We start from the raw sequence: 576,716 nt of genomic DNA on the forward strand, positions 1-576,716 counted from the left end.
GGTTCACCCAGCAAGGACAAGCATCTGCCATCACTCGAACTGGGGCTTATTGACTGGAAAAGCCAGTCTCTGCAACCAAGTTGAATCTGCTTTAGGAATCAGGCCTCCCCAGCTGTCAACCCCGTCCTTCTTCGAGCTGTGTCAAGATGTCTCTGCCTTTCTTTCCCCAGATTCTGCAGCAAAGCACTAGTCAAAGCCTCCAACATGATGCTTGATGTGACGTGCTCCAATCAGAATCAATCATTTTCTATCCTCCTACTTTTAACAATGGTTCTTCTTGTACAGTTGCAACTGTAACAAGCTGATTTCCTGCTTATTCGAAGTCTTTGCTTCCCGCAGTTACTGTGGACAGAGCACAGGAAGGCAAAGAAGAAGAAGAAAAAAAAACTTAAATGTGTGTTTAAAACTGATTTTCAGAGTCTGCCTCTTTTTGCAGTGAAGACACATTCTTTTATTAATGAGTTATAATTATTAGTCTTGTTAGTGATATTAGTTTGTTAATTACCAAATGTGTCTATTGCAACATAGGCATTTCAGGTGAGAAATGGTGTGCATTTTGAAGGTACAGATGTGTGCTTTTAACTGTGAAAAATGTATTTGCATTTTATATGTAAAAATCGTTTTTGACTGAATAACCTGCCCTTACTTATATGTCCATGTTACACTGGCAACACATAGCTTGAAACAACTGCATCATAGCAGTGCACCAAACCCATGCAGTGGTGCTGCATAAAAAAAACATGCTACACATTGATCCTGTGCAGTAGTGCTGTACTCTGTGCTGTAACACGACAAATATCCTTAAAGGTGTCTGAGAGTAACAAGACTAACTCTTACACATTGTACTGGACATGTCCCGCTAATCGGGTCAGGCAAATTCAGGCCCTTGAATCCAAGTGCATACACCTGATGCCAATTAGCTATCCTCACACGGATAAAAGGCAGAAGCTAAAGGCACACTTTGAGCAAGGCAGAACAAGAGTATGAGCAGAGCTTCTGGGACGAAGGCAAAACTACTGGAGCAGAGCTCCAGACCAAGGGACGGGAGCAAAGTTCATGTCTGAACCACTTGAACTGTGTTTTGAAGAGGTCCGAGACTGACAGAGGGGGACCCACATGAACTGTGTTTGTGAACGGGTCTGAGCCCAACAGAGAGGGACCCATGTGAACTGTGTTTTGAAGAGGTCTGAGCCTGATCGAAGGGGAGCCACATGAACTTTGTTTGTGAAGGGTTGAGCCCAAAAGAGGGGTACCAATGATATGATTTGATATGATATGGCATTCATAGCGCACCTTTACACAAGTGTTTCAAGGCATGACGAGGCAAGGGAGGGAAACCGAGGGTAGACAGACAACGACCCTGATCCTACAAGGCCACGTGAAATTGGGATCGTGCAAGTGAAGGGGAAGGGGGAAGGTGAAAAGTGCCGGGGTAAGGGGAGGGGGCACTTTGGATAGCACTAAAATAAATAAAGACAATAAATAAAAGTGTGGCAGCTGGTGGCGAGTGCAAGGGGAAGTGCAGACATCAGGGGTCAAGTGCTAGTAGGGCTTGTAGGGATACAGAAACAGTCCCGAGTGCAAGGGTTGCCAAGAGGGCAGTGCAGGTGTGCAACTGGCAGGGGGGGACCTGGGCCCAAGATCAGAGGGTAGCAAGGTAACTAGTGCAGTTTCAGATTCAAGATTTAAGATAAGAAGCTGAATTAGCAACTGTGATTATTTCAATTTATTTTAGGTTTATTTCAGATTTTTTGTCATGAAAGTATATATGTATCATTATTTACTCAAAAAACATAATATTTCATAATTACCTTCTTTGACATCTCATTCAGAGATTGTTTCGTAATCGTTAAGTAACTATTCAGCCACTCTCAACCAAACGTCTTCAGAGTGTATTATTTACATGTTAATCCAGTAACCAAACAGATTCCAGATTAATGCTCTGATGGAAAGTTGTGTTTAAATATTGCTAAATCTTTATGGTTGGTGTTCACTGTTTCGTACATACCTGATGCTCTTACTCTGGATCATTCTTGTCCATTTGAGAGGTTGACCACGTCCATACTGATTACTCCACCTATTCTTGACTACTCCAGTAGAGACACATTTGGTGCCAATGGTTAACAATTATCTCCAAACAGTGTCTTCATATGCATTTACAAGACTAGCATGGCTGTAAATAAAATTAAGTGAGGATTTTTTAACATGATCTTGGGAGGAAACATTGTTTTTCCTTAGTGTTAGGCAATAAGAACTCATTGGTGTTCCTCACCCCATTCTTAGTCATGCAGCTTCCAATTAGATCTCCAATGCTGGACGTACTTCTGATACTATGTATTTCTTTAAAAGTGACTACTCATTGTTGATATGTGTGTGTACACAAATGCAACACTCTCCACATCATTTTTAGAGGGGACCTTTTGACATCATCTTGGAAGTGAAAATGGTCTACTGCACATATGTGTAGACACGTGTTAGTATGATTTACACAGGAAAAACTCAGCATATTCATACAGGAGCCTAACCTAGATATCTGCATCATTTATAATACACTGTCAGTAGTACAATCTAAGGGGAAATGTGACATACTTCAGGTGTGGCAATGCCTTATCTAAATCTCATAAACACCCCTTACAATATGTCTTATAAAGCAATGTGTGAGGCTCACACATGTTTCCTATACTAACACTTGGACACATGTATTGTATCATGTGCCGTCTCCTGGGTAATAACCTCACCCTCACAAAGAGGTGACATCTATGACTCAGGACCTGCATTCTAGGATGGCACTCTGGCACTAGCCATCTTGCAGCACAGCGGTTAAAGAAGTTCAGTTAAAATTCCAAGATGGCAACCAACCACAATGTCAAAAAAATAAAGTTCCCGTATTTGGGAACTCCCATCCTCTGCACTCTATTAAAGGCTCATATAAGAGTCCTAGGGGGTCATTACGACCCAGGCGTTAACCGTGGCGCTATTAGCGCCATGGTTAATGGCGGTATTTTACCGTTGCACCATGGTGGATGGCGGAATTGCCACCCCATTCCAAGGTTGGCGGGGCAGTAATTCCCCATTCACCATTGGCCCTTCCCCATTCCCATTTTTGCCCCCATAGGGCTCAATGGGAATGGGGAAGGCAGTAATTACAATACTGCAAATTGCGGTACCGTAATTACCTCAAAAGTCCCTTTGCGGGTTCCTTCCTTAACGGCTGGTACAAAAGGGACCTCGTAATTAGGCGGTAAGGGGTTGACGGCGCCGCCACCTTTTACGGAGCCATTAACCCCTTACCGCCTGGGTCGTAATGATGCCCCTAGTCATTTAAGAAATGTGTGGTAGATGTTTTTTTTAAACTTTTTTTTGACAAGGAAAGGGATTTGTGCATGTCTTTTAAATAAGCAATGTTAAATATGAACATACACATACACATACAAGTTGTAATGCATATCCAGAAAAAACTTCAGTTTTGATACATTTATTGTTGGCCCAACACGTTTTGTGAGATTTCAATTCTTCAGGGGCAAATTACAATTTATTATTCTTATTCATATCTGCAAGAAGATTTTTTTGAAAAGAATACCCATTAGAATGCATTTGTATTGACGGATATAATATTTCAAAAAGCAACATGAAGTATATGCTGAATAAAATATCTTTTCTAGTCAACAACGAAATTCATGGCCAAATTGTCCTTTGTTTTTACATTTTTGTACACACCGTCATCTTATTATCTAAAAATAACAAAAATATCACTAATGTCAGTCTATTTACTGACAACTTCATGATTTGAATTTTCAAAAAATCAATTCTTAATAAAATAATGCCTAGTTCCCTACATTGTGCAATACTTCCTAAAAATTCAACAATTGTTTTAGATATTTCTAAATTTGATGACACAGTATCTGCTTACCAAGGCTCCCCAACGGGTTTTCCAAAACTAAGCTACTGGAAATGATTTCTCTTAATTTTGGCTCATTAAGTTCAGGTTGGTATAATAAATCAATGAAAAAGTTTGGGATACATTAAAAAATCCAGATCATTAAATGTCATGAAAATCAAATGTGAGTGCATCACCACTTACCCAAAGGTAATATGCAAATATTAGCTCTAAGAAGAGTAGCTATCTGCCGTTAAGATGTCAAAGAAGTTAATGATGCCAAAAAGTTAAGGTTGCTTCTAGTTCATTCGTTATAGTCGCCAAAAACCGCTGAGGAATTCACAAGGGACAGCACCATCAAGGGTCACCTAAATAAAATGCAAATGACTAGTCAAGTCTAACCGAGATCAATATCTAGGGCAAGGTAGAATGGTAGTCTATCAGGAAACTTACTGGTTTAGCAAGAGCGAATGTGCATTAGGCCCCGTCAGTTCTCCGAGCCGCTTCCTGGATGATGTCAACAGGAATGAACGGCCTTAAGTACTGTCGGGTAACGTCATGACGTTAATTAGCATCAGTAGGCGTGTGACGATATACTTGGACGTCACAGTGTAAACACTGTGATGTCATACTGCGCATGCGCACCATGCGGTGTTACGAAAGCTAGTGTTTTCATATTAAAGGAAGATATAGGATGTTAAAACAGTACTGTTGGCTTTACACTCCAAATGATGTCCATGCAGAATGGCTTCCTAAATGGTATTCAGAAAGGTAGTGCAAAAATGGACAAATATGCGGGCTGACAAACTGAAGCAACCTTACGGATTTTAAGTTTTGCAAGTGTTTTTGTTGTTGAAAGAACATATAGTACATTTTAAATGCACTGAATGCTGTACACTGCAAATGGTGTACATGAAAAATGGCTTCCTATGTGGTCAATGTTATACAGGAAGGTAATTTATAATAGACATATATGTGGCCTGCCATACTGCAGCGATCTTTACACATGCAAGTAATGACTTGCGGCATATTGAATAAGAACAGAGAAATCCCTAGATTTAATAAGGTGTATGAATAAAGAGTCAAAGCTAGATGTCATATGAGAGCCTAAAAGAATATAAAGGACGAATGGTCTCCTTATTAGGTGATGCCTGTAAGGCAAGAATGTATGATCGACAAAAGAGATCCTTGCTGTGTTTTGAGATCCTTGCAAGCATTTTTTAGGCAAATCATTTCATGGACACTCTCCATGTATCACAAGTATAAACATAGTTCCATACAAAAGAACACCTTTCCATGAAATATTGTCATTAATTTCCATATATGTTACACAATTAAAGATCTCAATATGTCACATCAGTGAATCACAAGTAAACCAAATGTCCAAAAAAACTTTTTACAGATAAAACTCATGAAGATACAAGGGGTAATAACGCGGTCTCTCTCCGAGCTCACAATCCAGTCTAATATGATGATTTAAGATAAATGTTTATGTTATTTTGGATGGTAAGTGCGTATTTTCATATGGAAGAGGTAAGGAAGATTTGAGAACAATCTCTATCTGTTCAAGTACTTAAGGTTGTGATTGTGATCAGTAAATAGACTGACATTGGTGATATTTTTGTTATTTTTAGATAATAAGATGACAATTTGTACACAAATGTAGAAACATAGGACAATTTGGCCATGAATTTCGTTGTTGACTAGAAAAGATATTTGTGACAAGAAGGCAGACAGGCGGTTCAATTGAAAGAAAAATTGTCTTTATTTGACTCACCAATCAAGGTCAAATTAAAGTGTTAAAATGTCATGAAGAAAAAAAAATAGTAAAGTAAATCACAGCATGATTTCCTCTAATTCTTCCGCCTCCTGTTGCTTTTCTCTCCTGGTTCCTTGCAGGGAATGAAGTAAGGACCTCATGAAAGCTTTCTCCTTTTAGTCCTCGTATGCACACAAGCCTCCTGCAGCTCCGGTTTCCACTTCTGGTTGACTCTGCAACAGAACGAAGAATGAGCACCCCTCTCTTCTACTGATGCTGGTTTATATACCCACGTACCCATCATCCAATCAGGAACTGGCTCACTTCCCAGGTTATAAAAAACCCTCCAAGCCCTGCCCTCTTCCCCTTGAGCCGGTGTGGAGGATAATGCTGTTTGGTCCTGACTCCCATCCTCTGGATCCAGACCTTGCTAAGCCCCAGTGACCAAGGTAAGGGTGTTCGGGGGCGGGTGACTCTAGGAGGCTGCCTGCCTCATCTGTGTGCGGTATTTCTGTATTTCCTTGCCGCAGGGCCGCCTCCTCGTATAACCACGGCGTTTCGCGTGCTTTATGCAGCATGGCCGTCTTGTATAAACATGGTGTTTCACGTGCTGCTTCATGCAGCGTGTCCGCCTTGTTTAAACACGGGTTTTCGCTTTCTTCATTCAGCGTGGCCGCCTTGTCTAAACACAGCTTTTCACGTGCTTCAGGCAGTGTGGCGGTTGCCTCATATGAACGCAGTGTTTCTCTGTCCTTATGTAGTTGTGTTGCCAACTTGTGTGCGCTCTGCATTTTGTTGTTTTCCTGCGGCTGTATAATTGGTCCCTTCTCTGTACTTGCCTTGCACTCGCCCCTCAGCATGTTACTAAGACATACCATTGAGTTCGAGTCCCGACCCCACCATGTCCCCAGGTTGTGCATGTCTGTCTGTTCCTGGTGTACTGACTTCGGGTCGCCCCTTGATAGTGGATTTTCCATCGTTACCTTACCACTTATCTCTGGTACCAAGGTTACAGGTAAATGGGTCTCATGGGTCTCAGTGTTTATGCTGTCTTTGTCTTCTGGACTATTACAATATTTTATTCAGCATATACTTCATGTTGCTTTTTGAAATATTGTATGCGTCAATACAAATGCATTCTATTGGGTATTTTTTTGAAAAAATCTTCTTGCAGATATGAATAAGAATAATAAATTGTAATTTGCCCCTGAAGAAGTGAACTCTCACGAAACCTGTTGGGCCAACAATAAATGTATCAAAACTGATGTAGTTATTTGTGTAAACTAAGTTTTTTCTGGATATGGATTACAACTTGTACGTGTATGTGTATGTTCATATTTAACATTGCTATTTAAAAGACATGTAAAAATCCCTTTCTTTGTCAAAAAGAAAGTAAAAAACCATCTACCACACATTTCTTAAATGACTAGGACTCTTGTATGAGCCTTTAATAGAGTGCAGAGGACGGGAGTTCCCATATGCGAGAACTTTATTTTTTTTGTCATATGTCACAACCCATATGCCAGGGTTGTTTATTATCTCCTCAACACCTTTAACTAAATCACAATTCTACACTAAACAGTATTGAGTACCATTGTTTGAAATACAATCACATGGGAGTGCAGATCGATTCTCTTTCTTTCAAACAACCACAATGTGCCATCACTTATGCAGTCTACCTTCAAATGTTAATGAAGTTCACCAAAAATCACATCCCAAATAAGTGTCGAGTTCAACTTAGGGCGTTAGGCCGCCAAATTGTTTGGTGCCCACTTTGTGAGCCCATCCCAATTCAGTAGTTTAATATGCACAGATAACAAGCAATACAAACGTGAATAATCCCTAACACATTTATATCATAATGCTAAAATATGAGTACATGAAAACCAGTCAAAATCGAGCATGAAAGTGGTGATTCAAATGTATGTACATTCTAAATATGTGAAAATATTACTGCAGTGAAACAAAATAAATGGTATAAAAAATAAGCACAACAACGCTTCAATGCCACACTGCACTGTGAAACTATAAAAAACATGAAAATCTTGATGTACGCTGCTGTTGAAGGAAATGTGAAACACAACTGAATGCAGTGAGATGCTGATCTCCCACATGTAGGGAGATGCTTGTGGAGATCCCTAGTTAATTCTATTTCAGGGCCTCATTATGAGTTTGTCAGTAACAAGTGACAGTAAAATAAATACTGCCACTTTTACTGTTCCAAAATGTACAGGTAACAGACAAGGCAGTAATTCCACCAGAGGAATTAGCACCGGCAAAATCAGCACCCATGAAATGGTGGTCATTTCCTCCAATACTAATGACACAAGTGGAATTACCCCCAACAAAGGCATACTTCATTTCACAATATTACCAGCTGAATTAAGGCAGAAATGCCACCATAAACAGGTGGAAATTCCTCCAAAATCACAGTGCAGTTATCTCCACCTAACAAGTGGATGTAAACGCATCCAGTTGACGGAAATTAATCCACATGTGCCAATTATTGCTACCCAAACACATTTCCAAGCAACATATACACTTAAGAGATATGATCGATGACACCTGCAACTCCCCTGCCCCTGCACTTCTTGTCACTGCACTTGCACGATCCGAATGACACAAGGCCTAGTCGGACCGTTATTGTTGTTTTCCTTCCCTGCCCCCCCCCCCCACCCTTTTTTTGTCTTGTGGTGCCTTGAATCACCATTTGCTATATTGGCGCTTTATTAATACGTAATGAAATAAACAAACAAAAATGCACACCAGCACATCTCCATGCCTGCCACCCAGTCTCAGTTGCATGCAGTAGAGTAAGAATGTGTTTTATGCCCTTGCTATCTTCCTCAATGTCATTTTAGACCAGGGATATACATATGTGACGTAAGTGCAACCCCAGACAGCGGAGCCTGTGTATTGGAACCGGAAACAGTATCAATCCTTGAACAGTTAGATGAGATGTGATGGTGATCTCAAGATCAGCCACTGCTATGCCCAGTTTCCTAGTTCCACCAAAGATGCCATAGTCCTGAGAAATAGCACACTGCCAGCATACATCAACATCCCCAGAGGACAGTTTACCTGGATTTTTGGTATGTAGCCAAACTGCAAAAGAATCATCATGGAGGAACAGAAGGAGACATGGACAAGAACAAATGAGACTGATCTACAAGTCCCTTAACACCTAGTCCAACATCCATGAAATAGCCCATGCCCTTTTACCCTCCTCCTTATGGGCACAGTATGACACAAATGGAACACATAGTAGGATATTGTGTTATACTTGAATGTAGGCACCCTGCTCCTTCCATGAAGCCACTCCCAGCCAATACACAGGATAGGCCAGAAAAATGCCAATTACCATACCCATTGTTGTACATTCTCGGGTGATGTCCAGACAGGGGAAAACACATTAACAATAATGCAAGATATAATGCACTCTTCTGCTTAGGCCCATTCAAAGGCACAGACACCTAAAGTGGTGTAAGGGAAGGTATCCACAAACACATACACATATCAGCACACAAAGGCCACCAGCACAATAGTACTAGTAATGGGCACTTTCAATAACCAGCACTCACATTCAACACTGTCTACCTGTTTTAGGTGATTCAGGCTATCCACAGTTTCAGTGATTGATGACACGTGCAAGGAGCCCTGGTACCTCACAGGAGATTGCCTGTAATGCAGCATGGACGAGGACCAGGAAAATGATTGAGTCCACATGTTGACTACTGAACAGGGGGTACAGGTGCATTCACCAGACAGGGCTGGCACACAGGGTCAACCCTATACACGTGGGAGAAATTGTTGTCATCTGTTCCATGCTGCACAACATGGCTGTTCAGAGGATTTGTTCAGTGAATCCAGATGAGGACAACACACCCCCTGACTCTGAAAAGGAAGGGAAGAAGAAGCAGGTGACAACAGGTCACCTCAGGATGGATGTGTGTAACTGATAGAAGAACACATTGGCTGCCAGGATCTAATGCAACTACTTTTAATGACACACATATGCACGTGTCGATGTACAATTTAACAAAAATGTGATATATCACTGAAGCAAAAATGACCACCATATTTATTGTCTGAATACTTAAGTGATATATTTAACATGTACCCTACCCTTACCCTCACCCTGATGCCCAGCAACCGGCGCTCCCCATATCCTCATCCCCATTACACTGCCCTTCCCACACCCTTATTCCCAACACCATGATCTCATAACCAACACATTCCCAACACCCTGCCCTCCCCACACCAACAACTCCACACCATGCCCTGCCAACAACTACTTTATATTTTGCTGTCATATGGAATCCTCTACTTATTCCTTTCTTGCCACCTTCCTGGGTTGGGGTGGTGGGATGAGGGATGGGCCGCCGAGAGCTCCTTGGTGGGGTGCTTGTCACAATCCCTCTGTGGGGTGGCTAACACAGAATTGGCTGCATCCCATGGATGTGCTGAAGGGTGAGGGTTATCGCCTGTGAAACATTTTCATTTGTGACATATATGTGCTCTTCCAAATGCCACACCCTTTGGCTGTGTAATGCTGGCTGTGCCATTTGCTGCACATGGGCAGAAACAGTCCAAGGCAGTACCAACCTCCTTACATTGCCTGGGAGTTCTTGGGAGTAGCCCAGCTGTCCTTTGGTGATATGTTCTATGCGTTCCTACCCTGCTCCATGTATGTGAGCCTCTCCCAAATAGCATCCAGTGTGTGTTGCAGAAGTGTTGGAGGGCCATCGTGGTGCTTACCCCCAGATCCAGAAGCTTCACCTTAAGATTCGTCATTCTCTGGAGGTGTATCTGTGTCATGGCTGTGGGACTTTTTCAAAACACAGGCAGCAAATAAGGGGGAAGCTGATGGCTGCAGAGATGAGAGACTAGAAAGGGGAGAGGAGTCAGTTGAGAGGTGGCTTACACTAGCAGCTGCAAGAGCTTGGTCAGTTGTGCCTGCTACAGGTGCTGCTGGGTGGGAAGGTGAGGATTTGGTGTCCTCCACATTGGGCTGGAAAACAGTGTCCCTTTAGTCAGATAAAACTGGCAAAAAGTGCCCCTTGTGTCAGATGTGGTGTAGGCAGTCTGCACTACAGACTCATTGCTCACAATGGTGGTGGGTACCTGAGTGGGAGGTAATTCTACACGATGCCCTCTGTCCACAATGGTTTCCACAACAGTGGGAGTTGTACTGGTGGACTCAAAGGTGGCTGAAACAGTGTTCTCAGACATGGAGGTTCTCAATGGAGCCTTGTGTTTTGGGCCAAGTCTGCTTGTCTTCCTGGGTGCTGCCTCACTGAACAGTCCAGCATTTCTGGGGGCTGTAGTATCACTTACAGGAGCAATGTTGGCTGCCGTGATGAAGCCTTCCATGGCCTCCTGGCTGTCCTGTATACACCTGTTGGGAGTCATGGAACATATTATGAATAGCATTGTTATAATGTACTAGCTGTTCCCCGTGTAACATACAGCATTCTAGCATATCTTAAAGGTCAATATTGATAGTTAATTGATAGGGTCACTTCTGTCCCCCTTCTTAAATATCGGATTTGCAATAGTGGAAGCTGACGGTGACCACGTAGAACCATGCTCATTCTGTTTGTTTAAATGATAGCTCTTGTTGAAGTGGCTGCATTTTTCCATTTGCACAGCAGAGGGTAACTTAACACTGATAAATTTCATCAGATATATATATATATATATATATATATATATATATATATATATATATATATTCGTATGCATTTTGCAGTCAGCTATATGAAAGCTATAGTGGCCAGGGTCTTAACACTGCATATTGGGAATGTTGGAAGTGCAGATAGTGTCATAGATGACTGGGTTGAAGATTGTTTTCAAATTAAATGTATTGTGAATGTTTAGCTTAGCTTGCCTGTGGATTTATAGACTCTTAAATTGACCACGTTCATGGGTGTTCATGTGCACCTGGGAACATTCTGTTTCTGATCTGAGTTGTCCTCTCTCCTGTGTGGTGAAGTTGTGCCACCTTTGAGTCCACCAGTACAACTCCCACTGTAGTATGACACCTACATTTGAGAGATCACACCATGCACACAGAGGGCATTAGCAGTGAGCCCTCTGTATGCATGGTGTGATGGCTCATTCCATTCTATGTCTTGCCAGCATTTGATGGATTTCTGCCGTGAGTTCTCTGGTTAGGGGCTCTTGGACTTGAATGTGCTGTGAATGCATGGGTGAGGGGTCTACTGCCAACCCTGGTGGGTGATGTAATTTGTGAATCACTGCCAGTCCAGGACACATGCTGTTGACTGTTTCTGATTAATGTCCTACAGTAGGGGTCTCTTAGATCTCTATGGTGAGCAATATTTTAGGAAATCCGATTCGGTACCTCCTAATATACATTTCAATGTGTTCAATGGTGTTGATGTGTTCAGTGTGAATGTGCATTGTTTTCCCCAGGCTCCGCCAGGTGCACGGAATTGCATAGGATAATATTCAATTGGGGTTGGTGGGTAAAGAGCCTATGGGCACATCATGCCCTCGCCAGGTTTTTCTTGACTGCCTGCCGCAACCTCTGCTGCTCCTGCATCCTCCGGGACTGCCATGAGCGTATGATGCTGACAGTCTCCTCCCAGGGTGTAAGGTGCAGTGGTAGCAGATGTCTCCTTATGGTGTTGGTGCCAGTAGTGTGTGGAGACTTTCTTTCAGGTCATTACAACTTTTTCTGAGGTAGTAGCATTCTATTGGCACTGTCCCACTGCTGTCACCTTCTCTCGTATCACACTCCACATGGCAATGTTCCTCTGGTGGGTGCTTTTCCTGTTGTGTGCACCATAGAGTTCATTTGCTTCAGCTACGGCCTGCTCCGAAGGCACAGCAAGCTCTGGCTCACAGAAGTTTACTTTCCTATCCGCATATCCATCACCTTGCCTTTGTATTTGGATTCTAAGATGTCTTTTCTGTGTTTCAGCTTTATTGCTTTCGAATGGATTGGAGTATGTTGGCCCCAGCGCATCATACAGTTCAGTTTCTGATGCTAATTTGACCCATTAAAACGTTTGGCAATTCCAAAATGTTTCCAACAGTAATGTTAATTATGCTGAAAATTAGTCGTTTTTACAGATCGATAATGATTTTTGTCTCTAATTCCTCCAGGAAAATGTACTGTTACCACTGATCTTTGGGCCTTGCACATCTGGCCTCATAATTTGCTGCTAATTCAGCAAATCTCATCCACTAAATATGCCAACTGGAATTAGCGACATATGCTTTGCCAAACTCATAATGAGGCCCTACGTCAAGTATATTTGACAGGTCGTTTTGTAACAAAAGCCGCGGGCATGATCCAACAGACAGAGTTATTCAGTTTGCTTCATCAGCAGCCTGAATTAAACAACGCATTACAGAATACATATCGATATGAGATAAAGAGATGTAAGAATCGATTTATGTGATTAGGATATATCAGTTGTTCTTTCAGTAAAGAATTGTATAGCTCATCAATTGAATATTTTTGCCATGCAGATAAGTGAACATTTTGAAGAAGTGATTTGTTGAGTTGAACACAGCATGAAGCCAAAAGGATTCAGCAACACAACATCCTTAATCAAATTATGTCCACATGCAGAAATATTTTCACATTAATTGAAGTAATTATAATTAGTACATGGTGGGGGCTTGGCCTAGGCCTCCCAGCCAATGATGAGGCTCAGAATGGGGGCTTTAACACACATTGCTCATGCGCCAAGCCTCCTCTGAGCAGGAGGCTGTCATCTTCCACCACTGGATCACAGGTCCGTCTGTGCTACCTGCATCCCCTTACCCTTCCCCACACCCTCTTTCCACATCTCCTCTCCATCTGACCCTGCTTCTTGACCAGCTTGTACCTCTCCACTGCTGGGAACAATATTGTTCCTGGCGTGTCACCGACCCGGCAACAACCACCATGGAAAGGAAGAAGGGACTACGTGTTTTACTTTCTGCCTGTTCCATTGCGGCCGTCTTTTTTTTTCTTTTTGAAATTGTGAAACGGTGAAGAAGTTGTTTCTCAACTTTAAAAAAAAACACACTTTTAGTACCCCTGTACAACGTGCAAGGGCTCTAATAGCAATATTACCTAAAAGGGGGTGGGTTACTGGCCCGATAATACGCCACCCACATTTGCCTAATATTGCTTAAATGTAATTGCAATTGCTAATGCAGGATTATTATGTTCAGGAAAGAATGGATATTTAAAGTTTGAGATCTTTGTTGAAGAGATGCATTACAGATTAATTTTCTTCTTTGTGATGAGAGAAGATGTTAATAAATAACATGAATATGGATATTTGTTTTATTTATTATCAATAGATGTGCAAATGTACAATATTCATGAACAGAGCCTAGAAGCCTGGCGTAAGAGAAAGAAAGAAATCTGAGCAAAGTTCTCAGATGGCATGGACAGGATGAATCAATAAAAAGGAAAGCATTTTGGTAATTAAGTATCTTTGCAATCTTAGTTATAAATGAGCGTCCCTTACATTGGGATATGAAGTTGGGATCCCTGGAGGTTAAAATAAACATCAGGCCCATATTTAAGGACACTTTGGGTCAATGACCTGATCATGCTGCAATGAAAAGATGCAATCCTAATTTGATAAAACAAGGGGTAGATATTGGGAATGTTCAAACCATGGAGTAGGAGGTTGGGTGTGAGTATCGTGTATTGTAGCTTTCATTTATCGTAGGTTAGATGATTTGGATTTCTGCGAACTGACTTTACACTCAATATGGTGATGCTTCCAGACACATTACACCCTTGGAGATAGGGGATATATGGTGGTTTTAAAATAATATTCCAATCAGATCTCAAATACCATATGTTCGCTAGTTATATTACTCTCATCAAATGTGCCTAAGGATTGGAAAGAGATATTTTTTAACTATCCTAATATCCTGAGTTTGAAGGTCTCTTGTCTCTTCTATACTATATGCACATGGAAAAATCAGAACCCCCAGCCCAGGGAGAAACTGAAGGACCTGGGTCATTTGTTAGACAATATAGATTAAATGTGTTTAATATTAGAGCTGGAGGAAGCCCTTGTATTTAATTGTACAGTGAATTAAATGTTAAGTTGACTCACCTACCAAGATGATGAAGGAATTAACTTAAAGGAGAAATGATTGGGTGTTCGCGATATGATGCTTGTTCATCCAGTTTGGGACAAACTGGGAACACTACTATGGGGCATGAAGGCAAATTGTTGATCAGTGACACTCCGGCAGCCCATAACCATATGGAAGCAACCCCAAAATCTCTCAATGATTAAATTTGTCTGAATCTAGACTCCTGGTTCGGATTAAGAAACATTTTAGTTTTTTCATAAACTAGAAAGTGAACTTGGCCTATGGTGGTCAGAAATTGCATGCCAGTTTACTTGGGACAACCAGTAATGGCCACAAGAAAATCATGTTGCAGTGAGAAGATGCTTACATTTGAAATGTAAAGAGGAACATTCATGAAAGACATTGAGCAAGCTGATAATATTAGTGCTACACTTGATTGAAGCACATTTTGGTGATCATTTTATGAGGGCATATATACTAGAGAGTCACATCTGCATTAAGACCAGCCCAGAAGAAAAATGTGCAAGACCCTGCACCCAGAGTGACCAGACAGTACTACAAAAATCTATTATCTCCAAAAATGAGAGACCATAATCAATCTATATAACAATCTCTTCATGTGGATACCCTCAATAATAAACAAAGGGTATATTTGGCCAGTTTAACTAAGGGCAATGACAAACTAAAAATCCCCGATTATGGTGATAATGCCCTTGGCTGGTGAAAAAAATGTTGTCCCTTTGTACAATTCAAATAAATGTGAGAGCATCAGGGGAATTCACACTGTGTATGTCAGGAATGGAATACTGACAGGTGGCCAAAGGATGTTAATTTCATTATTATTATAATGATGAGGGTATTTATTGACCACAGACGTAGATTTGGGAAGCAGTGAAGGACTTTACAATAATAGGGGAAGAACAAGTTTAGGGAGCAGAGTAGCAAAGGAGTGGGGATCTAATAACAGGTGAGGGAGCATAATTGTCATTAATGGATCTACATGTAACCAAGGGAGGAAACAGTGGGGATCAGATAATCCAGTCTCGGGTATGGTGGGAAGCAAATGGTGTATAGATCTCATTTTTAGGAAGGATATGTTTCTTAAAGAAGAGGGACCTAGGCTCCTTCCTGAACTGTGGAAGCAAGGGGGAGAGTCAGATGTGGATGGTTAGGAGGTTCCAGAGTCTTACAGCTTGGACAGAGAAGGCCTATCTTCTGTTTTTTTTCCTTCTTCCACCGGCGGGGCTCAAGTCTGCACATGCCTTACCTCTGATGGATCATAGGCCTCTGGCGATGCTGAGGTAACTTGAGGAATTCAGGGTAGCAGCCTTATAGAGGATGCAGCAGGATTTGAAGATAATACAAGCTTGAAGCTTGAAGTAGGGGTCAGTGCAGTTCAATGAGGGTTGGGGTGATGTGGGCACATTTGCAGAGTCCTTTGATGAGTCATGCAGCATCATGCAAGATACAGCTCAGGGGAGCCACTGTAGTCACTTTAAGGCCTTCAAAAAGGGGATTATCACCATCCAGATGTGAGAGTACCAAGGCTTGGACAGCATATCTGAAGTTGTTTTCTGGATGAAGTGCATGATTTCCTGCAGGAGAAAGAGAGTTGATTCCAATCCGTTTCATTCCTTTAAGTTTGCAGGAGGTTGTTCTGGCCATTCAAAAGTATTCAAAGTATACAAATAGAAACATTTCTGGTGCTGCTGTTATACCCCAGATCACATGAAGAATAATATTTGATTGAATGTAATGCTCTCCATTAAATATTGCAGTAATGGAAATGTATATTTCAGTTAAATATATGAAATATCAAGCAGTTACTGTAAAAAAGGGTAGTGCATATTGCAGTGACAAGCAAACTTGTGATGTTTTAGGCTTTAAAGAAAAACTGTGCTTTTGCATGTGTGTTGCCATGTTGCATTGGGAACAAGCTTCTTATGTAATTTGAATGTTAATATTCTATAAAATTGCAAATTCGAATATGTATAATACATGACAGCCTAAATATATCTGCAAGTAGAAACATCTATTATTTGAATGTCCTCATAATTTAAAATGTTTTGGCCCATTTAAATTACATGGGACAACATATAGCTTATGTGGCTGTAACATTCTCCGAAACAGAATACATGGTTCTGTTCATACCAGGGGCAAGCAACACATGTCATTCAAGATAAATGGAACAGTTAAATGGGCACCAAATGATGCATACAAAAATGTGCCCAGGAAATGCATTTTAAGTTATCATTTTAGAAATGTGTATCTGATTTGAAAATTCTAAATATTTTTTAGGTGAATATAAAAAGGAATTAATCGAATGTATAGCTAATAAATAAAGTCACATATTTAATGACTCTGTTATGAATGCACTGAGAAGAACATAAAGGATTACTCCAGTCTTAGAACGTTGTGTGTACTTGAAGATACACTTGTCATCAATATAATATTTCATGCAGGGTAATTATACAGGAAATCCAAGTTGTATTTAGTATTCCTGAAGGGGATACCTAGCACATCCCTTTATGACAAGAAGAATTCAATGGCCCAATGAAAGCAAGGATGAGGGCCCTTGGGGTGGTGAGTTAGTTAAGGAAATCTATTACAGACATTTCCCAAATAAAAATGCAATGTCATATGATGCCCAGGATGAGGATTAGCAGGGTATGTAACTCAATTGCACTTAAGGAACCTCATCTTAGATGGGACTTTTCTAGATGAGAGTGAAGGCAAAGGCCTTACCCAAGATAGAACCAAATATGTGAGAGGGATCGTGAGACCAGGTGGACAGACAGAAAGGAATAGCTTACCTATGGTGGCAGTCTGAAGATGGATGATATCAATACCTATCCTGGGTCTTTGAAAGGCAAAATAAAGTGCACAACATTATTTCAGAGTATTAAGACACATGTCACAATAATTAATAAAATACCAGATAGTAAATACAAGTATTTTGGGACCGCGATTTACAAGCTAAGTCATTGAAAGAAGGACCACAATTGGGTCTCTGACAGTAACAGATTTTGAATTATTCCCTGAATATTTAAAGGAGCAAATTGTGCATGTTTATAAATTCTTGTACACTATACCCCATAGATTATCAGAGACTGATACACTTCTTCACTTGTAAAACCAAGCTTTACATAAATACACAAATAGTGTTTTCTACACATTAATATGAAAGAAGGTCATGTTCTCTCGTTCATTCCCAACACATGTCAATTGACGTTGCCAGCAGAGCAGACCGGAGTGGGGCAATCTAAATAGTCCCATGTCCAAATGTCATCATCAGATGAGGTGGTAGAGGTGTTCATGCTGCTTGAGCATGACTGGAGTGGGGCAATCTAAATAGTCCCATGTCCAAATGTCATCATCAGATGAGGTGGTAGAGGTGTTCATGCTGCTTGAGCATGACTGGAGTGGAGCTGGTGTTGAGCAGTCTAGGAAATCCCACAGCCTGACACAGTCATCAGAGGAGGAGAGTCACGCTCTGCTTCAGTGTGAGCAGAGCCAGAGCAGTCTGTGAAATCCAGGCTGTGTCCAGACTGTGTGAGACTGGCTTGTAACTGATGCCCTGGATTATTACCTTGCAGGTAATGCCCCCCTGTGAGGGTTCCTTTGCTTAAAAAATGATGGGTGTTAAGGCACCAAATCTTTAGGGAATATTCTGCATATTTTACTCCAGCCAATCAGCCAGCTTGTGGGAGACTGAAGTGTGGCTTGTTAATCTGGATCTCTGCTGAATTACAACTTACGAGTTGTTTGAAATATATATCTACCAGTAATATACATTTAAGGGAGGTGTCGGTTTGACAAGCACCTTTTGGATGTATTTGATAAATATTGGTAATAATTGTGTAGGCATTCAGATAAATTCTATTTGTTTGAAATGTTGGTAAATATTTTGTACAATGTAAAAGATCAGTTTTGGCAATATCATGCATAAGGATCCGTTTTAGGAGAGGCAGTGATATGAATGCCCGGAGATTGAAATGAAATGAAAATTATGATCTAAATGAGGCTTCTATCTGTGGAATTCCAGATTTTATTTTGCAGTCCCATTTTATATACTAAAAGTGAACATTATAGCAACAAATATTTGATGATACACACAATTAATTGTTAATGGAAAAACTACACTGCATACACCCAGTAAGGGAACTTGATAGTTGGCCATATCAAATATTTCGTAGCAAAAATATTTTATTGGTGGCAAATCAAATATGTATACGCTCTGTAAGAGTGGAGAGTGCTCTTTACTCTTTAAATCTGAGGTTTTGTGTTCATTTTCATTTACAAACAATAATACATTGGTCTTAGCATGATTGATTGTCCCAACATGTAGACAGATCACCAAATTGCTCAAACAAACATTTTAGGGCATATCAACAGCATAGGTGATCATTGGATGAAGGGTTGTCTTGTTAAAGGTTTTGAAGAAATGCATGATATAAATGCTTTTTGTAAACTGAATGAGATATTTCCCACTTTGACAACAAGGAAATCAGTACGCATAAGAAAATGAGACATAGAGGGCTTATTAATAACTTCAGCAAATTAAAAGCAGCCAAAGATTTCTTTAACAGTGAGGACATTATATAAAGCTTCAATTGATAAGTCCAAAGGTTATCATGAATTAAAATGGCGGGATGACATTTATTTGAGCAAGTAACACGAAAGACACTTGAGATTTTCTGGCAATTGGTTCCTTGCCAGAACACAGTGGTTTACCATGAGGAGAATTTGATTGAAGGTGCGATTTTATGTATTTTGAAAGATAAGTGGTTTAAATATGTTGAGGGTATTTATGGTTCTTCCAATAATCTGAGGATAATCTAGAGAAACCAGAACACACATTCTTGACATTATCACAGAGAATTATTTTAAGACAGGTAAAAGTAGATGTATTTGAATTAAAGGTTTTGAAACACCAGGTCTCAATGGTGCAGCTGGTGGCAGGTACTACGGGTCATCGGGTATCTGGGTTCCTCTTTTGTGAATTGTATTTAATACTATCTTAACAGCATAAATCTTGCCTACTGCATGGTTAGTATACATAATCATGTCAATGACCAGGAAAAAACAAAGTGCTAACATCCTAGTTCCCTAGTGTCATCTCTCTTAAAATGTTAGATAAAGTCTTGTTTACCAGGTTATAAGACTGTTTAACAGAGAATAACATTGTATTTGACTGCTGATTAGGTTCTAGATGATAAATAGGAATAATGGAGCAATGCCTATCACAGTTGCTTACTATCGACAAGTACCATGAAGTGAAATACGGCTGTCTTTACTTTGGACTTGTCAATGCCCTTTGACACGTTAAACAGGTTTTTCATATGGACACATTTGCCTGGTCTTGCTATTGATGTGTATTATCATGCAATTATATACTAATACATAGCCCACATCAATACACACCAAATTTTGCATAGTTACCTGTGAGGACCCTTCGGACATTACTGGCTACATGACTTTTGGACAACCCAGCCTTTTCCCTGGATTTCAACACAAGTCAAAATTGGGTTTTGGGTTTGTGGCTTGGCAAATTATTGTTCCTCATACAATTTCAAACCGTTTCAACAATCTGCACCGAATGCTGCATATTTACCTGTTAGGACCCACTTGGACATTACTGGCTACATAACATTGGCACACCCCATCCCATTCCCCGGATTTTAGCACCGTCACACAGACGGTTGCCTGAAATTGGTGAAACATCATAGAAGAACCGGTCCTCAACCCTAAAATTCATGGTTTCTGGGACATTTGCACCACAATGCATCGCAACAAACTGCACCATTCCATGGTGAAGCAACAGGTGGGGAGCGAGCACAGTAGTTCCCAGTATGCAGCAGTATCTCACCCACCCACAGTGTCTGCTCTGGGGTATGTTAGCCAGCCACACACACCCATTCTAAGTGCAGTTTATTTCAGAGTGCAAAGCACATTCAGCGATAAGCGACTCAGAACAGCGACCTACAGGATCATTGATTTCCAACAGTTTATGGGAGTGTTTTCATGTCTGTCCACAGAACGCGTTTGGAACACAGGTGCTTTATGCTAGTAAGCTATGATACTAATAGAGATGCACAAACTGCTTTGCTATTAATCATGGAGTTTGCCACTATTTAAGTTGTATTATAACGTGCTTGAAAGTTATCTACTTACTACACACAGGACATGCCATATTTTCTGATGTCATCCTTAAATGTGTTAAGCATACTATAATGATGTTGTCTGTATTGCAAGAACCACATTGGCCTTACAAAGGCTAAATAATGGTTATGTGTCAATCAAAGTTAATGACAGTTAACATAGCACATCTTTCGTGATAATTCTGAACAGAAATACCAGACACATATTGTGGTAATGATAAACGTGTGCAAGCCCAGGAGTTGTCTTATCAGGACATTAGATTTCCTTAAAAGAATACTTGATAATACTATTTCGATAAACAAGTTTATTCTATGAAGCAGTCAAAAGTAGTGATCATCAATTCTCAAATTCATTTGCCAGCGGTGCTGTAGCGCCTGCATTGGAGGTGTACATGACAAAAACATGTGTGTTGCTCGATATGCTGTAGGGTTTTGGGGTATGTGCCATTTTGAAGGTTGAAGGTTGAGCAGGTAGACAGTCAATTCTTACAGATTTTGCTAGGGGTCTGCCCAGTAACTGGATACTTGCTAAGCACAGGTTACTATAATAATTGAGGTTTATAGCAGATTACTTTTGAGGATTGAAAAAGAAATATCCAAGAGCATGCTAAATGCATATTTGCCTAATTTACAAAGGAACTTACCTATGTTTATGCTGTTGCGTGTTTATAGTTAATCAAGTTTGAAACTAATTAGTGACCTACACTTTCATAAAGTGCCCTTAGCTGCTACTCCGTCACCATGGAATTCAAACAGTGATTTAATTTGTAATTGTGAAATGTCTCTTTGGAAAAGAATATGTAAGTGGTTCGAGATTCCTTGAAATAAATATCCCTTGTATTTATATCTAATGTAAGCTCTTGAGAGCAGAGTATTTTGGAGTCTTAAATGCTGTTTATTATGTGCAACACAAATGTGATAATTAGAGAAGCAGGTGTGATGTACTATTTGAGTTTGTACATTTTATACTTTTTAATTGCATGATGATTCGTCTCAGTTTTTATTGTCATTTCTGCTGTTGAATGTATTCTGTCAAATAAAATGCTTTTCCTAATTTTACTTCAAAATTGCCATTGAACAAATTGACTGGATTACGAGCAGTATTTTTCTAAATTACATTGCATGGAAATAGAAGGATTATGCTTTAAGGGGATTCCAACTGCCAATTAAAATTAATTGTTTGTGTGACATAACACTGAAACATGCCTGGGGTTGCTTGTGGTCTCGTGCAGAAGGGCTGCGACCTATTTCGGGCTTTGGGGGTGGGAGCAAACCTGATTTGAATATGGTCTTTCCCCTTTCTGGAATAGCTTGGCAGCTGAAGAATGATGGTCTGGAGGGTTGCCCCGTGAAATTGCCAGGAGTTTAAGGATAATTCTAAACCTTTCAGCCATGACCTCTTTGTTTTGCTTTGTCTACCTGAGACGGTTGGTATGCCTGACGTTGGTCTTTTGGCTGCTGGCCCTAGAGACACAAGCTATACCTCACTGATAATGCTCAATGAGGTTGAAATCTGTCTGTAGTTGCTTGTGGTCTTGTGCAGAAGTGATGTGACCTAACAGTTTGGTGGGCTGGTCTGCATCTTCGTGGTTGGGACCAAGTCTGATTTGCATATGACCTTTCCTCGTTATGTAATGGCTTGGAAAGCGAAGAACAATGGTCTGGAGGGATGCCCAGAGTAATTGCCAGAAGTTTAAGATTAATTCAAAGCCTTCCAGCTATTGCTTCTTTATTTTGCTTTGTCACCCCAAGTAGGACAGATATGCCAACACTTGTGTCCTGTTCCTGCTGGGCCTAGAGACCCAAGTTACACCTTGCTCCTGATACCCAATGGGGCCAAAACATGTCTGGGATTGCTTGTGGTCTTGTGCAGAAGGAATGTGACCTACATATTTGTACTGGACTGACCTTTTGGGGGTGGAACTAGGCCTGATTTGCATCTGGTGTTTCCCCTTTCTGTAAAAGCTTGACAGGCGAAGAACGATGTTCTTAAGGGATGCCCTGAGATATTGCAGAGGTTTAAGATTCATTCTAACCCTTACAGCAATCACCTCTTTGTTTTGCTTTGTCTACCTGAGAGGGTTGGGTATGCCTGACTTTGGTCTTGTGGCTGCTGGGCCAAAGCTACACCTCGTCTTTGTGGGTGGGACCAAGCCTGATTTGCATATGACCTTTCCTCTTTATGTAATGGCTTGGAAAGTGAAGAACAATGGTCTGGGGGGATGCCCAGAGTAATTGCCAGAGGTTTAAGATGAATTCTAAGCCTTCCAGTCATTGGCTCTTTGTTTTCATTTGTCACCCCAAGTGGGACAGGTATGCCCAGACCTGTGTCTTCTGTCTGCTCGGCCGAGAGAGTAAAGCAACACCTCACTGATGACACCCTATCAGTGGTATTGCTAGGGAGGGGCCTGGACCTCCCATGTGAAACCCTGTGCCCCCTCTTGTGCCGCCCCTACCTTAGACGTGCAGTGACCATGTTCCCCCCCTACATTTGTCTGTGCCCCCCCTACTTTTGTCTTTGGCCCCCTCTGTGCCCCTTCTAAATTTGATTCATGGCGACGCCACTGCACCCTATGAGGCATAAAGATGTCTGAGGATGCTTGTGGTCTCGTACAGAAAGGATGTGACCTAGAAATTTGGCTGGACAGCCTCTTTGGGGGTGGAACCAAGCCTGATTTTCATATGGCCTTCCCCCTTTCTGTAATGGCTAGGCAGATGAAGAACAGTGGTCTGGAGGGTTGCTCAGAACAATTTGCAAAGGTTAAAGATGAATTGTAAACCTTCCAGCCATCACCTTTTTTCCTATTTTCTTTTTTTACTACCTATTGGTAGAATGGGCTATCGAAAAAAAAAGAAAAAAAAAAAGATCACTACCTCAGAACTAGGATTTTAAATGGGAAAGCTCACGTAAATCAATAATTATGTTGACAGTATACCAATACATATGTCCTGAGTAAAACACTATATTTATTTTTTCCTGAAACTTAACAAATCTTGCTCTATTCTAAATACTGTATGCAGAGAATTCCAGCTCCTACCTCCATTTTATGATCTCTATATTCTTGGCACCATTAGTAAGCTATTTGTATTTGCCCTAAACTGTCTTTTAAGTGGTAACATGTGGCACGTTCAGTTAGACCATTAGAATTCATTCCATGTCTAATCTTATCTACCATACCTATAGTTTTAATGCAATTGTTTTTTTAAAGTTTTAAAGGGGCCAAATTAAAAAGTCTAGACCCGGGGCCAGATTACAGAAACTTTGCACCAGTGCAAGGGCAAAGTTGCACGGTATTAGCACTAGGGCAAAGTAGCCCTATTTTTAAAAACACTAGATCATATTAGAAAACTATTGCACTATGACAAATGCACATTGGCATTGCATAAGCACCTGGGAAAAAATTGCCCTACTGCAAGAAAGATACATTTTGGATGCGTTTTTTAACCAGGGCAAAGTTTGCCCTAGTGCTAATACCATTCTGTATTAGCACTAATGCAAACATTGCCCTGTTGCAATAATGCTGTGAAAATCTATCTTTTTTGGTCAAGAACAATTTTTGACCTATGCCTGCACTATGCCAAATTGCACTTATCATTGTGCAATCGTTTTCTAATATGTCCCAGTGTTTTAAAAAATAGGGCAAACTTTGCCCTAGTGCTAATACCGTGCAATTTTGCACTTGCACCGGTGCAAAGTTTCTGTAATCTGGCCCATGGTGTTATAGGTTTTATTTTCTGTTTTTTTGCAGATTTCGTACGGCCATGGTTTTCAGGCTTCATAAATACTTATCATATCATATTATTATGAACGTCAACGCATTTTATCTAGCAGACCTAGATAAATGCTATGGATACACTCTATTCATGAAAGACACAACTTGATTAATGTCAGCATATTGTGTGTTCAAATACAAAAGAGAAAGCGTGTTAAATTTAACTTAGATTAAACAAGTCTGATTTAACTGTTTGGGGCATTTGATAATCCATAGATAATTTTTCATCAATATGGATGTCTGTATTTCTCACTGCAGGTGCTGGAGTTGGACAGATACCCAACAGATGCCCAATAGGGAGGGTGAACATAAAGAACTCCTGGGATTCAGTGGAGCACTAACATTCAGCAGTTTGTTTGTTTCCTTCTTCAGGAGACATGTTTAGAACATTTTGAGCCATGCAGGTTATAACCCAGCTAGAACATGTTTCATAACCATTTCCGTTTTCCATAATCTAGATGTCATTTACATATGTTCTAAATGAAAGATGCTCCTGTCTGCTACACTGTGCCCAAGGACACACGTACAGATTGAATTATACAGGAGATAGAGAAGATCCACGTGGCAACATGTTAGCTCTCTTAGTTGGAAGGAACATTAGTCCATATGAATAATCTGTCTATATTTGTTGAAAACATTGGAAACAGCTCAAAGATTTTGTCTTGATGCCATATCAGCTTTGATGATTTAAAAGAATGTTGTGCTCTACGGTGTTGAATGCTTTTGACTGATCTAATAGGATCAGTGTCAGAGAACTCCCATCTTCTACTAATTTTCTGAGATGTCTGGGCATTGATACTGCAACCATCTCAGTACCAAATCCAGGTCAGAAGTCCAATTTGGCATCATCCGGTAGTTTGTTTTATTCAACATATGACCACAGCTGTTTAGTTATAACACATTTTAGCTAATTTCCTATAAATGGCAGATGTACAACCGGTTGTTGACTGCTTGGTTCGCTGATATCTCATTGTGCTGTTAATAGCCCAATTTAACCATTCATTAATTTGAGGGATATTAATTGGAAACAGCCTTGTTTAGGAGACACAGCATACATTACAGAGCCTGAATTACAAGATTTGGAAAATGTTTAATTGAAACAGGTATGTTTTACCATATCATGCAGGTTGATGCAATTCCAACAATGTTAATGACTGAGCTTACATTTGATTAGGGCTTATCTGTTCTCTGTGTGACCCGGTCATCATGTCCAAAAAGGAATGGGTTCTTCAGAAACCATTGAATTGCATCTATGGGTTTGTGATGGATGGGGCCTTCTCATCAACCACGATAAATGTAAGGTCCTGATGGTGTGGCACAGGTCCAGCACCAATCTTAAATTATTTTATTCTGTGTTTATTAGAATATTGAAAGACAAAAAAAATATGCCATACACAATGTTTGTACAGAAAACAAACATACCACTGCAAAAGAGAATCATAGAGAACACAACGAATCATACAACAAATCATAAAACAAAATCATAGTCATAAAATACTTGGCTCAGACCCCCTTTTACTAAAAATGTGTCAATCCTACAGCAGTCCAGGAAACCTATGTATTCCACTTGGAACATGTGCCTCCGAACTCCTAGGGTACATCTGTTGATGGACCTGTGTTAACCTATGCTCAATGCCCACAATTACATCTCCTTTTTACTCAGTTGTTTTCCCGACAATATCTCGCAGTAACGCATGACCCAGATTAATCACATTTTGTAGATCACGAAACATATATATTAGTAGATTTACTAACCCTACAATGAGTGATGTCTGTTCAGTTGCCTTCAAACAGTTCTAAAACACCAATGCTGCGATTGCTGATGTGAAAATGGACAAGGACCTAAACATTTTATACAATCATTTGCAGTAGATAGACATTTCATAACTAAGTGGTACAGAGCTTCGATTCCATCTGAGTTACAGAGCCTACAACCTCGAAGTAAATGCTGAATCTTTAACCTTGGACCAAATAATTCTATAGTAGGCAAACAATGTAATCTAAACTTCAAATACCAGATTCTATGTTTTTGTGATTGAAATACAGCCTACCCATTTTCTCAGGACTGTAAAAAGATATATTATCGCAGCATGCATGTGTCCTGCTCAAATCATCAATATCAACAGATTGATCCCAACGTTTGATTTTAGACTTCATGCTCTCAACTCATCTGCTGCAATCTTAGATTTGTGTTAAAGCAGTAAGTAGTCTTGCGAGACACGGTATCTGCTTATCTTTAAGTCTGTTTTATGACAATCTATCCTGGGTTGCAAAAAAAGGCACACATTAGAGTGATCCAATCTACTGTCTGAATTCTTTCCCTATAATGCAATAGAAGATGCATGTATAATTAAAAAAGAATGGGTGTCCCCAGACCAACATGCAATGTAATAATCTAAAATGAGGCTGGTATAGATTGACTAGGTGATAGATTCTTATGTATTATGGCAAGCGTCTGGACAAAAATATGACTGATTGAGGACTATACATATGTCTAGATACTGTATATCAGCATTAAAGCTCCTTTGTTCACACAATCATTTATACCAATCATTCTCCATGTCTTCATCGAAACATCAGTATTAAGCACCAGGAGGCCCATTTGTGTTTTCCAACAATCCATATGCTAGTGGTTCCGTCTTTTCGATTGTCTCCTTTCGGTGGAAGATATTTCTACCTTCAAGCTGCACACCTATGGACATCTATCCTGACTGCTCTGCACTCTAGCTCCGATCTGCTTTCTTTGTAGAAAATTAAATATATCCTGATGATTTCAACTTGATTTGATTATAGTCAATTCGACTTTAATACAAGGTTTCCTTACACCTTTGATCATCTTGTTTAATCAGCTTTTTATGCATTGATTTAAAATCTGCACTATGCCAGTAATGGTAAGAGAGTGCTTTAGAAATGCTAAGAAATATACATTTGGTAAGCGTTCTGAATCTGCTGCTCCCTCTGGCACCATCACGCAACCCTTACATTATTGTTGTGTGATGTTAATCCTTATGCAATCTTTCATATATAAGGTAGTATAACTATACATGCCATATCCTGTGTGGTGTACTTATTGTATTGATTTATATTGTGATTAATGCCAGACTCCTGCAGCTTCTAAGAACCGCACCATCAATCACACCCATGTTACACATTATTGTCTTGTTCCTATGCCGAGTATGTCTCTCTGACATATCCCAGCAGCTTAAGGAGCTCATTTGTTGAGTTTGCCTGAATGAGTGATATTGACTTGTGTTCTGCCCCAGTCACATCACTTCATGATCTGAGGATTCGTAGTGCCAGTCGGGCAGGACGTTTTAAGAGTAGGATAAGGTTACACGTAAGATGATTCCAGCGAGGCCATGGAATATAAGCAGGGAATTTACCAGTGCCACCTAGTGAGCCACCTTATTTTGCAGTGCATTGCACATAGCCAACATGTTTCCAGTGCTGCTGCGGTAGGATTCACTGTTTCCCGCTCCCCCTCTTAGCTGGAGTCTTAGGTCAATTATTATTATTTATGTAGGTCTAGAGTTGCCATAACTTTGTACACGATACCACTTGAACCAATCTCTCTCACCCTTGGTTGCAGAGAACAAAAAGCCTCACTTTTGTAAAGGTCTGAACCCCAGATGTTATAATATATGTCACTACATATTGTTTCATGACTCGTACATCTAACCATGTTATCAGGGACGTAATTTGTGGGTCTCCAGGGGTCAGAGCTGCAACCTCTGAGTTCTACCTCTTGCTACCCCTAGAGTCTCCCTTGAAAATCCAAAGAAATATATATTTTTTAAATGTAAGCACCTGGGCCATGTGGCTCTTTGTTTCTGGAGTGACTGCCTTTCTTGTTCCGGCCTCTAGTGCCATGTGCTTCTTTGTTTCTGGAGTAAATGGCTTTCTTGTTCAGGCCTCTTAAAAAAATGGGTGTTCCACAAGTGTAACACTTTGAGTAGTGACCTTAAATAAGAAAGAATAGGAATTACAAATAATTTGTCTCTCTGGAATTCTATACAATAATTGCAAGAATCATTAAAGGTTTATTTCAGGCACACTTAAGGGGTGAGTCACTGATTTAGTCTGTTCTTAAACACCTCAACTCAGCCTTTCTTACTTCTGAGGTCGATAAATGAGTATCAACATAGGTTGGGTGATATTGCATGTATATTGTTCTATATAAAGCGCTTAATCACAAGTGCTATATAATAACACGTCATTATCATTTGGCCTTGGACGTCTGCTTGCATTCACAGTAATTTGGTGATATGGGCCTATACACACAGATAGTAATGATACATATGGTGATCCATTCTTGTATGAAATGTATATAGCATTAAAGTGATATCGTAACCATATTGTTCGTAGTGTACTAGGGAACAATGCTATGTGATGCCACTTCCTGCTTTGGAAATGGGTGAAAGGATGTGTTCCATCACTTCCTTTGATGTCACTTTGGCGTGGGTTTAAATTAAATCACTTCCTGTGATTTCATCAGAGGTCAAGGGCTGTGTGATGTTACTTCCGGTACCCCAGGCATTTTAGTGAAATGACGTCCCTGCATGTAATGTCAGTTATATTATTTAATGCCAGTCAATTTGGCACCAGGAGGATTAAGGGCTGTTGTGGATTTTCACAGTGACTGTACATCACCTTCTTGTGCTGATACTTTTTATTAACAGTTTAATATATTAGGTAGCAGGGTTGTTTTGTTTTCGTTTTATAGCTTGATTGATGTTCTCAGTGTCTCTTGTTTCCTTTGTGTGCACCCATTTCTTTTTTGGTTTTGTACGTATGTCTGTTGTGTCACGCCTGCCCCGTCTCCACTCCCCACATCTAGAACTATGTAGCACATTGTGGTATATATCAATCTACAGCATAATTAAGACATCAAGTGCCTCAGAAAGGCGGGTATAAAATTGTAAATACTAATGTTGGGGACGAATCTTATTAGAAAGAAGCGACATATTTCAATGTTTTGCACCCAGCCGAGGATCTCTTCTTGCTCGGAAATAAAGCTGTGCACATGGAACACAGGTTCAAGGCCGTTTTGTGCAAGATGCTGTCACTCATGTAGGCAAATAGACAAAGGCTCTGCTCAGTACCATCATATGATTGCATGTCAGTAAATCATACCAGTAGTTACGACCAACCTGCTCACAATTTCCCTAAAACGTACATACGAGTTTTAACAACGCCCATATAAAGGTGCTTTTTTTCTACCACTTTCCCCGCGCATTATTGGACTGGAGTGTTTTTATGATATGTATACAGTGACTAGACTATTTTGGAAAAGAATATACAGTGAGAAAATATTAATACAAAAATAAAAATGTCTCCTTGTTCTGTTAAGTAAAGAACTGTATTACGTATTCATTGTATGTTTGCTCGGCTCACCTCATTTATTCTCAGTTGATGTTTCACCTTCCAGTCCCAAACATGAAGTCCTCACATGGCACAGCTTGTATTTGTAAAGCTGTTTTTCAGTTTGACTTACGCCCCTGCCCATTGCACAGAGTAACGTGGAATCGTGGAACACTTTGCTGCAAACGCTGTCTGGGAATAACACTCTGTCTTGCGTGATTAATGCGACCATTTTAACAGAGAATGCCTGGAATATTCACATTTAGTCATGAACTAAGAACAATTGCCATGTTTATATTTCACAGCAAAAGTAATGGAGAGTATGAAAAGAGAAAAGAATGACTTTACATTTCTTTAATATGGTGCCAGTCTGAACCTGCCCCTGCCAGATGGTATATGGCGCATGGTTGGCACTTGCAGCTGGATGACAAATGAAAACGAGAACATTCCTCTGTCTGCTCCTTTTCCGCGCCAGCTCGGTTCTGGCGCACGCGGTTAAACCCGCCTTTCAATCACCTCTCTAGTTTGTATTGGCCTTCCTCTAATGCGAACAGATGCCACCATGTTGGAAACGGTCACTACGAAAACACGACGTATTCCAAAATTCAAACATTTAGATTTACATTCCTAAGGTTCGCATAGCAAACCGAATTTTGGCGGGTGTCTTCGATGTTTTAAAAGCAACAGAAAGAAAGGTTTCTACTGAACAAACAGTTGTTCATTGTCAACATTTATGCGAGCAAATGTAGCATATCACTCAGTCAAAACGCCAAAATGGCTGGCTTCTACTATCATCCAAATGTTCCATGTTCTTGCAGAGCTCTGCCTCTACATGGTTCATTTCTCTCGAACGCATTTGTCATCGTTTTGAATCATTCTGCAGCTAATATGTCACATGGATATATTGCAGACTGACACATTAAGCAAAAGCAGTGTCAACTCTAAGCGACGGCCATTTTGAGGCCAACCTATCTCTCTTGCTGAGCTCTTTTCGTTCGATGTTTTTTAGGCACTTAATAGTTGAATTAATTAAGCACCAAAGTGCTGTTCATCAATCAAGACAATGGTACACACATTGGAAAAGATTTTGTGAAAGTAAATGTTTTTTTTTTTAAACAGGTACAAAAGATGTGATGAGTAGACGAGGAGTGCATCGAAAAAGGGAGTGTGTTCCAAAGTTTAGGGGCAAGCAAGGAGAAGGTGCGGAAACGAGAATCGGCACAAGGAGGTTTAGAAACTGAAAGCTGATGTAAGGATTCGGAATGAAGAGAGGGGGAGGAGAGTGTAAAGGAATGAGTTATGAAAGATAAGCGGGAGCAAGGCCATGCACATTTTCACACACAATGCAAAGAAAGTGATGAAGAATAAGAGAGTTGAAAGAGTAGAGGGAACGTGAAGCGGGGGTGGCAGAGATAGGAGCTTGAGGTGGACAAGAACACATAAGCCTTATGGAGGTATTGTAGGTAGAGCGGAGAGGAACAAGATGGGAGGCAAGAAGTCCACTTAGAAGATCAGAGCAATAATCAAGACAGGAGAAGATGAGAGAGGTGATGAAAAGTTTTCAGCGTGGAAAGAGAGAAAAGCAAAGCTTATAATTTAATTCAAAATTATTTTCCACTGCACAGGTACTTAGGTAAGAGCCCCATTGTTGTGCCCGAAACAGGGAGAGCCAAGTGCACCATTTAAGCAATAGGCCCTGAGCACAGGGGCATTGCCACTTCAGGTAACGCCCCGGGGCCCATAGTTTCAGTCTTTTGATTACTCTTTTTTTCCGAGAGGGGTGGGTTTTTGCACAGTGTTTCTATTTTGTTCTGTTGCAGATGGTGTGTTTAATTAAAGAGTTTATATTTTTTATAGAACCTCGATTGGACATTCCTTATATTTTGGACTGTGTTAAGTGTTGTTTTATGTCACTACTGGATCACATTTGCACCCCTCTTAAGAGCATAGGCTTCCCTTGAACCACATCACTACAAAACACGATGGAAGTATATCTCTTTACTGTCCCAGTTTCACCATTATAATTGCGACAGGTTTTGATTTGTCGAAGTATGAGGGCTTAGTGGGCCATTTTACCCCTACTCATCCTTGTAGTCCTGTGGAGCACAATCCAATTTGTCACAGTGACATAGGAGTGTGACCCAAACAGACATGTGTAGAAACCTTTTGGAACATGATGACTTTTGTTTGCCATTTTGAACCACATTTTTTGATTTGCTCAATTTAGGCCTGACATCTACCACATCCATCTTCTAATTTTTCACTTTTCTTACACATCCATAAACATGTATTACATGTAATTCTTGCAATCTACTGGCCCAATCTGCTGCTGTTATATTTATGAAAATGACTCAAATTAATATGGGATGCAAGGAAACAGATTTACACAATGTTAATCAGTCACCAATCTCACCTAAACAGATTTTGTTGTGGAAGTACTTTTCAAGCAAAGTCGCTCTCATGTAATAAGAGGGGACTAAGAAAACATCAATACAATAATCAGTGGACTAGCCTTACAGCATATCAACCTATTGCATGCATGGGCTAGGCCTATTGGCTAAACTGTTGACTTCATGCCCAGAAGGTAAGCATAATAATCCCATCTTTACTAGAGTGTGTGATCTTGTTTACATCACTTTATAAACCTGGGACTTAGTTCCCATATTTGAGAAATGTGAAAACAGAAAATATTATAATAGGGTGTTATTTGTCTACCTGCTATCCTGCATGAACCAACAATATTTTCCATCAATCACAGAGTTTTATTTAAACTAGCAAATTCTCTCCGTCTTCTGTAGAAGAACAAGTATATAATGTGTCCCCGTTAAAAACCCTTCTTGCTTTTACATCAGAATTCACTCAAAGTCGGGGAAAAAATAACATGTGTCAAAGCTCGTAGTCTCCGTGAGAGGGAGCTTGCCTTTATGTTGCCATGAACTGTAACTCGTCATTCAGTTTTCTGATCTAATCTATGTTCTGAAGAGAGGCAGCATGTGTTAGTAACTTCAGAAAAAAAAATGTATGAGACCGTTACATAAACCATCATCCTGTAAAGGTACTTTCAACCCAAACACCGATCAAATTCATAACTTTTCATTTATTTACCTAACCCACAGAAGGCTCCTCAAACCAGAAGAGCTGCGGACTGCTTGTCTGGAATAGACAGAATGAAATACAGCAAACATGATGGATGGAAAGCATGCTCCTCATGCTAGCTGCGCACGTCTCCAGTCTTGCCACTCATGCATGCAACACGTACCCATCGAAGAAGGCAGCATTTTATTTTTGTATTAAGATTCCTTAAAACCATTGTTAACTACTGTGTTTATGTAATGTATGTGGTGGTCCATTTTGGACTTCCTTTTCATGTGTATGTAACATAAATGTGAACACGGATATTGAGGCAACAGTGCAGTTTTCCACAGTGTCTGCCAAGTGTGCATTAACATGGAAGAACATACTGCCTAACAATTGGGCAAACACTTCCTCTCATCCAACATCTGCTTGACCCTAGCTAGAGCAATCATCTTATCTAGACTAGACTACTGTAATACACTATACATTGGAGCAAATAAATATATTACCAACAAAATTCAGATACTCCAAAATAATGCCCTTAGAGCTGCACTCAGTATCTCTAGGAAAGAACATATTTCTTAAAATAGAAGAAAACACAAGTGGTTATCCCCACTGGAGAAAATCAAACAGAAAAAAGCCTCCCTCATCCAATAAAGCCTAAACAACAACGCACCACGATATCTAATAGAAAGACTTTCCAGAAAAATATTTACTAGACCCACGAGACTAGTTAACTCTAACTGCTTTCAAGTGCCTCGCTTTAAGCTATCCACGTTGGGGGTAACAGTTTCCCAGTTAAAGCAGCCCAACTTTGGAACTCATTACCCACCACACTCTTAATGGACCAAACCTTAGCCAAATTTAGACAAAATATGATTACTTGGCTCCTCGAGAATACTGACAAATGAACTTGTAGAATTTAACCACTTAAGTATAAATAATTGTACATTTCTTCTGCATATTGATTGTTTATATTCTTCCTACCACTGCCTATGTATTATACACTAATGGTTACTAGATGTCATGATGCCTACCCCCGGGGACCCAGACCAAGTCCAGCAAACCCGGAAGCAGGCATAAAGTTTCCCCAAGCAAGCCCAACAGCCCCCGCTAGGGGCTATTTGGGTGCAGCCCTGGTGCCTATGGCACCAGGCTCATATGGAGAGTCAGTCCTGGCGCCATAGGCGCCAGACTCATAGATTAAAACTTACCTGATGCAGACCATGCTGCAAGAGCTCCAAGCCAAACAAGGCTTGGAAGGGACTATTTTACCTAGGGACTATTTTTTACTCGGGTGGGGCTGGGGAGGAATACTTACCTGGGACTACTTTGGAGGCTATTTAAACCACGCCCGAAGAGCAGCACACGCTTCGCGTTATTCTGCATCCAGCAGCGTAACGCGTAACGCTCACCGTGCCTGCAAGTCTGCATCCAGTCTTATGCCACGCCCGCCTCGAGTTTGAAGCTCCTAGAAAAAGGGAGAAAAAAGGAGAAAAGGTTAGAACAAGAGTTAGAACAAGAGCAATACCTTTGATCCTTACCTGAATTCCCGATCCATCGCGCCTTCGAGCTGGAAGAAAGAAGTTGTTTTATGCACGTCGCCTCGCCTGATGCAGCAGAACTCCCCGGCCTTCGCAGCATCTTCACATTTCACCACATCCTCCTGCATGTTACCGCCGCACTTCGGCACCTAAGGAGAAGACAAGAACAGCAAGGTGAGCCAAGGGAATACACAGAGGAATACCCCCCATAGACTTACCTGATTTTACCACCGGGGTACTATTCTTTTTCACGGGTCGGCGCAGCTTCCACTGCATCCTAGCCAAACCCCGGCCCTTAAGGGGAAACAAAAGGACAGCAAGGTGAAACAAGGGACTAACAAGGGGAACCCTCCTCACCACAAATGATTTACCTGATTTTACCGCCGGAGGCATTATTCCCTGAGACTTCATACTCTCTCTCAGCGCCTGAATAAGGGAGAAAGCAACAGGTTACATATGGACATTATTTTATCGAACTGTGTTGGATAATACAAATCCTTACCAGAACATTACCGGTTGCCACGAGGAACTCTTCAGTACGGTCAAGCTGCAACCTGCAAGGAATCGGACAAGAGTCAAAGTCAGGCATTTGAACTCTTAGGAACTACATACTTACGGCGTCTTGCCGGGAATATTGGAGTCAATATTGTCCTGGAACTCACCAATTCCTTCGAGCCAGTGAAGCAACTGGTTATCTACGCGCCCCTGCGTTCAATGCAGGATGGAGAGCTCATCTTTTCAAATCATCAGGTGAGACTATAAGAGGAAACGTCCAAGGTGATCAGTGGGGAGAACAGCGGGATGGGGGGATTTACGCTCAACTCCACGGGTGGTTATTTCCCTTTCTCCACTTGCAGAAGAATATTCCTACGGGCCAAGCAAACGAAGCTAGGTGGGCCAGTCCAGTCCGTCATCTCGGCCCTACGCGTCACATTGGTGGAGACCGCAGCAGTCCAGTCCAGATCGACGCCTCTGTGGGAGCCATGTGAGCGTAACACTAGACTAGTTGTTTTGCCATTACATGTAACCATTTTAATCTGTGTACTAAGCTGTATGACTTCTTATTGCTTGCGCCCTGATACCTGCGGGTCTGGCGTGCTTAATAAATATCAAACAAACAAACAATTGGCAATGTGCAGACAGATTTGCCTCCGTCTGAGTAATTTTCAGTTAGGGGGTACGTGTGCAAGAGTGCCTGCTGCACTCTGAGACACATCCCTGAATCACCAGGGGATGCATCCCTTCATAAAGGCCTGCCACGCAGGTAAACAAAAGGCAGACCCCTGCCTGCATGTTACAGCCCTTGATGTACCCTTAAGGTAGTGCTGGAAATGTAAGAATGGAAATGTAAGGTCGGTTATAACAAACATTCACAATGCAACCACATGCGAATAAGAGTCACAATTAGGTTCTATAGACCACCCTGTTTCTCTGCTGGCTGGCCCTTAGACGCATTGCATTATCACACAGCATAGGCATGTCTTTGTGAAAACGATAGTAGTTCTGCGTTAGAAGGGTGGTTACAGTCTGGACTGCCTGGGTGTGTGGAAAAGATGTATGGTGCCCTCCTCCCACACATTAGAGGGGCAATGCACAATTAGATGAAGGCACAACATGTGAGAACTTATAGGGGCCTTCAATTCTGTCGTCATGGACACATTTAAACCACACTTTTTAATAATGAAATTAGAGAATGCCAGGTAGTATGTTGCTCGTTTTCATCTTCAACACACACGCCATCTACTAAGAATACTACCGATAGTGGCAGCCTAGAGATGGACAGACACTGGGATGCATATCTCAATCAGGCATCTTCCAAAACAGGCGTTTCAAGGCTAAGGCTGGCACGTGGCAGATGCGCCTTGATCACCTGGCTCTCCACACACAATACACTTTGCAGAGGACTTTCCCGTGATAGCAGAGATCCAAGATGAGACTCTCCAGTGGCAGACGGAGGCTTCTGTTCAAATAATAATGACAGAAGACATGTTGTCACCTTATCTGAATCAGTGCAGAGAGTGTTGTGTGTAAAGCAACACCTTACCTGTACTAAAAATAAACCAAATTATGGATTGCATATTAAAGCAAGATAAATGATGCAATGACTGGCAAAGATCCCAGAACCAATCTATTGCTTTCCCCTTAAACAGTTGTTTTCGTTTAAGCAAAGTCTGAATTATAAGCATACACCAGCAAGTTCATGTAAACCTGCAGTCTGAGCCACATCGTATCCAAACCCTCAATGTATGAAACTGGTGTACTTGTTATTGGTGCTGCTTCATGCATGGTCTAACAAAGGGGTTTGGCCCCCCTAATGAACCAATTGAAAAACGAATTTATAGAACCAGACAATATATATGAAAGATGGCTGTGGTGGACTATATCGAAATACATCTGATGGAGAATACACACATATATACAAATGATTAACGTATTTATTTAGTAGATCTATATGTCTTACAAGGAATAGAAATATTTGAATTGCATAAAATCAACTTCAGAATGAAAAAGGGAACTTTGACCAACACATATGCTTACAAATGGTTGTGAACCAAAACATAAATATAACATTGTACCAAATATGTTATTCTATGCTATACAACAAATAATACAGTAAATGTATATTTGTGCACTAAAGGGCCCATCATTGTATGGGACGCGCAATGGTTTACCGCAGTGAATGTTCCAGTGCATTGTTAATGATCTGGCATCCAATGTGTTGGGATATTTATTAAATGTGTAATCCCCGACACAACTGTTTGTGAATACTATGACTTCTAATCATATTTCTTTTTTAATGGCATGGGTGTACCCCACTATACCTGATTTCAACTTGGGGTAAATATGTACACCGACCACTAACCTTGGGAAAACATGTACACCATGGTACTACAAAAATGCACTAGCAGTCACACTTCTTCATTATCCTGATCTTCGCAATACGCTCGATGGTGCTAAGATCAAGAGGTGCATTTACACCCAAAATGACTCACTGTCTAATTCAGCTTTACCAGCTAACTCATCAAGAACATACAGTAGACATTCATCAGCTCTGTCGGTGCATCAGACGCATCTCTAAAGAGTAGGAATGATTATCCACTATAGTATTGCTTTTGTAAGTTGTCTATCCGGCCAGCACTGTGTGTGAGAGTTATCCAAGAATCCCTGCCAGTGCAATGTGTGAGTAACGCATTATTGTGACAAAGGTTATTGTATGATATTTGACTGAAGTAGAAGCCTGGCAGTACCTTGTGGTTAACAATTAATAGTCTTCAAAATTAACCAGGACTACATTGATTAACACAATGGCAAGACCATTTGGGTTCCCTTGAAAAATAATAGTCTTTTGGATTCGCCAGGTAACAGAGAGCCACCAATATTAGCTTTGTGAAAGCTGCCAAAATTAATATTTGTGGGCATTTCCACACCTGAGAGCTGGCAGCATAACTTTTCAGGATCTCCCTTCTACATGGGAACCACCATAATGAGATTATTATACTTTCTAACCAATATCTAAGAGCCACCAACATGAGCATTTTTGGGGTTCTCCTGACAACCTGAGTGACCCCCTAACGAACATTCTTTGGGTTCATCTTATTAGGAGCTTCCCACATGAGATGTTTTAGTTTTGGGTTCCCAGTTATATGAAATGCTCCAACAAAATAGTTATTTGGGTTCTCACCACTTCCCGAGAGCTGCAAAATGAGAATAATTTGGGCTTCTGTTCCCCTACTACCTGAGACCGTCCAGCTTTAACTTTTTATTTTTTAGTTTTGACTGCTGCCTGATTGCCGTCAACCTGAGCGACTCAGATTTAGCTTTTTATCAGGGTCTCCCTGGTGGATGTGGGCATGGCATAAACTGTGGACAGAGAGCAGATTAACAGGTGCACACAGATACGTGTTTACAGGGACATGTCAACAAGCCTACAGACAGTGATGGGTGTGTAGATGGGTTGAAGTGGATGAACACAATATGTTGAGAATTGTGTTGGAGTCCCTTCTAAGTATAGGACCTAGAATTGGAGAGATGACTTCACAGCAAATATGCCAGTGTTGTTTTTAAAGGCAGGGTGGAGTTTCAATGGTGGGGCAAGGAACGGAAAGTAGCTGAAGAAAGAATATGAACATTGAAGCCAATGGACAGAGGTATTGAGGAAGGTGGTAGATCGTAGGGTGTCAGGAGGAAGAGTGGCGAGAGAAGGGTGCCTGGTTACGCCAGGTGGGGTAGGCTCATCAATGTCAAACTATGGATCAATTATCCACTATACAGTCTTTCCACAATGCAGATGAAGGAGGGTTTGTGGTGATTGGTATTCAGGTGAGCCACCAGAGCATATTGGACTGCACTGTCCAACAACATTCCTGGTTGATCATCACCCAGCAATGCAGGCAATCTGTGCTTCAATGACACAACATGCAATCATGCTGACTGCACCTGTAACTCACACTAGATGGCTGCAGCCGTTGTGGTGGATTGTGGTTTGGCCTTTTTCCCAAACCCCTATGATCTAGCTAATGGTGGGGAACATCATACATTTCAAAACCTGCTGGCAGATGTTTCTTCTGCAACACTTACCATGGTGGTGTGGGCAGTGATTGGAACATTCCTATAGTACATCAGTTTATGCCACCATAAAATCTGTTTAGTCATTGCATTTGTGTTTAATATCTAATGCTTACCCGGCGTGATCTCTTCAAACTTCCTACACTCTTAGTATACATCATTTGTTCTCTCCTCTTTTCCATCATCCTCTGTTCTTATTATAATGCTTTTCTCTGCCTCCTTCTTTCTCTGCTCAAGTAGCTCTTTCAGCCTCTCTGACCTTTATTATAACTTGTCACTCCCCCTCTTCTCTCTGCACCACACTTGCCACATCTTTCCCACCTCCTTCTTGCAACCTGTTTTTCTTTCTTCCCTTCCTACCTATTTTACTCCATGGCCTCCATTCTTGCATTCCCCCTGTTAATACTGCTCCTAGCTACTTTGTTCTACACCCTCAGAGCCCCGAATAACCACCTTTTCCTGCTCTGACTCCATGCACTATCACCCACCTATTCAAGGATATTTTACACCTGCATGGGCGACACACTGAACTGCACTCAGCTGAGTCCTTATATGAACTGAAAACAGGGATTTGTACTTCATATACAAATTTGTGTCAAATCGATGTCAACTTGTTTCCCATCGCTTTGGGCATAGATGTGCATGACACTGTATAAGTACAGGTTAACATTTTAATGTTCATATCTGCATTGTAGTTGCCATGGGTTAACGTCACGACTCTTGGTAGCTTGCCAGCATATTTCTCTTTTGTACCCATGAACACTATGTACTTCGCATGCTGCCAGGACCCTGACTGGTAAATCTTTAATGCCAATCAATGCTGGAAGCCATTAGGGGTCATTATGAGTTTGTCAGTATCTGGGCATAATTTTGGTGTGATACCAGCAAACTGACCATACCATTTCTGCCGCCTGGTATCCTGGATGTTAAGGATACAAATCGGATGTCACACACTGTACCAGGACACTTGGTCTTATTCAGTGATATGAAGCTCTATAGGAATGCCTTTCTTTAATTGCTATGAATTCAAATGCTCCGATACCCGACCGTCTCACACCCCCCTTTACAAATATCCTGGGTCATAATGGACCATGAATCAGGCCGGTTGGTGAAAATACAATATTTATTTATTTTTAGAATTCACACACATTTTCATATTGGGCAGCAATCACCAATGGGGTGATACTTACAATAAAAACTACTGAACTACACTTGGTTAAACTTCTACATGAACATATCCAAAGCACAATTGAACGGGAGCACTTTTTGAATTAGGATAGATAGCACCCAAATTAAGGTTTCCCCCTGCCATGTTCCCTCAATCCACAAATAATCAAATTCTGAGTGGATAGAAAGAAACAGCAGGTAATCAGGGATACGAGGCCTTGCAAAGTCCTAAAATGGCACTCAGATATTGATAAATAATGAATTATTTGTGTTTTGAAATAATGCTATGCATATGTTTTATCACAGTATCAGGGATGTTATATCACTAGCAACCATCAGACATAGTATCCTAGAAGCATACAGTTTACAAAGCAAGTTAAAATTGAAAACCCAGTGGTTCGTTTTTAGGAAAATAGAGCAGTTAAAAAGACAAAATCGGTTTTAAAATAAAGGCACATTTTACTTAAACTAGCTTATTAAGACTATATTGTTAAAGAGGGACACAGTGAACTCCAAGGTTGATTTGCAAAGTCAACCTTGTTACCCCAGCACTCAACTTTAACTGGGAATTAGTGTGATTACTCAAAATATGACTAAGGGCTCATGATTTAAATCAGACATAAATGAAAAGAGACATGGCGCTCACACATAGAAAGTCAAGGGCAGGGTGCATGGATAATTATAACAGTTTTAACAAGTTACCAGGGTATGGATAAGATTGCCTAGCAAGTGGAATAAAGACAAAAGGGTCAAGATGGGGTGACTATGTGTTTATCTGTGATGAAGAGATACTCACATTCCACGGTTGGGTTTGGAATTTTGGAACAGCTGACTGGGTCTGGTCACCACACAGTGGGCGCACCTTACAGCAAACAGCTGGGCAATTCTGGTCACCAAGCACAGCTGCAGGGTCACTGGATGGCAGGGTGGCAGTGGGCATGCAGTTACTGGGCATAAACCGGGCTGGTTTCAGGATGCTACCCAAAAAGAAAAAATCACAGCTTCTCCCTTTGGGTATTGGGATTTTTAGTAGGGTTTCAGGATTGAGGCCTTGCTAGGATTGTCAGCAATGCCTTGGCCTTGCTGGGATAGGATGGGCTATGCTTTGGCTTTTCAGTGGGATCTGGAGTCAGGGATGATGAATGTGGAAGATCAGGAACACCGGCGCATGACATTCAGGAAGTGTGTGTGTGTAGAGTTCTGTCAACCACCCCTTATATAGAGCTGGTGACATCACAGAATTCTAGGTGGGCAGAACTGAGCTAGGCCTACCTCCAAGACTTGGATAGGTCAGCCTAAGTTAATTGCCTCCTCGAGGAGGAGTCCCAGTTTATGAGGTTGCATTTTATGAGGTAAAAAGCCATCCCAGAGTCCTTTTTGACAAAATGCAGTTTTGCCATTAATGGCACTTTATTTATAGTTGGGGCATCTTAACAAATTACATTAGCAGGTTACATATTTTATGCAGAACATGCCAGTACAACTCTGCAGTCTGTAACATATTGTTTCGCCCTTCTAATAATCTTCGGTCATTTTTAATGTGAAACTTTCGGCCCCAAATTCTATAACTTTAGGTGTGCGTACATACTATCATGGGGCCTATTTCTGTTAATTTTTAACATTCCATCAAATGTCCTTCCCCCATAATTCACATTCTTCTGGCGTTTGTGTCCCATCCATGCTATTAACAGCCAAGATATCTTATTTGAAAGCCATGAAAATCATATTTAAACTGTATAACTTTTACATTTTTGCAAAGTCCTGTTGCAGAGTTAAAGGTCTTACAAGTTTTAGTCTTTGAAACAAATGGGCATCCTTTGTCCTTCACTGGAACCATTTTTGTCTCTTCAGCTACCCCCAGCTGTCAGTTTAATCCATTGTGGAGGGGGGTTTCCCAGTTTGATTGAAGGTTTTTTACTTCACAGGATGGTGTCCCAGAAGTTCCATTGTACGGGACTGGAGCACAGACCAAAGTCTGGAAAGGTAGCAATTATCACTTGTGTGTTAGGATGTACTGTGAATGGCCTTCTGTTACTGGCACCTCACCCACCCCCCAAGCACAAACTTGTCTTGGGCAGATTTCTCCCAGGTTGCCAATGAAGTTTAATTTATTTTATTTATTTTTGCTCTGAATTAGAAGAAAACCTGCTGAATAAAACAATTTCATACATGTATTTCACAGCACAATCCCCTTTCACATTGCTAGACAAGTATACGTTTTTGTTCAACATAATACTTTTAAAAAAGGCATTTTTCTCCTTTGGTATGCAAAAACCCAGTTTTGACACATGTGGTGACAGCTGCTAGCATTTTCCTTTCAAAATAGGTTTTTCCACCTGACTTCCCAATACTGTTCTGTTGCTGTAGCCAGCTTCTTTAACACAACAGTCTGTAAAAGGAAAAGGTCTCCATGAAATTGACATGTGCACAGAAAGCTAAAATGTCTTTTCAAGCAGTGATTTTTGACATTTTGTAGCACAAGTTTAAGCATTTTTCTGCGCATCTGAAGTAAAGCATCTGTTGCTTTTCTCAGATTTGGCAGGCATAGAGTCTGTCATTCAGGGATCATGCTTACTTCTGCTGAAGCACAATGTGGATATGGATGGGCATTACAGGGTCTTGTTGATAAAAGTAGTTTGATGAAACACAGATGAAAATAGTGTCAGAACAGTCTCCTTTTCAATGTGAACTATTCCCTTTTTCAATGGGAACTTTGGCCTTGCAGCGAAACAGTGCTGCTTTTTCACTACGCTTATTTTGTTCCCTCCTGCCCAATACGTGCTTGGCAAGGTGGTGCAGCCATCTTTTTGTTGCTGAAAAACACAGTTTTGGTGTGAAGCAGTGGTGCTCAAAGGAGCCAGCACAGCCATTTTGCTGTTTCTGCTGAAATGCAGCTTATTGATGTGGGGAAGTACTGCTGAGTGGGCAAATATATCCCACAAATCCCCCCCGACTCTTCTGAGATTCCTTGTCGAGGTAGAGTAGGGAAAAGTGGAATTCATCAATGAAGCAAAGCGGGGTTCATCAGGTGGGCAAAACGATGATCCTCCCGTTGTCTCTCGTAGTAGTATGGAGTGACACCTGTAGCTTCCCCTTAGGTCTTTCTTTATGGTGTGGAGTGAAACCCTGGCTTTTCCTTTGTTCTTTCCTTTCCTGGTCCCCGGGGAGGTCCTCCTTGTTGATGAATCGGCAGAACCAGTACGAGTCTATGAAATAAACAAAAACTGGTTACTACATTTTCCCACTAACTATCCTCCAAGAAGGTGGCAGCAGTGGGACAAACATGCATTCAATACTGACAGTATTTTATACAACAAAGACAAATGATGAGCAATACTCCCTGTTAAATAATTATACCTCTAAACCTATCTGACCCCTTCTGGTTCTCCTTTGTCTGGTTCTCATTAGTTAGATGTCTCCTCTATTTGATTTTCTATTGGCTCCTCAATTTGCTGCAAAGTGTGCCCAGGGTGACAACTCTTTCGCTGAATAATATGGACCCATTTCTCTTCTGTCATTTCTCCGTTGGGGATACGGATTCTCTAGGATAGGCCTGGGATGGTGACCTCTTCTCCATTTATTTACTTCAGTTGCCTACGGTAGCAATGGGGCTGCCCAGAAGGCTTTCTTTAGTACTGCGAGGGCCCTGAGATTTACTCTCCAGTTGGGACTGGGATTGGCAATAACTGGGATCCAACTTAATTTCAAGTCGGTTGAGGATATGGCTGCCCATGTAAAAGGTGGAAGGAACACCTTGCATGACCCAACAATTATGTTCTATGCTTTTGTCACCTATAGACATTTTTAGCATACAACTGCTAAGCAGAAGGTGTTTGGAGCCGGGAATGTCCAGGCCCCATACACACTGATAAACTGACTCCACAGCGGGCAGGGTCTGGTCTTTTGGGAGTTAACTGAATAATACTTCGATGATGAAGCTTTCTTCGCTATTCAAATCAACTCGTGCGAGAACAGTCTCCTTCCTGTCATTTAACTGAATCGGGAAGAAGAGCTGTCCATCCTTCTTCTGAATGCCAGCTACGTTTTGTGCTGGTTTGTCGTCCATTTTGGCCTTATAATTGGGATTTTCAGATTGTGAATCAGTATAAGAGTTAAAATGATTTCCTTCCAGTGTGGAATGCCACTTAAAACTGGAAGGAAGGTTGATTTTCAGGAATGGAGAGGCGTTCCCATCAACAGTTTGTTGTCCTAAAGCAATTATTGTGACATTAGGTATTTCATTGTTTTGAAAGTGAAACTTAATTTGATCTGATTTTCATTTAATCATGTGGCATGTGCCATTGAGATTAACATGGTTGGCATTCTGTTTTTATTTTATTGGCCTGTGAGTCTGAGTCCAGAGTACCTTTTTCACACAGTCTATTATGGGAGACAACCTACGAAGGAAGTAATTCCCTAATAGACAGGGGTTCCCTCTGGAGCCACGATTTTGACCGGGTGCTTCAACTTGTGTCGCCCTATTTGAATTTACAGCTCTGCAGTCCCCTCGACAGGAATTTCCTTCACGTTAAAGTTCTGGAGTTGTCCAGGAAGAGCGTTGGGAGGGATCTGGTATCTCTCCCCCCTTCCTGAATTTAGCATCTCAAAGGCCCTTTTTGACAGAAGAGTGGTTTGGGATCCAGCGTCCACCAGTGCTGAAAATGTACAGTGCCCTTGCACTTGGACCGGGACGTACAATCTACCCTCCTTCTTCTCAAGTGGGCAAAGGTAATGTGCATTTTTTGCAAACTGGGTGGTCAATTTCTTTATTTTGGACTCTGACACATGGGTAGTTTGGTCATAATTCTGTGTTGGAGTTAGGGAATCTGAAAGCAAAAATGTACATTCTGATATTTGGGGAGTTTCGGGGTCCTTCTTTTCTGATTCTGGGCTGCCCCCCTTCTCGGAGACAGTCACCAGGATTGGTTTGGTATGTTTGGGTATCTCATGTGCTGATTCTGCCCCCCCCTCTAGGAGGCATTCATCAGAATTGATTTGGAAGTTTGGGAAATCTTTTTTTCTGATTCTGGGCTGCCCCCCCCCTTTCTTGGAGGCAGTCACCAGAATTGCTTTGTGAGGTTTGGGATCCCTCCTTTAATATTTGATTCTCTGGATGCTCATTCTAGTGTTCAAGGATGGGCAATTCTGAATCAGTCCCCGCACCCACCCAGTCTTCATTTAGATCCCATGGGGCCCATTTTTCTTTGGGAGGAGTTTCCCCATCCCTGAAGGAGAATATATTTTTCCCCAGAATCCTCTGAGGATCCTTTTCCTTCAAATTGGAGGACACTAACTTCCTCCCCAAAATGAGCCTTTTTACTGTCTTTATTTCTCCTACCCACCCTCTGTTCCCTGGGTGGCAGATTTTCAGGGGCAGGAGATTTTTGTTCCGGCTCCTGGGTGTCCAGGGGCTTTCACAGGTGAGGAAGGAAGCTTCCTCTAGGGCTTTATACCTCCCTTCCCCCGTGCCTCCTCCCCTGAAACCAGTGAATTGTCGGGGTTCTCTCCCCGTCATTGTTCTGGGGTGCCAGACCCTTGGTTTGTGGGGTTCCGAGCCACCATGTTCATCTGAGGGTTCTTTTGAGCCCTCAACATGCAACCCAGATCCTGGGTAAGGTTCTGGACCTGGCGCTCTAGTTGGGAAACCCATTCTGGCTAGTACGGGGGTCTTTGCTAATACCTCGGTTGTTCACGGGAGGGGTAACTATCCCTTCTCCCGTAGTACCCTGGAAATGGTGTATTTTGATAGCACCCCCCCTTGGCCTCCCCTTTCCCAGATTGGTTTGTCTGGGCTCCTGAAACTGGGGAAAGAAAGGAGAGTTGCCCTGCAGATTGGGGTTTTGAGAGTACTGTAGAAAGAAATGTAACCCTTTATTTGGGGATCACTGCCCTCCTGAGGGAAGTTAGGAGGGAAGTTTCCTGGGGAAGTACTTACCTGGTGATACCCTCCTCCTTGGGCGGGAGGAGCCCATACATACCCAAGATAGGCCGGTTGCCCTTGTACCTTGTACTGATATACTCAGGAGAATTAGGGGTCTCAGGAGAATAAGGGGATTACCTACCTGACTGCCACCTGTTTGTGATTGGCCTGAGGGCCTTCTTGGCCTCTTGTTTTGCTGGTTTGGGATTGGTGCACTTTTAGGCTCCCCCATGTCTAGGTCTAAAATGGGGGCAACCTTCACCCCCGCTACCTTAGCAGCAGCAGGGGTGTTGGATGGCTTGGAGTTTTTTTTACCAGATATTTATTTTCAGCAGGTTTTTGGACTTCATAAATGCGGGTTGTCTGCTCTATCACCCAGTCCAGAGATCTTTTATCGTGGAAATCCCCCACTAGTTGGGTGGGTAATGATATATTTTGGGTGCGCATGAAAGAAGGTAGTTATAAACTCCCTGCTATCCATGCGCACCCTCCAAGTGGTTTGTGCAAAGGCTTGTTTTAGCTCCTGCACAAATTCTCATGGGTCCTGATCTTCCCCACACTGCAAACTGTAGGCCGCTTTGAGAGCCTCTTGGGGGTTTCTGTGGGCAGAAAAGTGTTTCAAGATGGCCGCCCTGTAGGTGGACCATTTTGAATGCTTCTGGTCCTCCAGTCCATCAAAGAAGCTTGAGTACTCTGGAGAGAATGTCCACTTAGCATACTCTGTGCTGTTCTGGTTGTCCTTGAGGTGAAAAGTGTCCATCATTTGCTAGTAGAGTTCCAAATGTTCCCAGACAGAATAGTTTACGTTTTTGTGGTATGGGTTTATGAAACTACTAATGGCCATTAATCTGTCTAATGTGGTCTTTTGCCATAGCTCTCTTTAGTTTATTTGCCTTCTTTGGCTTTGTCACCAGAGTCCACTCGCCCTCAGACTCAGAGGCGCTACTGTTGGAGGACCCCTCCTGATCTTCTAGGCGCTCCCTGATTCTTTGAGCTTGGGAGAGGCTCACAGAATGGTGGGGCCTAGTTTCTACTCCCCCGTGGCGCTCAGGAGAGTAGTCGTCTAACTCCTCCCTACTTCCAGGGTTGGAAGAGGATCCCCCTCACTAAACTGATTGGGTGGAGGTCTTAAAAATGCTCCTTTTGGGCCAATTTCATTCGGTTTTTCATCAAATTGAACCAACTGGTCCCTTGGCAGGTAGTATTTTTGTAGATCTAATTCCCTGACTGTCCATCTCTACCTGTTCGGGGTCCCTCCAGTTTGTATTAGATCTAGGATACTCTTTCTCCAACCTTGCTAGTTTTTCCTTCTCAGCCCCTATCTCTTGATAATAGGCAAAGATCTGAGCCTATGCTCAGCTGCCAGGGCTTTACTGGCCTCTATGACCAGCTCTTGAGCTGCCACTTGTTTTTGGAGTCCATCATTCTTTTCTAGGAAGGCCTCATTATCTCTTTGTGCTGCCTGTATGGATTGGGAACAATGAGACAATTTCTGTTGCAGGAGATGAGCCTCCCTTTTCTGCACATTTAGAGCATCTAAGGCCTGTTCTAGCTCGGGTTCCATTTGTCTCCTATGTCCCATTATTTTATCATATTCTTCTTTTAGGCCTGTCAGTCCCTGAGGATCTGACTCTCTTCTCTCCATATTGCGTTTTAAGTTACACAATTCCTGGTAGAGGGCCTCTTTCTCCTGACACAGGGCGGCCCTTTGTTCAGCCAGGTTATTCTTTTATTGTGTTACTGCGCCTAATTTCTGGTGCTCTTCATCAAATTCTGATTGAGAGTTGAGGTCTCTCACAATTAATTTATTATTTTCCTCTTCCAATTTTTTTTATCTTATTCCGTAAAGTGCCCATTTGCTCTTATTGTATCTCACTTTTTGTTCTAATTTCAGTTGAACCTCTTCCAAGGAGTCAACCTTTTATTGGCACTCCATTCTTGAAGCATTTCATTGCGCCTCTTGGTCCACATTATTCTGTTGTTGGAGAACTAAGTTCTCTTTTAATTCTTTAATATAATCTACAGATTCTGCCTCAGCATCTTGGCTCTTTTGCAATTTTTGTTCCGCTAATTTCAGTTCAGTCTGGGTTTGAACTGAAAGTCGGATTCATTTTGCGCAAGGGTTCTATTTTCCTCATGCTTTTCCTGCATCACTCCCATGTGGAGATACATATAGGCCACAATTCTGACAATTTTAACCTGCTCCTCTTTAATTTTCTGAGTCATGTATAACTCACTCAAAGCTTGGTGTAATAGGCCACCGTCCTGCCATGTATCCATGTCTATGGCGGTGATCTGCTGCATTATTTCTTCTAGCCAGAATTTTTCATCTTGTTCTGGTCATTCCCCCCTGACATTTAGTTTGTGCAGAAGGTGCTCCCTAGCAATGTTGATATCTACTGTGGCCATTTTGGAAAGTGTTCTTTCTTTATTCATTTATTTATGTAAGGGTAATCTGTATTCTATTATTTTTTGTCTATTTTTGGGGTTGATTTAGCTTTAATTTTATACAAAGGCATGCCACTAGGATTTAGTTTTGGGGCGGCGCTTCTACAGTGTAACCCAGTATTCCAACTACACAAAGTATTCCTACCTAGTCTGCTGTGTAAGGCTGTCACGGGTGAATAAATAAACTCAATCCCCGACCCGAGCCACCAGTTTGTTAAGGATACCAATTGGGCATCACACAATGGACCGGGACACTTGGTCTTATCCTGTGATATGGCACACAGTAGGAATGCTTTTTCTTTAATTTCAATTAATTCAAATTGAGCCAATGCCCGACCCATCTCACACCCCCTTTTACAAATATCCTGAGTACAATGGACCATGAACCAGGCCGGTTGGGGAAAATACAATATTTATTTATTTTTAGAATTCCCAAAAATCATGCAAATTTTAATACTGGGCAGCAATCACCAATGAGATGATAATTACAATAAAAACTACTGAACTACACTTGGGTAACCTTCTACATGAACTTATCCAAAGTACAATTGAATAGGAGCACATTTTTTTTTAATGAGGATAGATAGCACCCAAGTTAAGGTTTCCCCCTGCAATGTTCCCTCAACCCACAAAGGCCTAAAATGACACTCGGATTTTGATAAATAATTAATTTTATGTGTTTTGAAATAATGTTATGCATATGTTTTATCACAGTATCAAGGATGTTACATTACTAGCAACCATCAGGCAAAGTATCATAGAAGCATACAGTTCACAAAGCAAGTTAAAATTGAAAACCCAGTGCAGCCGAATTCACATGTGGAAAAGTTGCATTTACACTTTTTTCAGCTTTAAATGTAAAAACGGTTTTGGCAAAAAACGGGTGAAAACTGAATGGGAATGCTGTTCTTGTGCTGGGGGATAGATCTACAGGGACAATATAGAGGTGAAAGGAGGGTATAGGTGGTGAATTAAGAGAGATTTGCAAGGTAGAATGAGGTTCGTTTTCAGGAAAATAGAGCAGTTAAAAAGAGAAAATCAGCTTTAAAATAAAAGGCACATTTTACTTAAACTAGATTATTAAGACTATATTGTTAAAGAGGAACACAGTGAGCTCCAAGGTTGATTCGCAAACTCAACCTTGTCACCCCAATGCTCAACTTTAACTGGGAATTAGCTTGATTACTCAAAATATCACTAAGGGCTTATTATTTACATCAGACAAAAATTAAAAGAGAGATGGCGCTCGCACTTAAAAAGTCAAGGGCAGGGTGGACAGATAGTTCTAACAGTTTTAAAAAGTTACCAGGGTATGGATAGGATTGCTTAGCGAGTGGAATAAAGATAAAAGGGTCCGGATGGGGAGACATACAGGGTAATTCATAGAAATTCGCACAAAAATGGCGCACGCGGCTGGCGCACAGTGTTCCCGTGCGATACACTGCACCAGCCGCGTGCGAAAAAATCCTTTTCATCGGACAGCGTATTCATGGATTTTAGCCTCCGAAACCAGCCGTGGTGCAGAGAGGCGCAGCGACCCTGCAGCAGCGCCAGTTACGCCCCCAAGAACGCCCTCGCACAAGGAAAAGCCTTCAAAATCCCCAAATCATCGCAAAGGGCTGCGCTAACCCGGGACCAGTTCACAGGGCTGGCAAACAGCAAACGCCAAGCGGGGAACGCGTATTTCAGTGGTTTGCGGGAAGTTCCACACGCGATTGTCCTGGGTACGTGTACATCAGGGGTGCGTGGGAAGTAACAAATGCAAAAACAGCAGGGTACGTGTATTCCAGGGGTGCGCGGGAAGTATCTCACGCAAAAGCAGCAGGGTACATGTATTTCAGGGGTGCGCGGGAAGTATCACACGCAAAAGCAGCAGGGTACGTGTATCTCAGGGGTGTGCGGGAAGTATCACACGCGATTCCATCAGGGTACGTGTATTCCAGGGGTGCGCGGGAAGTATCACACACAAAAACAGCAGGGTTCGTGTATTCCAGGGGTGCACGGGAAGTATCACACGCAAAAGCAGCAGGGTACGTGTATTTCAGGGGTGCGCGGGAAGTATCACACGCAAAATCAGCAGGGTACGTTGATTTCAGGGGTGCGCGGGAAGTATCACACGCGATTCCATCAGGGTACGTGTATTCCAGGGGTGCGCGGGAAGTATCACACGCAAAAGCAGCAGGGTACGTGTATTTCAGGGGTGCGCAGGAAGTATCACACGCGATTCCAGCAGGGTACGTGTATTACAGGGGTGCGCGGGGAGCACCACACGTGAATTGCACGTGTGGGACCTCCCAGGTGTTCCCTCTACACCCTCCATGGCCCCTGCAGGTGGCTCACATCACAGGGGCCTACCCTGCCCATGCCCCCCAGCCAATCCACATGTCACCTTGCACTACTGCCCACCAACGCATGTCCCCCTGCACCCCCAGCCACCAGGGGCAGCCTCCACCAGGCCCCCACTCATGTCTCCCATCACCCCCACCCCCCAGCAGTGCAGGGGCAGCCTCCACCAGGCCCCCACTCATGTCCAACTCATGTCCCCCTGCACCCCCACCCCTCAGCCACCAGGGGCACCCTCCACCAGGCCCCCACTCATGTCTACCACCACCCCCACCCCCCAGCCACCAGGGGCACCCTCGACAGGCCCCCAATCATGTCTCCCACCGCCCCCACCCCCCAGCAGTGCAGAGGCAGCCTCCACCAGGCCCCCACTCATGTCCCCTATCACCCCCACCCCCAGCAGTGCAGGGGCAGCCTCCACCAGGCCCCCACTCATGTATCCCACCACCCCCACCCCCCAGCCACCACGGGCAGCCTCCACCAGGCCCCCACCCATGTCTCCCATCACCCCCACCCCCCAGCAGTGCAGGGGCAGCCTCCACCAGGCCCCCACTCATGTCCCCTATCACCCCCACCACCCAGCAGTGCAGGGGCAGCCTCCACCAGGCCCCCGCTCATGTCTCCCATCACCCCCACCACCCAGTAGTGCAGGTGCAGCCTCCACCATGCCCCCACTCATGTCTCCCATCACCTCCACTCCCCAGCAGTGCAGGGGCAGTCTTCCCCCAAAAGTCTCCACTCATGTCTCCCATCACCCCCACCCCCAGCAGTGCAGGGGCAGCTTCCACCAGGCCCCCACTCATGTCTCCCACAACCCCACCCCCCAGCCACCAGGTGCACCCTCCACCAGGCCCCCAATCATGTCTCCCACCACCCCCACCCCCCGGCAGTGCAGGGGCAGCCTCCACCAGGCCCCCACCCATGTCTCCCATCACCCCCACCCCCCAGCAGTGCAGGGGCAGCCTCCACCAGGCCCCCACTCATGTCTCCTACCACCCCCACCCCCCAGCCACCAGGGGCAGCCGCCACCAGGCCCCCACTCATGTCTCCCATCACCCCCACACCCCAGCAGTGCAGAGGCAGCCTCCACCAGGCACCCACTCATGTCCAACTCATGTCCCCCTGCACCCACACCCCCCAGCCACCAGGGGCACCCTCCACCAGGCCCCCACTCATGTCTACCACCACCCCCAGCCACCAGGGGCACCCTCCACCAGGCCCCGAATCATGTCTCCCACCACCCCCACCCCCCAGCAGTGCAGGGGCCGCCTCCACCAGGCCCCCACTCATGTCCCCTATCACCCCCCACCCCCCAGCAGTGCAGGGGCAGCCCCCACTCATGTCTCCCACCACCCCCACCCCCCAGCCACCAGGGGCAGCCTCCACCAGGCCCCCACCCATGTCTCCCATCACCCCCACCCCCCAGCAGTGCAGGGGCAGCCTCCACCAGGCCCCCACTCATGTCTTCCATCACCCCCACCCCCCAGCAGTGCAGGGGCAGCCTCCACCAGGCCCCCACTCATGTCCCCTATCACCCCCACCCCTCAGCAGTGCAGGGGCAGCCTCCACCAGGCCCCCACTCAAGTCTCCTACCACCCCCACCACCCAGCCACCAGGGGCAGCCTCCTCCAGGCCCCCACCCATGTCTCCCATCACCCCCACCCCCCAGCAGTGCAGGGGCAGCCTCCACCAGGCCCCCACTCATGTCCCCTATCACCCCCAGCCCCCAGCAGTGCAGGGGCAGCCTCCACCAGGCCCCCACTCATGTCTCCCACCACCCCCACCCCCCAGCCACCAGGGGCAGCCTCCACCAGGCCCCCACTCATGTCTCCCATCACCCCCACCCCCCAGCCACCAGGGGCAGCCTCCAACAGGCCCCCACTCATGTCTACCACCACCCCCACCCCCCAGCCACCAGGGGCAGCCTCCACCAGGCCCCCAATCATGTCTCCCACCACCCCCACCCCCCAGCAGTGCAGGGGCAGCCTCCACCAGGCCCCCACCCATGTCTCCCATCACCCCCACCCCCCAGCAGTGAAGGGGCAGCCTCCACCAGGCCCCCACTCATGTCTCCCACCGCCCCCACCCCCCAGCCACCAGGGGCAGCCTCCACCAGGCCCCCACTCATGTCTCCCATCACCCCCACCCCCAGCAGTGTAGGGGCAGCCTCCACCAGGCCCCCACTCATGTCCAACTCATGTATCCCTGCACCCCCACCCCCCAGCCACCAGGGGCACCCTCCACCAGGCCCCCACTCATGTCTACCACCACCCCCACCCCCCAGTCACCAGGGGCAGCCTCCACCAGGACCCCACTCATGTCTACCATTACCCCCATCCCCCAGCAGTGCAGGGCAGCCTCCACCAGGCCCCCACTCATGTCTCCCACCACTCCCACCCCCCAGCAGTGCAGGGGAAGCCTCCACCAGGCCCCCCACTCATGTACCCTATCACCCCCACTCCCCCAGCAGTGCAGGGGCCACCTCCACCAGGCCCCCACTCATGTCTCCCACCACCCCCACCCCCCAGCAGTGCAGGGGCACCCTCCACCAGGCCCCCACTCATGTCCCCCAGCCAACATGTCAACACAATCTAGATCCCTGGCCCTTATGGTCAGCCTCCAAATGCCAAACACCCACCTGAGTATTGCATCCACCCACTTAGAAATGGCAAAAACATGATATAACCACAATTGCAAGTTTGGAAATGAACACATGTCCCTCACATACACCCAATGGGTGTCGGTGAATGTCAAAACACATATCATGATATGCATGAAACCAATGAGATGATATTACACATTGAAGTTTGAAGAAAAATATGTATTAAACGCAACATAAATTGAACCAAAAATAAACAAACAATAATGGAACATAAAAAATAAAAAAAAACAAGCAGGTACGTGAAATAATGCAAAACCACAAATCATAATGCAAACGAAAGGTGTCCAAAGTCACATTCCACAAAAGTAAATCCAATGGAAAATTAAAATCGAAAACCATTGCTCCATGGGGAAATAATAAAAAAAAAATGAAAATCCAAAAGTCAACTATATACAGATAAACAATCCAGGGTCCATGATCCCAACCGAAGAAATGAAACCTATCTAATAACACTACCTTAAAAAAAAAATAATATATACAAAATTGTGGCCCATTCTCCAAAAGGTCCCATAAAAATGCTAAACCATAGGAAACCTAACACTAACTACAGAGCTATTTACAAGGGCAGCGGGCTAGACCGACGGCTCACTTCGGGATGTTCCGGGCCAGGGCATCATCGAACTCCTGCTCAATGTCCCGGAGGCGCTCCTCCTCCATGGCCCCAAGGGTCTGCAGGGCCGTCCACATGTTCCTCCCAAACTCCCTGCGGATTGCCTCGAGGCACTCGGCCCGCCTCTCTGCCCTGACCATCGTGAGCCGTGCCTCTTCCGCCCGCTGCCGCTCCGCATCTATGGCGTGGCCCAACCGCTGCCACACGGAAGACACTTCCCGTCCTGGGTCCTCCTGCCCTCCGGCCGATGCCTGCCCCTCCGATGTTGAAGGCCCCGAGTCATCATGGCTCCCACCACGTTGCTGCTGCGTCTCTGCCCGTGCACTGCCTCCTGCTGCCTGCACATCCTCCGCTAGCTGGGGTGCAGTCGGTTATGTGGCCACCCCTGTGGTCCGACTCCCGACTGTGGCAGGGATGCCTCCTCCACCAGCCTGGCCGCACCGTCAGAGGCAGCTCCACAGGGCACCCAGGTGACTGATGGTTGGGAAGATGGCACGGAGGACGACTGGCGCATAGGGGGTTCAGTTGAGGAGGGGGTCTGAGCAAGCCCCATCAAACGGAGGAATCCGGCCTGGGTGACCTGTCCCAGTAGGCCGACACGGTCAACGAGCCATTCGAGATGACGTGCAGTCTCCTCATGAAAAGACTGCAGGTCACCTCGCATGGCCCGTTGACGCAACGCCACACCAGTCAGGACAGGCTCAACCCAGACCCGGATAGCCACGTCCGCAGGCAGAAGAAGGCCAGTTGTCGTGAGCTCATCCCCTGCCTGAAAAGGGATCTGGACGTAGGCATCCCTGCTGGTGCAAGATGATGAAGTGACAGGATCAGGGATAGGATTGCACACAGGCACCTCTGCTGCGACCTGTGCTGCCTCCTGTCCCTGTCCTGCTCTGCACCACTAGCACCAGTGGAATCCCCACCTCCAGACCCCGTCTCTGTTGCTTGCACGGCCTCCTCCTCCACCAAACCCCCCACCAACCTGGATGACTCCGTGCAATCTTCCCCCGTTGGGCCCTGTGGGGTCCCAGCTGCCCCTTCTTCTGCCGAGGAGTCCAACTCCGACCTCCGCCTCTTGGACATCCCCCCGGCAGCTGCGGCCTGGGACGCGGCACCAGACTCCTCACTCCCCGACGAGATCACAACCTGGGAGGGGAGCCGGGCCTTGCGTCTCCGGCTGGCGGTGCAATCCCCACCGCTGTGCTCCACAGCACCTTCTCCGCCCTCTTCATCTGTTGACGTTGCGGACACGGAGAAATAAAACACATGCATCAGGGCACTGTACAATGGACACATACACACATGACAGTTGCACATGAGTGGCATCGGCAAACCTCAGACATGGCATCACAATTGGCAACACACATGTCATTTCTACATGCACACATGAGCCATAAAACAGCCACATCGCAACTGCCAGCACCATCCATACAAATACAACAGCATGAGCAGGCAAAGGTGAGCCAGACATCACATGCAACACAGGGAGTGCACTACACATGCACGCACACCACCACACTTGCATGCATGTGTACACCTCAGCCAACTGTCGCAGTGTTCCGATGGGCATCCATGTCACATCTTCCAATCAGGCTTCCACATCCCGCTGTCACATGCATCCATGTTGCATCACTGTTGCACCCTTGTCAAATACACACACATGCACATGTACACAGTGCTGATACATGCAGCTGAAAACAACATACATGCGTGACATCACGAACATGCCTACTTACATACACATTCATACAAACATGTGTGCCACACAACTACATTTGGCATGCAAGCCTACACACACAAGCACCATCAATGTCTCACACATGACAGCGCTCGCATGTGTTAGCCTCACGGTCCTGTACACCCCCACCCATACTCGCCCCATACAAACAGATGTGCAACCGGCACACTACTGGCACATCACCACACGCACAGCTTACAATCATGATGCATGTACACTTACTGCTCGACTCCAGACGGGTCTGCCTCTCAAGGACCTGGACGTGGAGCGCTGGGGATATGCGTTCCAGGACCCTCATCTGATCTTCCAACAAGTGGCCCCTTAGCATCCGCTGCCTTCAAGAGGCGCCGGGCCTTGCTGAGGGTCCTGGACCTGAAGTCCTCCCAGCGCTTCTTGACATGTTGGAAGTCGCGGACTGCCACCCCCTCCGCGTTGATGGCTGTCACGATGTCCATCCAGATCTGAGTCCGTCCTTCCTGGTCGGCGCGCACCATTCCGTAGAGGGCATCATACTGCCCCAGGACTTGCTCCACCAGGACACCAACTTTCCTGGCACTGAAGCTGGTGCCCCTCTGCCTCTCTGGCCGGGGGTTGTCAGTGGTGCCAGATGTTGCAGTGCCCGACATGACAACCCCAGAGGCAGGGGTGGGTGGGCAACTGGGTCCTGGGGCTGGGCTGTGGAGCGATGGAATCCCAGTCGGGAGTCTTCGGTTCCAGCAGGGGTGGTCACAGCAACAGCACCCCTAGCTGATGTGCAGGCAGCAAATGGCAGGGCACGTGGGCAGCAGGCAGTCAGGCAGCAGCAGATGGCAGGTGGGAGCATGCTCAGGGCTCTGGGGGGCAGTAAATCGGCTTTCTGGGCAGGAGCATGGTCTTCCGTGTGCTTACGCGTGGCCAGCTTGATACCGAGTGATTTGGCACGTGAAAAGTCCTGCACGTCTGCGTGTAATTCGAGGAAAGGCCCTTAGTGCGTAAGCGCGTCTGCACGCATACGAGATTTCATTGGCCCAAAGGCCCCCATGCGCAGCTGTAACGTCACGCGCATGGCCGTAGAGAATGGCGCGTGTAAAAAAAAAAAATACACGTCCGAGTGTTAAAGCATGTAATTGGTGGAAATGGCCTCATCGCGTATGCGCGTCTGTGAAGTGTGTATAAAAGGTACATGTAGGACGCCATTTCCTTGTACGTGCTTTTCGTGGAGAGCGAGTGGGTGAAATTTGTACTTCTTGTCGGTTCACACGCGATTTACTTCACGGCGTTTCCAGTTCGTACTCCCTGTTACCTCTGACAGCTTTTTCGCTTTCCTCTTTTCCCTGGGCCTGTTTCCTCAAACAGCGTTCCCTTCTACTGTTGTCCTGGCTCCTCAGAAAGCGTACAATTCTTCTTTTGGCGGGGGTGTTGCCAACGCGCACACGCGCATATTTTTCACACTTTTGTTCCTGGCAGACGGTGAGTCGCGCACGTATTTAACATCTGTGCTTGCCCCGTGTGTCGCTGTTAGTCGGAAACCTGTGCATTTCCCTCTGGGACCACTGCAAAAGATTTAGGACTACAGGTGTTTAGCAGTAAACCCACTTTGTAGCAGTCTGCACCACACAGATTCACTGTTGGTAGCTGTGGCTGAGCAGTCAGTCTTCTCTCAAGAAAAGTTAGGCAGTATGTGGAGTATACAAAATAGGGGAAAATTCTACACAGTAAGACAAGCAAACACGCAACAAGGCTTCGGTGTAAAGATATAAAGGTATTTATTTATAACGACACATCTATAGAAAACACTCTGGCACTAATACGGCAAAACAACTTCAATCGCAATGACTATCAGAAAAACAATCAATCCCCCTAACAATAGTTCGACAAGTCTAGGTTCAACGGCATCACTTATTTGCAGACAGAGGTGTATGCTTTAACCTAGACGGGAGAGAAAAAGGCGGGTTAAGAAATCAACTTGATACCAATACTTGTAAGAACAAAGATGCAAGGCAAGAAGACAAGAACCACTGTAGATTCCAAAGTTCAGAGGCCAGGCCCACTCGGAGAGAGGAAAGGCGATATGTCCCAAAAAGTATCTTAGTGGAAATGCGCTTCAAGTCTTTGTCGCAAATTGTTATAGGCAGATTGGACCAGTTCAGAACAAAACGTTATAGAAGCTTGGAGGCGACCCAATGGAAAGGCGAGGATTTAGACACCTCACTCTATCCGGCAGAAAGGGAAGCCAGGCGGGTACGGTACCTTGTTTGTGGAGAGTCAACTCCGGCGGGGGCAGTTGTTCCTGGTGGTGGATGCACGTCCGGTCTTTGCCAAGAGAACAGATGATCTCGTCGTCGAAGAAAAGTGAAGTCCGGTGCACCACCAGGGAAGAGACCAGCCGCAGAGTGACTTGTCACAAGGCACCACCTTTTGGTCACGGTACAGGGGTAGTGGCTATCCGGTTGCCGGGGTGCTCTGCACAGGCAATTCGACCACTGCGTCCTGGAGCGAAGAAAAAGCAAAGGTGACTGGTTGTTCCCACCAGTCAGGGGAAGAGACTCTCCGGCAGGGAGATCTCCTCTGTCGTCGGGAAGTGGTGAGTCAGTTCAGCAGGGCTCCACCGGAGGTGTCGTCGTTGCAGGTCGGCTCAGCTTTACCCTCGTCGGATTCTTAGGTCCTGTGGCGACTTCTGAAGATCCAGTCCCAAAAGCCCTGCTTTTATGCAGAAAACCCCCATTCATTCAGCCTAGCTGTCAATCAAAACACGCTAAGTGGTGAGCGGGGAGGCTCACCACTTAGGCCAATCACACCAGAGTGCGACCGGAGGTGGAAAGGCAACTCGGTCCAGGGTGCCTAAACCCCCTCCCACACCTCTGTGGTAACCCAGACAGAATGGCACCACTCTAGAGGGTCTCTGTACAGAGGCCCGCCAAAAGTGGAACAAAGGGCTCACCCTTTGGTTTAGGAGTCACAGAGACGAACACAGACGCCATTTTAAAAACCGAGTTCTGGCAGAAAATACCATCCGATAGACTTATTTAAGATAAGTAGACCGGTGGTATGTTAGAGATTAACGAGAAAAAGTATCAATCTCCAACAATGGGACGAATCCCATAGGGTTAAATTTGGGGTTGAATATAACAAGTAGTTTCCACTGCCACCAGCCAAAACTCGACGAGGGGGGACGGGACAGTGCCCCCTCGAATAACAGACCCAGGAGTAATCGAATTACCCCTACTAGTACTTCCACAATAGGATGGTTTGTACAAGTTCTGTTAGTAAATTTAGGTCTAGTAAAGCCAAAGGTGACTTTACATGCCTGGGGAGACAGTAGTCTATGATGGAGGTCCGCTAGGACGCCCCAATGCTACGGCACATAGGGTGAGGTGTAACACACATAGAAAAACATATGAGACCCTATGCAGTAAAAGACCCCATAGCCCATAGAACACATTGACATTTACAGGAATTACCCACATTCATGTCCAAGAGTGGGAGAAAAAGAGTCTCACTCTTGGCAGGATGGAAAAAAAACGAACTCCAGAAATCCAGCAAAGCTGCTGGGGGACTCAGTAGGTTAGGAAATTCAGCCTAAACAGAGAATTCTCCCTAACACTCGCCCCCCCCCCCAGACTAAGGGACAGGAAGATTTAATCCACTACTGGATGAATCTCATACCTCTAGTCGATGACATACATCCCAGAGAGACCATCAGCATTTTGGTGGTGACACCCTGACCTGTGCTCAATGGTGAAAGCAAACCCTTGCAGGCAGATCGACCATCTCAATAGTCCCCTTTCATTTGCATTAATCATCTCAAGGGTTGATGGTCAGTCTGAATGACAAAAGTAGAACCATACAAGTTCGGCCTAAACTTCTTCAGAGCCCACACAATAGCAAAGCACTCTCTTTCGATTGTTGCCCACCTTGTTTCAGGATCCTTCAGCTTGCGGCTGATGAAGCAAATGGGGTGCTCCCTACCTTTCCGATCCAGTTGACTGAGTACGGCACCTATTCCTACATTTGAAGCATCTGTCTGCACAATGAAGTGTTGGCGGTAATCAGGAGCTCTGAGTACTGGGGCATGGCAAAGAGCCTTTTTCAGGTTTTCAAAAGCCTGATTGCACTCCTCGTTCCATCTAACCTTTTTAGGAAATCTGGGCGAGGAGATGACATTCAGTGGAGAAGCTATAGTCTCATAGTTCTCTATGAAATTCCTGTAATACCCAGTGAGGCCTAGGAAGGCTCTCACTTGGGTTTGCGTAGTAGGTGTTGTCCTATTTTTCACAGCTTCAATCTTACTGAGCAAAGGCCTTATTTCTCCACCTCCTACCTCATGTCCAAGATAGACTACCTTACTCTGTTCAATTTGGCACTTACTCGCCTTTATGGTCAGATTAGCTTGTCCAAGAGCCTGCAAAACATCTCTCAGGTGGGCTACATGTTCTTCCCAGGAATTGCTGAACACTGCTATGTCATCCAAGTATGCCATGCAGAAGTCCTCCATCCCATTCAGAACCTGGTTTACCATCCGTTGAAAAATAGCAGGTGCATTCTTCAATCCAAAAGGCATTACCTTAAACTGGTATAAGCCAACAGGGGTAGAAAATGCAGTTTTCTCCTTGGCATGGTCTGTCAGGGCTATTTGCCAATAGCCTGACGTCAAGTCAAATGTGCTGAGGAACTTGGCTGCACCAAATTTATCCACCAACTCATCTGTTCTTGGCAAAGGGTGGGCATCAGTCTTGGTGACTGCATTAAGAGCTCTATAATCCACGCAGAATCTAAGCTCTTTAGATCCAGCCTTTGGTACTAACACAACTGGGCTAGACCATGGACTAGTAGAGGGCTCTATTACCCCGAGATCGAGCATCTTGCTGACCTCACCTTTGATGTGGGTTTGTACGTTCTCTGACATTCGGTATCCTCTGATTTTGACTGGCAGACAGTCACCAGTGAGTATGTCATGCTGGCCCCAAGGGGTCAAGCCTGGTGAAAGCGAGAACAGAGTGGCAAACTGATTCAACATAGATTTGCACTCTTCTTGCTGCTCGGGTGTCAGATTGGAGGAGAGATTTACTCCTTCAATTTTTTCGTCTAAAGGTAAGCCTCTGAGGAGATCCGGAAGAGCTTCACTCTCTTCTTCTTCCTCAGGTGATGCTAGAAGCAACACTCCTACATCAGGTCGGGAGACAAACGCTTTGAGTCGGTTGGTGTGGAAGACTGTCGGAGCCTCCTTGGGATTGCCCAAGTCCACCAGATAGTTGACCTCTCCGAGTTTACCCACAACTCTGAAGGGTCCCATCCATTTGTCTTGTAAGGCCCTCTGCCTTGTTGGGATCATAACGAGAACAAGCTGGTCTTGAGCGAACTCAACCATGTTAGCCTTTTGATCGTGCCAGTGCTTCACCAATGCTTGTCCAGCTTTCAAGTTATCGCTTGCTTCCGTCATCATGTGCGACATTCTCCTCCGGATACCTATCACGTAGTCATTCACTCTGACTGGCTTGGGGGAAGGAGCACTCTCCAGCCCCTCCTTAATCAGGGCCAATGGACCTCTGACGGGACGACCATAGAGAAGTTCAAAGGGAGAATAACCTACTCCCTCCTGAGGGACTTGTCTATAAGCAAATAGAAGGCATGGCAGTAGAAGGTCCCACTTACGCTTAAGGGGTTCCTCTGAAGCACCTATCATGCTCTTCATGGTTCGGTTGAACCGTTCTACCAACCCATTGGTTTGTGGGTGGTAAGCTGTTGAGAACTTGTAAGTAACTCCACAGGTTTTCCACATGGCTTTCATGTAGTGGGACATAAAGTTTGAACCCCTGTCAGAGATTATTTCCTTAGGAAACCCGACCCTGGTAAAAATACCAAGGAGGGCCTTAGCCACAGCCGGAGCTGTAACAGTCCTCATAGGAATTGCCTCAGGATATCTAGTAGCATGGTCTACTACAATAAGTATAAACCTGTTGCCTGAGGAGGTTGGAGGATCAAGGGGACCAACAATGTCAATCCCTACCCTCTCAAACGGGACTCCCACAACTGGGAGAGGCACTAAAGGTGCCACATTCTTGGAGCCAACCTTACCAGAGGTCTGGCAGGTGTGGCAGCTCCTGCAGTGTTTTTCTACTTCGGCCCCCATCTTTGGCCAATAGAAGTAGAGAGAGAGCCTTTCCTTAGTCTTCTTAAAACTCAAGTCACCAGCCAAAGGAATCTCGTGGGCTAACTGCAAGAACTGTGGTCTGTTCTCTTGGGGTACTACAAGCCGCTTGTAGTCTCCAGGTGCAGACTCGGTCGGTTCACTGTAGAAGAGGCCATCTTCCCAGTGCAACCTGTATTTCCCAGGCTCTTGCCCTTCAGCCTGAGCTTCGGCCTGGTGGCGAAGACCTTCCAGAGTTGGACATTCTCTCTGTCCCTTACTGAAGTCTGAGCTGCTGGGTCCACATTCTGCCAGTAACTACTGCAGCTCAGGATGGTCAACAGGATCCAGATCTCCAATGAGTTCCTGGCCTTCCATTAGCTCTTCTTCAGAGTCTAATTCTACCACACAGGGTTGTACATCCCTCTCAGCCTCAGCTGGAGGTGGACTTACGGGTGTAATTTTGGACAACCGCGGGGAAGTCCTTGTTGGCTGCACTGAAATGCTGGCTTCTGGTTTCGGGGTAGAAGTCTTAGGTTTCCCTTTCGCTTCTGATTTCTTCAAGACAGCTGCCGACAATTCCAGTGGAGCAGGAGTGATCTCTTTCTTCATCATCTCCTGGAGAGTACCACGCATGGTCCTCTCTCTTGCAGGTCTGGTTAGCTCCTGTAACCATTTACTAGGAGGTCTGGGAGTATGCGATACAACTCCGAGAGTTTTCAAATCGTTACCCAACAGTACGCGTCCTGGTACCTCACTCTGTATGCTGACAGCTATCTTCACAGTCATGTCGTTACACTGGATGAGAACTGGTAATTGGGGAAGCATCTGCACAGGCCCTCCAGCTAACTTGGTGAGGCGTTTGGGTGCCTTGGCAACATCCTCAGCCTGAAAACACGATTTATCCACCACAGTTATGCTGGCCCCAGTGTCCCTAATGGCAGGAGTCTCCTGACCATTCATCTGGACGCTGTCCTTATAATACTCTTTAGTATTATCAGGGATAGAATTATAGACATCTAAATTCTGTTGTTCCCACAACCCCAGAGATACTAAAGAAAAGCTGGCTGAGACTCCAATGGGTTCGTCAGCTAGCAGTAGAAAGTTTCCACTTGCCATTTGGACTTCCTCCTCTGGAGCGAAGGCTAAGGAGACAAGCTGGACCCCTGAAGGTTTACCCTTACATCTGGGATCTCCTTTCACGTGGTCAGTCGAGCCACAAACAAAGCATTTCCCGAATGCTTTCTGGAATGGTGGCTTGTTCTGGCCTCCTTCCGGTTTGGCACCAGAAGACACACTATTCTGCTGCGGTTTTCCTTGTGGCTTACCCTTCTGGTTTTGTTTGGGGCCCTCTTTGGAATTTGAGTTATTCAAATTCTCTTTTGAGTCTTTTTTAGGCTGTTTTCCCTCATCATTTTTTTGAGTTGCCCCAGAATCCTTGTGAGTAGCCCTGTTGGCAACCCACAAGTCAGCAGCCTTAGCCAGCTTCCGGGAATCCAATTCCTTCGAATCAGCCAAGTGCTGTCTGAGCCAAGGAGAATAGGCATCATAAATCGACTCCAACATAAAAAGATTCTTCATACCATCATAAGTGTTCACTTTGTAACCCTTAATCCATCCCTCTAGGTTTTTCAACCCTTCACTCACCCAGATAGCCCAAGGGGTACCATCATGCTTTTTGAGGGTTCTAAACCTCTTAAGATACTGGGAAGGGGTCTTCCCGAATCTAGCTATCAAAGCTAGTTTCACACTTTCGTAATCCGTCTTATCCGCCTCCCCCAACTCCATTACCACATCAGTCGCAACAGGGGGGAGCCTAGAGAACAACCAGGGAAATAAATCATTCCCGGTGATTTCCTGGAGACAATGATTGTACTCAAACAGTTTTAACCAATCTAACACATCCAATCTCGGTTCATACATACCCACTAATTCCTTCGGCATCAGGGGTCTTTTGGGACTGGAGCTCCTAGAGGAACCAGAGGAGAGAGAAGCATTTTCCACAGACAACTTTTTCATCTCTAACTCGTGATTAAGTTGTATTTCCTGAGCCTTAACTCAGCTTGCTTCTGCTCAGCCTGGGCATTCATCCGTCTGAACTCGAGCTCTTGGTTTCTTTCAGATTGAGCCAAGAACCGTTTGTATTCTAATTCGAGCTTCATTTTTTCAAGTTCAAAATAAGCAGGGTTACATGTGGGACCTGGTATGGGCCCCATAGGTACAGCTGGTAAGGCAGGTAGAGGAGCAGGGGAGACAGTTTCGTTAGCCTCTCCTTCCTCTTCAGCCTCTTCATCACTATCATCAGAATTACGATTTAGATCAACACCATCACTGTTATCTACATCTGCTGGAGAAGTTGGTTCCTCTGAACCAGTACCCAGACTTTGGTTTTCCAGCAATCTCGCTATCAGTTCTATCTTCTTGCCTCTTACAGAAAGATTCTCTTGCCTACAGAGAGCTCGTAAACTCTCAGTATTTTCACCTGACAAGGACTCTTGACTGTAAGCTTCCATATTAGACGTTTTTGAAAGTTGCTTTTTAGTGCTAAGCTTTGGGGTTAGTTATCCTAAAGTGTCGAAAAGCACTCTAAACTGTATACTCGATACAAATCCCACCGCTGTACACCAGTGTTAGGCGGAAACCTGTGCAGTTCCGTCTGGGACCACTGCAAAAGATTTAGGACTCCGGGTGTTTGGCAGTAAACCCACTTGGTAGCAGTCTGTACCACACAGATTCACTTGGTAGCTGTGGCTGAGCAGTCAGACTTCCCTCAAGAAGAGTTAGGCAGTATGTGGAGTATACAATATAGGGCAATCTACACAGTAGAACAAGCAAACATGGAACAAGGCATCAGTGTAAAGATATAAGGGTATTTGTTTATAACAACATATCTATAGAAAACACTCTGGCACTAATACGGCAAACAACTTCAATCACAATTACTATCCGAAAAAAAAGATCAATCCCCCTAACAATAGTTCGACAAGTGTAGGTTCACCGGCATCACTTATTTGCAGACAGAGGTGTATGCTTTAACCTAGATGACACTCTAGTATTCGTTAGGACGGGAGAGAAAAATAAGGCAGGTTATGAAATCAACTCGGTACCAATACTTTACGGACAAATGCAAGGCAATTAAGGCAGGGTCTACTGCAGATCACAAAGTTCAGAGGCCAGGCCCACTCGGAGAGAGGCAAGGCAATATGTCCCAAAAGTGTCTCAGTGGAAATGCGCTTCGAGTCTTTATCACAAATTGTTATGGAAAGGTTGGACCAGTTCATAACAGAAAGTTAAAGAATGCTTGGAGGCGACCCAATGGAAAGGCGAGGATTCAGACACCTCACTCTATCCGGCAGAAAGGGAATCCAAGCGGACACAATACCTTGTTTGTGGAGAGACAGCTCCGGCGGGGGCAGTTGTTCCTGGTGGTGGATGCACGTCGGGTCTTTGCCAAGAGTAGAGATGATCTCGTCGTCGAAGAAAAGTGAAGTCCGGTGCACCACCAGGGAAGAGGCCAGCCACGGAGTGCTCCGTCACAAGGCACCACCTTTTGGTTGCGGTACAGGGGTAGTGTCTATCCGGTTGCCGCTGTGCTCTGCACGGGCAATTCGACCACTGCGTCCTGTAGCGAAGAAAAAGGTGACTGATTGTTCCCACCAGTCAGGGGAAGAGACTCTCCGGCAGGGAGATCTCCTCTGTCGTCGGGAAGTGGTGAATCGGTTCAGCAGGGCTCCACCGGAGGTGTCGTCGTTGCAGGTCGGCTCAGCTTTACCCTCGTCGGATTCTTAGGTCCTGTGGCGACTTCTGAAGATCCAGTCCCAAAAGCCCTGCTTTTATGCAGAAAACCCCCATTCATTTAGCCTAGCTGTCACTCAAAACACGCTAAGTGGTGAGCGGGGAGGCTCACCACTTGGGCCAATCACACCACAGTGCAACCGGAGTTGGCAAGGCAACTCGGTCCAGGGTGCCTAAACCCCTCCCACACCCCTGTGGTAACCCAGAAAGAATGGCACCACTCTGGAGGGTCTCCGTACAGAGCCCGCCGAAAGTGGAACAAAGTGCTCAACCTTTGGTTTAGGAGTCACAGAGACGAACACAGACGCCATTTTAAAAAGCGAGTTCTGGCAGAAAATACCATCCGATAGACTTATTTAAGATAAGTAAACCGGATGTATGTTAGAGATTAACGGGAAAAAGGTATTAATCTCCAACAATGGGAAGAATCCCATAGGGTTATATTCGGGGTCGAATATAACAAGTAGTTTCCACTGCCACCAGCCAAAACTTGACGAGGGAGGATGGGACAGTGCCCCCTCGAATAACAGACCCAGGAGTAATCAAATTACCCCTACTAGTACGTCCACAATAGGATGGTGTGTACTAGTTCTGTTAGTAAATTTAGGTCTAGTAAAGCCAATGGTGACTTTACATGCCCGGGGAGACAGTAGTCAGTCCCCGGGTATGGAGTCAATGGTGGAGGTCCGCTAGGACGCCCCAGTGTTACGGCACATAGGTTGCGGTGTAACACACATAGCAAAAACATATGAGACCCTATGGAGTAAAAGACCCCATAGCCGATAGAAAACATTGACATTCAAAGGAATTACACACATTCATGTCCAAGAGTGGGAGAAAAAGAGTCTCACTCTTGGCAGGATGTAAAAAAACAAACTCCAGAAATCCAGCAAAGCTGCTGGGGGACTCACTAGGTTAGGAAATTCAGCCTAAACAGAGAATTCTCCCTAACAGTCGCGTACCCCTTCCTAGGTCATTCTAGGCTGCGTGTGACACGCATACGTTCATTCTTGTGTTCATCTTTCCCCAGGGGTGACATACAGCCTTGCTAGAGCACTAGGGTACGATTACCATCTGGTACCCAACCCCTTTGACCCTCAATTGCCCAGGACAATAGTTCACATCGACTCCCATACACACAATAACATAAGAGCCATGGCTGGGAGGCGAACAAGCCGTAAGGGTGGCAAAGGTGGCCGAGCCCCAAGTGGTGCCGTGGTGGATCCGGTAGGGGACGTGGCCATGACTTGCAGGGTGCCCCTAGCCCCCCATGTGTGTAGGAGCAGTCAGGGACACCCATGCCCCCCCCCCTGGTTGAGGTTAACGTGGCTGACACCATCCATGCTCAGCCCTTGTTGGACCAGCCCACTGTAGAACCAGACCTGGCACAGGGTGACTCCATGGCTGACTTCCAGGTCAGCAGGTCTAGGCCACGTGCACCGGTGAACGTTGGTGTCATCAGGCCACGTGGATCAGGGGCAGCTAGGTCATCAGCTGCCGGCCCGCGTAGGCAGGCTGGGGAGGCTGCAGGGGCAGCTGCGGCTCCATCCACCCCACCTCTTACACACCCAGCCAGGACAGTGTCGGTCCAAGTCCATCATGCTGACATTCCCCCTGACACCATCACACTTGAGCTAATGCCTTCACCAACTCCCATGCTGAGTGTGCAATCCCACACTCCTAGTACAGAGTCCACCGGGGCTCCTGCCCCTAGTGTCCAGAGCAGCGTAGGACACTCAGGATCCCCACCACCTTCCAAGCGGAAGAGGAAGTGTGCTTGTGCAGTAGAGGCTGATGCCCCAGACACGGCTACACAGTCCGGCCCGTCAAGGAAGCCCAGCTTCAATGAGGCCGAACTGAATGCACTTGTAGAGTATGTTTCCTCACATGACCACGAAATGGTGATTGTTGCAGGATCCAAGACCACACCTGCACAACGTCAGGCACACTGGCAGACCATTGCGGACATCATAAGTGCCCTTGGAATCGTGAGGCGCACAGCTACTGAATGCTACAAGCGCTGGAATGACCTGAAGCGCAGGGCAAAGAATAAGCTGGCCTCAAGTCATGCCACAACTCTAGTGACTGGAGGTGGGTCTCCAGCAGACGACATAGAACTCACTCCACATGAGCAGGTTGCTGGGACCTACGTCACGGAGGAACAGATCCAAGGTGTGGGAGAACTTGCAGATTACGAGGCTTTGTCCGGTGAGTGCACATGCATGTGTGTGTCATTCATGTGCATGGTGTGTGTGGGAGGGCTTTTGTTTGGGTGCCAGGTGAAGGTTTGTGCGCCTGAGTGGTTTGGGTCACCCATGTGCCTCATCCTATACATTCTGCGCACCAGCATTTGGGTATAGCAGCATCCCTTCTCCCAACATTAGACATCCATCCAGCCCAACACCACGCCAATTGCCCTTGAAGTGTCATCTTGCCACAACATAGTTGCTTATTTACCTCTGTTTATTCAGGCAGATTGTTTGCATACCACCACTTTTACTCGGAATTTCTCAGTCCTATTGTCACATGTCTGACATGGCTATGGTACAGTGGACTGGCTTTGTTTCCTGGACATGATTTGTTTAGACATGTCCCTGTGCTATAGGACCATTTTGGACTGGCAGCTCCAGGTTAAACATTTGAACCATTTCAATGAAAAAATCAATTTCATGAGCAAACTGGACTGAATGAACAATTGGTGCCCTCCTCTCCCTCTTCACTTCATGGCTAGGGAACATGCCATCTGTGTGATGGCATGTGTATTTGACCTGTCAATCACTGGCCAATGTGTGATGCCACTGCTAGGCAGCATGCAGCAAATGTGTTCATCCTCCATCTTGGTGTCATCAATGTGTGCCATCTGCCTACCCTTCACACGCAGTGACGGTGTATGCATGGGAGGGTTTTAGTCATGTGGGACATGTGTCAATCAAGTACTGTTTCTGTAGCCTCTCAGCCCTAATTGTGTGCCATAGTGCTAATGCCTGTTTCCATTTGTTTTCTTTTATGTCTTTGCAGGGGATGACGCACTTGATAGTGCTGGGGTTGTGGAGATGGTGCAGACCCAGTCTCTGGCTGCACCTCCCCCGAGCTGTATTCAGGTGTCGATTCGGATGATGAGACCTATGTGCCGTAGCAGGTGAGTGTTCCTGGGAGGGATTCTGTTCTGTCCGACCCACCTGCACCAGGGTTAGAACCCTCAATGGGGATGTCAGTGTTGGCAGGTACGCCTTTGGTGGTTACGGATGCAGGGTCACACTCTGCGACATCTGATCCTGTTCCTGGGCCAGCAGATCCTGCAGCCTCAGGCAGTGCCGGCACAGTAAGGCGCAGTTTGCCTTGCCCCAGACAGGTGTGGTGCCCGCCAACATGGTGGCCGTCCGCCACCTGGCAATACCGCATGGGATCAATCCATATACGGTATGGCAACCCAACAGGCAGCATCATCAGAGATGATGGCTCAGGCCATGGATAGGGTGGCCACTTGCATTGTCCTCCCTGAAAGGCTGATGGAGCGACTACAGCAGGCAACAGACTCCATCTGCCAGTCAAACAGAGAGGACATGTTGGCGTCCGACGGGCACAGGCGGGCGGCACTGGCGACTCTGCAGGAAGCCATTTCCATAGAGTCCAAGGGCCACAGGGAAGACTTGAGGGTGGAACTCCTTCACCTCAGGACAACTCTTGTTGAGCTTGAGGCTTCAACAAACAGAAGGACAGAACAGCAGCTGGAGCGTCTCACATGTACGCTCTCAGCTGAGATGCAGGGAACTAGGGCGGAGGTCCGGGCATCCCGTGAGTTGTTGCATGGGGACCTCTGCACAATTATCCTCCAGAACGAGACCTACCACACCCGCATGCTTGCAGCCATGGAGGAACAGACTAGGGCTTTGCGTGGGCTGCCTCCCATAGTGCCAGCACCTCCTGATGCAGCTGCAGAGGGGGAGGAGAGCGACAGCAGTGATTCTCCCGCCGTGTAGGCCATGAGCCCATGGAGGTGTTTTTTTTCCGCAAGATCCACACAGGTGGGTTTTGGTGTGCACCCTGTCCTCGGACCTCCTGGGTGGCCTCCCCCACCCCCCCGGGCCCATTAATGGCCATTTTTGATTTTTTTAATTTTTTTTTTTTTTTTTTGGGACAGTGTGTTGCCTTGTGTGGCTCCCGTGGGCATACGCTGCATTGTGGCTGGGCACATGCAGGCTTGTCATGAATTTGGTTCAGATGCTTGGGTTTTTGTGACACACACCCCTCCTGCTTCCCGTTTCCATGGGCTTGCAAAGGGTGTGCCCAAGTGACATTGACATACATGGTGACATTGGACTCCCATGAGCTGTGTGGCCAGTCTGTAGTCAATACTGTGTATACATTCATAGTGCATATTGTTGTTGTACTGTATACTGCATGGTCTATTGATATGTGCCTCTGCATCCATCTCATCCTCCTAATTTGCAGGTCCATTTCTCATGTCTTCACAAGGCGGTCCACCTTGGAACTGGAGTCCATGTTGTAAGCAGTGCACCTACACTCTTGCGTGGCGCTAACACTGTATACTTGGAAGTGTTCGAAGTGCTAGCATCATCAGGTAGTGAGGCTAGCACATTTTTAAGTCTGTAATGTCATGTTTAAGGTAGGTTGGAGGTTGTGTAGGTGATTGGTATCTTGGTAAGTATTTGGTAATGTGTGTTGTAGGTCCTGCATTACTGTGAGCATTTCATGTGTGGCCATGTTTCCATTAGGGACACTGTAGCTGGTGACACTTGGGGCATGTTGTGGGGATTCATTTGTTTGCTCTCACATTGCAGGACATGCCATGGTGTGTTGTGTGGCCGTGCCGGGGAGGGGTTGGGTGACATGGCACTGTTTTCATGTAGTATTTTGCAAGCGGGTATTCATTTCTGCAGCATGGAAGTGTGTCTTTTGATGACACTGCATTGGTGGTGTTTGTGTAGGTAGGGATGCACACATTGTGACACTTCCACATGAACAATCTCAGGCTGCTATGGTTCTGACAGTTGACTGTCCCTTTGTTCGTCATAATTGTCAGGTCGAGTCATCATTGCTTATCAGATGGTATGTGCCAGGGCTGTGTGCACTCCAAAGGGGTGTGATTTCTATGTGAAGTAATTAGCCACCAGCTGCGTACGGGCTGCCTCACCCCATGCCCTCTCCCCTCCCATGCACAGTGGGCGTGCATGTGGTTGGGGATGTGGGGGCACCACCATGTCCACAGCCAGGCCCCGGCGTGTTGCAACATTGTGCAGGACACATGCTGCCACTATGATCCTGCACACTACTGGGGGCGCATATAACAGCTGCCCGCCAGAACGGTCAAGGGAGCGAAAGCGTGACTTGAGCACTCCGAATGTGGCTCCACTATGCCCCGGGTTGCAATATGGGCTCTGTTGTATCTTACCTCTGGAGGCGTGATGGGGTTCCGAAGTGGCGTCATCATGTGGGTGCTCAGAGGGTAGGCACTGTCCCCTGGTGAGGAGGTGATGGATATCATTAGCGGGGTAGTGACATAACTCTGCATCTGACATGCATGCATGTGCAGTGGCATTCATACTCACCAAGCAGCCATGTATTGCCATGCCGCCCAGCTTCTAGGTCCTGGCTTAGGGTAGACATTCGGTAAATGAAGCTGTCGTGGGTGGACCCTGGATAGTTGGCATATACTGAGGTGATGATTCCCTTGGCATTACATACTACCTGCACGTTGATGGAATGCCAGTGCTTGCGTGTCCTATAGATGTGCTCAGATGCCCTGGGGGGACGTAGTGCCACATGGGTGCAGTCAATGGCACCTAGCACTTTGGGGAATTGTGCCACACCGTAGAAATCGAGGGCGGCAGCCTGCCTTCCTGCAGGTGTCCTGTGCAGGTATATGTGCCTATGGACTGACGGGCGTGCAGTGATGATGTTCAAGACCTGGTGTAGGCAGTGTGACTGCGTGGCCTGTGACACCCCACCCACTATGGCACTTGTCCGCTGAAATTATCCTGTGGCCAAGAAGTGCAGTACATTGAGGACCTTCTCTAGGGGGCTGAGTGCTTGGGAGCACAGGGTGGGTGATATGAGGTCATCCTCCCACTCACTGACCAGGTCCAGTATTATGTGTGGTGGAAACCTGCACCTCCCATACACCTGGTCATCAGGCATCCCAAAAAGGCTGGTTCTGGGACTTAAAATTCGGGCCCTCACTATGCTCCTCCTCCTCCTCCTTTGGTAACCCACGGCCACTGCTGCTAGGAACGGTATATTCATCTTGGCATCTGAGCTTGTTTGTTGTTTGCGCGCACTTTTATGCTGCGCGGGTCGACGTACGCCTGCTTCATGCTGGCGTACGTGTCCCCTGGAATACACGTACCCCATTCTCACAGGCCCAGTCGCGTGTGGAAGTTCACGCGCACCTCGAAATACACGTACCCGGGGCAATCGCGAGTGGAACTTCCCGCGAACCCTGTAAAACACGTAGCCTGCTGGTATCGCGTGTGGAAGTTCACACGGACCCATAATACACGTACCCTGATGGTATCACATGGGAGACTACCCGCGCACCCCAGGAATACACGTACCCAGGCAAATCGCACTGCTGGGGGGTGGGGGTGATGGGAGACATGAGTGGGGGCCTGGTGGAGGCTTCCCCTGCACTGCTGGGGGGTGGGGGTGCAGGGGGACATGTGTGGGGGCCTGGTGGAGGCTGCCCCTGCACTGCTGGGGGGTGGCGGTGCAGGGGGACATGAGTGGGGGCCTGGTGGAGGCTGCCCCTGCACTGCTGGGGGGTGGGGGTGCAGGGGGACATGAGTGGGGGCCTGGTGGAGGCTGCCCCTGCACTGCTGGGGGGTGGGGGTGATGGGAGACATGAGTGGGGGCCTGGTGGAGGGTGCCCCTGCACTGCTGGGGGGTGGGGTGGTGAGAGACATGAGTGGGGGCCTGGTGGAGGCTGCCCCTGGTGGCTGGGGGGTGGGGGTGGTGGGAGACATGAGTGGGGGCCTGGTAGAGGCTGCCCCTGCACTGTTGGGGGGTGGGGGTAATGGTAGACATGAGTGGGGGCCTGATGGAGGCTGCCCCTGCACTGCGGGGGGTGAGGGTGCAGGGGGACATGAATGGGGGCCTGGTGGAGGCTGCCCCTGCACTGCTGGGGGTTGGGGGTGCAGGGGGACATGGGTGGGGGCCTGGTGGAGGCTGCCCCTGCACTGGTGGGGGGTGGGGGTGATGGGAGACATGAGTGGGGGCCTGGTGGAGGGTGCCCCTGCACTGCTGGGGGGTAGGGGTGGTGGTAGACATGAGTGGGGGCCTGGTGGAGGCTGCCCCTACACTGCTGGGGGTGGGGTTGGTGGGAGACATGAGTGGGGGCCTGGTGGAGGCTGCCCCTGGTGGCTGGGGGGTGGGGGTAATGGTTGACATGAGTGGGGGCCTGGTGGAGGCTGCCCCTGCACTGCTGGGGGTTAGGGGTGGTGGGAGACATGAGTGGGGGCCTGGTGGAGGCTGCCCCTGGTGGCTGGGGGATGGGGGTGGTGGGAGACATAAGTGGGGGCCTGGTGGAGGCTGCCCCTGCACTGCCGGGGGGTGGGGGTGCAGGGGGACATGTGTGGGGGCCTGGTAGAGGCTGCCCCTGGTGGCTGGGGGTGGGGTGAGACATGAGTGGGGGCCTGGTGGAGGCTGCTCCTGCACTGCTGGGGGGTGGGGGTGCAGGGGGACATGTGTGGGGCCTGGTGGAGGCTGCCCCTGCACTGCTGGGGGGTGGGAGTGCAGGGGGACATGAGTGGGGGCCTGGTGGAGGCTGCCCCTGCACTGTTGGGGGGTGGGGGTGCAGGGGGACATGAGTGGGGGCCTGGTGGAGGCTGCACCTGCACTGCTGGGGGGGTGGGGGTGCAGGGGGACATGAGTGGGGGCCTGGTGGAGGCTGCCCCTGCACTGCTGGGGGGTGGGGGTGCAGGGGGACATGAGTAGGGGCCTGGTGGAGGCTGCCCCTGCACTGCTGGGGGGTGGGGTGATGGGAGACATGAGCGGGGGCCTGGTGGAGGGTGCCCCTGCACTGCTGTGGGGTGGGGGGGTGGTAGACATGAGTGGGGGCCTGGTGGAGGCTGTCCCTGCTCTGCAGGGGGGTGGGGGTGGTGGGAGACATGAGTGGGGGCCTGGTGGAGGCTGCCCCTGGTAGCAGGGGGGTGGGGGTAATGGTAGACATGAGTGGGGGCCTGGTGGAGGCTGCCCCTGCACTGCTGGGGGTGGGGGTGGTGGGAGACATGGGTGGGGGCCTGGTGGAGGCTGCCCCTGGTGGCTGGGGGGTGGGGGTGGTGGGAGACATGAGTGGGGGCCTGGTGGAGGCTGCCCCTGCACTGCTGGGGGGTGGGGGTGCAGGGGGACATGAGTGGGGGCCTGGTGGAGGCTGCCCTGCACTGCTGGGGGGTGGGGGTGCAGGGGGACATGAGTTGCGGCCTGGTGGAGGGTGCCCCTGGTGGCTGGGGTAATGGTAGACATGAGTGGTGGCCTGGTGGAGGCTGCCCCTGCACTGCTGAGGGGTGGGGGTGGTGGGAGACATGAGTGGGGGCCTGGTGGAGGCTGCCCCTGCACTGCTGGGGGGTGGGGGTGGTGGGAGACATGAGTGGGGGCCTGGTGGAGGGTGCCCCTGGTGGCTGTGGGGTGGGGGTGATGGGAGACATGAGTGGGGGCCTGGTGGAGGCTGCCCCTGGTGGCTGGGGGGTGGGGGTAATGGTAGACATGAGTGGGGGCCAGGTAGAGGCTATCCCTGCACTGCTGGGGGGTGGGGGTGGTGGGAGACATGAGTGGGGGCCTGGTGGAAGGTGCCCATGGTGGCTGTGAGTTGGGGTTGATGGGAGACATGAGTGGGGGCCTGGTGGAGGCTGCCCCTGGTGGCTGGGGGGTGGGGGTGGTGGGAGACATGAGTGGGGGCTGGTGGAGGGTGCCCCTGGTGGCTGTGGGGTGGGGGTGATGGCAGACATGAGAGGGGGCCTGGTGGAGGCTGTCCATGGTGGCTGGGGGGTGGGGGTAATGGTAGAAATGAGCGGGAGCCTGGTGGAGGCTGCCCCTGCACTGCTGGGGGTTGGGGGTGGTGGGAGACATGAGTGGGGGCCTGGTGGAGTGTGCCCCTGGTGGCTGTGGGGTGGGGGCGATGGGAGACATGAGTGGTGGCCTGGTGGAGGCTCCCCCTGCACTGCTGGGGGGTGGGGGTGGTGGGAGACATGAGTGGGGGCCTGGTGGAGGGTGCCCCTGGTGGCTGGGGGGTGGGGGTAATGGTAGACATGAGTGTTGGCCTGGTGGAGGCTGCACCTGCACTGCTGGGGGGTGAGGGTGGTGGGAGACATGAGTGGGGGCTTGGTGGAGGCTGCCCCTGCACTGCTGGGGGGTGGGGGTGGTGGGAGACATGAGTGGGGGCCTGGTGGAGGGTGCCCCTGTGGCTGTGGGGTTGGGGTGATGGGAGACATGAGTGGGGGCCTGGTGGAGGCTGCCCCTGGTGGCTGGGGGGTGGGGGTGATGGGAGACATGAGTGGGGGCCTGGTGGAGGCTGCCCCTGCACTGCTGGAGGGTGGGCGTGGTGGGAGACATGAGTGTGGGCCTGGTGGAGGGTGCCCCTGGTGGCTGGGGGGTGGGGGTAATGGTAGACATGTGTGGGGGCCTGGTGGAGGCTGCCCCTGCACTGCTGGGGGGTGGGGGCGGTGGGAGACATGAGTGGGGGCCTGGTGGATGCTGCCCCTGGTGGCTGGGGGGTGGGGGTGGTGGGAGACATGAGTGGGGGCCTGGTGGAGGCTGCCCCTGCACTGCTGGGGGGTGGGGGTGCAGGGGGACATGAGTGGGGGCCTGGTGGAGGCTGCCCCTGCACTGCTGGGGGTTGGGGGTGCAGGGGGACATGAGTGGGGGCCTGGTGGAGGCTGCCCCTGCACTGCTGGGGGGTGGGGGTGATGGGAGACATGAGTGGGGGCCTGGTGGAGGGTGCCCCTGCACTGCTGGGGGGTGGGGGTGGTGGTAGACATGAGTGGGGGACTGGTGGAGGCTGCCCCTGCACTGCTGGGGGGTGGGGGTGAAGGGGGACATGTGTGGGGTCCTGGTGGAGGGTGCCCCTGCACTGCTGGGGGGTGGGGGCGGTGGGAGACATGAGTGGGGGCCTGGTGGAGTGTGCCCCTGCACTGCTGGGGGGTGGGGGTGGTGGTAGACATGTTTGGGGCCTGGTGGAGGGTGCCCCTGCACTGCTGGTGGGTGGGGGTGCTGGGAGACATGTGTTGGTGATCAGTAGTGCAAGGTGACATGTGGGTTGGCTGGTGGGCATGGCCATGGTGGATGGGTTGCCTGTGGGACATGAGCAGGGGTGCAGGGTAGTCCCCTGTGGTGCTGGCTGCCTGCAGGGGCCGTGGAGGGTGTAGAGGGAACACCTGGGAGGACCCACATGGCCAAATCACGTGTAGCATTCCCCGGCACCACCGAAATACACGTACCCTGCTGAAATTGCGTGTGAATCTTCCCGCACACCTCGGAATACACGTACCCAGGCCAATCGCGTGTGGAACTTCCCGCGCACCTGAAGTACACGTACCCAGGAAAATCGCGTGTGGAACTTCACGTGCATCCCGAAGTACATGTACCCAGGACAATCGCGTGTGGAACTTCCCGCGCACCCTGAAGTATACTTACCCAGGCCAATCGCGTGTGGAACTTCCCGCGCACCCCAGAGTACACGTACCCAGGCCAATCGCGTGTGGAACTTCCCGCGCACCCCGAAACACACGTACCCAGGCTAATCGCGTGTGGAACTTCCCGTGCACCCCGTAGTACACGTACCCAGGCTTATAGCGTTTGGAACTTCCCATGCACCCTGAAGTACACGTACCCAGGCTAATCGCGTGTGGAACTTCCCGCGCACCCCGAAACACACGTACCCAGGCTAATTGCGTGTGGAACTTGCCACGCAGCCCGTAGTACACGTACCCAGGCTAATCGCGTGTGGAACTTCCCGCGCACCCCGAAGTACACGTACCCAGGCCAATCGCGAGTGGAACTTCCCGCGCACCCTGAAACACACATACCCAGGCTAATCGCATGTGGAACTTCCCGCGCACCCCGTAGTACATGTACCCAGGCTAATCGTGTGTGGAACTTCCCGCGCACCCCGAAGTACACGTACCCAGGCCAATCGCGTGTGGAACTTCCCGCGCACCCTGAAACACACGTACCCAGGCTAATCGCGTGTGGAACTTCCCGCGCACCCCGTAGTACACGTACCCAGGCTAATCGCGTATGGAACTTCCCGCGCACCCCGTAGTACACGTACCCAGGCTAATCGCGTGTGGAACTTCCCACGCACCCCAAAGTACACGTACCCAGGCCAATCGCGTGTGGAACTTCCCACGCACCCAGGAACACACGCACACTCTATTTTACACACAGCGGGTATCCGTGTTTGTCGGTACCCCTTTGCACCTCATTTGTCCTAGATGGCCACTGTATGGCCCATTCATCATGGCTGTATATGGGTGCTTTTTGTTAGCGAACATTTTGACGCACATTTTTTTCAGGCGCAGGGGCGCTACCGCCTGTTTTCTTGTGGCGTACTTGTCTGGCCCTGTGCGCCTCTTTGACCGTGCGCTGGTTTGCCCTATTCTATTCCATGAATACGGGTTATAGGCGAGCGTGTGGGCGTTCCGCGCCCTTGCCTCCTGTACTTCCCCCGTGACGCCCATATTTTCACGAGTTGTTCCCCATTCCGAGTGTTACACCCCGTGATCTGCCTACTTTTGTGATGTGCACCACGCGATGTGCGATTTTGCAGTGGCCATGGCGTACGCTGTTGGATGACCTGTGTGCCGGTGTGCGCGGCGCACATTTTTAGCGCATATATCCAATGTTTTTCTCGTGCACGGACTTCCATGAATCGATTAGCGCTGGTTTCCCTGCGAATTTCGCACTTGCACTGCGATTTTCGCACTTTTACTGCGATTCGCACATTTTGGCACCTCTGTGCGGGAATTTTCGGCGCACATTATTTCCATGAATCGACCCCATAGTGTTTCTCTGTGATGAAGAGATACTCACATTCCATGCTTGGGTTTGGAATTTTGGAACAGCCAACTGGGTCTGGTCACCACACGGTGGGCGCGCCTTACAGCAAACAGCTGGGCAATTCTGGTCAGTGGATGGCAAATACAGCTGGGCAATTCAGGTCACTGGATGGCAGGGTGGCAGCGGGCATGCAGTTAGTGGGTAAAAACCAGGCTTGTTTCAGGACGTTTCCCAAAAAAAATACCACAGCTTCTCCCTTTGTGTATTGGGATGTTTAGCAGGGTTTCAGGATTGAGGCCTTGCTAGGATGGTCAGCATTGCTTTGGCCTTGCTGGGATAGGATCAGCTATGCTCTGGCTTTTCAGTGGGATCTGGAGTCTGGCAAGATGAATGTGTAAGATCAGGAATGCCGGCACAGGAAATTCAGGAAGAGTGTGTGTGTAGAGTTCTGTCAAATACCCCTTATATAGAGCCTGGTGACATCACATAAATATAGGTGGGCAGAACTGAGCTAGGCCTATCTCCAAGACTCGGATAGGTCAGCCTAAGTTAATCGGCTCCTCGAGGAGGAGTCTCAGTTTATGAGGTTGCATTTTATGAGGTACAAAGCCATCCCATAAATGGCAAATTGTTATAGTTGGGGCATCTTAACAAATTACATAAGCAGGTTACATATTTTATGCAGAACATGCCAGTACAACTCTGCAGTCTGTAACACATTGTTTCGCCCTTCTAATAATCTTTGGTCATTTTTAATGTGAAACATTTGGCCTAAAATTCTATAACTTTAGGTGTGTGTACATACTATCATAGGGCCTATTTCTGTTAATTTTCAACTTTCCATCATATGTCCTTCCCCCATGATTCACATTCTCTGGCATTCGTGTCACATCCATGCTATTGACAACCAAGATATCTTATTTGAAAGCCACAAAAATTAAATTTAAACTGTATAACCTTTACATTTTTGCAAAGTCCTGTTGCAAAGATAAAAGTCTTACAAGTTTTATTTTAAAAATAGTCTTTGAAACAAATAGGCAGCCTTTGTCCTTCACTGGAACAATTTCCTTCTCTTCAGCGACCCCCCAACTGTCAGTTCAGCCCATTGTTGAGGGGTTTCCAAGTTTGATTGAAGGTTTATGACTTCACAGGTTGGTGTCCCAGAAGTTCCATTGTACGAGACTGGAGCACAGACCACAGTCTGGAAAGGTAGCAATTAGCAATTATCACTTGTGTGTTAGGATCTACTGTGAATGGCATTCTGTTACTAACATCCCCCCAAGCAGAAACCTGTCTTGAGCTGATTTCTCCCAGGTTGCTAATGCAGTTTAATTTATTTTATTTATTTTTGCTCTGAATTAGAGGAAAACCTGCTAAATAAAACCATCCCATGCATGTATTTCACAACACAATCCCCTTTCACATCGCTAGGCAAGGATAGGTTTTTTTCAACATAATACAAATACAGGCATTTTCTCCTTTGCTTTGCAAAAGCTGTAGGGTATTTTTCTAGAATTGGTGCCTGGCGGTATTTTCTTACCGCCAAAAATAATGGTAATTTGGCAATGACTACTCCTTGCATTTAGATTGGGTTTGGCCATATTTCCTTTCAGGGGCCATTCCTTATTTCAGTACACAGAATCATTTAGTGATATACATTTTGTTGGTGGCATTTTGGTGAGCATAATTTTTCTGTTTTATTTGTGGCCCCAATATACAAAACCCCTTCTTTTTGCTTAGACTGTTCATGTGATCTCTAGAGGCCTCGGACCTACATTCAGAAATACCACAATTTTCACATATAGCATTCTCAATCCCCTGTGGTATTATCACTAATTTATTTACATTAGCGAATTATGTTTCCATAGGCCTCTTTTGCTGATTCATGTACGCTCAGCAAGAACTATTGTATTATATTCCAATCAGAAACCACACTCACACACTGAGTGGAATCACGCACGCAGTTATTTATAATCACTAAGTCTTATTTTTAGACAATTTATTCTTTCTGTTGTTTTATCTACATGGGAAAAATGACAAATGCACTACCTAAAAATCTTACCCGTATCACAAGTGCTATTCCAGATGCACTAAGAAAAGAGAAAAAACAAAAACACTACAGGTCTGCTTTTATGTATTTTTGTGTATTATAAACAGTTGCATTTCAAAACAGAAAAATGTACAGCAGCAGAACGACATTCACTTTGCATCATCAGCTATTTGTAGCTCTCCGGCACGCGAAATCCCTTGGCTTGCCGTCTCCGAGAAATAACCCAGGGTTGCCCTCGTAAACTTGCAATTTGAGAGGCAAAGCAAAAACACAAAGTTTTCAAGCCGGTGCCAAGTGAGACCAGAAATGCCCAGTCTCTGAAGGTCAGCAGCCCAGCTGAAACGAACTCCTCACAGCACATATGAATTCCTTGTTCAGTTTAATATGTTACATTGTGTATAATTTTATGAGTACACTTCTCTGCTTGTGGGGACTGTTATTCAGCTCCAATTACTGTCAATGTTTCAATGTTTCAGAAACTGTCAATACACTATTTTTGTTGTTGATGATCTCCCATACTATCAGGTAATAGTGTGGATGTTAATTTGAATGTTTCTTGGTAAAACTTATAAAAAAAAATTTCATCTGTTCAAACCCTGTTTTGTCTCAGTTTTGTGGTGCCTTGCTGTGGACGAGCAGATGGACAGAGGCTTTATACATCTTGTCGATTATATGAACAAATTGTGTTCTGAGTAAATGCTGACTGCATCGCAATAATATACAGTTTGTTGACCCTCGTGACCCAAAACCTCTCCGGTTGAGATGGGATTGAATTCACAAGGTTCCAAAAAATAATACCAGGGACTGCGTCCCACAAAGAGTGCAACATAGGGCTATCAGCTGGTAACGGGACGTAGAAATCGAGGGCGGCAGCCTGCCTTCCTGCAGGTGTCCTGTGCAGGTATATGTGCCTATGGACTGACGGGCGTGCAGTGATGATGTTCAAGACCTGGTGTAGGCAGTGTGACTGCGTGGCCTGTGACACCCCACCCACTATGGCACTTGTCCGCTGAAATTATCCTGTGGCCAAGAAGTGCAGTACATTGAGGACCTTCTCTAGGGGGCTGAGTGCTTGGGAGCACAGGGTGGGTGATATGAGGTCATCCTCCCACTCACTGACCAGGTCCAGTATTATGTGTGGTGGAAACCTGCACCTCCCATACACCTGGTCATCAGGCATCCCAAAAAGGCTGGTTCTGGGACTTAAAATTCGGGCCCTCACTATGCTCCTCCTCCTCCTCCTTTGGTAACCCACGGCCACTGCTGCTAGGAACGGTATATTCATCTTGGCATCTGAGCTTGTTTGTTGTTTGCGCGCACTTTTATGCTGCGCGGGTCGACGTACGCCTGCTTCATGCTGGCGTACGTGTCCCCTGGAATACACGTACCCCATTCTCACAGGCCCAGTCGCGTGTGGAAGTTCACGCGCACCTCGAAATACACGTACCCGGGGCAATCGCGAGTGGAACTTCCCGCGAACCCTGTAAAACACGTAGCCTGCTGGTATCGCGTGTGGAAGTTCACACGGACCCATAATACACGTACCCTGATGGTATCACATGGGAGACTACCCGCGCACCCCAGGAATACACGTACCCAGGCAAATCGCACTGCTGGGGGGTGGGGGTGATGGGAGACATGAGTGGGGGCCTGGTGGAGGCTGCCCCTGCACTGCTGGGGGGTGGGGGTGCAGGGGGACATGTGTGGGGGCCTGGTGGAGGCTGCCCCTGCACTGCTGGGGGGTGGCGGTGCAGGGGGACATGAGTGGGGGCCTGGTGGAGGCTGCCCCTGCACTGCTGGGGGGTGGGGGTGATGGGAGACATGAGTGGGGGCCTGGTGGAGGGTGCCCCTGCACTGCTGGGGGGTGGGGTGGTGAGAGACATGAGTGGGGGCCTGGTGGAGGCTGCCCCTGGTGGCTGGGGGGTGGGGGTGGTGGGAGACATGAGTGGGGGCCTGGTAGAGGCTGCCCCTGCACTGTTGGGGGGTGGGGGTAATGGTAGACATGAGTGGGGGCCTGATGGAGGCTGCCCCTGCACTGCGGGGGGTGAGGGTGCAGGGGGACATGAATGGGGGCCTGGTGGAGGCTGCCCCTGCACTGCTGGGGGTTGGGGGTGCAGGGGGACATGGGTGGGGGCCTGGTGGAGGCTGCCCCTGCACTGGTGGGGGGTGGGGGTGATGGGAGACATGAGTGGGGGCCTGGTGGAGGGTGCCCCTGCACTGCTGGGGGGTAGGGGTGGTGGTAGACATGAGTGGGGGCCTGGTGGAGGCTGCCCCTACACTGCTGGGGGTGGGGTTGGTGGGAGACATGAGTGGGGGCCTGGTGGAGGCTGCCCCTGGTGGCTGGGGGGTGGGGGTAATGGTTGACATGAGTGGGGGCCTGGTGGAGGCTGCCCCTGCACTGCTGGGGGTTAGGGGTGGTGGGAGACATGAGTGGGGGCCTGGTGGAGGCTGCCCCTGGTGGCTGGGGGATGGGGGTGGTGGGAGACATAAGTGGGGGCCTGGTGGAGGCTGCCCCTGCACTGCCGGGGGGTGGGGGTGCAGGGGGACATGTGTGGGGGCCTGGTAGAGGCTGCCCCTGGTGGCTGGGGGTGGGGTGAGACATGAGTGGGGGCCTGGTGGAGGCTGCTCCTGCACTGCTGGGGGGTGGGGGTGCAGGGGGACATGTGTGGGGCCTGGTGGAGGCTGCCCCTGCACTGCTGGGGGGTGGGAGTGCAGGGGGACATGAGTGGGGGCCTGGTGGAGGCTGCCCCTGCACTGTTGGGGGGTGGGGGTGCAGGGGGACATGAGTGGGGGCCTGGTGGAGGCTGCACCTGCACTGCTGGGGGGGTGGGGGTGCAGGGGGACATGAGTGGGGGCCTGGTGGAGGCTGCCCCTGCACTGCTGGGGGGTGGGGGTGCAGGGGGACATGAGTAGGGGCCTGGTGGAGGCTGCCCCTGCACTGCTGGGGGGTGGGGTGATGGGAGACATGAGCGGGGGCCTGGTGGAGGGTGCCCCTGCACTGCTGTGGGGTGGGGGGGTGGTAGACATGAGTGGGGGCCTGGTGGAGGCTGTCCCTGCTCTGCAGGGGGGTGGGGGTGGTGGGAGACATGAGTGGGGGCCTGGTGGAGGCTGCCCCTGGTAGCAGGGGGGTGGGGGTAATGGTAGACATGAGTGGGGGCCTGGTGGAGGCTGCCCCTGCACTGCTGGGGGTGGGGGTGGTGGGAGACATGGGTGGGGGCCTGGTGGAGGCTGCCCCTGGTGGCTGGGGGGTGGGGGTGGTGGGAGACATGAGTGGGGGCCTGGTGGAGGCTGCCCCTGCACTGCTGGGGGGTGGGGGTGCAGGGGGACATGAGTGGGGGCCTGGTGGAGGCTGCCCCTGCACTGCTGGGGGGTGGGGGTGCAGGGGGACATGAGTTGCGGCCTGGTGGAGGGTGCCCCTGGTGGCTGGGGTAATGGTAGACATGAGTGGTGGCCTGGTGGAGGCTGCCCCTGCACTGCTGAGGGGTGGGGGTGGTGGGAGACATGAGTGGGGGCCTGGTGGAGGCTGCCCCTGCACTGCTGGGGGGTGGGGGTGGTGGGAGACATGAGTGGGGGCCTGGTGGAGGGTGCCCCTGGTGGCTGTGGGGTGGGGGTGATGGGAGACATGAGTGGGGGCCTGGTGGAGGCTGCCCCTGGTGGCTGGGGGGTGGGGGTAATGGTAGACATGAGTGGGGGCCAGGTAGAGGCTATCCCTGCACTGCTGGGGGGTGGGGGTGGTGGGAGACATGAGTGGGGGCCTGGTGGAAGGTGCCCATGGTGGCTGTGAGTTGGGGTTGATGGGAGACATGAGTGGGGGCCTGGTGGAGGCTGCCCCTGGTGGCTGGGGGGTGGGGGTGGTGGGAGACATGAGTGGGGGCTGGTGGAGGGTGCCCCTGGTGGCTGTGGGGTGGGGGTGATGGCAGACATGAGAGGGGGCCTGGTGGAGGCTGTCCATGGTGGCTGGGGGGTGGGGGTAATGGTAGAAATGAGCGGGAGCCTGGTGGAGGCTGCCCCTGCACTGCTGGGGGTTGGGGGTGGTGGGAGACATGAGTGGGGGCCTGGTGGAGTGTGCCCCTGGTGGCTGTGGGGTGGGGGCGATGGGAGACATGAGTGGTGGCCTGGTGGAGGCTCCCCCTGCACTGCTGGGGGGTGGGGGTGGTGGGAGACATGAGTGGGGGCCTGGTGGAGGGTGCCCCTGGTGGCTGGGGGGTGGGGGTAATGGTAGACATGAGTGTTGGCCTGGTGGAGGCTGCACCTGCACTGCTGGGGGGTGAGGGTGGTGGGAGACATGAGTGGGGGCTTGGTGGAGGCTGCCCCTGCACTGCTGGGGGGTGGGGGTGGTGGGAGACATGAGTGGGGGCCTGGTGGAGGGTGCCCCTGTGGCTGTGGGGTTGGGGTGATGGGAGACATGAGTGGGGGCCTGGTGGAGGCTGCCCCTGGTGGCTGGGGGGTGGGGGTGATGGGAGACATGAGTGGGGGCCTGGTGGAGGCTGCCCCTGCTCTGCTGGAGGGTGGGCGTGGTGGGAGACATGAGTGTGGGCCTGGTGGAGGGTGCCCCTGGTGGCTGGGGGGTGGGGGTAATGGTAGACATGTGTGGGGGCCTGGTGGAGGCTGCCCCTGCACTGCTGGGGGGTGGGGGCGGTGGGAGACATGAGTGGGGGCCTGGTGGATGCTGCCCCTGGTGGCTGGGGGGTGGGGGTGGTGGGAGACATGAGTGGGGGCCTGGTGGAGGCTGCCCCTGCACTGCTGGGGGGTGGGGGTGCAGGGGGACATGAGTGGGGGCCTGGTGGAGGCTGCCCCTGCACTGCTGGGGGTTGGGGGTGCAGGGGGACATGAGTGGGGGCCTGGTGGAGGCTGCCCCTGCACTGCTGGGGGGTGGGGGTGATGGGAGACATGAGTGGGGGCCTGGTGGAGGGTGCCCCTGCACTGCTGGGGGGTGGGGGTGGTGGTAGACATGAGTGGGGGACTGGTGGAGGCTGCCCCTGCACTGCTGGGGGGTGGGGGTGAAGGGGGACATGTGTGGGGTCCTGGTGGAGGGTGCCCCTGCACTGCTGGGGGGTGGGGGCGGTGGGAGACATGAGTGGGGGCCTGGTGGAGTGTGCCCCTGCACTGCTGGGGGGTGGGGGTGGTGGTAGACATGTTTGGGGCCTGGTGGAGGGTGCCCCTGCACTGCTGGTGGGTGGGGGTGCTGGGAGACATGTGTTGGTGATCAGTAGTGCAAGGTGACATGTGGGTTGGCTGGTGGGCATGGCCATGGTGGATGGGTTGCCTGTGGGACATGAGCAGGGGTGCAGGGTAGTCCCCTGTGGTGTGGGCTGCCTGCAGGGGCCGTGGAGGGTGTAGAGGGAACACCTGGGAGGACCCACATGGCCAAATCACGTGTAGCATTCCCCGGCACCACCGAAATACACGTACCCTGCTGAAATTGCGTGTGAATCTTCCCGCACACCTCGGAATACACGTATCCAGGCCAATTGCGTGTGGAACTTCCCGCGCACCTGAAGTACACGTACCCAGGAAAATCGCGTGTGGAACTTCACGTGCATCCCGAAGTACATGTACCCAGGACAATCGCGTGTGGAACTTCCCGCGCACCCTGAAGTATACTTACCCAGGCCAATCGCGTGTGGAACTTCCCGCGCACCCCAGAGTACACGTACCCAGGCCAATCGCGTGTGGAACTTCCCGCGCACCCCGAAACACACGTACCCAGGCTAATCGCGTGTGGAACTTCCCGTGCACCCCGTAGTACACGTACCCAGGCTAATCGCGTTTGGAACTTCCCATGCACCCTGAAGTACACGTACCCAGGCTAATCGCGTGTGGAACTTCCCGCGCACCCCGAAACACACGTACCCAGGCTAATTGCGTGTGGAACTTGCCACGCAGCCCGTAGTACACGTACCCAGGCTAATCGCGTGTGGAACTTCCCGCGCACCCCGAAGTACACGTACCCAGGCCAATCGCGAGTGGAACTTCCCGCGCACCCTGAAACACACATACCCAGGCTAATCGCATGTGGAACTTCCCGCGCACCCCGTAGTACATGTACCCAGGCTAATCGTGTGTGGAACTTCCCGCGCACCCCGAAGTACACGTACCCAGGCCAATCGCGTGTGGAACTTCCCGCGCACCCTGAAACACACGTACCCAGGCTAATCGCGTGTGGAACTTCCCGCGCACCCCGTAGTACACGTACCCAGGCTAATCGCGTATGGAACTTCCCGCGCACCCCGTAGTACACATACCCAGGCTAATCGCGTGTGGAACTTCCCACGCACCCCAAAGTACACGTACCCAGGCCAATCGCGTGTGGAACTTCCCACGCACCCAGGAACACACGCACACTCTATTTTACACACAGCGGGTATCCGTGTTTGTCGGTACCCCTTTGCACCTCATTTGTCCTAGATGGCCACTGTATGGCCCATTCATCATGGCTGTATATGGGTGCTTTTTGTTAGCGAACATTTTGACGCACATTTTTTTCAGGCGCAGGGGCGCTACCGCCTGTTTTCTTGTGGCGTACTTGTCTGGCCCTGTGCGCCTCTTTGACCGTGCACTGGTTTGCCCTATTCTATTCCATGAATACGGGTTATAGGCGAGCGTGTGGGCGTTCCGCGCCCTTGCCTCCTGTACTTCCCCCGTGACGCCCATATTTTCACGAGTTGTTCCCCATTCCGAGTGTTACACCCCGTGATCTGCCTACATTTGTGATGTGCACCACGCGATGTGCGATTTTGCAGTGGCCATGGCGTACGCTGTTGGATGACCTGTGTGCCGGTGTGCGCGGCGCACATTTTTAGCGCATATATCCAATGTTTTTCTCGTGCACGGACTTCCATGAATCGATTAGCGCTGGTTTCCCTGCGAATTTCGCACTTGCACTGCGATTTTCGCACTTTTACTGCGATTCGCACATTTTGGCACCTCTGTGCGGGAATTTTCGGCGCACATTATTTCCATGAATCGACCCCATAGTGTTTCTCTGTGATGAAGAGATACTCACATTCCATGCTTGGGTTTGGAATTTTGGAACAGCCAACTGGGTCTGGTCACCACACGGTGGGCGCGCCTTACAGCAAACAGCTGGGCAATTCTGGTCAGTGGATGGCAAGTACAGCTGGGCAATTCAGGTCACTGGATGGCAGGGTGGCAGCGGGCATGCAGTTAGTGGGTAAAAACCAGGCTTGTTTCAGGACGTTTCCCAAAAAAAATACCACAGCTTCTCCCTTTGTGTATTGGGATGTTTAGCAGGGTTTCAGGATTGAGGCCTTGCTAGGATGGTCAGCATTGCTTTGGCCTTGCTGGGATAGGATCAGCTATGCTCTGGCTTTTCAGTGGGATCTGGAGTCTGGCAAGATGAATGTGTAAGATCAGGAATGCCGGCACAGGAAATTCAGGAAGAGTGTGTGTGTAGAGTTCTGTCAAATACCCCTTATATAGAGCCTGGTGACATCACATAAATATAGGTGGGCAGAACTGAGCTAGGCCTATCTCCAAGACTCGGATAGGTCAGCCTAAGTTAATCGGCTCCTCGAGGAGGAGTCTCAGTTTATGAGGTTGCATTTTATGAGGTACAAAGCCATCCCATAAATGGCAAATTGTTATAGTTGGGGCATCTTAACAAATTACATAAGCAGGTTACATATTTTATGCAGAACATGCCAGTACAACTCTGCAGTCTGTAACACATTGTTTCGCCCTTCTAATAATCTTTGGTCATTTTTAATGTGAAACATTTGGCCTAAAATTCTATAACTTTAGGTGTGTGTACATACTATCATAGGGCCTATTTCTGTTAATTTTCAACTTTCCATCATATGTCCTTCCCCCATGATTCACATTCTCTGGCATTCGTGTCACATCCATGCTATTGACAACCAAGATATCTTATTTGAAAGCCACAAAAATTAAATTTAAACTGTATAACCTTTACATTTTTGCAAAGTCCTGTTGCAAAGATAAAAGTCTTACAAGTTTTATTTTAAAAATAGTCTTTGAAACAAATAGGCAGCCTTTGTCCTTCACTGGAACAATTTCCTTCTCTTCAGCGACCCCCCAACTGTCAGTTCAGCCCATTGTTGAGGGGTTTCCAAGTTTGATTGAAGGTTTATGACTTCACAGGTTGGTGTCCCAGAAGTTCCATTGTACGAGACTGGAGCACAGACCACAGTCTGGAAAGGTAGCAATTAGCAATTATCACTTGTGTGTTAGGATCTACTGTGAATGGCATTCTGTTACTAACATCCCCCCAAGCAGAAACCTGTCTTGAGCTGATTTCTCCCAGGTTGCTAATGCAGTTTAATTTATTTTATTTATTTTTGCTCTGAATTAGAAGAAAACCTGCTAAATAAAACCATCCCATGCATGTATTTCACAACACAATCCCCTTTCACATCGCTAGGCAAGGATAGGTTTTTTTCAACATAATACAAATACAGGCATTTTCTCCTTTGCTTTGCAAAAGCTGTAGGGTATTTTTCTAGAATTGGTGCCTGGCGGTATTTTCTTACCGCCAAAAATAATGGTAATTTGGCAATGACTACTCCTTGCATTTAGATTGGGTTTGGCCATATTTCCTTTCAGGGGCCATTCCTTATTTCAGTACACAGAATCATTTAGTGATATACATTTTGTTGGTGGCATTTTGGTGAGCATAATTTTTCTGTTTTATTTGTGGCCCCAATATACAAAACCCCTTCTTTTTGCTTAGACTGTTCATGTGATCTCTAGAGGCCTCGGACCTACATTCAGAAATACCACAATTTTCACATATAGCATTCTCAATCCCCTGTGGTATTATCACTAATTTATTTACATTAGCGAATTATGTTTCCATAGGCCTCTTTTGCTGATTCATGTACGCTCAGCAAGAACTATTGTATTATATTCCAATCAGAAACCACACTCACACACTGAGTGGAATCACGCACGCAGTTATTTATAATCACTAAGTCTTATTTTTAGACAATTTATTCTTTCTGTTGTTTTATCTACATGGGAAAAATGACAAATGCACTACCTAAAAATCTTACCCGTATCACAAGTGCTATTCCAGATGCACTAAGAAAAGAGAAAAAACAAAAACACTACAGGTCTGCTTTTATGTATTTTTGTGTATTATAAACAGTTGCATTTCAAAACAGAAAAATGTACAGCAGCAGAACGACATTCACTTTGCATCATCAGCTATTTGTAGCTCTCCGGCACGCGAAATCCCTTGGCTTGCCGTCTCCGAGAAATAACCCAGGGTTGCCCTCGTAAACTTGCAATTTGAGAGGCAAAGCAAAAACACAAAGTTTTCAAGCCGGTGCCAAGTGAGACCAGAAATGCCCAGTCTCTGAAGGTCAGCAGCCCAGCTGAAACGAACTCCTCACAGCACATATGAATTCCTTGTTCAGTTTAATATGTTACATTGTGTATAATTTTATGAGTACACTTCTCTGCTTGTGGGGACTGTTATTCAGCTCCAATTACTGTCAATGTTTCAATGTTTCAGAAACTGTCAATACACTATTTTTGTTGTTGATGATCTCCCATACTATCAGGTAATAGTGTGGATGTTAATTTGAATGTTTCTTGGTAAAACTTATAAAAAAAAATTTCATCTGTTCAAACCCTGTTTTGTCTCAGTTTTGTGGTGCCTTGCTGTGGACGAGCAGATGGACAGAGGCTTTATACATCTTGTCGATTATATGAACAAATTGTGTTCTGAGTAAATGCTGACTGCATCGCAATAATATACAGTTTGTTGACCCTCGTGACCCAAAACCTCTCCGGTTGAGATGGGATTGAATTCACAAGGTTCCAAAAAATAATACCAGGGACTGCGTCCCACAAAGAGTGCAACATAGGGCTATCAGCTGGTAACGGCTGGTGTGTGTCTGATGTCATCAGTGTTGCCATCAGTGATGTCATATATAATGTCATAGATGATGTCATTAGTGATGTCACCAGTGATGCCATCATTGTGGTCATAGGATATGCAACAGGGGGTGCCAATGTAAGGTGCTGTAGCTGGATTTCAGGGTTTTTGGTGTGTTATGTTCTCATCTTAATGTCCCTGCAACTAAAGTTTTTTCCTTGAATTTTGAAGGTTTTGTTAGAATGTATTGCCCATGTTAACATCACTTCAACTAAAGTTTTTTTTCCTTGAATTTCAAGGATTTTGTTATTCCATAGCTTCTTTCCAAACATGGCCACTGACCATGGCCTTTGGCCATCCCCACTTTACATTTTATAGCACCCGTAGAACACTAGCCATGGGCTTTCTCTATCAGCCTTGCACACTGTCCATGCAGTATAACTACATGAAGTCTTCAGCTTAAAATGAATACAGTCACTGAACAAAAACTATATCCAAGATATGTGATGTCATCAGTGATGTAATTAATGATGTAATTTTTGATGTCATCTTTGATGTCCTGGGTGTTAATCTTAGCAGCGCATGGCAGTGGTGCTTGTTAGTGTTGCATAGCAAACAATAACTTCCATATTTCTCAGGGTTTTCGATTTTACTTTGTAAAGATACCATCCCTTTAACAATTCTTTTTCACTGAATGTCTTGGATTTTTATCAGTACAATTTAACTATAACATCACGTCAACTAAAGTCTTTTCACTGAATTTGATAGGTTTTTACCAGTGCAACTTAACCTTAACGTCCCTTTAACAACGTTTATTTTCACTGATTTCAGTGGTTTTTATAAGTGGAAATGTTTCATATGTTACAGCACTGTATATGAGTTATTAATAGTTCCTCTTTTAATATATATGAAAGGACTATAAACCTCATTTCACAAGCATGTTTTTTGCAACAAATACTGATATTTGTCATTTTCAGCAACGCAGGCTGGGGCTGAGAGCCATGTTGTAATTCCCTAGGGCATGTGGCATGACCATGACCTCAGCCCCATCAAAACAACCCTGTTATCCACTGCACTTAGCCTGCATACTAGTCTAGTGTCCTCTATACCCCCATAAAGTGAGCAATTGCCAGTGCTCATGGCTTGCAGCCATGGTCATTCTCCAACATTCATGGGGCATGGGATTCAGCCATGTCACAGGAACCAAAAAGCAAATCAGAGTAGACAATCCCATTGCAGTTCCTAGATTTTTTCCACCATTTAAACCTATTCCGATTTTGAAAATGTTACCACATATCTGGCCCCTAGTGGCCATGCTCACTTTATCCCCATAGTAGTTATCATATTGTTTTGTTCCCATTGAAGCCCATTTCCATTTTAATTTCTTTACCACTTAGCCTGTCCCTGGTGGCCAATGACCATTCCCAGGTGGACATGACCAGTGGCCAGATTGTCTGCCATGGCCACAGGCTATGCATCAATCTCCAAAGTTGTATCACAATTTGTTCTACTAATAGTATCACATTTTTCATAAAATAAAAGACTGACATATTTGCAAAGGTTGTCCATGAAATAATCAAATGAGAAATGTCAGAGGGAGAAAAGAACAAAAGTGATTTGAATGAAAATGAGTTTAATTTTTTCTCCCTCTGACATTTCTGGCAACGTGTCCTTCTCTTCCCCCGACCACACCCTGTCAGTTTACATTTTACGGCACACTTCGCTGTGTGTCGCCGACTCCCTTTCTCCTTGCTACGCCTGTTCCTTCACGTCCATGGATGGGAACCGGCGCCACAGGGTTCTTTTTCTTTTCTTCAAAACCTTATTGTATTGGGTGTGGTAGACACCACAACAGCCCCTGATGCCATCATAGAGAACAAGGGTGCAGGGCAAACCCCCGCAACACAGCTCCCCTTGTTCGCTATAATGGCACGGAATGGTATATTTGTTTAACATTTTCGACGGTTCAAAATTTTCAAAAGGCTGAAATTCAAACAAAAATACCACTCTTTTTTTCCGGTCATTTTGCAGATACCATTTGCAAAAGGTTGCTTTCAGGCCTGTGTTATATTTTTTGAGAAGTGTCAAAATGTGAGTACAAAAAATAGTGATATAACTTAGCACTCACCTGAAAAAATCCATTCACACTTTGCATACACATTCAAAGTTAGATCTATAATGTATTTTCAAACATGTGTGCAGATTCGCTAAATGGCACCAAATATTTACGTGATTCAATCATTTTGGCGAAATGACTCTTGGTGAAAGGACACCAAACATTGCAAAAACATTCAAAGATTGGTCTATAATTATATCCCAAAATGTCATGCAATGTCAATGAATGGTGCCAAACTTATAAGCCATCCAAAAACTGCTCTTCACTGACCCTGCAATGCAGCAATATGCATTTATGTCCTCAAACCTTTGTCAAGTCCGTGAACATCACAGAAAGGTCCCTGAAAAGAACCCTGATTCATGGCTTTTATGAGTACATTTCACAAGTGATGCTTGTGATAATGTGACGAAACTAGGATTTAAAATGATTACTCCCAATATGTGAAACTACATGTGTAAGTCAGCAATTGGAGAAGGCCTCTGTGATGAATTGCTATCTGGCATGGGTGTGAAAGCACTGGATTTTTTTATTTTGTTTTTTAATAATAGAATGATGAAGGTAATTCCAACCCTGAAAGGGAAATCTACCATTCAGATTGCCCTTCATAAGTTTCATGCCATAAGCTTAGTGTGTTTTTTTTTGTGCCTTGCTGCATCAATATCCTGATTCTTAGCCCCTGCACTACCAGTTGCACAGAGCAGGTTCAGAGGTCGCAGGTGCACTCTTAACAACTGCAGTGACACCCAACCCTCTGAAGCGCTGGGGCTTGTGAGAAACCAGAAGGTGTCTCACCCACTATTCCTCAGGGATCTGTCATCCAGGTGGCGAGGACACGGCCATCGCTTTTGGATCCAGTTCCTGTGGCTGGACCAGTGTAGGAGGATCACCTGGGTGACGGGTCTTCAGGTAGTGGGAGTGGGACACAGGTTGCTGAGATGCAGTATCCCCTTCCTTGTAACACCTTTACGCCATCCTACCAGCTAAGATATTGAGGAACTCTACCCCCCTTTTACAACACAAACACTTATTCACAGACAGCCCACTCTAAGAGAAAACAGACCAACATCCGAGAAATTTACCTGAGGTGTCCCAATACAATTAGCAGGCGAGGTTAGGCAATTACTGACCATCTCACACACCGGACTTCCATTACACTTCCCCACACGGACTAAAGGTGTAGCTTGAAAGCACAATCTGAGCAAGGCAAAGCGCACAAGTAAACAGCAGTTTTGAGACGGCCGCTGAGCAAGAGAGGTAAGACGGCAAAACCGAAGGGGATAACAAGGAGGGAAATTCCCTTCACCTTTTCGACAAAGAATTTTTACCTTGTCGAGTTGAAGCCAGGTTTGCAAGCAGCAACATTATATGGCAAGTGCTGGAGCGCACATTGTTAAAACATGTGTGATAAGAGGCACAAGTGAAGTTGAACTGCTGATGAGTGATTGAACTTCAAAGCAAACTACAATACCTTTAACAGAGAGGTCCGGCAACGCGTTCATACTCAATCGAAGGTCTCTGTAAGGTACTCAGCTGATATTGACAAAAGTAGATCAATTTGGTCTGAGCCAGATGAAAATGTTGTATTTGCGTTTGCAATGCGTATCTGCACATATTAATACTTTTCTCATTTTCACTTGTGGTTGAACCAATGTAATGGTTACAGAGGAGCAAATATATTGAAAGCACAACATTGAAACCTGATGAATCCTATTGGGTAGTCTGTAATAAAAATAAGTGAAACTATTCTTCATGTATGATTGTCAGTAGGTGGATATGAAATTACGACTTTTTTTTTAAACAGCAGTTTTATAGCTGCATGTTTTCTTCAGGATAATATGTTTTTCATAACTGTTGTTTGCAGGAGATACTTACCAATTGAAAGCTCAGAATATTTATCATGATAGTTTTCTTTTTGCTTTTCACATCAGAGTAGCCTGCTGATAACAAGAATTGAAAAGGATAACAGTGTTGGCTTTTGTTTAGGCATTGGACAGGCATATTCCAGCAACTGAGGCAAATGTACTACCTGGCAATAAGGGGGACCCAGCTGTGTTGTGAGGAATGTTGATCTAATACTTATACAAAGGCAACAACTGTTAAGTATTAGCTTTGCCTATGCATGTTTTTTCAAATGCCAGTTGTTCATTATCTCTAACTACAGGGTAGGCCTCACAGTGCTGCATCACTGTGAGGTGTACCCTTCTGTTAGATATAATGATACGGTCCGCAAAACAACACACTTTTAGAGTGCACACGGTGCAGCAGGCAACCTGGCGATTTAACAGTAACTTGCCATGCCCCAGATGGACTGCGTACTGTTCTCTGTCTGTATTTGATCATAGTCCATATATATTCAAGTTGTCCAACTTAATGTAGGCTCTGCCTGCACTGTTCACAAATATTTCAACAGCTGTGACTGATGTTCTGGCAGAGCGAATGGAGCGGATGGAGTGGATGGAAAGGATGGAACGGAACGGATGGAACAGATGGAAAAGGTGGATAGAGCGGATGGAAAGGATAGAGTGAATGGAGTGAATGGAAAGAACAAAGTAGATAGATTGGATGGAGTGGATATATCTCTGTATATCTCTGTATCTCCTATTTATGCTATCTATATGCTATATACTTTTATCCCCGTGTTATCTGTATCATGTTACCCCATCCATCCTGTCGCTTTATATACGTTTGCTGCTATGTATGGCCCCTGTCCTGCTCTCTTGCTTGGTCACAGGTGCTTTGCTTATAACCACCATATCACACTACTATGCTTACTCTCTCCTATACACCATCATTCAAATAGAACACAGCTATGCTATGACACATTCGGCCTAGCTGTGCTTATACTGACCTGACCCCACGAACACCTCATCATCCTAATAAAACACAGCTAGCTGAGCCCATACCGGCTAGCTTAGGCGTCTCCTCAGGCCACACACAGTCAGAACTCAGTCTGTGTGCCCACCCTCCAGACTGAACACATCCAACTGATTTCCTCAGCACAACACCTACCTCTAAGAAGCAGCTATCATGCAATAACCACACCAGCTGCAGACATATCCGGTGCACCCATGCACCATATGACACTCTCTCTCTCTACTGACTTGAACTGCGGTTTCCGAGGGCGTTCAACCTACCAGTGCTTTGAGGTCATACCAATAATACATAAGGCACTATATAAATGCCAAGTAATATAACATAACATAACATAACATAAATGTTAATCCCATCAATCCTTTTGAGCTTTTCATTAACAGGGTAGTTGTCAAAATGTGTGCTAGTTGGTGTCCTTCCATCTATCTGCATTCTTTTTTCAATTGATCCTTGGACATTTGCACAGTGTTTGCTCCTGATGCAGTTTTCTGCAAGACGTTCTCCAATGACACATCTGGAAGAAAAGATGTTACTTTTTACCTTGAAATGTGAGTCACACATGAATCCAGTAGGTAATCAAGGTTTCCTTCAAATTCAGATACCCATTGCTCACCCCTCAATTATGAAAGCAAATCAGTCAATAGTTTTGTTGCATCCATATTACTTGCCAAGATACGGACCCTCTCCATGTTGGTCAATTGGGGGTCAAGCATATGCACCAGATGGATAATATTCAAGAATGCATTGCAGTAGCAAACTTAATTGGCAGCATCTTCAATGGGATTAGGCACACAGCAGACATCAGACTGCAGCAGACAATGGGCCTCATTACGAGTGTGGCGGTGTGGGGAAAAAAGTGGAATTAATTCTGTTGCCTCCATTTTTCTCACAACACCAAATTACAAGTTTTAGCGGAATTACCATTGCTGGAATAATGAGTGGCAATTTCTGGAAGAAAAGTGGAGGATGTACCTCCAGTATGATGCTGGAGGTGAATTCCTCAGTGTAAATTCCACCAAAAATCTGCATTGGACTCCTATGGACTGCAGAAAATGGGGATTTAGACCACCTACTATCACTTGTAATCCCGTGGTAAATTCACAGGACCAACTGGTGGCAACTGTAAATCTGTTTGCTGATATTCCAGAGAATTTACCTCTGAAATACCTTCAAACCCGTAATGGGGCCCAATGTTCTAAACATTTCCCTTCCAAAGCGTTGTTGTGAGTGCTCCAGTAATCTGTGCTGGCTTTGAACTGCTCACATAGGCTCTCCAACATGTTCAAATAGAGTTCCAACAGTTGGCCACTGGGGACCTCGGTTGTGCAGTGGCTGGTAGATGAAGGAAAGACTGCTCAGTGTGCTGCGATGACCATATATGCAATGATCTGTCCGCTATTCCCCATGTCCTTGGCAAGCAGGATTTTCTGTCCCATTGATTGCTAGAGTTTACATTGTACTGCAGCCATAATCTTGTCATAAAGTATGATAGTATCTTGCGAGAGAAAACGTAATCATCGGGCCAGTAACTTCCCAGAATTGTTTGAATGCTTCCATAAGCCAACCGAAACAAGGGCTCTTCACAAAAGAATAGGGCAAGATGTATTTTGTGAAGATTATAGCCAGGTTAGCATGCAGCAAGTCTTTCAGGTTGGTTGTGTTATTTTTTGGGCTCACCCAAATTCTTCCACAACACTGCCATGATGCCATGGTGGATCACTGCTGCTTAAATCACTGGACTAACTGTGGAAGGGATTGATGTCACACTCCCAGGTAGGTATGCAATATTTACAGGGCTAACTATGAAGAATGGTATCGGTATGCTGCTTCTCTGACGGTATGGGGATTAGTGCACTTCAGAACTTTCATCATGATTGTCCATAGTGTCTCTGCATATGGGGCCACGTAGATGGGGACCACAGGTTTGTCCCTGTCTTCCACTACACACAGCAACATTTACATTTGTTGTGGGAATGAGGCATGAGCTGAGTTCAACTGCGCATGATTCTGCTGGAGGTGGTGCTGGTGGAGTTCTGCCACATTTTAAGTGCTTCCTGATTCACAGTATGAAAGCTGTTTCTGGTGGAAGTGTTTATGAATATGTTGGCCTCTGCATCAGCGCTGTCATGTTCACCCTCTTATTCACTGCTTTCTAGAAGCAAAGCTTCTTCCTGTCTGTAATCTATTGTACCATAAACTATGTTGTCTTACTTATCATCCGAGTCATCATCATTGTCATTAATATTGTCCTGTGTGTTCTTGTTCCCTGAACATTGGTAGATAGAATCAGCATCCTTTCCAATTCTGCCCATAATATCATGGACGAAACTGAAAGCACATCCTCCTGGTCCTTTCCCAGTAGATGTGTATCATTGTGTTGCAATTCCTGTGCATTTAGTTGTATCGGTGTTGTACCATGGAGTGACTCGAGAAGTAGGTTTGGAACATGAATAAAGGAATAGCAGCTCCCCCTATGACCAATTTGGTTGGTGACAGGTTGTTTTAAAGTGTGGTTCACTTGTTAATTGGTTTGTAGCCCACATCCCCAAATCCCTACTGCTCCCTCACAGCAAAATCAGGTGATGATGACACTCGTACATGCTGCCCTCATGTATTCAATTCTTCTCCTGCTCCTCCTACCAGATGATGGCATCTGTTTCATCCAATCACTTCGAGAGATGGGCGCTGACTGTTGTGACACCTGGCTCGCAAATCCGTTAGCACCCTTGCACTGAAATCAGACAGTATGGCCCTCATTCCGAGGTTGGTGCTTGTCATGGCGCTATTAGCGCCATGACTAGCACCAATACCGGTACCGCCACCGACTTGGTGGTATGGGGACTTATCGGTCCAGTTTGACCTTGGAGGGGCCGGTAAGTGCCTATTTGAAAAGCCATTCCCCATTCCCATTTGAGCCCCCATAGAGCTCAATCGGAAGGGGGAAGGCGTCAATAACTGTACCGTAAATTGCAGTACCGTTTTTGACCCCGGTATCCATTTGCGGGTCCCTTCCTTAACGCCTGGTAAAACCAGCCATTAAGGGAGGGACCCGCAAAGGGACCTCGGAATAGGGCACAAAGGGATTACCGGCACTGGTGTCATTACTGTGCCCGGTATCCCTTTGCATCCAGGTCGTAATGACCCCCCCATGCCTCTCCGGCAAACTTTCCTAACGGAATTACATTTCCTCTGGCTGCTCTGACATGTACCTTGATAGCATGTGTCTTGTCCACTCACTTCAGAAGACACGGACTGGTGTGTCAGCCACCATTGCGAAGGTCTACTGCTCCCTCTCACCAAATCAATGCAGCATTACCAAAACCAAGCTTAAATCAAACTCTCTGGATGGGTCCCAATCACTCACTCTACCACCCTTCTCCCTACTCATTTATCCTGAATCCACTCCAGTTAATTAACCCTTCTCTAAACATCCTGATCCTACTTCCAGCAGAGATGCAATGACACTCTGCCTCTAATAAAACTTGTCTGAACACTAAAAAGGAGCTCCAACCACGTTTCTTTCGTTAAGCCATGTTGTCCCACTGCAGGCAAACATTTCAAAAATGTCTTTGAATGTGAACCTGAAATAAGGTTGATTTATATTTCTTACGAATAAGTTCATCCAGCCCTTTTTGTTAGTGTATTCCCTCCCACACCATGATGTTCAATGCCTTTGCATGGAAGTGATTGAAAGACACGCTCGCATAATCCTTGTTTTGTTTTCTTCTATGTCATAGTTCTTAGCATGTTCTAAGATTACGATTTGTATTCTGTTTGTACTTTCAATATTAGCTGCACTTAGATGTGTGGGTTATAGTTTAGTTTTTAATGAATTATTCTGGGATTTCTGAGAACTTTCCGTCTAAACCGTGAATTCTCAGGCAATATGTCTGCTGAAAAGTTATGTGATAATCGTCATCATTACCTTTACTCGATTTATAGTCATCAGAGAGACACAATGGGCCTCATTACACGGAAGGCGGTAAGGGTTAACGGTCACCCGTAATGGTACCGGTGACCGTTAACCCTTACCGTCTTACTACGAGGTCCCTTAGCTGGTTGGTACTTTAACGCCTGCTTTTAGCAGGCGTTAAAAACCAACCCGCTAAGGGACCTTGGTGCTAATTACGGCACCGCAAATTTGCGGTACCGTAATTAGCACCTTCCCCATTCCCATTATGCCCTATGGGGCAAAAATGGGAATGGGGAAGGGCAATGGTGGAAGGGGGAATTACCGCCCGCCAACCTTGGAATAGGGCGGTAATTCCCCTTTCCACCAAGGTGGTGCCGGTATTTTACCGGCATGGACCAAGGTGCTATTAGCACCTTGGTCTACCGCCTACCGTGTAATGAGGCCCAATATCACATATATACAATGGATAAAAACACAAAGGCCCTCATTCCGAGATTGGAGGTAGCCATGGCGCTATTTGCGCCATGGCAGCCTCCAATACCGGGTCCGGCACCGGTCTGGTTGAATGGGGATTTACTGGGACATTCCGACCTGTGCGGACCTGGTAAATCCCTATTCAACCAACCATTCCCCATTCCCATTTGAGCCCCTATAGGGCTCAATGGGAATGGGGAAGGCGCTAATAACGGGCCTGCAAATAGCAGGCCCGTTATTATCGCCCTGGTCCCTTAGCGGGACCCGTAAAGGACGTGTGGTCAGACTACACGTCCTTTACGGTTCCTGCTAAGGGACCTCGGGAATTGGGCGGTAAGGGATTACCGGCACTGGTCTCCTTACCGGTGCCAGGTATCCCTTACCGCCTAACTCATAATGACCCCAAAGTCTGGAATTCAAGCATGGATTACATTTTATAATATAAGCTTACGATTTCAATACTCACAATACACACGAATAAACGGTAGAAACATTACAAATTGCACCAGTTGACTCAATATTACCTTGCTTCACTTTTTAATTTGTTACTTTAACGCATTCTTCAGCATAACATATCGCCTTATCCAAGCTGGGTGAATGTATTTAGCTACATAGTGAACCACATTATGCTCTTGGGTTAGTTTGCTCATTGTCATAGCATTCTCAAGACTGAGGATGTTATCAGAGTTTAAAAGTGGTTTAAGGTACAGAGCTCTAAAATCACTAAAGCGAGGACAAAGAAACCTAGAGTGCCCGATTCACAGAAAAGTGTGCATTGATCCCACAAAGTCCCTGTGCCGAAACAACTCTGCGAGGCCCTATGCGTAAAGTTTCCAATGCTCAGTCCATTTATTCATTAAAACGAAATCTGCAAAGAAAACCGAGCTGAGTGAGGAATGCACACAGTAGGCTCCCATGCAAACCAAAACCATAGCCATAGACCAACCTTTGCAAACCTCTGCGTCCACCTCTGACCCACCATCCAGCACCCCGGCTACACTGCACACGGCCCCATGTAAGTCAAGGCTGCACCCAACAAAACTGTGTAAGGTCCCCTATAAGTATCGGCTGCACCCCATCTAAATTGTTCGAGGTACCCCCGTAAGTAAGGCCTGCACCCCAGCTAAACTGCGTGACGTCCCCCGTAAGTAACTGCTGCACCCCAGTGATTCTGTGTGATGTTACCTGTAAGTAATGGCTGCACCCTTGCGATTCTGCATGAGGTCCCCTGTAAGTAACCGCTGTACCATTTCGAATCTGCACAAGGTCCTCCGTCAGCAAAGCCTGCACACTTGTGAAACGGTGCAAGCTCTCTCATAAGCAATGGTTGCGAAACTGTGAACTATCCCCTCTACTCCCAAAGGCACACAAACTGCTGGCATATACCCCTAATGCAGAGCAGCACCCTCAAGCCCAGGCACCATGCACCAGTCCTCCTCACCTCCGACACTACCCCCAGGCTGCCCCTCAGGTCCTGACACCACCCACCAGCCCCCCTCACATCCATAATTACAGCCAGGCAGCCCTGACACCACTCACCAGCCCCCCTCACACTGGCATTAACCAGAGCCCTGACCAGTCCCCCCTCTTCCACCCCCAGAGTTAATCCCTCAGGTCCTGATACTACCCACCAGCCCCCTCACTTCTGACACCACTCTCAGGCAGCCCAACAGGTACTGACACCATGCGCCAGTCCCCCTCACCTCCAACACTACCCCCAGGCATCCCCTAAGGTCCTGACACCACACACCAGCCCCCCTCACCTCCAACACTACCCCCAGGCAGCCCCTAAGGTCCTGACACAATCCACCAGCCCCACTCACCCCTAACACTACCCCCAGGCAGCCCTGACAACACCCACCAGCCCCACTCACCTTTGACATCACTCCCAGGCAGCACCTCAGGTCCTGACATCACCCACCAGTCCCCCTCACCTCCAACACAGCCCCCAGGCAGTCCTGACACCACCCACTAGCCCCCCTCAACTCTTACCTTACTCCCAGGAAGCCCTAATACCACCCATCATCCCCCCTCACCTCCGACTCCAACCCCAGGCAGCGCCTCAGATCATGACACCAGCCACCAGCCCACTCATCTCCGACACTACCCCCAGGCAGCCCTGACACCACCCACCAGCCCGCCTCACCTCTGACACTACCCCCAGGTAGCCCCTCAGGCCCTGACATGCCCACATCTGTTCTGTCCCTGCACTTCTTCCATGGTGACCAATCACCATTGTGAGATTTTCCTGAATGAAGGGAGAATGTTTACAACCACACAATGATTGGGTTATTGGCGGCATGTCGCTGACCTCATCAACACCTCAGGTGTGAAGAGGCACAATGCTGAACAGGTCCAGAAGTGGTGGAATGATCTCACATAGAGGATTGTGAATAAGCTGAGTGTCAACCAGGCCTCAGCATTGGCCACCGTAGGGGGGCCTCCAGAGGAGGAGGAGCTAACTCCAATCGAAGAGACCATGAGTCAACTCATCAGCATTGATCAAGTGAAAGGTATGGTAGGAGTGGAGACGCATTATGACACATCTGATGTGTGGCATTTGTCTGTATCATGTGTGAACAAACATGGTTTACCTACCCATATTTTTGTAGCAGTACAGCTGGCTGCAGTTGTCATCCATCCATTGGCAATGCATGTTTGTTACCATGTACACTTTTGTCACATGGCCTGGTTCAGTGAATTTTCCTGTGTGGTCCACATGTGTGGCACATGTTAGCATGACATTTCACATCACTGTCTGCTGGCCCACATAGACATGCCAGTACTTGCATGCAGGGTTTGAATGTCTGACACATGTGCAAATTGGAATACCCCATACCGTGCACCCCTGACATGCACACATCACCATGCAATGCCACATTGATATGTATCGTTCTTTGCCACAGTTTTGTTGCTTGCCTCATTGCTTTGTACATCAAGTACATGTGATGTACGTTGAACGCACACATCATTTGCTGCAGAGTTTCATGTTTGTATTGTCACCTGCTTTTACGTGATGCCTTGTCAGGATGCATAGCCGAGCTTCCTGTCATGACACTGTGTGGTTTAACCATCCTGCTGCAGAATCAGTGCCCACAGACCACTGCCCTGTGTAGCAGGCTTTGTGAATATGCAACTTGGCTTGAGTGATGCAAGGGGCAACACTAGACAAACCATGGTGAATCAAAGCTGATGGTGGGTCATCATGTCAAGGTGGACATCAGGTATAGTCCAATAGAAATTTCTTTAGACTTCCCATGCCAAAGGTTAGGGGCATGAATAATGCCTATGAGGGTGCGTGTCTGCATTGCATGTCATATTGGCTCATGGTCGATTTACAAATGTGTTCATATTGTTCATAATAGTACACCTGTCCGACATGATAGCCCTGTATGTGTGAGTCAGTTGATGCCTGACAGACACATGCCTTATCCCTTGCATCATCATGTCTGCCACTTCAGAACATCAATGCGTGCACTAATGGCATGGACTGGACAAGAGGTGGGATGGTGCTGCATGTCAGCAAATGCCATATATCCGTGGCTTACAGCTCACAGTGTGCCATGTCACAATGTCAGATGCACGGGTGTCCTGCCATTTTGCGTCTGTCTGACCTTTGATGCACATGTGCATGTTTGCCAGGACACACATGACCTAAAATGTCAATCTATGTCCATGTGCAGGTGATGATGCAGCGGATACAGAGGAGGAGGAGGAAGAAGAGGTGGTGGTGCGTCAGTACATGAATTGAGGCAGTGATGTACTGCACCATGAAAATCCACAGGTACTACAAGCCACTATCAGTCATGCTCCAGCTTCTTTAAGCTCAAAAGGTTAGGGGCATGAATAATGCCTATGAGGGTGCCTGTCTGCATTGCATGTCATATTGGCTCATGGTCGATTTACAAATGTGTTCATATTGTTCATAATAGTACACCTGTCCGACATGATAGCCCTGTATGTGTGAGTCAGTTGATGCCTGACAGACACATGCCTTATCCCTTGCATCATCATGTCTGCCACTTCAGAACATCAATGCGTGCACTAATGGCATGGACTGGACAAGAGGTGGGATGGTGCTGCATGTCAGCAAATGCCATATATCCGTGGCTTACAGCTCACAGTGTGCCATGTCACAATGTCAGATGCACGGGTGTCCTGCCATTTTGCGTCTGTCTGACCTTTGATGCACATGTGCATGTTTGCCAGGACACACATGACCTAAAATGTCAATCTATGTCCATGTGCAGGTGATGATGCAGCGGATACAGAGGAGGAGGAGGAAGAAGAGGTGGTGGTGCGTCAGTACATGAATTGAGGCAGTGATGTACTGCACCATGAAAATCCACAGGTACTACAAGCCACTATCAGTCATGCTCCAGCTTCTTTAAGCTCTTCTGACTCTGCAGATCCGGATACGAAACCAGAAGTGGAGGACTTGCTGATGGAGAAGTTGAGTGGCCCAACGTGCAGGTCATATGGGACCGTTGCAATCGAGGCAGTGCAGCTGCCTTCACAAGGCCAGTCAGTGTTGGGACCCACGTCTGTGGTGGGTATGGCTGCAAGGCCACCCGCCCAAGAATTGTGGGGCTGATGTCCAATGGACGGATGAAGACCTGCAGCCAACAACAGGAGCAGTGCAGCAACAGGCCTGGTCCCTCGCATCACACCGCCATGGGTCCTGCACACATGGTGGACGTGTGCAGGCTGGAGAAACAGTGTTGGAGCAGAAAATGTTGCATAATTCCATCTGGCATGGTAATGTGTTGGATCGAATTGCAGAGGGCATGGATAGACTGTCCGAGTACATGACACCACTAGCAGCTGGAATACGTAACGGCTGCAGATCATGCAGACTTAAAACCGCTCCCACAGACTGGGCATGGAGGCCAACATCAAGGGCCACCAAGCTGATCTGAGGTATCTGAAGGAGTCCCTGCATGCAGATGCTACAGCACATAGAGACGCACTAAGGCGTGAGATGTTGACATCTCATAGATCAAATCACTGTGAGTTGGAGAGCTTGAGAGCTGCACTACATGATGAACTCTCAGCCACAAGGACACAGCTCCACGTGGAGATGGATACCTTGAGGCAGGCACTGTCCCAGCAACTCGATGTGTCACGAGTGAGCGTGCATACAGACTCTGTAGCCATTTGAGAAGAAACACATTGTGGCCTCACCACCATTGGGTTGATGGTGCATGCATCCATGTCATGGCTGGCAGTAGCCAATGAAGAGCAGGCCTTTGCAACATGTGGATTGGATCGAGCACCACAACCACCTGCAGATCAACCACAGAATGGGGGGCCCAGCACACCCACACCTCCTCAACCACCATTGCCATGATGTCCATGAACACATGACGGGTCTTTTGTAGTCCACTCATGTGGATATTGACATGCACCCTCCCCTTACTCTCTCAAGGGCAGAATTTTTGTTTACCCCCCAGTCCAGGATGGACATTTCTTTTTTTTACCTGACTGTTGTCATCTGATTTTTGCTTCTTTTTTTACCCCTTTATGGGGATGGACCCATTTTCAGATTTGTTAATAGCCCTGTCCAGGATGGAGGCATGTGATGTTGTTTCTCCTGACCCAACCCCTTTCCCTACTTTTCTTATATTGTTTTCTGTGAGAGAGGTGCTGTTACCTTCTCAAAGGAATGATGAGTGTAGTACTGGAGATACAGCCATGCGAAGTGTTGTCAACTGCCATGGTTGCCTTGAGAACAACAGGATGACGTGCAGGTAACAATGGGTTGATGAGATTTTTTCCACATATGTGCTCTATGCATGATTTTCTACTATGGCTGGTGACATACCATGTCCCATGTTGTTGCAGTGATCCTGATTCATCAAATGACTGCACTCCATAGAATGTCTGCTCTGCACCCTACCATCACCCGAGTCCCCATGCCCTTTGCCAGGCCCTGGCCCTCCTTTCCCAAAGGTGGATGTACAGTTTCCGATGGAGGTAATGAGGGAATCACATCAGGGCAGCTCTGTCAGCAGGTACGTATGAGCACAATCCCTTGTGTTATATCATTATTAGTCATCACCATGATATTGAATTCATTCTCACACATTTTCTTTCGTGTTTGTCGAACGTAAAAATTATATCGTGCCTCCTATTATGAAGAATATATGTGTATTGGCCTACGCCAAGCTGCTTATAAGCCACTTGCGAGGAAATCCGCGTTGCAAGGTTTTGACCCTAGATCAGTGTAAGCCGCCATTTTAGATCTATACGGCATTTTAGGTTCTCCCCGTAAAGTCACCCTGTGAGCTAAAATGGTGGACAATGTCATTTCGAATGCAACATGGCCCTATTGACCTCTGTGTAGAAACTAATGTGTAACTTGCCTGCAGGCTACATGCTGGGGTCATGAACTGAGACCTTGTCCTTCGCTGACCTGTGTGTAGAGGATTACTTGAACCAACAAAGCTAATCCATGAGCATATGTAAAACACAATATATTCAAATACTGAAATGTGAACACTTGCTTGACTACATTGTATAAAACTGTTTAGAAGGCTTAACATGAAATCCTAACACTGTTGCCAGTAAGGATTGTTAGTGAATACATTAAAGGTAAACTCTTAGTGCACAGATGCGTGAACTCGGCACGAACCCTAGATCCGTAATGCATTAACTAATATTAACTGGGAAATGAGTTGAACATCATGTTTTCGAAGGTATATAAAGTGTGACTATTCTAATGTACAGTCGCACTCACTGAGCATACCGAACCACGCTGGAGTTTACTGTGTTGTACTGAGGGCCGATAGCTATCTGTTGCTTTGTCCTTTGAAACTGTTCAGTATAAAATAAAGATCTTTGTATGTTCCTTTGTAACCGGTGTTTAGTGTATTTACTTTTGGGGTACTCAGCCTCAATATCTTCTTTTTGTTTTCACAGTGTGTTTGTCCATATGCCTGTGTGTGTATGTGCCCCGTGTGTATGTGCCCGTCCGCTTCAATGTGTGTACATGGTTTCTAACATTGCACTTCTATAACTGACTGATAACATTATGGGTATGTGCAGCACTTGTCACACTTGAGCCATTTGCAGTATTTGCGACATTCTGGATCTACATCATCATGACTGTCCTGCATTCTCTGTGTATCTCGACTGTGTGTATTGTGATTGTTCACCACTTGCCTAACTGACTGTCATTTTGTCTTCTTACTGCCACACTTCTCTTCACGCTGCCCTATGGGGCCCTGCAGAAGTACTCCCTGTCCACCCTACTCTTTCAACTGTGCCAGGTCCACTCCAATCCCTTATCCTCTCACCTGATCTGCCCCGCTACAATTCCACATCTGACACACACGTTCATTGTAAGGTCTACACAACCCTGGCTGCTCCGCTTCATGGCCTTGCCTGTGGTGACAGAGATCAGGGCATTTGTCTACATTGACTCCACAGGACATGTTTGTCACACTTGGTGGATCTATGGTTGTACAGCTATGTGTATGCGTACCCCTCACAGACTGTACCTGTGTTCCCCAATCAAGTCACTTGTTTTTCATTGTTATTTTCAGTATGTACTCTCCACCAGGATGTATTGCATGACATCTGTTTCAATTACTTGTTGTTCAAATCCAGCACTGTGAGTGACTGCACAGTGCATTTGGTACATCGTCCACTCCCACACCTTTTGTTCATCTGTTGTCACTGTAGATGTTGCCAGTGAACCCTGTGATACCTGCACACTTACTGGGACAGCCATGTCCCGGTTGTGTGGTCTGTTGGAGAGTGATTGAACAGCTGCATATTGTCCTCATGTCTATTTACAGTGGTTTCCGATGGGGTTGGGTGGTTGGTGCAGGGTATGGGGATGTGGTTGGAGGCACCTCTTTGCGTGGATGTTGGGTCTCTTTCGGTTTACATGGCATTGTGGGTTGTTCATGTTGTTTCTGTGATGTGAAGCTGCTGATTGACCTTTCACAGGTGACCTTTGTTTTCCAGTCTGGCCTTCTCCATCACACATTTTTGTCCATCCTTGCCCCCAACATGTGCTAATTTTTCATCTCTGTGGCTTCGAGGCTCTGTGACAATGCTGCTTTTTTCATGTGTTTCTGTTTCTGTCTTCCTCTCTTGCCCATTGCAGTAATGTTTCTGGTGAGCTGCAATGTTTTAGATCTTGCGTTTCCTGAAACCTTTATTTCATTTTGAGTGTTAAGTAATTTATGATTCACTCACTTTTTGTAAATTTTGTATCAAGGCTAATTAATGATATTTTTGATACGTTATATTAAAATAGAGACCTCTGAAAAAAATGTCAATATATTTTTTCCACTCTTGCCCACCTTCTCTCTGCGCTCACCCAATGTAATGTCCTAAATGTCTCTCCTCATCTCCCCAACAGCCATTCTCCTCCTTGCCCCACAATACCCCTATCCCTCTCTCTCACTCCAATCCACTGCTATACGTTCATGACTCTGTGTCCTATCTCACTCTTGCCCTCTGTCATCCTTCTCATCAGCTACCACACTTGTACTTCCACTTCCGAGACCATCACCTCCTCTCTTGGAGTGCTTTTCCTCCCCTGCATCCATGGGTGACCGAAAGGGAGTTTGTGTGCAGAACTGGTATGCCTGCAGTCAATGTCCCCACTTGTGGCCACATCCCAAGGGGCGACTGACACCTGTTTCCAGTGTGCATGTTGTGCTGTGCTTGCTGAAAGTCTGCCACCCAAGGAGCATAGAGGGGGTAGGAGAAACAAAGTACCCAAACATACCCATTTTGTGGAGGCGGTACAGATCTTCCAATTTGAAGGAGAGGGATCCTCAGAGGATCCTGGGAAAAGGATCTTCTCCTTCAGAGATGGGGGAACTCCTCAAAGAAAAATGGGTCCCAAAGGATTCAAATCCAGACTGGGTAGATGTGGGGACTGAGCGAGAGCCGCCCATCATCCCATCCCAGAACCAACAACATGAAAATCCCCTGGTTAAAACCCATCCTGGTGACTGCCTCCAAAGAGGGGGGGGGGGGTGGCCCACAACCGGAACCAGGGGAACTCAAAACTTCTCTCATCTCTAGTTGCCACTTTTTTCTTTCAGATTCCAAAGACTCCCCACAGAATTCTGCCGAAATCTCTTCTCTCTCTATGTCCAAAACTAGAAAATTAACCCACCAGTTGTCCAAAAATGTGCATTATTTGTGCCCCCTTGCGGAGAAGGAGGGAAGATACTATTCCCCGGTTCAAGTACAGGGGCAGGGTACAATTTTGGCACTGGTGGACACTGGATCCCAAGCTACCCTTTTGTCCAAAAAGGCCTTTGATGAACTGAATTCAGGACGGGGGGAGAATTATCAAATTCCTCTCATCTCTCTCCCTGGACAACTTCAGAATATTGATGGGAAGGAAATTCCCATCGAGGGGACTGCGGATTTGGACATTAAAATTGGGCGACACAAGGTGAAGCACCTGGTCATAGTTGTGACTCCAGAGGGCACCCCTTGTTTACTAGGGAAATATCTCCTGAGAAGGTTGTCAACCTTAATAGACTGAGTAAACAAGGTCCTCTGGAACCTGACTAGCCAACCAATAAAATTGAAACAGAGGGTCAACCATGTTATTTTAAATGGCACATGCCACATGGTTGAACAAAAATCTGACCAAGTAGAATTTCACTTCCAGAACAACTGCATTCCAGACGTGACAGTAATAGCAGTAGGAGAACAGACTGGTGATGGGGGGTCCTCTCTATTTCTGAAAATCAACCTTCCTTCCAGTCTAAGGTGGCATTCCACACTGGAATGAAACCCTCTGAAATACTTTACCAATCCACAATCAGACATTCCGACTCCTATAGTCCAGAAAGATGGGAAATCAGCTCAGAGCCTGGCTGATATTCAGCCATTTGAAGAGCAGTTGTTCATCCCTGTTCAGTTAAATGAAGGGAAGGACTCTGTTCTCGCCCGATAGTGTGTGAACAACATTAAGAGCTTCATCAGCGAAGCCATGTTCCGCCAACTCCCAAAACATCCAGCCATTCCCATATTTAGACTGATAGACAAATGGGAAATGGATCTGGAAGCACCCAATTCCAAACATCTCCTGCCAAGCAGGTGTATGCTCAAAATCTCCATAGGCAACAAGCGCATAGTCCATAATTGTTGGGTCACACGAGACGTCACTGCTGCCTTTTACTTAGGCAGTGATATTCTCAATCACTTTGCCATTAGTTTGGACCTAATAAACTTCAAAACTTGGTCTCGATTAGCGGATAATCCCATGGGCTTTGATGATCCAGAGAAAGCATTTAGAACAGCTCAACTGCTGCCTTATGCAGTCAAAATTCTGATTGGAGAGGAAGTCACCATCCCAGGAAGGACCCGACAAAACTCCATGAAGTGAAAGTTAAAAGAGGACAGAAATTGAAAAACCCTGATGCTTATATTCATCTAAATGCTTTTCTCCAGCAGCAAGGGTTGGGGGTAAACCCAACACCTCTAGTCAATATAGAACATGACACCATTCCAATAGAGGTGGATAACAGCAACTTAAAGAGTATCACTCTAGCTGCAGGCACCATTATTGAAATGGCAGTTGATGACCGACATTTTTCCATTGATTTAGGCAATGAACTGTTAGGACCAATCCCCAAGGACTGTTTTGACAGTGACAGTGATGACAACACAACACCAGAAAGGATCTTCATCCGGCATGGGGGCAAATTTCTGGTGTACACTTCCTGCCCTTATGGTAAGGAAGATGTGACTTGTGACTTCAGGAGGGATGAGGTGATTTTCCATGTCCATGAGGACTGCTTTTCCCACCTGAAGCCACCAGTCCCAATCAGCACTATGACCAGGGACTTCTTCACCCAGCTGGAGGAGGCCGATGAGATAGAAAAACCAGAAGACTTTCCCAGCTTCAGGCAGATGGTTGAAGAGAGAGTCAAGCTAGCTGATGACTGTGAGACTCTGGAGCAGAAGCAAAAGTTGAAACAGGTTTTCTTGGATTTTCAAGATCTCTTTGCGGTGGACTCATATGACTGTGGTCGCACCGACATCCACAAAACAATTCCCACGGACCCTGGCATGACTCCAGTGTTTGTGAAGCAATATTGCATGCCCCTCGCATCCATGGAGTCCCTTATTGAAATAATTAAGAACCTTGAGTCCCGTGGGATAATCCGTCCAGTCCACAGCACCTTCACCGGCTGGGGATATTGAAGCCAAACGGCCAGTAGAGACTCTGCGTCATCCTTAGGGAGCTCAACAAACGGGTCCATACTTCCTGATGGCCTCTTCCCTACATTGACCAAGGGCTGGCCCAGATCCAGGGGTCACAGGTATTCACTGCAATAGACCTGACCAATGGATACTGGACTGCACCTGTCAGTAGGGAGGACAATAAAAGCTGGCTTTTACCTTTGGGGGCCAGCAGTACACATGGACCCGGACTCCCTTCGGATACATCAACTCCGGCAATGCGTTCAACATTTTTCTACGTAAGGCCATGCCCGACCTGGGTGAAAGGGGTAACCTGGCTTATGTAGATGATGTCCTCATCAAAAGCTCAACTGTGGAGGAGCACATAGCGGAGATCCGTTATGTTCTGACACAGTTGAGGGCCACCGGAGAAAATCTTTCCTTTCAAAAGGCACAATGGTGTAGAACACGTGTCAATTTCTTTGGGCATGAGATTACTCCTCAGGGTTCTGTCCCCAGGAAAAGAAAGTGGAAGCACTCCAGAAATTGAAAGACCCCACAACTCTGTGAGAACTAAGGAGCCTCATTGGACTGACTAATTACAGTAGAAAGTTAATTGATGGCTACACAGATATCACCAGACCCCTGATTCATCTTTTGAAGGGGGGTCAAGTGGGAGTGGGGTCCAGAACAAGCCGAGGCAGTAAGACAACTCAAAAAAAGCCTCTCATAAGCGCCTTGCCTAGCTTACCCTGTCAGAAACAAGGAGTTATTCTTGGAGACAGGGTTCTCTAATACATGCTTGACTGCAGTATTATACCAAAAGCATGACAAGGTCAATAAAGTAATCTCCTATGCGAGTAAACCTTTATCCTCTGTGGAGGAAAAATTCAACGATTGTGAGAAGGCACTCCTGGCAACGGTGTGGGCATTGAAGAATTACCTCCCATTCATCCAGGGGGAACACAACATAGTGGAGACTCCACACCAGCCTCTGCAACATCTCCATAGTGACAGAATCCGGGCCGGAAATGTGAGTAATCGCCAAATTACTTCATGGACTCTGTCAATGCAAGGCTCTCCTGTGGAGGTCAGATATGACCAAAACAAGAAGAGTGCCCTCGCTCAAGGTCTGGCTGACTGGCATGATTGTGCCAGAGAAAACTGTCTCGAGGACGAGAGTCTAAAAATCAAGGACAACATGGAGGCATACCATAATTCCCCACACAAAGTCTTTGAAGAAGACAAGTGTGAGGGAATGGCCACTGTCTATGTGGATGGATGCTCTTACCATGTTGACAACAACAGGGAAAAGGAACTTGTGGCCAGCGTAGGGAATGCATGGGTGAATGAGTCCCCAGAACCCTCCGCTGGGTACAAGATTGGTCCCCGAAGTAGTCAAGTGGCAGAGTTGATGGCTGTGCATGAAGCCATCCTCCCTGCTGTCCAACATCAACTCCACGAACTGGTTATAATCACTGATTCGGATTATGTATGGAACGGGTTCGTGGAGCACCTGATTAATTGGAAAGCCAGAGACATGTTATGTGCTAATAACAAACCCTTGAAACATGGGAAGTTAATTCAAAATATTGATGATCTGTCACCTCGAATGGGATGACCATCTACTGGAAAAAGATCAACGGTCATTCCAAAGTAGAGGGACCAGACAAAACTGGAAATGACTTAGCTGATCAGCTGGCCAAAACTGGGGCCATCCAAGGGGATCTAATTGAGATGGAGTCCCTGTTGGGGGAAATCCAGGTCACTGCTATCACTAGGTCTCAGACAAATGCTCACAATGACCTCTCAACTGCACAATGGAGTAAGGAGACCCCAGATGCTGATATGATTAAGGCTCAGAAGGGGGATCCAATAATTGGTAAGTTTTATCAACACATTGAGGACCCTGAGAACTTTCCCCTGACAGATATCAATTACATAGGGAAAGAGGCCCTCAGAGTGTTGATGAAATGTCCAAAAATGGTCCGAATCCAAGATGGTTTGTTGGTAAGGAAATCCCTAGCTGGCCATGATCAGTGGGTGGTTCCCACCTCATTCCAAAGCCTGATGTTAAGTCACGCCCATGATGCTGCCACAGCCGGTCATAGGGGGTTTCATACAACACTTAAGAGAGGTTGCATACTGGCCACACATGGGGCAGGACCTTGACCAATACTTTAAGGGATGTCTTGTGTGTGCACAATTTCAGCCAACATCCCTCACACACTGTGCGCCTCTCCAAAAGAGGGGGATGACACTGCCATGGTCAGATTTGCAAGTCAAAAACTTTGGGCCTGTGATTCGCTCCTCTAGGGGAAACAAGTACATGTTGACCGTGACATGCTTGTTTACTAAATGGGTGGAATGTCTCCCGGCCCCAAACTGCAAGGCAGAAACAGCAGCTGCCCTGATGATCAACCACATCTTTTCGCGTTTTGGACTAGCCGAATGGATTGAGTCAGACAGAGGTAGCCATTTCACCAGCGAAGTAATGACAAAGATGTGGAAGATACTTGGGGTTAAAAGGAAGCTACATATTGCTTACCGGGTAGCCTCTAGTGTTGCAGTCGAGAGATACAACAGAACAATTGTGAGCATATTTGTAACGCTCACCTGTTTCCCACGGAGGCGCGGCGTCGAAGGCGCAGAACTCTGAAGATGGACAGGAAGGGCCCCTCTATTCTGGCTTCCCTGGCTCGTTGGATACCCTCCTGTGCGTGAAAAGGGAGTATTACCAACTGTGGAACAATGCTCAAGCCTCCCACTCCCTTCCAACCCTCCACGATACCTCCTCCACGATTCCCCGTGAAGCCTCACCTTAGGGTTTGGAAGGATGAGCTCTCCATCCTGCTTCTGATGCAGGGGCGCGTTGAAACCCAGTTACTTCACTGGATTGAGGATTGATGGGAGTTCAGGTAAGCTTGACTGTTCAGGTAAGGCGCTGTAAAAGTTCTGTTCAAAAGTTCAAGCTTAATAATAATGTTTGTTGTCTAATTGCAGCAAGCGCTAATGCTTATGTCTTTTTCCCCTTAGGGGCCGGGGTTCGGAGTGCCGGAGATATGGCGCCGACCCGAAGTGAAACAGTTCCGGATGAGCGCTCAGGTAATGTCTTTGCATTCGCTCATTCAATGTCTTTGGGCCTCATTACAACTCAGGCGTTAAGGGTTAACGCCACCGTTAACCCTTAACGCCTGATTCTGATTTTAACCTGCCATGGTGCTAATTACGCCGCCGTAATTTACGGCGGCGTAATTAGCGCCTTCCCCACTCCCATTATGCCCTATGGGGCAAAAATGGGAATGGGGAAGGGAAAATGGGAAATGGGGATTTACCGCCCCACTCACCTTGGAATGGGGCGGTAAATCCGCCATCCACCATGGTGTAAACAGAGTTTAGCACCAAGGTTGTAATGAGGCCCTTTGTCTTTTTTCCCCATAGGGGCCGGGGTCCGGAGATGCCAGGAAGCGGCAGGACCCGAAATGCAGTGGGAATAATCCAACAGGTAAGACTTAAAAGGAAACTGAGCTTTCCTTATTCCGTTTCTCCCTCTCACCTTTGTTCTTGTCTTTTTTCTTCTAGGCGCCGGGGCGTAGCTGAATCCGGAAGATCGCTGCTGAAGATGGAAGCGCCTTGCAAAGGTGAGTAAAATGCAGCGCTGCAGCGATTGAAACGAAATGCCTTTAAAATGATGTCTTCCTTTTCAGGGCCGTTGGAGAAATGACTCCGGGATGCAGATTTAGCAGGTAAGGGCTTTTCTTCTCCTATTCTCTTCCTTTCTCCCCTTGCAGGTGTTCCAAGGTGCTGGCAGGCGTGGCTGAAGTCAGGATGCAGGAGCTGACACGGTGAGCGTCCAGCTGCTAGGTGCAGAACAACGCGAAGCATGTGTGGCTGTTCGGGTGGGGTTTAAATAGCCTTGGAAGAAGTTCAAGGTATGTATCCTTCCACCAATCAGGTATGTATCCTTCCCCGACCACACCCGGGTGGTGAAGTAGTCCTACAGGTTAAGTAGTCCCATTCAGGCCTCAAGAGGGCCTGGATGAAGCAGCAAGGTCTGCATCAGGTAAGTGTGCACCCAAGCACTTAAACACATATCCTCTTCTATGAGCCTGGCGCCTAAGGCGCCAGGACTGGGGTCCGCTATGAGCCTGGCGCCTAAGGTGCCAGGACTGAGTCCAAAGGGCCCCGACTTGGGCCCGCTAAGACTTCCCTGGGGAAAATGATGTCTGCCTCTGGGGTTGCTGGGCCCGCCCTGGCTCCTTAGAGGTAGGCATCATGACAGTACCCCCCCTCAAGGCCCCTCCCAAGGTCTTTTCCTCCGGGGGTTTTGGTTTGTGCGGGAATCTTCGATGGAATCTTTGAATTAATCGTGGTGCGTGAACATAGTTACTGGGTTCCCAAGATCTTTCCTGAGGTCCATATCCTTTCCAATCAACAAGATAGAAGAGTTTCGACTTAACTATCTTGGAATCTAAAATGTCTTTCACTTCGAATTCTAATTCTCCATAAATTTGGACAGGGCCTGGGGGCTCAGACAGTCTGGTTCCAGGTTGTACTGGTTTTAGAAGAGATGCGTGAAAAACGGGATGAATCCGCATGTTGGATGGTAAATCGAGTTTGAAGGCCACTGGGTTGATAATAGCTTTGATGGGGTAAGGCCCAATGAATCTGGTATTAAAAGTTCGCTGACCCTTGAGGGGTAGATGTTTAGTTGCTAGCCATACCTGATCTCCTACTTGGTAAGGAGGAGTTTTACTTCGGTGCAAATCAGCGTTTTCTTTATACTTTTTCGTGGCTTGCTGTAAGTGGGTTGTAGCTTCTTTGAAGGCTTGGGTTATTGTGGAATGTAGGTGATTTACTGCAGGCATCTCCAGGGTCAGAGGTGGATCTAGGTCAGAGGTCCGAGGATGGTGACCATACAGGGTATAAAAAGGAGTCTGTCCGGTTCCAGAATGCACTGAATTGTTGTATGCATATTCTGCAATCCAAAGGATGTCCTTCCAATTCAACTCGGATTGGTGTAACATGCACCACAGATATTGCTCGAGAGTCTGATTGGTTCTCTCGGTTTGTCCGTCGGTCTGGGGGTGGTGGCTGGTGGATAACCGCACGTCTATTTGTGCTAGTTGGCAACATTTCTTCCAAAAGTGGGAGATAAATTGATTTCCACGGTCTGAGACTAATATGGAAGGGAAACCATATAACCGCACTATATTTTCCATAAATTCCTTGGCCAAGGTGGAAGCTGATGGCAATCCTTTTAAAGGGATAAAATGGGCCATTTTGGAGAATAGATCCACTATTACGAGAATCGTGTTGTAACCACCACAAGGAGGCAGGTCAGTTATAAAGTCCATTGACAAGGTGTGCCAAGGTGCTGGTGGAATGTCCAAAGGTTGAAGTAGGCCGGCTGGCCTTTTCTTTTGACTCTTATTTTGGGCACAGATTCCGCAAGACAACACAAATGACTTTATGTCTTTTCTCCAAGAAGGCCACCAGAAGTGGCGTTTGATCTTTTCTTCTGTTTTCGCGATACCGGGGTGTCCTTCCATTAATGATTCATGATGACGGGTAATGACAAGTTCCTGCAATTCTTTACTTGGCAGAAATAACCGCTCTTGGAAGTAGGGTAAATCATCCTTAACGGTGTAGTGAGGACCCTTTTGACTCCATTCCAGTAAGGCAGAAGAGTCAAAAAGCTGTTTTACTTGAGCTTGGATGTCCTCAATGGTTTGCAATGAAGTCAAGCCCAGAATTCTTTGTTCCGGTATGATTGGCACAGGTTCTAAACTCGAATTGGGTTCTTCCATGCCTATCCGGGATAAGGCATCTGCCTTACCATTCTTGCAGCCAGGGCGATAGGTAATTACAAAATCAAATTCCGCAAAGAATAAAGCCCATCGGAGTTGTCGCGAAGATTGAGCTTTGGCCGTCTTTAAATACTGCAAATTTCTGTGGTCCGTAATTACGGTGATGGTGTGTCTTGCACCGAGAAGATACTGACGCCAAGCCTTGAAAGCTGATTTAATAGCCAGTAGTTCTTTGTCGGTAATTGCGTAATTGAGTTCAGGTGGAGAGAATTTTCTGGACCAAAAGGCTACAGGGTGTAGTTGGTTAGGTTCTGGGTCTCTTTGCGACCGGACAGCTCCCATGGCCGAACTGGATGCATCGGTTTCCACGATGTAAGGGAGATCTGGGCGCGGGTGCTTCAATACAGGTGCAGAGGTGAATTTGGTTTTCAGGTCCTGAAAGGCTTGTTCAGCCTCAAGAGTCCATTCAAAGCGTTTGTTTTTCTTTAGGAGAGCTGTGATGGGTTGAACAGTTCGAGAAAATTCTGGGATGAACCTTCGATAGAAATTGGCAAAGCCAAGCATGCTTTGCACTCCCTTCACAGAGCTAGGAGATGGCCATTTGAGAATGGCGTCCACTTTCCGCAAGTCAATTCGGATTCCTTGAGGTGTCAGGATGAATCCGAGAAACTCCACTTCTGTGGTATGAAAAACGCCTTTTTCGAGCTTGGCAAATAATTTGTGCTGGTGCAATTTCTCAAGAACTGCCCTAACATGGTTTCTGTGATCAGATTCTGAGGAGGAATACACCAGGATGTTGTCAATATAAACGATGACACAAACATCGATAAGTTCCCGAAGAACATCATTCATGAAGTACTGAAAGGCGGCAGGTGCGTTGCACAAACCGAAGGGCATTACTTGATATTCGAAGAGCCCAAATTTGGTGCGGAATGCAGTCTTCCACTCGTCGCCCTCTTTTATACGTACCAGGTGGTAAGCTCCTCGGAGATCTAGCTTGGTGTACAGACGAGCATCTTTTACTTGGTCGATAAGATCAGGTATCAGGGGCAAAGGGTAACGATTCTTAATCGTTATCTGATTTAGGGCGCGGTAGTCAATACAGGCCCTAAGGTCTCCTTCCTTTTTAGGTACGAAGAACAAAGCGGAAGAGACTGGTGACTTTGATGGGCGAATGAAACCATTGGCCAGGTATTGATCCAATTACTGGCGCAAATGCAGGTTCTCAGGTTCAGTAAGAGCATAAATCCTACTACAAGGTAGTTGTGCATTGGGTACCAAGTCGATTTGGCAATCGTAAGATCGATGGGGAGGTAAGGTGTTAGCCTGCTCTTTCTGAAAAACGTCTTGGAATTCTTGGTATTCAGATGGTAGCTGTACAGGGGTGGAAGTTACAGAGGCTAGACCCATAGCTGGATTCCTTGGGTAACAGGTTGGTTCACAATCAGGAAAAGTTATCTTCTTTGCTCGCCAGTCTATTCTCGGATTATGTGTTTCTAACCAAGGGATTCCAAGAAGTACTTGAAATTGTGGGGCCTTGATCACATCAAACACGATTGCTTCCCGATGTCCGTCCTGACCCACCAGAGTGATTTCAACTGTGGAATGCGTTACAGGCCCTGAGGCTATTTCGGTTCCATCAACTGTAGTAATTACATCTTGGGTTACTTTCGGGCGGAGAGGAAGCTTAATCCTGGAAGCCAATTCACGGTCTATGTAATTTCCAATAGCTCCACTGTCTATGTATGCTTTTATAGCATGCAACTGCTGAGGCTGTTTTGGGTTCACAAGCACCATTGGCATGACAAAATGCGAGGTCAAAGAGTTTGTTTTCAAGCTCGGCAAGCGGACCCCTACGCTTGTCGGGCTAGGTCGTTTCCCGAACCAGGTGTCAATAACTCGTTATCAGTGGCTCCAACCACCTTCTTGGGTGGTTTAACTGGACAACTTTGAAGAAAGTGACCGGAAGTTCCGCAATACAGACAAAGTTGCATTTGTCGCCTTCTCTCTCGTTCCTTCTGCGTTAATGGTCCTTTAACACTGCCAATTTGCATAGGTTCGGAAACGTCAGTACTCTTGGAGTTAACGTGGGTCTTGATAGGTACTCTGGTTTCATACTTGAGCCGATCTGCTTTTCTATTTTGAAGTCTGTGATCAAGTTGAACCACTAAGTCTATGTAGTCTGCGCAGGCCTGGGGTGGATCTACTATCTGAGCTATAACATCTTTAAGCTCTCCGCGCAGGCCTCGATGAAACAATGTGATCCTTTTATTTTCAGGCCATCCGGTTTCCACAACTAGTCTATTAAAGGTGGCGATATAGGACAAAAGATCCTGATTACCTTGTCGTAAGGATGGCAGTTCGTTGTCAAGGGCCTGTCCCAGCGAGTGTCGAGCGAACAATCTTTCCATGCTGGCCTGGAAGCCCTGGAAATCCCAGAGAATGGGATCATCCTGATTTACCAATGGAATAGACCAATCGGCAGCACAGCCACTGAGGTAAGATAGTACAAAGGCTACTTTGGTCTGGTCGTTGGGGAAGGCCCCGGGCCTGCATAAAAAGTGTAAACGGCATTGGTTCATAAAAACGGCATATTTCTTGGGATCCCCCGCAAAACGTTCCGGCGGGGCCAAAGGCATGTGTCCAGGTAGATTGATTTGTACCGGGTTATTCGAACCCATTGTTGTAGAAATATCTCCGAAAACAGGTAAAGGAGTGTGCTCTGCCTGGCCCTGCAATAACCTTTTGGCCAGATCATCAGTTCTTTCCTTGGATAGGATTAGTTCCCTTCTGAGAGCATTAGTCTCCTGGTGGGCTGAGTGCACTTCTGCCCGTAATTCCCCTAAAAGATGGGCCAGCTGATCTGTCTCGGAAGTCTCCATAGCGCCCAGGTGGGAAATTGTGGTAAGGCTTCGCGTTCTGTAACGCTCACCTGGTTCCCACGGAGGCGCGGCGTCGAAGGCGCAGAACTCTGAAGATGGACAGGAAGGGCCCCTCTATTCTGGCTTCCCTGGCTCGTTGGATACCCTCCTGTGCGTGAAAAGGGAGTATTACCAACTGCGGAACAATGCTCAAGTCTCCCACTCCCTTCCAACCCTCCACGATACCTCCTCCACGATTCCCCGTGAAGCCTCACCTTAGGGTTTGGAAGGATGAGCTCTCCATCCTGCTTCTGATGCAGGGGCGCGTTGAAACCCAGTTACTTCACTGGATTGAGGATTGATGGGAGTTCAGGTAAGCTTGACTGTTCAGGTAAGGCGCTGTAAAAGTTCTGTTCAAAAGTTCAAGCTTAATAATAATGTTCGTTGTCTAATTGCAGCAAGCGCTAATGCTTATGTCTTTTTCCCCTTAGGGGCCGGGGTTCGGAGTGCCGGAGATATGGCGCCGACCCGAAGTGAAACAGTTCTGGATGAGCGCTCAGGTAATGTCTTTGCATTCGCTCATTCAATGTCTTTGTCTTTTTTCCCCATAGGGGCTGGGGTCCGGAGATGCCAGGAAGCGGCAGGACCCGAAATGCAGTGGGAATAATCCAACAGGTAAGACTTAAAAGGAAACTGAGCTTTTCTTATTCCTTTTCTCCCTCTCACCTTTGTTCTTGTCTTTTTTCCTCTAGGCGCCGGGGGCGTAGCTGAATCCGGAAGATCGCTGCTGAAGATGGAAGCGCCTTGCAAAGGTGAGTAAAATGCAGCGCTGCAGCGATTGAAACGAAATGCCTTTAAAATGATGTCTTCCTTTTCAGGGCCGTTGGAGAAATGACTCCGGGATGCAGATTTAGCAGGTAAGGGCTTTTCTTCTCCTATTCTCTTCCTTTCTCCCCTTGCAGGTGTTCCAAGGTGCTGGCAGGCGTGGCTGAAGTCAGGATGCAGGAGCTGACACGGTGAGCGTCCAGCTGCTAGTTGCAGAACAACGCGAAGCATGTGTGGCTGTTCGGGTGGGGTTTAAATAGCCTTGGAAGAAGTTCCTGTTATGTATCCTTCCACCAATCAGGTATGTATCCCTCCCCGACCACACCCGGGTGGTGAAGTAGTCCTACAGGTTAAGTAGTCCCATTCAGGCCTCAAGAGGGCCTGGATGAAGCAGCAAGGTCTGCATCAGGTAAGTGTGCACCCAAGCACTTAAACACATATCCTCTTCTATGAGCCTGGCGCCTAAGGAGCCCCGACTTGGGCCCGCTGAGACTTCCCTGGGGAAAATGATGTCCTAATGGCCATCAGATCTACCCCTTTCATCTGCAACTAAGATGTCACCGTTTGAGCTGATGACTGGATGCAGGGTGCTTCCCCAGCATCTGATCTACCGGACACAAGAGCAGACATTGAACAATGCCTCCACAACTCATGAGTATGTTGAAAACACCTTCAACATGCATTTGCCTATGCTCAGCGAAATCTAGAAAGATCAGCAGACAGCATGAAGACCCACTATGACTTAAATACTACCAGAAAAGAATACAATGTAGGAGACTGGGTCTACTTATACAATTTCCAAAGGAACCAGATCAAAAAATGCAAATGTTTGCCTACTTGGAGGGGATCTTTTGAAAATGTAGACAAAATCTCACCAGTCCCCTACAAGATCCGCATCCCCAAAAGAAGTTTGGCAGAAGGGGAAGATAAGTGGGTCTACATTAATCAACTAAAGTGTGCCATGCTAGGGACACTCTGCATCAACTGGAGGAGTCTTCTGGAACCCCAGAGGGGGCCACTCCATATCCATAAAATTCCAACTCTAAAATATTCCACATATAGCCTATAAAATACAATAATAAAAATGTATCCTGATTTATAAAATGTATATGTCCGCTCCACTACATTAATAGTGGTGGGGAAATGTCTACAAATATGTTTTTGCTTTGTCATCCTAGGAGAGAAGAGAAATGACCTAGAGAGATTGGAAACCGAGAGACTAACCAAGGAGGAATACCCGGGGACCGGGAGCAAAGATTTGAGGGATCGGAGTATCACTCCATACTCACATCAGGACTGGCGAGGAGAACCGATCGATCCACCCCTGATGGAGGTAAAGATGCTGAACTTTGCCATTGGTGGAATCAATAGAGATGAGGCTGACATCCAAGTCTTGCGAGTTTCCATTGATGGACTTCCAACGCCAATCAGAAAAGGGGAGGGGGGCTTGTGGGATGTTTCAACCCATTAGTCCAAGCCCTGCAACATTACTGTGCATTGCTTGCAGCAGAAACATCAGAATGTCCGCCGGAAAGCATGCTGCTCTCTAAAAATCAACTGAAAGTGCGCAGTAAAAATCTGAAAAATAGGCCACCATCCACTTTTTCCTATGTCAGTGGGAACACAGGAGACCACTGCCAAAACCCATCATTTGGCTGCCCACAGAGAAAAATCATTGCAAAGGAAAACACAGAGCTGTTTTAAAAATCTGTTTTTTTTCTGGCTGTCAAAATTGCAAAAATCATGGCTCACAAACCACCCAAAAAGATCCAACCTCCTTGTTGGGTGTTGAACATCATTCTACTCCAAGAATCCACATAATTACAATGTCCACAGAAGTACACTTATCAGAAGAAAATCCACATTGAAGATTGCTTGCTGAAGGAAATCTGTCAAAAATGGGTGTAGTACTGTTAATCACCTCTGTCAGAAGCAGGCGATTTAAAACATATCATGTGTAAAGTTGAACATTGAACTTAAACTATGCCAAAGAAGAGATTTCCATCAAAATGCCATAAAAGAGTGCCACAAATTGATTTTCATGTTAAAAAGGACTGGAAGTAAAGATGGGTTTGCTTATTTAAATTTATAAATGTATTTTTTTTTCACAAGGAACTATGTTACAATTGACCAGAAGGTAACCTGATTCAGTTAAAACTTCCAAGAGGCTTTCTTCCCCTGAGAATCTCACACCAGTTTCCTTCCCACCAGAAGGAGAGCATTTCACATTGGCATGTTAATCAGAAGGGGAGGAGATTTCCTCTGCTGCCCTGAGCAAGAAACAATGGGTCCCTTGAGCTGAATAGAAAATGCTAATTCGGGTGTGAATGACCACAACTGCTCTGGCAGGAAGGCGAGCCATGTGACCCTCTGATCAGCACAGCTTTGGAGATGGGCTAGACTGAAAATTTGGATTGAATTGGAAGTAAATGTATGTTTTATAAAAATGCATATAGCAAAGGGTACTGAACTGACAAAAATATGAAACTAAGAGATTGTTAAAATGGAAAATTCACTCACAGTTTAAGACTAAGCTGGAATCTGTGCGACATTCTGAGACTGAATCCTGGAAATTGTTCGTATTGTAGCCATGGTGTTTATGTTAGGAACATGAAAAATTACAGAAATGTGCCCGGATGGGATGTGCATGCATGTATAAAAATTGGTGCAGAACTAACATTGAGAAACCCACCAAAAGTATGAACCAGAGCTTGTAGGAAAATGGGATTTGGACAAGAATGTACCTTAGGCAATCTGTCATGTAATTAAGTATTTTGAACGACTTGTGTATCTTGGAAATATGTTTTTTGGGAAAAATAGATTTTCCATGTAAAAGCAAAGGGGAGGGATTTCCTTTGGGGTCATAAACACAGTGTCACTCTGACACATATGACACACTGCTCCTGTCTCAAATAAGGAGAGGGGATATTCTCTGACCTATCAGATCCTTAGAGGGCTGGGCATAGGTTATCAGCCTCCCCACCCCCTTTGCAAATAGATAAATAGGGACTGCTGAGGACAGACAAGACGCACACTTTCCACTCATCAACTGATTCCTTGGCGAAGCACCCTGCAGGAAGATCCAGGCTCCAGACATAGACCCAGAACCCACACTCTAGAACTTGGAAGCAGAAAGGCCCAATCCCAAAAGCTGAACTCTTCTCAGTTGGCCTTCAGAATCTTAAGCAACCTGATTCTAACCCCTAAACTTCCAAGGAGCACCACAAAATCCAACAGCCTGGCTGAGTTGTTTTGCTATTCTAGCTAAGAACCCCATGGTAGAACCAAGATCCAGATCCGTCCAGCAGAGCTGTAACCCAGAATCCGTCAGACCCAGTCCAAGAGGCCATGCAGACCAGAGTGCCGTGCTGAGAGCAGAACCCAGTGCCTGAGACCTGTGCGGTGGCAAGTGAATCCCAGCCAAAGCCTTGACCAGATCTGTGATGGGTCCATTCAATTCCAAAGCCATAGGAGTGAGTATTTAGTCTAGAACTGTCCATAGTCATCTCTTAGTTTAAAGTAATCCTATTCAATCCATTTCAACCTATCCAGAACTGCATTTTAGAATCTTGTGTCCATCCTGAATTCATCTCATTATATAGCCTGTGATAATTGTAGCGATAATCATCTGTATGCTGATATTTTTGAAGAAAGTCAAGTGTCCTGGCTCACAACAATCAGAGTGGAAGGCTACCTGTTCTGGTGGTTGTCCCATTGGGTATCTTGTACTTTCATAGCCCCTTAGTATAAATCCATATTGATTCCTAAATCTTTAAAGCGCATCTGTCATTTTTGAAATCTTGACTCTGTTTCTGAAAAATCTACCTTCACAAAAATCTCTGTAACTTTTGAACGACATTCCATTTCCTTATAGTTTTGCCACAATTTCACATTTGGCTCAATTTCACCACATGTAAAAATAGCCATTCCTTGATTTCAACTTCTGAATTTCGTTTTTCCATCTGCTAATCATTATACAATCATTGCTAGTGTGGACCTGAACCAATCCAAAGCTACTCTCACTAGTGCTGAATCGCCTTAAGAGAATTAAAATCATTTTAGCATTTTCCCATTTATTGCAAATCACATTCAAAAGCATTTTGACCAATTTTTAAAGCTTTCCTTTTCTCTCTAAGCTTGCTGGGGGGAAGTGGGATTGAAACTGCAATTTTGAATTGCTATTCCTGATACTTATTGTGGTGTCTGGCATTGTGTGGGGTATATTCTTTTTTTCCTTGTACTGAGGTGAGTAGGTCTGATTCATGGGTGCGGGTACCGATGGTGATGGTAGGCTGGTAGTTGTATGCTTGCTGTTTTTGCATGGCAATCAGGGGGGCACTGGATGCGGGGGATTGTTGTGAAGGAGGGTCTCATTGTAGGGTGTTTAGTGGTGAGTTGTCATGATGGTGGGCGGTCCAGCAGCATGGGTGTTGGGAACAGGGTGATGGGAGTCTGGCAAGTGATTGCTTGCAAAGTTTGCATGTGTGGTGACTGCTGCCTGGCTTCACGTTCACTCAGCTGTTCACATCACGCCTACCCACGCTGGCAGTCCACTCTTGGTACTTCTGTCCCTTCTGAGGGTGGTGTTCGGAGACAAATCCACACACAGCACAGGATTGCAGGCCATTCCATGTTCACCACAGACATCAGGCACACACCATTGGCCTGGTGTTGATGTTTGCCATGAGTACATGTTCCCATCTGTAGAGGAGCAGCTGCATGCCTCTCCAATAAATCCCGCCCCCCTACCCCCTATATGTTGGAAGTCTGAGACTGTGCAATGTTTGACACCAGCAGTTGTGGAAATACTGAAAGCGAATATTCGAAAAAAGTTATCCACTGTGAAAATCCTATCGAATGTATCCCCAAAGAGATGACAATCTGAGGGAGGAACTCCCTTAAGGAATATGAATATGAGCAAAACACAGAAGCTAGTCATGTCAAAAGAGATAGGCATGATGCCATAAGAATACTGGCTGATGAGAATGCATGGAATTTACAGAAACTAATGACAGAGTTAAGAATCAAGTAAACCTTTGTATGCGAAAAGAAGATTGCATATGTGTTAAGTGCTACAAAAAATTAACCGCTCAATAAGTGTAAAGACTCCAAAACGCAAGTAGACCAATTATCATAGAAGCTGGCTACATGTAGTGAATTGACTGCAGGTGAAGCCACCATTGTAAAGGAGCTAGAAATTGGTGTCATGAATTTAGTAAACCTGGACCCATGGAGAAGAAAGGCAGAGACTTGTGTTGCAGCAAGAGTAAGCTGAGATTGTGGAAGCTCCTGGCGAGGCTGTCTGGCCTGGCATCAAAATTGAAGCAGCCATGGTCGGTTATCTATTCTTGAAAGCAATGAACATACAAAGGAAGAATCATTCCTTGTTAAGGGGCCAAGATCAAACACAAAGAGTGCCAAGTTGTGTTCATTTAAGACATTTAAATGCTGCAGAATAGATCAGAATTGTGCTCTCCTGTCGCATGAGCCAAGGATGGAAATAGAGTTGAGCTTGGAGTCCTAGAACAACGATAGTGAGAGCCTGTGCTCCCAGTTATTCCCACAGACAAGGATACTTTGCAAGCCCAAGTTCAAAGACAATCTTCATGGCAGAAGGCATGGGGGATGAGAAATGTTGAGCTAATTGGATGGGGAGGTAAAGTCAAGTCCACCTCCTGGCACCTGGGTATGAGCCTATGTGCTGCTAAGTGAACCAAATGTTCCAAACATGGCACGAGTGTGCCAACCAATTTTAGAGGGCCGTATAACAACAGGCCTTATAATTTGAGAACCAATGATAAACTGTGTACTTAATAGTGTTGAAGATTACATGTTTTAGAGGTAGGCATAAGTTGTCCACCTGACAGTATGGCTGCCAATCACAATCCTAGTCCTTATTGAAAGTATACTTAGATGTTCCTCTTGACCCAATTATAATTGCTTGTAGGTTTTTTTTCTTATTTGCCACATAGTATGATGTCACCTCTGACAAATGTTTAGTATAAAGTCAATGTTTAATGAGAAAATTGTCGCGAGCTGAGCGAACGTCCATTGATGTCCATTGTAACCTCCCTGTTTTAGATAATTGTTAATAAAACAGCAACCATTGACATCTTCCTGAGTTGGTTCGATTATTTGGAGTTATTCTGTTAACCCCATCCATTGCATGCACATTACATGGCACACCAGTTGATATTTTGCTGCCTGTTGATTGCTGCTCAGTGCATCTCAATGCTCCCTTCAGTTCAGTTAAGTCCAGTCCCTGTGAAATCTGCCTTCCCTTCAACTTGCCTGTTCCCTACTCCCTTTTGTGTGGCAGTCTCATTGACCTCCTTTTCTTATTCCTTTCTCTTGTGTGCTTGTCTATTATATGCACATTGCCTCTGTGCCCTGCCATCCTGTATGACTGTTGCCTTGTTGACCAGCTGCCTTGTGCCAGAACCTGTCTTCACTGCAATTGATGAAATGTTTGCATTTCGTCATCTTCGACTTTCCATCATCGGCTCCCCTGCCAGTGTTTAGTGCACTGTCCTGAGGCCATGTTAATCATGGGATACCATTTGGTGGCATTGGGAGTGCTTAGAGAGGCACAGCTTCACTTCACTGATGAGGACCGACTATGCCAAAATATGTATCGGGTTGCTGTTTGTACTCTTGTTCAGAGGAGAATTGCCTAGCATTTCAGTGCTGGACTGCCCATGTGGGTGGTACAATGACTGATATGCAAATGCGTATTTCTCCTATGTGAAAGTTACAGTGAGCTAAACCAAGGTTGTAGATGCTCCCAAGTGGACAGTTTCCCATAGAGCAGGTTATTTGGCTGTGTGAGTTCTCGGTAGAGGGGTATCCAGACCTTTTTGTGCTTCCAAGGAGAACCTGGGTTTCCAAACTCTCAGTGATCTCTATTTGGGTGTCCTCTCAGTGTCATTCTGACTGAAGCCGGATCAGTGTGTTCACAATGTCCCCTCACCAAGACAAAGAGTAACTGAGACCTCGTCCTTCACTACACAGTACTGTGGGGGCAGGCTGTGCAGGTATTGTGGGTGGAGAAGGTGTCACTATGCAGGGTGACTGAATTGAATTTGCCTTTGGTGTGTGATCTGACTGCATGGGTGGAGGACACACAGTGATGCTGGGCAGTTCTCATTTGCATTTGGTGAGGGGTAAATGTCACATGGATGCATGGATGTGTTACCTGTCCTAACCTTGTTAAAAAAAATCTCTACTGAGGCATTCTGCAGGGGAGGTTGTTGCTGCGATTCAAGGAGCCATTGCTGTTGGATGAGTGCATGGGACACATCTGCAGAGTTGGGTGGTATGCAGACCTACAGAGGGGAGTGTCAATGCATTGGACAGTACAGCTGGTGCGGGCTCAGAAGGGGAAAGATGTGAGATGTGCATCATTCTTGCAGTGCATTGGCTTTTCTCAAAGTCTGTATGACTACTTTTGTGTGGATGTGTATTTTGAGCATACACCTCACGGAATGAGATGGCCACTTCACCTGTATATTTTTGTGTGACACACAGTGTGGCCAGGGCAGTCCTGACATGTGTTACTTGCTGTTTTTCATTTTGTGAAGTGCCTTTCTACTTGTGTTCTCCTGTGTGTTGTTGGGGGTCTACATGCATAATAGTTGGTGGTGTCCATGAGACAGTGCTGAGGACTGTGTTGCTTGTATTGTGCGAGGAGTACCTGTGAAAGGGTGCAACAGAGAAACCGGGAGAGCAAAGGGCGGTGCCAACATCAATAAGTTTGCGGTGGGAGGTCTGATTGGGGCACCTGCGTATATGTCTTCAGAAAACAGTTGCATTGTTTGCAACAATCAGGCTGACCTCAAAGTTGTCTTTTGAGCTCATGTTGATGGCCAGGTACACATCATGTTGTGAAAATATATTTGACATAATACCGCCTGATAGTAAATATTGGCCTAAGCACGTTTGCATTGCACTGTAATATCGCATTGAATGAACCTGAAACAGGCCGACTACGCCACCCTTTTGAGTTGCCCACCATTTTGATCGCCTCCTGCTTTCTATTCCATGTTCTGAATTTGTGTTTTACGGCTTCAACAGAACAAAATGAACTTTATGCCACTTTATGATATTAACATAGATAAGAATGTTGAAGCTGCTAAGGTGGATTGTTTATCCTACTCTAAAGAACCTTGGAGCTAAACAAAATCTGTACTAATCAGGAATTTAGATACCATCTGTCCCAACAGTGCCTTCCCTGTTCAAACAGCAAAGTAAAATAATGAATGGCTAAACATGCTCTTCTGCAGAAATCCTTGTTTTTTCTCCTTGGAACTAACTGACATGCTCAAGAACAAATGGTAGACAAATTTAAGCAAGTAAAATGAAGAATGTTACCTTTGTGTCTCTGGAAAACGTGAATTGTTTGATGGAAAACAGAAGACTATGGGCCTCATCACGAGTTTGGCGGTAATGCAGCAGTTTTCCCATCAAGCTTTATTAGCGCTAACGCCAAGCCCCCTGGCGGATAGTCAGCCAGATCACGAGTTTATGTGCATGTGCACAGGGACATGGTGGTAGCACAAATAGCGCTCGATGTAAAAAAGGCCCAAGAACCCATAAATCCAGTGCACTGTGTGCTTCCGCCATACTGCGCTAATAGCGCATGCCTTAAGTGCACGCCGTTAGCGCGCGGGAAACACGTCACTGCCGGAACGGGAAATACAGCGGCGGCCATTTTGGAAATCACAATCCGTCGGATATCACAGCCCCTGCAAGCCATCCACCCCTGGGAAGAGTGAAATATGTCACAGGAGCGCACTTGGGGCAAGTCAGCCCTGGACAGGGTCAGGAAACCAAAATCCAGTGACCAGGAGCTGGCCGTACTGGTGGAGGAGGCATAGATCCACCTTGATGAACTACAGCAGCGCAAGACAAGCGGGCAGCGTCGTGCACAGATCTGGTAGAACATCAGCCAGAGGGTGTCTGCAGTGGGGCACGTGCCCCGGGATGGCGAGGACTGTCGCAAGCGCCTCAATGACTTGCATGTCAGAGTACGTGGCATACTCTCACAGCACAGGAGTGCAAGCAGGGGCACTGGAGGAGGGCCACCACCACCCGAACTCACACCCTGGGAGGAGAAGATGACTGCGCTAATTGGAGCTGAGTCCCACCCCAAATGCATGCATCTGAAAGGACCACCCATGCAGACCCTGAGTGAATGAATGTGCATGAAATGTGTGTGAGGTACTGCAGACACCCATAACTGAGCCCTTGAACCACTGAACTGTAGTGCCCCCTAGACTCCCCTGCACGTGCACTGCATCAATACAAGGGGCAGGAGACAGACATCCATTGCCATGGGACAGCTACATAGAGTGTGAGTGTGCATGAATAAACCCCCAGGACCATGTGCATGGTGCATCCCCATCCCGCATGTGATGATGGCGCACAAACATTTCCGTGCAGTGTCCCTCTACACTCACACATTCCACCAATCACTACATGGTGATTGAACAAAATGCAAGTGCCATGCATAATCGCTACTGCCTACAATCCCACTTGATGGCATGAACTGCTTGATACTAATGTAGGCTGCCCTGAACTCACTCCACACCCTATCTACCCCACAGGCACACATCGATCTTCACAGGATGACGATGACGGTGAGGAGGCCACTCCATCACAGCGCCTGAGGCAGCGTACCTCGACCAGCACCACCACCCGCAAAGGGGCGGCCCGGAAGTGAAACGACGCCGGACCCATCCCACAATACCACACTGCAGCCCAACCAGACCGCTGCTGCACCCACATGGCCGCAGGGTGTCAGCGCCTTGCTCACCCCAAGCCATCATGCAGACTTCCGATGCAGAGGGAGTCACCTGTGGGTCACAGCCCGATGGGGGACCGACACCTCCAGCTGTGCCTCAGGCAGGACAGTTGCATACCCCCAGAGTCAGCGACGCCAAAGGGATGGACACACCAGAGGGGAGCCCAAGGCCAGTCACATAGGGAGGACAAACACCACGTGTGCATGTGCGTCGTGTCCGCACGCCACAGCCTGATGTAGACACACCATCATATGGCACCCCATAAGACCGGCGGTCAGACCACAGCAGCCCCTTCCAAGCTGCCAACATGTCACCATGCAGCCCCCCTCCCCCAGCAGTGCACAACTGCCAGGCCAGTACCTGCCGCACCAGGGGTACCTTTCGTCACGGGAGCAGCTGTGATGGGACGTCTGGCCATAATTGAGGCCAAACAGGCAAAAGTGGAGTCCATGGCCAAAGTGCACAGCCGGCACATCAAGGCCATTAGTGGGTCCATACGGCATGGCTGCAAGTACATTGCCCGAGACAACGCATGCACACAGAGAGTGGTGGAGCAATGCACCTCAGCCCTGACAGGTTTTGGCTAAAGGGTACGGGAGTTGTGCGAGGCAGTATCTGCACTAGCTGAGCAGACAAGGGAATCGAACAACCTTCTCCGTCAGCATCTGCAGGTCATCGGGTGAGTCCCATCAACCTCCACTACACCCACGGAGGGATCCCTTGAGCCTTCACCTAGGCCACGTTTATTGCGCCACCAGAGATCCCACTCACCAGAGGGGCCAGGAAACAGGGTCGGACTGGGACAAGAAATAGGCCCGGACGTCCGAAAAAAAGTGGCCCACCCCTCACCTCAAAAAAGTGGCCCACCCCTCGCCTCAAAAAAGTGGCCCACCCATCGCCTCAAAAAAGTGGCCCTCAAACCATAATCCCTGAATCGCATCAATTCACGACTTTACAGAAAATGCTATGCCAAAAGAGAGAGAGGCGGAAAGTTCACAATCATCGAAATGGTTACACACCCCAGTCATCTGTGCAGAGGGCTATCGAGGCACACAATCTCACAGACTGCGTGTGGACACTCACACAACCGAACACAAGGGCACCTGGGGCAGCAACAGACCTCGCCCCCTGTCAGCGTACCTTCACTCCCCTAGCACCGAGTCAGGGCCTTCATGTTCCCTTGCAATCTCTGCAAAGCTTCCTGCATAGCCAGCCCCGCATGCGCACATTAAGGGACTTCACTGTTGACACCCTGATTGGAGAGTGCCACGTTCACGCAACTCTTCATGCAGACCTTACTCCCTGAACTCGCATAGCTGCCAAGTTGCCCACATACATGTCTGACTCCTCAAGCCAGTCCTGTTTCTGTTCCCCACTGCATGCTGGGACTTGTAGGCTATTCCTTACAATGGGAAAAAACAAACTACAAGTTCCAGCATGCAATTGGAAATACAGAGTAGGACTAGGCAGGGGTGCATCTACACTAACATTTTGTCGGGAGAGCTGGGGCTAACCTTTCAAACGTTGGGAGGGGCGCTAACATCACAGAATGTGTGGGGGCCGGGGGGGACACTTCCTTGTGTGGGGGAAGCTAACTTCTTTACACATTCAAAAGAGATTATTCTAGTGCACTCGCAACGTTACAAGCAATTAACTCTCCCCTTCATATCTGAAACCACACACACCTAATAACTGCAGTGTGAATGAGCGGTCTGAACCCCCTAATCTTCCGATCCCTCCACTGACATGCAAGTACTAACTCCCCGAACCACCCCCCCACCAATCCCGATTTCAATTGTCTACAAACGTATGTATAAGAACGCAAGTACTAACAGTGAAACGTGTTACATTAGTAATTGCCGGGCTTGTGTTAATTGTGCAGCCGAGGGCACTATTTATTTTCTGTGTCCTGTCCTGCCCTGCCATGACTCTGGGTCAGCCAGGCCACGCCAAATAGGCCATAAGAAATAGTCGGTCACATTTTGGAAATCCTCATGACTATTCCCTCTGATCACAAACACGTAATGGAGGACTACTCTGTGCGCACCAGCGTTACTTATTAACACTGCATGATTGGCGTATTGGAAATCACACCAGCCAGTAAAAAAAGAAAAAAAAAAAAAAGAAATGTGTAACTTACGTCCGCCGACTGCGGGCCCAGGCGTGTGCTTCAGCAACCGGCCGCAGGCCCAGTGCCTCATCCATGATTTCGGTCCAGCAGCCACGGGCTGAATGGCCGTCGGGTCAATCAGGCTCTGTCACCTCCCCACCCAAATCTAATCCCCGGAGTTTCCCCATTGCCCTCCTCCCTCTCCAAGCCCTGGGCGCCCCCCGCCCGGCCCTGCTCGCTGTTAATTGAATCATGTCGGCGGCCCATTGACGGCTCGGCTCCGGCTGCAGGCGATTTCAAGCCGCAGAAGTGATCACTGAGGCCGGATCTGAGGGGAAATCGATGGCAGCCACCGCCCGAGGATTAACTGCGAAACCGGGGGAGATGGGGCGGGGGGAAGCAGAGCAGAGAGGTGGGGGGAAGTGGACGGATGAAACAGACAAGGGAAGAGGGGAACTAGACAGAGAGAACGCAGCCGCTCAGCCCTCTCAGCACCAGGAAGACTTCAGGAACTCACATGACCGGCCCAGCCCCCAACAACCTGCCATTGCAAATGCAATGAATCACAACAAAAGGAGCGGCTCCTGGCCCAGGAGCCGCTCCCCTTGCCGTGACCCACTGCATTTGCAACAACTGGCGCCACACTGTCGGCGGATCGGCCCAGAGCCCAGGGCACCACCAGGCCAGTGCATTCACCAAAGAAAGGCAACACTCGCGTGTTACCTCTCTTTAATGAATGCACGTGCTGTGCGCCGTGCAAGCCAGCCAGCACACCGGCCCACACACAGCAAACCGGCCCCCAGGGCCTCGGAACGTATCGGCCACGGGCCGATTGGCCGACGGGCCAGTCCAGCCCTGCCAGGAAATGGAAAGCGCCCGCGACCATCAGAAATGGACATGGCATTGTTGTGGGTGCCCTGAGAACATGCACCTACCTGCACAGTTGTGGGGAGTTAACTGGGGGGGGGGAGGGGATTGTGTGCCGGGTGTTCACTGGGGGGAGGAGGGATTGTGTGCTGGGTGTTCACTGGGGGGCGGGGGATTGTGTGCTGGGTGTTCACTGGGGGGAGGGGGGATTGTGTGCTGGGTGTTCACTGGGGGAGGGGGGATTGTGTGCAGGGTGTTCACTGAGGGGAGGGGGGATTGTGTGCTGGGTGTTCACTGGGGGAGGGGGGATTGTGTGTTGGGTGTTCACTGGGGGGAGGGGGGATTGTGTGCTTGGTGTTCACTGGGGGGAGGGGGGATTGTGTGCTGGGTGTTCACTGGGGGAGGGGGGATTGACATCCTGTAAATAAATCACATCCAAAGTTCATACAAAGCATGGACAGTTGTGATTGTGATTAAGTGCTCTTTAATGTTCAAGTGACGTGCAAAATGTAGCTATCACCCATATCAAATATAATTCTCAATCAAGCCCTGTCTGGCCAACCTCCCCCCTCCCTCACCCCATTCCTGTGTGCACGTGTAACACCTTCTGGCACATCATCATCTTCACTCCCATCCTCAGGTGGCTGCACATGAGCATCGGGGAGCAGGGGCACATTCATGCGACAGCAAATGTTGTGCAGCATGGCACATGTAAGTACAATTTTTCCAACTTTTTCAGGTGCATACATCAATGCCTCTCCCGTACTGTCTAGGCACCTGAAGCGTGCCTTCAGCAGTCCAAATGCCCTCTCTACGCAGATGCGTGTACGTCCATGGGCAATGTTGGATGCCCGCTCAGATGCAGTGTGTGGATGACGCACAGGGGTCATGAGCCATGTGTACAGGGGATATCCAGAATCACCTGCAGGGGAGAGAATGCAGGTATGAGGACAAGGTAGGTTCAGTGGGTGCACAAGGCTCAGTCATATGTGACATTGTCAGCAGGATCAAGTTCATGTTGAAGAGGTCATGCTATCTCATTGCAATGTTGGCATCGACTCTTTGACTTCCAGGACACGCATGGTGTGAGGTTGCCATACAGCTGTATATCTATGCATTTGTGAGTTGTTATTTTCATCACACTCATGTATTACATGTGGCCTACTTATCATTTGGTCACTTACATTGTGGAGTGTGCTGTGCTAGGGGCAGCATTGAATCAATGGAGTACTTACAACTTTGAATCAATGGAGTACTTACAACTTTCAACGCCTATGTTTCTAAATGTAACAGTACTCTGTCGCTTGTCACTGGAGGAGGGGACCCTTATATCTGCTTGTGCATGCGGCATGTGGTTAGCCCATGTGTCATTGGCATTGCCTTTGGCTGCTGTTGCAATTGCTGGTTGGCACTATTATGTACAGTTCTCCAGGCATGTGACTGGCCAATGAGGAGTCAGTGTTTCAGGGACGTGCATTGTCGTTATTCAGACTAGTTTTGTGTAGTGCTTTTGTGGATGTGCCTACTTTCGTGTAACATTGGCATGACTGTTGGGTGGCCTGAGTGGGATGTCTGTGCTGTGTCAGGGTGGGATGCTATACTGCAACACACACAGGAGGCTTTGTGGTTGTAGGGCTTCCGTATGTGACTGGGCTGCCACATGCATTTGCCATCCATACTGGGTGTGTTCTGCTGTGTTGGATATGTCCAAGGGTTCTCGTGCAAGGTACATGCATGGGAATGTTGCAGTGCTGGTGCTGCCTATTGGCATGCAGGGATTTCACTGTTTATGACCAGCCCCATCAGATGTAATTCAACATGCATTACAGACTACATTTGTTCTCATCCAGCATCCATGTGTTTTGGCCTCGGTGCCTTTCCATGTACGCTGGCAGGGTACTGTTGCGCAGGACCATTGAGTCGTGGGTGGATCCTGGGTAGAGGGCACAGCAGTGGTTGAAGGTGAGGTCAGGGCTACATGTCATCTGCACATTCAGGGAATGGTAATTTTTTCGGTTTCTGTAGGCTGCCTCATGTGCCTGAGGTGGTACGAGTACTACATGTGTGCAGTCCAGGGCTGCTATAACATTCGGAACTTGGGCAATGGCATGGAATTTACCCTTCAGCTGGTTCACCTGTGCCTGTGTGGCTGGCAATGCAACCTGCTCATGCACATGGATCAACAGTGCATCCAGTACCTGTCCTATCATGGCACTGAAGGTGGACTGGGCCATGCCATGCATCATGGCAACAGTGTGTTGGTAGCTGCCAGTCCCAAGCAATTGTAGCATGGACACAAGCTTTACAAGTGGGGGCACTGCTGTGCTGATGGCTATATGGCTGCCAATGTCATCCTGGATTATGTCCAGCAACTGGGTGATGGTTGCCCTTTCTAGCCTATACTCGGTCACCAACTGGCCATCAGTCAGGGCCCAGGGTGTTGGCCTGACCCTGGGGATGGCTGGCTGCCTTACTGGTGCTGCTCTCCTCCTCCTTCTCCTCATCCCCACCACCCCCTGCGCTCCCAGGGCCCTGGCCTGGTTGGCTGGCCTCTGTAGCTCCAGGCGCAGCAGGTAGATGTCCACATCAAGGCTCCCGGCTCCAAATGGCAGCATGGTGTTTGGAAGTGTGTGCTGTGCATGGGTGGGTCCTTTGTATGCCTCTGATTTGCATTAGTTTCACCTGGGCCCTTATTGCTGTCTCCTCCGTGCTCCTGCTGGTGTAATGGTTTTGGGGAGGGTGTGTTGTGCATGGGTGGGTCCTTTGTAGGACTCTGATTTGCATTGGTTTCACCTGGGCCCTTATTGCTGTCTCCTCCCTGCTCCTGCTGGTGTAATGGTATTGGGGAGGGTGTGTTGTGCATGGGTGGGTCCTTTGTCAGCCACTGATTTGCATTGGTTTATTGCTGTGCCCTGTGTTCTTTTACCTCCAGCATTTGGCTAGGGGCATTTTCGGCGGATTATCTGCTGCTTTTCTGACGCTAATAGCGCCTACGCCAGACTCGTGATTGCTCTATTATAGCGCAAATGGATACTGGAGCTTTGACAGCCGATGCTTTAACAGCCGGCTGTACTTGCGCCGGCTGTAATGGCACTGGTGGTATTTATACTTGTGATCCGACAGACCCTTAAATCTGGTGCTGATAGCGTTACTGCCTTATTTAAGGGTCACTGCCAAACTCGTGATGAGGCCCTATGTAAAGATGTTTAAACATGAATTAGTTATGTAGTTAGGTCACAAACCCTAGGTTATGTATTACATGAAGAGGGGCTGGACGATGTGTCCAAGGCTGTAAAGAATGTGAATATAAGCATGTAAGTAGGCGGCTGTCAATGAGGGTGGTGAATGAGCACTCTACATGAAATGGGTCACACATGATGGCTTACATGGCTATAATGCGCTGCTTGCTTTAATTAAGACAGAGGACTCTGTAGCAGGGGTCTAATCATACCCTCTTGCCTTTTTCCTTTTTGTATACAATACAAGCTCTCTGCCTTCCCGAAAAAGGATGCACCTAGCCTATTTTCCCTAGTGGGTTGTTAATTCAATGTCTTTCTGTTGTGAGTTTACCCTACATTGTCCACAACACAAGTTACAAAGTGGTCAAACACTGTCAGATGGACCCCACCAATTATTGTTAATGTTAATGTTAATGTTAAATGATATTTGTACCGTGCACTATCACCACCGGAGTGGTCCCCTGCCGCTTTGGCACCTCTGAAAGAGGAAGGGAGGGTGAGTTAGTAAGAGGAAGCTGGAAAAGTGCAAGAGAGCAGTGATGTGCTGTTGGTGGCCTCAGCCTGGATGGTCCGTTGGCTGGGCCTGGGGTGTTTGCGGCCGGTAGTCGTCGTGTACTGTTGTGCAAGTATAAGTGTGTTTTTTGTTTTGTTGTTGCAGTGTAGTGAAGTTTGTGTGGTGTGTTGTGCTGTTGGTTTGTGGTTTTGTTTGCTTTGGAGTTTGAGAGATGTATGCAGAGGGGGAAATTGTTAGTGAATTGGTTAGTTGGCATATCTATCCTGAATTGAAGTGTTGGGCGGGGGCACCCTGCACCTCTGTCTTGATCTGGGCCCGTCCGGCATTCAAGGTCCCTTTCACATCTCGCTCCCACCTCCACCAGCCTCCCTCACAACCCACCTGTCCTCCATTCCCAGTTATATGGCCAGTGCACCTGCCAGTCTCCACAACTCTGTTATTGTGGTGATTGGCAATATCCTGACAAGACCACACCACTGTGGTACCTGGTAGCAACTAAGGGGCAAGTGAAGATGTTGGATGGGATTGGCTGGGTTTGTTGATTCCGTCTCCATGGCGACACGCCTGTGTTCCACTCTACCCGGCGTCACCTGTCCAGGTGCCGTGGGTGCTTCTCAGTCGGTTCTGGGAGCTAGTCAGTGTCCTTTCCGATTTAGTCATTCTTTTCCTTTCTGTTGTTCCGGTTTTCAGTTTGAGTCTGTAATGTTGAAGAGGCAGATTTTTAGTAATTTTTAGGTGAACTTTGCTGTTTCTTATTTCTTTTGGGATGTTGTTCCAGGTTTGTGCAGCTAAGTGGTAGAAGGAGGTGCCTCCAAGTTTTTTCTTAAGGTATGGTTTTAGTTCCAGGCGAATTTTGTTGCTTGACCTGAGGAGTCTCTTTGGCTTGTAGATTGTTATTTTATTTTGTAGAAATTCTGCTCCTTGTCCACAGATTGCCCTGTGCATTATGCACATTGTTTTGAAGGTCATGCGATGTTTTACTGGGGGCCAGTGTAGTATTTTTAGGGCTGGAGAGATGTGGTCTCTTGGGATAGTTTGAGGAGTAGTCGGGCTGCTGTATTTTGGATCCGTTGTAGTTTCTTCAGGAGGTAATCTAGTATTCCGAGCTAGAGGCTGTTTGCATGTTTGATTCTTGACATGATGAGGGCGATGATAGTGAGTGTTTTGTGCGTGAAGGAGAGGAAAGATAGGATTCTTCTTGCCGTGTGGAGGAGGAACAAACATTTCTTGACTGATGCATATATTTGTGGTTTTAAGGTTAGGCTGTTGTCCATCAGGACTCCCAGATTTTTTACTACCTTAGATGGTGATGGTGCAGTTCCCATTTCCGTTGGCCACAGGATGACGGTTTTGTTCTCTTGGTCTTTGGATATGATCAAGATTTCTGTTTTTCCTGGGTTGATTTTCAGGTTGTTGGCATTCATCCAGTTGAAGTCTTCTTTTAGACTGTCGATTAGGGTTGAATGAATGGCTTAGGTGTCTTTGATTTTGTAGATGATTTGAGTATCATCTTCGTAGTTGTAGCATGTAAAGTTGTATTTTTTGAAGTTTCTGATAACTGGGGTCTGGTAGATGCTGAAGTACAGTGGTGATAGTGAGAATCCCTGTGGCACTCCAAAGTCGTTAACTCGTGGGGTGGACTTGAAGGGTTTAATCCATACAGTTTCTGTTCTGTCTGCTAGGAATTATTTAGTCCAGCCTAGTGCTGTGTGACTGTGTCTGTTATGCCTATGTATTCTAGTCTTTTGGTTAGGGTGTCATGGTTAACTGTGTCGAAGGCTGCAGAGAGGTCAACCTGAATAAGGGCTGAGGTTGTGTTTGAGTCTGCGTTAGTTTTTAGGTTGTCCCAGATGGATAGTAGTGCTGTTTCCGTTGCTCTTGTGGGTCTGAAACCGACTTCAGCTTGGTGTAGCAGGTGGTGTTTTTCGACATGTTCTTGGGTTAGTTTGTATACGTAGGTTTCCAGGAGTTTTGCTGCGTAGGGGATGTTTGAGATTAGCCTGTAGTTGGAGAGGTCTTCTACGTCGCCACTTGTTTTTTAGAAGTGGTTTGATATATGCTGATTTGAAGGTCCTCAGTACAGTTCCTGTTGCTAGTGATATATTTAGAAGGTTTCTGTAATATTCTGCTGGCGTTCCTTGTCCGAGGATTGATTTGTAGACGTCTGGGTTACAGGGATCCATGAGTGAACCAGCTTTCTTGCTGTGTTTTACCAGTATTGCAAATGCCTCTGTTGATATTTCAGGAAAGTTTTTGAGTTTTGCTGTGGTTCTGAGTTAGGTTTGTTTGGTTGTATGTTGTGGTTGGTTGGTCTCTGTGAATGGTTTGTCGGATGTCATTGATTTTTTTCTTGAAGTGGTCTTCCAGGTCATTGCATAGTTTCTCTGAGGGGTTACAGTGTTATCACAGCCTGGTGGGTTTCTCATTTCTTTAATGATTTTAAAAATGTCTTTGTGTGTGTTGGTGGCATTGGTGATTCTGTCATAATAATGCCTTCTCTTCGCCTTTTGAATTTCCTTCTTGTAGGCGCGGATTTGTTTCTGGAACTTTGTTTTTTTGTCTAGGTTGTATTCTTTCCTCCATTCCAGTTCCATCTTTTTCTTTTCCTTTTTCGTGGTGCTTAATAGTGGGGTGAACCATTTTGCCATTGCTCTTTTTTTTGATGGGGTGAATGGTTTTTCTGGGGTGATCTTGTCAATTGGATCTGCAATCCATTTGTGTAATAGCTCTGCTTTCCCATGTAGGTCAACTCGCTCTAGTTCTGTTGTTGAGGTGTTGGTTAACTCCGGTTGTTCGAATAGGTTGCTTTCCTTGACGCCTTTCCAGTTTCTTATTGTAGTGGTTGTGAGTTTAGGAGGTTGGATGCAGACTTGAGTAGGCAGAGTGATCACGAATGGGATGATGAGATGGTCGCTCCACAGTATTGGTATCGGCGGTGACGTCGTGATGAGTTTTTCCTTGGCGAAAATTGTGTCCATGGTGTGTCCTGCCAAGTGTGTTGCCCCTTTTACTAGTTGTTGTAGTTTCATGGTAGTGAGTTGTTCAATCAGTGAGTTTTGGGAATTGGCGTGACTGTTTTCGAACCAGATGTTGAAATCCCCCAGGATGATTAGGTGTTCGTGGTTGATAGCTATGTTGGTGATGGCTTCTATGAAGTTGTCGACGAAGGCTGCACCATATGTCAGTGGTCTGTATACCAAGATGAATGTGATGTTGGTTTTTGGGCTCGCTATTAGGTGTATAACCATGGTTTTGCAGTTGAGGATGTTGAGTGGTTCGTCTGTTTTAATTTTCAGGTGTACTTTGAATGCTATTGCGATGCCTCCACATTTTTTGTTTTTCCTGTTTATTTGAAGGCATTTGAAGTCGTTGGAAGGCAGCTTGGAGTGTGATTTTGTAGTTGTCGTCTAGCCATGTTTCTATGATGAATAGGATGTCAATGCCATTGTCATCTAGTAGGTCGAAGAACTCTGTAGAGTGTTTTGACATGGATCTTGCATTTATTGGATTGCAGTGGAGTTTGGAGGTGTAGTTGGGTTTGGCTTTTCTTGTTAGGGTCGTCTTCTGATCTTGTTGAGGTGTAGGTTTCAGGGTGTCGGTGTCTTTGAATAGTTCTTCTAGGTTTTGTCTTGGGTTTTTGTTCTCATCGGGTTGGTCTTCCAAGAGTTGTGGTTGTCAATTGGAAGTTCTTCTTGCTTTGGTGATGTAAGGTGTTATCGCGTCGGTCATGTGTTTGTTGTTTCTGGTGTTGTTCATCCTTCTTCTGCGTGCTTTAATTAGTTTGTTTGATGTTGCGGCTTCTAGAGTTGGGTTGGTTTGCTCTGGTGACCAGTTGTCCGCGAGGTATGGTCTTAAGTAGAGGGATTTATCTCTTCTCTCAGTGTTGGTTTGATTTTTGTTCCTGTCTGTGGGGATGTGTTCTGTAGTTGTGGTTCTTTGTTGCTGTTCCGGAGTGTTTGTTCTTTCTTCTCTTGTTCTTTCCCTCGGGATGGGTTGTTTGACCAGCATTATAAGATTTAGAGTTGTTTAGTCTTTGTTTGTTTGCTGATGTCCAGTTGGTTCTGCTATGGTCTCGTTGTCTTGTGGTGTAGTACTGGGTGTGGAGGGCTGTCCACTACCAGTTTTGGGCTCTATCTGTAGGTGGCATTTCCGGCTCATGTTGTCTACTCGTTCAATCGCTGTCTTGGTAGGGGTTTGGGAGGTGGTTAAGGGTTATATAGTTGGGTGTTATCCGTGGCTCTCTTTAGTGTCCGTCTCCCTGAACGTGGTTCACTGCAGTGAGCTAGTTATGTGGGTTTGAGAAGGATATATACTAGTTGAAGAGTGACTTTGAGGGGGGCAGCTAGGACTTACGCCTTATGGGGCGTGAGCCCCTAATCACAGTGTCACTCCACAATAATTCACTAGTGGGTTCTGTCTCACTTTAGAGTGAGTTGGTAAGTGGAATTGAGAGACCTGTGTAGTGGGAGAGAGGTCTATCAATGCATTTTAAATATCATACAATGCAGTTTGGAGACAGAACCCCTGCTAATACTTGAGAGACCTGTATAGCAGGAGAGAGGACTTTCAATGCAATCTAAATATCATGCAATGCAGTTTGGAGACAGAACCCCTGCTAAAATTTGAGAGAACTGTATAGAGCGAGAGAGGCCTATCAGTGCAGTCTAGATATCATACAATGCAGTTTGAAGAAAGAACCCCTGCTAACATTTGAGAGACCTGTATAGTGGGAGAGAGGCCTATCAATGCAGTCTAAATATCATAAAATGCATTTTGGAAACAGAACCTCTGCTAAAATTTGAGAGACATGTGTAGTGGGAGAGAGGTCTATCAATACAATCTAAATATCACACAATGTGATCTGGACCCGGAACCCCTACTAGATTTGAGAGACCTGTATAGTGGGAGCGAGGCCTATCAATGCAGTCTAGATATCATACAATGCAGTTTGGAGACAAAACCCCTGCTACAGTTTGAGAGACCTGTATAGGTCTATACAGAGGGGGGTCTGTGCCTAGCAGGTCAGATTAGTACAATATTAAACAATGATTACATTTTGTCTAAGTTGAGGGTGAGGGAGAGAGATGCAGTGGGGAGTAATCACCTTGTTTAATATGAGTTTGCTAAGTGGCTTGGATTCTAGTGTAGAGTGGTTGCTCTACTCCTATCCCAGAGCCACTCTTACCTTACTGGTCCTTGTAGTTGATGGTTGACGGCTGGCTACTGGCTTCCCCTGTGGACACCTGCTGATACTTCCTGGAGCCGCCTCTGTTGGAGCCACCCTTGGCCTTGGGCCCTAAGCTGCAGGGCTGCACGGTCAGAGGGCTGCCCTGGGAAGACCAGTGATGAAGGCTGAGAGGACCAATGACAGCGGCCCTGGGTGGGTTGGGAGGCGGGAGGGAAGGCAAAGCAGGAAGAGGGCGCTGGGTGGGAGCAGGCTGCTGGGGGCTACCAGAGGGCCAATAAGGCTCACCAGGATGGCGCCTACACTCACCATGCTCTGCTGGCAATGGAGCAGGTGAATTCAGGCTGTGTCTCTAGGTTCACACAGCAAGGTCCTAAGGACCAATGAGAGTGGAGCTGGGCAGGTCGGAAGGTGGGAGAGAAGGCAAAGCAAGAAGAGGGCATGGGGCAGGAGCGGGCTGCTAGGGTCTAACAAAGGGCCTCTGGGCCTATGAATATCTAAAAAATAATGCTCACCGGGATGGCGCCTACACTCACTGTGCTCCTCTGGCAATGGAGCCGGTGAATTCAGGCTGTGTCGCTAGGTTCACACAGCAAGGTCGTAAGGACCAATTAGAGTGGCGCTAGGCAGGTCGGGAGGTGGGACGGAAGGCAAAGCAGGTAGAGGGCGTTGGGTGGGAGCGGGCTGCTGGGGGCTGCAAGAGGGCCTCGGGCCTATGAATATCTAAAAAATAAGGCTCACCAAGATGGCGCCTACACTCAATGTGCGCCGCTGGCAATGGAGCCGGTGAATACAGGCCGCGTCGCTAGGTTCACACAGCAAGTTCCTAAGGACCAATGAGAGTGCCGCTGGGTGGGTTGGGAGGCGGGAGAGAAAGCAAAGCAGGAAGAGGGTGCGGGGCAGGAGCGGGCTGCTGGGGGCTACCAAAGGGCTTCAGGGCCTATGAATATCTAAAAAGTAAGGCTGACCAGGATGGCGCCTACGCTCACCGTGAGCCGCTGGCAATGGACAAAGCACACAACACAAGTAACAAAGTCCTCAAACACTGTCAGATGGACCCCACCAATTATTGTGCATGTAGACTTCCAACAACACACAGGTACTCCTTCCAAGGGGTAGGCCTTGGGTTCCTGCATGTCCCAATGATCCATTCGATTCATGAAGGCTTTATCTCTGGGTGTCTGGTGATTCAAATGGGTTGACCATTATCCTGGGGCACTGGTGTCCTAAATCTCAGCTCATATTTTGACAGCTCAGGACCTATACTCTGGCTCCAATGAACATGACCGTCACTATCTGCCACAGCCCTACTCCCATACCATTCTTGTCTAATTGTACAAAGTTGTAACGTGATCTATTTGTTTGTGTACATACGTGCATGTTCGCTGCCTTGCCTGGGGGTTCGGATGTGATAGCCAAGCATGAGAAGAGGCTGTGTTGTTCTGTGTTTTCCAACACAGACTGCAAAGATTGAGGCCTACTGTCGAGTACTGTGTTAGCTCATGTTCTGTATATCATGCACATGCAATGCGCTGTACGTGACTCCTCTGCAAACAAAGAGGTACTTTTCACTTGAATTTGTATATGTTTCTCCAATACACATGTTTCCCGACAGTCACCTCTACCCACGTGATTCCACTTTTGCCCTTTTGCCAACGTTTGTGTACTCCCAACGTGTTAGTGTTCATTCCACAATGTGAATCATTTGGGAGGGGCTGGGATCTGAACGTGCTTCCTGATAACAAAATGTATTTTGTTGTTTCCATTTGCTATGAGTGTGTTGGTGTTTGGTGCATGTTATATTATGTCTAGTGGACACACACAATTTGCCTCTCACAAACACACATTCTTGGGGTATTGTTATGGGCACAGAGGATATGCCCCAATTCATCATTAAATGACACCAGGGCTGTGGCTGTGCTGTGGGTGCTCCACAGCGGCAGGTTTTCAGGAGAGTTATGGTGCAGCTTTCCCTGTGCCCTTTGGCCAACCAATGGCAAGGGTGGTGCCTGTGCCTGAAGGTGATGGCCCACCTGTACATCAACTGGTATGCCATGTCATGTCGCTATATTATTCAGTACACATGCTGCAACAATGATTTTACAGACTACTGGTGGGGCATATAGCAATACCCCACCAGAGTGGTCTAGGGAGCAGAATGGGAACTTAAGCATCCCCAAATGTGTGCTTTACTAGGACCCATGTGCCCACATCTGCTGCACAATATCTTCCCTCAACTGGTGTGTCAGCATTCCTGTATGGTGTCATCATAAATGGTGACAGTGGGAAGGCACTGTCCACTGAAAATGTTGACATGGTTTTTATTGGCACTCAATGGCATGGACTGTTATTAAGTGTGTGACATGCATTCATGAATGTGCGTGAAAGTTCATTCTTACCAATGAGTCAGGTGTTGCCATATTTTACTGATGCCAGGGCCCGGAAGATTGCTGACTGGTGGTAAATGTATGCTGCCAGGGAAATTGGCATTGACTGAATGATCACTACATTTATGTTACAGATGACCTGCACATTGATGGAATGCCAGTGCTTACAATTGTGGTATATGTGCTCTGTCATTCAGAGAGGCCGTAGTGCAACATGTGTACAGTCAATGGATCCAATTACGCCTGGAAAGTGTGCAACCTGGTGGAGATAGCGGAATTGTGTGGCCTGTGTTATCCCAGCAACTATGGCAGTTGTACACTGGAAGGAGCCTGTGGCAATGAAATGTAGCACTGTCAAAACCTTTTCAAGCGGTGTAAGAGCCTGGGATCAGATGGTGGGTGATGCTGGGACTTGCTCCAACTCCCTGACAAGGTGATGGATGACATGGGGTGGCAACCGGTACCTGGCATACACATGGTTGTCAGGCCTCCCAAGCAGCATTGTGCGTGTTGCAGAAATTCGGGGCCTGGGCATCCTTCACCTCCTTCTTTATCCATGTACGATGGCTCCCAGGAATTCAGCGTTCATCCTGGCTATGCAATGGTTGTATTGGATTTGTATTCTAATTGCATTGGATTCTTTGCGCAATAAACTTTATGCCTGCTATCATGTGGCGATTGGATCACAGTGTGTGTGTGTGTGACTTTTTCCGACATAAGGTTTGAGACCACCCTCATCACATGGAGTTCCTTCCCCCCCAAGTTAAGTGTCACACACTAAACTGTTAATGGCAGTACTTTTATTCAGCCCTATTGCAGCCTCATAACATGCTCCTTGTATCGCTCCCCCGAGCTACCAAGAACCAGGCCGGTGTAGAAGAAATATTTTTGTATTTATCTGAATTAAAGGTAATAGAAATCACACTAAACTACACATGCCATCTTATTTTTTGGCTCACAATTGACTTCTTGTTCCACAAATAAATCACATGATTTAGTTGGAAAAATGTGAATCACAATATTATACTTCATATAAATTCAAAATAAATGATCATCAACACTGGTCCCTGAATAACATCACTTTACATTTGCAATGCTGTACAATTTCGGTTTTTACTGCGCACAGTAAATACATACAGGGTAAATTAGTCATGGGTTTTTCAGACCCCTCTACTTTGGTCTGTGTTGGGGAATTCGGGCTGTTAAACGGAAATCATATAGTGCCTCCTTTTGATTTATATTGGCCTAAGCCTAGTTGCTCTATGGGGAAAACCGCATTGCAAAGTTCCGATTTTAGATCGCCTTCGCTGCCATTTTAGAGTCATCCGCCATTTTGATTTCTGTACCTATGATTCTCTGTTCTAAAATGGTGGACTGTGTTTTCAACTTGCAACCAAGCCTCCTGACCTTTGAGGTCTGTTAATGTTTAGGCTGTCAAAGAGCCGACTGTTTAGACTAAGTAATGAGGCCTTGTACTACACATGAACTGTTGTCCTAGCATTGTCTACGCTAACAAGCCGCATCCTCTAATACACATCTGGGACAATACAGAGTAAATCTCAAGCGTGGACACAGGCTGAACTACATTGTGAAGGGATATAGAATAAGGCTTACCGCGGGATCCTAGAATATACATCACCATTGTAACTTTATGGAAATACAAACTCATGTAATCCTTCTGCATATTATTGTATAAGCTGTATGTGAACTAGGCACAAACTCTAGACCATGATTTATTAACATGTAGAGGGGCTGGACAATATTTCTGAGAACTGCATAAAAGTGTGAATGTTTAGATGTCCAGCACTCTCTCTCCTCTCTTTGACAGGCTGGTAATCATTGTGGGGTGTTGAGAGCCAGATAGCTATCTGTACCTATGTTTCTTTGTAAACTGTGCAGAATAAAAGATCTGTGAATCTTTAAGGCCCGTGTTTGCTGTATTTCCTTTTGTGGTTCTCAGCCTCGATATTTCTTTTGCTTTTACAGACGGCGTCGCAAATAGGGACCCTCAAGATCGATGCAATCTCGTTGAAGAGTTGATGCGGCTATCAGACCGGGATCGGACGGTGAGAAAGGGGGCCCAGTCTTGGATGAGATGTGACACCTCAACAGTACTGCACGGCCCGATCCCCGGACGATGAGCACGCGATCCGCGACGGCATCTTGATGAGGGTCCATATATCGAGGTGGGCAGTTTTGCCGAAATCATCAACCACAAGGGTCCTTTGTTGTCCTTAGTAATCCGTTCAGACCTCCCTGTGTCCTTTGATCAGGTGAGTCGTGCCCCGATTCCTAAGTGTCCTGATATTTGTTTTGGCACATTGTTCTTGCAAGTACAATTATTGACCAGGTAACACCAGTAATCTGACATGCCTGAGAAATTGTCTGCCTGTTTCCGGGCGTTATTCTGTAGAGACAGATAATCTTTGGATTTTGGCCATCCGGCACCACAGGAGGGGTCGCCGGCATGTACTATGTACTGTAAGTACAGCATTGGTAGCATGGTGTTCAACAATATTTGGCACAGACAAACTAGACATGCTTCCGAACTTCAGTGGCCAATCAATGGTAGCTTTGAGATTTAAAGTCTATATTGTAAAAAAAAAAAAGCTAGACCTGCAGCATTTGATGTATTACAAAATTGGAAAAAAGAAGCTATGCAGCAACTTAAAAGTAGAGAGAAACATGCACTTTGACATATGACGAACGCCGAAAAAGCGTTATTGTGCGATCAATAAAAACAGTCAGAGTCAGTTGGAAACATGGATGGGGCTTTTCAACTTGGCATGCAGAAAATATACCCATCTAAAGATTTTCATGCATCAGATGAACTGATCAATACACTTTTCAATGAACGAAGGCCTGGTGGCACTGCACCACCTCCTTATGTACCTATTCCTGTTGCTTTACCTCTTCCTGCTGTTGTTCCTCCTCCCATAGTAATTCCTGCACCTCTTATTACTTCTCTTATTACTCCTCTGCCACTAGCTATCATGCTCCACTTCCTATTTTCGCTCCTCCACCTGTACCTTCACCTTTGCCTGCTGCCATGGGTCCAGTAGATTTGTCTTTACCACCAGTGATAGTACCTACATTATCTACTGTACAAGATTTTCTACTCTTTCTCTTCCAAGTGGTTCTGTTCCGCTTGTAGTTGAAAAGGGAGCAGAATCGAAGATTGTAACTCGCAATACATTTTCTAAAGAAAGAAAGCAAGATCTGAATGCATGGGCTAGACAGTGCATGGAGAAGGGTGAACAATCTGATATTTTTGCTCTAACCTGGATAGTTTTCCTGAGAAAACTGTTTTTATCCAAGGGATGGGAATTCATTTATCCGTAATGTGGAACAGACTGAATGATGTTAATATCCCACAAGGGTTAAGGGATCTGAATGTTTTAGCATATTCAAGAGATACTGCAGAGAAAGTATATGAGCACGTCGAGAGGGTATTTGAGTTTAGAAGGGAGTTAGAAATGGAATGATGAAATAGATGGTGATAGTGTGGGTGCTATTTTTGTACAGAAACGGTTCCTTCCTCTTAGTAAATCGATGAGCGAAGAAACACGAATTTGCACAAGAGATGGATTTCAGACATGTTGATATCTCCCGTAGAAGTATATGACACATATAGTCAGTATACGCCAGAAATGCAGAGGAAAGTGATACAGGTAATGGTAGAGTACCTACAGGATGAATGTATACAGAGAAAGATTTGTTGACCCGCTGAATTATTGAATATCTACAAGAAAGCATTTTCGTCTGCTTAGTAAGCCTTCAGCGTTACCTATTGCTCAGTTACCTATGAGAGAGGTTCCTCCGACATTCGTCCCTAAAGACGAGGTTCCGGCTAATGCCGCAACTGGCGTTGCCGCCTATGATATTGATGCACATTGTGGATCGCAGTTTGTTCACGTCCCGTTCTCAAGACAGGAAGTCAATACCATTAGACAATCTATTCCAGATATTAGGAAGAATCCGGCAGGATTTTATAAATAGATAGAATCTGTCTTACAGTTGTCAGTATTCATCCTGGGTGATATAGATTTGTTATTTCCTGTGCTCCTACCTGCTGATTTGTGGAAACATATTAGATCAGTAGACAATGTACCAGGGTTAGGGGACACATGGGATAATTTGGCTAGGCAAGATAGAGATAGGACAGCTGATGAGAGACCACCACAGGTAATACTGACTTTGCCTGATAGAATAGTGACAAAATTGAAAGTCTTAATTCCTGAAAGAAGGATAGTTTGGGATAAGCTCACTGCTTGTAACCAAGGAAAGGCTGAGGGTGCTACCGAATTCTTTAATCGACAGGATTTAAGCACAGAGTCTGGAAAAACATTATTTGTGGACACATTTGTGCGTGGATTGTTACCTGACATCCAGTCACAAATGATGACTTCTGAGAGCGCATAGCAAGCTGAGTCTCAGTCTGAAGTATTGAATATGGCTCAGTATTATGAAAACCGAGTCAATAATGAGAAGGAAAGGATTGAGAAAAAGAAGGGAGACTTGAAAACTAGGGTGTTGTTGCAACAGATTGTTAGAGGACCTAGAGGGGGTAGTACACAGTTTCGGGGGCAGTATGTTCCACAAGGTAACGTACCATTGGGTCCTGTACACGTGAACCAATGTGCTTATTGCAGACAAGAGGGTCATTGGCGAGCACAATGCCTGATCCTCCAGCAGAGGTCAAATAAAGCATATGGTATTATGGGTAGACGATCCGGAGGCTGCACTGGGGCAGGGGGTCCTGGTAGAAGTCAGTTTTCTCAGAATCCTCAGTCCTTTTTGCAAGACAATCAGCCACTGAGTGTGGATAATAGAAATATTTTTGATCATCCTTCTACTGCTTATCTCTCTGAAGACATTCCCTTTGATGATATATTGTTTCGCTAGCATTGCCCGAAGCAGGGTTTGGAACCTACACCTATTCCCGGTAATCAGAAATTTCCCTACATTGAAATATCAGTGGGAAATAGGAAACATCTATTCTTGATAGATACAGGAGCACAGAAATATTCCATTGACCATTCGCGGGTTCCAGACATTCCACTGTCAGTGCAAACCAATGTTTCTGTAGAGTTTTCTGGTACACCAGTGGTTAGTCTGGTCTCTTTGCCGGTACGGATTTCACTGGGTCCATTCATGGATCACTGTCCATTTCTTTTGACATCAAACTGTGGTGAGAATTTGTTGGGGTTAAATCTGTTGAAGGAATTAAATGTGGTAATTCATTGTTCTTCGGATGGAGTGCGTTTGACGATTTCACCACAACAATCTTCTGTCTCACAGTTTTTTGCTAGACCATTGCCGCCAGAATTTAGTGACATTCGGAATGTGTATCGGCAATTGACGACAATGATGTTGGTATTTTACAAATTGAGCCTGTTAAAATTGTTTTTAAACCTGGAGTGAAGTTGCCTCAAATTCCTCAGTATAAGATTTCGATTGATGGTGAGCAAGCTATGAAGTGTATAGTTTCTGATTTTGCACACCGTGGGGTAATTGAAGAAATTGCAGGTAGTTTGTGCAATAGTCCGATTTTACCGCTGTATAAGAAAGGGGATAATGCAATTCCTTTCTGTTTCATTATCGATTTATGCGCTATCAATAAGATCATCGCTCCACAATTTCCTATTGTGCCTTATGTGACAACGATATTAACAATGATCCCAACTTCTGCTACTCATTTTAGTGTCGTAGATCTTAAGAATGCCTTCTTTAGCATTTCTATACACAAGGATAGCAGATACCTGTTCGCGTTCACCCTAGGACGATGCTCGTTTACATTCACCCGTGCACCACAAGGGTACACGAAAAGGCTGAGCATTTACAGTAGGGCTTTGAAAGAACAGCTCGACACACTTGAGTTGCCTACTACTCGTATATTGCTTCAATATGTTGATGATCTCCTTTTGGCTGCAGATTCAGAAAGTGCTTTAAAGAAGGCACTGTGTTATTGCTTATTCATCTAGCAAAACATGGACATAAAGCTTCACTGAAAAAGTTTCAAAATTGTCGACAGGAGGTCACCTATTTAGGCTATCTCCTGTCAAAGGAGGAACGAATATTGACACCTGAACGAATTAAAAACATTTCTAGCATGCCTATCCCAAATACACAGAAGGAAGTCAGAGCATTGATAGGAATGGCTTCTTACTGTAGAAAGTGGATCCCAAACGTTTTGCTAGTGATCAAACAAATGTTGGCTTTGACAAAGAAGGGCATTTCTTTGCCATTGCCATGGAACTTGGAAAACAGAAAGCTTTTGATTTGATTGAGAATGCACTGTGTTCAGCACCAGTGTTGGGCACACCAAATTATGAAAAGGCCTTCGAGTTGTATGTGCATGAACGTGATGGATGTGCTTTGGCTGTGTTAACGCAGGAACATGGGGGAAGAATAGGCCGTGCGCTTACTTTTCCTCCATCCTTGATCCTGTTGCATGCGCTTTGCCGAGATGTTTGAGAGCTGTTGCTGCTGCTGCTGCGTCTGTAAAACAGACCGAAGGAATGGCCCTAGGCCATGCTTTAACTTTGTTTGTACCTCACTCTGTAGACGTTCTATTAAACAGAACGTAAACACTACATCTTACCTCAGCCCGATTAACGAGATATGAATTGATCTTGTTTGCACTGCATATCCAAATTAAAAGATGTTGGGTATTGTATCCGGCTGAATTATTATCTCTTCCGCAAGATATTTTTTGCAGTGACGAAACATCACATGACTGCCTTTATACCACAGAGCAAGAAACTAAAGGCAGGATTGATTTGAAAGATACACCTCTGAAAGATCCACAAGTAGAGCTGCTTTGCGATGGCTCTTGTTTCAAACATCCGGATGGTACATCCACTGCTGCTTATGCCATCACTACATTAAGCAGGATTGTGGAAACCAAAAGAATTTCGCATAACTCTGTGCAGGCCACAGAAATTATTGCATTGACCCGATCTTGTGAACTTTCTGAAGGGCTTAGAGTGAATATATACACTGATAGTCAGTAAGCTTTTGGGGTGGTTCACAACTTCGGTAGACTTTGGGTAGAATGAGGTTTCTTGACCTCACATGGAACGAAGATTCAATATGGCACCTTCATAGTTCAGCTACTCTCAGCGCTTGCACTTCCCACTCAGCTAGCAATTATGAAGTGCTCGGCACATCGGAAAATCATAGACGATATAGGAAAAGGGAACGCTCTCGCTGACCAGATAGCCAAACAGACTGCTACTGATCTCTAGTCAGATATGTACACTAAAAGCGAAGCCACAAAAGTCTGTACTATAGATGAGGGAATTAATTCCATAAAGAATATCCAAGCAGATGCCACTCTAGAGGAAACTAAGGAATGGGCCTGGCAAGGTTGGATGATGATGGGTGTTGGGTGGATAACTTAGAGGGAAAATGGATGTTGCCAGACGCGTACGTCACTATGATGGTTTCAGTGGCTCATGGTCCCACTCACATACGTGCTAGGAAAATTTGCAAAATGTTAGAAACTGTCTGGGTAAATGTTAACATCCCATAAACTGCGAAGCGTTTTGTCCAGAGTTGTATGGTCTGTCTACAACACAATGTGGGGAAGGGTACATCAACACCAAGGGTAGTTTTGGTCCACCTTCTGTCCCTTTCGAGGTAATTCACTTTCATTTTATTGAAATTGAGCATTGCAATAATCTCAAATATGTTCTGGTAGTCATTTGTGCTTTCAGTAAATGGGTTGAAGCTTTCCCTGAAAAAGATGCCACAGCAATGACGACGGCAAAAATCGTGCTCAAGGAATATTTTCCTAGGTTTGGTTTGCCGAGGGTCATCTGGTCGGATAATGGTCCACATTTTATCGCTGCTGTTATCCTACAAATATCCGCAGGATTACAGATCGATAAATGGTTCCATTCGGCCAGACATGCTCAGAGTGCTGGATTGGTAGAGCAGCACAATGGAATTTTAAAGAAAAAACTCGCTAAGACGTGTGCCGGCACCAATTTGAAATGGCCGATGCCTTACCGATAGTGTTACTCTCTATGCACACCACCCCGCAGACTAGGACTCGGCTCTCCCCGTATGAGGTGGTGATGGGGAGGCCAGCTAACATTTGGAACCTTCCTAAACCTAGGTCTTTGAGGGATATACAGCATGTACTTATTTCTGAATATTGTGAATGGTTAAATAAAATCTGTATTTGATTCATCAACAGGTGCGAGAAGCCCTCTCAGCCAGATACGAGGGGCCAGGTCACAGCATCCGACCTGGAGACTGGGTGCTCACGAAAGCTTTTGAGAGAGCATCCTGTCTCGCAACGCGGTGGAGAGGGCCCTTTCAGGTCCTATTGGCCACACAGACTGCAGTACGAGTAGCTGGAAAGAAACACTGGGTGCATGCAACGCATGTCAAGAGGATACCTTTCCCTTTGCCACACGACGAAGAAGATAATGAGAAACTTACTTGCCCTGTTCCCAACGATCGATCAGCATTGAGCAATACCGAGGGTGTTCTGGCGACACTCCCTGAGCCCGCGGGGCCTGGGAAAATTGCTGCTTCATCTCCACACTCTCCTACAGATCCTTTTGCACCTTTGTCTGGTCTTGCTGCAAATTCATCACTTCCATCAGGAAGCAACGACACACTGTTCGCAGATCACACCGTACCAGGAGTCACGAGGTACAATCTGTGTCCACAGAGCTAGACTTACTACACGGTTCGGCTGTGCCTACAGGGGACCAACTGAAGGGCTTGTCCTTCACCACATCTTTTGCATCTGAAGGAAAGTAGGTGGCCGGGGATAGGGAAAGACTAAGAAAACGTGTGATCAGGAGATCACCACAAAGCGTACTACAGAGTTTTTTGCAGGAATCTTTTCAAAAGAAAAAGAGAACAGCTTCAAAAGAACAATGCCTGTTATCGTCTCTACTCGTGCAGAACAAACAATCGACTGTGTGGCCAACAATTACAATGGACAATCAAATACATGGTCTTTTAAAACGTGTTGTTTTCTTGTAATTGCGTTTACCAGTCTCACAGTATTAGCTGCCTTAGGATTTTGGTATATGGAAGAAGTACGCCCACTTGAAACATTTTTGCCTACTGAGAATGTTCCTACTGTATCTTCACCTTTCGTGCAATTGCACACTCTATCTCCCAGAGACTCTCAACATAGAGCTATCATAACAATACATTACTGGTAATAATGAATGCAACAGATGCCTTTTTGAATAGGACAAACTGCTGGGTTTGCTCTCATTTACTGCAATATGGGGAAAAAGGGTTGGGCTGGTATATTCATCCTGTGCCTTTAACTACTGCATGTTATGCTTCTCTATGGGCATTATTCTTTGGCCGGTGGAATGATAGTATCTCAGGGAATTTTGATGGGACAAATTTAATTGAATTTGAAAGGCGAGTTTTAACGCCTCTGGGATGCTTACTTTTTGCAAATAGGAGCACGCTTAATGTTGCCTCTATGAGTCCTTCTGATAGGCTGTGCCGATCTTTCAATCTCTGTTTCTTTTAAGATGGCTCCTATAGGTAATAGGGATGCCACACCACCCTCTTATACTGTTAACCATAGCCCCAACTCTGTTTCTCTCTGCATACAAAGGGATGGTACTCAGTCAATGGGCAATTTCAAGGGTTGCACCAATGTTGCAAACTTGACCAGTGTGGACAGATCTTTGTATGTAGGCGAACCTGTCTACTTCGTTTGCGGAAATTAAGCTTTTCCATGGCTACCTAGGGATTGGCAGAGAACTTGTTATTTGAGAATTCTGCTACAAGGAGTACATGTAGCTAGTACCACTGAAATCTCTAGGGCTCGTCTAAGGCAGGACGAGAGTGGTGATACTCCTCCACAAATTCTGGGTATTCTGTTGTTTTGCTGTTGTTGTATACAATGTCTTCCTGCCATATGTTCAATGTTAGGGGGATGTTGTACACAGACTATGGGAACGTTAGGACCAAAGGTTCATGCACCGGGAAGAGTAACCAACAAATCTGTAATGAAGGAAATATCCGCCGCAGTTCTTATGGCAATTGATATATCTGATGTGATTTAGGATGTATGGATATTGAAACGTGGAGTTACTCGTAAAGCAACTCATTTCTAGTTTAGCATTTGGCTTAGGCCAAAAATAGGGTTTGTTAAACGGGAATCAAATAGTGCCTCCTTTTGATTTATATTGGCCTAAGCCTAGTTGCTCTCTGGGGAAAACCGCGTTGCAAAGTTCCGATTTTGGATTGACTTTGCCGCCATTTTAGAGTCATCCACCATTTTGATTTCTGTATGTATGATTCTCTGTTCTAAAATGGTGGACTGTGTTTTCAACTTGCAACCAAACTTCCCAACCTTTGAGTTCTGTTAATGTTTAGGCTGTCCAAGAGCCAACTGTTTAGACTAAGTAATGAGGCCTTGTACAACACATGAACTGTTGTCCTTGCATTGTCTTCGCTAACAAGCCTCATCCTCGAATACACATCTGCGACAATACAGAGTAAATCTCAAGCGTGGACACAGGCTGAACTACATTGTGAAGGGATATAGAATAAGGCTTACCGCGAGATCCAAGAATATACATCACCATTGTAACTTGATGGAAATACAAACTCATGTAATCCTTCTGCATATTATTGTATAAGCTGTATGTGAACTAGGCACAAACTCTAGACCACAAATTATTAACATGTAGAGGGGCTGGACAATATTTCTGAGAACTGCATAAAAGTGTGAATGTTTAGATGTCAAACACTCTCTCTCCTCTCTTTCACGGGCTGGTACTCATTGTGGGGTGTTGAGAGCCAGATAGCTATCTGTACCTATGTTTCTTTGTAAACTGCGCAGAATTAAAGATCTGTGAATCTTTATAGCCCGTGTTTGCTGTATTCCCTTTTGTGTTACTCAGCCTCAATATTTCTTTTGCTTTTACAGGACAGAAAAGTTGGGATGAGTTAAGAATTTTGGATTTCAGAACCCCCTCCACTTAAAGACCTGTGTTGAAGAAGCTGGATGGGAAAATTCGGGATGATTTGAGAATCTGGGTTTTTAGACCTCCCACCACTTAAAGGCCTATGTTGGGGAAGTTGGATGGTAAAAATGGGGATTATTTGAACATTTTGGATTTCAGACCTCCATCCACTTAAATGCCTGTGTTGAGGGAGCTGACAGTTTAGGGATTGTTTTAGTTTAGGGACAAAGACATCCCTCTTCCTAAAGAAGTTGGGTTTGACAGGACACATAGGATCACCCAATTCAATTACATTCTATAGTTTTCAGCACACACCGGGAAATAACTTTTGCCAAGGGGAATGTTAATATGTTTAGTTAAATAAGCTAAGAATCTACACAGTATCGTACCCCCAGCCTCTGCCCACTATAAAGGTAAAGGATTTAAGGCCCACAGATTCCTCCACTTTTAGGTTGCAAGGGGTTCAGTTCTACTTACATGAAAAACCTCTGTTTAAAATTCAGAAAACCCAGCTGCATGTCAGAACACTCTGGAAGGACAGGACGTGGGTCTGGTCACTCCACTCTCAAGGATGGCTTCCAGTTCTCCATTTTAGGACCCAGTCAGCTTTTAGACCTTCCCAGAAATAGACAGCTCCACCAAGAAGCACGCTCTGTAAAACCTCCTTTCAGTGTTTCCTGGCAGCTGTCAGATGACAATTTTCAGCAGCTCTCTTCCCGATGATAATTTTAGGAGCTATGCCTTTTTCTTATAGGGCATCCACTTTACTTAACAGTGATGGGAACATCAAGTTTTCAATCTTGGGGTGTACTATGCAAGAGTTCATGTAGATAGGATTGGACTGTTACCCTTTTCACTCCTCACAAATCTAGCCTCCCTAAGGATTGATTTAGGAGTCTGAAGCAGACATTTGGCAGCTTCCATTTGCAATCTCAATTTGTTTGCACGTCAAATTGTTGAAAAAAACTAGTTATGTGGCAAAATGTCATCATAGTAACTGCCATATTTACATATTTACCGATTCAGCTCATCAGGGGGAATTCAATAAAACAACAGCTGGGTCCACACAATATTACACGGCCATTCGGCAATTTTCTGCCATTTGTGCAAAAAGCATAATCATTAGGAAAATGCAAGACATTCCCCACATACTTAATTTTACCCCCACCAGTTTGCCAACTCTTACATCTGGGAGATGTTCATAGCAGCCAGAAACCAATTTTAGCTGGCCATTACAATTCCCTCAGTCACAAGTGGAGGAATTTTATATCAACAAAATCACTTGGAAATTATCTAAAAAATCAAACATATATCAAGGCCATACAATTTATGGTTGCTGGTAAAAAGGTCTAAGTTATGCGTGTCCTTTTCAATTAATACTATATCTTTATGCTGGGCAAATAGGAACTCTGCTTTCTCCAGGCCATTTGTCTCTTTGTTGTTTCAAGTTGTTTTTTAGCAGATCACATATACCCGGTATGCACCAGCTACAACCATTTGCTCTGCATAGAACTGCCTTTGGAGACAGCAACTCTGGGGAACACTTGGTTTTCAACACTTTTCAGACCAGCCACATTTTATTGTAAACAGCTGGGATGCAAGCCATGTTTTCAGTGGGGGAGTGCTTTGTGACATTTGTCCCACAGCCCCATCATTTGTCCTTGGCTGAAAGGAACCCACATATTGCATTTTCTAACATCAGCCTTGATTCCTTGACATACAGTGTGTTTTTACCGATTCAGCTCATCAGGGGGAATTCAATAAAACAACAGCTGGGTCCACACAATATTACACGGCCATTCGGCAATTTTCTGCCATTTGTGCAAAAAGCATAATCATTAGGAAAATGCAAGACATTCCCCACATACTTAATTTTACCCCCACCAGTTTGCCAACTCTTACATCTGGGAGATGTTCATAGCAGCCAGAAACCAATTTTAGCTGGCCATTACAATTCCCTCAGTCACAAGTGGAGGAATTTTATATCAACAAAATCACTTGGAAATTATCTAAAAAATCAAACATATATCAAGGCCATACAATTTATGGTTGCTGGTAAAAAGGTCTAAGTTATGCGTGTCCTTTTCAATTAATACTATATCTTTATGCTGGGCAAATAGGAACTCTGCTTTCTCCAGGCCATTTGTCTCTTTGTTGTTTCAAGTTGTTTTTTAGCAGATCACATATACCCGGTATGCACCAGCTACAACCATTTGCTCTGCATAGAACTGCCTTTGGAGACAGCAACTCTGGGGAACACTTGGTTTTCAACACTTTTCAGACCAGCCACATTTTATTGTAAACAGCTGGGATGCAAGCCATGTTTTCAGTGGGGGAGTGCTTTGTGACATTTGTCCCACAGCCCCATCATTTGTCCTTGGCTGAAAGGAACCCACATATTGCATTTTCTAACATCAGCCTTGATTCCTTGACATACAGTGTGTTTTCAGGGTCCACTTTGCTCTTGCTCTGGAAGTACACAGATGTTTCTTTTAGTCATTAATAAAAAAAACACTTTTAAATATCACTGTTCGTTTTTCTGCTAAAAAATGAGTCTGAATTGTCACAGTGCACCACCTTTTGATGGGTGGCAGTTTCAGTGAAAATGGTAAATTTATTTCTCATCCAGTAATTTGAGATGCTTTTACAATCTGCACTTGCATCACATTTTTGTTTTAGCCTTCTCTAGATTTCCCTTGCAGAAACACACCTGCACAGTCAGCCTTGGACCTAAAGGAACATTTCATGGCAACAAAGTGGTATTTTCGATTCAAAGGTTTGCTGGCATTTTGCACATGAAGCATAATATACATTACTTTCTTTCAAAGCCATGTCTTTTCCCTGACATCTTTATGTTGGCAGGGGAAAACTGTTCTCACGTTTTTCTTGAACTTGCAAACACATATGCCACACCGTTTTGGTGTCAGTGTTTAGAAATCCTGTTTTTCATGTGAAAGGGACCTTTGAATCTCTTCTGCCTTTGTGAATTAAAATGTTGCTTTTCCTTTGGTAATGACAAGCAGGCCGTTTCCACATGGCCCTTCAGTTCTTTTAGATTGGGGCCTTTGATTACTCCCCACAGATGGAATCCATGAATTTGAATGGGTTTGCAGTGGATTGGACAGGCCGTTGCATGGTGTGTCATGTCCCTCAACAAGCACCATGTTATTCCTAATTCTGGATGGAAAATGGGGTATATGCTTATTCCGCCCAGCTGTTTACAATAAAATGTGGCTGGCCTGAAAAGTGTTGAAAACCAAGTGTTCCCCAGACTTGTCTCTGAAGGCAGTTCTATGCAGGGCAAATGGTTGTAGCTGTGCATCCCGGGTATATATATAAAAACCTACTTGAAACAACAACGAGACAAATGGCCTGGAGAAAGCAGAGCTCCTATTTGCCCAGCATAAAGATGTAGTATTAATTGAAAAGGACAAGCATAACTTAGACCTTTTTACCAGCAACCGTAGGTTGTATGGACTTGATATATGTTTGATCTCTGCGCAGGGCCCATGCACACTTTGTGAGGAGACTTGTGCAATGTCTTCTACTGCATGAAGAGATGTACTGGATCATCTTGGAGTCCCTGCAAGGACCAGAAAAGTCACATAGAGTGTATTCCTCATGAATTGACAAAGGTGTTCTATGAACGCAGAATGGCCCACAAAGTCCCTATTTTCCCAACAAAGTATTCCATGAATGGGGCCCAAAGTGTGCTACGGTCTCCTCACTTCTATCACATGCAGGACATACCCTGTTGTGTCTTTGGTTTCATGTGAATGTAGCCACATTCAGAGTACTATTGAACAATGAACGCGTGTATGTAGGTGAAACAAAGTCCAGGTACTCTCCATACCCAAAATTCATCTTGCATACCAGATATCTTGTTGATTAGCTCACACATGAAGCCTCTATCCTGCTCTATCCTGCTCTATCCTGCTTCTGGACATGATGAGGGCTGCGTGTTTGACAATACCATTAGTTTCAGCATTCATGTCAAGAGGGTGTCGCCAAAGATGTCCCAAATCTAGCAAGGTTAGTTTTGATTTAATATACTGAAGCCATTGCAGGGATCATACTCCTCTTTGGGTCATTACATGTTGGAAGGCGTCTTTATATTTATAAAGATCAGGAGACAAACAGAAACGAATCCAGTACAGCACAAGTCTTAATTATATTTAATCAGTGATAGGTTTTAAATAAGTTTCCAAAACTGTACAATGGCATTTTGGCTACTCGAGGTAGCCAGAGTAGCTTTTAGATGGCTAGTTCCTGTGAGTTAGAATACCCCCAAATTCCAGCTCCATACATGGCTGCCGGTTTCACCTTTACTTTAAATATCTCACTGGCCAGTTGAGCGCCCCCACCTCCATTGCTATGGGCAAACCTGCCTCCCAGATGGTACTGGCTTTAGCTATCTATGCATCTCATTGGCAGTTTTCAGACAACCTGATTCCTAAATCAACATAAGTCAGAACATGCTCTAGTCTCTCCGCTTCAATTCTTATATTCAAACAGTATCTCTTCGTATGTTTTGGGAAAAATAATATGGCCTTGGTTTTGCCAACGATTATCTACAAGCTGATGGTATTGCATTTTTCAATGAAAATAACTTAGTTTTGCAGAGCCCACCTGGTGTTGTGGCGAGGAGGATTGCTTCATCAGCAAAAAAGAGATCCTGGGCAACCTTTCAAGGCATAATATGAGGGGATCCATACGATTTGCTGTTAATGCAACAATGGCCTCATTGATATAAATGCAGAACGGTGTCAGCGCCAAGACGCAACACTGCCTGACGCCTTTAGCAACTTTAAAAGACTTGGTTGTTTGCCCACAAGGCCCCAACGGACAATGGCTTGCTTATCAGCATAAAGCTGCTTGCTTATCCCAAGAAGATGCCCCTGGATGACCCTGTACTTGAGCACTTTCCATAGTGTTGAACGTGGTACACTGCCAAAACCGGTTGTTCAGTCAATAAAGACTGCATATAAATTAGCTTTCTTAGGTGATCAACTTCTGAAGTATAATAAATCATTTGAAGCCTTGATCAATCATGCTGCTACCACCTTGGGAGCAGAAGTGGCTAATAACCTCTTGTGCTGAACCCATGGCTGCAAGTGAATAAGCACAGCTTTTGCAAAGGTGTTTCCTGGATGTATCCAGTAGGGATATCGGGCAGTAACTGACTGGATACCCCCCTCCACCTTTCTTGTATAGAGGCCTGATTTTAGCTTTACTCCACGAATCTGGGATCCTATTTAAAGCAATCAATGCATTGACGAAACAACACAGCATAGGAAGCAACATTGTTGGTTCTGCCATGAAGATATCAATCAGGATCTTATCCGGACTGGGTGATTTCCCCTTTTCTGTCAGCTTAGTGCTGCAGAAATTTCCTCAAGTGTGAAACTAAAAGACTGTTTCACTTCTGATAACGTTCCTCCCACGGATGAATCCGGGGACACAATGGGCCTCATTAGGACCACGGCAGTAGGGGGTTAACGGCGCCGGTAAAGCTGCTGGTGCCGTTAACCCCCTACCACCTCAATACAAGGTCCACTTGCGGGAACCGCTCAGGATGCCTGATTTTACCAGACGTCCTTAGAGTGTCCCCCGAGCGGCCAAGATGCTAACAACAGGCCCGTCATTAACAGGCCCATTGTTAGCATGCTCCCCATAGGGGCTAAATGGGAATGGACCGGGTCTGGGTTCCTTGAATGGGGAAATACCGGGCCATTCCGACACATTCAGGGAACATGGACTTGGGTTTGGGGGTAGCCATGGCTCCCTCCAAACTCGTAATGAGGCCCATTGAATGGGAGCTCACTCCTTTATTGAATAACCCCTTGCGCCTACGAAACCCTTTATAACTGACTCCCTTTGACCAGCCCCATCCGTCATGTGCTTCCGGAATGAAGCTGAATCCTCTGACTTAACTGCCTCCAGCAAATCTTTTGTGCCTTCCTTTTCTGGGACAAGAGGGATCTGTATTTTTCACTATAATAATGTAAAAGGTTGTAGTCTTTCCTTGCATCTCCCATCAAACATTGTGATATTTCCCCTTTCACTTCCCTGCATTCTTCATCATACTGGTTTTCCCGCCTGATGTTGTGTCTATTTACTGCTGCACCTCTTCTAGTTACAAATGACTGGATAGATGTAATACATGAATCAATGTCCCATATTAATAACTGATCTGCGTAGATACCTCTGCATAATCTCTCTATGTGCCCCATAGTTGCTTGATAGATGCGTGGTAGCTCTAAGTTTGCCCAACTGTATTGCATGGCCTGAATGTCCTGTTCAATATATAGCTGTGCTCCTACCTCCGGTCAATGGTGGCATTTGCTGCCCATTGAATTTGTTGATTTACAAGTGCCGTGGCCGGTGGTCACTTTCCTGCCATTCTATAACCCCAAACTTCTCTACAATTCCCCAATCTAGGAATAGGATTAATATACTTTGAATCCCGGTGGTGCTAGTATTGCCAAAGCAGGTGTTTTTTCATGGGTTGATCACTTACACATCTGCCATTGCATACCCTTAACTCATATCATATTTGAGCAGTTTCTATTGCCTGTGCATGTGTGGGGGAACACATCTTGGTCTTCCCACAGACAGTCTAACTCCATAATGGGTTCAATCTGAAGGTTAAAATCACCAGCCATCTCGAGGTACCCCTTTCCCAATGTGTTGTTGCACGATATCAAGAAGTCAAGCACATACGTTCTGTTTTGTCTATTTGGTCTGTATCGATATTGAACAAATGGCTCTAGTGGCTGGAATCCGTGCTTATATCCAGGTACTCCAGTGAGCCTGTATCATGACCTGTTACTTCCCAGTTTAGACCAGTGGTGACACCCAGGTCAGCAAACCCCTGCGTAGCCTCCCTCTCAAGCTCTTTATAGTCTGAAAGTTAAGTATTTTATACAGTGATGGAAGTGAGCGGGAACGGTTGGAAGAGGTGTTGCAATGCTTTTATTTTGTTTTGCTTTTTACCATTCCTCTACTTTTTACGACCATATTCACCATTCTATATAGAGGATGTGTTCATTCTTGTCCCTGTGCAAGTGTAAAGTTGTAACAGGAGCCTTAGTTAATAATTTCTTAGACTATTGGAATACCCGGTGCAACAGTTGTGACATGTTTCCAGGTAACCTCTCCGCTGCCGAGACCCTGCCGAGACCACAGTTACACTACTTCATTCGGTACACTTTTACCACATATTTTATGCCATGTACAGGAAGACTCAATCTCTGATTGAATTCATCAAGTTTTGCAGCCTCATTCTTTTCATGGAATCCCCATTCTCTCAAGTAGATGGGTGGCCGATGGTTTTCAATAGAACAATCCACATGTTGTGAAACAGTGCTTAGCATGAGCAAACAATGGTTTCTCTACCATATGTGAACAATCTCTGACAACGAACTGCAACTTTAAAGCTCTCTGTGGAGTGATGTGCATTAAATGATTCATCGGGAGCAGCAAGGGAGTTCTCTCTCTTTCAGATATGCAAAGAGGCCGTTCTGACATCAACTGGGTACTCATGTTTGGCTTCAACTCAGCACGCACATAATACATCAAAAGAACTGTAAATATTAAAACCAATTTCTTTGTGAAAAAAATGTCCTTGGTTTCAACATCGCAAACAAAGCATCAGCTAACAGCAAATGTTTAATATTCGTGTGTGTATTTTGAGATGCCCAAGTTATGTTTTACTGAAATACATTCGAGGTTAGGTTTCACTTCCTGTGCAATATCGCAGTCTGCTTACAAGGATGACTCATTTTTTCAAACAGCAGAGAATCCTGAAAGTTCTATTTTACTAATATGATTTTTATTTTTATTTTACATTATCTTCATAGTTCATTTTCGATCATTTCACAAATAACACCCACTTTGAAAAATAATTGGAGAAAGTTGCATATTACCCAATGAACACCCGTAAAATAATTTAACGTTCTGGTGTCTGTAAAGTGTAGTCGTGCAGATACATTCCCTATTGCAGTATACTCTTTATGCAGCCAAGACCCAGCCCTTGCTTAAGAAACTGTGAAGCACAGCAGAATTAACACACAAGAAAACTAAGGTGCAAATGCATATTCATTAGACGTGGCATTAAACTGTTCACCGTTGGAACTTGAGTCTTGGGTACTAATGCTAACTTCAGCACTTGTAACTAACATACAATGGGTCTCATTCAAGTTTAGTGGGTTTACCACCAAACTCATTTACCGTTACCACCTCTGCATTGCCACAGGATTTCGAGTGGTGGCAGGACGGTGTAAATCCCCGTTTCATTCCGTTCATAGAACTCCATGTGTATTTTTGGTGGATTTACCACAAGCGGTAAACCATGTGGTAAATACACTCATGTTAGGAGGCACAGTGTGAAATTAACCTCCTCCATTGTTCTGGAGGTGAATCCTCCACTTCGCATCCAAACACAGTATTTGGCGGGGTGGTAAAAAGAGTCAGTGGCCCTCATTCCGAGGTTGGTGCTAGTCATGGTGCTATTAGCGCCATGACTGGCACCATTGTACCGGCACCGACTTGGTGGTATGGGGACTAACCGGTCTATTCTGACAATTGCAGGACCGGTAAGTCCCCATTTGAAAAGCCATTCCCCATTTCCATTCGAGCCCCCATAGGGCTCAATGGGAAGGGGGAAGGCAGCAATAACGGTACCATAAATTACGGTACCGTTATTGACCCCGGTATCCCTTTGCGGGTCCCGTCCTTAACGCCTGCTAAAACCAGGCGTTAAGGGAGGGACCCGCAAAGGGACCTCATAATAGGGCGCAAAGGGATTACCGGCACCGGTGTCATTACCGGTGCCCGGTATCCCTTTGCGCCCAGGTCGTAATGACCCCCAGTCATTTCCTTACCAACAAAGGTATGGTGAAATTATTGTCGGTTTTTACTCCACTGCCAAACTTATAACGAGGCCCAATGAGTTTGCAGCATGACATTACTCTGCCTCTTAGTGCACTATTTCTCACACATGTATTTCCTTTGTCCTCATCGTTGACATAGCTACGCACAATCTAACAACAGCTCACCTGACTCCTCACGGCGTGGTGTTAGATTCAGATTGTTAAGAGTGGGTTTGCTAGCATGAATTGTGCACACAACCAATATTGTTAAAGCTCATTGAGCAATATTTAATGTAAATCAACACAGCTGACACGTGTTTCGAGCAACGACGCTCTTCTTCCAAGGCTGCAAAATTATATCACATCATTTTGTACATATTTAATATGATCATATGTAGTAAACCAGAAATAGCAAACAGTCAGGCCCAAAAATCAAAAGGGGGGGCAAGGTAGGATTGCATTTCAGACCAAAATAGTTATTGCCCAACATAATGTTTCAAAATTGCATTGGGAAAAATAAACAATAGTTGAAGAACACCACATATTAGGCAAAACAAATTTACATGAAAAGGATATGGAATGTTGGCAAAGAAATAGCCAGACGTTGAGAACAATAGACATAATAAAAGAAAAACAAAAAATAAATAAAATTGATTAGAAAAATGCAAGGCTAAGAGCAATCGTGTATGCACAAAATGGCCACCCATTGTGCTATGTAATTACAAAGCAGGAATTGCCATATTAAAAAAACAGATGATTACCTTGTGAGGGCTTGAATTGGAAAGTTAAATGCTAGGGAGAAAAGAATAAAAAAAACAAATAATATTGGATGATCCAGAATCATATTTCTGCTTAGTAAAAAAATAACTCATATAAAGATAATTGAATATAATATCCTTACCTATAGAGTATTGCAATTAAGGACTTCAAAAATACAAGGTGGGTTCACAGGCTCCACTGCAAGTATAAAACATTTGTAAATTGTATTGCTTGTTACCTTTAATTTTTGTGCAAAAAACTAATAAAGGTGAGGTTAGTATAGGCATGCAACCACATACCTATATAGTTGCAATTGCAATTGGACTCTTTATCTGTAAAATGAAAGCAATTGTGGAAAGCGTAAAAGACAGCATGGAAGCAGCATCAGGTGCAAGGGGAGACAAAAACAACCAAACCAAATTAATGGTACTAACCGGTCCTCATATTAAACTAAAAAATGTGAGGTAGTCACATGCGTATGGCCCCTGCTTGGTACAAGTCTGCAGGGATCAGCGCGAAAGACTAAACCTACCGGCGTTCCCGCACGTAGTAGAGGGAACAGGAGCCTCGCGCGTGTGCGCAACTGCTCCTGTATAAGTAAGTTGCATGAAGCATGACTGCCGCGCTGAACCCGGAAGCATGGCGCATGCAGGTGGCCATATTAGGAGTAGTGCTTCATTATGAGCTGAATAACAGGTTGAATAGCAACCCGCTTATGGGCTGATATTAAAAGGGACATTTCTGGATACCTCATTAATAACGAGTCAAAAGAGAAACAAGGTGCCAATTAGTGGGAGAAATTAGGTATACCACATCCGTAGGTATATATAGTACAATTGAGATAACAATGGGCTAATACCCTAAACATCAAAATAGCTGAAGACGTGAAAATCACTAATATAATGCTAGCTTGTGCTTGTTAGCAACTACTTATTTGTTAATCAAAGTACAGATCTTGACAAGATTGTTAATATATGGAGCAATTCATGAGCCGACCAATAGTGCATTCACAAAAATGTGCACCCCTGGGCGGATGGTGCCTCCATGTAGCCAATTGATAAAATTAAAATTTTAATTAAAAATTGAATTTGGAGAACCTAAGGTGACCATTATTGACCATACAAGACAGCTCCTATTACAAAAATGATATATATGCACATGTAGCATGATACAACCAGATAGTCATAGGCATTTGGACAGTGTGACTTCAGAGGAACACCGAAAATTCATGGTCACTGTTAAGGCCAATTGATACAGTATGATATTGACAAATTAGCCGTGCTTCAAGTTGTCTAAGTTTCAGAGTCAGATTGCCGCCACGTTGTGGCAAAGTTACTTTTGCCATGCCGGCGAACCTGATGTCGGACTTATTGTCCAACTGATGATTTCTTTGCCAATGTGTGGCCAGGGGATATTTAGAATCCTGACTTGAAATAGTGGACAAATGCTCTCGTATCCTTATCTTAAGAGGTCGAATTGTACTACCAATGTAGTATTTGCCACAAACACGCAATATACAGTATACACAAAATGTGGAGTTGCAATTAATAAAGGCATTCACTTTGAATATACCCAGTTTACCGAAATCAATTTGAGGAACCTCGAGTGCATAGCAACACATAGAGCATTTTCCACATTTGTGAAAACCATGATTAGTATTCTGACTGAGCCAAGTAGTAGCAACTTGTTGGCTAGGCATATATGATGGTGATAACACGTTTTGTTAGATTGCTTGCCTTGCTGTAAATGAAATTTGGAGATGTATCCAGCCATGGTGCTATCTCTTGGTCAAGCTGGAGCAAATGCCAGTGACGTTGAACAATTTTAAATAAGTTGAAGCTGTCTGCATTGTAGTGTGTAATACATTTTAATGTATTACCTTGCCTAGAATTGGACCTTATTTTCGGTGTAAGTAGGTCAACCCACTTCATGCTTTGGGCAGTATGTTCAGCTTTAGATATCGTATCAGGGTCATAGCCTCTAACTAGAAATGTATCTCGTAAAAATATACATTCTTGCACAAAATCATTATCACTAGAACAATTTCTACGTGCTCTAATGAATTCACCTTTCGGTATGTTGGCAATGACAGATATTTTGTGACAGCTGGACGCATGTAATATGGCATTGGCTGCCGTAGCCTTACGAAATGTTTTAGTTACAATTGCGTTATGTCAAGGGTTTTGACGCATGTTGAATCCTTAGACTGGGTAGATGTGGGGATGAGCTGGCGCCGCCCATTATTCTATCCCACAACAAACTAAATCAATAGACTGGGTGGATGTGGGGATGAGCTGTCGCCGCTGACAGTCACGCCAGAATCCAGGAGAACTGCGCAGTTGGCACAAGACCACTCCAAAGATACAACCTTCTTGTGGGGGGTTCCACATCACCACTCTAATGTAAGGATGCCTATCAAAATAATAGCAAAAATCTCCTGTCAAATTCAAGACAACTCAAAAATGGATGCAGTACCGACAAATAACCCAAGGCATCGCTAGCGGTCTAAACTCCGACTGGGAAACTGTATTTAGGAGTTGCAAGAGGGGCAGGGACTTCAAAGCTTGTTGGCTAATTGAAAATCCTAGCCACCTGCTGTTCCCAGAGGCCAAGAGGCTGAGAACTCTTAACACCCCAGAGACTCACAACCGGAGGCAGGATATCACATGGCCCTTCTGAGTGAGAGGGAGGGGGTTTCCCCTTCAGCCTGGAGGAGAGAGACAATAGCCCCTTTCAGTTGAATGGGGTATGTTAATTTTGAGTGTTTCCTGTGAACAGCCCTCTGCCAGCAAGGAGAGACATGTGATCACTGACCCACCCAGACTCCTGGAGGCGGACCCAAACACTTAAGGGAGTTGAATTGCAACAAATATATATTTTACAGAAACAGTGATAACTTATTGTAACCAAATGACAGGAATGTACAACTTTGAGAGTCTTTGTATGGAAAATGCCCTCACGATTTGAGTCCAAACTCCGATTTGTACCATGTTCTGGGGCAAAACCCTGCTAATTATGAATATTGTAGACACTGTATTTAAGCTAGAGACATGGAAAGTTACTGGGATATATGTGGAAGGGAAATGTACCTTTTGAAAAACCAATGTTGCAAAACCCACTAAAATCGAAAATAAGTTGCCATTTTTGAATGCAAGCTCCTACAAAATGCCAGAGTCGGGACAGGGACTATCTTTAGTAATATATGATGTGTGTATATGATGTCAAACAACTGTGTACCTGGATCAGGAATAGATTTGTGTGCACATTGACCAGGGGAGCGTCATTTCTGCAGGTCATAAAAATGACATCACACTGACACACTATCCCTTCCAAAATCAGGGACCAAAGAATCTATTGACCTATCAAATCAAGAGAGGGGCAGTCTTAGTGATGCTAGCCTCTCCACCCACTTTTTAAAACACATAAAAAGAGACTGCTGGGACAGGTCGAAACATTCAATTCCATTTGCTGCGGAGCGTGCTGACCGACGACTTCACATCAAGAGCTCCAATACTTAGACTTCCAAGCTAAACAGAGACTACAGAACTTTGAACCAAGAAGGCCCACTGCAAGCAAAAGTATTTCTCAGCAGGCCTCAGCATCCTTAAAATCATTTGCAAACTATTCCACAGCCGGGCGAGATGTCTGAATTCTTTGCCAAGAACTTTTGCCAGTACCCAGAAAGCAGTGTTTCATCCAGAATCCACTTGATCCGGACCGGAAAGCAGAGCAGTATCCAGAACCAGAGGCCGCTGTATCCAGAGAGGCTAGACCAGCAGAGCAGAGCTGACCCAGACGCTGTGAGCAGAACCGCCCGAAGTCCAGTTCAGCTGACCAGATCCGTGACGAGGCCCATTCATTTCAAAATTAGGAGTGAGTATCCGCCAGAACTGTGCAGAACCCAATCTCTTAGTTAAAATAATCTAATCCAAACTATTTTAACCTAATTAGAACAGCCTCCTAGAAATCGTGTCATCTGTCATTTTTAAAGCTGCACAACTGTCACCTGTCAATTCTGCAGCTGCAAGCTGTCACCTGTCATTTTGAGTTTACTTTAAATCTGAAACACTACCTTCACAAAATCGTCCGCATCTCTGGAATCGTGTGTCCTAGTCCTTATACTTTTACCGCAATCTCGATTTACGCACTCGCAAAATTTACCGCGATTTGCGATTTGGCCTGATTTCGTCATCTGTAAAAAGATAGCCGCTTTTGCCTGAACTGCTCAAATTCGTTTGCAACCTAATAACCATCCCTGGACCATTGTTTGGGCTGACCTGAACTGATTTAAAGTGTCTACCACTCACCCTGAACCTCCTATAGGGAATTAAAAGCAATTTTAGCATTTTTCACTTCCTTGCCACCACATTACAAAGCACTCTTGCCCGTGTTTTAAAAAGCATACCTGTTGTCTAAGCTTGCTGGGTGGGGAACTGAATTCCGTATTGTATTTGATTGTATTCCTGAAGACTGTGTGTGTTACTTCCATCTCCTTGCATTGCATATAGGGGTGGGTGAATTGCCACCAGGGGAAAAGTGAACATATTATCTCTTGTGAAACCATATCAGTTTATTTTCTGTACTGCATTTATTCCACCTTGCATTTCCTTGAAACCATAAAGCATTTCAGCTACCTCATCATCTATACTACTTCTAAGTAACCAAATCAGTTTACCAGTAGAACATTATCCATTGTTGATCACTGTCATATTTTGAGTGTGATATCCAATATTAATTTATTATAAAAGTGTGATAGATATATATTGTTATATTTTTCAAATAAACCTTTTAAATTTGCAAAACAGACCTACTTCTTGGCTCAGTGGGGTCAGGGGGATTCTAAGAGAGGGGTGTTATATAAGGGTTGTCATCCAGAGTACATGAACTGGACCTAAATATATATCAATAAGGGTTTCCCTCAGCATCCCAGACTAGGCATTGACTTAGCTGTAGTGTTGAAGTGAAGCCGCTTAACAAAGTGGGGGCTCGTAGCCGGAGATTCTGGGTTAGATCTATCACTTGTGCAGATTAATGCAGTGTGCTAACTGACAGGAGACATACATCCGGTCGGATCACCACGCTGTGCTATGCTGTAAAGCACTCCTCAAAGGAACGCTCTAAGGAAACGTCTGTTTTGCAAAAATAAAATACAAACCTCTGTAAATCACGAAGAAACTCAAATTCCAGAATGACGACACTGGTAGACATCAAAATAGCCAGAGAGCACTTCTTACATAAGCTATTTTTGAGAGGTGAGTGGACTCATCAGGACCAAACGGTCTGGTTGCAGGCAATCGCACAACAGGTCACTGAAACAGGGTCAGAAAAATGAAGAGATCAGGGTCCCCTACATGTGGCCCTGAGTGAACTATATATGGCCCCTAAAGCCAAAGATGAACATAATAAGATTGCCAGGATAGCGGCATATTTGTATCTATATATGGGAGCCATGCAGGACAAATGTGCTGAAGGCCAAGATCTGGCTAATAGGCAGATGGCGTTAGAGAAGGCCCAACTGATCTGGACTCTTCTGAGCAGAGGCTGCTCAGGAGCCAGGAGTCAGAAAAGGACAGCAGACAGTACATCACTAAAATAAAGGAGGATATGGATGTGCTGCAAAAGGAAAAGGCTGACCAGGATACCAGATTTCTGGCCTTGCAGAAGGAGTACCAAGAAGGTTTGGACTCCCTACTGCAGAGCCAGAAAAAGCTGGAGCAACAGTTAGACTTCAATAGGGCATGTGCTGAGCAGGTAGTCACCCTGCAAAGCCACCTAGATAGGGAGAAGGCAAAGAGCAATAAACTGATCCTGAAAGACCTGGATACCCAGGCAGAGTTTGATCAGGAGCGCCAGAAAGCTGGTGCCCTTCAAAGGCAAAGGGACGACCTGGCGGCACAGCTGCAGGCTCTTGGTCAGGAAAGGGATACCTTAGGCCAGGAAGTCTGCCATTTAAAAAGAAAAATTGAAGAAAATCACTTGGCCCTTCAGGGGCTGGGTGACCTCCAAAAAGAGCATCAGGGCTTGCTAGATCACACCATGAGGGTGGAGGAGGCTCTGGCAAGAAAGGAGCAGGCCAGTAGGGATGGGACTCAGGAGGTAACCCTCCTGCAGCAGAGACTGGCCCAGTACTCCAGGACTAATCAGGAGGCACAGAGAGAGAATGAGGCTCTCTGCCAGCACAATGATAGGCTCCAGCAACAGGTAGCGATGCAGGAGAGACTGATAGAGTCTAGGAAGGCCTTAACTGAGGAACTGAAAGTGCAGGCTCTTGCATTGCAACAGGGAGCAGGGGTGGATAGAGATGAGGTTCGTTGGGAAAGAGAAACTCCTGAGCATAACCTCAGTAGCCCTAGTACCAGAGGCCTTCATCTCTCCCAGTCCCTGGACTCTGCCACCCCCATGTCCCCTCGCGCACCTGAGCCCAGGGCCACAGGGATGGCAGATTACTATCCAGCTAGACGTATATGGGGCTCATGGGCCAGTACCTCCCAGGAATGGATGGGCAGGCATTCGGGTATGGGCACCCAAGCACAGTGCAATTTAGTGGGGAACCCCAGGAGAGTAGGCCCATTAAGGGCATCCTGAAAACCTCTGCCCAGTTAGGTCAGTGGGGGGGATACCCATTAAATCCATGTAGCAAGGAAGGATCTGAAGACTCCTCTGAGCGTCACAGGACACAGGAGACCAGGTCCCCACATTCTGCCAGCCATTCCCAGGCTCGCAGAATCCAGGAAACCCTGGAAGATCTGGGAGCAGTGCTTCTGAGTCGGAGGATGAATGGACCAGGGTTACCCAAACCAAAAAGGCCAATAAGGCAAAAAGGGCCTTGCTTAAGGACCCATTGAAACAAATAAAGGCAATAAGGAGTGTCATCACGCCTTATCATAAGAAAGCCATGTATTCTGTTTGGGAACACTTGGAGCTTTACGAGCAAATGATGGAGACCTTCCATTTGAAGGACAGCCAAAGCTGTATTCAATATGTAAAGTGGACCTTCTCACCAGAATACTCCAGTTTCTTTGCGGGGCTGGAGGACCAAAACCATTCAAGATGGTCCATCTACAGGGCGGCCATCTTGAAAAAATGTTCTGTTCACAGAAATCCCCAAGAGGCTCGCAAGGCAGCCTACAATTTACAATGTGGGGAGGATCAGGCCCCACAAGAGTTTGTGCAAGAATTAAAGCATGCTTTTGCGCAGACCACCAGAAGGGTGCGCACGGATAGCAGAGAATTTATCAATACGTTTTTCCATGCCTTACCCAAATACATAATGACCCAGCTCGTGAGAGATTTTCATGAGAAGAGATCTTTAGACTATGTCATTGAACAGGCTACCCGGATCTATGAGGTGCAGAAGCCCATCGAAAATAAAAATAATGCGCAGAAAAACCCCAAAACCAACAGCACCCCTGCTGCTGCCAAGGTGGCAGAGGTAAAGGTCACCCCCTTTTTGGATTTGGAGATGGGGGGGCCTAAAAACCTACCTGCACCTAATAATGCCAAGCCCAGAAGGCCCTCGGGCCAGTCACAGACAGGGAGCCAAGGAGGTAGTCCCACAAATGGGGTCACTCACTCCCCTGATTATGTAAGTCCCCGCTACAAGGGAAACCGACCCATCCTGGGTTATGTGTGGACTCCTCCAGCCCAAGAGAGGGGATCCAGCCAAGCACCTGACCCAGGGAACTTCCCTCCTAACGTCCCCCAGGAGGGCAGAAATTCACCAAATCCTGGGCAGAACTTCTTCCCCAGGTATCCACCCAATTTCCAGCCCCAAAATCATCCATCCTTCTTTCCCCAATTCCCTGAGCACAGACAACCTAATCCGGGAGAGGGGAGGCCAAGGGTGGAGGGGTACCCAAATCTTCCCAATCCGGGGTATTACCAGAGAAGGGATAGCTACCCTTCCCGGGATCAGCCCAGGGGAGAAAATAGAGCCCCGTATCAGCCTGAGCGGGTTTCACAACTTGAGCGCCAGGTCCAAAATATGGCATTAGATCTGGGTCACATACTGAGGGCTCAACAGAACCCTCAGATGAGCATGCCACCGCAGAATGCCCCAAACTCTGGACCTGGTGCTCCAGAACAATGACGGGGGCAGCACCCCGATAACCCACCGGTTCCCGGGGAGGAGGCACAAGGGGAAGGGGGGTGTAAAGCCTTGGAGGAAGCTTCCTTCCCAACTTGTAAACAGCCCCTGGAAAACCAGGAACCGGAAACAAAATCTCCTGCCCCTGAAAACCTGCCTCCCAAGGAGCAGAAGGGGGGTAGGAGAAACAAAGGACCCAAACAGACCCACTTTGTGGAGGAGGTACAGGTCTTCCAATTTGAGGGAAAAGGATCTTCTCCTTTAGAGATGGGGGAACTCCTCCCAAAGAAAAATGGGTCCCAAGGGATTCCAATCCAGACTGGGGAGATATGGAGACTGAGCTACCGCCGCCCATCATCTCATCCCAGAACCCACAATACCGAAATCCCCTGGTTCAAACCCATCCTGGTGACTGCCTCCAAAAAGGGGGGGAGCGGCCCAGAACCGGAACCAGGGGAACCCACAATGGCTCTGATCTCCAGTTGCCAACTTTTTCTTTCAGATTCCCCAGGCTCTTCACAGAATTCTGCCCAAATCTCTTCGCTAGCAATGTCCAAAACCAGAAAGTTAGCCCACCAGTTGTCCAAAAATGTGCATTATCTGTGCCCCCTTGAGGAGAAGAAGTGAAGATATTATGCCCGGTACAAGTACAGGGGCAGGGTACAATTGTGGCACTGGTGGACACTGGATCCCAAGCTACCCTTCTGTCCAAAAGGGCCTTTGATGAACGAAATGCATGAAGGGGGGAGAATTACCGAATTCCTCTCACCTCTCTTCCTGGACAACTGCAGAACTTTGACGGGAAGGAAATTCCTGTCGAGGGGACTGCAGATTTGGGCATCAAAATTGGGCGACACAAGGTGAAACACCCGGTCATAGTAGTGACTCCACAGGGCACCCCTTGTTTACTAGGGAACGACCTCCTGAGAAGGTTGTCACCCCTAATAGATTGTGTAAACAAGGTCCTCTGGACCCAGACTAGCCGACCAATAAAATGAAAACAGAGTGTCAACCATGTTAGTTTAAATGGCACCTGCCACATGGTTGAACAAAAATCTGACGAAGTAGAATTTCACTTCCAGAACAACCAGATTCCAGACGTGACAGTAATAGCAGTAGGACAACAGACTGGTGATGGGGGGTCCTCTATTTCTGAAAATCAACCTTCCTTCCAGTTTAAGGTGGTATTCCACACTGGAAGGAAACACTCTGAAATTCTTTACTAATCCACAATCAGAAACTCCCACTCCTATGGTCCAGGAAGAGGTGAAATCAGCTCAGAGCTTGGCTGATATTCAGCAAATTGGAGAGCAGTTGTTCATCCCCGTTCAGTTAAATGATGGGAAGGACTCTGTTCTCGCTCGAGTGTGTGTGGTAAGAGCTTCATCAGCGAAGCCATGTTCCGCCAACTCCCAAAAGATCCAGCCATTCCCACATTCAAACTGATATACAAATGGGAAATGGACCTGGAAGCACCTAATTCCAAACATCTCCTGCCAAGCAGGTGTATGCTCAAAATCTCCATTGGCAACAAGAGCATAGTCCATAATTGTTGGGTCGTGCGAGACATCACTGCTGCCTTTTACTTAGGCAGTGACATTCTCAATCGCTTTGCCATTAGTTTGGACCTAATAAACTTCAAAGCTTGGTCCCAATTAGCGAATAATCCCATGGGCTTTGATGATCCAGAAAAAGCATTTAGTTCAGCTCAATTGATACCTTATGCAGTTGAAATTCAGATCAAAGAGGAAGTCACCATCCCAGAAAGGACCCGACAATTCTCCCTGGAAGTGAAAGTTAAAAGAGGACAAAAATTGAAAAACCCTGATGCTTATATACATCTAAATGCTTCTCTCCAACAGCAAGGGTTGGGGGTAAACCCAACACCATTAGTCAACATAGAACATGACAACATTCCAATAGAGGTGGATAACAGCGACTTAAAGAGTATTACTCTAGCCGCAGGCACCATTATCGGAATGGCGGTTGATGACCGTCAATTTTCCATTGATTTAGGGAATTAACTGTTAGGACCGATCCCCAAGGACTGTATTGACAGTGACAGTGATGACAACACAACACCAGACAGGATTTTCACCCGGCATGGGGGGAACTTCCTGGTGTACACTTCTTGCCCTTATGGTAAGGAAGATGTCACTTGTGACTTCAGGAGGGATGAGGTGATTTTCCAGGTCCACGAGGGCTGCCTTTCCCACCTGAAGCCTCCAGTCCAAATCAGCACTCTGACCAGGGACTTCTCCACCCAGCTGGAGGAGGCCGCTGAGATAGCCAAACTAGAAGTCTTTCCAGGCTTCAGGCAGATGATGGAAGAGAGAGTCAACCTAGCTGATGCCTGTGTGACTCTGGAACAGAAGCAAAAGTTGAAACAAGTTTTCTTGGATTTCCAAGATCTCTTTGCGGAAGACTCAGATGACTGTGGTCGCACCAACATCCTCACAACAACAATTCCCACGGACCCTGGAATGACTCCAGTGTTTGTGAAGCAATATCGTTTGCCTCTCGCATCCATGGAGTCCCTTACTGAAATAATTAAGAACCGTGAGTCCCGGGGAATAATATGTCCAGTACACAGCACCTTCAATAATCTGGTGCTGGGAATATTGAAGGCAAACGGCCAGTGGAGACTCTGCGCCGACCTTAGGGAGCTCAACAAACGGGTCCATACTTCCCGATGGCCTTTGCCCTACATTGACCAAGGGCTGGCCCAGATTCAAGGGTCACAGGTATTCACAGCAATAGACCTGACCAATGGATCCTGGACCGTGCCTGTCAGTAGGGAGGACCAATACAAACTGGCTTTTACCTTTGGGGGCCAGCAGTACACATGGACCCGGACTCCCTTCGGATACCTCAACTCCGGCAATGAAGTCAACATTTTCCTCTATAATGCCATGCCCGACCTGGGTGCGAGGGGTAACCTGGCTTATGTAGATGATGTCCTCATAAAAAGTTCATCTGTGGAGGAGCACATAGCGGAGATCCGTTATGTTCTGACACAGTTGAGGGCCGCTGGAGCAAAACTTTCCTTTCAGAAAGCACAGTGGTGTAGAACCAGTGTTAATTTCTTAGGGCATGAGATTACTCCTCAGGGTCTCTGTCCCCAGGAAAAGAAAGTGGAAGCACTTCAGAAAATGAAAGACCCCACATCTCTTCAGGAACTAAGGAGCCTCCTTGGATTGACTAATTACAGCAGAAAGTTCATTGAAGGCTACGCAGAGATCACTAGACCTCTGATTCATCTCTTGAAGGGGGGAGTCAAGTGGGAATGGGGTCCAGAACAATCCGAGGCAGTAAGACAACTCAAGAGTAGCCTCTCACAAGCGCCTTGCCTTGGGCAAGCCGCTCGCAAGGAGTTTTTCCTGGAGACAGGGTTCTCTAATACGTGCTTGACGGCAGTATTATACCAAGGTCAATAAAGTAATCTCCTATGCGAGCAAAACTTTATCCTCTGTGGCGGAAAAATTCAACGATTGTGAGAAGCCACTCCTGGCAAGCGTGTGGGCATTGAAGAATTACCGCCCGTTCATCCAGGGGGCACACATCATATTGGAGACTCCACACCAGCCTCTGCAATATCTCCAAAGTGACAGAATCCGGGCCGGAAATGTGAGTAATTCCCGAATTACTTCCTGGATTCTGTCAATGCAAGGCTTTCCTGTGGAGGTCAGATATGGCCAAAAGAAGAAGAGTCCCCTCGCGCAAAGTCTGGCTGACTTGCATGATTGTGCCAGAGAAAACTGTCTCAAGGACGAAAGTCTAAAAATCAAGGACAACATGGAGGCATACCTTAATTCCCCACACAAAGTCTTTGAAGAAGACAAGTGTGAGGGAATGCCCACTGTCTATGTGGATGGGGAGAAAGAACTGGTGGCTGACGTATTGAATGCATGGGTGAATGAGTCCCCAGAACCCTCCGCTGGATACAAAATTGGTCCCCGAAGTAGTCAGGTGGCAGAATTGATTGCTGTGCATCAGGCCATCCTCACTGCTGTCCAACATCAACTCCACAAACTGGTCATAATCACAGATTCGGATTATTTACGGAACGGGTTCGTGGAGCACCTGGTTAATTGGAAAACCAGAGGCATGTTATGTGCTAATAACAAACCCTGGAAACAAGGGAAGTTAATCCAAAATATTGATGATCTGGTCACATCGAATGGGATGACCATCTACTGGAAAAAGATCAAGGGTCATTCCAAAGTAGAGGGACCAGACAAAACTGGAAATGACTTAGCTGATCAGCTGGCAAAAACCGTGGCCATCCAAAGGGATCTAATAGAAATAGAGTCCCTGTTGGGGGAAATCCAGGTCACTGCCATCACTAGGTCCCAGACCAATGCTCACAATGATATTTCAACTGCAGAATGGAGTCAGGAGACCCCTGATGCTGATTTGATTACAGCTCAGAAGGGGGATCCAATAACTGGTAAGTTTTACCAATACATTGAGGACCCTGAGAACTTTCCCCTGACGGATACCGATTACATTGGGAAAGAGGACCTACGAGTGTTGATGAAATGTCCAAAAAGGTTCAGAATCCAAGACGGTTTGTTGGTAAGGGAATTCCAAGCTGGCCATGATCAGTGGATGGTTCATACCTCATTTCGAAGACTGATGTTAAGTCAGGCCCATGATGCGGCCACCGCCGGTCATAGGGGATTTCACACAACACTGGAAATCTTAAGAGAGGTTGCATACTGGCGACACATGGGGCAGGACCTCGACCAATACTTGAAGGGGTGTCTTGTGTGTGCACAATTTCAGCCATCATCCCTCACACACCGTGCACATCTCCAAATGAGGGGGATGACACTGCCATGGTCAGATTTGCAAATCGATTTTGTAGGCCCTGTAATTCGCTCGTCTAGAGGAAACAAGTACATGTTGACCGTTACATGCTTGTTTACCAAGTGGGTGGCATGTCTCCCAGCCCCAAACTGCAAGGCAGAAACAGCAGCTGCCCTGATGATTAACCATATCTTTTCCCGTTTTGGTCTACCTCAAAGGATTGAGTCAGACAGAGGTAGCCACTTCACCAGTGAAGTAATGACAAAGATGTGGGAGATACTGGGGGTTAAAAAGAAGCTACACATTGCTTACAGGCCAGCTTCTTCTGGAGCAGTAGAGAGATACAACCGAACCATTGTGAGCATATTAAAAAAGTTTGTGGCAGATTCTGGGCCAAGTTGGGATATCCGATTACCTCTGGTCCTAATGGCCATCAGATCTACCCCTTCATCTGCAACTAAAATGTCACCATTTGAGTTGATGACCGGACGCAAGATGGTGCTTCCCCAGCATCTGCTCTACAGGACCCAAGAGCAGACACTGATAAATGCCTCCACAACTCATGAGTATGTGGAGAATTTAAGGAAACACCTCCAACATGCTTTTGCCTATGCTCAGCGGAATCTAGAAAGATCAGCTGAGAGTATGAAAACCACCAGGAAGGAATATGATGTGGGAGACCAGATCTATCTATACAATTTCCAAAGGAACCAGGCCAAACAGCGAAAATGTTTGCCTACATGGAAGGGACCCTTTGAAATTATAGACAAGATCTCCCCTGTAGCGTATAAGATCCGCATCCCCAAAGGTAGTCTGGCGGAAGGTGAAGACAAGTGGGTACATATAAATCAGTTAAAGTGTTGCCATCCCAGGCACACTCTGCAGCAACTGGAGGAGTCATCTGCAATACCAGAGGGGACCGCTCCAGATTAATTCAGTTTCAACCCTAAAATATTCCACATATAGCATTTACAATTCTGTGATTCTTGTATATATATATAGTCTTGTCTCCTAATTTAAAAAAGAAAATGTATATGTTCATATTTTCTGATTTATAAAATGTATATGTTCGCCACACATAGTGGTGGAAAAATGTCTAGGAATATGTATTGCCGCTTTGCTTTATCATCCTAGGAGAGATGAAACCATGGAGACTGACCACGTAAGGCGACCTGGGGACCGGGAGCGAAGATCCGAGGGGCACGGAGTACCGCCCAATCCTCCCATCAGGACCAGCAAGGAGAACTTTTTGATCCAACTGGGTGGAGGAAAAGATGCTGAACTGTGCCATCTACAGAATTGGAAGAAGATAATGCGGACATACCAGCACAGGGCTCAAAACATCCTTGGCACCCGACTTCCCCTCGACAAGAATCAAAGCGCAGTCGGGCGGGGGAGTTTGTCAAGGGTTTTGACCCATGTTGAATCTTTATACTGGGTAGTTGTGGGGATGAGCTGGCGCCGCCCATTATTCTATCCCAGAACAAACTAAATCAATAGACTGGGTGGATGTGAGGATGAGCTGTCGCCGCCCACATTCACGCCAGAATCCAGAAGAACTGCGCAGTTGGCACAAGACCACTCCAAAGATACAACCTTCTTGTGGGGTTCCACATCACCACTCTAATATAAGGATGCCTATCAAAATAATAGCAAAAATCTTCTGTCAAATTCAAGACAACTCAAAAATGGATGCAGTACCGACAAATTCCCCAAGGCGGCGCTAGCGGTCTAAACTCCAACAGGGAAACTGTATTTAGGAGTTGCAAGAGGGGCAGGGACTTCAAAGCTTGTTGGTTAATTGAAAATCTTAGCCACCTGCTGTTCCCAGAGGCCAAGAGGCTGATAACTCTTAACACCCCAGAGACTCACAACAGGAGGCAGGATATCACATGGCCCTTCTGAGTGAGAGTGAGGGGGTTTCCCCTTCAGCCTGGAGGAGAGAGACAATAGCCCCTTTCAGTTGAATGGGGTATGTTAATTTTGAGTGTTTCCTGTGAACAGCCCTCTGCCAGCAAGGAGAGACATGTGATCACTGACCCACCAAGACTTCTGGAGGCGGACCCAAACACTTTGGGGAGTTCAATTGCAACAAATATATATTTTATAGAAACTATGATAACTTATTTTAACCAAATGACAGGAATGTACAACTTTGAGAGTCTTAGTATGGAAAATGCCCTCACGATTTGAGTCCAAACTCCGATTTGTACCATGTTCTGGGGCAAAACCCTGCTAATTATGAATATTGTAGACACTGTATTTAAGCTAGAGACATGGGAAGTTACTGAGATATATGTGGAAGCGAAATGTACCTTTGTATAATTTTTGATGAAAAACCAATGTTGCAAAACCCACTAAAATCGAAAATAAGTTGCCATTTTTTAATGCAAGCTCCTAGAAACGCCAGAGTCGGGACAGGGACTATCTTTAGTAATATATGATGTGTGTATGTGATGTCAAACAACTGTATACCTGGGAAATATGTATTTGGATCAGGAATAGATTTGTGTGCACATTGACCAGGGGAGTGTCATTTCTTCAGGTCACAAAAATGACATCACTCTGACACACTATCCCTTCCCAAATCAGGGACCAAAGAATCTATTGACCTATAAAATCACGAGAGGGGCAGGCTTAGTGATGCTAGCCTCTCCACCCACTTTTTAAAACACATAAAAAGAGACTGCTGGGACAGGTAGAGACATTCAATTCCATTTGCTGTGGAGCGTGATGACCGACGACTTCACATCCAGAGATCCAATACTTAGACTTCCAAGCTAAACAGAGACTACAGAACTTTGAACCAAGAAGGCCCACTGCAAGCAAAAGTATTTCTCAGCAGGCCTCAGCATCCTTAAAATCATTTGCAAACTATTCCACAGCCGGGCGAGCTGTCTGAATTCTTTGCCAAGAACTTTTGCCAGTACCCAGAAAGCAGTGTTTCATCCAGAATCCACTTGATCCAGACCAGAAACCAGAGCAGTATCCAGAACCAGAGGCCGCTGTATCCAGAGAGGCTAGACCAGCAGAGCAGAGCTGACCCAGACGCTGTCAGTAGAACCGCCCGAAGTCCAGTTCAGCTGACCAGATCCGTGACGAGGCCCATTCATTTCAAAATTAGGAGTGAGTATCCGCCAGAACTGTGCAGAACCCAATCTCTTAGTTAAAATAATCTAATCCAAATTATTTTAACCTAATTAGAACAGCCTCCTAAAAATCGTGTCATCTGTCATTTTTAAAGCTGCACAACTGTCACCTGTCAATTCTGCAGCTGCAAGCTGTCACCTGTCATTTTGAGTTTACTTTAAATCCGAAAAACTACCTTCACAAAATCGTCCGTATCTCTGGAACCGTGTGTCCTAGGAACGAGATTTAACTTTCCTCTGAAAGCTTAGAATCTAAGCTTTCCAACAAGCCTAGAACCGACTCCTTATACTTTTACTGCAATCGCGATATACACACTCGCAACATTTACTGCGATTTGCGATTTGGCCTGATTTCGTCATCTGTAAAAAGATAGCCGCTTTTGCCTGATCTGCTAAAATTCATTTGCAACCTAATAACCATCCCTGAACCATTGTTAGGGCTGACCTGAACTGATTTAAAGTATCTACCACTCACCCTGAACCTCCTATAGGGAATTAAAAGCAATTTTAGCATTTTTCACTTCCTTGCCACCCCATTACAAAGCACTCTTGCCGGTGTTTTAAAAAACATACCTGTTGTCTAAGCTTGCTGGGGGGGGAACTGAATTCCGTATTGTATTTGATTGTATTCCTGAAGACTGTGTGTGTTACTTCCATCTCCTTGCATTGCATATAGGGGGGGGTGAATTGCCACCAGGGGAAAAGTGAACATATTATCTCTTGTGAAACCATATCAGTTTATTTTCTGTACTGCATTTATTCCACCTTGCATTTCCTTGACATCATAAAGCATTTCAGCTACCTCATCCTCTATACTACTTATAAGTAACCAAATCAGTTTACCAGTAGAACATTATCCATTGTTGATCACTGTCATATTTTGAGTGTGATATCCAATATTAATTTATTATAAAAGTGTGATAGATATATATTGTTATATTTCTCAAATAAACCTTTTAAATTTGCAAAACAGACCTACTTCTTGGCTCAGTGGGGCCAGGGGGATTCTAAGAGAGGGGTGTTATATAAGGGTTGTCATCCAGAGTACATGAACTGGACCTAAAAATATATCAATAAGGGTTTCCCTCAGCATCCCAGACTAGGCATTGATTTAGCTGTAGTGTTGAAGTGAAGCCGCTTAACAGTTATTCTGCAAACAAATAGTCACATCCAGGAAGTTAATACTTGAACTACTACATTCATGAGTAAATTGCATACCCCAATCATTATTATTCAAGAAATTAATAAATTAATTCAGACACTCCACCGTACCTGTCCAAATAAAAATCACGTCATCAATGTAACATTTTCAGATGTAAATAAATTGAGCGAACCTGTTGTCAAGCAGTGCAAATTTGTCTTCAAAGTGGTGCATGAAAATGTTAGCAAGTGCCGGGCATAGCTAGCACACATAGCCACCCCGATTTTCTGTTTAAAACAACAATTGTTAAAGAGAAAGACATTATTACATAAAGCACAAGTAAGCATTTCTTTAACCATTGCAATGTGTTCAAAGAATTATGCATAAGGTTGACAGTAGACATAGTCAACACTTGCAATGGCTTGAGTATGGTTGATTGAAGTGATAGTGCTTTAACATCAAGAGTACCCAACAGCATCCCAGGTATGACTTGTAATTCAGAAAGAATTTGCAGTATATGCATAGTGTCACGCAAGAAAGTTGGAATCGTGATCACTAAAGGTGAGAGGCATTCATTAATGTAGATGGAATTGGGTTCCATGATGCCACCTCCTCCACTCAGGATAGGCCTGCCTTCTGGTATCTTTATAAACTGTTTATGTATTTTGGGCAGGAACTATGCGGTTGGCATAATTGGTCCATTAACAGTTAAAAATTGTTTTTCAACATCAGTGAGAAGTCCTAAGGAATGCCACTTACTAATTAGTGAGTTAACCTGTTGGCGGAGTTCAGGTAAAGGATTGGCAGGGAGTTGTTCATAGCAACCGGGGGAATTCAGATGTTCTAATTCAATACTAATGTAGTCTTGCTTGTCCATGAGTGCCACATTCCCCACTTCATCTGCTTCTTTGATAATTAATGAGTCTGTGATCATTAATTTACGTAACACCAGTTGTTCCAATGTAGACAAATTATGTTTATGCTTTTTCCATTTTTTAGAAATATCCTCCATGTGGTGGATGTCATTGATTACAGCCTGATGGAATGTGTCAATTAAGTTGTCTTTTGGAAAAATCGGAACAAATTTAGATTTGGCAGATAATTCTTTAATTTTCAAGTTCTGTTGCTGTATGCATAATTCTTTCCTGAGATCACTTACATTTAACATTGAATTTGATACACATTCATCCAGAGACATCAGAACATGTGTATTATGCATCATTTGCAACGTAATATCTGATGGCCACGGCACAGTGGGTTTGGTTTTATAATATTTCACCTGGGTTGCAAAATGTTTTTTAAGTTTGAGTTTACATATAAACTTGTACAAGTCAATTTGAATTTGAACGTATTCATTGTAACCGTAAGGCGCAAAGGAAAGTCCTTTGTTTAGTACTGCACATTCGCTTGAAGAGAGTACATAACTACTCAAATTACAAATTAAATTCAATTGTTTTAATTCCTGAGTTTCTGCTGATATGATGCACAAGTTACTCTCCGCTGGGGTGGTGGAGCGTTTCCTTCAAGCAAATGTGCAGTACTAAACAAAGGACTTTCCTTTGTGCCTTCCGGTTACAGTAAATACGTTTAAATTCAAATTGACTTGTACTAATATGGCTGCCAGCATGCGCCACGCTTCCCGGTTCAGTGCGGCAATCACGCTTCATGCAAATTACTTATACAGGAGCAGGCTCCTGTTCTTCCTACTACATGCGGAAACACCGGTAAATTTAGTCTTTCGCGCAGACCCCTGCAGACTCGTACCAAGCAGGGGCCCTACGCATGTGACTACCTCACATTTTTGAGTTTAATATGAGGACCGGTTAGTACCATTAATTTGGTTTGGGTGTTTTTGTCTCCCCTTGCAAGTGATGCTGCTTATGCTGTCTTTTACGCTTTCCACAATTGCTTTCATTTTACAGATAAAGAGTCCAATTGCAATTGCAACTATATAGGTATGTGGTTGCATGCCTATACTAACCTCATCTTTATTCATTTTTTGCACAAAAATTAAAGGTATCAAGCAATACAATTTACAAATGTTCCATACTTGCAGTGGAGCCGGTGAACCCACCTTGTATTTCTGAAGTCCTTAATTGCAATACTCTATAGGTAAGGATATTATATTCAATTATCTTTATCTATACGAGTTATTTTTTACTAAGCAGAAATATTATTCTGGATCATCCAATATTATTTGGTATTTTTTACTTTTCTCCCTAGCATTTAACTTTCCAATCCAAGCCCTCAGAAGGTAATCATCTGTTTTTTGAATATGGCAATTCCTGCTTTGTAATTACATAGCACAATGGGTGACCATTTTGCGCATACACGATTACTCTTAGCCTTGCATTTTTCTAATCAATTTTATTTATTTTTTGTTTTTCTTTTATTATGTTTGTCAATTGTTCTCAATGTCTGGCTATTTTTTTGCCAATATTCCATATCTTTTTCATGTAAAATTTGTTTTGCCTAATATGTGGTGTTCTTCAACTATTGTTTATTTTTGCCAATGAAATTTTGAAACATTATGTTGGGCAATAACTATTTTGGTCTGAAATACAATACTACCTTGCCCCCCTTTTTGATTTTTGGGCCTGACTGTTTGCTATTTCTGGTTTACTACATATGATCATGTCAAATATGTACAAAAATTATGTGATATAATTTTGCAGCCTTGGAAGAAGAGCGTCGTTGGTCAGCCGTTTTGATTTACATTAAATATTGCTCAATGAGCTTTAACAATATTGGTTGTGTGCGCAATTCACGGTAGCAAACCCACTCTTAACAATCCCTTGACGTAGCCACCTGGCAGGGTGACTATAACTTGCTCCCAATTGCAGCCCCCAACACATCTTATTTTCTGTCAGGGCGCCTAACCTCAACCATCCATTACTGCCAAAATCTTTCAAATCATTAGATTCAGATTGCCTTGCCCACGTGCAGCGTTCTTCCATATTCAACATCATCCACAGCACTGTCCGGTACACATACCACTGAATGCCTGTGCAAAGATGACACCTGATGCATAGTGATGTGAAATTTGGTGTTTAATCGTATATACATTCGTGTTTGAGCTTTGAGCTTCCAGCCGAGGCATTGGTAGCGTGCATGGACTTTCTTTAAAAAAAGAAGAAAATAATCATCCTTGACAGCTGGGTTCAAAACTCACTAATTCAGATGCATGAGTGCAACCTCCTGCAGTCAAAATAAAAAATGCAACATTTTGGGACAAATGCAGGTGAACACCAAATGACAGCCACAATGGGGTTTAGTTTCAGCCCTTCCCACCTGTGTCGGACGGTTCGTTTTCTTTCAGAAGCTCAGGCCCCCTGTGAGGAGTGATCTGTCATGTGATGCGTTTTCTCAGGCTGGCCACAATGGGGTTTAGTTTCAGCCTTTTCCACCTGTATCGGACGGTTCGTTTTCTTTCAGAAGCTCAGGCCCCTTGTGAGGAGTGAACTGTCATGTGATGCGTTTTCTCGGGCTTGGAGACCTTGCAGTTTATTGGGGTGGACTTGCTGTAAAGTATTTTTCACATTCTATTGTAATACTAACTGGAGCACCCCACTTATATGGAATACTGTGTTAACCTCATGTAAAGTGCACAGTACTGCACTGAGCTTATGTTTTGTCTGACCACTTGCCAGTTGTGCTTTTACACTTTCCAGATGTGTGATTTCTATCTACTCGTTAAACAACATCCAAAAGGTTCTGCTATTGAGGCACCAATCCTTTGCTGCTGTTCCTCACAAAGTGCTCAGTGAAACAATTAAATTCCAGACTGTAGCGCACCCTTGTAATTCCCATCCTTCGGCTCGATCATGCCTTAAGTGGACATTGTTGAAGTCCACTTCCTAACTATGTTCATTGCAGCACATGAGCTACTTAATCCTGCTGCCAGAGATATGTTGTGACATGTTGAGCAATATTTCTGCCACTGACAATGCTATCAATAGTAAATAAGAAATGGTTATTAACTCATGGAATTACAAACACATAGGGCCCGATTTATGGAATTATTTTGGGGGAAATTCAGGCCATTCTGTGCACAAACCCCCTTCGTTGAATCATGGAATCGACTTAGCAGGACTCTGGGTGGATTTAGTGCAGGCCCTGCCTGTCTCTGCGAGTGGTCCAACGCCTTGCGCAAGGCTCCTCGCAGAGTGTGGGTTGGGCCTACGCAGAGACCTAAATAGGGGGCGAAACATGCAGAATGAGGAAGAACAAGAAAAATGGGGGCGTGTCGAGGGACGACCCTCACAAGGAGATTGCACAGCCCCCAGCTGTGCACAACCAGGCGTATTCATGGAACTGACCCCTCAATATCACGTCGTGCAATCAGCATGCAAACCCCTAGATCACACCACCACGTGAAAGCAGGCGTAAGGCCTGATTTGCGTAAAAATCACCAGGCAAATGTGAGATCCGATCAGGAATATAGGGATGCGTACAAGCAGTTGGGGGGGCCGATCGCAGTAAGGGGTGTACGTATGCAGAGTAGCAGGGTGCAGGTGCGGTTGACCGGGTAATTACTTATGACTTGTACATAGGGTTACTTTGCAGGAAACATTCCATGAATACGTGGAGCACACACAAAAACATCTACACACAGGCACCCGCAAAGTTGATCTCGCCACACAAACTTTGCAGGATCTATACACACTTTTCTATGAATTAGGCCCATGGTCTTGCTATCTTTTACCACATTATGGGTCCGATTCATGGAAAAGTGTGCATTGACCCAGAAAAGTCATCACGCCCAAAACGACTCTGCGTGGCCCGACACCCAAAGTTTCCAATGCGCAGTCCGCATATTCTTGGAATACAAATTATAAAGCAACCCGAACCACAAATGAAGCTGAACTGCTTGAGCACCACCCACAACATGCCCCTGCAAACCAAAACCATAGCCATAGACCAACCACTCTACAAACCTCCAGGTACATCACTGACCCAACATCCAGCACCATGGCAACACTGCGTGAAGTCCCCTGAAAGTAACAGCTGCACCCTTGCGAATCTGCGCAAGTTCCTATGTAAGTAACAGTCGCACCCCTGCCAATCTGCGTGAGGTCCTACGTAAGAAACCGTTGCACCCCTGCGATCCAGCTTGAGGTCCCTCATAAGTAACGGCATCACACCTGCCAATCTGTGTGAGGTCCTACGTAAGTAACGGCTGCACTTCTGCTAATCTGTGTGAGGTCCCACGTAAGTAATGGCTGCACCCCGGCCAATCTGCATGAGGTCCCACGTAAGTAATGGCTGCACCTCTGTGATCCAGAACAAGGTCCCACATAAGTAACAGCTGCACCCCGGCCAATCTGTGCGAGCTTCCATGTAAGTAAAGGCTGCACCTTGTGAATATGCAAAAGGTTCCACATAAGGAATGGCTGCACCCCTGCTAATCTGTGTGAGGTCCCACGGAAGTAACAGCTGCACCCCTGTGAATCTGCATGAGGTGTCCTGTAAATAACGGCTGCACCACTGCCAATCTACACAAGGTCCCCCTAAGTAATGGCTGCAACCCCGTGATTCTGCAAAGCATCCAACCTACTCCCAACTCACCCAAACTGCTTCCATATACCCCTACTGCACAGTAGACCCCTCAAGCCCAGACACCACCCACTAGCCCCCCTCACCTCTGACACCAATTCTAGGCACCCACTCAGGTCCCAACACCAGCCACCAGCCCCCCTCACCTCCGACACCACCCCAAGGTAGCCCTGTCACCAACCACCTGCCCCCATCACCTGCAACACAACCCCCAGGCAGCCCTGACACCACCCACTAGCCCTCTCATGTCTGACATCATCTCTGGGCAGCCCCTCAGGTCTGACTGCACAAGTGATGACCGTTTCCCACACATCCACAGTGCGGCCCCTAACCCACATTACAGTCACAGAACAAATGTATACCAAAACCAAAGTACACCAAATGCAGCACATGAACAAAGAGACACCAGCAACTGTAGGATCAAGAAACTCAAATCTGTATTAAACATATGTACACTATGGAAAACTACTACGTGGAATGGAGAAATGTACAAGGGCAAAACTGAACAAAAGTCAAAAAAGAAAATGCATACAAATATCTATATATACAGGCATCAGTCTCAATAGGCTCTCATCACGATGGCAGAATCTCATTCCTCATCCTCCACTTGGAGGCAGGTCCCCCAACATCGTCCTCTCCTCCTCCTCCTGCTCCTCTGCACCCCTGCAAGCCTCCTCCTGGATGGCAATACACCCCAGAGTCCTTATCTCCAACACCTGGCCCTAGAAACCCTTGCCATCCAACCCCGCTGCCTCTCTCCCAACAACTGCCTCTCTGCCATCAGCTGCCTTTGGAAATCCATTCTGACGGACACCATTTGCCTGAGACTCCTCCGTTCCTCCGCCAGATGACTGAACTGTTCTGCTTGTCTTGCCTCCTTGATGTTGTATGGCCCTACAAGGATTGCATCTGGCCACTCATGTTTGGATGTTAGACGTTGGGGGGAGCAGTGCCAGCACTGTCCTGAGGTGTCAGCTGTCCCACTGACACCTGTTCCTGTGTTGGTGGCTGGGCAGGCACAGTAACCCTCCCTTCTGTAGTAGCTGGGACTTCCACCGGAGCCACAGACATGCTTGCCACAAGACTGGGCAGTGTGGGTGGAATTGGCATCAAGGAGGCTTTGATGTTGACTTGCACGGAAGGTTCCCCGGAGAATGACTTGGGCACAGAGGAGTCAGTGGAGGAGGGGGCAAGTGAATGTGCCAGTGCTTAGAGAATTTGTAAGTTCAGAAAAATCAGATTTCTTAGCAGTGAGTAAGGCAGAGTCAAAAGAAGAATGCAACATTGAGAACGTAACAAGGTGGGAGGAGGAGTGAGTGTTTCTCCAAAGCCGCTCAGCGCATTGCTGTGAATACATGAATAACTGGGAATTTATCTATCTAAACAGTGAAATGAGGCGGTCCCAGAGATCTACTATTGATTATATATTGATATCTCAAACCCAGGGTCCTTGAGAGATAGTTTTCAATTGTAGACCCTTCTTTTCTACTTCAAGTGACCCTTTGGGTTTAGCTTGTACTTTAGATGTTTTATCAGTGCAAAGGAGGATTTACATCTGTTTCGCTGTTTCAAACTAATTGATTTCATTTACATAAATCTTTTGGACTCTACTTAAAATATTTAAAACAAATTTGAGAACATCTGTTAAATTGTGGCATTGTAATCAGGAGACTGTACGCCTCATTACGACCCTGGCGGAAGACCATGGTGCTATTAGCACCATGGTCCATGCCGGTAAGTTACCGACTCCGCCATGGATAAAGGGGGAATTACCACGCCATTACAAGGTTGGCGGGGCAGTAATTCCCCTTTCCTCCATGGCCCTTCCCCATTCCCATTTTTGCCCCATAGGGCTCAATGGGAATGGGGAAGGCGCTAAGTACGGTGCCGCAAATTGTGGCACCGTAATTAGCACCAAGGTCCCTTTGCGGGTCCCTACTTTAATGGCTGGTCTACACCAGCCGTTAAGGTCGGGTCCCTCAAAGGGACCTCGTAATTAGGCGCTAATAGGTAAACGGCTCTGCAGCCTTTTACGGCGCCGTTAACCCATTAGCGCCTGGGTCGTAATGAGGCCCTGTGTCTTTAAAGAACCTGGTATTTATTGTTTTGTATTCTGGAATTCTGGAGCAGGTTTTGGGAAAAAATACCTACCCTTCACTATTTGATTTTCTAATTTCTGTAGCTATGAAGTCCATTACATCTAACTGTAAATTATTAAATGTTAACTGTTCTGGCAATGGATTAGCTTCATTAGAAGAGGTTCTGAATTTTATTTTTATATAAATGTACAGATGCATTAAACCTAAGAAACAACTAGACTTCTGGTACCCCATCAAGAAGCAACTTGGCATGCCAGATTTACACATATACCAAGGTTAACTGATTTTTCTCATACAACATGTTTTAGATTCCATTTATTATTTTAGTAGTACCTGATGGGAGGAGGGGGAAGCCTCCGATCCAAAGCAGAGGCTCAAAATGGGAAGCTATATCACATGGGAAAACCCTGCTCCGACACTTCTCGTAAGATGCTATCTTCCCCGCTGGTGATTTAGGTAAGTGTATTGTGTATTTGTATTTGTATTTGTTTTTGTTTATTATTTGTATCACATACATAGGATAACAATATTACAGGCATACATAGGATAACAATGATACAGGCATTGTTACACTCACCTGGTATCCACGGGGGCACCACACAATACCGGATGGAGGTCTAAGCGCTATCCCAGACCCCTCTCTGCTTGGTTATGTGCCAGAAATTGGGTAGCGCCTATAACAGGAGAATGGAGGGTTAAGAAACTGGTTCTGTGATGGGTGGACTCCCTCCTCCCTCTGGTCCAAATCCCCTCCCTTGTGGTTATTGCTCACCTTAGGTTTTTGTGCGTTGAACTCTCCGTCCTGCGTCTCTGTGCAGGGGCGCGTGGTTGGTGCGGGCGTTCCGTGATCCTAGTTGATTCACTGGTCCGTGTGCCCTTATGTCGGGTCCAGACCGACTGTGACTCTGACTCTGCTTGCTGTCTTCCAGGTGAGTTATAATGTGTTTCTTTATTGTTTATTCTGGCTCTTCTTGCCCTCCGTTTTCTCTGTCTTCTCGGCGTCAAGCTCCACTATGCTGTTCCCTAATAATGTCTCTTTTTGTTTTCAAAGGGATGGTTGCGATCTCAGAGTTGCTGCGCCGATGGAGAAGACCACGGTGAGTTATTGATGCGCGGAGCGCTGCGCTGTTTATTGGTGTTAATTGCTAACCTGTGTTCTCTTCTCTTCTTTGTACAGGTTGCAGTGATGTTCCAGAGTGATGAGCGATCGAAGTGCTGCTTGCCCAGGTAAGTGCTTTGTTAATGCTGACCTTATTCCTCCTCCCTTGCAGGTTGCAGTGAAACCCAGAGATGGGTGAGGTATGATAAGCACAGGGTGCTGCCAGGACTCGCTGCTTTCCCAGGTAAGAATTGTTATTAATGTTGTCATTGTTTCTTTACCTTTGCAGGTTGCGGCGAACTCTGTAAATGGGCGAGGTAAGTGAAGCGCAGGATGGATTGAAGGCCAAATACTTCACATGTAAATGTTCTTGCTTGCTAATGCTGTTCTTGTTCTTCCAGGTTATTAATGGAATCTGGATCTAGAGCTTCAGGATCGGGTCGCCGGAGAAGCAGATGAGCAGGAGCTGGACACGGTGAGTGTTACGCTGCAGGAGTGCAGAATAACTCGAAGCGTGTTCTGCTGTTTGGGTGTGGTTTAAATAGCCCAGGTAAAGTAGTTCCAGGCCATGTAGTTCCAGGCCCAGCCACACCCAAAACACTAGACCGCATGGCTTGGTTCTAAAGAACTGAGCTGTGCAACAGGCCTCCATGTTGGATTAAGGTCCAAAAATGGTATTGCTTTATTCCTGATAAGGAGCCTGGCACCAAATACACCAGGACTGACTCCATGTATGTTTCTAATGGAGTTTTAAGGCCCTTGGGGTCAGTGTGAAGGGCTTTAGTCCCACTGATGCCAGGGGGCTGGTATACCTGAGGGGGCCAGGGGCATGGATCGTGACAGCCATATATAGAAACAAAGCAGGCGAGTCGAGCAGAGGTAACATTTGGGACTAGTCTGCAGTAAATACAGAAAGAGAAGCATAGGTTGCGGTTGAATGGCAGTACAGAAAAACACAAATCCCTATATAATAAATAAGGTGACTAGGTATGATTTGACAGCAGCTGTGATCGAGTTATGGCTTCAATTAGATAGGTTTATCAGTGAGCCAGCTCTTTACTTTAGTTTTGAATGAGCAGAAGGAGGGTTCCATTCTAATGACAGGAGGCAGGGAGTTCCAGCATTTGGCGGCCTGAACTGGGAAGCTGGCTCCTCCTGCTGTTTTTAGATTAAACCTTGCTGCTGTGAAACAGTGTGACTGGACAGATCTGGTGGGTTGAGCTGATTGATGTTGGGAGAATTTATCTGACAAGTATTTGGGGGTGGTGTTTGACAAGCATTTATAGGTGTTAGCTTGAGTGCCTAGTGTTATTCTGTCATGCATCGGGAGCCAGTGGGCATCCCGTCTGAGTTTCGAGATATGGCTGGACCTCGGAATGTTTAGTGCTGATCTCACGGCATTATTTTGTAGGACCTGCAGCCTGTTGAGGTTCTGTTCAGAGGTTCCTAGGAAGAACGTATAACACAATAATTGATCTTAGACAGCACTACGCCTCTGGCTAATGTAATGCAGCTATTAGGGGACAAGTATGCTTTACAGGCATTGATCAGCTTATTGATGAAGGCCGTTGAGGACGCTATGGTGTTGACTTGTTTCTTTAAAGACAAGGTAGAATCTAAATAAACACCTAAGGTTTTAATTTCCTTAGCAACTTTGATGGGGTCAAGCTTGTTTAGTCGTGCCTGGGAGCCGGCACTCAGGAGCTCCGTCTTTTCGTCATTAAGGCAGAGGCTGTGGGGCCACCATCCATGCCTGGATTTCTAAGTAAATTTTGTTTTTTATCCTGGAGTAGTCTTTGTAGCAGCCTGTTAATGTGATGAGAGCCTGGGTGTCATCTGCGTAATTTCTATAGGTAACACCCATGTTGTCAAGACAATCGAAAACAAGCTTTGTGAATATGTTGTAAAGCGTTGGGTAAACGCAAGAGCCCTGAGATACCCCGCAGTGGATGGGGATAGGGTCAGCTGAAGCAGAGGGGGATTGAATATGAAGGATTTAATCCAAGTGGAGGCGTCAGGGGAGAAGGCAGCTGCAGTAGTCAAGTGTTCTGTGAGGATCTGGTGATCAACCAAATCAAATGCAGCTGAGAGCTCTAATAGTAGAAGGATAGCAAAGTTACCTTTATCTTTAGCCTCGTCCATCTGTATTTTCAAACCCAAGAGGGCCGTCTCTGTGCCATGTCTAGGCCGGAAGCCAGATTGTTGGAGACCAAGTAGATTGTGGTCCTCCAAGTGCTTATGGATTTGTAGGCATGCAACCCTGTCCGACAATTTTAGGAGGAATGTGACGGTTGTAATTGGCCTATAATTCGTAGGTATGTTAGGGTTTAGGTTTTTTATTTTAGAAGTGGCATAACCCAAGCCTCCTTGAGGTTGTTGGGGACTAGGTTAGAGTTGAATGAAGAGTTTATCACCATGGCGATGAAAGGGGATAGCTCAGTGGCACCTTCCTTAATGACAGGGACCTCAAGGGTTTTAATCCTCTGATGATGTCTTCCACTTCTTTGGTGTGACTGAGGAGAATGAGAAGGGTGGGCACAGTGGGACTTGATGGTCTTGCTGCTGTTTTGTAGAAGGGGTGCTAGCGAGGCTGTTCTTTTTGGCTTCTATTTTAGCTTGTAGTGACGCTATTTTATAGGCTAAGGCTTGATGGATTTTGGCGCACAAAGCCGCATCCTTCAGACAGTCCTCTGCTGGCGGGGCTGGGGATTCCAATTCCCTTAAGATACTGAAGAGCTCCTGTCCTTGATTTAGCATTTAGAATCCTATTGTTGTAGGTTTCTTTTTTGGTGTTGAGGATGGCGGATTTTAAAGCGGCAGCTGCTGCAGTGAACAGTGCCTTGTTGTGAGTGGTGGGCGATTTTCACAAGATAGTTTCAGCCACTCTATTGTTGTTCCTCAGGATTTTTAGTTCTGGTGTGGACCATTTGTTGAGGTGGGCAATAGGCTCAGCCTTTTTTGGTGTGAGGGGCGCAATGCTGTTCAGGGCTGACTCTAAGGTGTCATTATAGAGGTCAACTAGTTTGTTAGGGATGTAAGTCCTTATAGCTGGCTGGGTCCCGGATGTTATTGATTAAAGGACGTATATTTGGCAGTGTTATATTCTGGGAATTTCTGGTGATTGTCGGAGAGGCAACAATGGGGGTAGGGGATTAATCCCATTGGATGGCGAAAGACATTTAGTGGTGGTCTGACCAGGAGATAGGTTCATTCTGAAGAATTTTGGTGGAGCAGTTAAGGTCAGACAACCAATCCAGTGTTCAACCCTTGATATGTGTGGCCCCCGTGATTCGCTGCTTAAAGCCATGTTGGTAAATAGTGATTTCCAGTGCTAAAGCATTGGAATTGTTGGGGTCCTGGAGCCCTAGGTTAAGGTCTCCGAGCAGGATGATTTGTGAGCCTATTTTAGTGCTGTTTGTTAGGAGGTCTGTAATGTCTTCCTCGAAAGAGGAGCTAGGACCTGGGGGTCGGTAGATGAGGTGCATGAGGATAGTTTGAGTAGCTGTTAACGGGAGTTTAACTGATAGTTGAGCTGAGGGTAGGCTGATATGGGAAGTGGCTCTGAGCCCAAGTGGATGTTTGCTATAAAGGCAACTCCTCCTCCTTTGCCAATGTTTCTGTCAACTCTAATAATGCTATAACCTTCTGGGAGGGCCTAGGATAGTGCAGGGCCTGTTGTACCATGCAGCACTCTTACTGCTCCTACACTGCATCCCACTGAACCCCACTTTCCAAGTCTCCAACCTACCCACCCTGCCCACCTTACATTGCGCTCCTTTCTGCCCTTCCAGCGCGGGGAGTTCTCAATGTTCCTAGAGTACCACTTTTGCGGTATTAACAGCCATGAAAAGGGAGAAGGGACTACGTGTAGTGCCCTTCTCTCCACTCCTTGGTGGCCATCGTGTTTCCTAATATCTTTTCAAGTTGAGAAACGGCGAACATTCCTTTTCTCGACTTGGATAAAAATGTGTTACCCGGTCCTCCACCACTACTATTTTGTGCACCCTACTCTTCTGAGGAGCGTTATAACTGCAGTTGACACTCCCACAACATCTCACATATGCAAACATAATAATAATAATAATAATAATAATAATAATACACGTATTGCTGCTTCCCCACTGTGAATTATGTTTTGGTGGTAACAAGGACAATGTAAATTTCTTTCATTATGACGTGTCATGTTTTGACCCATGATGCTGCTGTTGCCCACTTTATGAATTATGAGTGGAAACATGACACTTTCTTCCATGATAAGCATATCTTACTCTGACTCCACGTGCTCTGATCTTGGATGCACAATTAATCTGATTCCATGTTGTTAGGCAAAATCACATGCAGTACCCTTTGGGAACACTACACGCAGGTAAGACTACAAGTGTCAGTACGATTTCACCTTTGGTACAAACCTGTACTACACAATAATGTGGTAGCAGTGACTGAACAGCCAGACTTATCTCAAGAATAAAGTGAGCTGTACAATCCAGAACAGAACTGCGAGACTTGTCCTTGGCCTCAAGCCCATGGACCGTATCTCTCCAGGACTGAAATCTCTACACTGGCTCCAGTGGCTGCGAGGATTAAGTTCAAAACCCTCTGCATTGTCCACAAGGACTTCTGGGGCCTGGGGCCTAAATAACTTCAACTTTCTCTTCCTAAATATCTTCCTTCCCGAGCCCTTCACTCATCCGTCTCCAACTCCCTCAGGGTCAGCTGCTTCTCGAAGCAACGAGCTGGGGGTAGATCTCTCTCCGCGGCAGGGGCCTCTCTCTGGAACAGCCTTCCTGCCTCCCTGAAACTTGAGGAGAACCATCTCCGGTTCCGGAAGCACCTCAAAACCTTCCTCTTTGCTTCTGCTTTCTCTCTACGTCTCCCCTGCTAAATTCTTCACTGAAACTGCACTGAATCTGCAACTGGGCCACCCTCACCGACTTCGGTCCTGGGCCCAGCCACTCTCCACTTGCACTGCCTCCCTGGCAACCCCTGCACTGTGGGACTGTCTCTGTATCCCTACAACACCCCCTTCCCAGCACTTGTCTGCACTTACCTTGCACTTGCCACCAGCTGGCCCTATTTATTTATTTTTTATTCTACTTACTTTGTACTGCACTTCCCCTTGCACTTTTTCCCTTCCCCCTACCCCTGCACTTGCGCGGTCTGAATGACACCTGGCCTAGTAGGATCATTGTCTGTCTTCCCCTTGTTCCCCCCTCCCTGCCTCGTTGCGCCTTGAAACACTTGTGTATAGGCGCGTTACAAATGCCATATCATATCGTATCATACAAGAGGTTACACAAAGGACTAGCAATCACAGTGATTCAATCAAATACTTACGCAAGGTTTCTTGGTAAAAGAATATTCATTTATTTACACAGTCAGTAGGAAAACATTCCACTAGTAAGAGCAGCTCAATATCACACTCCAATATGCTACAATACACAACCAATCAGTTCCTGAACAAGTTCCGCTCTCCTGAAGTGGGAGCATAATGGCACTTCAGTTACTTTAGAAAGGGGTAAAAAGACAAAGTTATAAGAATCAAAAGCACAAATACTTTCAGAGGTAGGGCAAATCGTTTCAGTTCACTACAACTAGCAATTAAATTCAATAGGCCTGGGCCAAAGTCAATGGTTCAGAGTCTTGGCTAGGATAGCACAGTTCTGGTAGTAAACGGTTAAGTCTTTGTTTTTTAGAAATAGTTGGTCAGACTAAAAGCTAGATGTTGGTTTAGGGAAAGACAAGCCTTCAAAGTTGGGAAAGTTTCACAAACTTTCACCGCGGCCGAACAGAGTTCTGCACCGCACTTGCACAGTACCTTTTAAATGAAGAAGCTGTAGCTGAGGCAGTTGTTCCTGGCAGTTCCTGCAGATCTCGCTGTTCCTGAGCTTCAGTCGCGGGGACAAGAAGGAGGACGTTGGGAGGTTCCTGCACTGCCCAGGGTAGAGGCCACAAGCTTGGCAAAATGTCGGTTTAAGGTGTGAGTGCCTTAAAGACCACAAACTAGTATCCTTCACACTGACTATCCGGCTTTCAACAGCACTCTGAAGAAAATTCGACCAGTATAGGGACGGTGTCCAGGTGACTTGTGAGTTGGTTGTTCCCACCAAACTCAAGGGAAGAAGATAACCTTGAAGGGCTTCTCTGTCGATGCAGTATCAGGCAATTCGGACCTGCAGCAGGGCTTCTCCGGTGGACCAGGAGTTGTAGCAGTCATCTTCCTTCATTGCATCTTCGGTTCTTTCGTTCCAGTGGTCGACTCTGCTTTCCAAGTCCCAGAGGCCTGCTTTTAAACAGTTTTCCCCCATTCATTCGAGCCTGGCTGTCACTCACACAGCAGGGTGGCTGTCCTTGTTGGACAGCCAGCCAGCCAATCACGCCAGAGTGCATTCAGGTCTCCTAGGAGACTAAGCACAGGGAATTTCAGGTACCTCCCTCACATCCTGTCAACCCCAGACACTCAGGCGCCAGAGGATGGCTTTAGCACTGAAGCCTGCTAAAGGCCAACGAACAAAGAGACCAAACCTAAACCCAAGAAGGACCTTTTCTAAAAGAAACGGCAAAAAAAAAATCAACCAGAGTCTGTTTTTACACATAGGTCTTGAGCACCATATTGAAAAACCTGGCTGACTCGATTTTTAGCTACAGGTGTTCGTGCTCGGGAAAAATCATGGTAGTTTGTAAAAAGTAGAAAAGGGTAACATTTGACTGTTACATGAGTGTTTAGACACAGGGGATGCTAGGCAACCGCTCCAGCACTTTATAGGAAGATAGTGTGTGCTGGGTCTGTACATTTTAAAAGACTAGTAGAGTCAATTTAATTTTACATGCTCTGGGAGATGGTTGTCAGTCCCAGAGAAGGTATTTAAACCTTGGAGAGTCTGAAAGACACCCCTGTGCCACTGCATTGAAGGTGCTGTGTGACACACAAGAAAAAGATGATGCCTGTTTTAAAACTCCATATCCAAAGAACACAAAAGTAAAACACACTTCAAAATACATGAAAGAGTGGGAAAAAAGGCTCACACTCTTTCCAGGTAAACATTAAAATCCTAGAAATCCAGCAAAGTTGCTGGGGGTCTCAAAAGGTAAGGAAAATTAGCAGATTCTTGAGAATTCTCCCTAACAGATGTGCTCTGACATTTGATGCACAATGCAAATAAAGTAAAGCAGGTCTGGATGGAAAAGGGGAAAGACTTACTGCCTCATCACGAGTTGGGCGGTATACTGACTGGAATACCGCCCAACTATATTTGTATTACCACCCAACGGTCCGGCGGTATTTCCAACGGATCATGGGTTGGGCGGTAATGGACCCAATGGGTAATTTTTGCCAAAATTACCACCACCAGTATTACTAATTCGGTAATTGCGCCAAAAATTGTCATTGTTCTGGTGTATGTACCCCCAGCTTGGGGCTGGGGGTAAATGCTGCCATGCTCGTGTTTGGGCAGACCCTTAAATGCAGCGGTAATAGTGTTACTGCCACATTGAAGGGATAACGCCCAACTCATGATGAGGCCTTATGAGCACATCCTGCTCACAGATGGAATTACCATTTGCCTAAACCTCTTCAAATGGATGGGCTTCAGGAAAGGAATTACTCATTTTTAGTAAGCCCTGCCCTGATTATCTTGTCAAAGGACATATGTGGAACAGAATCTCAAAGGACATGGAACCCCTGCTTTATTTATGTTGGGTCTGTTGATGTGTGCACAAAGCATTACTGGCAGACACTTGAAAATAATGCTTGGTTCAGGGCACTGACCCAAGCACATCCCTGCAACCATATCTATTTGGGAATAGGGGCTCATTTGGGTCCACTTTACAACAGAATGAGTGGACCTGGCCACAACCTTCAATGTATCTCAAGCATGTGCACAACCCCACCATACGGTCCCTCTTGCAGAGCATGTTTACAGTTGTATTGTCAGATACTGACCCCATATACCTGTGCAGATCCTGAACTCAGATATGTGATGAACCACCTTAATAAGGTACTACCACAGGGTGTGGAATGCAATGGGGCAGAAATCAATATGTAAGTGGACTGGGTGCCTCCAATCTTATGTATCATGTGTTATGTTACTCAACATGTATATTGCATATATATAAATAAATACTATTCATAATTATATACTGTAACTGTTGGCAAGCCGTTTTGGGAGCAGGGATATTAATGCAGAACAAATATAAGGGAGGAAGGGTCTCCCAGCCCCCCCTTTGTTCCTAACCACGCACATGATGAGCTTGTTCTGTGTGTGGCAGCGTACCTCTGGCCAAGGCGCTGTGCCAACCTTGAGCGACCCATAACTGTGCATGGCCTATAAGCCACGAGACTCCATTTTATTAGCTACCAACTCCATTTTCTAGTAGGCCGCACAAACACATTGAATGCAGCCCTTCACCTCTCCCCTTAATTTTCCACATACGGCCAGCCTACCAACCTCCACCTCCTCCCCAATGCCTTCTCTGCAGCTGCCCTGTTCTCACAGAAGCAGGGGCGCGAAAAGTAACAGCTAAACACTGTATCTCTCTTCTTTCTTTTATATCACTGCCCTGTGTGTGACTGGGCCGAAGCCTGGTCCAGGAAAACATCATCAGTCTCCACAAACATGCCTCCGCACCAGCAGGCCCCCTTTCAAGAAAAATAGACCAAAAGCCCCTTAACCTCACCCCTCTTTTTGATCTAACAGTTGCATGCCCCTCACCCGTGTGCTACTCCAGTTCACCCCCCATCACTAATCCCATGTGTGGCCATATATTCTTCTTGTACTAACAAACAGTAAGAACCCCTATAACACATCTAAGAAAAGACTTGATAAAATACTGCATCAGATAAGACACCTGGTCCCTTGTACACTCATTTTTATTGTCCAGGCCAAAACATTTAATCATCTAAATATATTACATGTTGGGATTTATGAACTATATTGAAATGTGTGTGGCTGCAAGGGCAAATGTTCGCTATCATGATTCACAGCAACCTGGACATCACCTGACCCTGCACCCCTCCCAGATGAGCCCAGCGGACCCGCGTGCTCCACGAAGTTGCCACTCCAGTGCCAACCAATACGGGAGCACCAACGCTACGGCCTCAATACTGTCCTGTCCCCTTTTGCCCAATGACTGTGATTTAATGTATCCCCTATAGTACATGTCATAGATTGCGCATTTTTGTAATATAACATGTATTTTCTGATGTTTGGGCAGAGCGCTCTCAGAGTAGAAGAGTCCTCAGCGTGCCCCATTTAACTTTGTATAAAGTCTCTTCTTTTGCCTCACTTGCACTTGGTCCTGGTCTCATTCTCTACTGGGGTGTGTCCATTAGTGTATTTTATTTGGTTATTCAACTATTATTGTGGGGAATGACAGCTTTCAAAATGCAATTCATTGTATGCATTATTTGGGCCAATAGTTGGAATCTTGAAGGAGAGGAATTGTAAGGAACAGTCAGCTGACGGGGGAGGTTGATGCCCGCCAGTGGACCAGCCACTATTCTAGGGGAGTAATGGGGGTAGAGGTGTGTGGGGAACAGGGGCAAATGTTGACAAGTGTCAATGGACTAGCCACTGGACTGGGGAACTAGGCCAAGTAGGGAGGGGGTAGGAGAGGGGAAAAAGGAAGAGCCACAGGTTCTGCATTGGCATGTGCAATAATACATGTATTGCATTCTGATGAAGCTGGGTGTGCAGAAAGATTATAGCCAGGTAGCTATAATGAAGAGTGCTCACAACAGGTCTGCTAAAGAGCGCAGCGTTGACAGTGTTAAGATATATACATATACATATACGGTTCAAATGGTAGCTCCAGTTCAACTTACATTAGCATGTAATATTTTTTTAATAACAAGGCATTATGAAAGCAGAGGAGAACCGAATGAAAGGACAATGCATTTCGTGTCATCCAAGATCCTTTTTTCGTGCCTGTTTGTGAACAAATATTAAGAGGCAATAAGACCCAGAACAGACCACCTTATTAAATCATAGACAAAGAAGAATTTTTCAAAATGAGAGCAAGAGCTGTAAGAACCTCTTCACAAACCGTGCCATAGCCAACTGTCAGCCCAACAACCTGCACACATGTGAAACCCCAGCATACATTGCAAACCACAATATTTAGTCAACATCATGGCCCCACTGCCCCTTAAAACATAAACAATACAGGACAACAGTGTTTTTTAAAAACAAAAGAACGCACCCCAACGGGCCACACGGAATTAAGCCATGAAGAAATATCTCTCTCCTAATGGTCAATACGCTGCTACACATGCGAGTAAGTCACACTTCTGCAAAAACAGTTCAACACGATACAAATTCAGTGGAGATCAAACCAAGAACACAGGTTAACACGTGGAATGCTAATTAAAGAGTGACCAGCTCATTGGTAAGATTTCCCTGAAAAACACAAAACCTAAACAGACAGTGACAACAAATATGGAAACATAGAAAAGATGTTATTTGATATGATAGGTTATTTATAGCGTGCTTAATACCCAGATGTTTCTAAGCGGGACCCCGGGATTAAACCTGTGTGGCTTTGTGTCGTTTTGCTTCCAAGGCAACGACCTTGCTGCAGCAAATAACAAGGGGGTTCCTGGAAGAATATCTGCCAGACATTAGTCCTGGTTGCAAGAGCCTTACCCAGAGTATTTAGGTCACTATCTTTCACAGAGGAGAAATATCCCAAACATATCAGTTTTGTCCTGCCCTGGGACAGTCCTGCACCGAAATGCTAGGCAATTCTCCTCTGAACAAGAGTACCAACAGCAACCTCAGACACATGTTTCGGTCTGGTTGAACCTCATCAGTAGGGTGTAGCTGTACCTCTGTAAGAATAGTGAGCAAGGGGTCCACGTCTGTATTCCCCTAGTAAGTTAGGGTGAGACCCAAAGTTACTTGAAATATGCAAATAACAAAGGGGGTCCTGGGAGACTCTCGACAAGACATTAGTCCTGGTTACAAGAGCCTTACCTAGAGTCTTTAGCTCACGTTCTTTCACAGAGGAGAAATATCCCAAATATGTCAGTCTTTGTCTTGCCCTGCATGAGTCCAGCACCAAAAAGCTAGGCAATTCTCCTCTCAACAAGAGTACCAACAGCAACCCCAGACACGTGTTTCGGTCTGGTTGAACCCCATCAGTAGGGTGTAGCTGTGCCACTCTAAGAATAGTGAGCATGGGGTCCATGTCTGAATTCCCCTAGTAACTTAGGGTGAGACCCAAAGTTACTTGAAATATGTAAATAACAAGGGGGGTCCAAGAGACTCCAGAGAGAATACCGTCCATCCGACTCGTAAGGTAAAGCGGAATAAAAACGTGCAGACGGCTAAACGCACAGGGCTCTGATAGACAGTGTTGGCAACAGCGCGGAAATGCTGGTCTGCTGAGAAAAGCCATGTTGACAGTGCCAGTCTAAAGTATAATGCTGTGTGTGGTCACTTTTAAACCTTGCATTATAAATGTGGGGATGGTAGTTGCCGGAAGAAGACGAACACTCAATAACACCAGTGCCCACTTAGAAAACATGGCAGGCATGTTACCCAGGCTGTTCATGATGGCTTTTTTTTCCTCTACTGAAATGGTTTTCAGTGCATTAACTGACACTGGGGTACTTAGAAAATCGGTTGGGGCTCTGTGGCCCATGCCACGTTGATAATAAAATGAGTACGGTGGTTGATGCCAGTATTACCAAAGGTCTGGGGATAGGACCACTCATTTATGGAGCCTATGCTGGTTTCTGTGATGGTAAGGCAGGTGCCAGGAATGGCAGGCCTCAAACATCCCCTACTTCAAATATCACCTTCCTTATGCACCTTAACTAAATTAAACAGAAAGTTATGAGCAGGCATATGGGTCAGCAAACGGTAAAGGAGAGTGGAAGTCTGTAGTTCCAAGGTGTGGCAAGGGGGCAAGGAACCTGTGGAACCTGTGTGTGTGAGGAGAAAGCAGGTGTTAACCTGGGTGCTTGGGGGTGTTGCATCAAGCTTGGTACTAGCGGGACTCCACTCTTTGCTTCATTGATAACCTGAGTTATGTCATTCTATGAATGAGATGGTGCTAAACAACATGCTATCCAACAGCTCGGCAAACACCAGGCAAATACCAATCAGGGATGGGGGCATCAAAGGCCTGGTTTTGGAACAGTCAGCAGTTCAGGTTCCCTGAGTACTTTTCAGGAATCAGGCAGGCTAGGACAACCCCACCCTGGGGTGGGAGTCATCATCTCTATGTTGCAGACTAGCACAACAGGGGCCCAAAGTAAATGAGGGTTTAGCTGAATTTCAGGGGTTTTGTTGTGTTAAGTTCTCACATTAATGTCCCTGCCACTAAAGTTGTTACCTTGAATGTCCCAGTTATTGTTATTCCATAGATATTTCATGCACCACTAGCCATGGCCTTCGGCCATTTTAAAACACTACCATACCACTAGTCATGGGCTTTGGCCATGCCAGTGGACAGCGGCCACTGTATATTTTAAAACACTTTGTCAATCACAAACTGATTTTGACCTGTATTGACCGAGGTATTGTTAAGTATTAAAGATGGCAGGCTTTGAGAACTCACAATTATTTTAGGAAATGTGCAGTGAGATTACATTATTTTCCAAGGATCGGACACTTTGGTAAAGCAGCGTGCTACAAGTCCCTTGTTTTATGGCCAATCCCTTGGTGACTGTTGTGATACATCACACAACCCCAACAAACCACATTTAAGCAGTACGGAAAAGGGAAAAACAAAATGACATGCTACAAGAATAACATATGCCCAGGTACTTTTGCCACCAGACTGATAATCAATAGCTGGCACCTATGAATATACACAGAGTAACTGAACATATATCTAAAATTGAATATACAAATGTAGTTTAATGGACCTTCCCCATAGAAGAAATTGCGAAGAGTAAAAATATCATTGGATAACAAGAACACCAGAAAATAACCTGGAGAGGAAATGTTCCATTAAATATGCTGGCAAAGTATAAAAGGTGGTCACTTTTTAAACCCAGGAATCTGAAGTGAACTGTTCACTGGAAAACAAATCCCAATACGAATAAATGCTGTGGTCTTGTGGGTAACCATCTGCACTGGGAACATGACAGGGGAAAATACTTGCACCAGTTTCCGGGATTCCAAACTCTCTTGCCATATCATGGGCAAATACTTGTGACTTACTTGCCATCTCATCATTTCCCCTCCTCACCCACATGTCTGGCTTTCAACAATACTCTGCTTTATGAAGATAACTTTAAGAGTGCACATACCATAGTGTTTCCCAAATATATACATCCTTATAGAACTATGTTAGGTAAAAAGTGTAAAATTGTGGCATTATTCCCCTCTTCTTGACTGAGAGACTACAAATACCAGAATGGAATTCAGCAAAAGGCAAAACAATTAACTCTGAGTGCAGTACTTTCAAGGACTTTTAAGTTTTAAAATAAATAATGTGGATGACGTGTATTTTCTTAGTGTGTTATGAGATATTTAAAACTAAGAAAACATGCGCCATCCATGACTGTGGAATGTCTCTGATCCGTGCAGTAAGCAGGACCGACCCTACTTAGCTAAGCTAGGAAAGGGTAGCCCCCCTCAGGCCATGTTGCTCTAAGTGGTCTTGTAACTTGTGCTCATTTATTAGGCAACATAGCCTGAGGGGGCAAGCCCCTTCCACAGTTTGAAGCAAAGCATGGTTGGTCCATTGCTGCATGGATGGAAGAGCTGGATGCCTAGATTAATATGAACTATAGACAGCCATGGGCATGTGTTGTTTTATAGCTGCAAATATCATAGAAACGGCTGGAAAAAATTATTTTGTTGTCCCTCCAGGCCATCACAAAGTGCTCCCCTCATCTGTGCCAGCTCCACGCGCTCCCCTGAATGCCTCCTCGGCTCCCCTGCCCTCATCCATTCCCCCACAACTCTTGCTGTTTCTGTGACGCAGTTTGCTATGAAATGTCGGCCATTTGTGGCTATTCCGTCCGAAAGCCGAGGTTACAGAAAAGCTTTGTGTTGCCAACTCAGTCCCTAGGATCCCTCCACCTCCCAAATTGTGCTTGGTGACCTCTTGCCTCCCCCAAACCTCTAGCTTGATGGCATTTGCATGTTTTTTGAGCTTCAAAAGACTTTGTGATTTTTTTTTCAATAACCTCTGCTATGACCTAGGGTTTAACAGTGGCTTTGAGAAAAAGCATTGAGAAAGAAAAGATGGCAGCTGTTTCATTTATAAACACCTGCGTTTCTTGGCAATTTAATTGAGATATAGGGCCTCATTACACGGAAGGCGGTAATGGTTAACGGCCACCGTTAATGGTAACGGTGACCGTTAACCATTACCGCCTTACTACGAGGTCCCTTAGCGGGTTGGTGCTTTAACGCCTGCTTTTTGCAGGCGTTAAAAACCAACCCGCTAAGGGACCTCGGAGCTAATTACGGCACCGCAAAATTGCGGTGCCGTAATTAGCACCTTCCCCATTCCCATTGAGCCCTATGGGGCAGAAATGGGAATGGGGAAGGGCAATGGCGGAAGGGGGATTTACCGCCCCATCAACCTTGGAATGGGGCGGTAAATCCCCTTTCCGCCAAGGCGGTGCCGGTATTTTACCGGCATAAGCCATGGCGCTGATAGCGCCATGGCTCACCGCCTTCCGTGTAATGAGGCCCATAGCTATCTATTTTGTAGAAGGGGGCACCCTCTTTTCCATCAAATATTATAAAATTACTGCACACCAAACCACAAAAGGGCTGTGAGACAGCGCATCATGTCCAAGTTGTTTTGCCCCTGGTCCAAATCGGTCCAGCGGTTTGAGCTGTATGGTCCAGAAAAAATAGACCTCTTTTGCCTATAGGAAAATGACTGAGGACTAACTTCTCTCTTTTTTGCTTCATAACTTTTTTTTAAATTAATCATTCCCAAATTTGCAATCTATCGGTGTCCGGGCATACCTAACTATCTTCAGAAATTTGGCAAAATCTGTCACACTAGTCAAACGTTATTAGCAATACATTTTTTGGGGTTTTCTATGGGAGTCCGACTCATATTAACTGCAGGGTAGCGACTGCCGCCCTATAATACTAGAATCTAAATTTTGTTGTGGATCATGGAAATTTGTCCATATTAGCTATGCTATTATCTGTCTCTGCTATATTTAGTCAGGAGTGGTCAAACAGAAGCCACTTTATGCAGGGTGTGACCCAACTAGCATTGATTCACTAGATCAGGAAAGACACCTCTTATTTTAAACAGTTCAATAAACAACTCCCAGTTCCACACTTGCAGTTACCAAATAATACATTTTAATGTATATTTAGTGTTGTCACCTTGTGCATATACCTTACGAGGATGCATATTCTATGTTTAAATGCATATCATGCTTCAAAATGTTTTTAAATGCAAATATTGCTTCAAAAAGCAGTTCCCAGTATGAAAGTTGATAGATTTACAGTTAGCATTTTGTAAACATTCAATCGAAAGCAATGAATGCTCTTGTTCCGATAGACACTGTGCAGTCATCCACGCTGTTCCCGTAAGGGCTGCTGAAGAGTCGCTGCTTCGAAACTCTATTTACCCTGAGATGCCTCACCATGCAGGAATGCCTCCTTCTTGCAAGCAGAAATCACTACTCTGATCAATTTGCACTGGGTGGACTTTCCCCACTTTTCATGCGCTATAAAAAAAATAAGGATAGTAAGTCAATCAATGGCACAATGAAGATCCTCATGTGTGCTGTGTTGCCATGTGATACAGTGATGGTGGGATTGAGCCCAAGGGTCTGGGTGCACCCTCTGTGGGTTCTCACATGGATTCTAGTGTTCATCGGAAACAATAACTAAGGGGGTCATTAGAAGTTTGCTGGGCCGCAATTAACGTGCAAGTAATTCCGTTTACTGGCACGTTTCCGGACCGGCAAACTACAAATTTGCCAGTGTGGGTTACCGGACATCCCTCCGGCCAAGAGCTGGAGGTCAATGAGGCCCTCACTGCCAAAAAACAGCTGGTATTAACAGCACCAGTATTACTGGTGCCGGGAATACATGCAATCCCTTCTATGGAGTTCTATGGGACTCCATGGAAAGGGGATTTATCAGTAGTCCTGCTGCCTGTAATATTCTGGTAATTCCGTATATCAGACGTCTTGCCGGTATCCCGCCAGAATTACGGCGGGATACCAGCAAACTCCTAATGACCGCCTAAGTCTTTTAGACAGTGAAGAGTGCTTGATGATAATTGGTTTGTGAGAGTTAAATGTTATTATTATCATTATTAAGAATGACACAAGTGTATTTATTGAAAGCGGACCTAGTTTAGGGAAGCAACTGATCGCTTTACAAGTCACAGCAATGGATGCAGAGATACAAGGGAGTGTGGAGCTAACAAAAGGGGGAGGGGATAGGGCGGGCGATTTAACAGCAAGGAATCAACAAGCAACTAGCGGAGAAAACAGGAGGGATCAGAACGCGCAGTCCTAGGTTAAGTGGGGGAGCATGTGCAGACCTAGGGACTAGGGAGGGTTAGAAGTGATGTCCTGGCTTGGTTACATGCATATGTGTGCCATGCTGGATCGACACAGCAGAAATGGCAGTCCTTGGTACGGTCAGGCATGCACTAGGTCGTGTAGAAGGCCCAGGTGCAGGCATATTGGTGTGGAGGAGGGGAAGGGAGAAGTACGGGTTGGCTGCAGGTGTGTGGTAAAGATCCATGCAGACACATTCAGCAGCACAGGCTGGGGGCATGCAGATGAGGGGATGTTTGATGGAGGGCTTGCTCTCCCTGGCACTTATTTTTGGCTCTAAATTCAGTTGTGTACGATATTGAAATCTGAGCGATACATAACTGAGGAGTTTGACTTAGAATGAACATTGAATTATGTATTTACTGTCAGAAATCAATCTTCCTCGACCCATCTGATTGAAATAGTTGGACATCTGAAAAGTGTGAATCAGAGCTGTTTTATATTGTCTTATCGAGATAGAAAGAGTTACTTTTAGGGAAGAAATTGCAGCAACCAAAAACGGTACTTCTTAAACAAACATTTACTTCTCGATGTCAACATGCAAGCTGTATAAATACTTCATAAAATTGTTTTCATCTACTGTGTCTACAAACTGGTTAAAACGGCACCAGCGTAACCCAAACAGTTATGTCTCCAATCAGATCAGGGCTTTAAATACAAAAGGATTTAGATTTGCATAAACATAGGTTTTCCTATTGTCTCTGCTTTGCATGCCCCAGAGCTCAGGGCCTGTCTCAATACAAAGCGTTTGCTGAGTGTGCTTCTGTACTGCGGGCAGCCGTCCACTAGGACCTGAAGGCATACACAGTGTATTTCCACTGAAGCTCAGAAAACAACACTGCTTGGAGGACGGCGGTGAACCATCAGAGAACCCGAGACTGCTTCAGAGAACAGCGGGGAGGCTGGCTTGAACCACATACTTCAGTGAGCGTTATTTACGATCCAAGGCCAGCATGCCAGAGAGGCATTTAGAAATATTTACGCAAGTATTAAAATCCCCTTTGCACATGACACGTAGCACGTCATTATTTAGTCGCACTGATAGTGCTGATGGTTTTTTTCTTTTTTACTTGCCATATATTTCCTCATGGAGTACTGAAAGGCTTTGAAGTCTTTGGAAGCCGTGGAGTAAATCACGGCAAACATAGCTTTGACGTCACAACTGGCTTTTTTTTATTCTTCCTTTGACGGGTAGTCCAGTGAATGATCATGCTGCGTATCATTCCTGCTAATTTCAGGTGATGTATGTTCATGTTTGTGCAGCCCCAGTAATGCCACATCTATATACTTTGTGCTAAGCAAAATTGATGTATTGGCCCGATTCATGTAATCGAGCACAGAAATGGCGCAAGAGCTACGTGCTGAGAAGGACCCTGCATGTGCCCCGTATTCATGGATTTAAAGTCACATTACTAGCCGTCAGGCAAATAAAAAGCTGTGCGAGTAACGCCCACAACACGGCCCCAAGCACACCAAAAAGCAAGCAAAAGGACAAACACAGCGCAACCCTACGCGCCACCGCTGGTCCACAATCCAGTACCTCTGTGCGAAGGTGAGCCTCACCTTACAAGCCCAGGCTGCACCCCAGTGAAAAATCGGGCCCTGCCTCGCAAAGTCAGACTGCACCCCAGTGAAATCATGTGCCTAACCTCGCAAGCCCAGGCTGCACCCCAGTGAAAAAGTGGGTACTCTCTCTCAAGCACAGGCTTCACACAATCGAAAACACGGGTCTCCCTTACAAGCCCAGTCTGAACCCCACCAAAATCGCCCACCTCACCTTGCAAGCCTGGCTGGCACATCAGCAAAATCACGAGTCTCACCTTGCAAGCCCAAGCTGCACCCCAGCGAAAAGGCAGGCCCTCCCTCACAAAGCCAGACAGCACCCCAGTGAAATCACGTGCCTCACCTCTCAAGCCCAGGCTGCACGCCAAAAAAAAAGCAGGCCGTCCCTCGCAAGCCCAGACTGCACCCCAGTGAAAAGGCAGGTCCTCCCTCCCAAGCCCAGACTGTACCCAGCAAAATTGTGTGTCTCATGTCGCAAGCACAGGCTACACCCTCCAGACTGGACACTACCCTCCAGGCCGCCTCACCTGTGACACACCAGACAGCCCCCTCCAGACTGGCCACCATCCACCAGACCCCCTTACCTGTCACACCAGCCCAGGCATCCCCTCTCCAGTCTGGACACCCCCAGGCAGCATACTCCAGACTGGACACCCCCCACAGACAACCCACTCCAGACTCGACACCCCCCACAGACTGGCCCCTACAGATTGGGCACCACCCCAGCCCCCCTCACCTGTGACACCCCCCAGGCAGCCCAGTCTAGACTGGACAATCCCCACAGTCAGCCCCCTCCAGACTGGGCACCACCCGCAAGCTACCTCACCTGTGACACACCCGAGTCAGCCCACTCCAGACTGGACAACCCCCACATGCAACTCCCTCCAGACTGGACACCACTCACAGACAGCCAATTCCAGGCTGGACACCCCTTACAGTCAGACTCCTCCAGATAGGGCACCATTCCTCATCCCTCTTCACCTGTGACCCCCCTCAGGCATCCCAACACAGACTAGACACCCCACACATGCATCCCCCTCCAGACTGGGTGCCACTCCCAGCCCCTCTCACCTGTGACCCCCCCAGGCAGCCCACTCCAGACTGGACACCCCCCGTAGGCAGGCCACTCCAGACTACATTAGTAAATGTAGAAGCAACTGTGAACATGCGTGTGAAGGGAAGGAAATGGACGAATGGGGTACTTTGTATTTTGGAGTGCCACACAATCCGTACACTTCAGGGACCGTACAAGCTTATTTTGGTGGGGGATTTGCCTCCACGCATATGCCCATCTACTTTTGATTTTTGTGAGGCTAACAGTGAGTTGCATACACATTTTCTTCTCCTCTGGGTGCCCCTGTGTCACGCGTACCACTATTCTTACCATTCTGGTAGCTTTCCGGGGTTCGCGTATGCATTTTTGTGTTACTGGGTGCCACTGCGTATCGCGTACCGCATTTCTCTTTTTCGGATCTGTCCTTGTATTGTGTAAGCATCTAATTCTTTTGGGAGGTGCCTGTGTGTTACGCATAGCATATTTTTACACCTGGGGTACATTTGATCATTGCTGGACCACAGAACAATGTCTTCCATCACGTAAACTGCCCCCTCACTCAAATTGCCAAGGACCATTACTTGGTGTGCCTTCCATATATCCGCTACACCTGGAACATGAGTGGAAGGTCCCAAGAGGGAAAGGGGACAGATGTGGCCATGGTCTGGCATGTGCTGTGGAAGCTGCTGCCCCAGCCCCAAGGGTCCAGGGATGTGCTAGGTAAGCAGATGTCTCAGCAGCAAGGGTTTAGGGATGTGCTGGAGAAGCAGCTGCCCCAGCTCCAAGGGGTCAGGGACGTACCGCAGAAGCAGCTGCCCCAGCCCAAAATGATAAATGACATGCTGTGGAGGCAGCTCCACCAGTTCCAGGGGGCAATGCCATGCCCCAGGCCACTTGTGGTCTGGCATCTGGTGCCCTGAGTGGTCCCAGTCACACAGGGTTAGCAACAAAACCTTGTGACAAGAAAACAAAGCCTGCACAGCAGGAACAGGCTCAGCCCCATGACACAGCACAGGACCCTGGCATATTGAGGAAGAAGACGAACTCAAGATCTTCATGGACTACGTGACCATTCACCACCGTGACGTGCCAGAAACCAGGGAGCACACATTCACCTGCTCAGCATAGTGAAGTGCTGAAACGATCTCACCCATCGCACCAAGTCCAAGCTGGGTTCCAACCTTGCCTCTGCTCTGGCACCTGGTGGGGGGTCACCAGAGGAGGAGGAGCTGACCGACTAAAAAGAGGTTATGAGCAAATTCATTCTGCTGGAGCAGGTGCAAGGTGTGGGAGGCCTGGAAAATTGTGAGGACGTGTCCGTTGAGTGTAGGGTGACCAGATGTCCCAATTTTCCAATTTTCCTGGGACATTCCTGGGAACTCCTCCTCTGACCCGGAGTTCTGTGAGTTTTTTAATTTTATAAACCCCGTCCAGGGTTTGGAACGGTGTGTGGCTTTGGTCCCGGTTTTTGCCTGGACCTGATTTTGAAATCCTGAAATCGGGACTGGCATGTTAATGGGGGCATGAATGCTTTTCACGCTCCCATTTCCTCTCCCTTAAACTCCCCGGCCGCTCTCCTCCAATGAGAGTAGTGTACCTGTGAGCATACCTGCAACAGGACAGCGACATAGAAGCAGGACTACAGTTCTATTTGTGTTTAGTTTAATCCTACTTCTATGTCTAGGGCCTGTCCCATAGATCTGGTCACCCTAGGTGAGTGCCCAACTTTGTGCATCATGAGTACGTGAAGTAAAGCACAAGCAAGATGTATTATTGTGTTGCACATCTGGCTACTTTGCCCCGTGTGAACCATGTCATGTGGTGTACTGACTCCTGTCCAGTGTACACAAGAGTGTATGCAATCCATATGTTGTATAACAGATGAACATGTCCATCTGACAGTACTCACCCCCCACTAGCATACCCCCACAAAATCTGCAACATGATACCACAACGTGCAAAGTTGTTTGCTGCATCCTTGATGTCAGTGGCTCTGCTCTACTAGACATAAGCATGTGTCCAAAATACAAATTACACTTCATGCCCTGCAGGGTATAAAATCTCTTTTCACACATGTACGTAGGTGCTTCCATGCTACATAGAACATCCAAGATGACAACCAGCATGCCTTATGCCATGCCCTGAGTGAGTGTGCATATGTCTAGACTGTGCACATCCCCGCTGCCCCAATTCAATGACTCCCCGTGTTACCCTTCCACACTCAGCCCACACTTCATGGGTCCATGCCCCTCTCCCTCTTGTGGGTCACTGTACCTTGTTCCTATCTACAACTCCATTGACTTGCTCTCTACACTTCACATACCTTGCTTAGTTGGTACTCTTACAGCCATACACCAACTGTGACTGTTTCCTTTTTCCCAGACTTACGGCATGTTCCATTGTGTGCAGTCCCTGTTTCAGGACAACACTGGTGTGACATTTGATGGATGCAGACATGGATGTGGATATGTATGTCTGCCTGTTGCCATGTGGTATAATTGCATGTCACAGAGCCACATGTCCATGCCCATTTCACTGGTATTAGTCAACAGTTTGTTGTGTCAAGGGACATAATGTGCTTCTTGATGACCCTGTTGGTTGGCCATGTGGCAGCATGGCCCTGAGCAGGGAATTTTGTTGCCAGTCTACATATGCCATGCTCAGATAGCTTGTGATACACATGGTTACTGTAGACACGATGCACATGACTCCATGTGTCTTTTTCTGTCCATGTGCCGGTGAGGAGGCCCCCAGAGGAAGAGGAGGAAGAAGACTCTGTGATACTTTAGACTGCCAGTGGAGGATGTAGAGTGGCAGGCCATGAAAAACCTACTTATGCTTCAGACCATCCTGAGCTGTGCTGTAGACACTTCTGACTCTTTGGACTCAATGCTGGCGGAGGTGAGTGCACCAATGGGTGGAGCAGTTGGGGCCTGTGAGTCTGCAGGGGGTCAGGTGCCTTCACAAGGTCAGTCACTGGTGGTACGCCCATCTGTGGTGGTTATGGCTGCAAGGCCACGCTTCGATGTATTGTTTTCTGGTCCTTGGACAGATATTCAAGGGTGTGTTGTAGTCCTGCAGGCAGGGACAGATGTATCATAGCAAGGGCCATGCTCCCTTGGATCAGGCAGGCGTGGACCCCACACACATGGGGGATGTGTGCAGACTGGGCAGAAAGAGTGGGAGCAGAATATGTTGCTTTCTGCACACTGGCAGGGTGCTGCCTATGAGAGTTTGGCTGAGGGCATGGAAACAGTGTCTACGTCCATGATCCCCCCAGCAACACTGGTGGAGCAACAGCTGCAGGTCATGTGGTCCACATGCCGCTCCCACAGGCAGCGCATGGAGGCCAACATCAAGGGCCGACGGGCAGATCTGCAGGGTCTGCAGGCATCCCTGCTTGCAGAGGGTCGGGCACACAGGGGAGCCCTGAGGCATGAGTTGTTGACCCACAGGGCTGCAATCCGTGAGGAAGAGTCATCCACCAGAAGACTGCTCCGCCAGAAGATTTTATCATTTAGGCAATCTTGGAGAAATTCTGTGCAAACCGTGAGGTTGTGCATAGAGCCCTCCAAGCCCACAGTCTGCTTGTGCATTCATCAGTGTCACGCATGGGGGCTGCCACTGAGGGCCAGGCCAGGGCACTGCATGGAGAACCTCCAGTTCCACCTTCACCTTCAATGCAGGATGGTGGTACCAGCACAGACATCCCTCCCGGTTAACCATTGTCATGCGGTCTGTGAGCCCATGGAGGTTTATTTTTAAAGTTTTACATTTTTTATGTTTTTTTTACGTCCACCCATGTGGATGTTGACATGCACCCTGCCCCTCCCCCTCCTGGGTGGAAGCCCCCCGATCCATGATGGACATTTTTGATTTTTCAAAAAAATGGGTGATACTTTTGTTGACCTCAGGACCGGATGTTGACATGTAATTTTTGAGTTGCCCTTTCCAGGTTTTATTTTAAATTATTTTTTCTTTTAACCTTCAGTTGTGCAGTTGACCTCGCAAGGCCTTGACGTGTGTGGTGGTTGTTAGGAAATATTATCTTTACTGCACCTTTCCTTCCATCTTTTTGGAACCCCCAAACTTTTTGCTTTTATTTTTGATCCTGACCTGTACATTTTGCAATACAGTGAAGCCTTAAGCTTCACTGTACTGGCATTTGCTCACAGGTTATGGGGAACTGATATGTCCTTAAGGCTATCAGTACTGGGATAACATTGTTTCCCTTAGTCGCGTTACTATGTTGCTACTTGTGGTTACTTTTGTATCACTTGTGGTAACTTTTTATCATTGCAAAAGGCAGCTTATACTGCAGTGAAATGGGGTGCATTTTTATTTTGCCCTAGACTAACACTCAAAGGATTTTTTGGTTACTCTAGATGAGCTTAAAAGATGGGCCGGTAGCAGCAGTGACTTTTACCCTCTTTTTGGTGAATTTCATTTTAGCATTTACCACATTTGGCTACTGACTTCTTACTAACTGTAATAACTAATCTTCATTTAGCCAATCCTGTGCCGGCCCACCCACGAACGCACACAAATTAAGGTACTTCCCTGTCCCGTGCCTTTCTACATCGAGACCATCTGAAGGAGCAGGAGCTTTTCCAACTGCAGGAGCAGTTCCCCTGTCTTTAGGAGAGCCTGGGCTCCACCTAGATTCAAGGTAGGACCCAGGGCTCATGCTGCACAATATTGCAACCAGTTGCTGCTGACTATTTAATTTGCGGCGGATTTGCCGAAAATCAACAATATTATCCAGCTCACCGTCTATGAGCTTGAATAGCTGTCTCAACCGGAGTTTTGACACTATTTGCTTATTTTTATCCAAGCCTCCATTGCAGCCCACGAGGTGTAGCTGCTCTAAGATGGCCGCCCGTTTTTCTTCCTCGTAACCTGGCTACACACCTACACCTAGGACCCGCCTTTGTGTCTGATTGGCAGCAGAAATCTTCTTTTAGCCAATCCTGTGCCGCAGGCACTGAGCCAGCCCACCCACGAATGCACACACATTAAGGCACTTCCCTGTCCCGAGCCTGTCCAGAGGAGACAGAGGCCAGGGCCAGGAAGTCTGCCTATCCGTGCCTAAGACATTTTGTGCTCCTATCTGACTGGTGCTCACACTGCATTTGACTGGTAAGCACCCAGAAAACTTCCTTGCAAGCCTGCTTGTTCATATTGATTACATCCAGCATCGGATGCACTTTCACTTGTTTGCCGCTTAACCTGCGCTATGACTTACCTGGTATTCTGCTTCATATGCCGCCAATGTACTCTGTCATAGCCGCTAACGCCTATTTCTCCCTTGCCTACTGCTGTTCGATGTTTTCCTCCATGTCAAAACCAGGGCCGTGTCTATTACTTTCGCTCATGCCTGCCCTTAATATATATTGCCCTACTTTAACTTGTGCCCTCTTAAATATATGCATCTCGATGTGCCTTTTATCCTGCGCCCGCACGACCGATCAACTGAAGCAGCCTCACTTTCCGCTGCGCAAACCGGCGCACTGCACATAACTGCCCATTCTCTTGCATATAGCGCGTGCATATGGAACCATTTTATTACCACCACCTGCACCTGGACCTTGGATGATACATTACTGCCTCACACTACCGCGTGGGTCCCATGCCACCTCTGCTGGCTAACCCAAACACTCTGTATTGATACAGCACTCTGTTTTTCATTCCAATCCTCCACAAGGCTTTAAACTCTAAAACTGCTTTTCATGGCCTTTTTTGATCTGATCTGGTAGATAGCCTGATCACTGACGTGCCTCTCACCCTACACATGCAAATGTAATATTTGTCTAGACCTAGTCATTATCTGTATATCTATGTTACCTGCACACCCTGCACATGACAATGATGACCTACTATTTTAATTGAATGTCCTCCTTATTGCCCATGTTGTGCTAGTGTGTCCACCACCCTACCTCTGTACTTGTAATTACATCTGACCAGATCTAGTTCTTCACTGCCTCTATTTTACATATATGTTCAGTGTTGCTCCTTGCATACACTGAACTAGCCAGTCCAGTCCGGCACTATCTATTTGGTGCCCTCTCCTGACCATAGATTATTACATGCCTGCATTATTGTATTTAATACATTTAGCACTCTGCTGCATATTTCTGCATCACCACTCACAGCCCTATTTATATATACCTCAGCTCTAGTTACGTTTAATCCATTTTTTGGATATGTGCTCAAACTGCAAATAACCTATTCTGCCTGAACTGACTAGCCCATACATCTTCTGCGCATGCGATTAACTTGTGAGACAATTTACTTTTCCTAAATATACGCATCTATCATGCACAAAAGCCTCCTGTAACAGTCACTATTACCACATGCTATGATCCATAGCTGTTTCCTCACTATACTGATCTAGTTTATATTATCTAGAATACTGCCAGCTGTAATAGCAGCTCTACGCTTGCTAACAGTCATATCATGATTTGCACCCTTTGCATTATTCCGTTGATACTTACCTTCTCTAAATCCCATAGCAGCCTACCTACCAGTCACATGGCGGAGCCCCTCAGAGACCATGGCATAAGGGTTCGCCCAAACGTCATCCCTAACCATAAGCCCTGGATTAAACCCACCACCTTCCTTCCTGCAGTGAACTCTACCCACTGGAACTCCAACATCAAGCCTGCCTCATTTCTCCCCCCTTTACTCTCCTTCAACTCTCCTAGACTTAAATGTGACACTCCCTGCCCCCCTACTATTGTCTCGCAACTGCCCCAACCACGTACAAGCATCTCCACTACCATCCCAGACATAACTGTTCGCAACAACAGACTAGCCACTAGACTGACACACTATAACCTCCAATTTAATAGAAACCCCTACTCATTTAGCAAGCATTGTATGAAATCTACAAAAAAAAACAACTATGCAATAGGACTCACACCAACCTGCCAAATAACCTAGTGGACAATACTACAAAAATTAACCTGAAGGACATAGAGAAATTACCCATAAAAGGAGCCCTCCTAAATGCTAGGTCCCTTGTTGCCCACGCAACTGAGATCGCTGACCTCATTTTGTCCAACAACCTCGACTTCCTCGCTGTAATGGAAACCTGGTTGCATGACGCTGCAGGCCCTTCCATCACCTAAGCTGTACCAGACAACTACTCCATCATCAGAGTAGATAGACCCAATGCCCGAGGAGGAGGAACTGGTATCATTTTCAAATCTACACTAGATATGAGATTGGTCACTTCCCCTTCTTTGACATCTTGCAAAATCCTATCAGCCAAGCTTCAAACATCCCCCAAAAGCACTATCACTATCAAAAACACTATTCCACCTTATATACAGGCCTCCAGGTATTCCTGGACCCTTTGAGGAAGACATGACCTCATTAGCACCCTACAACACTAGAGGAACGTCACAAAACATCATTCCTGGAGACTTCAACCTTGGTTACAACGACACTAATGACCACCGTGCCACCTCTTTAGCCACTGCTCTAACTGAACAAGGCTACACTCAAATCTGTACCCTACCCACCCACAAGAAGGGAAGAATACTAGATTGGATAGTAGACCTTATTTCAACATCACCCTCAAGGACCCTACACCACTTGTGTGGTCTGACCATCACATCTTATCCCTAGAACTTAACATAAACAACTTAGTGTTAAGAAAGCTCCCAGCTGCACCATCGGCCTCACCAGAAACAAATGCAATATTACAGCCAAAGCCATAATACCCTTGGTCATCCCCACCCTCAAAGCTCTACCTGACACAAATGACACAGATCTACTGGTCGATGCCTACAATTACTCCATGTCTAAAGCCATAGACACTATTGCACCACTCAAACTACATAAAGGCAAACCCAGAGCTCACCTAAACTCCTGGTTCACCCTTGAACTTAAACTAATCCGTGCAGAAAAAAGAAAACCTTAAACATTTTGGAAACTAACTCCTACCCCAGAAAATAAAACCAACCTCCTCAATACCACCACCACCTACAAAAGTGAGATCATCCAAACTAAAAAAGAAACCTATAATGATCAAATCAATCAAGCAGGATCCAACACTAAGGAACTATTCACGATCCTTAGAGATTTAGAGAACCTGAACCCTCCATATAGATACTAGTACTAAGGACAAACCCTGGTGCACAAGTATTCAAAACGAGCTCACCAACAAAATCTCAGGACTCCAGACCAAAATAGCAGACAAACGCCTCCAACTGTCTTCAGTCATCCCAATCAGCACCATTCTGCCTTCCACCCCTGACCATATCACAGGTTTGAAATTTAGCAAGGTTTCCATCCCTGAAGTTCAAAGAATTATAGCTTCACTAAAACCCTTGAACTGCAAAGGCGATAGCTGGCCAGCACAGATCATTAAAGATGCGGCCAGGGATTTAGCTCCCTTTATCACTAAACTAATAAACTCTTCAGTCACTAATAACACAGTCCCAAGCAACGTAAAACAGTTGTGGGTCCTCCCCTTTCTCAAGAAACAAACTCTTGACCCGGCTATTTCCAGTAACTACAGGCTGATTACTACTGTCACCTTCCTTCTTAAAATTCTAGATAGAGTAGCCTACCCGCAAATTCAAGACTACCTAGAGCTCAACAAATTACTAGGAGCTCCTCAATCTGGCTTTGACCACAACATGGAACTGAAACAGCCCTAGTTGACCTCAAATGCCAAATTGATGACCTGAAAGACAAAAGCAAAGTTGCCATTCTACTCCTCCAAGACCTGTCAGCAGCCTTTGATTTGGTTGACCACAGCATACTATGTGAACATCTGTCCTCGGCTGCTCACTTCTCAAACTCTGCCATCATGTGGATACGGTCCTTCCTTGACAACAGAACCATGTGCGTCTTCTCACCCACAGCAGCGGCAGATCCGATCTCCATCACCTACGGAGTCACACAGGGGTCCTGTATATCGTCCACTTTGTACAATATCTTTACAAATCCTTTATTCGACAAACTGGACCGTCTGGGTGTCACCTATACTAATTACACCGATGACACCCAGATACTCTTACCACTATCTGGTTCCTATGACACAGATGTCTGCCGGATCAACAGAGTCTACACTATCATTCAGGCATGGATGGCCACTCATGGCCTCTGCCTGAATGATGATAAAACGGAGCTGCTCATAGTCAGATCACCCAACAACATACTAAAACTTAGTCCCAACTACACTAGCATCCACATAGATAGGAATAACATACCCACAGCCAAGGTAGTAAAACATTAGGGTACTACCTTTATGCCAACTACAACCTTACTAAACAAGTCAATATGACTGCCTCACCCACCGCCTACACAGGCAAGCTGATTAGGGCCTGCAGACCCTTACTGTCCACTGATAGCTGCCTAAAATTGGCCAGAGCACTTATACAAACTAAGCTGGACTACTGCAACGGATGATACTTAGGCGCCAATAAATCAATAACTAACAAGCTGCAGATTCTGCAAAACAAAGCGCTCAGGGCAGCATTAAACATCCCGAAGAGAGAGCATTTTTCGCGCCTTGAAAAACTTGTGTATAGGCGCGTTATAAATTCCATATCATATCAGAAGACACTGCAAGTGGCTATCCATCCAAGAAATAATGTACCTAAAAACACTCTGCCTTACCCGCAAAGCTCTGAAGCATCGAGCCCCACCGTATGTTACGAATATATTTACCTACAAAACGTCAGCCAGAACCACTAGATCTTCCAACGCCTCCTGCCTTGTGGTGCCCAGATAAAACCTTAAAAAGTCGGGCAGAACCAGTTTCTCGTTCCTTGCCGCCCAACTATGGAACACACTTCCTCAGAATATCAAATCCACACAATCTCCTAAAGCATTCAGAAGCTATGTTATCTCTTGGTTATTCAAGAAAAATGAACCAAAAACTGTCTAACTTCTGTCTATCACCTGTAGATCATTTGTCACATCCCGTACTGATCATTTGTATACTGCTCTCCTGCATATGCCTTATGACCTAACGCATCTGTATTATGTTCACCACTGTATTATGTACCGGTTATAATATGTATTTGTAGACCACTTGTAACCTTATGCAACTACTTTCTGTACTGTAAGCACCCAGATACCCCTGGGTTATGATGCTCTATATAAGCAGAATAAACAAACAAACAAACAAGACTATGGCTACTGGTCAAACACGGCCGTGCCACAAGGTTTTTCGCCCATTCTTTTTGCATCTTGTTGTTTAGCCTTTTTCCTGGCCTCAGAGTCCAGGAAGATCCTAATAAGGACTTCCAGTGCCTGGGAAAGCAGCAACTTTTGGCGGGTTACTGGAGGGCGTTGTGTGTTTGACAGGCAGGATGTGGTCTGGGTCATCTGACCCTAATCCACATACTGGTTTCTGTGTGTCTGAGTGGTATGCATGAGTGTTCCCACCAGTGGTCCTGATTGGACCACTTTTGGGGGTGGGTGTGTGTGTGTCTGGGCTAGTTCTGGTATTGGTTAGTGGGAGTTTCGACTCTTACCTGGCTTTTAGGATAAGAAGAGGACACCTGCATGCATTTTTCCAGAGATCCTGGAAGAACCTGAAGGAACTAAGTATCCTGTCCAGCTGAGAAGACCAGCAATGAAACCTGAAACCTGACGGAAGAGGCCTGGCAACCAACTTCTGTTGCAGTCCTGGTGGTGCCATGCCTGTTTTGTGGTCTTCAATAGGCCTACGAAGGTGCTACGACCCCAGGAGTGGAGGGACCATCCATGCCTGAAGTCTGCTCGGTGCCCAGCACAAATAACGCCTTCGGGAGTGCCTGGGAATCATCATGTGGCTGATCAGCTTCATTTTTGGGCTACCTGGATACCTTCATTGCCATTCCGATTTTCTGCCTGAAACCTGGCACACCCTCAGCTGCCACTACAGCAAACCGAGAAAGACCGGAAAGTCTGATCGCGGCTATTGAGTCCTGCTGCATCGCTGTACACAGTGTGCACCATCCGAAACCTGCTTTTCTGACATGAGTCCTGTGCCGAGAGGGTTGCTGCGTTGTTAGTTTTTGCATTTCTTCGACGAGTGTCCTTGCATCAGCAAAAGATCCCAACCGGAGAATCACTCAAACCTACAATCCCTGAAAATTGAGGACAGCAAATTTTGCCAGGAAAAACAAGCCAGGACAGCCTTCCTTTGTTCCACAAAGACTTGAGAAGATTCAGCATAAGGGGTGGTAAGCTACAGAGCTTTTAACCTACTCATATACTCCCCATTATAGGTCAATGGGCTTATGATAATCCTATTACTTATACTATTGACTTTTGCCATTACTTGCCTTGGCAAGACTTCTGACTGTTGGGGGTAATTTTGGGCACTTGTCTAGATTGAACCCTGACTCTAAGAATCCATCACTGGACTCCAGAGACCGTATCTACATTTTTGCCTGCATCCTAAGTTCTGTGCAAATGTATCCTGAACATTTGGGCAGAAGGCTCCAGACAACTTAGGGTTGGACAATTAGTTAGGGATCATCTCTGTGGACCTTTTTGTGTATGATACTTACATATTCATTCCTTTGCAGGAGTATTTTGATTTGTATTAGGTACTTGAACCTGTCACTGTATATATGTATTTTAGTTGTATGGTATTGGTTCATAAATCTACCTGCTTGTATTCATTTTCTTATAGTGTGTTATGGCCATAATTAAATAACTGTATTTTTATGCATCCTGCCTAAGTGCAATTTGTGACTCCCATTGTGTGACCTCATTGTGGACCCTTTACATTCTCACCCCTCTGAAGAACTTAGCCTAGACCACCTATCACTGCTACCTTAAACTGGTTTGGCTGCAGCTTCCTAAAGTCACACTATAGGTTGGTATTCTATACATCCGTCCACCAAGCCAGAGTATAGAAAATCAGTCCTAACAGTGGTGGAAATGCAGGCATGCATAGTGAGGTCAACTTGCATGTTTGACTCGGTTTGCACAGGTTGGCATGTGCAGGTAACTATGGGTTCAGTGTATCCTCGCACATGTGTGCTGTATGAATGGTACTTCACTATGTCTATTGTAATGTCTTCTGGCATGTTTCAGTAATCAGTGATGTGGAGGTGACTGCTATCCCAGGGGAAACACCCTGCACCCTTTGACGTCCATGCTCCTCATGCCCTCCACCAGGCACTGGAACGCCTGTCACTATTTAGGAGACACAGCTCCTGGTGAAGGTGATGCAGGATTCACACCATGTTCAGCACGCATCATTGTGAGCACTTTAAAAATGCAAATAAATAAATTGTGCCCCATGTTTGCTACATGTGTTACTTTACTTATAGGTGCTTTGCATGCTACCATGCAAGGATGTTTTTTTTTAAGAGGTACTCATGTGACTGTGTTACCTCCCTTGGTCAACTCATCTATTCCCGCACCTACTGTGGTGTAGTGTATGTCTTTCGCCATCTCCAGTCCAGGCATTGTTCTCCTTGATGTGTGTTTAACTTGGACTTCACTCTCACTATCACTCCCCCTCTCTCTGCTGTGCTATACTGCGCTCATGGGCAGATCACGATCTATGTCCTGTCACCCTCTTGCATCCTGTAGTGCTACTGCAATTGGTGCTCTCTGCATATTTCGCAGATCTGTTCATGTGTTTTCAGGGATGTGCATGTTTTTTCTGTTTTTACTCTGCATGCCATTGCATTTAGGGCATGCGTCTTCCAATGAGTTACATTGTATGCAAGGCAGGTGGGTACCATGTGCAGGTAACTGGAGGCCATTTTCAGTCAATTGTGTGGTGTTTGTCTGGGGGTCTTGCACTGTGTGTGATCACATTGGATTAACTTCTCTTGTGGGGCACCGGCGGGGCCATCTTAAGCACTTTTGGGGCCCTGGGCAGGGACATCTTTTGGGCCCCCGTCCACCAAAGAAATGAAGTGATTCAAAATAAGCACAGTTACTTTCTTTAAGTCCCCTTACCCACTTCATTCTTGCGCTAATCAGAATGATAAACGAGTAGCATTTGAAGGTCAACATTACTGCTTCATAGCAGTCTATAAAGAGGTTACTTCTGTTCTAGTATAGATACAGGAGACTTTTTATCAATAGCATCCAGGAAGGTATGCAGCCTGTACTATTAATGCAGCACTGTATATAAAAGGTGCATGTAACCCAGAATAGAGAACTCGCATTATCTGCCTTACAGAATGCAAAAATGCTCAAGCATTTATAGAGGAGACCAATTGGAAGGAAGGATAAAGCTACACATACCATAGCATAGATAGTGGATGCAGATTAGAAGCTACCAGGATGGTTCCTGTATCCGGACTGAGATTAGAAGTGGGATAATTGTTTTCAAATAGTGTTGTCATTAGAGATCAAAGGAATATGCTGACCGTTCCTCGAAGTAGATCAAAAAAGGCAGAAAAGAGAGCCTTTGCAGTGGCAGCCCCTATTGCCTTGAACAGCATTCCGCTGGACCTCAGGCTCGAAGTGAAACTCGAGCCCTTAAAGAAAGTTAAAAACATGGCTGTTCAAATAATCCCGGTACTGCCCTGCTTCCTGATTCCCCGTTGGCCCTGACTCACTGTCTATGTGTTTATGTGTTCGTTATTTTTGTCATGTCCATGCCATCATGCCTCCAGGTCCATTTGGCACCATATTAATCTCTTAAATTAAAGTGTACAATGTATCAATGCTCACTACAATAGTGTAAGTAACACTTCAGCCAGTGAAACCATGAGTGCAGCTTTTTTGAAGATAATTTCCTGAAAAGGAAATCACTCTGAAGGTCTCATAATTTTAAAAGGTTTAGGGACTGGAAATTTTGAGAGGTTAGGCAATACAAGATTAAATGAGATGCCCAGGATCACACATTGGTTGGGGTGGTGAAGCTGTGATGTGCGCCGACGCTGCAATTTCTGCATTTGACCACTTTCTTTTCCAGTTCTTACCATGAACTAATCTAATTTAATAAACCTAACATGGAAAGTACACACACATCACATTACCAAACATGACAATTTATCAAAACTAAATATTATAGAAGTGTGTTACGCAAAATGGGAATGATTCTAGCTTCATTCTCTCCATCTTCAAGGGAAGTTTAAAAGTACCAGCATACCAATTGATGTGATTTAACAGATTTAATCTGTTGTTGTCTTTTGTATTTTAAAGCATTAAATACTTCTAAAACACTTTTTTGTGAAATTGTAATTTATAAATGTGCAGAAAAATCTTTGGCTTTTACAAAAAAGCAAACCGTTTTTAGTGTCAAATGAGCAGACCTTAAAATATGCTTGCCCGAGGCCTGCAACATCTGGTCTGCTCTCTTCTGTCTAGCACCCTTCCACCCAAATGCCCTAAATAAGAAAAAAGATAAACTAATGGTCAGTGGTCGAAGTGGGCAGGAGCGATTGGGAGCTCTGTTCTTCTACTTTTTTTAAAATTTTGATTTACTGTTCCTGTACTTTTGTTTTAAAAAGAAACCATTCCGGAAAGAAAGTGTTTGAAGAATTTGAAGCTTGCACTGCAGTGCACTGAATGTTCCCTTAAACAGCAGGCACATTTGTTTGGGGGTTATATTGCGTGTGGGGTGGAGTTTGGCGATGGGGTTTGTGTGGTGTAGGGGCAGCCCAGCAGGGAACATAGTTCCACTATTTCTTTACTTACACTTCAACCACTAGTACTGGGCTAAACGATGCCACCAGCATGCAAGAATCTGTACAAAAAGAAGCAGAATAGCTAATAGTTGGGGTGCCCTAGCAGGACCAGCAGCAATGAGGGCACTGTCTCATAGATACATCAAAGAGGAAAAGCGCTACTAAAGATTGATACCGTGGGCTAATATATTTAGCCAGAGCACACAAACTTTTTTTTTTCTTCTTAAGGACTGTTATCAAAAGGGGAACCGAGGTTTTCGCCAACGTCAATAAACCATTAAAGGCATATGTTGTGTTATCAGAAAACAGATGAAAAAAACGAGACCCAAACACTAAGCTGATTTGGTATGTCTAAACAGCAGGATTGTTATTTTTTCATTGTTTCACCAAAACAAATATAAATCATTCAATATCACAATATATGAAAAATAAAAAGGGGAATGAATACAATTTGTTGCTCATATTCCAAAGCCTATCATTTTTTGGTACAACTCTGTAAATATCTGTAGGCTATATCTGGGAGTGTGGCAATGTCGGTGAGGAAACCCTTGTGTTGTTAACATGGAATACTTAAAAGAGACAGAAACGGAAGAGAAGGGGGAGATAGGAGAGAACACAAATCAGACAGGTTAATAAAAAGGAACTTGTTGTGTACAGGAATTCCTATTCAGCAGGATTTTCAATCAATGCTTCTGGTCTGAAAATGTAAACTTTTTGCTAATTTCCAAAACATATGCAAAAGAACAGTCTGAGAAGGCTTGTTGTGCAAATGCTATTCCGTTATTGTTGGATTGAGAGGGCAAAGTGCTTACTCTCATTGCTTGTTGCCTCTAAAGTTGTGCTTTCAATGATTTGCAAAGACAGCAAAGGCAATATAAACAGCAGTTTTGCTAAGATCTGTATGGTCCCTCACTTTTAGGACCATTACATTCTGAAAACTTGTGAAGTGAAACCTTATTATTTTCCTGCAATTTTACACAACATAATAACATACAAAGAGGGGGTAATTCGGTAATTCTAGTGGGAAAAAGCCCTTAGTAAGTTTGTCCATATGTCAATGTTTGGTAGAAAACCCCTTTGGGTCTGCCAACGCGGGCAGGAGACACTGTGGTGAAAGAAATAGCAGCCACTAATAGAGTTCATGTAGAACTTCCAATGTCCCCGTGGACTGTCGCGTTTCGGTGGTATACCAATCAAGTTGAGCCACCTTCATCAGGGCATGGGCTTCTGCCTTGTGGGGAACAAAAATCAAAAAGAAAAAAAGGCGACATTAGTAACTCTAAATATCTATGCTGTTTGCCTGTAGTGGTGTTTTTTAGGGAAAAAATAAAACTCAAACAATTGGGTTACGAGCAATCTGGTTTGGCAATCATGGGTGTAGCTATATCTTACAGCGAGGGATGGGGAACAAGGGGCCTCTGTGTCCTGGAGCTGGAACCCACTGCGGCGGACTTGTCACGAAACACATCAGAATGGCTCACTGTCGCTGCACTGTTTCTGGTGTGGTAATGGCGTGTGTAAACTGCAAGACGGCAGAACGTGGAAACCTTCCTTGCAGAAGAAACAAAAAAGGCATATAAATATGCTGAGGGGTAGAGGGTCTTAGGCTACTAGGTATCTCTACTGCCCTTTGTGTCGGGTCCGGTGTATAGCTGCTTGGTTAGGTGCTGGAGCCCCTGTGTCTTTCCATCCGGGGGATCTGTGTGGTCAGTGGGGATGTTGCCGTACCTTCGACTTCCAGCCCTCTTATTCAGGTGATCCCGGAAGGGCCCCAATATGAATTAGATGAGGGGGGAAAGGGGAGAGAGAGAAGGGAGAAGTGCAAGTAAAGATTTGAGAGTAGAATGTTCTTCATTACTGTCTCCCTCTCTCATCTTAAAGGCTGCGCTGTTCATACCAATTCCGCTATGCATGCGCCGCATCTAGTGGCAAAATGACTTCAGGAAAGGACGGTCGTGGGTATCGTCCAGTTTCAAGTGTGTTCCTGTACAGAAATCGAACGTTCCAATCTCGCTCCTGTTGCGTGGTTAATGCATCAAATGCTGAGTAGCCTTGCGTATGTACATTGCTAAGCTGCGGCCAAAGCAAACACAGGGAGACGTTCGTGGGCGGGTGCCCGATCCACCAATCAGAGCCCGGTATGTGTGCGTTACTAGGCTACACACTAGTTGAACGTCAGAAAACATTGGAAGGTGGGTTTCCGCTTGGGGAATCAATGCCTGCAAGAAGGCAAACATCGTAGAAGACAGCACAGTAATGTAAGAGATATTACATGATTTCACCAGGATCACTGTATCATCTGCTGCAAAGTCAGGATACAAGCATGAACACTTTGGTTCCACAGTCTTCAATTTGGATACTTATTCACCACTTGGTCTAAATGCTTATGCTCATCATTGAAGGTGATTGCCTTGGTTTTACAACACCCCATCCGAACAAACCAATTTCTAGACCTTCATCATACAGATGACATGTTACTTTTTATAGCAACTCCTATCTGGTGTAGGTACACTGCCGATAATGGCACCTGTTGTGTTGCAAAACCAGGTACATATGCAGGCAGGTTTATAAACCTCAAACATAGTAAAGGCTCAGCAAGCCTTGCTGGAATCTGCTATTCTAATCTTGCATATGAACACATATCTCTGCAATGAGTGCTTAACACACTGAGCTCACTTCTGAACCATTGTGGAACTCAATATATCATTATGCATTTAAACTTTGGCTGTTGCATATGATCAGCATAATAGCTGCAGGAAGGAAAGAATGCTGCAGGAGTTGTGCCATAAGGAACACATACTATGTATACCACAGTGAACACAGAAAGCATCACATAATGAATTGATAAAGGCAAAATGTACTTTTCAAAACAGAAAGGCAATAGGTTTGGAGCCTTATCAGCATGCCATCAAATATACTGACGTGTGCTATTTAAGTCTGGTGAACAATGGAATCTTACTTCTTTAGATCAGGCAGCCTTGTGGCCCCCCCTTCAAGGTGGGGGCCTTGGGCAAGTGCCCCTTTTGCCCTCCCATAATAATGTCTCTGGGACTGGTACTACACGTGTTCATGATTCACAGGTTGCTGTTCTGGTGTTAGGTCTGGGCTTGGTGTTCATTCTATGGATTGCTGTGGCTACTGGTTTCATATTGAAAATTGTAAGAGTTCCAACTGTGTGGGCCTTTCTTGGGTGGTTGGAGTGGGTGGGAGGGCCGGCTGTTTGTGGCCTGTACCAGGTGTTGATGGTTGTGCTGGTGTGTGTCTCATTGCACTTTTTCCATGTGTACTGAGTGACACAATACATCCCTTGCAATGTGTGTGGGGTAATAGTTCACTGGCACATTCGGCCTCTCTTGCTTTGGTTTCCAAAGTATGGTGTGCATTCCCAGTTACGAGCCACAACCATGGAAGCATTGATGTACATTTTTGGGATGCTATGTTGTGAAGCAGCACATCACATTTTGCTGTTGGTGTTGGTGTTTTTGAATGCTTGTTCCATGCATGCGGCACCATGTCATTTCGAGTTTCAAAGTGACTGCAACTGGGTGCATGGTACTGCTGCATTCAATTGAATGCACGATTGTACCAATTGTTTCCAGTCACTAGGACGTCTGCTTTGCCCTTGCGCTTTTACTTGGCATCCTACATTTAGCATGCATTTATCCTTGCTTGCTGTATCACATTGCTTTGTCGTGTCTACTTATGTCTTCCATGGCAGTTGCCTCAGTGTCCAGCCTTCCAGTCTGACATTGACATCTGTGAATTGCTGCCTCAAGCATGATCCTGGCTGCAGTGCAAGAGGTGAGTATTTGTATACTTTCATTCTTGTGCTTTGCATCATGGGGTCACATGACTATGTTCAGTGCACTGTCCCAACACTACGCAGGTGATGGCATGCCTTGTCATGTCATTGGTAGTCTTCCAGTGTCCCTTTTTTTGGGGGGCTCAATCATCTTCATATGTGATGTCTTCTCATTTTCATGCTGCATGTTGACTGATGGGTTTGTTGTGTATGTGCCATCATCTTGTGAATGGGGATATGTCACATGCACATTTGCTGCATGTCATTGAGGGGGACAGGCAGTGTGAGGGCTGTTATACTTTGTCAGTGTGTGTGTTTTGTGTGTTTGATTTGCATGCAAGTGTTGCTACATGTGTGCTGGGACACATGTTGATGGCTGTCTTGTGAGTGGTTGTTTTCATTTGTTGTATGTCACTTAGGGGTGCACGTGCGTCTTGTGTTTTTGGGTGCATGAATGTGTTGGCTGCAATCTGTTTCATTTTGTTCATTGTCTGCAGATCCTTCCGTCAGGGAAAGATGGCTGTTTCATGGGATGACATTTGACAGTTGACTGCATGCTAAGGGGACAGGTTAGAAGTGCATTTATCTTTATTATTATGGAATGACAAGTTTAGTTGCTGCATGTCTGAATGTGGCAATTCTGGACAGTCACCCTCTTTGTCTCAATCGTCTATTGCCTCTTGTTAATGGTGTTTTGGGGATGGGGTTTATTGTGGTCATCTTTCCTGATTGAGTAACATGTGGGTAGATACTGCACTGCTTTTCTACAAACCACAATAGGGACATGTTTGATCTTATCATGCACATTCTAGAGCATGTGTGCCGCTATATGCCATTGTGCTTGTTGTATTTTGAGTCCATGTTAATGTTTTAGGCTGTGTATACCTTGCAGCTCAGACATGATGTTTCAGGATGTATTGCTGCGTACACAATTGACAATTATGTTAGTTAGTCCGATCCGCCAGAGCTCCAGGGGACCACTACGGTGGTGATAGTGCACAGTATAATTATACTTTTACATTACATAGGGGATGTTTTTGGTGCCAAAGAGTTGTTTTCATTAAATGGTTGGCATAGTGGTAGTGGTGTCCTCCCTCTTCAATGTGTTTCTTTTGGAAACACAAAATTAAATGTATTTTAGTTCTAAGGGCACTTTCTCAGGGTGGTTTTGTGGGCACAGTGGATTGGGCCATTGTCATCATTGAATGGCACCTGAGATTTTGCAGGATTGTGGGCACTCCACAGGGGAAGGATTTTAGGTGAAATAAGATTGCACAAGCTGGGTACATGCAACCTCTCCAAGTGCCCTTTGCAAAGCCAAACGCAAGTAGTGTTCCTGTGGGTGTGGATGGTGTGCAACCACCATGTCCACCGGGATGCCACACTGTGTTGCAACATTGTGCAGGACACATGCTGCCACAATGATCCTGCAAACTACTGGTGGTGAATATAACAACACTCCATCAGAGTGGTAAAGGAAGAGGAAAGGTGACTTGAGCTCTACGAATGAGCGCTCCTCTATGCCTTGAGTTGCAATAAAGGCAGTGGTGCACCTTAAACTGGCGGGTGTGTTGGGGTTGCATATGGGCGTCATTGTGTATGTGCTCAGAGGGTAGGCACTGTCCCCTGTAGAGTTAAGAATGGTTGTCATTGTCATTTGTTGATAATGCATGCATGTGCATGCGTGTGCATGGCCATTCATACTCACCAATGAGCCACATGTAGCCATGCCTTCCAACTTCCAGGGCCCAGTGTAGCGGGGACATCCTAAAGATGTATCGATCATGTGTGCTAACAGGATAGTTGGCATACACTTCAGTAATGATTCCCTTGGCATCACACACAACCTGAACATCAATGGAGTGCCTATGTTTCCGGTTGCAGTAGATGTGCTCTGTTGAGGTGAACATAGAGCAACATGGGTGCAATCAATGGCACCTAGCTTTTTTGGGAGGTGCGCCACCCCATAGAAATACTGGAACACTCCTTGTCTTTCTGCCAGTGTTCTGGACATATAGATATGCCGGCAGACAGAAGGATGTGCAGTTATGATTTCCAACACCTGGTGTAAGTAGCAAGACTGTGTGGCCTGGGATATACCACCTACTATGGCTGTAGTCTGCTGGATTGAGCCAGTGTGCAAAAGATACAGAGCAGTGAGCACCTTTTGCAAGGGGCTCAGTGCCTGGGAGCACATGGTGGGTGATATGAGGTCATTTTCCCACTCCCATAGACCTGGTAATCAGGCATCCAATAAAGGGTGGTCCTTGGATGAAAGATCCAGGCCCTGGCCATCTTCCTCCTCCTGCAGTGTACCTGGATGATTGCTGCAACAAATGGTGCATTCATCCTGGCTGTATCCATGCTTTTGTTGATAGCATGTGCTTTTTATGTATTTGTTAGTGTGCGTGATGACGTTTACGTCTGCTATCGTGTGGCGTAGGTGTTTCTGGATTTGCGTGTTCTCTTTCGCGCGCTGGCTTTCCCTGTTCAACTCTATGAATATGTTTGTTTTGGGCGGTGCAATGTTCATCAATAAAAAAAAAAAATATGCGACCCAGAGCGCTGACAGAGTGGCACCCCTGAGCCTGTGAGCTGTCGGCCGAAGCCTGCTGCCCGTCCCGTGCTCAGTAGTGGAGTGCAGGTGCAGGCCATGGAGGTAGGGTGCAGGCTGTTGGCCGGCGAAACCGAAGCACAGTCCCCTGCGCTCCTGACTCTTTAAACATCTCCGTGTTGGAGCACACGACGGGGGAAAAAGGAAAAAAAAGAAGTCTTCACTAATGTAAATGGAAAGCCTCCCGGATCACACCCAGGGCGGGTGCGGCACTGGTGGTGCTATGCAGCCTGCCGGCTGGCCAACACGGGCAGCCAGTCCCCAACATGGCTCTCTTTTAGAGAGTGCCTGTGTGGCTAGGTGAAGGGGAGAACAGGTCAGCTGCCAAAATGGTCATACTGTAAACCACATAGAGGCCTGCCACAGACAAAGTGGTGGTCCTGGGAGAGCTTGGGTGAGGCAGCATACCTCACAGTATCTTTGAAGAAGGGGGACCAGCACCAGTGCCCACCCGCTGTCAGTGTTGTTGGAGGGACCCAGAACCGTTGGAGGGGCTCAGCACCAGTGACCACCAGCTGTCTGATCTTCAGCAGCAAGGTTAGAGGAGACCAGCACCATCGCAGCTATGAGGGTCAGAAAAAGACACCCAGCACCTTTGTCCATCGTTGTGGGGCAGCACCCAAACACAGTGACCTTTTCTGCCTCGGCCCAAAGGAGGGTGCTCATGTGGCAGGTGGCATGAGAGTTCCTAAAGGAGCTTGTCTGCACAGTAGGAAGATCAGCAAGGGCCCATCATGATGCAGGAGTCCATGTTTGCTAGCAGTGGCAGATGAGTCAATGCCCAGGGGGCAGGGCTCATAGCCTTATGACGCCTCAATTTCTTGACACTCGGCCTAAGCTGCAGGGGCTCTGCACTGCTTGCAGGCACATCATTCCACTGCCACCCAGTGCCAGAATTCGACATGAAAACAAATCCTGCAACCTTGTACCGAAGTTGGACACATTGGCTGGAGAGGCTAGACATGTTCTTTGAAATGGCCAAAATAACAGATGAGGTGAAAAAGAAGACATGCCTACTGTTCTACGCAGGGAGTGAGGTCCACAAGCTGAGCAGAGTGCTGCTGCCGGGTCAATGGTTGTACCGAGTGGCATTGAGTGCACTGTCCAACTACTGTGCCCCAATGGTCAATATTGATTGAGAAGGGTTCCAGCTCTGACAGACTGCACAGGGACCCACTAAGTCAATTGACACTTTCTACACCCGGCTGAACGAGCTAACTGTGACATGTACATTTGTTGATGAAGAGGGAAAGGTGAGGGGCCAAGTAATTCGAATATGTTGGTCAAACAGCCTGTGCACCCAGATCCTGAAGGAGCCAGGATACCTGCTGATGAGAATCCCCAAACTCGCAAGAGAGCAGGAGCCGGTCGAGGTGCGGTCGACCTAGATGGAGGTGACAATGAAAAGGGTGCAATTGGAGAAGGTGGATGCCATCAGGACACAGAGAAGGAAGAACACTCCAGTGACAGGTGCCAGAAGAGCAAGCCGTAGGCACCCCAGAGAATGTGTGAGTTCTGTGGAGAGGGGTTTCAGCATGCAGGGCCAAGTCCAGGGGTGGGGCGTCAGTGCGGATGGTACCACAAGGCAGGACACAACTCCTACTTCTGCAAGGTCTTCTGGGCATCAGTTATCAGGACCAGCAAGCCTGAGCCGTGGAGAAACAGGTGGGTCGAAATAGCAGCCAACATGGCGCTCATTGTGGAACACGCCAAGAAACCGGAGGAGGAGGCAGAAGAATGCAGAAATGAGGATGGAGTGGTAGCCCTAGTTGAGTATTACTATGACATCGAAGAAGTGTTCTTCCTTTCAGAGCAGGAGCCGACACCACCAGCAAGCGAACTATGGGCAGAAGAATGGAAAAGAAAGAGGAAGAGGGCACAGAAGGCCTGAGCCTGCCAGCCCACGAAAGCCAGCGGCCAGGGCTTGCTGCACAAACAAACTCTGGTGCTGAATCTTGTTGAAGCTATTGTGGTTGTGCTAATGTTTTGTGGTTATAACTTTGGCATGGGATGTTGTGACTAAAACATGGCCTGTGCTGTCATGTGTTATTGTCCAAGTGATCACAGTACGTCACTAGAAAGGACCCCTGTGATCACATGTTATGTGTTAATAAAAGTGGCACGCAGTTTCGTGCTCTCCAGTTGCTTTCACTCTTAAACTGGCTCCAGTGCATTCATTTGTGGTGTATACTAAAACAGGGCCTGGCTTACCCAGAGCCCTTAACACAGGAAAGACACAGGCATAGAAATGAGCAGGCCAAAATTGTTTACAAGTGCAATCATGGACAATGTTTTTGAAATCATAAGTTTTAATTTGTTGCCTTCATCGAGAGAGGATATTTTCATGTTGAGTTTCTGAAAGCAGTTTGTTCTATAAGCATGCAACACCTGCCCTCATTGAACATTGGCCGAGATGCTTCTTGAAAAAAGCTATAGTTAGTTTGTTGGTCAATGAGGACCTTAAATATTTGGTAGGCTATGGCTTTTGATGAGGACAGAAAGGTGCTATGGAGACCTGCCATCAAGTGTACTGTGGATGACACATTAAGGATTATAATGTGACTCTTGTCCAGCAGAAATCAGAGCAGGGTCATCAGGGCTGGTGAGATGAGTTCTTGCATAATGGGTTTTAAGATAGGCCTGGCCCCTTTGTTTTGTATCAACTAGGCAATAAGGAGTTTCAAGAGGCAGTTGCGCAAACTATTGCATTGGTCCAGCCTAGTAAGATCCATGTAATGCTAAACTTCACTTTTGGGTAAAATTTGAAAAGTGGTACTTTTCTCTTAAGCATGTGCTGGTAAAGTTCATGCTTTGGGCATTTACCAAATGTCGTGCGTGGCTACGACAGAGTTGATATTCAAGCAAGATGCCTAGGATTTGAATGTAGTTATTGGTGTAGGAGTGTTACCTAGAGTGGGTATCCATGTAATGAGAAGGGACTAGGTATGCACATCCCTATCAACAAGATCTCAAAGTGTGTAGTGTTCACGCATAGGTGGTTACCATTTTCCCATCTTGGAGGGAGACCAAATATAAAATGCTGGTATTGGAAGAACACTCAGACATTTGACGTTGGAAGGAAATCTTGGTGTTATGAGATAACAGCTTAAAGGGTGGAGAGAAGCCATCCATTATGTCATGGAGGAACAACAGTGTGCCCTTGGGGGACACCAGTGATCATGATGAACTGCTGAGAGTGGAAAGAGCTAGATTTTATGTATGCAATTCCATCTTGCAGGAAAGAAGCAATCCATTTAAATGCCATAACCTGTATTCCGAGAGAGTCTTTAGGTCTTTGCAGCAGTGAATAATCGTGTGAAATACAAAAAGCAATTGTCGTGACATTTTCATCGGACATTGAAAGTAGAGCCTCCTTCATGGGATGAAGGGGAGATTCCATGCTGAGGGCAGGAGTGAAGACTGATTGGAAGAGTGATTTCGTTTTCACAGTACACTGTTAAATTGTCAATTTCTCAAGAATTGTACCTATGAAGGGGTTGTTGGCCATTGGAAAGTCCTTAAAGAGAAGGTTAATTGGTTCTTCTGGCCAATAACCCGGTCACTTCTCTATCCACAATAAGTCACCACTGCACCTATCCTCCACTGTCCAACTCTACATGCCCTCTCATAATCTCTGCTCTGATTTCATGCCTACACTTGTGGCTCCTCTCCCTCCCTGTGCTTCCTCCTGCTTCCACTTTTTTCTCTCTTCTGCTGGATTCTCTTTGTCCAAACTGCAAGGAACGTCCACACTGATTTGTTCAAACCCAAACTAAAAGCTTACCTCCTCGCCTCGAGATACCCTCTTAACCTATCTCTCATCTGCCTTCTAGCTAAACGTTTTTTCTTCACATCTAATCTGCCTCTGTCTCTTACTTTTTCTGCCTCCATTCTAGTGCTTCTTCCATCATAATCACATCCCTAACACAGATCGCCATACCACCTATCTGGTGTGAAAATGCCTAATGTTGATTGTCCTTAATACAAGTAAGTCAACCCATGTATTTTCCCCAGAGACTGTTTCATTTACTACCCTCCAAAACCTGGTAAGAATGTCACTAAAAATCACTCAAAATGCCTTATGTTGATTGTCCTTAATATATGTAAGTCAACCCATGTATTTTTCTCATAGACTGTTTCATAGACCGTTTCATTTACACCCCTCCATAACCTGGTAAGAATTTCACTCAAACTCAAAATTGTAAGAAGCTCACTGCTTCAAATCAAATCTGATTTTGTATCTGTTGTTGCTTCTTCTGTGATCAAAAGAACCCTGTTCCTCCCTATATATAAATATACAAATAAATAAATATTGGCTGTGCATGTGCTTGTGTTTATTTGTGTATTTATTTATGTATTGGTCATTTATAAAGCACCTATCCACTTAACAAGTGTTTCAAAGCGCTCCAACACAGGAAGGGTGAAAGACTGAACAGAGAATAACATTCTTAATAGGCATTGGTAAATTCATAATGGGCATGTCCAATGCATTTTAATAGTACAACATGGGACAGGAGCACAACAAATTGTTACAACATATGTAAAAGAATAATGCACATGCCTGACGGTCATTACAATAACGCAAGAGCTATTCATGAATGAAGGATAGAGGACACAGGGGGTTTAGGGTAAGACAAATAGAGAAATAAGTGCGAGGGACACATAAGAGGAGAGGAGGGGAGTGAGGGGGCGAGCGGGAGGCACATTATTCACATCCAACAAAGTGGCTGCAGATGAAAAAATAGCAACATTTGAATGTTAAACAAGGCACACTAAACATATGAAATTAAGTGGCTGCAGGTGAAAAATGCCTAATTTCGATTGTTAAGCAAAGCACACTAAACATATGAAATCAGGTGGCTGCAGATGAAAAAACACATACATTTTAATGTTAAGCAAGGCACAATAAACACATGAAATAAAGTGGCTGCAGATGAAAAACACCTACGTATGTATGTTAAGCAAGGCACACTAAACACATGAACTCAAGTGGCTTCTAATGTAGAGTCACTGGAGATCATAAGTCATTGAGCTGCCTACTCACAAGAAAGCCTGCAGGGGTGGCTATAGATCAGGTGTGCAAGGCACGAAGGATCACAGTCAGCACCTAAGTCCAGGTGAGATCATAAAGATGTGATGCGGTGCTGGAGAGACAAGGGGTGGGGCATCTGGACTAGCCAAACCCGGACAGGCTCAGACAGGAACCTTTGGTGAGGGCCTTAAGCGATGGGTTAGCTGACCCGCTTGCCAGCTTCATGATTGGTCTGATATTGTGGAAGTTGGCCAATCTGCACCACAGCAGTGCGAGGCACTCAAAGGCACTCCGGTGTCTGGAGAACAAAGATGTTGGCGGCCATGATGAAGTGAGGGAGGCCAACTGGCATGAACCCCTCAGGGTCCACGAGGCAGCACCTCTGCAAATGCTGCAGTATGAATGGATGCAGCCACTGGCATGCACATCTTCAGGACAAAGCCAAGAATGAAAAAGACTCAATTTGAACAAAAAAGAAGTGGCATCAGAGGTGCGCAGCAAATCCCAGCAGAGCCCCCCTGGGCTTACCTTGATGTTGGGGGAAGATCCACACAGTCAGGTCGTCTCATGGGAGTAGGGGAAGACGAGAGCCAGAAGTTCGTGTCATGCATCAACCCTGGAAGATATGGCAGAAATGGAGATACTCCTAATATGGACACGTAGGTTTGGCATTGACGGTCTAGTCTATTTTCAAGATGGCCACCAGAACTCATTTAATGCAACCAGACGGTGCGTTGTCGCATCTATGTTTTCTGACGCTGCTAGATACTTGCATTCCTTTTTTCGTAGCTGTTTACTTTCAGTTACTATTATTATAATTCCTGTTTTCACACACTCTTGGAGCAATCTTATTCTCAGGTAACTACGCGTTGGGTGACTTTCACTTTCCTTTTTCGCACCGTAGCGTTTTTCCGCCCTTTGGAGGAATGCTACTTCTTTGTACCTATAGTTCAGGTTCTCCGGTGGTTTAGTCATTGGCCCTCATTACAGCTCAGGCATTAAGGGGTTAACGGCGGGGAAAAGTTGGCGGCGCCGTTAAACCCTTAGCGCCTGATTACGAGGTCTCTTTGCAGGTGGCACTTTAACGCCTGCTTTGAGCAGGCGTTAAAAAACCAAACCGCAAAGGGACCTAGGAGCTAATTACGGCGTAATTTACGGTGCTGTAATTAGCGCCTTCCCCAGTCCCATTGAGCCCTATGGGACAAAAATGGGAATGGGGAAGGGCCATGGCGGCATGGGGAATTACCGCCCCGCCAACCTCGGAATGGGGCGGTAATTCCCCATTCCGCCATGGCGGAGTCAGTATGTTACCAGCATGGACCATGGTGCTATTAGCACCATGGTCCAACGCCTGGGTCGTAATGAGGGCCATTCTATTTATCTGTACTTTTCTATCTAACTTTCTTATCTACATTGATTCTATCTTTCTGCTACCCGTCTTCGTGCGTCTGTTCCGACTCCCGTTTTCTAATGCTCATTAGGACTCAGTCTGTATCCTTCTGGCCTCCTCTGTACAACCGCTCGACGTCTTTTCTGTTACAGTTTTCCTCAGATCTGCACTCGCAGTCCTTTTTCTTTTCTTTTTGCCATTTCTTTCCTGGCTTTCACCCAGAAATCATTTGGGAGGAGCTGCTGCCTACTAACGTGATAGCAGCCTGTTCCAAAAGGTTGTAAAGAGTCACGCTACTATATTCCGTAGGACCTGGGTTTACTTCCGGTCAACGTGGCCACTGAGGGAGCACGCCCCTATTTACACCATAAGAAGGAAAAGAAGACTAAAGAGGTAAAGAAGCCCAGAAAGAAGAAGGACTCGGAGAGACCAGAAAGTTCATTTGAAGATACAGGTGAGGAGGAGTTAAGGGAAAAGTTATCAAGACCTGACAGTGTGTCCCATAGTGAGAGGAGGAGAGGGAGTGAGGTCCAGGCCTGGCCAGAGAGCGGCCTTTGGTGACTTTAGATGGCAATTGGACAGACACAGTCAAGCAGCAAGATGGAGATCACCACATGCTCTAGTTCCATGTTGTGTTGTGTTATGTTATTAGTATAGAACAAAATGGTAACCGAAAATGTGAAGTAGGTTGGACATCATTTATGGGAGGGAACAAGCAACCACAATAGCCCTGCAACATTAAAATCACATTAGTAACATATATCATTATTATGTCTCAGAGACTCTTAGCATATGCGAGTAGGAAGCAGAAGCAATTGTTCATGCTTTCCCTCTATAAAAAGCCAATATAAATACCATCACAGGACATGAAAAACCTTTTGCCCATTCCAGAGCTTATAACACAGCTTCATTAAGAAGACACTTTAGCCGTTTTCTCTTAAACAAATAGAGTTTGTTCTCCCTCTCTGTTTTGAGATAGAAATATGTATCCAATGTATGTTAAGTCCAAAAATGAACACTACAAAGGGTAATATTCATTATATTCACAGTATACACGCATACCATTTAGCTGTTTCCCTCATTCACTGCTGGACTAGATCACTATAACTATTGTGTAACCTACACTTAATTGTCAAATATAAAGGCACATGATAGGCTCACCTAAAAATTAAAGTTACACTTACTGACATGTGTTATAGTCAGTGGTCGAAGTGTACAAAAAGAAGTAGTGGAACTATGTTCCCTGCTGGCCTGCCCCCGCTCTCCACGAACACCATCACTGCACCCCCTCCCACACACAATCCAAACCCACAAACAAACACACCTGCTATTTAAGGGAATGTTTAGTGCAGTGCACTGAAGTGAAAGCTTCAAATTCTTCCTACACTTATTTTAAAACTATACCTTTCCAGAACGGTTTCTTTTTAAAATAAAAGTATAGGAACAGTGACACTTAAAAATAAAAAGTATTGGAGCAGCGCTACCGACCGCTCCCGCCCACTTCGACCTCTGGTTATAGTTGTGAAAGCCAGCATAAAACCTTGTAAGTTAAGTCTCCACAGTGAAAACCAACATAAATCAAAGATACACATATTTCAGAGATAGTAAAGAAACTGGATGTTATAAAAGAAATACAAGTGAAAGAGAAGCGCCTATAGATGATCTATTGTCAGACTGCCAACAGGTCTATAGGTCCCCATGTTCATGTTGATTCTTATGCTTCATGTAGAAGATGTTTTCATTTGATGCTTTTTTACAGTCCCAAATTATTTCAATTCGCTACAGTTGTTAGTGCTTCGAATTTGAGAAGCCTACACCAGCATATGTGTCACCAATAGGTTTCTCTCCTTTATGGCATTAATGGAACTTCTTCAAAGGATAGGTGGACTAATGATCACCAGAGAACTGGAAGAAATGAGAGACTGGGAGGGAAAATGTATAAGTCACTGCTGTGTGTATATGAGTATGACAAGAACATACATGATTTATTGGGGCACAAAGAGGAGGACGATCTTTTCCTACTTGAAACGTCTGATTCGCGTGCCCATTATATCTAGTAGAGCCAGGCAGAGGTCCTGTCCTTTCTCATTAAGGATATCTTGAGTAGCTCCTGAAGTACAATATATACATAGTAACTGAACATTCTTCCTGCAGACATAATAATTGTTGTCAATAAATACTTTCAATGCCCATGTATTGACATTTAGCTGAAAACTCATACAGCCGTCTGACATAATGGTGTGCATTACGGAACTATGAATAATCTATATTCCCCAGAGAAAATAGTGTGCTCCGTCTTCTGTGTTGACCTCCTATATCAATAGGAGACATACGTGTGCATCTAGGGTACAGGAGTTTCTGTTAAATCTTCCAAATAAAGTGCCATTAATCCATTAGCATTGAAATGCCCCGCCATATATTAAGAGTTTCTATTAGGGCAACATTCAGGAGTTGAAAGAGCCAGAACCGTAAAAATAATGTCACCATCAGGTAATAGTTTTGTCATTAAACACAAAACAAAACAAAAAAGTAGTTATTGTGTATGGACTCAGCAGACTGCTGTGGAGTCCTGTTTCTAAAGGTTCGTTTCACCATGTAAATGGAGATGTATTATTGAAAATCTGCACATTTCAAATAATAGTGATGTTCTTCTACATTCTGAGTCCCATATGAGCACTCGTCATGTAGAAGCGATTGCATGTTTGATATTCCATATAATGAGCTGCAGGAGGCCTGTGAAAGCGGGTCCTGCTGCTCCGCCCGGTCGAGGTAAGTCCCACCCTTGTGTATAGGCGTGTTACAAATGCAATATCATATCATATCACCCTCCCCCCTCTTGACCCCTATATTTTCGTTACTGTTCCTCTCTCTCTCTATGTTGTTTTCACCCTCTTTCTTGTGCCTGCTGGACTGATCCTGGCTTCTCTTTTTTGTTTTCTGACCCTATTCATGTGCTGTTTTCCCCTCTCTATTCTTGTGCCTTCTGGGCTGTGCCTGGCCCCTCCATTTTCGTTTCCTGCCCATCTCGCTCTCTGTTGTTTTCGCCCTCTTTTCTTATACCTACTGGGCTGTGCTTGCCCACTCCGTTTTCATTTTCTGCCCCTCTATCTCTGTTATTTTCACCCTCTTTTCTTGTACCTGCTGGGCTGTGACTGTCCCCCCCCCCCCCCCGATGTTGGTTTTCTGCTGCTCTCTCTCTGTTGTTTTCACCCTCTTTTCTGTTGTTTTCTGGGCTCTGCCTTGCCCCTCCATTGGTGTGTTCTGCCCCTCTCTCTCTCTTTGCTGTTTTTATCCTCTTTTCTTGTATCTGCTGGGTGCGCCTGACCACGTTTTCGTTTTCTGCCCCTCTCTCTGAGCTGTTTTTACCCTTTTCTCTTGTGCCTGTGGTGCTGCATTACCTGTATGCCACCCACCCCTTGCTGCCTCTCCTCCCCTCTGATTGGCTGCTCCCTTTGGAGGCTGCCATTGTAACAGAAGGACACAGACAGCCTTGCCCAGACAGCCATTGGCAAAGGGCCAGAGGCAAAGGCCTGTGGAAGCCTGATGTATACAACCTTCAGCTACGGTAATCCAGTAAAGCCTGACTGCTCGAATTACCCTATATCAGATACCTACTTGTATAAGTTTGCCTTTTCTTGCATACAGTCTGTTTATTTAGCTATATTTGAAATTAGCAAATTACTATAGGTTAGTCATATTCAGCATCTGGTCTAATTGTATAGCTAATCCGTCTGCTCCCTGCTGCACCATGAGTTAGGCACCCTGAGTTAGGCACTGTGTAATATCTGTATCGTGTTAGGTTCTACTCCCTGAGATGGATTGTTGGGGGCAGGAAATGCATTGCACTTAGATGGGTCATTGGGGGTAGGAAATGTATTACAATCGGATTGATTGCTGGGGTAGGAAATGGATCACACATGGACGGATTGTTGAGTTAGGCATTGTATCACACATGGATGGATTGTTGGGGTAGGCATTGTGTAGCACTTGAATGGATTGTTGGGGTTAGGAAACGTATCACACTCAGATTTTTGGGGGTAGGAAATGTATCTCACTTAGGTGGATTATTGGGGTGGGAAATATGTCACACCTAGATAGATTGTTGGCGGTAGGAAATGTATTGCACTTAGATGGATTGTTGGGGTAGGGACTGTGTCACACCTAGATAGATTGTTGGGGGTAGGAAATGTATTGCTACCAACTAAGCGAATAAAAACTCACCATTCTGCATACTCTCAAACTCTGTACTAAACACAACTATACCTCTGCTGCTCCACAAACCTCACACACTTCACATCACCCAACATGAAACCAAACCATACACAATCATACCTCAACACCACATGGCAGCTGCCAACTGAAAAGGCACCAAAGCTCAGTGACTTGTTTCTCTGAACTGAAGCTGCCAACAACACATCAAAGCTCTCTTGTTCTTATCAAACTCCCCAGCCCCCCCTTTCATTGCAGACCCCGCCACACTGCCAAGAGACCACGTAAGTGGCAACAGTGCATGGTACATGACCCATTAACATTAATGATATTATTTGTGAATTTAAGAGTATACACATGGCCAACCGTGCACTGCTTTACTATCTGTGACTGTTTTTAAGTATTCTACAATCAACCACATATTTTTTGACGAAGACCTGATAGCAGATGCAGCAAATAATATCCTGTTCATTATTAATAGTAATTCTTAATATGGGGTTATTTGTACATTCATTTCCCATAATCAAACTTTGTATCACTGATGCTCACAGTTAATTTTACTTTATTATTGTGAACTAACTATTTCAGCATGCATGGATTCACACCATCAGAATTTAAATGGCTGAAAAAGGAGAGTTGTGGGGATTATTTTTGACATGAGAATCTTTGTCTGTGCACTTCCTCCCAAGTGAGTGTTGTAATTTTGTACATGCCTCATATTGGTAAATGTGTGTTGTGGACATGGCATGCAGATGTAGGCCTTTTTTATCCCTAGTGTCTGAATAATAGGAATACTGTTAACTGCAGTATCAGACTCCTATCAGAGATAATTTGGAGCCACAATAATGGAACGTTTTGTCGATTAGATGGGCATATTGATGATACAAAAGGGCCTAATTTTATTTTAATTCTAATGTTTTATTTTATTGTGTTACCGTTTTTAGATTCCTGATAATCACACTTATTTTAAATACTATATTTCCAAACTAAAATCCATTACACAATAAAACAGCAAAGCAAACACAATACATAATCCATTAAAAACATTATGGTGGCTTAACCCACCAAATTGAATTAAATATATAAAAAACACAGGTGATTTTTATCCACAGCACACAGAAGAGTGAAGAATACACTGTGGGCCTGATTATTCCCCTGCATGAATTCATCCCATATCATGTCCGGGGTAAGGTCCCCACTCTCTCCCACCAAACGTAGGATACCAGCCCTCAGAGCAGTATGTGATGCTCATTCACATAGGAGATGTTTTACTGACTCCACCCCATTGTCTCCAAATAGACAACAGGACTATTCCCATTCCCGTTGTTGGGGGCCTGATCCCCTCTTGTTCTCTTGTTTTGACAGCATTGCATTTCAATTTCAAGTAGTTCCATATCAAGCAATTGCCTGCAAATTGCGGGATATAGGGCGGAGTGAGTTGCGGTTTCAGCATGAAGGCCCCAAAGTCTTTTGCATGTCTTCTCATGCTGAGGTTAACCAGATATTGTTCAAACCTGCATCCGACTAAAATGCCTTTCATAGTTTTCTGGAAGCGTTCAAGGTAAGCCCAGGCACTAAGTTTGCGATGATACTCCGAGACATGAGACCTGCTCTAGGTGTGTATGCCGCTAGAATTAAACACATCAGTGATTCCCCAGGAGCATTAACGTATTTCCAGTGTAGTGTTAAGCAGCTTAAGTCTATTTTACATTCAATAGAAGGCATTTTGTTAAGGAGCATCAGAGTTTACTTATCTCCTCCAATTGAGTGAGTGCCCAAATCTCTGCTCCATACTTTAGGATAGAGGCTACCTTAGCTTGATATATATGTAACAGCAAACCTGTTGCGAATCCACCTCCGTTTAGTGCAAAGGTACAAATCCTGCCTTCAATGCAGTAAGTTCTGAACCGGATCTGGTCTAAATGGAGCTTGCCTTGTAATCTCTGGTCTAGCGGTATCCCCATATATCTATATGTGGTGACCATCTCCAGTTTTACCCCTCAATTCCCCAATTCAACCCTGTTTTCATAGATCTTCCTTTGCTTGAATGTCATTATTTTAGATGTGGACATGTTGATAACTAATCAGTTGATGTTAAAATACTCTGCCAACTGCCCATGGATGCATGTAGTCCTCCCGGTGTTAGAAGTTGGAAAAAGATTTCCTTGAGGATTAATTTGGTGGGGCGGTGTTAAGTGACAACTACTTGTTGTCTTCCATGGGCCGTGTTAACAAAGCCTTAACAATAATTTCTGTAGTCTTGAAGACTAGACAGGGAATTGTGGTGAGAAACTCTTTCCAGATCTTCACGAAGGTCAATTACCTCTGTGTTCCTCATTGGGGCCTCCACAGGAAAGTAATCAGTAATTTTGAGATGGTTTTATCTGTTCTCCCTGCTTTGCCGGGTTTTCCTGTGTTACTAAGTTCACAATTCTTTGCGGGCACCCCCGCAGAGAGGATGTTTTAAAGTGAACTAGTTTAGCCACAGATGAAGGGCCCAGTACCTTCGCCATCGCCCCTGCTAACGCGTTGCCAGTGGGTGAAGGGGGGCAGGCAAAGTAGTTTGCAGGTACTACCTGCCCCTGTACCAACCTCATTGTGGAGCGCTGTTACTATTTCAATGGACGGCTTCAATTGGGGTGAAGAGGGATGCCTCGGTATGAGCTTACCCAGTGCCACACGTTTAGCTGCCCCCACCCCCAGAGCCTTTGCTGTGCAACGTTTTGGCATGGATCCAGAGTTTCAGGAAATTCAAGGAAATGTCCAGTTGCTTAGGCTGCAGTTAGTCCCCTAAGTCAAAGGCACATGAAGTAGTGAAAATCATGACAGTCACTGCGAGGGATTAGTTGTCACTTAAAACGTTTCAGCTATGTAGCACTGCTGAGCTGTGTTGAACCAGCTGCTCGGCCACCAAGCACACAGACACCAAGATACTCAAGCACTCTGCTGCGCTTAGCCTAAAGATTTTGTGGGAGTTGCGAGCAGGAATGGTAAGAAAGTGAGGCGAGACTCCATGTAAGCACCTGTCCACTGCAACAAGCAGTAGACAACGTCCTTTGCTGGTCTCGTCGACCTCGCCAAAGCACTCAGCACTCAACTTTCTGGATTATGCAGTCCAGGGACAAAGCAAAAACACAAACCACTAAAAGGCTCACTTCTCTAAGTTTCTTTACTTCTCACCAAGCCACAGCACTCCAACAGAACTCTGACCCGCTTCCCTCTTCGTCTAGGTTAGAAGAAAGCACTTAGCACAACGTTAAACCACACCGTAACGTGACAAACACTCAAATACACACAGCCGCTTCTGACATACAATTGAGTCCACAGCAAGAACGTTTAAGTGATCAAACGAGCTGTTAGGTACAATCTACAACAGTCTCACTGTGCACAGTATTTAGCTATTGCCATGGAAATCTTTTCCCCCCAGCAACTGTTCTGAAGAAATACAATCAGCTGTTTGTCAGATTAGCTTTCGTGTGATTTAAACATATTGGGCCTCATTACGACCCAGGCGGTAAGTTACCGCCTGGGTCGTACCTTTACCACCATGGCGTAAACTACGTTTACGCCATGGTGGTTGGCGGACTTACCGCCCCATTCCGAGGTTGGCGGGGCGGTAAGTCCCCAATCCCCATTTACCCTTCCCCATTCCCATTTTGCCCCATAGGGCATAATGGGAGTGGGGAAAGCGTTAATTACGCCACCGTAAATTACGGTGGCGTAATTAACAACAAGGTCCCTTAGCGCCATGGATTTTAACACCTGCTAAAAGCAGGTGTTAAATCCTCCATGGCGCTAAGGGACCTCGGAATCAGGCGGTAAGGGTCGCCGCTGTTTACGCCGCCGTAAACCACTTACCGCCTGGGTCGTAATGAGGCCCATTGACTATTGGCAGGTAATTAGGTAAAAAAAAAGTAGATAATACCCCATAATGCTGTCGTACACTTCCACATTTGATATGTTCTAAAGAGGAAGTTTGCTTGGGGAAACATCTACTCCATCCCCAAAGGAATACCACAGCTGGTAAATAATACGTTTTGATCCGGCTCCAAATGTAGCCTTTAACTGCATATTTAGAATTGTATCTCTTTTCTTGTAATGCCACCTGCTCAGAGTACTCCACGTCTGATGCAAAATTAAATTAAAACGTTGGTCTTTGACAATTTAAAAATAGGTAAGGATGCTAACTACTATCTCAATGCACTCAATAGAAGCCATAAGAAATGCAATCATAAGAATGGAATAAGAAAAAAATGCAACCTAACTGAATTTTCTGTATATCAGATATTATGAAGCCACCGCTAAGTCATTTGCAACACATTTGTAACGTTGCACAACTTTAAAAACACCCTTAAAATGTGGCCAATGTGGACTCCAAGCTGATGGTGGCAATGCCAAACGCCCAGGAAATCTAGATGATGCCCTTGGAGAAGCAACTTTTGGGGGAAACTATCATATCAGTAAAGATTTGTTGACCATTGGCTCAGAGACGTCATTTGGGGGTCCTATGACCCCTGAGTTCTTCCTTGCTACCCCTGTATTTCCCCTTGCTACCCCTACAAAACATGTTTTTTTCATTGAAGCTCCTCGGCTGTGGCCAGTGTCATGTGGCTCTTTGTTTCTGGAGTGGCTGGAATTATTATTGAGGTCTCTTACAAAAAAAACAGGGGCTTCCCACAAGTGTACCACTTTGAGCAGTGACCCTAAATAAGAAAGAATAGGAATAACAAATGATTGGTCTTTCCGGAATTCTTTACAATATTTGATAAACTCATTAAAGGGGTGAAAGGTCTGTCCTATCGCTTCCCATGATGTCACTTTAGGGTGGGAACAAATGACATCACTTCCTGTGATGTCATCAGAGGTCAAGGGTCATGTGATGTCACTTCCGCTACCCCTAACATTTTGTTGAAATGACATCCCTGCAATGTCTGTGTGTAATGAAAAGGGAAAACACCTTCAGTGAAGACAGCCTATTTGCGCAAAAAATCATGTTTCCAATTTTTGTGACAAAATGAATTACCTAATTTTCAATCAGACCCAAATCGAGGGCTACGATAACCTCAGTTTGATCATGTGAATAAGGTGCATTGTGCGACTAACGGACATGTAAAACTATTAGCCAGGAAACAATTGTACAGTGTAGCATTATTGGTCGAAAACAGGCTGTATGCTTGCCCTCATCAATCAAACAAACTGACCACTCACATTTGAGCTGAAGCTGCATGGAGAGTGGTCATTTTACACATTCGTAAATTGACTGGAGGGACCATGAACATTTACATTTAAGCTCAAAAGTCCAAAATGCGCAATTTTCTATATTTCCAAAATGGATAAGAAATATATAGTCAGACACAGGCAAATTCACTTTTACTTCACCTTATAATCCGTTTTGGAATAAAAATGCAAACACCTCCAGCAATTTATGATTGATGAAGGTCTTTACTTTGGATTCCTCTGGAATGTCATAGTTTTACCCGGTGGTAATTCAGGTGGATCCCATATGCATCCACTGGATTACCACGAGAATTAAAATCACATGCTAGCATTAATGATGTTGGATGTGCAAGACATATCAGTAAAGCTAACAGTGGTGTTAACACTCTCCTTCTTACCAATCCACTTGGTATATTTCCCCAGATCTGTAAAAACTGTGGGGACAAATGGCTATAACCATTTTGTGACAGATTGCCATCTGGCAAGGGTGTATTAGCCCTGTCCTTTTTTTATTTGTATCAATAAAATAATGTGGATAATTCCAACTCTGAAAGGGTGATCTGCCATTCAGATCTTGCTTTCATAACCGCCATGGAAAAAGCATAGTGTACACCTGCTGGAAAAACATCCTGATATTAAGCGTCTGCAGACACACATTGCAGGTGTTTGGGGCACATGTGCTCATTTTTTTAACCGCTGCAGTGACAGCCAAGTTACATCCACACAGAACCTGTATTTGGGACATGAACCCCTTTTCCCAAAACCACATCAATTGTAACGATTTATTGAGAGGCCACTCTTAACAGGGGGCGTTCCTCCCCTCTCCAATCTAGGAGTCACAAAATAAACACTTTAATGTCAGTTATTTGTTCAGCTCGATTTCTGATTCATCTAATACCTCTTGGATCCTTCCCTTAAGCTACCAGTGAGTCAAGTACAAAGACAGTGTACAGGTAATATATTTGTATTTATTTGAATAATAAATACTCGAAATCATACCAAACTACAAATTCCACTTTCTTTGTGGCTCACAAGTAAACTTTTTTTTACATAAATAAATCGCACAAGTTGATTGGAAAAAAAATGGATTGGGGAAAAGAGAATCAATCACAGTACTTTATTCTGATTTCAATTTGAGAAATAACTGAAACTAGTCAAAGAATTTCGATTTTCCTGCATGCTTAAAAGGCTAGCAGTTGGGTTTACAGATTTGCACAAATGCATATGGCAATTATTATTATTGCACCCACACTTTTTCTTTGAAATAAACCAAGGGTGTTTTGGATGATTGTGGAATTTTGGATGTCAGACCCCCCTCCACTTGAAGGGCTGTGTTGGGCAAAATGGATAGAATAAATTGGCATGATTTGAGAATTGTGGATTTCTGACCCCCTCCTCCTCCCACTACAAAGGGAACAGATTTAAGACAAGCAGACTACCCCACCTTTTGGTTTCAAAGGACTCAATTCTACATACATTGAAAACCTCTGTTTAAAGTTCAGGAAAGCAAGCTGCATTTTAGGATCATCTGGGAGGACAGGGCAGGGGTCTAGGCACTTCATTCTCAAGGATACTCTCCAGCTCTTCGCCATAGGGCCCAGTCAGCTTTTAGGCCTTCCCAGCAATGGACAGCTCCATCCAGATGCACTTTCAGGAAAATCTCCTTTTGGTGTTTCCTTTTGGCCGTCAGATGGTAATTTTTAGCATCTCTGTCCTCTTTTTATAGTGCATCTACTTTACCAGTGATGATACCATTAAGATTTCAATATTGGGCAGTGCCTTGTAAATGTTCTCGCAATCAGGATTGGACAGTTACCCTTCTCTCTCCTCCCAAATCCAGCCTATCTCTAAGGATTGGTTTAGGAGTCAATTGTCCACCATTTTAACAAAAAGCATATTCATTAGAAACATGATCATTACTCGCCAGAGTCTAATTTTACTCTCCACCAGTTCACTAATACACAAATTCGTGACATGTTCAGAGCAGCCAGGAACACCTTTTGGCTGGTCATTACAATCACAATTCCTTAAGTTGCAGTTGGATTAATTTTATTTCAACAAAATCGCCTGGAAATGATCTTAAAAATGACACCGAAATAAAAGCAGTACGACATATGGTTGATGAGAAAAAAAATAAGTTAGAGTACATTTAAACAAAGGGGGAATCTTCATATGTGAAAATATGAGCTACCCATCCTCCAGGCCATTTTCCATTACTGACCAAAGCTTCTTGGACTGTGTTTTTATTAGCCTCTTTGTTGTTTGAAGTTGGTGGCTGCCGGTCGTAACTACTTTGCAGGCTTTGGCAACACACAGATTCCCCTCCTCACATTTCAGTCACTCACTGGATAGGGCATTTCACCTGCAAAGAACAGCCTTCAGAGATAGCAGGTATAGAGAAACTTGGTTTTCAACACCCTCAGGCAAGCCACATTTTATTGCAGTTGAATATAGTGGAGAAGCGTGAACCAGGCTTGGTGTGAGGGAAGCCATTTGCAAATTCTGACCAACAACAAGCCAAAAGGGCCTGCCTCAGTACTCAATGGGATCTTAATGTGACCCATTGAAACAACATTTTTCTTTTCACTTGTTGCTGGTATTTTGCTGGTATTTTGCAGGTGAAGCATAATATACATTACATCTTGTTTAACACAGACTCAGGGCCCAATTCATTTGCGCGTAAAATCGGGAGCATGTGCATCAATCTGCGTGCAAAACACTGCTTGTCAAATTATGGTACCGACTGTGCAGGACTTTTCGGGGACTTTCATGGAATTCGCCCGGGCTTGGCATGGATCTGCGAGCAGCCGAGTGCCTTGCATGAGAATCCATGCAGGGGGTGGATGTGGCCTGCCTACAGGCCGGAATAGGGGGCCGAACAATCAAAATGGGGAAGAACAAAGCAGAAAGTGGGCATTACGAGGGACAGGCCGCAGGTAGTCCATAGCATGCCCACAAATGTGCATGACTAAACCTATTCATGAGTGCGACCGTGCAACCTCTCATCTGCGAAATGCCCAAGCAGTGCCCTAGAAATGTCTGCCCCCCAGAAGCAAGCATATAAACTTGTGCAAAGGTATTGCAATTTTGGAGTTGAGTTTGCATGTCAGATTTATGGGTGCGTGCATGCAGATGGGTTTCCAATCAAGCTTAGGAGTGCACATATGCAGCGTAGTGGTTTGCATGGACTATTTATGTGGTTTTGCACTCAGTTTGACTAGAAAATATAAATGCTTTCTGGGAAACTGTACACAGATCCCTGGAGTGCCAGTTACAGTTACGGGGGACCCCTTGCAGTAGTGCTGAGGAGCAGGATTTGTTGGGGGGGAACCCCACACACTGTTCACAGGATGCTTATGTTTGCTCCCTGGGAGCCCACAAGTGTATGTGAATGTGGATGGTTTTGTTTTGTGTGGGAGTTTGTTGGGGCATTCTGGACGCGACTTGCGTTTAGGCCTACTTTGGGGGAACTGTTCCATGAATTCGCTGGACGTGCATTTTTAATTATGCATGCTAGCTCATGCATTTTTGTTCTCTGTGTGCAGGAACTGCTGGATAAAGGCATACTTTTCCATTAATGGGGCCCTACGTCTTTTCTCTTACATCTTTATCTTAGCTGGGCAAAATCTTTCTCATGTCTTGCTTTCAAACTGAAGACACAAATATAAAGCCATTTTCGTATCAATATTTGCAAATCCTGATTTTCACGTGAAAGGGGCCTTTCATTTTCTTCCACCAACATGCATTACAAGGCTACTTTTCCTTTTGTAATGACAGATTGTCCCTTTTCACATTGCACTTCTCTGTGTTACTCGCATAACCCACACAGTCTGCCTTAATAGGCCCATTTTCAGTGGGAAGTTTTTTTAAATGGAGTCTAGCAGGTCTTTTTTCCAGTGGGCTCTTCAGTTGAGTTGGTTTGAGGCCTTTCATTACACCCCACAGAATATAAAAATTTCAATCCTGGTATTAGTTGTAAACTTTAAATATACACCATACTTGAAATAACGTATAAGGCTAGTACCTCTCATACCTATTACAGCTACCACAAGCATTTCAAATCATGCATCTGTCAATACTGTGAGCTGTAGAAGCATTATGTGTATGCTGGCCAGATACCATGACCTCTCAACTGGCAGTGCAGGAAATTGCTTGATGGTGCCTCTCCTTTGATCATTTTTTGGGTTGGGTAACACCTTTCTCCAGTGTGTCAGCCTACAAGCAGGAGCTGGCCTGGGAAACAGGAACCAAAGGACACACCCTTCCCGAAAGAACAACCTCACAGCAGGGCACTACATACCGAAAGGATCCTTGATGCTATTGACAAGGGAAGGTGGTGGAGTTAATGTATATTGGGGGAGCTCAGACCAACTGGAGGAAGATTCCACAATTGTGTTTTCTCTCTTCATTTCTTTTCCTTCTTGTCCCAACCACTTCCTCTAACGCTCACCTCTTTGGGCATGATGTCAGAAGTCAAAGTCCACTTGACCCAAGGATAGGGTTGTAATGCCTTATGCAGGCTTGCTTTAGTCCATTCACCTATGAAGTTTTGCCTTTAAAAAGATGGGTTTCCCACTCCTACTTTGATTCACTTTAGAAGAAACAGCCAAAGAAGAAATCATTGGACCTCTTTTGGGAGAGTTGTTTCTTTGTTTATTCATTTGTAATGCACACCAGACCCGAAGGTATCAGGGCACAGAAAGCAACAAGAATATATTTAGCTTGGTTACAGTGCTGTAGATTAATCTACATGTATATGCAGAGGATACAAGGTACAAATACATGGAGATTGCAATTAACAACAATTTACAAAATAAGGGAGCTCCGGGTTGCAGGGAGGGGTAGGGAAGGTAGGTAGTCAGGGTGACGTTAGCAATCATTTTTCTTGATCCAGTGAATGTAGTTGCATCTGAAGTGTGGGTAAGATTGTCAGCCATTAATGCATGTGGGAGGGAGTGCCAATGTTGGGCAGTTTCACCCGAAAGCTGTTTCCTCTGGTTTTGGAGCATTTGAATCTGGCACTATGAGGAGGTTAGCATTGGTGGTTCTACTAGGTCGGTTTGGGGACTATCTATTGAATATGTCTACGAGGTAGCGAGGGGCTGCATTATTGAGGCACTTGTGAGTAAGCAAGGCTACTTTCAGTAGGATTTTGTCTGTTGTGGTAAGCCAGTTATTGGCTCTCCTAGTGTCAGATATGTGTTTTTTTTGGAGATGCTCAGGGCTGCTCTGAGAGCGTTGTTTTGCAAAATCTGGATTTTGTTTGTGATATATTTATTACCTCCTAGGTAAAGGGCATTACAATAATACAGTGTTGATAGAATTAGGGCTCTGGCCAGGGTAGTGCAACTATAGGTCGAGAGGAAGGGTGTAGCAGATCAAATTAATTTACAGGTATAGGCTGTGGCAGAGGCCATAGAGCTGACCTATTTACTAAAGGAGAAGGTGGCATCTAAGTAGAAGCCTAGCGTTTTGACTTCTTTGGCTACATTGATAGAGTTTCCATCTATGATGAGGCTTGTGTAGTTGTGACCAAGTTTGTTTAGATTAAGGGTGGTACCAAGGATGATGAGCTCCGTCTTGTCATCATTCAGGCATAGACCATGAGATGCCATCCATGCCTGGATGATGAGGTACACCCTGCTCACAAAGGCCAAATCCTTGTCGTAATCTGCTGCCAGCGGTATGAGGATCTGGGTATCATCAGCATAGTGGTGTAAGTGATACCAAGACCATCGATATCATTGAAAAGGGGCTTCGTAAACAGGTTTTACAGAGTGAGGGAGACACATGATCCCTGAGGTACCCCGCATGGGGATGGGTTCAGCAGAAGCCGAAGTCGAAAAGACACGCATGGTCCTGTTATTGAGGAAGGATTGAATCCAGCCAATTGCCTCTTGTGAGAAGTAGGCTGCCGACTCTAAATGGTTGCAGAATATTTTGTGGTCTACTAAATCAAACAGCGCTGAGAGGTCAAGGAGATGGAGTAGAGCAGCTTTTCCTTTGTCTCTGAGAGTGTCAATTTGTGAATGTGGATGGTTTTGTTTTGTGTCCATTGTTGTGGTCTGAAACCGGACTGACAAATTCCCAGGAGGTGATTTTTTTCCCCCTCTGCCCGAGGTGTAGACTGAGTGTCCAATGCAGAAGCAAGCTCTTCTCCCTAACAGTCCCCATGGCATATCAGGGTGATCTGCTGCTGGAGCAGGACTTGACTCTCTGATAGCCACACTAGTACCCATGACCTCTCTGCATGGAAGGACATCTGCCGGTGTGATCCAACCTCCCTCGAGTTCAGAGCTAAGAACAAGGACATTTTATGCTTTATTCCCTGCATTGGGACACACAACAACCTGAGAGTGAAGACAACTAGGATCCCTGTGAGCCATGATTCAAGCCATTTTACACTGTTCGAACCAACAGGACAATCCGGAATTGGCTTTAGCACTCGACCAATTTTCGAGCAGCTGTCTGCATTCTTGAACCAGCTGAGAAAGGTGTTGCCTCAGCATGAACTTCAAGCTCATCATTGCATCCGCCATATTTGTACTGCTTTTCAAACCACTAGCAACTATATTAATGATTTTTACCGAGAGTCCCTGGGGGAGACTGTGACCGTAGAACACTGCACCGGACATCTCGAAGCATACTGCCCATTCTGACATCAGCATCTTCAGCATTGTACCGACTGTCGAACCTACCCTGGTAGCCCTCGTGATCTGCACTTTGTGGAACACCGCTTTGAACCACTCTTCAAACTATCAGCATCTTTGCTGTTCTTCATCACTAGTCGAACTAACTCATACAGCCTTATTGAACTTTGCCCTTTGCGCATCACATCGGACCGCCCATCTCGAACAGCGCATCCAGTCACCATCATCTTCACTGTCAAACTAACCCTGGTGTCTCTTATAATCTGCGCTTCTCGAACTGCAGCCAACTTCAGCTCAACCCCACCTCAACTGTTGCCCCCTGTCTGGAGCAGAGCAACTGCTGAATTCAACCCTGATTTTCACCGCTGGAACAGTTCGAAGAACCTAGTTCGATGCTGTTGAATCGCAAAGGACAATGCAAGGCTTTCATTGTAATTGTAAACGATGCCTGCCATGCAAGCAAGCATGTCAGGCAGCGTTTACAATGGATTCCGATGAAAGTCTGCCTGTTTTATGCTGGTTTATGAATCCGGCGGACCCCAGGGATCTACAGCATATGCAAGGAGCATTTGTATGGCAGAGAGTAAGGTAGATGTCGGAAATACAAGTTGCGTTCTGCTCCTCCTCTCCACCATGCAAATGATTGAAAATGAGCCGTTTTGTGAATGAATAGCATAACGCAAGGCTTTTACGTCATTCATTTATGTTACGTGCTTATTGAACATGAGCTCTAGTGTTAGACTTCAGCTCAAGGGTTTTTATCTCAAACATTTTTTTCAATGCTACAGAAGTATGTCTTAAACAAAAAAAACACTAGTAATTAAAAATCGTGTCATTAAAAATGATACCCATTTTTATTTTAAAGTTATACAACAGGTGAAATGTAATTAATCGCTCAGTTGAATCCTAAAATGACAGCACCAACTAAGAAGGTTATTAATATAGTCAATAACAGTTGTTGTTAGCCTGGACTTTAAGAATGCTTCAAGGGAGTTACAGCCCCTTTTTTTCTGCAGAGTTTGCTGATCTGGAGGACCTGAATTGATGTTCTGGGCAGACTGGTAAGGCGGAACATGGTTGCATGTGCGTTATTTTTACCAATCCGCGTTGCAAATCTGAAAGAATTACAGCAAGCATTGTTAGGGAGAATTCTCTCTTTAGGCTGAATTTCCTAACCTAGTGAGTCCCCCAGCAGCTTTGCTGGATTTCTGGAGTTTGTTTTTTTCCTCCTGCCAAGAGTGAGACTCTTTTTCTCCCACTCTTGGACATGATTTATGGTATTCCTTTGATTAGTAATGTGTTTTATGGGCTATGGAGTCCTTTACTCCATAGGGTCTCATGTGTTTTTCCTATATGTGTTACACAGCACCCTCCGTGCAGTAACACAGGGGTGTTATAGTGACACCCCACCATAGACTCCATACCCTGGGACTGACTACTGTCTCCCAGGACATGTAAAGTCACCATTGGCTTTACTAGTCCCAAATTATTAACAGAAACCAGTACAAACCATCATATTGTGGACGTACTGGTCGGGGAAATTCTCCGTCCCCCCTGATCGAGTTTTGGCTGGTGGCAGTGGAAACTACTTTTTATATTCGACCGCGAATATTTCCCTATGGGATTTTTCCCATTGTTCGAGGCTACCAAATTTAATTATTTAATTCTCATAGCCTCGAACATACCGCCGGTTTATTTAATTAATATTAATTCTCCGGTTGGTATTTTTTGCCAAGACTCGTTTCTAAAATGGCGTTTCTGTTCTCTTCTGTGACTCCAACCCAGGTCGAGCCCTTTGTTCCACGTTTTGGCAGGCTTCTCCACAGAAGCCTCCAAAAGTGGTGCCACTCTGTCTGGGGACCACAGGGGGTGTGGGAGGGGGTTTAGGCACCCTGGACTGAGTTACCTTGGTAACTCAAGTCGTACTCTTGTGTGATTGGCCCAGGTGGTGAGCCAGCCAGCTCACCACTTAGCATGTTTGAATGACAGCTAGGCTGAGTGAATGGGGGTTTTCTGCATAAAAGCAGGGCTTTGGGGACTGGAACTTCAGAAGTCGCCACAGGAACTGAGAATCCGACAAGGGAGAAGCTGTTCTGACCTACCACGACGACACCACCGGTGGAGCCCTGCGGAACCGACTCACCACTTCCCGACGACAGAGAGGATCTCCCGGCTGGAGAGGCTTCTTCCCCTGACTGGTGGGCACAACCAGTTTACCTTTCTTTCTTCGCACCCCAGCCCTGTTTGTGGTTGAACTGCCCGTGCCAAGCACCCCGGCAGCCGGATAGCCACTCACCACTGAACCGCGAACCACTGGACCACTCCTTGTACCTGAGAAACTCTGCGGCTGGTTTCTTCCCTGGCAGTGCAACAGACTCCTGTCTTCCTCCACAACGAGATCCTCTCTTCCCCGGACGAAGCACCGACTTGCATCCGCTGCCAGGAACAACTGCCCCTGCTGGAGCGTTCTCACCACTTTAAGGTACTGTGTCTACCATGCCTCCCTTTCTAAAGATTGCAACAAGGTATTAATAACTCCTTAACCTTCTGGACTGGGCTGGCCGCCTTGACCCTCTAACTGGTCCCTTTCTTTGGTCCAACTCCTTTTTGAATCATTACAAGACTTTTGTGCACTGCAACAGTGTGACCTTGGACTCATTTCGTTTTGATCCTCTTAAAGTGGATCCGGCCTACTGACTCTGAATTCACCGTTTTCCTTTGCCTTCCTCTCTTGTTATGTTCTTGTAAAAGTGTTGGGATCTGTTTCTCTGCTTTTCTCTCCCTTTTTAAAATGAACTATTAGAGTGCCATCTACGTTAAGCGCTCACCGCTGTCTGAAAATAAGTGGGGCTTTACTTAAGACTTGTCTAATATTGTTTTAAGGGAGTGTATATCTTTTAGTGACCGTGTTTTTGAATTGCTTACTATTAGTGCCTGTGTGTTTTTCTAGGTGTGGTTTTAAATAAATAATTATATCTCTTTTACACCAAGCTCTGGTCAGTGTTTACTTGTTCTATTGTGTGCTCTTGACCTATTGTGAATACTCTGTATACTGCCTAACTCTTCTTGAGGGAAGTCTGACTGCTCAGCCACAGCTACCAAGTGAATCTGTGTGGTACAGACTGCTACCAAGTGGGTTTACTGCCAAACACCTGTAGTCCTAAATCTTTTGCAGTGTTCCCAGAGGGAACTACACAGGTTTTTGCCTAACACTGGTGTACAGCGGTGGGATTTCTATTGAGTATACACTTTAGTGTGCTTGTTGAACACTTTAGGACAACTAACCACAGAGCTTAACACTAAAAAAAGCTGTTTTTCTAACTATGTCTGCTATGGAGAGTTATACCCTAGAATCATTGTCTGCCAAAACTGCTGATTGCTTAAAAGTATTGTGTAGACATAAGAATCTCTCTGAGAAGGGCAGGAAAATGGAACTTATAGAAAGATTGTTAGAAAACCAAGTCTGGGTGGTACAGAGGAATCTACCCCCCCCCCCAGCAAATGTAGAAAACAGTGATGGTATTGATCTGAATCAAAGTCTTGAGAATGAGTCAGAAGAGGTAAGTGAACCTAATGAAGTTAGCCACTCTCAGCCTCTTTCTGCCTTACCTTTTGTACCTACTGGGCCTATACCAGGTCCTACATGTAACCCTGCTTATTTTGAACTTGAATAAATGAAGCTTGAATTAGAGTACAAACGTTTTATTGCTCAATCTGAGAGAAACCAAGAGCTAGAGTTCAGATGAATGAATGCCCAGGCTGAGCAGAAGCAAGCTGAGTTAAGACTCAGAGAAATAGAGCTTAATCATGAACTAGAAATGAAGAAGTTGTCTGTAGAAAATGCTTCTCTCTCCTCTGGTTCTTCTAGGAGTTCCCGTCCCAAAAGACCCTGGATGCCTAAGGAATTAGTGGGTATGTATGAACCTAGATTGGATGTGTTGGATTGGTTGAACATTTTTGAGTATAATCATGGGCTCCAGGACATCACAGGGAATGAGTTACTTCCCTGGTTGTTCTCTAGGCTTCCCCCTGTTGCAACTGATGTGGTAATGGAGTTGGGGGAGGTGGATAAGAAGGATTATGAATGTGTGAAGCTAGCTTTGATAGCTAGATTTGGGAAGACCCCTTCCCAGTACCTTAAGAGGTTTAGGACCCTCAAAAAGCATGATGGTACCCCTTGGGCTACCTGGGTGAGTGAAAGTTTGAAAAACTTAGAGGGATGGATTAAGGGTTACAGAGTTAACACTTATGAAGGAATGAATAATCTTGTGATGTTGGAGTCAATTTATGATGCCCGCTCTCCTGAGCTCAGACAGCACTTGGCTGATTCAAAGGAATTAGATTCCAGGGAGTTAGCTAAGGCTGCTGACTTGCGGGTTGCCAACAGGGCCACTCACAAGGATTCTGGGGCTACACAGAAAAAGGATGAGGGAAAACAGCCAAAAAAGGACTCCAAAGAGAATTCTAATAATTCCAATTCCAAAGAGGGCCCCAAACAGAACCGAAAGGGTAAGCCACCAGGGAAACCAAATCAGGCTAGTATACCTCCTGGTGCCAAACCAGAAGGAGGTCAGAAAAAGCCACCATTCCAGAGAGCATTTGGTAAATGCTTTGTTTGTGGCTCTACTGACCATGTGAAAGGAGATCCCAGATGTAAGGGTAAACTTTCAGGGGTCCTGCTTGTCTCCTTAGCCTTCGCTCCAGAGGAGGAAGTCCAAATGGCAAGTGGATACTTTCTATTACTGGCTGATGAACCCATTGGAGTATCAACTAGTGTTTCTTTAGTGTATCTGTGTGAACAACATAACTTAGATGTCTATAATTCTATCCCAGATAATACTAAAGAGTATTATAAGGACATTGTCCAGGTGAATAGTCAGGAGACTCCTGCCATTAGGGACACTGGGGCCAGCATAACTGTGGTGGACAAATCGTCTTTATCAGGCTGAGGATGTTGCTAAGGCACCCAAACGCCTCACCAAGTTAGCTGGACGGCCTGTGCAGATGCTTCCCCAATTATCAGTTCTCATCCAGTGTAATGAAATGACTGTGAAGATCCCTATCAGCATACAAAGTGAGGTGCCAGGAAGGGTTCTGCTGGGTAATGACTTGAAAACTCTTGAAGTAGTGTCACCTACCCCCAGACCTCCTAGTAAAAGGTTACAGGAGCTCACCAGACCTGCAACGGAGAGAGCCATGAGAGGTACTCCCAAGGAGATGATGAAGAAAGCGATCACTCCTTCTCCACTGGAGATGTCAACTGCTGTCTCTAAGAAAATAGAAGAAAAAGGGAAACCTAAAACTTCTAAAAAGAACCTCATAGCAAGCACTCCAGTGCAGCCAACAAGGACTTCCCCTCGGTTGTCCAAAGTTACACCAGTAACTCCCCCTCCAGCTGAGGCTGAGAGGGAGATACAACCCTGTGTGGTTGAACTAGACTCTGAAGAAGAGCTAGTGGAAGGCCAGGAACTCATTGGAGATCTGGATCCTGTTGACCATCCCTGGCTGCAGTCTTTACTGGCAGAAGGTGGACCCAACAGGGCAGACTTCAGTAAGGGACAGAGAGAATGTCCAACTCTGGAAGGTCTTTGCCACCAGGCAGATGCTCAGGCTGAAGGGCAAGAGCCTGGGAAATATAGGTTACACTGGGAAGATGGCCTCTTCTACAGTGAACCAACCGAGTCTGCACCTGGGGACAACAAATAACTTGTAGTACCACAAGAGAACAGACCACAGTTCTTGCAGTTAGCCCATGAGATTCCTTTGGCTGGTCACTTGAGTTTCAAGAAGACTAAGGAAAGGCTCTCACTCTACTTTTATTGGCCAAAGATGGGGGCCGAAGTAGATAAATACTGCAGGAGCTGACACACCTGCCAGACTTCTGCTAAGGTTGGCTCCAAGAATGTGGCACATTTAGTGCCTCTCCCAGTTGTTGGAGTCCCATTTGAGAGAGTAGGGATCGACATTGTTGGTCCCCTTGATCCTCCAACTTCCTCAGGCAACAGGTTTATACTTGTAGTAGACCATGCTACTTGATACCCTGAGGCAATTGCTATGAGGACTGTTACGGCTCCGGCTATGGCTAAGGCTCTCCTTGGTATTTTTACCAGGGTTGGGTTTCCTAAGGAAGTAATCTCTGACAGGGGGTCTAAATTTATGTCCCACTACATGAAAGCCATGTGGAAAACCTGCGGAGTTACTTACAAGTTCTCAACCGCATACCACCCTCACACAAATGGGCTGGTTGAAAGGTTCAACAGAACCAAGAAGAGCATGATAGGTGCTTTAGAGGACCCCTTAAAAGAAAGTGGGACCTTCTACTGCCATGCCTTCTCTTTGCTTATAGAGAAGTCCCTCAGGAGGGAGTAGGTTATTCTCCCTTTGAACTTCTTTATGGTCATCCGGTCAGAGGTCCATTGGCCCTGATCAAGGAGGGGTTGGAGAGTGCTCCTTCCCCCAAGCCAGTCAGAGTGACTGACTATGTGATAGGTCTCCGGAGGAGACTGTCACAAATGATGGCAGAAGCAAGTGATAACTTGAAAGCTGGACAAGCATTGGTCAAGCACTGGCATGACCAAAAGGCTAACATGGTTGAGTTTACTCAAGACCAGCTAGTTCTCGTTATGATTACAACAAGGCAGAGGGCTTTGCAAGACAAATGGATGGGACCCTTCAAAGTTGTGGGAAAACTTGGAGAGGTCAACTATCCGGTGGACTTGGGCAACCACAAGGAGGCTCCAACAGTCTTCCACACCAACAGACTAAAAGCATATGTCTCCAGACCTGATGTAGGAGCTTTGCTTCTAGCATCATCAGAGGAAGAAGAAGAGAGTGAAGCTCTTCCTGATCTCCTCAGAGGCTTACCTTTAGACGGAAAGATTGAAGGAGTAAATCTCTCTTCAAATCTGACACCTGAGCTACAGGAAGAGTGCAAGTCTATGTTAAATCAGTTTGCCTCTCTGTTCTCACTTTAACCAGGATTGACCCCTTGGGGACAGCATGCCATACTCACTGGTGACTGTCTGCCAGTCAAAAGCAGAGGATATCAAATGTCAGAAAATGTCAGAACCCACACCAAAGGTGAGGTCAACAAGATGCTTGATCTCGGGGTAATAGAGCCCTCTACTAGTCCATGGTCTAGCCCAGTCGTGTTAGTACCAAAGGCAGAATCTAAAGAACTTAGATTCTGTGTGGACTATAGAGCTCTTAATGCAGTCACCAAGACTGATGCCCACCCTTTGCCAAGAACAGATGAGTTGGTGGATAGAATTGGTGCACCCACGTTCCTCAGCACATTTGACTTGACGTCAGGCTATTGGCAAATAGCCCTGACATACCATGCCAAGGAGAAAACTGCATTTTCTACCCCAGTTGGCTTATACCAGTTTAAGGTGATGCCTTTTGGATTCAAAAATGCACCTGCCACGTTTCAAAGGATGGTAAACCAAGTTCTGAATGGGATGGAGGACTTCTGCATGGCATACTTGGGTGACATAGCAGTGTTCAGCAATTCCTGGGAGGAACATGTGGAAAACCTGAGATATGTTTTGCAGGCTCTTGCAAAGGCCAATCTGACCATAAAGGCAAGAAAATGCCAGATTGGACAGGGTAAAGTGGTCTACCTTGGACATGGGGTAGGAGGTGGAGAAATAAGGCCTTTGCCCAGTAAGATTGAAGCTGTGCAAAATTGGACAACACCTACTACTAAAACCCAGGTGTGAGCCTTCTTAGGTCTCACTGGGTATTACAGGAATTTCATTGGGAACTATGGGTCCATAGCTTCTCCACTGAATGTCATCTCCTCTCCCAAATTCCCTAAAAAGGTTAGGTGAAATGAGGAATGCAATCAGGCCTTTGAAACCCTGAAAAAGGCTCTTTGCCAAGCCCCAGTACTCAGAGCTCCTGACTATCACCAAACTTTCATTGTGCAAACCGATGCTTCCAATGTAGGAATAGTTGCAGTCCTCAGTCAACTGAATGGGAAAGGTAGGGAGCACCCCATTTGCTTCATCAGTAGAAAACTGAAGGATGCTGAAACAAGGTGGGCAGCCATTGAACAAGAGTGTTTTGCTATTGTGTGGGCTCTGAAGAGGTTTAGGCCATATTTGTATGGTTCTACTTTTGTCATTCAGACTGACCACCAAACCTTGAGATGGTTAATGCAAATGAAAGGGGAAAACCCAAAACTATTGAGATGGTCAATCTGCCTGCAATGTTTCGATTACACCATTGAGCACAGGTCAGGGTGTCACCATCAAAATGCTGATGGACTCTCTAGGATGTATGTCATCGACTAGAGGTATGAGGTTCATCCAGGAGTGGATTAAATCCTCCTGTCCCTTACTCTGGGGGCAGGGTCGAGTGTTAGGGAGAATTCTCTCTTTAGGCTGAATTTCCTGACCTAACTTTGCTGGATTTCTGGAGTTTGTTTTTTTCCTCCTGCCAAGAGTGAGACTCTTTTTCTCCCACTCTTGGACATGATTTATGGTATTCCTTTGATTGGTAATGTGTTTTATGGGCTATGGGGTCCTTTACTCCATAGGGTCTCATGTGTTTTTCCTATGTGTGTTACACAGCACCCTCCGTGCAGTAACACAGGGGTGTCATAGTGACACCCCACCATAGACTCCATACCCTGGGACTAACTACTGTCTCCCAGGGCATGTAAAGTCACCTTTGGCTTTACTAGTCCCAAATTATTAACAGAAACCAGTACAAACCATCATATTGTGGACGTACTGGTCGGGGCAATTCGATTGCCCCGGGGTCTGTTAGTCAAGGGGGCACGTCTCCGTCCCCCCTGATCGAGTTTTGGCTGGTGACAGTGGAAACTACTTTTTATATTCGACCGCGAATATTTCCCTATGGGATTTTTCCCATTGTTCGAGGCTACCAACTTTAATTATTTAATTCTCATAGCCCGAACATACCGCCGGTTTATTTAATTAATATTAATTAATATTAATTCTCCGGTTGGTATTTTTTGCCAAGACTCAATTCTAAAATGGCATTTGGTTTCTCTTCTGTGACTCCAACCCGAGTCGAGCCCTTTGTTCCACTTTTTGGCGGGCTTCTCCACAGAAGCCTCCAAAAGTGGTGCCACTCTGTCTGGGTACCAGAGCAGGTGTGGGAGGGGGTTTAGGCACCCTGGACTGAGTTACCTTGGTAACTCAAGTCGCACTCTTGTGTGATTGGCCCAAGTGGTGAGCCGGCTGGCTCACCACTTAGCATGTTTGAGTGACAGCTAGGCTGAGTGAATGGGGGTTTTCTGCATAAAAGCAGGGCTTTGGGGACTTGAACTTCAGAAGTCGTCCCAGGACCTGAGAATCCGATGAGGGAGAAGCTGAGCAGACCTACCACGACGACACCACCGGTGGATCCCTGCGGAACCGACTCACTACTTCCCGACGACAGAGAGGATCTCCCGGCTGGAGAGGCTTCTTCCCCTGATTGGTGGGCACAACCAGTTTACCTTTCTTTCTTCGCACCCCAGCCCAGTTTGTGGTTGAACTGCCCATGCCAAGCACCCCGGTAGCTGGATAGCCACTCACCACTGAACCGCGAATCACCGGACCCCTCCTTGTACCTGAGAAACTCCACGGCTGGTTTCTTCCCTGGCAGTGCAACGGACTCCTGTCTTCCTCCACGACGAGATCCTCTCTTCCCCCGGATGAAGCACCGACTTGCATCCGCTGCCAGGAACAACTACCCCCGCTGGAGCGTTCTCACCACTTTAAGGTACCGGGTCCGCCAGGCCTCCCTTTCTAAAGATTGCAACAAGGTAATAATAACTCAAACCTTCTGGACTGGGCTGGCCGCCTTGACCCTCTAACTGGTCCCTTTCTTTGGTCCAACTCCTTTTTGAATCATTACAAGACTTTTGTGCACTGCACCGTGTGACCTTGGACACATTTCGTTTCGATCCCCTTAAAGTGGATCCGGCCTACTGACTCTGAATTCACGGTTTTCCTTTGCCTTCCTCTCTTGTTATGTTCTTGTAAAAGTGTTGGGATCTGTTTCTCTGCTTTTCTCTCCCTTTTTAAAAAAAACTATTGCAGTGCCATCTACGTTAAGCGCTCACTGCTGTCTGAAAATAAGTGGGGCTTTACTTAAGACTTGTCTAATATTCTTTTAAGGGAGTGTATATCTTTTAGTGACCGTGTTTTTGAATTGCTTACTATTAGTGCCTGTGTGTTTTTCTAGGTGTGGTTTTAAATAAATAATTATATCTCTTTTACACCAAGCTCTGGTCAGTGTTTACTTGTTCTATTGTGTGCTCTTGACCTATTGTGAATACTCTGTATACTGCCTAACTCTTCTTGAGGGAATTCTGACTGCTCAGCCACAGCTACCAAGTGAATATGTGTGGTACAGACCGCTACCAAGTGGGTTTACTGCCAAACACCTGTAGTTCTAAATCTTTTGCAGTGGTCCCAGAGGGAACTGCACAGGTTTTTGCCTAATAAGCATGTGATTGTCATGTTTATGGTGATGCAATAGATTTCTATGTAATCCGCCTGAATTAATCACGTGGGAAAAGTATGAAGATTACATATAAATGGTATTGTACCAAAAAGTCGCCCTCATTTGTGCGTCCCCGCAGTCACTGTGACTTTGGAGGCGCACAAAATGAGGGTAACATTTACTGCACCCAGGCAGAGTGCGGGTTGCGGGGGTGTCCCCCGCTCTACCTGGGCGTAGTAACTGGGGTCGGGGTTGTGAGGTGTCCCCCATTTCCCATTTTGGAAAGCGGGGGACACGTAAGAAAAAAAAAGAAAAGCACCCTGCAGCATCAGCTCCAACCCACATTGGTGGGAGGATGTGACACTGCAGGGATGTCAGAGTGTGGGCAGCAAACTTCTGCGTGTGCCGCCCTAAAGGTAAGTGGAGTGGGGGGATTTGGGAGGGGTAATGCAGGCCAGGGGAAGCGGGCACAGTGATCCATATAATCACTGCGCCGCGCCGTAACTGGCGTCGGCATTTTCAGCCGTTGCAGTTACAGGCGGCGCAGTGATCACATAGATCCCATATAAATCATTAATTGCTGAGGAATTTAGACTTTTTCAGAAATGGAGTGGAAAGGTGAAGAGTAAACATGCATGTTTTACTCTTTCCTCTCAATTTTGAAAATGTTAATCATTGCAGAGCAGGGACCATTTCCAATTAAGTGCAAACGTAGAGAATCTCCAACAGTGCAATTTCCGATTTTTACAATCTCACATATGGTGGAAGGTTTTAATAGCCTTACCAACAATATGCAGCTGGGCATTAACAGTGTTTAATGACCAAAACTGGTTCATGGTCAATGATTAACATTGCACATAATGAGATTTACATTGTGCAACTTTTTATAACATAACTAAATTGTTTATGTGTGGTGTGTTGTAGAGAACACAAAACAGTGTTGCAAAGATTGCAAATGAAATCAGGGGCATATCAGCTGCACTAAAGCCAACAAACTGGTGGTCACATCTACAGTGGGATGAATTTGAGACAGTTAATGAGACCTGCAAGAATAAAACAACACATAGCAATATTCATCCAGGTGTGCATGTAGGTAACGGGGGCCTGCACCTCCTTTCACACCTCCCCCTCCGATGCTATTGCGCAATGCACTGTAGTAATACCTGCATCTGATTTCGTAATGGGTTCAAATGGCAGCCAGGCACAATGAACAGCAGAGCCGCCGCCGGAGTGTCAGTCTCAACTTGAAGTAACTCTGAAGCGTGATGACGTGTGAAAACTGTCTCCACGTCACATCTGTGCGTCCCTCCATTCCACCATTGAAAAGGACTGGAAAAGCAGCTAATTAAGTGTGTGGACATGTTTATTCTCAGCCAGAACACCGATTCATGAGGTAAAGCTATACTCATTTTGGGAGGCGTCCAAAGAAAGCAGGGGGCAAAACAGGAAATGTATTAAACATGTTTTTTTGGGTAGGCTATAGCGTATATTAGAGAAGGCCACCTTTAATAAAATGGCATTCGAAGGGTAATTAGAAACATGTAGATTTATGCTTGAAGTGTAACGTAATATCTTGTCCTTTCCAGGGAGTTTAGGCGCTACACCATAAAAGCAGATATGTTTAGATAAATCAAAAATGTTAATAGCAGCCTTTGCAAACGACTCTGCCAGACGTTGGCCTGCTTTTCATTTTTGGCCATTTGCCATTTTTTTTCTTCTTTTGGTCCAAGTTTTAGTGAATAGTAACTTTTGTCCAAATACATTTGCCTGTGAAAACTATCCCCATAAAGTTGCCCCCACTTTGCCGGTTAGGCCGAACATGGTTGGGCGTCATTTTGGGCTATACACGAACACTTCAATAATTAGCTGTATTCATGTGCTGTCATTTGTTAAGTAAAACCTAGGGCACTAGGAAGGCAAAGAGAAGCTGCAGAGGCAGTAGCAGACGGGTTCCGAGGTGGTTGAGATGGTAGCCATTTTATATTGCTTTTTGCTTGGCACGTTGGCGAGTATGCGCCTAGACATGCCTAAAGCGCCTAGATGCCGGATTAGGTGTGCTATACAAATGTCAAAATAAATAAATAAATAAATGTGTACGGAATGGACGGGCCGCCGAGCAGTCCACACACACATACAGTGACTCCCCGATTCCACTTTGCCAAATGAAACGACGGAGTGGCATGGCTGATCAGAGCCTGCTAATGGCGGATTTGTTAATGTAAGTTTGGGTGGTATTTCTTTTTTTTTTCATCTCACACTTCGTCTCAGGAAGCAACGGGGCGCTGTCTGCGCACTGATGGAGTTACAGGCACCCATTGGATATAATGGGTGAACAATTCTTACAACATCCAATTTATTAGCGATATGGAATAGTTAGTTTATAGCTTGTGGAAAACATGGACCAGAGCTAAGAGGGGGCAAGGTGTGCAATTGGGGTTGGCTATATTGGGTGGTCCTCACAAGTGATACTGGGTTGTGTGGGTTCCGGTAGGGTTTATCTTTCGGTGTGTGAATGAGCACCTTCATAACAATTACGATCAATTGGTCCAGGGTTCGGAATGCACTCAAATGTTGACCAATTATTAGGCCATGACTTCTGAAAGATAAGAAGTGCAAAGACACAGCCTGTTGCTCTGTTGACTCCAATATGCTTGATTTACTCTGCCACAGGACCACTGGACTTCCGGAAGCCTTGGTGTGGTGCTTGCACGTTGCATAAGTAAACACAGGTGGTGTTGCAGTTATTGAGGCCACTGTGAGACCAGCACATACTGAACAGTGTATTCTTTGCTTTACTCGGAGTCGACCGGGTGACGGCAAACATTGGCTTCAACGTACGATGTTAAACCGTGACTTGCTGAGAGGAATGAGTTTCCCTATTGATGACTGTGAAGCTGGCAGACTCCAAATAAGACATCTTGCAGAGTAACCTTGAGTCATGTAGCGTTCGCACACAATCACACAGATACGCACATGCACGCAAACATGTGTAAACGATATTTCCCTCCCACCTGCACTTTGCGTTATCACACTTGCACGATACGAATGACACATGGCCGAATAAGAGCGATTGTTTTGTCCTCGTACTGTCTTCCCTCTATTGTCGTGCCTAGAAGCACTTGTGTACAGGTGCGTTATAAATAACCAGTGGTGGAAATGGAAAAAATTTGGTGGGGGATCCCACAAGGCCAGAGGATGGGGGCGGAGTTCTGGGGGTCGGCGGGTTCCGAGGAGGCAGGGTTGAGGGGGCGGAGCTGGCAGGTGACCTCGATTAAAGGAAAAGTCCAAAATAATAGTGTAAAAAAGCACAATTTCTTTCATGCTGCTTCTTTTTCAAGCTACTTATCAATTGCCATGAAAGGCAGTGACACGCATTATGATTTCCCTTTGAACTGTGTTGGTAAACGTGAAAGTGTTTTCATATATAGGTTAGCACTAGCAGCTGTTTATATAATCCCTTGAATTATTCACAGAAGACGCCGACACAGAGGTGGAAATTGCGCTTCAATTTCTTTGCACCAATACCGTTTTACCTTTCTTCTCCCTTTTGACCTTCACCCCACAGAGCACGCTCGTGAGCTGTGGAGAGGGCAAATTTGCAAGCCGATTCATGGAATAATTAGCGCGGCGCAAGTGGCCAAAAACGTGCGAATCGCAGTGGAATAGCGAAAATCGCAGTGGAATAGCGAAAATCGCACGAAAAGCAGCGCACATCGATTCATGGAAGGCCGTGCGCCAGAAAACCGTGCGCCAGGCCACAGCGAAAATCGCACAGTCCACAGCGAAAATCGCACATAGCGCGGCGCACGCAACAAAAGTAGGCGGAACACGGGGCGTAACACTCGGAATGGGGAACAACTTGCCAAAATGTGGGCGTCACGGGGGAAGCACAGGGTAAAAGTGCGCGGAACGCCCACACGCTCGCCTACAACACGTATTCATGGAATAGAATAGGGCAAAAAAGCGCACGCTCAAACCAGCGCACAGGCACAAACACGACCGCCACAAGAAAGCAGGCGGTAGCGTCTCTGCGCCTGGAAGAAATGTGCGCTAAAAGGTGCGCCAACAAATAGCACCTATATACAGCCATGATGAATGTCCAATACTGTGGCCCTCCAGGATAAATGACGTACAAAGGGGTACCCACAAACGCAGACACGCGCTGAGAGAAAAAATAAACGTGTGCGTGTATACCGGGGTGCACGGGAAGTTGCACACGCGATATGGCCGGGTACGTGGATTTCAGGGGTGCGCGGGAAGTTCCACATGCGATATGGACGGGTACGTGGATTTTAGGGCTGCGCGGGAAGTACCACATGCGATTAGTCAGGGTACGTGGATTTCAGGGGTGCGCGGGAAGTCCCACACGCGATTAGGCAGGGTACGTGGATTGCAGGGTTGCGCGGGAAGTTCCACACGCGATTTGGCTGTGTGCTCCCAGGCATTAAATGTACACCCTCCACGGCCCCTGCAGGCAGCACACACCACAGGGGACTACCCTGCACACCTGCTCATGTCTCCCACCACCCCCACCCCCCAGCAGTGCAGGGGCACCCTCCACCAGGCCCCCACCCATGTCTCCCACCACCCCCACCCTCCCGCCACCAGGGGTACCCTCCACCAGGCCCCCACCCATGTCTCCCACCACCCCCACCCCCCAGCAGTGCAGGGGCACCCTCCACCAGGCCCCGACTCATGTCTCCCACCACCCCCACCCCCCCGCCACCAGGGGCAGCCTCCACCAGGCCCCCCACCCATGTCTCCCACCACCCCCACCCTCCAGCAGTGCAGGGGCACCCACTACCAGGCCCCCACCCATGTCTCCCACCACCCCCACCCTCCCGCCACCAGGGGTACCCTCCACCAGGCCCCCACCCATGTCTCCCACCACCCCCAACCCCCAGCAGTGCAGGGGCACCCTCCACCAGGCCCCCACCCATGTCTCCCACCCTCCCGCCACCAGGGGTACCCTCCACCAGGCCCCCACCCATGTCTCCCACCACCCCCACCCCCCAGCAGTGCAGGGGCACCCTCTACCAGGCCCCCACCCATGTCTCCCACCACCCCCACCCTCCCGCCACCTGGGGTACCCTCCACCAGGCCCCCACCCATGTCTCCCACCACCCCCACCCCCCAGCAGTGCAGGGGCACCCTCCACCAGGCCCCGACTCATGTCTCCCACCACCCCCACCCCCCCGCCACCAGGGGCAGCCTCCACCAGGCCCCCCACCCATGTCTCCCACCACCCCCACCCCCCAGCAGTGCAGGGGCACCCACTACCAGGCCCCCACCCATGTCTCCCACCACCCCCACCCTCCCGCCACCAGGGGTACCCTCCACCAGGCCCCCACCCATGTCTCCCACCACCCCCAACGCCCAGCAGTGCAGGGGCACCCTCCACCAGGCCCCCACCCATGTCTCCCACCACCCCCACCCTCCCGCCACCAGGGGTACCCTCCACCAGGCCCCCACCCATGTCTCCCACCACCCCCACCCCCCAGCAGTGCAGGGGCAGCCTCCACCAGGCCCCCACTCATGTCTCCCACCACCCCCACCCACCCGCCACCAGGGGCAGCCTCCACCAGGCCCCCACCCATATCTCCCACCACCCCCACCCCCCCGCCACCAGGGGCAGCCTCCACCAGGCCCCCACCCATGTCTCCCACCACCCCCACCCCCCAGCAGTGCAGGGGCACCCTCCACCAGGCCCCCACCCATGTCTCCCACCACCCCACCCCCCAGCAGTGCAGGGGCAGCCTCCACCAGGCCCCCACTCATGTCCCCAATCACCCCCACCCCCCAGCAGTGCAGGGGCAGCCTCCACCAGGCCCCCACCCATGTCTCCCACCACCCCCACCCCCCAGCAGTGCAGGGGCAGCCTCCACCAGGCCCCCACTCATGTCCCCAATCACCCCACCCCCCAGCAGTGCAGGGGCAGCCTCCACCAGGCCCCCACCCATGGCCCCAATCACCCCCACCCCCCAGCAGTGCAGGGGCAGCCTCCACCAGGCCCCCACCCATGCCCCCTATCACCCCCACCCCCCAGCAGTGCAGGGGCAGCCTCCACCAGGCCCCCACTCATGTCTCCCACCACCCCCACCCCCCCCGCCACCAGGGGCAGCCTCCACCAGGCCCCCACCCATGTCTCCCACCACCCCCACCCCCCCGCCACCAGGGGCAGCCTCCACCAGGCCCCCACCCATGTCTCCCACCACCCCCACCCCCCAGCAGTGCAGGGGCACCCTCCACCAGGCCCCCACTCATGTCTCCCACCACCCCCACCCCCCCGCCACCAGGGGCAGCCTCCACCAGGCCCCCACCCATGTCCCCCACCACCCCCACCCCCCAGCAGTGCAGGGGCACCCTCCACCAGGCCCCCACCCATGACTCCCACCACCCCCACCCTCCCGCCACCAGGGGTACCCTCCACCAGGCCCCCACCCATGTCTCCCACCACCCCCACCCCCCAGCAGAGCAGGGGCACCCTCCACCAGGCCCCCACCCATGTCTCCCACCACCCCCACCCCCCCGCCACCAGGGGCATCCTCCACCAGGCCCCCACCCATGTCTCCCACCACCCCCACCCCCCAGCAGTGCAGGGGCACCCTCCACCAGGCCCCCACTCATGTCTCCCACCACCCCCACCCCCCCCGCCACCAGGGGAAGCCTCCACCAGGCCCCCACTCATGTCCCCTATCACCCCCACCCCCCAGCAGTGCAGGGGCAGCCTCCACCAGGCCCCCACTCATGTCTCCCACCACCCCCACCCCCCCCGCCACCAGGGGCAGCCTCCACCAGGCCCCCACCCATGTCTCCCACCACCCCCACCCCCCCGCCACGGGGGGGCAGCCTCCACCAGGCCCCCACCCATGTCTCCCACCACCCCCACCCCCCAGCAGTGCAGGGGCACCCTCCACCAGGCCCCCACTCATGTCTCCCACCACCCCCACCCCCCCGCCACCAGGGGCAGCCTCACCAGGCCCCCACCCATGTCTCCCACCACCCCCACCCCCCAGCAGTGCAGGGGCAGCCTCCACCAGGCCCCCACCCATGTCTCCCACCACCCCCACCCCCCCCCGCCACCAGGGGCAGCCTCCACCAGGCCCCCACCCATGTCTCCCACCACCCCCACCCCCCAGCAGTGCAGGGGCACCCTCCACCAGGCCCCCACCCATGTCTCCCACCACCCCCACCCCCCAGCAGTGCAGGGGCAGCCTCCACCAGGCCCCCACTCATGTCCCCAATCACCCCCACCCCCCAGCAGTGCAGGGGCAGCCTCCACCAGGCCCCCACCCATGTCCCCAATCACCCCCACCCCCCAGCAGTGCAGGGGCAGCCTCCACCAGGCCCCCACCCATGTCTCCCACCACCCCCACGCCCCAGCAGTGCAGGGGCAGCCTCCACCAGGCCCCCACCCATGTCTCCCACCACCCCCACCCCCCAGCAGTGCAGGGGCACCCTCCACCAGGCCCCCACTCATGTCTCCCACCACCCCCACCCCCCCGCCACCAGGGGCAGCCTCCACCAGGCCCCCACTCATGTCCCCTATCACCCCCACCCCCCAGCAGTGCAGGGGCAGCCTCCACCAGGCCCCCACCCATGTCTCTCACCACCCCCACCCCCCAGCAGTGCAGGGGCACCCTCCACCAGGCCCCCACTCATGTCTCCCACCACCCCCACCCCCCTGCCACCAGGGGCAGCCTCCACCAGGCCCCCACCCATGTCTCCCACCACCCCCACCCCCCAGCAGTGCAGGGGAACCCTCCACCAGGCCCCCACCCATGTCGACCCACCACACCCACCCTCCCCCCACCAGGGGTACCCTCCACCAGGCCCCCACCCATGTCTCCCACCACCCCCACCCCACAGCAGTGCAGGGGCAGCCTCCACCAGGCTCCAACCCATGTCTCCCACCACCCCCAACCCCCAGCACTGTGGGGAACCTGCCAGCAGGCCCCCACACATGTCCCCCTGGCCCCAGGTCCTGACGATACACAATCATGGCAGTAATGGCCAGCATACCCAGCACAAACACCCAGGCAAGGATTGCATCCACCCACATAGTGAATGCAATCACATGACACAACCCCAATGGCAAGTATGCAAAAGAACACATGTCCGTCACACACACATACACAAAGGGTGCAAGTGAATGTCAAAACCCATATCATGACATGTAAGAAACCAATGAGAAAATAACACAAGTGTAAGAAAATATAAAAAATGTATTAAATAACAAAAATAAGTCAACTTTTCAAACATACAACTATGTGGCTAAGTAAAGAAATGGTCCATGTCCGAGAACAAAAGTGATAAACAAGAAAACAAAGGAATGAAAAAAAATAAATAATTGTCCAAAGCAATATCATGTAGTAGGAAATTAAAGAAAAACCATTACGTCATGGTGAAAACAATAAGAAATTAAAAAAAATTATCTCCCAAAAAAACAAACTATATACAGGAATGTACCAGGGTCCATGAGCCCAACACCATAAATGAAACCTACTACTAACTAATGAAAAATATATGTACAAAAAAGTGGCCATTGTCCGAGCGGTCCAAAATAATAAAAAAAATAAAGGAAACCTAGCACTAACTAACTAAATAACTATATACAAAGGCAGCGGGCAAGTCCTGCGGCTCACTTGGTAATGTTGCTGGCCAGGGCATCATCGAACTCCATGTCGATGTCCTGGAGGCGGGACTCTGTCCTGGCCCCGAGGTCTCGCAGGGACAACCCCATGTCCACCTCAAACTCCCTGCGAGCTTCCTCGAGGCACTCAGCCCGCCTCAATGCCCGACGCATGGAGAACTCCGCCCTGACCATGGCGAGCCGCTCCTCTTCCGCCCGCTGCCGCTCCGCACCTATCCGCTGGCCAAACTCCTCCCACACGGAAGACACCACCATCCCAGGGTTGCCCTGCCCTCCGGCCGATGCCTGCCCCTCTGCTCTTGATGGCCCCGAGCCATGATGCCTCCCACGTCGAGCCCGCTGCTGCCTCCGACGCCACTGCCTCTGCCAGCACGACGGCATCCAGGCTGATGGAAACCACCGACGCCGTCGTGCACGTGCCCTGCCTGATGATGCCGTCACATCTTCCATCTGCTGGGGTCCACTTGCTGTGTTGTCCACCCCTGCTGGACCTCCGACTCCCAACTGTGGCAGGGATGGGATCCCCACCGAGCTGGCTGCATTGGTCGGGGCAGGTCCACAGGGGGCCCTGGTGGCATCTGGGCCGGAAGACGGCAAGGAGAACGACCGGTGGATAGCCTGCACAGAGGAGGAGAGGGCCGTCAGATTGGCCAACACATGCAGGAAACCCCCGAACATGGCCGATCCCAATTGGGCCACGTCGGCACGGTGCACTTCGTGATGACGTGCGTGCTCCTCCCGGGAAGCACGCACGGCATCACGAATCACAGCCGTGCGCATCGTGACCCCAATCAGGACCTTCTCCACGCGGCCAGGGGTTCCCACGTCCGCAGGTGGAGGGGAGTCAGGTGACATGGACATCCCCTCTACCTGCGGACGGGCCTGGGACGGGGCATCCCTGCTGGTGCATGGTGGTGCACTCACAGGGTCAGGGACAGCGACATGCACAGGCCCCTCCACGGTGACCTGTGCTGCCTCCTGGCCCTGGCCCTGGACTGCAACACTTGCACCAGCAGGGATGCTCCCACCAGGCCCCATGTGTGCACCAGTGTCGGCCTCCTCCTCCTCTGTGCAAACCACCAACCTGGATGGCACCCACCCCTTCCGCTGCAGCCGTGGGGGCATCCCCGCCGCCTTGCTCCACAGCGCCGTCTCCGCCCTCTTCTTCACTAGCCGCTGCGTAGAGGGAGACAAAGGACACAAGCATCAGGCTACTGTACAATGGTCCCCTAGACAGGAAGCAATAGCAGATGAGCACCACTGTCAAAGTACACTTCCATCATGTCCCTCCACAACACATGGGTCAGTCCAGGCAAAACACACACAGTAACAGGCATGGTGCATGCCATGGACATTTCCATGCATGTCCAATGGACTATTGAAACATTCAATGATATGTAACTCACATGCATCATGGCTCATGCATATCACATGCACACACTTCACCTCAGTCACATCCATCTGGCCCCAAACACACCAAACACAGGGGAAACAAGGGTAAGTTGGGTGCGTCACTGAATCTGTGCATTGTCACACACATGTGTCATGCATCCATGGCATGCACAAGTCACAGACACACAGGTCAGGCACACAGACATGGCTACCATATATGTACCTGGCATCAGCACCCATCCTTCACCCCCATCCATGTCCAGGTACAGAGACTGGCATGCTCTCATGTCCAAAATCTGCATAGGGCTCCCCATGCCGCATTTCAACACATGCAACAACCATGTGGGTCACACATCACTGGTCGCACATGCATTACCATGATGTCCCTGCACACATACATGCATACATGGCCCATGGCACACATACAGGCAAGTATCATAGAACCAGCACACCGCAACATGCCCTGTCTCACACAGTAATGCTTGGACACTTACCGCTCAACTCCAGACGGGCCTCCCTCTCAAGGATCTGGGCGTGGAGCGCTGGGCGTACGCGTTCCAGGACCCTCTTCTGGATGGAACTCATGCGGCCCCCCTCCACGAGGCGCCGGGCCTTCACAAGGGTCCTGGACCTCAAGTCATCCCAGCGCTTCTTGATCTTCTGGACGTTGCGGGTTGCCACCCCCTCCGCGTTGATGGCAACCACACAGTCGGCCCAGATCCTCTCCCGTCCTTCCTTGCTGGCGCGGGACGATCCAAAGAGGGCATCATACTGCCCCAGGACATGCTCCACCAGGACACCAACTTCGGTGGCAGTGAAGCTGGTGCCCCTCTGGCCTGGGGTTGCCACTGGTGCCAGATGTGGAAGTGCCCGACATGGCAACCCCAGAGGCAGGTGTGGGTGGGCAACTGGGTCCTGGGGCTGGGCTGTGGAGCGATGTAATCCCAGTCGGGAGTCTTCAGTTCCAGCAGGGGTGGACACAGCAACTGGACCCCTGCAGATGGCTGATGTGCAGGCACCAAATGGCAGGGCACGGTGGCAGCAGGCAGGCAGGCAGGCAGGCAGCAGCAGATGGCACGTGGGAGGCTGCTCGGGGCACTGGGGGGCAGTAACTCGGCCTTCTGGGCAGGAGCGTGGTCTTCCGTGTGTTTTCGGGTGGCCAGCTTGATACGGAGTGATTTGGCACGTGAAATTCCTGCACGTCAGCGTGAAATCCGAGGAAAGGCCCTTAGCGCGTAAGCGCGTCAGCACGCATACGCGATTCTATTGGACCAGAGTCCCTCAGCGCGTAAGCGCGTCTGACGTGACCCGCACGGGTGTTCCCCACTCAGCACGTGATGACGGAGCACACGTGGAAATACTGCACGTCAGAGTGTCATCGCGTGTAATTGGACACAAGTGCGCGTACACGCGATTGGCCTATGTACGTGTATTTCAGGGGTGCGTCATCGCGTGTAATTGGACAAAAGTGCGCGTACACGTGATTGGCCTATGTACGTGTATTTCAGGGGTGCGTCATCGCGTGTAATTGGACAAAAGTGCGCGTACACGCGATTGGCCTATGTACGTGTATTTCAGGGGTGCGTGGGCACTTACACACGCAAGTACTTCAGCGCACTTGATCCCGTGCTGCGTGGGAATTTCCACACGCTATTGGACTGGGAACTAGATTCCAGGGGTGCGCGGGTCACACGCTCGCCTAGAACACGCGCAATGCATTAATTTGCGCACTTTTCAAATAACAAGCCAGATGCCAGGATGAACATACCGTTCCTAGCAGCAGTGGCAGTGGGCTACCAAAGGAGGAGGAGGAGGAGAGTCAGGGCCAGAATATTCACACCCAGAACCAGCCTTTTCGGGATGCCTGATGACCAGGTGTATGGAAGGTACAGGTTTCCACCACACATAATACTGGACCTGGTGAGTGAGTGGGAGGATGACCTCACATCACCCACCCTGTGCTCCCAAGCACTCAGCCCCCTGGAGAAGGTCCTCAATGTACTGCACTTCTTAGCCACTGGATCATTTCAGCGGACAAGTGCCACAGTGGGTGGGGTGTCACAGGCCACCCAGTCACGCTGCCTAAACCAGGTCTTGGACATCATCACTGCACGCCCATCAGTCCGCAGGCACATATACCTGCCCAGAACACCTGCTGAAAGGCATGCTGCCGCCCTGGATTTTTACGGTGTGGCACGATTCCCCAAAGTGCTAGGTGCCATCGACTGCACCCATGTGGCTCTACGTCCCCCCAGGGCATCTGAGCACATCTATAGGAACCGCAAGCACTGGCATTCCATCAACTTGCAGGTAGTATGTAATGCCAAGGGAATCATCACCTCAGTATATGCCAACTATCCCGGGTCCACCCACGACAGCTTCATTTACCGAATGTCCACCCTATGCCGGGACATAGATGCTGGACGGCATGGCGATACATGGCTTCTTGGTGAGTATGTATGCCACTGCACATGCATGCATGTTGGATACTGAGCAAGGTCACAACCCCACCAATGATACCAATCACCACCTCCACAGGGGACAGTGCCTACCCTCTCAGCCCCCACATGATGACGCCAATTCGGAACCCCACCACGCCACCCGAGGTAAGATATAACACAGCCCACATTACAACCCGGGGCATAGTGGAGCGCACATTCGGAGTGCTAAAGTCACGCTTTCGCTCCATTGACCGTTCTGGCGGGCAGCTGTTATACGCTCCCCCAGTAGTGTGCAGGATCATAGTGGCAGCATGTGTCCTGCACAACGTTGCAACACGCTGGGGCCTGCCCGTGGACATGGTGGTGGCCCCACATCCCCAACCACATGCACAGCCGCTGCGCATGGGAGGGGAAAGGGCACGAGGGGAGGCAACCCGTACACAGCTAGTGGCTAATTACTTCACATAGTATACACTCCCCTGTGGAGTGCACACTGGCCTGGCACATTCCATCTGACAATCAATGATGACTCAACCTGACACTGATCCTGGATGTCTGGAGATTCAACCGTGAAAAGCATATCAGCCTGAGATTGTTCACCTGGAAGTGTTACAATGTGTGCATCCCTATCCACACACAACACCAATGCAGTTTTGTGAAGAAACACATTCAAGCAGCCAAAATGAATACCCACTGGCTAAATGCAACAAGAGGACAGTGCCATGTCACCCAACCCATCCCCAGCACCGCCACACAACACACCGTGCCATGTCATGCTATGTGCAGGTAAACAAAGTAATCCCCACAACATGACAAGTGTTGCGATGTACAGTGTCCCCAATTGAAACTTCCTACACCTGAAATGCTCACTGTAATGCAGGACAAACAACAAACTTGAGCACGTACTACCATTAACATGACTTCAGTAATGTAATAGATCAGTTGTCTCACCACCTGGATATGCCTGCACTCCCACCACTTCCAACTGAACAGTGTTGGTGCCATGTAGAGTTGTAGGTGCACTGCTGCCAACAAGGACCCCATCTCCAGACTAGAGGGCCTTGTGTAGACATGAGGAAGGGACCTGCAAATTGGGAGGCAGACACAGATGATGAGTTACACATCAATGCAACATGCAGTGTACAGCACAACAGCAATATGCACTAGGAATGTATACACAGTATTGACTAGACTACCCACACATGTAGTGGGAGTCCAATGTCACCATGTACTTCAATGTCACTTGGGCACACCCTTTGCAAGCCCATGGAAACGGGAAGCAGGAGGGGTGTGTGTGACTCAAACCCAAGCATCTGAACCTAATACATGACAAGCCTGCATGTGCCCAGCCACAATGCAGCGTATGCCCACAGGAACCACGGAAGCCAACAAATTGTCCCAAAAAAATTTGGGAAAAATATAAAAATAAAAATTAAAAAAAAAATTAAAAAAAATCAAAAATGGCCATTAAAGGGCCCGGGGGGGTTGGGGAGGCCACCCAGGAGGTCCGAGGTCAGGGTGCACACCAGAAACCACCTGTGTGGATCCTGGGAAAAAAAAACACCTCCATGGGCTCATGGCCCACACGGCTACCCTATTGTGGGAGTATCACTGCTGTCGCTATTGTCACCCTGTGCAGCTGCATCCGGAGGTGGTTGCACTATGGGAGGCAGCCCACGCAAGGCCCTACTCTGTTCCTCCATGGCTGCAAGCATGCGGGTGTGGTAGGTCTCGTTCTGGAGGATGAGTGTGCAGAGGTCCCCATGCAACAACTCACGGGATGCCCGGACCTCCGCCCTCGTTGCTTGCATCTCAGCTGAGAGCGTACGGGTGAGACGCTCCAGCTGCTGTTCTGTCCTATCGTGTGTTGAAGCCTCTAGCTCAACAAGAGTCGTCCTGAGTTGATGTAGCTCCTGCCTCAGGGCTTCCCTGTGGCCCTGGGACGCTATGGAGATGGCCTCCTGCAGAGTCGCCAGTGCCGCCCGCCTGTCCCTGTTGGACGCCAACATGTCCTCCCTGTGTGACTGGCAGATGGAGTCGGTTGCCTGCTCTAGTCGCTCCATCAGCCTTTCAGGGGGGACAATGGAAGTGGCCACCCTATCCATGGCCTGAGCCATCATCTCGGATGATGCTGCCTGTTGGGTAGCCATACCGTAAATGGATTGCTCCCATGCGGTATTGCCAGGTGGCGTACGGCCACCACGTCGGCGGGCACCACACCTGTCTGGGGCAAGGCGGACTGCGCCTTGCTGTGCCGGCACTGCCTGAGGCTGCAGGACTGCATTCCCCCTCTGATCTGCTGGCCCAGGAACAGGATCAGATGTCGCGGAGTGTGACCCTGCATCCGTAACCACCAAAGGCCTAGCTGCCAACACTGACATCCCCATTGAGGGTTCTGACCCTGGTGCAGGTGGGTGGGACAGAACAGATTCCCTCCCTGGAACACTCACCTGCGACGGCACGTAGGTCTCATCATCCGAGTCAACAGCTGAGTACAGCTCGGGGGAGGTGCAGCCAGAGACACCCCTTGAGAGCACGACCTGCAGCACTTGTGGGTTTTCACCCACCAGCACACCACGTCCCTCACTGGTGGTTGGTCGGCCCTCGGAACCCTCCTGGGTCTGCACCATCTCCACAACCCCAGCAGTATCAGGTGCGTCTTCCCCTGCAATGACATAATGACAAAGAAATGGAAACCCGCATTAGCACCATGGCACACAATGAGGGCTGAGAAGCAAGAGAACCAGTACTTGATTGACACATGTCCCACATGACTAAGACCCTCCCATGCATGCACCGTCACTGCGTATGAAGGGCAGGCAAATGGCACACACTCATTACACAAAGATGGAAGTTGAACACATTTCATGCATGCTGCCTGGCTGTGGCATCACACATTGCCCTGTGATTGCCAGGTGACACACACATGCCATCACACAGATGGCATGTGCCATTGCTCTTGAGTGTAGATGGAGAGGAGGGCAGCACTTATTCATTCTGTCCAGTTCCCACATGCAATAGCTTTTCTAATTCAAACAGGTCTGCTTTATCACCTGGAGCTGGCAGTCCAATATGGTCCAATTGCACAGGGACATGTGTGAACATATGATATCCAGGTAACAAAGTTACTCCACTTTACCATGGCCATGCCATACATGTGACTAGAGGACTGAGGAATGCCTAGTATAAGTGGTGGAATGCATACAATCTGTCTGATTGAACATAGGAAAATAAGCAACAATGTTGTGGCAAGGTGACACTTCAAGGCCAACTTGGGTGCTGTTGGCCTAGATGTCTACTGTTGGCAGAAGGGATACTGCAATGGCAAAATGCAGCTGCGCAGGATGTATTGCATGAAGCACATGGCTGACCCATTCGACTCAGTCGCACACACTCTCACCTGGCACACAAACAGATGCCCTCACACACACACCATGCACATGGATGACACACACATGCATGTGCACTCACCGGACAATGCCTCGTAATCAGGCAGATCTCCCACGCCTTGGATCTGTTTCTCCGTGACGTAGGTCCCAGCGACTGACTCATGTGGAGTGAGTTCCATGTCTTCTACTGGAGACCCACCTCCAGTCACTAGAGTTGCGGCATGACTTGAGGCCAGCTTCTTCTTTGCCCTGCGCTTTAGGTCATTCCAGCGCTTGTAGCAATCATTGGCTGTGCGCCTCACGATTCCAAGGGCACTTACGATGTCCGCAACGGTCTGCCAGTGTGCCTGGCGTTGTGCAGGTGTGGTCTTGGATCCTGCAACAATGACCATCTCGTTATCATGTCCGGACACATACTGGACAAGTGCATTCAGTTCCTCATCCGTGAAGCTGGGCTTCCTCGACGGACCGGACTGTGTAGCCGTGTCTGGGGCATCAGCCTGTGCCGGACGAGCACTCTTCCTCTTCCGCTTGGAAGGTGGTGGTGATCCTGAGTGTCCTGCGCCGCTCTGGACACTAGGGGCAGGAGCCCTGGTGGGCTCTGTATTAGGTGTGTGGGATTGCACACTCAGCATGGGAGTTGGTGCAGGCATTGGCTCAAGTGTAATGGTGTCATGGGGAATGTCAGCAGAATGGACTAGGACGGACACTGTCCTTGCTGGGTGTGTGAGAGCTGGGGTGGATGGAGCCGCAGCTGCCCCTGCAGCCTCTCCGCCCTGCCTACTTGGGGCAGCAGATGACCTTGCTGCCCCAGATCCACGTGGCATGATAGCATCAACGTGCACCAGCGCACGTGTCGTAGCCCTGCTGACCTGGAAGTCAGCCATGGAGTCAGCCAGGTCTGGTGCCACAATGGGCTGGTCCAACAAGGGCTGAGCATGGATGGTGTCAGCCACTTCAGCCTCAACGGGAGGGGTGGAGGGGGGAGGGGGGGGTTGATGGGTGCCCTTGACTGGTCCTCCACACATGTGGGGACAGGCTCACCCTGCAAGTTACGACCACGTCCCCTACCGGATCCACCACGGCCACCACTTGTGGCTCTTCCACCTTTGCCACCCTTACGGAATCCTCGCCTCCGAGCCATGGCACTGATATTAATGTGCGTATGGGAGTGGCTGTAGACAATTGTCCTGGGCAATTGGGGGTCAAAGGGGTTGGGTACCAGATGGTAATTGTACCCTAGTGCTCTAGCACGGCTGATTGTAACCCCTGGGGAAAGATGACGGGTCACGCAACGCACAGGAGGCCCAAAAAAGGGAGATGACGTGCACGCAACCCCTCCTAGACCACGTGTGCAGAAATAAAAACCTGCACTACGCTGTGGCACCCAGTAACACAAGAATGAACGTATGCATGTCACACGCAGCCTAGAATGACCTCTGAAGGGGTAGGCTACACACGGGGCAAGCACAGAAGTTAGATACGTGCGTGACTCACCGTCTGCCAGGTAAAAGAGCGTGAAAAATGAGCGCGTTTGGTTGGCAATACCCCCGCCAAAAGAAGATGTGTACGCTGTCTGAGAAGACAGGACAACTGTAGAAGGGGACACTGTTTGAGGGAACAGGCCCAGGTAAACCAGTACAAGAGAAAAAAGAGAAAAAGCTGTCAGAGGTAACAGGGAGTACGAACTGGAAACGCCGTGAAGTAAATCGCGTGTGAAACGACAAGAAGTACAGAATTCACCCACTCGCTCTCCACGAAAAGCACGTACAAGGAAATGGTGTTCTACACGTACCTTATATACAGGCCCACACGTACAGCGTCACTTACGCGGCGTGTACGTTCACCAATCACACGCTTTGTCACTCCTGCGTGTAGATCCATTTTCACCAATCACACGCTTTGTCACTTCTGCGTGTAGATCCATTTTCTCCAATCACACGCTTTGTCACTTCTGCGTGTAGATCCATTTTCTCCAATCACACGCTTTGTCACTTCTGCGTGTAGATCCATTTTCTCCAATCACACGCTTTGTCACTTCTGCGTGTAGATACATTTTCACCAATCACACGCTTTGACACTGGGACGTGTCACGCAACATTTTCCTGCACGTGCAGGTGACTATAGGCGCGCATATGCTGGTGACGGGTTTAAGCGCTAAGGGCCTTTCCTCGATTCACACACTGACGTGTGGGATTTTCACGTGCAGAATCACTCCCTATCAGGCTGTCCACGCGTTCACACACGAAAGACCACGCTCCTGGACAGGAGGCCAAATTACTGCCCCCCAGAGCCCTGAGCACGCTCCCACCTGCCATCTGCGGCTGCCTGACTGCCTGCTGGCCACGTGCCCCACAGTGCAGGTGGGTGGGGGTGGTGGGAGACATGGGTGGGGGCCTGGTGGAGGCTGCCCCTGGTGGCGGGGGGGTGGGGGTGGTGGGAGACATGGGTGGGGGCCTGGTGGAGGGTGCCCCTGCACTGCTGGGGGGTGGGGGTGATTGGGGACATGAGTGGGGGCCTGGTGGAGGCTGCCCCTGGTGGCGGGAGGGTGGGGGTGGTGGGAGACATGGGTGGGGGCCTGGTGGAGGCTGCCCCTGGTGGTGGGGGGGTGGGGGTGGTGGGAGACATGGGTGGGGGCCTGGTGGAGGCTGCCCCTGCACTGCTGGAGGGTGGGGGTGGTGGGAGACATGGGTGGGGGCCTGGTGGAGGCTGCCCCTGCACTGCTGGGGGGTGGGGGTGATTGGGGACATGAGTGGGGGCCTGGTGGAGGCTGCCCCTGGTGGCGGGAGGGTGGGGGTGGTGGGAGACATGGGTGGGGGCCTGGTGGAGGCTGTCCCTGGTGGCGGGGGGTGGGGGTGGTGGGAGACATGGGTGGGGGCCTGGTGGAGGGTGCCCCTGCACTGCTGGGGGGTGGGGGTGATGGGGGACATGAGTGGGTGCCTGGTGGAGGCTGCCCCTGCACTGCTGGGGGTGGGGGTGGTGGGAGACATGGGTGGGGGCCTGGTGGAGGCTGCCCCTGGTGGCGGGAGGGTGGGGGTGGTGGGAGACATGGGTGGGGGCCTGGTAGTGGGTGCCCCTGCACTGCTGGGGGGTGGGGGTGGTGGGAGACATGGGTGGGGGCCTGGTGGAGGGTGCCCCTGCACTGCTGGGGGGTGGGGGTGATTGGGGACATGAGTGGGGGCCTGGTGGAGGCTGCCCCTGGTGGCGGGAGGGTGGGGGTGGTGGGAGACATGGGTGGGGGCCTGGTGGAGGCTGCCCCTGGTGGTGGGGGGGTGGGGGTGGTGGGAGACATGGGTGGGGGCCTGGTGTTGGCTGCCCCTGCACTGCTGGGGGGTGGGGGTGGTGGGAGACATGGGTGGGGGCCTGGTGGAGGCTGCCCCTGCACTGCTGGGGGGTGGGGGTGATTGGGGACATGAGTGGGGGCCTGGTGGAGGCTGCCCCTGGTGGCGGGAGGGTGGGGGTGGTGGGAGTGGTGGGAGACATGGGTGGGGGCCTGGTGGAGGGTGCCCCTGCACTGCTGGGGGGTGGGGGTGATAGGGGACATGAGTGGGGGCCTGGTGGAGGCTGCCCCTGCACTGCTGGGGGGTGGGGGTGATGGGAGACATGGGTGGGGGCCTGGTGGAGGCTGCCCCTGGTGGCGGGAGGGTGGGGGTGGTGGGAGACATGGGTGGGGGCCTGGTGGAGGCTGCTCCTGGTGGCGGGGGGGTGGGGGTGGTGGGAGACATGGGTGGGAGCCTGGTGGAGGGTGCCCCTGCACTGCTGGGGGGTGGGGGTGATTGGGGACATGAGTGGGGGCCTGGTGGAGGCTGCCCCTGGTGGCGGGAGGGTGGGGGTGGTGGGAGACATGGGTGGGGGCCTGGTGGAGGCTGCCCCTGGTGGTGGGGGGTGGGGGTGGTGGGAGACATGGGTGGGGGCCTGGTGGAGGCTGCCCCTGCACTGCTGGGGGGTGGGGGTGGTGGGAGACATGGGTGGGGGCCTGGTGGAGGCTGCCCCTGCACTGCTGGGGGGTGGGGGTGATTGGGGACATGAGTGGGGGCCTGGTGGAGGCTGCCCCTGGTGGCGGGAGGGTGGGGGTGGTGGGAGACATGGGTGGGGGCCTGGTAGTGGGTGCCCCTGCACTGCTGGGGGGTGGGGGTGGTGGGAGACATGGGTGGGGGCCTGGTGGAGGCTGCCCCTGCACTGCTGGGGGGTGGGGGTGATAGGGGACATGAGTGGGGGCCTGGTGGAGGCTGCCCCTGGTGGCGGGAGGGTGGGGGTGGTGGGAGACATGGGTGGGGGCCTGGTGGAGGCTGCCCCTGGTGGTGGGGGGGTGGGGGTGGTGGGAGACATGGGTGGGGGCCTGGTGGAGGCTGCCCCTGCACTGCTGGGGGGTGGGGGTGGTGGGAGACATGGGTGGGGGCCTGTTGGAGGCTGCCCCTGCACTGCTGGGGGGTGGGGGTGATTGGGGACATGAGTGGGGGCCTGGTGGAGGCTGCCCCTGGTGGCGGGAGGGTGGGGGTGGTGGGAGACATGGGTGGGGGCCTGGTGGAGGCTGCCCCTGGTGGCGGGGGGGTGGCGGTGGTGGGAGACATGGGTGGGGGCCTGGTGGAGGGTGCCCCTGCACTGCTGGGGGGTGGGGGTGATAGGGGACATGAGTGGGGGCCTGGTGGAGGCTGCCCCTGGTGGCGGGAGGGTGGGGGTGGTGGGAGACATGGGTGGGGGCCTGGTGGAGGCTGCCCCTGGTGGTGGGGGGGTGGGGGTGGTGGGAGACATGGGTGGGGGCCTGGTGGAGGCTGCCCCTGCACTGCTGGGGGGTGGGGGTGGTGGGAGATATGGGTGGGGGCCTGGTGGAGGCTGCCCCTGCACTGCTGGGGGGTGGGGGTGATTGGGGACATGAGTGGGGGCCTGGTGGAGGCTGCCCCTGGTGGGGGAGGGTGGGGGTGGTGGGAGACATGGGTGGGGGCCTGGTGGAGGCTGCCCCTGGTGGCGGTGGGGTGGGGGTGGTGGGAGACATGGGTGGGGGCCTGGTGGAGGGTGCCCCTGCACTGCTGGGGGGTGGGGGTGATAGGGGACATGAGTGGGGGCCTGGTGGAGGCTGCCCCTGGTGGCAGGAGGGTGGGGGTGGTGGGAGACATGGGTGGGGGCCTGGTAGTGGGTGCCCCTGCACTGCTGGGGGGTGGGGGTGGTGGGAGACATGGGTGGGGGCCTGGTGGAGGCTGCCCCTGGTGGCGGGGGGGTGGGGGTGGTGGGAGACATGGTGTGGGGGCCTGGTGGAGGGTGCCCCTGCACTGCTGGGGGGTGGGGGTGATTGGGGACATGAGTGGGGGCCTGGTGGAGGCTGCCCCTGGTGGCGGGAGGGTGGGGGTGGTGGGAGACATGGGTGGGGGCCTGGTGGAGGCTGCCCCTGGTGGTGGGGGGTGGGGGTGGTGGGAGACATGGGTGGGGGCCTGGTGGAGGCTGCCCCTGCACTGCTGGGGGGTCGGGGTGGTGGGAGACATGGGTGGGGGCCTGGTGGAGGCTGCCCCTGCACTGCTGGGGGGGTGGGGGTGATTGGGGACATGAGTGGGGGCCTGGTGGAGGCTGCCCCTGGTGGCGGGAGGGTGGGGGTGGTGGGAGACATGGGTGGGGGCCTGGTGGAGGCTGCCCCTGGTGGCGGGGGGGTGGGGGTGGTGGGAGACATGGGTGGGGGCCTGGTGGAGGGTGCCCCTGCACTGCTGGGGGGTGGGGGTGATAAGGGACATGAGTGGGGGCCTGGTGGAGGCTGCCCCTGGTGGCGGGAGGGTGGGGGTGGTGGGAGACATGGGTGGGGGCCTGGTAGTGGGTGCCCCTGCATTGCTGGGGGGTGGGGGTGGTGGGAGACATGGGTGGGGGCCTGGTGGTGGCTGCCCCTGGTGGCGGGGGGGTGGGGGTGGTGGGAGACATGGGTGGGGGCCTGGTGGAGGCTGCCCCTGCACTGCTGGGGGGTGGGGGTGATTGGGGACATGAGTGGGGGCCTGGTGGAGGCTGCCCCTGGTGGCGGGAGGGTGGAGGTGGTGGGAGACATGGGTGGGGGCCTGGTGGAGGCTGCCCCTGGTGGTGGGGGGGTGGGGGTGGTGGGAGACATGGGTGGGGGCATGGTGGAGGCTGCCCCTGCACTGCTGGGGGGTGGGGGTGGTGGGAGACATGGGTGGGGGCCTGGTGGAGGCTGCCCCTGCACTGCTGGGGGGTGGGGGTGATTGGGGACATGAGTGGGGGCCTGGTGGAGGCTGCCCCTGGTGGCGGGAGGGTGGGGGTGGTGGTAGACATGGGTAGGGGCCTGGTGGAGGCTGCCCCTGGTTGCGGGGGGGTGGGGGTGGTGGGAGACATGGGTGGGGGCCTGGTGGAGGGTGCCCCTGCACTGCTGGGGGGTGGGGGTGATAGGGGACATGAGTGGGGGCCTGGTGGAGGCTGCCCCTGGTGGCGGGAGGGTGGGGGTGGTGGGAGACATGGGTGGGGGCCTGGTAGTGGGTGCCCCTGCGGGGGGGGTGGGGGTGGTGGGAGACATGGGTGGGGGCCTGGTGGAGGCTGCCCCTGGTGGCGGGGGGGTGGGGGTGGTGGGAGACATGGGTGGGGGCCTGGTGGAGGGTGCCCCTGCACTGCTGGGGGGTGGGGGTGATTGGGGACATGAGTGGGGGCCTGGTGGAGGCTGCCCCTGGTGGCGGGAGGGTGGGGGTGGTGGGAGACATGGGTGGGGGCCTGGTAGTGGGTGCCCCTGCACTGCTGGGGGGTGGGGGTGGTGGGAGACATGGGTGGGGGCCTGGTGGAGGGTACCCCTGGTGGCGGGAGGGTGGGGGTGGTGGGAGACATGGGTGGGGGCCTGGTGGAGGGTGCCCCAGCACTGCTGGGGGGTGGGGGTGATTGGGGACATGAGTGGGGGCCTGGTGGAGGCTGCCCCTGCACTGCTGGGGGGTGAGGGTGCAGGGGGACATGAGCAGGTGTGCAGGGTAGTCCCCTGTTTTGTAGGCTGCCTGCAGGGGCCGTGGAGGGTGTACAGGGAACACCTGTGAGGACCCACCCAGCCTAATCGCGTGTGTGACTTCCCACGCACCCCTGTAATACACGTACCCAGCCAAATCGCGTGTGATTATTCCCACGCACCCCTGTAATACACGTACCCAGCCAAATCGCGTGTGATGATTCCCACGCACCCCTGTAATACACGTGCCCACCCAAATCGCGTGTGATGATTCCCACGCACCCCTGTAATACACGTACACAGCCAAATCGCGTGTAAAACTTCCCGTGTACCCCTGTAATACACGTACCCAGCCAAATCCCGTGTGATCATTCCCGCGTACCCCTGTGATACACTTGCCCTGGCTAATCGCGTGTAAAACTTCACGCCTACCCCTGTAATACACGTACCCTGGCCAATCGCGTGTTAAACTTCCCGCGTACCCCTGTAATACACGTACCCTGCCTAATCGCGTGTATTACTTCACGCCTACCCCTGATATGCACGTTACCCGCTTTGCGTTCCTTGTTTGGCAGCCCTGTAAACTGGTCCAGGGTTAGCGCAGCCCTTTGCGATGATTTAGCGATTTTGATGGCTTTTCCTTGCTTGAGGGCGTTCTTGGGGGCGTTACTGGCGCTGCTGCAGGGTCGCTGCGATACTCTGCGCCACGGCTGGTTTGGGAGCCTAAAATCCATGTGCGCGGAAATCGGTTTTAGCGCACGTGCCTGGCGCAGACAATCGCACACGGGCACTCTGCGCCAGCCGCTTGCGACACTTTTCTGCGAAATTCTATGAATTACCCTGTAAGTATGCCACAATACGGACAAGCATCGGAGCCCTAAGGCACTGTCGCAATGAACTTGATGGGCGCAGTAGACAAGCTTTTAGGCTACATAACCAAATCTCTTTTTTCTGAACACAAGGTTTATAACACTGGGTTTCACTCGAGCAAGCTATTGTCTAAACAGGCCCAGGCATGGGCAGAAACCGCCCCCCACTCCCCACTCGCCAGGTACGATTTCGGCTGGGCCATGGGCCGAGAGGCCTTAGGGCCAATCCAACCCTCGCTCATCACCAAGGACAGCCCTCTCTGCCCTGTGCGAGCACTCTGAACAAAGAGTAATCTGCTCTGTGTGCATGGTGCTCGCAAAGGTCAGATTAAATCTGCTCCGAGCAGCCCAGCCCCCACATTCGTGTGCTCTGAGCAGCCCAGGCCCCACGCTCTACCTTTGCGTGCTCCGTGCTCCGAGCAGCCCAGTCACCACTTTGTGTGCTCCGAGCAGCCCAGCCCCCACCTTTGGGGGCCCGGCAGCAAAGCAACTTAAACTAGTGACGGCGTCTGCAAGTTTTTTTTTTCTTCCTCGCTGCAAGTAACCCAGTTGCAGAGCATGGGTTTGGTGTTTGCTGTGGCTCTGGCCGGATCCGTCTTCTCATCTGGTGCCGGATCTTGCATCCGGCGAGAGCCGGCCCAATGACCAGCACTGTAAATAGCATATCATATGTCCTCCTCCATTATTTTATCTATATTTTGATACGCTAATGGAAAACTGTATTTCATCCTCCATACACATGATTACAACTGGACTAACATGGCGTCAAACCTTTCTTTGCATCTGCACAATATTAAGAGTAATAATTCCTCGATAGCTGGTGAATAACCACTAAGAACAACTCTTTTAACTGGAGAGCGTGTAGGTCAATAGCGCTACTGCAGAAGAAGAAAAATAACATTCTGAATACAAAATGTTCACAACACCTCATAGACATGAACTAAATGAGTCGTTAGTTCTGGCATTGTAATTGCAGAGGGTACCACAATTCCACAGAGCCTCACAGTACGGGTAAAGCAGATCCTCTACATTTTCAAAGCCAGGCCTTTTGGATTTACCAGTGGATTTACCTGTCTCAGATGAAAGCCATCACCCACAAGGAAAACGCACAGTGAACAGAAGCCTGCAGACCCATACACAGACACATCTTTATTGTGCATATTCTAAAAAGGGACCATGAAAACACCGATTTAGCTAAGATGTACCTGGCGAAGGAAAGGCATCCTGTTCGAATGAAAGGCATCCTGTCCTTAATGGAACAGCTGATCATTACGCATTGGGTGGATCCTTTCATGGCACTAGACAAATAAAGCAAAACATAACACGATTATCAATTTACCAAGCGGCATGAATAACAACTATAATAGCAGAAGCAATGCCATTTAGCACAAACACGTCCATGCAAAACGCAGAATAGAAATACATTATTGTAAAAGCAACATTCAGCAATTAGCTCTACAAAACGGCACAAAATTAACTTGTGGCTCTCTTGCTGCATCATGGAGCAGGTGGTTGACTCCCCACTCCCCACTCTCTCTACCTAAAAGTGGTGTTAGTGGTTTCTACCCAGATGGAACTGATGGTCCATAAGGTGCACAACTGCATTATTTACCTCCATATATAGATATATGTATAAAGGTTTCTGCTGTGCACAATATACCGAACCACCAGCATATAGGCAACATTTCAGGATTAAAGCTATACACAGATGAGAAATGTGGACAGGGCATGCTGAAAAGCAGTGCTCCACTAAACACCCACCAGCCTTGTAAAATTATGAAACAGAGAAAGTAAAATATTCTATCCAGGACTTCAAGACACAGTGGACCTATGAAGAATACCTGTGAGCCTGGGAATAGGGCTCCCATAAAGCAAAGGAGATAACCCCATTTGATCGGGTGCACTCGTTCGGACGCTCCCGCTGGCCAGAATATAGATTGATCTGTATACATACTTTTGAACTAAAATGTCAAAAGACACAATATAATCAAGACAAACTTGCTTTGAAAGGGTTGAATACATTATTTATTTAGTAATGTTCTGTTTTTTCAAAGTTTGGTGTAATGTTTTATATTGGAATGTTTCATATTGTATAGAGAAAACCTTGCGGTTATATGTATATTAAATAAATAAATACATAAATAAAGTATTTATGTATTCATAAACAGGAGGAACAATGCTCTTTTGATCACACAAGAACGTACAATAGATCAGAAATCAGATTTGATAGGAAGCAATCCGTTTCTTACAATGGGTATTAGTTTGATGGACATTCTGACCAGGTTGTGGAAAGGAGTAAATGGAACAGTCAAGAGGGACAATACATAAGTGGACATAAATATATTAAGGACAACCAACATTAGACGTTTTTAAGTGCAGGTAGGGGGTATGGCCAGCTGTGCTCAGGACGTGACCATGAAGGGTGAATTGCTAGAATGGAGGCAGTCGAAGTGAGAGACAGAGGCACACATTTTCAAATGTTAAGTTTTTCCCAAACACAAGGAGTTGTTCACATTCTATAGCCATAGTAAACCAGAGAAGGCGAATAACTTTTATTTTGTTTATATGTATAAAAAATAGATTCTTGACATGTAACTGACTATCTATTTTCTGGGATATTACCCACTTAAAAATGTCCTGATGTCTTGACCATGCTGCCCCACCATTGGCCTGACAAGGCTTCAATGAACAATGACCTACCTACTCTGCACTGTTCCTTTCTTGCCTTGGTGGATGGCGTGATATCATTATTTTACTATTCCATATAGACTGACTTAAACATATTTTAGAAAGGGCTGTGTAAACTAGATGTGCCAGTACACTGCAGCCTGAGGGCAAAGTTACAGAAGGGATCTCAATCCCTGTGTAATCAAGAGAAATCCCTGTAGAACCGCAAGATGTGTTACCACTGACAGCTGTTGTTGTTCCAAAGGTAACAAAAGGACTTATAAGGGCCTTAATACAAGTTGGGTGGTGAGTGTTATAAACTGAAGGTAATCTGCCAAATTTCTGCCTAATTTTGGTGGAATTACCTCAGCGGAATTATTGCAGCAGTAATTTTGCTGAAATGCCCCATATAATCCTATGGACTCAAAATAAATGGGGACTAACACCACCATCGCTTGTAATCCGGTGGTTATACCAGTGGCTGTAATGGTAATACAGTTTGTACGGATTTACCGACCAGATACCAACCAGATATGACCAAACTCGTAATGAGGCCCTTAATCTTGATTCTAGCCGTTGAGCACCTTTGATCTGAAATCAAGATCAGAGACCACCTGAACATTGTGAACCCCCTCTGCAAATCAAGCCACCCCATTGAGACAAGGAGACTTCCCAGTTTGAAACCATCCCTGCTGAAATTACGCACCATACTGCTGCTCGTCAACACCAAGACATCTTGATGGAACCTTCCAATCACCATCACCCAACTGACCAATTAACAATCAAACGTGCAGAATCAACTCTAATACTGCATTGTCGAAATTAAGTGGTGCTATTGAGCTTCACTTTAAAGAAATTCACACAGTAGTCGAGTAGCATTGATTTAGCTCAGACCGTAGAAAGTACCTAGAAGACCAGCTTGATGGTGTCAGCCTTTGACGGAAACTAAGATAGTTATCTAATAGGCTAATGAAAGGTTAACACATGAACACCGTCATTTTATACTGTCATGCTTTGATTGACCTCTCTAACCCATTTCCCATCACTGACAAGGTGGATGAGGGGTACCGAGCATAGATAAGACCTCTGACCTGATGCAGCCAATGGATTCCAAAGGAATGTGCATGCGTTTTGGCAAGTACTAGTTTATTCTCAATTCAATAAAGCAGGGTCACCTGGCAGACATCAGACTGATGCTTGCACACCGACCTTCAAACTTGATTACACAGAGGTTTTATACCCCAATATGCATGATCTATGATGTCATCCTGCTTGGCAAATTGTAAAACCTATTAGTGGGAGGGATTAGTTAGGGGAACATACCTACGTATAGAATACATAGGGGTTAGTACATCATTGGCTGTCTCTTATCTGTCAGACATGACTCAATTTACCTCTAAATAAATATAATACGGATTGTAGCGAACACAATGGCAGTAGATTGGTGTATGTAACATTTTATAGCAGGTTGCCCCATAAACACAATGATTGGTTGGCATTCTCATCCAACCTTGGACATTCGGCTCGGCTAGCAGCATGTAAGCGAAACAAAAACCAGGTGCTTGAATCACGTCAGATTACTCCCCACTTTCCTAATGAGTCCATCATCTCTCAGTCCGGCCATGAGCCAGAGCCCCATCTGTAGTTTACCTTGTAACATGCTCTCTGTTCTGGGACATTAAAGGGAGTGTGGGCGCTACACTATCTTCAGCTGAAGCTTAATGAATAGCCCTTGTTTTCGACTTCTGAGGCACATGTAAAGAGACCACAAATATGTCAATTTCAACCTCTTATGTACTGCTATTTGATTTAATTATACTGAGTGTCATTGCTCTTCTTGGCCTCTAGAGACTTGTTCACTCTACCTGGTATAGTCTTTTAATTGTCCAATACTTGGCTCTTGCAGATGTTTTCTTCTTTAATCTAAGAGAAATATTTCTTGTCCATGGCTTATCCGTCAGTCTCCCTTTTTGCTTTGCAGCTATTCCTTAAAAATAGCATCCTTGATCCCATGCAAACATAGACTTCTCTTTGTTTTGCAGACAAAGCTCTTCTTCCAGCGTCTCCTGACTCTTCAACCCTGATCTGTTTCTGAGGTAGCTGAATTGAATCTTGACATAAGCCGGCATCCATTGTCCAATTATGGCCACCCTAGCCACATTATATGTTCCTCTATAGCAGGGTTTTTTATGGCTTGTCTACCTTGGTTTACTGCATATTTAGACTTATTGGTTAGCAAGTTACTTTGTCTTCTTTTGGATTCATGATTAATTTATCATTTTGTGCATGTTTCTCTTGTTACACCAGTTACATTGTCTCTCTTAAGTATTTTCATATTGTTTCAGTATGGCTTTGTATATTTTCTTTATGACATCATTCTGCCCTAATTCGGTTTCACTCAGTGCTCCATGATGTCCAATGCTACGTGCTGAAATCCTTCCACACAGCATCCTTCAACACTTTCAGTGCAAGGGTGCATTTGGTGCAGCTGGCTGAGTGCCTATCGTCTCTCATAAGCTCGATGCGGTATATGAACAACAGATGGGGTCACATACAGATCTCCTTTCCTATCCTACTGCTCCAGTATGACGATGGTGAGGGGGCAGGAGATAGGGATAATGTGAACAACTGAACATCTATATTTCCCCCTCTGGTCGAGTCCTCAACCACATTCTTCTCTTCATTCTCCTTAATCTTCATCCTGTCATTTCTGTGGAACCCATATCTTTGTCAATCCCATCAGGTGTCCTACATGCTTTATATGTTTCATCCACACTCCAGGTCAAGTGGCAGCAAACTCCCGATGTTGGACAGAATATCCATCGTCCTACAGATTTTTTATAATCATTAGAGTAGTAGAACTTAATTCCTGGAGGTGCAAGGATACTTTTCTTTATATTCTCAAGGGTACTTTCCTCATTCTGCATCTGCGCACCAGTTCCAGCATATATATCAATCATGATCTTCATCCCAGTAGCTTTCTTGGCTGTCTTCTGGCATAGTCCCAAGATGATCCTTATGAGTCAAACTTCTAGCAATACCAGCACTAGTACTGCTCCAAGTAATTTAAAGACATTTGCCAACCCAGTTGGAATCCATGAAAACAGAGAATAAAACCAGCCATCCTCCTCAGTCTTGGCTACATCATCCACCATTTCTGTGTGCAATTTTGACACTATCGTTATTGTTTCTCTCAGTGTCCCATTCACTTCATCATGGGAGGGCAAAAATGTTCAGAAACAATGCTCAATCTTGGCCTGTACGCCTTCTCCCATTGCTGTAATTAAGTCCAGGACATACCTGTTCTGAATGGACATGAGCTTGATTGCCCTCAGCTCTTCTCTGATCACATTAAATCCTGTTATTGTTGTATTGCTCGTTTGCAGCAGCTCCTATCTGGTTATCTTTAACTGCAGTCTGCATTCCTCGCAGGAATATAGATGTGAATATCACTGCTGTTCTGGAATGTCATAATAGGCTTCTATTGATTTTACTGAGAAGTAATTATCTCTCCTCTGTTTGCTTCAATTAAATTAATATTTCTTCCTTAGGTGCATGTCCATTTTTGGGAAGTCTGTAATCCATTCCTGCTCTATTTATTCCAGACTGTTCATATTTTATTATTTGATGCATTGTTGTGGGCTTTTCTCTTGACTTTATGTCTTGTTCATAATTGTCTTCTCTTTGAGATGTTGCTTTAATCACCCACACTATGGATGCTGTTCTGCCTTGGAACTGTCCTCTGGTTAGTACAAGGTACATCAAGCAATGTTCCTTTTTTACTAATACTTCTGTTGATATGAATACTTTAGATGTTCCCAAAGCTTAAGGTATAAGGGAACAGACATATCAGCTTTCATCTGCCGTTCTTCTTCCCACCTTCATCATCTGCTGATACCATAGGTTATTCTTTAAATGGGGCGAATTATCAAGATACATATGAATATCTTCATGATCTTCCCCAACATCCCTTTTAAATCAAAATAAATGCCTAGTACGATTTAAAAGAGTACTCTTTTTGATTTCATCAGGGGCAATAGTAAATGTTTCATTGCCACCCACCATGTCTGTATTGTTTTGTATAAAATGTATACATGTCATAATAATCAGGAGGAAAACACAAATCATAATGCAGAATGACACCATAATTATTATTCCAAGGAAACTCATCGATTTTCATGATGACAAAGAGCCTCTTATATTCTGAAACCTCCTCATTTTTGCTCATTTTTGCTTTAATATTTAACTCTGTAAGTCCCTATGAATCACTCCTTTATATCAAGAACCTGGGGTGTTGCTAGTTCGAGAAAATATCTGAGGCTATGCTAATGTCAGGATGTCGGCACTTGGGGCTAGCTAGCCTTTTAGTTGTAGCCCCTGAGCTTCTATCCGGGGATACAACCAAAATACCCGGGGCTATAGCCCCCTCCGCCCCCCCATAGCAACACCCCTGTCAAGAACTGCAAGAGCATTGCAAGAGCATTGCTATCATTATTTTAAAAATAATATGATTGCTCTTAGGATTTCCAAAAAACGTTATGATGTTGACATATCTTCTGATTAGAGCTGCATGAGAATGTAATATGTAGGTAAAACAGCATACAATAATGTGTGTAATGTTATTGCAATAGGTAACATAAAGATGAAGCTTGCATTTCTTCTTTCAGCTCTGGTAATTCAACACATTTTTCCTTTAGCTTATCTAAAAAAGTTCCAGGATAACTGCAAGTCTGTTTATTCATTGTCAAATGTTAAAATATATTGGTCTTTAATCTAAGGTGCTTCTGTCTTCTTCATTTTCCTTGTCTTTACTCTTGGCCATAGAACGAGTCTGCATATGCGGAACTTTGTCTCCAGCTTCAGTAGAGTAGGTGCAGGAGGGGTCAGGGTTTCACCTTTATATGGATTGATGTTGTGCAAATGAAGTCATGCTCTTCGTCCTTTTAACTTGGCTGCTGTGGCTGTGACATTTATTTTCCACCTCATATGGACCTTCAAAGCAGGGAGTACTCCAAGTGCATACAAACTTTTGCACCAGCACCTGGTCCCCTGGGTATAGAATTGCTTGTTTAACAAATCCTATGCTTCAATGGATTGATCATCTTTGTCGCTTTTCTTTGACATCTCCCTTCGATTCTTGACCTGTCGAGGCATGAAAGAAATACTTGTGGTGATTGTTAGGTAATCATGCATCTCGGCACCTAGTACCTTTGCTACAGTATGGGCATCAGTTTTCAACCTAGTTGGAGGAAAAAGGGGGGTTCTCATGTGGCATTCAGTCAATACCTCATGAGGAGTTAGATGGTGATCTGAGCCAGACTGGTTTCTTAGGGCATATTAGGTGAGGGGTAGACATTGTAGCCATAACTTCTTCAAAGTTATTTATATTTTTTCAATACTTTCCGTCAATAATCCATTTAATCTCTCACAGTCACCATTAACCTGTGGGTGATAAGCAGAGCAAAATGTATGCTTAATACCTAATAGAAGAACTATTTGTTCAAACAACTCATTTACAAAATGCGGTCCATTGTCAGACCGGAAAACCTCACACACACCCCATATTGGTAACATTTCATGCACAAGGAACTTGGCAGTGCAAGTGGTGTCAGGATATGTACATGGACCTGCCTTGATCCATCCAGAAAAAGAGCATACCAAGACCAACATATATCTGTAATTGTTGCAAGTCTGCATCATATCTACATAGTCAATAAGTAGTTGCTGAAATGGGGCCATTGGCTCTAGGAATTGCTCCTCTCACTGTTTGCAGTACATGTATGGCACACAATGCAATTTACAATAAACTGCGCCACAAACTCTCACAGATTTGGCAAAAAACACTCTTCTGATATTGTAGCATCTAGACTCTCTCTCGAGTCATATGCACGAGGTAGTGGAGTTGCTCCAATACCACTCTCAATAATGCAAGAGGCATAAATGGTTTCCCAGTGCTATCCTGTCTCCAAATTGCCTCAATGAGGATAAAGAAGACCCCTGTTTTTTCCATAAATCCTTCTCTTCTTGTGGTGTTCACTCTTGTATCTCAATTGACTAGACAAGAGACAGCATGTTAAAGCCTTCCTTTAGCAACATGTATCATCATGTCATTTTTTTTAACACTTTCTAATTCCAAATTAGAAATGGTTGGCAAATAGGCTGCATTTTTGGCTTCTAAATATGGGACTTTGTTGCAGCGAGACATTAAAATGGTCCTTTTAGAAAGTGTTGCACATTTTATGACTGATAGAGTCAATGGGAGTGCTAGTACTTCAATATGTTTATCCAATAGGGCTGTATATTGCACTGGAGTGCCGTCTGTGTGGAGGAAGCCCCTAATTTTCCAGCAGGACAGACCTGCGTGTATGGTTGATGTCACATAGGTAGAGTCAGAGTGGACTGTCAATTCCTCTACTTAAAATCTTTGAAGCGCAGCGATTAGCACCACTAATTCTGCAGCCTGTGCTGCAAAATGCAAAAACAATATTGAGCTTGTCACTACTTCAAATTCACCCTCTCGGTTCAGTTTTACAACTGCTGATCCAGTATGCCTTTTGCTGGTCGTTTGATACATTTTTGAAGAACCATCAATGAAAACAACTTCCCGCCTCCACAGGGCATTTTCTCTAGCTTTAGGAATTTCATTATAGTTTGCAGTATACGTTGTACAATCATGTACATAATCATCCTCCCCTACTGGTTCAGCTATGAACGTTGCTGGGTTCACTGTCTTAAATCTGACACTTTTAATCGCAGGATTCAAGATTATTACCTTGTATCCTTATGCTCTTTGTGTGGTCAATGAACTTTAGGGTGTCTCTAAAATCGCAAATAATGCATGATCAACGAATAATGTTACTGAGCACCACATTGTTATACTAGAAGCTTCTTCAACTGTAAATGCAGCTGCAGCTAAAGACTGCTCACAAGGATAATACCCTTTCATAACTGGATCTAAAATCACAATATGATAGGCTAATGCTTCATGTCCATGTCCCAATGTTGTTTTCTGCGTAAGGACTGCTATCATGACTTCTCCATTTGAATTGGAAAATAAGTAACATTCTTCATGATAATCTGGAATTTCCAACCCAGGGGCTGTACTGATCATCTTTTTTTAATTTTTCAAATCTTTCAGTCATTTCATCTGTTCATATTGTTTTACTCTTCCTCACCTGTGCTTCTTTAAGAACTTTAAAAAGTGGTAGAATATATGTACTGTAAAAGAAAACCCAGGACCTGCAATAATTACATAGGCCTAAACATTTTTTTCATTTCTCTCACTGTTTTAGGTTCTGAGGTCTCCATAATTGCTTCTGATATTTCAGGAGTCACTTTCCTCCCCTCATGGGAAATCCACTCTCCTATATAAAAGACATCTTCCTGACAGCATTGTAGCTTCTCTTTGTCCACTTTATATCCTTTCTCTGAGAGGATAGTCATAAGCTTAATTTAATCTTCTCTACATCTTTCCTCTGTCTCACTGCACACCAAAATGTCATCCACATATTGAACTCTTGCACCTTTGAGCTGAACATTACCTAGGTCCATCTGGAAGTCTCTATTAAAGATTGAAGGGCACTCACTGTACCCCTGGGGCAAACAAGTACGTTTTAGGTGGATATTTCTATACGGAAAGGAAGTCAAATCTTGTGACTCTTCATGAGGGAAATGGAAAAGAAAGCATTCTTTGAATCTGTGACCGTACAATATTTGGCCTTAGATGGGTTGTTGTGCAACAGTGTCACTGGATTTGGAACTAAAGGAAACTATATTGTTTAGAGGGCGAATGTCCTGTATAAATCTCCACAATCCCACCTTCAATTTTCTCTCTGGGTACTGACTGTATTACATAGAAAATCAGATGGTACCAATATTCCTTGCTTCATTACAGCAGAAGTTGTCTAGAATATACATTCACCTGCCTCTCTGTACATGGGCTATTGCTTTGGATGTGCAAAAAGTGGCAAAAGTGCTCCAGGAACGAGTTGCCCCAGTGTCTACAAGGAACTAAAATGTCTTGCCTTCTATCGCCACCTTGACCCTTGGTTCCTCTTGGTGGTCTGATGTCACTGATGGTACTGAACACATCAGGTTGCTCTGTGGACTGTCCTATTGTGGATATACATTCATCTCTGTACCTGTGAAAGGATTTCCTCCTACCACAGTCACACTCCCTAATTTGGGTCCAGATGCTTGCTGGACACCTGTAGTCATATTCCATTGTGGCATCATAGCCTGCTGTGTCTGTGCTTGCTGAGTTTGTACCTGTTGTGCTGCATGGGCACTTGCTGTGATTGCCTTTGTGGTGACCGCATTTCTAATATGGCTTGCTGCATTTGCTGTGGTTGCAGCGCATATGTTTGAACCTGCGTGTGATCTTGGGAATAATATTCCTCTGATTATGTATTATATTGCAGTATATAGCACATCCCCCCCTCTTGCAGCTTGCTAGTTTTGCTGTATGCCTCCTCTGCTTCTACATGTTCTGGCTATGTTTCCTATTCTTCCACAATCCCAGCATTGATGTGGCTGTCTGCCATTAAATCCTCCTCTTCCCTGAGGGTTTTGAAATACACCTCATCCTCCTCTATGCCCATTTCTTCTTCCCCTTGGCCAAATATTTCACCCAATCTGATACACTATGTTGTTTTGCTGCACTGATTGCATCTCCTGTGTCACCCAACTTGTATTACTTGTCAATACCGATCCCTCTGTGGCTATGTTTGATAACCTTTTCTGGACTAACTTTGCCTCTTCCTGCTCTCAGCTTTCCTCTTATTCTTCTCCTGCATCAATCGGCAGTGATGCACGTTCGTCAATTGTATTTCTGGCCATGACTTCCCTTCCATTTCCACTTGTTTCTTCATTTGCTGTTGCACTGGCTCGGGCAGTCCCTGGCACAAAATGAGGTAAAATAATGCCACAGTTGTATCCCACCATTCTCTCATTTGAAGGTACCATCATTCTTGAATATCTGGAATATAAGCAACAGGGTCTTCATCCTCCCCCATAACCTAGTCATAATCACACCCATAGCTGATGTATCAGGGTATTGTAGTTTAGTTTAGTTTATTTATTTGTGTAGCCTGGCCTAACTTGAAGTATCTGGGCACATTCAACTTAGAACATAGAACAGGTTACAAATATAATAAGAGCAAATAATTACAAGTGAAGAGTGTAGATACAAAGTGAAGACCGGGTTACATAGTGGTCAGAGCAAGAAGTCAACACAAGAATTACAGATACAATAAATGGATCTGGCAGACCATTCTGTATTGGCTGTAGAGATGGCAAAGCTACAAAGCAGAGTATTATCCTTGCTGGGTGAATAGCAGATCCTTCACCTTGGCTCTAAAAGACCAGAAGGAGGATTGAGCTCTAATGTCCGTGGGGAGCGAGTAACAGCACTTTGATGCTAGCACAGGGAAGCTCGCTCCACCGGCTGTTTTCAGGTAGAACCTGGGGATATTCAATTGGTGTAAATACGCATCAATTTTGTATTCTGAGTGCCTGCCACACATCTGTTCTCCAATTATTAAATGGTGGTCCTTCGTGGGTCATGTTTTGTGCAGTCACACTTGCATATTCTGCTTGCTTCCAGATGTCGTCAGCTCTCTTCCCTGTAATGGCTGCTGGCAAGCATTTTATGTCACCTATAGCTAATGTCATTCATGATGTCATTCTCTCTAACTCATAGATCCATTTTCCTGCACCAGACAATAAACTTGGTAATTTACATATTAAATTGTCTTTATGAATTTGTGGCCACGGTGTATATTGTGGTTGCACCCCCTCCTTTCTCTAATAATAGGGATTGTGAAAATCCTGGTCCATAATCATACCTGCCTACATTTCCCATCTTCCAGGTGGGGCTAGTCTCGCTCATTTCTGTCCGTCCTGGTAGTGCCCTTAATCTGCTTACATAAGGCAGGGCTACATCCCCTGCACTGCTCAATCATACCTGTTGTCAATCAGTATATAGTGTCGAGTCTGATGTTTTACCCCTTTTTCTACACTCAAATCTTTTGAAAATGTGTGCTCTTTCATTTTCTTCCCTTTCTTCGGCTGACATTATTATGCTCCAGCTTGTACGACTATTGTCTTTTTCTGCATTAGCAAGATCTAGTCTACTTAAAGACAGTGTTCTATGCTCGTCTATTATCATATCATCTGATTTACCTCCAGTTTTCTTCAAACACAATTTTAATACGTTCTCAGGGTTTTATGCCCTTCATTATACCTCATTTGCCTATATAGATCCCCAATTATTTTCCCTATTTCTTCTGTATCTCGCTCATCAGCCCATGTTGGTATTCTTTGTATTCCTGACAGCTCCCTGCTGGGCTGTTGTGACCTTCTTTCTTCCTCGAGTCATTCTTGTGCTTCAATTGGCACAATGCTTCCATGACACAGATACTCTCATATTTTAGTCCCCTATTTCTATTCATTTCTTCTTCCCTTCTCCTAATCTCTCTTAATTCATCTTCCACGCGTCTTCTTTGCAACCTACATTCTTTCATTCTTTGCGCTCTACCTCCTCTCATCTACTTTTCTTTCCTTGCCTTGTACCTTATTCATTCTTCCCTTCACTTGGATTCTTTCTTTCTCTTTTATATGCTCACTCTTCTTCCTTTTCTTTCCCCACTTTCTCTCTATTCTCTTTCTTGAACCCCATCAATGTGCTTATCACCCAGCTTGCGTAATATCTGTCCTCCCATCCATCTGTTCTGTACTATTGTTATTACTATTTCTTTCCCAACTTTCTCTCTATTCTCTTTCTCGAACCCCATCAATGTGCTTATCACCCAGCTTGCGTAATATCTGTACTCCCATCCATCTGTTCTGTACTATTGTTATTACCTTAGCTATTTGTCCTTTAATTCTTTATGCTTCATTGCTTCTTCCTCTATCTCCATCTGTCTATCTTGTTCGTCCTTCCTCACATCACACTGTTTACTTTCATTGTGTATCGCAATATATTTGTGTTCTTTGTTTTCATTCTTCTACATTGTCCTCACTGTTATAAGCAAGGGGCTTGTATGTCGGATTAATATACCCTGCCGCTGCTTTCAATTCCTTTGAAGGATCTTCTCCTCTGTGTCTATTCTGTTGTTTCTAGGAAGGGAAAGGGTAGGCAAAGCATTTTTTCCTCTCCTTTATGCTGATTAAGCATCCACTCCTTCTCTGCTGGATGTTCTTTCTCACGCTGGTACATCTTCCATAGCTCTAAAACAACCAACCTTTTCTGTAACATCTTTCGCTTATATGTATCATGAAAATCGCAATACTGTTTTTTACAAGAAACCCTCCTGAGGCCATGGCATGAGTGACTTATTAGTCGTGCCTTGGACCCATTCCGAATGATATTTCCTTATTTTAGCTGTGTATCTTGGCAATATTCTGCATGGTGACAAGTCCATTTCGACTGTCTATACTCAACTGATTTTTTATTCATCTCTATATGTAATCAATTTGAGGAGGCACCATCAATTGCTGCCACGTCTAAATGCCCTCAGGCCAAATAATATCACCGGACTGCACTGCAACAAACCATGTCACCGCCCAGTTGCATTGCTTTTTCTTTTAATTAAATTAAATTAGTTAAATAAAAATTGAAAAAACATACAGACTTTAATCCAGGTTTGCCAGAGTTTAAGGGACAGCAGTAGCCCACTAGGCCACAACGATCACACATTTTATATTTAGCCACTAATTTAATATGTTTAATGATAAAGGCTTGGTGTAAAACTTGTGAGAAGCCAAACAATAATATCTTTGTGGCATAATGTTTAAATGCTGCATCTCAAACTCCTGCAGATGTGAGCATCTGTGTACATGGTGTGAAGGTGTGTGTGAGACATTGGGCATGCAGTGTGCATTTGATGTGTGAAGACGAGTGTTCATGTATGTGCATGTGGGTGCACCCGTGTGTGTATATGAGCATTGTGACACATTGAGTGTGAGCTTTCAGTGTCAGTGTGTGTGTGTGTGTGTGTATGTGTTTTTGTGTGTTTGCATGTCTCCATGTAATTTGGAAAATTAGCAACAAGTTCTTGTTTTGTTTTGCAGTTTGTGACTTGTAGTTTTGTTTTGTCCATCAAGTATCTTGTGCAACACGTCCCAAAATGCAAAGTAAAAAGGAAATCTATATGATTATCTTCCAAATAACAAGGGATGTGTGGCATATAACAATATACACAAGACATGTAACTTGGCTATATTCATGGTTTCTCCAGAACTTATATTTGTTTGGGTTAAATAACAGTACATGATCTGTAAATTGTTGAAGAAGGAGGTATGTATTGTAGAATCAGAGGAAGGGGAAAAAAAGTAAAATATGTTTTTTTTTTCATATGGGGAAAGTGAGAATAAGATGCTGCAGAGGAGTTGTGTCTACTTGCCACCGCTGTTTTAAAAGTCTAAAAGTAGCGCAATATATTAAGGGAATAATGGGACTGTGTGGGAAGCCCCTCCCTTGAGCTGCAAAGAAAGTCTTGTTTGCGCTGGCTCATATGCAATGAAGACGCACAACTTATTAATGGTGTGTGCCTAACTGGCAACGCCGACATTTCCTGTCCCGTGCTCCAAGCCCCTTGTTTTCTTGCTGGCCTCTTGTTGAATGGTGTGTTACATCGCAAAACCCCAACTAACCACATTTAAGCAGCACAGAAATAGGAACAAATGACTGGCTGCAAGAATAAATATGCCCAGGATACTTTCTCCTCCCATAGCTAAAATCTAAAGCTGGTGGCCCCCATATATATATATGCACAGTACTGCTTATCTTCAAAGTGAGTAAGGGGCCAAACCCCTCAGGCATGTTGCTCTAAGTGGTCTTGCAACTTTGCCTCATATTATGCACCATGGCCTGAGGCGGCTGGCCTTTTCCTCACTTTGAAGCTAAGCTGGGTTGGTCCAGTTTACTGCATGCATGGGAGATCGAGATCACCAGTGATTGTTCACTCTCGATGTCACTGTAGCTGTAAAAATATCTATTTATTTGTATTATGTATAAAAGATTGCAGGCTTTGAGAACTCCCATTGTTTTTAGTTAATGCCCTGGGTGATTGAATTATTTGCGGAGGATCACACACTTGGGTTCAGCAGCGTGCTACAACCCCCTTGTTTTATGGCTGATCTCTTGGTGACTGTTGTCAAACCTTGCAAAAATCCCAACTAACGACATTTAAGCAGTATGTAAAAGGAAAAACAAATAACCTGCTGCAAAAATAACATATGCACCTGCACTTTTGCCCCCATAGCGAAAATCAAAAGCTGGCACCTATGAATGTATGCACAGTAAGTGAGCATATATCTGAAAGTGAAATATACAAATGTAGTTCAATAGACCTACTCCTTAGACGAAAGTGCACAAGACAAAATATCATTGGACGTTTACAAAAATAATGAACACCAGAAAAATAAAATGAGAGAGGAAAAGTTCCAATAAATACGTAGGCAAAGTGTAAAAGGTGCTTACCTCTTAAACCCACCAATCTATCACGAAATATTCCCTGGAAAACTAAATCCCAAAATGAAATATGTGCTTGTGGAGTAAGCGTCTGCACTGGGAACATGGCATCCTGATTAAAATCCTGGTAGCCAAATGCTTGAGCAGGCTTGCCAACCTCAAAAAAGCCCGGGATTGCAAACGTTCTTGTCACATTGTGGCCAAATACTCATGACTTATTTTCCCGCTCATCATTTCCACTCCTCACCTCACCCCATGCCTAGCTTTCACAAATACTCTGCTTTATAAAGTTAATTTGAAAAGTACACACACCATAGTGCCACTCAAATATATAAATCCTTATTGAACTATGTTAGGCAAAAAGTGTACAATTGTGGCATTAGTACCCCCATCTTGACTGTGAGAATACAACTACCAGAATGCAATTGTGCGAAAGGCATCTGGTTTCTGAGTGCAAACATTTCAAGGTATGACAGTAGCATGGTTTAAAAATAAAATAATGTGGATGCCATCTGTTATGAGATAATTAAAACTAAGAAAACACATGGCATTCGGGATCATGGACTGTCTTCCATCCATGCAATAACCAGGACTGATCCTACTTTGTTTCGAAGCAAGGAAGGATCCATCCCCCTTAGGCCATGTTTCTCTAAATTGTCTTGTATGGTGGGCCCATTCATTAGGCAACATGGCCTTAAGGGGCTGACCCATTCCTCGCTTTGAAGTTAAGCAGCGTTTGTCTCACTTACTGCCGGGATGGGAAACCCACTGTTGCTGTAAACATATCTATTTATATTGATTGGGAGACCATAATTACCAGAATGCAATTCAGCAAAAGGCAAAAAATGGTTTCTGAGTTCAGTACTTTCAAGGACTGACAGCAGCACCATTTAAAACAATACAACAATTTGGATGCCCATTTAGTTGCCCATCCATGCAGTAACTGGGATTGACCCTGCTTAGCTTCAAAGCAAAGAAAGAGCATGCCCACTTCTCTAAGTGCTCTTGTAACGTTGGCACATTTATCTGGCAACATGGCCCAAGTGATCCAGCCTCTTCCTCACTTTGAAGCTAAAAAGGGTCTGTTCTGGTTACTGCATGAATGGGAGGCCTGGATGGCAATTGGGTCAATGGCCCTGGTTGGTCAATGAGTTTTCACCCCTGACATCACTATAGTTGTAAAAATATCTTTTAGAAGCAAAAAGAAAACTGGAACCATCGGTACTGAACTACACATACCGTTGGCTAACTGTAGTACTTTATAGCCTCAAATATTGCAAAAACAGCAGCAAAAAAGCTTTCCTGCTTCCCCACGCCCTCACCAAGTGCCCCTCATCTGTGCCAGCTCCCCTGACTCCCCAGATGGTCTCCTCACCTCACACGCCCTCTTCCCTTCCCCCACAACGCATGCTGTTTCTGTGATGCAGTTTGCTTTAAGATGTCGGCTATTCAAGGCTATAGCGGAGGCTGCCGAAAGCTTTGTATTGCAAACTCAGTCCCTAGACCCTCTCCAACTCCCAAATTTCACATTTCTGCCCTCTAGCCCTATAGCTCCCCACCACCTGTAGCATGATGGCATTTGCATATTTTATTACCTGCAAATAGCTTTTTACCTGTGTTGAATTTTCCCATATCCTCGGCGATAGCCGCGGATATCTCTCGCATTGAGAGAAAACCAAGATGGAAGTCGTTTCATTTCTAAACTACCCCAGTTTTGGGTAAATCCCTGAGTTATCTCTATCTTTATTTTGAGAAAGGGCTCCCCCTTCTCCGTCAAATATATAAAACAACTACTGGACGGAATAACCCCAAACAATGCATGGATCGCAAGTCAACGCTTCATGCCCAAGTTATTTTGGACCTGGTCCAAATCTATTCAGCGGTTTCGGCTGTGTGCTTTGGCAAAAATGGACTCTGTTTGTCTATGGGAAATTGAATGGGACGTCTCCTACACTTTTGGCAATTTCTCTTTGGCGGGACGGTTTCTTTTTTCTTTTTTAAGAAATGATTACGAAACTTTGCAGTCTGGGGCGACCCGGGGGTTTTTAATCACTTTTGAAATTTCGGCCAAAACCATTACTCGAAAATAAAAGTCCGACTCACGTTACTATAGAGCGGCTATCAATGCCCTATTATATATATATATATATATATACACTACAAAAAACTTTGTTGAGGGAACGTTATGGTTAAGTTGCCCTAACAAAAACCTCTCCACTTCACTAAAAAAAACCTTTCCTACTTTATGCTTCACATTAAAACCCGAAAAACCCCTGAAATTCGCCAGTTATGGTAAACTAAGCCCCCACCCCTGCCACCACCCCTGTGCACTGCTAACACCAACACCGAGACCATGAAAGATGTCATCTCAAATGTCAACGCTGACATCAGTGATGACATCACTTGCTTAGGCCCGTTCTTTTCATTCCCTGCCATACACATATATGTGCATTTAGTAAAAAAAAATCACTAAAGGAATGTTATACTTCACAGTGCAACCAAACACCACTTCAAATTCCCCATTATAGTAAGCTAAGCAACCATAACTCACACCATCTACGTGCATTGCTAAGACTAACACCCAGGACATCAAAGATGACATCACAAATATCACTGATGACATCACATGTGAAAATAATATTCCTAAAAAGTCCCTACCTACAAGGGATTCTTTCTATTATGTGAGTGCAGGTCATTGTTTTGGTGAGATTTTTTTTGTGGTATGTGGATGAGAAATAATAATTTCTTTCTGTTGTTTTGACTCAGAAATGGTTAATAGTTTGGAGTGGCTGGAGGAGTATTTCCCACATGACGAAATGTCTGTAGACAGCGACAATAATGGCACACAGTGCTCTGCATATGCAAAATAGTGACCAGTATTGTAGAGGCATTCAACTTATGTATTCTTTTTTTTTTTAACAGCCCAGGAAAGAAAAGAAGAAAGGGCAACAAACAAGACAGGAGAAGACTGGATAAAAAGGATAGAGCAGAAAATGGACATGTTGAATGTCAATTTTCAAAGTTTACGGGAGTTTGTGGAGGACTGTGTGAGAGGAAAAATTTGGTACCATTGCCCCACCTGCACCTGCCTGGCTTCTCCATTCCCTAGTGAACCATCCCCAAACCTGCAAGAGGAAAACAGACGTTTTGACGAAGTATCCATCCCTTCTTCCCCTCACAAATCTTCCCCTCATAACCAGCCCGTTTTAAATCCAAATTACCCCATATTTGTTTCAGTGTCCGCTTCCCCCGCTGTTTCTTTAGATTGATGTGTGTGTATGTGTGTAGTGAATGGTTTTGTACAGTAGTTGTAGAGAAAGAGTTTGTGTGTAAACTTTTTTTAAAACGACGTAAAATGTTCGCGAACAGCGCGCCTGTTCGACCTATCCGCAAGCAATGGAATGTGGGTGCTGTCTAATTCCAAGTAAGACCGATGTGATGTGTAACTGCAGCATCTTTTCAAAAAGTGCGTACATAAACATAAAGGGGTGTCCAAAGGATATACTACCTCGGCGTACTGCTTGCAAACGAGATAATACATGGTCGTAGAACACACCAGTTGTCTGGAATGGGTGTAAATAAGTAAAAAGGGAGTGTGTGAAGGACAGTATAGTGGTCCATATTGGGCGTAGTCAAAATGGTGCCGTTCTCAGAACAGGCACCGTGTCCGGCAAGTTCGTAGGCATACAAAATGGAGTTGTCCTAAGGACACTGGAACTGTCCGTACAGTGAACATTGCATTTGTGCACATGCGCAGTGCAAACAAAAGGATTACCAACATTGCGCCAGTTCCTAACTGTCCGTCTCACTTGTGTCGCACTTTGAATTAGTTTGAGAACCCGAACAATATCCGTAGGACACTTGTGCGCATGCGCATGTTTGATTCTTTGCATTTGCTATCTAGGAGACTTTTATTAAGGGGGTGGATGTGTTGAGGACGTCATCTTGTGACCGCACCTACGCTGCATGTGGGTACTAGTTTCCACGGTTTGTGTGCTTCCACAACACTAAAAATGAACTTGTAGACACAAGGCAAACTATTGAGGAGTGTAAAAATGTAACTGGCACGTCCCAAACAATAGACCACCTTAGGAGTTGCTGTTTAAAATGTGTGTACCACTTTGTAGGGATGAAGACGGTCGCGAGGTACACCCCTGCACCCCTTCAAAAGGCCACACCCCCGAGCGCATCTTCATTGTCCTTCTAGCTATAGTAGATAGAGGTGCGTTGCCTTTACTGCTGTAGTGACGAAAAGGAAAGTAATCGGTATGTCTTCCAAGGCTGCTGTTGGGTCATTAGCCTCTGCACCACTCCCAAAGCCGCCACCATCACCATCTCACCAAGGGCCTGCCGAGAGATATATGGGTGAGGTTGGAGAGATTGAGGAAGAAGAGGAGGAAGAGAATGAAGTGGAGGAACTCCGCACTAGGAGCACTCGGCGGGAGTCGTGCGTGTGGCGGTTGTTTTCCGTTTATGGGAACGTACCAAAAGTACATGCAAACCTGGTGAAGTGTAACCAGTGCGATGTGGTGTTGAGTCGCGGGAGATTTGGAGCGCCCGGTTTCGGTACGACAACCATGAAGCGACACCTCACTTTGTTCCACACTGCGGACATTCGCAAGGTGGTGCCATGTGAAGAGCGTAGTCGTTTGAGTTTCTCCACAGCATGCTCAGAATCTGCTCCTCCCACCACAAGAGACACTCCTGTGGGGGAGCACCTCCCTCCAGCTGCTTCACAAGCCATTTGCAATCCTGTGGACCCTTACCTTTCAAAGGTGACAGTAGTGTGCACGTATTGTGACGCAGTACTCTGCAGGGGGGAGAGTTTTCGAAGTGCTTTTGAGGCTACAGTCACCGAGCACCAGAAGATTTGCTCCTTACCTAAATAAACATCACACGTAATAATTGTCTGTTGAGTTGCCCTTTCTTATACCCGTGGCTGGTGACCCTTCCTTACCCTCCTTTCGCCTCTTCTCCTAGTGTGGCGAGTGTGGGCAATTAATACAACATAAATGACAGAAAAGGCTCTTTTCAGAGCCGCCTTTCTCAGTGTAACAATAGAACTATAAAGTGAAGGTGGTAAACCCGTGCGGAGTTCAGCAAATGTTCACGGACAGTCATAGAGGGGAAAAAGGGAGGGTGCAAGCGGCGCAAACGCAATAAAGTGTACGTTGGGAGTAAGTGGCCTTTTGGTGGTGTGTTGTGTGGGTCAAAAACAGTGGAATGGGGAAAACGGATTGTCAGATAGGTTAGTTTGATTGCAAAAGAGGGTGCAATGCATTTTGTACATTGTGAAGAAAAATCTGATTACCAGCATATGTGAGGTGGACTCCATCTCTGCGGAAAATGAAACTGCTAGTACACAAAATGTTTTCATTGTGGAAAGAGCACATGCCAACATCTCTTAAAAAGGCACACACAGCCTTATTCACATTGTGTCTCGCTTTCTCCATTTGTGGACCAAATGCTGAAGAATGCAACCATTTTTATTTTTTGGGCAATACGGGAAAAAAGTATTTGACAATTTGGAAACATGTCCATGAGCTTCACGAGTCCTTCCTTCATGGCAAATTGTAAAGAAATGCCAGATACATGGCCTAAACTGTTTCCCCCACAATGAATGATGAGTATATCTGGAGGACGCTCTGTCTGTAAAGTAACACAAAGAGGTACCAAATCCACCCATCTCATGCCACGCACGCCATGCCAGTGCAATTCCCCATGTGGAAATCTGAGATTTGTAGATGAACTGCAGCTTTCTGCATGCACCTTCAACCAATGTATCCATGAGTCTCCCACAATCCAGATAATCTGTTGTCGAGCATGGAAAGCCATGGCTGTGTGGTGTCCTGTGAGGGAGAAGACGGTTTTACTAAAGTACATCGGTCAGAACACACCTACTGAACTTCATGGACCAATCCCTAGCTCCGCTCATTCTCATTTACATACGGCTCCACCCTTCAATTCCCGTTGGTGATATGTGCTGGCTGCTAAGTACCACCATGTTCGCGGACATGTACAGGATCAGAGCGTGACGACGGTTCATTGAAGTACTATTCTTCTTTTTCCCCTTTAAGGTAGGCTCTGAAAAGAGCTGTTTTGTTTTGTTTTTGGCCACATATCGTACAGACATGTGGTATTTTATGTATTTTTTTGTATTTTCTGTCCTTGTGCTTTACTCGTGCAACCATTACAGAACGTTCTCTAAAGCAAGTCGTATGTTCCAAAAAACATTGCATTTCCCAAAGAGGATAGCACAACACCATCTGCTTCAAAGTAGTGTGCATTGCTTGCAGCAATGTTATCGTGGCTACAAAAAAACATACCAACTTGTAGCATGAATGCACGCATGCCGCGATTGATGATGCCCCTCCCAATGCTTTGATCTGGACAGAAAACAGAGGTGTTGTTCCATTGCACTCTCAGGAGTAAAGCTGAAAAAATAAATTTCGATGTTGGGAAGATGGTCATGAGTGCTTCAACCAACTGTGCCAAATCTGCCAACAAAGTACGTGAAGTCAGGTATCCCAAGTGGCAAGCATCGTAGTGCAAAATTACCACATGAGGCGTGGTCATTCGACACATGTCTCTGCAAAGTTGCAGAATTGCCGCAGCATTGGCATCATTATCAGCGCACCACACCACCTCCACTCCTCGCACATTGAAATGGTGTGCCACATGCCTACTCTCGGCATAGTGTTATAATCCTTGCACAAAAATGTCTCCAAGTAGCAAAACCCTGACCCTCTGCTCCTCTGCCATTTTCAGTGTGCGCACTGTCTTTCGACACAAAAGACTAATGTGAACATCTGATTGGCTGATGTCTACAGTCGTTTTTTGCCATGCAGGATTTGCCCTAGAAACCCGTATGTGACATGCCCTACCAACGGACAAGCGTTGCCTACGTGCGGCACGTAACTCTTACCCATTCCTTCCACCCTTTCTACAGTGGTAGCAAAGTGAGTCCCTCATTGGACGCAACTGAGCGGGCGCACAATCATCCACCAATCACATAGAACATCGCAAATTTTAACTCCGTCATCAACATTGCGCACTTCAAAATTACTGTCGATGATTCTTAATGAAAATCACATACCATTGCAAAGCACCTACTTCACAAGTGACTGTGCAAGGATTGCACATTTTTACGTACAGCTCCATGCATGTGCATATGCATCAGTATAGAGTACAGGTATGTACATTTTAATCAGAGTAAATGTGGATCCCTTATGATGTAAAATAGACAAAATAAAGTGCAACAATGCCAATTTGTCATTAACAAATCGCACGACTGCTTACTATCCTCTGCATAACCTGTACATACGTTGCAAGCATTCCTATTTAGGCATAGCTCTCAACCATTTTTTTCTTAAAGGCGGGTGAAATCAGCTGATTTTTTTTTTTGGCGGGTCAGACGTCCATTGGATGGAATGGCCGTGCAGGAGGCTGGGCGGTGAGTCTGCCCTTTACAAGGCGGGTAACACCCGCCAAAAGCGTGTGAGTTGAGAAGTAGAATTTAGGGCAGACTTTAATTTTGTAAGTGAAAATGTCGGAGCTCTGTACTCTATACTGCCTACAGTAATGCTACTTTCAATGTGATCGTATGAGAATAGTAATCGCCCCCGATTGTGGTGCTCACATGTCCTTCGGAGGGTCTCCCCATTTTTGGACATCGTGCTTTTCATTAACAAGTACAAAATGTTTGCCCATCTAGTTCTTTTCCCTATCGCTGACAAACCTCTCTCCTATGCATACTACATTTTGTAAAGAACAAGGCATTTCCAAACCCTTAGAAAATGCAGTTATTTTGAAGAACTTTTAAGTACCATATTGAAAGTAGAATGGAAAGACTGCATAGAGAGAAGTGAAATGTGCACGTGGACTGGGTTCAAATATGAAAGTTAAATCCTCTGACAAAAGAAGTAGCAGAACATTCTGCAGTATCATGACCGCTGCAAACACTCAAAGTAATTGATATCGTTTTTTTAAATTCAAAGTGAAGACTACTGTCCTGAGAATCAACAGCATCTAGACTGCAGACGACATATCCGAAGAAACCTGGTCATCTTGTACAAAGAAGTAAGTACAGTACAACTTTGATATTGTAACTACTCCTTAAAGAGGCTGTGTGGGTTATTTGTTTGTTTTGGGCACCAAAGCAAGCAATCATTTGTAAACCATTCTACCTACAAATATCCATTTATTGAACAAAGAATAACAGGTGGAATGGTTGACAAATCCCTGTGTGTTTGGTACTGAAATAACATAGGGAATCCTTAGAAGGTTAGATTGCGAAAGTAAGTTGTGGTAGCAAGTTTTTGGCATTTCGGTTATTAATAATGGTTCTCACCATAAGTAGGGCACTTTCTACTCTCATGTAAAGCACATTGTACTAGTATACAAACAGTAAAGTAGCCTTACCAAATGATAGTTAGAGGTCACTGTGCGTTGACACACCATGCAAAAGAGCTGCCCCATCACACTTATGCACACATGCATACAGCAAACATACATTGGACAACAGACCATTGAATACTTTTTTTCTCAACAGACACCAAAGAATGCTTACCAAAAAGCAGCTCTGTAGAAAGAAACACAGAATTAGAGCAAATAAAAAAAAAGGTGCCCAATGTAAGCATCCGCCTGTTGTAGAGGTAGTGAAGAATCTTGGTACAAACCACCTAATGCAGTTGGGTAACATAGTAAAAGAAGTCTCAACTACCGAAACTGTTCCTAATGATCCTGATAGTGTAAGAATAACCCATAGTAAAAAAACAGTATTTTAGCAAAAATGTTTCGTCACAGAGTCCTTCAGAATGTACTGAGAAGAGGACCAAAATCATCCTCGCCCCTTAAAACTTACCGTAGAAAGTTAATTCTACAAACTCTCGTGGACAGTGCCATCCTTCTCAAAAGGAAGTTGTTAATATTAGTGTTGAAAAGGATGAAAGCATTAACAAAACTAAGTACCAAAATACAAACGAAACTCAGCAATAAATGGAATGTGAACAAAAATAATTTTTTGCATGTTTGTGGTGGTGAATGGAGTCACACAACAAGCACAGAGCCATACTTTAATGAAGAAGCATACAAACAAAATCAAACAAACACAATTTCCATCCATAGCAGTGGACAAGGGTATGAGACAATCAATACTACCATCATGGAAAAGAAACACTACTTACAAAACTGTCTTCTGAAAACTCAGAATTACCTCATGATTCAGCAGAACCACACCGTCCAGTATACAAATGGCTGTGCACATCAATGTGTGCCATTCCAAACAAAGCTTTCAAATCTTTACGTCAGTTCCTTAATCAATATGTAAAAGGTAAAGAAAAAAGTAAAATTAAAGTGCTGCAAAATATGGATATTTGTGTACTGCGGAAAGTCACAGGACTAAAAGGACATTCATTAGCCTGCATTTCTGGCCCTATTTGCAAAAGTACCTTCCATGATATCAAAAGAATAGCAGTACATCATTCCAAAGGAAGAAATAAACAGCCTGATTCATGGAATTATTTGCATGAAAAGCGCAGATTTGCGCGCCTTTCTGGCCGAAAATCCCTGTTTGAAGTATGGTGATTTTCGGGCAGAAAGGCACGCAAATCTGCATTTTTCACGCAAATAATTCCATGAATCAGGCTGTTAGTGTACAACATATACTGTGCAAAAAGTCCAGCTTCAGAATTAGGCAATTTAAATACCACTCTTCTGCATGGTACACCCAAATACTTACAAGAAATGGACCGTATTCAGAAAAAGTATTTTGGAAGTGAAAGCCATGTAGAAAATGCAACAATTTTAGAGCATAGTAGCAACAATTCGGCACATAGCATCCTTCTATCACATAAATACAGAAAGGAAATACTAACATTTAAAAAGTCAATGGCTGAAGTACCAAACCATGTGTGTGAATGTTGCCGCAGAACGTTTTACAAAAGGAACACAAAAAATGTGGACATAGCATACAAAATAGAAAACAATGAGGACTCTAAATGGTTTGAATTAGCTTTGTATCTTTTAGCTGAAAGCAAATATGAAATAACTGAACGCCTAATATGTTGCAGTTACTGTACTGCAAAACTAGACAACAACCACACTCCTTCACATGCAATTACAAATAATTTGGAATTGGTTCCATTACCAAAAATCTTGCAACAGCTCAATTTGTATGAGAGCATAATAATTCAAATAGTTCACCCATTTCAAGCAATTATACGCCTCCATCGAAAAACAGCACATTTACCTTCCTCTGAATTCATGAAAGGAATTTGTGGCGAAGTAGTTTACTTGCTATTAGATCTAACGGAAAATGTGCACACAGTAGGAGTGGAACGTTCAATAGACAATTCTTTAATAGTCTTGGTAAATGGAGTACCAACAAAGGATAAATAAATTTGGCAACAATTAGTAGACTTACACAAAGTTACACAAGCATTGCAATATCTAAAAGATAACTATGAGTACTACAAGGAAATAAATATTGACGAAGGCTTAAGGCAAACAACTATAATAATTCAAGAGCCATCAGAAACTGGGCAATTTGAATGTCTGGATCCAGCTACAGTATTCACACTTTTGGACCATTACACAATTCATCCATTGCATTCCAATGAAATCATAGATGATGCACTAGAAACTTACCAAATGCGACAAACCAAAGGGTCACCAATGAGTATTTGGGAAAAAAGTATAGAAGCACTTGCTTTTCCACTGCTATTTCCTACTGGTAAAGGTGGGAGATATGATAATAGACCCACTCAGATTGGGGCATCAGAATACCGCTCATTACGAATGTATTCGCAAGATCCCAGATTTAGGCAAAATGTATAATACATATTCCCCCTACTCTATGAAAGTGAATTAGCAACACTATGTTATGGAGTTGCACACATTCTTAAATCTGGAACCCACTTTCAAAATATATCAGCTATGCAGTTAATACAAAAAGTACAAGAAAAAGATGAGGTTTTACAATCAAGTATAACAAATTTGTATGCAAACATGCATGGTACAAAGGAATACTGGTTCAGACGGCACGGAGACGTGCGTTGCATGATCAGAAACCTTGGACCACCAACTTGGTTTGTTACGCTAAGTTGTGCAGAATATGCATGGGAAGATTTACATGAGTTCCTACGCATAGCAAAGATCAACAAAAACAATATAGATATATTAACACCTTGAGAACTTTGCTCTGTAGGTCCAGTTAATGTCTCAAGATATTTCCATCATCGTTTCATTGCAATGCTACACTTTATTTGCAATAAAACTGTTCCTCCCCTTGGAGAAGTGCAACACTTCTTTTGGAGAAAAGAATATCAAGCAAGAGGAGCACCACATATTCACATGCTGTTATGGATCAAAGGTGCTCCGAAATCTGGACACGACAGTGATAGTTCTGTTTTGGAGTTTATCCAAAAATATGTCACATATGAAATTCCTTAACAACAGACACATATTGAGCTGCATGGGCAGATTTTACAATTTGAAAGACACAAATGTGGAAAATATTGTTGCCGTAAATACAAAAACAAAGATAAATACTACACCAAATGCCGCTTTGGTTTCCCTTGACTAGTTACAGAAACAGGTGAAGTGAACACTTCATGTCTTCATATAGACACAGTGTTAAAGGTAAATCACCTAAAAACATGTATTACATAAAAAGAGGGGAAGAATCAAAATATATCAATGATTACAATGCAATCATTGCCCTATTATGGAATGCAAATATAGATGTGCGGTACATTGCAGACAATTCAACTGCTGTTGCACGATATGTTACAGCCTACTTAACAAAAGCAGAAAAAACAGAGCTTCAAGACCTCTGGGATGACCTAGCATCAGACAAAACATTATCACAGAAATTGTACAGCCTAGGCATAAAAATACTGTCTCATAGAGAATGTGGGGCCTATGAAGCAGCAGATCGTTTAACCGGCACTGCTTTCTATGGAAAATCAGACAACATAGTATTGCTCAGTCTTGGTCCTGCAAAATCTAGAAAAAGAGTGCTAAAATCATATGAGGACATGGGATCATTTCTGGCAATTGTTTCTAACAGCCAAGACATTCTAAAAAAACAATTTACTGGACACAGGAGTACCACTCTGGAAAGCATGTGTCTATACCTCATAGCTCAAAACTTTGCATACAAAAATAATGTAAAACCCAATGAAAGCAAACATCGATATAGAGGGACCGATTGTGAAGGGAGCTTAGTGAAACTTAACAAACAAAGCTTAATTAATCATGTGCAATGGTCATTAAAAACTCCTCAACAGAAAGAACTATATTACAAGGCCGATTCATGGAATTAATGTGCGCTGAAATTTTCAGCGAAAGCGTGCGAATCGCAGTGCCAGTGTGAAAATCGCAGCGAAACCCACGCACAGCGATTCATGGAAGTCTGTGCGTGTGGAAATCCATGGATGTGCGCTGAAATCCTGTTCGGCGCACGCTGGCGCACACGCGAAACCGCACATAGCGCGGTGCCCACAACAAAAGTAGGCGTAACACGGGGCGTGACACGCGGAATGGGGAACAACGCGTGAAAATGTGGGCGTCACGGGGGAAGTACAGGAGGCAAGTGCATGGAACGCCCACACGCTCGCCTACAACACGTATTCATGGAATCGAATAGGGCAAACCAGCGCACGGGCAAAGACGCGCACAGGCCTAAACACGTCCGCCACAAGGAAGGCAGGCGGTAGCGTCCCTGCGCATGAAAAAAATGTGCGCTAACAAAAAGCAAGTACATACAGCTATGTTGAATGTCCCATACTGGGTCCCTCTAGGACAAATGACGTGCAAAGGGGTACGCGACAAACACGGACACCCGCTGTGTGAAAAATAGCGTGTGCGTGTATTTCAGGGGTGCGCTGGAAGTTTCACATGCGATAGGCCTTGGCTGAGCGGGGTACTTGTATAACTGGGGTTCGCGTGAAGTTTCACACGTGATTGGGCCTGTGCGAGTGGGGAACGTGTATTTCTGGGGTTCGCGTGAAGTCTCACACGTGATTGGATCCCGGTACGTGTATTTTTGGGGTGCACGGGAAGTTTCACATGCGAAAGGGCCTGTGTGAGTGGGGTACGTGTATTTCTGGGGTTCACATGGAGTTTCATACGCGATTGGCCCTGTGCGAGTGGGGTACGTGTATTCCTGGGGTTCGCGGGAAGTCTCACACACGATTGCAGCAGGGTACGTGTATTTCGGGGGTGCCGGGGAGTCCTACACGTGAATTGGCAGTGTGGGTCCTCCCAAGTGTTCCCTCTACACCCTCCACGGCCCCTGCAGGCAGCCCACACCACAAGGGACCACCCTGCTCCCTGGTCATGTCCCGCAGGCAGCCCATCCACCATGGGCATGCCCCCCAGCCAAGCAACATGTCACCTTGCACTACTGATCACCAACGCATGACCCCCTGCACCCCCACCCACCAGCAGTGCAGGGCACCTGCCAGCAGGCCCCCACACATGTCCCCCAGCACCCCCACCCCCCAGCAGTGCAGGGCACCTACCAGCAGGCCCCCACTCATGTCCCCCAGCACCCCCACCCCCCAGCAGTCAGGGGCACCTGCATGCAGGCCCCCACTCATGTCCCCCAGCCCCCACACCCCCCAGCAGTACAGGGCACCTGCCAGCAGGCCTCAACACATGTCCCCCAGCACCCAGCACCCCCACCTCCCAGCAGGGCACCTGCCAGCAGGCCCCCACACATGTCCCCCAGCACCCCCACCCCCCACAGTGCAGGGCACCTACAAGCAGGCCCCCACTCATGTCCCACTCATGTCCCCCAGCACCCCCACCCCCCAGCAGTGCAGGGCACCTGCCAGCAGGCCCCCACAGATGTCCCCCAGCACCCCCCAGCTGTCAGGGGCACCTGCCAGCAGGCCCCCACACATGTCCCCTTGCACCCCCACCCCCCAGCAGTCAGGGGCACCTGCCAGCAGGCCCCCGATCATGTCCCACACATGTCCCCTTGCACCACAACACCCAGCGGTGAGGGGCACCTGCCAGCAGGCCCCCACACATGTCCCCCCTGACAGGTCATCACACATCAGACCCATGCCCCTCATGGCCACCCAAATCCCACCCCAGTCCAAACACCCCACATTGAATTCCCAAAGTCATGATAGAAAATACATAACCAGCATGGCCATGAATCAATGTCCCTCAGACCCACGCAATGGTGACACATGACTGTGAAAAGATCAACATTGTGACATGCACAAAACAAATGATATAAGACCACATCAGTAAAGTATATAATAAATGTGTATTCAATAATTAACCAAATGAATAAAACAAAATCACACAATAATGGAAATAATGAAGAAAAAGCTGCATGTCCAAAATATTCAAAAAAAATGTGTGAAAGCAGAATCCAAATCAATCTAAAAGCAAATGGGTCCAAAGAGTCTGTCCGTCCAACCAAATCCAAAGTGTAAAAATAAGACACATCCATTGATCCATGGTTAAAAAGAAACTTAAATGAAGTGAAATCCAGTGTTGAACTATATACAAAGTACAAATCCAGCGTCCATGAGCCCAACCATTAAAAGAAAACCTACAAAAACCCCTACCTAATGAACAACTATATACAAAAAGGTGGGGCATTGTCCAAGCGCCCCAAATGAAATGAAAAGGAAACCTAACACTAATTAACTATATACAATGGCAGCGGGCCAGTCCGACGGCTCACTTCCTGATTTCCCGGGCCAGGGCATCATCGAACTCCTGCTCGATGTCCCGGCGGCGGTCCTCTTCCATGGCCCGAGGGTTCGCAGGGACGATGACATCTGGACCTCCAGGTCCCTGCGAATTGCCTCGAGGCACTCGGCCCGCCTCCGAGCCCTTTGCATGGAGTTCTCCGCCCTGACCATCGTGAGCCGTGCTTCTTCCACCCGCTGCCGCTCCGCATCTATAGCATGGCCTAACCGCTGCCACACGGAAGACACTTCCCGTCCTTGGTCCTCCTGCCCTCCGGCCGATGCCTGCCCCTCCGATGTCGAAGGCCCCGAGCCATCATGGCTCCCACCTTGTTGCTACTGCTGCTGTGCCTGTGGCCTGGCTCCTGCTGCCTGCACATCCTCCTTCGGCTGGGGTGCAGTTGTTGAGGTGGCCAGCCCTGCTGGACGTCCGACTCCCGACTGTGGCAGGGATGTGTCCTCCACCAGCCTGGCCGCACGGTGAGAGGCAGCTCCACAGGGTACCCAGGTGATACATGGGTGGGAAGATGGCACGGAGGACGACTGACGCATAGGGGTTCAGGTGAGGAGGGTGTCGAAGAAAGGTTCAGCAAACGGAGGAATCCGGCCTGGGTGACCTGTCCCAGTAGGCTGACGTGGTCAACGAGCCATTCGAGATGACGTGCAGTCTCCCCATGAAAAGACTGCAGGTCACCTCGCATGGCCCGTTAATGCAACGCCACCCCACCCAGGAGAGGCTCAACCCGGTCCCGGATAGCCACGTCCGCAGGGAGAGGAAAGCCAGTTGTTGTAAGCGGATCCCCTCCCTGTAAACGGGTCTGGACGTAGGCATCCCTGCTGGAGCGGGATGATGCAGTCACAGGATCGGGGACAGGATTACACACAGGCACCTCCGCGTCGGCCTGTGCTGCCTCCTGTCCCTGCCCCTGCACTGCACCACTAGCACCAGTGGAATCCCCACCTCCAGACCCCGTCTCTGTCCCTTGCATGGCCTCCTTCACCAAACCCCCCACCAACCTGGATGACTCCGTGCCATCTTCCTTCATTGGACCCTGTGGGGTCTCAGCTACTCCTTCTGCTGCCGAGGAGTCCAACTCCGACCTCCGCCTCTTGGACCTACCCTCAGCAGCTGCAGCCTGGGACGCGGCACCAGACTCCTCACTCCCTGACGAGATCACAACCTGGGAGGGGAGCCGTGCCTTGCGTCTCCGGATGGTGGTGTGATCCCTGCCGCTGTGCTCCACAGCACCCTCTCCGCCCTCTTCATCAGTTGACACTGCAGACAGGGAGAGATAGGAGACAGGCATCAGGACACTGTACAATGGACTGATACACACATGCCAGTTGCACATGAGTGGCAGTGTCAAACTTCAGACATGGCAACACAATCCCCAACACACATGGCATGTCAACTCACACACATGAGCAATTTCACAGCCATATGGCAACAGCCAGCACCATCCATACACATACAACAGCATGAGCAGCCAAAGGTGAGTCAGACATCATATGAAACACAGGGAGTGCACTAGACATGCACACACGCCACCACACTTACATGCATGTGTACACCTCCACCAACTGTCGCAGTGATGAGATCGGCACATCACATCTGGCAATCAGTCTTCTACATATCAGTGTCCCACGCATCCATGTTGCATCACTGTTGCACCCTTGTGAAATACACACACATGCACATGTACACGGTGCAGATACATGCAGCTGGAACCAACATCCATGTCTGACACCACAACCATGCCAACTTACATACACAGTCATTCAAACATGTGTGCTCACACATCTGCATTTGGCATGCAAGCTTACACATACATGCACCATCCATGTGTTTCACACATGAGAGGACTCGCATGTGTTAGCCTCACGGCCCTGTACATACACATCCATACATGGCCCTACAAAACCACATGTGCAACCTGCACACTACTGGCACACCACCACATGCACAGCTTACAATCAGTATGCATGTACACTTACCGCTCGACTCCAGACGGGTCTGCCTCTTTAGGACCTGGACGTGGAGCGCTGGGGATATGCGTACCAGGACCCTCATTTGATGTTCCGATAGGTGGCTTCGGCGCCCCTTAGCATCCGCTGCCTTCAAGAGGCGCCGGGCCTTGTTGAGGGTCCTGGACCTGAAGTCCTCCCAGCGCTTCTTGACATGTTTGAATTTGCGGACTGCAACCCCCTCCGCGTTGATGGCAGTCACGATGTCCGTCCAGATCCTGGTCCGTCCTTCCTTGTCGGTGCGCAAACTTCTGAAGAGGGCATCATACTGCCCCAGGACTTGCTCCACCAGGACACCAACTTCAGTGGCAGTGAAGCTGGTGGCCCTCTGCCTCTCTGGCTGGGGGTTGCCAGTGGTGCCAGATGGTGGTGTGCCCGACATGGCAACCCCAGAGGCAGGTGTGGGTGGGCAACTGGGTCCTGGGGCTGGGATGTGGAGCGATGATATCCCAGGCGGGAGTCTTCAGTTCCAGCAGGGGTGGTCACAGCAACTGCACCCCTGGCTGATGTGCAGGCAGCAAATAGCAGGGCACGTGGGCAGCAGGCAGGCAGGCAGCAGCAGTTGGCAGGTGGGAGCGTGCTCGGAGCTCTTGGGGGCAGGAAAATGGCCTTCAGGGCAGGAGCGTGGTCTTCTGTGTGTTTTCGCATGGCCAGCTTGATACGGAGTGATTTGGCACATGAAAAAATTGCACGTCAGCGTGTAATTTGAGGAAAGACCCTTAGCGCGTGAGCGTGTCAGCACACGCACGCGATTCCATTGGACCAAAGGCCCTTAGCGCATAAGCGCGTCTGTGACATATCGCGAACGGGCGTTGCCCTGGCAGGGCTTGAAGATCCCACGTGGATTTCCATTGCTCTGTACGTGCTATTCGTGGGGTGCGGTGCGTGTGTTTTCCAGGAGTTGGGGTTCACACGCTATTATTTAACAGCGGGTGGGTGTTGGCTACCTGTTCTTCTACACGCAAAGCAGACGGTGAGTGCTAGCCCGCTCGCCAGGCCCAATCGTGTGTAAAACTTCCCGCGCACCCCAGAAATACACGTACCCTGCTCGCCCTAGGCCTATCACGTGTGAACCGACAAGAAGTACAGATTTCACCCACTCGCTCTCCACAAAAAGCACGTACAAGAAAATGGCGTCCTACACGTACCTTTTAAACTGGCCCACACGTACACTTCACTTACGCGTGTACGCGTCCTTTCATCCAATCACACGCGATGCCACTCGGATGTGCAGTTTTTCCACGTGTGCTCTATCATCACGTGCTATGAGGGAAACGCCCGCGCGTTATGTAACTTACGCGCTAAGGGCCTTTGGTCCAATGGAATCGCGTGCGTGTGCTGACGCACTTACGCGCTAAGGCCCTTTCCTCGAATTACACGCTGACGTGCAAGATTTTCACGTGCCAAAACACTCTGTATCAAGCTAGCCACGCGAAAACACACGGAAGACCACGCTCCTGCCCTGAAGGCCATTTTCCTGCCCCCTAGAGCCCCGAGCACGCTCCCACCTGCCATCTGCTGCTGCCTGACTGCCTGCTGCCCACGTGCCCTGCTATTTGGTGCCTGCACATCAGTCATCTGCAGGGGTCCAGTTGCTGTGTCCACCCCTGCTGGTCGCCATGTCGGGGCAAACACCATCTGAGACCACTGGCAACCCCCAGCCAGAAGGGCAGAGGGCCACCAGCTTCAGTCAGAAGGAAGTTGTTGTCCTGGTGGAGCATGTCCTCTTCGGAACATCACGCGCCAACAAGGAAGGACGGGATAGGATCTGGGACGACTTTGTGGTTGCCATCAACGTGGAGGGGGTGGCAACCCGCAACATCAAGCAAGTCAAGAAGCGCTGGGAGGACTTGAGGTCCAGGACCCTCATAAAGGCCCGGCGCCTCATGGAGGGTGTCGGGGCAGCATGAGTACCATCCAGATGAGGGTCCTGGAACGCGTAGGCCCAGCACTCCACGCCCAGATCCTTCCAAGGCAGACCCGTCTGGAGTTGAGCGGTAAGTGGCCAAGCATTGCTGTGTGAGAAAGGGCATGTTGCAGGGTGCTGGTTGTCTGATACTTGCCTGTATGTGTGACATAGGCCATGTACGTACGTATGTGTGTGTGCAGGGACATCATAGTCATGCATGTGAGACCAGTAATGTGTGAATCACATGGTGGGTGCATGTGTTACAATGCAACATGCGGAGCAGCATGCGGAATGCACACATTAATGCAAACCTGTCTCTGTTATTGGACATGGATGGGGTGTGAGAGATGGGTGCTGCTGTCATGGACATGTCTGGTGTCCATGTCTGTGTGTCTGACTTGCGTGTCTGTGACTTGTAAATGCCATGGATGCATGACACATGTCTGTGACAATGTTCAGATTTAATGATGCAGCCTACTCATCCTTGTATCCACTGTGTCTGGGGTGTACAAGGCCAGATGGATGAAACTACAGTGAATTGTGTGCATGTGATAGGCATGACCCATGATGTCGTTGTGGAGCCATCCAGGTTGGTGGTTTCCACAGAGGAGAAGGAGGCCGCTACTGAGCCGCACATGGGGCCTGGTGGGGGTGGTACCACTGGTGCAAGTGGTGCAGTCCAGGGGCAGGAGGCAGCACAGGTCGCCGTGGAGGGGCCTGTGCATGTCACTGTCCCTGACACTGTGACTGCACCACCATGCACCAGCAGGGATGCCCCATCCCAGGCCCGTCCGCAGGTAGGGGGGATGTCCATGTCATCTGACACTCCTCTACCTGTGGACGAGGGGACCCCTGGCCGTATGGAGAAGGTCCTGATTGGTGTCGCGTTGCGCACGTGTGACATTTGTGATGACATGCATGCTTCCTGGGGGGAGCACGCACGTCATCACGAAGAGCAGCGTGCCAACATGGCCCAGTTGGGAGTGTCCATGGTCGGGGGTTTTGTACATGTGTCGGCCACTCTGGCGGCCCTCTCCTTCTCTGTGGAGACTATGCGCCAGTCTTTCTCCATGCCGTCTTCCGGCCCAGATGCCACCAGGGCCCCCTGTGGACCTGCACTGACCAACGCATCCAGCTCGGTGGGGATCCCATCCCTGCCACAGTGGGGAGTCAGAGGTCCAGCAGGGGTGGACACCCCAGCAACTGGACCCCAGCAGATGGAGGATGTGCCGGCATCATCGGGCAGGGCACGTGCACGACGGCGTTGGTGGATTCCATCAGCCTGGATGCCGTCGTGCTGGCAGAAGCAGTTGCGTCGGAGGCAGCGGCAGGCTCAACGTGGGAGGCATCATGGCTCGGGGCCATCTACATCAGAGGGGCAGGCATCGGCCGGAGTACAGGAGGACCCTGGAATGGGAGTGTCTTCTGTGTGGCAGCGGTTGGTCCAACAGATAGGTGCGGAGCGGTGGCGGGCGGAGGAGGCACGGCTCACAATGGTCAGGGTGGAGAACTCCATGCGCAGGGCGCTGAGGCGGGCAGAGTGCCTCGAGGGAATTCGCAGGGAGTTGGAGGTGGACATGGGGTTATCCCTGCGAGACCTCGGGCCAGAGAACAGGCCCGCCTCCAAGACATTGAACAGGAGTTCGATGATGCCCTGGCCCATGACATCAACAAGTGAGCCGTTGGACTTGCCCGCCACCATTGTATATAGTTCATTAGAGTTAAGTTTAATTTCTTTTTTCTTTCATTTGGGGCGCATGGACTATGCACCACATTTTTGTATATAGTTAGTAATTGGGTAGGTTTCATTGTAGGTTTCATTTATGTTGTTGGGCGCATGGACCCTGGATTTGCTATTTGTACATAGTTTTACAGTGGATTTTTCTCCTTCATCTTTTTTTTCACCATGGAGCAATGGATATTACGCTTTTCTTTCCCTTTGGATTTGCTTTGTTGGACGGTGACTTTGGACACATTTTCATTTGGATTAATTTGGATTCTCATTTTATTTATTTATCATTTTTTGGGACATGCTGCATTTTGATTATTATTGGCATTGTGTGTTTTGATTTCATTCCCTTCATTTTGACTTGAATACATTTTTGTTTCTTACTTCAATGTGTGGTCTTCTCTCATTGGTTTCATGCATGTCACAATGTGGGTTTTCTCAGTCATGTGTTGCCATTGTGTGGGTCTGACAGACTTGTACTCATGCGCATACTGCTTATTTGTGATCTATCATGTAATGGGGATTTCAATTTGGAGTGGATGTAAAGCTTGGTTGGTTGGTTGGTTGGTTGGTTGGTTGGTTGGTTGGTTGGTTGGTTGGTTGGTTGCTTGCTTGCTTGGTTGGTTGGTTGGTTGGTTGGTTGGGTGTGTGTGTGTTTGGACTGGGGTGGCGTGGCGTGGGGTGGGATTTGGGTGGCCATAAGAGCCAGGGATCTGGATTGTGATGACGTGTTGACTGGGGGACATGTTCCAGGGCCTGCTGGCAGGTGCATGTCAATGCTGGGGAGTGGGGGGGGCTGGGGGACATGAGTGGGGGCCTGCTGGCAGGTGCCCCTGCACTGCTGGGGTGTGAGGGTGCTGGGGGACATGTGTCGGGGCCTGCTGGCAGGTGCCCCTGACTGCTGGGGGGGTGGGGGTGCTGGGGGACATGAGTGGGGGCCTGCTGACAGGTGCCCTGCACTGCTGGGGGGTGGGGGTGCTGAGGGACATGTGTGGGGGTCTGCTGGCAGGTGCCCCTGCACTGCTGGGGGGAGGGGGTGCTGGGTGACGTGTGTGGGGGCCTGCTGGCAGGTGCCCCTGACTGCTGGGGGGGTGGGGGTGCTGGGGGTGCTGGGGGACATGTGTCGGGGCCTGCCGGCAGGTGCCTGTCAATGCTGGGGGGGTGGAGGGGCTGGGGGACATGAGTAGGGGCCTGCTGGCAGGTGCCCCTGACTGCTGGGGGGAGGGGGTGCTGGGGGACATGTGTGGGGGCCTGCTGGAAGGTGCCCCTGACTGCTGGGGGTTGGGGGTGCAGGGGCACATGAGTGGGACATGAGTGGGGGCCTGCTGGCAGGTGCCCCTGACTGCTGGGGGGTGGGGGTGCATGGGGACATGTGTGGGGGCCTGCTGGCAGGTGCCCCTGACTGCTGGGGGTTGGGGGAGCAAGGGGACATGTGTGGGACATGAGTGGGGGCCTGCTGGCAGGTGCCCCTCACTGCTGGGGGGTGGGGCTGCTGGGGGACATGTGTGGGGGCCTGCTGGCAGGTGTCCTGCACTGCTGGGGGATGGGGGTGCTGGGGGACATGTGTGGGGGCCTGCTGGCAGGTGCCCTGCACTGCTGGGGGCTGGGGGTGCTGCGGGACATGTGTCGGGGCCTGCTGGCAGGTGCCCTGCACTGCTGGGGGGTGGGGGTGCTGGGGGACATTGGTCGGGGCCTGCTGGCAGGTGCCTGTCAATGCTGGGGGTGTGTGGGGGCTGGGGGACATGAGTGGGGGCCTACTGGCAGGTGCCCCTGACTGCTGGGGGGTGGGGGTGCAGGGGGACATGTGTGGGGGCCTGCTGGCAGGTGCCCCTGACTGCTGGGGGGTGAGGGTGCAAGGGTACATGTGTGGAACATGAGTGGGGGCCTGCTGGCTGGTGCCCCCGACTGCTGGGGGGTGGAGGTGCAGGGGGGCATGTGTGGGACATGAGTGGGGGCCTGCTGGCAGGTGCCCCTGACTGCTGGGGGGTGGGAGTGCAGGGGGACATGTGTGGGGGCCTGCTGGCAGGTGCCCCTGACTGCTGGGGGGTGGGGGTGCAGTGGGACATGTGTGGGACATGAGTGGGGGCCTGCTGGCAGGTGCCCCTTACTGCTGGGGGTGGGGGTGCAGAGGGACATGTGTGGGGGCCTGCTGGTAGGTGCCCCTGACTGCTGGGGGGTGGGGGTGCAAGCTGACATGTGGCTTGGCTGGGGCGCACCCCTGAAATTCACGTACTCGCTCTGACAGCAAAATCGCATGTGAAACTTCCCGCGAACCCCCGTAATACACGTACCCTGCTGAAATCGCGTGTGAAACTTCCCACGAACCCCAGTTATACACGTACCCCACTCGCACAGGCCTTTTCGCGCGTGAAACTTCCCACGAACCCCCGTAATACACGTACCCTGCTGAAATTGCGTGTGAAACTTCCCGCGAACCCCAGTTATACACGTACCCCACTCACACAGGCCCTTTTGCGTGTGAAACTTCACGCGAACCCCCGAAATACACGTACCCTGTTGAAATCGCGTGTGAAATTTCAAGCGAACCCCAGTTATACACGTACCCCACTCGCACAGGCCCTTTCGTGTGTGAAACTTCACGCGAACCCCAGTAATACACGTTCCCTGCTTGGCGTTTGCTGTTTGGCAGCCCTGTAAACTGGTCCAGGGTTAGCGCAGCCCTTTGCGCTGGAATGGGGATTTTGATGGATTTTCCTTGCGCTAGGGGCGTTCTTGGGAGCGTAACTGGCGCTGCTGCAGGGTCGCTGCGCCACTCTGCACCACGGCTGGTTTTGGAGGCGAAAATCCATGAATGCGCTGTGCGCGGAAATCGATTTTAGCGCACGCGGTTGATGCAGACATTCGCACGTGCACACTGTGCGCCAGCGTGTGCACCACATTTGTGCAAAATTCCACGAATTATCCTGTACATGTCTCTGTTGCAACTTTTCAAACCATGGAGAAAATAGGAATACATACTAGATAATTATGAGTGCTATGAAGTTGCTTTCAAAGCAAATGAAAGCACTATCACTGATGTTAACTTTACGCAGTACAAAACAATGTTACACAATGAGCAGCAACAGGAAGAAGAAATTCAGGCCCAACTAGATAAAGACTCTTCCGACAGTAGTCAACCTTCTGTAACACGAAGTCAAGAACCATTAGGAGAACCACTAATAGCAAATGACGCTGAAGCTGCTATGGCAGAAGTAGAAAACACCATGTATCAGTATCAAGAAGATACAGAGGACTTAACTGTACAACAAGGAAAACTTAACAACGATCAGCGCACCATTTTTGAGGAGGTAACAAAACAAATCGTGCATGGCTTACAACACGAAAATAAAGAATGCACTTGCCACAATTACAAACCTATACTGCTGTACGTCAGTGGTGAAGCTGGATCAGGGAAAACATTCTTAATCAAAATGATCAGCAAGTTCCTTCAACAATTGACAAACAACAAACTGTCAGCTTTTGTAACAGCCCCCACAGGTTTAGCTGCCTACAACATAGGCAGTGTGACTTTACACCGATTACTACTGCTTCCAGTAGAGCATCAAAATAAATTAGACTACTACAAACTTTCTGCAGAAGCTGCAATGGAATTATGTAGAGTATTGAAACAAATGAAAATGCTGCTGATAGATGAAGTGAGCATGGTCTCCAATCAAATGTTGGCTTTGATTCATCTTAGATTGCAAGAAGTACTTAAAATTAGTACCCGGCGGGAGTCAAGCAGAATGCAACACGCATTCTGATTGGCTCTCGCCGGGTCCTTACCCGGCCGAGAATCCTTCGATTCTCGGCCGGGACTCCAGCTGCCTTGTCCTCGGCGGGGGGGCGTGGCAGCCCCTCAGCCAATGAGGAGGCTCAAAGCGGGACCATCCCTGCTCCGAGCCTCCCCACGGCTGAGAGGCTGCCTCTGCCCCCCGCTGGGGACTCGGGTAAGCTTTTTATTTTTATTTTTTTTTTCTTTTTTTTTTTTTTCCCTCCCTCCTCCCTACCCCACCCCACTTACCTTCTTGCTCCTGCGTCCCTGGTGGGGGACGATGGCAGCCTACAGCAGTGGGGAGACTCCGCTCCTCCACACAGCTGAAGGCTTCCATCGTCCCCTGGCAGGGACGAAGGTACGTTTTTTGTTTTTTTCTCTCTCTCTCTCTCTCTCTCTCTCTCTCTCTCTCTCTCTCTCTCTCCCCCTCCCTCCCTCCCTCCCTTCTTCCCTCCCACCCTCCCAACCCCACTTACCTTCTGCTTCTTTTTTTTCGGGAGCGGACGCGCTGGGAACATTTGTGTTCCCAGCGCGTCTGCTCCCGAAGGCCGCCATGGAAAGAGAAAACGGACTCCCGTTTTCCCTTTCGCGGCGGCCATTTTCTTGGTCTTTTTTTTTTTTCTGTCCCGAAACACCGTGGCTTTTCGGGACAGAAAAAAATGCTTTTAGAGCCCCGGTCACGCATATAATACGGGCCGGGGTACTAATAGCAATATGACCCTCGCGGCGGGGGCATTACCGACTCAGGTAATGCCCCGGGGCCTTCGATCACTATGGGCCCTAGGGCATTACCTGAGTCGGTAATGCCCCCGCCGCTCGGGTTATATTGCTTAAGTAATAACGAAGAACTCTTTGCAGGGAAACACATTATCGTTTTCGGAGATCTTCTACAATTGACAGCAGTAAAAGGTGAACCGATTTTTAAAACCTTAGGCCACAAACTCTGCCGGAAAACTGTTGGTAGCATAGGTAATGTTAACCTTTGGCAACATTTCCAATACAGAGAATTAACTGAGAACATGTGGCAATCTGCAGATCTCACTTATGGCAACATCTTGAAAAGTATTAGAGTTGGTGTATTATCGCAAGAAGCACAAGCTGTATTGAAAAAGCGGTATATACATGCACTTTATGGCGATAATGCATGTGCAACTGATGTTATGGAACAAATAGCGCAAAAAAATGTCAATTGTATGGCCTTAATGCCAACTCTTGCAAGCTGTTTCAAATTTAATGAAACAATGTTAAAGAAAGAAATGCAATCAATAATAGAAATTAGCACCACAGACAAACTAGACGTACATTGTTTGACAGTACCCATGTGTGAGCAAGCCACAACAAGACTAAATAGTTTAGAAAATTCAATCTCCAACACAGCTGGATTGGAAAAAGTATTGAAATTATCATTAAATTGTAGAGTAATGCTTAAACGTAACCTTGACGTTAGAGCAAGGGCTAGTTAGTGGAGCACTAGGCACAGTTGTTGGATTTCAATCATGCCCACGTGATAGCAGCATTCAGTTTGTCAATATTCGCTTTGATAAACTTTCAGAAGTAAAAGGGATAGGCCGCTCAATGGCTCGATTCCTTCTCTTCAAAGACATGTATGTACGTAGAGAGCAATTTTCTCTAACTCTTGCATAAGCAGTTACCATTCATAAATCCTAAGGTCTTACCCTAGAGAAAGCAATGATAGATAAAGGAAAGACAGTGTTTAAGGAAGGCATGAGATACGTAGCATTATCACGCTTACGTACACTTGACTGTCTAATGCTAATAAACTTTGATTCAAGTAAAGTCAAAGCTGATATTCCTTGCATTTTAGAGTACAATAGATTGCGTTCACTGTACACCCCTCATCTGAAACAATACCCTGTTCCAGAAAAAGGGAAACGTGGTAAAAGAAAAGTAAATGAAACAGAAATGCAACAGCAAATTCCGCAAAAAAAAGAAAAGAAGCTTAAGTTTCATCAATTCCCGCAAACATAGAAGAACCTATTAGGGAATGTAAACCAGACACATCGGCAAAGAAGCAACAGAAAAAATGAAAAAATGAAAAATGCACTCAAATACAGAACTTGCTGGCCCATTCAAATTTACAAATGAAAGTGGGGTAAGTTGTGATGCAAATGTAGCAATGAATATTCTATTTCAATTGCCACCAATTATTAACAATATTTACCTGCACAGCACAGACCAATTGTGTTTGCAAATGTTAGTGCTGCATAGAAACGCAACAAGCAATCCTGACAACACATACAGTTTTTATGGAGTAAGGCAACAATTGGACGACTGTGCTGGAATAGTGAGATTCAATATGAACCCACAAGAAGATCCACAAGAATTTCTAATGTACATACTATTAGTATTAGAAAACAAAAGCATACCTGTAAATGAAATTCTCCAAATTTCGTACATGTGGAAACATACATGCACTCTCTGTAACAAAGTGATACAGGAAGAAATTACAAATGAGCGATTTGTGTATATTACCATACCAAATTGTGAGAACATTCCATTTCAGCAACTGCTACAAAATGCAAACCATGGCAGATTATGTAGCATTTGCAATTCAGACAATCACTCTACCTTACTAATACAATCACATAGTGGCTACATAATAGTTATTCTTCTACGTTATAATGCAGATGGCACCAAAAACAACTGCAAACTAACTACACACGGTCAAGTGTCACTTGGAAAGACCTTTACAACAGTAGGAATAATCTACCATGCAGGAGCTACAACCAATGCAGGTCACTACACTGCATACATTAAAAAGAGTTCTGGATGGTAGCACCATTACTCTAAAGCAGAGGTTGCCATCTAACCTAACAAATGCTTATTTAATGTTCTTGAAGCCAAAATTTACTTAATAAGATGTACTTCAAAATTGTCAACAAAGTATGTGAACGACTACAAACAGTTAGAATACCCCCACAGGCATCTAACTACCCAACAGGATGGAAGAATGTCACAAATAAATGATTATCACACATCGTTGGAAACAAATGCACAGGTAGAATATGCCTATAGGTATGTAAGTGTTGGTAAAAATCGGCAAGAAGGCAACAAAGAAAACATTAATGGGAAAGATGAAGGAAACAGGATGTAACAACGGCACAAATGAAAGAGTATCAAAAATCTATAAGAACACATGCTCAGTTAGAATACGCCTACAGGTATCTTAATGTTGTATAAAATGGGCAGGAAGGCAACAGACATAACATTGATTAGAAAAATGAAGAAAACACGGAAAGGAAAAAATAAAGTACTTAGTTGCATAAGAAATGGAGTTTCTTTTTAATCCGACAAGGATTTTTTTCCCCAGACCCAAGGATTAGAAAAGCAAACACAGAAACTGAGCGCAATGCACAGTACACTGGTTTGTAAACTAAATATGAGGGTATAAAAAAAATGAATTGTCTATTATGCAATGTGTCAAATGTGGAAAAACTGCAAACATTAACACACCTTTTTCTTTCGTCACAGAAATGGAAAACGTGAATCTTCTGCCAAGTACGATAACCAATTGTACAAAAAATATATCGAGTCTGAACAAAGTAAGGAGTAAGTATATTGGCAGGCATTTTCTACCACATGGGAATCAACTCGTCTAATGTATGGTAGTAATATGCTGCAGTGCTTGTAGGCTGGCCTTTCTTCTGCGGTAAGTAACCTACCACCTACGCCTTACAACCAAGTTTCAAGGTGTACAGTTCCTATCCACAACCATCGCTGCATATGTAAAACATGGTCCTTGTAAATTAGCTGCTTATAAATGTACTTTGCAGACCATCTTCTGCAGCCATGAAGTGAAGAAACTAGGGCAAGAACACAACGACCACAATCCACCGCACCCATATTAACTTGTAACTCTACTGCTTATGTCTTCATTCTTGCATGCATGGGCTTTAGCCATGCACCCAAGACTGCAGGGTCTCTCCACAACTACCTCGGCAATGTGTGGTAGTGGGGTTATTCTATATGTGTGTTATCGTTAAGTACCTCTATCCAGAACATTCCCTCCTAGGTGTGTGTCTGTAGATCTTACATGGGATGGGTGTGCAGTGTCTTCCAACTCCAGTACTTACCACTTCGTTCTTTGTTGCATGGCCTTTGGCCATGCAACCAAAACTGCACGCACACCCCACAACTTGCCAATCAAAACGCAACACTACGGGTGTGTGCATGGGTGGCACATGTGGCAGTGGTTGTGGCCAGGGCCTAAAGTCTTGTAAGTAAGGTCTTCGGCCTTTGGCCAACGGCCATGCATCCAAGACTCAAGGCCCTGGCCACAACCACCGTAGCATGTGCCACCCATGGAGGCGTACTAATGATTTTAATGATAATCATTACAAAAAATAATGCATTCAGGTCATGTTGTCAATTTCAATGTTCCCTAACACCACCCGTGTCCTTACAAATCTAACAACTCCCCCGTGCACTGCAGGGGCTGAAATACTGGCCTTATTGGTCCCCTTATTTTCTGTTCGTAAAAGGAGGCCACAGAACATATGTCAAAAAGTAGGTATAAGTATATTATTGGGTGCATGGCCTTCGGCCCTGCACCCAAGATTGCAGGATCTCCCCACAACTACCTCTTTCTTCTTGGGAGCATGGCCTTTTGCCATGCACCCAACACTGCATGCACTCCCCACAACTTGCCAATGAAAATGCTACACAAGGGGTGTATGCATGGGTGCCACATGCGGCGGTGGTGGTTGTGGCCAGGGCCTAGAGTCTTGGAAGTAAGGCCTTTGGCCGACAGCCATGCATCCAAGACTCCTGGCCCTGGCCACAACCACCGTAGCACTGTAGCATGTGCCAACCATGTGAGCGTACTAATGAATATAATAATAGCCAACCGTAATGTATTCACAGCATGTAGGCAATTTCAATGTTCCCTAACACCACACGTGCCCTTACAAATATAACAACTCCCCCATGCAGTGCCTGGGCTCAAATACTGCCCTTATTGGACCCCTCCTTTTCTGTTTGTACAAGGAGACCATAGAATGTACATCATTAAGTAGGTATAAAAGTAATGTGCGTACAAGATGTCCATACATATTACATCATGACGACTGACCCCCCAGAACAAATGCATTTTTACCCATATGTTAAGACTGTAGCCACTGTCCACTACCACCGTAGCATGTGCCACCCATGGCGGCGTGCTAATGAATATCAAAATAGCCATTGTGAGAAAGAATACTTTCACGGCATGTTGTCAATTTCAATGTTGCCTACCTATACCCGTGTGCTTTCATGAGTTACAAATTTCCTGTCCACTACATGAACTGAAGTGCTACCGTTATTACCCCCCACATTTACTGTACGTATAAGGTGTCCATAGAAATTACTGCATGACATCCGAAGAACAAATGCATAGATCACCCATTTCTTACTGTCTGAACCTGTCCCAATGCTCTGTGACACAGCAAAATAGGTTAATGAGAAAAGCATGTGTACGCTGGTTGTTGCACCGCTTTCCGCGGATTCAAGATGTCGAGCGCATCCAAACCATCTAACACAGAACACGTCTCGCAGCAGCCAATGGGCAGAGATGTTGTGTGTACGCGGTCATGACAGCAGCTGTTAGGGAGAATTCTCTGTTTAGGCTGAATTTCCTAACCTAGTGAGTCCCCCAGCAGCTTTGCTGGATTTCTGGAGTTGTTTTTTTTCCATCCTGCCAAGAGTGAGACTCTTTTCTCCCACTCTTGGACATGTATGTGTGTAATTCCTTTGAAATGTCAATGTGTTCGATGGGCTATGGGGTCTTTTACTCCATAGGGTCTCATATGTTTTTCTATGTGTGTTACACCGCACCCTACGTGTCGTAACACGGGGGCGCCCTAGCGGGTCCCCCACCATAGACTCCATACCCGGGGACTGACTACTGTCTCCCCGGGCATGTAAAGTCACCATTGGCTTTACTAGACCTAAATTTACTAACAGAACTAGTACCAACCATCTTATTGTGGACGTACTAGTAGGGGTAATTCGATTACTCCTGGGTCTGTTACTCAAGGGGGCACTGTCCCGTCCCCCCTCGTCGAGTTTTGGCTGGTGGCAGTGGAAACTACTTGTTATGTTCGATCCCGAACATAACCCTATGGGATTCGTCCCATTGTTGGAGATACTTTTTCTCATTAATCTCTAACGTACCACCGATCTACTTATCTTAAATAAGTTTATCGAGTGGTATTTTCTGCCAGAACTCGGCTTTAAAATGGCGTCTGTGTTCGTCTCTGTGACTCCTAAACCAAAGGTTGAGCCCTTTGTTCCACTTTTGGTGGGGCTCTGTACAGAGACCCTCCAAAGTGGTGCCATTCTGTCTGGGTTACCTCAGGGGTGTGGGAGGGGGTTTAGGCACCCTGGACCGAGTTGCCTTGCCAACTCAGGTCGCACTCTGGAGTGATTGGCCCAGGTGGTGAGCCTTCCCGCTCACCACTTAGCATGTGTTGATCGACAGCTAGGCTGAATGAATGGGGGTCTTCTGCATAAAAGCAGGTCTTTTGGGACTGGATCTTCAGAAGTCGCCACAGGACCTAAGAATCCGACGAGGGTAACGCTGAGCCGACCTGCAACGACGACACCTCCGGTGGAGCCCTGCTGAGCCGACTCACCACTTCCCGACGACAGAGGAGATCTCCCTGCCGGAGAATCTCTTCCCCTGACTGGTGGGAACAACCAGTCCCCTTCGCTTTTTATTCGCCTCAGGATGCAGTGGTCGAATTGCCCGTGCAGAGCACCTCGGCAACCGGATAGCCACTACCCCTGTACCGCGACCAAAAGGTGGTGCCTTGTGACGGCGCACTCCACGGCTGGTCTCCTCCCTGGTGGTGCACCGGACTTCACTTTCCTTCGACGACGAGATCATCTCTACTCTTGGCCAAGACCCGACGTGCATCCACCACCAGGAACAACTGCCCCCGCCGGAGCTGCCCTCCACAACAAGGTACCGTGTCTGCCTGGCTTCCCTTTCGTTCGGTTCGAGTGAGGTGTCTTAATCCTCTCCGTTCCGCTGGGTCGCCTCCAAGCGCTGCTCATTCTTTTTTCTGAACTGGTTCAATCTGCCGATAACAATTTGCTATAAAGACTTGAATGGATCTCCACTAGAGACTTTTTGGGACATCGCGCCTTGCCTCTCTCCGAGTGGGCCTGGCCTCTGAACTTTACGATCTATTGTGATTCTTGCCTTCCTGTCCTGCATTTTATCCGCATAGGATTGAACTGTGTTGATTTCATAACCTGCCTATCTTTTTCTCTCCCGTCCTAACTAATATTCGAGTGTCATCTAGGTTGAGGTTTACACCTCTGTCTGGAAATAAGTGGTACCGGTAGAACCTAGAGTTGTCGATATTTTGCTAGGGGGATTGATTGTTTTCTACTTCGTAGATTAATTGTGTTTGATTTGTTTGCCGCGATTTGCTTTAGTGTTTTCCATAGATGTTGTGTTATAAATAAATACCTTACTAATCTTTACACTAAGCCTCGTTGCGTGTTTGCTTGTCTTGCTGTGAAGAATTGCCCTATGTTGTATACTCCACATACTGCTCAACTTTTCTTGAGAGAAGTCTGACTGCTCAGCCACAGCTACCAAGTGAATCTGTGTGGTACAGACTGCTACCAAGTGGGTTCACCGCCAACGCCTGTAGTCCTAAATCTTTTACAGTGGCCCCAGAGGGAACTGCACAGGTTTCCGCCTAACACTTGTGTACAGCGGTGGGATTTGTATCGAGTATACAGTTTAGAGTGCTTTTCGACGCTGTAGGATAACTAACCACAAAGCTTAGCACTAAAAAGCAACTTTCACAAACATGTCTACGATGGAAACTTACAGTCAAGAATCCTTGTCAGGTGAAAATACTGAGAGGCCGATTCATGGAATAATTAGCGCGGCGCAAGTGGCCAAAAACGTGCGAATCGCAGTGGAATAGCGAAAATTGCAGTGCAAGTGCGAAAATCGCACGAAAAGCAGCGCACATCGATTCATGGAAGTCTGTGCACGAGAAAACCAGCGGATGTGCGATAAAAAAGAGCACAGGCCATCTAACAGCGTGCGCCAGGTCACAGCGAAAATCGCACAGGCCACAGCGAAATTCCCACATAGCGCGGCGCACGCAACAAAAGTAGGTGGAACACGGGCGTAACACTCGGAATGGGGAACAACTTGCCAAAACGTGGGCGTCACGGGGGGAAGTACAGGGCACAAGTGCGCGGAACGCCCACACGCTCGCCTCCAACACGTATTCATGGAATAGAATAGGGCAAAAAATCGCACGCTCAAACCAGCGCACAGGTACAAACACGACCGCCACAAGAAAGCAGGCGGTAGCGTCTCTGCGGCTGTAAGAAATGTGTGCCAAAAGGGGCGCCAACAAATAGCACCTATATACTGCCATGATGAATGTCCTATACTGTGGCCCGCCAGGACAAATGACGTGCAAAGGGGTACCCACAAATACGGACACCCGCTGACAAAAAATACGTGTGCGTGTATACCGGGGTGCGCGGGAATTTCCACACGCGATTCCAGCAGGTTACGTGTATTTCAGGGGTGCGCGGGAAGTTCCACACGCGATTACAGCAGGGTACGTGTATTACAGGGGGGCGCGGGAAGTTCCACACGCGATTACAGCAGGGTACGTGTATTTCAGGGGTTCGCGTGAAGTTTCTCATGCGATCGGGCCTGGGGGAGCGGGCTACGTGTATTTCAGGGGTTCGCGTGAAGTTTCTCACGCGATCGGGCCTGGGGGAGCGGGCTACGTGTATTTCAGGGGTTCGCGTGAAGTTTCTCACGCGATCGGGCCTGGGGGAACGGGCTACGTGTATTTCAGTGGTTCGCGTGAAGTTTCTCACGCGATCGGGCCTGGGGGAGCGGGCTACGTGTATTTCAGGGGTGCGTGGGAAGTTCCACACGCGAATAGCCTGGGCGCGTGTATTTCAGGGGTGCGCGGGAAGTTCCACACGCGAATAGCCTGGGCGCGTGTATTTCAGGGGTGCGCGGGAAGTTCCACACGCGAATAGCCTGGGCGCGTGTATTTCAGGGGTGCGCGGGAAGTTCCACACGCGAATAGCCTGGGCGCGTGTATTTCAGGGGTGCGCGGGAAGTTCCACACGCGAATAGCCTGGGCGCGTGTATTTCAGGGGTGTGCGGGAAGTTCCACACGCGAATAGCCTGGCCGCATGTATTTCAGGGGTGCGCGGGAAGTTTTACACGCTATTTCAGCAGGGTACGTGTATTTCAGGGGTGCCGGGGAGTCCTACATGTGATTTGACAGTGTGGGTCCTCCCAGGTGTTCCCTGTACACCCTCCACGGCCCCTGCAGGCAGCCCACACCACAGGGGACTACCCTGCATCCCTGGTCATGTCCCGCAGGCAGCCCACCCAACATGGGCATACCCCCCAGCAAAGGCACATGTCTGCTTGAACTAATGAACACCAACTCATGTCCCCCACCACCCCCACCCCCCAGCACTGTGGGGCAACTGCCAGCAGGCCCCCACCCATGTCCAACTCATGTCCCCCACCACCCCCACCCCCCAGCACTGTGGGGCACCTGCCAGCAGGCCCCCACCCATGTCCAACTCATGTCCCCCACCACCCCCACCCCCAGCACTGTGGGGCACCTGCCAGCAGGCCCCCACCCATGTCCAACTCATGTCCCCCACCACCCCCACCCCCCAGCAGTGCAGGGGCAGCCTCCACCAGGCCCCCACTCATGTCTCCCACCACCCCCACCCCCCAGCCACCAGGGTCACCCTCCACCAGGCCCCCACTCATGTCTCCCAACACCCCCACCCCCCTGCCACCATGGGCAGACTACAGCAGGCCCCCACTCATGTCTCCCACCACCCCCACCACCCAGCAGTGCAGGGGCAGCCTCCACCAGGCCCCCACTCATGTCTACCACCACCCCCACACCCCAGCAGTGCAGGGGCAGCCTCCACCAGGCCCCCACTCATGTCACCCACCACCCCCACCCCCCTGCCACCATGGGCAGACTACACCAGGCCCCCACTCATGTCTCCCACCACCCCCACCCCAAAGGGTCACCCTCCACCAGGCCCCCACTCATGTCTCCCACCACCCCCACCCCCCTGCCACCATGGGCAGACTCCAGCAGGCCCCCACTCATGCCTCCCACCACCCCCACCCCCCTGCCACCATGGGCAGACTCCAGCAGGCCCCCACTCATGTCTCCCACCACCCCCACCCCCCTGCCACCATGGGCAGACTCCAGCAGGCCCCCACTCATGCCTCCCACCACCCCCACCCCCCTGCCACCATGGGCAGACTCCAGCAGGCCCCCACTCATGTCTCCCACCACCCCCACCCCCCTGCCACCATGGGCAGACTGCACCAGGCCCCCACTCATGTCTCCCACCACCCCCACCCCCCAGCCACCAGGGTCACCCTCCACCAGGCCCCCACTCATCTCACCCACCACCCCCACCCCCCTGCCACCATGGGCAGACTCCAGCAGGCCCCCAACCATGTCTCCCAACACCCCCACCCCCCTGCCACCATGGGCAGACTACACCAGGCCCCCACTCATGTCTCCCACCACCCCCACCCCCCAGCAGTGCAGGGGCAGCCTCCACCAGGCCCCCACTCATGTCACCCACCACCCCCACCCCCCAGCCACCAGGGTCACCCTCCACCAGGCCCCCACTCATGTCTCCCACCACCCCCACCCCCCTGCCACCATGGGCAGACTCCAGCAGGCCCCCAACCATGTCTCCCACCACCCCCACCCCCCTGCCACCATGGGCAGACTACACCAGGCCCCCACTCATGTCTCCCACCACCCCCACCCCCCAGCAGTGCAGGGGCAGCCTCCACCAGGCCCCCACTCATGTCACCCACCACCCCCACCCCCCAGCCACCAGGGTCACCCTCCACCAGGCCACCACTCATGTCTCCCACCACCCCCACCCCCCTGCCACCATGGGCAGACTCCAGCAGGCCCCCACTCATGTCTCCCACCACCCCCACCCCCCTGCCACCATGGGCAGACTCCACCAGGCCCCCACTCATGTCTCCCACCACCCCCACCCCCCTGCCACCATGGGCAGACTCCAGCAGGCCCCCACTCATGTCTCCCACCACCCCCACCCCCCAACCCCCCAGCAGTGCAGGGGCAGCCTCCACCAGGCCCCCACTCATGTCTACCACCACCCCCACACCCCAGCAGTGCAGGGGCAGCCTCCACCAGGCCCCCACTCATGTCACCCACCACCCCCACCCCCCTGCCACCATGGGCAGACTACACCAGGCCCCCACTCATGTCTCCCACCACCCCCACCCCCCAGGGTCACCCTCCACCAGGCCCCCACTCATGTCTCCCACCACCCACCTGCCACCATGGGCAGACTCCAGCAGGCCCCCACTCATGTCTCCCACCACCCCCAGCCCCCTGCAACCATGGGCAGACTCCACCAGGCCCCCACTCATATCTCCCACCACCCCCACCCCCCAGGGTCACCCTCCACCAGGCCCCCACTCATGTCACCCACCCCCCCACCCCCCTGCCACCATGGGCAGACTCCAGCAGGCCCCCACTCATGTCTCCCACCACCCCCACCCCCCTGCCACCATGGGCACACTACACCAGGCCCCCACTCATGTCTCCCACCACCCCCACCCCCCAGCAGTGCAGGGGCAGCCTCCACCAGGCCCCCACTCATGTCTACCACCACCCCACACCCCAGCAGTGCAGGGTCACCCTCCACCTGGCCCCCACTCATGTCTCCCACCACCCCCACCCCCCAGCAGTGCAGGGGCAGCCTCCACCAGGCCCCCACTCATGTCTACCACCACCCCCACACCCCAGCAGTGAAGGGGCAGCCTCCACCAGGCCCCCACTCATGTCTCCCACCACCCCCACCCCCCAGCAGTGCAGGGGCAGCCTCCACCAGGCCTCCACTCATGTCTAGCACCACCCCACCCCCCAGCAGTGCAGGGGCAGCCTCCACCAGGCCCCCACTCATGTCACCCACCACCCCCACCCCCCTGCCACCATGGGCAGACTCCAGCAGGCCCCCACTCATGTCTCCCACCACCCCCCGCCACCATGGGCAGACTACACCAGGCCCCCACTCATGTCTCCCACCACCCCCACCCCCCAGCAGTGCAGGGGCAGCCTCCACCAGGCCCCCACTCATGTCTACCACCACCCCCACACCCCAGCAGTGCAGGGTCACCCTCCACCAGGCCCCCACTCATGTCTCCCACCACCCCCACCCCCCAACAGTGCAGGGGCAGCCTCCACCAGGCCCCCACTCATGTCTACCACCACCCCCCAGCAGTGCAGGGGCAGCCTCCACCAGGCCCCCACTCATGTCTCCCACCACCCCCACCCCCCAGCCACCAGGGTCACCCTCCACCAGGCCCCCACTCATGTCACCCACCACCCCCACCCCCTGCCACCATGGGCAGACTCCAGCAGGCCCCCACTCATGTCTCCCACCACCCCCACCCCCCCTGCCACCATGGGCAGACTACACCAGGCCCCCACTCATGTCTCCCACCACCCCCACCCCCCAGCAGTGCAGGGGCAGCCTCCACCAGGCCCCCACTCATGTCTACCACCACCCCACACCCCAGCAGTGCAGGGTCACCCTCCACCTGGCCCCCACTCATGTCTCCCACCACCCCCACCCCCCAGCAGTGCAGGGGCAGCCTCCACCAGGCCCCCACTCATGTCTACCACCACCCCCACACCCCAGCAGTGAAGGGGCAGCCTCCACCAGGCCCCCACTCATGTCTCCCACCACCCCCACCCCCCAGCAGTGCAGGGGCAGCCTCCACCAGGCCCCCACTCATGTCTCCTACCACCCCCACCCCCCAGCAGTGCAGGGGCAGCCTCCACCAGGCCCCCACTCATGTCTCCCACCACCCCCACCCCCCAGCCACCAGGGTCACCCTCCACCAGGCCCCCACTCATGTCACCCACCACCCCCACCCCCCTGCCACCATGGGCAGACTCCAGCAGGCCCCCACTCATGTCTCCCACCACCCCCACCCCCCTGCCACCATGGGCAGTCTACACCAGGCCCCCACTCATGTCTCCCACCCCCCCCACCCCCCAGCAGTGCAGGGGCAGCCTCCACCAGGCCCCCACTCATGTCTCCCACCACCCCCAGCCACCAGGGACACCCTCCACCAGGCCCCCAATCATGTCACCCACCACCCCCACCCCCCTGCCACCATGGGCAGACTCCAGCAGGCCCCCACTCATGTCTCCCACCACCCCCACCCCCCTGCCACCATGGGCACACTACACCAGGCCCCCACTCATGTCTCCCACCACCCCCACCCCCCAGCAGTGCAGGGGCAGCCTCCACCAGGCCCCCACTCATGTCTACCACCACCCCACACCCCAGCAGTGCAGGGTCACCCTCCACCTGGCCCCCACTCATGTCTCCCACCACCCCCACCCCCCAGCAGTGCAGGGGCAGCCTCCACCAGGCCCCCACTCATGTCTACCACCACCCCCACACCCCAGCAGTGCAGGGGCAGCCTCCACCAGGCCCCCACTCATGTCTCCCACCACCCCCACCCCCCAGCAGTGCAGGGGTAGCCTCCACCAGGCCTCCACTCATGTCTAGCACCACCCCACCCCCCAGCAGTGCAGGGGCAGCCTCCACCAGGCCCCCACTCATGTCACCCACCACCCCCACCCCCCTGCCACCCACCACCCCCACCCCCCTGCCACCATGGGCAGACTCCAGCAGGCCCCCACTCATGTCTCCCACCACCCCCCGCCACCATGGGCAGACTACACCAGGCCCCCACTCATGTCTCCCACCACCCCCACCCCCCAGCAGTGCAGGGGCAGCCTCCACCAGGCCCCCACTCATGTCTACCACCACCCCCACACCCCAGCAGTGCAGGGTCACCCTCCACCAGGCCCCCACTCATGTCTCCCACCACCCCCACCCCCCAACAGTGCAGGGGCAGCCTCCACCAGGCCCCCACTCATGTCTACCACCACCCCCCAGCAGTGCAGGGGCAGCCTCCACCAGGCCCCCACTCATGTCTCCCACCACCCCCACCCCCCAGCAGTGCAGGGGCAGCCTCCACCAGGCCCCCACTCATGTCTCCCACCACCCCCACCCCGCAGCCACCAGGGTCACCCTCCACCAGGCCCCCACTCATGTCACCCACCACCCCCACCCCCCTGCCACCATGGGCAGACTCCAGCAGGCCCCCACTCATGTCTCCCACCACCCCCACCCCCCAGCAGTGCAGGGGCAGCCTCCACCAGGCCCCCACTCATGTCTACCACCACCCCCACACCCCAGCAGTGCAGGGTCACCCTCCACCAGGCCCCCACTCATCTCTCCCACCACCCCCACCCCCAGCAGTGCAGGGGCAGCCTCCACCAGGCCCCCACTCATGTCTACCACCACCCCCACCCCCCAGCAGTGCAGGGGCAGCCTCCACCAGGCCCCCACTCATGTCTACCACCACCCCCACCCCCCAGCAGTGCAGGGGCAGCCTCCACCAGGCCCCCACTCATGTCTCCTACCACCCCCACCCCCCAGCAGTGCAGGGGCAGCCTCCACCAGGCCCCCACTCATGTCTCCCACCACCCCCACCCCCCAGCCACCAGGGTCACCCTCCACCAGGCCCCCACTCATGTCACCCACCACCCCCACCCCCCTGCCACCATGGGCAGACTCCAGCAGGCCCCCACTCATGTCTCCCACCACCCCCACCCCCCTGCCACCATGGGCAGACTACACCAGGCCCCCACTCATGTCTCCCACCCCCCCCACCCCCCAGCAGTGCAGGGGCAGCCTCCACCAGGCCCCCACTCATGTCTCCCACCACCCCCAGCCACCAGGGACACCCTCCACCAGGCCCCCAATCATGTCACCCACCACCCCCACCCCCCTGCCACCATGGGCAGACTCCAGCAGGCCCCCACTCATGTCTCCCACCACCCCCACCCCCCTGCCACCATGGGCAGACTACACCAGGCCCCCACTCATGTCTCCCACTACCCCCACCCCCCAGCAGTGCAGGGGCAGCCTCCACCAGGCCCCCACTCATGTCTCCCACCACCCCCAGCCACCAGGGACACCCTCCACCAGGCCCCCAATCATGTCACCCACCACCCCCACCCCCCTGCCACCATGGGCAGACTCCAGCAGGCCCCCACTCATGTCTCCCACCACCCCCACCCCCCTGCCACCATGGGCAGACTACACCAGGCCCCCACTCATGTCTCCCACCACCCCCACCCCCCAGCAGTGCAGGGGCAGCCTCCACCAGGCCCCCACCCATGTCTACCACCACCCCCACACCCCAGCAGTGCAGGGTCACCCTCCACCAGGCCCCCACTCATGTCTCCCACCACCCCCACCCCCCAGCAGTGCAGGGGCCGCCTCCACCAGGCCCCCACTCATGTCTACCACCACCCCCACACCCCAGCAGTGCAGGGGCAGCCTCCACCAGGCCCCCACTCATGTCTCCCACCACCCCCCACCCCCCTGCCACCATGGGCAGACTACACCAGGCCCCCACTCATGTCTCCCACTACCCCCACCCCCCAGCAGTGCAGGGGCAGCCTCCACCAGGCCCCCACTCATGTCACCCACCACCCCCACCCCCCAGCCACCAGGGCCACCCTCCACCAGGCCCCCACTCATGTCACCCACCACCCCCACACCCCAGCAGTGCAGGGGCAGCCTCCAGCAGGCCCCCACTCATGTCTCCCACCACCCCCACCACCCCCACCCCCCTGCCACCATGGGCAGACTCCAGCAGGCCCCCACTCATGTCTCCCACCACCCCCACCCCCCTGCCACCATGGGCAGCCCCCACCAGGTCCTCACAATCCCCAATCATGTGCGTAATGGTCAGCCTCCACAGCCAAAAAGCCCTACCAAGTAACCCATTCACCCACATGGAAATGGAAATCACATGTTACACCCCCAATGTTCATCAAGCTAATGAACCCATGTCCGTCACACACAATGGTTGCAATTGAATGGGAAAACACACAACATGACATGCATGAAACCAATGAGATGATACCACACAGTGAAGTATGCAAACAAAATTGTATTTGAAAAAATTAAAGAATGCTAAAGAAAGAAAACTAACTACAATGTGAATGTGAGAAAAAAGAGCTGCATGTCCGTATAAAAACACAAAACTGCAAATCAGAATAAAAAAAAAATTATGTCCAAAGTCAAATGTAAAAAAATCTCCATGCAAAAAATAAATATGTACAAAACTAACAAGGGTCCATGAGCCCAACTGAACAAAGGAAACCTACTAAAAAACCTACCTAAAAATCAACTATATACAAAAAGTGGAGCAGTGTCCGTCGACTCCAAATCATAATAAGAAAGAAAGGAAACATAAAACTAAAGAACTATATACAAAGGCGGCGGGCAAGTCCAGCGGCTCACTCCGTGGTGTCCCGGGCCAGGGCATCATCGAACTCCTGTTCGATGTCCCGGAGGCGGTCCAGTTCCATGGCCCCGAGGGTCCGCAGGGACGACGCCGTGTCCTCCTCCAACCCCCTGCGGATTGCCTCGAGGCACTTGGCCCGCCTCAGGGCCCTCCGCATGGAGTTCTCCGCCCTGACCATTGTGAGCCGCGCCTCTTCCTCCCGCCGCCTCTCCGCACCTAAGGCGTGGCCCAACCGCTGCCACACGGAAGACACTCTCTGTCCTGGGTCCCCCTGCCCTCCGGCCGATGCCTGCCCCTCTGAGGTCGAAAGCCCCGAGCCTTCATGTCTCCCACCATGTTGCTGCTGCTGCTGCTCTGCCTCTGCCCGTGCACTGCCTCCTGCTGCCTGCACATCCTCCGCCGGCTGGGGTGCAGTTGTTGATGTGGCCACCCCTGCTGGACCTCTGACTCCCGACTGTGGCAGGGATGCCTCCTCCACCAGCCTGGCCGCACCGTCAGAGGCAGCTCCACAGGGCACCCAGGTGACTGATGGGTGGGAAGATGGCAAAGAGGACGACTGGCACGTAGGGGGTCCAGTTGAGGAGGGGGTCGGAGCAAGCCCCATCAGATGGAGGAATCCGGCCTGGGTGACCTGTCCCAGCAGGCTGACGTGGTCAACGAGCCATTCGAGATGACGTGCAGTCTCTCCATGAAAAGACTGCAGGTCACCTCGCATGGCCCGTTGACGCAACGCCACACCAGCCAGGACAGGCTCAACCCGGACCTGGATGGCCACGTCCGCAGGCAGAGTAAGGCCAGTTGACGTCAGCTCATCCCCTGCCTGAAAACGGGTCTGGACGTAGGCATCCCTGCTGGTGCAAGATGATGCAGGGACAGGAGCGGGGACAGGATTGCACACAGGCACCTCCGCGGCCGCCTGTGCTGCCTCCTGTCCCTGGTCCTGCACTGCACCACTAGCACCAGTGGGATCCCCACCTCCAGACCCCGTCTCTGGTGCTTGCACAGCCCCCTCCTCCACCAAACCCCCCACCAACCTGGATGACTCCGTGCCATCTTCCCCTGTTGGGCCCTGTGGGGTCCCAGCTGCCCCTTCTGCTGCCGAGGAGTCCAACTGTAACCTCCGCCTCTTGGACCTCCTCCCGGCAGCTGCGGCCTGGGACGCGGCACCGGACTCCTCACTCCCCGACGAGATGACAACACGGGAGGGGAGCCGGGCCTTGCGTCTCCGGCTGGCGGTCGGATCCCCGCCGTTGTGCTCCACAGCACCTTCTCCGCCCTCTTCATCAGTTGATGCTGCAGACAGGGAGAAACAAAACACAGGCATCAGGGCACTGTACAATGGACACATACACGCATGACAGTTGCACATGAGTGGCATTGGCAAACCTCAGACATGTCATCACAATCCCCAACACACATGTCATTGCAACTCACACACATGAGCCATACCACAGCCATATCGCAACTGCCACCACCATCCCTACACATACAACAGCATCAGCAGCCAAAGGGGAGCCAGACATCACATGCAACACAGGAAGTGCACCACACATGTACACACAGCACCACACTTGCATGCATGTCTACACCTCTGCCAAGTGTTGCACTGTTCAGACCGGCATCCATGTCACATCTGCCAATCAGGCTTCCACATACCGCTGTCACATGCATCCATGTTGCATCACTGTTGCACCCTTGACAAATACACACACATGCACATGTACACAGTGCTCATACATGCAGACGAAAACAACATACATGCCTGACATCACGGACATGTCTACTTACATACACATTCATCCAAACATGTGTGCACGCACAACTGCATTTGCCATGCAAGCCCACACACACAAGCACCATCCATGTCTCACACATTACAGCCCTCGCATGTGTCAGACCCACGGCCCTGTACACCCCCACCCATACTCGACCCCATACAAACAGATGTGCAACCGGCACAATGCCGAATAATCACCACACGCACTGCTCACAATCAGGATGCATGCACACTCACCGCTCGACTCCAGACGGGTCTGCTTCTCTAGGACCTGGACGTGGAGCGCTGGGGATATGCGTTCCAGGACCCCCATCTGTTCTTCTGACAAGTGGCCCCGGCGCCCCTTGGCATCCGCTGCCTTCAAGAGGCGCCAGGCCTTGTTCAGGGTCCTGGACCTGAAGTCCTCCCAGCGCTTCCTGACATGTTGTAAGTCCCGGACTGCCACCCCCTCCGCGTTGATGGCAGTCACGATGTCAGTCCAGATCCGAGTCCGTCCTTCCTTGTCGCCGCGGGAACTTCCGAAGAGGGCATCATACTGCCCCAGGACTTGCTCCACCAGGACACCAACTTCGGTGGCACTGAAGCTGGTGCCCCTCTGCCTCTCTGGCCGGGGGTTGTCAGTGGTCACAGATGGTGTTTGCCCCGATATGACAACCCCAGAGGCAGGAGTGGGTGGGCAACTGGGTCCTGGGGCTGGGCTGTGGAGCGATGGAATTCCAGTCGGGAGTCTTCGGTTCCAGCAGGGGTGGTCACAGCAACAGCACCCCTGGCTGATGTGCAGGCAGCAAATGGCAGTGCACGTGGGCAGCAGGCAGTCAGGCAGCAGCAGATGGCAGGTGGGAGCGTGCTCGGGGCTCTGGGGGGCAGTAGTTCGGCCTTCTGGGCAGGAGCGTGGTCTTCCGTGTGCTTACGCGTGGCCAGCTTGGTACGGAGTGATTTGGCACGGGAAAATCCTGCACGTCAGCGTGAAAACCGAGGAAAGGCCCTTAGCGCGTAAGTGCGTCAGCACGCATACGCGAATCTATTGGACCAAAGGCCCTCAGCGCGTAAGCGCGTCTGTGACGTGACCCGCACGGGTGTTTCCCACACAGCACGTGATGACAGAGCACACGTGGAAAGACTGCACGTCAGAGTGTCATCGCGTGTAATTGGACAGCACGGCAGAGTCTCATTGCGTGTAATTGGACAGCACGTCAGGGTGTCATCGCGTGTAATTGGACAAAAGTGCGCGTACACGCGATTGGCCTATGTACGTGTATATCAGGTGTGCGCGGACACTTACACACGCAAGTACGTCAGCGCACCTGTATCCCGGTGTGCGCGGGAATTTCCACACGCTATTGGACTGGGTACTGGATTTCAGGGGTGCGCGGGTCACACGCTCGCCTACAACACGCGCGACGCATTAATTTGCGCGCTAAAAAAATAACAAGCTCAGACCCAGGATGAACATACCGTTCCTAGCAGCAGTGGGCGTGGCCTACCGGAGGAGGAGGAGGAGGAGGAGGAGGAGGAGGAGGAGGAGGAGGAGGAGGAGGAGGAGGAGGAGGAGGAGGAGGAGGAGGAGGATAGTCAGGGCCAGAATATTCACACCCAGAACCAGCCTTTTCGGGATGCCTGATGACCAGGTGCATGGGAGGTACAGGTTTCCACCACACATCATACTGGACCTGGTGAGTGAGTGGGAGGATGACCTCACATCACCCACCCTGTGCTCCCAAGCACTCAGCCCCCTGGAGAAGGTCCTCAATGTACTGCACTTCTTAGCCACTGGATCATTTCAGCGGACAAGTGCCATAGTGGGTGGGGTGTCACAGGCCACCCAGTCACGCTGCCTACACCAGGTCTTGAACATCATCACTGCACGCCCATCAGTCCGCAGGCACATATACCTGCCCAGAACCCCTGCAGGAAGGCATGCTGCCGCCCTGGATTTCTACGCTGTGGCATGATTCCCCAAAGTGCTAGGTGCCATCGACTGCACCCATGTGGCTCTACGTCCCCCCAGGGCATCTGAGCACATCTATAGGAACCGCAAGCACTGGCATTCCATCAACGTGCAGGTAGTATGTAATGCCAAGGGAATCATCACCTCAGTATATGCCAACTATCCCGGGTCCACCCACGACAGCTTCATTTACCGAATGTCCACCCTAAGCCGGGACCTAGAAGCTGGGCGGCATGGCGATACATGGCTGCTTGGTGAGTATGAATGCCACTGCACATGCATGCATGTCAGATACTGAGCAAGGGCACAACCCCACCAATGATACCAATCACCACCTCCACAGGGGACAGTGCCTACCCTCTCAGCCCCCACGTGATGACGCCAATTCGGAACCCCACCACGCCACCCCAGGTAAGATATAACGCAGGCCACATTACAACCCGGGGCATAGTGGAGCGCACATTCGGAGTGCTGAAGTCACGCTTTCGCTCCCTTGACCGTTCTGGCGGGCAGCTGTTGTACGCTCCCCCAGTAGTGTGCAGGATCATAGTGGCAGCATGTGTCCTGCACAACGTTGCAACACGCCGGGGCCTGGCCGTGGACATGGTGGTGCCCCCCCATCCCCAACCACATGCACAGCCGCTGCGCATGGGAGGGGAAAGGGCACGGGGGGAGGCAGCCCGTACACAGCTAGTGGCTAATTACTTCACATAGAAATCACACCCCTGTGGAGTGCACACTGCCCTGGCACATTCCATCTGACAATCAATGATGACTCAACCTTACACTGATCCTGAATGTCTGGAGAATGAACCGTGAAAACCATATCAGCCTGAGATTGTTCACCTGGAAGTGTCACAATGTGTGCATCCCTACCCACACAGACACCACCAATGCAGTTTTGTGAAGTTACACATTCAAGCAGCTAAAATGAATACCCACTTGCAAAATGCAACAAGAGGACAGTGCCATGTCAGCCAACCCAACCCCAGCACCGCCACACCACACACCGTGCCATGTCATGCTATTTGCAGGTAAACAAAGTAATCCCCACAACATGACACTAGTGTCACAATGTACAGTGTCCCTATTAGATACTTGCAACACCTGAAATGCTCACAGTAATGCCGGACCAACAACAAACTTGAGCACGTACTACCATTAACATGACATCACTAATGTTAAATATTAGTAGTCTCACCACCTGGAAATGCCTGCACTCCCACCACTACCAACTGTGCAGTGTTGGCGCCATGTAGAGTTGTAGGTGCACTGCTGCCAACATGGACCACATCTCCAGACTAGAGGTCCTTGTGTAGACATGAGGAAGGGACCTGCAAATTGGGAGGTAGACACAGAAGATGAGTTACACATCAATGCAACATGCAGTGTACAACACAACAGCAATATGCACTAGGAATGTATACACAGTATTGACTACAGACTGCCCACACAGCTCATGGGAGTCCAACGTCACTGTGTAATTCACTGTCACTTGGGCACACCCTTTGCAAGCCCATGGAAACGGGAAGCAGGAGGGGTGTGTGTGACTCAAACCCAAGCATCTGAACCAAATACATTACAAGCCTGCATGTGCCCAGCCACAATGCAGCGTATGCCCACAGGAACCACGGAAGCCAACAAATCGTCCGAAAAAATTGGGAATAAAATAAATAAAAATGAAAATAAAAATAAAAATAAAAAAAAATAAAAAATGGCCATTGAAGGGCCCGGAGGGGTTGGGGAGACCACCCAGGAGGTCCGAGGACAGGATGCACACCAGAACCCACCTGCGTGGATCCTGGGAAAATAAAACACCTCCATGGGCTCATGGCCCACACGGCTACCCTATTGTGGGAGTATCACTGCTGTCGCTATTATCACCCTGTGCAGCTGCATCCGGAGGTGGTTGCACTATGGGAGGCAGCCCACGCAAGGCCCTAGTCTGCTCCTCCATGGCTGCAAGCATGCGGGTGTGGTAGGTCTGGTTCTGGAGGATGAGTGTGCGGAGGTCCCCATGCAACAACTCACGGGATGCCCGGACCTCCGCCCTCGTTGCCTGCATCTCAGCTGAGAGCGTACGGGTGAGACGCTCCAGCTGCTGTTCTGTCCTTTGGTGTGTTGAAGCCTCAAGCTCAACAAGAGTCGTCCTGAGGTGAAGGAGCTCCTGCCTCAGGGCTTCCCTGTGGCCCTGGGACTCAAGGGAGATGGCCTCCTGCAGAGTCGCCAGTGCCTCCCGCCTGTCCCTGTTGGACCCCAACATGTCCTCCCTGTGTGACTGGCAGATGGAGTCGGTTGCCTGCTCTAGTCGCTCCATCAGCCTTTCAGGGGGGACAATGGAAGTGGCCACCCTATCCATGGCCTGAGCCATCATCTCGGATGATGCTGCCTGTTGGGTTGCCATACCGTAAATGGATTGCTCCCATGCGGTATTGCCAGGTGGCGTACGGCCACCACGTCGGCGGGCACCACACCTGTCTGGGGCAAGGCGAACTGCGCCTTGCTGTGCCGGCACTGCCTGAGGCTGCAGGACTGCATTCCCCCTCTGATCTGCTGGCCCAGGAACAGGATCAGATGTCGCGGAGTGTGACCCTGCATCCGTAACGACCAAAGGCGTAGCTGCCAACACTGACATCCCCATTGAGGGTTCTGACCCTGGTGCAGGTGGGTGCGACAGAACAGAATCCCTCCCTGGAACACTCACCTGCGACGGCACGTAGGTCTCATCCGAATCAACACCTGAGTACAGCTCGGGGGAGGTGCAGCCAGAGACACCCCTTGAGAGCACGACCTGCAGCAGTTGTGGGTTCTCACCCACCACCACACCACGTCCCTCACTGGTGACCCCTCCTGGGTCTGCACCATCTCCACAACCCCAGCAGTATCAGGTGCGTCTTCCCCTGCAAAGACATGAAAACAAAGAAATGGAAACAGGCATTAGCACCATGGCACACAATGAGGGCTGAGAAGCAAGAGAACCAGTACTTGATTGACACATGTCCCACATGACTAAAACCCTCCCATGCATGCACCCTCACTGCGTATGAAGTGCAGGCAAATGGCACACACTGATGACACCAAGATGGAAGATGAACACATTTTCTGCATGCTGCCTGGCATCACACATTGCCCTGTGATTGGCAGGTGAAACACACATGCCATCACACAGATGGCATGTACCATTGCTATTGAGTGAAGATGGAGAGGAGGGCAGCACCTATTCATTCAGTCCAGTTCCCGCATGTAATAGCTTTTCTAATACAAACAGGTCAGATTCTTCACCTGGAGCTGTCAGTCCAAAATGGTGCAATTGCACAGGGACATGTCTGAACAAATGATATCCAGGTAACAAAGTCACTCCACTTTACCATAGCCATGTCAGACATGTGACTAGAGGACTGCGACATGCCTAGTAAAAGTGGTGGAATGCAAACAATCTGACTAAATGAACAGTGAAAAATCAGGCAACAATGTTGTGGCAGGGTGACACTTCAAGGGCAACTGGCGTGCAGTTGGGCTAGATGTCTACTGTTGGCAGAAGGGATACTGCTATGGCCAAATGCAGCTGCGCAGGACGTATTGCATGAAGCACATGGCTGACCCATACGACTCAGGTGCACACACTCTCACCTGTCGCACAAACAGAAGCCCTCACACACACACCATGCACATGGATGACACACACATACATGTGCACTCACCGGACAATGCCTCGTAATCAGCCAAATCTCCCACGCCTTGGATCTGTTCCTCCGTGACGTAGGTCCCAGCGACTGACTCATGTGGAGTGAGTTCCATGTCTACTACTGGAGACCCACCTCCAGTCACTAGAGTTGCGGCATGACTTGAGGCCAGCTTACTCTTTGCCCTGTGCTTTAGGTCATTCCAGCGCTTATAGCAATCATTGGCTGTGTGCCTCACGATTCCAAGGGCACTTACGATGTCCGCAACGGTCTGCCAGTGTGCCTGGCGTTGTGCAGGTGTGGTCTTGGATCCTGCAACAATGACCATCTCGTTGTCATGTGCGGACACATACTCGACAAGTGCATTCAGTTCGTCATCCGTGAAGCTGGGCTTCCTGGATGGGCCGGACTGTGTAGCCGTGTCTGGGGCATCAGCCTGTGCCGGACGAGCACTCTTCCTCTTCCGCTTGGAAGGTGGTGGTGATCCCGAGTGTCCTGCGCCGCTCTGGACACTAGGGGCAGGAGCCCTGGTGGACTCTGTATCAGGAGTGTGGGATTGCACACTCAGCATGGGAGTTGGTGCAGGCATTGGCTCTAGTGTGATGGTGTCAGGGGGAATGTCAGCGGCATGGACTAGGACCGACACTGTCCGGGCTGGGTGTGTGAGGGCTGGGGTGGATGGAGCCGCAGCTGCCCCTGCAGCCTCTCCGCCCTGCCTACTTGGTGCAGCAGATGACCTTGCTGCCACAGATGCACGTGGCATGGTGACATCAACGTGCACCAGCGCACGTGTCATAGGCCTGCTGACCTGGAAGTCAGCCATGGAGTCAGCCAGGTCTGGTGCCACAATGGGCTTGTCCAACAAGGGCTGAGCATGGATGGTGTCAGCCACATCAGCCTCAACGGGAGGAGGGGTGGGGGATTATGGGTGCCCTTGACTGGTCCTCCACACATGGGGGGACAGGCTCACCCTGCAAGTAACGACCACGTCCCCTACCGGATCCACCACGGCCACCACTTGTGGCTCTTCCACCTTTGCCACCCTTACGGAATCCTCGCCTCCCAGCCATAGCACTGATGTTAATGTGCGTATGGGAGTGGGTGTAAAATATTGTCCTGGGCAATTGGGGGTCAAAGGGGTTGGGTACCACATGGTAATTGTACCCTAGTGCTCTTGCAAGGCTGATTGTAACCCCTACGCACAGGAGCCCCAAAAAAGGGAGATGACGTGCACGCAACCCCTCCTAGACCACGTGTGCAGAAAGAAAAACCAGCACTACGCTGTGGCACCCAGTAACACAAGAATGAACGTATGCGTGTCACACGCAGCCTAGAATGACCTCTGAAGGGGTAGGCTACACACGGGGCAAGCACAGATGTTAGATACGTGCATGACTCACCGTCTGCCAGATAAAAGAGCGTGAAAAAGGAGCGCGTTTGGTTGGCAACACCCCCGCCAAAAGAAGATTTGTACGCTGTCTGAGGAGACAGGACAACAGTAGTAGGGAACACTGTTTGAGGGAACAGGCCCAGGTAAACCAGTAAAAGTGAAAAAAGAGAAAAAGCTGTCAGAGGTAACAGGGGATACGAACTTGAAACGCTGTGAAGTAAATCGCGTGTGAAACGACAAGAAGTACAGAATTCACCCACTCGCTCTCCACGAAAAGCACGTACAAGGAAATGGTGTTCTATGCGTACCTTTTATATAGGCCCACACGTCCAGCGTCACTTACACAGCGTGTACGCGCTAGGGCCATTTCCACCAATTACACGCTTTGTCACTTCTGCGTGTAGGGCCATTTCCACCAATTACACGCTTTGTCACTTCTGCGTGTAGGGCCATTTCCACCAATCACACGCGATGACACTCTGACGTGCAGTCTTTCTGTCATCACATGCTGTGTGGGAAACACCCGTGCGGGTCACGTCACAGACGCACTTACGCGCTAAGGGCCTTTCCTCGGTTTTCACGCTGACGTGCAGGATTTTCACGTGCCAAATCACTCCATACCAAGCTGGCCACCCGTAAGCACACGGAATACCACGCTCCTGCCCGGAAGGCCGCACTACTGCCCCCCAGAGCCCCGAGCACGCTCCCACCTGCCATCTGCTGCTGCCTGACTGCCTGCTGCCCCTGCACTGCTGGGGGGTGGGGGTGGTGGGAGACATGGGTGGGGGCCTGGTGGAGGCTGCCCCTGCACTGCTGGGGGGTGGGGGTGGTGGGACACATGGATGGGGGCCTGGTGGAGTGTGCCCCTGCACTGCTGGGGGGGTGGGGGTGCAGGGGGACATGAGCAGGTGTGCAGGGTAGTCCCCTGTTTTGTGGGTTGCCTGCAGGGGCCGTCGAGGGTGTACAGGGAACACCTGTGAGGACCCACCCAGCCTAATCGCATGTGTAACTTCCCACGCACCCCTGTAATACACGTACCAAGCCAAATCGCGTGTGATAATTCCCGCGCACCCCTGAAATACACGCGGGCAGGCTATTCGCGTGTGGAACATCCCGCGCACCCCTGAAATACACGCGCCCAGGCTATTCGCGTGTGGAACTTCCCGCGCACCCCTGAAATACACGTGCCCAGGCTATTCGCGTGTGGAACTTCCCGCGCACCCCTGAAATACATGCGCCCAGGCTATTCGCGTGTGGAACTTCCCGCGCACCCCTGAAATACACGCGCCCAGGCTATTCGCGTGTGGAACTTCCCGCGCACCCCTGAAATACATGCGCCCAGGCTATTCGCGTGTGGAACTTCCCGCGCACCCCTGAAATACACGTAGCACGCTGGGAGACATGAGTGGGGGCCTGGTGGAGGGTGCCCCTGGTGACTGGGGGGTGGGGGTGGTAGGAGACATGAGTGGGGGCCTGGTGGAGGGTGCCCCTGCACTGCTGGGGGGTGGGGGTGGTGGTAGACATGAGTGGGGGCCTGGTGGAGGGTGCCCCTGCACTGCTGGGGGGTGGGGGTGGTGGGAGACATGGGTGGGGGCCTGGTGGAGTGTGCCCCTGCACTGCTGGGGGGTGGGGTTGCAGGGGGACATGAGCAGGTGTGCAGGGTAGACCCCTGTTTTGTGGGCTGCCTGCAGGGGCCGTCGAGGGTGTACAGGGAACACCTGTGAGGACCCACCCAGCCTAATCGCGCGTGTAACTTCCCATGCACCCCTGTAATACACGTACCAAGCCAAATCGCGTGTGATAATTCCCGCGCACCCCTGTAATACACGTACCTGGCCAAATCGCATGTGAGAATTCCCGCGCACCCCTGTAATACACGTACCCAGCCGAATCGCGTGTAAAACTTCCCGTGTACCCCTGTAATACACGTACCCAGCCAAATCGCGTGTGATAATTCCCGCGTACCCCTGTGATACACGTGCCCTGGCTAATCGCGTGTAAAACTTCACGCGTACCCCTGTAATACACGTACCCTGGCCAATCGCGTGTAGAACTTCCCGCGTACCCCTGTAATACACGTACCCTGGCTAATCGCGTGTATAACTTCACGCGTACCTCTGATATGCACGTTACCCGCTTTGCGTTCCTTGTTTGGAAGCCCTGTAAACTGGTCCAGGGTTAGCGCAGCCCTTTGCGATGATTTAGCGATTTTGATGGCTTTTCCTTGCGCGAGGGCGTTCTTGGGGGCGTTACTGGCGCTGCTGCAGGGTCGCTGCGATACTTTGCGCCACGGCTGGTTTGGGAGCCTAAAATCCATGAATACGCTGTGCGCGGAAATCGGTTTTAGCGCATGTGCCTGGCCCAGACAATCGCACGCGGACACTCTACGCCAGCCGCTTGCGACACTTTTCTGCGAAATTCTATGAATTACCCTGTGAGAGTTTGCGAGCTCTCTGTAGGCAAGAGAATCTTTCTGTAAGAGGCAAGAAGTTAGAACTAATAGAGAGATTGCTGGTGAACCAAAGTCTGGGTACTGGTTCAGAGGAACCACTCTCCCCAGCGAATATAGACGACAGTAATGGTGTTGATCTGAATCGTAATTCTGATAATAGCGATGAAGAGGCTGACGAGGACGGAGAGGCTAACAAAACTGTCTCCCCCGCTCCTCTACCTGCCTTACCAGCTGTGCCTACGGGGCCCATACCAGGTCCCACAAGTAAGCCTGCTTATTTTGAACTTGAAAAAATGAAGCTCGAATTAGAATATAAACGGTTCTTGACTCAATCTGAACGAAACCAAGAGCTCGAGTTCAGACGGATGAATGCCCAGGCTGAGCAGAAGCAAGTTGAGTTAAGACTCAGAGAAATAGAACTTAATCACAAGTTAGAAATGAAAAAGTTGTCTATGGAAAATGCTTCTCTCTCCTCTGGTTCCTCTAGGAGGTCCAGTCCCAAAAGACCCCGGATGCCGAAGGAATTAGTGGGCATGTATGAACCGAGATTGGATGTGTTGGATTGGTTGAAACTGTTTGAATACAATCATGTGCTCCAGGACATCACCGGGAATGCGTTGCTTCCCTGGTTGTTCTCTAGGCTCCCTCCTGTTGCGACTGATGTGGTAATGGAGTTGGGAGAGCCGGATAAGACGGATTACGAAAGTGTGAAACTAGCTTTGATAGCTAGATTCGCAAAGACCCCTTCCCAGTATCTTAAGAGGTTTAGAATCCTCAAAAAGCATGATGGTACCCCTTGGGCTACCTGGGTGAGTGAAGGGTTGAAAAACTTAGAGGGATGGATTAAGGGTTACAAAGTGAACACTTATGAGGGTATGAGAAATCTTTTTATGTTGGAGTCTATTTATGATGCCTGTTCTCCTGAGCTCAGACAGCACTTGGCTGATTCGAAGGAATAGGATTCCCGGAAGCTAGCTAAGGCTGCTGACTTGTGGGTTGCCAACAGGGCTACTCATAAGGATTCTGGGGCAACTCAGAAAAAGGATGAGGGAAAACAGCCTAAAAAAGACTCAAAAGAGAATTTGAATAACTCACATTCCAAAGAGGGCCCCAAACAATACCAGAAGGGTAAGCCACCGGGAAAACCACAGCAGAATAGTGTGTTTTCTGGTGCCAAACCGGAAGGAGGTCAGAACAAGCCACCATTCCAGAAAGCATTCGGTAAATGCTTTGTTTGTGGCTCGACTGACCACGTGAAAGGAGATCCCAGATGTAAGGGTAAACCTTCAGGGGTCCAGCTTGTCTCCTTAGCCTTCGCTCCAGAGGAGGAAGTCCAAATGGCAAGTGGAAACTTTCTACTGCTAGCTGACGAACCCATTGGAGTCTCAGCCAGCGTTTCTTTAGTATCTCTGGGGTTGTGTGAACAGAATTTAGATGTCTATAATTCTATCCCCGATAATACTAAAGAGTATTATAAGGACAGTGTCCAGGTGAATGGTCAGGAGACTCCTGCCATTAGGGACACTGGGGCCAGCATAACTGTGGTGGATAAATCGTTTTTTCAGGCTGAGGATGTTGCTAAGGCACCCAAATGCCTCACCAAGTTAGCTGGAGGGCCTGTGCAGATGCTTCCCCAATTACCAGTTCTCATCCAGTGTAACGACATGACTGTGAAGATACCTGTCAGCATACAGAGTGAGGTACCAGGACGCGTACTGTTGGGAAACGATTTGAAAACTCTCGGAGTTGTATCACATACTCCCAGACCTCTTAGTAAACGGTTACAGTAGCTAACCAGACCCGCACAAGAGAGGACCATGTGCGGTACTCTCCCAGAGATGATGAAGAAAGAAATCACTCCTGCTCCACTGGAGTTGTCGGCCGCTGTCTCCAAGAAATCAGAAGCGAAGGGGAAACCTAAGACTTCTATCCCGAAACCAGCCGCCAGCATTCCAGTGCAGCCGACACAGACTTCCCCGCGGTTGTCCAACGTCACACCCGTAACTCCACCTCCAGCCGAGGCTGAGAGGGAGGTACAACCCTGCGTGGTAGAATTAGACTTTGAGGAAGAGCTAATGGAAGGCCAGGAACTCATTGGAGATCTGGATCCTGTTGACCATCCTGAGCTGCAGTCTTTACTGGCAGAAGGTGGACCCAGCAGGGCAAACTTCAGTAAGGGACAGAGAGAATGTCCAACTCTGGAAGGTCTTCGCCATCAGGCAGAAGCTCAGGCTGAAGGGCAAGAGCCTGGGAAATACAAGTTGCACTGGGAAGATGGCCTCTTCTACAGTGAACCGACCGAGTCTGCAGCTGGAGACTACAAACGCCTTGAAGTACCCCAAGAGAACAGACCACAGTTCTTGCAGTTAGCCCACGAGATTCCTTTGGCTGGTCACTTCAATTTCAAGAAGACTAAGGAAAGGCTCTGGCTCTACTTCTATTGGCCAAAGATGGGGGCCGAAGTAGAAAAACACAGCAGGAGCTGCCACAACTGCCAGATCTCTGGTAAGGTTGGACCCAAGAACGTGGCACCGTTAGTGCCTCTCCCGGTTGTGGGAGTCCCATTTGAGAGAGTAGGGATTGACATCGTTGGTCCCCTTGATCCTCCAACCTCCTCAGGCAACAGGTTTATACTTGTTGTAGTAGACCATGCTACTAGGTATCCTGAGGCAATTCCTATGAGGACTGTTACAGCTCTGGTTTTGGCTAAGGCCCTCCTTGGTATTTTTACCAGGGTCGGGTTTCCTAAGGAAGTAATCTCTGACAGGGGGTCAAACTTTATGTCCCACTACATGAAAGCCATGTGGAAAACCTGCGGAGTAACTTACAAGTTCTCAACGGCTTACCACCCACAAACCAATGGGTTGGTAGAATGGTTCAACCGAACCATGAAGAGCATGATAGGTGCTCTAGAGGAACCCCTTAAGCGTAAGTGGGACCTTCTATTGCCATGCCTTCTCTTTGCTTATAGAGAAGTCCCTCAGGAGGGAGTAGGTTACTCTCCCTTCAAACTACTCTATGGTCATCCCGTCAGAGGTCCATTGGCCCTGATTAAGGAGGGGTTGGAGAGTGCTCCTTCCCCCAAGCCAGTCAGTGTGACTGACTACGTGATAGGTCTCCGGAGGAGAATGTCGCACATGATGACGGAAGCAAGCGATAACTTGAAAGCTGGACAAGCATTGGTCAAGCACTGGCACGATCAAAAGGCTAACATGGTTGAGTTCGCTCAAGACCAGCTCGTTCTCGTTATGATCCCAACAAGGCAGAGGGCCTTGCAAGATAAGTGGATGGGACCCTACCGAGTAGTGGGTAAACTCGGAGAGGTTAACTATCTGGTGGACTTAGGCAATCCCAAGGACGCTCCGACAGTCTTTCACACCAACCGACTTAAAGCGTATGTCTCACGACCTGATGTAGGAGCGTTGCTTCTAGCATCATCCGAGGAAGAAGAAGAGAGTGAAGCTCTTCCGGATCTCCTCAGAGGCTTACCTTTAGATGAAAAAATTGAAGGAGTGAATCTCTCCTCCAATCTGACACCCGAGCAACAAGAAGAGTGCAAATCTATGTTGAATCAGTTTGCCTCTCTGTTCTCGCTTTCACCAGGCTTGAGCCCTTAGGGCCAGCACGACATACTCACTGGTGACTGTCTGCCGGTCAAAAGCAGAGGATACCGCATGTCAGAAAACGTACAAACCCACATCAAAGGTGAGGTCAGCAAGATGCTTGATCTCGGGGTAATAGAGCCCTCTACTAGTCCATGGTCTAGCCCAGTTGTGTTAGTACCAAAGGCTGGATCTAAAGAACTTAGATTCTGCGTGGATTATCGAGCTCTTAATGCAGTCACCACGACTGATGCCCACCCTTTGCCAAGAACAGATGAGTTGGTGGATAAACTTGGCGCCGCCAAGTTCCTCAGCACATTTGACTTGACGTCAGGCTATTGGCAAATAGCCCTGACAGACCATGCCAAGGAGAAAACTGCATTTTCTACCCCCGTTGGCTTATACCAGTTTAAGGTAATGCATTTCGGACTGAAGAATGCACCTGCTACGTTTCAACGGATGGTAAACCAGGTTCTGAATGGGATGGAGGACTTCTGCATGGCATACTTGGATGACATCGCAGTGTTCAGCAATTCCTGGGAAGAACATGTAATCCACCTGAGAGATGTTTTGCAGGCTCTTGGACGAGCCAATCTGACCATAAAGACAAGTAAATGCCAAATTGGACAGAGTAAGGTAGTCTATCTTGGGCATGAGGTAGGCGGTGGAGAAATAAGGCCTTTGCTCAGTAAGATTGAAGCTGTGCAGAATTGGACAACACCGACTACTCAAACCCAGGTGAGAGCCTTCCTAGGCCTCACTGGGTATTACAGGAATTTCATAGAGAACTATGGGACCATAGCTTCTCCACTGAATGTCATCTCCTCGCCCAAATTTCCTAAAAACGTTAAATGGAACGAGGAGTGCAATCAGGCTTTTGAAAACCTGAAACCGGCTCTTTGCCAAGCCCCAGTACTCAGAGCTCCTGATTACCGCCAACACTTCATTTTGCAGACAGACGCTTCCAATGTAGGGATAGGTGCCGTACTCAGTCAACTGGATGGGAAAGGTAGGGAGCACCCCGTTTGCTTCATCAGCCGCAAGCTGAAGGATCCTGAAACAAGGTGTGCAACAATCGAAAGAGAGTGCTTTGCTATCGTGTGGGCTCTGAAGAAGTTTAGGCCATACTTGTATGGTTCTACTTTTGTTATTCAGACTGACCACCAACCCTTGAGATGGTTAATGCAAATGAAAGGGGAAAACCCAAAACTATTGAGATGGTCGATCTGCCTGCAAGGGTTTGATTTCACCATTGAGCACAGGTCAGGGTGTCACCACCAAAATGCTGATGGTCTCTCTAGGATGTATGTCATCGACTAGAGGTATGAGATTCATCCAGAAGTGGATTAAATCCTCCTGTCCCTTAGTCTGGGGGGGGGCAAGAGTTAGGGAGAAGTCTCTGTTTAGGCTGAATTTCCTAACCTAGTGAGTCCCCCAGCAGCTTTGCTGGATTTCTGGAGTTGTTTTTTTTCCATCCTGCCAAGAGTGAGACTCTTTTCTCCCACTGTTGGACATGTATGTGTGTAATTCCTTTGAAATGTCAATGTGTTCGATGGGCTATGGGGTCTTTTACTCCATAGGGTCTCATATGTTTTTCTATGGGCCTCATTACGACCCTGGCGGTAAGGGGTTAACGCCAGCGTTAGCTGCGCCGACCCCTTACCGCCAACTACGAGGTCCCTTAGCGCCATGGCGCTTTTAACACCTGCTTTTAGCAGGTGTTAAAATCCATGGCGCTAAGGGACCATGGAGTTAATTACGCCACCGTAATTTACGGTGGCGTAATTAACGCCTTCCCCACTCCCATTATGCCCTATGGGGCAAAAATGGCAATGGGGAAGGGTAAATGGGGATTGGGGACTTACCGCCCCGCCGACCTCGGAATGGGGCGGTAAGTCCGCCAACCACCATGGCGTAAACGTAGTTTACGCCATGGTGGTAAAGTCACGGCCCAGGCGGTAACTTACCGCCTGGGTCGTAATGAGGCCCTATGTGTGTTACACCGCTCCCTACGTGTCGTAATACGGGGGCGCCCTAGCGGGTCCCCCACCATAGACTCCATACCCGGGGACTGACTACTGTCTCCCGGGGCATGTAAAGTCACCATTGGCTTTACTAGACCTAAATTTACTAACAGAACTAGTACCAACCATCTTATTGTGGACGTACTAGTAGGGGTAATTCGATTACTCCTGGATCTGTTACTCGAGGGGGCACTGTCCCGTCCCCCCTCGTCGAGTTTTGGCTGGTGGCAGTGGAAACTACTTGTTATGTTCGATCCCGAACATAACCCTATGGGATTCGTCCCATTGTTGGAGATTGATACTTTTTCTCATTAATCTCTGACGTACCACCGATCTACTTATCTTAAATAAGTTTATCGAGTGGTATTTTCTGCCAGAACTCGGTTTTAAAATGGCGTCTGTGTTCGTCTCTGTGACTCCTAAACCAAAGGTTGAGCCCTTTGTTCCACTTTTGGCGGGCCTCTGTACAGAGACCCTCCAAAGTGGTGCCATTCTGTCTGGGTTACCTCAGGGGTGTGGGAGGGGGTTTAGGCACCCTGGACCGAGTTGCCTTGCCAACTCAGGTCGCACTCTGGAGTGATTGGCCGAGGTGGTGAGCCTTCCCGCTCACCACTTAGCATGTGTTGATTGACAGCTAGGCTGAATGAATGGGGGTCTTCTGCATAAAAGTAGGGCTTTTGGGACTGGATCTTCAGAAGTCGCCACAGGACCTAAGAATCCGACGAGGGTAACGCTGAGCCGACCTGCAGCGACGACACCTCCGGTGGAGCCCTGCTGAACCGACTCACCACTTCCCGACAACAAAGGAGATCTCCCTGCCGGAGAGTCTCTTCCCCTGACTGGTGGGAACAACCAGTCCCCTTCGCTTTTTATTCGCCTCAGGATGCAGTGGTCGAATTGCCCGTGCAGAGCACCTCGGCAACCGGATAGCCACTACCCCTGTACCGCGACAAAAAGGTGGTGCCTTGTGACGGAGCACTCCGCGGCTGGTCTCTTCCCTGGTGGTGCACCGGACTTCACTTTCCTTCGACGACGAGATCATCTCTACTCTTGGCCAAGACCCGACATGCATCCACCACCAGGAACAACTGCCCCCGCCGGAGCTGCCCTCCACAACAAGGTACCGTGTCCGCCTGGCTTCCCTTTCGTTCGGTTCGAGTGAGGTGTCTTAATCCTCTCCGTTCCGCTGGGTCGCCTCCAAGCGCTGCTCATTCTTTTTTCTGAACTGGTTCAATCTGCCGATAACAATTTGCTATAAAGACTTGAATGCATCTCCACTAGAGACTTTTTGGGACATCGCGCCTTGCCTCTCTCCGAGTGGGCCTGGCCTCTGAACTTTACGATCTATTGTGATTCTTGCCTTCCTGTCCTGCATTTTATCCGCATAGGATTGAACTGTGTTGATTTCATAACCTGCCTATCTTTTTCTCTCCCGTCCTAACTAATATTCGAGTCATCTAGGTTGAGGTATACACCTCTGTCTGGAAATAAGTGGTACCGGTAGAACCTAGAGTTCTCGATGTTTTGCTAGGGGGATTGATCGTTTTCTACTTCGTAGATTAATTGTGTTTGATTTGTTTGCCGTGAATTGCTTTAGTGTTTTCCATAGATGTTGTGTTATAAATAAATACCTTACTAATCTTTACACTAAGCCTTGTTGCGTGTTTGCTTGTCTTGCTGTGAAGAATTGCCCTATGTTGTATACTCCACATACTGCTCAACTTTTCTTGAGAGAAGTCTGACTGCTCAGCCACAGCTACCAAGTGAATCTGTGTGGTACAGACTGCTACCAAATGGGTTCACCGCCAACGCCTGTAGTCCTAAATGTTTTGCAGTGGTCCCAGAGGGAACTGCACAGGTTTCCGCTAACAGCAGCCCCTTAGCCAATCGGTTTCTTGTTCGTCGACCGAACAGGGAAGTGTGACCGCGGAGCGAACATAGATATCACTAATTATTTCAGACCTACTTTTTCATAATTATAAATGAACGTACTGCACGTATGGTGACAAAATTTACAAAAGCTTGCTTTCTGGACCAAGCCCCTGTACCTGCCACAGATTGAGGGCCTCATTACACGGTAGGCGGTAGGGATTTACCGGCACCGGTAAAATACCGGTACCGGTAAATCCCTGCCGCCTTACTACGAGGTCCCTTAGCGGGTCGGAGTTTTAACGCCTGCTTTTTGCAGGTGTTAAATACCAACCCGCTAAGGGACCTCGGAGCTAATTACGGCACCGCAAAATTGCGGTGCCGTAATTAGCGCCTTCCCCATTCCCATAGAGCCCTATGGGGCAGAAATGGGAATGGGGAAGGGCAATGGCGGAAGGGGGATTTACCGCCCCTCCAACCTTGGGATGGGGCGGTAAATCCCTTTCCCGCCAAGGCGGTGCCGGTATTTTACCGGCATGAGCCATGGCGCTAATAGCGCCATGGCTCACCGCCTACCGTGTAATGAGGCCCTTAGTCAAAATCTGTGCAGCGGTTTCACCTGTAGCCGTGCCCAAAGTTTTTCCCCCATTCAGCTCTATGGGAAAAAAAGACGTTTTCGGATCCCCCCTATAACTCCGCTCCCCCTGGATGAATTCTCACCAAACTTTACAAAAAAAATTAAGAGTGCCCCATACACTTTTGTTGCAAAGTTTGATGAAGATTCGCCCAGGGAGAGCAAAGATATAAGCTGCCCAAAAAGTGCTCTTCCTATGGAAACAGCAACTTAACCATATCCGTGGCCATGTAATATATATATATATATATATATATATATATATATATTCAATGAAAAAACAGTGTTAAAGGGACGTTATGGTTAAGTTGCACAACTAAAAACCTATGAAATTCAGTAAAAAACACTATCCAAAAACTCAGGGGTATCTTACATTGTTATATCATCCAAAAAACACTAAACATGTTCAAAAAGCAGCACATAAATAAATTACATTCAATAATAAATAAGAAGTGAAACTGTGTAGGTAAGACACTAACAATCCAATTACATAGAATATGCAACACAGTGGAATATACCAAAACACAATAAATATGCCTCCAACAGAATTACCTTACAGAAATTGCACAGCAACAATCAAAAGGACATCTACGCATCAGTAACAGCAAAACCTAGCAAGAAACTAGTGAGTACACTACATTTAATGTATATATTTTTAAACTTTCTGTATTAGGTACACTAAAATGAATATATATTTTTTTTTTACACAGAAATGTCTATTACTTTGGAATGGCTGGAATGTTTTTTTCCTCAGGATGAAATGAGTGAAGACAGTGATACTAATGGTAGACACTACAGTTCTCTATATAAGCCAATTAATAACCATTACTTTATGTGTACTTAACACATTTTCTTTTTAACAGACCATACAGACATTAAAAATAATAAACCAAGAGAGACGTTAGAAAATCCTCTACAGCGAATGGAGCTAAAAATAGATCTGTTAATGAAAAATGTCATTCTTATGAAAAACCTTGTGGAGGACCATATAAAAGAAAAAAATAAATATCACTGTCCCACATGTACCTGTACCCCCTCTCCATGTCCCAACCAACCATCCCCAAAAACTCCCCAGCATGAAAAACGTTAAGACAAAACTTCAATCCCTTCCTCCCCTACCATCCATCATGTCCAAACCCTTAATTCCCAAGTTTTTTATCAGTTTCTGCTTCCTCCTCTGTTTCATAATTTTTATACTTTTATACAATAATATATTCCTCTGTGTCCTATTTTTTATTAAAAAGGCAGTTAGGGTGTCCAGATGTCCTCAATTAACCAAAATGGGGGTGTCCTAATGACACTATGGGCCTCATTACGACCCAGGCGTTAAGGGTTAACGCCGTCGTTAACCCTTAATGCCTATTCTGATTTTAACGGCTGCTTTTAGCAGCCGTTAAAATCCATGGTGCTAACCTGCCATGATGCTAATTACGCCACCGTAATTTACGGTGGCGTAATTAGCGCCTTCCCCACTCCCATTATGCCCTATGGGGCAAAAATGGGGAAGGGAAAATGGGAAATGGGGATTTACCGCCCCACTCACCTTGGAATGGGGCGGTAAATCCGCCATCCACCATGGTGTAAACATAGTTTACACCATGGTGGTAAAGTTGGCGCAATTAGCGCCTGGGTTGTAATGACCCCCTATACCTTTTATTTTTATTTTTTGTTTTTAAAACATTTTATTGATTAAGTAATTCAACAAACAATACAAACCAAGTTTGTGCATATATCAACAGTTTCTACATGCTTTCTTCCCTTCTAACCACTGCCTCCCTTATCCCACCACCCCCTTACGAGTCTATTACTTTGTACTATCTGTTTCTGCGTCCTGTGGTACAGTCTCCCCTACTGCAGGTTCTGCCGGGTCTCGTATTGGCCCAAACAGCACGGCTATCAATGATTTCCAGGCCATTAGGGACTCGGTCTCCTCCTCCCCCCTGCATTGCTCGTTTCTTGCCATAACATGGTTTCTGCCTCCCCCATTTCTGCAAATCTCTCCACCTCACTTCCAATCTTGGTTTCTGTCATGTCTTCCACCCCATGGCAATTCTTCTTTTAGCAAGCACATAAGCCAGATCTTTCAATTTACTCACATGCCTGAGCTTTTGTGATCTTGGGAACCCCCCCAACAGACAAGCCCACAGTGTGTCCACTACCATCTCGACCCCCTTTTTTCCCAGTTTCTCTTTTGCTTCACTCCAGAAGCGTTCAATGACCGGGCATGACCAGAACATATGCACCATGCCCGCATCCTCCTCATCGCACTTAGGGCATGCTTGCCGTCCTGTATTCACAAACCTCGATATCCTTTGGGGTGTCATATATTCCCTGTGCATAATATACAGTTGTATCTGTTTCAGTCTCGCATTTCTGGATACTTTCATATGATACCCCTGCGCCCATTCCCGCATCCTGTCCTCCATCGGGGCTCCAACTTCCGTTTCCCAATCTAGTCTCAACTGCGTGACCTCCTTCCACACTTTGGTCATCAACATCTCATATATTCTAGATATCTCATGGCCCGCTTCCGCTATATCATATATCATATCTATGGTAGCGTCTGGCTCCTCCAGCACAGTTTCGGGCCATATTCTCTTGATTTTCTGCACCATTCTGTAGTATGTAATATACTGGTCCTCTTGCAACCCTGTTTCTTCCCGCAACACCTCAAAAGTAATGCTGGAGCTCTCCCGCCATATGTCACCCATTGTTGCTACCCCAACAGGTTCCCAGTGGTTTCTGATTATCCTTCTTAGCTGTACATTTACCCCCATTAATGCAACCAATGGTACCTGCGGAGAGCGTGGGGAAGGGTTCTCCATCATTTGGCATGCCCTACGCCACATCTTCCACCACATCATCTTAGGGCGCCCTATCATTTCCGCCTTGGGTACCCACAACATCTCTTTCAAATAAAATGGTGCACAGTCGCGCCCAAACAGCCCGGATTCAGAGGTCTCTTTGTCAGAGAGCCATTTAGCAACATATTGCAGCTGGCTTGCTACATAGTACACCTCATAGTTGGGCAATTTTATCCCTCCTTTGTCATGGAAATTCTGCAGCTTCCATAACGCCACTCTGTTCCGTGTGCCATGCCATAAGAAATCCCTGCACATGCTATTCAGTTTAAAAAAAAACTTCTTAGGAATCGGGTATGGTATATTCCCAAAGTAGTGTAAAAGCCTAGGCAGAACCACCATCTTGAGCATTGCTCCCCGCCCCATCATTGCCAAGGGCAGCTTTTCCCAGAATTGCATGCACTTCTCAATGTTTTTAATGGCTACCTCTGTGTTGCACCTATGCTCCTCTTCCACTGTGTGGTATATGTCTATCCCTAAGTACCGAAACGTGCTGACCGCCCATGGTACTTGCAACATGGGCAAGCGCTCGGATGGAATCCCCATATACCCCCCCCAACGGGAACATGCTGGACTTCCGGGGGTTCACCGCTATACCGGACAGCCCAGCGTATCTCTCCATCACTTCTAAAATGTACTGGAGATATTCTTCCGGGTGTCGCAAGTATAGTAGCATGTCATCTGCGTATAGGGAGATCAGATGTCGCTCCCCTCTCACCTCGATGCCTATGGTGTCATATTGTTGTCTCAAGTATATTGCTAGAGGTTCCAGGGCCAGTATGTACATCATTGGAGACCATGGACATCTCTGCCTGGTGCCCCTGCTGAGCTGCCACCTCTCTGATATCACTGCTCCTGTCTTAACTCTAGCCAGTGGTTTGTTGTACAATATTTTTGCCCATCTTACATATCCCAGCCCCAACCCATAGCACTCCAGGGCCTCGAGCAGCCATGGCCATTTAACTGAATCAAAGGCCTTTATTGCGTCCAAGGACACAATTGCCATTTCACCTTTGTTTTCGCTACCGCTCTCGATAATTCTTTGGAGTCGTCTGTGGTTATGGCTGATGTTCCTGTTTGGGACATAACCCGTTTGATCAGGGTGTATGAGTCTGCCAATCACCCTCTTCAATCTGTTTGCCAGGACAGCAGTCAGTATCTTGCTGTCCTGATTCAGCATCAACAAGGGTCTATAGGAGCTGCAGCTGTGCCCAGGCTTATTAGGTTTGGGAACTGTATTATGATTGCGTCTCTCAGTGACTCTGGTAAGCTTCCTGTCTCAAACGTTTCGTTTAACATTTCTAACAGTGGGGGAAGGACCTTTTCCATGTATACTTTATAAAACTCGCTTGGAAGTCCATCTGCTCCTGGAGTTTTACTAGTAGGCAACTGCCTCTCCACCTCCCCTAGTTCTTCTAAAGTAATTGGTGCATCTAGATCCTCTTTCTCTTCCTCACTTATCTTGGGCAATCCTATGTCCTCCAACGTTTCTCTTATCGTAGTGCAACTACTCTTACCACCGTCTCCATATAATACCTTATAATATTCTGCAAATGCTTGATTAACTCCCTCTTGGGTGTCTGCTACGCTACCATCATCTCTCTCTCTATGGTCCTGATTATAACTCTGGGGGTCTCGCTCTTATATAACCATGCCAAGAGTCTCCCTGGTTTATCCCCTCCCTCATGCTGTCTCTCTACATATTTTTTATAATTGAGGTTACACAATCTATCCCAACATTCCGCACATTTTTGCTGTAGCATGAGTATCAGTTCTAACTTCTCTGCTATATCCTCTTCGCCCCTTAAAGTCTCCTGTAGATCAGCCAGAATCCCACTTTGTAGACCCTTTGAATTGCTATGGCTACTCCCCGCATCACAACATTAAAGGCCTCCCATAATAATAATAATAATACTAATACTAATAATAATAATAATTTGGCACTGATATAGCGCTACGAACCCTCAGGTATCTGAGCACTGCTTATTATTACCCACGGTGTGTGGTGCTCATTTATCGACCTCGGAAGGATGAAAGGCTGAGTTTGGCCCCGCCGGGATTCAAACCTGCGTTAGTGGGCTCTGTACGGATGTCAAAGCGAGCGCTCTACTCGCTGTGCCACTTGACCGCTACTTGGCCACATAGCGTTCCTGCCGAGTCCACACTACCAGTATTCGTCTCAAAATAATTTACAATCTCCTCCCTCAAGTCCTCCCTAAAGAAGGGGTCTCTCAATGCCTCCGCTCGTAGGTGCCATGTCGGGATCCTCGCTCTTGGAGGGCAATATTGCCATCCGAGAATCAGGGGCGAGTTGTCCAAAAGGACCCTAGCTTTATATTCTATTTGTGTAATCTCTGTTACCATTTCAGGTGTAGTGAAGACATAGTCCAACCTAGTGAATAACTGCTGTGGGGAAGAATAATGTGAGTATTGCCTCTCTTGAGGGTGTCTCACTCTCCATGCATCCTCCAAGCCAAAGTCACTCAGCAATGTATGTAACGCTTTGGCGGCAGGGGAAGGTCTATCCACCTTCCCATCCGATCTGTCTACCCTTGGGTTCAGCACGCAGTTGAAGTCCCCTCCCCAGATCATTGCGCTTCCCACACACGTGCTCAGATTAGTACACAAAGTTCTGATGTACGCCGCTCTGTTCTGGTTCGGGGCGTATGTATTGACTATGCTTATCTCCCTGTTTTCCACCAGTCCCCTCAATATAACCATCCTCCCATCTGTCTCCGTTAACACTTGCAATCACTGGAAAGGGACATGTGGCACCACCCAGATAAGCACACCTCTGGCGTAAGCAGAATATGATGAGCCCACCAACACTCCCTTCCACTTTCCAGCAATCGTATCCATTCTCTCCCGTGTCTGGTGAGTTTCTTGCCTACGCAGGTACAACACAACTTTATTACTCTTTAAGTAACTATTGAGCCCTTGTGCGTTCCATGTAACTATTTTAAGGTCTCTTATGGCCTATTCGAGTTCCCTTCCTCCTCCCACAGGTGCAGTTTAACTCTAAGTCCCATTCCAGTCTGTATAGGCTATAGGCTCTCTCCCCCATTTAAACTCCCCTGAACCGAAAACACCCCAAAATCCCTGTTCTCACCCCCCCTCCCGCCTCCCGTCCCATTCCCAACAACACTCCCCTTAACTGTTGCCCAGCTCCATCCCTGGATCTCAGGCATTCCCGCATCTAGCTCTTACCGGCTCTCGCCTGTACTCGAAGCTCCGCAGGGTGAGGCCGCCCTAGTGGCTAACCTACCAGTCCGTCGGGTCTTGTCCTTCCTCCCCCTCCGGCAAGCCTACCACGCGGATGTTGTTCCTCCTTGCTCTTCCTTCCGCTTCCTCCACCCAATTCTCCAGGTTAGCTACCTGTTGTTTCAGTATGTGAATCTCCTTTGCATTGTTCGTACTAGTGTCTGTGTTGATTTTCACCACACTCTCCAGGCTGCTTGTTCTCTCCGCCAACCCCCTGACATCTTGCCTCAGCAGGGTGACTTCTATGCCTACTGCGTCTATTTTAGACTCCAGGGAAGTGCGCAGGTCTGACATCGCTATCTCCCATGAGTCTTACAGCTCGGTAATGGGCGCTAATATTTGATGATTTTCAGTCACTGCGGTGCTCTCCACTGGTGCTATCGAGCCTTTGGGCACTATGGCCACAGGAGATTGTTGCGTTTTGGCAAATGCCTCCATTGTGGATTGCTTGTTCTTGTTCTTGCTCACAGCCCCTCACCACATCGTCTTGGGCCTCAGTTATGCGCCCGAGGTTGCCTGGCCTCAGATGTGGCAGTCCTGCTCCTCTGTGTTGATCCGGCACCAGTGTATCTATTTAGGTCTAGTGCAATTGTCCCAGAGGAGCCCCACTGTGAGCTTATTTTTGCTGGGCTCTCTCTCAGAGTGGGTTGTGTCCTCCCACGTTTCAGAGTGTCTCGCCGCGCCCTAGAGACCACGCTTTCATTCAATGCAATCTCCTAGCTTCCAGGCTCTTTATATTCTGCACATCACTTTCTACATGCACATCCGCTTGAACTCGCCCCACCTGCCGTGCCTTTAAGTGGTGGCGCCCACTGTTTACCTCTTTAACTTCTCAGAGACCATCTGCATATCTTCAGCCGCCCAGAGTGCCACCAGCTCCCATTGTTATATTATTCCTTGCTGCCAGGAGCACCAGAGCACCCCCATTAGTGCCAGCTCAATGTTCTTTCCCTGTGCCTGCAAGTGGTCGTTACTTCCATGTGCCCTTTTTCACCATTATCAGCCACTTTGTGCTTCATAAGCAGCAGTCGTTTGCTATACACTGCCTTTCTCTGCAGTCTTCCGCTCATTAATCTGTGCCGGGAACCGTATGCAACAGATGCAGCGCGGCCCTTCTGTGTCAGTGGCACTGCGTGGGGTTCGTTCCGTTCACTTGATTTGTGGGCACGCACCTCGCGCCACTGTTGCCTCTCGGTGCTCGCCGCCTGCTTTATTAGCGAGATCGCCCGCCCGCAGCTTCATCCGTGCGCCGCTCAAGCACACGGTGCGTGCGCTCAGGGACTGCACAACACTGTGTGCCAGTCTCTCGCCTCGCACTTCCACTGCCTTCAAACACTTGCTGTCGGGGCCGGCCCACCTATGCCTAAGCCCGCGTCGCAGGCCAGCGCTTCCCCCTGCAATCTCTTGGCTTGCAGTTGCAGGAGCTCCGGATTGTTTCTGCACACCGGCGTCCGTCTCTTCGCTAAGCTGCCAGCTCTATGAAGCCTCTCCAGTTGCTTCCGTTACGATTCCTTTGTTGACGGCCATTTTGGAATACAATGTATCTCGTGGCCACGTTCCTAATTGGGTGATACTTTCAACACGTTGCATACGATTCACCCGATCCTTGCACTGTGTGCAGAGCACACGTTCCGACGCCTGTACTGCTAATCCTGGAACCTCTGGTGCATTTTTAAGAGTAGGATCCTCTGGAGCCCTACAGGAAAGCACGTCCTACTCCTTGGCTGCCCAAGCCACGCCCCAAGGACACTATACCTGTTTGTATTGTTTGCAATCAAAATGGAGGGGTCCTTAGGACACACAAGATGTCCGCCTGTCCGTAATTAACCAAAATGGGGGTGTCCTAAGGTCACTGTACCTGTTTGAATTGGCCATAGTCAAAATGGGGGTATCCGCAGAACACTAAAAACGTCTGAATGTTCCTAGCTATGCAAAATAAAGTGTCCTAAGAACATTTCCCTGTTCGCATTGTCAGTAACCAGAATTAATATGTCCCTAGAAAACATAGCCCGTCCGCCTGTCCGTAAAGTTGTGATGCACATTTGTTTTGTTCTGGGACCTGAACATTATACATAGAACATCCGCGCGCATGCGTAGCATACCCTTGCCCCTACGAACATCTTGCCTGTCTGCAACTGTCTGCCACACGTGTGTCGCACCTTTAATTCGTTTGGGGACTGGAACACTGTCCATAGAACACTCGCACGCATGCGTAGACCAACCCCATGCATTCGATGTCTTATGGACAGCTGTCTCATTCGCCAACGCGTCCTCAATGTCATCATGTGAACGCACCCGTGCTAAGCGTAACAAACACTGTCCGGGCCCCCGGACATCTAAAAAGTGTTTTGCTCAGGAATCCAAGGTATTTTCCTGTGAAAGTTCACAAATGCACATGTCCCACACTATGTCCCTGGCGATCGAAATGTTCGGGGACAGCGCGGGTGTCCAAGAAGCGTGCCCAGCACCCCTATAAAAGGCCACACCCCAGAGCTGCTCCTTATTCTGTTTTTGGGCTTCCAGGACAGAGACTGCTCCTTGTTGCATTTGATTACTCTTGCTCTTTGAAACAGCTGTCCTGATGGCATACATGGCTGCTGCTGGTGCTACTGCTGTCTCAGAAGCACCCCCAGCCCCTCCACCACCAACACCTCCCTGAGGGCCTGTAGAGGGGAACAGGCATCAGGATACAGAGGAGAGTGATGAAGAGGATGGGGTAGTGGAAGTCCCTACTGCTAGTTCTCACCGAGAATCTTGGGTGTGGAGGTTATTTAGCACCGTTGATGGAGTACCAAAAGTGCACACAAGGTGACCTGAAAACAGTGTAAGATGGTGCTGAGTCATGGGAAACTGGGTTTTTACAGCTATGGTACTACCTCAATGAAGTGGCACCTAAAATCATTCCACTGTGGGGCTATTCGCAAGGTTGTACCTTGCCATAACCTTGCGATAAACGTAGTAGGTTGAGTTCCCCTGCAGCATCCTCCACTTCTGCTCCTGCCACCACAAGAGACACTCCTGTGGGGCAGCGCATCCCTCCAGCTGCCTCGCAGGCCATACATGATGATGTCGATCCTTACCTTTCAAGGGTCACAGTATTATGCATGTACTGCAACGCAGTACTCTGCAGGGGGAGAACCTTCAAAGTGCTTTCAGGACTGTGGTCAAGGTCCATGAGAAGAACTGCTACCTACCTGAATAAGGCCCACCCTACATCTTCCTCTCTCCACCTGCCTTTCTTATCCCTGTGGTTGGTGTCCCTTCCTTACCCTCCTTTCCCTTCCTTTCCTTGTGTGTCGTGTTTAAAAAAAATAATATATAAAATAACAAACCCCTCCCCCCAAAAAGGCTCTTTTCAGAGCCGCCTTTCACAGTTCAAAAAGAGAAGTGTTAATGAAATGCACAGGGCCCTGTGCATTCTTAGAAGTCTGTGGACTGTCCGTGGACCTCGAAATTCTTTGTGGCGCTGCCTTGTCACAACTATTGAACTTTTCGCTGGGAGGAAGTGGTGGCTCTAAAAAGAGCCTTTGTGGTGTTTTTTTGTGTTTCAATTGGAGTGCTGTCATTCCAAAAAAGGTCGCAATGCATTTTGTATATTTCGTAGAAAAATCTAATTGCCGGCATAAGGAAGATGTACTCCATCTCTGTGAAAAATGTGTGTACTACGAAACATAATGTTTTCATTGTGAAAAGAGCACATACCAACATCTCTCAAAAAGGCACAGATAGCCTTGTTAAGATTGTGCCTTGCTTTCTCCATTTGTAGACCAAATGAAGAAGAACGCAGCCACATTTGTCTCTGCGCAATACGGGAAAAAGTTACTCTGGAGTTTGAATACATGTCCATGACTTTCCCACGTCCTTCTTTCATTACGAATTGCAAAGAGATGTCAGACACATGTCCTAAACTATTCCCTCCACAATTAATAATAATAATGTCTGGATGACACTGTGTCACCAAAGTAGAACAAAGAGGTACCAAATCCTGCCACTTCATTGCACGCACTCCATGCCAGTGCACTTCCACATGAGGGAATCCAAGATGTACAGCCACTCTGCAGCGATCTGCATGAACCTCCAACCAATGTATCCACGAATCTCCCAAAATCCAGACTATCTGCTTTTTGAAACACATAGCCATAGCTATCTCCTCTCCTCTCCTCTCCTCTCCTCTCCTCTCCTCTCCTCTCCTCTCAGGAAAAAGACTTTCTAACAAACTCTCTGCTCACACATCACACCTAGTAAACCCTATTGACCAATCACGTGCTGCGCTACATTTCATTTGCATCCCTCTCAACCTCAAACATCCTGTATGTAATACGCGCTGTCCGCCGACAACTGCGGTGTCCGCGGACATATCATAAAATCTGAGCGTGGGGAATTAAAATTGAAATAGTGGGCCCCATTTCTCCTTTGAGGTTGGCTCTGAAAATAACCTTTTTTTTTTTTTGCAGATGCTTCAGAAACAACTTTTATTCAGTATTTTCTTTTCTTATTTTCCTCCAAATATCTTCAAATTAGCTTCCCCAAAGAAACTCTTATGTTCCAAAACAGCATGCCATTTTCCATAAAAGATAAAGACATGCCATCTTCTTTAAAGTAATAAACATGACCAGAGTCAATGTTGTCATTGTTGCAAAAGAACATGCCAGCTCTAAGAATGAAAGCAAACATGCCTCAGTTGATTAAACACGTACCAATATTTTGCTGAGGACAAAAACAGAACTATTGTCCCATATTGCCCTAGGTACCAAACCAGAAAAAAATACCTTGGAATTTGGAAGTAGTTTCATTAATGCTTGAACCAAGTTTTCTAGATATTTTAACAAAGTAGGGGCACTGCCATAGCCCAAATACAAAGCACCACAGTGCAGGACAACCACATGCAGACTTTTAACCCTAGCCATATCTTGGCAAACTTCTAGCATTGCCTGCAAATTGAAACCAGGCACAGTTCTCCACACCACCTTCACTCCTTTTACATCAACATTGTTTCCCACATTCCTACATTTTGCATACTGCTTCAAACCATTCACAAACATATCTCCAAGCACCACCAAACATATCTCCAAGCACCACCATCTCTGCCATCTTCACTACACACAGCGTCTCTCAATACGAAGCAGAACCTCAACACCTGATTGGCTAATCCTCAAAATACACTCCCATTTTCATGCTCTGAAGCAACAGATGTGGCATGTCCTGTCTGCGAACAGCCGCTCTGACTGCAAAGTGCTTAAGTAACAATGGGGCATCCCTTGTACCCTTTCTACTTCACTCTCTGCACCATTCCCTCATTGGCTACTGTTAAGCAGTCACACAACCATCCACAAATCAATTGTGCTGTGACTGCAAAGCAGCTACAGCAACTGCTAGTAAACTCTGCAACATTTCTATTTGCAGATTCATGCACATCCACATGCATGAACACAAAGTACAGGTATGAATATTTTTTGCACAGTACATCAATACATGCCAACATTCAAACCCATCTGGGAGGGACATTTCCTCCGAAAAATCAGGAGACAACACTTGTATCATAAGAATGCATTGGGCAAAGATGTATTTTGGGTGGGAGAACATGAAATAAATAAAAATATTTTTCAAGGAAAAACCAGGAGGCTCCCACCGAAATCGGGAGGATTGGCATATATGGTACATGTAAATCTCTTGTATAAATGCATATAAACAGAGTAACTGCCACTTACTCTGTGCAACCTGTAAAACAAGCTTACTGTCATTTCTCCCACCTGCTATGATCAAGTGTCACTTGCAAAGTTGTCTGCTCTCCAAATATTTATTTACGCATATTATGAACTGCAATGTGCAAATTGTTATGTTCTTCATTCATTCTATCATTTCTGTAACCACTGCCACATATTTAACCACATTTCAACCATGATAGCATTTAATGCATTATAGTGTATAAAATGTACATACAATTTCCTTTCTATACGTTCTGCATATTTCTCATACAATCTATCATTTCAACTTCCCTGCAAATGACAAGGAGGTGGTTGTGGCTACGGCCTAAAGTCTTGGGTGCCTTCGGCCATGCACCCAAGACTCTAGGCCCTAGCCACAACCACAGCAGCATAACACACCCATAGAAACAAACACCTACCAAATGACCACAACCCAAAAACATAATACACCCACCTCAAAACTATCCGCTTCAATTAACATTCTAAAAAATAATTACAACCAACGTACAAACTCTTCAATACATACCCTCTTCACCCACTGCTCTTCTAACAACCCAAACCAACATCATTCTAAACTAAAATAGCCAGTACTGTGCCCAGTGTTAGTGTGTCTGATTGTTAGTATGTCCATGGACAACCGCAGTTGTCTACGTGTCCACGCATCCAATATGGCGGGCGCATCGAAACAATTTGACACACCTCACGCCTCATCACAGCCAATCAGAGAGCATGTTGCATGTCCACGGACATGACGCAAGCCGATTATCCAATCAGTGTCCTGTCCATGGAGCGAACAGGGAAGTGTGTCCGCGGAGCGGACATAGCTATCACACATTTTTCTGCCTTACGTTTTGGTCATTTAAAAAAAAAAACTACTGGGTGGATATACACCAAATTACCAAAAGCACGCTTTCAGGACCAAGTTGACGCTCCTGCTATGAATTTGATGAAAATCTGTCCAGCGGTTTGGGCTCAAGGCACGACAGAAATGTTTTCCCATTATGTCTGTGGGAAAAAAATACATTTTGGGATCCCCCTATAACTTTGCCCCCCCTCGACCAAACATCACCAGACTCTGTCAAATTCAGAGTTGGGTGTATACTTTTTATGCAAATTTTGGTGAGGATTCCTCCAAGGGGAGCGAAGTTATAAGCCGCCGAAAAAGCAAAGTGGTCTTCCTATGGGATTAGCTACTTAACCATAACTACACTACCGTGGTTTGTGTAATATATATATATATATATATATATATATATATATATATATATATATACATATATTACATGGCCATGTAGTTATGGTTAAGTTGCTGTTTCCATAGGAAGAGCACTTTTTGGGCGGCTTATAACTTCGCTCTCCCTGGACGGATCCTCACCAAACTTGCAAAAAAAAGTATTTGGGTCACTCTGAATTTTTTTGCAAAGTTTGGTGAGGATTCGTCCAGGGGGGGCAAAGTTATAGGGGGGGTCCCAAAACTTTTTTTTTTCCCATAGACTGAATGGGAACAAAATTTTGCTCGTGCCTACAGCCCAAACCGCTGGACGGATTTCCACCAAATGTGGACCAGGAGCAGCGGCTTGGTCCCGAAAGCGTGCTTTTGCAAATTTGGTGAAAATCCGTACAGTAGTTTTTTTTTAAATGTCCAAAAAGTAGGTAAAAAAAAATGTGTGATATCTGTGTTTGGTTCGCGGACACACTTCCCTGTTTACTCCGTGGACAGTGTCCTGATTGGCCAATCGTCTTGCGTGATGTTCGCGGACATGCAACATGTTCGCTGATTGGACGGTGTGGAGCGTGAAGCGCGTCAGATTTTTCGGTAGCGTCCGACATCTTGGATTCGCGGACGTCCGCGGACAGCGCGGTGAAACTTTGTTCAAAATGTGTATTTTGTAGAGTGTGTTGGTGTGTAGGAGTGTTTGGGGAGGGTGGGAATGTATGAGAAAGGATGAAAGTTGTGTTTTTTATCTGTTAGACGTTCTTTTTGTGTTCGATTTGTTTGCGGACATCACGGGTGTTCTGAAATGTTCTAAATAAACTGACTGGGGGGTGTTCTAAGGACTCAATATGTGTCCGGTTTGTTCGCAAGCAAAGTGAAACTGTTCTAAGAACACTCACGGTGTCCGGGGAGTGTTCGTAGGGGGTGTCCTGAGGACGCTGTCCGTATTGTTCTCCGTCAAGTTGAATGTGTTCTAAGAACACCCGCGGTGTCCTGAAATGTTCGCAAATAAACAAAATGGGGGTGTTCTGAAGATGTTTTTGAGAACACTCCCGGTGTCCTGAATTGTCCGTAGGGGGTGTCCTGAGGACGCTGTCTGTATTGTTCTCTGTCAAGTTGAATGTGTTCTAAGAACACCCGCGGTGTCCTGAAATGTTCGCAAATAAACAAAATGGGGGTGTTCTGAAGACGCTTCTAAGAACACTTGCGGTGTCCGGGGAGTGTTCTTAGGGGGTGTCCTGAGGACGCTGTCCGTATTGTTCTCTGTCAAGTTGAATGTGTCCTAAGAACACTCGCGGTGTCCTGAAATGTTCGCAAATAAACAAGGTGGTGGTGTTCTGAAGACGCTTCTAAGAACACCCACGGTGTCTGGGGAGTGTTTGTAGGGGGTGTCCTGAGGACGCTGTCCGTATTGTTCTCTGTCAAGTTGAATGTGTCCTAAGAACACTCGCGGTGTCCTGAAATGTTCGCAAATAAACAAGATGGTGGTGTTCTGAAGATGCTTCTAAGAACACTCGCGGTGTCCGGGGAGTGTTCGTAGGGGGTGTCCTGAGGACGCTGTCCGTATTGTTCTCTGTCAAGTTGAATGTGATATAAGAACACCCGCGGTGTCCTGAAATGTTCGCAAATAAACAAAATGGGGGTGTTCTGAAGAGTTTTTGAGAACACTCCCGATGTCCTGGAATGTTCGTAGGGGGTGTCCTAAAAACGGTGTCCGTATTGTTCGCTGACAAGTTCAAAGTGTTCTAAGAACACTCACATTGTTCGCGGACATTAAAAGTTTCCCATAGATCATAGTTGAAATGTTTGACTCTATGGATGTGATATGCTGCGGTGGTTGTTGCCAGGGCATAGAGTCTTGGGTGCATGGCCATTTGGCCATGCACCCAAGACTGTATGCCCTGGCAACAAACACCGCAGCATATCACATTCATATTTGCTTATAACTTTGGGTGAAAAACAAATGTATAAGGAACAAAGGTATTAGATACTATGGATGTAATATGCTGCTATGGTTGTCCTTATTATTGTATACTTACTGTTTGGTCTAGTAATGGGAGTCCATGTTTTTCTTCTTCATTTCTGTGATAAAAGAAAATAGCATGTTAGTATTAGTATTTTGTAATGACTTATTACATTGTATAAGCAATATACTTTTATTTTGTTTCGACCCTCATATTTAGTAGAGTACAAATCAGAGTACTGTGCAATTTGCTCAGTTTCTGTATTTGTTGCTAAAATCATTGGGTCTGTGGGAGAAAAAAAAATCCATGTTGGATTAAAAAAAAAACCTTTTTCTGTTATGCTACAGTTTATTTGTTTGTTTGTTTTCAGTGTTCACTTGTTGTTTCCGGCTAATGCTTTATACTTTGCTTTGTTGTATTTTTTTTGGAGCAGTAACAGATTCTTCATTTGTTTTGATATTATAAAATTTTGGAGCAGTTAGATACCAATTGGCGTATTCTAACTGTCTATTTTTTTAATATATTTTAGTGGTTTTGATTTATCTATTTGGATATTGTTAAATTTTGGGACAGTTAGATACCAATTGGCGTATTCTAACTGTGTATTTTTTGGTCTAATTTAGTGGTATTCATTTATCTGATTAGTTGTTGTAGAATCTTTGAGCAGTTAGATAGCTTTTGGAGTATTCTAACAGTTTATATTATTTTAACACACATTTATAATTTTGGGACAGTTAGATACCAATTGGCGTATTCTAACTGTGTATTTTTTGGTCTAATTTAGTGGTATTCATTTATCTGATTAGTTGTTGTAGAATCTTTGAGCAGTTAGATAGCTTTTGGAGTATTCTAACAGTTTATATTTTTTTAACACACATTTACTTAAAGGTTTAAATACAGTTTATTTATCAAATTTTGGTTTTAAGAACATCAAATAAGCGTTTGTAAGATTTGCTGGTAATCTCTGCTTTAGAGTAATGGTACTATCATTACATTCAAACCATCCACATTTCTTTTTTATATATGCCGTGTAGTGCCCTGAATTGGTTGTGGCTCCTGCGTGGTAGATTATACCTATTGTTGTGAAGGTTTTCTTACCAAGTGATATTTGACTATGTGTGAATCCAGTCAGCTTGCAGTTGTTTTTGGTACCATCTGCATTGTAACGTAGAAGCATTAGTATTACGTATTTACTATGTGTTTGTATTATTAACGTGGAGTGATTATCTGAATTGCAGGTAGAGCATAATTAACCATGGTTTGCATTTTGTACAAGTTGCTGAAATGAAATGGATTCACAATTTAGTATTGATATATATATGAAGCGTTCATTGGGAATTTCTTCTTGTGTCACATTGTTGCACAGAGTGCATGTATGTTTTCACATGTATGAAATCTGGAAGATTTCATTTATAGGTATGTTTTTGTTTTCCAGTACTAATAGTAAGTACATTAGAAATTCTTGTGGATCTTCCTGTGAGTTTATAGTGAATTTCACCATTCCAGCACAGTAGTCCAATTGTCTTCTTATTCCAAAATCACTATATGTGTTGTCAGGATTGTTTGCTGCATTTCTGTGAAGTACTAACATTTGCAAACACAAAGGGTCTGTTCTGTGTAAGTAAATGTTTTCAACAATTGGTGGTAATTGAAATAGAATATTCATTGCTACATTTGCAAAGCAACTTACACCAACTATATTTGAGAATTTAAATGGTCCAGGTAGTTCTGTATCTAACTGCTTTTTTTGGAGTTTGTCTTCCTTCCTTAAAGAAGTACCTGGTTTACTTTCTCTAATTGATTCTTTTTTGTTTGTGGTACTTGATGAAGTATTAGTTTGTTTTACTCTCTTTGGAGGATTTGCAGTGATGTCCTGTTGCATTTCTGTTTGATTTAGGTTTCTTTTACAACGTTTTAGTTTTTGTGGAACAGAATATGTGTTTAGATGGGGAGTGTATAGTGAGCGAAGTCTATTATATTCTAAAATGCAAGGAATATCAGCGTTTACTTTACTTGCATCAAAGTTGATTAGAAATAGATTGTCAAGTGTACGTAAGCTTGATAGTGCTACGTAGCTCATGCCTTCTTTAAAGACTGTGTTACCAATATCTATCATTGCTTTGTCTAGGGTAAGACCTTGTGATTTATGAATCGTGACTGCGTATGCAAGAGTTAGAGAAAATTGTTCTCTGCGTTCATACATATCTTTGAAGAGAAGGAATCTAGCTGTTGAGTGTCCTATCCGTTTTACTTCTGAAAGTTTGTCAAAGAGTATATTGACAAACTGAATTTTGTTGTCACGTGGGTATGTTTGAAAGCCAACAACTGTACCCAGTGCTCCATTAACTAGTCCTTGGTCCACGTCAAGGTTACGTTTAAGCATTACTCTGCAATTTAAGGATAAATTTAACATCTTTTCTAAGCCTGCTGTTTTTGAGATTGATTTTTCTAAATTACTTAGTCTTGTTGTGGCTTGGTCACACATGGGTAGTGTCATACCATGTACATCTAGTTTGTCTGTGGCGCTAATTTCCATTATTGGTTGCATTTCTTTACTTAACATTATTTCATTGAATTTGAGACAGCTTGCAAGAGTTGGCATTAAGGCCATACAATTGACATTTTTGTGGGCTAATTGTTCCGTAGCACATGCATTATCGCCATAAAGTGCATTCATGTGCCGGGTTTTCAATGTTGCTTCTGCTTCTTTAGAAAGTATACCAACTCTCAAACTTTTTCAAATGTTGGCATAAGTTAGATCTGCAGATTGGCACATGTTTTCTGTTAATTCTCTGTATTGGAAATGTTGCCAAAGGTTGACATTTCCAATGCTGCCAACAGTTTTACGGCAGAGTTTGTGCCCTAATGTTTTAAAAATAGGTTCACCTTTTACTGGTGTTAATTGAAGCAGATCTCCAAAAACAATAATGTGTTTTCCTGCAAAGAGCTCTTCATAATCTGTTTTGAGTACTTCTTGTAATCTGAGGTGAATCAAAGCTAACATCAGGTTGGAGACCATGCTCACTTCATCTATTAGTAGCATTTTCATTTGTTTCAATACTCTGCGTAATTCCATTGCAGCTTCTGCAGAAAGTTTGTAATAGTCTAATTTGTTCTGGTGTTCTACTGGTAATAGTAGTAATCGGTGTAATGTAACACCACCTATGTTGTAGGCAGCTAAACCTGTGGGGGCAGTGACAACAGCTGACAGTTTGTTGTTTGTCAATTGTTGAAAGAACTTACTAATGATTTTGATTAGGAATGTTGTGCCAGAACCAGCTTCACCACTGACGTACAGTAGTTTAGGTTTATAATTATGGCATGAACAGTCTTTATTTTCATGTTTTACACCATGTGCAATTTGTTTTGTTATTTCCTGAAAAATGCCACTTTGCTCATTGTTTAGTTTTGATTGTAGTATAGTTAAGTCTTCCTTATCTTCATACTGACACATGGTGTTTTCTACTTCTATCATAGCTAATTCTGCCTCATTTGTTATTAGTGGTTCTCCCAGTGGTTCTTGGCTTCCTGATACAGAAGGTTGACTACTGTCAGGAGTATCCTTATCTAGTTGGGCTTGGAGTTCTTCTTCATGTTGCTGTTCATTGTGCAACATTGTTTTGTACTGTGTAAAGTTTACATCAGTTATAGTGCTTTCATTTGCTTTGAAAGCCTCCTCATATGAGTCATAGTTATCTAGTAATTGTTTTTCTTTTCTCCATGGTTTGAAGAGTTGTAGCAGGGACATGTAATATACTTCTTTATGTTGAGGAGTCTTCAATGACAATTTGATATGATTAATTACATTTGGTTTAGTGAGTTTAACTAAGCTGCCTTCACAGTCTGTCACTCTATATTTACCTTTTTTTTCATCAGGTTTCATATTATTTTTGTATGTGTAGTTTTGGGCTATTTGGTATAGACACATGTTTTCCAAAGTATTACTTCTGTTTGGGTAGTATGTGTCCAATAAATTGTTTTTTAAAATGCCTTGGCTGTTGGGATCATGTTTGGCCATTGTTTCTATATCTTCATATGATTTTAGAACTCTTTTTCTAGATTAAGCTGGACCAAGACTTAGCCATACTATATTTTCAGATTTACCATACAATGAAGTACCAGTTAAACGATCAGCTGCTTCATAAGATCCACATTCTCTATGGGTGAGCATTGTTATGCCCAAGCTGTATAATTTCTGAGATACTGTTTTATCTGATGACAGGTCATTCCAGAGGTCTTGGAGCTCTGTCTTTTCTGCTTTAGTTAAGTATGCTGTGACATATCGTGCAACTGCAGTAGAAGTGTCTGCAATGTACTGCACATCTATGTTTGCCTTCCATAAGTGGGCAATGATTGCATTATAATTATTGATATATTTTTCTTCTTTTCTTTTTATGTAATATGCATTTTTAGGTGACTTACCTTTAACACTTTGTCTAACTGAAGACATGAGGTTGTTTACTTGACCTGTATTTGTAACTGGTCTAGGGAAACCAAATCGGCATTTGGTGTAGTATTTGCCTTTGTTTTTGTATTTGCAACGGCAATATTTTCCACATTTGTGTCTTTGAAATTGTAAAATTTGTGCATGAAGATCAGTATTTGTGGCTTCTGATGGAATTTCACAAGTGACACATTTTTCAATAAACTGTAAAACAGTGGCATCACTGTCTTGACCAAATTTAGGAGCATCTTTAATCCATAAAAGCATGTGGATATGTGGTGCTCCTCTTGCTTGGTATTCTTTTCTCCAAAAGAAGTGTTGCACTTCTCCAAGGGGAGGAACAGTTTTATTACAAATAAAATGTAGCATAGCAATGAAGCGATGGTGAAAATATCTTGAAACATTAACAGGATCCAAAGAACAAAGTTCTCCAGGTGTTAGAATATCTATGTTTGTTTTGTTTTTATTTGATATGCGTAGGAAATCATGTAAATCTTCCCATGCATATTCTGCACAACTTAAGGTAACAAACCAAGTGGGTGGGCCAAGGTTTCTGATCATACAACGTACATCTCCATGACGTCGAAACCAGTACTCTTTAGTACCACGCATATTTGCTAATAGATTTGTAATATTTGATTGTAAAACCTCATCCTTTTGTTGCACTTTCTCTAATAATTGTGTAGCTGTCATATTTTGAAAGTGTGATCCTGATTTTAATATGTGTGCACCTCCGTAACATAAAGTTGCTAGTTCACTTTCAAAGAGTAGGTGGAATATGTATTCCCAGATTTAGACAAAATGTGGATCTTCAGAATACATCCGTAATGAGCGGTAGGTCTATCATCATACCTTCCTCCTTTGCCAGTAGGAAAGAGTAGAGGAAAAGCACGTGCTTCTATACTTTTTTCCCATATACTGATTGGCGATCCTTTTGTTTGACGCATTTGGTAAGTTTCCAGTACATCTTGTACGGTGTCATTACAGTGCAAAGGATGAATTGTATAATGGTCTAAAGTATTTGATATTGTAGCAGGATCTAGTAGCTCAAATTGACCAGCTTCTTGTGATTCTTGAATTATTTCAGTTGTATCTTTCAAGTTTTCTAAGATATTGGAAGGCTTGTCGACCTTTATATAAATCTACCAGCTGTTGCCATATTTTTTTGTCTTTTGTAGGTACTCCATTTACTAATGTAATTAATGATTGCTGCATTGGACGTTGCACTCCTAGAGTATGCACATTTTCTTTTAGATTTAATGGTAAATAAACTACTTTTCCACAAATGCCTTTTACCAATTCAGAGGGAGGTAATTTTGCTGTTTTTGGTTGAAGGCGTATTATTGCTTGAAATGGGTGTACTGTTTGAATTATGATGCTCTCATATAAATTAAGTTGTTGTAGAGGTTTTGGTACTGGGTATAATTCAAAATTATTTGTGATAGAACGTGAAGGAGTTTGGTTGTTGTCAAATTTTGTAGTGCAATAACTGCAAAGTATTAAGGGCTCAGTTATTTCATATTTGTTTTCTGCTACAAGGTAGAGAGCTAATTCAAACCATTTAGAATCTTCATTGTCTTCTATTTTGTATGATAGGTCCACAGTTTTTGTGTTACTTTTATAAAAAATTCTACGGCAACATACACATACATGTTTTGGTACTTCAGCTGATGTACTTTTAAATTTTAGTATTTCTTTTTTGTATGTGTTTAGCAAAAGGTTGCCATGTGTAGAACTGTTGCTTAATTGGTTTAAAGCTATTTCATTCTGTAAATGGCTTTCACTTCCAAAATATTTTTTCTGGATATAGTGAATTTCTTCAAGTAGATCTTTTGCTGTACCATGTAGAAGGATGTTACTTAACTTTGATAGTGCTAAAGCAGGACTTTTAGCATAGTACAGTTTATAGACTAGATTTCTTATAGTTGAATGATGTGTTGATATCCTTTTGATATCATGGAAAGTGGTTTTACAAGTAGGTTCTGTAATGCAGGCCAATGAATGTCCTTGTAGTCCTGTGTACTTGCACACTGGACAGGTATCTATGTTTTGCAGTAATTTAATTTTGATTTTGTCTTTGCTTTTTACATATTTATTAAGGAATTGGCGTAAATATTTGAAACATTGTTTGGGAATGTTACACATTGACGTGCATGGCCATTTGTACACTAGACGTTCTGATTCAGTTGAATGGAGGAGTAATTCTAAGTTTTCAGGGCATATTTTTGTAAGAAGTACTTCTTGTTCCATTATGGTATTATTCACTTTTTCATAACCTCGACCACTGCTATGTATGGCAATTGTATTTGTTTGCTTTTGTTTGTACGCTTCTTCATTAAAATATGGTTCTGTGCTTGTAGTGTGATTCCATTCACCTCCACTGATACTTAAGAAGTTCTTTCTGTTGATATTTCACTTATTGAGAAGTCTTTTTTGTAATTTAGTTATTAGTTTTGTTAGTGGTTTCATTTTGTTTAACAGTAAAATAAATAAATTTCTTTTGAGAAGAATTGCACTGTCCATCAATGCTTCTAAGATTAATTTCCTACGATAGGTTTTAAGCTTTGAACCTGATTTCTCTCCTGTTTTTATAAGATTTTGAAGGACTTTGTGACGGTATATTTTGGCTAAAATACTTTTCTTGGTATGCTTTCTTTGCACTATATTAAAATTTGAAGAAGTAGTTTTATCTGTACTGATAGCTGATTTTCTGTTAATTGTTTATTGGTTTGTTTTACATTTTGATAGAGGAAGCAAAGTTGTTGTACTTGAAACTTCTTGTGTTTCACTAAATGATTGTATTAGTTGTTTTGTTTCAACTTTTTTTACAAATTCTGCTAGAGATGGATGCTTATGTTGGACACCTTTATTTTCATTTGCTCTACTTTTGCGTTGCTTTCTACGGACTTGACTTTTGGTAGGCATTCTTTAGGGTATGTTGAAAAAAATAAAGAAGATATGGGTTGGGGTGTTCTGGAATGTATGTGTGCTGTGAGCATGAGTGTTTGAGTAAGATGATAAAGATGTATGTAATGGTGTGTGGTTGTGCATTGAGAACTAAAACTAGTAGGTATAGGTATTCTTGAATTTATGTGTTACTAAACTGGGGTTCAGATGACAAAAAAAAAGTAAGCTAGTGGTGTGGAAAAGTACAAATAGTAAATCTAATGTATACAATTAAAACAGTTGTTTGTTCTATAATATGAAAATTGTAGTGGTTCAGTTGGGTAATTTGTGTGTCCAAAAATAGAAATTTGTGGGCCATTCTGGTTGTAAATCGCTGTTTAAGACATGGACATTTTTGGACAAAATGGTACAAAATCTCTATTTTTAGAAACCGAAATAGCTTGTATTAATGTTATAGTATATTTGATTAATAATACAAATATTATGGTGATATTTTACTTACTTTTTTTAAAAAATTAACAGGTAACTTCTTAGTTTTTCTTTCTTCTTTGAATTCGGCTGCTTCTTTTCAGGAAACTGGTCTTCACTGCAATTTTAAAAGCTTCAAATTAGTAACTTTGTTTATATATAGCACTGTTTTTAATTTAGATATTGATTTTTTTAATTGAAATCCTCAGTGCCTTCTGTAAAACCATTAAACTAATTTATTTACATAAGATACATTGCATCAGTTCAGTACATATGATATGTTCTTAATGAACAAATTGTATTGAATGACTAACTGTAGCAAAAAAAAAATATCTTTACTATGTCTTGTGAAATTTATAATATATTAGTGAATACCACTATTTCTGTAAGTAAACTGTTCTAGGTAATAGCGCCTCAATGTCATGTCTAATTTAAAGTAATTAAGTAAATAAATAAATAAAAACAAAAAATATGAAATTGTATAAGTATTTTTATAAAGGTTTAAACATAGATTGTGTTTGCATGCAATTTTGTTTGAATATATGTGGTCTATATATTTCATTTAAAAAATGTTAGTTTAACATGATTTGAGTGTGTGTGTATAAAGAAAGTAAAAAGTATAAAGGTTTATAAGTGATAGTTGATTTTAGGAAATTGAAAAAAGTACAGTAAATTCATTTTACAGATTTTACAAGGTAAAAGTCTGTTTGAAAATGTGTTCATCTACTATACAGAAAATATGCATACCTGAAGTTTGTGTTCATGCATATGGATATGCATGGAGCTGCAAGTAGAAATCTTGAAGGCTTGTACAGTATTTCTGGTAGATGCTGCTTGCCAATGAAATGACACTTGTACTCAGAGAGATTCAGAGTACATTTGCAGTGCTGATCTATGATGATGCAGTTAGATGTAGAGGTCTTGAATGTGATTGGTGCATGGTCATGTGATTTTTGAGGTACATCCAATGAGGGAATGGTAGAGAGAGTGTAGTGGAAATGGTAGAAGGGCTGTTCATGTTACGATATGTCCGCGGACATGGCGGTAGTTCGCGGACATGGCGGTAGTTCGCGGACATCGGGAGTTACATCCGGGGATTTTTGGGTTCAGAAGTCATGCAAATGAGAATAAGCACTGAAAGGGATTGGTCAGGAAAGTTTGGTGGGTGTGTTTTGCCAGGAGAGATTTTGTCAGATACTCTTTTTGCTGAGAGAACAAAAGATAGCTATGGCTGTGTGTTTCAGAAAACAGATTGTTTGGATTTTAGGAGATTCGTGGATACATTGGTTGACGGTGCATGTAGAAAGCTGTGGAGTAGCTGTAGAGCTTGGATTCCCACATGTGGCAGTACACTGGCATGGAGTACGTGGAATGAGGTGGTTGGACTTGCTACATCTCTGTGCTACTTTGGAGACAGAGCAACATCCAGACATAATTGTAATTCATTGTAGAGGGAACAGTTTAGGACATGTGACTGGAATTTTTTTGCAATTTGCTATGAAAGAAGGACTTAGGAAGGTTATGGACATGTTTCCTAATTCTCAAGTGATGTTTTCACGGATTGCGCAGAGACAAATGTGGCTTTGTTCTTCTTCATTTGGTCCACAAATGGAAAAAGCAAGGCACAATGTTAATAAAGCTGTTTGTGCCTTTCTAATAGATTTTGGCATGTCTTCTTTTCACAATGAAAATATTATGTTTTGTAGTACATACATTTTTCGCAGAGATGGAGTCCATTTTACTTATGCTGGAAATCAGATTTTTCTGAGAAATGTACAAAATGCATTGCAACCTTTTTTGGAATTACAACAACGATTTTGAAGTAGATGTTAAGCATTTACAGTTTTTGACTTACAAACACCACCCAAAGGCTCTTTTCAGAGCCACCACTTCTTTCCAGAGAAAATTACAATGTTTGTGATGGAGTAGCAACCCAATTTTTTTAATGTTTGCGAACAGTCCGCGGACTTCTAAAAAATGCAAAGAGCCCTGCTTCATTTATTTTCACTTCTATTTTTTAACTGGGAAAGGCGGCTCTGAAAAGAGCCTTATTTTTTTTTGATTTTTGTAATTTTGGATTTTTTTTGGTTTTTCAGACACGACACACTAGGAGAGGAGGGTAAAGGAGGGTAAAGGGGGGACACACCAACCACAGGGATAAGAAAGGGCGAGCTGAGAGAGGAAGATGTAGAGTGGGTTTTATTTGGGTAGTGAGCAGGTCTTCTCGTGCTCTGAGACGATAGTCTCAAAAGCACTCCGAAGTCGCTCCCCCCTGCAGAGTACTGTGTCACAGTACATACATACAACTGTGACCCTCGAAAGGTAAGGGTCATCAGCATTCTGTATGGCCTGTGAGGCAGCTTGAGGAAGACGCTGTCCCACAGAGGTGGTCCTTGTGGTGACAGGATCAGAAACAGAGGATGAAGTAGAGGAAATCAACCTGCTACGTTCTTCGCAAGGTACAACCCTGCGAATAGCCCCAGAGTGAAATGACCTCAGGTGTCGCTTCATAGTAGTGGTCCCAAAGCTGTACCTACCGTGCTTCCCGCGACTGAGTATCATTTTGCACTCATTGCAGGTAACACGGTTCGCACGAGCCTTAGGAACATTACCATGAATGGTAAATAACCGCCACACCCAAGACTCACGCCTAGTGCGGGTAGTAGGGTTTTCCTCTACCTCATTCTCATCATCCTCTTCTTCCTCCTCCGCATCTTCACTCCTGTTCCCCTCTTCAGGCCCTTGGGGAGGTGGTGGTGGTGGAGGGGGTGGGGGTGGTGCTGAAGCAGGTGCAGCACCAAGTGGCAGTTCAGCAGCCAAGGATGCCATCTCGATGATGGTGTAGTCTGCAGGTGGCAGCAAAAATCACTGTGTTCTGAAGAATAGCCAGAAACACAATGGGAATAAGCTCTTGGGCGTGGTCTTTTATAGGGGTGCTTGTGCGCGGTTCGCGGACATGCGCACTGTCCGCGGACAGATCGAACACAAAAAAAGGATCGGAAAGTTTCAAAAGGTATATAGAAACTCAAGATTGCTATGTGGGACTTGTGGCATGGTGAGATTTTATTGAAAAATATTATGGATTAACTGAAAATGTACTTTTGAATTGTTCGGGGACACGAACAGTGTCCGCATTTCAGGACACACGATGAGCGTGGGCGCGGTCATATGATCCGTTTGCGAACTAGTCCGTGAAGGAAGCGCCTGTCCGCAGGACACCAAGTGCACGGAGATTGGTTAGCGCATGCGCATTGATGTCCTACGGACACTGTTCGGGTTCTGAAGTAATTAAAAGTGCGTCACAGGTGAAACGAACATTTCAGGACACCGCGTGTGTTCTTAGAACAGTTTAAACTTGGTAGCGAACAGTAAGGACAGATATAGTGTTCTTCAGGACACGTGTAATTTCGTTTATGTACGAACATTTCAGGACACCAATTGTGTTCTTAGAACAGTTTGAACTTGCTAGCGAACAGTACCGGACAGGTATAGTGTTCTTTAGGACACTTTAATTTGTGTTTGTTTACGAACAATTCAGGACACCGCGTGTATTCTTAGTACAGTTTCATGTTGCTAGCGAACACTACGAACAGTTGTACTGTTGTTCAGGACACATCATTTTCGTTTATTTACGAACATTTCAGGACACCACGTGTGTTCTTAGAACAGTTTCAACTTGCTAGCGAACAGTACGAACAGGTGTGGTGTTCTTCAGGACACCTCCATTTTCGTTTATGTACGAACATTTCAGAACACTCGCACTGTCCGCGGACACTTTTATTGTTTTTAATAAAAAAAAACGGAAACTATTCACAATACAATATAAAAATTAAACTTTATTTAACATATATTAATAATTTATTACAGAGAAGGTGAGGCAGAAACAGAAACAAAAACAGGAGAATTTGGGGTTTCAACATGATTGGTATTAGGTGAAGAAGGGATGGAAGTCTCATCAAAACGTTTTGGATTATGGAGAGGGTTTGGGAATAATTGACTGGGATATGGTGAGGAGGGACAAGTACATGTGGGGAAATGGTACGAGGTTTTTGGTTTGAAATGATTTTCTACAAAAGTTTTTAAATTATTAAAATTAGCCAACAATACATCCATTTTTTCTTCTATATTGTGAAGACTGTTATCCATAACAGGGTTTTCTGAAGTTTTTTCTATTTTGGTATGCTCTGTACAAAAAAATAATATATATGTTAAATGTATATAAAAAAAATAATAAATAAATGGTTTATATTATAAAGTGTTTACCATTAGTTTCACTATCTTGTGACATTTCTTCATGTGGGAAATTGTCCTCTAGCCATTCCAGAGTACTAGACATTTCTGTGAGAAAAAAAAAAGATATATATTTTTTAATCTAATACAGAAAGTTTATAAATATATGAGTAAAATGAAGTACACTTACTATTTCTGGTAAAATAAGTCCTATGTATTCAGTGGGTCTGGTCTTGTTCTCAGTTCTGTTGTGTCTGTGAGGTAATTATGTTGGAAGCCAATTTATCTTCTTGTGGTATATTCCATTTCAGAACATATTGTATTTAAATGAATGTTAGTGTGTTACATATATGGGTTACATTTCTTATGTATTACTATATATAATGTGTTTGTGTGCTGCTTTTTGAATTTGTTAAATGTTCCTATATTATGATATAATAATCAAACATACCCCACCACCCCCCCACAGTTTTTAGGTAGTGGTACTGTTCTCCGAACATGTCCGCGAACATTAAATAAGTTCGCTGACATCAAGTTCATAAGAAGAGATCTAGTCAGTTCCGTATGACATGTATATAAAGTCAAAGTCATTATTATTAAGTTGTGCTACTAAAAAACTATGAAATTCAGTGAAAAAACTTTGTTAAAGGGACGTTATGGTTAAGTTGCGCTACTAAAAACCTATGAAATTCAGTGAAAAAACTTTGTTAAAGGGACGTTATGGTTCCAAGTAAAACCGAAAAACCCTTGAAATTCGCCAGTTATGGTAAGCTAAGCAACCATAACTCGCGCCACCACCATGCACTGCTAAGTCTAACACCCAGGACATCAAAGATGACATCACAAATGTCATTGATGACATCACTGATGACATCACATGTGTATGTACTTCTCATGAAATATGTGTAGAAGGGATTCTTATTATGTTGCGAAAAAAGTGTCAAGAATCATTGCAAGAAATATACCCTAATAAGTGCATTGAACGATGCATTGATATAAATAGCATCCTATTATGGGGTTCTATCTAGTATACTAAGCTACTCATACAGAAACATAACATTGTGTGCAGCGTACAAGATGAAGGTATGATATTCGTAATGTTAATATGTTGAATAATGAAATGATAATTGGTTTCTTAATAGATTTTGTGTACTGTGAAATATGTAATAAGTAGCTAATAAAACCCATGTATTACATAATTGCATTACTATAGACAAAACACAAAGACACAAGAACACATACCAATATGGGTATATACAGGGAAAGTGAAGTTAGCAAAAAAGCACAAGTAGTAGCAGAAACAATTCATAACTTAACTGATTAGTTTCATGCAAATAAATGATTGCTCTGTTTCAAAGCTGCTATTTACCCTATGTATATGTATCACTTGATGTGATTGGACCCTAAGGAAAGTAGTGTGAGTACAATGTATACAAATATGACCATATACAGGGAAAGTACAGCCATAAAAAAAACAGAACTATCAGAAAGTGCTCATAAGTCTAGTGATTATCTTTATGCACAAAAAGGATTGCTGTCTTTCAAGCTTGTGTTTTCCCATATGTGTATGTTTCATATAATATGACTGTACTCTAAGGGAATTACTCTAAGAACCTACTAGAAGGATACGTCTACAAATAAAATAAAATTCTTATTTTCTGACTGTTACTGAAGAAAACCATGTGGCCTAGATATGTCAGCAAAAGAAAAAATAGTGAGCCAGACATGTGATGTCATCAATGACATTTGTGATGTCATCTTTGATGTCCTGGGTGTTAGTCTTAGAAGTGCACGGTGGTGGCGCGAGTTATGGTTGCTTAGCTTACCATAACTGGCGAATTTCAAGGGTTTTCCGGTTTTACTTGGAACCATAACGTCCCTTTAACAACATTTTTTTACTGAATTTCATAGGTTTTTAGTAGCGCAACTTAACCATAACGTCCCTTTAACAAAGTTTTTTTCACTGAACATATATATATATTTAGATCTTTTGAAACTCGGCTGAGTTATCAGCCTCCTGTGTTTGTGTTTGAGAACCTGGTAATCGCATTAAGGTACAATTTGCCATGAAATTAATGACCATATATCAAACTCTTGAAGCTACCAGGCACACAAATTCCTCCTGTAACTGTGTCATTGTATCTTATTGGATCACTGGTGAGGAATCAATTTGTAAACTATGACTCGATGGAGTGGCTATCCATCGGTCCACCATGTTTCATATAAGCGCTGACCCAATTATAGATATGTTTGTCACTGAGCCAATCTGTGCCAGCCTTGTTATGAACATTTAAACTTGCAGCTGGCTTAGGGGTACCCGATGTCTTCTTTAGGATCGTGTTTTCAATTACATCAGCAAGATTTTCAACAATGAGTACACAGACCTTCGCCTCATATGGGTTCTGAGCAGTCGACATTGCAGTGTATACTCTAATGGCTCTTTTAAAAGCAGCACTTCAGACATCCCTAGGTAGGGCAAGCACAGCATCAGTACATCGTTTCAATCTAGTGTAAACATTGGCATATTGTGAGAAACAGGAAAGATTGACACTAAAAATATGGTCAAATACCAGTGATCGACGTGAGCGGGGACAGTCGGAACAGTGTTCCACTACTTTTATTTTTTTCTGTTTACCATCCCTTTATTTTATACGCCCATTTTCACCATTCTATATATAGGATTTGTCCATTTGTGTCACTGTGCAAGTGTAAAGGTGTAATAGGAGCCTTAGTTAATAGTCAGATAGACTATTGCAATGCCCCGGCTGCAACATCTCGTCACATGTTGTACTATGCTTTCACCTACCCTCTCCCCTGCCGAGGCCACAGTTCCACTACTTTGTTCGGTACACTTCTACCACTGTCAAATACTTTAACTCGCTCCAATACACTATAATTCAGCATACATCTAAATGTAAAGATTAGAGATATATCCCACGGCCGTAATCTGGATTATCAAGGTTGATGGCAAGACTATCATCATCATAAAAAGAGCCAGTTTCGATTCCACCACATGCACAAATCTCAAATGTAGAGTTGCCCTCCCCTTAATTTCAGGCATATCCTCAATGCTATTCTACAATAAACTCTGCTAAAGCACAGCCTATAGATTCAGTGCACAGTTTACAGAGAATGTAATATATGTGAAAGTTCACTTTCAAAACCCTGAACTGGGCATACAGTGGTCATTCTAATAACAAAAAGGCATCTACATGTGTCTCCTTTATTTACAAGGCATGCTAATAGTCGGACAGGAACAAGCCCTGGACTTTCTTTTGGGTACATTCCAAGCCCAACTGCGCGAGCTGAGTCTAGCAAGCAGAGTACATTTCCCTGTGCAGGTTCCCATCAGACTTTCCATTACCCTCTTGTATTCAATTTGGTCTGAAAAAACACCCAGTGTATCAAATCAGAGCCAAACAGGCAACTTCCCTCTCTGATGGACAGTGTGTTTTTGAGCTTGCACTTCAATTATGCGACACAGAAAGAAGGAGGGAAATGCATGCCCTCAGCAGCCAGAGTCAATTATAGAAGGAGACCACAGGTTTAATGGCTCATTAAGATATTTGAGGCCTGTCATCATACGAGGCAATAGCGATTCCTAAACGTACATTGGGTTGCAGGTTTCCAAATTGAACAATTACCAGATGCTCAAATTAACCATTAAAAAACACTCCCAGGTCCAAAATGTTTCTGGTTTTACTTAATATCAGACACTGCTTTTTAGGTTTTCCTGCAGAATTTAGCGTGAAATAAACGTATATTTAAGTGAAGGCCCTTACGGACTGACAAGTGTTGGAGAGAAGAGGCAGCCTCATAGTTCTGGTTTGAGCAATGAGGAAAATGGGAAGACTTTTAAAGCTTATGCTCTTACTTGAAAAAGTTTTCATTTTATGTAAAATAACTGTTTTGTAAAGTAAATGTGCACTTAAACATGTCTATCAATGGGCAGGAAAAGAGATGTTTTCTTTTAAGTAAACATGAAAAGTTTTGTCAAAATGACATTACATTTTCAGGAACAACAGGAATGTATTTTATTTAATTTTTATAGAATTTGGTATAAATGCCCTCAAAAATTAAGCATTGATCAAATTAATATTTTTTGTTTAAATAGCTACAGTACTTGTCAATAACATGTATATATATGTAGGGTGGCACTCCCATAGGAACCCCTAAAAATTCTATTGTTAATACGTTTTGATTTATGTGACGGATTTAACCTAAATCCCCCGACTGCAAAGTTTCATAAAGATACATTACAAAAATAAGAAAGTTATTAAGTAGAAAAAAAGTTGCGGCCTACTTTCCATTCATTTTCCCATAGATAAACAAGGGACATTTTTGCCAAGGCGCACAGCCCAGACAGCTCGATGGATTTGGACCAGGTCTGAAACAACTTGAGCACGAAGCGTTGACTTGCGATCCATGCCTGGTTTGAGGTTATTCCGCGCAGTAGTTATTTAAATGTTTGATGGAGAAGGGGGAGCCCCCTTCTTAAAAATTGATAGTTTAATCTATCATGGTGCATTGCTGGATCATGGTTTTAAGAAATGAAAAACCTGCCATCTTGTTTTTCTATTGATGCAAGAGATATTCAAAGTTATAGTCGAAGATATGGGAAAATGAAACACAGGAAAAAAGCTATTTGCAGGTTAAAAAAAAAAACATGCAAATGCCATCAGGTTAGAGGTGGAGGGGGTGGCTAGATTGAACCAAGTGAAATTTAGGAGTTGGATGGGGTCTACGGACTGAGTTTGCAACAGAAATGTTTTGTTAGCCTCCGCTATAGCCGCCATCTCAAAGCAAAACTCCATCACAGAAACAGCATGTGTTGTGGGGGGAGAAGGGACAGGGCAGAGAAGGTGAGGAGGCCATCTGGAGAGTGGGAGGGAGCTGGTACAGATGAAGGGGGCCTTTGTGAGGGAATAGGGACAGGAAAACATTTACTTTTTCAGCCTTTTTTCTGATATCCGCTGCTATATATGACTACGGATATCAAAGGGTATGAGTAGTTCATTACCCTCAGTTACAGTTTACAGCTATAGTGACATCTAGGGTGAAAAACCCCCATGGCGAGTGACATTGTTGCCACCCAGGTCATCCATCTGTGTAGTAACCGGGACAGAACTTGCTTAGCTTCAAAGTAAGGAAGGGGGCCAGCCTCTTCAGGCCATGTTGCTCAAGAAATGAACCAAATTTACAAGACCACTTAGAGAAATGGGTCGGCACTTTTCTTGCTTTGAAGCTAAGCAGAGTCGGTCTCGCTTTGATGCTAAGCAGGATCAGTCCTGGTTACTGCATGAATGGGCGACTGAATCGGCATCCAAATGATTCTTTTTTTTTTAAACCGAGCTACTGTCAGTCCTTTAAAGTTTTCCACTCAAAGATGATTTGTTGCCTTTTGCTGAATTGTATTCTGGTATTTGTAGTCTCTCAAGTCAATAATAAAATCATTTAAAAAAAGATATGTTTACATCAACAGTGAGTGTCTCATCCCTGCAGTAACTGGGATGAAACCTACTTAGCTTCAAAGCGAGGAAAGGGTCAAACCCCTAAGGCCATGTTGCCTAATAAATGAGCCCACCTTACGAGACCACCAAGAGAAACATGGCCTAAGTGGGCTGTTCTTCCTCACTTTGTAACAAAGCATGGTCACTCCTGGTTACTGAATGGATGGGAGACAGTCCACAGTCCTGCATACCTTGTGTTTTCTTTGTTTTAAATATCTCACAACACACAGCATCCACCTTATTTTTTGTTAAACCGTCCTAATGTCAGTCCTTGAAAGTTTATCACTCTGAGATCATTTTCTTGACTTTTGCTGAATTGCATTCTTATATTTGTAGGCTCACAGTTGTGTTGGGGGGAATAATGCCACAATTGTAATTGCCTAACAGTTCTATAAGGATTTATATATTTGAGTTAAACTATGGTATGTGCAGCAGATTATTGCTGAAAGACAAAGACAGACATGGGGGTGAGGAGGGGAAATGATGAAAGGGAAATTAAGTCATGAGTATTTGCCCATTATGTGGAAAGAGAGTTTGACATTGCTGGACACTGGTACAGTTATTTTCCCCTGATTGTGGCTGCTTTACAGGGCACCAGTAAAGGACACATGTGGGTGGACAGAATAACATTTTTTACAAAGGGCGGATGCAACCCTTTGGGTTTTATTGAGGTTGGCAAGCTTGCTCAAGTATTTGGATACCATGATTTTACTCAGGTTGTCATGTTTCCAGTGCGGACACTTAACCACAAGACCACAAGCACTTGTTTTGTATTTCAATTTTGTTTTCCATGGAATATTTCACTACAGATTGCTGGGTTTAAAAGTTGAGCACCTTTAATACGTTGCCAGCATATATATTGAAATATTTCCTCTCTGATGTATTTTTTCTGGTTTTCATTACTTTTATTTAAAAGCCCAATGCTATTTTGTCTTGAACACTTTATTCTAACGAGAACATAAATTGAACTACATTTGTATATTTCACTTTAAAATATATGGTCACCTACTGTGTGTATATTCATGGGTGCCAGTTTTTGATTTTCACTGTGGGGGAAAAGGTACCTGGGCATATGTTATTCTTTCAGCTGATTGTTTTTTACTCTTTTATGTGCTGCTTAAATGCGGTTAGTTGGGGTCATGTGATGTATCACTACAGTCACCAAGAGACCAGTCATAAAACAAGAGGTGTGTAGCACACTGCTTAACTAAAATGTGTGATCCTCAGTAAATAATTTAATGTCACTGCACACTGACTAACAACTTTGCGAGTTTTCAAAGCCTGCAATCTTTTATACATAATAAAAAAGAAAATAAACATTATCAGAGCTACAGTAGGTTTCTCATCCATGCTGTAACCAGCACTGACACTACTTAGCTTCAAAGAGAGGAAGGGACCAGCTCCCTTGGGCTATGTTGCCTAACAAATTAACCCCATTACAAAACCACTTAGACCAGCATGGCTTGAGGGTCCTGGATCCTTCCTCTCTTTGAAGATAAGCAGGATCATTCCTGTTTACTGCATGGAATGGGAGAAAGTCCACAGTCCTGAATGTGTGTGTTTTCCTAGTTTTAAATATCTCTTAACACACACAGCATCCACATTATAACCGTGCTACAGTCAGTCCTTGAAAGTTTTGAACAGAGAGAGCATTTATTTGCCTTTTGCTGAATTGCATTCTGGTATTTGTAGTCACCAAGTCAAGAGGGAGGGAATAAGGCCACAATTGTACACTTTTTACTAACATAGTGCTGTAATGATTTATATATGTGAGTGACACTATGGTATGTGTAACTTTCAAGTTATCTTTATTAAGCAATGTATTGTTGATATCCAGACATGCGGGTGAGCAGGGGAAATGATGAGAGGGCAAGTAAGTAATGAGTATTTTCCCAGAATGTGGCAAGAGAGTTGGCAATCCTGGACACTGGTGCAGTTATTTTCTCCTAATTGTGACTGTTTTTTCAGGACACAAGTGAAGGACATATGTGGGTGGACGGCACGACTTCATCAGAGGGTGGATGCAACCTGGTTTTTTGGAGGTTGTCAATCTTGCTCAAGTATTTGATTACCAGAATTGTACTCAGGTTGTCATGTTACCAGTGCAGACACTTACTCACAAGACCACATGCACTTGTTTCATATTGGGATTTTGTTTACCAGGGAATATTTCAGGACAGAGCACCTTTTATACTTTGCCTGCATATTTATTGGATAATTTCCTCTCTCAGGTTGTTTTTTTTTTCTGGTGTTCATTACTTTTTTTTAAAAGTCCAAAGCTATATTTCACTTTAATATAGATGTTATATATATGTTACATATATATATATATATATGTTCACGTACTGTGCTTATATTCATGGTTGCCAGCTTTTAATTTTCACTATGGGGCAGAATGTACCTGGGCATGTGATTCTTGCAGCTGTTTTCCACCCCATTTCTATGCTGCTTAACCCCTTAGGTGCCAAGGACAAGTGTGTTTTTCCTTTTTGCATAGACTTGCATAATAGCCTGACACTTAAGGGGTTAAATGTGCTTAGTTGGGGTTGTGTGATGTATCACAACAGTCAGCAAGAGACTGGCCATAAAGCAAGGGGTTTGGAGCATGTTGCTTCAACAAAGTGTGGTCCATGGCAAATCACTTTATCTCACTGTGCATTGCCTACAACATTGTGAGTTCTCAAAGCCTGCAGTATTTTATACATAACAATATCATTGTCAAAACAGGCCAAAATCAGTTTGTGATTCGAAAGTGTTATAAAATATAGAGTGGCCGTGTCCACCGGCCATGTCCAAAGACCATGCTAGTGTTCTAGAAGCAGTCTAAAAATCTATGGAATAACAAAACCCTTGAAAATGAAAGTGAGAAACACTTTAGTTGCGGGGATGTTAAGGTGATGAATACATCGCAACAAAACCTTTGAAGTACAAGGAAAAACCTTTAGTTGCATGCACGTTAAGGTGAGAACTTAATGCAACAAAACCCCTGAAATTCAGCTAAAGTCACCTTAACGTTTCACCCTCTGTTGTACAGCCTAGGACCTCAATAATAACATCACAGATCACCTCACTGATGACATCACTAATTACATTACAACAGTAACTGGCATAAAGCATGGCCTTCAGCCATGGTCAGTGGGCATGGCCAAATATATGTGTACTAGTCATGTTCCTCAGTTATGAACAGTGGTCACAACTTTCACCCATGTGCACTGAATATTTGAAAACACTAATAGTCACCAACCATAATTTTTGCCCTTTACCAGTGGATACAGCTTTCCACCATGTCCACTCTATTATATACACTGATCTGGCTGTAGCCATAGACTTTAGCACAATACTGGCCAGTGGCCACAATCTTTGGCTGTGTCGTCTATATATTCTAACATATAAATGGGTCAGTAGCCATGGCCTTTGACCTTGAACAATATGTACAACTTCTGGCCATGTTCACTGTATATTTTAAAATAATAACATGCAATAAACTATGGCTTTTGGCTGTGCCCAATTTGTATTATAAAAGGCCCTTGCAGGGCAATGCTGCAGTGTTGAGTGAGGCAGGCTCACATGAGATGCTGTTGTTGATACATAGCATGCATTGCAACATCCATGCTTCCGAGCGTTTATTACAGAGGATCGGACCCTCTGCAGCAAAGCCCTCACAGGACAAGGCCAGTGTTGAGTAACACAGGTGCACTTGAGACACTGCCCGAAGATACATAGCATGCATCACAAGGTCCATGCTTCCAAGCCTTTAAGAACTGAGGATCGGACCATCTGTGGCAGAGCCCTCCCAGGACAAAGCTGCAGTGTTGAGTGGCAGAGGTGGACAGGAGAAGCTTCCGAGCGATATGTAGCATGCATCACATAGAAAAGAAGATCGGACTCTCTGCGGCAAAGCCCTTGCAGGATAAGGCCACAGTGTTGAGCAAATGCAGGTGCGCAGGAGACGCTGCCCGATGATATGTAGCACGCATTGAAACGTCCATGCGGGCTTCTGAGCATTTAAGAACCAAGGATCGAACCCTTTGTGGAAAAGCCCTCACAGGACAAGGCTGCAGTGTTGAGCGTCGCAGGTGTGCAGAAGACGCTGCCTCACGATATGTAGCACACATCGCAATGTTCACGCTTCCAATCCTTTAAGAACCGAGGATCAGACCCTCTGCAGCAAAGACCTCACAAGACAAGTCCACAGTGTTTAGCAGCGATGCAGGTATTTGGCGACGAAGGGGTTCAGAATGAAGAGTGCAGGCATGCATCCCAGCCGTTGACCAGCAGCTACCGAAAGGTGAAAACGGTGTGGGCAGGGGGCACAGCCATTACTGCATCTTACTAAACTGCCCTACATCACACATACTTACTTTTCAATGCAATTCTTACCCTGCACTGTCTCCACACATCCATTAGGCTGTCCCTCACCCGGGTAGCCTTACTCTGTTTTCTGCATCTCTGAAATGTTTTATTCGCATTTGTCATGCATTTATCTGCTTTTCCTCCCACTAGGAGAACGTTTTGGCCCCTTTCACTGACTGTGCATTTCCCACGCAATTACTACATTGTTTCTCTATAGGTGATTGTATTGGCCTCTGCCTCTGTTCTTTGCATACGCCTATATTTTTTCTCCTTTAGGCATGTGTTCCTGGGTGCGCTTCATATGGTATACTTTGTCCACTAGGCCTTTCTCCCCATTTCTAGATTCCCCTCTTCTCTGTGTTTCACTACTTTTGCCCTCCTTACCTTTCTGACTCCCTAGGCTATTTGGAGACAGCTCCAAATGTTGATCTCACTGCCTGCTGCCTGCTGTTTCCTTGTTCTTTGCGCTCTGTTGTAGCCTGTTGTTTTCCCCTTGTCTCCATCCCCCTCCCTCCGTATCCACTTCCTATGCACCAGGTAGGTGTAGCTCTGTGCAGTTTTTCCTTTCGCTACTCCCTCTCTCACCTACCCTCTCCTCCCTCTATCACACCCACTATGGTGCTCTCTATTTCCCCCAATCTTCTCTAACTGTTTTTCTTTTTCCTATCAACTCTTCTCACTAAGACGTTTAGGAACAAGTTTGATAAGGACACCCTGATCTCGAACCCAGGCCTTCCCATTGCCGTCACCTATGTCAGTGCTTCTTTCAAAGAGACTTTCACTGACATCTTCTTTGTCATTCCTTCACCCGACCAATGTACCCTTCATATGGTTGTTCGTCTCTCTTCTTCTTACTCTTCACCTTTTAATGGTGGCACCCCATGGGTGGTCTTCTTGGCCTCCTTCCAGTTCTACAGAGTCATCATTAATTTCTATATAAATGGTCCCATCATGGTCCATGGTCCTCATCCCCACCTCCTACTATTTGATAGGTGCCTTCCTTCTGCTGCTATTCCTGCAACCACTTCTGTGGCTCCTCCTCCACCTCCTTCCTCTACCATTCCAGCACTTCTTCCATTTACCACCTCTTTGACCGCTCAGCCACTTCAGCCATACACCTTTCTGGCTACCTTGCCTTTTGTCTCTCTTCTGGCTCCCATGTCACCCCCCGGCCGCCACCTCTTCAGCCCCCTTTCCAATTACCTCTTTCCCAGCTCTTTGCAACCCTCGGCCTCCACCAGTATGACTCCCTCGCCATCCACTAGCTCTTTGGTTCCTCTGGCTCCTCTTCCCTTCACCCCTCAGGTTCCTTTGCCACTTCTGAAGGGTACCTCTCTTCCCTGTACCCCTCCACAGAAGTCTTTCAAAAGTGCAACCTGCTCCACATTGCTACTGTCAACTCTCCCTCTGCTGTCAAACACTCCTCTGACATCTGCCACCTCCTGGAACTAAATGAACTCGCTCTTACTGAATTATGTTTTAAGGCTGGTTCATTCACAGGTTTTGACACACTCCTCCCTGAGGGCTACAAGATCCTCTCTGAGCCTAGGCCCAACAGGCCCAGAGACGGAGCGGCCCTGACCATGCCTGATTGCATTCCTTCCTCCATCATCCCCATTCAAAACTACTCCTCCTTTGAATGCCTGGTCTGCAGGCTCTCTATCTCTCCTGGCTTCTCTCAGAACTTTGTCACCTTCTACAGGCTACCTGGGCAGGTTTCTGTCTTCCTCTCTTAATGGGCTGACCTCACTTCTTCTCTCCTTTCCTCAACTTCTTATCGTCTCCTCCTTGGGGATCTCAACATGTACCTGGACGCTACAGACTCCTCTGGGCTCTACCGTGCCGAGCAACATAAATTACTGGGGTATGTAACAGCAGCTATTCAGCACCCATTCATTGTACAGCGTTGCTACCCATGTGTAAACATGATACCGTTTGTAGCCACGGCTATATTCTGGTAGGTGTATGTGATAGATTGTGGTGGAAATTTGTCACCAATTTCAGTAATTATATTTGAATATAGTACTCTTTTTTTTTTGGTAATAATTTTGGAAAGTATAAAATCTACCATTGTCTGCAGTTTCATCCTTTTGATTGAAGAACTCTCACTGGGCACATGACAGGAGTGTGGCTGATGTGAAAGTAAGTGTTAATGTTTCCATATGTCAAGGTTTATGTACTGTGCTGTGTCTGTTAGTTATATTAACCACTGCTATCAGATGGTGTTCATGATACTTTTTTTTCATCTGCTGTGATTGTGTGGCAAGTATTTCTTAATGTATTCTGTTAACTGTCACTAACATGGCCCTACAAAGTTAGGTTTGTGAATCAATGGCATTTATATGCAGGCATTTATATGCAGGCATTCCATGTTTTTATCCATGTTAGTGAGGTTGAAGGTTTATTTGATTGTGTTTGTTGTAATTTGTAGGCACTTTCAGCTATGCATTACTCTTACCTGTTTTGAGGTTTCTGTGTGGTATTACAATTGATGGTGTTTTGTAAGTTCATTTTATTCATTTTTTATTTTTGTATTTTCTTGTAGATGCATTGTTGTCATCCCAGTGGACTTGCATCAGATGTTGTACAGTTAACGCCTGTCAAAGGCCAACCCATATTCAAAATGTGGTGATACTGCTGCAGATTGGAGCAGCACATCTGTAGACAGTTCATGAAAAGCCTTCTTTGTGAACCTCTCTAGCATTTCTGATGATTCTTGAAATGTAGTGATCCAGTGCTTCAGGTATTTTAAATCTCTGGCTATTGGTGGCAACACCTTTAATATGTGGAGTTTGATTTGGCACAACCACCACTCACACTTAGTTTTTTTAATGGAAGTAAAGCTGAAGCCACTCACAGCAGCTCAGATTCCATGTTTAATTATCCCAGCCTATATTCTTGTGTTGTCCAAGTTTACTTACCATACCTCATCTGTTCTATTGCAACTACTCAGTATAATTTCCTCTGTTTATTTGTACTCAGTTTATATATTGTTGTTCTATTACTTGTTCTCCAAATGTACATAATCCACCCTATTTTCATTTGTTCTCCAAGTTTACTTAACTTTCCCTTCTGTCCTGCAGTCACCAGTATAACATGTTTATTGTAGTGGTAGTTTTTATACTTTTTGATATTATTGTATATTTAAATCCAAGTTAGATTGTTTCCCAATTATTAGTATGTGCAAAGAGAACAACAGTGTTGTATGCACAAATGTTGCATTTTATATAGTGGATGTGATACACTGCATAGTAGATATGAGGCTCATAAAAACATATGTATTCAATTGTGTATGTTCTTCAACTAATTATGTTTTAATTGTTTTACAGATTGAATATGTTTTTTTTTAAACATAGGTGAATAACCGCAGCTATAGTATCGAACAATGGGGTGTTGAATTTCAGAGGCACGGTTAAACGCAGAAACGACTCATAGCCATGGGTTTGTTGGACCATACCCACAGCTATAGGACTCAATGTGCAAAGAAGTATGCGGTTTGTACCGGAAAAGTCATTTTTTTTGTTTTATTGGATTTTTATATACCTGAGTGCGGTTTCTAAGTGGGGATCTGGGATTCGACCCTCCGAGGCTCTGCATGGTCTTGCTTCAAAGACCAGCATATTGCACCTGTGCTATCCTCCTTTCACATTTTTAAGAATTATCTATTACATACATACTTATAAGTGTATAAAAAACTATGTGACTTAACTGTACAGTATAATATTCTTTCAGCGGCTAGAGAAAAAAGTCAAAGAACTCTAGCTGTGGCTATGAGTGATGATCTATTTTAGAAAAGTTTTTTTGATCTTATTTCATTGTATGCTCCAATTTATATGTGATAAGTAGTCCTTGACATCATATACCTTACATAAATCCTTTTAGCTGACATTGCATCACTACTGTCTCTTTTGTTATTCATATTATATAGTCAGTTTAAAAAGTTATGGTCACATGTTCAATACTTTTTATTCATTAATACATATAAGTGTAACTACTTTGAAAAGGTAAATAAATATGCAAACAAAGTTTGTTAACACAGGTTTATATGGGGGGATGTGGCTGTAGGTTTTCTTTTTCTTTGAACACATTATACATCTTCCTCCTTGTAAAATAACCTGGATTATTAATGTCCATGATTTGTCTTACATTTTCAATGTCCTTTTCCATTACTTGTACATGAATTAATACTTGATTTATTTCTTTTAAGGCATCCATGATTAGTTTTGTGGGTATTTCTTGTGGTGTTTCTTGCTTAATTTGTCTTAATACTTGAATGATTTCTTCATCAGATTGTGCTCTGTTTAAACATATTTGAAATATTTCTAAACATTTGAAGATATAATTCACTTAAATATGTGTGTTGGTTGTAAAGACATTTAATAGTAACTAGATTAACTATATCTGTTTTGTGACTGATATTTGTTCCTTAAAATATTATTGCTAGTCTCATTTTACATAAATATAAAGAATGGACTTACAAAATACTGAATGTGGCATATTATCTTCTGTTTCCTTTTCTTGAGCAACCTCTTTTTTTAATGTATTGCTCTGTAGGATAATTGTCCCCCAGCCATTCCATGCAGTTTCCCATTTTACTATGGTTGTCAAAAATACGGTTTTGTCACCTCAGATATTAGAATAAGCAATGGAGGACAAGTACATGAGGAGAGATGGTGGAATTCCTTAAATTTACTTTCTGATTGGGTGTTTATTGTTTGTGTGGTGGGCACCTTCCAATAGGATGTCAAGTACCTCTGATGGTGTTCAACTGTTGAACCTATCAGAGAATGTACTTTTTTTGAGTGATGTTTATATTTGACAATAAAACTTTAGATTATATGGTATCATTATATGAAGAGTTTTTCTGCATAGTACTTTTTATCGCTTGAGAGTGCAGTGTAGTTTTAGGAGATTGTGCTATTATTGGGGGATATGTATTGTTTTATTGGATATTTGAAACATGGAGCCAATTTCAGAAGGAAAATAATTTCATTTTTCAGAAGACTGTGGTTCATACTAATGTTGAAAACATAGGTGATGTTGTGAAAGCATTGGCCTACAACGTTTTTTTGGTTCTATAATATTACTTTAGGCAGAGTGTTTGAAATGAGAGGTTTATGCTGCAATTGTGGAGAAATATTTTAGAGAGGAAGCACAGGTTTTTTTCTCTTCAGGAAAAGAAAATTAATCATCTAAAGAAAGAGAAGAGAGAAATCATCCAAGATTGTTTTAATTATAATATTTCTCGAACTGAAAAAATATTTTTGGTTACACATTGGTAAAAGAACCCAAAGTCTCTTTTAAGAGTCACCCATAAAAGGAAAATACCTTTGATGCTTTTTTTTAAATAGCCACATCTACGAATGTAGCCAATGAAACATTGTACCCTGTCAGAGGAGTTGTAGCCAGGGTACCACTAAGCCAATGGGATGTCGTTTTTTTTTGGTGGTTGCAGCTATAGCAATAACCATCGCCTTAGCCGTGGGTATTGCAATCCCAATTCTTGTGTATTGATCATGATATTTCATTGATTTTACACTACAAAATTCTACATGTGTTTTTGATACTATGCTCTCATGTATAACTTTTTGTTGTTTGAATTTTCAAACAGTGTTAATATGTCTCTTTGAAACTTGAAAATGGATACGGGTAGCCACAGCTACTGGCATTTGACCCGATCCTTGGCTATTTTTGCTTCAATTGGAAATCGTACTTTGTGGCGGGCTTTGCTAGCCGCGTGTATATAACCGCTAATTGTACCAACGGTTATAGCTGTTTGGGTTTTGGTGTAGTGATCACATTATTGTACAGATGTTTAAGTACAGATTTGTACATGTCTTTCTGTTTGGATATTCTCACCTCAAGATATGTGTGATTTAAATGTGAAACCTTTGCAATATGTGTTTTTCAGTGCATTTGAAAAATGTACATGTACCAGGGTCCTCGCAGTGTAATATAGGGTTATAGCAAGGTTATGTAATTTGTCAAATATAAAAATAAATTGTTGTATTTAATTGTGTTTCTACATATTCCACAAAGTATTCTTTAGAAGGATTGTTTGGGGGGTTTATTGACTGCTATAGGCTATAAAAATGTGTTTGGCATTTTACTTGTTTGCATTATACAGTCCTCTTTTTGTGTTATTGATTTGTGATAGCTATGAACGTGAGGTTTTTGTGAACATTTTATATTCTGATTTCAGAACTCAGAGTGTGCACATGTTCTGTGTTTGGCTATTATGAAACTCTATTCATTATTTGGAGCACCTAAAGGGGAGTGATTGTGAGTTTTCCGTATTTTACTTCAGTGTTTTCAGAACAGTGATCAAGCAGCAGTATATGTTATTCTATGGTTATGTGAGGGAAAAATATATATTTCCAATTAAAAGTTGTTTCTTACTGATATTGGAAGATGTGAAACAGATGGGAGTGCATATGAAATCCTAGTGGCAACCAAACAGCATAACTTTACTCTTGACAAATATTGCAGCTGTGTTTGTGCTTGTCAAGATGTGGGATCCGTGCAGACTAGGAATACCTCCGTCCCCAAGCACCAGTCAGAAAGATAAAGTGAACTTGCTGACCGGTTATTGTGGCCACAGGTGACTGGAACAGGAACACCAGGGCTCCACGTGGCTGGAAAGGAAAACAGGTGATGTACTTGGTTAGACAGGTAACAACAAGAGCTGGATATACAGTAAGATGGAAAAAGAAAACAACACCTACCAATGGCCTCTGTGGAAAGTGTATACCTGAGGGTAGATCATGTTGTTCCCTCTGTGTGGTGTTGGCCCAATTCCTCCTGTATGAGTGTGGATGTAGGAAGGAGCCATTAGTTAACCAGCTCCTATACACTCTCAGGGTGTCACCAGTTGAACTTGGTTCTGTGGAGTGTCTGTGAGTTTCCCGGGAATAAACCGGGGATATCAAAAAGTCTGCAAAACAGCTTTCACGTGTTGCAGACAATCCAGGATACTACGTGGTAAGGGGGAAAGTGTTCTCAAATCCGTAAGTGTTGCCGTTCTCCATATTCCGTATGAGTGAGTAACAACAAAGTACAAAAGGAGCAGACAGAGGCAGTTCGTGACAGCAGTCCGAGGCAAGGTAATCCAGAAGACTTGATACGCCGTAGCCAGAGGAAAAGGAGAGAGCAATCCAGTAAGCATGAGCAAGAGTCAGTAAGTCCAAAAAGCAAAGATCCAAAAGGCCACTCGCCAGTAAAGCACACAGCTGAGAAGTGACGAACACTCATCAGGATGTTTATTTTAAGGGGTTGCTAGGGAACCACGTAGTGCAGGCGAGGACGCGTTGTTACGGCAGGCCGAGCATGGGCGTGGCCGTATCACGTGACCCCAGAAACGCCACAGCAACCGCCAGCACATCCATAGTTGCCAAGGGTTCCTTCCCTGAGAATGTAGCATACTGGTCCTCCGGCGAGATAGGTACGTGTTATGTGTAACTTGCCTAGTGCGAGGAGGAACAGTATGAAGTGTTTGTCTGGGAGAGGTATGCCTTGGGGAAGACAGGACAGGGGGCATGGAAGGGGACATGACATGGGGCATGACAGTGCTTTGTAGTTGCATATCAAGTTGTTTCCTGTGACCCTATGTATGCCACCTTCAACTGTGTTAGAGTTGTGGAAGTATTTGAATGTGGAATTAATTTTGAGAAGTCTAATGAGGCAGTACACCTGAGGAATGCTAACTTGATTTTGATGTTCACCAATGTTCTTATTTGTGGAGATTACTGGATTCTGCCAGTTTACAGGGAAAGTTAATTTCAACTGGTAAGATTGCAGTGAACATTCATTCTCTTGAGAAGTGGTTTGGGAATTGTAATCTGAGGTTATGGCTAGAGTAGGCCAGGTATTTTTAAAGTCTTTTGGCGTTTCAAATGAAAAGAACTAAGTAAATGATTTCTGAGAAATTATTTACACAAAGTGAAGAACGCAAATTCATAGTGGCTTAGAGGCTAAGGCCACATAGGACCTCATTACGACCCTGGTGGTAGCCGTGCCTATATTACAGGCAAGGCTGCCGCCAGAGTCAATATTTTTCTGGTGCCCTGGAATGGGCAATTACCAGGGTATTACAACCCCGCCGGACCTGGTAATTGCTCATTCTAGTGCACAGTAAAAAATTCAGCCCCTTTCCTTTTCGAGCCCCATAGGGCTCAATGGGAATGGGGAAGCCGGATGCACCAGCCGTAAATGGTGCCGGTGCATCCGACGTGTTGTGCTCACGGGTGCCTTTGTGCCCGCCAGGTCAGACCTGGCAGGCACACAGGCACCCGTGAGCACAGCTCGTAGTCTGCCGGTCCGGTAACTACGGTACCGGCAAGCTTACTGGTACTGTAGTTCCCGGACCTACAGACTCATAATGAGGCCCATAGTTTGCATTTCAGCTTTTCTGCAGTAATCAATCAAATGTGTTTGTCTCTTTGTATAAAGGGCTGACCTTGTAAATCACATTGTTTATGCATATCTTTTTCTAAATATGTGCATGCTTTATCATGCATTGTTAGGTTATGAACTAAATGGTTAATGTAGCATATAAGATTAGCTTACTTTTCATTTATGATTATCATCCAAAAAATGCCTGTGCTTACCACAGATATATGACAAGCCAGCAAAGTCAGTGCCTGCCTAATGAAACCCTAGTTTGCTCATCTTATTTATGCAGTATGAGATGCTCAATACCATCCCACATTATTTAAGCACTTAGATCTGAGGTGTACTTGGAGCATTTTCTTATACTGCAGTATTGCTACTCTCATCTAAATGTTATGGTTATGAAAGACATGGTTACTGTGGTGTATAAGACTAGCTCACTTTTCCTTTAGGTTTATTATGACAAGAATGTACTGTGCCAACCACAGATATATTATAATTTGACAAACTTGGTGCCCACCTACTGAAACCCTCCTTTGCTCATGTTATTTACAGTATATGAGCAGATCAATACCATCCAACATTAGCATTGGGAGCACCAGGGACCATGGGTTGCTGAGCCCTCCATCTCTGTTAGCGGTGCACTAGCAGCCAGTCGGTGGAAACTTGTAAAAAGGCCCATGCTCGTGGTGCTTATTGTGTGTATCAAGCAAGAATTGGTAAGGGATTCCACTCATTCGGCGCGTGTGCTGTTTGGTATGCTGGGATTTACTCCATTGCTCATTCGGCGCATGACAAATTCATTTCCACAAAGTTAGTGGTTTTCATTTCTTCCAATCTTTTATTCTCTTGAATTCATCAATTGATGGTATAGCAAGTGGTGCCGACACATGTTTCAAGGTAACAGGCCTTTTTCTAGGCTACCAATTAATAGTTTGTAATACATAAAGGTTGGATACATACTTGGTGAATATGTGGTCCCCAGATCGGGTATTCACCATTCGTGATTATGTTGACATTATGTGACATTTGTGTTTGGACACATTACGTGATGGGGAGCAAATCCCAGTGAAGGTGATATATACACAGTTTCATATTTGTTTGCAGATTGGTTCATACATTTTAAAACAAATTATTCAATATAGTATTCAGTGAACAGTATTTCATACATAGGGGGGAGAGAAAAGAAGAGATTTCCGTGAGCTTGATTGGAAATAGTTTTTAGTATTGGTAATAGGTTGGTTGAGTCAGTTGGCTAGGGTCTCACCTGGAAGGTATATAGGAGAGATTGTCTTGGATCCTGCTTGGTGCAGGCAAGTCAGTTAGTTACTGGGTAGTCGGGTTGCTGAGGGCTTTGGTCTGCCCAGTTTAATAGTTCTCAGAGGTAAGTACCTAAGGATGAGGGAAAGGTATACAAGGTTGACAAGAGCTCCCGCCCAATCGCTGCGCTGATAGATACAGTGTTGATTTCATCAGGATCCTGAAGTTAAGTGCACACAATTTATTTGGGGAGTTAGCATTAAGCTGTCCCGAGAGTGATGATGCCCTAAGTTAGTCTACGTGATGCGGAGAGTGGTGCCCATGGCCTCTGTTGCGGGAAGGGCCTGTGTTCATTTGGTCAGAGCGTGCACATGGTGCAGCCCTAATAGGTAAGTACTGTGGCCTGGGTTTTGCCCGTGGTGGTCCTGAGCATGGGGGCGCTTGTGCCCTGGGACCCTCCCCTCAGGAGGCTCAAAAAAAAAGGGGGATGTGGGGAGGGTCCATGGTGGTCAGTGATGCGTGCGAGCGTTTGCTAATCCACATAAAGCGTTTGCAAGTGCTTGCGCCTTGTGTTGTTAATGTGCGGCCCTATTCGATGGAAGTTGGCTTTGGTGCGTGGGGGGGTGAGGAATAGGTGTTTAAGCATGAGGGCTCTGGTGCCCGGGGACCCTTCCCTCAGTGAGACCCAGGGTGGGCCAACTGTGGGAAGCGTCCATGGTGTTTATAAAACATGCGTACGTCTTTTATTATTCTGTGCACATAGTGGTGTGCGTAATGTGCCTGCGTCTGGAGTACATAATAATGCGGCCCATTAATAAATCATGTGGTCTTGGTGCGGAGGGAGGTCCAGTGAGTGTCTGTGTCCCTGCCCACCTGTTGGCTTTGGAAAAAAGGATGCGAATATAGGAAGAGAGAGAGTTAGGCAGCTGCCCCTGCTTGTCGATTGAGGGAAAGAAGGTTTGGCAAAGTGCCGCGCACGAGTTTGGGGAGCATCTTACCTCTCGTGATTGTTGAGTTCCTGCCTCTGGGTTCCCCTGCAAGTCAGTAGATTAGTTTAGTTTAGTTTAATATTTGTAATGCGCACCAGACCCGGGAGCAGCAGGGCGCAGCATAAAAGGATATGTTCAACTTAGTTACATGGCCAACAGGCCGGCATATAAATCACACCATAAAATCACATAAATATGTACAAAGTAACATTACATCGTTGCAAGCGGGTGCACTGAGGTTACAGGTGCATGAAATACAGTACATTACAAGGTTAAGTGACATAGGATAAAGACGGAACGTAGGGAGGGCGTTGGACTAAGTTTTATTTGTCGTTATCTTTTAGCCAGTTGATCAGGGTCTGTCTAAATTTGAAAAATGGCTGGGGGGCTCAAATGTCTGAAGGAAGGGAGTTCCATAGTTGCGCAGCCTCGACTGGGAAGCTATGTCCCCCAATGGTGGATAGTCTAAATCTAGGAACTTGGAGGCAGTTGGAGTTAGCAATTCTCGTTGGTCTGGAGGATATTTTTTTGCAAATTCTGTTTGTAAGGTAAGGTGGATCATTATAATTGAGGCACTTGTGGGTAAGGGAGGCAGTCTTGAGTTTGATTTTGTCCAAAGTAGATAACATTTGTATTCTCTTTAGTGGATGAGATATGTTCACTTCTATTAATCTTCAATGCAGCTCTTAGGGCATTATTCTGTAGGACCTGTATTTTGTGGATTGTTTGTTTGTTCGCTCTGATGTAGAGTGCATTACAGTAATCCAGTTTGGAAAGTATGAGGGCTCTAGCCAACGTGAGGCAACTGTCTGTGGAAAGGAATTGTTTACTGGCTCTGATGAGTTTGCATGTGTATGCAGTAGCCGATGCGAGGGAGTTAACTTGTTTAGTAAAATTCATAGTGGCGTCTAGATAGAAGCCTAGAGTCTTCACTTCCTTTGCTACTTTTATGTTATTACCATCAATAGTGAAGTTGGCATAATCTGGGCTAAATTTGGCTAAAAGAGTCGGGGTGCCTAGAATGATGAGCTCAGTTTTGTCGTCGTTCAGGCATAAACCGTGAGTGGCCATCCTCGCCTGAACGATACTGTAGATTCTATTCACCAGAGCCAGGTCGACAAAATAATCTCCTGAAAGCGGAAGGAGGATTTGGGTATCGTCTGCATAGTTAGTATAGGCGATACCCAAATGGTCCATTTCATCGAAGAGGGGCTTGGTGAATATGTTGTAGAGTGTGGGTGACACACAGGATCCCTGTGGAACGCTGCAGGTTATGGGTATGGGGTCTGCTGAGGCCGATGGGGAGAAGACTCTCATGGTCCGGTCACTCAGAAAAGACTCAATCCAGGTTATGGCCTCCTTCGAGAAATGGGCTGCGCAATCAAGGTGACTACAAAGGACTTTGTGGTCGACTAGGTCGAATGCAGCCGAGAGGCCTAGAAGGAGGAGTAGTGCTGCTTGGCCTTTATCTCTAAACTCATCTATTTGCGCCTTAAGGTCAATTATGGCCGTTTCAGTGCCATGTTGAGGCCGGAACCCCGATTGAAGAGACCCTAGTAGGAGATTAGCTTCCAGGAAGTTTTGGATCTGGATATATGCCACTTTATCTAAAATCTTTAGAAGAAATGGCACGGTCGTAATGGGTCTGAAGTTCGTAGGAATGGCATGGTCAAGGGTTTGCTTTTTTAGTAATGGCAGAACCCAAGATTCCTTCACATTGTTAGGGACAATACCGGTGGTGAATGACAAGTTAATAAGTTTAGTTATGAAAGGAGAGAGTTCTCTCACGGCGTCCTTGATGAGTTGCGCCGGGCATCGGTCTCTTTTGCAATTGGATGGTTTAAGTCCCAGTATGACATTCTCCACCTCGATGGTCGAGACTTTTGAGAAACTGAACCGAGTTTCTTGTTTGAGATGAGGTGTGGCGGCTATGCTCTGACACATTTGAGGTACTAGAGAAGCTTTCTTGTGGGCAATTTTAGTTTGTATGTTGGCTACTTTGTTAGTTAGGGCATGTTGGATACTGGAACACCATACAGTTTTCTTGTGGTACTATGGGTGTTTCCACTTCTTTCAGGATAATGAACAATTCTTTAATACTGGACTTGGATTGGGATATTCTATTATTGTAGGTATCCCGTTTGGCTGAGAGGATGTCTTTCTTGTATTGAGATGAGACTTTAGTGAGGTTTAGTTTGTTTTCTACTGTTGGGGAGCATCTCCATGCAGTTTCCAGTTTTCTTTTGAGTAGTCTCAATTTTTTTAAATGAGGGGTAAACCACGATTTGAGGTGTTTTTTTGGTTTACTGTTCTTTAGTTACAGTGGTGTGATATTATCAAGGGCTGAATTCATGACTTTGTTGTACCATGTGACTAGAACGTTAGGGTCACTATTGTCCGGTATAGAGTTAAGTTTAGGTAAGATCTGTGGAAGTAGTTTTTCGACTGTCATGAGTTTTTTATTCCTCGTGAGTGAGGGGGGGGTAATCGATGGCTGGGCATTAGCTAAATTGGTATCTTGTGAGAATATTAGGAGATGATGGTCTGTCCAGATTTGCGTAATGATAGCCGTGATATTTACCTCACAGTTATATTCTGCAATCCAATCAAGGATTCGACCTTTGTTATGCGTAGGTGAGTTGACTATTTGGGCGAAGCTAAGCTCTTGCAAGGTCATAGCAATGGCAGTGGAGTGTGGGTCCTTAGTGTCATTATAGCCTAGGTTGAAATCACCTAGTACTAGTGTTTGGGTAGAATTTTTTAGGTTGTTACACAGGGCGGTAGATATGTCTTCCGAGAAGGTTCCAATGGGGCCAGGTGGTCTATATATCAGGAAAATGTTTAGCGTTTGTGAATTGGTTGTGGCGACTTTGACCGACAGGCATTCACAGGATTTCATAGTGGGTACTGTCACAATTCTCAAATCTAAGTTGGTCTTGGCTATAATTGCTATTCCCCCACCTCTGGAGGTGTGTCTATCTGCTCGTAGGATAGTGTAATTATCGGGGACTGCCAATGATATGGCAGGGCCTGCTGCATCATGTAGCCAAGATTCTGAAATGGCCAGAAAGTCTAAGTTGTCTATTAGTAGGATGTCAGAGATTTCAGTTGCATGGGCAACTAGAGACCTGGCATTTATAAGGGTACCTTTAAAGTTAGGTTGGTGGCTAGCTGGTGTAAGGGCGGTACTAGGACTAACTTGAGTCTTCTGTTTGGTATGGCTCAAAGAAGTCTATGGTAGTTAGAGGGGCTCGAGATATGCTCATTGGTTACTTTCTAGGATAGGCATTTTTTTAGAAGGTTTAGTTGTTCCATTTTTTTCGCCGGTGGTTCGTATAATTTGGAGAGATAGGCACGCAATCTTAGGTTTCTGTCTGTCGTGCTATGGATGGATATTCTTGGTATTGCCTTGTTTTGGACTTTTGTGTGTCTAGAGATGTAAGGCATAGGGGAGTGCTGAGAGGAGCAGCACGGGCGAGCCACATGTCACTAGTTTTTTCAGGCAGACTATTGGACTGTAGTGCTAGTAGGAGGGCAGAGGCAATGTAAAGCGTTGACCAAACTATCTTAGGGAGAGTCCCTGATAGGAATTTGGGTAGGCTATGGCAGGGCATCCTGGTGATAGTGGGCGGTTCTAGATGAGCCAAGGGGCTGCTAGGCCACTGTTTCTGGGGTGCGCTATAAACCATATGGCTGGGTGGGCACTGGCAAGTTCCTGAGATACCTAATATAGGTATGGTCATAAAGTGACTGTGCAGACATGGAGGCGCTATAAGGCAGCCCTGACCAAAATGCAAGTTAAATACATCAGACAAGGTGGTGCTATGGGGCAGCACTAACCAAAATGTAAGTTAAATACATCGGACAAGGTGGCGCTATAAGGCAGCACTGACCAAATGCAAGTTAAATACATCAGACACGGAGGCGCTATAAGGCAGCACTGACCAAAATGCAGGTTAAATACATCAGACAGGGTGGCGCTATGAGACAGCACTGACCAAAATGCAGGTTAAATACATCAGACAGGGTGGCGCTATAAGGCAGCACTGACCAGAATGCAAGTTAAATACATCAGACAGGGTGGCGCTATAAGGCAGCCCTGACCAAAATGCAAGTTAAATACATCAGACAAAGTGGCGCTATAAGGCAGCACTGACCAAATGCAAGTTAAATACATCAGACACGGAGGCGCTATAAGGCAGCACTGACCAAAATGCAGGTTAAATACATCAGACAGGGTGGTGCTATGAGACAGCACTGACCAAAATGCAGGTTAAATACATCAGACAGGGTGGCGCTATGAGACAGCACTGACCAAAATGCAGCTTAAATACATCAGACAGGGTGGCGCTATGAGACAGCACTGACCAAAATGCAAGTTGAATACATCAGACAGGGTGGCGCTATGAGACAGCACTGACCAAAATGCAAGTTAAATACATCGGACAAGGTGTCGCTATGAGACAGCACTGACCAAAATGCAAGCTAAATACATCGGACAAGGTGGCACTATGAGGCAACACTGATCAGAATACTTATCTTATGTCCAAAAGGTGATTCATCTAGATATGAATTATGCCTTTAAGGCTGCAAGGTGCTGGACTAGGTAGTGCACCAGAGGTACAAATGTGACAATACTTCCCTGATACAAAAAGACAGAAGTGGTGGCAGTCAGAGGCTGGACGCCCAGTTCAGGACACACATAATGCCAGGCAGCAGGACAAGTATTACGGTACATTATGCTGGCGTGAGGTTCGGCAGCGCCAATGGGATGGTAAGTTCGAGACCTTAGTAAGGTGAGGAAATAGTTTATCTGGTGATGGTCACAAGAGTGGTGAGGGGCGTAATCAGTAATTAGAGATGGATCCGTTAGCCTTATTACAAAGCGGCAGCCAAAGAATGGGCAAGTGTATAAAAGATAGTCGCAAGGCGAGTGGCAATAACATCAAAATTAATACATTGTACCTTAAAGAGGTGGCGACTGTGCAGTTAGGTCCAAACCGCTGGGATGCAGCATTCCTTGCAAGAGGCAAGAACTGGCAAGGACAGGCTTGGACAGGCAATATGCCTTCCTTGTCGTGCCTTTGTTGTCGGGCCAGCTTCGCCTTCCGGCGGCTCCCGATAGACTGATAAGGCCGTGGCCGGACCAATCGGCTGGTGGGGCGGGTTGTCTGCCGGCAGAGGGGTAGAGGGGCTGGATTTAGAGATGGATGGCGACGGCCATCTTTAGATGGTAAGAACCCTCGTGGTTCTTAATGGTGGCAGATTCGATTTTATGTGCTTTTCTCGCACATTTCTCACGGAGGCAGCTTTCGTCTTCAGGCAGCATGCAAGGCGTTATTTCTATGCCTCTAGGGTGGGCGGATGGCGATTTCCTTGGAGAGCGCTCAAAGCGCGGGTCATGCACATGTTGGTGTGCATATTATTGGGTCGTCAACCCCAGGCCCTGCAGTGGGTATAGGTGGTGCTGCTCCTGCAGCACAGTGTGAGCTCCGGCTCCACTCGACGGCTGGTGAAGGCAGTAGTGTGTCCCGTTGCATTATATTGTTTGTCAGCCCCATGCCCATTGGCCAGATCGCAGAATCCTCATTGGTTGTTGAGTTACGGTGCCCGATTTGTCACTTGAAGAGCTGAATGGGGATGTGGCGCCTCGATTTGCATTCAGATGACATGGGCCAGTGGAGTCTAGGCACGGATTTACTTTTGGGCTGTAGTCTAGGGGCTTGTGTAATCGTGCCAGTGATCATTGAACACAATAAGGGTGATGGGGTGCTGATAGCTTATGTCGTGGTGCCAGACTGGTGCCAGGGTGTCAGTCTCATTACCATAATTACACACGTTCGTCCTGTATGGTCCCCAGATTTTGGGCGAGGTTTGGGATTAACCGTAGATGATGGTCACGGGAGCAAGTGCCTGGTTGTAAGGGCCAATGGCTGATGTGGTAGGGTCGCTCAGGTGGTGTAATGGGGTTAGTCAAGATACAGTAATAATTGCTTTTTTACAAGAACACATTGAGCTCATGTCCGGTATTCAGACCGAGCTCTGGACTTCTAGCTCTACAGATGAGTCTTGCTTCATTTTGCCAAAGTCTCAGGACTTGATTTCCTCCTCTGGAGTCGAGTTTAATGGCCTCCAGACCAACAAATCTGATATCTTTCTGGTTGTCTATATATTTTTTTCTTGCCAGTGGGTGGCCAGCGGATATCTTGCTTCTGTGGTTTTCAAGGAATGTAGGTGTTCCCTTATCCTTGTCCTTAGTTCTCGTATGGTGCTACCTATATATTTAAGTCAACTTATGCATATTATTACATATATAACCAATTCCGTGCGACAGTTCATGAATTGGTCAATCTTTTTTTCATAAAGATTGCCAAAGTGCATTCTATCGGTTGTGGTGGCTTGAGGACACATTGTGCAGGTTCTGCATTTATGGAACCCAGACCCAGTCCTTTGGGTCAGCCAGTTCTCCCCTGGGCTTGTCTGGGGTTCCACGAATGAGGGACTGAGCATGCTTTTAAGTGTTGGTGCCCGACAGTAGGTGATCTTGGGTTTCTCCGATATCCATTTCTTTATATCTTGGTATACTCCTAGAATATGCCAATGTCTAGTGAGTGTTTTCTGAATTTGTGAGATATCCCTGTTGTATTTTGTTATAAACCTGATGTCATTCATCGGTTCTGTAGAGTTCGCTCTTTGGTTCGCATGCAAGAGTTCATTCCTGGGGATCGTTGATACTTGATCAATAGCCTGCGAGACGTTGAATGGTTTGTATCCTCTTCAGGAATCTGTCACGCAGTAGTTCACACTCTTCTTTATAGGAGTCATTTGTGCTGCAGTTTCTTCTAGCCCTTATTATTTCTTTTGGTATGTTCTCAATCACATTTATTTTGTGGCAGCTGGTAGAGTAGAGAACCTCTGTGGTTTTTCTAAAATTTCTGGTCTCAAGTCCAGTGGTTGAGGAGGTGATCCTGATATCTAGAAAGTCGATGGTGTGGTTATTTTCTGTCCCAATCAGCTCTATTCCGAAGTTGTTGCAATTCAGATACGTCTTGTATTCTTCCAAGAGTTCTTTTCCACCAGTCCAAATTAGAAGGATATCGTCAAAAAAACAGTGCCATTTTAAGATATGCTTCTTGTATTTTTTTTCTCTGAAAGCGTGAATCTGTTCGTATGTGTGCATGAACAGATTTGCAATAACAGGTGCATAGGTTGCACCCTTTCTTTTGCTTATAGTATGTTCCATTGAACAGAAAGAAGCTGTTGGCTAGAGAAAATTCAAGAAATTCCTTGACCATGGTAAGGTGTTGGTAGTGAGATGCAGAGATTTGTGCAAATGCATAGTTAATTGCATCCAAAGCATGCTGATGTTCGATTGCTGTGTAGAGTGCTTTGGCATCGAGGGTAATCAATAGAGCTAAAGACTTGGTAGAGTCTCTCCCAGGGGTTATTCACCCAAGAACAGGTCATTGGGCTGTGTTCGTGCTGGTAGAGAGATTCCCAGACCCCCCTTTGTTTTGAATAAATTAACTTTGGGTTTCACCCTAAGTTAACAGGGCAATCCAGTAGTGGACCCCTTGCTCACTGTTCTTAGAGAGGCAACAGTTTCACCTCACTAATGATGCCCAACAAGGCTGAAACACGTGTATGGGGTTACTGATGGTACTCTTGTTCAGAGGAGAATTGCCTAGCATTTCGGCGCTGGACTGCTCCTGGGCAGGATAAAGGCTGATATGCAGGGAAATTTCTTCTCTGTGAAAGGGACAGTGAGCTAAAGACTTGGTAGAATCTCTCCCAGGGGTTATTCACCCAAGAACAGGTCATTGGGCTGTGTTCGTGCTGGTAGAGAGATTCCCAGACCCCCCTTTGTTTTGAATAAATTAACTTTGGGTTTCACCCTAAGTTAACAGGGCGATCCAGACGTGGACCCCTTGCTCACTGTTCTTAGAGAGGCAACAGTTTCACCTCACTGATGATGCCCAACAAGGCTGAAACACGTGTATGGGGTTACTGATGGTACTCTTGTTCAGAGGAGAATTGCCTAGCATTTCGGCGCTGGACTGCTCCCGGGCAGGTCAAAGGCTGATATGCAGGGAAATTTCTTCTCTGTGAAAGGGACAGTGAGCTAAAGAGTTGGTAGAGTCTCTCCCAGGGGTTATTCACCCAAGAACAGGTCATTGGTAGTGTTCGTGCTGGTAGAGAGATTCCCAGACCCCCCTTTGTTTTGAATAAATTAACTTTGGGTTTCACCGTAAGTTAACAGGGCGATCCAGACGTGGACCCCTTGCTCACTGTTCTTAGAGAGGCAACAGTTTCACCTCACTGATGATGCCCAACAAGGCTGAAACACGTGTATGGGGTTACTGATGGTACTCTTGTTCAGAGGAGAATTGCCTAGCATTTCGGCGCTGGACTGCTCCTGGGCAGGACAAAGGCTGATATGCAGGGAAATTTCTTCTCTGTGAAAGGGACAGTGAGCTAAAGAGTTGGTAGAGTCTCTCCCAGGGGTTATTCACCCAAGAACAGGTCATTGGGCTGTATTCGTGCTGGTAGAGAGATTCCCAGACCCCCCTTTGTTTTGAATAAATTAACTTTGGGTTTCACCGTAAGTTAACAGGGCGATCCAGACGTGGACCCCTTGCTCACTATTCTTAGAGAGGCAACAGTTTCACCTCACTGATGATGCCCAACAAGGCTGAAACACGTGTATGGGGTTACTGATGGTACTCTTGTTCAGAGGAGAATTGCCTAGCATTTCGGCGCTGGACTGATCCTGGGCAGGACAAAGGCTGATATGCAGGGAAATTTCTTCTCTGTGAAAGGGACAGTGAACTAAAGACTTGGTAGAGTCTCTCCCAGGGGTTATTCACCCAAGAACAGGTAATTGGGCTGTATTTGTGCTGGTAGAGAGATTCCCAGACCCCCCTTTGTTTTGAATAAATTAACTTTGGGTTTCACCCTAAGTTAACAGGGCGATCCAGACGTGGACCCCTTGCTCACTGTTCTTAGAGAGGCAACAGTTTCACCTCACTGATGATGCCCAACAAGGCTGAAACACGTGTATGGGGTTACTGATGGTACTCTTGTTCAGAGGAGAATTGCCTAGCATTTCGGCGCTGGACTGCTCCTGGGCAGCACAAAGGCTGATATGCAGGGAAATTTCTTCTCTGTGAAAAGGGCCGTGAGCTAAAGACTTGGTAGAGTCTCTCCCAGGGGTTATTCACGCAAGAACAGGTCATTGGGCTGTGTTCGTGCTGGTAGAGAGATTCCCACACTCCCCTTTGTTTTTAATCAATAGATAATTTGGTTCCCATGTGATTCCTTGTAGAACAGAGTGCGCATGTTACCCTGCAAATAGGTGGGGATTTTTGGCACTTCTTTTTTAATAACACTGTTGATGTATTTGGCTGAAGGTTGGGTGATAGAGCCTATAGCACTCACTATTGGTCTGCCTTCTGGTATGCTGTCAAATGGTTTATGCACTTTGAGGCCGAAGTATATTGTTGGGATCTTAGGGTGATCAGTTTTTAGAAATGTATCTTCATCATCCGTTAATAATCCTCTCGTGTGCTATTTCTTAATCAGTTTAATGGTCTGCTCCTTGATGTTGTTATGGGATTGCTGGGTAAGGCTTGATAGCAACCCGGTGTCTCCAAGTGGGTTTGGGCCATCATGATATAATCCTTCCTATTCATAAAAACGATGTTTCCCCCTTTGTCCGCCTCCTTGATGATCAAGTTGGAATTCATGCAGAGTTTGTTCATTGCATGGATTTCCTGGTTGTTCAGATTTGCCTTCTTTCTTGCGCATTCTGTCTTCCATTTTGTGCAGATCTCTGGTCACTGCTTTGAAGAAAATCTCAATCGCACTATCCCCTTGTAGGTTTGGTGTGAAGGTTGATTTCCTCTTAAGTTCTTTGATTTTGATGTTGCATTCCTTAATGTCCAAATCGTTCATCACTGATTCCTTCGTCTCCTCATTACCTACCAGGTGAGACCCTAGCCAACTGATTCAACCAACCTATTACCAATACTAAAAACTATTTCCAATCAAGCTCACGGAAATCTCTTCTTTTCTCTCCCCCTATGTATGAAATACTGTTTACTTAATGCTATATTGAATAATTTGTTTCAAAATGTATGAACCAATCTGCAAACAAATATGAATCTGTGTATATATCACCTTCACTGGGAATTGACTCACCACACGTAATGTGTCCAAACACAAATGTCACATAATGTCAACATAATCACAAATGGTGAATACCGGATCTAGGAACCACGTGCTCACCAAATATGTATCCAACCTTTATGTATTAAAAACTATAAAATGGTAGCCTAGAAAAAGACTGGTTAGGTCAAAACACGCGTTGGCACCGCTTGACCATCCAACATTAGTCAAGCATTTAGAGAAGAGCTCTTCATGGGAATTTGTTCATACTGTAAATTTCCAATGTTATCTAATTGTTGCATTATGTAGCTTAGCTGTGTGCAGATTCTTCACTAGCAATATATGTGAAATTGAATCTAATATTTCAGTAACAGATATGAAAGTAGATTCCATCACTGTATTTTATGTAGAACAGTATAGGTACTATAAGCTTTTTAACTAATGCATGTAAGAGTCTAACCTGTGCGGTAGACTAATTGAAATATTGGTAGTAAATTATAAATAAAAATTACAGTCATTTAGTAGAGGCTTGTAATATGTGAAAACTAGAGCTGGGTAGAGCAACTGAGTGCCAGTGCATTACCTTCCAGCTCTCCTCCCTCATTATGTTCTTCATTAATTGAGGGCACACCAGAGATTAATGAAGGGGAGGTTGCTACATCAAACCAAAGATATGTTACATGTTATCTTGCAACACTGCTCATGTATGTGAACTAACAATTTATGATAATGTATGCTATGTTTACTGGGCTCAGGACTAAGATACCTACTTTTCATGTTCAGTTTATAGTGATGAATGAATGTAGATGGAGAAGATCATGCACCCTACCTTTAGATTTCTGCTGAAGGAATGGCTTTTGCCCAATACTTGTTGATATACCTCTTAAACATTAGCCTTATATGATTGGAGAAAGTGTATGAAGGATTGCATGTAGTGTAAAGAAGATGAGCAGAGTAGAGTTGGAATGGATGGTAACAGAGTTCTTCAGTTTGTGATGCATTTGTGGTAGATACAGTAATTGTCAAGATGCTAAGCCTGGAAGAAACTTGAGCTAATTGTATAGATCATAGTGACCATTTGATTTACAGCTTTAGAATTCACGATAAGGGATGCACATATCAAGTGAAAGATATGCTCCAACTATGGGAATTGCCAGGTCACACCTATAGAAAAAGAAGGAAGGACATTTGATAGGGGACATGTATGTTTTTAATATATACCTGTAGTATAACGTATACTACTGCTTGAACCCTCTTCAGAATACACTGATATATGGAAAACTATACTTTCAAGTAATACATATACACAATACTAAATGACAAATCTAAATATACTGCATACATTTAATATAAACAACAATTAATATGATATATTGAAAATATAAAAAGACACAATCACTCTTCACCATCTTAATTTTTTCTTTACAGCTGATTGCTAAGATTCCATCAGAGAAAAAACAACAATATGCCAGATGGAAGAATGTTGTGCAGGGAAGTACAGTTTTACAATATACAATACAATATAATATTATTATAATATGTAGTGTTCCAAATCTGTAGATACAAATACTGCAGATATACAACAATACCCGTTATTGATGATACATTTGAAATTCTGCAATTTCAACTAGGAGATTTGCCAAATGTACAAATGAGTGACACCCAGAATGTTTTTAGTGAAAGTAATAAAGCAAACAATGTATCAAATGTGTTAGTAGCTACTAAAAAACAAAGATTTTTAGAAGAAAAGGTAGCAAATTTGCTATCAATTTGAAACCGAGGAATAAAGATATATAGATAGGAGAATGTACCACTCTCAGGTTTTCTTGTACAGCATTTTTTGCTAAAGAAATAAGTAGAAGTAAAAATTTAAAAAACTTTACATATGAAAATAGAATTGTTCATTTTTATATTGAATAATCTTAAGGTGACTACACCGTTTCATAGAAATATAGAACCAGTTCATGTACTTAGACGTGACATCTTTTGTGACGTGTTCGGTGGTGAGTGGAAACATACTTCTCATAAAGAAATGTTTTTTTAATGAGGAGAGGTACATACAAGTATGTGCCCAGTGATATTGATGAACGTGGGCTTAGCTATGAAGCCCAAAATGGTGTGATTTCTAAAAAAGAAGAAATCTTATGGTCTGATAATGCAGAAATTGAATGTTTAGTTCAGTCTAGAATAAAACCTAAAAAGCAACATGAGGTATGGACGTGCAATATGTTGCGTAATATTGATACATTTTCTTTTAAAATCTTAACGAGATATTTGCAAGTTTTGCACATAAATAATAAGGATCAAAGACTGATCAAGATGCTACAAAAAATAGATGACTGTGTTTGTGAAAAAACAGGACTTTTGGGTCACTCTCTAGCTTGTCTTGCTAAAAGTAGATGTAAGAGTCAATTTCATCATATAGGGATGCTGGCTGCACCTTGTACTAATATGAGATGCCTTGTATTTAAACTGTATGAGTGAAAAATACCAAGTATGTCTATATTTTCAATCAGAGAACTACTCTTAACCTCTATTACAATTCAAAAAATCTTGGAACATTTCTCTGTGCTCTTTCTTTAGATGAGTAATTCATTTTATTTTCCCAAAGTGAAAAAATCCTGTGCTCACTGTCAAAAATATTTCTCCAAAATTGTACAGTAAACCTCTCATTTCAAATACTCCAATGCTTTAACAACACCTCTCCCATGTCCACAACATCACTATGAACCCCATACTCAAAGTACTCAAATTCTCCAAAGTCTTCTGAACAATGAACATCCTCTACTTCTGAAATTGGCTGCATGTTTGAAATATCCAATCAAATAATAATATACCCCAACAATAGCACAATCTCCTACAACTACACCTCCGTCTCAAGCAATACAAATGTACTATGTACAACAACTCTTAATACAATCATAAAATATAATCTACAGTTTTATTGGCATATATAAACATCACTCAAAAAATACATTCTCGAATAGTTCCAGCAAATTCAACATCCTCTGAGGTACTTAACATCCTATTGGTAGCCACCCACCGCACAGACAATGAACAAACAATCAGAAAGTGAATACACACATTCCACCTTCTCTCCTCATGTACTCTTCCGCCATTGCTAATTCTAATATCTGAAGTGACAAACAGTATTTACTTCTACCACACTAAAATGGAAAACTTGCAATGGTTGGAGGACAGTTATCCTACAGAGGAAGACATTAAAACTAGAAGATGCTGAAGAAAATGAGCCAGAAGAAAATAAACCACATTCAGGATTTTGTAAGTCCATTCTTTACATTTATGTAAAATGATACTAACAATAATATTTTAAGGAACAGATATCCATCATTAAGCAGATATACTTGATCTGCCTGCTAGTAAATGCCTATACAACCAACACAAATATTTTTAAAGCATATTATATCTTCAATTGTTTAAAAATATTTGAAATATTTTCAACGAGATGAAGAAGTCATTCAAGAATCAAGAAGAATAAAACAAGAAGCACCATAACAAATCCTCACAAAACAATCAAGAATTCATTAACAGAATTAAAACAACTACTAATTAATAATAAAAAAGAAGTACAATAAATAAAAAAGGAAATCGAAAATTTAAGACAAAACATGGACAGTAAAAATCCAGATAATTGGGCTCAAGAAGAAGATGTATCATATGCTCCAACTAAAACAAAAGAAAACCCACAACCACCCCTCCAAAGAAACCTGTTTTCACCAAACTTTGTTTGTATATTTATTTACCTTTTTCAAGTATGTACACTCATATGTATTATTAATGAATAAAACATATTTCAAATGTTACAATAACTGTATATGAACAATACACCCAGTACTGCCCACATGTAAATCATTTTTCCAAACATTTACAGTAGCCTCGGCTACCAGCCCAGAACAAGGGGTGGGTTTGGGAAAGCCGGGAACAAACACCACCAATCGTTGATAGTCCTAGACACGATCATGAAAATACCAATGGCGCCCCATCTATACTAGCCGTGCTATAGGATTCAGTGTTTTCCTTTTAGAAACTGAGTATAGAATATAAATGATAAAAGACACAGTAAAAAGAGTACATAAAACAAGTTATATAAAGTACATAATACCTCATCACTCTAAGAGATAATTCCAGTTTTGCATAGTGTGGTTACAATATGAAACTTTTGCGGGTAAGTCACATAGATTGTTATACATATATACATAAAAGATTAATCTTAGAAAATAAATGTTGGGTGCAAACAGCGTACATTTTGCACATTGAGGCCTATAGCCGTGGGTATGGTCCGACAAACCTACTGCTACAACACTCCACAGTTGCTGCTTGGGTTAACCACACCTCCAATAATCTACTGCCCATTGGGCTGCACCAGAGCCGTGGTTATTCAACTATGTTTAAAAAAAATAAAATAATATTCTACTATCTGAAAGTAAAGAAAACAATCAGTTAAACAACACACACACTTTAAGAAACACACATTAATACACATGTTTTTATGACAATCATATCTTGTATGCCGTGCAGCACATACACTATATGAGATGCAACATGCGTGAGTACAACACTGTTGTTCTGTTTGCATGTACTAATCATTGGGTCATTGGGAGAAAAAAAAACTTAGATTAAAAATACATACAATAATATAAAAAAGTATACAAATATACCACTACAATAAACAAACAAGGATACATAAACTTGGTAAGAATAAGCAAAGGACGTTATATACTGGGTGGTTGCAGGACAGAGGATGGGGAAGATTAAGTAAACTTGGAGAACTAGAGAGAACAGGGTGTGATAACTAAACTTGGAATACATGGGATAGAAAAGAATTAAACAGGTAGAAACACCAGTACATTAAAAAGAAATATTGTATTTTACGGCGAAAAATAAACTGAGAAAGTCCAATACACCTTGTTAAAAAAACAAAACACCAAGACGTGGACTTTAAATGTTTCTAGCTGGTCTACCCCATACTAGGCTGCAGCCTTTTCTGACCTACATTTCGTCTTCCCTCAACAATGGAGCTATGAGCGGTGGTTGTGCTCAATCAACCTACAAACATTAAAGTTGCTTCTACCAACAATCAGATTCTTAAAACACCTGCAGCACTAGAGCACTCCATTAAAAAAAAATATCAAAAAGGCTAAAAAGGTTCACAAATGAGGCTTTTCATTAACGGACTACAGATGTACTGCTCTCATCTCCAGCATTGCCACTATGATACCTTTGGCATAACATAACAGCACTAACCGCCCTTCCCAGCTCCAACTGGACCGTTTCTCGTCCACCACCCCAATCTCTACATGCAGTGTCCCCCTTGGTTCTATTGCATCAAGGTTGCTCTTCAAAATCGTTCTCGTCCCTCTGGCTCACCTGATCTCCTTCTTTACTCCTCATTTCTAGTGTTGTGCTGATGACGCACAGCTTTCCTTGAAACTTCCCTCTACTACCTTCTCCTCCCCATCTTTCATCCCCAATTGTCTGACCTCCATCCAGGTATTGTGTGCGGCTAACAATATCTGTCTCAATGCCAGTATAACAGAGATCCTTCTTATTGGGACACCTGTGACCTTTGTCCCTCCTATCCTTGGACTGCCCTCCTTGGGACCTCTACCCTCACCATTTTGTGAGGCCCAAAATCTTGGGGTCATCTTTGACTCCTCTCTCTCCTTCACTGCCTACATTTTGGACCTTGTCAGGAAGGCCCACTTTCAGCTTTACCTCCTTGTAGGCATTCTACCTTTCCTCACCTTTATTTATTCATGTATTTATTTATTTTTACAGGTGTAAAGTGCCTTAGCCCTGGGGCATCAGGGCTTTGTAAAAGAACCAGTTACACATTAAATCTTGTAGCTTACGGGGTCAGTTTTACAATCGTCTTGCAGTGCAATTTAAGCAAAGAACCAAGTGTTTAGGGCCTTCTGGAAGGGCCAGTAGGTTCCATTGCTCTCTGTGTAGTTGGAAGTGGGTTTCAATGGTGTGCTGCCAATGCAGGGAAGCTGGAACCTCCTCCTTTGGCTAGTTTGACCAAGGGAGGGACAATGCGGTGGGTGTAGAATGAACTTGCGGGTCTAGTAGAGTTGTGTCTCATCATTCTTTGAGAAAGATTTGTGTGGTAGTGTTTGCAAGGTATTTATGGGTGAAGGAGAGTGTTTTGAAAGAGGATTCTTTCCCGGACGGGGAGCCAGTGTGCTTCATTTCTTGCTGCTGTGATGTGAACATATCTTGGGATGTTGAACGCTGCATGCAAGGCATTGTTTTGAATAACCTGCAGTCTCTTGATGTTTTGTTTTGAGATCCCAGTGAACAGGGCATTGGTGTAGGCCTGTCTCGCACCAGTGATAGTTCTGATGATGGTGAGGCAGCTGGGGGGTGTGAGGAAGTGTCTGGATGCGTTGATTAGTTTGGCTATGTATCACTCAGACAAGGAGAGGGTAAGGGAGGCATCCAAATAGACATCAAGGCTTTTAACTGAGGCAGAGACTGCAATGCGGATGCCATCAATGGTGAAAGCTGAGTATTAGGGGTCAAGTTTTTTCAGCATGGTTGGAGATCCTGCCAGAAGGATCTCAGTTTTGTTGCCGTTGAGGCAAATGTTATTCATGGCCATCCAGGCTTGAATTGAGGCATATATATTGTGGATTGATCGGGAATCTGTGTCACAGGTGCCAGTGAGGCGGAGGAGGATTTGAGTGTCATCGGCGTAGTTGATATAGGCTATGCTAATGGAGTATCGGAGGTCAAAGAGGTGTTTGGTTAAAGGAGGGGGAGACGCAGGATCCTTGAGGGACACCACATGGGATATGGATGTTGGGGGGCGCTGGCAATGTCAGAGAAGATGCTCATGGTTCTTCCTTCCAGGAAGGAGGCTATCCAGGTTGTGGAGTCTTGGGAGAAGTGAGCGGCTGTCGTGAGGTGGTGGCAAAGGGGGTTTTGGTCCACCAGTTCAAAGGCAGCGGACAAATCCAGGAGGAGTAGCATGACTGGCTTGCTTTTAATCTCTGAAGGCATCATGCTGTTTTTTAGGTCCAGCAGTGCTGATTCAGTTCCATGACCTGGTCTGAAGCCTATTTGGCACATACCTAGGATGTGGTTGGATTCAAGGAAGGATTGGACTTGTTCATAGGCTGCCCTGTCAAGGTTCCTGAGAAGAAAGGGGACTGTGGTGATGGGGCAGTAGCTGTTGGGAGCTGAGGGGTGTAGCAAAGGCTTTTTTAGTAGGGGAAAATCCATGATTCTTTTAGGTTAGTTGGGACTTTACACATAGAGAAGTAGACATGTATGAATTTGGTGATGAATGGGACTAGGGTTTGGATGATGATGTTCAAGGGGCATGTCTCCTTTGCATTTAAAGGGTTTCAATTTACTGAGTATATTGACTGTTTCTTCTTCTGACACTTCCCTAAAGTGGAAGAGAGGTGAAGGTGGGATTTTGGAAATGGAAGCATTTGTTTGGTCTTTATTTTCTGTTTGAGAGTTGTGATTTTGGACATACTGCAAGCACTGGACACAAGACAAGGACATTATTAAAGACTGCAGCATATGCAGAGATAGTGCTGGACATACTGCAAGCACTGGACACTAACCTAAAGCGCACAGGAGCGCTGCACAGGACAATATTTAGCGCTAGTGATCATTGCAAAGCGCAGGACATTCTACTCACCACAGCAGGAACTCCCACACTGGCCTCCAGTGCACCACAGCTGGACTGGGCCACTGCTCGCAGTGAAGCAACTGAGAGCCAGATGCCAACAAGAAACTCCAATTCCTGCTCCTGCCCTAATAGTTGCAAGGTGAGCACCTGCCGCCCATACAGTCCACCCACCACGTACATTCTGGGGGGGTGCGGGAGGTGGGGGTAGCGGTTTAGCCTCAGTAAGCTCACCCCTGTCTTGGTTTTGTCACTTACCTGTAGATCCATTCATCCAGAGGGTTCCGCTCCAGAGGTTATCACATCTACGACCACAAACCACTCCCAACTTAACCATAAACTGGGCTATTGCCATAAGCCGATTGGTTGGGGAAGTAGTGGGTTGGAACCTCAGTCACGATCCAGGACCAAACCATCTGGGAAACCGGACCAGGCACTCCTGCCGGGCACCCGTGTTAAGCGTTACACAAGTGCACATTAGGGGGTGAAGACAGGGGAGAACAGACAGATGATCTTTAGGCAGAGATGCATTCAGATCGTGCAAGTGCAGGATGGTCAAGGGAGGGGGGTCCAAGTGCACCCAGTCGGTAGAGGGTCGTAGAGAAAAGCTTTCTTGGATTTATTCAGAAGTGCAGTGAGGGGGATGGGGTGTAGGGCTCTAAGGCAAGTGCCAAGAGGACTGGTGGGTGTGCTGGGGATCTGTGAGACACTGAGGTGCACTAGGCGGCCAGTCAGCAAAGTTTTATGGAAGAGGCGGGAGAGATGGAGAGAGCAGAGAGCTAGGTTAGCAGGGTATGGGGAGAGAGAAGAAGTAGGACAAGAGGAAGGTCTGGAGGAGTTTCTGGAATTTAAGAGCATCAGGCTCAAGACGGAGAGTGGCAGGGAGGCTATTCTAGAGGGAGGCACCTGCTGAGGATAAGGATCTCTCTCAAAATCTCTCCTTGATGAACCAGCTCACTCGAAGAAGGTTGGAGGTAGATGAGCGGAGGGCTCGAGAGGGACAGTATTTAGGTAGAAAACATTGCAAATAAGTAGGTCCTAGGCCGTAGAAAGCCTTGTGGACAATGCTAAGGGTCTTGAATTTGATCCTTGCAGCCACATGGAGCCAGTGAAGGGATTTCAGCACCAGAGAGATGCAGTCCCTGGGCTTGAGGCCAAGGATAACTCTTGTGATTCTGTTCTGGATGAGTTGTAGAGGGCTATGGGCAGACGCAGGGAGGTTGAGGAAGAGGCTGTTGCAGTTGTTCAGCCTAGAGAGAACCAGGCCTTTGGAGACAGTGGGATGCTGGGGAAAGTGACAAAAGGTAGAGTGCCTCTGAGGAGGTGTAGTTGATAGTTAGATTTTTTTGAGATGTCAGTGATGCTAGAGTAGAAGGAGAGAGTGGAGTTGAAGATGACCCCAAGGTTTTTGGCCTCGTAGGTGGGGGTGAGCACAGGGCCAAGGGAGGCCAGCAGAGTGAAAGAGGGAAAGCGGGAACAGGGGTCCCAATTCAAACGATCTCAGTTTTACAGGGAATTGGGGCAGAGGTTGTTTGCGGCACAGCATGACTGGATACTGTACAGACAGTCGGATATGAGTGAGGTGGAGGAAACGTATGAGGGGAGCCTGAAAGATAGTTGCATGTCATCCGCATAACACTGGAAATCAGAGGGGAAAGTGGCAATCAGACATGCCAATGTAGCCATATAGACATTGAAGAACCAAGGGGATAGGTTTGATCCCTCAGGAACGCCGCAGGTTAATTTATTTATTTATTTATTTATTTATTTATTTATTTATTTATATTTATATAGCGTGCAAGCAGCCCAAAGGCATTGAGGTGCTGTTACTTGCATGAGCTTAGTTACAGAGGTACAGACGTGGTAGCAGTAAATGGCACATTGCATACAAACACAGACATAGGTATCATTACAGCTTATTTGATTGGTCAATACAGATTAAGCAGTGGGTCCTATGGTTGGTTTTCATGCCGCTACGAAGGACCTTATGAGAAGAGGATGGTTTTCATTGCTTTGCGGAAAGCGAGGAGGGAGGGCTCACTTCGGATGGTGGGAGGTAGGCATTCCTTACTAGGAAGAGTGATATTCGAGAGAAAGGCTCCAAGTTCCACCTTGGATGGCCAGTCGGAGAGAAAAGAGGTTTACCACGCCAGAGCCTGACCAGTGATTCCCAGGGTGTCACGAAGACGTGCAGTCAGGATGTTGTGGTTAACAGTGTCAAAGGCAGAGGAAAGATCAAGGAGAATGAGGACAGAAGAAAAACTAGTACAATGAAAGATTGATCTAATGGAGGTTGTACTCCTAGAATTTCTGTATTTTCTTTAAGATCTATTGCAAATATATAACTTTGCAACTGATGCCTTTAGTAACTCAGATATAGGCAATTTGCATGTTTTCGGTTGAAGGCGTATTATAGCTTGAAATGGGTATATGTTTTGGATTATAATGTCCTCATACATGTTAAGTTGTTGGAGAGCCTTTGGAAGTAGGGATATGTATTGATTAGTGATAGCATGTGATGTCTTTTGGTTATTGTCAAGCTTTGCATTGCAATATGTGCAAACTATTGAGGGGTTAGTTATTTTGGCATTTATTTTCTGCTGTTAGATATAAAGCTAATTGGATGCAATTCCTCATTGTCCTCTATTTTGTAGGCTATATTTACTTTTTGGTGCTCTTTATATAAAAGGTTCTGAGACAACAGACATATACTTGGTCTGATATTTCAGCAGATGTGTTTTGAAACTTAGCTATTTCTCTTTTGTATGTATTTGTTTGGAGGTTGTTGTTTGTGAGGTGTTTGCTAATGTTTTCTGAAGTTACTGAATTGTATAAGTCAGCTTAATTTCTAAAGTATTTACTTTGTATGTGCTCTATTTCTCAAAGGAGTTCTATGGCTGTTTAGCGAATGGTGTGTTGCTAACATTTTCATGTGGTGGAAGGTGCTTTTACAAGCAGTCCCTCAAATGCAGGCTAAGGAATGTCCTCGAAGTCCTGTATAGCTGCACACTGGACAAGAGTCCATGGTTCGTAACTTGTTCATTTTACTTTTGTCTTTTAGTTTCACATAGTGATTGAGGAATTGTTGTAAAGATTTAAAGGATTGCTGGTGTACGTTACACATTGAGCTGCATGTCCATGTGTACTGGATGGTTTCTTTGGGCAAAAGGAACATTTGGTTGAAAGTTTGTTGTGGACGGTTTTTTTATTTTTTTTTATAAGGGTCTATTTGCCATATTGCTTTCTCATTCCATTTCATACCCTCAGCCATTGACAATTTTTTTTGTTTGTTTTTGTTTATACGCCTTTTCATTGAAATATGGTTCTGTGCTGCTTGAGTGAATCTATTCACATTCACTGAAGTTTGAAAAAGTATCTATTTTGACATTGCATGTGTTTTTGTAATGTATTGATTAATTTAGTTACTGGTTTCATTCTGTTTAAAATCAATATAAACAACTTTCTCTTTAGTAGAAATGCACTGCCAATTAGAGCTTTGAGAATGTGTCTTCTGCTATAGTTTTTAAGGGTAGATTGTGACTGTTCAGCTGTTTTTATAAGATTGTGAAGAACTCTACGGTGGACCATTTTTGTAAAATGTGTTTTTTGGAATGCTTTACTGTGGCTAAATTCACATTGGTAGATATAAGGTTAGGTTCATTAGTAGGTGTGCTTTTGCTTGTACATCTCTTTTTTTACTTTAGTTTCTGCAAGAAGGGCCTTATTTTCTTTTAGTGGTGGCTGGTTTAGTTTTGTTGAGTGTGGTTATTAGCTGTTTTGTTTTAAAGTTTTCTATACATTGTTTTAGAGGTGGATTACTATTTTTCTTGCTTTTAGTCTTATCTGCTCTATTTTCTCATTGTTTTCTACAGAGTTGCTTTTTAGTAGGCATTTCGTTTTGTCTGTTGGGGAAAAAAGAATGTTTGGGTTTGAAAATTGTGGAATGTATTTGCAGCTATTGAGCATGAGTGTGTGGGTGTGATGGTAGAGATGTGCTGTGTGATTGTGTAGTGGAATGGTACACATGGTTGGGAAGGTTGTAAGAGTAAAGGTCTATACATGTGTGATGGGCGTGGGTAAGGAGTGGTGCTGTGATTGAATATGTAATGACATTATGATGTTCAAAGGAATACAGTGGGTGTTGCAATGGTGGTGTTTAGATGAGAATAGAAAGAGTATGAATATTGCAACTAAATGAGTAAGAATGGAATTAATGCTGTTGATACGAAAAGAATACTCTAGGCTAATATATAGTGAAATTATATTGTTACAATTATAGAGATACATATACTATTTTAATGTACTTTGTAGGATGTGAAGAGTGCTATTTATTTGTTAGCTGTCTTTGGGAATATTCTTCTTTCCTATAATTGTAAAAGAAACTTAGTGGGTATATGTGGTAATGGCGCAGTACTTTTAGTGAGAGAGTTTGTTATTTATGAAGGTAGGAGGTGTTGTTGGAAGAAAGAGGTAATAAAGTTGTGTTAAGGGTGGTGTACTAAAGTATGTTAACTTAGATGTTATTGGAGTGGTGCTGTTTTGCACATTCGAAGGAACGGGGCAGAAATGAGTGTGAGAAAAAGTTGCATCCCTAGATTATTTTTGTGCTTCTTATTTTAATGAAAGAAGTGTTGTGTTTGTGGTGTGATGTATTTGTAATGTGTCGCAGTGTTTTTGAAGAATAGGGAACCTGTGGCCTAGTGGTAATGCAATGGTGGATTGTCCTTGCAGCAGTGTTTGGTGTTTTATAGTACAGGTTGGGACAGATGAGTACTTTATATGTAAGGTGAAGTGTTGTATATAGATATGTTGGCGGTATACAAATATGCGTGCGCAGGCAGAGAATGGTGGCAGTGTCAGGGATGTAATGAGTGAAGTTTGAAAGTGTGAAATGTGTATATGGAATGAAAAATGGAAAATTGTGAGCATTTAAAAATGATTGCTTTTGGGAGCATTTTCATGTAAGGTAAAAAATGCATATGTGCATTTATAGCAGCATTGTATGTAAAAGAAAACAAAAGCAGATGGAATTGATTTGTATAACATGTCTGAGTGTCACTTGGTGTGTGGAAGTTTAAGATGTTGGCATTACATGTATACTTGTCAACATGATGCATTCCAATATGTAGGTGCTTATTGAGTGCTGTTTTTTTCTTTGCTTTTTGCGAGTTGTAGTTGCTCTAATTCCATAAGTAAACTTGAGGTACACTATGCAGAATGCAAAGAAAAAAAATAATTGCTTAAGTACCTACAGAATGGGTACGGGACATGTGATGAACAGTCGATTTTTACTTTCAGAGTTCAAGTGTACATCTGAAGTGTTGAACTGAGATGACAGGGTTAGGTTTAGAGTTTTTGGGTGTGATTGGTGGATGGATGCATGACTGTCCAAAAGCAAGTAATGAGGGAGTGTTACAAACATAAAAGTAAAACTTGTAAAAGGGCTGTCCTGTGCTACGGTGTCTGCGGCCACATGTGGCATCTGGGTCTTTGAAGGATGCCTGCATGGAAAAGACACAGCAGAGAACATCGGGGGATTAGCCAATCACGTTTCCTGGGAGTGGTGTACATGAAGAGAGGGTAGCAGAAGTCGTGTTTGGTGAGTGCACTGAAGACGGCTATGGCTATTTCTTCCAGGAAGCAGAGTGTATGGATTCTGGGAGACTCTTGGATCCATTCGCTGAAGGTGTATTCTGAGCACTGTTGATTGTTAGAGAATCTTGGATTAGATTAATTTCAAGCTTCATGGTATGGAGTTTGAAGAATGAAGTGGGTCATTGTAGTTCACTGTGGAGGCAACAGTTTGGGTTATGTTACCAGAATTTCGTTACAGTTTCCAATGAAGGATACATTTGGAAAGTTGATGGAACTGTTACCACATTCTTAAATTATTTTTTCTCGGATAGCTCAGAGACAAATGTGAATGTGTTCCAATTTATTTTGTCCACAAATTGAGAAAGCATGGCGCAATGTGAACAAAGTTATAAAAAGCATTTTTGCGAGATATTGGCATGACATCTTTTAATAATGACAATATTACATTTAATAATGTCAACATTTGTCAAAGAGATTGAGTGCATCTGACTGATGTGGGGAATTTTTCTTGAAAACGTTCAATATGCATTGAAGCAGTTTCTTTGAATAAAAAATATGCATTCAAATATTTTTTAGTAGTTGAAGTAAACAAAAAGGAAAAACAGAAAGAAAGGTAGAAGCACTTTTGCGAAGGTTATAAAAAATAATCAGTAGAACATTTGTTAGTTGAGCACATAAACCAAATAATCCAACCAAAAATATAAAAGCCAGAAATTGAAACAAATGTTTCTTTTAAGAGCCACAATATTTGAATGGAAAACAATTAGAATGTTTTTTATTCTCCCACCCCAAAGCTGGACTTTTCCAGAAGTCCGTGGACTACCCTGCTGTCTGCGGACTATGCAGACTGCAAAGGGTCCTGCGATTGTTTTTTCAGTTCTGTTTTTTTGACTGTGAAAGATGACACCTAAAGGAATCAGTTTTGTGATTTGGTATTTATTTTTCTTTTTTAGTTTTTTTCTGGAGTGGCAAGTTAAGGTGGGGGAGTGAAGGGGGGAAAGGGGCACCAACCACATAGATGGTGCGGCGGGTGGCCTGGGGAAGATGTTGGTCGGGCCTTTCCCGTGCTCCTTGACTCCGGCCTCAAAAGCACTATGAAAGTGCTCCCCCCTACAGTTTGGTGCATTGCAGAACGACAAAAGTACTGTAACCCACGAAAGCTATGGGCCAAAAGCATTCTGTATGGCCTGCAAGGCAGACGGCAGGCTCCTCCACCCCACAGGAGTAGCCTGCATGGTGACAGTAGTGGCCATCAACCTGCCTCTCCCTGAGAAAGGAACAGCCTTTCCCAGAGCACCCAACTGGTTGAATCTGGTGTGGCAGCACATGGTGGTGGTCCCGCAGGAATACAAGCCAGGTTTTCTGCATACTCAGTGCATCTCACCTTGGCTGCCAAGCGTTTGGTACACCCCCAACTGTGGCAAAGAAACACCATACCCAGAACTCATTACGTGCACTGGAGGTAGGCATTTCCTCTACCTCATCTTGCTCTTCCTCTTCATCCTCATCTGTATTTCCAAACCTGTTCCCCTCTCCAGGCCCTCCAGGTTATTAGGCTGGTAGCACCTAGGAATGAGGAGGAATGGCCATAACAGAAGCCATTACTGCAAATGTAGTCTTTCTACTAAGAAGGTGTTGTCAGCTGCTCTCTCCTGCATAGCCAGATTGAGTATGACTGTAAGTAATCAGTGGGTCCCTTCAGAGGAACTGTCTATGGACCGCACAAACTGTCCGTGAACTACTGAATCAAAAGTAGGTCTTGGAACGTTGTACAAAGTTGCCAAATCAATTAGGAATGAGTGTAGGAGCTTTGGAATGGTAAACTTTCAACTTGAAACACCCTAGACTGGCCAGAAATGCAGTTTCAAATTGTTAACGGCAACACACACTGTTCATGGACACAACGTCACGCTGCACAGATGCAGTTACATGATGACGTTCGGGAACATCCGCAGTGCTGACTGCTGTCCGCAGAGCCAATTGGGTGGGAGACGGCTGGGTGCATGCGCATGGATGCCCACAAACGGGTACCCTGTCCACAGACTAATTAAAAGTGTGTCATGCACTGGTGGACAATTCCAGACATAGCACGCTGTCCATGGACACTCCCATTTTGAGCACCGACACCACGAACAGACGCATGGTCCGCAAACTATTAATTGGCGTTTTAAAAACAAAATATTTTGACAGAACAATATACAAGATAGTTATGGTATAAAAACTAAATTTATTTATGAAAGGGATGGGGTATTGTTATGGAAAACATAAACTGGATAATTTGGAATGTCTATACAATGATCATGAGGGGAGGTAGGGAGTGACATTTCATCTAAGCATTTTTCATTTAGACTTTGGGAATCTGATGTGGGTGATTGCTGGGTGAAAAGGGGACAGGTACAAGAAGGACAGTTATAATTACAATTTCATATAACATGATTTTCAACATAATTTAAAAGTTCCTTAAAGTCATTACTAAGTTCAACCAATTTTGCAGTCAAGATCATGATATCTTTATGTACAGTTACGGATAGAGATTGTCTTTTTGATTCTTGAGATTTCATAATTAAATGTGGGTGTTCTTTCTTCATGTAAAGTATGTGCTTATGAAAAGAAGATATTATTTCAATGAGCTCTGTATAAATTACATTATTTGTATATATTGAAAAATGTATTGTTCACCATTAGAGATGGTATCATCACTCATTTATTCTTTTAGGAAGTTTTCTTCCAACCACTCAAGTGTGTTTGTCATTTTTGTTAAAGTAAAATAAATAGTGTTTTTCGCTTATAAAAATGTTTACATAATAAATGGTAACAACACAGAAATAAATACAGTGTACTTACTATTTGGTAAGCATTTTTTTTTGTTTGGAACGGACGCCTGGTGTATGTGAGTCTGTCTGAATAGTTGTACTGAAGTGGTAATATAAGGTGTACAGTTATGGCTTGTGCTTGGTGCATTCCATTATTTTGTGTGCCACATGAAAAAATAATGTGTACATTTTCAAATAATGATTTGTTCAAAAATGGGTGTAGTAAATATAAGTAATGTTGTTTTATGTGAATGTGTTTGTTGATTGAAGGCTACAACATTTTCTGTTGTCCCCTGTGCTTCTGGGCTTTGTGAATGCCATCTGCTCTCTGCAGACTTTTGTACTGTCTGCAGACTCTAGAGGTGGTGATTATAATATAAGTTACATAAGGAAATTAAGGGTGCCCTGGTAAAAACCTATGAAATTTAGTGAACATACATTTGGTAATGGGATGTTCTGGTTAAGTAGCACTAATAAAAACAATTCGCCAGTTATACTAAGCTAAGCAACAATAACTTGTGCCACCACCATGCACTGCTTATAGTCGCACCCAATACAGTAAATATTACATGACAAATGAGATCACTGAAGAGGTCAGAACTGATGAGGATGTGTCCCTGAATAAAGGAGATTATGATGACAAGATATTTCCCCTGCCCCTTGAGGACTTACCAGGATAGGAACCAAGTAGCAAGTCAAGAGGCCAGGTAGATATTCAGAACTGACTCTCTGGGACCAAGGATCCTGTATGCCAGTACCCGAAAAGAAACTTCCCAACACATCCAAAGTATCTAAATGATTATGTATTGGAAGGCTAAAGTATTCACATTAGAATTATATACCAGAGCAATGATGGGTTTTGTTTGTTTTAATTTGTGTTATTTGTTGTTATAATGAAGGAGGAATGTTTTACTGTAGTTTCCCCTTAAGAGACAGTTATCGAGTGACATAACTATGTCAATATATTTAAAAGGTACCTCTGAAAGGACACAAACAGTGGCATCATCTCTGTTAATTGTTTTAGGGCTCAGAATGACAGTTAATGGTCATCACCCTTAACCAGAACACTCCATTTACTCTGCACGCTCAGGCAAATAGACGCAGAAAGGAAGTGCTTATCTATCTAAGTAAACTGGAAATACATAAACAGAAAACAGACAGAAACAGGAAACAGGAAATGAGTCCTCTTTTACTGGTGCTGGTAAGAAGCAAGAGCCTTTTGTGATAACATGTATCACTCAGATTTGACATGAAGCGGTGAGCTTCTTACAATGGGGTGAGTGCGCATGACATTATGACCAGGTTGTGTGGGGGGAGTAAATGGAGCAGTCAGTGGGGCCAATACATGGGTGGACATACATAGATCAAGGACAACCGACATTAGAAATTCTTTAGTGCAAGTAGGCGGTATGGTCAGCTGTGTTATGGATGGGACAATGATGGATGAAGTGCTAGGGTGGAGGCAGTAGAAAGTGAGGGACAGGTTAGAGGAGAGGGACAAATGTTAGCTAGAAAGCAAATGAGAGGTATGTTAAGAGAGTAACTCGTGGGGAGGAGGTAGACTTTTAAGTTTTGTTTTGAACAAGTTGTTGTGGCCTGTTTCTCAGATGTATGGTGGAAGAGAATTCCATGCAAGTGGAGTAAGAAGAGAGAGAGTGAAAGCAAGAAGAAGCAAAGGGAGGGCGAGGTGCCACAAGGGTAGTCAATGAGGCAAAGCAGAGATTATGAGAAGGCTTGTAGAGTTGGATTTATGAGGATAGATACAGTGGTGCCTTTTTGTGGATAGATTTGTGAACCAGGAGCAGGAATGTAACTCTGCCCTTGTTTTTATCATCAGTCATCTAGTCTGGTGATGGTAAGAGGAAGTAGGCGTGAATACAGGGGGTTCAAAGAGAGTCCCTGTAGCAAAGTAAATGTTCTTGTTGAGAGGATAGAAAGCAAATTTGATGATATCATTGAAGATGCTGGCATAGTAGTCAAGTTAGATAATACAAGAATGGTTAAGAGACGTTTGGCAGTGTTGAAAGATAGGAGGTGCTGATTGTCCAAATATTTAGGAGGTTGAGGAGAGCCACCATTGCAGTTTTGGAGATGAAAAGAGAGAAGGTGTGAGAAAGGTCAAAGATGACACTGAGGTTTCTAGCTGAAGAAGAGTAGGTGTAGAGTGTAAGGTGGGAACTCAATAGGCAGGGGAAGGGATGAGAGAGAATATTTGACAGAGAACAAGAGCACTTCTGTTTTGGTAGAGTTTAACATCACAGAGTGTGAAGCCATCCAATATTTAATGGCAGAGAGGCAGCAGAGAGTTCAGGAAAAGATAAGAACAAGTGGGTGTCATCTGCAAACAGTTTGTACAAGAATCCAAAGGAGGAGATAAATGACCCAAAAGCAGATGTGCAGAGTGTAAAGAGGAGAGGGCCCAAGACAGAGCCCTGTTGAACACCAATAGAGGAGTGAGTGGAAAGGTGTTGTTGCTCCAGGAGACAAGGAATTGGCAAGGTGCCAGATAGGATTCAATCCAGACAATGGCAGCATCACAAATCCCAAGAAGAAAGAGGGTATAAATGAGATCAGAGTAATAGACAGTGTCAAAGGCACAGGGCAGGTCAAGGAGAAATAGGATAGAGTATAGGTTGGAGTGTTCAGCAGAGGAGATACAGCTGGAGACATTCATGAGAGCAGTTTCTGTTGAGTGACAGCAGTGGAAACCTCTTTGTATGGTCTCAAAGGTTGTGGATGTCTAAGAAATGTGTAAGATTATTGAACACAACCCTTTCAAGCACTTTAGAGTAGTGTAGAAAAAGAGAAACAGATCCAAAATTAGCCAGTGGATTTGGGCCAGGAGAGGGATAACTGTGGAAGTATCATGGGTATGTTACACTCTCAGGAGGGGTGTGAAGTGATCACAGTAGATAATCAAACAGAACTATAACAAGGACTCTGAAAAAAGAGAATGGGCCTCATTACGCGGTAGGAGGTAAACATGGCGCTATTAGTGCCATGGCTACCCCCTTACCGCATTCCAGGTCCGTGTTCCCGGAATAGGGACTTACCGGGTCATTCCGACCTTGGAGGACCCGGTAAATCCCCATTCTGGGAACCATTCCCCATTCCTATTCGAGCCCCCATAGGGCTCAATGGGAATGGGGATGGAGCTAATAACGGGCCCGCTATTAGCGGGCCCGTTATTAGCTCTGATATCCCTTAACGGGTCCCTTCCATAATGCCTGGTAAAACCAGATGTTGAGAAAGGGACCCATTAAGGGACCTCGGAATAGGGTGGTAAGGGATTACCGGCACCAGTGCCCTTACCAGTGCCGGTAATCCTTTAACGCATTCCGCGTAATGAGGCCCAATGTCCAATCGGGGTTCTGGGAAAATATGTGTACTTTAATTAAACCATTACAATTGCAAAAACCCAGCTAGAAAGCACAAGCAAAAATCCACCCCTATGGGAAGAAAAACGAAAATTAAGAACTTTCAGAATTTGAACCAGGGGGACAAGGCCACTTCACCGTACCTTGTTCTTGACTTTGGATAGATCAACAGTGTTAAACTGGGCGTCTCTGCTGTCCTTGCAGTCGGAAAGGGTTAGAGATATGGTGAGTTGCTTTGAACCAAGCGGTGAGCTAGCTTCAAGTTGGCTTTGAGACAGGGCTCTGTACAGTTTGATGCAGAGTTAAAGTTGATGCAGTTTGAAGGGGCCAACAGATTTGGTTTGGCGCCCTAGTAAGTTTAGACAATGTTACTGTGTGGTCAAGTCAATGTTTGATGGTTGAAGTTGGGTCAAAGCGAGTTCTTGTTGGTTAGATGCAATGCTCAAAGAAATGGACAGTCAAAGATTTCTGCAGTGGAGAGCAGGCATTTGAGAAGAGGCAACAATGAGCAATTTTTGGTGTAATATGAAGTTGAGCTGGTGTGAAGATGCAGGCAAAGAATTTGAAGTCTTGGAGTTATAAAAGCAGCAGCCTGCAACCTGTTATCTCAAATGGAATTGAACATAGTTTGAAGGTGGTTCAAAGCTGTTCAAACAGGATTCCAGGTGCTGTTGGGTTTCTGGTTGCTGTGAGTCCCAAATCCAGGGATCCAGGACAAGGTTAGCTCTTCTTACTCTACTCTTAATAATCTAGGGTGTTAGGCTGCAACCTGGAGGGGCTACTTCAACTCCAGTGAGGATCATGGTTTTCCATGCAGCTTGCACCGTAGAAGGACTTGTTCCACAACAGTTCACGCCCAATTTGCTCTGCGGATGGTTAGGAATTAGAGCTATCCTCTGCCTTTGATGCAACCAGTATTCATCTCTATAACAAAGGGCTTTGGACGGTACTGAACTCCCAACAGGGTTCCAGAAATTAAATATTCTTGGTGTCCAGGGAAGAATCAAGGAAGCTGTTAAAGGCTCCTCCCCTATAATGTCAAATTGTCAATGTGAAGTGGACAACATTAAGCATGCTATGAGGGGGCCCAACCCCATGTCACTGTTAGAAGTGACCTTTGCCTTCTTGCATTACATCCATAGTGCCTTGCTTCTCAGTAAAATAGAGTGGACAGCTTGTAAAGAGTGTCCCTCAGAAAACCAAGATCAGTTTTCTGTCTCTGGCTACCTAAACTCTTCCTCTTCCCATGCGGACAACTTCAAAGGCCCTTTAGTGTACGCATCCTGTTGTGAGGCTGGCCTTTATTGATGTGAATGCCCCTCTGAAGCAGAGTTTCAGGCACTCCCCCAATACAAGCTTTTTTGGCGTGATGGAAGGTGGTAGCCTTCCTCCTGCAGAATCAAAGGAGGCCAGCATCCTGTCTATTGGCTGACTAGGAGCTATTCAAGCAGTCAGGTTGCTAGGAATACATATTGCCCTTACATAGCTGTGCTCACAGAACTGATTATTCATGATATTATGAATATTATGAATTATTATATTGGTGTGGCTTAAATTAAAATATCCTTCTAACAGTCACCATATTACGACAATACATGGTGTATTCTTATAGATTAACCTGCCACCAGATTGAATAGGCAACAATATTACAATTTGAATCAGAAGTGCAAAAAATAAAAAGTCACTTCTGGCTTCAGTGATTTTGGATAATAGCAGATGTGAGAATGCACATGTGACCTTAGAACCCACACTTTTCCACTAAAGAGCAGGTGTCGCATTCATCAGCACACTAGTGCAACAATAGCACATGTCTGCACTATACTTTTGGCATGAAGCTTTAGGAAAGTGGGTTCTGATTAGCAGACTTCCCTGTCAGGAACATAAGTACCTGCATCATTTGTTTTATATAATAAAAATATACCGTAAACAGATTGCAATTTGTCACTGCAGCATGGTTGGGGATCAAATGAAATTACATGAAAATATGTCACAACAAGTAGTTCTGCATTGGTGAATCATGTTAGTGTACATTTGTAAGCACAACATTCAGTACCGACACCGCCTTTTTGCTGTGCTTGAAATATGGAGGAAGGTGGAGCTGCCTCCTAAAAATGTCGTTCTCATGTATAGCTGTTTGCCGGAAAGGAGGGGTGTCCCAGATCCTAGGGGCAAGATTAGGCATGTTTTGGCTACCTCCCAGAGGTCTCCCGAAGCTCAACTACTCTAATGTCAATGAGCATATTTTAACATTATAGTGCTTTTAGTTGGAAATGTCTACCATTAACTTATTGAAATATTTCTAATTTAAGCTTACTTCAAAATAGAAATAATATGCAAAGTGATCCTCTATAGCACAATTTCTGAAATTTTGGTGACCTTTTGGCACATTGATGGAACAAGGAATTTTGAAATTAAACTGGGTTGATGGACTGTTAAATTGCAGAACTCTGCAATATATGAGCAGAGCCTACAATGTGTTCCCAGTCACCAGTACCCCTGCTATTTCTTTTACTTTCTAGCGAGCGACATGTGTTGCAGGCAGCTTGGCTGACTCTTAAAAACAGTTGACTAGCCGTTTGCAATCTGGTGTGTAAACCTTATCCTGGAGATGTCTAAAAGGCTCTTGGCATGCTCAGTTAATAAATGCCCCTTACACAAATGGGTTATTTTTTGTAATCACCCGGCATTGTGGACCGAGGGCTTAGTTCTCGACTTGAAAGAGGCAGACAGCCTTTTTATCAAAGCCCTTTCCCAGGCCAGGTTGTGACTTCAGTCTTGTGGAGTGGCCAGGGTTACAGGGGAGATTGCTTAAGAAGGCCGTAGCCGCCTCTATGCATTGATGAAGCTCGCCTTTGCCCTCTCATGTTTAACAAGCCTTCCTTTTCCTGAGCCTTCCTATTTATGTGCAAGTCAAGAACGCATCACGAAACCAATCACATTGCTTTGGCATGCCAGCACCAAGGCACACGAACAGCAGGAACACTTTCCTTTTAAGTTGCGCGCTACAGTCGTTCCATTTCCACCCTTCAGACGTCGCCTAACCTTCTTTTAATTTTAGGTGTCCTGTCATTGTTTCCTTTTGATATCTGCTGGTTGAGTACTTCAGAACTATTTCAGCAAGAACCCTAATATATAATTTCATATTAATTGCAATCTTCAATTCAAACGGTGAACTATAACAACTCTGTGCTTCGGCAACTGGCAATTTAAAAAACGCTATGGCGACTTTTTTTAGGAAATTAAGTGTGCATATTTTTCAACATCATTGAACTCCTTTGGTTATTTATAACGAGCTTAATACCAGAGATTTCTAAGTGCAGACCACGGGATCGAACCTGTGTTGCTCCACATTCTCTTGCTTTGAAGGCGAGCGTGTTGCCCCTGAGCTATCCTCACAAGCTTTGTGGGGCCTGATCCATCTAGATTTGTCTGGAGAAAATCAAGAGAGGTATGCGAGCATCTCAGATTTGCATTTGCTACTTTACCTCATATCTGATTCTGTGAGTTTCTCACATACAGAGAAGAGATGCTCCAGACCTTTGCGGACCTGCTCCAGTTGAAGGCTTTGTGAGTCAGGTTTAAGGGTGAGGGTGCGCATTTAGCATGCGCACATGCATTTCTTTGTGATTTGGGACCATAGAATCCAAATGAGCAAGCATTGTCATGACATGCATGTTCTTCACTTGATCTTTTCATGCAAAGGGTCGAACATTCGGGATACCTGCACACATTTTTTTTAAATATTGTTGCAAAGAATTGTCCCTATAATATACAATTATAATAAAGGTACACATAGTATATTTAGAAAATGGGATGATGCTGTGTTTGGGGTGAGGGTTGGAGTCGGGGTCTAATGGGGTGCACACCCCCAGAATGTTCTGCTGTACTGAATGTACGAACAATGAAAATGTAAGCATGAAATATGCCACACTGAAACAATGAGTGGTGAAATCACCTGGAACCACATCTGATTGTATCATTGTGAATGTTTACAGCATTGGAAACCATGAACCCTGTCTCAGTGAACTTGACTTCACGGGCTTACCTACAATGAAGCAAATGCCCAAAAAAGGGCAATCCTAAGGTACATGTTTGGGAGCAAGACCCTGCAGTAGTAATTATGGGCATCTGAAGTATTCCCTTTTGAAATCACTATTTCCCTGGCTTCGGCAAGTACAAGAGTTTGCTGTCGTATTCTAAATGATGAATGTGCATTTGCACCCGGGGAAGGACGCTCAGCCAATTAGGTGACTGGAAGAGCGTGCAATAATACTTTGAACTATATTGTACATACAACGAAGTATGGTATCTCCTAAAACAGGGGTGTCCTGAGGCTGTTCACATAGACAAATATGCTTCGAAATACCCATTGATCGTTTGGCATAGAATAAATTAAGTGCTTTATTTACATTTATTTAGATTTTCAGGAAGTTTGAGGGCGTGACTCCCTGATGCAGGGATTACCCGCAACGCGTTGAAGTGTGATTTTGCAGACCTCTATAACAGATTGAATTTATTGAAAGTGTTTCTTTGTCAGAATTATTTGCATCAATTTGTCATTTGAGATTTATGAAGCTCTGTATATCATTTGTATTTTTTTGCACTCTGGTGTTTTTCTCACCTGAGAAAATGTATGTTTTCTTTTTGAAGTTCGTCTTCGTATATTTGTAAAACAAATGCCTGTTAGAATTCTATATTCAGTGAATAATTGCTTTAATAATTGTGCTGTTAAAATAAACAATACTCCGAAAAAACGTGTTTATTATTTTATATTAAATTGTATCATTTTTGATTTGGAAACTATCTGCTGAAGGTATATTGTGTGCCTTTGAAGTGTGCAGCAATGTTTCCAGAGTCCTATGTGGAACCGCCTTAGAAATACAGTTGGATGTATCCCACCACTCAATGGTTTCATTCAATTTTGAAATATGCGCAAATACTACCATGAGTTGTAGAACTAGGTAGAAAAACAGTGCATACAGTACATTAACCTCCGCACTGCTGCTCGAGCTGATTCAAACAAACTTTGAACCATCCTAGGTTGCCTCTCAAGATGAGCTTTACATACAAGCTAAAACACTTTTTGAGCAAATGCATCGAAGGCACGTGATGTTGAGAATCATGCTCAGCCTGAAGAAGGCATTTATCAAGGCAAGAAGAAGAAGATGTTAGTGTTGGACTTGAAAAAGACAAATAACATCAGTAAAGTATTAACTGTGATATGAATTGGAATTAGTGGGACTCGAATTAGAATAAGGCTCCTTTGAACTATGTGAGTATTAATATTAGAGTATCTTTAAATTATCAACATAATTAGACTAGGTCTAGGATAATATGCTTGTGCTTTATGATCCCAAACATGCATAAAGTTGTTCATGGGTGTATTTCTTGCTTTTTAATATATTGAAACCGACAGTGGATTTCAATGCTTTTTATAAATGGAGATATTTCAGTCTGTTCCAGCAATGTATATACATTATTAACAATTAAATGAAACAACGTAAAGGTTGTTTAACATATATTTTGCAGCACACGTTGATGTGTTTGACTTTGAGCAACATATGATGGGGATGCAAGTTGTGGCTGAAGTGCCTGTTGAATGAGATCTAGACAATAGCCAGTGGACCTAGCCTGCAGAGTGGTGCAGTTCCAACATAGCCGGAACGTGAACCACTCTCGAACAGCTTGAGGGCATTACCAGTTGCCACAAACCCTTGCACATGTGCTTCAGAGATGTTGCTGGATTCCTGAAGAAACTCCAAGGAACTCATGGTGGAAACAGTAAAGGCAGACACAAGCGATCACATTTCAATGGTATTTATTTAACTGTATGCAGGTTGAAAACACCTAATCTAAACCTAAATCTAAGATGGAAGCAAGTTTTGGCTATCAATTGAAAATTGGGTGGTGTTGTGTCAAAATAAAAATGACCTATTGTAACTGATTGCCAAACCTCATGACTGATACAAAAAGGTTGTGGGATAATTTTCAAGGAAAGAAAGAAGTGTTCACAAACAATGTCAGGATGTGGTCGACAGCTCTGTTTCAGCTTATCAGACGCCTCGATGGCCAAGTCTCTTTTACAAAAAATTCTCTTGTCTATGAGGGTCGAAAATAACAAACAAAAATAACAGACACAGTTTGTCAGGTGATTCTCTCACCCCTCGGTCCCCCTCTTCTGGGCGTAGATCCTTCTCGACTCTCAGCCTCCCTCCACCGCATTCACTATCACTCTTGACTCGGGTGATAATGATTCACGCCTGACCTTGTTCCTCATATTGTTGGGTGATAGCTCCCCCCCACCCACTCTGGATCTCCCTCTGCCGGGTTTGAATCCCCAAAACAGTTCCTATCAGTATCAGGGCCTTCGGTGGTTGTGTCTCCTGTTTCCGAGGGGCCTAACAGAACAAAGATTTGCTTCAACAAAATTAAAGTTTGTTTCCTGTTTTTTGTTAGGGTGAGGATTCCAGACCCCTGGTTCTCCCTCTTCCGGCTGCTGACACCTCTTTACTTTCAGCCTCCCTCCACCAGGTTCACTATGGCTTTTCCTTTAGTCACAAATCTTAATGTCTTTTTAATCAATTCCAGTGGACATCCCTCGGCCGTGTTCCCTTTTGTCAACACACTGTTTCTTGGGACTTTAGACTTTCCCCCCTCCTCGTCAGCATCCCTCTTTTGGGTTCACTCTTACCAAATTCACATTCACACTTGCTTTCAATATTTATAGGGTTCACCTCCCTTGCTTTCTCATTTTGCAGGATTCACTTCCCATGCTTTCTTTATAGTTCTTACGTCAAAGGCTTTTGACTGTTCAGGGATTTAGCTTGACCTCCTGTATGACCACTGACATATCTTGGTGGCTCTAATAAAGACTTCTGGTATTTGTTACTTCACTCAGATGGCGATTGACTAGAGTTTCTTGGAGCCGCACCCACGTGATGCTGGTCCCCTTCTGCAAATGGTCTCCCCTTTACAATTTTACAGTCTTTTAACTTCTCTCACCTTGACACGTGACTTTCCTTCATCACAGCCCAGTTCTCATCAGTTCCCCTACGACTCCTGGCTGTGATGAACTGCTTGGCTTTCCACTTAACTGCAGTCAAGGTTGGTACCATGGAAGCAGGAGTCTTTCTTGGTCTGGCTTATTAGCATCGACACGCTCTGTGTACCGTTGACATCTACTGCAAGACACTTGGGCTATTGTCCTCGATTCCTTCTGCAGAGATTTCACTGGGTTTTGTCGAGAAGGGCGAGGTTGTGTCTCTATTTGTCAGCCTCTTAATCTTTGCCGCCTTTCTCCTCCTCTTGAACTGGCGGGTCTAGATAGCTGTCCCATCATGCATTCTGTCTTGCTCATACTATGCTCTCTTGCTCCACCTTGTATCCCTGTGGGGAAGAGAAAGGGCCGTCAGTTATGTGTGATTCTTATAAATTGCCTTACTTTGCCTTACCCACGTATTGGGACATGTCAAGTAAACGTCTCTGGTGTTAGTCCGTTGTGTGAAAGTGTTTGTGTCGGAAAAGGGAGGGGCCATGTTTTTGAATGTCCTACGGATGAGGATGGGGAAAAGGTGTTGAAGGAAGGGGGATACTGCATCTCTCCTGTCGGTTTCCCTCACCCACTCCCCAATGACCCCCCATCCAGGTGATCCTCCCTCACTAGTCCACCCTCAGGAACTGGATCCAATAGTGCTGGCCGTGTCCTGGCCACCAGAATGACAGATCCCCCGGGTTTGGCAAGGGAGACACTGTTAGGGAGAATTCTCATTCTATGGCTAATTTCCCTTACCTATAGAGTCCCCTAGCAGCTTTGCTGGATTTGAAGGGTTTGTTTCTTTTTTTCCTGCTAAGAGTGAGACTCTTTTTCCCACTATTAGGCATTTTTGCTATGTGTGTTCTAGGCTATTTTTGTGTTTAATGCCTATGGGATCTTTCTCAACCCCATACGAACCATCTTTACTCACATGTGTTACACAGCACCCTCGGTGCAGTGACACAGGGGTGTCGTAGCGATCCCCAAACATAGACTCCATACCCAGGGACTGACTACTGTTCCCCAGGGCATGTAAAGTCCCCATTGACTTTACTAGTCGAATCCTATGAACTAAACCAGTACAACCCATCTTACTATGGAGGTACTGAAAGGGGTTAATGGTTTTTCACCTATGTTCATTTTCGAGAGGCTACCGTACAGTCGCTCTCTCAAAAGTTTCTGGCTGGTGGCAGTGGTTACTACCATAAATATTCAACTGCAAATATTTCCCTATGGGATTTTCCCATTGTTCGAGGCTACCTCATTTTTCTGACAGCCTCTAACATACCGCCGGTGTATTTTAATATTAACTTTACTCTGGTAGGTTTTTATTGCCAGAACTTTAATATAACTTCTTTCTCGTGTCTTTCTCTATACTCCTAACCCAGGTCGGGGATCCTTTGTTCGTCCTTTGGCGGGCTTCTGCCGAGAAGCCCTCCTTGTGGATCCACTGAGTCTGGTGTGGGTCCATTGTGTGGGAGGGGGAGTAGGACCCCTGGACAGGGTTGCCTCAGCAACCCATGTCGCACTCTATCCTGATAGGCTGGAGGGTCTCCCGCCAAGATGACCACTCCACTTTGTGAGTGACAGCTAGGCTGCATGAATGGGGATCTTTTTGCATAAAAGCAGGGTCCTGAGGACTGGAAGAAAAAGACGTCGCCACTGGAACTAAGAAGCCGAAGAGGAGAGAAGCCAAAGACATCTGCAACGACTCAACCACCGGTGAAGCCCTGCTGCAGCGCCTCACCACTTTTCTCCACACGACGAGAGAAGATCTTCATCTGCAAGAGCCTTCTTCCCTTGAGCTGGTGGGGCCAACCAGTTTGCCAATCGCCTTCCCGGACCTGCCTTGGTCCAATCTCCCGTACCCTGTACTCAGAGGCCGGATAGCCAGGCACCAGTCCACCCAGACCGCGATTTAAAGGAGCGTACCTTTTATTCATCGGGCAGCACCGCGGCTGGTTTCATCCCTGGGTAGTGCAGTAACTCGAACCTTCCTCCACGACGAGAGTCTCTCTTCCTCTGCTTGATCACCTGAACTGCAGGAACTACCAGGAACAACCGCCACCGCAGGAGCCACTTCTCCTTATTAAGGTACATTGTTCCACCAGGCCGCCCTTTCTTCGCGGTAGCACTAAAGGTGTTTTAAATCCTTTACCTACCTGTTGGGTTGTCCGCCCCTCCCTCTTAACATTGTCTTTCTCTTTCTGCATCCACCTTTTCAAAATCGTTAACCAAAGACTTGACTGCAGCTACAAGAACATTTTGCCCCTGGGCCCTTGCCCTGTACCACTGACTCTGGCACAGGCCTACTTACTCTGGCTACATTTGTTAGATATGCCTTCTTTAGATTGATTCTCACTGAGAACTGTGTTGGTGAACCTATTACTTTTGACTACCCTTTTCTTCCCATTCTTAAACATTGTGAAATGCCATTTTGCTCAGTTTTCTTTTCAAGTATTGCCTATACTGATGCAATGTCTTGCTGAACTGGTTCACACACCGATGGAAAGTATTGCTAGGGTGTATGAGAAACTATTTCTAGATAACTTGTGTTTTCCCTCCCTTGTGAGGAATTGTTAGAGGATCCCTTGTGTGTAGTTGTCACTGTGCCGTTTAGCTCAGTTTTCACTCTGGTTCACTTTGTCTATAATTTAACTTGGGAGTGTGTATATTTTTCCTTTGACTTAATTTAACTTGCTTGATGGCTGTGATACATGTGTTTTATTAGAAGTGTGTAAAATAAATATATATCTACTTTTTAAATACAAACTGTGGTCAGTGTTTCCTTGTTCCACAGTCTAGTGGGCCTATTGTGTAAACACTGAACACTGCTCATCTCCCTCTTGAGATAAGTCTGACTGCTCAGCCACAGCTACCAACTAAATCTTTGTGGTACAGACTGCTACCAAAGGGGATTTATTGCTCTCACCTGTAGTCCTAATCTTGTGTAGTGTTCCCTAAGGCAACTGCACGGGATTCTGCCTAACAGACACCTTCAGCTTTCTCACACAACCCACAGTAGAGAATGGCCATGGCCTGCAGATTGGCCCTGTGCCCACTATACCTTGATTGGGGGACTGTGAGACACAAGCCATGACTTATGGAATTACTACTGGCCATACTCCCTGGGCCGTGAGTTTCAGGCATATGTCCTGCCCCATGAATTAACACACAGTAAACATCGGCCTTTGCGAGTAGTCTGGCCCGGTGGTCCCTATAACCCAATAATGGGACTGCTCCTGGCTTGTGGTCATGACCATTGATCCAGATGATAAGGCATAGTTTCAGCCATGTAGCAGGCCCCACTAAGCATCTCCAAGTAGAAACTGGCCATTGTTGCAGGCCTGTGCCCACTTTAACCGAGCTGGTCTCTAGTGGGCATTGGCCATGCCTCGAGGCATGAACATGATATCACTATTATTTTGTACCTGCATTTTATGGTTCAATGTGATAAGGTCACTGTGAAGAACTCACCAGGTAGGTGAGGTTTTTTTCATGACCCCTAAAGTTATATTCCCAAATATTCCAGGATCGGTATCATTATATATTATTATCTTCAATCCTTGAATATTTGGGGAAGGTGTTTGATTGTCTGGAGGGTGGCCTTTTTTTTTAGTGGCCATTTTCACAGCGACATTATCAGTGGCTATGTATTTTAGCATTTGCGAAAAAAAAAAACTAACATGCCGAAGCTCCTAATGCACGTTTGGTGAAATTCCGTCTAGCAGTTTGGTCTACAGGTGCAACAGAATTCAATTCACATTTTCAATGTTTTGGGAGCCCGCCTATAAATATGTGCCCCCTCAATGAAACCACAGAAAATGTACCAAAAAGAGGCTTTAGTCTATATATTTTTGGGAAAGGTTTATGCAGATTTGTAAAATGGTGCACATATTATAAGCCCCCCAAAAAGCGTTTGACCCATGGCAAATGCATCTGAACTATAATTGTATATATATGATTTGAAAACACACATATTTTACAAATCTGTTAAGGTTAAATCAACAAAAACCTAAAGTCTACAAACACTAGAAATAATAATGTTAAGGTAAAATCATGAAAAATATGATCAAAACATTAAAAAGAATATTATGTTAAAATCAAATAACATAAGAAGCATATGTCAGTACCTCCTTATGTACCGAATGGTTCAAAAGTAGATCAAAGAAGTGGGAGACCAACTATATTGTCCACAGTTGACTAGACAAAAGAAAGTCTATGTAGCAGTGTCCAAACCATGTTCTTGTGAAAACTTGGCTTTGTCTGCCTGCATTTTACCCAAAGTGCTTTGTGCTAAGTAGAGGAGGGCAGAAGGAAAGAGGTTCAGATCAAAGCAAAGTGGTGGAACTCTTTCCTACGTCTGCTTTGCCCCCTTTGGCTACAATAACCCTGCCCCCTCTCAAATTCATAGCATTAAAGGCTGTTTGGTATGAATAACCCTTGTGTGAGGCAAGTCTGTTTGTCTAGGGTGTGTTTTGTTTACTGATTCCCATGACAGCCTCTGGTGTTGCTCTGCCTTGCTGATGTCACAATCGATCAAAGAGAGGCAGGGGCAGCCAGTCTGGGGAATACACACATCCTGTACACTGTGGTTGTGGATAGTATTCTGTAAATCCAAATAGATAAAGTAATATTATTGCTCTGATAATCTTTCACATCTACTGGTCCTTAAACTGGTTAAATATATACTCATACACTTAAGCATGTGCAAGTGAATGACAATTATTGATCCGGATGTATATAAATGGACTTCATTCCCTAGTATCTTCTTTAATGGCCTTGAAAAATATCAAGAAAATTGTTTCTATTGGAAGATTCTGATTGAGTATTTTATTTTATACTAACATCCGTTATTAGGGTATGGATCCCATGAACTTACCGTTGGGTAAATCTGCATGACTTTATTTATGCTACAATTGCATGATAGATGTCTTCCTCTTCAGGCCATGATTATATTCCTGCAAATGGCAGGAATAATATGTAAATATATATGTTTATGACTGTCCTTACCACTATTCAAATATGCCTAATTTTGACTATTGTCAACTAAATTTATAAATTGACCAATAATGCAAACTGTAAAAATGTAAATCTGTTACCAGTACTCCTTGCTTCTAACATATGTGTAGGTTATTATTGAGCCATAAATACTCTTTAAGAGCTATCATGGCTTGTTTACTGGGTGGATATACAATGTTAACTGACCAGGTGGTTTAAAGATTGAAAATGTATGTATAACAACATCATTGATGTATCAGATGATAGTGACCTTAACTTTGTTAGAAATGGGATGTCCTGGGAGGAATCATCCCTTGGCAACCCATGTGTGAATTTCGCCATGCACCTTCTTGAAACACCATTTTGTACAATGAGCGTGTGATGTTGCACCATGATTTCCAAACAAAAACAGTGTCTTACGTCAGTGCTTCTCAAATGGAGCGTTCACTCTAATAGCGTTTGAATACAGTGAGCGCAGAAATAATCTTGATCGCATATTACTTGTAAAAATAGAAAGTATATTATTAGGAATACGATACATTTTGGTTGGTGGCAATTGTACATATAACACATCTGACTGTGCCAACCTTCTTTATATCCTACTCATCAACACTCACCATTCCTCCTCATGCCCTACTTGCTCTTTAATGCTGACTAATACTCACTCATTTGACCTATGCTCAGAAGACATTTTGGACTTGATCTCCGGCAATACAATCAATGCTAATGCTATCTTCATTTTTTTTTAAACGGTCTCATGACAACCTCTTCCCAAGTCTTTGATGCTGCTTACCACCGGGATACAGCTTCCAACATTTTGATCAGTCAGGGATATCAATAGGAGGAGTGACAGACAACTTCAAATTCAACCAGCCTTGTACAGGAAAGAGTAAATCAAGAGTAAATCACCATTCAATTCAATGGAAACTCTCACTTAATTTCCTCTATCCAACAAGCACTCAGCCACTGTCCACCTCATCTACAGATCAACTCACAGGTGTCATAACTTCCTAGATTAGATTAAAGACTTACCTTCTACAGATCCAGTCTCTTATATAACCAACATCTTCCTTGGAGATTTTATCCTCCCCAGGACCAACGCAACCATAAAACACCAAAGATGCATTCCTGTCCTGGGCAGAATCATTGGAGGTAAACCCATCCCAAACTCACCCCCACATACATTCGGTGTAACAATCTAGAGATCATAGCTATTTTTTTGCCTCCTCCTAGGTTATGGAGACCTCATCGTGCTTGACTGGACAGACCATGCAGCTATCTTATTCTCTGTATCACACTTCCTGACAGGCCACCACGGCCAGGATGAAGGCCCCATAGTGGCACCTAGCTTCTCAAAAAAATGTTCTAGTAGAGGTGCTTGATAATAATGTTTCCACTGTCCCCACTTCTGCAAGCATCAACTCATTGTTAGAAACCTTTTGCCAGATCTCAGATCAGCTGGCAGACACCTTTGTTTCAGAACAATTGTACAATTCCAGAATAAAAACCATCCATGCATACTAAAAAGTGATTTTTCAAGAAACAAATCATTAAAGCGCTTGATAAATGCAAGGCCACAAACCAGAGGGCCTTCTGTCGCTCAATACCTTACGTTCCAAATGCCGAACTCTGCAATCTCAAGCCAATTTACTTATTAATTCACCATCATTACTGTCGCCTCTAACAGGAGCTGGACCATTTTTGCTGCATTTAAAAACTTCTTGAACTCCAGCAGAAGTGTGAGGCTGGCAATATATTCTTGCACATATATATGAACAAAATCAGGCTCCACAACGAAGACTTTAATCCCTCTAATCCAATCCCACTATAACCCCATTGGCCGTTGAACTCTGGTCTGACTCCATCCTCTCTCATCTGAGGATCTCTTATGCACATAGTATCCTTTTATTTTATTTTATTGCTTATAGAGCAAGCCTATCTTGCCAGCAGTGGATCGCTTTACAACTGCAGGGAGGCAGAATTGGGAAAGGCATTCTATAGAGTAGCGTAGTACTGTTGGTGGAGTTGAGAGAGGAATTTTTATTCAGCCGGCAGGTATTGTTGAAAGAGACACACTTTTAGTGCTTTGCAGAACTGGATGATGGTGGGGGCTTTTCAGGCCTCTAACGGGATGGTCGGGGAGTGGTATGGGAAGGATTTCTTGACAGTGTTCTCCATGTGGGCTAGCTTTCACTCCAATCTTTTGATGGTATTTCCAGAGGTGTAGCTTGTAGCCACCAAATATTTTGGAGTGCCATTTTAGACTGCTTTGTAGGTGATACCTGCATTTTGAACATGATTGTGGTGGGGCAGGTTAGCCAGTGAAGAATATGCTATGTTGGAAAGATACAGTTGAATTAGGGGGTACCTGTAATGAGGCAGGCTGCAGCGTGGTGGACTGCTTTCAGGTGGCCTCCTCAGAATGACATCTTACACTGATGATATCCTCCTGGTCGCAATCCTTATAAAACGTTCTGTTTGTGCCCTAATTACTCTTCTTTGGATACTTGATGCCTCCATCAGCAAGGGTACATTTCCACATCCCAAACATAGAACGGATACCTTTTTTTATTTTTATTCAGTATTTGTGTTTGACTTGATTTACAAATATTTCACAAACTCACACACATTATTGGACACAATGCATTCAATATTTTACGATAAATACACATAAATAATACACACACAAAAAAATGTCATTACATATACATCCATGATTCAAACAGAATACTCTTCTAAAATGCAACATCTTCAGGTGTCAATAAAATCTCCTTTAAATATCTTAAAATGGCTACTAATAAAGACACATGTGAAGCCTTCAACAACATACTGCACCATAATTATGCAGTAAGAGTCCTATATTGAGATAAAAAGAAGCCAACATAAGTGTGCCTCTGAAATATTAGGCAATTGACCAAGAAGTGTTCCAAGTTTTCTAACACATTATTTTGTTTACAGAATCTACAGTTGTGATGATCTCTTGGAATACCAATTTGAGTTCCTACTACCTCGTTTTTTGGGTATATATTCAATCTAAATCCTAAAAACAGCATTCTATACTTTGGGCAATGCAATTTTCAAAGATAATCAGGTGACACATTAAAAGGTTTCAATTCATTATTCAAATGATACATAATGATTAGTATTTTACATCTGTAGAGGTCTCAAGGCAGTAATTCCAATACAATTTGTTCTTTACATGCATCGGATTAGTCAGCAGTGTTTCAACCGTCACATGTAAATATGTAAGAATTGCTTCATCCAATGTACAAGAGTTGTATCATTTCCCAATAGCATCGTTTTGTATAAATGATAATACACAGTTCTTTCGACTGTGATTAAACATTTGCAAAACATATAAATAATTCTCCACCTTATCATTGACTGCATGGATAGCCAACCTAAATCAAAACAACATTGATTCCCAAAGATCATATACTGGCATAACCAACATTTCTGCACCATAAATTGATTATTACAAATGCTTGCGACCCTAAATTGGTTGTTTAAATATTCAGATTATTCATCATAATCATCTTCTTTACAGGGCCTTTAATAATAACTTTAAGGTAAGTCAAAGAGTTCATTCTCTATTACACATTACGGTTTAGATACCAGCTAAGATTTTTCTCTATCATTTTCCTGGAGGGGTTAGTTATTCAAATGTTTGTTTTTTGCAACATTTGTCAGAAAGCGCATTAGCTTCAGTGGATTTTGATTTTATTGTGTTGATTTTTTACATTTATAAAGCGCACCAAACGAAATGGACCGTATATCGGCGCAGATGACACAACTTAAGGTAGATAAAAAAATAGAGAAAGATCCCAGATGAAATAGGACCATCTACCTAAAAAGGAAAGTCTTCAGTGCCTGGCGAAATTGAAGAAGTGAGCTCATAGTTCTTAATGATAGCAGCAGAGAATTCCACAACCTGGGACCAAAGACGGAGAATCTTCTGTCACCTCTGGTTATAAAAACCGAATGAGGGATAGTAGGGAGATGTCCGCCACAAGATCGCAGTTGGCTCATAGGTTGATATGGCTGTATTAGCTCTTGTAAATACAGCAGAGCAATACCATTGACACATTTATAGACAATACAAGCTGTCTTGAATTTGATACAATCATCGACTGATAGCCAATGCAGCTTCCGGCGAAAAGGTGAAACATGATCAGTTTTCCTCAACCTAAATATTAGTCTGATGGCCGCATGTTGTGCCCTCTGAAGCCGCTGAAGCTGATTGGTAGGAATACCTAACAATTGACAATTGCAATAGTCTAAGTGGGCACTAGTTAAAGCTCCTACCACAGATGCATGATCTTTGGTTGGTATATAGGGGAGTGCTTGATGTAGCATTCGGAGGACAAAATGTACTGCTTTAGTCTTGGCTCCCACCTGAGCTTCATAGCCCAGGTCTTCTTGCCACATACAACCCAGAATTTTTATTTTGGATACAAATTTAAGACTCTTGCCCAAGAGTAATGGAATAGGCAGCTTCTTGGCTGCTGACAACCGTTTTTTAATTCCAAATAGAATTAATTCCGTTTTAGCAGCATTGAGTTGCAAATATTTCTTGGACATCCAGCTGCCTATTTCTTCCAGGCAAAGCCCTAGTTTGTTAAACGCCTCCTGAAATTTGCCAATTCGTATGAAGATCTGGGTGTCATCGGCATATGAATGAAAATTCAGCCCATAGCGTCTCAGAATTTCAAGTAATGGCCGAATATACAAATTGAACAACAGTGGAGACAGGGAATATTCCTGTGGAACCCCACAGTTCAAGCAAATAAGGTCCGACAGGAACTCCCCCATTCTCGCCCGCTGTTGACGGTTGGTTAGAAAGGACATAAACCATTTCAATGCTAAATCAGATACTCTTCCTACCTCCTGTAGTCGTTCCAGGAGGATTTGATGATTTACTGTATCAAAGGCTGCGGACAATTCTAACATAACCAGGAGGGTAAGCTCCCCTTGGTCCGCAACCTTTAGCAATTCATCCTGTACTACTAGCAGGGCAGTCTCAGTTCCATATTTTGGACGAAAACCAGACTGAAATTTGTCCAACAATAATTCCTTTTCGAGGACCTTAGCTGGCCATGGTAAGCCTGCAATAGGACGATCATTTTGCAGCACCTCAACATCTAATGAAGGCTTTTTCAGTAGATTTAAATAATTCTGACAATTGATGTTGCATCCCTATCAGGGTTTTACCTATAAACACTAGTTCATTAGCGGAGAGAAATTGACTAATAATTTGACCGCCTAAACCAAGGGAAACCAGCTAGCTAAATTAACAGACCAGCCATAAACATCCTTGTTTGAGACCCTGATGTGTTGGTATACGTTGCGTTATTCGACCTTCTCAATTAAGGCATACTGAAATACATGTATCAGTATGAAACTCTCTAAAAATGTCTTATAAACATTCCGGGCATAACCACTTCAGCAATTTTCGCCATAATAATTCTTCATCAACATTGTCAAATGCATAAGCAAAACAACAAAACCCAAATAAATGTGTTCTTTCCTCTCAATGGCTCTACATTTAATGAGTTTCAATATAAAACCATTTCAGAGTAGTATCACAGCCTTTACCAAAACCTGCTTGAAAGGAATAATATCTCTTTGGTCGTTGACACCCATTGACGTAATAACTGACAGACTAGAGATGCAAAGAAAATTCTGGAATATCCAGTAAAAGAATAGGCCTATAATGTTTAGGTTCCAATCAATTTCCTCTCTTAAAAATAGGTATAACTCTAAAAAATGTCCAAGTAAGTGGAATCGTTTTTTCAATTAAAATGTGTTTACAAATTTGGTACAGAATTTCAGCCTAAAGGTCAGGTGAAACTTTAAGATTAACATTTGATAGCCCATCAGGGTCCGGGGCACAAGAGTTTTTGCTTTTTAAAATTCTATCTAATATATCCTCCCGAGTAATCTCAAGTGGGCATTGGATGTGCCCACTGTCCATTTTAGAATACTACCAGACCACTAGCCAAGGCCTTTGGCTGTGGCAAGCGGGCACACCCACTCTATATTTTAAAACACTTGCAACCCATTGCTCAAAGGCGTTCTTCAATCACAAACTGATTTTGCGCTGTTTTGACAGTGGTATTGTTATTGTTATGTATACAAGATTGCAGTCTTTGAGAACTCACAATGTTTTTAGGCAATGTGCAGTGAAATTAAATTATTCAAGGATCACACACATTGGTTAAGCAGTATGCTATAGGCCCTTTATTTTATGGCCAAGTTCTTGGTGACTGTTGTGATACATTGGACAACCCCAACTAACCGCATTTAAGCAGAACAGAAAACGGAACGAAATGACCGGCAGCAAGAATAACATATGCCCAGGTACTGTTGCCCCCATAACGAAAATCAAAAGTGGCATCCATTAATATACGCACAGTAAGTGAACATATATCTTCAAGTGAAAAGTACAAATGTAGTTCAATGGACCTTAGTGCGCAAGACAAAATAGCATTGGACTTTTAAAAAAAAAAGTCAAGAAGACCTGAAAAATAACCTTAGAGAGGAAATGTTCCAATAAATATGCTGGCAAAGTATTAAAGGTGCTCACCTTTTAAATCCAGATATCTGTCGTGAAATATTCCATGGAAAACAAAATTCCAATATGAAACAGGTGCCTGTGGTCTTGTGGGTAAGTCTCTGCACTGGGAACATGACAATCTGTGTAGAATTCTGGTAGCCAAATACTTGAGCAAGCTTTCCAACCTCAAAAAACCCAATGGATTGTGTCCACCCTCTTAACAAAGTTACGCTGTCCACCCATATGTGTCCTTTACTTGTGCCCTGAAAAGCAGCCACAACTGGGGCAAATAACTGCACAAGTGTCCATGATTGCAAACTCTCTTGCCACATCCTGGGCACATACTCATGATTTACTTGCCCTCTCATCCTTTCTCCTCCTCAGTCCCATGTATGGTGTTCAAAAAATGTCTGCTTTATAAAGATAACTTGAAAACTACACATGTTAGGCAAAAAGAGTATGATTGTGGCATTACTCCCCCATCCCGATTGGGAGACTACAAATACCAGAATGCAATTCAGCAAAAGGCAAAACAATTGTCTTTGAGTGGAATACTTTCAAGGTCTGACAGAAGCACAGTTTACAAATAAAATATGGATGCTGTGTGTTTTCTTATGGTGTTATGAGATATGTAAAACTTAGAAAAAAAAGTTAGACAAAACAGGGCATCCAGTATGCAGACTGTCTCCCATCCATGCAGTAACCAGGACCAATCCTGATTATCTTTAAAGTGAGGAGGGGGCCAGCCCCCTTCAGGCCATGTTGCTCTAAGTGGTCTTGTAATCCGGCTCATTTATTAGGCAACATGGCCTGAGGGTCCTGGCCCCTCCATCCCCGGTTATTTCATGGATGGGAGACCCGTATGCCCAGGTATTTTTCAACCCAGACATCACTGTAGCTGTAAAAATATTTTTCAATCCCAGCTTGTACAGAACTACAGATACCCTCGGCTATCTGTAGTCATATTATAGCCACAAATATCAGGGAAATGGCTGGATGAAAATGCTTCCCCCCGAGCGCTCACCAAGTGTCCCCCTCATCTGTGCCTGCTCCCCATACACCCATGATGGCCTATACACGTCCCCTGCCCTCGCCCACTCCATCCACAACAACACGCTGTTTCATGACATAGTTTGCATTCAAATGTCACTATTTGTGGCTATTCTGTCCATAGTCAAGACTACAGAAAAGCTTTGCATTGCAAACTCAGTCCCTAGACCCCTTCCAACTCCGAAATGTGTCTTTGTGTCCTCTTACTTCCCCCACCTCTAAACTGATGGCATTGACATGTTTTTGAGCTGCAAATGGCTATTTTCCTGCATTTTATTTTCTGATATAGTTGGCTATAGCCGCGCCTGTCTCTCGCATTGAGAAAAAACAAACATGGCGGCTGTTTCATTTATCAACACTGTGCTTCTCAGAAATGTACCTGAGATATAGCTATCTATTTTGGAGAAGGGGGCACCCCCTTATCCATCAAAAATTTTAAAAAATGGTCCGTCCAGCAGGTTTTAATATATAATAATATAACAGCCAGTGTGTATAATCAGCCCGAAACATGTACCTGCATTACACCCACTGGTTAGCTCTACTGGGTAGAGGGGGGATCCAAGGAGGATCCTCAGTCTCATGCTTATCAAAAATGAAGGAAACACACTAGCAAAACACCTGTGCCTAGATTAGAACCAACTATCATTTAGGAAACTACTCAAATATCCTCACAAATAATTCACCCCACCAAATAAATTTATGAAAAAGGACCAACACATATGGCATTGATATCATACCTTTAGAATAAACTCTGTGTCTTTTTTTACTAAGAAGCAACTACACTTCATTTGGATAGTGGTCTCCTGGGCTAATAGGTGGAGTTAAACCTCAACCCAAGGAAACAAAGCCAAACCAATTGGAAATGGGAGGAAGCGGGAGAAAAGAGACCCAGACATGGCACGTCCAAAGATCATCAGTAGTCTAGACAAATGAAAAACAGACATTTGAAGAACGGAATACGGCCACCATAGACCCACCACCACCACCAAATTGTGTGTTGAAGATAATAAGTCTGGTGTAAAAAACACCCCTGAATGCTCAGTTAAATACCTGGAATAGCTGCCCAAAATTTCAATGAATGAAGGGCATGTGAAACAACCTGCCAAAGGATCAGCAATGCAACTACAGGCAGTTGGTTGTATCAAAGAGTGGTCCGTGGCATAACTGGCTGAAGTTCCAAAGAATATAAATCAAGTTGCCAAAGGGTCAGTACATCAAATATTGGTAATAGCCTGCATCATAACAAGCACATTCAATTCAGAAACAATATAAATTCTAATTCAAAAAGTGAAAACATGTCAGTGTCACTCAAACCAAAAGAAAAGCAGAACAGTCAGCCTACCAGAAATGGAATCAAGCACGGATGGCGGGAAAGATCACCTGTCAGACAGTCTACAAATGTATCTGTGAGTCACTTGACCACCAGAAAAAATGCTCAATGGTGGAAGTTATATAGGGTAGAGCCACAACAAATATCTGGAGGCAAGAGGCTAATGGTCCATGACATAGCTCACAACACCACCAAATTACAATGCAGGGCACTCGTGAAAGCCTCACATGGAGGTGGAAAATAAAAATAGAAAAAAGACTTCGAAGCTGGTCGTAGTGGGCAAAGCGGCCGTCAGGATGGAATGGCAAACATGCCCATGAATGTTATGGAGTGATGGTGGACATACACTCTAAAAACCATTGAACGGCCACCAAGAAACTATAAACAATGGACATGTGTGACCATCATAAGTACAACAAAAATACAAAGAAGAAGAGAAAAAAGTACCCAGAAGTGATACAAGAAAAATAAACTCAGCAAGCACTAATCTCTAACTGAGGAAAACCTCCATGAAGGTCATAGCTTGAAATCTTGATGCACTATCTGGGTGCAATTCAATGGCATTCCCAGAATGGTGAAAAAAGCCCAAACCACTGCCATACTCAAACAAGGAAAACCTCTGAAAAGTAGATAAGCGTGCTGGATGCCACACACTCTCAAAGAAACTAACTGCATGCCCATTTCTGCTCCTCCATTAAATTAAGCCCAGAATCAATCGTCTTTAACAAAAGATACACTGTTTTTCTTTCTAGGCAAGTGTCCTAGCTGTTATATCTATGGACAGGTATTGAATTTTCTCAATACCTTAAGACCTTCACTTTATGACCAAACTGCAAAGTGTAATGCCAGAGGTGGGCTAATAATACATAAACAATATATCACTCTGAAATTCTAACCACAAAGTCTGGCTATCTCTCCAGATTATAATTTGCAAGACCCCCTTGCCGCTTTGTGCCCTAGGCAGCGTAACATTTAAATGCAATCAAATCTCTCATTGAAAACTAAACTATGTGCAAGATTTAGGATGCACCAATGCCCCAACCCCTCCCCTCATATCCAAACTATCCTTCTTTTTCACTTGTTTTCCTTTTTATCTTTTTGGCCCTTTACTAAAGTCTTGACAACTTAAACTTTGCACACTCCTTTTAGATAACCCATCAGGTCTAGTACACATAACAAACTCCTACGTTACCCTTTTCTATCAACAATCACTCCCTTGATCAATCTGTTGAAGCAAAGGACTGCTCTTGCAGCTAACCAGCCCATCAATATCCAGGACGAAATCACACATTGCCAGATTCTCAAAACTTTCGAGCGTGCAAATAAGGAGATGTGCTAGCATGTCTCCTCGCTGGCACCCAAAAAGGAGCATCCAAATTCACAAAGGGCCTCTCAATGATGCACTCATTCATATGCCCTTTTCCCAACCTTTGTGCATTTGCAAAAATACTGGGGAATTTCTGAGCAATTAAAAGCACATCACAAATTCACAAATGGGAGAGATTTTAAATGCACTGAAATGAGCATCATAAATGCAATGAAATGAGCATCACTCCTCTGCGCCTGTTGGGAACAGGAGGTGCAAATTATGACAGGGTAATTTGGGGCCCTGTCATTTTTTTTTTCTTTAAGTGTGACTGACCGACATGGTGTAAACCGAGGCTGTCACACTTACATTTCTATTCCCCAAACAGGGATGTAAAGTTTTTTTTTATTTTTATTCGATCATTTCCCATTGATGGGTCCTTTAGGGGTTGTCTCTGTGAAATGAGCACCCAGACATCACATGGTTGATGGGAGTCTGTCATTCATTAGTGTCGGGCTGAACAGCACATCTTTGGGCTCCTATGCAGCCCTTTCTGAATTGTGCAGGTGACCTTTGAGAATGAAATGACCTGCACATTTCAGCAATGAACTCTGTCCTTTTTTCATTTCTGCTCATGTTTGAGACTCGTGCCCATAGTTTGCATATCAGCACACAGGCAAATGGCATGTCTGTCATGTACCCATCAGCACTACATGTTTCCACATCTGCCTTTCCAGCTATCCAACAAAGACCCCCTTCCCACTTTTCGAACAGCCCAAGGCACAGCACAGCCAACATTATTGGCAGAAGGGAGCTAAATAAGAATCGTACCATATCTTACTGTGTCAGTTCCCTACCAAAGCATAACACAGCATGCATGTTCATTAGAACATCTTCAAAATCGCCTAGCCCAATTTCACAAGTCAAATGTATGAGAGTCCCAGCGCAATGCTAAGTAGACAATGATAGACAATGATAGTGTGTGTGACCCTTTTCCATATTGTTATATGGAAAGCCCGAATTTTCAATAAACGCTATGAACAACAGATCCATTTTAGGATATTAGAATTAAAAATTGTACAATCCGTGATCATCGGCTACTTAATGGAAATAAACTTACTTCACCTTGGACAAATGGACCCATGTTTACTGTAGCAACTGCTTCGGAATCACAAAACACTGGTTTCATTTGCTTTCTGCTACTAAAGAATAGGAATCCCAGTGTAATTGACACATGCAGCAGGTGTATGGTGTTCACCAAGGGATCAATTTGTGCATCCAATGCTTTTGCGGCAAAGCCTAGAGTAACACTGACTTTTGGAAGAAGTGTTTGCAAAATGGAGTGGATAATAGCGTATTGCCTAGTACAAATCAGACACAGAGAAATGTACTGGGGAAGGTGGGTGATTGCTAGGAACACTGTTGGGTGTATCACTGGTGTTGAGATTGATAGATTAACACAACTCATGATAAAAACAGATACTTTATTGTAGTCTTCTTTAGTTTGTCTATTAAAACCTCAGGCACTCAGAGATGTTCCGTGTAATATGTATGGCTTTCTCACATAAAAGAGCCACGCTCCCAAATTGAATGTAGACCTCACAGAGCAAAGCCAAGCTCTCAAATGTTGATGCTTTTGCCACAGAGCAGAACTACTTCTTCAAAATAGTTTTAGCTCTCCCACAAAGCACAGTTACCTCCTCCAAAATGCCAGGGTCTCCCACAGAACAATGGCATTCTCTCAAATGTGTACCCGGCAGAGTGGGTGGCAGCTCTCTCAGCCAATGAGGAGGCTTGGAATGGGAGAATTACCAGACGGTAATGCCCCAGCTTCAGATCTGCAATACGCCACCATGGAAAGGGAGAAGGTCCCTTTTACCTTTCCCATGCGCCCATTTTGTTTGTTTACTTTTTTATTGTTTTCAATGGCCACCGTGGAAAGGGGAAACAGACTCTGTTTTCCCTACCCCAGCAGCCATTTTTTTCAACTTTTCTTTTCTGTTCTGAAATACCGCGCGTTTTGGAACAGAAAATAAATGCTTTTAGTACTCTGGTTTTACGGGCTTGGGTACTAATAGCAATAAGCCCCTTGCAGGGGTCGCATTACCACTTCAGGTAATGCCCAAGGGCCTTCGTTAAATGCTCAGGGCGTATTGCATAAATATGTATTGGTTTCCCAAAATCCTGAGCCACGTTTCAAAATGATCACGGCTCTCTGGCAGAGTAGATTCTCCCTTCAAATATGTTTAGGGATCTCTAACAGAGTGGAGCCGTGCCACGAAAATGGGTATGGCTCTTTGATAGAGCAGAGCCAGCACCCTCAAAGTATTTATGGGACTAGTTTGTTCTGAGAAACTAGGCACCCCCAGCAATTTCCGTTGATGCTAAACAGAGGCAATTTAATCATTGTCATGGAAGTCAAGGAAAACAGCATCCAGGACCTCACTGAATTCACATGCCACCCTCTAGACCAGTGGTCTTCAAACTATTTTGGCCAGGGCCCCCCTGAGCAAAATTTGGGCAGGTCGGGACCCCCCAGAAATGCCAAATGGACAGTATATATTGCGCGCCGTCACCTGCTCCCATCAAAGTCGCTGGGCTCCCTCATCCCACTCCTACCCAGTCGCTGGTCTCTCCCCACCCCATCACACACCCAGGGCTCTCCCCACTCTGCTCCCATCACTATCCCATGGTTCCCGCCCATTGTGCTCCCACCATAGTCCCTTGGTTCCCCCATCCCGTTCCCAACACAGTCTGAGGGCCAGTGGCGGCTGGTGAATCTTTTTTAAGTGGAGGGGCATTAGGGGAGGTTCGGGGGGGTTTCCCCCTGTGAATTTTTTTTTAAATAATAGGTTAAAATGTTGCATTGTAGAGCATACTTTTAACAAAAAATGGGTAAATAGCCAAACAGTTTGCAATTGTTGCTGGGAGTCCAGGGGGCAGGCATTGATATTTTATTTCTATCGCGCTCGTACACAAGTGTTTCAGAGCGTGACAAGGCAAGGGAGGGGAACAGAGGAGAATAAAACAGCGATCTTACTAGGCCCAGTGACATTGAGAACGCGCAAGTGTGAGGGGAAAAGTGCATGGAAGGGGGGAGAAGTGGAAAGTGCGAAGCAGAGGAGAAACAGATAAATAACAATAAATAAATAATAAAGGCAACAAACAGTGGTAGTGCAGCCAGCAATTTGCAAGTGCTACGTTTAAGGCAGCAGACAGGGTAGGTCTGATAAGTGCAGGAAGAAAGATGGTTCTCCTCAAGTTTTAGAGTGGCAGGGCGCTGTTCCAGAGGGAGGCCCCAGCCGAAGACGGAGATCTACCCCCAGCTCGTTTCTTTGATAAACGACTGACCCTGAGGGAGTTGGAGGTAGAGGAGTGAAGAGCTCGAGAGGGGAGGTATTTGCGGAGGAATAGCTGAAGGTATTTTGGACCGAGGCCCCAGAAAGCCTTGTGGACAAGGCAGAGGGTTTTGAATGATAGATGTCCGGTAAAAAGATACCATCCCTGTCCCCTGGGCCCCACTGGTCCTAACACAATGAACATGATTATGTGTATATGCAAGGCGCTGCACATTCATACAGCAATCACTCTATCATTCACATGAGCATCCATCACCATACACTCACTCATAACGCATCCATACACATGTTTAAATAAAAACAATGAACATAAACGTACCTTCTGCATTGGCCTGTGTGTGGGTGCTGCTCCAGCTGCTCTGTCCGTATGTGCGAGGAGGCGCAGGAGCTCCCCCTCGGACATACAGACATGCAGTGCCCCAGCCAGCATTTCCAATGAGCTATGCAATGCTGGCGAAGCAAAACGCCCCAGCACTTGCATGGCTCAGTGAGCATGTGCGGCTGGGGAACTAAACTGAACTGTCAAAGGGAAACAGTGTTTCCCTTTGACAGTTCAGCCAGCCCAGGAGCACTCCATTAGCTGGATAAAGCAGCTGAGGGAGTGCTCACTGTTTCACTGGGCTGGCTCCTTAGCTCCTCCATAATGGGTGAGGGGCCACTATGCAGTTAGTAATGTTGACCATTGTTGCTGAATATATCACAATTTACTTACATTTTAACACAAAGCACCCCTTTGGGTACTATTGAAACAGTGGGCTTCATAACTACTCTGGCGGTAGCTGTGCCGGTAAAACCGGCACGGCTGCCACTGGAGTTGCATCCGGGTCTGGCACCCGCGAATGGGCAATTACTAGGTCATGCCGAGTTAGGCGGACATGATAATTGCCCTTTCGAAGGTGCCGGTAGATCCCCATTCCCATTTGAGACCCATATGGCTCAAATGGGAAGGGGGAGCTCGGATGCACCGGCACCGTTAATAACGGTGCTGGTGCATCCGACGAGCTGAGGTCAGACCTGGCGGGGGCTGTCAAGCACCCACGAGCACAACTCTTACTATGGCGGAACGGTAGCAACGGTGCCGGTAGCTTACCAGCATCGTTGTTACTGGTCCGCCATAGTAGTAATGAGGCCCAGTCTGTGACTTAAGGAATGAATATCCATTTACAACTGTGGGCCACTTTTTCATTGTTGCCTGAGACAGTTTCATGCTTCAGCCCGCCCATGTGGGCCACCCCTGCCCATTTCTTCCAATCTAAAAAAAAAAAAAAAAATCTTTTTTCATGCTGAGCTCTCAGGGCCCCCCTGGGATGCACCCGCGGACCCCTAGGGGGTCGCGACCCACAGTTTGAATACCACTGCTCTAGACCATTTGTCTTTATAGGTCATTGGTCACCTGACTAGGCACAGTTTAAGAGCCATATGACTGACAAAGCCTTCTGGCACAATTATTCCACCCCCTGCAAATCCATGGCTCAATTCATGAAAGGTCAGTCCATCATTACTGCTAAATAATGGATGTGATGCGTAGTGATGCCTTTCCGGCTAAGTGGATCTCCAAATGAGGGGCGTAAATCCCCACCCTCTATTCCAGTTTTCGGTGTTCCTACTCAGCCTAGGGCTGTTGGATCCTCCCTCCCGCCCCCCCCCCCCATAGCAATGCATGGTGTAGATACACATCTCATTGCTTCCTTTGGTACAAATCAGCTCTTACCACTGAACCTAGCTCACCAACCATCTCACAGTAACCCCTGCTGGTCAGACTCCCGCTATCTTCCATCCGTAAGTGCATGAATGAATTAGTCCCCAGATCGAAAAACATTGCCAAAGTCAAAGATGGATGTGGGAGGGCCTATTAAAGTATGTTAAAACAAAACAAAAGAAAGCTAAGGATCTGGATAGAATTCCAAAACTGACAGGGGCGGTAAGACAAGTTTGTTATATTCATTTTATGATGGTCTACCTGCAAAGAAAATACCTCCCACCCCTCCTCCATAACACACACATTAATTACTTAATTACTGAAATTCTCGACTCTCACAAGAGAAACTGAATAATGTTTTTTTTATTACTCGCAGACTGTGTAGGGAACCCCTTGAACCACATTGAGAGCATAATAGCGTCCCGAGTACCCACTCTACAAAATGCTAGAGCTTTCCCACTGAGCATATCCACCCCCTTAAAACAACCCCTTAAAACATATTTTTCTCTCCCACTGCGTACGGTCACCTCCTAGAAAATGTATATTGCTCTCCCACAGATCAGGGATGCCTCTCATAATGTAAATGGCTCTCCCTCAGAACAGTGCAACCCTTTCAAAAGTTGGATACATCTATCATATTGTAAGAGGTAGTTGCTCACATTTACTCTGGATCTAACACACAGTGGAGCTGCCAACTACAAACCTTGTAAAGCTCTGCATATTTCCAGCCACTCCTCAAATATATGTCAGATCTCTGCCTCAAATAACAGTTGCTTGGTCATGACTTCCTCCTTACCCCAAGGTCGAAAGTGTTTGATCTTGTCTTTCAACACTAGCTTCCCATAACTGAGTGCCACATTTTACTATAAACAACAGATGCTAGAAAGAGAATAATATCTTGAGAGGGATACCCCCTGGGTCCCTAAACAAAATACAAAGCTGGATCAACCAGTTAATAATTCACAATGAGGTCAACAATCTTTTGCAGAACAGGGAGAGATGGTGGTGTAGAATGCTATGCAAGTGGTTCTTCAGAATGTAGGAGAGCTAGGAGGTTGAATTTATATGGAAATTGGGAGCAGTGCGGAGAGGGAGTGGAAGTGCATTCCAGAGTAAGGGAGTGATGAGAGGAAGGGAGCAGAATTTAGTGGGAGTGCAAAGGGGCCCAAACGGTGGCAGGTAGGTGAGCTCAGGGTGATCGTAGTGAGTGAGGGGGGAGTAGGTAGTGAGATGGGGCAATAGGTAGGGTGGGGAAAGTCTGTGTATAGTTTTGACACAAACCCAAACCAGCAGCTCATCTCATCTCATGATTCACACCTAACCTTAAGAATCAAAGATCTAATAAACAAGCCAAAGAGTCCCTGTGTAAAGCCTGAACCTGCAGAAATAACAGAGATCTATGTATTACCATCGCTGAAAAATATAAGCAAGCCATACTCCAAGCTAAGAGTGCCACGTATAACGAGCGAATAACCAATGCCAAATCTAGCAGCAATTAAGTATTCACCTTCTTGAGGGAACTCGAGTCACCAATCAATCCACCAGAAACATGCCTTAAAGACAAAACTTGGTGTAACAATATACAGAATGCCCTATTGGACAAAATATCAATATCAATGAGTTTGGAAAATTACCACTGCAAAAAAAAAACTTCTCTTGACCCAAACACCCCAACTAATTATCACCCCATCACCACAGTCCCATTCCTTCTCTAAATGCCTCATAAAACTGGACCCAAAATACAAATTCTTCATAATAGATGGGAATACTGTCTCAAAAGAAGTAAATCCTTGGGTGTGTACGTGGACTCCTCCTTAACAAGACAAGTCAACGCAACTATCTCATCAGCAGCCTACACTGCCAATCTTATCAACGCATGTAGACCCTAACTGTCGACTGACAGCTGCCTGACCTTACCTAGAGCCCTCATTCTGTCGAAACTCGACTATTGTGACATTCTCCTGGCTGGCACAGTGACCAGCAGCATCAAAAAAACGTCAGGTCATGCAGAATAATGCCCTACGGGCCATCTTAAGCATCCCTAGAACCTTAAGCATCCCTAGAAGAGAGCATATCTCTGATACAAGACACAAAGTACGCTGGCTGACGATTCAGGACAGAATCAGATTCAAAACGATGGCGATCAACCACAAATGCCTCACCAACACAGCACCTAAATATCTCACCAATCTGCTCACCCCAACCCAAACTACAAAGAATACATGCTCAGCCTCAGCCTACCTTCTCACTGTGCCTTCTCACTGTGCCCAAATTCAAAAGAGCCAAAGCTGGGAGACGCAGCTTCTCAGTAGTAGCAGCAAAAGGATGGAACACACTTGCCCTAGACATTAGAGCTGACCCCTCCCTTTCCTCATTCTGCAGAAAACTCAAAACCTGGCTCCTTACATCCAACACATAATGCTTCCACATTGGAGCCAAATTGCATACCTACTCTACTGCACATATGACCTAGCTGAGAACTTCCATACTGTAAATTGTATACTGCAACTGTAAATATTGTAAATCTGTAAACCTGCTATTTATAACTACACGTTTTTATCCGGATGCCCCCGAGTAACATCTGTAAATTATCCTACCTCCATCTCACTGCAACTGTATATATTGTACATACTTCAAATTTATTACCTGTATATCATATGTCTACATATGGTTTCCTCATGGTAACACTTGTAAATTATCTTACCTTGTATCTCCAGCGCCCAGATACCTAAAAGTTAGGTGCACTTTTCAAATGCTAAATACATAAATAAATATGAAAATGAGTTTATACTTTTCCCTCTGTCTCATAGATAAACAGCCTAACTGACGAGGGTCTGGGGAGGTGGAGGAAGCCGGGAAGGTTGAAGAATGTAAAGACAGTAAAGTTCAGGAGTTTGTTGAGAGCTGAAAAAGCATAGTTTGAGGACGCCATAGAGTAGACTGGCACAGTAGTCAGATAACAAGTGCACAAAAAAGGAGAATTGGCCCAGGACGTCAATTCAACAAAATGGCAGGGGTAGCAGAAGTGACATCACAGGAAGTGATGTCATAAGACCTTTTACCCTGGTGACATAACATGAAATGACATTTATCCCCAATGTCATCACCTGACATTACTGACAGGTGTAAAATCATTAAAAAAAGCATACATTTCACAAAATACCAAACCGGCACTAAAGCAGACAAGACTTTTTGGAAACTAAGCACATTTTCACTAGGCTGCTGCCTTGACATGCCATGGAGGTGGTCAGCCTATGACAGAGGTAGACCAAATAAAACCAACATAGCTCAGGTGCACTGCCATGCATGTGCCACTATAGCCTCATATGACCATTTACTGACAATGTATGGCAATTATTGCTGCACATGTCACGTCTAGTAATCATATATCAAGTAAAGCTTCACATTCACAGGTACTGCTAACCTGGGTATGGTCGACATATGTAAGTTACAGCTTTGTATACCCAGTTGTTTCTTTCATATGTCAAGTACATCCTCAAATATCGAGTAACGCCACCCCCTGTAGTTAATGCCCTGTACCTGATATGGGATAAAGTCAGAGATATAGCCAACTGACTAAAATCTCCAAACACTGTACTAAGTAAAAAAAAAAAAAACACGTGTTATTTCTTTTTGTTACCACAGAAAGACTTTTATCATAATGTCAAGTTTACAGAGCCAACATGTATCAATCAGATGTTAATCCAAAAGTGCATAAACAAACTGAAAGGGACCCCATGACACCTCAACACGTTTTGATTTGTACACGGTTCATCATCAGGAGGATCAAGAGGCTGGCCCCACAGCACTGTACTCTTATATGGCGCTGACCATAAATGCTTCTGACCATACATTCCAGAGCTATATGGTGAGTGGCATATACGGTTGAGTAGACATTGCTACGATTCACACCTATGACCTGCAGAACGCACATACATACCAGCAGTGAACATTTAACCCGCTGAGCTATCTTACCAGCTATTTGGTAATGTATTGGCTCTGTTGTTTATGTGTCTTATTAATTAACACTTATATTCCTACTGCTTCTAAGTTATCTTTAAAGATGTCATGCCCAACTAGTATACCTGATAAGAGTAGTAATAGTAGTGCTATATTATATTTTAAAAGGGACTGTATGCGACATGAGAGGGTGATATCCTAATAAATGTGTTTAACATCAAAATTGATTAAACAGTATTATGAGTTGCAATTGGATACCTCAGTTTGTTAAAAGCTCATCTCTGGCAAGTGCCAGCCTATGTTCCTATTTCAGCAGGGCTGAATCAGTCCCACATCCTTCTAAGGTTGATACACTAAATACTATTTCATTACATACTAATAACAACTATGATTACAGTGATTAGAAGCAGGAGGTATCAGTAGTCAGTAACTTCAAAATATGGAATATGTTTCCACAAAACGATAGGCCTCAGAAAAATACAACAAACAAGTTAACTCTAAATAAGTAGCTCTGCATCTGTAGCATCCACTCTGTCTGGCTTTTGCAGACATATACTCTTCATTCTTTTCTTTGTGAATATGGAATCTAATAACCCCCTTTATGGTTGTTTTCACTCTGCCAGTGGCAGATGGTGAACTTGTTAATTAGTGGGGTGTACATATTTGCCACAGATTTCCAAGAGTGACCGAGAATAGTGATGGAACCTGAACCCAACCAAGGATGTTCCAAGATAAGTAGGGAGTTGCTCCCCCCAAGAAAATGTCTTTAACAATAGGTTAAAATGGTGCATTATACATCACCCGATCTGTGGAAAATTGGGTAAAAAGCCAGACAGTTTGCAATCAGTTTTGAAAGGTAATTAAATGAAATATTCAATGCATGCAAGTAACCAACAGTGCACAGGAGCATTTCTTAATGCATGTTTATGATGCATTTCCCCATAATGTATGCCAGCATATAAAACATGTTCACACTGCCTGTGACCATACATTTCCATGCTAACCTATGTGTGACAGTATTCACAGATAAAACCTTCTCATATTGTGCATAATGCCAGTAATGTTACGATAAGAAATAATGTCTAGAATGGCTCTGCCAAATATGCCAGTACCCAAACATACAAACATACTCCTGTTGTATTTGCCATTAAAAATGCTATGCCACAATAGGAAAACATGTTTCAACTCACTTTTCCAATGCAGGACAGTCCAGACACATAACATATCATATCATGTTTGCTTCATCATACATGATCAATAAAAAAGGCCATGCCACAGCAAGATATTATAGTGTTAAGGATTTTAAAAATGCAGCACACCTCAGACTAGGACTCTATCTACTGGCCAGGGATGTGCTTCACAATAAGAACAATTTTAAGTTTATTACATTCAGAATTAATTTTTGAGAAGGCAGCCAACCCATCTCACATCCCCTTAACGTACATCCCGTGTCGCAATGCACCATGAACTAGGCCAGTGTGTAATAATTAAATGTTTGTTTATTTTTAATTTTGAATAAAAATCACACACATTCAATATAGGGCAGCAATCACCAGTGTGGTGATATTTACACAGGAAATGCTAGGATACACTTAGTTTAACCTTCTAACATCAGATACACAATGCACATATGAAGGAAAGCAATATTACTTTTTGGGTAGTGCTTTTAAATGGCACCACAGTTAGGCATTCCTCCTTCAACGCTGTTAACCAAGTTGTGTGTTGGTGGAGAAGAGTAGCAAGGAGTCAGGTATACTAGTAAAAATCAGAATGAAAAACCAACCTACCACCCCTGAATGGGAGTCCAAAATTGGATTGTGCGCCCTTGACAAATTAGCAAAATGACACTCAGAATTACTGAATGGTTATTTTACATGTGCAGTTGAACGGATAAGACAAGAATGTGTGTTGCTGTACTAAAGAAGCAGGAAAACTTACAAGCTACAAGGCAAGGTACTAAACAACGGGCATACAGTTTAGAAAATCAACTTTGGGAAGGAAAAACAGTGCAGCAAGAATGGCACGTGACAAAATTGCTATCTTAGGTTTTACGGGTTTAAATAGGCGAACAACTTCAGAAATTAGCTAAACAGACATCATCGGAAATTGGTTTTAATGCTAAGGTACAAAGGCACTTAACAGGTATGATATTAAAGTGAAAGGGGGACTCTTGATGGGGACAATATGGGATTCTTTCAAGGAAAGGTACATCAGATTTTATAATGCAAGCAGTTACACAAGCAAACTCGGTTTTAAGAGAAATGACAGGTTCTACTGAGACTATTTTTTTAGTGGCTGAATTATGAAAGAAGGACACTGCCAACGAGAATGTTAATTTGCAATGTTAACCCATTCACGCCGTGTTTCTCTATATATGGGAATTATTTAATTTATTTCAAATAGTACTAAGGACTTATACAACAGACTGAAATGATTTGGAACGAATTGCGCTAACCCATGGAGACTAACACAGATTTTCCTAAGGACAGGATACACAGAAGATTCTGACAATTTAAGAATGTATTAGGGTATTTTTAGGATTTCTATGGGATTGGACATAATACAAGGTAACAAAGCAATGGATGCAGCTTTTTGGTTACTGGGGAAGGGTGATACTTACAAAAAGCACCTGAATGGTCATCTGTAGTTTGGACAGCCAGCCGGGCCTCTGGACAACGGGACAAGGATCTGGTTACTTGGGCAACAGCTGGGCTCTCCTCTAGAGATGTTATAACCAAACAATGTGGCAGATTCTACAAAGTTGACAGGGTATTGCCCTTAGTAGATAATGTTCACACAAAAAGATTAGGCAACACGCATCTGTATTAAAGGCTACTAGCAGCCGACAAAAATACCCAAGACAAGGTCCAGTTGATAAAACCAAACCCAAAGATTACTGTGGTGTGGACTCGAGTCTATTCGTGAAAAATAGAACAAGACTGTGGCAGAAGACAGAAGGATAGAGCGAAACAAGAGTACTATCCCTGCCTACTGTGCACTCTCAGCTAGGTTGTGGTGTTACAACGCCTGTCTAATAGTGACAGAATAAGAATGAAATTACCAACTTCTATGGTGTGTAATACATTCAACCTTGTGAGTCCCAGACCACTCTCCTCCAGATTGACTTAAATCGGAAGAGGCCACCAGTAAAAAAGGGAAGAAAAAGAAGCACACCCAGGAAGGTAAAGAGGATCAATTCTTCCTCTTTAAGGGCTCATGTGGCCTCTAATGGGATAGACAATTCTTTAATAACCCATTGATTGTCAATTCCAGAAATGTCTTTTTACTGTCGTTCACGTCCCCAACATGCTAGGCAGATCCACATCGTCTTATTTTAATGGGGCGAAAATCTCATTAAAAAACAATTATTAGGATTTGTGTAGGGTTTTGTTCTGGATGGTGGTTCTACCTGGATAGGGGGCACTGCATGGATCTGGATCAGCTACCCCTGGCCTGGCACTGGAGTCTTGAATCTTGCAGGGTGAATATGGAATGTTTGGATCTCTGGATGTTGGTTTTTGAGCAAATGATTCTTGAATGTCCTGACTCTCCCTAAGCTTCCTCCTTTCATAAACCGGATGACATCAAAGGATTTTTACTATGTGGTCAGAACTAAGCTAGACCTACCTCTAAGAAGGGATGGATCAGTCTGTGGATGTTGCCGCCTCCCTGTAAGCAGATTGGACCCAGGGAATTGACATCAGCTTTAAGGTGTGTGTTTTATGATGTGCATTGTTACACCACAGTTACTTTTGTCAAAATCAGTTATGACACACAATGCTAATTTGTTAGCCTTCTGAAACTCAGATAGGCAGATCCCATATTTTACAAGGAATCTACCATTCCAAACCACAAGCTTGTACGGTGCGTTTTGCCCTTCTGGCAATCTTTCGCAATTTCTATGGACGATATTTCCCCTAAAATTCTACTCTATAAGCTATAAGAAAAGCTTATCAATGTTGGGCATATTGCCTTTAACTTTCATAACCGTTTCATATACGCTTTTTCCAGAAATGTCTTTTTACTGTCGTTCACGTCCCCCACATGCCAGGCAGATCCACATCATCTTATTTTAATGGGGTGAAAAGTCTCATTAAAAACCATCATAATTTTACATTACTCTGTTTTCATATCACTGAAATAAATTATTTAATACAAAAAGTCTTTTGATTCTCATGGACCGGCTTTGTTCTCAAAAGTGGCCCATCTTACCAACCCCACAGCAAATGTCTTTCCTTGGTCAGCTTTGCCCAGAGGTTGCCATGGATTCTCCTTTGAAGTCCTTAGTTTGAAAGCAGAGAATTTTCACACTTCTGAGGGAAACACATGGGTTGGAGTCCCCCTTTGTTGTTAGGAGCATCCCAGCCATGCAGTCTGATGCACCCTGTAATTATCACACTTGGCAGTCCACAGAACTGTGTTCCTGCCCTGGCAATGGGAAATCACGGGGAGGTGTGAGAATTTGCCTTTGAGCCAAACTGGTCTATCAGGAATGCCTGAGTCAGCTAGGCTGTTGAAATTCTTTTTGTAAATAAAATAAAATACACAGAGTTAACAATACCTATATTTTTGCAGCTTTTCTTCCCCCAATGTGCAGTTGTGTTTCTGGGCATTTTACAGTATTCTTTCCCATTTAGCTTCATCACGTCCTTTCATTTCTCTGCAAGGCAAAGAAGCACAGGTTCATTTTATTTTGATCCATTTATCAAAACACAGTTTTCCTCGCATTTTACTGTCCGAAAGCTTCCAGAGCTCTAGTCAATTTCTGTACAAAGGGATATGTTCAAGAAAAGGGTTCTTTGAAACTGACATAAGCAAAGGGGGAGAGAGAGCTTCTTGTGAAGAGTTTTGTCTGTGTTACTTTGTGGCAAAAGTAAATACTTGCAGTACAGCCCGAAATTAATTTCTCTGCTCTTTCACAGATTTTACTGGACACCACAATGCCTTTCAGGGGGCACTGGCCCTCATTTGATGGTGTTCATCCTGAATTTTGAAGGGTGTGGCTGTGTTTTACTGGAACCAAACTGTGTAATTTTGAAAGATGAAAATAGCACCAGTGCAAAGTCATTTTAAACATAGGACATTATCTCTTTCAGTTGGAAGTTTTTAGCTGGCAGTATAGTAATGCTGAGCCAGGCTGCCTTTGAATTATTTTCTATGGTGCACATGAAGAAAATAAATACAGCCATTCTCTGGGTTTTCTAAGTTCCATCTCGGCCCATATGTACTCAGCAGAGCCAGCGCAGACATTATTTTTGGTAACCACTAAAAACACAGCTTTGATGCAAGGGAATATGTGCACAGCAGACCCAGCACTATCATTATTCTTGTAACTGCTGAAAATGCAGTTTGTTGATGCAGGGGAGTTCTGCTGGCCTGATAAATGTACCCCACAATATCCCATAAAAAATGTCATGCCATAATAAGAAAGGGCAAGACTGATTGCATCAAAATATCAGTGTAGCCATGTAATAGCTTTTCTTGCCTGCTTTATAATGATTTTAAAGCAAGCATGTTAAGTTTTATTATGTGACCAAAATTGTCATTGTGTTGTACTCAGTCTAGCCATTTCTTACTGTGGTATGACGTTTTCTACTGGGAATCTATGATAATGTTTCATGGATGCCCAGTAGAAAATACCATGCCAGAGTAAGAAATGGCTAGACTGATTACATCAACATGCCAGTCTAGCCATGTAATAAACTTAGCATGCATGCTTACTCATGGTTTTTAGAACAAGCATAATAAGTGTTATTATGTGCCTAGTATTACTTTTTGGTGTAGTAAGTCTAGCCATGTATTACTGTGGCATGACATTTTTTACTGGCCACTTATGCCCAATATAAATGTCATGCCACAGTAAGAAATGGCTAGGCTGATTTCATCAAAATGCATTTTAGCCACATAATAACACTTTTCATGATTGGCTTATCATGCTGTTAAAGCAAGCATGATAAGTGTTATTATGCGGCTGGAGTGGCATCTTGGTGTAGTAAGTTGTGCCATTTCTTACTGTTGCATGGCTTGTTTAACTGGCCATCTGTGATACTATATAAAGAAATGGCATGCCACAGTAATAACAATCATCATGCTTGATTTATCATGCATTTAAAGCAAGCATTATCAGTGTTATTACTAGAATACATTTTTATGCAATCAGTTTAGCCATTTCTTACTTGGTCATGACTTTTTTAACATGGCATCTATGTATCATAGATGCCCATAAAAAAATGTTCTCCTCCCTCCCTCCACCATCCCCCTCACTCTGCCCAAATCAGCCTTGCAGGCTGGCACAAACCCAACATAAGTTCACCCACATTCATTCACTCATTCAAACATGGATTCATGCAGCATTCACACAGAATTAATCTCAAAAAGCATCCACACATCATTTACTTGCTCTTTTAAACAGACCTTCACTCATTCAAACGGCATTCACACGGCATGTACTTGCTCATTGAAACACACATTCACACATTCATCAACTGCCACACAGCATTTGCAGCATTTACTCACCTATTAAAACACATATTAACACATTCAAACAACATTCACAGACATACTCATTTTAACACACATTCAGGCATTCAAACACCATTTATTTTCTCATGCAAACACATATTCACGCATTAAAAACAGAATTTACAAAGTACATACTCGTTCATTCACATATGCATACATATATAAATACAACATAAACATACAAAATGATATTTTCCTTTCACTTACCTCAGAGTCAGTGCTTGTCCGGGTGCTGTTTCTGAGGTCCTCTCATCTTCCGTACACAAGAACAGAAATTAGAAAGCATGGAGTGCTTCCTGGTTTCTATACTTGAACACAGGACCCCTGCCTCACCACTCGTTCAGATGGGGTCGCAGAGGCATGGGTCACAGGGGAGTCATCAGAGGTCACAGCACATTGAGTACCAAACACACGTGCAATACGGACTCCATTACGCACCCATTAGCACGAAGATACCCCCGATACTGGAGCATACTCCTGGAACCATACAGGAAATGCCCAAACAAAGTATCAGCTCCTCAACCTGTATTTGATTAATCTTAGGGCGCTTACACCACCCACATGTAGGAAGATGACGCTGAGGTGAATGCAATCCTAAGAGCATACATGTGAACAGAAGAGGCATGTCCAGACTCAAGTGAAGAGCCCTCCCAACCCCTCTCGGCCGACCTAAACTTTCCTGGGTGCCACCTAAGTATAAAGGTGCATGAAATACATGACTACGCAAACTGAGGGATCTAATTAAGGTAACACCCCACGGAGATGTATAATTCATCTTGGTGGACTATTTCTGAACTCTGACCTGGTGGACAGAAGTTCAGAAGGTGGATGAGGAGATGAAGAATACATTCCCACTATTCAGGGAGGACATTCACTTGAAGGCAGAGGCAGTTCCAGAGTGTGGGATGGAGTCGCTAGTTCGCACTAGCAGTGTAAAGGAGAGGGGCCTTCAGGGCCCACTCGTGCGTAAAAAGGGGCCCTGGCATTAGGGGTCACTGGTTAGTGCTAGAAGTACTCCCCTGTCCCAGTCGTTCTCTGACCCAAACTTCGCCAGTTCAGTCCACTTCGCTTGCAGGTTTGAATGCAAAAAAAAGGAAGTTTCTGTGGCTTTCAGTTCCGTGATGTACAGTATGAATTCCAAACAGGACATTGGCGATTTCTCCGCTCCTGGTGAATGAATCGACTTGGTTTCACTGCAGCAGCCTTCAGGGGCAAGAGGGTCACACATGCAATGCACTTGCAAAGGTTGTTGCCGTGGCAGGGCAACCCAGTAACCACGAATGCTCTGGCCCTGGTGCACTCGTCTCACTTCAGACCTGGGAACACCAAGTGTACGAAATTCGGTGTGAGGGTGCCGTGGACACAGAGCTAGCAGTATACCAAGTTAAGAGAGTTAAGAGGGCTAGCTCGAAACGGCTGTGGTGACAGAGCAAAGCAACTGGATAAGCTGGTCAGTCTATTGGTTGGCCCAGGGACACTTCTGAGAAAGCTTACTTGCAGGTTTTGATGAAGGTACTGAGAATAGTTCCCACTATTCCAATGGGTCACAGCATCTTCGCAGACCTTCTAGGATGACCAGATGCAGAGGGGTCCCACGGGACGACAGCGGGCTCAGGGTGCCAGACCTTCCAGCGGGTCACCAGCAGTTCCTCGTCTCAGCTTCATAGTTTCAGGATACTTGGATCCTATCCTTCATTCAGTGAGAACTCCAGAGATACACATCGTATGGGTGTTTTTGGCCTCCTCTTAATCAAAATTCCCCTTGTGCCAAAACGAAGAGGACCCAATGGGAGATCTGCTCACAAACACACACTCCATACATGGACCAATCACGGACCACGCTGGTCCCAGTCATTCAGGGCACTCCAGACTCTCTGGCACCCAGGATGTGTATTGGACTCAGACAGTCCAGCCCACAACCTGGAGGCACACACACAAGGCATGCAGAAGCCAGGGAAAGCATTGTGTTTTGCGGGAAAATGCATAACCAAATAAGGACTGACCCGGGTTGACTCGACCTGGGGAACGTGAAGGGGCAAGATGGCCAAAGGACAGGACAAAGAACCTCGTGGCATGGCCATTTTGGAGCCAGGCCACCTATTTGTGCCAAACGTGGTTTACAGGTTTAACATGGCAGGAAAGGGTTCAAAATAATGCGAAACGATAGCTGCCACCTGCCATGTCCATGACACATCTGCACATCTCACAAAAAGTTCATTGGGAGATTCTAGGGCCTTTGGGAAATGACTACAAACCCAAGTACACTGTACTGGAAGGTACATTGTGTACTTGTTACATGTTGCACAAAAGTTGCAACAAAGTAAAAGGACTAAGGAAACAAAGTCTCCCAGTACTGATTGTCTTAAGGGCATGTCAGTTCCCCATAAACGTGAGCAAAGGCCCGAAGGATTGCAGCTAAAGGCTGTGCTTCTCTGCCAAAGTCAGTCTATGGTGTCTAAACAGCAGCAAAAGGTTTGGGGGTGTACACATGGAAGGAACATTACATACAATTATGAAATATTTCCTAACAGTTATCTCAGACCTGTGAGATATGTGAATTGCACCTCCACCCGTCGGTGTGGATAGACCCTTCACTGTTGCAACGGGACAGAACAAGGGGCAACCTTGCAAAGAAGATGGATTTAGAATCTGGGTAAAGGTGCATAAATAGACGGATTTCACACATCCAGGCAGACGCACCTGGGACATGCCACGAAAAGCTACTGTAGGGTTGGGACCTCATTCACGGGCCGCGTGCCCTCCCTCTCATTCAGAAAACATGGCAGTTGAAAGGGAGAACCCCTTCCCACATCTGGAATCCTCTAAGAACTGATGGCCCCAGAGTACCACCTTCAATTATCAGTGTAAATCTGTGAGAACCTGTTAGAGGTCGCGAACCCTTTATTCCCTCCCTGATCTGCCTATACTCGGACCATACAACTACCCTCCCTGGCTTCGGACTGCGCCTGCCATTGTGAAGTTTGGGCCCCCATTTTCTGGGGTGTGTGCCCTCTTCCACAGGCAGCATCCTTTCATGGAGTAGTTACCCCGCTTTGCACTAGTGGAATCAGGCCGAAAGGTAGACCATAACTGATCTAATGAGAAAGGACCGTCCTCGGAGAACAACAGAGCTTAGGTTGAATTAATACAGTGAAGCAGCGCATATACTGCTGACAAGGCCCAGGGAAGAAACACATAGACATAATTCAGAAACTTGCTCCATATCGGTTTGCCTCACACCATGCCGTTCTGACCCCCTCTCCAATTGCGGCAAAGGAGACAGAAGCAGCAACTACGAAAGCTGATATCACAGCCTTGCTATCCGAAATGAGAAGCATGAGAGCAGACATAGGCGGGAAAGTAGATAAAATAACACAACAAATTGACAAGATGGAAGAACGACTGGAAGAGGTTGAAAACAAACAAACCTCGCTTGGCACACTCGAGTCCCAAATGGACCAAAGGATCACTGACATTGAAAATAGGGAGGAGGAGTTCTAATTAAGAATGGATGACCTTGAAAACCGGGAGTGACGAACAACCTGTGCATTTTTGGCATTCCGGACAGAGAGGAGGAGACGGAGCAGGATTTGTAGAGGACATGCCATACGATCATGAAACTCCTGTTTGAAGACAAATCCATCGATGAACCAAAAATTGATCGCATACACAGGGCTGGCGGAACTGCGGGTGGTCCAAAGACAGTGTTAGCATGATTCTACAACTATGCAGACAAGGCCAGGGTCCCCGAGAAAGCCAAACACAGCCAACAGATCCTCTTGGACACAGCAAAAGTGTCAATCTTTCAAGATTTGTCTTTAGCTCTCTCCATGAGAAGAATGTGTATGCCACCAAATGGCTAAAAGTAAAGTCTGTCCGGTATCGTTGGGGTTACCCATTCTAACTTAACTTTGAATGGGAGGGGTCTACTGTTCTATAGTGGAACGGCTGTATCCTTTTGGTGCTTCACTATGTGGTTGTGACCGGCATCGGAGATGGGGAGATGCGGACAGTGGGCTACCTCTTGGGAAAGCCCCGGGGAATGATGGATATACGGCTGGCTTCTATAAGACTTTCCTCTCGGTTCTTATTTACTGATATACTGGAGACAGGGATGGCCCAGACTCCTTCTCTGAGGCGGTGATCATGGTCATCTCCAGAGAAAGCAGAGATCCAAGACACTGTGGATCATACTGCCCAATATCACTACTCAATATTGATGCCAAGATATACACAAGGATATTGGCAGCTAGGCTGGAGATATACATGCCTAGATTAATACACTCAGACCAAGTAGGATTCATATTGGGGAGACAGGGTGCAGACACAATGCGTAAAAGACTACACCTGATCCATGAAGCAAAAAAAGATAACGGATGATCCGGTTCTCCTGTCTGTCGACGCTGAAAAGCCTTTGACAGGGTGGAATCAGGCTTTCTTAAAGCTGTCATGACTAAGGTGCAACTCGATGAGAGATTCAGAGGAGGGTTGAAGGAAGTCTATACATCCCCTATAGCCTCCCTCAGTATAAGTTAATTCAGACTATTCCAGATGGTTTGCTCTAGGCTGAGGAATGAGGCTGAGCTACCCTCTATCCACAATAATCTTTGCTTTATCCCTAGAACCCCTTGCTCAGACAATTAGAGCTGACCACCTAGGTGAAGGTCTGAAAGTCCATGGGAAAGAATATGAGATAGCCTTATATGCCAATGACTTATTGTTGCATGTATTTAACCCTTTAACATCAATACCAAGAGCCAATCTGTGGGCTACATTGACCCACTGAACAGAATTTCTCCAAAACCAAGCTGCGCTTCAACAGAAATGGAGACACAGTTGTGCTGGTTCCAGTGCGCACCATGGCCTCAAAACTGCTTTGTGTAGCAACAAAAAGATGCCTACACCATCTTGCCAAGCACATACTGGGCAGGATGGAACAAGGGGACACACTAAGGGAGATTGCCTGTGTGTTCTTACATATACATAAGAAACAGAGTGAAAATGCAGTAAGGTTTTGCTGCCAGACCAAAGTCCCCATTGAAAGGATAACTTTTTCACCTTTAAAATAATGCTGCTGATGCCATTTTCATCTGCTCTTCCTTAAACCACTGTGATTAATAAGGCCCCCACCATGCCCATTCATATCCCATTGTGCTTCAGCAAAACCTAGCCTGATATCTAATTGACAGGCCTTGTCAAACCAACTCTGTGAAAAATCAATAAGAAACTTCACTTTCTGCTGTGCACGGGAAACACTTTCATTTTTGAGTTATAAAGTATCAAAGATCAGTAGTTCAAAGGACCTCCAGCTATCTGGGTTATGTCAATTTCAGTGCATCTGTGCTTCAAACAAACGTCTGCCTACAAGAGAAACTAACTATGGCAGCAAAACAATGTGGGACTCTAGATAGAAAAACTGTATTTGCCAAAAAAATGCAACTTTCAGTCAACACATGGGAAATGTACGTTTGCAAAATAAAGGAAAATATCTGTTTTTAAAGGGTATGTTGGATAAGGCCCTGTCCTTATCTAGCAATCTGAAGGGGATTGTGATGTGAAAATACAATGAAGAAAATGGTTCGATTTAGCAGATTTTCTCACAATTCAGAGCCTAATTAAATACCATTTTTTTCAAACTTTAGTGGCTTCTGGGGGGATGTCATCTTTAAAAATAAAAAATAGGTTTCTGTTGAGAGGATGACAGAAGCAAAAGGGCCTCTCAGTAAATACTAACACCAATGTGATAATTACTAGGTTGGACAGAATCTAGTCTAGGCTCAACCCACTGACAATGGGATTTCAAGGACAAGGATATGTGGAAAGAAAGTCACACGTCTTTGTGATTTCTACAGGAGGCTTCATAGGAGATTTCCATGTCATGCCTGCCCTTCAGGGGGGTAGCTTGGAAGCTATTCCCAAATATGGGGGACAAAGGACTGCCATTTGTTTCCAAAGACTATTTATGAACAAAAATGTAAAGACTTTTATCTCTGCAGCAGGACTTTGTAAAAATGTAACCATTTCGCAGTTTAAAAGTGATTTTATTGGCTTTCATTTAAGACATGGTAGAATTCACTGACCCCTTGGGAATAGAAATCGAAAAGAATCAGGGATTACAAGGAAAGTATCCATGATGCCAATGTAAATATTCATATTTATATCCCTTATGATGATCCACACATATGTATAAAGTTATGGAATTTTAGGCCGTACATTTCACACTGAAAAGCATGAAAAACTGGTAGAAGGGTAAAACAATGCCTCACAAACTAGAGGATTGAACCGCTATGTACTGCACAAGATATGTAACCTGTTTATGTAATTTGGTTAGATGTTTCCACTGTATAAAGGTGCCATTTAGGGCAAAACTGGATTTTAGTTTAAGTAATTGTGGGAGATTTTGGACATTGTAAAACTCACATCATAAATCCGACATCATTCTCTTGAAATCCAACCATGTGAGAGCGAGGCAGGGACTAGCACCCTGACCAATCCTGCCATTTAGAGGCATGCTTAGCTAAACCTGCCCAGCCATATACTTTGATGATGTCACTATGCATTATAAATAAGAGTCCCTGACAAGACTACAGACACACACACTTCCTGAAGTTCCTGCGCTGTGTTCCTGATCTGCTCCATCCAGATTAAGACCCCACCACAAGGCCAACACATTGCTGACCATACTCCAAAGCCCACTGTAAAACTCAAGCATAGCTGATTCCTACTCCAGCAAGATTATTGATCCAGAAAAATCCACTAAAATCCCAAATAACCAACGGTGAAAGCTGTGGTACCTTTTGCATCCTAAAATCAGACTGGCTTGCTGTTCACTAACCGCATCCCCACTGCAATCCTGCCATCCAGCTGACCTTTAGTATCCAGTGACCAGAATTGCCATTCCTCTGTCCGTGCCATCTAGTGACCAGAATGGCCCAGCTGTTTTCGTTTGCCAGGTGCGCAGCCGTTTGGTGACCAGAACCTGTTGATGGTCCCAAAATCCCAAAACTAAAAGTGGACTGTGAGTATAATCCCTACCTCATATAAAACCCATAACCTATCTAGCACCATTTATTTTCAATTTTGTCTTGTGTGATCCTAAGCCATTAGTCCTATCTGGAGTGATCGGACAGGTTTCCGCCAGGGTTGGCTGCTGGGGTGACAGGGTTGAATTCTCGAATCAACCTTGGATCTTACTTTGTCAATCTTTGGTGGTCTTGTCGAATATTCCAGTTTAAAGTAAAACTGTTCTTGTCACAACTGATTTCCTTTTCTATTTCACAGCTTCATTTTGCTCAAAGTGCTCCTTTTTATATCTTGTATAACTCATCCAGTTTCATAGCTAGAGACCTATTTTAACTCTATATTGTCCCTGAGATATATATCTATTCCCCAACCCAATCCAAATCAGAGTATTTCACCCATTTGTATTAAAAACATTTGGGTATTTTAAAGCGGGAATTGAAAAGAAATGCAACTTTTACATGTGTCATTTGGCTGCAACCTGTTCTAAAATGTCCACTCATTTCAAATGTTATGCCTTTTGCTGATCCAGTGCCCTGTGATTGCCAGTGATAGAACTACATGCTACTGTGAGAAAAAATATGTATATTATAATTTAACCACACATTAATTCATTATTTGCCATTTCGGATTGTTATTTAAGGCCTTTGTTAAGGGTTTAAAATTCATCTTTGCCTCTTATTCTATGAGGGAAGGTTGGATGCTGCTTCTTTCTATCCACTCAGAATTCGATTATTTGTGGGTTAAGGGAACATTGCAGGGGGAAACCTTAACTTGGGTGCTATCTTTCCTAAATCAAAAAGGGCTACTTTGTGCTGTATATATGTTGTAGGGGAAGGTTAACCAAGTGTCTTGATTCCATTAGCATTGTGAGTATCACCACATTGGTGATGTATGCCCCATATTAAAAATTGTATGATTTCTTTTGAATTTTAAAATAAATAAATAAATATTGCATTTCACCAACCAGCCTTGTTCATGGTCCATTGTGACCCAGGCTATTTGGAAAAAAAGGGGTGTGATACGAGTTGTTTACCATCTCAAATTGAATCTGTATAAAATAAGGAGAAAAGCATCTCAGTTTTGCTACATATTAGGCCGAGACCAAAATGTCTGTCGCCTTATTGAAATCCTTAACAAACTTGGGGGCTTGTTAGCAAAGATTGAGTTTGGTTACCACCCATGCAGGCTAGCACAGCAGACTAACCTGCAGGTTAGTGATACTTTGTGTGGTTGGAATACTGGGTTACACTGTACACGCACCCCCCAAAACAAATACTCTAAGTGCCAGGCCTGTGTCTAAAATTTAAAGCTAAATCAACCCAAAAATAGACAGAAAGCAATAGAATACAGGTTACTCTTACATGAATAAATAAATGAATACAGAAAGAACATGTGCAAAATGACCATACTAGAAATCAATATGGCTAGGGGACACCTTCTGCACAAGCTATTTGTCAGAGGTGAATGGCCAGAACAGGATGAAAAAGTCTGGCTACAAGAAATAACACAACAGGTCACCGCCATGAACCTGGATACGTGGCAGGACGGTGGCCTATTACACCAAGTTTTGAGTGAATTATATATGACCACAGAAATTAAAGAGGAGCAAATCAAAATTGTTAGAATAGCAGCCTACATGTATCTCTACATGGGAGCGATGCGGGAAAAGCATGAGGAAGATGAAACTCTAGCGCATAATCTATCTGAACTATTAAATCAAGTCCAGACAAAACTACAATTAGCAGAATAGAAATTACAAAAGAGCCAAGATGTGGTGTTAGAATCTGAAAATTACATCAAACAATTAAAAGAGGACTTGGCTCTCCAACAGCGGAATAATGTAAACATAGAGGCCCAACTAGAAGCAGTAAAAATAAAGTGTCAGGAAAAGGTTGACTCTCTGAAAGAGAGTCAACAGAAGCTGACTCATCAATTCACCTATAACAGGGCCTGCTCGGGACAAATAACCATGCTGCAAGATCAGGTTGAAAGAGGAAAATAATAAATTAAATATGAGAGATCTCCACTCTCAAGTAGAATTTGATCAAGAGCTCCAGAAATTAAATACCACCAATACCACCAAGAAACAAAGGGACGACCTGGCTGAACAGAGAGGCACCCTAAATCAGGAGAGAGACGCCCTAGGCCAGGTAGTAAACAAATGAAAAACAGAATGACAGGGAAGTGAGTTAGCCCTCCAGAAACTAAATGAACTCAAAACAGAGTATGGGAATCTACTCGAGCATGCCAGATGGGGAGAAGGTGCTTTGGAAGAGAACACCCAAACCAAAGATGCACAAACTCAGTAGGTGAGTCTCCTGCAACAGAAATGGTCTCATTATTCTCAAACATCCAGGAAGTGCAGAGAGACAATGAAGCCCTCTGTGAAAAAAATGATGGGCTCCACAAACAAGTGGCAGCGCAAGAGCGGGTCATAGAGGCCAGTAAAGCCTTGATAGCTGAGCAAAAGGCTCAGATCTCTGCTTATCATCAAGATGTAGGGGCTGAGAAGAAGAAACTAGGTTGTAGAAAGCGGGTGCTAGATTTAATCCTAACTGGAGAGACCCTGAACAGGTAAAGAGAGACAGGGCAACCCCTGATCATAGTATAAGGACCTCTGTACTAAGGGACTCAGACCCATTTAACACTTTGTGCACTTCGAACTTCATGGCTACCACCTCACATGAACCGGAAATCATGAGGCCATCAGAATTAAATAGGCCAATCTTGATGGAACTGACAGGTGAGCGCCCCCCAGAAATGGATGGACGGGCGTCCCTGTATAGATACCCGATCATTAAGGCTGATGTCTCTGACAAGAAAGTCTCCTATGAGGGGAAAGTCAGGGAATTAGATCCACAGAAATACTACTTTCCAAGGGACCAGTTGGTTCAATTTTATGAAAAACCAAATGAAAGGACGCCCAAAAAGAGCATCCTGGACATCTCTACCCAATTAGGGCAGGGGGGGATACTCTGCTGACCCTGGAAGCAGTGAAGAGTCTGAAGACTACTCTCCTGAGCACCACAGGAATAGAGAAACGAGGCCCCTCCATTCCCTGAGCCCCTCTCAAACTCACAAAATCAGGGAGTGCCTAGAGGATCATGAGGGGACCTCAAGTAGTAGCGCCTCTGAGTCAGAGGGCGAGTGGTCTCGGGTGACTAAGCCAAAGAGGGCAAACAAACTCAAGAGAGTTATGATAAAAGACCCCATTAGGCAGATTAAGGCCATTAGGAGTTTCATAACCCCATACCATTAAAATGCAAAGTATTCTGTTTGGGAACACCTAGGACTCTATGAGCAGATGATGGACACTTTTCATCTGAAGGACAACCCGAACTGCGTAGAGTATGTAAAATGGATATTCTCCTGCGAGAAATCTGACTTCTTTGCTGGACTGGAGGACCAGAACCATTCAAGATGGTTCACCTACAGGGAGACCATCTTGAAATACTTTTCTGCCCCCCAGAAACCCCCAAGAGGCTCAAAAAGCGGCCCACAATCTGCAGTGCAGGGAAGATCAGGCCCCACGAGAATTTGAGCAGGAGCTCAAATGCGCCTTTTTCCACAAACCACTAGTAGAGTGCTCACGGATTGCAGGGAGTTTATAACCACCTTCTTTCATGCACTCCCCAAGTATATCATGACCCAGCTGGTGAGGGATTTCCATGACAAAAGATCTCTGGACTGGGTCATAGAGCAGGCAACCAGTATTTATGAGGTTCAAAAACCTGCAGAAAATAAAAATCTGGGGGGGAACCATAAACCAGCCAACACCCCTGCTGCTGCTAAAGTGGCAGGGGTGAAGGTTGCCCCATTTTAGATCTAGAGATAAGGGGGGCAGGCTAAAAATGCGCCTACTCAAAATCAGCAAAATCAGAGACCTATAAGGCCTTCAGGCCAATCACAAACAGGTGGCAGTCAGGGAGGTAATCCCATCAATGGGACCCCTAACTACTCTACTTATATCAGTCCCAGATACAAGGGCAACCAACCAATCTTGGGGTATGTCTGGACTCCCCCAGCCCAAGGGGGGATCCAACCAGGTAAGTACCGCCCTGGGAAACTTCGCTCCTAACTTCCCCCAGGAGGGCAGTAATTCCCCAAATACTGGGTTAAGTTTCTTCCCCAGGTAATCACAAACCCCAACCTGCAGGGCAACCCTCCTTTCTTTTCCCGCTTTCAGGAAACCAGACAACCCAATCAGGGAGCGAGGAGGCCAAGGGTAGAGGGTTACTAAAATTCACAATATCTAGGGTACTACGGGAGAAGGGATAGTTACCCTTCCCGTTATCCCCTTAGAGTTGAACAGAGACCCTTGTACCAGCCGGAACGGCAGTCCCAACTGAAGAACCTGGTCCAGGTACAAAACCTTACTCAGGATCTGGGTCGCATGTTGAGGGCTCAACAGAACCCTAAAATGAACATGGCGGCTCAGAACCCCACAAACCAAGGGTCTGGTACCCCAGAAAAATGACGGAGAGAACCCTGACAACTCACCGGGCCAGAGGAGGATGCACGGGGGGAAGGGAGGTGTAAAGCCCTAAAGGAAGCTTCCTTCCTCACTAGTGAAAAGCCCCTGGATGTGGAAATCGAAAAAATATTGTACCTCCTATCGCATTGTTTGAATGTATGTTGGCCTACGCCAAGTTGTCTAAAAAAACATCGTGTACATAGATTCCGCGGCAAGGTCTTGACCTTAATGTATTGTGCAAATCGCCATCTTGGATTTAGCCGCCATTTTAGGTTCTCTTGCAGTTTGGAAGTCACCCTGAACAACAAAATGGAGGCCGAATGACATTTCGAGTGGGATTCTGGCCGTTGTGACCTCCGCACACATGAATAAGTAATATTCCCGCAGGCCACTTGTTGGGGTCGCAAACTGAGACCTTGTCCTATCCCTGACCTATGTGTAAATGAACAACTGTAACAGCGGAACTGATCAAAAATGCATACATTATGGGATTGACCTGGCAAGGAACCCTAGGCCTGGTCCCAAGAATGGTTAACCCGCGAGGGGGTTGGCCAAAGCTGGATAAAAAGTATAAAAACCCGAGTATCCCAATGTACGGTCTCTCACACTAACACGGCGAACTACCGTTGATGGTTCGTTATGTTACTCTGAGGGCCGAATAGCTATCCGTATGTCAATTGACTTTGGTAATTGTTGTAACTTTGAATAAAGCGCTTTGTATGTCCTTTGTAACCTGTGTTGGTGTGTTTCCTTTGGGCTTCCCGGCCTCATATCAATTTTTCTGTTTCCACAGTTGGCGCCCGAATAGGGACCCTCAAGATTGATGCCGGATCATTGAAGGTTGACACAGACTATCGAACCGGGATCGGACGGTGTGATTCTGCGGGCCAGACCGATCGAGATGCGATACCTCGGCAGTGCTGCACGATCCGATCCTTGGACGATAGTCGTGTGGTCTGACACGGCATCTTGACGAGGGTCCAATTTTGAGGCGGGCAGATTTGCCGAAACCACCAAACGCAAGGTAAAATTCGTTAGGTAAGTTCTTTGTAAACCGTACGGTCCTCCTTAGGTTTGGTCAGGTGCAGTCGTGACCCGGCTCTTAATTTAACCCTGACACTTTGAATTTGGCGTATTGTATCTACAGACACAATTATTGAACCAGGTAACACCAATTTTTTGTGAAATGCCTGGGAAATTGTCTAGCTGCTTTAGGGCTCTGTTCTGCAGCGATCGGCAATCCTTGGATTTTAGCCGCCCGGCACCACAGGAGGGGTCGCCGGCGTGTACTATGTACTGTAAGTATGGCATTGGAAGTATAGTATTTAATGATATTTGGCACAGACAGACCAGACATGCCTCCGAATTTCAGTGGCCAATCAACGGTAGTTTTGAGATCCCCCGTATTGAATACTTAGAATCGATCTTGTTAAAGAAAAAGGCTAGACCAGCAGCCTTTGATGTGTTACAAAATTGGAAGAAAGAAGCATTGCAACAGCTTAAAAGTAGGGATAAACATGCACGTCGTCATAAAACAAACGCTGAAAAAGCATTATTATATGATAAAGAAAAGCGGTCAGAATCAGTTAAAAATATGGATAGAGCCTTTTCACTCGGGATCCAGAAAATTTATCCCTCTAAAGATTTCCATGTGTCTGAGGAATTTATTGAGAAATTATTAAATGAACGCAGGCCCGATGCCTCAGCGCCACCTCCGTATGCTCCTGTTTTGGGCACTCTGCCCATTCCTGCTGTTGTTCCTGTTGCTATTCCTGTTCCCCCTGTACAGCCTATTGTTCCTAGTCCTTTGGTTGATGTTCCTCCGCCTATCGCACCGCCCCCTCCCCCTGAACCGATAGTTGCACCTTTGTTAAATTTACCTATACCTCCGCTCCCGAGTGGCCCCGTATTGATTGGAGTCGATCCAGGTGCAGGGTCAAAGATTGTGACTCGTAGTACTGTTTCTGCAGATAGGAAACAGGAATTGTTTGCATGGGCTAAGCATTGCATGGAGAAAGGTGATTAAGCTAATGTTTTTTCTACATTATCTAATTTGAATAGTTTTCCCGAGAAAAATGTTTTTATCAAAGGTTTGGGGACTCATTTGTGTGTGATATGGGGTAGATTACAAAATTCGGATCTTCCACAATGGGTGAGAGATCTGAATGCTTTGGCACTTTCGAGGGACACAGAGCAGAAAGTATATGGACATGTTGAAAGATTGTTTGAGTTTAGGAAAGACTTTGAAAAATCACGAGATGAGGATGATGAAGACAATAGAATATATGTACAGAAACGGTTCCTTCCATGCCGTAGAGCGGCACCTGAGGAAGTACGAATTTGTACCAAAGATGCGGTTCGATGGATCTCGGATTCATCGATACCGCCAGACGAAGTGTATGACACGTATAGTCAGTATACAGTAGAGATGCAAAGAAAAGTAATTCAGGTGATGGTACAGCACCTGCAAGAGGAATGTGTAAGGAAGAAGGTTAGTTGCCCCATAGAATTATTGGGGATTTGTAAAAAGGCTTTTTCGCCCGACACTTCTACAGCTGCCTTAGCGCTCGATCTGGCTCTATTGCTTAGTAAGCGGCCGGAGGTACCTATATCTCAGTTGCCTATGAGAGAGGTTCCTCCGACCTTTATCCCAAAAGTTGAGATCCCCGCCAACACGGCGACTGGTGCCCCCGCTGTGGATATCCCTGCACATTATGTATCGCAATTCGTTCACGTCCCGTTTTCACGACAGGAAGTGAACACAATTAGACAATCAGTTCCCGATATTAGGAAAAACCCGACGGGGTTTTATAAAGAAATAGAGTCCATTTTACAGTCCTCTGTATTCACCTTGAGTGACATTGACTTGTTATTCCCTGTACTCCTACCCGTAGATGTATGGAAACAGGTTCGTACAATAGACGATGTGCCAGGGCTGGGAGATACGTGGGCAAATATGATTAGAATTGATGGAGAAAGAGCAGCTTGTGAGAAACCGCCACAGGTAATACTTACTTTACCTGATAGGATTGTCGCTAAACTAAAAACTATAATTCCAGAAAAAAGGATTATTTGGGACAAGCTTACGGCCTGTGTTCAAGGGAAAACTGAAGGCGCCACCAAATTTTTCAATAGATTCGAGCAGGTATTTTCTGACTTCAGTGGACAGGATTTAGGTACAGAGTCAGGGAAGAGGTTGTTCGTGGACAAATTTGTACGTGGATTGTTACCTGACATCCAGTCACAAATGAAGTTCTCTGAGAGCGCTTGGCAGGCAAAATCTCAATCTGAGGTTTTGCACATGGCTCAGTATTATGAGAACCGTGTTAATAATGAGAAGGAAAAAATTGAAAAGAGAAAGGGAGATTTGAAAACTAAAGTATTATTACAGCAAATTATTAGAAACCCTAGAGGAGGTATGACACAAACTAGAGGTCAGTACGTTCCAAAAGGAAATGCTCCTCTGAGTCCTGTAAATATTAATCAATGTGCTTATTGCCGCCAGGAAGGTCATTGGCGAGCACAGTGCTCTGTCCTTCGCCAGAGGTCAAGCAGTGTGTTTGGGGGTATGGGTAGACGACCTAGGGGCCACCCTGGAGCAGGGGGCCCTCACAGAGGTCAGCTTTTGCAAGATTCTCAGCAACATTTTTCACGGGAAAATCAGACCTCGAGTATGGACTCGAGAAACATATTTGATCACCCTTCTGCTGCCTACCTTTCTGAAGAGCTTCCTTCTGATGAGGCTCTATTTTATTAGGATTGCCCGAAGCAGGGTTTGGAACCTTTGCCTATTCCCGTTAATCAAAAAGGCCCCTACGTTGAATTATTAGTGGAGAATAGGAAACACCAGTTTTTGATTGACACTGGAGCACAGAAGTGCTCCATTGATCATTCCAGGGTTCCAAACATCCCACTGTCAGGGCAAACAAATGTTTCCGTAGGGTTTTCTGGTATACCAACTGTCTGTCCGGTTTCTGCGCCGGTATCCTTTCTTTGGGTCCCTTCACGGACCATTGCCCTTTTCTTCTCACTTCAAACTGTGGAGAGAATTTGCTGGGGTTGAATTTGTTAAAGAAATTGAACGCAGTAATTCATTGTTCTTCGGATGGAGTACGGCTAACGGTTTCACCACAGCAACTTCCTAATTTTCAGTTCTTGATTCGACCTTTACCTCCCGAGTTTAGCATTGTTCCGGAATGTTTGAAGGCGGTGGACGACAATGATGTCGGAGTGTTACAGATTGATCCCGTTAAAATAGTCCTGAAACATGGGGTGAAACTGCCACGCATTTATTTATTTGTATTGCGCACCTTGCCCGGAGGCTTGCGGGCGCAATACAAATAAATAAACTTACTTAGTTTGTAAGCGCTCTTGCTTTGTGTGCTCATTGCGGGCTTTCAGTCACCCTCACCCCTCTTGAGACCTAGTCTTGACCGCCGCGATCGCTACCTTGATTGGTCTGGCTTGTCCAGAGGTTACCCTGTTCCAAGTAATTAGGTTGGCCTTCTGAACTTCTGCGCCACCAGCATCCCGCAGTATAAAATATCAGTCGAAGGCGAACGTGCTTTGAAATGCATTGTCTCCGATTTTGTACTTCGTGGGGTGATCGAAGAGATTACAGGTAGTTTGTGTAACAGTCCGATCTTACCTGTATATAAGAAAGGCGACAATGCAATTCCATACCGGTTTATAATCGATCTTTGTTCTATTAACCGAGTGGTCGCCCCACAATTTCCAATTGTGCCTGATGTGACGACGATATTAACAATGATCCCTGCTACGGCTACGCACTTTAGTGTTGTGGATCTGAAAAATGCCTTCTTTAGTATCCCGATACATAAAGAAAGCAGATATCTGTTTGCGTTCACCTTGGGGGGATGCTCATTTACATTTACAAGGGCACCTCAAGGGTATACTGAAAGTCCTAGTATTTATAGTATAGCCTTGAAAGAGCAGCTCGACACCCTTGAATTGCCACCTACTTGCACGCTGCTTCAATATGTTGATGATTTACTTTTAGCTGCAGATTCTGAGAAGGCCTGTAAAGAAGGCACTATACTGCTGCTTGTTCATCTAGCTAAAAATGGTCACAAAGCTTCGCTTAAAAAATTTCAATATTGTTGTCAGGAGGTTGCCTATCTAGGCTACCTCCTGTCAAAGGAGGGGAGAAGATTGACACCTGAAAGAATAAAACACATTTCTGGCATGTCTGTTCCAAATACACAGAAGGAAGTCAGAGCCCTGATAGGGATGGCGTCCTACTGTAGGTTGTGGATCCCGAATTTCGCACTAGTGGTAAAACCAATGTTGGCTTTGACAAAGAAGGGCATTTCTCTGCCACTGCCATGGGAATCGGAACATCAACGATCATTTGAGCTTCTCAAAACCGGCACCGGTTCTGGGTACTCCAAATTATGACAAGGCCTTTGTGTTGTTTGTGCATGAATGTGATGGATGTGCTTTGGCTGACACAGGAACACGGAGGGAAGAATAGGCCGTGCGGCTACTACTCCTCCGCCCTTGATCCTGTTGCATGCGCTTTGCCAAGATGTTTGCGCGCTGTTGCTGCTGCTGCCGTGTCTGTAAAACAGAGTGAGGGAATGGTCCTAGGCCATGATTTCATTTTGATGGTACCTCACTCTGTTGATGTCCTATTGAACAAAACCCAAACGCAACACGTCACCTCTGCACGGTTAACAAGGTATGAACTAATTCTGTTTGCCCCTCATATTCAAATTAAGAGGTGTTGTGTTCTCAATCCGGCTGAACTCTTACCTTTCCCGCAAAACACTGTTTGCGGTGACGAAGAATCACATGACTGCCTGTATACCACCGAGCAAGAAACGAAGGGCAGGATAGATCTCATAGATACTCCTTTGGATAATGCAGAAGGGGAGCTGTTTTGTGATGGCTCCTGCTTCAAACTTTCGAATGGTAAATCTACAGATGCTTATGCAGTTACTACATTGAGCAAAATTGTTGAAACTAAGAGAATTTCGCATAACTCCGCGCAGGCCGCAGAGATTATAGCGTTGACCCGAGCTTGTGAACTTTCCCAAGGGCGAAGAGTAAATATATATACCGATAGCCAGTACGCATTTGGGGTGGCTCACAACTTCGGAAAACTTTGGTCGGAAAGAGGGTTCCTGACCTCACATGGGACCAAGATTCAGCATGGCCCTTTGATAGTGCAATTACTTTCGGCGCTCTCACTCCCGAAACGGTTAGCGATCATGAAATGTGCAGCACATCGCAAGGTCATAGATGATGTGGGCAGAGGGAACGCTTTGGCGGATTTGATAGCCAGACAAACGGCCACAGACCTTAGCACGGACATGTATACCTCGAGGGAAATGAGAGATGTTTGCATAATGGATGAAGGTATTGGGTCTGTGCGAGATATTCAGGCTGATGCCACGATGGAAGAATCTAGAAAGTGGGCTGAAAGAATGGGGAAACTGGATGACGAAGGGTGTTGGGTGGATACATCCGAAGAGAAATGGTTGCTTCCTGACTCTTATGTATTGGCGATGGTTACAATGGCACACGGTCCTACGCATGTGTGTGCCCAGCAGATCACAAAAATGTTAGAACAGGTTTGGGTAAATGACAAAATTCTGGAAACTGCAAAGAGGCACGTCCAGAACTGCATGATCTGCCTACAGCACAATGTGGGCAAAGGGACAGTGACTCCAAGGGGAAGTTTCGGGCCCCCCTCTGTCCCTTTTGAGGTTATACATTTTGATTTTATTGAAATGGAGCGATGTAATAATCTGAAATATGTTCTTGTTATTATTTGTGCCTTTAGTAAATGGGTCGAGGCTTTCCCCGTCAAAGATGCTACCGCCATGACCACTGCAAAGATTATGGTAAAATAATTCTTTCCTCGATTTGGGCTCCCGAGGATAATCTGGTCGGACAATGGTCCTCACTTTATCGCAGCAGTCATTTTGCAAATATGTGCAGCCCTAGGTATTGAGAAACGATTTCATTCATCTAGACATCCTCAAAGTGCTGGGTTGGTAGAAAGACACAACGGTATTTTAAAGAATAAACTTGCAAAAACATGTGCTGATACCAAACTGAAATGGCCATATGCTTTGCCTATTGTGTTATTAGCTATGCGTACCACACCTCAGACTAGAACTGGGCTTTCTCCATTTGAAGTAGTAATGGGGAGGCCTGCTAACATTTGGGGCCTCCAGAAACCTAAAGCCCTGAGGGAGGTGGAGAATGTATTGCTTATAGACTACTGTAACCAGTTAACTAAAAATCTGTATTTCATTTACCACCAGGTGAATTCTGCTTTACCTGTACAGTTCATGGGCCCAGGATACGATATACAGCCTGGAAGTTGGGTCCTCGTGAAGGCCTACGAGAGGTCTTCCTGTCTCGCGCCTCGCTGACGGGGACCCCACCAGGTATTACTGGTCACCAGGACAGCAGTGCGGGTGGCTGGAAAGAAGAATTGGATTCACGCGACGCACGTCAAGAAACTTCCTCACCCGACGCCACACGCTACAGAAGAAGCAGAACCCCTCGCTGATGCTACAGTCTCTGATCTTGGAGTAGCAAACAGCGCTGTGAGTGCGTTGGAGAAGGTCTCTGAGCCTGAGGAGCTTGGGGAACAGTCCATCTCGTCTCCGCACTCTCTTGAAAAATCACTTCCGGAAAACACTGTTTCGAGCTCTGCGACTTCCGTCGCCACCGACACGTCGCTTCCCTTAGGAAGTGACGATACTTTGCTTCTGGACCACACAAATTTGGGTACCATCAGGTACAACCTTCGACCACGGAAATAGAACTACGGCACAAGTGTCGTGCATCTGGAAAAGGAAGTGATCAGAAAATTGTTTTGTTTTGTTGAACAAAAAGGGATTCTGCTGGCTAGGGTTGGGAAGGACTAAGAAATCACGCGACCGTAGTGTCGCCAGCAACGAACATTGGGGTCGTCGATCAAGGAACTACGATGCCTGCCACCTTCACCGCTGCTCCCCGCACTGGACTTTTAGATAAGGGGGTGACCAAATCGAACAATGAACAATGTGCCTGAGCCCCGAAAAACGTACTGTTGTGTTTTGATTTTGATTATTGTTATTTTTGCAACTGCTGCTGTAGGACTTTGGTATTTCGAAGAAGTCTATCCTTTGAAACCTTTATTACCGATCAAGATCGTACCAACTGTTTTGACTCCCTCTGTACACCTTCACACTCTGTCCCCTAGAGACTCCCAACATAGACAGAAGTATCATAATAATACTCTGATGATAGTAATGAATGCTACTCCTGCCATTTTTAATAAGAGTAATTGTTGGATTTGTACTCACTTACCGCAACATGGGAACAAGGGACTGGGATGGTATATACATCCTCTACCTTTAACGACTTCTTGCTATGCCTCTCTTAGAGCACTATTCTTTGACCGATGGAATGATAGCATCTCAGGGAATTTTGATGGAAATAATTTAAATGATTTCGAGAAACGTGAATTGACTCCCCTGGGATGCTTGCTTTTCGCAAATAGAAGTAAACCTAACGTTGCTTCTATTAGGCCATCTGACAAACTATCTCTTCCTTTTCAAACTCTGATTTCCTTTAAAATGGCTCCGATAGGCAATAAGGATGCTGTACCTCCTTCTTATTCTGTAAATCATAGTCCCGACTCGGTTCCCTTCTGTGTACAGAGAAATGGCACTAGGCCAATGGGAGATTTTGAAACTTGTAAAAATATTGTAAATTTGACTGGGGAAAACAGGCCTCTGTATGTAGGAGGGCCTGTTTATTTTGTTTGTGGTAGTTTAGCATTTCCCCGGTTGCCCAAGGATTAGCAGGGAACCTGTTATTTAGGAATATTGTTACCCGGGGTATTTGTAGCTAGTACCTTGGAGGTTTCTAAGGCGCGCCCACGGCGAGACAACAATGGAGATACCCCTGGGCAAGTATTGGGGGACATAGCTAAATCGGTTGTGCCCTTTTGGGGACAAATAGCAAACTCAGAGAACATTAGGGGATTAGCAAGGGTACTGGAGAGAACGATCAACCAGACCACGGACATACTCTACAATATAACCTTAGAGCAAAAGGCGATAAGATTGGTAGCACTTCAAAATCGGATGGCGTTAGATGTCATCTTGGCAGAACTAGGTGGAGTATGCAAATTAGTGGGGTCCGCTTGTTGTGTTTTCGTACCAGACTCCTCACCAACAATTTTTAAAGCAATTCAGAACTTGCATACTCTCAGTTCTGAAGTCCATATCCCTGTAGGAGACTGGAACCTTAGTACTTGGTTTTGGGATTCTTTGCGATCTTGGGTTTGGAAAATGCTTTCCGTTATTCTGGTTATTTTAGGGATTCTGTTATTCCTTTGTTGTTGTTTTCAATGCCTCCCAAGTATATGTGGAATGATAGGGGGGTGTTGTGCTCAAGCAGTGAGCGCAATAGGGCATAAAATATATACCCCAGATACAGCATCTAAAGAATTCATGTTACAAGAGGTTCTTATGAACGACCTTATGGCTATAGACATTACAGACAATGAGGCGGAACCTATGGATGATAATACATGGAGTCGTTTTCGAAAGTATTAGGGATGATGTTTAGCACTTGGCATAGGCCAAAAGGAGGGTCTGTGGAAATCGAAATAATATTGTACCTCCTATCGCATTGTTTGAATGTATGTTGGCCTACGCCAAGTTGTCTAAAAAAACATTGTGTACATAGATTCCGCGGCAAGGTCTTGACCTTAATGTATTGTGCAAATCGCCATCTTGGATTTAGCCGCCATTTTAGGTTCTCTTGCAGTGTGGAAGTCACTCTGAACAACAAAATGGAGGCCGAATGACATTTCGAGTGGGATTCTGGCTGTTGTGACCTCCGCACACATGAATAAGTAATATGCCCGCAGGCCACTTGTTGGGGTCGCGAACTGAGACCTTGTCCTATCCCTGACCTAGGTGTAAATGAACAACTGTATCAGCGGAACTGATCAAAAATGCATACATTATGGGATTGATCTGGCAACAAACCCTAGGCCTGGTCCCAAGAATGGTTAACCCGCGAGGGGGTTGGCCAAAGCTGGATAAAAAGTATAAAAACCCAAGTATCCCAATGTACGGTCCCTCACACTAACACGGCGAACTACCGTTGATGGTTCGTTCTGTTACTCTGAGGGCCGAATAGTGAATAAAGCGCTTTGTATGTCCTTTGTAACCTGTGTTGGTGTGTTTCCTTTGGGCTTCCCGGCCTCATATCAATTTTTCTGTTTCCACATGGACACCCAGGAACCGGAACAAAAATCTCTTGCCCTGAAAATCTGCAACCCAGTGAACAGAGGGTGGGTAGAAGAAATAAAGAACTCAAAAAGGCCCATTTTGTAGAGGAAGTTAGTGTCCTCCAATTTGAAGGGGAAGAATCCTCAGAGGATTCTGGGAAAAAGATGTTCTCCTTCAGGGACGGGGGGACTCCTCCCAAAGAGAAATGGGTCCCAAGAGATCTTCATGAAGACTGGGTGGGTGTGGGGACTGAGTCATAATCGCCCAGAATGAGCATCCAGGAAACCCAATAGTAACAGAGTTATCCCAAACCTCACAAACCAATTCTGTGGACTGCCTCCAAAAGGGGGAGGGGCAACCCAGAATCAGAAAAAGGAAAAAGGGGAGCCCAAAACTCCCCAAATATCTGAATGTCACATTTTTTTTCAGATCCCCAAACCCCCACACAGAATTATGCCCAAACTACCGCTTTGTCTGAGTCAGAAATAAGAAAATTTACCACCCAGGTGGCCCAAATTCCTGTCGAGGGGACTGCGGATTTGGAAATAAAATTAGGGCGACATTGCACCTTTGAGTTATTTGTTATTTTTCGTAAGGTTATATAGTGCAGTGGTACAATGTCTGGCACACAAACCTGATGACTGTGGTTCACTCTCTGAGGTTTAATTCTTAAATTCAAAGAGGACATTCAATGCTATGTATCTTAACTGCAACAATTTAATCGAAGTAAGCTTTCTGTAACAGCGCCATGATGCCTAAGGGCCGATGTGTGCTTTATAAATTCAAATAAATAAATAAATAAAGTGAAACACCCGGTCATAGTCGTGACTCCAGCAGGCACACCCTGTTTACTGGGGAATGACATCCTGCACAGGCTGTCCCCCCTAATAGACTGTGTGAATAAGGTCCTCTGGATTCAGACTAACAGGCCAATAAAATTGAAACAAAGTGTCAACCATGTTAGTTTAAATGGCACATGCCTTATGGTTGAACAAAAACCTGATCATATTGAGTTTCATTTCCAGAACAATCAAATAGCTGATGTGACAGTAGTTGCTGTAGGACAACAAACTGGTGATGGGAACTCCTCTCCATTCCTGAAAATCAACCTTTGAAATTCTATTCCAATTCACAATCTAAAAAAACAATTCCATAGTCAAAAGTGATGAGAACCCAGCTCGAAGTTTAGCTGACATTCAGAAAATTAGAGAACAATTATTCATCCCTATTCAGTTAAATGAGAGGAAGGAATCTATACTCGTCTTAGTGTGCGTGAACAACGGTAAGAGCTTCATCAGTGAAGCCATGTTCCGAAAGCTCCCAAAAGATCCAGCCATTCCCACATTTAAATTGATTGATAAGTGGAAAATGGGCCTGGAAACTCCCAATTCCAAACATCTCCTGCCTAGTAGGTGTATGCTCAAAATTTCTATAGCTAAAAAAAGCATAGAAGACAATTGTTGGGTTGTGCGAGATGTCCCTGCTGCATTTTATTTAGGAAGTTACATTCTCAATCGTTTTGCCATTAATTTGGACCTGAAAAATTGCAAAAGCCTGGTGCCATCTAGGGGGAAATCCCATGGACTTTGATGATTCAGAAAAAGCATTTTGGTCAGCCCAATCGCTGCCGTACAGAGTTGAAGTTCAAATTGGAGAAGAGGTCACCATCCCCAGACGGACCCGACTATTCCCACTTGAATTAAAAATTAAAAGAGGACAGAAACTGCAGAATCCTGATGCATATGTACACCTCAAAGCCATTCTCCAACAGCAGGGGTTGGGGTTAAACCCAACACCATTAGTCAATGTAGAACACAACACCATTCCAATATTGATGGATAACAGCAACCTTAGGAGTATCACTCTGGGCGCAGGCACCATTATTGGAATGGAGGTTGATGACCGACATTTCTCCATGGATTCAGGTAATGAACTGATAGGACCAATCCCCAATGACTGCTTTGACAATGATAGTGACAAAGACTTACCACCAGACAGGATCTTCACCTGGCAAGGGGGGAATTTCCTGGTGTACTCCTCCTGCCCTTACGGTGAGGAAGAGGTGACCTGTGACACCAGGCAGGATGAAGTGATCTTCCAGGTCCACAATGATAGCATCTCCTACCTGAAACCCTCTGTCCAAGTCAATACTCTAACCACGGACCTCTCCACCCAGCTGGAGGAGGTCACTGAGATAGCCAAACTGGAAGTCTTTCCAGGCTTCAGGCAAATGGTTGAAGAGCGCGTCAACCTAGCTGATGCCTGTGAGACTCTGGAACAAAACCAAAAGTTTAAACAGGTATTTTTAGATTTTCAAGATCTCTTTGCGGTGGACTCGTATGACTGTGGTCACACCAAAATCAACACAACAACAATTCCCACGGACCCTAGAATGACTCCAGTGTTTGTGAAGCAATATCGCTTACCTCTCGCATCCATGGAGTCCCTGATGGAAATAATCAAAAACCTTAAGTCCCATGGGATAATTCGTCCAGTCCACATCATCTTTAATAATCCTCTGCTGGGGATTGTAAAACCGAACGAACAATGGAGACTCTGTGCTGACCTTAGGGAGGTAAATAAACAGGTCTATATGTCCCGATGACCTCTCCCATATATTGACCAAGGACTGGCCCAGATCCAGGGGTCAACGGTGTACATTGCCATTGACCTGACTAATGGGTTCTGGACTGTGCCTGTCAGTAGGGAGGACCAATACAAGCCGGCCTTTACCTTCGGGGGCAGCAGCACACGTGGACCCGGACTCCCTTCGGATACAACAACTCTGGTAACAAATTCAACATCTTCCTACATAAGGCCATGCCCAATTTGGGTGAAAGGGGTAACCTGGCCTATGCGGATGATGTCCTGATAAAAAGCTCAACTGTGGAGGAACACATAGCGGTAATCCGTTATGTTCTGACACAGTTGAGGGTTGCCGGAGCAAAACGGTCCTTCCAAAAGGCACAGTGGTGCAGAACCCATTTCAACTTTTTGAGACATGAAAGAACTCCTGAGGGTCTCTGTCCCCAAGAGAAGAAAGTTTAAGCACTCCTAAAACGTAAAGATCCCACAACTCTGCGGGAGCTAAGAAGCCTCCTTGGACTGACTAATTACAGTAGGAAGTTCATTGAGGATTACCAGAGACCACAAGACCCCTTATCCATCTGTTGAAGGGGGGGGTCAAGTGGGAGTGGGGTCCAGAACAAGCCGAGGCAGTAAAGCAACTCAAAATAAGCCTCTCACAAGCACCTTGTCTAGTTTACCATGTCAAAAACAAGTAGTTCTTCTTGGAGACAGGGTTCTCGAATACATGCTTGACAGCAGTATTATATCAAAAGCATGACAAGGTCAATAAAGTCATCTCCTATGCAAGCACGACTTTATCCTCTGTGGCGGAAACCTTCACTGATTGTGAGAAGGCACTCCTGGCAATGGTGTAGGCGTTACAGAATTACCACCCGTTCATCCGGGGGGAACACATCATAGTGGAGACTCCACATCAGCCTTTGCAATACCTTCAAAGTGACAGAATCAGGGCCCGAAATGTGAGTAATTCCAGAATTACTTCCTGGATTCTGTCAATGCAAGGCTTTCCTGTGTAGGTCAGATGTGGCCAAAACAAGAAGAGTCCCCTCGCGCAAGGTCTGGCTGACTTGCATGATTGTGCCAGAGAAAACTGTCTCGAGGACGAAAGTAGCCCTTTACGTAGGAGCTAGTAAGCAGGTCACTAACAAAATACAGACGCTACAAAACAACGCACTCAGAGCAGCGCTCAGCATCCCCAGGAGAGAACACATCTCTAACATTAGGAGAACCCATAACTGGCTCAATACCACAGACAAAATCCTGCTCAAAGTAGCCTCACTAACACACAAATGCCTCAACAACGCTGCCCCACACTACCTAGTCGATAGAATAAGCAAATACACCCCCAACATACCTACCAGAACCTCCAACGCAAACCTGCTCATAGTTCCCAGGTTCAAACGCACCAAAATGGGGGGCAACTGCTTCCAGGTGAAAGCAGCCCAACACTGGAACGCCCTACCACCCACCCTTAGGACACCCCAAGCTTATACACACTTTAGACGCAACTATATCCAGTGGATAAAGAACAAGGACCACTAATACTACCAGCCCACCACACTGCTGTACACCATGTAAATTACCCTTATTTGTAAATTTTTAAACTATTTGCCTTACTGTAAACTTGTAAATGTTTGCCTCCATTGTCATATTGTAATACGGTAATGCATAGTAACCTGTAACCAAGCTGTGAATAACCTTGTTGCTCCTGCGCCCTCATACCCTCGGCTCTGGTGCGCAATACAAATGAATAAACTAAACTAAACTAAACTAAAACCCAGGACAACATGGAGGCATACCTGAATTCCCCGCAAAAGGTCTATGAAGAAGATAAGTGCAAGGGTATTCCCACAGTTTATGCAGACGTGTGCTGATAACAACAGGGAAAAGGAACTGGTGGCCAGTGTTGGGAATGCCTGGGTAAATGATGCCCCGCAACCCGCCGCTGGATAAAAAATCGGTCCCCGCAGCAGTCAGGTGGTGGAATTGATGGCAGTTCATCAGGCCATCCTCACTGCCGTCCAACACAACTTCACAAACTGGTCATAATCACTGACTCAGATTATGGGCCTCATTACGAGTAGCCCGGTAAAAACGGGTTCATTACCGGCATGCCGGTAAGAGCGGGTCTGTGCTCATATGAATCCGCCAATAGCGGGTGATTATGAGTGCGCGAGCACGCACCAACCCCCATGCCGGTAATGGCAATACCGCATGCCGCTAAAGGCCCTCCAACCCCCCTATTGCAGCATTGTGGGACCCGCCGATACCGGCACCGACTCGGAGCAACCCTTAAATACCGGCACGGTAATACAACCATGCTAACACCAGGTTTGCAAAACCGGACCAGTAAATAACGTCATCGTCCAGGAACTGGAAATGGGCCGGCGGCCATCTTTAAAAACACAATCCATTGCCATCCTCCCCAACCACCAGTCTTTTCATGTTGTGTTGCGTCAGAAAACCCTGAGGATGTCCAAGGCTACCCAGAAGATGACCCCCGGAAGCGGAAACAGCGTTTCTCTGACGCTGAGCTCAACATGCTGGCAGACACTCTGGCCCAGCATGCAGACATAAGCAAGTCAAATGACATGAAGCATGCTGCCCAGATGAAGAAAAAGCAAATCTGGCAGGAGGTTTCCCAGAGGGTGTCGGCTGTGGGGACCACCCCACGCACTGTGCGTGACTGCAGAAAGAGGTGGGACGACCTCTGCTTGAGGGTGAGGCACATCCTGGCAGTCAACAGGAGGGCGGCCATGACGACAGGTGGGGGGCCACACTCACTAGCAAAGCTGATGCCCTGGGAGGAGACTGACAGCTCATTCATTGATCCCGAATCAATAGAGGGATTCGGAGTGATGGAGATGGGCGCCGCATCATCCCCAGAAGGAGGTGAGTGACCCTGCACATCCCTGTAGGGGAAACCATGACGTAGCAGAAGTGACCTGGAAGTGAGACTAAGCAAGCCAATGCATGTCCCAGACCCACATCAACATATCCAGTCAATAATGCGTGCCACACCCCGCCACACACAAATGCATGCTGAGTGCCAATCCCAATCCCAACACACGGGCAACATAACATGACCGTGCCCATGTAACTCAACACACAGACCCCATATCAATGGCATGCCACCTGCCATGCATTGATGACCTACATGCTCCCTCAGAACACCAATTGCCACACCCTGTAATAAATGGATGCATGAATGTATGAATATATCACAGTGCAATAGTATGTCGCTGGCATGTGACACCATCACTGATGACCTGCATCTCTTCTAACCCCCAGGCACCGATGAGGAAGATGCAGTCAGGAGAGGGGCCAAGGGCATCAACATCACGCCATGGGACAAGGGCCACCGCCACCACCACCCCCCAGCCAGAGAAACAGGCCAGACCAACACGCAGTGTGCCAGACCGGGTTGAAACCAAGCAAAAAACACCTGCTGTCAGTGTGGGCCACACACATCAAGACCAGCAGCAGCCACCCACAACAGTGGCAGGGGTTTCCTTTCCTGCTCCCCCAACCACTGCGGACGTTGCAGATGCAAATGTGGACACTGAGGGTGTCACAGTTGTGTCGACTACACCCACCCCAAGCTACCTGACCACCTCCCCACCCCATATGGAGGCCGACAGCAGTGATGATCCCTGCCTCCATGACTCCAACCTCAGAGATTCCGACATGTGCCTCTTCGAGGAGGACAGCACCCTGGATGTGGGCCCCATGCAAGCGCCATCCACCACCCCGGCTACCACCACCCCGGCTACCAAGACCCTGGCTACCACCACCCCGGCTACCACCACCCCGGCTACCACCACCCCGGCCACCAGCACTCCGGCTAGCACTGACACCTTTGAGGTTCGCCTGTCAAGGGTGGAGGCACGACAGGAGTCAATGCTTGATCTAATGCGGCAGTATATTGCTGATGGGGAAGACACCAGGAAGGCCATTGCTACTGCCATTGGGGAGACCACAGCAGCCATCGCTGTGAACACTGCTGTCATTAACGCGTCTGCAGTCGTCATGAGGGACTGTCTGGGGGCGGTAACGCAAGTGCTAACGTCCATCCTGCTCCATGTGCAGCGGCCATGACACGTCCTCTGCTACAACACCTTCAACCTCAGCCCACACAAGCCCTGTGCGGATGACCCGGAGGAGTGCACGGCACTCGGAGATGCCACCCCCGGATACCAAAAAGGCCAAGAAGTAGATTGGCCAAACAATGGCCGTTGGCCACATGGTTGTTGGTATAGGGAACAATCATTAGAGTACATTTGGGTACATTTGGGGTTTGCAGGGTGGGTTAGGGAGTTCACAGGGGGTTATTGGGGTTTGTAGGGTGGGTTAGGGAGTTCACTGGGGGTTCGGGGGAGTGTTCACATTGTTGCCTGTTTGAAAAATACACCCGTTGTGTGCCAAAAATTCAATGGCTGGACATTCTTCATTTTGACCATGTACATTTAATGCGTGATGGTGTTCAGTGGCCAACTCCCAACAATACAAGTGTGCATGTACACATGGAGCCAGTGCGTCACTGGCACATGTCTATCATAGTCCCTGTGTTTCAGAAGTATTCGTGAATTAGTGCTTGGCGTACAGCCTGGCCATCCGTGCATCACGTACTGGCAAGGGGGCTACTTCACTTCCGTCTCTATCCTCATCATCCTCACCTGGGCCATACATGTCAATGTCAGGTGGCAGTGGTACATTTCTCTGGACGCACATGTTGTGCAGCATGACACAGGCCATGGTGATCTTTGCCACCTTCTCAGGCCTATATAGGAGTGCCCCACCAGACCTGCTGAGGCAGCGGAACTGCGCCTTCAACAGGCCAAAGGTCTGCTCACTCACAACACGGGTACGGGTGTGCACACGATTGTTCATGGCTGTTCTGCGGGTTCCGCACAGGGGTAAGTAGCCACGGCCTCAAGGGATATCCTCCATCACCTGCAAGCAGATACAAATAGGTGTGTGTCACTCTGAACTGCCACCTTCAGGGAGCACAGTCATGGCGGCAGCTATTTGGTGTGGGCATACACATGTCCCTGTACGCATGCAAAAAAGTCACCTATATGCAATCTATACTGTCATGAGGTGTGGTAGTCTGGATGGCGTTCAATAGATGATGCAGGGTGTAATCATGCATGCTGAGGCAGAGGTGCTGTGGTATTGCAACAATGTTTAGCCTCCAATTCATGCTGTTCATTTTTCACTATGGATGGTCACACTGACCACATTGCCTCAGTTGCCATCCTGTTCATTCATGCATTGCTTGCCATCACCATGGTGGCCTGGTTGTGCCTCTTGTTGTCATCAATATGCATCATTTGTGCAATGTGGCCCAGTGATGTGTCATGTTCCGTTAGGCCAGTTCAGGTCAGGAGTGTTTAGCTCTGCATGCATTATCCAATCACCGGTAATTCCCACCCAGGTGCAGTATGCCACCCCTTTCCCACCCAGGTGGATTATGCCTCCTCTTTCCCACCCAGGTGCAGTATGCCCCCCTTTCCCACCCAGGTGGAGGATGCCCCCGATTATGCATCCCTACACATCAGTACCCCAAAGCACTGCCATGGGACAGTTGTGCAACTCACCAAGCAGCCAGGCACGTGGTCCAGCATATCGCTCCATGTGAAGGGGTAGCGTGGAGTTGCACAGTACCATGGCATCATGTGTGGATCCGGGATATCGGGTGCAGCAATGTGTGATGATCTTGCTGGAGTCACATACCATTTGCACATTGATGGAGTGGTATTGCTTGCGATTGCGGTACACCGCCTCTATGGCATGGGGGACTACCAATTCCACATGGGTGCAGTCGAGGACACCAACACAATTGGGCATGCCTGCCAGTGCATGGAAGCCTACTTTGGTGTCGGCTATCTCCTGGGCAGTCCGTGGTAGGGATATGTGGCTGCTTGCGTGCTTCAGGAGGGCATCCAGCACTTGGTTCAACATGCGTGTTGGTAGGTGCCTGTGGCCAGAAAGTGGAGCACAGACACCACCTTTAGTAGCGGGGGGATGGCAGTGCGTATTTCTATGAGGCTGGCAATGTTGTTCTGTATCATGTCCACTATGGTGGTGATGGTGTCACGGTCCAACCGGTACAGGGTGTGGATCTGCTCAGGGGTTAGGTTAAAAAGGCTGGATCTGGTGCGAGGGATTGGTGGTTGCCTGCGAGGCACTGCTGGCTGCGCTGGTGGTAATTGCTGGGCCTGTCTCACCCTCCTTCTCCTCCTGCATCTCCTCTGTGCTGCCTGTTGTTGCTGCTGTAATTGTTGTTGTTGTTGTTGCTTTTGTTGCTGTAGTTGTAGCATTATGGGCATGTCCTCCAGTGCCATGATTGCAACAGCTAGTGGTAGCATTTTGGTGCTGGAAGGGGATGGGTGTGCTCATTTTATACTGGCCCAGCCTCCATTGACTCCATCTGTGGGGATTGTGTGCACATGTGGCAGTTGCCTTGTATCCTGATTGCTGTTGGCGGGTGGTCCGTGATTACCGGCTTTGCGATGCTGGTGTTTGCATGTCTGCATGGGTTGGGATTTCCCCCTATTACCGGCATGCCAATATTTGCTCCCCAAAGGGGCGCGTGTACGCACCCATGCCGCTATTAGCGGTGCCGTTATTTAGGGTGCCGCTAATACCAGGTTGCCGGGTCTGAATATACCAGAGCGGTAAACGATGCTGGTATTACCATACTGGCATTGTTTTTGCCTTACCACCAACCTTGTAATGAGGCCTTATGTCTGGAACAGGTTCGTAGAGCACCTGGTTAATTGGAAAACCAGAAGCATGATATGTGCTAACAACAAACCTCTCAAACATGGCAAGCTAATCCAAAATATAGATGATCTGGTCACCTCTAGTGGGATGACCATCTATTGGAAGAAGATCAAGGGTCGTTCCAGAATAGAGGGACCAGACAAAACTAGAAACGACCTAGCTGATCAGCTGGCCAAAACTGGAGCCATCCAGGGAGATCACCTCGAGATCGAATCCCTTTTTGGGGGAAATCCAGGTCACTGCTATCACTTGGTCCCAGACAAATGCTCACAATGAACTCTCAACTGCCCAGTACAGTAAGACCCCTGATTCTGATTTAATCACGGCACAAAAAGGGGATCCGATTATTGGTACATTTTGTCAACACATTGAGGACCCTGAGAACTTTCCTCTGACGGATATCAACTACATTGGGAAAGAGGACCACAGAGTGTTGATGAAATGTCCAAAAATTATCTGAATCCAAGACAGTTTGTTGGTAAGGAGATCCATATCTGGCTGTGACCAGTGGGTGATCCCTACCTCATTCCGAAGCCTGATGCTAAGTCATGCCCATGCTGCGGCCATAGACGGTCATAGGGGGTTTAACACTACTTTAGAAATCTTACGAGAGGTTGCATACTGGCCACACATGGGGCAGGACTTCGACCAATACTTGAAGGGGTGTCTTGTGTGTGCACAGTTTCAGCCAACATCACTCACACATCGAGCTCCCCTCCAGAAGAGGGGAATGACACTGCTTTGGTCAGATTTACAAGTAGATTTCATCGGGCCCATGATTCGCTGCTCTAGGGGGAACAAGTACATGTTAACTGTAACATGCATGTTTAGCAAATGGGTGGAATGTCTCCCGGCCCCAAATTGCAACTGCCCTGATGATCAACCACATCTTCTCGCGTTTTGGCCTACCCCAAAGGATTGAGTCAGACCGAGGTAGTCACTTCACCAGCAAAGTGATGACAAAGATGTGCGAGATACTTGGGTCAAAAAGGAAACTTCACATTGCATACCACAGTCCTCTAGTGGTGGAGTTGAGAGGTACAACATAACCATTGTGAGCATTCTAAAAAGGTTTGTGGCAGACTATGGGCCAAGTTGGGACATCTGATTACCGCTTGTCCTAATGGCCATCGGATCTACACCTTCTTCTGCAACTCAGAGGTCTCTGTTTTAGCTGATGACTGGACTAAGAATGGTGTTACCTCAGCATCTGCTCTATAGAACACTAGAGCAGAAACTGATAAACGCCTCCACAACTCATGAGTATGTTGAGAATCTAAGAAAACACCTTCAACATGCTTTTGCGTAAGCTCAGCAGAATCTATAAAGATCTGCAGAGGGGATGAAGACTCAATATGATCTAAACACCACCAAAAGGAATACCAAGTAGGAGACAGGGTCGACTTGTACAATTTCCAAAGGACCCAGACCAAAGAGCGCACATTTTTTCCCAGTTGGCGCAGTCCTTTTGAAATTGTAGATAAAATGTCACCTATCACCTATAGAATCTGCATCCCTAAAGGCGAATTGACAGAAGAGAAATTGGTCCATATTAATCAGCTAAAGAGTTGTCACCCTGGGCACACTTTTCAGCAAATTGAGGAATCAAGAGAGAATCAAATAGGTGAGACATCTGAAGCATGAGAATAAGAAAAAGAAGAATCTGAAGAAAACAATGGATTTATAGGTATAATTATGTAACAGGGAGTATTTGTCTTCATTGTCAATCATTATTATAGAGTGCATGCGTGTCCCACTGTTGTCAATCCTATTGGAAGGCAGTTCATGGGAAAATGAACTAACCAGTTCTTATTTATTTAATAGATTTGTACCGGTTGCGCCTATTCAAAGACCAAGGAGGACCTCTCCGGTTGCCTGGAAGGGAGAAATCAAAGGCAATCTGGGAGTGTCGCTCCACACCATAAAGGAAGATGCAAGAGAAAGCTTGGGGTGTCGTTCCATGCTCCAACGAGAGACAGCAAGAGGATCGGGACGTTCTGCTCTCTGATGGAAGGAGGACTTCTAACCAATGAAGCCCACCTACTCTCCCTCGACAAGGATCTCAGAAGAGTCAGGGGGGAATCGGTGGGCTACATTGACCCACTGAACAGAATTTCTCCAAAACCAAGCTGCACTTCAACAGAAACAGAGAAATGGTTGTGCTGGTTCCAGTGAACACCATGGCCTCAAAACTGTGTTGTGCAGCAACAAAAAGATGTCTGCACCAGCTTGCCAAGCACATACTGGGCAAGATGGAACAAGGGGACACAATAAATGAGCTTACCAGTGTGTTCTTACATATACATAAGAAACAGAGTAAAAGAGCATCACTGTTTTGCTGCCAAACCAAGGTCCCTATTAAAAAGGAAACTTTTTCACCTTTAAAATAATGCTGCTGATGCTATTTTCATCTGCTCTTCCTTAAACCACTGTGATTAATAAGGCCCCTACCATGCCCATTCATATCCCATTCTGCTTCTGCAAAACCAAGCCTGATTTCTAATTGACAGGCCCTATCCAACCAACTCTGTGAAAAATCAACAAGAAACTTCTGCCATGCACGGGAAACACTTTCATTTTTTAGTTATACATTTTCAAACATCAGTAGTTCAAAGGAACTCCAGCTATCTGTGTTATGTCAAATTCAGTGCATCTGTGCTTCAAACTCCTGCCTGCAATAGAAACTAACTATGCCTGCAAAACAATGTGGGAATCTAGATAGAAAAACCGGATTTGCAAGAAAAATGCAACTTTCAGTCACTGCATGGGAAATGTCCTTTTGCAAAATAAAGGAAAATATCTATTTTAAAAGGGCATGTTGGATAAGGCCCTGCCCTTATCTAGCAATGTGAAAGGGGATTGTGATGTGAAAATACAATGAAGAAAATTCAGAACCAAAATGAATACCATTTATTCAAACTTCAGTGGCTGCTGTGGGATGTCAGCTAAAAAAAAAAAGAAATAGGTTTCTGTTGAGAGGATGACAGAAACAAAAGGGCCTCTCAGTAGAAACTAACACCTCTGTGATAATTACTAGATTGGACAGAATCTAGTCTAGGCCGAACCCACTGACAATAGAATTTCCAGGACAAGGATATGTGAAAAGAAAGTCACACGTCTTTGTGATTTCTACTGGAGGCTTCAGAGGCGATCTCCATGACGGCCCTGCCCTTCAGGGGGGGTAGCTTGGAAGCTATTCCCAAATATGGGGGACAAAGGATTGCCATTTGTTTCCAAAGAGCATTTATGAACAAAAATGTAAAGATTTTGTAAAAATGTAAACATTTTGCAGTTTAAATGTGATTTTATTGGCTTTCATTTAAGACATGGTAGAATTCACTGACCCCTTGGGAACAGAAATGGCAAAGAATCAGGCATTACAAGGAAAGTATTCATGATGCCAATGCGAATGTTCATATTGACATCCCTTATGACGATCCACACTTCTGTATAAATTATGGAATTTTAGGCCGTACATTTCACACTGGAAACCGCGAAAAACTGGTAGAAGGGCGAAACAATATCTCACAAACTGGAGGATTGGACTGCTATGTGCTGTATAAAATATGTAACCTGTTTATGTAATTATTTAGATGTTTCCACTGCATAAAGGTGCCATTTAGGGCAAAACTGGATTTTAGTTAAAGTAATTGTGGGAGGTTTTGGACATTGTAAAACTCACATCATAAATATGACATCATTCTCTTGAAATCCAACCTGCTGAGAGCGAGATGGGGACTAGCACCCCTGACCAATTCCGTCAGTTAGAGGCGTGCTTAGCTAAACCTGCCCAGCCATAAACTTTGATGATGTCACTATGCACTCTTCCTGAAGTTCCTGCACTGCGTTCCTGATCTGCTCCATCCAGATTCCAGACCCCACCACAAGGCCATAGCATTGCTGACCCTACTCCAGAGCCCACTGCAAAACCCAAGCATAGCTGATTTCTTCTCCAACAAGATTATTAATTGAGAAAAAACCACTAAACTCCCAAATAACCAAAGAGGAAAGCTGTGGTACCTTTAGCATCCTGAAATCAGATTGGCTTGCTGCTCACTAACCGCATGCCCGCTGTAATCCTGCCATCCAGCTGACCTTAAGTATCCAGTGACCAGAACTGCCATTCCGCTATCTGTGCCATCCGGTGACTAGAACGGCCCAGATGTTTTGTTTTGCCAGGCGCACAGCCGTGCGGTAACCAGAACTTGTTGACGGTCCAAAAATCCCCAAACTAAAAGTGGACTGTGAGTATATTCCCTACTCGATAGAAACCCATAACCTATCTTGTCTTGCCTTTGTCCATATCCCATTCTCTAAGCCATCCTATCCTTATCCTGATAACTTGTTAAAACTGTTAGAATTATCTGTGCACCCTGCCCGTGACTTTCTAAAGTGCTAGCGCCATTTCTTTTCAATTTTGTCTTGTGTAATACTAAGCCATTAGACCTATTTGGAATGATCGGACAGGTTTCCGTCAGGGTTGGGCGCTGGGATGACAGGGTTGAATTTGTGAACTAACCTTGGATCTTACTGTGTCCATCTTTGGTGGTCTATTCTGAATACTCTAGTTTAAAGTTAAACTGTTCTTGTCACAACTGATTTCCTTTTCTATTTCACGGCTTCATTTTGCTCAAAGCGCTCCTTTTCATATCTTGTATTTGGTTGCAATCTGTTATAAAATTTCCACTCATTTTGAATTATATGCCTTTTGCTGTTCCATTGCCCTGTGCTTGCCAGTGATAGAACTACATGCTATTGTGAGAAAACATATGTATATTATAATTTAGCCACACATTAATTCATTATTTGCCATTTCCGATTGCTATTTTAGGCCTTTGTTAAGGGTTTAAAAAATGGTATGATTTCTTTTGAATTTTAAAATAAATAAATACATATTGCATTTCACCAACCAGCCTGGTTCATGGTCCATTGTGACCCGGGGTATTTGAAAAAATGTGGTGTGATATGAATTGTGTACCATCTTAAATTGAATCTGCATAAAATAAGGAGAAAACCATCTCAGTTTTGCACTACATACTAGGCCTAGACCAAAGTGTGTGTCGCCTGATTGAAATCCTTAACAATATGACTGATTGAACAATAGGGACTACTGTCAGGCTTGAAAATTGATGTATCCAAGTCTATCCTGTTCCCCTTGCCAGAACCGACCCAACAAGATAATGACAAGTACTCTACACTAGGTCTCACCATTGGAGATACGAAATTGGGATATTTGGGGAAAAACCACACACGCAATTTAGATACCCTATACATGGTCAACTTCCCCCCTCTACTCGCCCGGTTTCATGCGGATCTAGCCAAGTGGCAGAATTTCACGATCTTGTGGATGGGGAGTCTTAACACAATTAAAATGGTGTGCCTTCCCAGATTCCTGTACCCATTTCAGATGCTTTCCATCAAAATGCCAAAATCATTCTTTGGTGAGGTGAAGAGAGCCATTTTGAGATTTCTCTGGCAAGGGAAAAAGGTGAGGATTGCGTATGAGACCTTAACACTTCACAAGAAACAGGGGGGAGTAGGCATGCCTGACCTAAGAAATTACTATATAGCGGTACAGGTGAGGATCCTAGTACCCCACGTGTGAAACCACATGCACAAAACCACACGCACCTGCAGTGGATACACTTTGACAATCACAACTTCACATCGGCCACTCTATCCAAATGGCTCTGGGTACCAGGAGACAAATTAACCCATAGGATTAGACACCATCCCATATTAGGTACCATTTGGGAGATCTGGGTGGAGGGAGCAGAGTGGAGAGGCATTACCACATGGCCATTGCCCTTGAGTTATATTTGGGCACCAGGAATCCGAGATAAGATTCCAGACCTTAGCCGATTCCAATCCTGGTTTGAGGCTCGCTGGAGAGGGTGGGTCAACTCTGGAGGGAGCGCAACTTCCTTACAATTACAGACCTTGAGAACACATTGGGAAAAGGGCCTTTCCCTGTTTTTCACTTTCTGCAACTTAAGGGCATACTGACGAGAGAACCATGGAGGGAGAAAATTCCGAGGGACCTCACCCTCTTTGAGACTATTCTCAACACCTTCATGGTGATCAAGGGTCTCATATCTATTATGTATAACACATTATTAAATGCCGGGAGGTTATCCACAGCTCAATTGAGGAGTTAATGGGAGAAAGAGAAGAATCTAGAAATGGACTCCGAGTTGTGAACAGGAATATGTAAGGGGGCCTCACTAGTTTCAATTGCATCTCAGTGTAAATTGCATACCATCAAACTTCTCCACAGATGGCCATATGATCCCCACAGGTTATCCAAGATGTATCAAACAATGAGTCCTCTATGCTGGAGGCAATGCAGACTATTGGCATGTGTGGTGGGGATGCCCACGTATCAGAGTTTATTGGGATGAGGTTCTCGGACGGATTAGAGATCTAGACGGGATCCACCGAGAATTTACACCCCTTCTGATGTTATTTGGGCTGGAAAAAAGTGAGGACGAGTTCAGAAGGGTGACTGGAATAGCGGCCACTCTCCTTCTCGCCGCAAGAGCGTGCGTTGTGTTGTGTTGCGATGGAAGGTTACCATGGTCCCGACCAAGAGGGAATGGATGAATGTGGCCACCAATATAGCAGTGATGGAAAAAATCACAGCTGCCTTACATCGAAAATTAGCACAATATAAGACCTTGTGGGCTGATTTTGTGAGTCAATATATAGCCAGTACGTGATCAAAGGTAAAAATTATTTCTGAGACAGCGAAATGGATGATATGAATGTCAAAGGGGGATGAGATGAGGTACTCCTCTGTGAAATCTGGATCCATATGGATAAAGAATGTACCCTTGTGAGCACGCCGGAAAGACAGCCAGAAAACGCTGTTGTAGAGGGATGCGTCCAATTCAACATACATTTTTCTTTGCTAATACAAAAAGTACTGTCAGTGGACTAAAGGAACACATCATTCATGTGAGGGATTGCCATCTAGCAATGGCGCAACTCCCTGGCTTTTTTAAATTTGATTATTAAATAAAATGACGCAGATAATTCCATCTCTTCAAGTAAGCTGATTCCCCTTTTCCATCAATTCCATGCTAAAATCATAGTGTGCTTGTGCCGTGCTTCTTTAGTAGCCTGGCTGCCAGCACCTGTTTTAAAAATGGCATAGAGCAGGTTCGAGGGTCACAAGATGCGCACTCAACATCTGCAGTAACAGCCAAGTCTTTGCAGCACAGGAACAACATTTAAGATATACCCCCTGTACCAAAGCTACAATGGTTACCTCATGCTGGGCCAGGGTAAATTCTAAAATAAAGATATGTCTGAGTTTAGGAATAGTGCATGCCACTTCTTATCATCCTGGCTGCAATATCCAAATTGGTATTGCGCATATGTCAGCTACTGTATGTCACCTCTGCTGTGAAAGGTGAAGTGTATTCTAGTCAGCTGAGTGGTGTCTGCCACATGCCAGGGCAGGAACATGGGGGACTGTGCCTCATCTTTGATTTCTACGTGAGGGCAGGTAACACCCTCCAGCAGGGACAGCTGCACTGCAGGCAGCTGTCTTGGGCCTGGGCATCGACGGAGCACATGTTGCTTTTGTAACGGCCTTTGATCTTAGTGAGAAGGGAAGAGGTGGGATTAGACGAGACTGGTGTGCTCTGGACAACGGAAGGAGACTTGCACCATCTTAATTCTCCCTGTCTCTCTATCACTTTTCAATTTCCTCGGGAGCAAATCACTTCGGGTATGACATCAGAAGGTAAATGTCCACTCCGTTCAAGAGCAGGAATTGGACCACAAAGGCAGGCTAGCTTTAGTCCTGTCATTTGGGGACTTCTGCCTTAAAAAGAAGGGGTCTCTGACCCCTTCTTAAGATCCTCTAAAAAGACAATGATCCCCTCTGAAGCACCTGAGAAGACCTCACTGGACTTCCTTTGGGAAAATTGCACTTTCCAAAGTGCTTAGCCTGAGGTGTGGAAGGAACAGCCCAAGGCAGAAGAGAGGCACATTGGGAGTGGCCTTTGCTGTGGATCAGGACCTTCCACTCTGCACCAGAATCTCCGAAAGCTGGAAGAGCAGACCAAGAATGGAACCATCCTGTCCTTGAGTTCTCTCAGAGTGGGCTTCCCAGCAACTGCTTGCACCATCTTCACCACACCTTAAACAGTAGGGATGATGCTTGTGCCACCATTTGTGCTCTCCCTCCAAACCAAACTATTTCTTGCACTTCTAAGCAGCTCAACGATGTATCATGCTCTAGCTGAGCCCGAATAAACTGCTCGATGCCGGGACCCGATCCGAATCACTGGTTTATCACATCTAGAATCTGACCAGTGGTTTCAACCATGGCTTGATCCAGCACACCCTTGACCAGCCACTCGCCACAATATTACCACTTCGACGATAGTCGCCCCCAACTCGAACTGCTGGGTGTCATGCATCAGCACCTCCCAGTGGTCAAATCCTGACTTGGCCTGCCCAAATGCAAAGAGATCATGGAATCACCCCGATCTGCATTGTTTAGAGCCCACCCTTACAATGCAGGGAGTGACTGCATTTGCCCCTACTCAATGCCTGCTTGGGACAACACAATCCAATGTGTCCAAAATGAGCTTGATCCGCTCTCCTCAACGTTTGACACAGGTGCAACATCGCCAACCCACCCAAATACTGTAACCTCAGTCAACAGGGACCATAGGGACTGGTTAGTTCACCTCAGCACCTTCAATCAACTAAGACATATCTTTTCATGTTGGTATTTGATTATCACCCCTGTACCAATGCTCAGAGTGCTACTTTTTCCAGTCAGTTGTTTCCTGTCTTTCACAGGGGTGGGTTTTGTACAGTGCTTCTCTTTTGTTCTATTGCAGTTGGTGTGTTTAAGTAAAGTGTATATATATATATATATATATATATATATATATATATATATATATAATATACTGTTGTACTTTATGATAGTGTCGTGTTTTGGTTTGTAGAAGCTTGAAGGCTAAAAGTGGGCCATGTTTCCCCTACTCAGAATCCAGTTTGTCACAATTCACTTTAGGGATAGCTAGAAAAGAGGGAGCGCATACACACCACACAATCACACAAGCACACACACAGGAACACACACACATACGCATAGGGATATGTGTAGAAGGCAATCGTTACAGGAAGAGCATTCAGAAGACATACTTCACTGGGCACTAGAACACAAAATAATGAGTGCGCTAACATGCCTTTAAATTCTGCACAACCTGCCTTCAATCAACAAGTGAACCATTCTACCATTTTGATTACCTCCTTACACATTCCTCAAATGAATTAAAGGCCAGCTGGTCAGAATGTTCAGACACAACTGAAACAATGCAAGCACTGCAACCACCAACATCCACTCACAGTTCTCTTTTTATCTCATTTCATCGAATGGAATTTGACTTGCAAAATAACACTTTCACTACAATCATACCGCAGAATAATCTCGTGTTCATATTTGAAATGATCATCAAGCAACAATTGTATGCATTTCAGAAACCATCGGATCATTGTTGACTATAAGCGCATTCCAATACGCAGTACACCTCTGCCTCCATTGAGTCATCTAAGTAGGGCTTTGGCACAGAAGTCACTTCTTTGCGTGGGCCACGTTCTAATCCAGGCCTGCGAGAATGGATTACACGGTGGTGTGCGTGAAAGTTCAGACATTTCAGTTTTCACTTGCAGTTACAGCGCAGTGGCCATGGGGTAATCAGCAGGTGCTGCACTGGCATTGAATCATGACCCTAGCCTGAAATTGCCCCCAAAGCCAGCTGAATAAAAAGGGAGCTTTTAGGCTTTGGTGTATTCTATTTTACCAGCCCGTTGCAATTTGACCGAGCCTGCAATTTCCCCTCGACTTCATTTTACAAGTAATCCCCATCAAATCCTAGCAGTGAAAAAAGTAATACATGTTTGTAATTAAAAAGGTGTGGACACAAGGACCGCTGCCAACGCGTCTCGGCGCTCTGTGCCGCAAGTCACACAGGCACTGTCTCGAACAAAGCCGGGACGGATGATGAAGTGTCTCGCCGATCGACTCAGCAATCCCTGTACACCAGCAGCCTTTGTGTCGAGTTGTGCTGTGCGTTTGTTTATACAGCGTGGTTGGAGATCCAGCCAAAAGCTGCTCAGCACCGGTGGGGCAGTATTTGGGAGATGCGGCCTCTGGGGAAACTGTAAGGCAGGTGGTTTACAGGGATCAGGGTCATACTAAGGGACCGGGGAAGCTGCCAATCGCACAGCGGGTGGCGAGAGATAGGGAGAAGAGGCGAATCGGAGGTGCTGGCCTGAGAAGTCGACGTCACACAACGCCCATGATATATTGTTGAAACGTCCTGTTGCGATTTGCTGTGAGTGAATCACCAGCGCTGCAGACCACAGAATGCGAACAGCAATCGGCCATTTCTGAGAGCAGCAGGGACAGCACGGCATTCCCCTAATTCAGCGGGAGGGCATGTGTGTTCACAGTGCAAGCCAGCCAAGCCAACCTCCGTACATGTTTCAATGTCAGAGTGCACCCAACACCCACAGAGGCATTCCTCCTTTCCTAAACATGTGCGGCCACCAGGGACATCATTTCACCAAAATGCCAGGGGTAGCGGAAGTGACTGTTAAAATGGATTTCTGAACTCTGACCTGGAGCCTAGTTTCTTGGAACAGGGTAACCTCTGGACAAGCCAGACCAATCAGGGTAGTGATGGCGGCGGTCAAGACTAAGGGCCTCATTACGACCCCGGCGCTAAACCATGGTGCTATTAGCACCATGGTCCATGCCGGGGTCCGCCATGTTGAATGGCGGAATTACCGCCCCATTCCAAGGTTGGCGGGCGGTAATTCTCCATTCACCATGGGCCCTTCCCCATTCCCATTTTTGCCCCATAGGGCTCAATGGGAATGGGGAAGGCGCTAAGTACGGTGCTGCAAATTGCGGCACCGTACTTAGCACCAAGGTCCCTTTGCGGCACCCTACTTTAACGGCTGGTAAAACCAGCTGTTAAGGTCGGGTCCCGCAAAGGGACCTCGTAATTAGGCGCTAATAGGTTAACGGCGCTGCAGCCTTTTACGGCGCTGTTAACCCATTAGCGACTGGGTTGTAATGAGGCCCTAAGTCTCAAGAGGGTTGAGGGTGACTGAAAGACCTCAATGAGTACACAAAGCAAGGACACTTACAAATTACTCCAGACAGGTGTTATATTAAAAATATAGACACATTCATTACAAGGCCTTTGTAACATCGACCATAGGAAATAATCACAATAATACTGAAGTAAACCAACACATCACAATCAATACAATATATATACAAGACCGAGGGGTCTAAGGAGTTAAAAGCACAAAATATGCAGACAACCTACATGGGGAGGAAAACAGGCAGTGCATGTAATCATTAGGCCCAGTTCAACATCCGAAATACACCAAACTAGGAGGAAGTCCAAGCCCTACGAAGAGAGGAGCCTTATGCTCAAAAGTACCTCACACGCTGGTGCCAATGGACAAAAGAGGGCCTCTTCAAGGGTCTCTGACAGTTCAGGAAGGTGGATGAGGCGATGAAGAACAAGTCCCCACTACTCAAGCAAGACCTCCACCTGCAGGCAGAGGCAGGGTGAGAGTGCGGGATGGAGCCGCTATTTTGCAACAGCGGTAGAAAAGAAATGGGTTCCTGCGCTAGGGGCCACCGGTTGGGGTATGGACTACTCACCGGTCCCCGACGCAGGCAGACCCAGACTTCGCCAGTTCAGTTCACTTTGCTGGCAGGTTCGGATGTGACAAGCAGGACGTCTCAACACTGTATAGTTTCTGCGGTAGCAGGTTTCAGGGTCAAGGGGGTCACAAGTGCAGCAAACTTGCACAGGTCGTTGCCACAGCAGGGCAACACGGTAACCGCCTTTACTCCGGTCTGGGCGTACTCGTCTCACTTCAGACCTGGGAATGCCAAGTGTACGAAATTCAGTGTGAGGGTGCCGGGGACACAGAGCAAGCAGGATACCAAGTTTCAAGGGCTTCCTTTAAACGGCGGCGGTGACAGAGCAAACGTCCCGTGTAAGCTGGTCAGCCCACTGGTTGGCCCAGGGACACTTCCGAAGAGGCTTACTTGCAGGGTTTGATGAAGGTGCCTAGAATAGTTGGTCCCACTATTCCAATGGGTCTAAGCGCCTTCCAGACCTTCTAGGACGATCAGATGCAGAGGGGTCTGGCTGGACGACAGCAGGCTCAGGGTGCCAAACCTTCCAGCGGGTCACCAGCGGTTCCTTGACTCGGCTTCTTATTGCAGGATACTTGGCTCCTTATCCTTCGTTCGTGTGAACTCAGGAGATCGACATGGTAGTGGTGTTTTCGGACTCCTCTTATCCAAAGTTCCCCTCGCACCAAAACGGAGAGGACCCAATCGGAGATCTGCTCACAAACACTTACTCCATACGTGGATCAATCATGGACCACGGTGGTCCCAGGCGGTTTATCGTCATAATGTCGAAAAAAAAATGGCGACAGACAAAAATGTCGAAAAAAAAATGTCAAAATAATAATGTCGACATCCTATACTTATAATGTAAAAAGTCATTTTTTCGAAAAAAAAATGTCGACATTTTTTTTTTGACATTATAACTATAAACCCTTAAAACTATCAACACCTCACCCAACACTCCCCTGCCACCCCCCCCACACCCTCCAACCACCCTTTCACCCCTCATACTCAACACATACCAATTATTTATTTATTTATTTATTTATTTATTCAATAAATAAATAACCTAAAAAAGGATCATTTACTATGGGGGGGGTCCCCCCCCAACCCCCCCTCACCCAACACCCCCCTGCCACCCCCCCACGCCCCCCCAACCACCCTTTCACCCCTCATACTCAACACATACCAATTATTTATTTATTTATTTATTTATTTATTTATTTATTTATTTATTCAATAATTAAATAAATAAAAATTGTATTTACTATGGGGGGTCCCCCCCAACCCCCCCTCACCCAACACCCCCCTGCCACCCCCCCCACACCCCCCCTCACCCAACACCCCCCTGCCACCCCCCCACGCCCCCCCAACCACCCTTTCACCCCTCATACTCAACACATACCAATTATTTATTTATTTATTTATTTATTTATTTATTTATTTATTTATTTATTCAATAATTAAATAAATAAAAATTGTATTTACTATGGGGGGTCCCCCCCAACCCCCCCTCACCCAACACCCCCCTGCCACCCCCCCCACACCCCCCCAACCACCCCTCATACTCAACACATCATATATATATATATTTATTTATTTATTCATACACTAAATTAAATTTCGAAAAAATATTGAATAATGTCGACATTTTTGTTTGTCGACATTATTGTTTTTCGACATTAATTTGTCGACATTTTGACTGTCGACATTATTGATGTCGACATTATGACTGCACACCGTCCCAGGCATTCAGGACACTCCAGACTCTCTGGCACCCAGGATGTGTATTGGGAACAGACGTCCCAGCCCACATCCTGGAAGCACACACACAAGGCATGCAGAAGCCTGCAAAAGCTTTGGGTTTTGCGGGAAAGTGCATGACCAAATAAGGACTGACCCGGGTTGGCTCGACCTGGGGAAGGTGAAGGGGCACGGTGGCCAAAGGACAGGGCAAAGAACCGCGTGGCATGGCCATTTTAGAGCAAGGCCACCTATTCGTGCCAAACGCGGAAAGCATGGATAACATGGCAAAAAAGGGTTCAAAACATAAGATAAACGATAGCTGCCACCAGTCCTATCCATGACACACCTGCACAGTTCATAATAAGTCCAGCGAGAGTTTCTAGGGCCTTTGGAATGACTAGAAACCCAAGGGTGCGGTAAAGTAAGTTACATTGCCCTTCTGTTATATGTTGCACAAAAGCTGCAACATGAGGAAAGGACTAAGGGAAACGAAATCTCCCAGTACTGACTGTCTTAAGGGCATGTCAGTTTCCCCATAAGAAGTGAGCGAAAGCCCAGAGGAGTGCAGCGGAGGGCTGCGCTTCTCTTACAAAGGTTAGATCAGGGTGTAAAACAGCAGTAAAAAGTTTGGGGGTTTTATCACATGGAGGGAAAATTACATTCAAATATGAAATCTTTCCTAACATTCGCCCATCCCAGACTAAGGACAGGGGGAACTAATCCACCCCTGGATGAGTTTCTTGTTCAGGTCGGTTAAACATTCTGGACAACCCATCAACATTGCTATGTTGGACACCAGGCCTATGCTCAATAGTGAAGTCAAAGCCTTGCAGACTTATGGGCCACCTAAGCAACTTTGGATTCTCTCTCTTCATGTTCATTAGCCACTTTAAGGGCTTATGGTCAGTTTGCACAGTGAAGTGGGTCCCATAAGGTAGGGCCTCAGCTTCCGTAGGGCCCACACAACAGAGAAACATTCTTTCTCTGCTGTGGACCATCTGAGCTCTCTGTCCTAAAGCTGGCAACTAATGAAGCCAATAGGGTGTTCCTTACCCTTCTCATCTACTTGCGATAATACAGCTCTTATCCCAGTGTCAGAGGCATCTGTCTGCACAATAAAAGGTCTTTGGTAATCAGGGGCCCTGAGCACAGGGGCCTGGCACAAGGAGTCTTTTAAGCCGCGCAAGGCCTTCTCACACTTGACAGTCCAAGTTACCTTCTAGGGTTTCTTTGGAATAGTGAGGGCAGTCAGAGGGGCAGCTATGGTGCCATAGTCTGCCATGAAATTTCTGTAGTACCCAGTGAGTCCTAAGAAGGCTCTCACTTGCATCTGTGTAGTGGGGGTAGGCCTGTCTTGTACTGCTTGTACTTTACTGGGTAGAGGCGGTATCCTCCCTCCACCTACTTCATGTCCAAGGTAAACCACTGAGCCTTGTCCAATCTGGCATTTACTGGCCTTTATAGTCAAGTGGGCCTTCTGAAGAGCCTGTAACACAATCCCAAGGTGTTTCACATGGTCTTCCCAGGTGGCACTGAAAACTGCTATATCATCCAGATATGCAATACAGAATTCGTCCAACCCATTCAACACATGATTCACAAGCCTCTGGAATGTGGCAGGTGCATTCTTCAACCCAAAAGGCATTACCCTGAACTGTTAAAGGCCCTCTGTCATTGAGAAAGCTGTCTTCTCCTTGGCATGTTCTGCAAGGGCTATTTGCCAATAGCCTGCAGTGAGGTCAAACGTGCTGAAGTACTTGGAGGCGCCCAAGGTATCCACCTGCTCATCTGTTCTAGGCAAGGGGTGTGCATCTGTCTTAGTAACATCATTCATAGCCCTGTAATCCTCACTGAACCTCAATTCAGAAGTATCTGCTTTTCGAACCAAAACCACAGGGCTGGACCAAGGACTACTAGAGGATTCAATCACCCCAAGATCCAACATTTTTTGACCTCTGTCTTAATGTAAGACTGTACTTTGTCTGACATTATGTATCCCCTACTTTTGGTAGGTACACTGTCTCCTGTGTCTATGTTATGTTTGCACCAAGGTGTCAAACCAGGGGACTGCGAAAACAGGGGGAAAATTGCCTAAGCAAACTTCTCACCTCGGCCTGCTGATCAGAAGTCAGGTGAGGGGCCACTTGGACACCCTTAATGGAGTTATCTGAAGGACTGCTTTGGAATAGGTCAGGAAGAGGTTCAGACTCCTCTTCCTCAACATCTGAAGCCAATAGCAGTGATGTGATTTCAACTCTTGGGATGAAAGCCTTCAGCCTATTTACATGGAACACATTTGGAGCCTGTCCAGGCCTTCCAAAGTCCACTAAATAGTTGACCTCACCCAGTGCCTCCACCACTGTGTAAGGGCCGGACCATTTATCATGTAAAGCCCTAGGCTGTATGGGATTCATGATCAGGACTTTCTGACCAGGTGTAAAGATAATGAGGGACGCCTTCTGGTCATACCAATGTTTCACCAGAGCTTGTCTTGCCTTCCACCTATCACTAGCCAGACCCATCAGGAGTACCATCCTTTTTCTGAGTCCTAACACATAGTCTACTATGTTGGTAGTAATGCGGGGAGTGGGCATCTCCCATCCCTCCTTGACTATGGCTAAGGGTCCCCGCACAGGGTGACCAAACAGAAGTTCAAAGGGGCTGAAGCCAACACCCTCTTGTGGTACCTCTCTGTAGGCAAACAGTAAGCACGGTAAAAGAAAATCACATTTTCTTCTTTGAGGTTCGTCCAGAGCCCCAATAATACTTTTTAAGGTCCTGTTAAACCGTTCCACCAGACCATTGGTCTGGGGGTGGTATGCAGAAGAAAACGTATAGGTGACCCCACATTCCTTCCACATAGCCTGCATATACTTTGACATGAAGTTGCTGCCTCTGTCAGACACAACTTCTTTAGGGAAGCCAACCCTAGAAAAGATGCCAAGTAAAGCTTTTGCAACTGACGTGGCAGTCACAGATTTCAATGGGATGGCCTCAGGATACCTGGTGGAATGGTCGACCAGCACCAGGATAAACCTATTGCCTTAGGATGTATGGGGGTCAAGGGGACCAACAATGTCGATCCCTACCCTCTCAAATGGTACCCCCACAACTGGGAGTGGTACCAATGGAGCTTGGATTGTTGAACCACTCTTACCAGATAACTGGCAGGAGGCACAACTCCTGCAGTGACTTTCTACTTGCACCCCCATCTGGGCTAGTAGAAGTGCATAGATAACCTTTGCTTGGTCCTCTTAATACCAAGGTGACCAGCAAGGGGCATTTCATGCGCCAGCTGCAGGAGGAAGGGTTTTACAGCAAGGGGAACCACCAACCTCCTATGGTCTCCTTCTGTAGACTTTGTAGGCTCACTATACAGGAGCCCACCTTCCTAATAAATCCGGTGCTTCCCAGGAGGTTCACCCTCAAGCTGGGAGCAGGCCTGTCTCCTTAGGCCTTCCAGAGATGGGCACTCACGTTGGCCTTTACTGAATTCTTCCCTGTCAGGACCACCTTCTACTAACAAATCGTTTAGTTCAAGATGGTCATTGGGGTCAAATACTTCAGGCATCACCACCTCCTCGTCAGGTCCGGGTGATTAACCAACTACCTCCACCTAAGTGGTAGGCAAGTTAGGGGGAATATTCTCTTTACCTATTTTTGTTTTTTTGACTCCTTTAGCCTTGGGTTTCCCCTTTGGCTGGGGCAGGGCATTGGTCTTGGCCAGTGCTGCCCTCATTTGAGACCTTGTGCAGGGTCTGTCAGGAGTATCTCCCACAAGCCCTAAAGCTCTGAGATCATTGCCCAACAAGACCTTTCCTGGGACACTCCTCTGAATGCTCACTGGAATCCTGACTGCTGTATCATTGATAGTAAGATTTACAGGTATTGCTGGGAACATGAGAGGTGGGCCGTCAGCCAACTTAGTGGGCATCAGAGTAGCTCTTCCAACTTCCTCTGGGTCTACCAAGGTAGAATCCACTACAGTTTGACCGAACCCACTATCCCTAAGAGCTGGAGTATCTACTCCAATGATCAGCACACTGTCCTTAAAGTATTGCTTGGTGTTATCTGGAATCCTAGCATAGGCCTCTGAGACTTTCGGCTCCCAGGAACCCAGGGAAACTAAAACAACCTCAGCTTCTATCCCACTGGGGAAGGAGTCTGAGGAGAGGGATGCTCCGGTAATCTCTTCTTCCTCGTAGGAGGAGAAGGCCAGATTAGCAGAGTGGACCACCAAGGTTTTGACCTTACATCTGGAATCCCCCTTCACGTGGTCAGTGGCTCCACAAGCAAAACAAGATCCATTGGGTCTGTTCACATAGGGAGTCTTACTATAACCAGAGTTCGGTTTTGGAGGCTGACATCCACTACCCTGTGAGTTCTCTTGTGTCTCACCCTTATTTCTATTTTCATGGCCCTTTAGGGAAAAGATTTATCAGTTTCCCACCCTCCTTATCTTTGGACTTTTTTCCTTCCTCCTGCTTTCCAGGATGAGTCTTGTCCTTATGGGACACTCGATGTGACACCAATAAATCTGCTGCAATGGCTAGTTTCTTAGGATCTATCTCATTGGAATCGGCCAAATGCTGCTTAAGCTCAAGGGAAGAAGATGCAAAAATATGTTCCAGAATGACAAGACTTATCATACCTTCAAAGGTAGACACCTTATAACTTTCGACCCAGCCAGTCAAGTTTTTTAAGGATTCAGTTACATAAGATACCCAAGTACCACCTTCTTTTTTCTTATACTCTCTGAATCTTGTATTGGGCAGGAGTCTTTCCAAACTTTAAGATGAGAGTTTGCTTCAACATTGCAAAATCTGCTCTCTCAGCTTTCAACATTTCCATAATGGCACAGCAGCCAGAATGGGGTAGTCTGCTAAGTAACCAGGCAATTTTATCAGTCTTGTCAACTTGTTGAACTTCACATGCATACTCAAATGTATTCAGCCAGTCCATAATGTCATTCTTTTCCTCATACACACTGAGCAGATCTTTTGGAAACCTTGGTTGAGAAGAGGCCCCAGACCCATGTCCAGGACCCTTGGATCCATTGGCAACTTGAAGCTTGGCCAGTTCCAACTGGTGATCCCTGTCTTTTTATTTTTCTGCCTGCTCCATCTTTAGTTTGGCCATGTTGAACTCAGGCTCCTTCTGCCTAAACAGCAGCTCTTGTTTCTTGTATTCAAGTACGGCCTCCCCATCAGCACTGGCAGAGGAAACATTTGACATTTCATCTTCCCTGTCCTCATGGTCGCTGTGGATCAGTGCAGCGGTAATACCATCAGTTCTACCAGTGAGCGCAGCCCCACCTCCTTCTGCACTGGCCTCAGAAGCTATAGCTCTAAGCTGAGCTTCTTGCCAGTCCATGATTCTCTAGATCATTTCTACTTTCGTGCATTGCGAGGAAACACCTCTCTCAGCACACATTTTTCTCAATGTGTCGGATTTCGAAGCATTTAAAGTTAACAAGGTACTTGTTTCCATACTGTTAGATAGGACTATGGCCTTTTTAAAGTTATACTACGACAATTCACTATATGTCCTGGTAGGAATAACTCGAAATGCCTTCACTCGTGCGCAATACTGGATTCCGACAGTCCTATCCCACTGCTGCCACCAATTTGTTAAGATGGATTTCTGAACTCTGACCTGGAGGAGCGGAGGTTCAGAAGGCCAGCCTAGTTTCTTGGAACAGGGTAACCTCTGGACAAGCCAGACCAATCATGGTAGCGATGGCGGCGGTCAAGATTAAGTCTCAAGAGGGGTGAGGGTGACTGAAAGACCTCAATGAGCACACAAAGCAAGAACACTTACAAATTACTCCAGGTGTTATATTAAAAATATAGACACATTTATTACAAGGCCTTTGTAAAATCGACCATAGCAAAGAATCACAATAATACTGAAGTAAACCAACACATCACAATCAATACAATATATATACAAGACCAAGGGGTCTAAGGAGTTAAAAGCACAAAATATGTTTACCACCTAGATGGGGAGGAAAACAGACAGTGCAAGTAATCATTAGACCCAGTTCGAAATCAGAAATATACCTAACTACGAGGCAGTCCAAGCACTACGAAGAGAGGAGCCTTATGCTCAATAGTACATGCACCTCCTTGTGCCAATGGACAAAATAGGGTCTCTTCAAGGGTCTCTGACAGTTCAGGAAGGTGGATGAGGCAATAAAGAACAAGTCCCCATTACTCAAGCAAGAACTCCACTTGCGGGCAGAGGCAGGGTGAGAGTGCAGGATGGAGCCGCTATTTTGCAACAGCGGTAGAAAAGAAATGTGTTCCTGCGCTAGGGGCCACCAGTTCGGGTATGGACTACTCACCGGTCCCCGATGCAGGCAGACCCAGACTTCGCCAGTTCAGTTCACTTTGCTGGCAGGTTCGGATGCGACAAGCACGACGTCTCAACACTGTGTAGTTTCCGCAGTAGCAGGTTTCAGGGTCAAGGGCGTCACAAGTGCAGCGAACTTGCACAGGTCGTTGCTGCAGCAGGGCAACACGGTAACAGCCTTTACCCCGGTCCGGGCGCACTCGTCTCACTTCAGACCTGGGAATGCCAAGTGTACGAAATTCAGTGTGGGGGTGCCGGGGATACAGAGCAAGCAGGATACCAAGTTTTGAGGGCTTCCTCGAAACGGTGGCGGTGACAGAGCAAACGTCCCATGTAAGCTGGTCAGCCCACTGGTTGACCACGGGACACTTCCGAAGGGGCTTACTTGCAGGGTTTGATAAAGGTGCTGAGAATAGTTGGTCCCACTATTCCAATGGGTCTAAGCGCCTTCACAGACTTTCTAGGACGATCAGATGCAGAGGGGTCTCGACGGACGACAGCGGGCTCAGGATGCCAAACCTTCCAGCAGGTCACCAGCAGTTCCTCGACTCAGCTTTTTGTTGCAGGATACTTGGCTCCTTATCCTTTGTTTGTGTGAACTCAGGAGATCGACATGGTAGTGGTGTATTCGGCCTCCTCTTATCCAAAGTTCCCTTTGCGCCAAAACGGAGAGGACCCAATGGGAGATTTGCTCACAAACAATCACTCCATACGTGGACCAATCATGTACCACGGTGGTCCCAGGCATTCAGGACTCTCCAGACTCTCTGGCACCCAGGATGTAAATTTGGAACAGACGTCCCAGCCCACATCCTGGAGGCACACACACAAGGCATGCAGAAGCCCGCGAAAGCTTTGGGTTTCGCGGGAAAGTGCATGACCAAATAAGGACTGACCCGGGTCGGCTCGACCTGGGGAAGGTGAAGGGGCACGGTGGCCAAAGGACATGACACAGAACCGCGTGGCATGGCCATTTTAGAGCCAGGCCACCTATTCGTGCCAACCGCGGTAAGCGTGGATAATGTAAGAGGATTCAATTCAGCACTACAGCCAAGTCAACGCCTAGTCTAGAATACTGAATGAAAACCCTTATTGATATATCTTTATGTCCAGTTCATGCGTTCTGGATGACTACCCCTATATAACACCCCTCTCTTGGAATCCTCCTGACCCCACTGAGCCAAGAAGTAGTTCTGTTTTGCAAGTGAAAAGGTTTATTTGATAATTTAAACAATATATATATATATGTATATATATATATATCACGGTTTATAATAAATTAATAATTGAATATCACACTTAATCTGAGATGATAAAGATTAACAACAGAGAATCTGGCACTAGCACACCTCTTTATAATCACTAAGGAGTTGACATGAAATGGATAAGGTAGCAACAATACTTTTATGGTTTCAAATGGATGCAATGTGGAATGAAATGCAGTACAGAAAATAACTTGATAGGATTTCAACAAAACAATGTAATCACTTTTCTCTGGCAATCCACTCCCCCCCTTTTATGCAATGCAAGGAAATGGAAGGAAGGCACACAATTCTCAGAAATGCAATTCAAATGTAATTCAGTTCACCCAGCAACTTAGACTACAGAAGTTGAAAACACAGGCAAAATGCTTTGATATGTGCTGGCAATGGAGTGAAAATATGTTAAAATGCTTTTAATTCCCTCTAGAGGTTCAGGGTGAGTGGTATCTAGTTAATATTAGTCCAGGCTCACACTAGCAATGATCTAGGATTAACTAGCAGGTTAAACGAATTTTTGGCAAATGGAAGGCAAGCAGCAGCAGATTTTTACATGTGTAGAAACTTGCAAATCGCGGCAAAATGTCAAATCGCGGCAGATTTTTCCGAGTGCGCCGGGCGCGATTACAGAGGAACTACAAGGACTATCACTATCGTTTTGGGGTCTTAGGAAAGCCTAGGATCTCAGCTTCCAGATGAAAGTTACTGCAAGTCTCTAGCACAAACGGTCGCGGAGATATGAGCGATGTTGTGAAGGTCGTTTTTCAGATTTGAAATTTTAAAGTTCAAAAAGACAAGTGCAGCTTGCAACTAGAAAATGACAAGTGACAGCTTTGCAAATGACAGGTGACAGTTAGGAGGCAGTTCTACTTAGATTAAAATAGCTTGAATTATATTATTTTAACTAAGAGATTGGTTCTGCACAGTTTTCTAGGTACTCACACTATATTCTTGAGTGAAATGGGCCTCGCCACGGATCTGGTCAGGTTTTAGACTGGACTCTGGTCTCTGCACTTCACAGTGATCTGGGTCAGCTCTCTCTGGTTCTGCTAACAGGTCAGCTCTACTCTGCTGGTCTGGTCTGGGTCTCTGAAGGTTGATGGAGGTAAAGTATGGATTTTCCCGGCAGAGCTTCCAGCTGCAAATGGATTTGAAGGTCCCTATCTGTCCTGTCTCTCTGCTTTTATGTGTTTTTAAAATGGGTGTGTGTGAGCAGCATCACTAGCCAGCCCCTCTCCACTTATCATTGGCCAAGCTTTCATTTCTCCCTGATTGGGGGAGCTAAGTTGTGTCAGAGTGATGTCATTTTACAGCCTGCAGAAAGTCCACTCCTCCTGTCAACTTGCACACAAATCTAGATTTGAACCAAATACATATTTCATAGCTACACAGTGGTTTGAAATTACATGCACCCATCACATATCACAGGAGGTATACCCTGTTCAAACTCTGCTCTTCCTGGGGGCTTGCATTCAGAAATAGCGATATTTTGCACTTTTTAACTGGTTTGCAATCTCGGACATTACCCCAAATTTACACACATGTGCGCAAGGAGTATGGACATTAGTTGATGAAGTGTCAGATTTTTCACATGCACACATTTTGAGTAATATCCTCTTTTCCGCTAAAACCCCCCTGAACATGCCACCGGTTCTAAAAACCTCTTAAAATGTGGGCAGAAAAATCACAAGAATTATGGTGTCATTTATAAAATTTTCACAAGTCCGCTCTATGAGTTATTCATCTTTTTCTAAAAGCATATTCTGGCTATAGAGGTGTGTCTTTTCATGTCACATGGTACAGAAACCAGTCTTTCCAGTTTCTGCCAAGCTCAGAGACCCTGCCCCTCCCAGCTTCTGCCAAGAGGAAGCTCCATTTACGACTCCCGCCATAAACCATCTGCCTGGGTCAGGACAAGGCTTTGTTCAGAGCTCCTGTATTCTGTGGGGGCTCCCCTTAATTCAATTATCAGAGAGATGGCATATCCTTAGTGTGGCCAGCAAAAGGCAGATAGGCCTGGGAACACAGCTGTGACTCAAGTTTCACTCCTGATGGGGGGTAGTTGCCAGGCAGAATTCAGTTTCTCAAGCCAGGTTTCAGATAAAATGTCACTTTTTGTTCCCCAGTTTAAGTCAAGACATTTTTTTACATATGCAGCTAGGATGCTGATTCTAAGTTTAAAACTATGACATTTAAACAATTGCAACCTATGTGACACTCAAAGTAGGTCACTCATTTCTTTTAAACATTTAGATTTGTAGTGTCTTTCAGTCCAAATTTAATTAAACTGCTGAAATCCACAGCTCAGCCAGTCTTGTTATAAACCTTCAAGTCACTTCAGAATATAACTGTACATTGGATCCACCTCTTAAAATGTCTTTCTTTGGCATGTTTTGGGTTCATTTATTCAGTTTTACACAAAAAAAAGTAAAATCTGGTGTTGTTTTAAAACGCCGGCTTTTGGATAGTGGTGAGTACTGGTACTGCACCCCTTTTTGGGATTTAAGAAAAAGAATTCCCAACAGTTATGGGTTTGCTTTTGGCAATCAGCATTGCCACTCCCAATGGTTTCAGACTACTGTGTGGGTAGTCCAATGGTGGTTTTAGGCAGTGCCCTTCTGTGCCCATAACATCGGCAAAAATGGGTGGCAGCCTATTCTTCATGCACTTCCCTGGGCATTTTCTGGGAAGCTCTGGCCTTCATGATGTTTTCCATGTCAGTACTGCACAGTTTTGAGGTAGGGCTCGGATGCATGGGTAAATACATCCCACAAGCCCCCCTCTTGCGATGGCCATTCTATTTCACGAATGGGACTCGCAAGACCTGGGATGTTTCCTCATCTTCTTCCAATAGATGGCACAGTTCAGCATCTCTTCCTTCATCCGGTGGATCGATCGGTCCTCCTCGCCGGTCCTGATGGGAAGATTGGGCGGTACCCCGGGCCCGTTGCGTCTCTGCTCCCGGTCTCCGGATCGTCCTCCTTGGCCCGTCTCAAGGTTTTCTTTCTCCTAGGACGACAAAGGAAAAGCGGCAATACCTACTCATAGACGTTTTTCCACCACTGTTGAGATAGTGGGGCAGCATATGCATTTCATCATAACGAAACATTACATTCTTATTTTGAAAAAAAAACAGTATAACTAAGATACAGTTTCATGCAAATCACAATATTTTAGAGACTAGATGTGGTATGTTTTATGGTTGGAACTGAATTAATCTGAGACAGTACCCGCTAGGATTCCAGAGGATTCCTCCAGTTGTTGCAGAGTGTGCCTGGGATGGCAACATTTCAACTGGTTTATGTGGACCCACTTGTCTTCCCCCTCTGCCAAAGGACCTTTGGGGATGTGGATTTTGTAGGCCACATGGGAGATCTTGTCGATGATCTCAAAGGGTCCCTTCCATGTAGGCAAAAATTTGCGCTGCTTGGCCTGGTTCCTTTGGAAGTTGTATAGATAGACCCGGTCTCCCACCTGATATTCCTTCCTGGAAGTTTTCAGGTCATAATGGGTCTTCATGCTATCAGCCGATCTTTCTAGATTCTGCTGAGCATAAGCAAAAGCATGTTGAAGGTGTTTCCTTAAATTCTCCACATACTCATGAGTAGTGGAGGCATTTATCAGTGTCTGCTCTTGGGTCCTGTAGAGCAAATGCTGAGGAAGCACCATCTTGCGTCCAGTCATCAACTCAAAGGGTGACATTTTGGTTGCAGATGAAGGGGTAGATCTGATGGCCATTAGGACCAGAGGTAATCGGATGTCCCAACTTGGCCCAGAATCTGCCACAAACTTCTTTAATATGCTCACAATGGTTCGGTTATATCTCTCTACTGCCCCAGAAGAAGCTGGTCTATAAGCAATATGCAACTTCCTTTTGACACCCAGTATCTCCCACATCTTTGTCATTACTTCACTGGTGAAGTGGCTACCCCTGTCTGACTCTATCCTTTGAGGTAGACCGAAACGGGAAAAGATGTGGTTAATCATCAAGGCAGCTGCAGTTTCTGCCTTGCAATTTGGGGCTGGGATACATTCCACCCACTTGGTAAACAAGCATGTCACAGTCAACATGTACTTATTCCCCCTAGCCGAGCGAATCACGGGGCCTACGAAGTCGATTTGTAAATCTGACCATGGCAGTGTCATCCCCCTCTTTTGGAGAGGCGCACGGTGCATGAGGGATGATGGCTGAAATTGTGCACACACAAGACACCCCTTCAAATATTGGTCGAGGTCCTGCCCCATGTGTGGCCAGTATGCAACCTCTCTTAAGATTTCCAATGTTGTGTGAAACCCCCTATGACCGGCAGTGGCCGCATCATGGGCGTGACTTAACATCAGGCTTCGGAATGAGGTAGGAACCACCCACTGATCGTGGCCAGCTTTGGATTTCCTTACCAGCAAACCGTCTTGGATTCGGAACATTTTTGGACATTTCATCAACACTCTTAGGTCCTCTTTCCCAATGTAGTCGGTATCCGTCAGGGGAAAGTTCTCAGGGTCCTCAAGGTGCTGGTAAAATTTACCAATTATTGGATCCCCCTTCTGAGCGGTAATCAAATCAGCATCAGGGGTCTCCTTACTCCATTGTGCAATTGAAAGGTCGTTGTGAGCATTTGTCTGGGACCTAGTGATGGCAGTGACCTGGATTTCCCACAGCAGGGACTCAATCTCAATTAGATCCCCTTGGATGGCCCCGGTTTTGGCCAGCTGATCAGCTAAGTCATTTCCAGTTTTGTCTGGTCCCTCTACTTTGGAATGACCCTTGATCTTTTTCCAATAGATGGTCATCTCATTCGAGGTGACCAGATCATCAATGTTTTGCATCAACTTCCCATGTTTCAAGGGTTTGTTGTTAGCACATAACATGCCTCTGGTTTTCCAATTAACCAGGTGCTCCACGAACCCGTTCCGTACATAATCCGAATCTGTGATTATGACCAGTTCGTGGAGTTGATGCTGGACAGCAGTGAGGATGGCCTGATGCACAGCCATCAATTCTGCCACCTGACTACTTCGGGGACCAATTTTGTATCCAGCGGAGGGTTCTGGGGACTCATTCACCCATGCATTCCCTACGCCGGCCACCAGTTCTTTCTCCCCGTTGTTGTCAACATGGTACGAGCATCCATCCACATAGACAGTGGGCATTCCCTCACACTTGTCCTCTTCAAAGACTTTGTGGGGGGAATTAAGGTATGCCTCCGTGTTGTCCTTTATTTTTAGACTTTCGTCCTCGAGACAGTTTTCTCTGGCACAATCATGCAAGTCAGCCAGACCTTGCGCGAGGGGACTCTTCTTGTTTTGGCCATATCTGACCTCCACAGGAAAGCCTTGCATTGACAGAATCCAGGAAGTAATTCGGGAATTACTCACATGTCCGGCCCGGATTCTATCACTTTGGAGATATTGCAGAGGCTGGTGTGGAGTCTCCACTATGATGTGTTCCCCCTGGATAAACGGGCGGTAATTCTTCAAGGCCCACACCATTGCCAGGAGTGCCTTCTCACAATCGTTGAATTTTTCCTCCACAGAGGATAAAGTTTTGCTCGCATAGGAGATTACTTTATTGACCTTGTCATGCTTTTGGTATAATACTGCCTTCAAGCACGTATTAGAGAACCCCGTCTCCAGGAAGAACTCCTTGTTTCTGACAGGGTAAGCTAGGCAAGGCGCTTGTGAGAGGCTTCTTTTGAGTTGTTTTACTGCCTCTGCTTGTTCTGGACCCCATTCCCACTTGACCCCCCCTGCAGGAGATGAATCAGGGGTCTGGTGATCTCTGCGTAGCCCTCAATGAACTTTCTGCTGTAATTAGTCAGTCCAAGGAGGCTCCTTAGTTCCCGCAGAGTTGTGGGGTCTTTCAGTTTCTGAAGTGCTTCCACTTTCTTTTCCTGGGGACAGAGACCCTGAGAAGTAATCTCATGCCCCAAGAAATTAACACGGGTTCTACACCACTGTGCTTTCTGAAAGGAAAGTTTTGCTCCGGCGGCCCTCAACTGGGTCAGGACATAACGGATCTCCGCTATGTGTTCCTCCACAGATGAACTTTTGATGAGGACATCATCTACATAAGCCAGGTTACCCCTCGTACCCAGGTCGGGCATGGCCTTATGTAGGAAAATGTTGAATTCATTGCCGGAGTTGAGGTATCCGAAGGGAGTCCGGGTCCAGGTGTACTGCTGGCCCCCAAAGATAAAAGCCAGTTTGTATTGGTCCTCCCTACTGACATGCACCGTCCAGTACACATTGGTCAGGTCTATTGCAGTGAATACCTGTGACCCCTGGATCTGGGCCAGCCCTTGGTCAATGTAGGGCAGAGGCCATCGGGAAGTATGGACCCGTTTGTTGAGCTCCCTAAGGTCAGCGCAGAGTCTCCACTGGCCGTTTGGCTTTAATATTCCCAGCACCGGATTATTGAAGGTGCTGTGGACTGGACGGATTATTCCCCGGGACTCAAGGTTCTTAATTATTTCAGTAAGGGACTCCATTGATGCGAGAGGCAAGCGATATTGCTTCACAAACACAGGAGTCATGCCAGGGTCCGTGGGGATTGTGGTTGTGTGGATGTCAGTGCGACCACAGTCATATGAGTCTACCGCAAAGAGATCTTGGAAATCGAAGAAAACTTGTTTCAACTTTTGCTTTTGTTCCAGAGTCACACAGGCATCAGCTAGGTTGACTCTCTCTTCCACCATCTGCCTGAAGCCTGGAAAGACTTCTGGTTTGGCTATTTCAGCAGCCTCCTCCAGCTGGGTGGAGAAGTCCCTGGTCAGAGTGCTGATTTGGACTGGAGGCTTCAGGTGGGAAAGGCAGCCCTCATGGACCTGGAAAATCACCTCATCCCTCCTGAAGTCACAAGTCACATCTTCCTTACCATAAGGGCAGGAAGTGTACACCAGGAAGTTCCCCCCATGCCGGGTAAAGATCCTGTCTGGTGTTGCGTTGTCATCACTGTCACTGTCAAAACAGTCCTTGGGGATTGGTCCTAACAGTTCATTTACTAACTCGATGGAAAAATGTCGGTCATCAACCGCCATTCCAATAATGGTGCCTGCGGCTAGAGTAATACTCTTCAAGTCGCTGTTATCCACCTCTATTGGAATGGTGTCATGTTCTATGTTGACTAATGGTGTTGGGTTTACCCCTAACCCTTGCTGTTGGAGAGAAGCATTTAGATGTATGTAAGCATCAGGGTTTTGCAAATATTGTCCTCTTTTAACTTTCACTTCCAGGGAGAATTGTCGGGTCCTTTCTGGGATGGTGACTTCCTCTTTAATTTGAATTTCAACTGCATAAGGTAGCAATTGAGCTGACCTAAATGCTTTTTCTGGATCGTCAAAGCCCATGGGATTATCCGCTAATCGGGACCAAGCTTTGAAGTTTATTAGGTCCAAACTAATGGCAAAGCGATTGAGAATGTCACTGCCTAAGTAAAAGGCGGCAGGGACGTCTCGCACGACCCAACAATTGTGGACTATGCTCTTGTTGCCAATGGAGATTTTGAGCATACACCTGCTTGGCAGGAGATGTTTGGAATTAGGTGCTTCCAGGTCCATTTCCCATTTGTCTATCAGTTTGAATGTGGGAATGGCTGGATCTTTTGGGAGTTGGCGAAACATGGCTTCGCTGATGAAGCTCTTACCGTTGTTCACACACACTCGAGCGAGAACAGAGTCCTTCCCATCATTTAATTGGACAGGGATGAACAACTGCTCTCCAATTTGCTGAATCTCAGCCAGGCTTTGAGCTGATTTCACATCTTTCTGGACTATAGGAGTGGGAGTTTCTGATTGTGGATTAGTATAGAATTTCAGGGTGTTTCCTTCCAGCGTGGAGTACCACATTAGACTGGAAGGGAGGTTGATTTTCAGAAATAGAGAGGACCCCCCATCACCAGTCTGTTGTCCTACTGCTATTACTGTCACGTCTGGAATTTGGCTATTCTGGAAGTGAAATTCTACTTGGTCAGATTTTTGTTCAACCATGTGGCAGGTGCCGTTTAAACTAACATGGTTGACACTCTGTTTTAATTTTATTGGTCGGCTAGTCTGGGTCCAGAGGACCTTGTTTACACAATCTATTACGGGTGACAACCTTCTCAGGAGGTCATTCCCTAGTAAACAAGGGGTGCCCTCTGGAGTCACAACTATGACCGGGTGTTTCAACTTGTGTCGCCCAATTTTAATGTCCAAATCTGCCGTCCCCTCGACGGGAATTTCCTTCCCGTCAAAGTTCTGGAGTTGTCCAGGAAGTGAGGTGAGAGGAATTTGGTAATTCCCTCCCCTTCCTGCATTCAATTCATCAAAGGCCCTTCTGGACAGAAGGGTAGCTTGAGATCCAGTGTCCACCAGTGCCAAAATTGTACCCTGCCCCTGTACTTGTACCGGGGCATAATATCTTCCCTCCTTCTCCTCAAGGGGGCACAGATAATGCACATTTTTGGACAACTGGTGGGCTAGCTTTCTGGTTTTGGACATTGCAAGAGGAGAAATTTGGGCAGACTTCTGTGGAGAGCCTTGGGAATCTGAAAGAAAAAGTTGGCAACTGGAGATCAGAGCCATTGTGGGTTCCCCTGGCTCCGGTTCCGGGCCGCCCCCCCCTTTTTGGAGGCAGTCACCAGGATGGGTTTGAACCAGGGGATTTTCTTGCTGTTGGTTCTGGGATGAGATGGTGGGCGGCGGTAGCTCAGTCTCCACATCTCCCCAGTCTGGATTTGCATCCCTAGGGACCCATTTTTCTTTGGGAGGAGTTCCCCCATCTCTGAAGGAGAAGATCCTTTTCCCAGGATCATCTGAGGATCCCTCTCCCTCAAATTGGAAGATCTGTACCTCCTCCTCAAACTGTGTCTGTTTGGGTCTTTTGTTTCTCCTACCACCCCTCTGCTCCTTAGGAGGCAGACTTTCAGGGGCAGGAGATTTTATTTCCGGTTCCTGGGTTTCCAGGGGCTGTTTACAAGTGAGGAAGGAAGCTTCCTCCAAGGCTTTACACCCACCTTCCCTTTGTGCCACCTCCCTGGGAACCGGTGAGTTATCGGGGTGCTGCCCCCGTCATTGTTCTGGAGTACCAGGTCCAGAGTTTGGGGCATTCTGTGCCGGCATGCCCATCTGAGGGTTCTGCTGCGCCCTCAGTATTTGACCCAGATCCCGTGCCATATTTTGGACCTGGCGCTCTAACTGGGAAACCCGCTCAGGCTGATACGGGGCCCTGTTTTCTCCCCTGGGCTGATCCTGGGAAGGGTAGCTGTCCCTCCTCTGGTAATACCCTGGGTTGGGAAGATTTGGGTACCCCTCCACCCTTGGCCTCCCCTCTCCCGGATTCAGTGGTCTGGGCTCAGGGAATTGGGGAAAGAAGGATGGATGGTTTTGGGGCTGAAAGTCGGGTGGATATCTGGGGAAAAAGTTCTGCCCAGGGTTTGGTAAATTTCTGCCCTCCTGTGGAAAGTTTGGAGGGAAGTTCCCTGGGTTCGGTGCTTGGCTGGATCCCCCCCTTGGGCTGGAGGAGTCCACACATAACCCAGGATGGGTCTGTTTCCCTTGTAACGGGGGCTTACATAATCAGGAGAGCGAGGGACCCCATTTGTGGGGCTGCCTCCCTGGCTCCCTGTCTGTGACTGGCCGGAGGACCTTCTGGGCCTAGCATTATTAGGTGCAGGTAGGTTTTTAGGTCCCCCCATCTCCAAATCCAAAACGGGGGTGACCTTTTTCCTCTGCCACCTTGGCAGCAGCAGGGGTGCTGTTGGCTTTGGGGTTTTTCTGGGCATTACTTTTGCTATCTACCGGTTTCTGCACCTCATAGATCCGGGTAGCCTGTTCAATGACCCAGTCTAAAGATCTTTTCTCGTGAAAATCCCTCACGAGCTGGGTCATTATGTATTTGGGCAAGGCATGAAAAAATGTATTAATGAATTCTCTACTGTCTGTGCGCACCCTTCTGGTGGTCTGCGCAAAAGCACGCTTTAACTCCTGCACAAATTCTTGTGGGGCCTGATCCTCCCCACATTGTAAATTGTAGGCTGCCTTGCGAGCCTCTTGAGGATTTCTATGAATGGAAAAATGTTTCAAGATGGCCGCCTTATAGGTGGACCATCTTAAATGATTTTGGTCCTCCAGCCCCGCAAAGAAACTGGAGTATTCCGGGGAGAAGGTCCACTTTACATATTGAATACAGCTTTGGCTGTCCTTCAAATGGAAAGTCTCCATCATTTGCTCAAACAACTCTAAGTGCTCCCAAACAGAATACTTAGCGTTCTTATGGTAAGGCGTGATGACGCTCCTGATCGCCTTAATCTGCTTTAAGGGGTCCTTAAGCAAGGCCCTTTTTGCCTTATTGGCCTTTTTGGTTCGGGTAACCCTTGTCCATTCATCCTCTGACTCAGAGGCACTGCTCCCAGAGGTTCCTGTCTGTTCTTCCAGGTTTTCCCGGATTCTGCGAGCCTGGGAATGGCTGGCAGAATGTGGGGACCTGGTCTCCTGTTTCCTGTGGTGCTCAGAGGAGTCCTCAGATCCCTCCTTGCTGCCAGGATTTGCTGGGTACCCCCCCCACTGACCTAACTGGGCAGAGGTTTTCAGGATGCCCTTAATGGGCCTACTCTCCTGGGGTTCCCCATTAAATTGCACTGTGCTGGGGTGCCCATACCCGGATGCCCGCCCCTCCATACCTGGGTGGTACTGGCCTATGAGCCCCATACTTTTGTCTGGATAGTAGTCTGCCATCCCTGTGGCCCGGTGCTCATGTGCGCCAGGGAATATGGGGGTGGCAGAGACAAGTGACTGAGAGGTATGAGGGCCTCTGGTACTAGGGCTCCTGAGGTTATGCTCCGGAGCTTCCCTTTCCCAGCGAACCTCATCTCTATCCGCCCCTGCTCCCTGTTGCAATGCAAGAGCATGCATTTGTGCCTTCAGTTCCTCAGTTAAGGCCTTACTAGACTCTATCAGTCTCTCCTGCATCGCTACCTGTTGCTGGAGCCTATCATTGTGCTGGCAGAGAGCCTCATTCTCTCTCTGTGTTTCCTGATTGGTCCTGGAGCACTGGGCCAGTCTTTGCTGCCGGAGGGTTACCTCCTGAGCTGTGTCCCTATTGGCCTGCTCCTTTCTTGCTAGAGCATCCTCCACCCTCCTGGTGTGCTCTAACAAGTTCTGGTGTTCTTTTTGGAGGTCACCCAGTCCCTGGTGGGCCAGGTGATTTTCTTCCATTTTTCTTTTTAAATGGCAGACTTCCTGGCCTAAGGCGTCTCTTTCCTGACTAAGAGCCTGCATTTGTGCCGCCAGGTCGTCCCTTTGCCTTTGGAAGGCACCAGCTTTCTGGCGTTCTTCATCAAACTCTGCCTGGGTATCCAGGTCTTTCATAATCAGCTTGTTGCTCTCTACCTTCACTCTATCTAGATGACTTTGCAGGGTGGCTACCTGCTCCGTGCATGCCCTGTTAAAGTCTAATTGTTGCTCCAGATTTTTCTGGCTCTGCAGTAAGGAGTCCAAACTGTCTTGGTGCTCCTTCTGCAGGGCCAGAAATCTAGTATCCTGGTCAGCCTTTTCCTGTTGCAGTATATCCATGTCCTCTTTTATTTTAATGATATACTGCCTACTATCATTTTCTGACTCCTGGCTCCTCTGCAGCCTCTGCTCAGAAGAGTCCAGCTCAGATTGGGCCTTCTGTAATGCCAGCAGTTGCCTACTCACCAAATCTTGGCCTTCAGCACATTTGTCCTGCATGGCTCCCATATGTAAATATAAATATGCCGCTACCCTGGCAATCTTGTTGTGCTCATCCTTGGCCTTAGAGGACATATATAGTTCACTCAGGGCCACATGTAAGGGACCCTGGTCTCTCCATGTATCTGACCCTGTTTCCGTGATTTGGGGTGTGATGGCCTGCAACCAGCCTGTTTGGTCCTGGTGAGTCCACTCACCTCTCACAAATAACTTATGTAAGAAGTGCTCTCTGGCTATTTTCATGTCTACTAAGGTCGTCATTCTAGAGATTGGTCTCTGTCCTGACTTACAGAAGTTTGTATTTTATTTTTGCAAAACAGACCTTTTTCTTAGAGCGTTCCTTTGAGAAGTGCTTTACAGCGTAACACAGCGTGTGCTCCGACCGGATATGTGTATCTGGTCAGCTGGCACGCTGTATTAATCTGCACAAGTGATAGATCTAATCCAAACGTCCGGCACGAGCCCCCAATTTGTAAGAGGATTCAATTCAGCACTACAGCCAAGTCAACGCCTAGTCTAGAATACTGAATGAAAACCCTTATTGATATATCTTTATGTCCAGTTCATGCGTTCTGGATGACTACCCCTATATAACACCCCTCTCTTGGAATCCTCCTGACCCCACTGAGCCAAGAAGTAGTTCTGTTTTGCAAGTGAAAAGGTTTATTTGATAATTTAAACAATATATATATATATATATATATATATATATATATATATATATATATATATATATATCACACTTTATAATAAATTAATAATTGAATATCACACTTAATCTGAGATGATAAAGATTAACAACGGAGAATCTGGCACTAGCACACCTCTTTATAATCACTAAGGAATTGACATGAAATGGATAAGGTAGCAACAATACTTTTATGGTTTCAAATGGATGCAATGTGGAATGAAATGCAGTACAGAAAATAACTTGATAGGATTTCAACAAAACAATGTAATCACTTTTCTCTGGCAATCCACTCCCCCCCTTTTATGCAATGCAAGGAAATGGAAGGAAGGCACACAATTCTCAGAAATGCAATTCAAATGTAATTCAGTTCACCCAGCAACTTAGACTACAGAAGTTGAAAACACAGGCAAAATGCTTTGATATGTGCTGGCAATGGAGTGAAAATATGTTAAAATGCTTTTAATTCCCTCTAGAGGTTCAGGGTGAGTGGTATCTAGTTAATATTAGTCCAGGCTTACACTAGCAATGATCTAGGATTAACTAGCAGGTTAAACGAATTTTTGGCAAATGGAAGGCAAGCAGCAGCAGATTTTTACATGTGGAGAAACTTGCAAATCGCGGCAAAAATGTCAAATCGCGGCAGATTTTTCCGAGTGCGCCGGGCACGATTACAGAGGAACTACAAGGACTATCACTATCATTTGGGGGTCCTAGGAAAGCCTAGGATCTCAGCTTCCAGATGAAAGTTACTGCAAGTCTCTAGCACAAACGGTCGCGGAGATATGAGCGATTTTGTGAAGGTCGTTTTTCAGATTTGAAATTTTAAAGTTCAAAAAGACAAGTGCAGCTTGCAACTAGAAAATGACAAGTGACAGCTTTGCAAATGACAGGTGACAGTTAGGAGGCAGTTCTACTTAGATTAAAATAGCTTGAATTATATTATTTTAACTAAGAGATTGGTTCTGCACAGTTTTCTAGGTACTCACACTACATTCTTGAGTGAAATGGGCCTCGCCACGGATCTGGTCAGGTTTTAGACTGGACTCTGGTCTCTGCACTTCACAGTGATCTGGGTCAGCTCTCTCTGGTTCTGCTAACAGGTCAGCTCTACTCTGCTGGTCTGGTCTGGGTCTCTGAAGGTTGATGGAGGTAAAGTATGGATTTTCCCGGCAGAGCTTCCAGCTGCAAATGGATTTGAAGGTCCCTATCTGTCCTGTCTCTCTGCTTTTATGTGTTTTTAAAATGGGTGTGTGTGAGCAGCATCACTAGCCAGCCCCTCTCCACTTATCATTGGCCAAGCTTTCATTTCTCCCCTGATTGGGGGAGCTAAGTTGTGTCAGAGTGATGTCATTTTACAGCCTGCAGAAAGTCCACTCCTCCTGTCAACTTGCACACAAATCTAGATTTGAACCAAATACATATTTCATAGCTACACAGTGGTTTGAAATTACATGCACCCATCACATATCACAGGAGGTATACCCTGTTCAAACTCTGCTCTTCCTGGGGGCTTGCATTCAGAAATAGCGATATTTTGCACTTTTTAACTGGTTTGCAATCCCGGACATTACCCCAAATTTACACACATGTGCGCAAGGAGTATGGACATTAGTTGATGAAGTGTCAGATTTTTCACATGCACACATTTTGAGTAATATCCTCTTTTCCGCTAAAACCCCCCTGAACATGCCACCGGTTCTAAAAACCTCTTAAAATGTGGGCAGAAAAATCACAAGAATTATGGTGTCATTTATAAAATTTTCACAAGTCTGCTCTATGAGTTATTCATCTTTTTTAAAACCATATTCTGGCTATAGAGGTGTGTCTTTTCATGTCACATGGTACAGAAACCAGTCTTTCCAGTTTCTGCCAAGCTCAGAGACCCTGCCCCTCCCAGCTTCTGCCAAGAGGAAGCTCCATTTACGACTCCCGCCATAAACCATCTGCCTGGGTCAGGACAAGGCTTTGTTCAGAGCTCCTGTATTCTGTGGGGGCTCCCCTTAATTCAATTATCAGAGAGATGGCATATCCTTAGTGTGGCCAGCAAAAGGCAGATAGGCCTGGGAACACAGCTGTGACTCAAGTTTCACTCCTGATGGGGGGTAATTGCCAGGCAGAATTCAGTTTCTCAAGCCAGGTTTCAGATAAAATGTCACTTTTTGTTCCCCAGTTTAAGTCAAGACATTTTTTTACATATGCAGCTAGGATGCTGATTCTAAGTTTAAAACTATGACATTTAAACAATTGCAACCTATGTGACACTCAAAGTAGGTCACTCATTTCTTTTAAACATTTAGATTTGTAGTGTCTTTCAGTCCAAATTTACTTAATATGCTGAAATCCACAGCTCAGCCAGTCTCGTTATAAACCTTCAAGTCACTTCAGAATATAACTTTACATTGGATCCACCTCTTAAAATGTCTTTCTTTGGCATGTTTTGGGTTCATTTATTCAGTTTTACACAAAAAAAAGTAAAATCTGGTGTTGTTTTAAAACGCCGGCTTTTGGATAGTGGTGAGTACTGGTACTGCACCCCTTTTTGGGATTTAAGAAAAAGAATTCCCAACAGTTATGGGTTTGCTTTTGGCAATCAGCATTGCCACTCCCAATGGTTTCAGACTACTGTGTGGGTAGTCCAATGGTGGTTTTAGGCAGTGCCCTTCTGTGCCCATAACATCGGCAAAAATGGGTGGCAGCCTATTCTTCATGCACTTCCCTGGGCATTTTCTAGGAAGCTCTGGCCTTCATGATGTTTTCCATGTCAGTACTGGACAGTTTTGAGGTAGGGCTCGGATGCATGGGTAAATACATCCCACAATAACATGGCAAAAAAGGGTTCAAAACATAAGATAAACGATAGCTGCTACCAGTCCTGTCTGTGACACACCTGCACAGTTCATAATAAGTCCAGCGAGAGTTTCTAGTGCCTTTGGAATGACTAGAGACCCAAGGGTGTGGTAAATTAAGTTATATTGCACTCTTGTTACATGTTGCACAAAAGCTGCAACATGAGGAAAGGACTAAGGTAAACAAAGTCTCCCAGTACTGACTGACTTAAGGGCATGTCAGTTTCCCCATAAGAAGTGAGCAAAAGCCCAGAGGAGTGCGGCGGAGGGCTGTGCTTTTCTGGCAAATGTTAGATCAGGGTGTAAAACAGCAGCAAAAAGTTTGGGGGTTGACACATGGAAGGAAAATTACATACAAATATGAAATCTTTCCTAACAGTGATATCACACGACCCTTGACCCCCTGATGACATCACAGGAAGCGATTTCATCTGACCCCACCCCGAAGTGATATTGCAGGAAGCGATGGAACACAACCTTTCACCAGTTGACAAAACAGAAAGTGGCATCACATAGTATTATACACTACGAAAAATATGGTTACGATATCACTATAATGTGATGTACATTTCATACAAGAATGGATCGCCATATGTATCGTTAAGATCAGTGTGTATAGGCACATATTACCAAATTACTGTGAATGAAAGCAGGTGTCCATGACCAAATGATAATGATGTGTTATTATATTGCACTTACGCTTAAGTGCTTTATATAGAAAAAATATACACCCAATATCACCAAACCTGTGTTGGTACTAATTTATCGACCTAAGACGTATGAAAGGCTGAGTTGTTTAAGAACAGAATAAATCAGTGACTCACCACCTGAAGTGTGCCTGAAATAAATCTTTAATGAGTCTAGCAATAACTGTATAGAATTCCAGAAAGACATTATTTAGCATTCCTATTCTTTCTTAGTTAGGGTCAGTGCTGAAAGTGTTAGACTTGTGAAACTCCTGTTCTTATTTTTATTTATTTTTTATTTAAGGGGTCTGAACAAGAAAGGCAGCCACTCCAGAAGTGAAGAGCCACATGGTGCTGGCCACAGCCCAAGAGCTTGCATTACAAAAAAAGAAAAAAAAGAAGGTTTTTTAGAAGTCACAAGGGAGACCACAGAGGTCGCAGTTGCAACCTCTAGCGACCCCTAAATGACATCCCTGGTGGCTACACATCTTACTGTTTGAGTAAGCGGCCTTACAAAGCCCATCTTCTGAAACGGCGTCTGTCCATGTTCACCCATATGTTGCAGGTGGAAGTGCACACATAATTAGGCATGATCATGCTGTGCAATCATGTTCATATTCTGGGCTAGGCGGCCATGTTGTTGACAGAGTGCCCTGTCTGCTGTTGGTATTTTTCTGAGTTAGGGAGAATTCTTGTTTCTGTGCTAATTATGTCCTAATTCCCTCTAATTCCCTTCAATCGTAGAGACCCCCAGCACTTTTGCGGGACTTTAGGACGTTTCAATTGTAACCCTGGAGTGAGTGAGCCCTTTTTCTCACTCTCTCATGTGTTTTGACCTGATTTGGATTATGTGTTTCCTTTGTTTTTGGTGTCTGACAAACTCCATAGGCATCTACATTTTGTATGGTGACACACAGCACCTTCAGTGTAGTGTCACAGAGAAATCCTTTAGATTTCTCATAAAGTTTAAATACCTTTTCTTGTGTGAATTACTGTTCCCAAGAATAGTAAAGTGAAATTGACTTCACCTTTTCTCTTTGTAGGTCCAGCAGACACCATTTTATGTGGATTACTTTGGGGTTACTTAGTAGCCCTTATTGTACCTACTCATGTAACAGTTTTAATGTTACCCTCACTACCTTAAATGGCTGGTGGCAGTGGTTTAAGTTTCCTACCATTGTGCTTTTCTACCTCAGGTTGAATGCTCCGTTGCAGTATAGCACCCAAGGGTGACCAATTTGTCAAAATGGCCCTGGTCTTCTTTTTTACACAGTTTTCTGTTTGTGAGGTCTTTTGTGGGTGTTACTCTGCATGCCAAGCCAGGTTTGAGCCCTTTGTTCGTTTCGTCTGTGGTGTGATTCAGTACTGAAACCCGCCTCTGGCTCCAGTTTGGCTGGATGGGCAGGAAGTGAGGGAGGTTCCCAAAACTCCCCTGTACTTTGCCTTTAGTAATGACTGAATGCGCCCAGTCCTGATTGGCTGGCTGGCTGTCCTTTCAGGGCAGCCACCCTGCTGTTTGAGTGACAGCCTAGGCTGTGCATGAATGGGAGAAACCTGCTTTAAAGGTGAGGGTTTTGGGACTAGAGCTGGAGTCGACCACTGGGTAGAACACCCAACGAAGAAACCGTGAACGAAGCTTGCTGCATCCTTGTGGACCTTTGAATTACCTGATGAAGCCCTGCCACTGTGCTGAAACTCCTTTTTCTGATCGACAATAGAAGCTCCAGAAGGGACGACTTCTTCCCTTGGGTTAGTGGGAACAACTAACCCTGAGACGAACTCCACTGGACCATCTTCCCTGACTGGCTGTACTTCTTTGCTGTTGCAGGAACCAAGTGCCAGGGGTCGTGTGAAATGTCTGCAATCTGGCTAGAAGCTCCAGGAGTCTACTAAGAACCCTCCAAAACCAGAATGACCAGAGCTCGAGTCCCCTCACCAGAGTGCAGGTATCAAAGAGTGAACAAAGCCCAACCAGTATCCAAGATTGGTGGTGGTGCTGCTTAACAAGCGCTGAAACCGCAAGGTGCCGCTGATCTAAAAGAGCCCATAGCCGACCTCCAAATTGCTGCTCCAGGAATCCTCCAGACGTCCACCCTCTTGCCCCCAAGACTTAGGCTTAGGAACCCAGAATCTGCATCATTGCAACAAGACAGAAGCAAGCTGGACCACATTTGTTCAAAATAGAGGTACTGTTCAGACTTGGGGTACTTACCTCAGTGTCTTCTGCTTTGCTCTTCTGAGCTGAGACTTGCAGTAGGTACATTTTGTTAGAGTTGATTTCAGCTCTGCCCTCCACAAGAGAAAGAGCTTGTGACTAAAGTGATTTTCTACAAAACTCTATAACTTTATGCAAGATTTCTATGAACTACGAAAGTGCCTCAGCTCCATAGACTGTTCTCCAATTGACTGTGGCTGTCCTGGCTACCTGCAGACTCTTCTAGTCCACTGACTTTGACATGTTCTGTCCCTCAGAGGTCATAACTTGGTTTTTATCTATTATTGCTGGAAAGGTTTTGTCTAGACTTCTTTGAAATATGTATTTATACTCACATGCCCTGAAAACCTGTTTAACCTTTTTCCTTGCTTTAACCTCTACTTTCTGTAAACCTCTGAATCTGCAAAGTGTACTAGTGATATGCCATCACTGTCCTTGTGAATGAAGTCACCCCAGGGTGCAGGAAGTGTGTAAAAAGCATCTCCAAAGAGTATCTATTAGCTTTTTGTTGATTCTGGAAAAGGATTTTAAAGTATATTTGATTGTTACATTTATTGCCCTTTTTAAATAATGCTTATTTAAAAACTGATGTTAAATAAATAACTATTTATAACTGAAACCTTGAGTGTAAGTGTAACTTGGCTACTTGTATTTGTGAATTTCATTACCTCTCTTGAATTAAGCCTGGCTGCTCAGTCACACTACCAACTTGTGTAATACAGGCCTGTACCAAAAGGTGGGTTACCTTATGCCAAGAGGACAAGTGTTGTATAGTCTCCCACATGGTTACTACATCAGTTCTTGCCTAACATTCTGCGCCCTGTCTTCAACTGAAATAGTAGGACTATGGTATATGGTCCACAATGGAAGGGCAATCTAGACCGCAAACCGTGTACACCAGCGATAAGGTTGGGAATGATTTGCCATTCAGATCCTCCGCCGTATACCCCAAATGCACTTGCACATTTCACTCTTGGGAATTGTCTCTCGCCTAAAACATGTGTCTGATTTTCCTTTGTGTCAACTATTGAACTCTTGGCTAATGCTATATCAACGTTGTCGAAGGCAAGACTCAGGTCCACACTTGCTTAAGAACAATTGATCCTAACCCTCCCTGCATACCTGGTCTATCAAGGACTGGATAAACAAACCACTGGCGTCTGTTCCCATCAACTTCGAAAAAGCCTGTCTGGAACTTAGATACATGTCCTATTGCCATCGGCCAGTCCTCAATTCTGGTTAGTGTGCACTTTGCAAAGATTATGCTCTCTGAGTCAAGTAAGGCTATTGGCATTTAATATGGGGACTTGCTTCTATCCCACGTTTTAATGTATTTGTATTAGTATTTATTAGGTATATATAGCGCTTTACGCCAAAGCACTTTACAATACAACAACAATAATACATAGTAAACAAGAAGCATAAAGTTACAAAGACATGGAACAAACCATCAAAAACAGTATGTAGATCAATTGACCAGTTCTAAAGGAGGAATAGATAAAGGGAAGTAGAAAGGGAGGTCAGAGCGGGGGAAGAATACAGAGATAACAGGAGGAGGGAAGGAGGGATGAGGGAGAAAGAGAAGAACAGGGGAAGTAGGAAGGTGGGTAGAGATAAAGGAGGGAGATAATAGGAGAATGAGGGGGGTTAGGGCGGGGGTGAAGAAGGAAAGATTTCAAGGAGGCACAGAAAGAGGGGTAAGAGTAAATGGAATGGATGGAGAAAGGTAAAGCATTCCAGTGATGGGGGCTAGAAGCAGAAAGGAACGGAAACGAGAGGAAGCACAAGGGGAAGGAGGTACTGTGAGTAGGAAGAGATCAGCGGATCTGAGAGAGCGAGAAGGAGAGAGGAAAGGTAAGGGGGAGCTAGCCCATGAAGGGATTTAAAAACTAGGCAGAGGAAGTTAAATTTAAGTTGGGAGTTAAGGGAAGCCAGCCAAGAAAAGAAAGGGAGGAGGAAATGGAATCAAGACGTGCAAGAAGACAGAGGGTACGGATGGCAGAGTGGTAAAGGGATTTGAGGGGACCAAGGTGAGGAGCCAGGGAGTCCATAGAGGAGAGAAGAACAGTATTAAAGTCGGGAGAAAATGAGGGAAGATATTAGGAGTTTAGTAGGATGGAAGGTGAGGGAGGAGCAGATTTTGTGAACATTGAACAGGTGAAAGCGGCAGGCGCAAGAGCTAAGAGAATTATGATGGGAAAGGGAGAGGGTAGAGTCAAGGTGGAGGCCAAGGTTGTGAGCAGAGGCAGAAATAGGGGGGTTAGTAGGGGGAAAGAAAATAAAAGGAGGGGTAGAGGGAGGAGGAAGCGTCTTGGAGGGGAAGAATAAGACTTCTGTTTTTTCAGAGTTGAGGGAAAGAAAGTGGGAAGACATCCAGTTTTTAATAGCAGTAAAACAGGAAGAAAGATTAAGGTGGACTTTGGGGGTGAAAGAGGAGACACAAAGAAATAGCTGGGTGTCATCTGCATAGAAATGATGAGATATGCAGAAAGAGGAGATAATGGGGGCGAGAAGAGAAGTGTAGAGTGAGAAAAGGAAAGGGCCAAGAACAGCACCTTGGGGAACACCGAAGACCATGGGGAGAGTGGAAGAGGTACGACCACCCCAGGAGACAGCAAAGGAGCGGTTGGAAAGGTAAAAGGAAAGCCAGTTGAGGACAGAGCCATTGATACCAAAGGAAGACAGAGTGTTAAGAAGTAAGGGGTTATCAACGGTATCAAAGGCCCTAGAGAATTCAAGGAGGAAAAGGACAGAAGATTTTGTAGGGTAGCAAGCAGTAAGGAGGGAGCTGAGAACATAGGTGAGGGCAGTTTCAGTAGAGTGTTTAGGGCAGAAACCAGATTGAGAGCGGGGGAGAAGAGAGAGATTGGTTACAAAGGTAGAGATTTCAGAGTAGACTAAACAATCGAGAAGCTTAGAAAGGAATGGTAGAATTGGGATTGGGCAGAAGTTGGAAGCAAGTAGGGGGTTAGCAGAGGGTTTCTTCAAGATAGGAATAATAGTAGCATGTTTGAAGGCGGAAGGGAAGGTGGCAGTGGAGAGGCGGATATTGAAGGAGGTAAAGTAGGGATCGAGGAGAGGGTAGATTTTTAGGAATCAGCGTGTTGGGGAGGGGATCAGAGGGGGCAGCAGTAGGGTGAGTTTTGGACAGGATGAGAGAGATTTCAGAAGGAGTGACAGGAGAGGCCTCTCACTGGCACAATGTTCAAAGTGCACCACAATTAGGGAATCGTTCGATTATAGAGTACATCTTGAAACAAAATGACCAAGATGTTTGCCCACAAATCTGGGTCCTGTTTCAATATTAAATGACATAACCCATTTGGGAGCTAGACCCGGCTTTAATTATCGCACAAAGATAATCTTTAGAGATATCTATGTCCCATCTGTGGGATATATTTACGCACTCAGCAGTACTTCCCCATATCACTAAGCTGCACTTCAGCAAAACCAGCAAAATGGCTGCACTGGCTCCTGTGAGCACCATTGCACTCAAACTTTGCTTTGCAGACAAAAGGATGGCTGCACTGTTTTGCCAAGTGGCATTGGGCAAGAAAGAACAGGGAGCACCCCAATAAAGGCTACTAGGGTGTGTTCCTCTTTGTCTTAAAGAAATGGGGTGAAAAAGTAGTGCTGTTTTGCTGCAAGCCAAACATTCACATTGAAAAAGGGAGCATTTCACCTTTAAAATGATGCCACCTTGATGCTATTTGCCCTGTTCTTCATCACACTACCTTTATCAAAATGACCATGTCATGCCCAGCCATATTCACATTGTGCTCCATCAGAAAGAAGCCTTATTCCTGAAAGACAGGCTGTGCCAGCCAAACCTGAGAAAATCCATAAAGCTTTCATTCAGCTACACAGGAAACGCTTACATTTTGCTACACAATGTCAAAAATCACTGCTTGAAAAGAAATCATAGTTTTCTGTGCCCCTGCCAATTTCAGGAGACCTATACCTTGTACAGACTGTTGTGTACAATAAACTGGCTACAGCTACAGAACCATGTGAGAATCCAGATGGAAGAGCAAAACAAAAAAATGTGAAAGGAATATACCAGTTTTCACCACATGTTTTGATTCAGGACACATTAAAGAAAATAAAACTGTTAAGCTGCATTGACTGGATTTTGCAAGCTCCCAAAACAGGTTATTCCAGTTGGTCAAAGCTAAGGCTTCCCCAAAAAGGAAACCACCATTAACTTCCAGGACACCTGGCTGATAATTGCTAGGTTGGAAAACTTTTACTGACTAGGACAAAGAAACTTCACATACTAATTAGACTTGGGTCTGGGCTGAGCCATCTTGCAATGGAACTTCTAGAACACGGATGTGCAAAATGAAAAATCACACCTCCCTGTGACTTCTACAAGACGCTTCAAAGAAAAACTCCATGATGAACCCTGGACTTAGGTGGGTAGATTGGAAGCTATGCCTGTATATGGGGAACAATACTGAGCATTTATTTCCAAAACTATTTTATAAATAAATCTTGTAAGACTTTTATCTTTGCCACAGGACTTTGCAAAAAAGTGAAAAGTTAATAGTTTAAATGTGATTTTATGGGCTTTCATGTAAGACATCATAGACTTCACTGAGACAGGGGAATAGAAATGGTAGAAAATTGGACATTATAAGGAAAGATTCCATGATGCCATTGCGCATTTGAAAACTTACATATCTAATGATAATCCACACCATGTATAAATTTATAGAATTTTAAGTAATATAATTCTCACTGAAAAGCGCAAAAAACTGTTAGAAGGGCGAAACAAAGTCCCACAACCCTGAGGATTGGACTGCTATGCTCTACATACAATATGTAATCTGCCCATGTGATTTGTTAAAGTGCCACAAATGTATACATGTGTAAATTAGGTTATGACTGAATTTTTGGCCAAAAGGACTGTAGGATGGCTTTTTACCTCATAAAATGCAACCTCATAAACTGGGACATTGATTGTCCTATCCGCTTCTTGGAGGTAGGCCTAGCACAGTTGTGCCCACTAATACTTCTGTGATGTCACCATGCCCTATAAATAAGAGTGGTTGACAGAGCTCCAGACAGAATCTCTCCTAAATTTCCTGCGTTCCCGATCTGCTCCATTCATCTTGCTGATTCCATATTATACTACAAGGCCAAAGCATTGCTGACCCTACTCCAGCAAGGCCAAAGCATTTCTGATCCTGTCCCAGCAAGGCCATTGATCCAGAAAACTCCCCACCAAAATCCCATTAAAAAAAAGGGAAAGGCTATGGTACATTTTGCATTCTGAAATCAGACCAGCTTGCTGCCCACTAACTGCATTCCAGCTGCAACCCTGCCATCCAGCTGTCCTTGCCATCTGATGACCAGAATTGCCTAGCTGTTTGCTGTAAGGCGCGCCCGCCGTGCGGTGACCAGACCCAGTTGGCTGTTCCAAAATTCCAAACCTAATGGTGGAATGTGAGTATCTCCCCATCACAGAGAAACACATAGTCTCCCCATCTTGACCCTTTTGTCTGTATTACACTCTGTAAGCAATCCTATGTATACTTTGGTAACTTGTTCGAATTCTCTGTACACCTTGTCCTTGATTTCTAAGTGCTAGTGCCATCTCTCTTTTCATTTCTGTCTGGTGTAAATTTTAAGCCCTTAGTTATATTTTGAGTAATCAAACTATTTTCCATTAAAGTTGAGCACTGGGGTGATAAGGTTTACCTCGCAAATCAACCTTGGAGCTTACTGTGTTCCTCTTTAAAAATATAGTCTAGATAATTTAGTTTAGGTAACATTTGCCTTTGTTTCAAAAACAGTTTTCTTTTTAACTGTTCTATTTTTCCTAAAACTGAACCCCATTCCACCCGAAAATCTCAATCAAATCTTCAGATACAACCATTCTTTCACTTTAATATTGTCCCTGTGATATAGATCTGTCCCCCAGACCAAAAACCGCATAACAATTTTCAGTATTTCACCTGTTTTTATTTAAAAAAATGCTTGGGTCATTTTAAACGGGAATTGAAAGGAAAGAAAAGGAAATGCAATTTTCCCATGTGCCATTCAGCTGCAGTATGTTTAAACTTTACACTCGTTTTGAATTGTATGTTCTTGATGATCCATTGCCCTGTGATAGCCAGTGTTTATATATTACTGCCTTTGTGAGAAATCATATTTACCTCAAAGTTTTACCCCACATTAATTATTTATTTGCCATTTCCGAGTGTCATGCTCTTGCAAAGGGATTTAAACTCTGTTTTTCCTCTGATTTTGGGAGGGAAGGTAAGATTCTGATCATGTTTACTTCCCCTTATTCCAGGTGTTTCCTTCTTTCCACTTAACATCTGATTAATTGTGGGTTGAGGGAACTGTGCAGTCTTCGCAAAACACGACAGTGCTTTCGCTGTAATCCGCCTGTTTCTAATGGAATCAGGCTGATTGCAGAATCTCTGCAGCATTTTCGTTAAATAACGAGGGAATCGTTATTTAACGAAAATGCTGCCGAGAGCACAGTTCCTATACACCAAAGTGAGCAGCTTCAACATTGCAGGATGTTGAAGCTGCTTACTGTGGTGTATAGGAAAGTGTTCATATAAACCCATGTGGTGTATATGAACACTTTCATGTACAACAAAGAAAGCAGCTTCAATGTTGCAGCAACGTTGAAGCCGCTTGCTTTGGTGTACATGAAAGTGTCCATTAGCAACACGGGTGTATGGACACTTCCATTTACACCAAACAAGTCTTCTTGTGGTACTCCTCCAGTTTAACGGCACCAAAAGGGTGCCGTAAATGTGCGCTAGTTTAGCGCATATATTAAACTGGAGGAGTGCCACAAGAACAGGCTTCCAAAAAGCGAGTTTACGAATGTGACGGTTGCTAGGTTGGTTTCCAACCCATCCTAGCAACAGCCACATGTATTCCAAAAGTGGCGGATTCCTTCTGACTTCGGAAGAATACGCCACCTTCAGAATAGGTCTTAAGTACCAAAAAGGTCGTTAAGCCTTTTAATGTCCTTTTCGGTACTTAACACATACATGGGAATCGGGCCCCAAGGTGTATGTCACCTGATTGAAATCCTTAACACATCTTGAGTCATCAACCAGCACACTGTTATCAATCATAAGTGGCTTGTACAACTCGGTATAATGACTCTTCCAGACTTCTTCAGAGATAGGGTTTATCAATTCCGGAGGTTCCTTATCCTTACGTTCATTAATGATGCACCAGAAGTTTTGGGATGATATTAGCAGGATATAATTCAACATCCTTTCTGCTTCCTTTTGAGCCATTAGGTGCCTGTGTTTTTATAGGCTTCCTTAGCCTCTCTGATCAGTTTTGCTTTGTCTGTCTCCCCCACCTTACTAGATATAAGCTCCCTGATTTCCGTCTGCATTCCTCTTTTCCAGCACTGGATGTCTTTTATGTACCCATTAGGCCTGCATGGGTGGAGGCCTGTCTCGTTGTTCGACATTGATCTAGTCACCCTCTCCTTTATGAATACTGGGAATGTCACCACCCCAACTCCTCCCTTTTTTTGGGGAAGTTCACACCATCCCAAAATTCCCTGATCTATTTACCGATGACTGTCAGACTACGCTGGTTTCAATTAAGTCTATGTTTTTGCTGGTTTGGGGTCCAGTTTCTGTGAACCACTTTGTCCGGTGTTTTTATCTGCATCTTCAATTTTGAGACTAATATGTCGTGGTCACTAGCCTCATTTTTAAGCACTTCTAGTCCCAAGGTGTCTGTTAGGAGGCACTTAATCACCACAACATAATCTATACAGGAGTAAAGATCTTTTCTATGCCTTGTGTGTTTCGAGGGACAGTCCCCTAATGTGTAACAATTGAGGAAGTGCAATCCCCACCATTCCCAAAACTCCCTCCACAAACCTCCCTGCTTAATCTGGGAGGGAAAGTGCTTATTTGAAGTATCAATCTCTTTACACAATGACATCGAAAGGTGGAGGTCTCCTACCATAATATCCCACTCGTCAGATGTGGTCAATAAATCTGTGAGGATCTTCCCTACATGTTCCAAAAACAGCTGCAATTCCCCATGTGCAGGGTGCCAATAGGTATTTATCATCAGGATGTGTTTCTTTACGGCATTTTCTACCAGATCTATGGGACCGTCAAAAGCCCCCTGCCATTATTGGCAATCAAGCTCCCTTTTGATTCTATGACCTGCCTGATAGTAACACAAAGGCCCTCTGATGGACAACCTCTGTTTGTTCTTAGAGACATTTGCTAGAATAGGAGGTGCCCTTCCCAAGCCAATTCTTGAAAAACGCCAAGTTTCTTGGAAGCATACAATATTGAATAAGAAGTTAGTGTTTCCTGCGTACTTGAGACTTGGGACAGTTTATCAAAACCCCTCTGCTCCCAAGAAGCCAAAGTGAAAGTCCTAAGTGAAAGTTTGGGTGCATGGGTCAAAATCTGCAAACACTCTCTTACTGTTCCTAAGTGCCATGTGGGGAGCTTCCTCACTCTGTCACCTTTTTCCTCAATGAAGAGATGACGGTGGGCCAATTAACCTTGTTTGAGGCCGTACTTCAGTAAGTGTTCAAACTCTGCAGGCGTATTACTTAGTTCCAACTTTTTCTGGATGTGATTTGAGTTGGAGTGGATAGTTTCCGAGCCTTTTGCAGTGGCAAGCATAGATTGTGAAGTCTTTTGCTTTTGGAAATGACCCACTCGTACACCATTTTGGAATTAAAATGCATAATACAGCAGTTGGAATCTCTTTTTTCAGGGAATTTTATTCTGTCAATATCACCAGAAGCCAGGCCGGCATCTTCGGTATTTCAGTGAAGATCATAGGACATTTCACTATTTAGACATAATGAGTAGCCCTGTCCCATGGTGTTAGAGTACATAATGTGGAAGACTTTCTGCTGCCCCGGCATTTCCCTTGTGGCCGGAGGTTGAAGGTCCCCTTTTTTGTCCTGTTGGTAACTGGTTCGATGTTCGCCAAGTCTTGGTCAATACATACAGTTCAGTAGGTCAATGGACTGGCTACTCATACTAACAGTTTCTCCCCTTTCCATGGTGCTCAGTGGATGAATGAAAATTGGGAGATTTTTCCTCAGTGCATCCCCCCAAGCCAGCTTTGTGAGGCCATGGCACTTACAGACATCCAACCAAGTATGTCGGGGAGAAAGTTTTTGCTGCTGATGCGGTGAGCCCTGAGGGGGCTCAAGCCTCATCTCTGCACCCCAAGTGTCTGGCAAAGTGACCCCTCTATTACCAGGAAGCATAGTGTCCAGCCTCATCTCGTTAATTTTTTTTTCGGTTCCTTGTCATTTCATTGTGGGATGTTTTTTTGCTGGTTTTGTACTGTGGAATTTTTACAAAAAATATCATCAAATTTTTATTTTTTCCCCTTTCATTTTTTATATATTCCTGAACACCCACACCCAATTTATATATTGTTCTAACCCCCCCCCAAAACAATTCGATTCGTTTTTTTGGCAAAAAAGTGTGGTAAAAACCCAGTGAAAATACACATCCCGCAATGAAAGGACATCGTACCGTTGTTTCACCCTGCCTACCCAGCATGGGGTGCTCTGCCCTCACTTGGTTATAACCCGGGTGAAACGGAGCCAATAGACATTTGCTGTCCCCCATCGTAATATACCCTGGTTTTTAAATTCCATAGAATTCCATAGAAAATGGGCCTTTTAAATTCAGCATCTCCATTCTAGTTTGGCATGAAATGCTCTCCCCATGCAACTTATTGTTCCGCAATCTTGGGTTCGGTTTGGGGGATTTGTTGGAATTATTTATGAAACCCCCAGTGCCCAGAGGTACCAGTTTGTTACCAAATGCCATTTTTGACTCTTTAGTGGGGCTTATCCCCAAGCTCCTTGCACCAGAACCCATTGATCTCCCTCCCCCCACTGGGCACCCTCGAAGGTAAACACAAAGTCTGAGTCTGAATTGAGCTTGCTTGAGAGACTTTCCTCCTGTGCATCAATAGTTCCCTTGTGGTTAGCTTCTTGAAGAAAGTGCAGTTGACTGCATTTCTTTCTTTTGGGCGAGATATGATTTCTTATTTCTTTCATTTGGTCCTTCTATTCTTTGGGCAATGTTCCCAGGGAGCACTTGTGCACACCTCAAACACATGGTGGGCCTTTAGTCTGCTCTTGTTCAGGGAGATTCCTGACTCTGAATTTTCTCAATTTTTCCTAGCCCCGATCCGGGCTTAACACCATTCCTAGTGGCCCCCAATCATAACGGTGCAGATACCAATATAACTGCCTGAGCCAAGGGCATCAAGTGCGCACATGTCTTCCATTTTCGTGTTTATGTTGGAGTACATAATGGAATCGATTTTCGCTTCATCGCAAATGTTGTCATATAGGGTGACAAAGGAACTTAAGACCATGTTTAGCGCTGAAAGAGGCAGTGAGGTGAGTTATATTCGCTCATCCACTTCTCTTAATGTGTGGTGGAAATTAATATTCCCGTTGTGAATGTCTGTTATTTGAGAATTAGAGAAGTTAGGAGTGCCATCTTCCTCACTCTTATTTTCAATTAAGTTTTTTTTAACTCAGTCTGCAAGCCTACAAGTGATGGATCGTATGTGTGTTGGACAATGGTTTTATTTTGGAATATTGCCTCCTCTCTAGTCATTAAGTCCACATGTTCAATCAGGGTCAGGTTGTTTAGCTCATTCATGTACGTGTGATCCAAAGTGGCTGTTGTTTTTATACCCACTTGTTCACAGTGTTTGAATCAGAAGTATTGAAGTACTCAGTTATTGTCTGCCCTGCAATTGGACGAGAGACTGGGTGAGGCAAAGAACTGGCTGTGATAATCACTCAAGACATTCAAATGGGTCATTCCCCATTTGGTTCTCGCTCCTAAGAGCATCACCACTTCAGCTGACCCATCGCCGCAAATGTTTTCGATAATGTCATGTCATACATCTGTCTCTGTCACCTTAGGAGCTAATCCCCCCGGGAGCCGTAGCTCAGGACTAGACAGTGGGATGCCTCCCTAGCCTTACACTATCAGCTCTGGGAGATCCTGCAAGGTCCTGGCCATCAACATCCTGACTTTTGGGCCCCACACTAACCTTGCCCCTTGCCGTGAGATTGTACGATCTTCTAGCAGGGCCTTACTCAGTTCTCTGCACATAGACTAGGGACTGTTGCTGTCACAGATGGTGCTCAAAAGTACAGGCAAATACAGACCTGTAAGGCACTGCTGAATACGAAATAATGGATCATTCTCTCCACGCCCCTTTGCGGTTAAAGTGTTATCAGCAGATGGTAATACTATGAGCTGTTAAGTTGCAGCCAAAAAAAACGCCCACAAAAGTAAAGGTAATGATACAAGTATTGCTGAGCGCCTGACACTTAGCACTTAAGAACTGCTCAAAGGACACCCTCGTCCACAGTCACTGCGCTCGCTAGATACGCAGGGCTCACAGCTCTCACTGGTCTCGCATGTAAGCCTTTAAGCACTATGACATCTTACCACTTAGACCACTTGAAAGCAGCTTGCTAGCACCAGACTTCTGCAGGACCTCTGCAGTCCCAACCAGCATGGGTCACAGAATTAGGTGGCCTCCCCGCTGCGGACACACCAATGCTGACACCGACGCTGCAGCTTCTCCGCCACTCTCAGCATTCGAGGAAAGAACCCCACTGCAGGTTATGCACTACGCACTACGCCATCAAGCTCGTTCAGCCGCATCATGATGAAGGTACTGGCCGCTTCCGACAAGCATTGAAATTCATTCAGGATGCTGTCTCCCATCTGTGTGTTTTGCTTTTTTCAATAGCAGAAAGCTTGTCCAAACAGGAATGACATTGAATAACCAAATGCTGGCCCCTGTAGTTGCAGTTTGTGCACATAAGGTGCTGGAACACTGTTGCTTGGACACTGTGATCATGTCTTCAGATTTCAAAAATCCACATAATGTTCGACTTGTTTCTACTGTACAGTTTTCTGTTTTCATCCACAGCATTCAAAGGGCTACCAGCAAGGAATGGAACATTTATGTTATTCAATATTCTGTGATTGATGGAAGACAGGGAAATGGGGTTATTAACAGTTTGGTGGTATCTGGGCTTTAAACATGCCCAGATACCACCAAACTGCATTTCCGTTACCCTGACTTGGTCCAGATAAATTAGTGCTGGATTACAAGTGGCAGAGTAACTCCCGAAAGGACTCAATGCAGCCTTTTTGGTATGATTACCATGGCAGAAGTTCTGCTGCAGTAAGTCCACCGAAAATGGGCAGCAAGTTGGAAGATTTACCTTCAACTCATGGCTGGAGGTGAATCCTCCAACTTTCTGCCCACCGTTGCAGCAATGTGGTAGTATATGGTAATACTGCCACATTTATCCTGCACTGCCCAACTAGCAATGTGGCCCAAAGTGTATTTGACATGGTGGAGTTCAATAAAAGTCAATACATTAAGTTAAAGAAATTGAATAGAACTTGATCTGCCTGTGATGATTTGACGTCTGCCCTGCAGGAGTACAAGGATGAGTAGAGGCAAACCACCCACTGAGCCTGCAGATGTCTATAGACCAAGAGCCAACACAATCATAAAGGTAGAAAGCCAAAGTTAAGAGATATGCATCCTTTGCCTTTTGTGGTAACGTGGGCCGAACAATGCCTATACTCTCAAGAGGGATGTGAATGTGGGTTAGTAGCCGCCCAACCAGCGAAGTATAATAGTCCAACATAAAGGAATGTCCAATCAAGTTTCTATAAACATATATATGCTTTCATTAAACACACCATGTTCAATAATAGATAAATAGAAAACACTACAATAACCCACCTCTGCAGAAAGAGCACAGAATATGCAAAGGCAGCAGATGCAGCACTATGGTCAATGAAACATGGGTGGAAAAGACAATAAAATAAACCTGTTCAAAGGGATATGTTCTTTATGTTGCAAATGTGACCTAATAGTCTCTTGGACCCCAAATGGACCAGAGGGCAGTTATCCGTGAAAGGTAACTTGTTCACTGTTTTAGTAGTTTGACAATGGAAAACTAGGCTTTCTGCACTGCTCAGTAGTTCAAGTCAGTTCGAGTCACTTAGCAATGTGACTAACGCTGTCGTCCAACAGTGAGCATGTTTTGAAGCAGGGTCAAACTGGAAGAAGGCTGTGGTTCAAAGTGGCTTCAACTGTTGATCATGGGGGTCACCAGGTTCAGTTTGAATTCGGGAATGCGAGCATATGGCAGGTCAATGTGGCTTGAAGCATGCAGTTCAGAAAATAAAAACAGCGTGGTTTGGCCCTCGACCCGATCAGAGATGAAGGGACTAGTGGTGGGAACAGTGGGCAAAGCAATGCAAATGCAGTGACACTTCTCTTGTTGAAAAGAAGGGAATGAGACGTTTCAGTTGGCACACTGTAGCGGTGAACTTGTTAGAAAGGTTGGACTGTGGTTTGAAAGATGATGAGTGCCAAAACGAATCCGAAGCTCTGGTGGTTATAATTGGATCAAACACACTAACATCACAGCTCGCAACAAAATTACAAATGTGGTATTACAAAACGTTATAAATCATTAAATCAGGGTAAAATGTAATGCCCTTAAAAGCCTCGGAATACAAGGGACTTTTTTATTTACCAGCATGCATGTTCAGCAAGATGCTTGAAGAAGGTACTGTGAGACTTGGTACCTCACACACATGAATGAAGCAATAAGCTAAATTGACGCTTGTTGGAAATAACAGTGTTAGGACATTCTTTTGTTGTACACCTCACAGCTTGCAGCAGTTCAACAGTGAAATTGCAGGCATACTGGCTGTCTTGGTCTCCAGAGTCTCAGGGACAAGATGAGTCCTTTTCTCAGAAGCTCCCAAATATGGGTGAAGCAGGCACACACCACCAAGGGTCCTGCAGCACAGTGATGTCCTGGGATGAGTGTTGCTGGTAGAGTTGCAGGTCTTGTTCCAGCAGCAGGTTTATCCCCAATGGTCCCTGGGGATAGTTAGGGGACAGAGCTAGCCTCCTCCTTGGAATGCCTGTTATCACCTCACAAATGGACAAATTTAGAAAGGACTGCTGTCCCAACTGAGTCCAATGAAATCTTCCTGATGCTTCGAAGTCCATAGATTATTCAAAGAAGTGATGTGAGACCAATTCTTTTACAGGTAAAGCTTCCAGGCAGGGCAATCATGAATTGAAGGTTAAAGGGGGTAAACTGCCCTGGGCCGCAAGCTTGGGAGGGACATCACCCTCCCCTCACCTGAGTGGAAGTCAGCACAGTCCACCCGTGTTCTTTATTCACAGTGGGGATAGTGCTGCTTGCCACTCAACAGGGTCCTGTCCCATGCAATGTTATTTTCGTGTCTATGTTGAGCCATTTAGCTCCACAACCAACCGCAACATAATGAGAGACAGCTGGTCTAAGAAGTGAGCTCAGTCACCCGGCATTTTGGCAACATAGAGCTAATTAAGAGGCATCCGATTTCTGATATCCCCAATAGTATAGTAATTGAATTGGCAGATACTGTGAGTCAGAGATGGTGCGGGGCTTCCATTCATATAATTCTAGTACGCTGTTAATCTCAGCAAAGGTTTCTTCAAATAATCCTTCCATCACTTCAAGCAGAATGTTTTGTGCAATGTGCTATGTCTGAGTATGACCCCAACCAGTTGCTTGCTCTGCATATTCGTCTAATGTAATGAGCCTCAACAAAACACACACACATAATATCCTGTTCCAAAAACTGCATAACTCTGAAGATCCTGTCCTGCTGTGGAATCAGAAAATACAATATTAAGGCTTTTACACCATGCAAAGAGAAATACACCAACACGGGCTTGTAAAGATTCCCAGAATCTTTATTGCAATACTGTACAGTTTACAAAACAAAGTGCACAAATAGCTATTTGGCTGTCAGTACATCGCACAGACCACCAGCAGGTTCAATGTGAGCAGTGACCAGGAATTGCTAGCTGGACATCAGCGTATTTATACAATTTCTTCATAATGATGTCCAGCCTGCTACAGGTTAATCATGTACTGGGCTAGGGTCGCGCCAGGTTCATTCCTAATTTACATATCTCGTGCATGCTGTTTACCTTTTAATACATTTACTACAAGCACTATTATTCTCTGGGTTTAACTTTACACTCTTTACACATTGCTTTAATGCAGGTCAAACAGATGTTTCACATGACATGTTTTAACAGTGTTATTGTTCTTATATACTTGTAGGTTAACATCACCGATTGAAGTAATCCCCTGATCCCGAGGTCAACAAAGGACAAGGTCTACATGACCCTTACATGTAGCCTGCAGGCAGGTTGGACATTAACTCTCCTACAAAGGTTAAACAGGTTAAGTTAGAACAAGAGAACACAGGTTGGCCATTTTAGGCCACGGGGTGACTTTGCACGAATAACTAAAATGGTGGCTTTGACCTAAAATGGCGGCTCGATTAACTTAAGGTTACGACCTTGCAATGCTTTTTTTTCTCACAGAGCGACTGGGCATAGGCCAACATATACAATGAGGACGAAACAATACTATATCTGTTTTAACAAACCCTCCTTTTGGCCTATGCCAAGCGCTAAACTACCTTCAATCACTTTGCGACTAACTCCACATTTCAATGTCTATACATCCCGAATCATTATCAGACATATCTATTGCCATTAGATCAGACACTAGAGTTTCTTTCAACACGTACTCCTTGGAAACCTTATCTGGGGCGTATATTCTATGCCCTAATACACTTGTTGCTTGCGCGCAACACCCCCCTAATACCGAACATATACCAGGGAGACACTGTATACAACAACAAAGGAATAGAAAACTACCCAAGATAATCAGCAGGGCCAAAAACAACTTCCATCCCCATGACCGTAGGAGGTCCCAAAACCATGTACTAAGTTCCCAGGTTCCCTCAGGAACATGTACTTCTGAACTAAGAACATGTAGATTTTGGATCGCCCTAAAGATTGTTGGAGAGGAGTCTGGTACATAAACGCAGCAAGCGGACCCCACCAATTTACATACTCCTCCACGCTCTGCCAGAATGACATCTAATGCCATACGGTTCTGAAGAGCTACTAATCTTATCGCTTTCTGTTCTAACGTCATATTATAGAGTATGTCAGTGGTCTGGTTGATGGTTCTCTCCGGTACTCTCGCTAGTCCCCTGATATCTTCTGAATTCGTAATTTGCCCAAAAAATGGCACAAAGGATTTCATGATGTCTCCTAGAGTTTGCGCTGGAGTATCCCCCTTCACACCTCGTCGCGGACGAGTCTTCGAAATTTCTGCAGTACTGGCAATAAATACCCCAGGTAACAGAATCTCTAAATAGCAGGTTCCTTGACAATCCCTGGGCAACCATGGAAATGCCACATTACCACAAATGAAATAGACAGGTTCACCTACGTACAGAGGTCTGTTTTTACTAGTCAAATTCGTAACGTTGGCGCATTCTCTAAAATGACCCATTGACCGTGTTCCATTCCTCTGTATACAGAAGGAAACTGAATCGGGGCTATGGTTAACAGAATAAGATGGAGGCGTGGCATCCTTATTGCCTATAGGAGCCATTTTGAAACAGATCAAAGACTGAAAAGGACGAGACAATCTATCAGAGGGCCTAACAGAAGCAACATTTGGCTTACTCCTATTTGCAAAAAGCGAGCATCCTAGGGGCATCAAAACACGTTTTTCAAAACTATTCAAATTTGTACCATCAAAGTTCCCTGAGATGCTGTCATTCCATCGGCCAAAGAATAGTGCTCTAAGAGAAGCATAACAAGCAGTTGTCAAAGGTAAAGGGTGTATGTACCAACCTAGCCCCTTATCCCCATGTTGCGGTAGATGTGAGCAGATCCAGCAATTGGTCCTATTCAAAATTGCATGAGTGGCATTCATTATTAACAAAAGAGTACTATTCTGATAATTACGTCTATGCGAAGAATCTCTAGGCGACAAGGTAAGCAATTGCACGGAAGGAGTGGGGAAAACAGATACATTTTCAACAGGAAAAAAGTCCTCTAGCGGATATGCTTCCTCCAGATACCATAACCCAAAACCAATAGTTACTACAAACCCAGTTATTATTACTAAAAGGCAACAATACATTTTCGGGGTCCCCTTACACGCTTGATCATTGTCTCTGCTAGCCACATATTTATCTAAAAGTTCAGTGTGAGCGGTAGCGGGTGCAGGCATCGTCGTCTTCAATCGAAAAACGCCAATTGTTCGTTTGCTGGCGACTCCAGTCGCGCGTCTTCTTAATGTCTTTCCCACAACCCTTAGCCAACAGAATCCTTTCGTACAGTGGGGCCAAAAGGCAAGCCCTCAAATGATTTCCTCAATTGCACAGTCAAACCGTGCCGTACGTCTATCTTCTTGGACGTAAATTATATTTCACAATTTCCGGTGTTGAAGGGTCAGAAAAAAGTATGTCGTCACTTCCCACCGGAGGTGGTCGAGTGAACGGAAATGGGATCAGAAAATGATTGGTCCGGAAGTACCACTGTTGGAGAGTACGGAGACAAGATGGCCATTTTGTCCGGCCTTACGAACTCTGGAACGGTCTCCGATACTCTCTTGTCGATTGTTGCTGTTTCGGGCACGTTGGTTACATCATTGGAAAGGGATTCTGTGTCTTCTGTATCGTATGGCATGGGCTGCGGGATCCGTTTGGTGTGTGTCGCATAGATCCAATTCATTTGACCTGCTACCCGCACAGCAGTTTGGGTGACTAGCAGGACCTGGTAGGTGCAAGGCAAGACGATCTTTCAAAAACTTTCGTGAGGATCCAGTCCCCTGGTCGTAGACTGTGACCAGGACCCTCGTATCGTACAGGTAATGCCTCTCGCACCTGGTGATAAATTGAAAATAGATTTTTAGTCAACTGGTTACAGTAATCTGAAAGAAGCACATTCTCTATATCCCGCAATGAGTGACTCTTTGGCATACCCCAAATATTAGCAGGTCTTCCCATTACCACCTCAAAGGGAGAGAGCCCAGTCTTAGTTTGAGGGGTTGTTCTCATCGACAGCAACACGATCGGTAAGGCGTCCAGCCATTTTAACTTGGTGCCGGCACACGTCTTAGCGAGCTTGTTCTTTATAATGCCGTTGTGCCTTTCCACTAATCCGGCACTTTGGGCATGTCTGGCCTAATGGAACCGTTTATCAATCTGCAATCCTTTGCATATTTGTAGGATTACGGCAGCGATAAAGTGTGGCCCATTATCCGACCAGATTACTCTCGGCAGCCCGAACCTAGGAAAGAACTCCTTTAACAGAGTTTTTGCCGTGGTTATGGCTGTTGCATCTCTAACAGGGAAGGCCTCAACCCACGTGCTAAATGCACAAATGACAACCAACACATATTTAAGATTGTTCCAACGTTCCATCTCAATAAAATCAAAGTGGATAACTTCAAACGGAACAGAATGTGGAGCGAAACTTCCTCTAGGAGTCAAGGTACCTTTTCCTATATTGTGCTGCAAGCAAACCATGCACCCTTGGACAAAGCGCTCCACAATTTTGAAAATGTTATCATTGGCCCATACACTGTGTAACATTTTAGTCAATTTACGCGCGCAGACATGGGTCGGACCATGAGCCATAATGACCATCATTGTAATATAGGCGTCAGGGTGTAACCATTTTCCTTCAACATTGTCCACCCATCACCATCCAATCTCCCTGCACCCTCGACCCATTTCTTGGTCTCCTCTACAGTAGCATCTGCTTGAATGTTTTTTACAGAATCAATACTTTCACCAAAAGTGCAAACATTTACAGTTTCCCTTACAGCATACATTTCTGAACTAAAATCAGTAGCAGTTTGTTTAGCTATCTGATCAGCGAAAGCATTCCCTTTTCCTATATCGTCTGTAACCTTTTGATGTGCTGTACATTTTACAATGGCTAACTGAACAGTGAGAGCGAGCGCTGAAAGTAATTGCACTATTAAAGTGCCATGCTGTATTTTCGTGCCATGTGAGGTCAAGAAACCTTGTTCTTTCCACAGTCTACCGAAGTTGTGAACTACCCCAAAGGCATACTGACTGTCGGTATATATATTTACCGTAAGCCCTTCAGAAAGTTCACAAGCTCGATTTAACGCTATATTTTCTGCGGCCTGCATGGAATTATGCATAATTCGTTTGGTTTCCACAATCGTGCTTAAAGTAGTGACGGCATAAGCAGCCGTGGATGTACCATTCGCAAGTTTGAAACAAGAGCCATCACAAAATAGCTCTCCTTGTGGGCTATTCAAAGGCGTGTCTTTCAAATCAATTCTACCTTTAGTCTCTTGTTCTGTAGTGTAAAGGCAATCGTGTGACGTTTCGTCACCATCAACAGTATCTTGCGGGAACGGTAAAAGTTCAGCCGGATTTAGTACACAACACCTCTGAATTTGAATGTGGGGAGCAAACAAGATCAATTTGTATCTTGTCAATCGTGCAGAAGTAAGGTGTTGCGTTTGAGTTCTATTCAATAAAATATCTACAGAGTGAGGTACCATTAGGGTTAACGCTTTACCCACGACCATTCCCTCGCTCTGTTTTACAGATGCAGCAGCAGCAGCGACAGCTCTCAAACATCTCGGGAAAGCGCATGCAACAGGATCAAGGATGGATGAGAAATAGCCACATGGCCTATTCTTCCCTCCATGTTCCTGCGTTAACACAGCCAAAGCACATCCATCACATTCATGCACATACAACACAAAGGCCTTTTCATCATTTGGAGTTTCTAAAACCGGTGCCGAACACAGCGTGGTTTTGAGCAAATCAAATGCTGTCTGGTGTTCCAAAGTCCATGGCAATGGCAAAGAAATGCCCTTCTTTGTCAAAGCCAGCATTGGTTTAATCGTTAATGAAAAGTTAGGGATCCACAATCTGCAGTAAGAAGCCATACCCATCAGGGGTATAAGAAATAGTTTTTATCTGTTCAGGTGTCAACCTTCTTTCCTCCTTTGACAGGAGATAGCCTAGATAGGCGACCTCCTGACAACAATATTGGAATTTCTTGAGTGAAGCTTTGTGGCCATGTTTTGCTAGATGACAAAGCAACAACACGGTGCCTTCTTTACAGGCACTCTCAGAATCAGCAGCCAAGAGGAGATCATCTGCATACTGTAGTAACGTGCAAGTAGTAGGCAACTCAAGAGTATCGAGTTGCTCTTTCAATGCTCTACTATAACTACTTGGACTCTCAGTGTACCCTTGTGGTGCACGAGTGAATGTGAACGAGCGTCCACCTAGGGTAAACACGAACAAATACCCACTATCCTTATGTATAGGAATACTGAAAAACGCGTTTTTAAGGTCAACAACGCTAAAGTGAGTGGCAGAAGCCGGAATCATAGTTAGTATCATGGTAACATCAGGTACAATGGGAAATTGAGGAGCCACAATTTTGTTAATAGCATGCAAATCAATTATAAATCGAAAAGGAATCGCATTATCACCTTTTTCATATACTGGCAAAATCGGGCTATTACACACACTACCTGTAATTTCCTCAATTACTCCACGATGTACAAAATCAGAAACTATACATTTCAAAGCCTGTTCGCCTTCAACTGAGATCTTATATTGCGGGATGCGAGGCAATTTTCTCCATGTTTCAGAATAATTTTAACAGGTTCAATTTGAAGAATGCCCACATCATTATCATCAATTTCCCATAAGAATTCCGGAATGTTACTGAATTCTGGCGTTAATGGTCGAGTCAAAAACTGAGAGGCGAGTGATTGCTGAGGTTAAATTGTTAACCGAACTCCGTCCGGGGAGCAATGTATTACTGCATTCAATTCCTTCAACAAATTCAACCCCAGCAAATTCACCCCACAGTTTGTAGTAAGTAGAAATGGACACTGCTCTGTAAAGGGACCCAGTGTTATCGGTACCAGCAAAGAGACCAGACAAACTACAGGAGTGCCTGAAAACCCTACGGAAACGTTGGACTGCCCTGACAGGGGAATGTTTGGAACCCGTGAATGGTCAATGGAACACTTTTGTGCTCCCGTATCTACTAAAAATAGATGCTTCCTATTTCCCACCGCCATCTCAATGTAGGGGCCTTTCTGATAAACGGGAATAGGCATTGGTTCCAAATCCTGTTTCAGGCAACCCTAACGAAACAGAATGTCATCAAAAGGAAGCTCTTCAGAGAGGTACGTGGCAGAAGGGTGATCAAAAATGTTTCTATTATCCACATTCGATACTTGTTTATCCTGTGAAGGAGGTTTCTGTGATTCTGGTGCAAACTGATCTCTGCCTGGGCCCCCTGCACCTGGGCGACCTCTGGATCGTCTACCCATATTCCCAAATGATGTTTGCTGCAAGGTCGGACATTGTGCGTGCCAGTGACCTTCCTGTCGACAATAGGCACACTGGTTAATGGTTACCGGTGCCAGGGGCGTACTTCCCTGTGGAATGTATTGACCTCTAAATTGATTACCCCCTTTAGGGTTTCTAACGATCTGTTGCAACAGTACTTTTGTTCTGAGGTCACCCTTTTTTTTCTCAAGTTTTTCCTTTTCAGTATTTACACGATTTTCATAATACTGAGCCATGTGCAGTACTTCTGATTGAGACTTCGCCTGCCAAGCGCTTTCTCAGTACATAATCTGTAACTGGATGTCAGGCAGCAATCCACGTACAAATTTATCGACAAACAGCCTTTTCCCTGACTCTGCGCCTAAGTCTTGTCCACTGAAATCTGAAAATACCTGTTCAAACCGATTGAAGAACTCGGTAGCACCCTCAGACTTTCCTTGGACACAGGCCGTAAGCTTGTCCCAAATTATTATTTTTTCAGGAACTATAGTTTTTAATTTTACAATAATCCTATCAGGCAAAGTTAATATCACTTGAGGCGGTCGCTCGCCAGCTGGTCTTTCTCTGTCGAGCCTAACCATGTTATCCCATGTATCTCCTAACCCAGGTACATCATCTACAGTCCTAATCTGTTTCCATAAATCAACTGGCAGGAGTAAGGGAAATAATAAATCAATATCACTTAAGGTGAATACCGATGATTGTAAGACCGACTCTATTTCTTTATAGAACCCCGTCGGATTCTTTCTTATATCAGGAATAGATTGCTTTATGGTGTTCACTTCCTGTCTTGAGAACGGGACGTGAACAAACTGTGATACATAATGTGCAGGAATGTCCACAGCGAGTATACCTCGTGCAGCATCGTCCGCAGTCTCAACTTTTGGGACAAATGTCGGAGGGACCTCTCTCATAGGCAACTGAGAAGTAGGCAGCTCGAGCGCTTACTAAGCAACAGAGCCAAATCGAGCGCTAAGGCAGTCGAAGAGGTATCCATCGAAAAGGCTCTCTTATAAACACTCAACAATTCTGCGGGACAACAAATCTTTCTTTTTACACACTCATTCTGCAGGTATTCTACCATAACCTAAATCACTTTCTTTTGCATTTCTAACGCATACTGACCATACGTGTCATATACTTCATCTGGAGTTATCGACATATCCGAAATCCATCTTATCGCATCCTTTGTACAAATTTGTGCTTCCTCACCTATCAATTCACAGTGAGGAGAAAAGAGTTTCTGTAAGAACATAGTACCTAAACTATCCTCATCTACTTCTTCATTCTGTAACTCTTCCAACTCCTTCTTATACACAAAAATCCTCTTGACATGGTCATATACTTTCTCCGCAGTATCGCTAGACAACGCTGAGGCGCTCAAATCCCGTAACCCTCGTGGGAGATCTACATCGTTTAATCTATTCCACATTATGCTCAATTGAATTCCTAACCCTTCAATAAAAACATTTTTCTCAGGAATACTTTTTAAATTTTCGAGTGTGGAAAAAACCTCTGCTTGTTCACCCTTCTCCATACAATGTTTAGCCCAAGCAATCAATTCATTCTTTTTATCTTGGGACACAGTATTACGAGTCACAACCCTTGGTCCAGCTCCCTGGTCTACTACGAGCGATACGGAATCACTTGGAAGAGGAAGAGTAGGCAAAGGAGTGGCGGCTGGAGGAACAATGAGAAGAACAGCAGGGAGGACCGGAGGAACTATAGGAGGAGGAATAACAACAGGAAGGGGCAAAGCACCAGGAGGAGGGACGTACGGGGGTGGTGCAGAGGCATCGGGCCTTCGTTCATGCAAAAGTTTGTTAATCAATTCATCGGACGTATGAAAATCTTTCGAAGGGTAGATTTTTTTAATGCCTAATTGAAACGCTCTGTACGTGTTCCTAACTGATTCCAATTGCTTATTTTGATCATATAACCGTGCCTTTTCGACACTCGTCATATGTCGACGCATATGCTTCTCTCTACTCTTTTGTTGCTGCAAAGCTTCTGTTTTCCAGCTGTGCAATGCGTCAAATGCTGCAGGTCTAGCCTTTTTCTATACCAATAAAAACTCTAAATATTCTATAGGAGGGATTTCAAAGCTACCATTGGTTGGCCACCGAAGATTAGAATTATGTCTGGTCTGTCTGTGCCAAATGTCATTAAATGCTATACTACCAAAGCCTTTCTTACAGTACATAGTACATGCCAGCGAGCCCTCCTGTGGTGCGGGATGGCTATCTTCCAAAGATTGTCTGACACTGCGGAATAATGCCCTGAAGCAGGCAGACAATTTCCCAGGCATATCAGAGTTCTGGTGTTATCTGGTCAAATAATTGTGCTCGCGAGTACAATACGCCAAATTTAAATTGTCAGGGTTAAATTAAGAATCGGGTCATGATTCACCTGACCAAAGGACTGGGAGGCCCGATCGGGTTACTAAGAACAGATCTAAGGACACACGTGTCTGGTGATTTCGGCAAATTTACCCTCCTAATATATGGACCCTCATCAAGACGTCGTCTTGGGCTACAGCTCACCGTTCAGGGATCGGATCGTGCTGTTCCGCCGAGGAATTCACTTCTCGTCCAGAGGGCCGTTTTATTCAAAGCTGTCATGATCACTGCTTCCAAGGAGCTAGGACCAGCCCAACGTCCTTGGAAGCAGGCCCCTAACCTTCATCCTAGGCACCAGCCGGTCCCCACTGGGACCTTTTGGACCTTGTCCTGGCGCCGGTGGCACCAGGCTCATCAGAGTCACTGGTCCCGGCACTGGAAGCGCCGGGCTCATAATTTGTATAAAGATGCTTGGGTGGACTTACCTGCAGCAGACCATGCTGCTTGCTTACCAGCCACATAGAAATCCTCTGTGAGCCGGGACTACTTTCTTACCTGGGTGGGGCAAGCTCCACTCCCTGGATACAACACTGGAACTCTTCTGGAACAGGAACTCTTTTCTTACTAGGGCGAGGCCGTGGAGGAAGACGCCTCATCACTCCAAGGCTATTTAAACCACACCCGATTGATGAAACGTGCTTCGCGTTATTCTGCATCTGCAGCAGAACGCTCACCGTGTCTGTTCCAGTTTTCTTCTTTCCGATCCTGAACCTGCAAGAACAAACACTTACCATTCCTGTATCCAGCCTTCAGTAGCACCTGCAAAGACAAGAAGCAACAGGTTAGCACGGCAACCTTCTCGCGCAGCGTTTTCCTTACCTGGATCCATCAGCAGCTACCATCTCTTCACGCTGCTCCTCCGCCTGCACTCCGGGAATTCCGGTTTTCTTCAACGCTGCAATCCTGCACCTGAAAGACAAAAGAAGAGACATTAGACAGGTATTTTACTTACGCGCCATCGCGCCCGCCACCATAGGGCGCCTGCAAATACTCCGGCCTTTACTTACACATTTCCAAGTGCGTCAATTCAAGACTCTGGCTCCAACTTCGGCTTTCTTCACACCATCTTCTACCTCAAGAGCCCTGCAAGACAAATAGAAAAAGCATTATACAGAGCCCTGTTCCACATTAACGTGCCCACGCACCTAAAGACTGTAAGGACTTAAAAGGTGTCCGGAAACTCACCGCTCGTGCAGTTAACGACGGTAGCAATCCTCTGATGTCAAGAGGCCTACGTTTCATCCAGTGAAGGAACTGGCAACGGCACCCTGCACCAGACGCAGATGGAGAGTCCAGCATTCACCTATCTAAGGTGAGCACGTTGACCTTGGGGCTCCACGGAAAAGCGAGGAAGGGAAAGGGAGAGAGATACCCGACAACCCCAGATCATTAACCCCATATTCTTTCACCTGCAGATATCTCTCTCTTCGAGTTAGACACACAGTAAGAAGAGGCTCAGCCCCGGAAGCCAATCGAGTCCTGCACTTCACTTTTCGAGTCACAGACACCATCCTGCCAAGACCGGCGCCTCCGTGCGAATCAGGTGAGCGTTACAGAACGCGAAGCCCACCGCAAAACTCCTACCCAGGCGCAATGGAAACCTCGGATACTGATCAATTGGCCCAGTTGCTTGGGGAACTAAGAGCAGAAGTACATGCAGCTCGTCAGGAAACAAACGCTCTAAAAAGAGAGCTGATAATATCCAAGGAGCGAACAGAGGACCTCGCTAGACAATTGCTACGAACACAAGCAGGACAAACACCTTTGCCCGCTCCAGGAGGAAATTATCCTTCAGCATATTCCTCAAATCCAGTGCAAATTAATCTACCCGGTAATGTGCCCCTGGCTCCGCCCGAACGCTTTTCTGGTGACCCAAAGAGATTTGCAGTGTTCATTAACCAGTGCCGCCTACACTTCTTATGTAGACCAGCTGCCTTCCCAACAGATCAGGCCAAGGTGGCTTTTGTGCTTTCTTATCTCAGTGGCAGTGCCGCAGATTGGTCGATCCCTTTAGTCACTCAGGATGATCCGGTTCTTCATGATTTCCAGGCCTTCCAGTCCAGCATGAAGAAACTGTTCGCAAGACATGAACAAGGGCTGGCCTTGGACAATGAACTCCTTTTGTTACGACAGGGTAATCAAGACCTCTTGACTTACATTGACTCATTCAACAGACTTATAGTGGAAACTCAATGGCCTGAGGATAAAAGGATAACGCTTTTCTACAGAGGCCTGCTTGGATGTAACGCTCACCTGAATCCCTCGGAGGCGCAGGTCTGGGCTGGGGGTTCTCGGAGTCTTCTAGGGTCACGCACAGGCCTCGAATGCCACCCTGGAAAGGCCCTTTCCTCACTGAGATCTTGATCTGAAGGGTGAGGTGTCTGCAATTATGAGAGCAAGGGGTTAATATGGATATATAAGCCTGACTGGGTAAGCTGCCTCCCCTTCCTGGTACTCCCAAGTAGTTCGTAGGCTAAATGTGCTCACCTTATGTAGGTGAAAGCGGAGCTCTCCACCCTGCGTCTGTGCAGGGGCGCCGAAGCCAGTTACTTCACTGGTTAATTGTCCAGCCTCTTGGTTGCAGAGGATGAAGATTTGGAGCTAGGCCGTTGTTAGCAGCACGAACGGCGGTTGCTTGAATATGGAGGTCCGGAGAGCGATGGAATGGCGAAGGTATTGCAGGCAAGTAAGTAGAAAATGTCAATTCGAAGTTAAAAGCACTTCTTAATGTCTCTTTTCCTTTTTCAGGTCGCAGAAGCAGCTGGGTAGAAAAATGGATGTCGAGGAATGCACCGAGGAGTGAGAAAGATGAGCGCTGCCCAAAACACGTGCGTATAGATGGAGTTTTGTATTTCTTAATGATGTCCTTTTGTTTTGCAGATGCGAGTAGCAGCGTCGGCGGAGGCGAGAAGAATGCAGCGCAGGTAAGGAAAGTTTCACGGAGGTTTACTAACCAATGTCTTTGCTTCCACAGGGTGCCGGAAAAAAAATGGAAAGCTGCAGCCCGTGGCTTGAGATGCACCGATGGACTGGGTAAGTGCTGCGCTGGTTTTTATCTCGTGCTAACCTGGTGTTCTTTTTCCCTTTTCAGATGCTGCTGAAGACGAAGATGGTATTTCGGAAGGTAAGATTGCGGATTTCTCTTCCCCAGATGCAGAAGTTGAAGATTCTCTGGGGGTGACACGGTGAGCGTCCTGCTGCTATTGCAGAATAACGCAAAGCACGTTGCTCTGATCGGGCGTGGTTTAAATAGCTTACTGGAGTGCTTAGGTGTCTCCTTCCACAGCAGCCTCGCCCAGGTAAGAAGTCCCAGCTTCCAGAATAGTTCCAGTATCCAGTCCCAGGGAGTGGTGCTGGCCACACCCAGAAGGTAAAGTAGTTCCAGCCATGGATGGATGAGGATTTCATCCTGCAGGTGAGTGAGCAGCATGGTCTGCAGCAGGTAGGTCCACCCAAGCACCATTCCTTACATCATGAGCCCGGCACGTCCTGTGCCGGGACTGGGTCCCCTTATGAGCCTGGTGCCACTGGCGCCAGGACAAGGTCCATAAGGCCCCTATGGGAGCCGATGGGTGCCTGGAAATGAAGTTGTGACCCAGCTTCCGAGGCAGTTGGGCTAAACCTGACTGCATGGAGGCTGCGGTCATGACAGCACCCCCCCTCAAGGCCCCTCCCAAGCTTGTCTTTTCCGGAGGTTTTGGCTTGTTGGGAAAAGCCCGATGAAATTTTCGAACTAGACGAGGTGCATGTACATATTCTGAGGGTTCCCAAGATCTCTCCTGGGGTCCATATCCCTTCCAATCAATCAAGTAGTATAGTTTTGATTTGGAAATTTTGGAGTCCAAGATGTCTCGAATTTCAAATCCGGATTCTCCGTCAACTTGGATTGGCTAAGGAGGTTTAGTCAAACGGGTTCCGGGTTGCACAGGTTTCAGGAGAGAAACATGGAAGACAGGATGTATCTTCATTCGAGTTGGTAATTCTAGTTTGACAGCCACTGGGTTAATCACGGCCGTGATCGAGTAGGGTCCTAAATATCTTGGGTTGAAGGTGCGTGGCCCTTTTAAAGATAAATGTTTAGTGGACAGCCAGACTTGATCTCCTTTTTGATATTGAGGAGCCTCTTTTCGATGTTGGTCTGCTCCTTTTTTGTATGATTCTTTAGCTCGTTGAAGATGAGCT

Source organism: Ambystoma mexicanum, chromosome 1q (genome assembly GCF_040938575.1).
Source record: "Ambystoma mexicanum isolate Mex_15411 chromosome 1q, UKY_AmexF1_1, whole genome shotgun sequence".
Taxonomy (NCBI): Eukaryota; Metazoa; Chordata; class Amphibia; order Caudata; family Ambystomatidae; genus Ambystoma; species Ambystoma mexicanum.